This window comes from Natrix helvetica (assembly GCF_964273705.1).
Source record: "Natrix helvetica genome assembly, chromosome: 7".
Classification (NCBI taxonomy): Eukaryota; Metazoa; Chordata; class Lepidosauria; order Squamata; family Natricidae; genus Natrix; species Natrix helvetica.
In genome coordinates, this window is record NC_138558.1 from 36,894,899 (window position 1) to 37,471,614 (window position 576,716).

General features: G+C 37.0%; 9 protein-coding genes across 23 annotated transcripts in view; 2 read left to right on the forward strand and 7 right to left on the reverse strand.

Annotated features, from left to right (window-relative positions):
• Positions 1-69,375, reverse strand: part of JADE1 (jade family PHD finger 1) — a 165,716-nt gene extending 96,341 nt beyond the window's left edge. The window contains exon 1 of one of the 2 annotated variants that reach the window (XM_081959359.1): positions 65,805-69,375. The gene's annotated coding sequence lies outside the window, so the exon portion shown is untranslated. Of the gene's footprint in view, positions 1-46,257; positions 46,410-65,804 lie in introns of those variants that run through there. The other variant, XM_081959357.1, reaches the window with a different exon arrangement.
• On the forward strand, positions 46,572-61,004 carry PGRMC2 (progesterone receptor membrane component 2). Its single transcript, XM_081959370.1, has 3 exons — positions 46,572-47,123; positions 58,185-58,340; positions 59,878-61,004. The coding sequence occupies exons 1-3, from the start codon at positions 46,658-46,660 to the stop codon at positions 59,973-59,975; spliced, it is 720 nt and encodes a 239-aa protein (XP_081815496.1). The 5' UTR covers positions 46,572-46,657; the 3' UTR covers positions 59,976-61,004.
• Positions 47,194-115,290, reverse strand: LARP1B (La ribonucleoprotein 1B). 5 transcript variants are annotated; one of them, XM_081959346.1, is made up of 21 exons: positions 114,625-115,289; positions 97,444-97,505; positions 94,633-94,692; positions 93,498-93,669; positions 93,170-93,316; positions 92,925-93,062; positions 88,864-89,032; positions 88,199-88,343; positions 86,499-86,673; positions 82,477-82,646; positions 81,441-81,809; positions 80,650-80,764; positions 79,687-79,898; positions 79,294-79,400; positions 75,833-75,993; positions 73,588-73,732; positions 71,012-71,121; positions 70,802-70,929; positions 70,344-70,443; positions 65,441-65,555; positions 56,527-57,387 (listed from the first exon to the last, which is right to left on the reverse strand). In XM_081959346.1, the coding sequence occupies exons 1-21, from the start codon at positions 114,971-114,973 to the stop codon at positions 57,369-57,371; spliced, it is 3,168 nt and encodes a 1,055-aa protein (XP_081815472.1). In that variant the 5' UTR covers positions 114,974-115,289; the 3' UTR covers positions 56,527-57,368. The 5 variants fall into 5 exon arrangements, with proteins under 5 accessions (XP_081815473.1, XP_081815472.1, XP_081815471.1 ...); XM_081959345.1 differs by lacking the exon at positions 56,527-57,387 and adding an exon at positions 61,915-64,713 and having other exon boundaries at positions 114,625-115,290; XM_081959348.1 differs by lacking the exon at positions 56,527-57,387 and adding an exon at positions 61,915-63,338.
• A 4,502-nt stretch (positions 115,291-119,792) lies between these two features.
• Positions 119,793-141,249, reverse strand: ABHD18 (abhydrolase domain containing 18). Of its 6 annotated transcripts, none has more exons than XM_081959748.1 (15): positions 141,123-141,249; positions 140,191-140,235; positions 136,061-136,146; positions 132,987-133,091; positions 132,616-132,700; positions 130,938-131,038; positions 130,721-130,799; positions 130,548-130,634; positions 130,089-130,114; positions 126,731-126,869; positions 125,540-125,629; positions 124,846-124,947; positions 123,230-123,587; positions 121,390-121,552; positions 119,793-120,575 (listed from the first exon to the last, which is right to left on the reverse strand). In XM_081959748.1, exons 4-15 carry the CDS (start codon positions 133,076-133,078, stop codon positions 120,524-120,526), a joined length of 1,374 nt encoding a protein of 457 aa, XP_081815874.1. In that variant the 5' UTR covers positions 133,079-133,091; positions 136,061-136,146; positions 140,191-140,235; positions 141,123-141,249; the 3' UTR covers positions 119,793-120,523. The 6 variants fall into 6 exon arrangements, with proteins under 6 accessions (XP_081815874.1, XP_081815873.1, XP_081815872.1 ...); XM_081959747.1 differs by having other exon boundaries at positions 141,057-141,224; XM_081959746.1 differs by having other exon boundaries at positions 141,026-141,224.
• A 71-nt stretch (positions 141,250-141,320) lies between these two features.
• MFSD8 (major facilitator superfamily domain containing 8) lies at positions 141,321-394,821 on the forward strand. Of its 3 annotated transcripts, XR_014175872.1 has the most exons (13): positions 141,321-141,617; positions 143,579-143,670; positions 145,135-145,178; positions 147,191-147,431; positions 148,587-148,700; positions 149,224-149,368; positions 151,198-151,256; positions 152,258-152,366; positions 155,798-155,932; positions 156,176-156,279; positions 156,363-156,619; positions 157,575-160,187; positions 394,810-394,821. XR_014175872.1 is itself a non-coding variant. In XM_081959367.1 (12 exons), exons 1-12 carry the CDS (start codon positions 141,538-141,540, stop codon positions 157,788-157,790), a joined length of 1,596 nt encoding a protein of 531 aa, XP_081815493.1. In that variant the 5' UTR covers positions 141,321-141,537; the 3' UTR covers positions 157,791-160,190. The 3 variants fall into 3 exon arrangements, 2 of the variants coding, with proteins under 2 accessions (XP_081815493.1, XP_081815494.1); XM_081959367.1 differs by lacking the exon at positions 394,810-394,821 and having other exon boundaries at positions 157,575-160,190; XM_081959368.1 differs by lacking the exon at positions 394,810-394,821 and having other exon boundaries at positions 141,322-141,571; positions 157,575-160,190.
• PLK4 (polo like kinase 4) lies at positions 160,328-182,822 on the reverse strand. The gene is made up of 16 exons (XM_081959350.1): positions 182,576-182,822; positions 175,872-175,967; positions 175,161-175,256; positions 174,969-175,083; positions 173,342-174,371; positions 172,865-172,965; positions 171,001-171,347; positions 169,964-170,068; positions 169,579-169,681; positions 166,235-166,384; positions 165,152-165,279; positions 164,741-164,829; positions 164,488-164,614; positions 164,094-164,231; positions 163,388-163,494; positions 160,328-161,369 (listed from the first exon to the last, which is right to left on the reverse strand). The coding sequence occupies exons 1-16, from the start codon at positions 182,603-182,605 to the stop codon at positions 161,270-161,272; spliced, it is 2,862 nt and encodes a 953-aa protein (XP_081815476.1). The 5' UTR covers positions 182,606-182,822; the 3' UTR covers positions 160,328-161,269.
• Positions 185,357-219,165, reverse strand: HSPA4L (heat shock protein family A (Hsp70) member 4 like). The gene is made up of 19 exons (XM_081959911.1): positions 218,482-219,165; positions 215,933-215,990; positions 215,475-215,615; positions 214,885-215,007; positions 213,544-213,643; positions 212,341-212,474; positions 211,724-211,968; positions 211,564-211,640; positions 205,547-205,698; positions 205,008-205,114; positions 201,440-201,573; positions 200,080-200,279; positions 196,493-196,591; positions 194,194-194,325; positions 193,881-194,006; positions 192,215-192,322; positions 190,836-190,955; positions 190,327-190,488; positions 185,357-189,267 (listed from the first exon to the last, which is right to left on the reverse strand). The coding sequence occupies exons 1-19, from the start codon at positions 218,586-218,588 to the stop codon at positions 189,082-189,084; spliced, it is 2,511 nt and encodes an 836-aa protein (XP_081816037.1). The 5' UTR covers positions 218,589-219,165; the 3' UTR covers positions 185,357-189,081.
• Positions 221,680-238,394, reverse strand: SLC25A31 (solute carrier family 25 member 31). The gene is made up of 6 exons (XM_081959369.1): positions 238,092-238,394; positions 235,588-235,715; positions 232,962-233,079; positions 231,812-231,966; positions 225,880-226,005; positions 221,680-224,159 (listed from the first exon to the last, which is right to left on the reverse strand). Exons 1-6 carry the CDS (start codon positions 238,306-238,308, stop codon positions 223,959-223,961), a joined length of 945 nt encoding a protein of 314 aa, XP_081815495.1. The 5' UTR covers positions 238,309-238,394; the 3' UTR covers positions 221,680-223,958.
• INTU (inturned planar cell polarity protein) lies at positions 240,245-270,127 on the reverse strand. 3 transcript variants are annotated; one of them, XM_081959565.1, is made up of 16 exons: positions 269,708-270,127; positions 263,188-263,771; positions 260,279-260,364; positions 258,801-259,001; positions 257,800-257,918; positions 257,010-257,099; positions 256,635-256,712; positions 254,995-255,175; positions 251,473-251,526; positions 249,150-249,212; positions 248,459-248,677; positions 245,740-246,033; positions 244,537-244,634; positions 241,858-242,047; positions 241,491-241,639; positions 240,245-241,172 (listed from the first exon to the last, which is right to left on the reverse strand). In XM_081959565.1, the coding sequence occupies exons 1-16, from the start codon at positions 269,794-269,796 to the stop codon at positions 241,061-241,063; spliced, it is 2,607 nt and encodes an 868-aa protein (XP_081815691.1). In that variant the 5' UTR covers positions 269,797-270,127; the 3' UTR covers positions 240,245-241,060. The 3 variants fall into 3 exon arrangements, with proteins under 3 accessions (XP_081815691.1, XP_081815690.1, XP_081815692.1); XM_081959564.1 differs by lacking the exon at positions 269,708-270,127 and adding an exon at positions 268,010-268,203; XM_081959566.1 differs by lacking the exon at positions 269,708-270,127 and adding an exon at positions 268,065-268,199.
• Positions 394,822-576,716: the final 181,895 nt, after the last annotated feature.

The window sequence follows — 576,716 nt, forward strand, 5'->3', positions numbered from 1 at the left end:
GGCCCCTCTTCTGTGAAATACCTTGTTCCCAGAAATCCAGACTTAACAGAATAACAGAGTTGGAAGTGATCTTGGAGGTCTTACAGTCCAACCCCCCGTTTGAGCAGGAAATCCTATATCATTTCAGACAAATGGTTGTTCAAATTCTTCTTTAAAAGGTCCAGTGTTGGAGCACCCACAATTTCTGAAGGCAAGTCATTCCACTGATTAATTGTTCTAACTATCAAGAAATTTCTCCTTAATTGTAGGTTGCTTCTCTCCTTGATTAGTTTCCATCCATTGCTTCTTGTTTAGCCTTCTGGTGCTTTGGTAAATTGGTTGCCCGCACTGCCTCTCCTTTATGGCAGTCCCTCAATTATAGAACACTGCTATCATGTCACCCCTGTCCCTTCTTTTCATTAGGGTAGATGTACCCAATCCTGCAACCATTCTTCATATGTTTAACTAATCATCTTTGTTGCTCTTTTTTGCACTCTTTCTATAATCTCAACATCTTTTTTATATTGTGGTGACCAAAATGTACCCACCCACTAATAAGTCTCCAAAGACTTGGAAAGACAAGACACTTCATCAGAGTATTTAGGCCAGGGACATTGAACTTTATCCTCACTTTGTGACACATTATATTTATATTATTGTTTATACTTATTTTTTAAAACTCAATAACAACTCTGCTCAGAGCCTTTGGGAATTGAACTAAAAGTGATTAGAATGCAGTATTGCAGGCTAATTCTGCCAAGTGCCAGCAGTTCAATCCTGACCGGCTCAAGGCTGACTCAGTCTTCCATCCTTCCAAAGTCAGTGAAATGAAGACCCAGATTGTTGGGGGCAATATACTGATTCTGTAATCTGCTTAGAGAGGACTGCAAAGCGCTATGAAGTGATGTATAAGCTTAAATGCTACTGCTAAGGTGCTATTGCTAAATAGAAGCTGGAATAGAAAGTAAATTAGGCAAAGTTTAATGGAGAAGTCAATGGTTTAGAATGTTCTTTACATTCTAACCAATGACATTCTTTAAGAGTCAAAAGCACTGCTTTTAGAGGGCTTAACAAGGACAGATAGTCCTCAACTTACAACAGTTTGTTTGGTGACCGTTTGAAGTTATAATGGCCCTGAAAAAAAATACTTATGACCATTTTTCACATTTACAACAGTTGCATCATCATCCTGAAACCTAATCAAAATTCAGATGCTTAGCAACTGGTTCATATTTATGACAGTTGCAGTGTCCCAGGATCATCTTTTTCAACTTTCCAATGAGCAAAATGGGGAAACCTGATTCACTTAACAACTAAGTTACTAACTTACGTAACAACTGCAGTTGTTACTGACTTTACAAGAAATGTCATAAAATGGGGCAACATTCACTTAAATGTTTTGCTCAGCAACATAAATTTTGGGATCAATTATGGTCACAAATCGCGGATCATCTGTAGTACAGACATTTATTAAAATAAATTAATGAATTCACAGGATAGACTCTATCATCAGACAAATGTAGACCACTGGCTATAGTGATCATTTTAGGCTACGGGGTCACCTTCCTTTCCCAAATCAGAGTTGTTCCCTACCAGCGTCTGCTGCCATTATTGCACTAATATTTTAAATTCATCTTCATATGCAGTTAGAGAATTGGCTGTCTTCAAATCCCTAATGCAGCCACAAGAAATGAAGAGCATTTTTAGTCTACTTTGTATTAAATTTCTTTTTAGGCTCAACCAGCCAGCTTCAGGAATATTATGTATTGCAAAGTTGAGGAATTACTACTATGAATGTTTATTCATATTCCTCTATAATTCTGACAGTATAAATACTGGAATACATCCATTCATAAAAAGTAATATTGTTAAACAGAATACAGCAACTACTGTTCATTTTAAACTGGATTTTGGATTTCAGAGAAAAAAAAATATTCTGTGGTTTGTGCCCTTTTTATTGCGAGTCTTTGTGTTGTTGAATTATATGCAAACCCAATCACGCATATTTCCTTTACTCATATCAATATGCTGTGACAAGCCTCACCTGATGAATTGCTAATTGTCAAGTTATAAGTAGAAGTATGGCAAATGTGACCAAAAACAAAAGTGACAAGGTGCTATTTATCCTATCTTCCTCAAGGAGGGTTTTCCCTCCACTACTTCCATTTAATCATGTTTGATTCTTGGAGACTGCCTCAAAATGTCCCTACATTTTAATTGGCAAGATTTTTCAGAAGTTGTTTGCCATTGCTTGCTTGCTATGGCTGAGAGAAAGTGACTGGCCTAAAATCACCCAGCTGGCTTTATTCCTAAGGCAGGAGTAGAACTCCCATTCTCCCAGTTTCTAGCCTGATGCCTTAACCTCTATACCAAACTGGACTCTCTTTGAAAAAATTAAGTGATTTTCTTTTTCTTTTTCCTTTTAGTCAAAATGATATAATAACCTAAACAAACCATTCCAGGAGATGCATATGTTCAGCTTTCGTCTCAGACACAATTTTTTAACAGAGACTCAGGAAATGCCTACAGCCAAATGACATTGACAAATTTCAGCATATACAAAAGGGCTCCCTGGGCAAGTAATACCAGCCAAGCTTACAAGCAAAGCCAAATTTCTGAACCAGCACTCCTCTATTGCACCCTGCCTTTCAGACATCCTATTGAAGAATAACAAACAAACAAAAATGCATCCTTCTGGGTAACAGCAGCCACAACAATCTTGCCATTAGCAGTCCCTGACCTGTCACATCAGTAACTTTCAAATGAGAGTCAATTACAACCCCTTCCTTCAGCTGCTTTTTCAACTGGGAAAAGCTTTCTTTGATGAGTAACAATGAGAACATGTATTTGTCTGCTTTTAGTGCGTCAAAGAACTCCTAAGCCCACATGAAAATAATTGCCATATTTTTAGTTTCTATGTGCTGCTCCCTTGAACGTAGCCACTAATGCTAGCTCTGCTAATATACTGTAGTAGTACGGGATGACCATTTGAAATCTGTCCAGTCTCACAGTGCATCGTGTACCTCCAATGCTTACCCATTTCAATCCAAGGCAATGGATTATTTTTAGATATTCTACACAACCCAGCCATTTATAGTGAACTGTTAAATATATGAATAGTAGCCAAAACACTCTAGGGAGAACCTAAAAGACAGCATCCTGCAGCTTTCTACTTGTGGACATGACAAGCACTTTCAAGCACAATGGTGGACTTGCTTTCTTCATGCCATATGCTATCTTGTGGCAGTGCTTACAGCACTTCAAAACAAATGGGTATTCTCTGTTCATCACTTAGAAGTGTCATTTTATTTTCTACTTCACCAACATATTTAATTATGTCATCTGTATATCATATGACATTCTGTTGTGGAGCTATTCCATTCTTATTTGAATCTCACTTGTATTGTATTGCGTTCTCCCCCCCCCCCTCTTCTTTTTCCATTATTCTTTAAGTCATGATTGTAACTGAGAAGTTTACCTCAAACCACACAGTTATATCAATTTTCCATGAAAAACCTCATGGGAACAAAACCAATATGACATTTATATTTTGTGTTATATCTGAAATCTCATAAGAATTATTTACCTGATAGAGCAACATATTATGCTGATTTATTCATGCCTTACAAAATATACAAACAAAATAATTTGGTATCATATATGTACTTCCATGAAGGAGAGATTTTGAGAATATATGAACCTCTGCAAACAAAATATACATTTCATAATAAGTTTATTTTACAAAAAATATTGTTGTCTTTGTAATGCTAAGTAACATACCCATAAATCTTGTTTATTTATTTTGTAAATAAATAAAATTTTCTTACCAGCTCTGCTTGATGGAACCAAGTACTCTTAAAAAATACATTTAGACTGGTAAGAAAAGCCTATTATAGTATACACATACATGACCATTATCCTTTTAAGAGTAAACGGAATTATGCAGAGAACAGAAAATCAGTAAGAAATACTAACTAACAGAAATTAAATGTCAGAGATAAGAAAAACAAAATGATCAAACCATCTATTTTGCATTGGTTGCTTACATTTTTATTTAATCTAAATTCATTGATAATTCAAATCATTATTAACACTACCTCTGGTTGTTTTACTTCATAAGCTTCTTAAATAAGCCATTTCCATATATTTAAATTTACTCTTATGATTTTTCTATCTCTCACTTCCATATAATAAACTGAGCAGAATGTTTGTTTAATACACAGCTATTTTACTATGTTACATAATCTAACTAAACTGAGATCTATAAAACCACCCACTGAAAAATCAGGAAAAATACAAACTCATTAAGTACATGACCTTCATTGTCTATAAATCATCTTCAGAGTAAAGGAAATATACAAGGTATGGAAATTGTATTAATATATATAACACTAAATAGAACAATAGCAACAGGAAAAGAAGAATTGTACAACAAGTTTAAAAGTTGCATATTTTCACAGAAACTTGAGGAAATTGAGTTTGACATTTTGTAGGTCTGGTCTACTGCAGGGGAGGAGAAAGAGGGTGACTCCAAATTTGGCAACTTGTTGACTTGTGATCTTCAATTAACAGAATTTCCCAACCAGTATGGTTGGCTGAATTGAAGTCCAGAAGTCTTAAAGTTGCCACGTTTGAAGACCTGTAGCCTACTGTAAAACTCTAAAACGAAGGTATGAAGTTTTAAAATAGCAGATCTACATGTGTCAGACTCTTTGGCAGTTGTTTAAACTGAAAGTGATTCCTTTCCAAGCAGGATTTTCACAGAGAAATATTTAGCAAATTTTATTGAAATGGATGATATGGGGTAGAAGAATTCCAGCAAACTATTTTTAAATTTAGAATCAGCATATCTCCATGTAATCAGGACAAATAGTTTCTGACTTTCCAACAGTTTTCCAATGAACTGGAAAGAAGATAGGTCACTTCTAATAGGAAATTTTACTGTGGTTGTTTCACTTAATTACTTCCTTAAGGTCTATCAAACAGTTTTCCCCTCCAGAAATGTATTAGATGAGGCAATTCTAAACAGAGAAGGTAGTCCTGCATGCTTCCATATAGTCACTGGATATCTTTAAGTACTTCATTACCTCATGTCTTAAGTATACAGTATAAACATTAGTGAGCTAACCAAATAGGATTATAAACAGTGATATCAAACTGAAGATCAGTGTATTGTGAGGTCAGGAAACGCCATTGTAGAAAGCGTCTTAAGAAACCCTTGAAACTTCCTCAGTTTAACTGCTCCACCTATTCCTGTCTAAGGACTATAGTTACTGGGTGCTAAACTTCTAAAATTCTGAGTGATAGATCATTGGACATCTGTCTGGCACTAAAGTATCAGGAAAAGTGTCTGGCATTGGGCAGATATTACAGAGCCCATGTTCTCGGATTTGCAAATTCACTTGTCTTGTTTTCTGATGGTTCATTTCTTTTTTTCAGCACTGGGATTGTAACTCATTCATCTCAGAGCCTTAGCTTTTTCAGGGAATCCACATCATGCCTGACAGATCCATGGCCACAGTCACACCAACGAGAGGAGAAGAGTAGTCTTTCCTAAATAGCATTTGAGAGTTTATCCAAACTACTATACAATTTCTACATTCCAAGTTCTTCTCAACCAGCAGATCTTAAAGATAAGATTGTGTTCCTTGTTAGAGTAAATGAAATTGGTTTGCATTAGCATATCATCCAACAATTGACTTAATGAGCAGAAAAAAAGAAAAAGAAAAAAAAATATTATGTTCTTTTTCCCAGACTGAAGAATGCTTACTAAAGGAACTATTCAGCTAGAGTTTAATTTCTCTCTGAAGAAAGTAAGTGGTTATAAACAATCAGGAAAAATGGTTATAATTACTGGCATTAATTTAAACAGTTGTCTACTAATGTTTCTGCCCAGGAATGTACCTCAGATTTACATGATAAGAGAGAAGAAATTACCTTTTTTATTTCCTACTTGTTTTTATATATGAAATTGTGCAGAAAATTCATATGAATAATTAGTATACTGCAGACAAAAAGGACCTGATTCCACAATAGACTCCTTTTACAAGGAATATGTACCAAAGATTGCTTTCCCACTTAACCTCTCACAATTTCTGCATGCTGAAAACTTTTGTGTGCTACGCAGACCTCACTTGAAATTATTGAGTGCACAAACATTAACTAGTTTTAGTGTATGAATCAAAGTGTATTATGTTCCTGCTATTATTTAGAAAAAGGTACTGCTGTTGTTATGGAAGAAGAGAAACTAAATCCAGATTTAAGCCAATATTTAGGACAAGTGGAAATCGCTTTAGGTGTGGGAAGGAATTAAAGTGACTATTTTATACTCTTCCCTGAGGGTCAAGCCAATCACATCGTCCCAATATCCTGGCAAAAGACTTTAGGCAGCAATGGAAAGTGCCTGAGCTTAAGTCCAGACACTTCATAAGTCTATGCCTGCTTGTTCTGGAGAATGAAAATCTATGCACAAAAGGTAAGTAGCAATGGGGATGTGCTTCAGTCTCACAACCATTTGGGAGGACTAGACTATTGCCAAAGCACATTCAGGACCCTGATCTGGAGAATACAGGTATTTGATCATGGGCAGTAACTGCAAAAGCAGCCGTGATGTTTGGGAGTGCACTGTCTTGACATGAAAAGCCTTAGGATCTTCATGAGGCATTAGCTCAACTTGTGCCTGGTTTAGTGCCTATACTGTCTGCTGTAAATCCTCCAATTAATGATTGTGAAAGAACATTTTCCTAAAATTATTACATTCTGTTTTCTATTATCCTACTCATTCCCAGTTACAGAAGCACTTATTCTTCCCTTCTCTAGAAAGGCTCACATATATTAGAACTGCAACTGTCAAAATTCTCAGTCACCATAACTATTGACCATCATGGAATTCTAAGAATTGCAATCTCAATACTTTTGAAAGCCACCAAATTTAGCCCGAGGCTACATTGGGAAAATAAATGTTTTTTATATAATTATCAAAATTGTGTCACACCAATATTACTATTATTTCTTCTTTTATTATGGAAAAACTATAATAATTTCCTGAGGGTAAAATATGGAACAAAATCTTATTCCTTTATTATTTTGAAATTCAAGAATTTGTTCCCATCAAACTATTGCAACATATGAAATAGTTTTTCGGTTTCCACTGTTTGTATTCTGCATTTTTAATCAGTAATCACATTTGCAACAGGAAATGCAACTATTTCCCGGGACAAATTAACAGACAAATTAATCTCTGGCAATATAAACTAGGATGGCTATGACTTAATGTCATATCTGCAAAAGAAGAACTAAGTTTTAGAGTAGATGTAATGCTATTAAGGAAAAAATTGTGCTTGTAAGCTGCTGCAGAAAGCCAATCTAAAATATATTTTAAACAAATCTCTAGCACACTGATATTTAATATTAAATGTATAATGTGTTCCAGTACTTCATTATTACTGGAAGAAAATACATCCTATAGTTCAAAGAACTTAAGACAACTTCAACTGAATCACTAGAAATGCTGTATCCTCTATAAAAATATCCTAGGCATACACTGAGAATTTGGTTCAAGAGTAGACTATTTCTAGAAGGTTTATGGGATTATCCCCAAAAATGTCTATTAGTAGAAAAGGTAGTAGAAATTTGTGATATTTATAATAAAGAAGTGCCTTCTGTATGATACCTGTTCAATCATTGCCTTCAATGCCTATTTCTGATCAAAGGGATCAATTAAAGGCAAAATGAAATAGCTACTGTTAAATGAGTATAGAAAACATGCCGATATCTTTTTACACTGTGATCACAAGTGCCATCTTTACTATTGTAATTTTTTTAAAAGATAATTTGAATGTTTCATCTAATAAACCAAAAGATGCCATGAAGATGTCCTTGCATTTTTCATTTTGCTTCCAAAAATCCTACTGTGAGGAAAATTGTTCTGTTGGGTTAATTAAAGCTACTACTTTATGCAGATTTACTTGGATGTATCTCCCTCAGAATTCCACAGAACCAATGTTAGACATAAACATATAGGATATATTATTGACCTGCATGTTTCTATCAATAAGGAGAATTCTCAGGACTATCAACAGATCTTTTAATTTCTTTCTTCAAATTAAATAGATATATGGTTTTCATGAAAGTCCTCTCTGAAAGCAGAAGTTTTAACTTAGTCAAAGCTGGGAATGAAAGAACAGCAAGAACATTGCACAATAAATGATGCTCTGGAGAAAATATGGGAGGCCTAACCATTTTCACAAAGCAGTTAAAGGTGAATTCTAATTTTAGAATAAAACTCAGAACTGATGCCAAGATCCTGTCACTGAGGAAACTGCACGCATGTCTCAGAACAAAACATTAATACATAGAAGTGTGGGATGCTCCCAAATGTACATTATTTCAGAAATCAAGTCAAATCAGTGTAGAAGTGAATAATACTTTAATGTACAGACTTACAAGGTTGTCTGAAAAATTGAGTACAGAGGGGAAAAGGTTTGTTCCATTTACAGAAGCAAAAGTATATTGGGGTCAGTGCCGATTATCTGGAATGGCTGTAATGTCATTGATTCTTTCCTATCCTTGACCTCACTTTTCATTCTTTATAAAATCCTATTTGTTTTAAAATGTATATTAATTCTATAACTAAAAGTGAAGTACATGTGTAGGATTTTTAGGGACAAAATTTGTTTGAAATACTAATTTGTATGAGATGTGGACTCAATAGTCCTGTCTTAATGGCCAAACTACATCTTATTACACTCATGATTGAAAACATTAATATCATATTCTATAGCAGTGATGGCGAACCTATGGCACGCATGCCACAGGTGGCACGCGGAGCCATTTGTCAGGGCATGCGAGGTTCACCATTGAACCGCAGCTGAGTTCACCGTTTTTAAAAGCCATTTTTCGCCCTCCCCAAGCTCCAGAGGCTGGAAGTGACTTCCAGTTTACTCGGAGGATCGTTTTAAGCCCTCCGAAGGCGTCAGGGAAGCCTCCGTACGATCCCTGAAGCCTCCGGAGGGCTTCCGGGGGGCGGGGGAGGCTCTTTTCGCCCTCCCCAGGCTCCTAGAAAGCCCCTGGAGCCAGGGGAGGGCGAAAAAAGCATGTAAAAATGTGGGGAGCACCTGTTGTGCGCACATGTGCATTGGGGGGGTTGCACATTGCATTATGGGTGCAGCACGCCCGCACACAACCCCCCTGCACTCCCCCCATTTGTGGCACGCGAGCCAAAAAAGGCTCGCCATCACTGTTCTATAGCATAGTTATCCATTATTTTACCTAGGCAGACCAGGCAATAACAGTTCAAGAATTACAGGGGTGCACTTTATTATTGTAGGATAAAAGAACCTTGAAAGCCTACTAAAGTTCTCTCCCCCCTCCCCTTTTATACCAAGCAAAATCAAAGCAGGGTCTGACCAGGGATACTGTTGGAAAACACAGGCAGAGACTGATACTTTGCTTTGCCCCATGCTAGAGCCCTGTTACCTATGTGCCTATCAGTGGTGGGTTCCTGTCGGTACACCCAGATACGGGCATACCGGTGGCCGCTGGGAGCAGCGGCCACCGTACCAGAACAGTGTTTGGGTGGCCACCCACCCACCCACCCACCCACCCATGTTTCTTACTTGCTTTTAAGCCAACCGGGCCATTTGGGCACACATGGGCAGCGTACAGCGCCTGCACGACCTCTGCCAAACAGCTGGAGCTTCGTAGGGCGGTGAGTATCCAAGCGTGCCCAGCGTGCGTGCCCGAGTTGGATGTCTGGCCCTGTCACAGCGTACTGGTTACAACGGGATCCGGGACCCACCACTGATCCTATTAAATAGAGCAAGTTTTGAAATTGTCAAGGAACATATTTTAGGCATTAGGAGACAAGCAGTCACTCAGCCACATCTAAAACCTAAATGGGAAAAACACCCCTTAAATTTTGCTTGAAAAACAATTGGCAACAGGTGCAGGTCTACTCAAATACATCACTTAGCAACCTGTCTGTCACATTTGCATCAGTTGAAGCAGCATTAGTAACTATTTAGTGAGTTTTATTGCCCTCACTGTCTGTTTATTATTTTTCCTAGAGACAAACAACATTTGCTGAAATCCTGAAAAGTCAAGTAGAAATATTTTGCTCTCCACATGGCAAAATAGATAACACCTTACTAAGTGGCTAGAGGCATAGCATGCTTAATTACCTAATTATAAAAGAAGCTTCTCCAGACAGAGTCAAACTTGTGCCTGTGTTTATGCATAGGCATTCACACATGGGAAAGTTAACAATTTAAGGGTCTAGGGATATAAAGGAAGAAACAAGGATACCTATTAGTTTTCATGATTTAGAAATGAGATGGGAGGAATATGATCAACATCACCATTCCCTATAAATTCAATCATTTTTAAAGCTAGAGCAGGGGTGTCAAACCCGCAGCCCGCAGGCCAGATGCATCATGTACTGGCCATGTCCACCCCCATTTTAATGAAGGGGGGGAGTTGCAATATGTCACGTGACGACAACGTATCATTGCGAGTTTGACATCTTGTCCTGTGCTAGAGAATCAAGTGGTCCTGGCTCAACATTCAAACTACTTCATATGCTTAAGGAAGGCATCAGCAAGCTAATCTCCTTTTGTATAGAAAGGGGAAATAGAAAGTAAATCAGAACATAACCTGCAGAAAACATGACAAATGTGAAGAATCAAGCTAATATACATAAGTATCTTTAACAGAAGGATCCCAAGACATTGTGAACAAATATTTGCCTTAGAGGAATTATTTTTAAATACTATTTTAATAAACAAATTAATTTCTCTAGGTATCTGGGCTGAATAACCTATAATCCTTTAAGCTATTCCCCAGAAGCAATATTTGTCAGAAAAATCACATAAAACCTTACTTTAAAGTTGCCTTCCCCCCCCCCCTACTTTGAGAGAAAGACAAGTGAATTCAGAATTTTCTCTATCAAATATTTCTGCCTTGCTTTTCCTAGGATATACTTTAAAAATTCTTGGCATAATGGGATTGGGTGGGAAAGTAGAGGAAATAGGCTAAAATATAGAATTTTATTATATGGAAAATTATGGATAGAGGTTCTACAGGTTAGGAGAAGATACGATTTCAGTCTCAGTCTCAAAATTCACTAGGTGACTTTGGACCAGTCACGATCTCTTAATCTAAACTCTGTTTTAGAGGAAAGGATGATTTATGCTAAATTGAGAAATCAACAGTTAGGACAGTGTGGATTAGAAAGAAAAAACAAAGCAGAAATCAAAAACAAAGTTGAGTAGAATTGTGTAGTCTAGAAAATGTTGTTGCGCAGATAAACCTAAATGATCCCTTCTAATTAAATAGGTATTAATGAGCAATCTATTAAGCAAGATGAAGATACTAACTTTCCTGGATCAAGGCAGATTCTCAAAACTTTAGAGCTTTGTCACACAAGGCAATGTATATAGATCAAAAGCTATTTGAGCATCACTTGGAAGTACAATAAATAAATGTGACAGGCTAGGAGCTATTTTTAGGATAGAAATAAATGGACATGATTTTTATGAGTAATCTTCTGTTCAAAAAGCTAGCAGTTGCTGGAAAAAGCTCAGAAGTGTTTACCACTTTAGAAATTTTTATTTCATCCTCTGCTGGATTTGATTTTCTGTGGTATTATTCTATTGTCCAATAGTTGTCTTTTTTTAAAAAATTCAGAATCCTTTTGTATTCTTAAAAATTATTAATAAGCACAAAAAAGTTTTGTATAAATGGGATTGATATTTATTGTTAAATTTTAACTTGGAGATTAAAACTATTTTTAAATTAGAAAATTTAAAATTTAAATTTTAAAAAATTATTTCAGCTTAAGCTTTTTTCATCTTAATGAAAAAGCTATATTTTTTAAAACAAATAAAATAGTGAGAAGAGTGGTATTGTTTTACTTTTTTGCAAATCTCTTTAATATCTGGTTTACTTGAAGACGTTTACATTCTTATATCTGCTTCTGCATATATGTTATTATATATTGTTTTAGTTGAAAGAATGAAAATCAAGCCACATACAAATATGGTGCTGGAAAAAAGATTATTTTAATAATTTTCTTAGATTATTGTAAATACTCATTTGATACTACAGTAAAACTTGACAAGTGATAGTTTCTTAAAGATTAGTTGCATTGTGAGATTTCAAACCATATCAATGAGCTTTGCATATTCTGTTACATTAAACTCCATTGGAATATCTTGCATTTTGAGTGAATCTTTTATTCAAGCAAGCTTTTTTAAAAAAACTAATGCACTGGTCATATGGAACCTACTGAATGATAGAATCATATGGCTGGAAAGAATTTGAAGATCTTCTGGTCCAACTCCCTGCCCAAGGCAAGAGACCTTATACCATTCCAGATAAATGGTTGTCCAATCTGTTCTTGAAAACCTCCAGCAATGTAGCACCAACAACTCTGGGAGGCAAGCTGTTTCATTGATTAATTGTTCTCACTGTTAATAAATTTCTCTCTGGTTCCAGGTTGGATTGCTCTTTAATGAGCTTTGACCCATTGTTTCTTGTCCTGTCCTTAGTTGCTTTAGAGAATAAGTCAATTCACTTTTCTCTATGAGAGCCCCTCAAGTACCGGAAGACAGCTATCGTGTCACTCCTAATCCTTTTTTTCATTAGGCTAGATATACCTAGTTCTCTTAACCGATCAACATACAGTTTAACTTTCAGACTCCTTGCCATCTTTGATGCTCTTCCTGGCACTTTTTCTAGGATTTCAGCATCCTTTTTCTATTATGGTGAGCAGAATTGGATGCAATACTTCAAGTCTCACCAGGGTAATATAAAGAGGTATTATCACTTCTTGTGATCATGCTATCCCTTGTTGATGCAGCCTAGTGTTGCATTGGTCTTTTAGCAGATGGAGCACACTGTTGTCTCATACTTAAGGGGCAATCCATTAGGACACCCAGATCCCTCTCATAGATACCATGTTGGGCCAGGTACAATTTATTCTATATTTATGCATTTGGTTTTTCTTGTTTAAAGGTAGGACCTTACTTTTCTTACTACATGAACTACATCTTGTTGGATAAAGCCCACTGTTCAAATTTGTCATGATCCTTCCAAATCATTAGTCTATCTTCCAAAGTATTAGCAATTCTCAATTGGATGTCATCTGCAAATTTTATAATCTCCCCTTCAATCCCCTCATCTAGATCATAGATGAGGGGATTGAAGTTATTGAAGAGAACTGACACCAATACAGAACCTTGAGGTATCCCACTGCATACTTCATTCCATGTAGATGCAGTTCCATTGTGGACTACTTGTTGTGTGTGATTGATCAACCAAACATCCGCCAAATGGCCAAGTGTGGATAATCATAGTTGTCTTTCAATTTTTCAAGTAAAAATAGTGTTTCATTAAAAAAAAAAAGTAAGTTCAGCTTGCAGCCCTGCACAAGTGTTTTTCCTCAAGACAACCATCATATTTTGGAGTGCAGTTGAAGTGCTTCATGTGCTTCATGTTGTTTTTTTATTATTTATTTGTTTGTTAGTTTGTTTAATTTTTATGCTGCCTATCTCAACAATACAATAACTCTGGGCAGCTTACAGTATTATAAAAAGTTTAAAAGTGATTTTAAAAACCCTATTAAAATTAGAATAAAAGCGTTAAAAGTTAAGAATTAATAAGTTAGACAGCCCAGGAGTGAGAATTGTCTCTACCTTGTCAACCATCTGTAATATAGTAGGCCCCTGTTGTGATTCCAGGCCAAGCAGCAGAGCTTGGCTGATGGGATCCGAAATAGGTCATTTCTAGTGGAATAATCGGTGCATGTTAGTCCCATTGGGATATCCACAGAGACCCTGAATCCATGCTATAAAGGGCATTAAAGGTAATGACCAACACCTTGATTGGACCTGGAAGCAAACTGGCACCTGAGTGGCCTCCTGAACTGTCTATGCCACTGCAATCTCTACCACCAGTAGCTTTCAAATACTCTTTATTTATCATTGATTTATTTATCAAATTTATTTGCTTCTCATCTTGCAGTTCATGTGATTCTGAGAAGGTAACCCATGTAGAAAGTGATGCAGTAATCCAAGTGAGGGATGACGACACCTTTCCACGTCATCATGCAGAATATTAAAAAGAGTCAACATTTAATAAAATCAATCATTTTCACTGTTTTATCAAGGATATTCTTAAATAAAATTTCACCTGTTTTATAGTGAATGCATGGCAGTGAACTCATGGCAGTGATTACCATTACAACTTGGTGGCACTGGCTTGATTTGTGCTAAAGGCCCCACAGTTTCACCCACCATTACTTTTGCAGATCCAGGAAAACCGTGAAATTTAAAAACATTTTCCCAATGCCTTGAATATTTCAACACCACTTGTTTTTACTCCCAAGCATTCACATAAAAATTATTTAATCGGTGCTGTTATCAATGAAACACAAGCAAAACAGAAAGCCCAGCTATGTCTGACAATTGGTGCTTTTGTAAGGCAAAAGTACATTTCTGCAGATGAGATATTAACTCAGTCATGTTTGCAGCTAAATCTTTAATTCATTGAGCTAATGAATCATTGTAAAGTTGCACTGACATGACTTCTTTTACTAACTTTTCATCCAGCAGGCAGTGAGGAATGTCAAGGGTATCAGGTTTTATTAGTCTGTCAACTATTGTGCAGCTTCTCCAGCCGCTATATAATGACTTATTACATAAGATGCTTCAATGGCTTTTCATGTCCAGTTTGAAAAGCTGTAACAAATGGTCTTTAGCTTTTAAAGAGCAAATCATGTCTACATTTAAAACATTCATTTTTCTTTACATTCTGATCTCAAAATTATATCTCAACTTAACTAGCACCATTATATTTGTTGAAAATGTTTTGTTGGGCATAAGACATAATAAAGTAATTATTAATAAAGTGATTATTAAAATCAATAAAATCATGGGAAAGATAGCTTTCATGATATTTTTGTGTCTTGTTTATATGTTTCTCACAGATTCTTAACAGTAGATCTCTTATTTTCATGAGTCAGAGAACTCTCTATTAGTTTCATTTTTGTCAGCATTGTGAGACCTAGATTGTTCAGCTGTGGGTAAGAAAGTGAGTCTTGTAATCTCTGTTTTCTATACCAACAATCCATCCTTAAATATAAGAAAAATATAAATATATTTCTTTCATTTTAGTATTATTTAGTCAATTAAATGATTCATTTATTTTAATATTAGTAAATAATATTAGTATAGTTGCTTTGGCTAAGTAAGATGGGTGCCATATCAGTTCAATAAATGAATGCTTATATACGTTTTAGAAAAATGCTTTTTAAAAAAAAACAATGGAATTTTTTCTTACATTATTGCAAAGTAGGCAAAGTAGTCTGTATATTTTGTTATGTTTCTGTCAATCCCATCAGGTAGACCAGACTAAGGATCAATACAATACAATACAATACAATACAACACAATACAATAGCAGAGTTGGAAGGGACTTGGAGGTCTTCTAGTGCAACCCCCTGCCTAGGCAGGAAACTCTACCATTTCAGACAAATGGTTATCCAACATCTTCTTAAAGACTTCCAGTGTTGGGGCATTCATAACTGTTCCACTGATTAATTGTTCTGTCAGGAAATTTCTCCTCAGTTCTAAGTTGCTTCTCTCCTTAATTAGTTTCCACCCATTGCTTCTTGTTCTGCCCTCAGGTGCTTTGGACAATAGTTTGACTCCCTCTTCTTTGTGGAAACCCCTGAGATATTGCAACACTGCTTTCATGTCTCCCCTACTCCTTTTTTTCATTAAACTAGACATACTCAGTTCCTGCAACCGTTCGTCATGTTTTAGCCTCCAGTCCCCTAATCATCTTTGTTGCTCTTCTCTGCACTCTTTCTAGTGTCTCCACATTTTTTTACATTGTGGCGACCAAAACTGAATGCAGAATTCCAAGTGTGGCCTTACAAGGCATTATAAAGTGGTATTAACACTTCATGTGATCTTGATTCTATCCCTCGGTTTATGCAGCCTAGAATTGTGTTGGTTTTTTGGCAGCTGCTGCACACTGCTGGCTCATATTTAAATGGTTATCCACTAGGATTCCAAGATCCCTCTCACAGTTATTACTATTGAGCAAGGGACAACATATACTGTACCTGTGCATTTCGTTTTTCTTGCCTAAATGTAGAACCTTACTTTTTTCACCATTGGGGTACTCCACTGCATATCTCCCTCCATGTAGATACAGTTCCATTGAGGACTACACGTTGAGTGCGGTTTGTCAGCTAGTTACGAATCCATCTGGTCGTGATGCTGTCTAACCCACATTTTTCTACTTTATCAAATGCCTTGCTGAAGTCCAAGTAAATTATATCAATGGCATTCCTCAAGTCCACTAATTTTGTCACTTTGTTGAAGAATGCAATAAGATTAGTCTGGCATGACAAACTCATGTTGGCTTTGGTTATTACTTTGTTTAATTCTAGGTGTTCGCTAACTCGTTGCTTGATTATCTTTTCCAGAATCTTTCCTGGTATTGAGGTCAGGCTGATAGGTCTATAGTTTCCTGGATCTATTTTTCCCCCTTTTTTGAAGATGGGAACCACATCAGCTCTTTTCCAGTCTTCAAATGTTGACAAAGTGACAAACTTAGTGGACCAGAGGGATGCAGTCAATATAATTTACTTGGACTTCATTAAGGCTTTTGATAAAGTAGACCATAACATACTATTAGATAAAGTATAAAAATGTGGGTTAGACAGCATCACCACCAGATGGATTCGTAACTGGCAGACAAACCACATTCAACATGTAGTCCTCAATGGAACTGCATCTACATGGAGGGAGGTATGCAGTGGATTACCTCAAGGCTCTGTTTTAGGCCCAGTATAATTCAACATGTTCATCAATGATTTGGAGGACGGAATACATGGGGAACTCATCAAATTCGCAGATGACACCAAGATGGCAGGAATAGCCAACACTCCAGAAGATAGGCTTAAGATACAGAAGGAGCTTGACAAACTTGAAAATTGGGTGCTAACAAAATGAAATTCAGTAGTGAAAAAAGTAAGGTTCTACATTTAGGCAAGAAAAACAAAATGCACAGGTACAGTATAGATGGTACCTTACTCAATATTAGTAACTGTAAAAGGGATCTTGGAGTCCTAGTAGACAACTATTTAAATATGAGCCAGCAGTGTGCAGCAGCTGTCAAAAAAGCCAACACAGTTCTAGGCTACATAAACAGAAGGATAGAATCAAGATCACGTGAAGTGTCAATACCATTTTATAATGCCTTGGTAAGGCCAAACTTGGAATATTGCATTCAGTTTTGGTCGCCACAATGTAAAAAAAAGATGAGGAGACTAGAGAGAGTGCAAAGAAGAGCAACAAAAATGATTAGGGGACTGTAGGCTAAAACATATGCAGGAACTGGGTATGTCTAGTTTAATGAAAAGAAGGACTAGGGGAGACATGATAGCAGTGTTCCAATATATCAGGGGTTGCCACAAAGACGAGGGAGTTGAGCTATTCTCCAAAGCACCTGAGGGTAGGACAAAAAGCAATGGGTAGAAACTAATCAAGGAGAGAAGCAACTTAGAACTGAGAAGAAATTTCTTGACAGTTAGAACAATTAATCAATGGAACAACTTGCCTCCAGAAGTTGTGAATGCTCCAACACTGGATGTGTTTAAGAAGATGTTGGATAACCATTTGTCTGAAGTGGTATGGGTTTCCTGCCTAAGCAGGGGGTTGGACTATAAGACCTTCTATGTCCTTTCTGATTCTGTTATTCTATTCTATTCTAACTCCAGAGGAAATTTAGACTATATTTGTCGAGAAGGGCTATAATACTAAGATGTTCCAATTGTGGTTGTGCTGGGAATCATCCCCTTCATATATCCTTGTAACAAGGGAGGTATCTGTCTGCGCCACTTACACAGATTTTATACTTGTTTTGGTCTTAAGCTATGCTTTTCTAATTGTTGCTCTTGTAACAGATCTGGCCTATCTCTTTCAAGATCATCTTCCTTACTTTCAACAGTTTTTGTGTGGATACAAAGAAAAATTGGGATTTCAAAATGAGGATATATATACTACGATAATAAGTTTATTGAGATTACACAGACAATAATAGAAGCTGGCTAGTAAGAGCACAGTTGAAGTATTGATAACAAACTTACCATAACGAATCCTGAAAATGTGCATATTTATACCCTAAAATAATATCTTAGGGAAATTCTAGAAAACATAAAAGACACCAAGAAGTATTTCCTTAACTGCCATGCCTTCAGTGTTAGACTCAGCTGAACATGGGCTGCTTCAGGCACAGACTTGCCCTCCTGGCAATTCCTCCAGGAATCTCTGCACTTTGTTAAACCAAATGACTCATGAGCAAGACGCTAAACTAAAGTAAAGAAAGATTGGCAACAGCTGTGCATGTTAAGCAGGAAGCCAATTTAAACCTCACAAAAACAGCTTTTTTGTTGGTAAAAGCAACTTAGGTATCAGGCTCTGTGTATTGTGATGCTTTTTGGAATCCAGTTATTTATTATTACTATCCAGTTATTGCTGTCATTCTGGTGCCCAAGAAACCCTCCATCAAGGAGTTGAGTGACTACAGATAAACCCTCTTGATATCCGTAGTTATGAAAACCTTCAAAAGGTTAGTCTTGGCCTGTACACCGCCCCGAGTCCCTTTCGGGAGAGGGGGCGGTCTATAAGCGCTAATAAATTGAAATTGAAATTGGCCCACTTGAAAGCCATAACAGATTTCCTGCTAGATCCCTTGCAGTTTGTCTCCCGTGCAAATAGCTTGGTAGATAATGCTGTCAACATGACATTGCACTACATCTTACAACATCCTGAATCCCCAAAGAACTATGTAAGGTTTCTTTTTGTAGACTTATTTTATTTTATTTCGTCAAGCATGTATTAGATAACATACATAAGTATAAACATGATTTTGGATACATGAAATGGATACGAATAAAAAGAAACATTAGGACAGGGATGGTAGGCGTGTTGGTGTGCTTATGTATGCCCCTTACAGACCTCTTAGGAATGCGGTGAGGTAGACAGTCTAAGGTTAAAGTTTTGGGGGTGTTAGATTGGGTAATGGATAGGCACACACAGGCTTAACGGTAACAACAGCTCTTTCTTAAGTACAACAAGTGAGAACAATCCAGCGAATGTTGGGACTGACAGCAGCCCTTTTATAGGGAGCTGTCAGACCCTTCAACCAATAGGATTAAACCTCTGTTCCTGCCGGAACAGAGGACCTTGGTGGAAACCACTGTAGTTAGAACAAGTATCTAACACCCCTCCCCACTTGGACGGAACAATCCTACTTGTTACGTAGTCACGCAGGTAGGTAGGCTTTTGGGTAGCTCTGCCTGACCTGCGCAGTTCAGTAAGAGGGGTTTCCTTGGACTGGTTGGATGGACCTATTTGCTCCACAGCTCCGCTTGGTGGAAGCTCCTGGAACCTTTCACAGGCCGTGGCTGAAGCATCTAGAGCCGGTTCGCTCAGAGCTCGCTGCGGACCTGCAACATAACCAGATAAGTTTCCCGAGACCCTCAGGCTTGAGCTGGCCGTGGAGTGAGTGAGTGTTTGCTCCGTTTGGGTAGGGCTTTGGCTAACTCGTGCAGGAGTTACCTCTGAGCCTGCCCGTCGCCATCAGCAGCCGGAACCAGAAGTCCCGCGCTGGCTAGTTTCTCATCTTCTCATCTTTCCTACTATCTTCTTTTATTGGTTTCTTATGATTATCAATTGTTGTTTGTAACGAATGATTATTGTAATTATTATTTATGACCTATTACTTTCTGTTTATAAGTACACTTCACTGGGGACAAATGTTAACTGACTTAAGATTTTGTCCCTCTCTATTTTTGGCATTGTAAATTTTTGGCTTGAATTGGACTGCCTGATTTGGGATTTGCTTTGCCCAGTTCTTATCTGTAATTATTTGCTGCTTCCATGTTTTTGTATTTTATTCTCTTAATTGCTGCTGCCTTGCTTTCTGTACTTGTAGAGAAAAGTCTTCCCTTTAACACTCCGTGTGTCTAGGAACTGGGTTTGGCTCTGAAGAGGTGCTAAGAAAACTATGGTGTGAAATTAGCTGTGAGAGGGATAATTTTACCACATGTCATATAGCCTCTGGAAAACTCCACTGTACACATGTGAGAGAATGAGAGTGAAAAACTCAGATATGTTAATATAATTATGAAAACAGTTTTAAGATTGCAGACCTCTTAAGGATCTCAGGGACCCTCAAAGGTGTGCAGATTGTACTTTAAGTACTGCTACTCTAGCTCAATCCAACAGCTTTGTGATTTTACTCCATTCACATGTGACTCTTGAAAGTCAAGGATATAATTGTGACATTTTTGGTCTTAGCAGCATTGTTGCTCTTTTCAAGAAAATCAACTTTAATTTAGCCTCACTCTGTTATATATTTATGACAGTATATGAGATTTCAATGGAAGGTAAGTCATTAATGTTGGCTAGGATAACTATGCAATTTTTCATTTGCGATGAAAAATAAGAATAAGGAACTAAAGTCTTTATAAAGGACTATTAATCCTTTATAATAATGTAACAGGGAGCAGAGTTGGGGAAAATGAACATTTACATGATGTATGTTTTAACAAGGTAAATGAGTTTTTAGAAATATTTTTAATCTGAAACAGAATAACAGAGTTGGAAGGGACCTTGTAGGTCTTCTAGTCCAACTCCCTGCTTAGGCAGGAAATCCTATACTACTTCAGACAAATGGTTATCCAATATCTTCTTTAAAACTTCCAGTGTTGGATCATTCACAACCTCTGTAGATGTTTCATTGATTAATTATTCTGTCAGGAAATTTCTCCTTATTTCTAAGTTGCTTCTCTCCTTGATTAGTTTCTACCCATTGCTTCTTGTCCTACCGTCAGATGCTTTGGAAAATAGCTTGACTCCCTCTTCTTTGTAGCAGCCCCTGAGATATCGACTCCCTGTCCTTCTTTTCATTAAACTGGACATACCCAGTCCCTGCATGTTTTAGTCTCCAGTCCCCTAATCATCTTTGTTGCTCTTCTTTGCACTCTCTCTAGTCTCCACATCTTTTTTACATTGTGGCGACCAAAACTGAATGTAATATTCCAAGTGTGGCCTTACAAGGCATTATAAAGTGGTATTAACACTTCACGTGATCTTGATTCTATCCCTCTGTTTATGCAGCCTAGAACTGTATTGGCTTTTTTGGTGGTGGCTGCATACTGCTGGTTCATATTTAAATGGTTGTCCACTAGGAATTTTAAGATCACTCTCACAGCTACTACTATTGAGCGAGGTACATCAGAGGTGGTATTCAGCAGGTTCTGACCAGTTCTGGAGAACTGGTAGCAGAAATTTTGAGTAGTTTAGAGAACTGGTAAACACCACCTCTGACTGGCCCCACCCCCATCTACTCTCTGCCTCCCAAGTTCCAGCTGATCAGGAGGAAATGGGGATTTTGCAGTAACCTTCCCCTGGAGTGGGGAGGGAATGGAGATTTTACAGTATCCTTCCCTGCTGCACCCACCAACCCTCACCCATCAAGCCATGCCACGCCCACCATGCCAGGCCCACAGAACCGATAGTAAAACATTTTGAATCCCACCACTTTACCACATATACTCTACCTGTGCATTTTGCTTTTCTTGTCTAAATGTAGAACCTTACTCTTTTCACCATTAAATTTCATTCTGTTAGATCGCGCCCAATATTCAAATCTGTCAAGATCCTTCTGTAACTTAAGCCTATCTTCCGGAGAGTTGGTTTTTCTATCCCCTCGTCCAAGTCATTGATGAAGCTGTTGAAGAATACTGGGCATAAAACAGAGCCTTGGGGTACTCCACTGCATACTTCCCTCCATTTAGATGCAGTTCCATTGAGGACTACATGTTGAACGTGGTTGGTCAGCCAGTTACGGATTCATCTGGTGGTGATGCTGTCTAACCCACATTTTTCTATTTTAAAAGTAGTAGGTTATGGTCTACTTTATCAAATGCCTTGCTGAAGTCCAGATATAAGTATAAGTATAAGTAATGTTTATTGTCATTGTACTTAAATACAACGAAATTGGTTTTAACCTCACTGGTGCAAAATTATAACAGAACTTTAAGTACTGCTTAATTAAGTAAATTATATCAACAGCATTTCTCTGGTCCACTAAGTTTGTCACTTTGTGAAAGAATGCAATACGATTAGTTTGACATGATCGGTTTTTGACAAACCCATGTTGGCTTTTGGTTATTACTTTGTTGGCTTCTAGGTGTTCGCTAATTCGTTGCTTGATTATCTTTTCAAGAATTTTACTTGGTATTGAGATCAGGCTGATAGGTCTGTACTTACCTGGATCTATTTTTTTCCCCTTTTTTGAAGATGGGAACTACATCAGCTCATCAGCTCTTTTCCTGTCCTCTGGCAGTTCCCTGTTGCTCCAGGATCTTTGAAAGATATAGTTCAGTGATTCTGAGATCTTGTCTGCCGGTTCCTTCAGAACCTTGGGGTGTAATCCATCTGGCCCTGGTGATTTGAACTCATCTAGGGTAAACAGGTGCTCACTTACTATTTTCTTCCCTATTTGAAAAATGAATTGGGAGAAAATTTGGCATAGAGTGGGAAATATCTTATGCTTTTATCATTTCCATATGCCTTGGATATACTTGCAAAGTATTTGTTAAGAGATACTTCCAGGATGAGGTAAGTAAAAAGAAGAGATTATTATTTTTCTTATTTATTTTGAAGGCAATAGTAATTAAATAAACATACCTTTTACAACAATCTGTTCTGAGTAAACCTTTTCTTTTTAACCTCCAAATAGGAAAAAATGAAAAAATGCTTTCATGTTAGTTAAATAAGAACACATGTTCAAAACTAATATAGAAAGTCTGTTTGGTGACAGAGAGATTCAGGGGCATTTGTGCAGGAACACATATTCATGATGGAAGGTTATTTGGCTATAAATCTTAAATACAAGAGATAACTTCAGAAGAAATGTCATTAATCAAAATATGCAATAAGCAGACAGAAGGATACTGACACAAATAACTTCGTTAACTGGTTTAGATTTTTTTCATACAATGTCTGCAGCAATTACATGATAGCATCTAATTGACATTCTTTCTAAAATCCTATCTGCAAGAAGATGCCTCCTCTGATCTCAATCCCAGTTTCACAGGATAAATTTGTCAGGATAATTCTAGCCTACTTCTTTGCATTTCTCTACTGTCCCCTTCTAAATACTACTTTGGTGTCCTTTCCACTAAAGCCCTTCAGGAGAGGAAGCTGGGGTAGGGTTTCATGGGGGAAAACCAAGCATAAAGATATGGTAATAATGCCAGGGCAGTGAGATTATTATTACATAGCCTTACTATTAGGCAATAAGAAGTTTCTGGTCACTTATTAACTGGCAAATTTTGTCAGCTTCAACAATACTGTATAACAGATGATGCATCCTGCAGACTAAGTTCCTCTTGTATTAATCACTTGCATGCCTCTGTATTTGTTTGCTTTTTTCTGGCCTCTGACCATAAGTAGTTTTAAATTTTGCTTTGGCAGAAATATTGTTGTGTCATAATGTAAGGATATTCTATCAATGGAGACTTGACCTTGAGTAAAATTAGTGATTTGGGGCTTCTCTGTCTCTTTCAACTCAATCTAAGTTACTTTGTGTCAGGATAAAATATGGAAATAACTTGTTTGGACTTCTTTGAGTTCGTAGCATAAAGATGGGATACAGTGTGATAAACAAGCTGCACCATTACTATCCTCTGTGCCCCGATCTTGGCACATATTGGCACAAATCTCGTTCAACTGATGCGGCAGAGAATAAAGACATATGCAGTTAGATTGGTTACAATTTATACAAAGGGAAGTTTTTTTGTGTACACAGCACCCTAAAGACTGCTAGGCCAACAATTTGCTACTTAAGGCATCCATTATTGTATAATATTAAGAACAATTAAATTCAAGACTTTGTAACATTTTAATTAGAATTCTAAGTCCTTTCCCATCCCCTCTACAATTTATTAGATTTCTTAGCAATATGCTAACTTGGTCAGTGCAACTTAGTATGATTATGTGCTCTTGACTGCACAGGCTGATTACAGTCAACAGACATTTGTGCTGTATTTATCATTAAATGCAATCTTTGTTAAAGTGTTTGCACGAATAAATACCAGCTACATGATTTATTTTCTCACCTTTAAATGTTATCTTCCATAACCAGGTGCATTATAAAGTATGTCTCCTAAGTAATCCATTTGTTTCCTCCATGTTATAATTCAAGAGAAACTTGACCCATTGCTATTTGCTTTTTCAGCTTTGTAAACAATGCTTGTCTTTCTTTCTAGGTGCTAGCAGTGAAGACTCCACTATTTCTTGGTGTACAGTCAGTGTTGTCCAACTGACTCCGGAGGAACTCTTTAAACTTTTTTCTTTCAATGATCTAGAAATGTTTTTTTCTAGGGAAATGTGTATTAATGAGGCCATGCTGAAAGATCTCTCTTCACACATTTAATGGTAATCATGACTTTTAAACATTGGTTGGAGTCAGGCAGCATCCAATTGAATAATATAATGTGTTTTATAAGCTGATTTAATAAAAAAAAACACCTCCCACTACTGCTGATCCAAATCCAATGAAAATTAGCGGTATTTAAGTACCATTTATAGCATCTTCTAGATTAATCAAACCAACATTATACCAGAGTAACAGTAATAGTATAGGCTTTATACTACTTCAATAAGGGCTGGATGATTTTATGAAGAGCCTATCACATTAAACATGATTTCTGTAATAGAATTGCCAGTGTTTAAAGCAGGGATTCCTAAACCTTTTGCCATCATACTTCCCTTTAGTGCAGAGGTGTCAAACTCAAGGCCCAGGGACCAGATCTGGCCCACTGGGAGCTTGATGTGACCCTCAGGGCCACCCTGGAAACAGCCCATTTTGGTTGGCAGAGCACTCGGACCACCAAGGGCACCCCTGACATGAGTCACATATAGCTGGCCACCCCACCTCCCGAGGTCAAACACAACACTGATACGGCTCTCAATGAAATCGAGTTTGACACCACCACTTTAGTGTATGCGACACATCCCATACATCCTTTCTCTTGGATGGAACACATGCCTTCCCTTAATGGATTCATCTCTCGTCAAAATCCAAAAATGAACAATCAAAACACAACTATTAAACTTTATGAAAGATGGATTTATTTTGAGAACATAGTTAAAAGGTTCTTCATATCTGCCCTGAATTCTGTTAAAAGAGGTACACCTTACAGTTTAGAAAACCCTGGCTTAAAGGAATGAGAGGAGCAACACTGATGAATGCGTTAGTTTTACGAAAGAAGGATATGAAATGCTTTTGTCTATGCTACATTCCTAATTTAAAATCTCACAACTCCTCTCTGAAAGTCTCAAAGCCTCCCAAAAGGTTTCAGGTCAGTCTTTTCCACTGCAGTTTCAGAGAATGAGTCTGGGGAAATCAAGGGCTTTGCTTGAATGTATAAAGCTCACTTCTGATTAAAAGAATAAGAGAAAATCTCAGCAATTCTATTATGAGTTACTTGTTCATGTTTCAGTCCAACATAACTAATCTTGATCACAACTAATATTTTGCCTATGGCATATCCAGAGTACTGGCTCTTGGCAACATTACATCAAGTCATCTCTCTTTATGCCTACCAGACTCTTTATTCCTTCTGATTTTTGTAATGACTTGTTCTAATTAAATTGGGGGATAGCCTGCCCTAAAATGAAACTTTGGTGTTCAGATTCATTCTCTCTGTCTTTCTGTCTCTGTCTCTCTCCCTCCCTCTCCCTCCCTCCCATCTCTCTTTCTTTCATGTCTATGGGCTACAAAAACATTCTTGAAAGATAAGATGACACCAAGTGCTTTGTTTGGAAAAGCACCTAGATATCCAGAAATAAAAAGAAAGGTAATCTGAAGTGAAGCTGGGGCTGCCTGGAACTTAGTGAAATGATGTGGTTGGAGGTAGAGTCATATTTTAGCTATTTGGAGAAACTTGGTGTTGGAATTTAACAACAATAGCTGTGTTAAGATCATCAATAGTGACAGAGCACAATTATTTCCTTTATTTTCTTGCTAGAGATCAAGTTGTTGAAATTCAGTGACCTGTTGCCAAATATGATGGCATGATTTGGGTTGGATGTCAAAGAACTGCAAAAAGGAGGGGGGCTTACAAGCTCCTTGCTCCTGGATTATATTAGAAATATACATGCATACATACATACAATTTAGGATTGTGATTTATCTTGTGTGTAATTGCTACAAGGGAAGAAAAATCTTTATATCCAATCATTAAACATAGAGCCAGGGGAGGAGCTTCTGAACCAAGAGACAGTAAGCATCTCTATGCTTGCTTTTCCCTTGACCATGTTAGGTTTTATAGAGAAGATTTTTTAAAAAAATACAAGCTCATTATAGGAGTAGAAAAGGAGAAAGAAAAACGCCAAGCTGCTATGCGTGCATAAGGTTCAATGAACATTCAATTTTATGGATAAAACATTTCTGCAAAGTGTCTTCCTTGCTCTTTGACTATTTTTCTTCAATGCAATCTGAAAATATTTTTAAAAAATAAAATAATAATGATGTGGCCTAGAATAGTGAGGCAAGAAAATATTAAATTTTATGTAACTAAGTAGACTGTGCCTCTAGCATCTTTTGGAGGAGCTTGCTACCCTCCTTACTTTCCTTACTTTCATATGCTATTTTTTTCACTTAAAGGTCCTGAACTAATAATGTAGTGCAGGAAACCATGCATTAAAATTTTAGCATTGTAAAATACAAATTCATTATATTTACTGAATATACGGGTATGCTGCCGTAATCATAAGACTGTCAGTGGCTAACAAGATATACAAATACAATAAACTACAAAAAGCTTAAGACAGATCAAGCGCAAACAAAATATGTGATATCAGACCCAAAAGCCTTCGGGAAAATCTTTGTTTTCAGTCTTTCCCAGAAGGCAAACAATGTGAGATACAAACAGAACTCGGACAGAACTCATTCCAGAGGATGGGCCCCATCAGAGAAAAATAGGTTTTCCAGGATTCAGATCTCCTGCTCTCTGCCCAAGTGGAGCTCAGACTACAGCAAATTTAGTAATTTTGGTGATAAAATATTCCCTCAACACCTGAAGTAATAAAAAGGAAGAGATATTGAGCAAATTGGTCCTAGGGCAGATAATATTTCTAGGAATTCCGAAGGATAGTAGGCAGTAGGCAACCAGTACACGAGAACTTAGACGCAAAAATACTCAAGATCCAACCTTCTCTAGGACAGTAACTCTAGATGCACATAAGGTGTCCCAATAGATCAATGCCACAGCCCAGAATTGAAAGATCTGAGGACATTACAAGACCTGAAATTTATGTAGACAAATTTCCAAAAGAACCACATCACCATACTTTCTCAGCTAAGTTTCAGTGATCCACTGTCTTCTCCCATCAACAGCCAGAAAAAAGAAAGGGAAAATAGAGAATGCTCCATAGCCACACACCCGGCATGAATGCCAGAGATCCACTGCAGGCAAAACCCAACTTCCCACACCCAAATAATTGGGTTTCTAGGGGAAATAGCTCAAGGATCCCCATTTGATTTCCCCAGGGTGATGGATTAAGCTACAGAGCTATAACAAGGCACCCCTGGAATAAAGTTGCTGACCCTGTGAGGCAGTAACATCATCCCATATATTGGTGGTAGTTCATCTTTGGGTTTGCCTTTTCATAGAGACATGCACTTTCTCAGTAAACTTATATTTATTAAATATTAGGGTTCTATCATATGTGCATAAGATTTATCATATGATAGATTTCAATGGTATCTTGAAATAACAGACAGAGTAATGCCTCTAAAGCTTAGGATTTACTTGAAGTAGCATTTCCTATGGAGATTGCCATATCTATACCTATATCCATATCTAGAGTATTTCTTATATTAATAGACACAAAATAAAAACTATTTTTTAAAAAAATAGTCTAGTGATTACATTATTGTAATTATTGCTTCTGTTTTAAATATTCTTCAGTAATCAACATGTATCTTATTCCACATGGAAAGGTTTATTTGTATCAAATCAATCCAATATAATTTTATCCAATACCTGTACAGATGATTAATACAAAACTATATATACACACAAAGACATATTTTCAACTGGGATGTAGTTTTGTCTAAAATTCTCTAGTTTAAATTCATCCTCAGTTAAGTAGTCAGCTAACAAAAACAATTGGATTCAAAGGATGCAGTTTCTCTAAGAAAAATGCCTCTCATTACTCCAAGAATTTACAGTCTCGATTTTTAAGAAGATAATTTGCTTTCCTGATAAATCAGTTTCCATGAACAGGAGTAAAAAATAGTCTAGCAATTCAGAAAGCGATTTTAATCTACCAAAATGCTTAATTAATACAGATACAAAGTTGACATTATTCCATCGAGATTGGCTTTTATTATGTATGGTATAACTTTATTGATACACTTCAAAGACATGTTTAACGTAAGTAATGCCTCCAGCCTTTAAAAAAAAAAACAATCCAATTACCCACAGCTTTGTCTAGGTTAATCAATTTGCCAGATGTAAAGCTGTGTGAAATTACAAACAAGGTAAACTGCTCAATGATAGGGCAAATCTTTAGCATGGATACTTAAGAAAGAAAAATGACAGCATTAGAGGACAAATTCTAGCTCCAAATATTAATTATCTACTCTCTACATCTGGATAGTTGGTACTGACCTTGTAACACAAGCCACTTTTTTCTCTTATCCATGTCATTTTTGCATTAAACTTGAAAGTGACTACCTGAAAAAGTATATATTCTGTTAACAAAATGAACTTTGATTGATTCATTTATTTGCTGCATGACTAACAATATGAAAAATCAGACTTAATTACACAAAGGTGATTAAACACACACATTTTGTTATACGGGCAGAACCATAGGAAAAACTGAGCAGCCTTAAGTCTCTAATAAGTGGAGAACAAAGGGGAAAAGAATTAACCCTAACCACAAATAGCTTCTCTGAACCATCACTTGATTCATATTGGAAATTCCTATTGGTATTACGAAAACTCCTCTCACTCTCATCTGTCTGGGTGTCTACTATCTCTGAATGCTTCCTACATAATAGAGATTTACACAATTTATATTGTCTCAAGGGCTGTGTCAGATTTGATGTTGAATGGAAAGGACCAAAGGTTGGTGAGGCTAGTATATATTTGGAAACCATTTCAGACTTTTAATGGATATACTGATCTTCGGCCTTGATTTTCAGTCATTTTTCGCCTGCGAAAAATGGCCAAAAATCAGCTGGCCAGCGGACTTCCGGTTTGCGCATTGGGCTGTTTTTCTCCCTCCGGAGGCTTCAGGGAAAGCCTAGAAAGCCTCTGGAGCCTGCAGAGGGCAAAAACTGGACCTACCAGGCCCACCAGATGTCAGAAAACGGGCCGTTTCTGGCCTCTGGAGGGACTCTGGGGGAGGGGAGGCCATTTTCGCCTTCCCCAGGCTCCAAGAAAGCCATGTACGCATGCATGTGTCAGCGGGGGGGGGGTGTCATGGCACAGGGGTGCATTAAATTATGGGGGTGGGCGAGCACACACAATAGTGCACACATGCTTTTGGCACCCGAGACAAAAAAGCTTCACCATCACTGTTCTTGGGAGGAGGGGTGTCTTCCAGTGTGTTGCACTAGTCTAAGTGAGTGGCAATTAGGGAGTCAGCTGCTTAAAGAGTGGATCAGATCAGGTTTGCTATCCTTGTACGGGTCTTGATATGTCATCAACCAAAGCAACCAATGGCATCTATGTTCTCCATTCAAACCTGAACTCTGACTCATATGAGTGCCAATAAACTGCATCATTTAAGGTGTTCATTTATTGGCCCTGCACCACCACCACCACCTTACCACAAAGAGTAAGTTGAAAATGACACAGTAGCTGTCTAATCCCTATGGATCCAGAGACAGCCTTTTAAGGAAGGAGAAGACCAATTTTCCCTTAAAGCTGCCAGCATCAACTCTTTCTGCAATGAGGCATATAAATAATAACTAGGAAACTCAATCCCCTCTATTAATGAATTGAAAGCCACGCTCTTGTATAGATCTTTTATTTAGTGAGGATTATTCAGATGAATTGGTAGGTAGATTGTCTCTTTTTTTAATGAATTCCTTTTATGTTCCCTACTCATTTTCTGATCTTTTCCTGCTTAATTTACCCTGGAACTATTTTCAAATGTCTATTTTGTGTGTGTAACCTTTTCTCCCTCTTATCCTTGACTATTCAAATTCAGACTGGAAAGAGAAGCATCTAATTATTCTGAACATGGAGGCAAGCATCCATAACTCACAATATTTTCTCTGTCTTCAGGAAACGGTTTTAATAAACCATTCTAAAGGGATTAATATTGTTTACTCATCAGCACAGCTTGAAGCTGATCTTATGATCTATCCTCCAGGCTTTTCCTAGTTCTTGAAGAGATTTCAGTGATGTCAGCTTCATATAAAATCAACTTGGGCATAACTTGTCAAGTACACATGTGGCTAGAAGTGCCCACAGGAGAAAACTTTACCAAGCATATAAAATGGACTTTAATATTGCATCACACCTTTTGGGATGCATGACTAATTAGTTTAAAAGCCAATAAACTACTTTTTTTGTAGAAGTATTATAATCAAAGGACAGAGACGTAAGTACAAAAATTAAACAAATATAATCATTTTACATCTTGATTTTTTAATCTTCCCTTCCTAGACATATTACTAACTTTTAGTTTTTCTTCATTTTGATTTTTTACTCACTGATAATGAACATTCTCTATTGCAAAATCTCTCTTGTAAATTGTCTGTGACAAACATCTATAAAGCCTGGAGTATTATAGAAATAGCCATTGCCATTTGTTAGATTGGCTTTTCAGAAAAAGAGCATCAAGCATATACTATGAATTTTAAGAAAAAGCCAAATATACCAGAAACAGTGAAAACATAAGCTCTTACATTTCTGACACCAGGTGACTTGAGACAAGTGAAAGCATTATTTTAGACACATTTTACTGAAACATCAATCTGTTCTGATATCATTTGGGAAGGCCAAGTACTTATATTATATATATCGGGAATTATATATCCCATTTTTCCTATTAACTCCCCATTCATTGTCTGGAAACCTAGCTTATGAAATAAGTGCTGTATATCTTCTGCTGAACCTTAATACAGCCAACAAGACACATGCATATGACAGTATTGGTGATTAACTTTATGATTACTAAGTTGCAAGTATAAATACATATCTTAAAAATAAAAATTATTCTTATCCTACGAAATTAAAGGATACTTACTGAGTCATAAAGCCCTTCCTGCTGTTAAAAAGCATCTCACTCCACCCCACCCCCCATGGTCATGTGATTGCAATTTGGATGCTTGGCACACTTATGCCCGGTGATCAAGCAAGCTAAACATGTGATCACCATTTGCAATTTTCTCTGCCAGCTTCTCCAGAAAGTCAATGGGGAAACTGGCAGGAAAGGCTGCTAGCTATTGCTATTGCTATTTGCTAAGAAGATTCCCTCTTGTCTCTAGGGGCTGACTGAAAGATGAAATTTCTAGGCTAACAAACTATTTCCCCTCTCCTCTGTCTCTTGTGGGTGGGGAATCCTTCATTGGGCTGCAGGAAAAAAATCCTGAAAGTCCACACCCCCACCAGAGGCTAGAAGGGACAGGAAATTTCACTGGGCTGCAGGAATAGAGCCATAAAATCTTCAGGATTTTAACTCCTTTTCTGTAGCCAGCAAATGATTTTCCCTCAGTGGATATAATGGAAGGGAAATCTTTTGTTGACCTGTAGGAATGAAGATTTTACCTTCTAGAGTCTAAAATCCTGAAGAAGCTCCCCTTCTGTGGATCTTCTCAGTCCCCATTCTACCCCTAAGGCACCCCTTATTTCTTACCTGGCACTCCATCCACTCAACAACCTGGAAGATTGCTTAATGACTGCAAACAGGAGTGCTGGGATTTCAGTCATTGAGCAAAGTGGTCACACGATCATCTCACTTAATAACTGCTTCACTCAATGACTGAGATTCAAGCTATAATTGTGGTCATAAGTTGACTATTTCTATTCACCTATGATACTATATGAAACACATATAGACAGGGATGTGCCTTGACTAGAAGTTGAATAATGGCAAGTTAGTCTGAAGAAGCTACTTGGGTAAGCAGTGAAATGTTTCAAAGCAAACAAGAAAAGAAGTCCAGTTGCCATGAGTCAACTTCCAAATAATACCTGAATGACTCAGAATTTTCATCAATAGTATGCCTTGAGTATAATTCCTCAAGATAAGATGCCAAAATCCAAGGAATGAAAGAGTCAACCTCTGAATTATAAAGAGATGCTGATATACAGTTGATCCAAAATACATTATCTAACAGCATGTCTACAGAATCTATATTAATAAAGACATGCCTGAATGGCAGCTTTCTTCCTTTTGTTATGTATAATCAATGGCAATAGCTGTGATCTATTAAAATTGTTATGATTAACACTGAACAATCAGAAGAAAATAATCCCTGAATACTTAGAGGTTCTATTTTTCTATCTAAGTAACATTTTTCCACCAGTGATGTGCGGTGAGGTTTATGGCTGGTGAGGCTGGTGACGTCATCAGGAAGGGGGGGAATGGGACCACGTGTGCAGGAGGCTGAGGCAGCCTCAGCCTCCTGCACACGTGGTCCCATTTCCTGCCTTCCTGAGTCAACATGAAGGGGATGTGGAGTGCGAGTCGGCGGAGCGCGCTCTGCGGTCCCCTTCAGGAAGGCAGGGAATTGGACCACGTGTGCCTTTCCCCTTTTCCCTTTTTTTTTCTTTTCATGATGAGAGTGGTGAGGCTCTGCCTCCCCTGCCCGCACGTCCCTGTTTTCCACCCATTTTACAATAGGTATAATTCCAAAAGCACAAATTAGTAGAAAATATAAATAAAGAAGCAAATGAGATACGGTAATTACTAAAATTAAAAACAAAACAGAAATACCTAAAATTGGATAAGATATAACCAAATAAGTGAAAAGTGAGATAAGTATGTACTAAGTTTCAGAGCCTGAAGCTTGAAGATGACTTTTAGTATTCCAGAAGTCTATATAGTCACTGTCCCCTTTCAATGAGAGGCAGTACAGTGGGATTAGACTAGGGGAGACTCAAATGAATTTTTTTACCAGTCAACGTCCACAGTCAATCTTGTGGGGTTGCCTGGTTTTCAGAAAAGCTCTGGGAGGCAAAATGGCAGATGAGATGTGTAAACCACTGTTGGGAAATCCAATCAAACATGTAAAAAGTTAAGGATTACGTTGTGGCAATAAATGAAAGAATGGAACAAAATAAACACTAACAGAGACAATTTAAGGAATTTTCTGATAGATAAAATTATTCAAATTAGCTTGAGTTGGACTTCAAAAGGTGAGGGCCAGTTGAGCTAGATACATATATAAAACTCTAATCCCATTATTAAGAAAGCTCCCATTTAAAAAAGAGTAGCCTGGTTTAGTCAACACTCACTTTTAGGTAGCCAATAAAATTCTATTTAGGAAAGCTTTTGAGCAGGGGTGTCAAACTCACGTTGTCATAGCATCATCACATGACATATTGGGATGTTTTTCCCCTTCATTAAATCAGGTGTGGTGTGACGCAACCCATGGGCCAGGAGTTTGACAGCCCTGCTTTGGAATCATGTTGCTACATAATGGTTATGGGTGGTTGCACACTAAATGATACCATGTACTGTATGTCTTAGCTTCATCACTCAAATGATGTGGATAATGTGATTTGCATCATTTGTGCAATGATACAAAGGTATGATGGGTGTATAACAGTGGTGGGATTCAAATTTTTTACTACCAGTTCTGTGAGTGTGGCTTGGTGGGTGTGGCAGGGGAAGGGTACTTTAAAATCTCCATTACCTCTCGACTCCAGGGGAAGATTACTGCCAGAACTGGTCAGAAACTGCGGAATACCACCTCTGGTGTATACAACTTCATCAACTTCTATCAGACACAGCGATAGTGGTTGTATTCACACTTCCTGTATGCTGAGACATGTTATTCGATAGGTTAGACTGTGCTGTCAGGGTTTATTTAATTAGGATTTGTACAATTGACTAGAATACCTTATTTCCTATGATATAAAAAGTCAGGAACCATAATGTGCAACTCCATTATAGGTGAATGCTTTCCAGCAAGAACATGTCTCTTACCTACATATAGCAAGGAATCCTAACCCTAAATCTATGGCTTTTAGATAATGCTAAAAAGCTTTTAGCTCTAGCTACAGCTATGTCAAGAGCACAAGTAACTGAAACAATAGAAGCAAAAAACAGTCAGCAATCACAGTCCAGCTTCCAAGGCTTTTGCCATCAGTTACTTGGAGATGTACAAACACTGCCAATATTTTAAAGACTGCTTTGCACTATCTCCCTCTCCCTCTTTTTCCCTCCCTTTCTTTTACTGGCAAGAATGTAAGATCTGAAGAAAAATATGCATGACATTCCAGGAGTTTCTGTGGCATGTGATTCAGGAATTAAGCAATGATTAGTGTATGCATAGTAGCATTTTAAATGTGGTATTAATGCAGATTTAAGATCACTTTTAAAATCATGTAATTTTACATGACACTGGACTCTGTTCCAGTAAGGAGCTATAAACATTAGAAGCCAAACATTTTAGAATAGAAAATACATTTGAAAATCTTTGCAATGCTTAGTGCTGCCACCTTTTGGTCATTTTCAGAAACATTTTGCTTGATAGAAGATTCCAAATATTATCTTAATAACCTACAGAGTTATTTTGTTGTAGTCATTCTTTTACACCTCTGATTTTGTTAGACCTTAGATATTTAAAGACAGAGGTTCTGTTTGCATTACATGCTTTCCCATGTTAATCTTGAGCATGATATACTCAGGTTACCAGCTTGTCTGAATTATGAGCTGAATCATAAAGTGATCACATGCACTCCAGTCACATAGAACACTTAAATTAAAATGCAGTTGGTTATCTTTTGATTCAATGGGTCATGCTAACAGAGGCACAGTTAATAATAGCAAAGAAATGAAAACAGACTTTGCATAATAAGGGATCATGAATAGAAACCAAGAACAAAATATAACTAATGAATGATAGATAAGAAAATGGGGAAAATGTATACAGCAAACTACCAAAACTCTCATTCCCATAACTTTTAACCTGGGAAACAGTGCACCGTAGAACAACCATTACCTCAAATTAGCTAATTTTCAAAATGCGTCTAAAATCTGGGACCCATGACTCCTAACGGAATGAAATTTGGGAAAATGCTGCCAAGCTGTTGCTAATTCAGTTCTGTGTTACTGCTGTGATTATGTTAAATGACCACATCATCTTGAGGTTCAAGATACTACAGTAAAAGAAATTGGAGCACAGTCCTAAATGTACAAATTTCAACAAACTTAGAGATTCCATGGATAGAAATTCTCATACCAAAGGAATACAAGTGAATGGGAGCTGCTCAAAAATAAAATACTGGCAGTATATGATTCTTATAGAAAAAAGAAGATTAAGATTTGTTTTTTTAAGTTTTTTAACTGAGCTAGGGATTAAAAGGGATATGTATAAGAAATGGAAAACGGCTGCAATTACCAAGGAGATATATAACCAAGTGACTAATATCTAAATATTCATAAAGCAACAAAGCAACAAAGACTTTTTTTGAAAGCAACAAAGGGCTTCACCCACTGCTAGGACATAGCAGGATAGCAACAGGTAATGTGTGGCAGAGTAAGAATAGAGCCCCTCAATACCTATTTTGTTTCAGTCTTCTCCCGGAAGAGGTTCTATGTTCAAATATATGTTGGATAAATAACCGATACAAGGAAAGACCAGCATAAGGTAAGTAAAAAATAGTTAGGGAGAAAGAACGTTGGTCTTACCTGAACGTGTCTTTTCAGAGGAAGAGAGGGAGTGGTCACGTGTGGGTATTCTCATAGCCTGATTGGTCCAAAGACTGAGAGCAAACACTTAAATACTCCTGCTTTCCTTTCCTTCCTAGTTTCCTCGAAGGCGAACGGCAGAACTGGAACAATAAACACAGACAACACAACCTCCCCCCCCAGGGGGATCCCGAGCTCCCCTTGGCCCCAACACCAAAAACAGGGCGGGTCATGACCACTCCCTCTCTTCCTCTGAAAAGACACGTTCAGGTAAGACCAACGTTCTTTTTCCAGTGGAAGAGAGGGAGTGGTCACGTGTGGGACATACCAAAGCTCAGTCCCAAGGGAGGGATAACTTAACCACTAACTATGGCCCAAGGGGAGTATCTGCTACCACCCTTTGCAACACCCTCCTTCCAAAGGAAGCATCCGCCGAAGCGAACAAATCCAGACGATAATGTCGGATGAACGGTGTCGGGGACGCCCAAGTGGCGGCCCGACAGATGTCTTCAAGGGGGGCCCTAGTGGCCCATGCCGCCGTAGTCACGGCACTTCTAGTGGAATGGGCCGTTATCCCAGAGGGAACGGGACGCCCCGCCGCCCCATAAGCCTCCTGGATGGCTTGACGAAGCCAACGGCCAATGGTGGCCGAAGACACCCTAGCCCCCAAGGTCCTAGGCTGAAAAGAAACAAACAAAGCCTCCGACCTACGGAGCTCCGCCGTCCGCCGGAGATAAATGTGCAAGGCCCGACGAACATCCAGACGGTGCCAGAGCCGTTCCCTATCCGAAGACGGCCAGACGAACCACCCCCTCCTCCGAATCTATCACCGTCCCCAGATTCTCAAGTGATTGGACCAAAAAGACTGAGAGGAAACTGGGAAGGAAAGGAAAGCAGGAGTATTTAAGCGTTTGCTCTCAGTCTTTGGACCAATCAGGCTATGAGAATACCCACAAGTGACCACTCCCTCTCTTCCACTGGAAAATCTGCTAAATGAAGAGATTTAAGCTACCAAAACCAGACCAATTAAAAGCTAAGGAGTTTGAAGGAGCTTATGAATATCAGTTTTCTAATATTTTTGAAAAAAAACATGGAGTATATGGGCATATTGCCAGAGGATTCAAGAAGAGCAAAATGTTTCTCTCTCATAAAAGGAGGAAGGAAAAGAAGCCAGGTAACTGCAAACTGGCCAGCTTGATGTTGTCATTGGAATACATTATTAAAAAGTCAGGAATAAATTATTTAAAAGTTAGTTTAAGGGTCTTAAAATAATACTTGGAAAGAACCAGCTGAATATAACAAAAAAATAAATTGCGTTAAACCAATCTGAATCTTTTTTGTTATAATACCATAGTCAACCATATAATATGATGGACCTGGTGTACCTTCAGCAAAACATTCAGCACAATCTCCTGTGAAGTTTTAGCATAGACATTGGCAAAATGAAGGTGGGACTAGGTTACCTTTAGATAAAAATAGAACCAGTTATATGTTTGAACCTAATGAATGGGTATATTAATGGTTTGGCATTAATCTGAAAAGAAACACAGAGTGGCCTATTTCAGGCCTCTCTTTTAGTGACTGACTGACTGGTTTCTACTGACATAGTTACATGCTGAAAACTACATTTTTCCAAACAGAGTCAATAATTATACATGGTACATTTCAGTACTGGGATATTAGATTTTTAAGTGCTATTTTTATGTTGTATTAAATTTATGTCCCTACCAACCCATGAGGTGTCAAACTAATAAAAAATAAAATTCTGTAAAAAAATATTTCTGTAGAAGAAGCAAAGCCTCAGGGCTGAGTCAAGAAAGGAATCAGCCTGGGGTCATTAAGTTCCCACAAGCAATTCAAGTCGTGTACCTTTGAATTCCATTAACTCTTATTTAGCATCAATTTAGTGCTGATCATTACTTGACTAGATTCTTATGTATAGACATGAACAATAAGTCAAATTAACTGGAATTTAACCTGTGTTCCCGATTCTTCACACCTGACAATTTCATAGCATTATGTTGCCACATAAAGTGTATAAAAATTCTCAGTAATTGTATACATGTACTTTTTCAAGAAAAAGCTTTTTTAGCTTGTCTCCTGCTTTATTTTGTATACATGAAAATTTTCCTGTTCTTCCAAATGCTATTTTATTTCCAACTTCAGGATTTCTGTCTCAGATGATTAATATAGTTTATTTGGTATTGAATTAATAGGGTGCTACACATTTCCAGAATACTATTCAACTTCTGCTTCTTCTGCGTTTCGTTTGGTTTGGTTTAGTTTATTTCTAAAAAATATCTAAGTTGTTTTCAACCAGCAAATGTAACTTTGTGAATATTCATTTGCATTTTTTTTTAGTTTGGCAGTCAAATTTATCTATGTCCCAAGTTGTTCTCATCATATGATGTTGCATAATGAACAGTAGATAATAAAATTCTTTTTTTTCCCTACAAAGGCCTGACTGAACGAGATAAGGATGAGCATAAAGGTTGGACTACTAAATCTGACTAACCAACAGATGGCACCAAAGAGTGTCATATTCTTCACATTAGAGAAATTCAAACATTTGAATTTCTGTAATGTGAAGGAGGAGAAGGAGGAAGAAAGAATCAAGAATTAATATAATGTATAAAAAGCTTCATTTTTAAATGATGCTAAATCTTGATTGTAAGATAAATATTGATTACATTGGTAAAGAGACAACCATGACCTGGATGACTGAGAATCTCGACAGACTTTTTGCAAGAGAGTGTTTCTAAGCAGAGAGCAGACAGATGTCATCAGTTTAAATCTATAAATCCAGGATGGTGCTTACTTTTTGGTTGCATTTCAATTCAGTTTTTCATATATAAAAGCATTCAAATTATTGGTATCTAAATAAAAAAAACACATTCTTGCATTTGATTCATTTTATTCTATTCAAAATTTTATTAACAGTTTCTGAGTATTAAAGAATATAGGACAATAATGGAACAAACCAAGTATCATGTGGATAAGATCTTCCACCCTCAATTTACACTTCCAGCATAATGACCAACCATTTTTAGATGGATCAATGTTTCATTTTCATTTCCTAATTTATCATATATTACATCCCTTAAAATAACAGGGAGAAAATGTGACTTTTAAAATTGTAGCCCATCTGCACATTTATCTTCAACCTGCATATAATTTTAGGAATCTCACATAATATTCATCATGGTGAACTCTTTTTAAAATATAGGAATCTAGGATACATTACTGTTTGTAGATTTGGGCTTTTATTGACATTATGAGAAGTTCACTGATATACAGACCAAATAAAAGTTAATTCTAAAGTAATTATAGAGAATAAAGAGAATGACCTTGTCAAAGAGAAGAGAGATTTGTTACCAAAGCAACAAAGATCAAAACATGGCTTGAGTCCAAAACTCAAGAATACATTTCTCCCCTGCTCTTTTTCTCTCTCACACACAAGCCCTAAGTAAAACAAAAACAAACAAAAATAGAGAATTCATTATGAGTAATCAAAACGATTAACTTTGCTGACATTTGCTTTTTATCTTATATTTCAGTCAACATACCAGATCATATAGCTATGAATGATTTCTCTTCAGAAATCATGGAACAAAAGGAATGAAATCATGGAACAAAAGGAATGGTACATTTTTACTCTCCTATTCTTGAACCTGAAACAATTTGTTTTGCTAAACCCATGATGGCAAACCTATGGCACACGTGCCAAAGGTGGTACACAGGGCTACTCTGGCGTTTCTTTCGTGAGCTTGTTTCCCTGCAAACAACGAGACAGAAGTTCACAAAAGAAAAAGATCTTAACTCTTGCTGCGCTACCAGTGTTGGGATGCCCCGCCTCCTGCCAGCCAGTTGGTCTTCGGGTCTCTGCTGCACATGCGTGTGCATGTTCACGCATGCATTTGCGTGCACACACCTTTCAGTTTGGGCATGCACGCATGCAGTTTGGGCACTCGGAGGATAAAAGATTCACCATCACTGTCCTATGTGCTTCTTCGTTTTTTATTTCTCCAACATGGATACTTCAGGAAAGTTTTTAAAAAAGGATTTATTAAACCACTAATGAGGAGCTTATTACTTTTAACTTATTGATGAAGCACTCCCACAAAGAAAGCCAACTTACATACTGCAGGTCTACTGTATCATTTGCTATGTACATTTTATTGTTTATTCTTCAGTTTACTCTTTACTCTTCACTTTTTTTTGCATTTAAAAAAACATTTCTTATTGTTTTAAGCTACAATTGATTTATATTGATAATGAACCATCAAGTTGGTGTCAGTTCTTAGCAACCACATAGATTTTCCAAGATGATTCGTCCTCAAATTAGTCCTTCAGATTTTCCAAAGGTATACCCTTCAGAAATGTAACTAACATGCACTCTGATGCTAGTCATCCTCTTTTCTCTCCCCCCTCCACCTTTCACAGTATTACAGACTTCTCCAAAGAGCTAAAGCATTAAAATGCTTTAATGGATTGCATGATTGATTGACTGGAGATTTGACAGAGCTACTTTAATACTGGATTTCTGAAGGAGATTAGAGTAAAAGATCTCCAAGGTATCTTGCGTTCTTTGTTACTATGATTTTATGTTGTAGGTTAATTATTCCTGTATAGCATCTTATAAGGTCATCCTGCTATTAATTTGCTGATATATCAGTAATGAAAGAACAGATTCATATTAGTTAACATTATTAGATGTTTTTAATCACTATTGTGAAAATGAATTTAAACTAGTATGTAGCACAACAGCTCGTATTACATTATTATATAAAAGTGAACCAAATATAAATGTACATTTTAATCATCAAATTATATGAAAAATTCAGTATAATATATAGCTTTAGCCATCAAAATCAATTGCATAGAAAAATTATTTCGGTGGGCTTTGAAAACTGAATTAGTCAAGACATGAAGAGTAAGAAATAAATTAGATAGAGGGAGATAATTCTCTTCATATGCAGGACGGAAAGCAGAACATATCTCTGCTTCGCCCAGGTATTGGTGATGAGAAGAATTTATTTTTAAAACATCCTAATGACATGAGCATTAAGAGCTAGGTATATTTATAGATTGAAAACTGGACAGAAAAAAATGAACAAATTCAGGGACAACAGAAGCCCACATCTATTGTAAAGCTATTGGTCCACAATAAGCAGTATTGCTTCTAACACCTTCTCTCTTTCCAACCATTATGATATGCATACCATGTCATATTGTAAACATAAATATTATGCCACACAGTTATTGATATATTTGGTGAGTTATGATTTCTCTTTGGAATTATGTTGTACTGCTATTCTAATGCTTGCACACAAGAGCCTATGCTGGAGATACTGCATTTGCATGCAGTATTCTAATCCAGTTCTCCAGATAGCATAGGCTTCCCATTTCTCATTGTTCTGTTACTAGTAGTTTACAAGCTGGGGTGAGAATGTGTGTTTGGCTTTCACAGCAAATTATTGCAAACATGTGAATAATATTAAGTAGAGCCAATTATTTTGAATATAACTTGTGCATCATATGCATTACATTTGAATAGATTTGAACATAACTTGTACACCATGTGCATTAGATTTGTACCATGTGCATTCGATATTTAGAGAAATTCAAAATAATATCTATTTGAGGTAAGAATTTTAGGATTATGAATAATATCTGCTTGGTGAGTCATTGTTTCTCTCAGTAATTGGGAATAGCAGGGAGAATGTTTGATGAGAATCAGGTATATCTATTAGTGCAGCAGTAAAACACTCAGCAATATTAAATAAGATAAGGCATGTGTGTCCTGATGTATGTTGTTTGAGTTAACCATTAACTTGGAAAGAGCTATTGTTATTAGGGTAAGGAGGCTGACCCTGAAAAAAGTAAAGCTCTAAGACTTCTTGCAATGTAAAGGGACAATTTAATGAAATCCCTGAACTTTTTTGTATGTCTATCATCTGGGTGTTAAACAAATGTTTGGGAATGTCTAAACAGACTTTCAATGTGAAGGTGTTAGTTTATTTACACAGGAAGCATCCTTTGTTTGAGCTACATCCTAATTTACAAAATGCATTACCATGCATTGGCAATTATGAAAGAAATTCCAGTTTTTCACACCCAGATAATTAACATGTTTTACAACAATTGAAAAACTAGTTCCTAAATGAAATGCAAGGCAGCCATACCAAGTTTTATGCTTACATGTCTTCAGTCAACTCTGCATTAGAAATTGTTGAATATATATCAAGTTTCTTTACATAATGTAATAGTTTCAAGTTTTTTTTTAATTGTATGTATTGTTTTACTGGGAACAAAACAAGTCTTTAACACATTTCCTTACCTTTTTAAATACATTAACAATTACGGGAAGCCACTAAAGGCCAAACTTTTCATAAATTATTGCCTACAATGATGCTGCAGCAATACTGCAATATTGTTATTGATTCTACATGACAGTAACTCTAAACAACAATAGCTGCAACATTGTTATTGTGTTAACCATGATATCCAAACCCTGACTTGTACTACTGACAGACCCACCCAATTTCAGTTTGCACTCATGAGACTAAGCCAAGAGCAAGTAGTTCCATTTATGTCAAGAACCATCAAATGGGGCTTCAAGGCCATAAAGACAGAACCAAGAATTCATTGCAACCTGGAATATGAGGAAAGAAAAAGTAAGAGGTATGTAGGCATATAAAGGGATTGCATTATTTTACAAAAAGTGATTTCAATATAAGTTGTAAAATATTCTTATTTAGCTGCAATGTCTAAGAGACTCCTGCTACTGTTAAGTTCAAGCATAGTTAAGGTATGTACAGTTGGGGGGATTGGGTGAGATTTGCACCTAGTTTGGAGAGCCTAGTAGTACTCTTTATTTACCTAATCCCTAAATCACTTGTCATTAGCAGCATGAGAAATTTTAACTTATGGTTAACTCCCCTTATAGGACTTTGTCTATAAACTTTAAAAAAATCATGTCTCAGGATCTTGTTTCATCTTCAGTTTTCCCAACCAGGCACAGTGTCTTTGATTCAGATCAGACTGCTGTTCAAAACAGTAAACCGCTACATAGTGGTTGAAATATAGCCAGCCAAATTTGCAATCAATAAATCATGGCTTTTCTGGTTTGCTATATCACTTGATGAAATACTCATGCAGTACTTGCATCTTGAACTGCCAACCTTCCAGTAGACAAGCCCAGTGTCTTAACCACTTGGCCATTGCACTCCTGGAGTCATCCTATTCTTATGCTAATAAGAGTTATTAATTTTATGGCTTCCTATCTTATACATAATTATACATAATTATCCTAGGTGGCTAACAACATGCAATAAAACCCCAAAAATGATCCACAAAACCCTTATTCAAAAACATAATTATGGTGCACAACGAGGACAGGCTTACATCACCTAATTGATGGCTAAGTGAATCTAGAAAACTCGCATAGTTACCAATAGAAAATTCAGCACAATCCCAATTCAGTTTAGGGTTTTGTAATGCTGAATCTAACATATTTTCTTATCATCAAATATTTTTGTGTCTACATGACTTGCTATTTATTTTTATCTTCTGGTATTTTAGACTATTGATTAGAAATCATACTATTTTTAAATTCTAAAATATCACTGTATTCTTATTGATTATATTTAGAGATTTATGAACATCTTTTGTTGAAACTAGTCCTCGACTCATGACCATAGTAGAAATCAAACACAATTGAAAGTTATGATAGCTGTTAAGTGAAACACTGTAACCTCACTTATGTACCTCCATCCCTGCTCTTTCCAATATGGTCATTAAACAAACTCATGGATTGCTAAGTGGACCACAGGGTGGTCTCAGGAGCCCTGGGAAAAGGCTTGGGAAGGCCTAGTGCAGGCCCTGCACTGGGCCTCCCCCATCCCGAGGCACTCCATTTTGCATTCCTTGGGTCTGCTTCCCATCCCACTGGCCCCACACTCTCTTCCTCACTTTCATCACACACCTGTCTTTCAAAGATCTTCAGCGCTCAGGTTAGGGAAGGAAAGCATGCCTCTTTGTTCTTGGGCTGCATGGTGCAATCGAGGAAGAAGCCACTATTTCCTGGATGGCTGCATTGAATTGTGGGTTAAAATGGCAGCCTCTTCTAAAATCATGCCACATGGCCCTGGAATGGAGGGGCTTATCCTGCTTTCTTAACATGAGTTCCAGACAATTGCAGATCACTGTGGAGCTTTCTGGAACTTGTATAAGCAGCAGAGCATCGTTCTGTATTCCTGGGCTGCATTACACGATCCTAGAAGCAGTTGGCATTTTCTGGTGGCCACTTCCACGATCACACCATATGGCCCAGGAGCAGCATGTTCCCCCTTCCCTAATCCAAGCTCCAGAGACCTTTGAAAGATAAAGAGGAGGGTGTGGGGCTTGGTGTAGTTAGAAGTAGGCCCAAGCCTTATGGGACCCATGAGGGGAATGGGGGAGATAGGCAGGGAGGTGCTGCAGCATACCAGAAATCTGTCATAAACACAAACAACCATAGGAGTACTTCAGAAGCCATAACTGGTCATAAATAGCTTTTGAGGAGTCCATCATAACATCTTATGATGCTGTGTGATTGGTCTTAAGTTGAGGACCTATTAAACAATTATAATAATTAATATACAATAATAAATAACTAATCCTTCAGTATTCATTTATTTAAGGAAATAATTTACCTGCCACATGCGCTTGAAGTGTCTGAAGCCAAACATTGTAAACTACCCCATGTCCAAAAAAATATGAAACCATTTGAAATTGCCAGGTCAGCAGATAATTCCACATTACATCTTCTAAAAGCCAAGCAGCACACAAGATGCTGTTGATTTATAGAATCTGGTCTCATCTTCTGTGTCTATATATAGTGTATATGACATAAATCCTTTATCTCAAACTGTAGCTTCCTAGAAATCCGGCAGCAAACTTGTTGTACAATATGAAATTAGCCATCCATTAATTCATTGAAAATTGCACGAGTCTATCTAATGCTATAACGCTTTTCCTGTAAATTACTCACTAAACTTTTAAATACAGCTTTGCTTTAAAGCAATTTTAAAATATTTTGATACATTATAAAAATATGCTTTTGTAAAAAAAGCACTATAAAATTATTTTAATCAAACTACTTAAAGCATACACAGCTTTTATGTAGAGATAGTTATACATTTAGTATGAAATCAAGTGTCAAGCAATCCTCCAACATTACTTGGAAAAAATCTTTGAATTCTCTTAAAAGAGTTGCTTTTAGAGAGGTGCTAGATTTCTGGAAGCACAGAGAAGAACTTGCCCCACTGTATATCAAGGGAGGCTGTGTGGAGAGGGCTTCCTCTTTTAAATTCTTGGGACTGCTTATTAGTCAAGATCTCACCTGGAAAAATAACGTCTCTGGTGATTGGAAAGGCCCAAAAGAGACTTCATTTCCTTAGAGTCCTGCGAAAAAATCAGGTGTAACAACGGCTGATGACCTCTTTCTATTGGTCCACCACAGAAAGTGTTCCCACATATTGTGTTACAGTATGGTATGCTGGTTTAACAGCTGCAGACAGGAAGGCACTACAGAGTGATCAATTTGGCACAAGAAACCATTGGTTGCCCTCCGACACCACTGGACATCGCCAGATCTCGCTGCTTTAGCAGAGTAAGGAAGATACTCAGAGATGATTCACACCCTGGTCAGTCTCTCTTTGCACTTCTACCATCGGGCAGAAGACATCAAAATATAGCCAGCCGAACAAAGGTTTAAAGATAGTTTCTATCCTTGGGCTGTGAAACTTTTAAATACAACCACAATCACTCCATGCATACGCTAGGTTTTTTTTTCTTTCTTTTTTCATTTCTGTTATAATTTTGCCCGTCAGGTTAAAACCAATTTTGTTGTATTTAAGTACAATGACAATAAAGATTCTACTTATACTTATGCAGAAGCAGGTGCATCTTTCAGCAATTGTTAATAAAAAGTCTCTGGAAATTGTGGCTGAGTGAATTCAAGATAATATTAAGCATTATTAAGCTTTGTGTGTTCTGTGGCTGATTCAGACAAGACCTGCTGATCATTATTTATGTCCTCATACAGCAATAGTAGCTCATTTATTAATAAATGAGATCACTAGTCACAGCCCCTAGCCAATTCCACCGAAAATTATAGGTGTTGAGGTCCAAACAACCGGAGGGCATCCGGTTGGGTAAAGGCTGAGACTTAGGAAATTGTACATCTTCTCCCCTGGAGAAAGGACATTGAAACTCCGCCCTGAAAATCCTCCTCCAAATAAGCAACTATAGTATGTACCGTCTGCTTTATGCTGCAGGGCGGGACCCTAGAGTGTATTTATAGTAATGATGATAAAACGAAAAGCGTTCGAGGGATACAAGCTCAGCTCACAGCAACGTCAGAGTCCATCAAGCACGCCTACACTTCAGCAACTCCAACCACCCGCCAAACTCCAAACAGACAGACACCGAGGAGCGAAGGTTTTTGTCAATATAAAGGGAGGGGGGCGGGGAAGGGGAGGACGGACGCAGGCGCGTTTTTCTGCTTCATGATTTCTCCCGCCCTCTTCCAACGAAGCCTTCATAAGGTGGAATTCAACCGTTGGGTATAGTCGCGTGCACCTGTTTTTTATTCGTTTCTGCTAGGCGCGAGCTAGTGTGGGTGACGTGTCCTTAACCGCAACCAATCGGAGCAAGGAATGAAAAAACACAGCGGGTGTCCCGCCTCCGCCTTTCCCCCTCCTCCCCGACTGGGGCGGAGCGGTTCCTTTCAGGCAGGCGCTGGCTGGGCAGTGATGGCGGACGATGTGCTCGGGAAGCTAAGGACGGAACAAGGCGGCGGCGACGGCGGCGGCGCTCAGCCGGAGACGGCGGCTGCCTCGTCTGGAAGCTGGTTGTGGGGAAGCTGGTTCGACATGCTATTTATCTTGACGCTGGTGGTCGTGACGCTTTTGGCCTATCAGGTCTACAAGCGCTGGGGCAAAAGGATCGGAGCTGGGGGCGCGGCGCAACAAAGTCAGGCCCACTCCTTGCCCCGCATGAAGCGGCGGGACTTCACTCTGGAGCAGCTGCGCGAGTACGACGGCGCGCGGTTGCCGCGCATCCTTCTGGCCGTCAACGGCAAAGTCTTCGATGTAACCAAAGGCAGCAAGTTCTACGGGCCCGGTGAGGGAAGAAAAGAGGGTTGTTGCTTTTCTTCCTGACTCAACGCAGTTGGGGGGCATGAGGGGTCTTGAGTATTGCTGTGGGTAGAAAGGCCTTTGGGGGAGAGAAGGTTGGACAGTCTTTTCAACTAGTTCCCACATTAAGCCAATCTGTGGTTAACCTAACCAGGATTTACTACATTGTTTGGGTTCACTTAATTTATTACTAATTTCAGGCTAATGATGTCTTGTGTGAGCCCAATAAGAGCAGATACTTATTAGATAAAAGAAGCAACTTTATTTTATTGGATAAAAGAGGTGCCGACATTCCTTTAGCCCTTGGCGTGAGTAGATGGAAACAGATGTTCTTTCAGACAGAAATCTAAATCTGGTCAAAGTTCTTGAGTAGTGTCATTTCATTAAGGCTGTCTTGTCATCTTAATTGAAGATATTTCAACAGTTGGAATTGAATATGGCCATAGTCCAGCTTATTACATTGTGTTAAATATGAGTAGGCAGTTTTGATCTTATCATAGTTTTTTATAGTAATGGCTACTCATAGTTACCTTGAAAAAAATCCCCAGCTTTCAATTAAAAATGAACTGAATGTGTTTTTAAGATAGTGTAGAATTGTAGTGATATTTTGCATTACAATTTGTAAGAAATATGAAAATTAGATTCTTGTGTAGATTTCAATGAACTTGATAGTTAAAATCTATTGTGAATGAATAGTACAGAATTGTAATAACAATAGCAGACATCTGCCAAGAAGCATGTAGTGTATAGTAAAAAAAACATGGAATAAGTCAAGTTATTTCTAATGTAGGTAAGCGTAGTTGTAAGTAAAATAAGTAGGTTCAACTAATTCTACTGCTATTTTTAAATACTTAGAATCATAAACAACTTAATTATGTTATTTTAAAAGCTATCACTTTATATAGTATGCATAGGGAGCCCATTGAAATTCCTATGTTGTTAAATGATGGAAAGTGAGTTGTAGTGGCTGCTATATTTTTAAAAATCTTTTGTGAAAAAAAAATCTGAATGCTGTTTAAAAATTGGTTACCTCTAATAGCTATTTGCTTTTATTGTAAATAAAGTTTGAAAGCCAGCAAAGTAGTTGAGACAACAGTTTAACCTATCAGCATTCTTTTAAATATATTTCATGTAGCTTATGTGTAACTTGTACTACAGGATTCAAGTAGCTAACATACTTGGACCATTAGATCTTGCTAATCTAGATATTTGGGTTAATTTAGGACAACATAATTGTAGCAAATTAATGTATCAAGGTAAATGTTCACACATACAGTAGAAATTGGTTTGTTTATCAGTATTGTAAATATTGAGTATATAACAATACATTTACAACTCTAAATAACTTAATCTAAATAACTGTAAAATTTCTATACCAATCCTTATTCTTAAGACAGTTATTCAAAAGTATAAACATTACATGTTTATTATATCATTAGGCCCACCCATGCTAGGTAGCATATTGGGCACCAAGAAATTCCCTGCATCTTTGGTCTTGGGAAGTACTTCAACATCTTCCCATGTGATGTTTACAGCCTTTACATCTTCCATGAATGTTCTTCACCATGTATTTAGAGATAATTCAAAATAATGTGCCCCAAACATATTGTCTTTCTTAAAAGCCCTTTTGAAATAAAAATATTTCTAATTCTTCAGGAATATAAACAGTGGCAAAGATTCTGGCTGGGAGAGATGGTCCTGCAAATACATAGGTGACAAGTTATATAAGGCTTTAAACCAGCACTTTGAATTAGAATTGAAAGCCTACTGGCATTCAGTATAGTAACCTCAGCATAGTTGTCCTACTACTAAATGTTTTGTTCTGAACTAATTGCTGTTACTGAATCATCTTCAAAAGCAGTGCCATGAAAAAGGCAATATACTAGCCTGGAAGTGATGAGGATATGAATCACTGTTTCAAGGGATCCCTATTAGAAAAAGCTCCACACATCTGGCACATCAGTCCAACTGGGAAAAAGCCTTCCTGGCCACAGCTTCCAATTATTGTTTAAGCAGTACCCACAATTCCAGGACTACTCCCAATATGCATTCCTGCTCTTTTAGAGGAAATACAGCAATCTTTAGAGGCAAAATAATGATTGAGATCAAAACATATTAATTACATAGAGCTAATTATCTTGCATGAATACATCTTTTGATCTTTTGGCCATCTAAATTCTTACAGCTTCCAAACACCTAGTTAGAACTTCTTCAACATATCTGGCTCAGTTAGAGTTGCAATGTGTAGTAATCATCAATATATTGATGGTATGTCACGCTCCCTGCAATTTTGTGTAATTAGTGAAAAGCATGGGAGAGAACACGAAGTTCTATGCCATCGCTCAGTGAAGGAGCCAAGTACTTGACCCACTTTTCTTCCAGACATTTGGAAGGATCCATTACTCATAGAATGTCCAGCAGGATACCATGTTGCAGAGAGGTCCAATAGGTTCAGGTGTGCACTCCCCATCCAAGTCCTAGTAGAGGTTATCAACCAAGACAGACAATGTTGTTCCTGTCCCATGCTTGGGTTGAACTTTGAATAGAAAGGGTCATATACTATATTTCCTGTAGAATCTTCTGAAGATGAATTCTCACTACCACCTTTAAAATCTTCTCCCAAGGAAGAAATTACATAAAATTGTCCAGTGTGGTTTATTAAATTTATATGTTAACTTGTTAGACAACTATAGATGGCTATAGGTTTGAAAACTTCAATACAGGAAAATAATGTTAAAACAAAATGTAAACTATGTTGTGTTGAGAGCCAAATGCCTCCTATAATTCCAACAAAGTTAAATAAGTCCCTGGCCTAACACCTGAGGGAAGAACCAGGACTTACGACTTTCTTAAAGCGTGCTAAATTTGGGGGTGGATACTGTAAAATAGAAGGAACATCTGGGTTCCATTAGGTGCCAGTATTTAGTAGATGGATTAGATTTTTAAAAAAGTACTTTCAAGAGGAATTTTTAGTGATACAATACATTGCCCAAAAAAGTAGCTGCCTCCTTTCAAGATTGGCTACACCTTTCTTGATTCAAAGAGTTATTTATCTCCTCTCAAATCCAGGTTCACTTTTCCAATCACCTGAAAGAGCCAAGTAGGCATGGTTTTAGTGAACAGTTGAATAGCTGCAGAAAACAGATTTGGCCAGAAATGATATGTAGTAATTATCAATGTCTTATGAAAAGACTTATGAATTCTGCCCTCCTCAAGAATAACATGTCTGTTGTGATTCAGAATGTACTATAGTAGGCACTTTAGAATGTACCATAAACACAGTGTCTTTATTTAGGGATTGCTTCAGACAACAACCATTTGCAATTGTGACATTGGTGAAAAAGTAACTTTGCAACAAATGCCTGCATTTATGATCTTTACAGCATCCCTCTCTGTAATATGTTCACCATTACCATTAGGTAGTATCCATTGTCTTCTCACAGAGCAGAGACTACTTAAACAAGGTATCTCTTCTTCAGCTACTTTTTTGGGCAATGTATCACTAAAAAATGCCAACACAAATTAATAAATTCAGCTCTGTGATCTTAATTAGTAGATTAGAACCTTGGACTGACAGTTGCAGCATTTAACTGACTAGGTCATAATCAATTTCAGAAAGCTGCCTTTTTCCTCCTAAGTTAATGCTAGGCAAACTGCTGTTGTAAGTGCATTTGTTTCAATGTCTGTTCCCATTGTGTGTTTGGTTACTCTTTTGAAATTCCTTCCTCTCCAATGAATGTAAATACAAACATTCTCTTGGTAATAATTTCACTGCTGGGGTGAGGATTTTAAAGGGCCAGGGAGTAGGAAAAGGGCTATAAGATTTGCCCTTTTACCTGGCTTCCTTGTGACAAAGTTCCAGAAGCCTTCCCTGTTGGTTGAGCTAACCCTGCTGTTTGGGATCATGCCCTTCTGACACTATAAAGCAAAGGAAAGCTGAAATAAAATCCTAAACACAGTTCATTTAATGACTACATTGCTGTTCCCAATTTTAGTTGTTACATGAGGATTACCTGTACCTATTCAAGGTTGTCATCTATCATTGATAGGAAACTACATGTATTTGTAATGTATTCAGTGGGCTTCAAACAAAACTCTACCATGTCAAAATGTAATGAGTACATTTTGTGATCCTTCTTTGGCCATGGCATGCATTTAACAATATGCTTTTTGAAATAGATGCTAGAAATGTAAATTCTAAACTACTTAAATCTAAGAGCAAAATAACATTGGCAAGCACGATGTCATTCATCCCATATTGGATATGGAATGTCTAAATGGGTACAGTTTCCAGTTCTATTGATTTCAGATATACAGTGGTACGTTGGCACTTGACAGTTTCAAAACCTGTTGCATTGTGATGCAAAAATGTCCCAGTACTCGTTTGTTTGGTACTCAACCTGCTGTGATAGGAAAAGGGGAACAGCCGCAGAGAACAGACAGGAAGTTGGCCATGCTGTGAAGGTTGCTGCAAAAGGAAAAGAGGCAGACAGGAAAACCTTCCCAATGGAACAAAAGATCACGTGGTAAGTTACATAGTTTATTTGGTACTTGTTGCACCTCCCGAATCAATTAACTACAAGTACCGAGGTACCACTGTATTCACATTCATACCTGGGCTCCTGAATTCCTAGGGACTGAAAAATGCTTAGGTGTGGCTGGACTGGAACTCTTCCTGATCTAGAAAAACTAGACAACCCATGATCCCATTGGATCATTCTTTCAGAGATACTTCCTAAACAGAAAAATCAAATGATTAAGGGCTGGCAAAAAAGCAGTGGGAGCAGGAGTGACTTCTGATTTCCTGCCGGCTTCCCCATTGATTTTGCTTGTAGGAAGCTAGCGGGATGCATCAGAAATCACAATCGTGACCACAACTTTATGAAAACAACTGATGTGTAGATTCTTGAAATACCAGTTATGTGGTGTAATGGCTCTTGGTTTTTATATACATTCTTATAAGTTATTGGATTTGAGGCACCTTGATCCAAAGAATGTTTTTCTATAAGTGCACTATTTGGGCTAATTGAAAGAGACAAACAGACAGGAGGAATTTAGTAGTATAGATAGGACAAGAAAAGTTAAATGGGAAAAGTTAAAATTTCTGAGGAGGTATCATGTTGCCTAGATGGGTTTCTTAAATCTCTTGATACATCAGAATTTGCTTTTGAAGTGGAATTGGCTTGTAAACAATCTGCTGAGATATAAATATAGGTGAATGAAGAGGAAAAGGAGGATTATTTGGTGCTTAAGATTTCATGTTAGTTTTATTCATATATTTTCTTCAGCAGTAGAAATTTATAATGGGAGTAATTAGGTATAAGATAAGAAAAATAAAGAGCTGACTCAGAAATATGTGCAGAAAAGTGGAAGTAAGCATATCTAGTGTTATATTTGTAAACTGTATGTACATATCAGAGATTCATCAAGAGAGTGTTTCCTGTCAGTTTTTCTGTAGATTGATTGGGATTATAGCTGAGATATTTGAGATGCATAAATATTTTGTTTTTTCATCTTTTAGCTTAATTATTTCTTACATATGTCAATCAACAAATGTACCCACCCCAATCTAGTATTACTGGGATAAATAGGCACATTTGTAACTTTGAGAGTACATGCCATGGACAATCACAAAATCTCTCTTTCCAAGAAGACATGATGGTGAACAACTGCTTTTACTTTTCAGGATTTCAGAATTTTACTTTCAGTTTTGTCTTCTCTGAGAATGTGTCTCTCCCATCTCCCAAAGCACCAGATAGCAGCACCTATTTTTGTTTTTTTTTTTAAATTTAAAAATAATGCCTATCAAGTGAGATACTTCAGACTAGTGTTTTACAGCATACCAGGTTCCATTTAATTTTGTTAAATTAAAATTCTAAAAATGTAGTACAGGGAATCACATATGATAAAACTATTTGTTTTATCATTAGCTTAATATTTATATTAATGTACATAAGCTTAATATTTGTCTTTTAAGTACTGGTCTGGCCATATATTCCTCAGCATTTTAATAGATACATTCTTTTTCCTACTTTTTATAATATGTGCAGATTTTTTTTAAAGGAAGGTTTTTTTTCCTGCTGTCACATTATAATTTGCCGAAAAATTACATCTAATTCTAACTTTCTTAAAAATCAATCATGTATTAGTGGCAAGCATGCATGTTTTTTCCAAATCCTCTGTGAACAGTAGAAACATTAGAAAGTAGTGTTTATGATGTATAATAATACTAAATGAGGTGCAGTCTGATATGGGAGACAGGTCTAAAAAATAAAATTTCTGAGAAAAGGTTGAAGATGCTCTCTTCAATCTTTTGAAGGTTAAAATCTCTCTCACTTGCCAAAAGAATGAATCAATGGTTCAAAAAGAGGTTGTGAAAAAAAAGAGCACACTTCAGAATAGAAGTACAAGGTTTATAAGCTGCACATATAACACCATTCATGTTATGGTCTTCAGAAAATTTCTGGATTATACTGATTTTTTTCATTTTTTTTAAACTGCAGTAAGGGTCAGAATAACTATATCAAGCCTATGTGAGTGTTAATGCACTGATCTTATTCCTTGAAGTATCATAAGAGGGCAACTCTGAAAATTCCATTATTATATTGGTTTGCTGGCCATACTCTATAACCATGATGGCGAACCTATGGAAAACAAAACAGCCTTTGTTTTCGGCCATTTTTTACCTTCCGGAGGTTTCCCTTAGCCTCCGGAGGTCAAAAAACAACCCAGGCTTCAGGGAAGCCTCTGGAGGGCATAAAATGGCCAAAAACAAAGGCTGCATGCGCGCTGGCGCTGATGGGGCAACTTCGAGGTTGCCCATAGGGCTGTTTTTCACCCTTAGGTGGCTTCCCTGTAGCCTCTGGAGGGTGAAAGACGGTCCTACGGGCAACTTCCGGTTTTCAAAGCCTCCAGGGGAGAGGGCAGGAGAGGCCGTTTTTGCCCTCACCAACCTCCTAGAAAGCCTCTGGAGCCTGGGGAGGGAGAAAAAGGGTCCATTGTGCACCAAAAGCGGGGGGAGGGCAGAGGTCACATGTGCATGCACGTGAGGGTCGTACAAATAGAATTATGGGTGTGGGTACGCCCGCACACGACCCCCCCTGGGCTCTCCCTGCTTTTGGCATGTGATGGGAAGATTAGCCCCTCACTGCTCTATAAGTCTCTCAGAAGCCAATATTTTAAAATGAAAATTCAAAATCAGCCAAAGAAAATTGACTATCTTTGTTATAGTTTGCTTGTTTCTTTTGTAAGTGGAATGGATTTTTCAAAGTTAGTTTTTTGAAGAGTTTATTATTACCATGGTGCCTGTCTTTCTTAAATCTAAGCTTCTTTTTACTTAATGTTCTAGAATACAACATGGATAGCATTCCCTTCAAAATCTTGTGAACTTTGCCATAACAATTTGATGTCCAGGAGTTATGTTTGTGCAGATTTCAATTGGATACTAAAACCTATGGGATTTTAGCTTTTATAAACAGGCTAAATTTATTGAGCCAATATATTCTGATACTTTTATTGAAAAATAGTTTATATTCTTACGTTTTGTCAATACATTCCAAAACATGTTAAATATAAATCCTTATGAGTTATTATAATCAGATTTTTGATCTTCCGCAGCTTTACATCAGAATCATCTAGCATTGAAAATAACATAATTGGAGACTATTAAATTCATTGTAGAGACACATGGTTCAACCAAAGGTAGTTTTTTTTCCAGTTCCATTGATAACAGTAGGAAAGAAGAATCCCCTTATATCGACTAAGCTAAAAGAGCTATTTTAAGAAATTTATATTTTGTTCTGATTACCATTTAATATACCTTCGAATTCATTTTTTTACAATAACTAATCATTTAGGAACTTTCTCGTGTTCCCTTTAACTTTTGTGAGTTTGTTTAAGATGAGGTCCCAAATGTTGAGAGGAGCACAAAATGTAGATTTCACCCTGGGGAAAGATTTATTTTATGAATATTGAACTTCCAAGATGTTGTTTTTTTTTCTAATCTGTGATTCAGTTTAAAAAAAAATCAGAGTGACAGATTTGTATGAATTTCAGCATGCTCCATTCCCTTCTGATGCTAATGGATAGTGGGTTTTTGTGTGTGTCTGTATTTCAAAAGCAAAAAAACTATGGGTAATCTGGTAGTTTGGGGAATTTCTCCTTCACCTGCGATTATTTTCTTAATGAGGGGCTTTATAGTTATGGCAATTCGTTTTGTAGGGAAAAAAGTAAAAAATAAACTTCTTTGCTCAGCAATATTGAACGTATTTGGGGCATCTTAATATTACTATTTATCTACAATTAAAGAAATAGGGTATTGTTATATTACCTATCTTTTCTACTGTAGTGTAAAACTTTGGGCACCGGTTATTTTCCTTTGTGTATTGATGTGTAACCATCCTATTATGATGAGTTCTATAAGGAATTTGCCCCAAGCTGTAAAAAATGTAAGTTTCAGAAAAATGGCAATATGATAAACAATAAATAATTTGAATAAATGCATTTGTTCTTTTAGATTATAGCAGGGCTTTCAAACTTTGCAGTATGGAAGGTGGTACATATTACCACATTCATGAATAAAACTACATATATATAGTTATATATATATAACTACATACATTTAGTTATATATAAAACTACATACATTTAGTTATATATATATGTATATATATATATAACTAAATAAGCAAAATAAATAAATTTGATCTATCTGGCAGATGGTTGTGTTAGATACCCACAGATTTAACCATCTTTCAAAATGTGCTTCAGTTTTGATCAATTATTGTTTTACCTGCTCAGGTTTTTTAATCATTTAAAAAAATTGTGCTTCCATGGGCATTCGAAAACCTTAGAATAGATTATCAACTTTAGATGAAATAGTCTACAATAATATTATAATGGCTTTTAGCAAGGGAATAACAACTTTTGCTACATGATTAGAAAGCAGGTACCAAATACAGCTGACTTTTTTTTAAAAAAATGATACGTTTGTGTTGCAGAGATAAAAGTTTAATAAAATGTGGGAATGAAATACGCAAAACTAAAGCTTATACCCAGTTATACCTCAAGATGGATTTTTCTGAAGTCCTAGCATTTTAATATTGGGCAAATGTTTCAGAAATTCATTTTTCAAAACTTGGTTATGTGTTGCAAATATATATTTACAGGTTGGATATGGTTCCACTTTCTGTACATGAGTGAACTTATAATTCCCGAAGCAATTGCTCGATAATAAGATTATCTCAATCTTTATGCTTGTATAAAATCATTGGGAATTGCAAGATATTTCTTATTTGCCTTACCAACTGAGAGCATCCATTGAAAAGTGTTATGATCTGTATGTGCAACGTTGAGCATCTTACACCTGGGGTCTGTATCTTAATTTTATATTTGTCCAAAGTTATGCTTTTTTTAAGATGAAGAGTTAAATGTTAGCTCCCTTATTGTTAGATAAATCCTAACATCATTTGTTCTATCATTGTTTAGCACAGAATACCATCAAATTTGAAGAAACACCTCTTCAATATAAAACAAACTTCGTACAATATAGAAAGAAATGATCTTGGGAAACAGTTATACATTTTTGCATTTCACATTTTAGCACAAATAATTTGTGTGCATCTGAGTATACACCCAAACACACAATGAACCAATTTGGTTCAGTGATTAAGCAACTATGTTAGAAATTGTGGGACTATTTTAGTTTGTGAAGCCAATAGAGTCACTTTCTGCCAGTCACCCTCTACCATCCTAGGAAGAAGGCAATGGCAAACCACTTCCAAAAACTTGGCAAGAAAACTGCACACACTAGTCAAAAGAGTGATTACTGTTTTGAAGCTGCAAATAAATATACATTTATATATGCATATATTATTTAGTCAGCCAAGAATCCAAGTGCGTTCCATACTACTGAAATACTAAAATCCAGTGATACATTAATAATTCTGTTTAATATAAGCACATAATAGAGGTAGTCCTTGACTTACAACCATATTTGAGCCCAAAATTTCCATTGCTAAATGAGACAATCCCTTAAGTGAGTTGTACCTCATTTTATGACTTTTATTGCTACAGTTGTTAAGTGATCACTCCAATTAAGTTAGTAAAACAGTTAAGTGAATCTGGTTCTCCACTGACTTTGCTTGTCAGAAGTCGCAAAAGATGATCACGTGACAGCATGACACTGCAAGTGTTATAAATATGAGCCTGTTGCCAAGTATCCAAATTTTGATCATGTGATCAGAGTTGTGCTGGAACAGTTGTAAATGAAAAACAGTCATAAGTCACTTTTGTCAGTGCTGTTGTAACTTTGAATGGTCAAGAAACAAAGGATTATAAATTGAAGACTATCTGTAAACAGTTTGTGCAATAAAAAAATAAAGCTTGTTTCTAATGTGAAATTCTTTATATTATTTTTAATAAGCAGATACAGATTCCATAGTATATAACCTGCAAATTAGATGAGTTATTTCCAAAGATAATTTGATAAATATTGATTAGTTTCTTTAAAGACAATGAAACTCCCCAATTTTTCAAGGAAAATGAGCCCTCTTGAATTTTGTACCTAAAGGAAAATGTTCAATGCCTTATATACTTTTCAACATCTTTTAGTACAGTTTTGGTGCAAAACCTGTTGCTTTATATAATCAGTGTAATAACTCTACTTTGTTCATATGGATACTCTTATGTTGACAGTTTTGTAGAGGAAGGACTATGTTGGGTGTAATACTCCTTAAGTGGTATTAGATCCAGGTAAAATAGAATAATTTTATATTTAGAAGTCTGAAATAGAAATGTATAGCAGGCAGCATCTCAATTGATTGCAAGAAATGATTTTTGTTTAGGATTTGTCAATCTTTCAAAATATTTTCTGGAATTAAAGAAGGTAATTGAAAGTATGAGTATTCAAGTACCTTATATTTTAGATGTAACTGATTGTTCAAATTTAATTATTTTAAAGAAAGATTTAGTCATTACGTATAGACAAGAATGAACATTATATCATTAAATATATGTAGTTTTATAAATGTATTTTTTCTGTTTTCAGAAGGTCCTTATGGAATATTTGCTGGCAGAGATGCCTCGAGGGGACTAGCAACTTTCTGTCTAGATAAAGATGCACTCAGAGATGAATATGATGATTTATCGGACTTAAATGCTGTGCAAATGGAAAGTGTTAGGGAATGGGAAATGCAGTTTAAAGGTAATTATTTTAATTGAAAGATTTCTTTCCATCAAATGGAAAACAAGCCATAGAAATACAGCTCAATATTTTTCAAATAGCATATACACATCTTGCTACAATAGTGGTAACTTCTCTTTTACAATAGTTCAAGAATGTGTGTGTGTGTGTGTGTATGTATGTGTGTGTATGCGAAATACCATGCACACATCATGAAATCTCCAGAACTGTAAAGCCTACAAATGTGAAATTTGGCATGTATGTTCCTTCTTAGCTTCTAGGTGCTCTCTAAGAAAGACTTTTTTGAAATGATCATCAGATTATTAGTATTTCTTATATTATTATTAACATGTTCTGATTCTAAAGAGTTAGATACTCTACTTCCCCTTCCAACCTGAAAAGAACCCTGTTCCAACTGCCATGTGGGTGTGACCAGAGCGTGACTCATTCGGCCTGCGGGCTGGGCGTTTAGACATTCTACTCCCCCTCCCCACCTGAAAAACCCTCTGATGCTAAGGGGTTAGACTGAGGGAGAGAAGGGGATAAGATAGGAAAGGCCTCTGGAGCAAGCCTGAGGGAGAGAAGGGGATAGGAGAGAATCAATGAGGCCAGCCTGAGGGAGAGACGGGGATAAGATTGGAGAGGCCTCTTTGGGGCAAGCCTGAGGGAGAGGAGAGGCTTCTGTGGAGCAAGTCTGAGGGGAGAGAAGGGGAGAAGAGAGGCCGATCATAACTACTAATTAATTTCCAAGCTTTAAGTGTCGATTTATCAAGCCTGATCACATAGTTTCATAGCGGAGCATGGGTATTCAGCTAGTATTTATATATAAAGAATTAATAGGAAGACAACTTTACTAGATTTCTGTTATCAGGTACAAAAAAAGCCCAAAACCCAACTTCAAGAGATGAAATGGGATGTAGAAGTATTTGATTGTATACTGTCTCCATAACTTCTGGAGTTGCAATTGAGACAAGGGTTTTTTGTTGTTGTTTTACTGGTTTTTTCCCCCTAACATTCACATGACTGAGGTTTCTACAGTGAGGCTCAAAAGTAATCTTTTAAGAATGATACTAGAGAAGTGGGACATGTCCCATATTTTCCATTCCCTTACATCACAAAGATATGTACTTTAAAAGCTTTCAGAGATAGCAGTATGTTCTTATCCTTGTATCTGAGTCAATTAACTCAGGTCTGTGCAATCTCAATTTATTCCTTAAAGAGAAACTGGAAGCTTCTGTACCCTCTGAGTTAATATGAGCTAGTTCATCTAAATCCCTGTATTGCTTCTCGTGTGGAATTACTAAAGGAGAACATGTAATATTTTCTTTACAATGGCAAAAGCTGTGATGGTTAAATGTCTTTGGAACATATTGCCTTTTCATTTAAAAGTTACTTTTGCAATACAAAAAGATGTATTACTTCAAGAAAATAGACTGTAATAAGACAGCCATGAAATTTATACATTTATGATGGCTTTCTGACAACAAATATAATAATTAGTATGATATCAACTGGTTTTTAAATGTATGTATTATAATATTATTTATATCTTTTCCAGAAAAATATGACTATGTAGGTAGACTCCTAAAGCCAGGAGAGGAACCATCAGAATATACAGATGAAGAAGATACCAAGGATCACACTAAACAAGAATGAACTTTGTAAATCACCAAAGTCAGGGGCCTTTGGAACTGTAATCTTTTATTCCCCTTCAAAGAATGCCCTACAACTTGGGTACACTTCATCTACTACAGAAAATGATTTGTTTTATATATGGTCCTTTCCTGATGAAGATTTGATTTGATTAGTAGGCATTCTTTGTGCTGCCAAACATTTTTTCTTTATTCCTTTTTTTTTTTTTTTGCAATTTATCTGTGTCTGGAAAGGCATCATTAATGGGGGCCAGGGATATAAAATGCAAAGAAAGTAATTTCTTGCAGCATGTTGAAGCCTTTGAACAGTTTGTTATTTACAGGCTTACGTGTTTCATGTGTAATTTCTACTTTTTGAGCTCTAAATGGAAAACTTAGTTCTTTTAAGGAATCCATAGTTAGTGTAGTGGCTGAAACATAATAAATGGGACTGCTCAGACTGAAAACTACTTCAGAGCTCTGCAGATTATATAGTTTCAAATAAAATTCTCCTAAAGGATAGAAGAGAATTTATTTGCAGACATTATCATCTGACATCTGCCTTCTATGCTTCTTTTTCCCCTGAATCAAAACAAAATATTTGTGCCTTATTTCACTTAGACTTGAATTGTTTTAGAAGAAAACCCAAAATATAATATGCGTCACTAAAAGCAGCATTGAAGATTGGCTAGAACAGTCAGTTTACTGGAACAGTTGATGTCATTTTGTATATAGAATATAAAGAAATACACAGTGTTATATATATAGATATATAGATATATATATATAAATAATGTGTGTGTGCGTCTATATACATACACATGCAAACTTTAAAGAGTATAATGGCCAAATGCTTTCTCCCTTTGCTTTTTAAATAAGCTCAATTAGTACTTTTTCCATCTCCAGGGAGCTCCTTAAAGATGAGGAGCCTAACCTCATATCATTGTGAAATGAGGGTGTGCATGGATGTGCTTGAGTGCAAAAAGTGGGAGGATGGTTCCTTCAGATATTGTAAATATGAATACAATTTTAATAAAGCATGTAAAATACCAAATGTGCTGTCAGACTTTATGTAGATGCTGAAAAGCTAGTATTGGTGGCTAGGACTCTGTGTTTCAGGACAAAAAGAAAAAAAGAAAACGACTTAATATTTTTGCACTGTATTAAATAAACCATTGGCCAGATATTTTTAATAATTTTGTCATTTCTCGTAATACATAAAATGCAACAATTTCAGTGAATAAAAATAGTGGCATATATCGACATAGAACATACATCTGGAAATACTTTGTTGAATATGTCATTCTCCTTTCCTAGCCTATTAACTGCATCACTTCTTTATTTTTTGATATAGCAAGTACTTTAAGAAATGGAACTTAGATTTTCTTCCAGGTTTTGCAAACTAGTCAGAACACTAATCCAGTTGTGGCATCCAACATTAAAAAGAAAAAGCATGCAATAAAGCATCAATGAGTCTGGCAAGAGGAAAATGTGATCTTCAATACATCTGTTAAGAGTATTTTCCACAAAAATATGTGAAAAGTATCTGGTCCCAAATGACCAAATAGTCTGGCCTTTGCTCAGGTTGGATTGTAAATGGTGATTATTGATAGTGTCTATATAAAAATGCTGTTCCCTTTTTTTTGATGTGAACCTTTTGTTGCATTTATTTTTAATGTCTAAGCCTCCATTGATGAGCCAGTTATAATTCTTCCACTCCAAAATTTTATTCTATAATTGAAATTATGCGGTCTGTTTTGAGAAATGAACAATTTGTGTTCTTTTATAAAAAAAATAAAAGTTCTGTAGATATATTGTTAGTGTGTTGTACTTCTCATTTCCTTATGGGGAAACTTTTGTAAGGAAATCTTGGCCTCATTTGAGGTAGACATTGTCAGTATTTTTTTTTTCTGTTAATGATTTTTATTTGAGGTTTTGTAATTGTTCATCATGCTGTTTCACCCATTTTAATGTGCATTTGTGCATATAAATAAGCAAGAAGAAGAATGTTGTGCTTTTAAAAGGTATTGACAGTAATTTTTTTAGCCTTCGCTTTGCTTAGCATCTCTTGAGGGCCCTTCAAGGCTCCAGCCATTATGCATATTTCTTCACATATATTACATCCCCACATAATGAATTAAAAATAAATGTCTAAAATGTGTAAACATACTGTTGAATCCTTTAGAGGAGAAGTTTTTCATATTATGTAGTTTTAAGAGCAAAGGGAGTCATAACTGGAAACCTAGAAGTTGAACTATTTCACATTTCTAAACTCTCCAATTTATCAATTATTCTTGGTGGTGTACAAATTTAAAACCAAAAAAAGGCAACATCAAGCTAATGAAAAAAGATGATAATCCCAGAAATAAAAATGTCCACAGCCCATCTGAAAGACTTGAGGAAAAATCCAGGTTTCCAGGACTTATTTATATAGAACAGGCTAAGGATCATTCAAATTTCCAAAGCAATGCTGTGACTGAAAAGACATAATCTTGGGTCCTGTCTACATTGTTCAAAAGATGGGATGAAGAACATGCCAAGTGAAATCTTACAAGATGGGTAGAGACAGCAAGGCATGGTTTCTCAAAATAATTACCATTTGCTATCAGAACCAGGGGTTTGTAAATAATAACTAGCACTTTGAATTACACCTGTAATCCTGCTAACTAGTGTAGTTTGCAAAGTAGAATGATGCAGACATTTCACTACTGAATTTAGCAATTTTACTTATTTGTTTCATATACCAGCTCTGAAGCCCCTCCCAGTTTTAGTGCTATATGGGTGGGGTGCTGTATGACCATAATCTGACATTAATATAACTGCTGTCATTGCTACTTGGTCAACTTAATTTTCCAATTGGTCTTCATGGACAGACCCACATAGAGCACATTATACCTTTCTAAGCTAACTAAAGCATGAATAAGCATAAGAAAGGTCAGGAATGAGTGCAACTGACAAAGTAAAATGAGCAAGACCTTCCTAGCTACAGCTGCCATTTGAGCAGATCTAAAGACTTCCACATTACACAGCAGTGTAATGCAACATTCACAACTAGAGATGGAAGAATGTGTCCAAAATGGCTGAACAATTTTTCCAAGGGGCCACATGAGAAATGGACTGTTGTGGAGGGCTGCTGCCACCCTACTCCCACTGCTGATACTGTACTGCCGTCCTGTCCTCCACCATTGCCCCGCCCCTTGTGCCGCCACACAGATGCTCCGCCCCATGGGCCAGATTGAGACCATCCGCAGGCCAGATGTGGCCTGTGGGCCATAACATACCCAGGTCTGATCCAGAAGGTCCATGCATCCTAGCCATGGTTACTATCTTTAGTAATTTTATATGATCCTTGGACCTCAATTTCTTTAAAAACTGCTGAGTTTATGTGCTGCATTTTAAAGAAAAAAAGGTCTAAACAAATGGTTGTATATTTTTACAAAAAACCTTACGCATGATTTACTTATAGTTTGTATGTTGCTTCAATCCTGGAAACGGAGTGGCTCAAGGATGTATTGATTCTCATGAGCAAAAATATTTGAATTAAATAGTTTTTTTACAATCACTAAAAAAAGGCTACCTAATACGATTGTATATGGCACAATGCATCCCATAATTTTTACTTTTTTCATTTAGGCAGTTCTTTTGTATAATTCTACAGTTTTCAACAGTGTAAATCCAAATGATTAAAGAAGCTGGCTATTCCAATATCCTAGGACAAATATGGCACCACAAATAGATTTTTCAGGAGACGCCACAGTCACTTCCAACAGAAGTGGACAAGCAGCATTTCTAGAATTTGCCTATGTGCAATTTTTCTATGAAAAATTATCCAGCTATTGTTCATTTTACGAAACCTTTGCCTATCAAAAGGTGTGAGGAAACCTAGGCCATTTACTTAGGTACAACTGCCAAATAATTATTTTCAGCAACAAAAACTCCAGATACTTCTATGATCCTTTATTGCTAATTTTTTATGGAATAAATGTTTAGTTTATGTATTTAGAACAACTTTTATTTAAGCATATACCTAATGTTCAGGGATATTGAATATCTGTCACATGCTTATACACACTGTTCTGCAGATGTGGAATTCTTAACTGTCATTTGTCGGCCATTTTATTTACCTAGAGAGGTTTCTGTTATAGTTATCACTGCTGTCTATATTCCATCTGATGCAAATGTTAGCACAGCACTAAGTTACATGACGCCATCGAGAGGCAGCAGCAAACTTACCCTGAGGGTGCTTTTGTTGTGGCTGGGGATTTTAATCAAGCCGGTCTAAACTCTGTTCTCTCTAGGTTTGTGCAGTATGTATAGTGTATCACTAGAGGTAGAAATACTCTATACCATATGTACTCAAACTTAAGACAGGCATATAGAGCAATCCCCCTCTCCAATCTGAGTATGTCTGAACATATCTCTCTGCTACTGTGCCCAAAGTATATCCCCCTTAGGAAAACGATACGGCCAGTCTTGAAAACTCAAAATCTGGTCGGAGGGAGCACTCTGCCAGTTGCAGGACTGCTTTGAGAGGAGTAAATTTGAACATTTGCAGCTGCAAGAATTCACTGACACTGTACTCTCATACATTAAAACATGCACAGACAATGTAACAGTGAATAAGCGCATCAGAGTTTACAGTAATCGTAAACCCTGGATGTCAGCAGAGGTACTTCTGAGAGCCCGAAACTCCACCTTCAAGGCAGGAAACGAAGAGAAATATAATGAAGCCAGGGCAAACTTGAGAAGAGGCATTAAGGCAGCTAAACAGAAATACAAACAAAAGGTAGAGAAGTATCTGGAATATAATAACTCAAGACAGGTGTGGCAGGGGCTACAATATCTAACCAACTATAAGGGCAATACGAAAAAAAATAGCCAATGCTAATGCCCTGCTAGTAGAGGAGCTAAATAGCTTCTTCGCCTGCTTTGAGGTCAAAAGATCAGTCTCCATGGCTCTAGCCCAAAGGCTCTCTAACCTCCAGCCACTCACCCTGGATGAACATCAAGTGAGAGTTGAGCTGAAGGCTGTAAATCCCAACAAAGCTGCAGGTGCAGACGGGGTATTGGGGAAAGTGGAAAAACCTGTGCTGATCAATTAACAGGGGTCCAGACAAGGATTTTTAACATCTCCCTGCAACAGGCTAGAGTCCCATCATGCTTGAAAGCAGCCACCATTATCCCACTTCCAAAAAAAGCAGCCATACAAAGCTTGAATGGCTATAGACCCATTGCACTGACGTTTATAGTGATGAAGTGCTTTGAGAGACTGGTCCTACAACATCTCAGGTCCTGTCTTCCACCAAATTTTGTCAACACCAGTTTGCTTATAGAAGCAACAGGTCGACAGGTGACACCATCGCCACTGCTCTACATATTGCACTGAGCCACCTTGAGAAATCTGGGAATTATGTCAGAATGCTTTTTATAGACTATAGCTCTGCCTTTAACACCATCTTACCAGGCATTCTCATTGAAAAGTTGACTGACCTGAATTTCCCTCCCCTCACTTGTGAATGGATCAAAGACTTCCTGACGGATCGTCCACAAACAGTAAGGGTTGGGTCCTTTACATCTTCCACGCTGAAGCTCAGCACAGGCTCCCCTGCAGACAACACAACAGTGCTAGGTCTCATAACTGGTGAGGATGAATCAGCATAAAGGGAAGAAGTCCAGAAGGTATCCGCATGGTGCTCAAGAAACAACTTACAACTAAATACTAGTAAGACAAAGGAGATGGTGCTAGATTTCCAGAAGCACAGAGAGGAGCCTGCCCCATTATATATCAAGGGGGGCTGTGTGGAGAGAGTTTCCTCTTTTAAATCTTGGGAGTGCTTATTAGTCAAGATCTCACCTGGAAAAACAACACATCTCTGGTGAAAGGCCCAACAGAGACTTCATTTCCTTAGAGTCCGTCGAAAAAATCAGGTGGAACAACGGCTGATGACCTCTTTCTATCGGTCCACCATAGAAAGTGTCCTCACATATTGTGTTACAGTATGGTATGCTGGTTTAACTGCTGCGGACAGGAAGGCCCTACAGAGAGTGATCAATTCGGCACAAGAAACTATTGGTTGCCGTCTGACACCACTGGATGACATCGCCAGATCTCGCTGCTTTAGCAGAGTAAGGAAGATACTCAGAGATGATTCACACCCTGGTCAGTGTCTCTTTGCACTTCTACCATCAGGCAGAAGACATCAAAATATAGCCAGCGGAAAAAAGAGGTTTAAAGATAGTTTCTAACCTTGGGCGGTCAGACTTTTAAATACAACCATAATCACTCCATGCTAGTTTTTTTTTTTCTTTTTTCATTTCTGCTATAATTTTGCACCAGTGAGGTTAAAACCAATTTCGTATTTAAGTACAATGACAATAAAGATTATACTTATACTTATGAACATTTTGCTGGAAAATTTGAGCACTTTTAACCCTTTCTACACAATATAGAAATAATAATTGATTTCAAATAAACATTTGAACGAAGTGAGGGGTTTTTTTTTGAGGGATTGTTTTTTCTTTTTATGACTAAGGATTGTAAGGGAAATGACTGATGATGTGCTACTGGAGTGGGTGGGGGCAAATATTTTCAGTCAGATTTTTTTGTGATTTGGGGGAATGAGCTAAACTGCAAAATCAGTTAAGTCCTCCACGTAACTTTTTAATTCCTTTTACAACCTGGAAACTGGGAAGGGGGTATATAGGATCTTTCGAGTTTCAAGTAATGTTAAAATATCCATTTATACCTTGGAATCCCTAGCCTATCCATATCTATAAACTACAGTCTGATCTTTCTTGTAAGGGCTTTTTGGGGCCATGGATTGTTCAGAGGCCATTCACTTAAATGCCAGTTTAAAAAACAGGGTGAATCCCATTTTTTCCAGTTTTGTTTACCTCAAGCACATAATTGGTAAGATGCTAGACAGCTGTACAACTATAATCCACTCTAATGTTAGCTAACAGACAGCAAACTGCCAAAGGGAAGGAAAGAGATCAGGATCATCTTGTGATTGTTATACACTTTCTTGCTGAATATGAAGAAAATACTGTAAAAGATAATGGCAGAGGAAGTTAAAGTAAAACTTCTATGTCATACTTTATTTAAAAAAAGATAATTATCTGTAAAATTGTCTTATAGTGGCAGCATTCCATCTATTATATTTCTTCAATATTAGAATTTTAATTTTAATTAGATCTATAGAGCAATATATAGCAAAAAGAGAGAAAGTAGTGTCTTGGCTATGTGAACTTGAAATGTAAGGGATTATAAGTCTATTTAAATATCCCCTGTTTATTGGACATAATGAGAGCCAATACATTTCTATTTTTCTCACACAAGACAAATAGTGACTTGTCTGGACAGGTGAATAGTATTCATAACATTTTGGAACCAAGCTATCTAAAAATTGTCATCCACATAGTTTTCATCTTAGAGAAATATAGTAAAAAAGAGCGTTCTCAATGGTATTTTATTTTGGAATACCATGCTCTAATCTTTTATTTCATTGTACCTTGTAAATTCAATTTGTCTTGTTTTGCATTTGTATGCTTTCAAGTTACTTGTACTATCTCCCTATTTATATAGTATTACATTTTTTATAAGGCATCACTAGAATTTTGATTCAAAAGTAAGACAGACATTCTTATTTTTTTTAAAATCAACAAAAAGATGTTGTAGTCTGGATGTTGGTAAAGAGTATCTATACACATATCTGATGGACAGAGCAACTGTCTGCATCCAAGCCGTAGTGAAGGATACAGCAGAGGGAGGAAAAGTAATTATAAAACCTTGATAACATCTGAATACGATAAGAGCTATGCATTTTCAAAATTTATAATATTCAATGTAAGAATATTATACTTAGAAAAGTCTCTTCTACCCCATTTCACTCCTGTTATCATTTGGATAACAAAACCATTTTGTTACTCAAAGTGAAGCTAATATTTGCTATGGCCTTTCATATGATTCTAAAAATATAATTCAGAACAAATTTAATTTACAAAGTTCAACTTTAGAGTTTCATTTCTACAACTGAACTTTCTCCAAAAAGTTCAATATATGATCAATTCTGCCAACAGGATATATAACTGACTTGGAAATTCATCTAGTGCAATGATGGAAGAATTTAGCCTACAAGATGCTGCTGAACTATCAGTAGTCCTTACCTTGAATCTATAAGAATTGTAGCTCAAAAACATCTGGAAAATCATAGGTTCTCTTTCATCTTTCACGGTTGTGATCATGATAGTCAACATTATTTTAATTTATTGCTGTAAACAGTCCCAGGCATTTTAATTCAGAATAGTAAAAAAATATCATACTGAGCTAAACAAAATTGCTTAAGAACACATACTACACCATAGCGAGGTTTTTTTTTTGTATTTTTATAAAATCTGCAAATATACCACAAAGAATGCATACTAAAAGCTAATATTCACACAATTGATTTAAAGAAATGAATGTAAATATAATTCTTTTATATACAGCTTAAATCCAAATTTACAACTGCATCATTTTCATGGAGGAGGTGGCATAGATTGAACAGAGATTTGAGTTGTAGAACTTCAGCAAACTGAAAAGATGCTATATAAAACTGGTATCATGAATTCCTAGTGTCTTCAAAAAATAGAGCAGTTCCATTAGGCTAGTTTCCATTAAAAATAGCTGGGAAATCCACTTATTTTCATATTAAATATGCACATATATTCATAATTGTTACATTCAGATTCTAAAGCAATATTTCAGGAATATATAATGGACTTCATAAAGTTTCCAGCACAGAAATCCAATCTATATGTTGGATCACTTAGGGTATTTCCCAGCAATAAGGCATCAACAGTAGTAGGCTATTTGTGAAAGTAACCTGAAGACTGCTAAGTATCTGTTTTGCTGTATCTAATAAAAATGCACCTGTGAAAGTAACCTGAAGACTGCTAAGTATCTGTTTTGCTGGATCTAATAAAAATGCACCTATTTCTACCATTTTCTTCCATTTTATGGAAGAATGATTTCTATTCCCTTATTTTAAGTATTTAAATCACAATACCTACAGTTAGCTATTTCATGGATGCTTCCTGTTAATTTTCACCTCCTGACATAAATAATGTGTATTCAATGAATCATTTACATTTAAAGAAAGTGACACTTTGGCCAATTACAGTACAGTTGGTCTTAAGTAAAACAAGGGATTTTAACCATATTTAAAGTGATTTTGACATTAATTATTTTAGTCTAAGTACATTTTCTTCTAAATCCCTTTTAAATTAAAACTGTGTCAAATATTAAAATACAATTAAATTGTTTAAATAATCTCTCTTAAAAATGCAAGTCACTTATACAATAGAGAAATTAAACAGAAAAATACAAGTATTTCTTCAAAAATGAGGATGATTAGAGACCTATTTGTCTTTTTATCCTTTTTCTCAAACATTATATATATATATATATATATATATATATATATATATATATATATATATATATATATATATATATATATATATATATATATATATATATATATATATATATATATATATATATATATATATATATATATATATATATATATATATATATATATATATAAAATTTACTAAGTTTATGACAAGACAGTCATAATTCATCCTCTTTGCAGACTACTTTGGTTAAGTAGAATCTGCATTAAAACAATCTTTAAAACTAAACAACCTGTTCCTAAATTAAAAACTCCATACTCAACTCAAAACCCTGAAACAAAAGAAACAGAAAGCAAAACAGATTTCAGAACTAGATGTTGGAAGAGCATGTGTTATTATTGAAAAAATGCATTTATCAATTTAAATGCATGTATTCTGTATATCTCTCAAAACTATTTTTTTTGACTTTTATAAGTAGAACAAATGATTGATAACCTGATGGTAAAACATTCCTACACTACAAAAAGAATATAACTTCCTCAAAAAAATATGAGCTGGATTGTAAGACATTCCAAAGTATTTATGAATATACTATTGGAATGCTGCTGCTGTAAACAGTAACTTGGGATAGCAACACAGAGTAATAGGTATTTCCCAAGGAACTCTCATGATGCTTAAACTCAATATAATTGAACAAAGGGAATTTACTTGGAATTTAATCTTGTCAGAAAGCAGATGCAATTCTTTTTTTTTCCTATACATTTGTTTTTAATCAAGCTTTAAAATAGCTCTCCCTGAAGATCCTTGAGCTAAAATACTGGCATTAGGAGTTGATCTTAAGGTTCAAGCTTACTGAAAGTCTACTGCTCAGTTATATCACATCTTGATTTTGTGGCAGTACTATTCTGGTGTATGCTGTTATTCAACTCCTGTACAGTATTTGTAGTGGGAAAATTTATTGGGACCCACGTCTGAGAAACAGCTGTGGAATTACCAGCAAGGATCTTGGAAGCAGTGTTGGATTGATGTCTGCGATGATCACTTTCCTCACCAGGTAAATGCCTTTTTCTCCCAGATTCTTCATTAATCGGAGGCTAAAACAGAGAATGACATCTTATTACAATTTACCAGAATGCTCTATGACAATTCATTATGATATTATTTTTAAGTTCTTGATATTTTGAATATTATATATTTACCAAAAACAGCTGAAGGGTTAGCCTAGTGCCACAATAAGAAAATGTTAAGAATTTAACCTTTGTACATACTAAGGCATTCTTTGTTCTTGTACAACTGTCTCCATCTGGTATTTCAGCCATGCATATTTGTTCTGGATGGATTAAAGATACATCTAATGATGATGGTATTGGTCCTTCTCTCTTTTGTTCTTTTAAACAAATCGCGCTTACAGTTTATTTAAATTAATTTCTTTGAGAGAATGTTAACACTCACATCAACTCTGAAATCTTCCAATCTTTTAAAATTGCATAGGTATTCCTGAAGTTTGGGATCAATAGGTGGAGTCTTAGACTGCGAATATTTCAGATAAGCCCAAAATTTTTCTAGCCCATAAAGTTGGCCTAAAAAAGAACAGATTAGCATATAAAAATATGAAGCAAGAAGTTAAACAATAATCATGGGGAAAATATAAAAAGGCATTACCAGATTCATAATCTCTTTTTGTTTCTTCTTGAAAATCTTTGAAGATCTCTTGTCTGAACTTCTTTTCCAGCCCATAACTATAAAAACGGAACAAGCATTCCAGGCCGTACCTAAAAAAACAAGGAATAAATAGTTAAGTAATCAATTTGACTCCATGTGACTTCTTTTCTTGCTTTCTAATAATGTAGACAAGCAGAAAAGCGTACAGTTCTTTTTGTTTGTGCTGTTTCATCATCATCATTCTATCCACTGTCTATCCACTAAAGGATGAAAGTTTCTTCTGCATGTTTCCAACCAATATGATCTTAAGCTTTCCTTTGCTTCTTGGCCTTTTGGCTAAGATCAAGTGTAGTATCTGCCAAAGGTGCTTCAACAAGTACTGAGTGAAGAAGGGTCTGAATACTTATGCCAATATCATATTTCAGTTTTTTTTCTTTTAATAAATGTACAGACATTTCTAAAAATTCTGTTTCCACTTTGTCATTATGGGTACTGTGTGTAGATTAATGAGGAAAAAAAATCAACTGAAGCATAACACAATTGACAAAAGTGAAGGTGGTCTGAATACTTTCTGAATATCCTGCTTAAGCTGTAGACCAACTACAGTTTTTAGTTATTTAAAAGAAAAGTCTTATTGAAGAAAAATTAACTTATTCCTCCAAAATGTATGTCTCACTACAGTCCTTTTAATTCATTCAAATATTTTATATTTGGGATTTGTACAAATTTTGATAACGCCCTGAACAAAAGCTAAAACACTCATGTAATAAGTTGATGAGTTTTAGAATACAGCAAATCTGAATAAAGTTTTTCCAGTTTTGCTAAATAAATCAAACACTACAATCTGCTAAATTCTACTTGTTAAAAGGGACCAAAAAGAATACAAGGCAGCTATTAAACCAGTTGTCCCCAACCTTTCTGGCTCCACCTACCAGCAGCAATGGTGGATGCAGGGGAGGGATGATCTCCCGCACATGTGCAAATGAAGCTTTATGTGCTCAACCACCACTTACGTATGTGTCCCAGTTCCCAGAGAGAAAATAATGGCAGGAATTCTGTATCAATTCCTGGAAGGATTAATTCAAATCAGTTTGTTGGTAGATAATGCCATCATTTCTATGTGCCAAGACATCAGCTGAGCAATAATAAGAAGTCAAACAGCTTGTTAAAACAGTTGAAGAACTAAAGAAAAACACAATATTGGGAATTGATCAATTCAATTTTCAAAATGGAGTGAATAAAGGACTGGGGTTCTTAGAATCACCTTGGCATCTATTATTCCTCAGAGTCTTGAGTATATGGTTTATAGGGAAATAATATATAAAATTTACAGCAAATTAATTTAAAATGTATGAATGTATGCATATTATGCATGATAATTTAGACATGAACTATATTACTAGTAGAGTTCTGAACCCAGGAATTAAAATTTTGAATAATTTGTTGCAAACATTAATTCAGTTATAATAGTAGCAAAAACAGTTACTGTTACACACTGGGAACTTTATAAAAATGTTATCAATCCTAGAATGCCTTTATATAAAAGTATATTGTAAATACATTAGGAACACCATATCATATACCATTCTATCAACCTATTTCTAAAAGTTATAACAGAATAACAGAGTTGGGACCTTGGAGGTCTTCTTATCCAACCCCTGCTCAAGCAGGAAATCATATATATATTTTTGACAAATCTATAACAATTAAGAAAAATATAATTAGTTATAATAGTTATAGTTATAGAACTAGTGAATTCAAAAAGAAAAAAATATTCAAAAATTAAAAGAATCTTTGTTTAAAAAACATAAGTAGGAAAAATACAATTATAAATGGCCTTAATATATAGATAAAAAACATGTCTTATAGTATTAAGATGCTAACAACAGAGTAACTTAACAGCATTGAGCAAGAAGGCAAGACAATAGGAATAATGTTCACATTGAGTACAATTAATATTTGAGATTCACCTAATTTAAAGAAGATAGGACAAAAATATGAACAATGTATTTATAAACATTCTCAGCCATAGGAGCTAAATAGAAGCATTCATATTGGGAAGCAATACATTTCCAACTTTCCGCCATAAACAAGAGATGACTATTTCATTTCCTCTATATCTGCTGCCCCCAAATACCTTAGTAATCTCTCTTAGAAAATAGAAAATGGATCCTTGCCATTTAGTCCAACTCTTAAGATTGATTAACATGACTAAACCTGAAGAGAAGAGTTAGAACCAGGAAATGTTTCGTTATTTTTTGCTCAAAGCAAGAAAAATTCTTTGACATAATTTATACTTTGAGATTCAACTGTTCATATTCTTTTAAAAAATGCTGGTCATGAGCAAAATGGAGCAGGGTGTGATCTAATTATCTATCAGATTATTTTTATTATTCCTTCTTGATACCTAACAAAGAGCTTGTATTGTGTGGAAAATAATTCCTGTTACTTTTCTCTGCTTGAAGATCTGTACTACTTTAAAATGCTAAAACTTCACACCAGTACTACTAATATTGTTGTATATGTAACATTGAACTGTGTATAATTTTAGAAAACTACAAAACTTTCAGTATTACCTATAATGTTCTCTTGCATCATCTAGAGCTAGTTGCCTGAATTCTTCATACATTTTCTTATTAAAGTGGTCTCTGAGAAAAAAGGACCAAAAACGAAAAAGTGTATTCATTTCTTGAGACTGGCCAATTCCCAACCGTTTCCTTTCTAGAGATAAGAGGGGGGGGGGGGGAGAGAGATAATAGTATGACTTAATCTGTTTAGAATTACAGTATATTTCCTCTAATTGACAATGTACACTAAAATATATTATAAATGTTAACAATATAGCTAATAATTTGAAAATAATTATCTGAATGTTAAAATCATGTATTACATTTATGACTGTGTTAAAATTAATATTCCAACAAGGTCAGTAATTCAAAGCTTGTGATTTATTGACCAATGAACTTTTTTTTTATTTCATTACCATGTGCTTAAAAAAAACCTTAGTAGCATTATGAGAGAAATAGAAAAGAGCATTAGAATACAGTGAAGAAGCAGGTGTGAAATAATCTTTATTCACCTACAGGTGAAACTCAAAAAATTAGAATATCGTGCAAAAGTTCATTTATTTCAGTAATGCAACTTAAAAGGTGAAACTAATATATGAGATAGACTCATTACATGCAAAGCAAGATAGTTCAAGCCGTGATTTATCATAATTGTGATGATTATGGCGTACAGCTTATGAAAACCCCAAATCCACAATCTCGGAAAATTAGAATACTACATGCAATCAATAAAACAAGGATTGTACATAGAACAATATCAGACCTCTGAAAAGTATAAGCATGCATATGTACTCAGTACTTGGTTTGGGCCCCTTTTTCCACCAATTACTGCCTTAATGCGGCGTGGCATGGAAGCTATCTGCCTGTGGCACTGCCACTACTATGGAAGACCAGGATGATTCAATAGCGGCCTTCAGCTCTTCTGCATTGTTCTGTCTCATGTCTCTCATCTTTCTCTTGGCAATGCCCCATAGATTCTCTATGGGGTTCAGGTCGGATGAGTTTGTTGGCCAATCAAGCACAGTAATCCCACAGTCATTGGACCAGGTTTTGGTGCTTTTGGCAGTGTGGGCAGCTGGAAAATGAAGTCAGCATCCCATTAAAGCTCATCTGCGGAAGGAAGCATGAAGTGCTCCAAAATCTCCTGGTAGACAGCTGCGTTGACCCTGGTCTTAATGAAGCACAGTGGTGCAAAGTCCTGTTGCTCAGTGGTCCAAAGTCCTCTTTTCTGATGAGAACAACTTTTGCAAAAAGCACCAAAAACTGGTTCAATGACCATGGGATTACTGTGCTTGATTGGGCTCTCCATTCTTCCTCCATACTCTGGGTCCTTGGTTTTCAAATGAGATGCAAAAGTTGCTCTCATCAGAAAAGAGGACTTTGGACCACTGTGCTTCATTAAGACCAGGGTCAACGTAGCCGTCTACCAGGAGATTTTGGAGCACTTCATGCTTCCTTCCGCAGATGAGCTTTATGGGGAGGCTGACTTCATTTTCCAGTTGCCCACACTGCCAAAAGCACCAAAACCTGGTTCAATGACTGTGGGATTACTGTGCTTGATTGGCTAGCAAACTCGTCTGACCTGAACCTCATAGAGAATCTATGGGGCATTGCCAAGAGAAAGATGAGAGACATGAGACAGAACAATGCAGAAGAGCTGAAGGACGCTATTGAATCATCCTGGTCTTCCATAGTAGTGGCAGTGCCACAGGCTGATAGCTTCCATGCCACGCCGCCTTAAGGCAGTAATTGCTGCAAAAGGGGCCCAAACCAAGTACTGAGTACATATGCATGCTTATACTTTTCAGAGGTCTGATATTGTTCTATGTACAATCCTTGTTTTATTGATTGCATGTAATATTCTAATTTTCCGAGATTGTGGATTTGGGGTTTTCATAAGCTGTACGCCATAATCATCACAATTATGATAAATCACAGCTTGAACTATCTTGCTTTGCATGTAATGAGTCTTAGCTCATATATTAGTTTCACCTTTTAAGTTGCATTACTGAAATAAATGAACTTTTTCACGATATTCTAATTTTTCGAGTTTCACCTGTAGTGTATTTTACAACATTTTGTTGAAATGAACTTGTTCCAATTTTTGGAAATAGTACAACACTATTTACTTTACACTATTTACTCATACAACACTCTATGAGGGAGAGAAGTGCTTTCTAAATATGTTAAATAAATAAATATAATAAAATATGTTCTTTTTTCCAATTAAAAATGACAAATATTAGATTTTTACCATTTAGGCATCTACGGCGGTATTTATGGTACACTTGCTGAGTAAAACCATTTTCCTTCAGCAGTTCATGAGAAGGATGTTGAAATTTAGGAAGTGAATGTGGGGTACATCCATAACTTCCTGATAGCGGAGCACCTTCTAGTGGTGATGCGTTTGAACTGCTATGTGAAATGAAACAAACAAGTCTCAGTTTTATTTCCAAAAGTGCCTTTTGTAATGCTATAAGAAACATAATTCAGCAGCTTGTTTCAATTTCTAACATTAACAGTAGTCATTTCACAAAACGTAATGTTAAATTGAACTTTCAGAATGAGCATACAATTATGTCATGTTTATATGAATGGGGTTTTTTTTCCATTCCACAGTGTACAGTTCTGGAGATTGCCTGGCAAAGCCTTGAGATTTTCTTGGCAAGGTCTTTCACAAGTGGTTTGGCATTTTCTCATTAGGGTTAAAGGATAAGAGAAAGTGACTTCTCTAAGGTCATGGCTTTGTGTCTAAGGCAGGAGTAGAACTCATGATCTCCCAGTTTCTAGCCTGATACTTTACCCTCTACACCAGTGGTGTCAAACTTGCAGCATGTGGGCCAGATGTGTCACGTGCTGGCCATGCCCACCCCCAGTTTAGTGAAGGGAAAAAAAGTGACAATATGTCACATGATGACGTGACACCATGAGTTTGACATCCCTGTTCTACACCAATTTGGCTTTCTATGTGAGCATTTACCTGTGCCAAAAAATGGTAGAACATAGAAAGCTACTATCAGTAATATGGTTACATGAGAAATATTTTTCCCCTTTCCCAGCATGGTTGCTTTCCACTCATAGGACACCCTCAACTTACAACCATAATTTAGCCCAGAAATCATGACAATCTTAAACAGGCCACACACCCACTTTTTATAATCATTTTTGTGAAAGTCATTAAGTAAACACCATGGTCATTAAGCAGATGTGGCCTTTAAATGAGCCGTTTCCTCCAATGGTGTTTTTTTGCTGGAACCTGAAGTAAATGCTTGAAACAAGCAAAAGAAGCCAAAAATCATAATCATGTGTCCATGGGATGCTGCAAATGGATGTACATGTGAGCTGGTTGCCAAGCTCCAAAATGAGTCCACGTGACCACATCTCTCTTTCTCTCTCTGTCTGTCAGAACTTTGAAAACATCTTACAAGTGGCAGTGCAAACATCTGTCATAATTTCTGACAGTCACTAAGCAACTGGTCATTAAGTGAAGACTATCTGTAATACTTTTAATATGGGAAAACTTTAGGACAAGAGTCCCCAATCCCCACACAGTTGGGAACCAGCAAGCATGCGAAGATTCATTTGCGCATAAGCAGGATCTAGACCAGGGGTAGTCAACCTTTTTATACCTACTGCCCACTTTTGTATCTCTGTTAGTAGTAAAATTTTCTAACCGCCCACCAGTTCCACAGTAATGGTGATTTATAAAATAGGGAAATAACTTTACTTTATAAAATTTATAAAGCAGAGTTACAGCAAACCCCTACCGCCCACCATGAAAGCTGGAATGCCCACTAGTGGGCGGTAGGGACCAGGTTGACTACCACTGATCTAGACTGATGCCACCATCGACCCCCACCCCCTCTGCTGCCACCATCGCCCCCAGTCTGTGAACCCAGAAGGGTTGGGACCATTGCTTTAGGATACAGGTGTCAAACTTGTGGCATCACATTGCGGTCATGTGATGCTTCGTCACCTTTTTTCCCTTTGTAGAGCTGGGATAGGCGTGGCCTGTGTATGATGCGTCTGGCCCATGGGCCGCTAGTTTGACACCCTTGATTTAGGACATGCTATCAGTTGCCTGTATCTACATGCTATCAGTTGCTGTATCACAGCATACTTCCCTAACTTTTCTGAACATCCAAATCTATTGATTTTAAACATTTCAAAACATTAAGATTTTAATTATACAATAAATAAAATGAAAAACAATTCTAAGTAATAAACAAAGTACTTATAGCTCTGTATTTGATATATTTAATATATGTGCTTTGTCAACTATAAGAACTCATGAGAACTACTTTGAAACAAAGGCTATAAAAATCTTAAAAGTTAGTCTGCTAGTCACTGACTATATTTAGTGGTTAGTCATATGTTCTATTCAAGCTATTATGTAATCTTTTTCTTGAGATAGCTCATTTCTTTCTTACTTTGATTAATATAATTTTAGATAATATTTATAATTAATCCAATTAAAATAATTCATGAGTATTATTGCAAGGTATAACACAAGCATAATAATGGACAAAGCAAAAATACAAGTTTCCAGAACAGTGGGGGAAAATTCATGTGGAGGTTTTTAAATTTTCATTGGAAAACTTTCCAATGCAAATTAGCATATGCATCTAAAATGTGCACTATCAATTATATGGGCTGGGAAATTTTTCACTGATTTTTGCAATTCACAGTAGCTTGATAAAGACTTTAAAATTATTATAAATATTTTAAAATTAATAATACTTATTAGTCTTGACTGCTGTAGTTACCAAGTTTGAACCTAATACAGTGACTTATACAAAAACAATTCCCCAGAAAACCCTGAAGTATATACAGAACAAGATTCTTGAATGCAATTAATCTGTGACCATTGTGATATTGCATTAGTTCCAAACAAAATGAAAATGTTCGGTCACACTGATTATAACTCAACTGCCCCCTTCAAAACTTCCGATACTAATGAACTTGTAATGAAAATCAATATCTATAATCATTTCATTGCAAAATAACAACATCCATAGCTATGTGAACTAGTTATAGTTATAGTTCACATTCTCCTTACATAATTTATAATCACAAGCCACCGAAAATTTTATGTTACAAATCTCAAATATAAATATTAGAGTTTGTGGAAATTTATTTTTTACTTTGACAATTGTGGATGGGGTGAGGTGTTGGCACTTACTGAAATGTGCAAGGTGATTGGGGGATTTAACATCTATTTTTCTTCATTTCTTTAACTGTTCTGGGTCAACACATTTTTTTTTACAATGTTTTGTGGAGTGACCATGGGACATATGTGATCAATGCAGAAAAGAATTAACTCTCTTCTGCTGTGAAAAGCATTTCAGAAACAAAAGTGATAAGTAAGAAAAAATAACCAAAGAAATCTTATCTATTTGTATACCTAATAGTGTAAATTTTCAGTCTTTTAAAGAACACACCAAATGGAGGGTGGAAAAGAAATTAACAAATGTCACGTTTCATTTTTACTTGTTTTATAACTGCCACAGATTCAACTGGGGAAATAACACCCAAACTTACTTCTAGCAATATCCTTGGTCAAATCTTGAATATATTTTTGAATATATGTGGCTTTTAGAAAAGTCACATCTTCCACTTTTTCATATTTTGAAAGACCAAGTAATTAAACTAACTTTATCAATGATAAGAACACACACAAATTAAGACTATCAATACATAATAAATTATTTCTACCTTATGGAAGATGTTCTTGGTCTGTGATCCTTGGAATCCATTACCCAGCCAACATGACTTTCTAATGGAGGGTTGGTACTATGCCGTGTTTTTCTTTTCCTTCGTGTCTGAAATAAAATATAAGCATTATATTTCCCTACTGTAACTAGAGCCACTTTTCTGAAGAATCAGAGTCTAATTAAAATCCAGTTTCATAAAATTTCACTTTACATATCATATACATTATGAGGTCATAAAGTTGGTTATGGCTGACTACACAACTACTAGTCTCAACCAATGCATTTGAAAAGAGATTTAGCAGCTTTGACCTAGCAAGGAATACAACATGTTTCAAAAACTGAGGTAATAGCAATAATTTACTATGATCCAGAAATATATTTTCATTTTGGTTACCCCAACATCAATAATTCTTGCTTCTTTAACCACAGGATAGAATCTTGGTGTTTTGTTAGGATCTTGCAGTCTTGGTGTACGAGGTGTTTTAGGTGTTCTGGTAGGGTGAACTCCAGGAGATTCAGGAACAGCTGTTGGCAATGAGCGAGCCATTGTTGTTGTAGGTATTTCCTGGACACCAAACAGTTGACAAGCCAGCTCTTCAGTAACATCTAATTAGAAACACCATATGATTAACACATGTATGTATACATGTTTGGTCTCAATAGCACTGTTCTATTTCACTGGGCCTATTTTTATTTATTCTTCTCTTATTTTGCATGTTTCTGATATCCTTTATATGTTCAACTTTTTTCATCATGTGTATATCACCAGATATTAAAGTTTAAATTAAATTAAGATGAGATTAAATTTAAAAAGAAAATAGATAATGGAAATTACAAAAACCATACATTTATTACTTCACATTTATATTCTCTAATTATGTACTACCATGAAATATTCCATGTATCTGCTGAAGTGAAATGCAGCTTGTGAAAGTTTATGTCTTTTTATAAAAGTTACAATTGGAAGATATTACGAGTTCTTATTTTTTGCTACCATAAATTAACATAGTTTACCTCCTATATTATCTCAAAATGAATCATTGTTTGGTCTAGTAGCAACAGGCTTATGAAAAATTCTAATTCTTTTTAACAGTTCAAAGTAATGAAAACCAAAACAAACTGGTTTTGCTAATTGTTTTGTAAGACTTTATGAAATATTCAACCAAGAACCATTCCACACATATGTTCTAAATACATATATACAGAAAGCTCTTGTAATGGAATGGGATACCAATTATTAATAGCTCGAACACCATGTTAATATTGGAGAAAAGATTAAAATTTTACCCATATTTTATCATACTGAATTGTCATCTTGATAGTGTAACTTTTTTTTTGTAACATCAGACAAACATACCTTTTGAAGGACCAGGAGAATCATCCTGATTTGAATCCATTACATATTCAGGAGTAAGACTGTCAAATTCCTCTTTGCTGATGAGATGTAACTTCTTAAAATTTTCAACTTCTTGCTGAAATGTGTAAAACTTTACTATAACAATAAAAATAGTGCACAGGAAAAATGCAAAATAAACAATACATTTAATGCTAATAATATTTATAGAAATATTTATATTTCTACAAAGTAAATTTAAAATATGAAATAATTATTCTACCCGGCAACAGAGAACTTAAATACTATGGTGCTCATAATGATTGAAGTTTTCAGTTTTCTCAAATTCATATACTATGCCCTCAATATAAAATCATTCTCATCAATCAAATTACTCAAATTGTAGGGTTAAGAGAATACTTAGACAAAGGCCTGACCCTCTTAATTATCCAAGAAAAAAGAAATATTTCATAGTTCTCGTCTCCCATGATCCTCTGAAATAAATATATATTTGGTTAAACAATATCTATTATTGTCAATGAAATAGTAATACATCATTTACATGACTACTTGAAAAAAAACTTTACTATGAATATTCAAAGCTGTGTTTTAGTTTTCCACTCAGTTTCAAGAAACTAATTTGACTGAGTTTTTATTACTTTGATTTTGAAACAGTTTCCTTCCCAGTCTTTTACTTATAACTAGAATTTGTCAGATTCTTCAAATATATTTTCATCTACTGTGCTGAAGGGTTATGGTACTAGCAGCCATATTTATTAAATTAGATTATATTCATTGTTCAAACTCATAATTACCTTCATAGCAATACAATCATTTTCACTTGGCTCCGTCCACAAATCCTGCTCATAGTAGTATAATCCATCATTAATAACTTTGGCAAGTTCTGATGTAATTTTTGCACGTGACACATGGTTGCCAGTTCTATTTCCTCCAGGATGTTTTCTCATATATGGTGGGGTCTGTGTCACAATCAAAATCTTATTTAAGTCCTGATCATCAATTTCATAATCTGAATCACTTTCTGACCATTCTGTGAATGTATTCTTCCTGCCTTCTATTTGTTCCATCTCTTCGTCAAACAAAAAATCAAGTTCTTCCTGTTCTTCAGAAGATGGTGGCGGCGGTTGTTGATTTGTCAATTCTTCACGTCCAGACCCAGATTCCTGAAAATGGCAAAAAATGTTTATTATTCTTGCAAAAATAAAAATATTTACATGGAGAAATAATAGATCAGTTATCAGCTGAAATAGCAATTTTAGCATTCATGCTTAATAAAATAAAACAGAACAGAATGTACAAATTAATGAATTCAATTAATTTAAATATGTCAGTACTGTGGCCAGTAGATTCTACATATTATTTTCTTCTTTTCTCAAAACGGCATTAACATATGATCCACAGCTGCCATTTTAATATGTATTTGCTTTCTAAGAAGCAAACAGTTGATAGATGTAAATCTAACTGTTGCCCAGAGAAGCAATTAAACACAGTTCTTTCTACGAATCTATTCAAAGAATACCAGCAATGAATGATCAGTTTAACAAAAGTGGGTACATATGCATATAATTCATTATGTCATGCTGTGTTGACAAAACTGATCTTTGATTGCTACTTTTTCTAATTTCCTTATGTAATGTCTTTTTCTTAAGTATGGTATCTCAATCTTTCAATGAGACAACCATAATAAGTTAGATGTATAGACAAAATATCATGGATATCTTATCTGGGAATCATGTCTAAATATGACCTACTTTCTCTAGACATGCTCTACATTTACAGGAGGGATTTAAAAAAAAATACAAATATTAAAATTAACATTTTAAGCATTACCTTGGGCTTAACTAAGGAGGGACGATGTCTTTTTTTAACTTCTATCCAAGGTTCAGAATCCAAATCCGGGAGGCTTGTAGATAATGCTTTGGATATTACTTCAAGATTGCTTGTTTCAATGCTTTTCTTAGTATTTAGACTTCCTATTCTTGGAGAACTTGGTGCAGACTCTAAAATGGAAAAATATTTTTCTGTGCTTGGAAAGATCAGCCCATTTTTTGTTATCAATCAACCTACTTCTTAATAAAATTTATTTACTTTTTGCTCTTGTGACTATAAACAGTGTAAAAATATCTTAAACCTCAAAGAGATACGTGATGATTGTATAGATTCAGTTTTAATTTTCTTATATACAACAAATAATGGCACCAAGGATAAAATAAAATGAATATTGACATTTTCTCCTACTTTATATCTCATAACAGATGCAATCCAAACTGACACACTGAATAAAGTCATGCAGATTATGTTGTAGCTCGGAGCACGTTTTAAATCAGTGGTTCTCAACCTGGGGTCGGGACCCATTTGGGGGTCGAACGACCCTTTCACAGGGTCGCCTAAGACCATAGGAAAACACATATTTTCGATGGTCTTAGGAACCGAGACACCAATTTTATGGTTGGGGGTCACTACAACATGAGGAACTGTATTAAAGGGTCACGGCATTGGAAAGGTTGAGAACCACTGTTTTAAATAGTGCGTTATGGAAATATAAAACCACTAGCCAAATAAACCAGTACTTAGTATATGATATTTGTTCCAGCTAGCTGCAAAAGATACACGCAATCTTGGAATTCCTTCTTACCCTATAAGGATCTTGTAAACCATTAATATCGCATCCTGGACTATGTGGACAGAGCCAAATATATGGCCTCTTCAATAGCGAGGGTGGAGGTGGGGGGTTTATGGACAGAATTGTAGGTATAATTAATTTCAATTCTTAAAACCTTGTATTTTGTAAAAATTAATCCCACTTTTGGTACTAGCAATACCCATATTTTGTGTCTTTCCTACATGTTGCAAAAAATACTAGTGTACCTCTTAAGACTGCGACAATTATATATTCCTGACTTAAACCAAACATTTTTGGTTTAAGTCCAAACCAAACCAAACGCCACGATGTAAAAAAGATGTGGAGACTCTAGAAAGAGTGCAGAGAAGAGCAACAAAGATGATTAGGGGACTGGAGACTAAAACATATGAAGAACGGTTGCAGGAACTGGGTATGTCTAGCTTAAGAGAAAGAAGGACTAGGGGAGACATGATAGCAGTGTTCCAATATCTCAGGGGTTGCCACAAAGAAGAGGGAGTCAAACTATTCTCCAAGGCACCTGAGGGTAGAACAAGAAGCAATGGGTGGAAACTAATCAAGGAGAGAAGCAACTTAGAACTGAGGAGAAATTTCCTGACAGTTAGAACAATTAATCAGTGGAACAGCTTGCCTCCAGAAGTTGTGAATGCCCCAACACTGGAAGTCTTTAAGATGATGTTGGATAGCCATCTGTCTGAAACGGTATAGGGTTTCCTGCCTAGGCAGGGGGTTGGACTAGAAGGCCTCCAAGGTCCCTTCCAACTCTTCTATTGTATTGCATTGTATTGTATTTTAAAATACAATACATTGCTATTAAGAACTGCAGTATTAGCTCATTTGAAAACAATTCTTTCTCTCAATTGCCTATTTTTTTAGCACATAAGACAAGCCACCTATTGCATTATTCTCAAACTATACAACACATTCTTTCAAAAATAATGTATGGCCATCAAACATCCAGTGTTCAAAAATCTATAAATGTCCCTCTTTTCACTATTAAATTATTGGAATCTAATATTTTTTAATTGTAATGTATATGAGTTTTTAAACAACAGATTAAAAGGGTGGGATATAAATAATATTTTCATAAACAATAGACAAAGCAAGGTAGTACCTTGCAGTACCTCAATGATCTTATCAGAAATATGAAGCTAAATAGGGTCAGGCCCAAAATACTTGGCTGAGAGACCACCAGGAAATCTGAAAACTATAGGTTAAATTCCAAAGTTGAAAAATATCCTCAAATATTGCAATGGCAAACCATTTCATTATTATTGTCAATGTAACGGATGGATGTGCCCTTATAGTCATTGGGGGCAGAATTTGAGTTAAGGTTTTTATCTTAAAGAAACTAGACAGAAGAGGGTTCAGCAATTTTTTGTCAGTCAGAAACAGGGACATTTCGGGATTTTTTTTTCTGCTAGCGTAGGGAGCTTTGGGAGAATGAAGGCTGGAATAGAATTGGGAATTTCTGAAAGGCAATCCATTTCAAATTCATCTCTAATAATTCATCCCCAGCCATCACTCTGATGAAACCCTAATTCTTACAATACTGTTTAATGTCTATGTTTATTTACCCATGTAGTGTAGTAGTGGTATTATTATTTATCATTATCTTCTTCCCTCCCCCTTTTATTGGTATTATTATTATGATAATGATGATTCTGTTGCGTTGCATGTACCCTGAATGCTTCTGTATTGGAGACAAATTATTTGTGTGTCAAATCATTCTTTGCCAAAATTCAGTTCAGTTCAGTTCAGTTCAATTCTATTCAGTTCACCCAAACTGGTAGTGGAAATTGTGGGTGGCCCCACCCACCCACCCCGGCTCTACGGCATCCCATTTAGGCCCTTTTTTCACCAAAAGTGCATGCACGGAAGGCTGTGCTTGTTTTGTTCACACGCATGCTAGCGCTCACATTTGCAAACCGGTAGGGAAGGTAAGTGAATACCACCCCTGATACTATGCAATATTCCTGGGAAAACAGCTAAGAAGGAATATGAGGCAGATATTCAAAATTTTCTAACAATGATCTTTTCTGGGTGAGCTCCTGTCCTCATCCCAGCTCCTGTCAACCTAGCAGTTTGAAAACATACAAATGCAAGTAGACAAATAGATATCACTTTGTTGGGAACGTAACAGCACTCCGTGATATCATTCTGGCCACATCACCGGAAATGTCTTCAGACAGCACTGGCTCAATGGCCTTGAAATAGAATTGAGGACCACCCTCTATAGTCGGCAATGACTAGCAGAGTAAAATCCACAGGGATACCTTTACAAAGACAAGAAGACTGGAAGCACTGAGGTGCCATTATTAAAATGACGATGAGATGACTCTGTTTTTGAGACTTTAATGCCCAATACAATTTAGCTTTTCCTACTTGAGCTGTTGCTAAAACCAACCGTCCATCCCACAAGGAGAGTTTCATATATTAGAATCTAGGGATGCATCATGAAATCAGCATCTCTCTGCTCCTGATCCCTTCTTATTTTACTTCATCCCTTATTATATTGTTAGGATTTTTGTTATTCTTTCTGGATGGGTTTGTTTTTTATACAAGGGGTTGTTTTTTATGTGTCTGATTGCTAACTACTCAGTGTCTTTAAAAGTAGGTGGTGTACAAACAAATAATTAAGTTTATAGTTATGCTCAGAAAGTAAAATTGTGGAAAGACTTGCTCTAGCTGGAGCAGTTCCTTTAGTCTGATCTATGAAGAAGAACTCTAGTGTTTTCTTCCTTTTTTGCTATCCTAACCCTGCCCAAAAGCTCATACAATAACTCCCTGTATATCACCAAATACTTAAAAAGGCCTTAACGCTCATCAATCAAAACTCCATGGAGACAATGTAAAATTTGAAAGTATGTTTATTTTTGTCTTAAAGTCAAGGATAATTGCATAAAGGAAAGTTTTTAGAAAGCTGGAAATTTTGATTGTTCTGATTGATACCATAGCCTCTTTTATAGACATTGCTGTTTAAAGATAAAAGATAAAAGGCAAGAAAATATAGCTTACAGGTTTAGTTATATTTTCCATTTTCTATTTCTTCAAGAATAGAAGTAGGGGAAAAAATTAATGGAAGTAAATTGAAAATTGAAGCAGTAATGGTCAATAGTAGTTTATAAATTTCCATTTGCATAAAAATGGGATATCTGGGTCTTTAAATATACAGAGCCTTAAAATACAATTTGAAGTAAAAACATCTTACCTGTATGCGAACCAAAAATCTGGCCTGGTATGAACTCTGGACAGTTAATAAGCTGAGAAAAATCTGTGTGTGGAAGACTACGTGGAGAAGGACCTGGAATTGGCCATTTTTCTGGTTCTATCCTTTTCCTCATCTTCTGATCTACTATTTCTATTTCAGTACTGTCCTTTAAGGCCTGTATTATACAAATACACATATTAATTAACCTGCATGTAAATAAAAAGCAATTGTGCTTAACACTGGGACCTTACCTTTGATACATAAAAATTACAAAATACAAGTTACTTAACTTCTGTTTTGATAGATAAATATTTACGAAGCCAACAATGACCTTTGCATGATGGTTTGTTTTGTTTTCACTTCTCAAGATGGCCTGATTTTCTGAATTTTTCAAAAATCTGTTAAGCAAATTTCCATTTGGAAATAGCTGACTTTTCCCTGAACTATAAGCAATATTTGATGGGAAATTCTTTTTTAAATGAAATATGTAATGGTCTCACTCCTGGTTTCTACAAGTAATCTTTGATAATACCTGTGTATAAGTATATGTGAGTTATGACAGCTGGTCCACCTTTCTTCTCAAGAAGTCTCTTTCCACGTTTTCTACACTAAAATAATACTTGCTAAAAACAGTTAAAATGTTTAGCTTTCGCTTAGCACAAAATATAAGTTATATGAGTAATATATGAGTTATGACAGCAATTGGGGCTGGGACTGCCATCACTAGATTATATGATTGTAAAGCATGTCACGACTACATTGCTTAGCAATAGCAATTGAAGGCAGTCCTGGTTGCTGTCATTACCCAAGATCTGCAGGTTGTTAAATGGGAAGCCCAAAGAAGAACTTGGGTGCATGCATATGAGCATGGGAAGGCCCAGAGAAGGAGAAGTGTATGTGTATATGAGTGCAGGAAAGAAGAAATTGGGTGCACACATATAAACACAGGGAAATATAGAGAAGAATGACTTAGGTGTAGTGTGAGAGCACAGGGAAGGAGGGATGGCATGGTGCATCGGAAGATCAGAATAGGGACTTAATTGAGTGAGTTGTGATCTTTCCTGCCGGCTTCCTGCTGGTTATCTTTTCCACTGACTTTGCTTGGGGGAAGTTGGCAGGCAAGGTCATCAATGGTGATCAAATAACTGTGGAATTTTGCAATTATCATAAGTGAGAGCTGGTTGCCAAATGCCTAAATTGCAATCATATAATTGTTGGAGCACTGCAAAGGTTTGAACTTTGAGGACCAGTTGTTATGTCAGCCCATGTTCAGCACCATCACAACTTTGAATGGATGCTGCATGAGTAGTCAGTAAACAAGAGCTACCTGACAATGAAAATTATGATCTTCTATAATAAGCAATCAATATATTTTAATAGTATTCAATTTTTTATTATTTTACTTTATATATATTGGAAAAGTTAGGCTGGAATTTTCTTTACTTAGGCCAAATTTATTTTTATTTTTTAAATTTGTTTTTAAATTTATATGCCATCCATCTCTCTCATATAATTTTTATAAAAATATAAATTGTAAATTCATTGTTTATTAAAAAAAACAATTGTTTTAATCTTTAATTCAATCCATCTATTTTAAATGCAAATTGAAATTCCAGAACGTGTCCAAATTAAAAAAACATTGTTAAAATGTTTTTAAAGGTGCAAATGTAATGTGTGACTATTTAGAAATAATGATTTACCTCTAATATTAAGTTTACATTTGTAGTGAGAGCTTGCACACGATGGAAGCTTGCAATCAAAGATATAGGCAAGAATCCTTGCTGGTCCATCTTCCTTCTCAAGAAGAAGTCTCTTTCCAGGTTTTCTACACTAAAGTAATACTCACTAAAAACAATTAAAAATGTTTAGGTTAACATAAAATAAGTTTGGGGAGCTCTTGTCCTTTGAAAGCTGATTAATAGGACTTTCTTCAGTATCAGTTTTTGATATAATTGAGCATTTAGATTTTTATTCTACTTTTATTTGTATATTATTGAATTATAACTATCCATGCATAAAAATATTCATTTTTTGCAGTTCAAATACAACATAGTAACTAACCATCAAAACCTCTTTAGAAAATTGTCTTATATAATGACAATTTCACAATTACAGTGTCATAGACATGTGAATTTGTCACACTGTAATAAGGTAAAACATACTAAAAATTTTGTAGCATGAAGAGTATCAGGACTCATTCTTCTTAAAAATTCACAGTGAAAATGCTTAATGTGAGTAAAAGAATAAACACTGATTTCCAACCAATGCCACTGATACATTAAAAAGCTAAGGTTTTCAAAGACAGTTTATTTAAAGTTTGGCTTCCTCACTCCTCTGTAGCACATACATTAAGCTATCTACTTACATTTGGCGTTTAATGTATTCTTTAAGCAATGTTTCATCCACAGAATACATCTGCACTCCTGTTCCATCATCATAATAATACATCATATTAGTGCTAAGATCTGGCTGAAATGGCTGATCAGTCCTTTCACTATATTGTTCTCGGTAGCCACACGAATAGTCATGGTTCACTTCAAAATTAGCAGAAGAAAAAAGTAGATTAAATAAATGTACCCTTGAAAGCTTTAATTGATTTAACACGAGAAAGGAATCACAGAATATTTGTGCTAATGTAAATATTCTTTCTTTTTCTGTTGTTAACCCTGACATAATGTCATTGTTAATATAATACATACATACATCTCCACCTATTCCTCTTATTCTCAGAGGATAAGGATTCTTTTACTAACTTCTTTAAATGTATATTACTCAATTCAGTTTCATTGCTTGGCTTATAGTAGAATAAAGTTCATATGGCTATTTAACTGGTGGTGGTGGTAGGGAATCAAGATATCCGAGCATAGAAAAAGTGGGACATTGAATACTTTTGTATATCAATAATCATTTCTAATTTTGTTTTATTATAATATTTAAGTCTGAATGTCTTTACAAAAGCTCAGGAGGATAGAAGCAATATGAATCTCTGGGGGATATCATTTTATACCCAACTCTTCATTCCTAAAGACGTTTTTCATACTATTATTAGTCTAGTATCCAATATGTTTTATCTGATTTACTGTTGATGTGTTCTTGGCTTTTATATCTCTTTCCTCAAATGAAATGTTACAAAGTCTTCTTCAGAATCTGGGCAAAAGTACAACGTTGCAAATTAGACATTCTGAAGGAAAAATTAGATTCTTAAGATGAGATATTAGAATCAATTGTCTTAAATCACACTTGCAAATGTTGAATTTTCTATAATGTCCTATTAAGCAATAGGTTATAATTGCTTGTTACACGAGCCAGGCACTCTGTCTGTTCACAAATTAAAACAGGAAAGATTCTGGAAAAGATAATCAAGCAACGAATTAGCAAACACCTAGAAGTAAACAAAGTAATAGACAAAAGCCAACATGGGTTTGTCAAAAACAGATCATGCCAGACTAATCTTACTGCATTCTTTGACAAAGTGACCAAATTAGTGGACCAGAGAAACACCGTCAATATAGTTTACTTGGACTTCAGTAAGGCATTTGATAAGGTAGACCATAACCTACTACTAGATAAAGTAGAAGAATGTGGGTTAGACAGCATCACGACCAGATGGATTCGTAACTGGCTGACCAACCGCACTCAACGTGTAGTCCTCAATGGAACTGCATCTACATGGAGGGAACTATGCAGTGGAGTACCCCAAGGCTGTGTTAGGCCCAGTACTCTTCAACATCTTCATCAATGATCTGGATGAGGGAATAAATGGGGAACTCATCAAATTTGCAGATGACACCAAGCTGGCAGGAATAGCCAACACTCCAGAAGATAGGCTTAAGATACAGAAGGATCTTGACAAACTTGAACATTGGGCACTATCTAATAAAATGAAATTCAATGGTGAAAAGAGTAAGGTTCTACATTTAGGCAAGAAAAATGAAATGTACAGGTACAGTATACAGGTGAAACTTGAAAAATTAGAATATTGTGCAAAAGTTCATTTATTTCAGTAATGCAACTTAAAAGGTGAAACTAATATATGAGATAGACTCATTACATGCAAAGCAAGATAGTTCAAGCCGTGATTTGTCATAATTGTGATGATTATGGTTTACAGCTCATAAAAAACCCCAATACATAATCTCAGAAAATTAGAATATTACATGCAATCAATAAAACAAGGATTGTACATAGAACAATATCGAACCTCTGAAAAGTATAAGCATGCATATGTACTCAGTACTTGGTTTGGGCCCCTTTTGCAGCAATTACTGCCTCAATGCGGCGTGGCATGGAAGCTATCAGCCTGTGGCACTGCTGAGGTGTTATGGAAGATCAGGATCCTTCAATAGCGGCCTTCAGCTCTTCTGCATTGTTCGGTCTCATGTCTTTCATCTTTCTCTTGGCAATGCCCCATAGATTCTCTATGGTGTTCAGGTCAGGCGAGTTTGCTGGCTAATCAAGCACAGTAATCCCACGGTCATTGAACCAGGTTTTGGTGCTTTTGGCAGTGTGGGCAGGTGCCAAGTCCTGCTAGAAAATGAAGTCAGCCTCCCCATAAAGCTCATCTGCGGAAGGAAGCATGAACTGCTCCAAAATCTCCTGGTAGACGGCTGCGTTGACCCTGAACTTAATGAAGCACAGTGGACCAACACCAGCAGATGACATGGCTCCCCAAATCAACACAGACTGTGGAAACTTCACACTGGACTTCAAGAATCTTGCAGTGTGTACCTCTCCATTCTTCCTCCATACTCTGGATCCTTGGTTTCCAAATGAGATGCAAAAGTTGTTCTCATCAGAAAAGAGGAGTTTGGACCACTGAGTAACAGACCAGGTTTTTTTTCTTTAGCCCAGTTAAGACACTTCTGACATTGTTTGTTGTTCAGGAGCAGCTTGACAAGAGGAATACGACATTTGAAGCCCATGTCCAGGATCCGTCTGTGTGTGGTGTCTCTTGATGCACTGATTCCAGCCTCAGTCCTTGTGAAAGTCCCCAACACTTTTGAAGGGCCTTTTCCTGACAATCCTTTCCAGGCTGCGGTAATCCCTGCTGCTTGTGCACCTTTTTCTTCCACACTTTCCCCTTCCACATAAATTTCTATTAATGTGCTTTGATACAGCACTTTGGGAACATCCAACTTCTTTTGCAATTATCTTTTGAGGCTTTCCCTCCTTATGGAGAGTGTCAAAGATGGTTTTCTGCACAACTGTCAGGTCAGCAGTCTTTCCCATGATTGTGATTCCTACTGAACCAGACTGAGAGACCATTTAAAGGCTCAGGAACCCTTTGCAGGTGTTATGGCTTAATTAGCTGATTAGAGTGGGACACTTTTAGCCTAGAATATTGCACCTTTTCACAATATTCTAATTTTCCGAGATTGTGGATTTGGAGTTTTCATGAGCTGTAAGCCATAATCATCACAATTATGACAAATCACGGCTTGAACTATCTTGCTTTGTATGTAATGAGTCTATCTCATATATTAGTTTCACCTTTAAGTTGAATTATTGAAATAAATGAATTTTTGCACAATATTCTAATTTTTCGAGTTTCACCTGTAGGTGGTACCTTGCTCAATAGTAGTAACTGTGAGAGGGATCTTGGAGTCCTAGTGGACAACCATTTAAATATGAGCCAGCAGTGGGCAGCAGCTGCCAAAAAAGCCAACACAGTTCTAGGCTACACAAACAGAGGGATAGAATCAAGATCACGTGAAGTGTTAATACCACTTTATAATGCCTTGGTAAAGGCCACGCTTGGAATACTGCATTCAGTTTTGGTTGCCACGATGTAGAAAAGAAGTGGAGACTCTAGAAAGAGTGCAGAGAAGAGCAACAAAGATGATTAGGGGACTGGAGACTAAAGCATATGAAGAACGGTTGCAGGAACTGGGTATGTCTAATTTAATGAAAAGAAGGACATGGGGAGACATGATAGCAGTGTTCCAATATCTCAGGGGATCCCACAAACAAGAGGGAGTCAAACTATTCTCCAAGGCACCTGAGGGTAGAACAAGAAGCAATGGGTGGAAACTAATCAAGGAGAGAAGCAACTTAGAACTGAGGAGAAATTTCCTGACAGTTAGAACAATTAATCAGTGGAACAGCTTGCCTCCAGAAGTTGTGAATGCCCCAACACTGGAAGTCTTTAAGAAGATGTTGGATAGCCATTTGTCTGAAATGGTATAAGGTTTCCTGCCTAGGTAGGGGGTTGGACTAGAAGATCTCCAAGGTCCCTTCCAACTCTGCTATTTTATTGTTAAAACCTAAGCCCATTTCAAATTGTTATTTATTTTTAGTTTATAAAACTAATTCATATAACAAGCCATGAGTTGGCATTACGTTATAAGCAACCCATGTAACTGTGGCTAGTTTTGCAATTTAGTATGTTCAATACCATTCTTTCTTAATAATTTTCTATTTCCATACTTCGAGGATTTCCTCTTCCACGTCCTCTTCCTCTTCCCCTGCCTCTCCCTCGTCCTCTGTAAAATCCTCTAACGCTGCCACCTTCACTTCTCACACTCGAAACTTCATCATGATCTTCTCGCTTTTCCCTTCGCCAGCCTTTTGGAAACAGAAGAATAAAGTTCTGCAGTTACACAACTGAAGTTTCCATAGTCAGACATCAAGGACATATGCAAGATAAACCACCAGAATTTTAAGTGACATACTAGTTCTTGCCTCATTGCGTCTGTTGTTGTGAGGCACAAGCTTGCTGGTTTCTGGCTGGGACCTTGAACTGTTCTGAGATCCTGGTCTTTCTTGGTTATCTGGCTTCATGTCATCTAAATGAAGCGGTACCCATTTATGCTTATTACCTTTAAATATAAAATATAAAAGTATAATGTTTTTGAAAATGTAAATCTAATGCAATCATTTCTAAAATATTAGTTACAATTAAATTCTAATATATACACAGAGAGGACATGTAGCAATATTTTCAAAATATTCACATTTACTATACTTAAAAACTATAGATAAAATTTAGTACAGACTAACCTTTTTTCTTTTGATTGTTAATTGGACCGTCATCTTCACTAACAATTTCTCCATGAATATCTAGATTTATCTCCACATTTTCCTTTATTTTATTGGTATTTTTCTTTTCATTTTTTTCTTCTTTCTCTTTTTTTATTGGAGCTTTTTTATTCTGATTACTTACATTTTTACACTGTAACAAAATATTAAAGGATGTAAGAATTCAATTTTAAGCATATTCATATAATTGAGGCCTTTTAAAATTAATATTTTTTTAATCCTATTTTCTTCCATCTTTAATTCTGTCCCATATTAATCAAATGACCTTATTTCTCTTATTTACCGAAGGTAATTTCCACAAAGTACCAATTATTATTTCTTCAAATCTGCTTCAGATATGTTCTATGAGCAGTATTTTAATTTTCTTCGCAGATACTAGTGGGAATAAGATCCATTTTTTTTCTTTACATATGGGAACAAGATCCAAAGAGATACTTGTAGGGTCTTGCATTTTCTAAACTAATAATTTCTTACCCATTCATGTTCACTTCTAAAACTGGCGCTTGAGCTCTCTTGCTAAGAAAATGCCAGTGACCAAGGTCAGCAATAGAGACTAGCTGCAAAATGATTACAGAAAACTCTTATTTTTTTGTAACTTTTAATTGTTAAGCATGGTCGAAGCTTCATCAGCTATCTTCAAGCATACTAATTATTTTATTTTTATTTATTTATTTTAAAAAATATATACAGCCACCCTATCTTATAACCAATTCTGGGCGGCTTCCAATCAAAAATAAATATGACCTTTTATTTCAAATATATTTTCACAATAAATACATCATATGGCTAATGACAACAAAGTATACTATAGGGAAAAAGAAAAGTTATCAGTGTGTCAGTATTATTGTTGCCATTTAAGATTTTAAAAAATAAATAGTACAGTTTTCCACAAAGTGAAAGAACCAAAGGTTCTGTGATTAACTAAAGAAATAAAACTATGAATATTCTAGACAGGAAAGACTACCAGTAGAATGTTATGAGCATCAAAAAGTATATATTCACACTTTTCTAGAATTGTAGACAAACAACTCCTACAATGACATAGAAAACTAAAGCTGTGGTGCATTCCCCCACCCCACCCCCCAAAAAAACTTACCTCAGAGCTTGCAATTTCACTTGGTGTTGGCCAGTTTGTTGCATCATTGAAATAATCTCCCTGCAGCAATAAAAACAGCTTAATGTTCATACAATATTTATTCAAAAACAAGCAGAAAAGTATTCATAATTGTCAATGTAATCATACTTATAGAAATTAGTTTACAGATAAAATTATTAATAACTGCCTTCACTATTACAGCAGGATGACCAGATGCACAGAGAAAATACAGGTACTCCTCACCCTAACAACCATAATTGGAGCCGGCAACTCCATCGCTAAATTGTGAGTTGCTAAATGAAACTTTAAGGTCCATGACATATTTACAACCTCATTCTGCCACAATGGTTAAGCAAATCATCATCCATGGTCCTTACCAGACATCACATGACCAAAATTGTGATTTTACTGTTGGCTTCTCATTGACTTTATTTCATGGAAGCCACCTGTGAAGCATGCAAATGACAATCACATGACTGCAGGGCTCTGCAATAGTCATAAACACCCACTGGTTGCTAAGGCCTGTCACTACGTTAATTGGTTTGCTAGCTGTGCTGAGATTTATTGCGCAGGTCACAGTTCTTATCTGACAAATGATTTAGTATGCATGCTCATTCACATTCCTTAACTTTCTCTTCTGATCTTTTGTTCGCTTGCCAGGAGGCAGGTACATAGCTCTTGCCAAAATGTAGTTAATTGAGTTAGCACTTTTGTATTTTCTTTTATATTAAAATGTTTTTATTAGATCTTGCTTCGGGGTTTTTTTTTTTCTTCTTATTCGGAAGTATACTTCAGGAGAAAGCCACTATCCACGCTTCGTTAATTCAGGGCGGAACCTCCCCACTAACAAGGCCCTCCTCAGATTTTGACAATGTGACTGCAGAAATGCTGCAATAATCCTAAGCATAATGTAGCCTTAATGTATAAGGTTATATCTCTTTAAAAACATATATCTAAGAAGGAAAAGGGACAACATGGAATTTAAGATCAGAAGTGAAGCAATACTTAAAACCTGAAACAGCTTTTGAAAAGGCATGAATTCACATATTTTCTACATAGATTTTGGGGTTGGGCAGGATTGAATTAATTTTTCTGAATCTGTACTGCCACAATAATTTTGAAAACAATGCCACGGTAGATGTGGCAGTCAAGTCCCTTAAAAACATACACAGTTGGGAATCACAAAAAAATATATTAATTACAGCATTTTTATTTCTTGACAAGAAAAAAAGCCTATTAGATCAGAATCAAATACCCTGAAACCAAGTGTAGCCATTCTGAATGGTGTCATTTTGAGTTTTCTGACTGTTCTGAATATAAATGATGAGGCATTTGTTTTCTATTTTATTTGGTTATCTTTTTTTCAAAATGTTTTTATATCAAATAATGCAGCATTAGTGACGAGACACACCCTTGTTATTATTTTAGACTGGAAGGAATTAAATGATAATGAAGCATTGTGACTGAACAGCATTTAAGCACACCAGAGAAGAAAAAACAGTTTATCATCTGCTAGCCTGCCTAAAAAAATTACTGGGTTTATTCCTCCTAGCTGGCAAAACAAATTTTTGCAATTCTGTGGGCATGGCTGGGGGTGGGGGTGACTGCATGTGCGTGAGTGATGTCAAGTAGGCCACACCCACTCAGTCACATGCCCACTAGCCACGTCCACAGAACCGGTAGTAAAATAATTTGAAATCCACCCCTGTTATGAGTAGATTTCTCAAAGCAGAAAGGAAAAAGCTTTAAGGGATTAGGATGTCCTCCTCTTTCAGCAGTGGAGATACTAATAGGTACAGAACTTTGGAAGCCTTCAGTCAGAAAAGGTCAAACATATTAACTCTAGCAGCACCAAAAAGTTTACTGTCACCAGGAAAATGTAGTTATTAAGAATACTTTCTCATGAGGAATTAACATAGAATATGGAAAGGAAGTACATCCTTTAGGAAAAGAAAAAAATGAGAACATTTTAAACTCTAACACAGAAATCAGAATTCATGTCTTTAAATCAACTGCATTTGGTTCACAAGAATATTCTGAATATGAATGTGAAGACGGAGAGCCAGATCTGCATTAAAAAAGCAGATAAAATCAAAAATGCTATCTGTGTGCATACTGTTTGCTGCAAAAGTAGTTCTAAAATTGCTGAGATTATAAATTAAATACAAAGCCTATTGTATTCTGCAGAATCTTTAAACTTCACTTAAATATCAAAGTATAAATTCCTTCGGGCAGGTTTGGTGAGATTTGTTGTATGTTTGTACTCTACTAATGCCCCTGTACCTAAGGGGTTCAAAAGAAAGACAGATAATTTTCTTAAAGGGCAGGAGAAAGAGCAATTACACAAATTAGTTTGAGCCAATTTCAAGAAAATTTGAACAAACATCAACATTTTAAAGAAGCACTTAATGTAATGAATTTCTTCAATTTAACAGTCTATATACCATATTTTCTGAATATATCTAACTATGCAAAGATTATTCTAATAAGTCTTTTTTGTTTAAGCACACTTTTAATCAAATTAACTCCTGGATGTAATACTTTTCTAAAAAATACCAATCAATAAATGATTAAATCAATCCTAACACTTAGCTATAATACTCACCAACACTAGCCTTTTTACTAAAATAAGATTTATATAAATCTTATGTTATGCACTTAAGCTATTTTACATTATCTTGTAATTAAAAACAGTGGACAAAGTGTTTAGGATAGTTATATACATTTTATAATCAGTCAGAATATAAATATACACATAATAACTGAATTTTTAATAATAGAATATTGAACTTAAATTGTATTGATACATGCCTTACTGGGTTTCTTTATCTTCAACTTTCCTGCTTTTATGACTTTAGTAGAACACTGCAGCTCTAAAATAAAGGGAAAGTAGTTATGTTTAAATCAGTGAAGCTTGATTTATTTATTTATTTATTTATTTTATTTATTATTCACACTTATAGACCGCCCCCTCTCCCAGAGAGGACTCGGGGCGGTGTACAGTCACTAAAATACATTATAAAATACATACATAAACAATTAAATTAATACTGGTGAAGGAGGTTATGAGACTGTAATCGAATAATAAATATAATACGTTAAAAGCCTATAAAACCCTTAAAACCCAATTAAAATAAATAAATCCCGGGAGGTAAAACTAAGACAGTGCCAGGCCAGCTGATTGAAATAGGTGAGTCTTTAACTTTTGCCGGAAGGAGCGGAGGTCGGTGGTGGTTCGAATGTCTGGGGGGAGGTCATTCCAGAGGGTTGGGCCCATCACAGAGAAGGATCTACTCCTAGGTGTCGCCCGCTGGCATTGCCTAGCAGACGGCACCAGGAGGAGCCCCTCCCTGTGTGAGCGGATAGGTCGCAGGGACGTGTGTGGTAGGATGCGATCCTGCAGATAACTAGGTCCTCTGCCATGGAGCGCTTTAAAGATGGTAATCAATACCTTGAAACGCACCCGAAAGGCTACAGGTAGCCAGTGCAGCTCGCGCAGGAGAGGTGTTACGTGGGAGTAACGAGTACTTCCCATAATAACCCGCGCGGCTGCGTTCTGAACTAGCTGCAGTCTCCGGATGCGTCCCAAGGGAAGCCCCATGTAGAGGGCATTGCAGTAGTCCAGGCGAGACGTCACCAGCGCATGAGTGACCGTGCGCAGGGCACTCCGGTCCAGTAGGGGGCGCAATTGGCGCACCAGGCGAACCTGGTGGAATGCCCCCCTTGCCACGGCTGTCACATGGTCCTCCATTGACAGCCGGGCATCAAGGAGGACACCCAAATTGCGCGCCCGCTCCACAGGGGACAACTGTTCGCCCCCTATGGCCAGCGATGGAGTCAGCTGGCTGAACCGAGGTGCCGGCAACCACAGCCACTCGGTCTTGGAGGGGTTGAGTTTGAGTCTGTTGTCCCCCATCCAGACCCCGACGGCCTCCAAACACCGGGACATCACTTCGACAGCCTCGTTGGGGTGGTTTGGGGTTGAAATATACAGCTGAGTATCATCAGCGTAGAAGTGGTATTCAACCCCAAAACCACGGATGATCTCACCCAGCGGCTTCACATATGCGTTGAACAGGAGAGGCGAGAGGACCGACCCCTGTGGCACCCCACAAGTGAGTGGCCTCAGGGACGACCTCTGTCCCCCTGTCAACACACATTGCTTCCGGTCAGAGAGGTAGGAGCCGAACCACCGCAAAACGGTGCCTCCGACTCCCATCCCCTCCAACCGGCGCAGTAGGATACCATGGTCGATGGTATCAAAAGCCGCCGAGAGGTCTAATAGGACCAGGATAGAGGAGCAACCCCTATCTCTGGCCCTCCAGAGATCATCGACCAACGCGACCAAGGCTGTCTCGGTGCTGTGCCCGGGTCGGAAGCCGGACTGGCGTGGGTCTAGATAATCGGATTCGTCTAGGTGTCGCGGGAGCTGCTGCGCCACCACATTCTCAACAACCTTCGCCACGAAGGGAAGGTTGGAGACTGGACGATAGTTAGCTAGCTCCATTGGGTCGAGTGAAGGCCTCTTGAGCAAGGGTCTCACCACCGCCTCTTTCAAGGCGGTTGGTAAGTAACCCTCACCCAATGATGCGCTCACCAGGCCCAGGAGCCAGCCTCGTGTCACCTCCCAGGCTGCCAGTACCAGCCAGGAGGGGCACGGGTCCGTTAAACAAGTGGTGGGTCGCAGCCGTCCACGCAACCTGTCCAAATCCTCGGGGGCAACAGAGTCAAACTCCTCCCAGAGTGGTCTCTCAAGACTCGCTGTTGGCGGCTCGTCTGGTCCACTGACGGAGGTCCACCCGCTCCGGATCTGATCGATTTTGTCCTGAAGATATTCCCCAAACTCCTCTGCTCTACCCTGTAAGGGTGTCTCCCGCACCCTCTGCGATAGAAGGGAGCGAGTCACCCTAAACAGGGCGGCAGGGCGGTTATCCGCGGACGCAATAAGAGCAGCACAATGTCTACGTTTGGCCGCTCTTATTGCCACAAGGTAAGTCCGCAAATAGGCTCTTACCTGTGTTCGGTCAGATTCGGAGCGTGAGGACCTCCACCTGCTCTCTAGACGTCTCCTGTGGCGCTTCATCACCCTAAGCTCCTCAGTAAACCAAGGAGCCCGGGTGGGTCGATGCCGCAGGAGAGGTCGCAAAGGCGCAACCCGGTCCAAGGCCCCAGTCGTCGCCCTATTCCAGGCGGTCACTAGGTCCTCGGAGCGGGAGCGGGACAAGGCTACAGGAATTGGCCCAAGCTCCGTCTGGAATCTATCAGATTCCATCAGGTGCCTGGGGCGGTACCAGTTTATAGGGTCTGGTTCCGCCTCCTCGCGGTGGGGGATAGCGCCAGGGAAGTCCAGCCGGAGGGATGAGTGGTCTGACCATGACAGGGGCGTGATGACTAAATCCCCTATTCCCAGATCACTCGTCCACTGTTCAGATACAAAAATGAGGTCCAGTGTGTGGCCCCCTTCGTGAGTGGGGCCCTGCACTAATTGGGTCAGGTCCATGGCCGTCATGGAAGCCATGAACTCCCGAGCCGCCTCGGAAGCCGCTCCCATTGACGGCAAGTTGAAGTCCCCCATGACCAAGACTCTGGGAGTCTCAACTGCCGTCGCAGAGATTAGCTCGAGGAGCTCGGGCAGGGCTGCTGATGCATAGCGAGGAGCCAAGTATACAATCAGCAAGCCCCACTGCCTCCCTGGGCCCCAGTTCACACCACGGGACTCACACCCGGGTATCTGAGGAACAGTGAACTCCCTCGGCTCTAAACATTCCCGCATAACCACCGCCACCCCTCCACCCTTACCCAGGGCCCGAGGCTGATGGAATGCACGGAAACCCGGTGGGCACATTTCCACGAGGGGTAAACCACCCTCGTGGCCCAACCAGGTCTCCGTTATCCCTGCAAGGTCTAGCTCCCCCTCTGAAATCGACTCATTAATGAGGGGGGCCTTGTTGGTGACAGACCTTGCGTTACAAAGCATCAGCCGCAGGCCCTGGCTCTGTATGACCTGTCCACCTAGACTGCAGGGGTTGGTACAAGCGACCGGGCGTAACCAACAGCCCCGGTCTCCCAACCGACCTTGAGATCTTATCCTGTCCTCGCATCCCCTCCTCCCCGCGACCGTTACAATAGGGCAACCCTCTGCTTTAGTGACCTTTATATTCCCCCCCGCCACCGCATCCCCGTCCTTCCTAGACTCACCTGTCTGCCTGGCTCCGGCCCTTCTCCCGGTCTGATTAGGCTTCCCCCCCACCCTGGGACCCCCTAAAAAAGATAAAAAACATTTTATTAAAAATCCCCTTAGCTTCCGGTTCCTGCACCTCTCGGGGTCCACGAACCCGTCATCAAGGCGGGCCCTTGAAAGAGCCAAGGGCCATGCCTGCGAGAGATTTAAACTGATTAAGTTGAATAGTACTATATATTTAGCAGGTACATGTATAGCATCAACTTATCTGTACATAATTTATTTGCGAAATAGTTTACCAATGTATTTCAAGATTAATGGTTTCTTAGAAAATCTGAAATACAGTACTTATAAATATTTAACAATAGTTTTATAAATTATTTACCCACGTCAGCATGCATTTTATTAAACTTTAAACATAAAGCTTCAAGCCTATATGTTTCCCCATCATGTCTCTATACTAAGTGAACATTTCAACATCCAACATACTTAGCAGGTATCAAATTGAGGAAGATTGTTCTACATACTTAACTAAAAATACATGCACCAACCAAGATTTGCGCCTGCATAAAGACACATAGGTCTGCATTGTAAAAAAGGTAATTAACATCTCATGGTCTTTATGGCATTGAATTATGAAAGCATTTCAAAAGGGAAAAAACAAATATATTACAAAGTATAGCTATTCAGCAATCTTATTTAATGAAAGCACTAAAATGAGGCTGTTGGGAACAATAGGTATAACTAATGGATAATCTCCAGAGAAATGCATAGATAGAATGTAATTATCATTTGTTTCTTTGTCTCATTTATTGTTTAGCAATTGCATTCCATTCAAAAGAGAAAAAGAGAGAGAGGCAGACAGACAGACAGACAGGATCACTGCTCACTATCGTCTCATTCAGATGAAGTTCTTTAACAACTATGCCAGCATTATTCTCACTCTGGCATGTGTTGCTGTCAGGCATACAAATTTTAGTTATAAATAAGTATATTGGTCTTTATTGCTGACATATTTGTGAATTGTCATTGTTGTGACCCAGCAGGATCCTTTGCAGCTGCTGAGCGACTCAGATAGCGACGAACCCTGTGAGTCGGCTATGGAGGAGGTGGAGGACCCTGGGCAGGGTTTAGAAGCAGAGCATGGATCAGAGAGGCTGGTTGGCCACCAGAAAGCGCCTGAGGCATGGAGCAGAGGGGAAGATCAGAGGGAGTTTGTCTCTGACGCTGGCAGAGAAGGGCGGAGAAACGAAGGCAACAACTGCTCCGGAAACAAGCTCATAAAAGATAATGAAGCTCAGGTGGTTGGGGAGTAGCCCCTCTCATGAGCGTATATAAGACGGGACTTTGGGGAGGAAGGTTTTGCAGGAATCAACCGCTCATAACAGTATTGAGGATCTTCTGTCTGGTCTGTTCTGTTTGATTTGGGTTGTTGCCAACTATTCTTGTATGTAATTCTTGCCTGGGCTTGCAGCCAACAGAGTTGTAATCTTTGTGATTAAAAAGTGGCAAACAGCCAAGCCTGTGTCTGCGTTCATTGCCGGACCGAGGGGGGTCAGAACAGGTCACTAACTGAGGTCGTTGCTAAATGAGGAGTGCTCCACAAAGCCAGGTTCTAAAGATGAAAGCTTCTGCATGTCATGATATAAAGAAAATGGGGGGGGGGAGATAAAAAACGTAAAAGAGCTTCCCACTGCCCATTAAGTGCCACTACAACTTCCAGTATCAGGGCTCTCACAAACAGTTTCAGATGTCTTGGAAGCATTTGAAAGAAGAGGAACTGAGAAAGAATGTTGGTCTTACCTGAACGTGTCTTTTCTGGGGAAGAGAGGGAGTGGTCACGTGTGGGTATTCTCAAAGCCTGATTGGTCCAAAGACTGAGAGTAAACTTCTTAAATACTCCTGCCTTCCTTTCCTGCGCAGTTTCTTCGAAGGCAAACAACAGAACGGGAACAAAACAACAACAACACAACACAAGCCCCGGGAACCACACGGCCTCCCCTTGGCCCCTATAACCCCAAAAACATGGCGGGTCATGACCACTCCCTCTCTTCCCCAGAAAAGACATGTTAGGTAAGACCAACGTTCTTTTTCCAGTGGAAGAGAGGGAGTGGTCACATGTGGGACATACCAAAACCCAGTCCCAAGGGAGGGAACAAAAATGCAACCACAAGCTATGGCTCAAGGGGAGTATCCGCTACCACCCTCTGTAGGACACTCCGACCAAAGGAAGCATCCGCCGAAGCGAACAAATCCAGATGATAATGCCTGATGAACGGGGTCGGAGACGCCCAAGTGGCGGCCCGGCAAATGTCTTCAAAGGGAGCCCTAGTGGCCCATGCCACCGTGGTCGCAGCACTCCTAGTAGAATGGGCCGTTATTCCCGACGGAACGGGGCGTCCTGCCGCCCCATAGGCCTCCCCGATGGCCTGTCATAGCCAACGGCCAATGGTAGCCAAGGACACCCTAGCCCCCAAAGTCCCAGTTGAAAAGAAACAAACAAGGCCTCCGATCGGCGAATCTCCGCCGTCCGTCGGAGATAAATATGCAAGGCTCGACGAACATCCAAACGATGCCAGAGCCTCTCTCTATCATTAGACGGCCCTGGACAAAAATCGGGCAGGACAACTTCCTGTGCCCTGTGAAAAGGAGTGTTCACCTTTGGGAGGAAGGTAGGATCGAGTCGAAGGACCACCCTATCTTGGTGAAAATGGCAAAGATCCTCCTTGGATGACAGAGCGCCCAGCTCCGAGATACGCCGGGCCGAGGTAATTGCCCCTAGAAAGACCACCTTATGAGACAAGAATCTCAGATGAACTCGAGGCCGTCAAGGCCCTGAGGACCAGGGGCAGATCCCATGTAGGGAACCTATGGATAGGGGGAGGCTGGAGATTAGCCGCCCCCTTAAGAAACCGCTTGATCAGGGGAACTTGAGAAAGGGAGAAAGACCCTACACCCCCCAGTACCAAAGACAGAGCCGCCACCTGATGGCGCAAGATGTTATGTGACAGACCATTGTCTAGTCCTTTCTGCAAAAAGTCCAAGACGTTGGGAATAGTGGCCCTAGTTGGGGAAATCTGACGTCGGGCGCACCACCTCACGAACGCATCCCAGGTCGAGTTGTAGACCCGGTTCATCGAAGGCAGCCTGGAAGCCTCGATGGTACCAATGACTCCAGAGGACAGATTGGCCGCCCTCAGTAGTCTCCATTCAAAAACCAGACGGTCAGATGAAGCCACTGGGGCTCCGGGTGAACCAGGACCCCCTGGCACAAGACCACTTCCTCCCGCGGAATCCTCCACGGGGAGGGGCTACCGACAGCTGAACAAGGTCCGTGAACCAAGGCCTCCTGGACCAAAAGCGGGCCACTACTATGACTAATGCCTTCTCCACTACTACTTTCCTGAGTGTCCCTGGGATGAGGGGAATGGGAGGGAAGGCATAGAGCAGACCCACCGGCCACCCGCTCCTGAGGGCATCTGTGCCCTCTGCCGTCCGTGACTGAAAGCGTGTGAACGGGGTAGTTGCGCATTCGTCGGAGACACGAAGAGGTCTACCAGGGGGATGCTGAACCTCTGAAAGATTCTCCGGAAAATGGTCGGATGGAGTTGCCATTCGCCATTGTCCAGGGTCGCCCGACTCAACCAGTCCGCCTGGTGGTTGGAGAGGCCGGAGATGTGTTCCGACACCAAGGACAACTGGTGCCTCTCCGCCCAGGCGCCCAGTCTCAGAGCCTCTAGCCAGAGGGCTCGAGAGTGGGTCCCCCCATGACGATTGATGTGGGCCTCGGTGGCCACATTGTCCATCAGCAGAAGCACGTGCCGGCCCTCCACTGAGGACCTGAAGTGCTGGAGAGCGAGGCGGGCAGCCTTCAGCTCCAACCAATTGATATTGTGCCGGAGATCTGAAATTGTCCATCTGCCCTGAGCCAATCGAGAGCCCACCAGGGCCCCCCAACCGAACAAGCTCGCGTCCGTGGTGACAGTCACCCTGGCTGGCTCCCAGAATGAGCAGCCCTGCTGACTGGCCGGTGAGGTCCACCTGAGGGATGTCCGGATCCCCGCCGGAAGGCATAGAGTTCGAAGCAAGTTGCTCATCCGTCCCCTCTGGAATGGAATGAGCTCCCACTGAAGAGGCCGGAGATGAAGCCTGGCCCACGGAACTATTCCTATGCAAGACACCATCTTGCCCAATAACTGTGACAACGTGAGGACAGAAACGAACCGATCTCTGTGGACCTTTCCTGCCAGCTGTTGTAGACTGTTCTGTCGGTCCCGGGATAGACGGACCACCCCTGCCACAGAGTATATGACTGTCCCCAGGTGAAGAATGCGTATGGCAGGGGAAAGCTGGCTCTTGGGAAAGTTGACTGAAAACCCCATGGATTGGAGACTCTGGATGGTAAAATGAAGGTCCGCGACTGCCTGAGGAAGGGATCCCACCTGAAGTAAGACATCGTCCAGGTAGCATTGAAGCCTTACTGGGACAGACCAGAGATGGGCCGCCAGCACCTTCGTAAATGCACGGGGAACTGAAGCCAACCCAGACGGAAGAGCCCTATATTGGTAATGGTGGTGGGAGAGCCTTAGGAACCTGCGGTGAGCTGGGAAGATTGGGATGTGAAGGTAGGCCTCTGTGAGGTCTACCAATGCCAAGAAGTCCCCTTTCCGGATGCCCTGAAGGATAGATTTGAGGGAAGACATTTTGAACCGTCTGTACACTAAGAAGCGATTCGAAAGGGCCACCGGGACTGATGCTGTAACCTATTCCGGTCCTGATAGGATGACCGAGAAAACTGTCTGTCGGACCTGAAGGAAGAGAAGCGTTGTTGATGGTCAAACTCAGAGGCCCTATAAGACTGCCTACGGCAAGGATGAGACCGAGCTTCGGGCTTTTTAGTGTTAAACGGGAGTACCTGCTTCTTGTCTTTATTTTCGACAAGAAACGGGGGCGAGGGCCTCCCCAAAGAGGTTAGGACCCTTGAATGGGACGGCCGCCAGATTCCACTTGGCCTTGTTATCCATCTGCCAGTGACGAAGCCATAACAGACGGCGGGAAGTAACAGAGGTGGCCAAGGTGCTGGATGCAAATTTTACCGTGTCCAAAGTGGCATCCGCGGAAAATTGGGAAGCCGCAATAATTTTTGTCAGGTCTTGATGTAATCGCTCATCCTGGATCGGGATGCGATCCTGGAGCTGGCGTAGCCACATGACCGCCGCGCAGTTGAAATATGAGGCCGCGGCTGCAGACTTTATGGCCCAAGCCGTGGCATTAAAATTATTCCGCAAAGTAAGTTCCGCCCGCTTATCTTCGGGCTTCAACTTATCCGCCGCATCCCCGGACACCACTGGGGAAGATGAGACTAAAGTAGCCACCGGGGTGTCAATGGAGGGCAGTTGAATGGCCTGAGCAAAGGTTTGCTCTACATTGTAGAAGCGGCAGTCATTACTCCCAGGTTAGAAAAATTTGAGGGGCTGGACCACTGGTTGATCAGGACCTCCATGAACAAGGGAGGGGCTGGAATCTCCTCCCTATTTATGGCCGTGGTCGAAAACATGGCCATATCTGGATCCCTAGGTGGGGGAACCGTGGGATCCCCTGTCCCCACCTTGGTGATCTTCCTCGCCTTGTTTAAGAGAACTTTGAACATGGCCAGAGGAAAAAGACCCGAGGAAGGAGGAGGATCGGGCTGGGTTGCATCCTCGTCTTCCAAGAACCCCATATCCTGGAGATTCTCTTCCCCCATGGCAGAAGTCTCACTAACCATGGAAGGAGATGATGCCCTATACTGAGATCTAGCTGAATGTGAGCTTCGGTCCCGTTGGGCAATGCCCTTAGAAATGGCTGCAGAAATAAGTCTTTTAATGCCTTCAGGGAGATGTTACAAATCCTCCCTGTCCCTATAAGTATTGCCAGAAACCTGGGGAGCCAACCTGTGTGAGGTATAATGTCCCCTGGATGTCCCTTCCAAAGGGTCCGCCTGATTTCCCCCTTGCCAAACCTGGAGAGACCGAAGGGGAGGGGGAGGGAGACCCCCTCCGCCTGGAATACCTTTGGGACCTGGCAGGAGAAACAGAGGGGGAGGAAGGGCTGAATCCCCGAGGCGAGGATTGCTCAGAATGTGGCCTGATGGGAGAACGTGATCTGCTGGCAGAATCAGGTCCTGCAGGCCTGGTCTGCCTCTCGGCCCTGGCAAATGTCTTTTCCAGGGCCCTATGCCTCCCGGCCTCCTCTCTGGTGGAGGTTCTAGAGGGACGCTGGGACGCCCCTGGCCTTATTGGGGGATCCCCGGGTCGAGACCCCTGCCCCCGAACTTCTTCCCCCCCTCATCGGGCCCTTGGCCTGGCCCTGGAAAATTTCCGAGCCCTCCTCCATAACCCCACTCACGTGTCCCGACGTGTGGAGGCAGAAGAAGATAGGCCACTGTAGGCCCTTCCGGAACCTGGGCCTGGGCTGGAACTGGAGCCGGTCGACTAGGCCGCACGTCTTGGCCTAGACCTCCCAAGTGGCCCTGCAAGCCGATCGAGGCCGCGTGCATGTGGCGCTATCCATAATGGCCGCCGGGACCTGTGCGAGGCCAAAGGAGGCCGAAATCGCACGTCCCGGATCTCCTGGCCTCTTGCAGCAGCGGAAACACCCTGGCGGCAACAGGGGCCTCGCACCAGGCCTGTGCGCACTCCCCCCTTCGCTCCGCTCGCTCACGCTCCAACTTTTAAAAAACAAAGCAAGCAGCCGCCGCCCGAATCAAGCGGCGGCTTCTCTGGCAGTTCGTGCGCACCTCGTGGTGCTGACGCTGCCTTTTCTAGCTTCTAGGAGCGATCGTCACTTCTGCAGCTGTCTGAGGGCTTGCACCCCTGTGGTCCCGGGGATCGGGCTAAGGCTCCACACCCACGGATGGGAGAATGGACGCCCCACAGGACCCTTCCCAACCACCCCGAGGCAGAAGGACTGTCCCTTGGGCCACAGCTGCAAATTTAGAATTTTTTTATAATTTAAAATGCTCAACTAGCCAAATCAAAACTAGATTGAATAGTAATTCCAAACTATTTCCTACCTAACTTAATTCTCAACAGTGCCTGGACCAAGAGACTGAGAGGAAACTGGGCAGGAAAGGAAGACAGGAGTATTTAAGAAGTTTACTCTCAGTCTTTGGACCAATCAGGCTTTGAGAATACCCACACGTGACCACTCCCTCTCTTCCACTGGAATTTTTTTTTAAAAAAACTCTCATTTTTATTTTTTTAAAAATCTCTGTTTCATAATGTTAATAAATAATATTGAAAATATAATTGCAAATATAGTTATAAATGTATTTTTCAAATGATAATGCAAGGAAACATTCACATTTTTTTTTGTTACTGATCAAAAATTTTCTGAAGCAAAATAACAATTTTCCTATCTAAATTACTTTCACTACATTATCCTGAGTAAGTTAATGGTAAGAAGAGAAAAGAAATCAAAGCCAGTAAAGATAAAAACCTCAAAAAGAATCTTTACCAAGAGTTCGAGAGAGCTGTTAGAAGAGACATTCCAACTTGCAATCGGACATTGATCGACAGATAATAAATAATTCAAAGGAGATCTAATGAAATTGGAAAGTGCATGTTGAAATAATGTATAGCAGAGATGCCAATATTCAGAATACCTTAAAAGATATTTCTTAATTACAAGAGCCCTTAATACTAGAAGATAAAGTTAGATCAGCATTCCGGTCATTACGGAACAGGAAGTTACAGGAACTGACAGACTATCCAATGAATTATGGCAAGCAATAAAAGAAGAATCAGTAAAGTTCTAAATAAGCTATACAGTATCAGCAAGTCTGTAGAATGACTCAGTGTTCAACAGATTGAAAGAGGTCAATCAACATTCCAATCCAATAGTGTGCAAACTATCTTACCGTATCCTTAATACCACACGCTAGTAAAATACTCGTAGCAAGTAATATTAAGGATCATCCACAATGCCGATTAGAGACCTACATGGGGAAAAAAGATACTAAATCAAACTTTAGAAAAGGCAGAGGAACATAAGACATTATTGCGATGGGAATATGTACAATTTTGTATTTATTTTGTACAATGACAATAAAGACTATACTATGGACAGAACATGATGAAGCAGAGGGGCTCCAGGATGTCAAAGGAGTGCAACAAGGCTGTATATTCCATTTATTCACCCTATGCACCAAATGGCTATTAAGGGAAGCTGGATTGGAAGAAGTTGTGTGATTTTAAAATTGAAGGGAGAATTGAAGGGCTTCAGTGACATTAATTATATTGATGACACTACTCTGATAGCTGAAAATGGAAAAGATATGTAAGCTCTAAGTAACAAAAGACAAAGAGCACCGTGAAAAAAGGGACTAAAATAAAATATAAAGAAAACCATAGTAATGATATAAGATAGAAGCAATAGTCTTAGAAATGACAATGAAGGGAACAAAATAGTGAATAATACATGTCTTTTATTTAGAAAAAAATGTCTTATCACTTATACAGTGTTAATGTTATATATATTTTTGGACCAAAAGATCCAGGTCTTATTTTCAGGGGATGTCTTATTTTGCAGGTGCCTGCCCACTCCCTCCTATCTACTTGCCCACAGCCATAATGCCACAGGGCTTCCCAGGCAGACACACTTTTCACCTGGATGGAGAAATGACGGAGACTTGAAACTTTGTCTGCTTGCAAACGGGACGCTTTGAAATGGAGCTAACATTGGAATTGGCTGCATCCCTCCCCACCCCACCCCCAGTGCTTTTGCCTTCGTTGGCTCTACCACACACTTTTCACCCAGAGGGAGATGAACCTTTGTTGGTTTACAAATGAGACGCTTTGGAACGGAGGTAATCTGTCCATTTCAAAGCATCCCATTTGCAAGCAGACGAAGCTTAGAGTCTCCATCATTTCTCCGTCTGGGTGAAAAGTGTTTGGGCATCTATGGGGTGCTAGGAAAGGAGCAATTTGCTCCATCCAAAGCAAATTATTATTTGAGTAGCACAGACATAACAAACATAACAGGGGAAGATGCAGACCTGTAAGGATGTAGTAAAAGATCTTACAGTAATTTGAATGCCTTCAAGACATAGGACACATTAAATACATGCTAGTATACACTGAAAGAAGAGGTGGTTGAAGAGCTGTTAGGATTTTTGATATTTTCTCTGAAGACTCCTAGAAAAGTAGAAAGATACCAGAAAGCTGAAGAACGATAAATATAGTCCACCTCTGAAAAAAGGAGGGATGGGGAAGAGGATCCCAATAATTAGAGTGAGTCTAACATCAATTTCTGGAAATACGTCACAACAGGTAATAGAGCAAACCACTTATAAGCATCTCAAAGACAATATTACTACCAAAAACATGGCACTGTAAAAAATAGATCATGTGGGACAAAACTCTTATGATAGACTAAGTAGTCCATGAATAAGAGGAATGCTGTGGATGTACTTTGCCTTGATTTCATAAAGTTTTACACAAGGACATGATCTTACTTAACCTATTAGGTAATTTTAGCAACACTTCAGAAAGATAGATTCACAACTGGTGACTAATTGCGCATAAAGTCAGCACCAACTTGGATAGCAGCCACCAGTGAGATCTCACAGGAGTCTTGTTAGATTCTTAGTCTCGTTTTATTAATGGCCTGGATAACAGGAGTGGTGAGCTGCTTATCAAATTTGTGGCTAATATTACATTGAGACATTTGGGCAATACCCAGGATGATAGAATGAGATTATAATTTAATCTTGACAGATTGGAAGACTAGGCTGAGAAGAATACAATGTTTTTCAATAGGGAAAAATGTAAATGTAAAAATGGAGAGAGAAAACATAGAACCACAAAAAATAAAGGACTCATGACATGGAAGTAAAGAACCATATCAGCAAAAAAAAGTGGGTGCAGTCATTCACAGGAAGCTGAACATGAACTAGCAGGGTAAAACAAACACTAGAAATCTAATGCAATTCTGGACTGCAATAATACTGTATCAAAGATACACAAAATCTTAATTCCATTTACTCAGCATCAGCAAAACCACACTTGGGGTACTGAGTACCTAATTTCCAGAATAATTTTGTCAGGTCAAAATAGACTCAGAAGATGGTGACGAAGATGACACAGATTTGAGATATGCTTTATAAAAAGACAGAAGGAAGTAGGATATTCAATGTAAAGAAAAAAACCAAAGGAAGATATGTCAGATATAAGGGAAATAAAAAGGTGTTAATAATAATAATAATAATAATAATAATAATAATAATAATAATAATAATAATAATAATAATAATAATAATAATAAACAACTTTAATTTATAAACCGCACCCTTTCCTAAACAGGACTCGGGGCGGTGTACAGTCATATTAAAACAGTATGAATACAGAATATAGATATACTGAAATATATAAATAGGTAAACGGAGGAGGTAGGATATGCACTGTACAATATTTAAATTAAAATACAAATAAACATTAAAATTACCCTTAAAAACTACCCAATAAGATGTTTGCCAGGAGGTTAAAAGTGGGACTATAAATCAGTTAAGCCAGCTAATTGGAACAGGTGGGTCTTAAGCTTCTGTCGGAAGGAGCGGAGGTCGGTAGTAGTTCTAATATCGGGGGGGAGGTCATTCCAGAGGGTTGGGCCCATCACAGAGAAGGCTCTGCTCCTGGGCTCCTTAGTGGACGGCACCCGGAGGAGTCCCTCCCTGTGGGAGCGGATTGGTAGCAGGGATGCGTGAGGTGAGATGCGATCCCGCAGGTAACTAGGTCCCATGCCATGGAGCGCTTTGAAGATAGTAACCAACACCTTGAAACGCACCCGGAAAACCACAGGCAGCCAGTGCAGCTCGCGCAGGAGTGGTGTTATATGGGAGTATCTTGTCCTCCCCATAATAGCCCGCGCGGCCGCATTCTGAACTAGCTGTAGTCTTCGGGTGCATCTCAAGAGGAGCCCCATGTAGAGAGCGTTGCAGTAGTCCAGGCGAGACGTCACCAGCGCATGAGTGACTGTGCGTAAGGCGTCCCGATCCAATAGGGGGCGCAACTGGCGCACCAGGCGAACCTGGTGGAACGCCCCCCTCGCCACGGCTGCCACATGGTCATCCATCGACAGCCGGGCATCAAGGAGGACGCCCAAATTGTGCGCCCGTTCCACGGGGGGCAGTTGTTCGCCCCCTATGGCCAGCGATGGGATCCACTGGTTGAACCAGGGCGCCGGTAGCCACAGCCACTCAGTCTTGGAATATTATTATAGGGAAATGTTATAGGGAAAACGATCAGAAGTTACTTTAGAATTTATTTAACTGTCAGAAAAAATTTCCTAACTCTTAGATCTTCACAACAGTGAGACTATGCATTAATTGATTTTTTTTTTGTGCAGTGCAGAAGTTTAACTAAATTCCTAATGGTTCTTCCAGAATTCTAGGTTTCCAAAAAAATGTGTAGCTTCATAATACAAGCAGGAATTAGAAACATTCTACTGTAATATCAAATAAATCAAAAAACATATACTACCCCAAAATGAAATACAGGTAGTCCTCAACTTATACAATTGAGCCCAAAATTTCTGTTGTTAAGGGAGACGTTCGTTGAGTTTTGCCCCATTTTACAACATTTCTTGCCTCAGTTGTTAAGTGAATCACTGCAATTGATAAGTTAGTAACCCTTCATGACTTGGGACCCAAGCCCTTCATGGCTTGGGACCAGGTTATCTGAGGGACCATCTCTTGCCAGTCACATCTACCCAACCCATGAGAGCAGGGAGGCAGGGAATGTTGCGGGTCCCATTCCTGAGGGAGAAACACCTGGTGGGAGAAGGCCTTCTCCGTGGTGGCACCCTCTTTCTGGAACATAATTCCCCCAGAGATTAGAATGGCGCCCACACTAACATTCTTCTGGAAGGCGCTGAAGACCTGGTTCTGCCAGTGGGTCTCGAGAAACCAGGGCGAGATGGAGCCCATTAAATGGCTCGTGTGATCTGCTGTCACCGGGGAGGGGGATGATTTTATTATGTAATATTATATTAATTTGATTCTATTTTATTGGTTTTGTTCAGGGGTGGGTTGCTGCTGGCATTACTGCCAGTTCGTAACCCATGCGCAATGTGCGGATGCTCTTCAATGTAAATTATTCTATGCGCATGCGCAGAATAATTTACAGTGAACTGTGCATGTCACCAAAATCCAAAATGGCAGCAGCCAAGCGGCAGCAAGGGAACCAGTTCGGGGACGTGGCAGGCCTGGGTCGCAACCCACCTCTGGTTTTGTTTTAAATGAGGTTATAAATTCTGTAAGCCGCCTTGAGTCACCATGTGCGAATAAGTGGCAATATACATTCAATAAACAAACAAACAAACAAACCCGCTTGTTAAGTGAATCTGGCTTCCCCATTTACTTTGCTTGCCAGAAGGTCGCAAAAGGGGATCACATGACCTTGGAACACAGCAACAGTCATAAATATGAACCAGTTGCCAAGCATTTGAAAATTGATCACATGATCATAGGGATGCTACAAAAGTTGTAAGTATGAAAAATGGTTATAAGTCACTTTTTTCAGTGCTGTTGTAACTTTGAACAGTCACTAAGTGAACTGTTGTAAGTCGAGGACTACCTGTATAGAACCTATTGGGCTGAGACAATAGCTACCTCAAAATCACTCAACAAGCTTCCATGACTCAGGTTGACTAGAACTCCAAAATCTTATGCATACTTTATTATAACTTGTGGATTCAGTTATCATGTAAAATCAAGTTATTTGTAGTTTAAAATATTTTTAAGCTTCATTCAGCAGAACATCAATATTCTTCTAAACAAAATGTTTTGCGAGCTGATCCCCTCTGTCACTATGAATATATTCAGTAAATATAATTAAAGTTTGAATTAAAGCTCAGATAGCATATTTTCAGTAGAAAGCATCCCATTTCCCTTTCTGTCCCATATTGAAATGGGATGACATTAGTGCGACTGTAATAACAAACGTTAATACGTTGCCACCTGCCAAGTAAGCTCAGATATCATTAAGATTCATAACATATTAAATGACAGAAGAAATATCCAGTGTTCTTAAACCAGAGTTTAAGAGAGTATGTTTTATAGCCATACTCTCTTTTTTTTTAAAAAAAAAGAAAAAGTTGCAGGTTGTTCCACATTAAAAATGTGTGGTGTTCAGTTCTCTTGGAAATATTTAAAAAACACTCAAAACCAGATGACCACATGCTTCATTCCCAACTTCATGATCGTTCTCCAAACACCTCCAAACATCAACTATAAATTCTAGGGCTTTGTTAGATTCACAGGGGTCTCCAAACTTGGCAACTCTAAGACTTGTGGACTTCAACTCTCAGAATTCTCCAGTCAGCTATCCTGGCTGGAGAATTCTGGGAGTTGAAGTCCACAAGTCTTCAAGTTGCCAAGTTTGAAGACCTCTGCAGTTAGAAGCAGCTTCCAATCTTCTCCGGCCTCGCCTAACTCCCCAAAACCCGCCACATCCCTCCCTTCACGCTCAACTTTCCTCATCTGACCTCCTGCCTAAACTTCCAACGGCAACACTTCTTAATTAAGAAGGCAAACATCCCAAGCCTTTTCTCCACAGCTCGTGTTACTCGGGGTCAATAGGAAAGTGGGAAGGGAGGGGGAAAGCTTTCAAGAAACCTGAGCCGTCATTCCCACACACGCCCCAACACACACACACACACAAAATCACACACACACACAAGTAGCGCGGCTACTCAATTTGACAACTTCTCTCACCTAAACGTCGCCCCCACCACCCTCTCCACTCCCCGCCACTTGCAGCGGCCTTTCTCACCCGGATCCTGCGAAGTTAACTCGCCGCCCGACGAAGCGTTGGGAGGAGATAAACTACTACCGGAGTTGGGGGGAGGCTTCCAACGCGTCCAGGGATTCTCTTTAGGCGGCGGTGCCTCGACCACATGACACGGCGGCCTCCCCCGCAGTTGCCACTTGTCGTTGTCCTCCTCGTCCTCTTGCTGCCGTTGCGACTGCAAACCCTCGGCGAAGCCACTTTCCCGGGAAGCTTCAGTTACTTGGCCGGAAGGAAGCAGGAACGGCTCCCGGTGGTTCTCTTCCAGTAACCAGGCCCCACCGTTCCTCTTCTCCGCGCCCCGAGATGGTGGCTGCGGGGCAGCCGCTGACATGCCGAAGAGGAACCGCCGCACCGCCCGGCACGCTCCTCTCCCTCCCGGGCAGCAGTAGTAGGGAGAGAAGCGGGGCGCCGAAAGACCGGAGCGAAACTGAGAGAAGCTCCGTGCTGCGAGCTTGGGCCGCCCCACGGGGGCTGAGGCTGGAGGGAAAGCGCCCCCCCGCCCGAACAGCGGCCTCCGGGGGCGGCGTTGTTCATACACCTCAAGGGGTGGTTCAACCGCCACCGCCCTACGGCGGGGAGGAACGGAGAGAGAGACCGTGCGTGGCGCGCGGGGAAAGGAAAAAAAAAAAAACTAGGGTTCCCGACGACGACGGGGGGCGGGGGCGGGGTTGAGAGAGAGTCAGTTTTCGAGGGCCTGGTGAGCACCGTCACAGCTGTCGCGCGCGTGCTGTCTCGCGCCGGGGGGGGAGGGGCGGGGTGGATGGGGGAGGGCGGGGATAAGCGCACAAGGAAGGGAATGAAAAGAAGAGGGGAAGGCGAAGAACTAGTAAGCAAGGCGATCGCTACGAAGAGGTGGAGTCTTCAAACTCTTCGATCCGTTGTGACATCACAACGGCCAGCAGCGCAAAGTGGAGCAGAGTCTTTTTTTCTTCTTATTATTTTGGGGTTTTGTTTCCTCCACACACACCCCACCCCCGCCCCGCTCAGGTGGTGGAGAATTTTAATCGAAAGGGATGAACTCCTATTCTTCGGCCGAGGATCTCTGAATGGGAGATCAAGAGGAAACGAATTTGTCCTGGCAAACAACCTTGGGGAGGGAGGGGGGGGAATGAATCTAGGACTGGACGTTTTTTAATGCCTCTCTCCAGTGTTCGAAGAACGAGCGGTGGCCACTTTTTTATTACGATTTGTGAACCACTTCGGAATCAGTTCCTGCGATTTGGCCCAGGCTTGACTTTTCGAATAAGAAAAGCACGGGGTGCTTTGTCAAATAATGCTCAATTGAAATAAAGAGACGACGAGAAAATAAAGATTTATGGGAATGGCACCCTTTTCAAGGCACGTGCACATACTTCTTTTTAAGGATCTGCGCTAGAATGTCTACTGACGGGATTATTGAATGCTAGATTTTCCTTTGCCCACTTTTCAAACAGACAGTTGTTCTGTCTTCCCATCTCTCCGGGATTATGGTGGTCTCGTCAAAAGATAATAGTACCTTAGGGCGCAATTCATCAGGTCTCGGTGATTTAATTCAAAGTTAAACAAAAAAAAGAATTTCCTGGCCATGTTTTTATCACTTTCAAGTTCAGTCCTGCCCTTTCGTTTTGCTCCTTGCTTTTTTTTTGAGGAACAGGATTTGTTTTTGAGAAGACTGGAGTTGAGCAGTTCCACCTTTTTGGTTTCGGATTATTTTTTCTGTAGTACAATACAATAGTAGAGTTGGGAGGGACCTTGGAGGTCTTCTAGTCCAACCCCCTGCCAAGGCAGGAAACCCTATACCGTTTCAGACAGATGGCTATCCAACATCTTAAAGACTTCCAGTGTTGGGGCATTCACAACTTCTGGAGGCAAGCTGTTCCACTGATTAATTGTTCTAACTGTCAGGAAGTTTCTCCTCAGTTCTAAGTTGCTTCTCTCCTTGATTAGTTTCCACCCATTGCTTCTTGTTCTACCCTCAGGTGCCTTGGAGAATAGTTTGACTCCATCTTCTTTGTGGCAACCCCTGAGATATTGGAACAATGCTATCATGCCTCCCCTAGTCCTTCTTTCTCTTAAAGTATAGTGTTATATCTAAAGCAGACTTTTTGTTGTTATTGGGATATCTTACTAATACTAAGCTTGGTTTGAACTTTTGTTTCCTTGATATGTGTTCTATAGTTCTAGCTATTTGTCTGTACCATTCCTTTCTAACCTTAAATCCTTTTTCCATTTATTGTATGCTGATCGAATTATGATGAACTGAAGTGGGAAATAAAAATGCGGCTTCAGCTTCCTTGTCATCTCTTCCTCTATAGGATTTTAATCAGTTTTGCAAATTTACTTTTGTAGGAAGTTAGCACCCAGCTCTCTTAGAAAAATGAAATATCCTGGGGAATGTTAAAGGGGCAGAGTGTTGCATTTTCCTGAATGTTTTTGAGCAGGGGACATCTCACTTCAGTGTGAAATAGCAGAGCATTGTTTGGCGCATCCAACTCGTTGCACAGTTGCGAAAACAGTCGACTGTTTAAACTGCTCGCCTTTACAAAATTGACACGACTTAGGACACTTTTCATTACTGCTTGTAATTCTTGTGGCAGCGTCTTTGTTGCTAATATTTGCCGATGAATCATACAGTGAGTTCCAGTGACTTTTGGTGACTCATTCTGTACCAAACGTTGAAATCCAGATCGACATCCTAGCATAGCTGGAGCACCATCTGTGCAAACACCACAAACCTTTTCCCAAGAGATCTTACGCTCTCTTAAAAATGAACCAACTGTGTCAAATATATCACGTGCAGTAGTTGTTTCAAGAGGTTTGCAAAAAAGAAACTCCTCTTTAAAGTCGCCATCATTAATATACCTCACGTAAACCAGTAACTGAACAGTTTGCAACGTCTGTAGATTCATCAAGCTGGATACTAAATATTGGAAATGGAGCAGATTTAATTTCCTGGATTACCTGATCAAAAATATCAGCAGACATGTCATTTATTCTTCTGCGGACAATGTCATTAGATAAGGAAATTGCACTCAATTTCATAACAAACTCATCTCCGATCATAACTCGAACAATGTCTTCGGCCACTGGCAACAGCAAATCCTCAACAATGGTGTGAGGTTTCATAGCTCTGGCGATTCTTTGTGCCACCAAATATGAAGCTTCAATGGCTGCTACATTTTGTTTGTGGTACTTGCCACCAGTGTTGAGTCTGGCTTTCTTGAGTCCATCAGCATTGCTTCTAAAATAGTTGGTATCCTTGCTGGCAAAGCTTGGATGCTTGCTATCGAAATGGCGTTTTAGTTTGTTCAGCTTCATAGATTCGGCTGATGGAACTTCACAAAAAATAACACATTGCGGTTTCTCAATTCCCGCTGTAATTATTGAGGTAAAACCATACTGTAAAAAATCCTCATATTTTCTTTTCCTAATGTTTTTCTCTACACATGATCCATTGTCATGGGATGGTTGGGTAATGAAAATAATATATAACAATAGCTTTAATAATACAAAATATGATACATGGCATAGTTGTCAATACAGTTCATTAAAGTTTCCTATGATTTACCATTGTGTTGGGTTTTTTTTACATACCTGTTACTATCACAAGGTGGTAGTATTCACAGCTGAATATAAAAAGACTGACCCTCAACTTTGCCAGTCAGTCCGTCCGTCTCTCCGTCTCCCCCCCCCCCCCCCCATTACTTAAGGCACGACTCCCTCTGGGAAGTTTAGGAGCAGGTTTCTGGCTCTAAGTGGAAAGAGTGCCTTTCTTTTAAAAAGAAAAAAAGGAAAGAAAAAACAAAACAGCTGCCAATTCTTTCTTTTTCTCTCCCTCTCTCCCTCCTTCCCTCCCCCCATCTCTCAGTGTGTGTGTGTGTGTGTGTGTCTCATCAATCACTCTGGTATAGAGTGAGGTTAGCACCTCCCTTCATCTTGATTGTATCCCTCTGTTAATGCAGTTTAGGATTGCATTGGCTTTTTTGGCTGCCACTGCACACTGCTGGTTTGACCCAGTCTGTATTTGTACTTTTGTTTTTTCTTGCCTAAGTGAAGGATGTGTGTTTGTGTTTTTATTTTTATAGTTATAATGTACACTGAAGATGGCGTTTAATTTCATTGTATGATGTGCAATGACAATAAACTAAACTAACCTCTGTTTAGCTAAGGAAATATCTCTTAAAACAATGACTGAATGGGGTATGGCTTGTCTAGTATGGCATAAAGGCATGCTTCTGCTTCTTTCAAAACATTTGTTAGTGTTACAGAAATAATGTTTATTACTATGAAGAGTTTTGGTGGCTTACATTTGTGGCAGATGGCATGTAAACATTTTTAGTCTAAACAGAATGCACTAGTACTAGTGCTCTGAATGAGTGAAAATAATACTTTTAAGAGTATTACAATAACCAGAATATTTGGCAAGATTTCCACAACTAATCAAGATTAAGTTTCTCAACCCCCTCTCCCAATGCTTGCTAAAAGCAACACTAGTATATAGTTTTACTTGAAGCAGAAAACTTAATTTTTACCTTAATCCCTTTTAAATTTAATGTTCCACCTTTTGTTTTTGCGGGGTGAGGTGTCTTCAACTCAAGTGTTGACACGTGATGACTGCCTGGAGTCCCTGCAGTTATGCTCTTTACAATCTAATAACTCTCAGCAACTTCCATTTTATATAACAAAACATGTAAAACCAACAATATGTTTTTCTAGCTTTGACTTGTTCTCTTCTCTTGGAAGTATGGGACCAAAAGTCATTTATGATTAAAGGAATTTGAGAGATTCCAGTTGGAATATGAACTACCAGTGTAGGTGAACACATCTTAAATTCTACCCAATGCAGGACTCACAAAATTGGACTTATGTTCCTGGTGTTGACAGCCAGCGAGCATGCATGTTGCATTCTGGAATAGTTGCAATTTTCTGGTCATCTTTTAAGGTGAGCTTCATATAAACCACATAGTAGTCTAAGTGGTAATGAAAGTGAGGTACAATAAATAGGTCCTCTTGCATAAGGTAAGGTTGCAATGGTTATCAATACACTTAACTTTAAATTTCAATTTAAAAAAGTACTTAAGGTTTTGCAGAAGCAATATTATGCAATGAAAGAATTTTGAATTTTTGTAAGAAAACCACTGCAAAATTGTATAGAGCAATAGAAACAAGGAACTAGCACAATCTCTTTTATTAGTGCAATATGTAGTTTAAAAATATATTCAAGAAACTATTTATTAAAACATTCATACATGCAACATTTACAGAAACTCCAATCTTTATTCCAATTCTTATGGTTCAAGACGATGCACATCTTTTCTTTGTCTTTTTAAGGCACAGATTATGGCTATCATTTATGTTAAATGAACATAATAATAAAATGAGTAATAAAATGAGAAATGGACTATAGGAAAACTAGTTAAGTAAACTAAATTTACTCATCAAGCTAAAATAGAAAAAAAATAACTCTTGTACGTGATCATAATTCAAAGTACAATATAGAATATTTTAAGAGATTGGGATGGGGACTTTTAATATATTAAGCCTAATTTATATTATTATTTTTCCTTTTAGGAGCTAGTATTAAATTGCTGTAACACAATACTAATTCTTTGGCTCTTTATAATATAGTAAAACAAAAAGAAGTGTGCAAGTTGAAATTTAAAGAGTTGACAATACTCAATTGGTCTGTCTTCTATGGATGTATAAACTTTCCAAATCATATTTATTTTTAATCAAAGCATATTTTGGAGATGTATTTTGCTAAAATCACTTTAGCACCACAAATCTAACTTTAAAAAGTTACATTTGATTACAATCTTGTTAGGTTTGTTCTATTCAAGACATTAGTATCAGGATCCACATAAGAAAATGAAAGTACATGGAACAATTCAACAGAAGAGGACTATGCCAAATATTTCTGAACAAAACGTTCAAATGCATCATATATGGCTTGCCTAAAAGAAAAAAAAAAGAAAATTAATTGCACTAATATCATTTAGAAAATGATTTCTATAAAGCTTTATTATTTTAAAAATTCAACTTGAATGCTGAAACTATAAACTATAACTTCATGGTTCATTATCAGAGTTTCATGGACAAATTATAATTCTACTTGCAAAATGGTTTATGCACTTTAATATTAAGTACCCAAGTGAGTCTTTCCCCTGAAACTAACTGTAGAATGTCATAAAACATTTCCTATGGTCAATTGATGATGCTTGACTGTGCTGTTAGACATTTGACATGGACTCTTTTCAAGCAGATACATCTCTGATTGTCTCCCAGAGTTTTTAAAGAATCTTTCCAAATACATTAGAAGCTCTGCCACTGTTGAATCCATCGAGAGATCTGATATGGAAATATATCTGAAGTGATGACTCAAGGGGTCATGAATTATCTAGTAGAAACTAAAACCTAAAAGTTCATTTTCAATTATATCTCCTTTTACACCCTATTGATCCTTGGGGATATCTTACTTTCTGCATAATGACTTACAGATTGCCAGTTCATGGGAATGGAAGGCGGCTTTTTGTTTATGGCATGTACTTTGTAGCATCAAAAGTCTCTACACATATCTGTATAAAGTATTTTTAAAAGTATAGTAATGTTATTACTGTACAATTAGAGCTATCAATGCTCTGTGGAGTTTATTTTGTAATGAATTGTGCTAAATTGATTTTGAATGTTTAAATAAGCAGTATACAAATAATTTAAATGATTTAAGCAGCAGCTAGACTTGATTTTCAGTGCTTACTCTGAATTACTAACCTGAACAATCCTTGTTTGAAGAGATAAGCACTAACATGACCTCCATTCAAGTATCGGACTTCACATCCTGGCCAAATTTCTTGAAGGCTACGCACTCCGGTTCTTGGAATATAGGCATCTTCCTTAGCTTGGACAACTATGATCAGTGTGGGGTCAACTGGAACTGAGAACAATTTATTTGAAGAAAAATTTATTAACTTTAGATTTAATATAACGTTAGAAATGTTTGTTGCATTACAAAATAATTCAATGAACACTCAAATACACCAACAGGTGGCAATATAATCTTAATAACTACATAAATAAAGTTTAAGATTTGTATAGAGTAGTATTAGAAAGTGTGAATCAGAAAAGATTCTAACACTAAAATTACTTAAATTAAACCAGTTTTCCTCCTAATGCAGAAATAAGTCTTTATATTCCATAAAGAATGGGGCCAATAGTGAAGTTGAATAAGCAGAGACCCTACAAACTGCCTAATCTATTCAATTATAATTTCACATGCAATATTAATTATATTACATTTATGTAATAATTAAATATAATCAAGCATAAATCAAATATAGTTTTGAGGTTGTCCTATCTCGTTTTTGAAGTATGGTACACATGTCATTCAAATGCCATGTTGTAGAAAAAAATGTGCTACATCATTTCCATACACTGTAAAATCATTTGCATAGTTCTGTTAACATTTTGCTACTCAAATCTGAAAGCAAAACATTGGTGATCTCAGCTTTGCATCAGCGGAACTAATAGGCCCTAACTTCACTTTCAGGGATATTATCCACTCAGTATTGTCTTTCCCCAAACTCTGCCTTTGTGTTTTCAAATCTTCCAAATGGCTTAATTATTTAATAAAATTGCAAAGCTGAAATTCATCCTACATTTAATCTTATTTAGAAGAAATCTAAATTGTGGCCAAAGCCTAGTATATATAAAAACTAAGTATGCTCTGGTTTTTTCTTCAGACTATATCAATGTAAAATGTACATAACTATAATTACTTTATATTTTGCATTGTAATGCAGATTACTATATTATATAGTTAGCAGTTCATAGAAACTCAATTTATATATATATATATGTGTGTGTGTGTGTTGTATTTGTGCTGATAAATAAATAAAGGGAGACTAATATATATATATATATGTATGTATGTATGTATGTATGTATGTATGTATGTATGTATGTATTTGTGTTACAACCCCTGGTATGCCCAAATATGGGAGGGAGCTCACTCCTCCCTCTTTCTGTCATTCGGCTCATCACAGAAAACCATCCAGACAGAAACCCATATTTTTATTTTTAATGTTGCCTTTTTATATTTGTGTTGTATTTGTGCTGATAAATAAATAAAGGGAGACTAGTATGGATCCATTTCAAGCTATTTAGCTCTCATCAGCTAGCCATACCCTTACTGGGATTCGAACCAGGGCTGTATTGCATATTAGGCCGATGTAATTGCCACTAAGCCACAGGCTCTCTTCCCAGTTCAAATCCCAGTAAGGGTATGGCTAGCTGATGAGAGCTAAATAGCTTGAAATGGATCCATACTAGTCTCCCTTTATTTATTTATCAGCACAAATACAACACACACACACACACACACACACACATATATGTCACGTACACTGGTGTGTAGAAAGATGTCTACTTTTGCTAGAAATAAATATGAAGAGCATAAGAGCAAATTCAAATGTAGAAGCTGTATACATATGGAAAAGACAACAGAAAAAAAGTGTAATAAAAATTATGAACAGTGCTCAGAGATTGAGAATTATTAAATAGGATTATAAATTAATAACATAAAAATCTGAAATACTCTAGAATTAGCATGTACCTGAAAAGTTAGCAACATGGGTACATTCATCCATTACTCCTTTCATAAATCGTAATGATTCCCTTTGTAAACTGTCATTTTTTCCACTTATCAGGTGTTCATTGGAAAAGCTAGCACTATTGGTGCTGGTTGAAAATGTCTGGTTTATGCACTGCATTTTGGGTACATCTTGCACCAACAATCCTTCCGTTGAAGAGCTTAGATTGTTTATATTAAGGCAGTGACCCACTTCTGAAGAAGGAACTTTGTTTCCGATATCTAGGTGCAGAATACCAGAGTCGAGATCTAGACAACTCAAGCTGTCCACACTGTTTGGAGAATTTTTAACAAAGTCTTGTCCCATCTTGAATGAATCTGTCTGAATAGAAATATTTATTAAATTGAAGCACTTTGGTATATTTTTCAATGTCCTCTTTTCAATCAAACCTGTATCTTGATGTTTTAAAATATGTAAAAACAAATTGATCTCTTGAATTAGATAATTCTATATGAGGTTTTTTGTATTTTAACTGAACACATGCCCAAAAGTGTACTATATGGATATTTATTTATTAAATTTGTAGCTTACATTTTTATTTTGAAATAAAACTCAAAGCATATTTTAAAAAAAAAGAAATATGAGCATTAATGTTCTCCTATTCGTTCTAGTCTTCTTACTTTTATTAAAAACAATTTACTTTCTATTGTGAATGACCTATCAAAATATATAAACATAAAACAATACCATAAAATTACTGATAATGATAAATTGCTATCATTCTAATATATATGGAAATGTCCCCATACTGCCAATCTATTTGATTACCTCTTAAAATAAACTGAAGAAAAAGAAGCCATCAGAAGCTTTGCTACAGATTAATGGATTTGAGACACAACGCTGAAGCATTCTCCCAGTCATATATTATAAGAAATGTTGGTAACTCATATCAGTCATTTAGTTTTTTCTAAACGTATTGAGAATATGTGGTGATAAATTTTCAAATACACATCTGCCTGCTGAAAGGGATTCATGTATTGATAACTTTGTAACTGGATTAACATTCATGTTCTGAGTGTGGGATTGCCTTTGCAGATGTTTTGGAAATTGGCTGGCCCAGAAGGCAGCAATCAGACTACTAGCCAAAATATTTCCTCCCATCCCACCCCCTCTATCAGAAAAGAACTGAGAATTTTCAAGTGGTTTTCTCCTACACCATTTTAATGTGCAAATTACTCGCTTTAGTATTTATTTTACTAAAGAGATTCCAAAGGTTTAACAATTTCAATAATGTACACAGAAATCATATTTGGTATGATAATTCAATTTCTGTTTTCTAAATAGTTATTCTATAAAAATATATAGTTTCTCTTTTCTAAATTAAAAAAAATTGTAGCTAAACATCTCAGAGATTTTCAAGGATTAAGAAAACCTATTTGGATGGTTGTTACACATAACTGAAAAAGAATTTCTCAGAAGATTAATACAAAAATTGTGTTATAATAACATTTTGTTAAATTTTTTTATCTACTATAGCATTAAAACAGGTCCCAGAAATTGGAATGGAGTTACAGTTACAAAATTAAACTGCTCTCAGAAATTGTATAGCAGTTACCATTAAAAAATAATTTATACTCACTCCACAATATTCAAGCATTTGAATTATTTCTTCTTCATAAACACTCTGAGTATAATATTGTTTCTCTAGTTCCCGCCAATTCACTGCCTTGCTCAATACACCCTGAAATTAAAGGATTATATATTATACGCACTATTTAAGAACCAGTTTTAATTACACCAGGGTTTTACTTGTTAAATTCCATCACTCTGAAAATGTTTTTCTGGATTCAATAACAAAGAAAAGGGTCAATAGTTCATGTGATTTCTAAGCAACAAATCCATTTAAAATGAAGGATTTGGGCAGGGATTTTAAACATTTTTAAAAAGATCAAAGCTTTTGTGAAATGGTGTCAAAATAACAAGAAAAGGGAACTTATTTCTATGTTATAATTAAAAGAATATTGTAGATTATTTTTTTGTCGTAACAAAGCACTGATAATATTTAAGGTTTAAGCACATGGACCTTATACATTAGGATGTGCAAAACCTTTGAAAAAAGGACTTAGCAACACATAGTAATATATATCATGCATCTTTTTGCAACAGTAAAGCAACCTAGATAAACAAATTGCCTGGGTGGACATGCAATGGAGTCAGGTTGTAGCAGTTTTAAAGTATCTATTATTCTAAAAAAAATATGGTTACTTTACTATTTCAAGGTGAAATATTTTCAAAGGATTTACATAATGATATACCAACTAAGAATGTAATACCGTAGTAAAAACACCAGAGGCTGTAGACCAGGACAGACAAGGAACTAATGGTAATGGTTTAGGCCAATTAGATACTGCTAATGATGCCATCTGTAAAAAAAAAGAAAACAGGGTAATTTTTTCCATGAGTACAAATCAAAATATGCAATGTTTTTCATAAATTGATAAAATTGCCATATAATTCATTTTTCAATTTCAGATAACCATATCTCATATAAAGCCAAGCAATAGGATGTGAACAGCATTGATATTAATAGATATAGAAGATGCTATTTGAAAGTATATGAAATAAAGTACATATTATAAAACTATTGAAGTAGTTTGTATTCCTCAAATGTACAAAGGTTTACATTTGCTTTCTAAATACCCTTACTAAATGAGTTCCATATGAAAGTTTATATAAAATCACACATGAATGTAATTCCATTTAAATTTAGAACATTGTATGATGCATTTATTTTAGGGATAGTTAGATAAGCTGAATAAGGCTACCCTATGTAATGTTCACATCTCAGCAAGACAGTTATCATTGGCCTAGTTGAAAATTTAATTTGTGTTTCCTTGATAAAGACTAATGCTGTATAAATTACATTCACTTTAATTTGAAAAATTATATTAAAAGATACTAATTATGAATCTATCCTTCCCATGTCAAACTCAATTTTTTTCTTGCTAATACATAAAACAATAGTCCTTACAGGCTCTGGAAGTAGAACTGCAAATGAGCCATAAAAATAGTTTTTTAAAAAGATATAATGTTCTTTACCTCTTAACTGCTTTGTTTAGAATTAGTCTACAAAACACTCCAGTCCTCACACATTTCTCAATATGTGGTGTTACAATCAAGTTTTAGGCATCAAGCTGGATATTTCCGATTTAGTGTAATATGACACGAAAGAACCTAAGTACAATTAGGAATTAAGTTCCCCCTGAGTGAAGATCAGCTTCTGGTGATAATATATAAACATATATGTTACCCTTTCACTTTTTTTTTTACAATACAAAAGTGATTTTAAATAGTCTTTTTTTTTTTTGCAATTTTCCAATGTAGTCTATAGTCTGGAATTTCTAAGTAATTTCCATTCTAGTACTAGTTGGATTTGATTTTTTTTTTTTTGTGATCAGATAAGTTCAGCTGGGTGCTACCATCTACTTCAATTAAATTATTATCAATTAAACACTGAAGCTTACGTGTCCTCCCATTGATATGCCAGTCATCCCGAGAGGTCCATATCCTTCTTTTTCCAACCAATGCAAAAGAGTTGCTGATTCTAGAACAAGAGCTCCTCCCATCACAAATAGGTCAGACACATTTTTTAGACAGGATCTTCTTTCCTCCCAAGGAAAGAAAAGTAACCTTACTTGTTTGAGGAAATATATTAACAGCAAATTCAAACAGGTTAAAAGACAATGTGCTAAAAATGCCTGTAGAAAGCTAACAGACTATGGTTTATTCAAGTGAAATGACCTTGCTATCTATTATTTAGTTGCAAATAACTGAAGAACTTTTAAATGCTGCTGTGAAATACCCATGGATTGTTATCTGTTTTTTTTACTCACATTTGGTAAAAAGGAATCAGTTAAAGCAATAATCTAGACCAGTGGTTCCCAAACCTTTTCAGTAAACCGCCCCCTTGGTGCTACAAACTGATCCTCAGTGCTCCCCACCACCCAGTGGTGCAATTCAATTTTTTTTAACTACCAGTTCTGTGGGCGTGGCTTGGTGGGCATGGCTGGGGGATCATGTGACTGGGAGGTTTGCACAACAGAAGGAAGATAGTAACAGTAAAATTCAAAACTTTAACAATTAATTGCACATTTATTCAAAATCCAATTTAAAAACCTTTTTAGTTAATGTTAATTCAATAAAATTGTTGAACATGATCTGGTTTTTCTTTGAAGATGTTTTGCTTCTCATCCAAGAAGCATCTTCAAAGAAAAACCAGAAAGTCCAGTTGCCTCTTGAAAAAGCACCATTGGGATTCTGAAGCATGATGAGATGACCAATTAAATAAAGTTTCATTTTACAAAGTCATTGTGGACACATTGTTTGCATTAGTGTAATTAAGAAAGCATCAACATTTGCTTGAATTTTTTTATAAAAAAAATTCACTAAAGAACCATGGGGATGGAAAGTGAAATATAGACAATGGAGTCCAATCCCCTTCCTCAACACATTGGAAGCAAAGAATAACTCTAGCAAAATGTAGCCTTTTACCACTTTGGGGAATCATTTCCTTTTTAAAATTATTATTATTATTATTTTTATTTTTCCCAATACAAGTCATGCATAGGGTCATCCACACGTACATTACATTTTCCAAACTTTTAACTTACATATTTGTGATTTCTTATAACTTCTTTAAGCTGAACATTTTTAGTACAAATCAACGCATTGATATATCACTAATGCAGTTTCCTATCTCTTCCATTGATATAATTAACACCTTTTCATAAGTTCAGTTGTCTCTCTCTCACCTCTCTTCCTCTCTCTTCTCCTTCTCTCTCTTTCTCCTTTCCTCTCTTCCTCTTTCCCTTCCCCCTTTCTCTCCCTATCTCCTTCCCACTCTCATTTCTTACTCTCCTCTCTCTCCATCTTTCTCCCTCTCACTTTCTTTCACTCTCCTCCCCTCACTTCTTTCCTCGTTCACTCACTTCCTTCCTCCTTTTCTTCCTCTCTCTCTGACTTCCTCCCTTTCTCTCTCCTTCTTTCTCTTCCTCTCTTCTGCCTCCCTCCCTCCCTCCCCTTCTCCTCCTTGTGAAAAAAGAAATAGTTTAGAAAAAAAGAAAAACTTTTCCCCCTCCTCCTCGCTGCTCTGTTGCCCCCTGCCCTGGATTTTAAACTGAATGCTAGGCTCAGCTTTGCAAGGGAGAGACCAGACGGAGGGAAATAGCTTGGGAAAATAATAGATACCTTGGCTGGGGCGTGGGGGAGGTAGCTAGAATAGAAGCAAAGGAAGACTCACTGGGCAGAGATCTGCTGGGCTGTGTGGTTGAGATAAGCAAGGGAACCAGGCCGGAAGTGCTCAGCTGACTGGAGGCCAACAGAGCCATAGGCAGAATTGCGCCCTGCGAGGGGGCCACCTCCAGCACTCCTCTGCCACCTCCCTTGCCTCTTAGCACCCCCCTGCTGTCCCCGCTTGCCTCTTAGCGCCCCCCGAGGGCAGTACTGCCCACTTTGAGAACCACTGATCTAGACCAGTGATGGCGAACCTATGGCACGGGTGCCACAGGTGGCACGCGGAGCCATGTCAGGGCACGCGAGGCGCTGCCCTGTCAGCTGGCCAGCGCGCATGCGCACGCTGGCCAGCTGAAGACTTTGGAACGCTTAAAACGACCCTCCGAGCAAACTGGAAGTGACTTCCGGTTTGCTTGGAGGGTCGTTTTGAGCGCTGCGAAGGTGTCAGGGAAGCCTCTGGATGGTCCCTTAAGCCTCCGGAGGGCCTCCGGGGGGCGGGCGGGGGAGACTCTTTTCGCCCTCCCCAGGCTCCTATAAAGCCTCTGGAGCCTGGGGAGGGCAAAAAAAGCATGTAAAAATGGGGGGGGGGGTGTCGCGCCTGTAGTGCACGCATACGCACTGGGGGGTTGCGCATTGCATTATGGGTGCGGCACGCCTGCACACGATCCCCCTGCGCTCCCCCCATTTGTGGCACGCGAGCCAAAAAAGGTTCGCCATCGCTGATCTAGACCATTCAATACAATAAGTCACTTAAACAAGATCTCAAAACAATATAATTGCTGTTGATGGATAATAAAAGTGTGTTTTTTTCACTTAGATAAAGAAAAAATATACTGTATTGACATAGTACCTGTGCATGCCAAAAGAAAACACTGTGGACTTTAACCACATATAAGCCATATAGTATTAATGTACTACGATTTTGAACAACTTGTCATGTTTTCACAGGTAAATTACTATCTTTTCTAAGCAACAGTATAGCATGTTTGTTTTCTATAGGAACAATAAGTTTAACTGTACCTATTCTAGGTTCTAATAGTGGATAGATTTGGAGTCTGAACAAAATCCAGCATTGTAGAGGAAAGCACAGAAATAATAATTCTTGCAGGTCTGTTTAGAAATTGATTATTTTTGAATTTCTCTGTTACCAGTTTATTCAGCAGGAACAGAAAGGAAATCATATCAAGAACTATCATTTTTAATATTTACTCTGAAATATAGGACCCACACATTTGAATCATATCATATTTAGTTGCTGAGAATAAGTAAATTTAGGACAATATACTAAAGCAGAATCAGTGTCTGTAATACTGGAATACCGGTCGGATTTGAAGAATCACAGATTAAATATTCTGGCAAAAAATACTCAAAGTTAAAATGTTTCCTCAAATTATTTCATAGTCAAGCTTCAATAATGTGTGGTCACTGAATGGATAAATTGCAATATTTGCATTGTCTATTACAATGTCTTGAAATGCTTTTCTGTAACATGATCATATTTTATGCATTAGAATAAAATACATTAGAATTAAAGTTATTTCTACACACTGATAAAAGCTATTATTATAATTATGTAATCATAATACTTACAACTGATCCTTAGGTTTTCTGTACCCATGTACAGATAGATGCAAGTTAAAGAAAATATTGTGAAATATTTTGAAAAATTCTTTAACATCTCTACTTATTACTTTAAATCAAATAAACCTCTTGTTAAAATAGTTAAAGTACATTTAGTTAATGCAGTGATTGCTAACTCACTAGAACATTTAATTTCCTTAATTTACACCTTTAAAAAATGAATGTGGGGATTTGCCATAAGGGTGAGCTGCAAAATGTCAATGCAAGACTCTCAAACTCCAGGTACTACTATATTCAGTGAATTTACAAACTGCTTATCTAGCTCAAAATCAAACAGATTTATGTTTTACACATTTTGATGCAATTCTTCTATTTACTATATTGATATCTGAGTTCAATGTCACTGGATAACACTTTCTCTCCCTTCTTTATTCAAAGGTATACTCAAACTACTCAAATAAAAAGGATATAATAGGGGTTTTCTAACAATAATGAAGCCATGCAGGCCTCTTTGATCATTGGACGGGCCATTAAAGTTCGTCGTCTCCAAAAGTACTAAAAATACAGTTAAATAAAGTGAAATTAAATAATACCACTATTGCAATACTGAGAAACCATTATTGAACAACACTGAAGCTTACATGGTCTCCAGTGCCTGCTAAATGAATACAAACAGGTTTGTACTTGCTCTTCCATCTCTTTGGTACTATAAATTGAAACCTACCAAAAGAAAGAAAATAATGAAAAATGATTTAAATGAATTAGAGAATTCTCATATACCTTGCACAATGTCACTATATTTAGTCCATTACTTATTTAGTTCTATAATTTTAACTTATAATATATGTTTATTCTTACCTTGCAGTAATTGATTCTGATGGCATGATATCAGGAACATAATGTGCCAAAGGAGAAATAAAGTGTCCATCAAGGATCTTGCAGTCTGATTGTTCCTCAACCTATACACAGCATTATATTTTTACAGTCAATATCGAAGTTTTCATGTAAAAATAAAAGCTCTGCTAAACAGAAGTAAACTGTTCACAAAAGCTATGTTAGTTTATAACTAGAGGTAAGCAGGCTCTCAGATATTAAAATACATTATAACTCATTAAGGTACTGTAAACCAACTAAACCACATTCTGATGGTATACTACTTTAACTCATAATATGAATCCTGTCAGTGTTATTTTATGTCAATTTTTCTCACCCTTTCATAGGCAAATCCCATGTCCACCAATTTAGAAGCAGGAAAAATCTTTCTGGCTTTAGTGGTGATTGAGCTCAAGTTGATAAAGCATTTTGTTAGTTTGGGTGGGGGCAAGAGAAATTTGGAGAGAAAGGAAATGATTCTGCTTTCAAAATGTAATTTAGGAAATTTTTGAAAGTAGAAACATTTAATAAGATGTACATTCATAATCATCCTAACTAATGAATGAAGGAGGTTATAACAATGGAATAATTTCAATCCAGAGTAATCCATGGTAATAGAAAGACAGCAGTCATAAACACTACTGGTTTGGGAGCAATCATACTTTGTACAAAAGCATAGACTGCTGTTGGTAACTTCATCAAATCACTGAGGTAAGCAAATATAAATAAAAGCTTTTTATCATAGTTGGCTTTAAAATAGTTTAAATACTGTTTTATAATAAAAACAATAACCATAGTGAGTAAAGAACTCATAATCACATTTTCACTTATGTTCAGCTGTTTCTTAAAACTATATCACCTCAGAACTACTCTAGCATATTTTAGTTTTCCAAAATTTGTAACTTTGCAAAGATTTGCTAAGCTTAAAGAATGAATTTTATGTAGAAGATTAATACTTTTCCAAGTTTCTACTAGAGAATTCCCATAGTAGCATAATCGTCCATACTACTAGACACCAGGTTCTTTAAATTATTTTTATAAGCCATTGTTTCTTCTGAATAACCTAATGAGAAATTTATGTTCACATTGTTTGGGTGCCCATAAGTCAGAGTTGACTCTAGTGATGACTGATTTGCCTGTGAGCTTGCCTGTGTCTTGCAATTATTACTGGCTTCCCCAATGACTTTGCCTGTTGGAAACTGGCAAGAAGTTGCAAGAAGGTCCTTGCTTAATAACCTGCCTGTTGCCTTAACATTAGCAACAGCAATCCTATCAGTTCCTGTTGCCAAACAATAAAGTCATGTGACATGGTACCTTAACCACCTCACCTAGTGACAGAAATGTTGCTTCCAATTACCACTGTTAACTAAGAACTACCTGTCCCAATATTAATCTGTACACATAGCAAATATATTATGTTAATCTGATACCATTTTAAAATTAATTTCCAGCAAAGTCTTGTCCATCTGGGGCACTTCCCATGAGACGGAAAAAATGTAAGGTAGGATAAACTAGAAATGACTGTAGTGAAATTGATAAATCTAGATTGGTAACAATGTATATCTTATCAAATACAAGGTTTCTTTTTATCAACCCTCAATAGTTCTGTTTTGAAAAGGTGGTTATGAATAATCAGTCCATGCATATTGATTCATTTTAGTACCTTATTAATGTGCACAGGATAGTCCCTTGGAATAAGGTTCTGACATTTTTCCCTGTTTCCAATAATCTTTCTGAATTCAAATATTCTGTTAAAATAAGAATTAGTTGCAGATATTAAGAACAAAAAAACCTCCATATGATAAAGATGTAATTAAAACAGTAATTTCAATTGTCTGTAACAGGTCTAGTATTACTTTTATTTCACACACACACCCTGTTACTTTTAATGAACTCTACTATGGGAAGTTCGTCAATTTTCACATTTTTGCTCAACTATATTGTTCTTACAAATAATATAATTGCACTGTTTGCCTTAACTGATTTAGATGGAAAGATCAAATATTTACCTTTAAAAAACTGTTTATAACCTACCTTTTTAAGTCTTCTGGTCTTCCCCATCCTTGAATGAAAAGTTTAGTGAGAAGTAGACGCCTATATAAGACATCTAGCTTGCTCACACCCATTAGCAAAACACATCTAGGAAAAATATATAAATACTCATATCAATAAAAGTATACTGATTTGAAACTGTATACTTCGACAACAAAAAAAGTTAATAGTAAATTATGAAAGAAAATTATATATCCAAGAAAGGGTTGCATCAGTTTTGGGGAGTTGTCAAAGAGGCTAACTCCTCATCGGGTATCATTAGTTCTAAAACTGCTTTAGGCAAGGGAGCCACCTGGGAAACTGATCAATCACACCTTTTCAATCTTAGGAAAAAGAGATTGGCAAACCATTTCAAAAAATGTTGCCAAAATAGAAGGAGCGTGACCCTGTATTTACAAGAGTTACTCATGAACTATGGAAATAATAACAGTACAAGAAATGAATTAGGTAGAATTAAAAGCATTTATATTTTGTGACTTTTTGGCAACACATTTTTCTGCAGTTACAGCATTAAAATATTCAGTTAAAAATGAATCCCCCTAAACCAATATATGGAACTACCTGTTAAGCAAATGGGAACAAACTTTAATTCCCATAGTGGTTTAATCATGCAGAGTAGGATTACATAAACAAACATCAACCTCTGAATATTGAAAAGCTGTAGGAAGCAACATGTCATAATTCTCTCCAGTAATAGTGTCAATTCAAAAATTGTGCAGTGGAGATGTAAGATATAATTATTCAACCTGTAGAATGATGACAGAATGCAAGCCTTCCCCTTATAGCAGTGGTTCCCAAAGTGGGTGGTACTGCCCCCCCCGGGGGGCAGTGGGATGACTTAGGGGGGCGCTAAGAGGCAAGGGGCGGCAGCAGGGGGGCGCTAAGAGGCAAGGGAGGTGGCAGAGGAGTGCTGGAGGTGGCCCCCTTGCAGGGCACAATTCTGCCTGTGGCTCTGTTGGACGCCAGTCAGCTGAGCACTTCCGGCTTGGTTCCCTCGCTCATCTCAACCACACAGCCCAGCAGATCTCTGCCAGGTGAGTCTTCCTTTGCTTCTATTCTAGCTAGGTCCCCCACGCCCCAGCCAAGGTATCTATTATTTTCCCAAGCTATTTCCCTCTGTCTGGTCTCTCCCTTGCAGAGCTGAGCCTAGCATTCAGTTTAAAATTCAGGGCAGGGGGCAACAGAGCAGCCAGGAGGAGGGAAAAAAGGTTTTCTTTTTTGCCAAGCTATTTCTTTTTTCACAAGGAGAGGAGGAGAGAGAGAGGGAGGGAGGAAGGCAGAGGGAGGGAAAGAGGAGAGAGGAAGTCAGAGAGAGAGAGGAAGAAAAGGAGGAAGGAAGTGAGAGGGGAAGAGGAAAGAAGTGAGAGGGGAGGAGGGAGAAAGTAAGTGAGAGGGAGAAAGATGGAGAGAGAGGAGAGTAAGAGAGGTGAGAGAGAGACAACTGAACTTTACTTGTGAAAAGGTGTTAATTAGGTCAATGGAAGAGATAGGAAACTGCATTAGTGACATACAGTATATGTCAATGCGTTGATGTGTACTAAAAATGTTTAGCTTAAAGAAGTTATAAGGAATCATAAATATGTAAGTTAAAAGTGTGGAAAGTACAGTACGTGTGGATGACCCTTTGCATGAGTTGTATTGGGAAAAATAAAAAATATATAATAATAATTAAAAAAAGGAAATCATTCTCCAAAGATGTAAAAGGCTACATTTTGCTAGAGTTCATACAATCATACAATGTTCTAAATTTAAATGGAATTACATTCATGTGTGATTTTATATAAACTTTCATATGGAACTCATTTAGTAAGGATATTTAGAAAGCAAATGTAAAAAAAGTAGTAAAAAAAACTGAATTCCACCACTGGGTGGGGGGGCACTGAGGATCAGTTTGTAGCACCAAGGGGGCGGTGGACTGAAAAAGTTTGGGAATCACTGCCTTATAGTATAGATTTGTTTACTTCAGGCTGGTGTTTTCGGCTTCGTGTTTGTGTGAGTAAAGCATGGTCGGAGCTGCCGTCTTTCTATAAATCTTGGCGGGTGTGTGTGGAGTGCTGGCTTTGTTTCAGTAAGTGGATTGATTGGCTGTGTGGTTGTATCATGATTGGTAGATTGGTGCTGGCTGTGTGTCTGTTGTTGTTTTGTGTTGTAATGGCCTGGGTGGTGGTGGGGCTCGTCTGTTGACTACGGCTGGTTTCCAGATGTCTGGTAGGCGGGAGGTATTGTCACGTTTATTCATGTTGTGGGGGTGTTTCTCTATTTCAATAGCTTCCATAATTATTTTCTTGTTGAAGTGTTTAATTTTGGAGATTAATTTGGTTCCTTCAAAATTAATTTCATGTCCTGTAGCTTTAAAGTGCTGGAAAAGGGAGGAAGTTATTTACTACGTTGTGTTCTGCGATGCGTGCGTTTATTCTCCTGTTGGTTTGTCCTATGTATGTTGCAGGGCAGATTTTGCATGGTATTTCATAGACTCCTTGGTTTTCTAGCTGGATTTTGTCTTTGGGGTTTCTTAAGGTGTTGGCTATTTTTTGGTCAGTGTTGAAGGCTGTCTTGATATTGTGTTTGTAGAGAATTTTGCTGATTTTATCTGTGGTGCCTTTGATGTAAGGCATATGTATATGTACAGTATATGTATATGTATATGTATATATATATATATGTGTGTGTGTGTGTGTGTGTGTGTTTGTGTTACAACCCCTGGTATGACCAAATATGGGAGGGAGCTCACTCCTCCCTCTTTCTGTCCTTTCGGCTCATCACAGAAAACCATCCAGGCAGAAACCCATATTGTTATTTTTAATGTTGCCTTTTTATATTTGTGTTGTATTTGTGCTGATAAAATAAAGGGAGACTAGTATAGATATAGATGAGAGCTAAATAGCTCACACACACATAAATAAAAGAAGTAACAAGTCATTTTTCCACACTACTGTAATTCTTATGGTTGTTAAAGGAATAGTCATAAGTTGAGGACTACCTGTACAAACTTCCTGCCACCACTTTTAATTGTCTGATCAATTAGGACCAGTCCTTCCTAAGTTTATTTCTCTGACCTTTAAGTCCTTGAAGACTCTTCCTTCGTCAGATTGTTTCCTCTTTCTCTTAGCCACACATTCCATTATACTGAAACATTCAACTTCTAAATAGTAAATGAAGAAAACAATTTTTATTTAATTTTGGAATAGTATCTAAAGTATAAGTTATTAAACTTTAAGAACTTTACAGTTCTTAAACTACAGATAGAGTTAATAATATTTTCATTTCTTTGTTATACAGTTAGTCCTCGACTTACGACAACAATCGAACCCAACATTTCTGTTGATAGTCAAGACAGGTAAATTTCATCCCATTTTATGACCTTTTCTGCCGTTGTTAAATGAAATCATTGCAGTTGTTCACTTAGTAACACAATTGTTAAGTGGATCTGGCTTCCCCATTGTCTTTGCTTGTCAGAAGTCTGCAAAAGATGATCACATGATCATGGGACCCTACAATCATCATACATGTGAAACAGTTGCCAAGCATCCGAATTTTGATTGTGTAAGCATGGGGATGCTGCAGCAGTTGTAAGTGTAAAAAAAAAAGCCATGAGACACGTTTTTCAGTGCTGTTGTAATTTTGAACAGTCACTAAACAAATGGTTGTCAGTCAAAGACTATATGTACAACTAAAGTATACCATTTTAATGAGTGGGAGGAACTTTTGACTAAAAATAAATACTAATATAATGTTCATCTACATTTATCAGGCAAAGCAAACAATAACAAGCTACTTTATCTTTTGGTATGATGTCATTGCTTAGTTAATATTTCACTAGTGCAATTTGTTTTCTTGCAACCATTTCTTGTAAACTGAAATGGTTTACTCTTCACTGAATTTAAATAACCTTTCCCTGCTTCCAACGGAAAACTTTGGAAATCTGATGTAAAAATTAAACTTGTAACTTAATTATTTGTTTTATTACATATATAACAACAAATTAAGATTCAGTAATACAAGTAATCCTCGATTTACAATGGCAATTGAGACAGAATTTCCACTGCAAGTGGTGTGATCATAAAGCGTGACCACATCACTTAGCAATAGTAATCTTGGCAGTCTTGATTGCCACAGTTAACCAAATCCCAGTCAGTCATTAGACAAGGCAACTTCTTGTTGGCTTCCACCAAACAGGTAAATGGGTAAACCAACAGGAAGTTGCAAGTACCAGTAGTTGCTGCTGGATGGTAGTGAGTGCAAGGGAAGTGCAGCAAGGGTTGGGGAGATTGTATGAGGGTGCCTGGGCTAGACTCAGGAAAGATGCTCAGGAAGGGGTGTGTGAGGGAGATATGGTAAGGGTCAGCAAGAGTTGATGAGAGCGAGAGTCAGGGACAGCACAGAGGGGATAAGGAAGGCATAGGATTGCGACAATGTGTCGAGTATGCAGCGAAGCGAGGGAGGGTTAGGATGAGAATATCTATATATCAGGGTAAGCAAACGTCCAATATGAATAGTTCTACCCAAATTCCAGTGCATACATTCTCATGTGACCACAACACTAAGACAAAGACACTACTAAATATACACTGTATTGTGCAGCAAATGCTGTGGATATAGTATACAGTATTTTTCAGAGTATAAGATGCACCTTTTTCCTTCAAAAAAGAGGCTGAAAATCTGGGGACGTCTTATATACTGAATTTTGGGAGGCAATTTTTTGCCTCCCAAAACCCCGCCCTTCACCAAAATGGCTGTGCAGAGACTGTAGAAGGCTTTCAGAGAGTTCCTGGGGGCTGGGGAAGGCAGAAATGAGTGAAAAATAGGCTGCTTTTTGCTCAATGTTGCACACACCCCAGCCCCTAGGACTACTCTATAAGCCTCCTAAAGGCTATGGATGCATATTTTTGACAAAAAATGGGCCAGTTTTCAGGAAAAACCGGCAGTTTTTTGCTCATTTGGGGGGGGGGCACCCCCCCAGGAGCACACTGCAAGCCCTCTAAAGGCTATTCATGCCTTTTGGGGGGGGGGGGGGAAACAGGCCGTGTTGGGGGGGTTTGCAGAGTGCAAAAACTTTTTTTTAGAAAATTTGTCTCTTCAAAACCTTGGTGCATCTTATACACCGTTCCGGTGCATCTTATACTCCGAAAAATGCGGTACTTAGATTTCAATAAGGCATTTGAAAAATGAGACCACAACCTAGTCCTTGGTAAGCTAGAAAACTGTGGCATAGACAGCACCACCACCAAATGCATTAATATTAAAGGCTGACAAATTGCATTCAACATGTAGCCCTTAATGCAGGGGTGTCCAAATTTGGGAACTTTAAGACTTGTGGACTTCAACTCCCAGAATTCCCCAGCCAGCATGGCTGGCTGGGGAATTCTGGGAGTTGAAGTCCACAAGTCTTAAAGTTCCCAAGTTTGGACACCCCTGCCTTAATGAAACTACAGCTACATGGAGGGAAGTAAGCAATGGGTATCACAAGGTTCTGTTTTAGGCTCAGTACTCTTCAATATCTTCATAAACAATTTAGAATTTTTTTCCAAATTTGCTGATGACACTAAGCTGGCAGAAACAGCCAACCCTCCAGAAGATATGCTCAAGATCCAGATGGATCTCGACAGACTTGAACAATGGCCCTATCTAACAAAATGAAATGAAGAGAAAATGAAATGGAGAGAAAAGTAAGGTTTTACACTCAGAAAAAAAAGACAAATGCACAGGTACAAATTAGGTAAAGCCTGGCTCAATAGCAGTAACTCTGGGAGGAATCTTGGAGTCCTAGTAGATAGTCACCTAAATATCTATCAGCAATGTGCTGTAGTTGCCAAAACAGCCAATGCAATCCTAGGTTGCATTAACAGAGGGATAGAATCAAGATTATGTAAAGTGTTAGTACTGCTTTGTAATGCCTTGGTAAGGTCACACTCAGAATACTAAATCCAGTTTGGTCACTACAATATAAAAAAATGTTGAGACTCTAGAAAGAGCGAAGTGAAGAGCAACAAAGATGATTGGGGCAGTGGTGGGTTACCCGGTACCTGCCGGGAGCACCGGGTACCGTTCCGGTACGGTGCTCCAGAGGGCCCACCCGCGAACCCTCATTACCGGTATTTGAACTCTTTGGCGCTTCTGCACATGCGCAGGGAGCATATGGCACCTATGCGACACTCCGCCAAGCAGCTGGAGCGTTGCGGAGGCATCACGGAACGTCGCAGGAGGTAAGGACGCATGCGTGCACTATGCGTATGTGCTGCATGTGTTCATGGGGTGGACGCTGGGCCCCGTTGCACCGGGATCCGGAATCCACCACTGATTAGGGGACTGGAGACTAACATATACGAAGAAAGATTGCAGGGACTTCAGTATGTCTAGTCTAGTGAAAAGAAGGACTAGGGGAGACATGATAGCAGTGTTCCAATATCTCAGGGGTTACCACAAAGAAAAGGGAGTCAACCTATTCTCCAAAGCACCCGCAGGCAGGACAAGAAGCAATGAATGGAAACTAATCAAGGAGAGATGCAACATAGAATTAAAGAGGAATTTCCTGACTCTGAGAACAATTAACCAGTAGAACAGCTTGCCTTCAGAAGTTGTGGGTGCTTCATCACTGGAAGCTTTTAAGAAGAGACTGAACAGCCATTTGTCTGAAATGGTATATGGTCCCTTGCTTGAGCAGAGGGTTGGATTGGAAGACCTCCAAGGTCCCTTCCAACTGTTATTCTGAATATATAAAAGCAATTTGAAACATAATTAAATGTTACTGAGTTTCTTGTCTAGTGCTTGCCCTATTACTTGCAGTGCTTGTAAGGAAAGCAGTTGTAACTTTCTTGGTTGACGCTCTTCATGTATAAGACACTATTATAAGGAAGTATCGTAGTACAGAACAATATTACATTGAAAAAACAATATAGATAAAAATGATCTATACTGCCATAAGCAGTTTGATAACCACTACATAAATAATATAGCCTCAATAATCCTATACTGAAGTAGTTAATTCAATTTTTTTAAAAAGGCAAGTGAGGAATACATTGTTACAACCTTGAAAACAATGTGATAAACAATGATATTTAAAACAGGGAGAAATAAATATCATTTTTTCTATAGAAAAAAAATACATATCCAAACATTTGTATTGCAAAGTTGTCAGATAGCCGATAGTTGTAAAATGCATGTTATATAATCATATGTTTGCTCTTACCTGTCAATTTTGGTAATTCAATCCTGTTAAGTATCTTCATTGTATCTGTTGATTCAAATAATGAGACAAAATCCAAATGCTGTTCAGTGTATAACTCAGTAAATGAGACACTATGCTATCTACTAATATCAATTAGACATTCTCAGAGTAAATCTTGCAATTTTTTTAGATTTATATGCCATATTAGAACTATTAAGTTAATTTTTAAAAATGATTTCAAACAAATTTATGTAGCTTGTTTGAGTAGCATAACAAGTACCTTAGCGAATTCATTTATGGTAGTACTAGCGTATCATTACTTCATTCAAATGTAGTTCCAATGGGGAAAAATTAAAACAGTATACATAAAAAGAAGTGTCCATCTGTCCTTGTCCGTACATCATCAACCAAATCACCAACCCACTTTGGCAGGCGCCAATACCGCAAAGGGTTCAAAATCCATGAATCATTTATCGCATCCCAGGCGCGCAATCCACTCCGACTCCCTCCCCACAATTTCATGGTACGTGATGGGCTCATTCACAAGCCAAGAATACAAAAGACTGCAATCTAATTCACGGAAATGGGCACAGTAGAAATCTAACATCACTTTCAAACACCGCCTAAAAATTTACACTTTGGCCTGTTTACAGTCCATTCTTTTTCCTCAGGAAGGCTTGGGAAAGCGAATATCATGCTGGAAATAAGCCCCACTTCTCTAATGTAAAACCCGCCCTGCCGTTTTATTCGCCGTTTACTTTTTTTTTGTTTTTTGACCTCAGGTCACAGCAACCGTTTCTCACAATCACAACTTTAAGGGACCCCACAACCTCAGGCGGCGCCAGACAGGACATGCCTGTCCCCTTCGGAAGAAAGAGCGAACCTACGGGAGAATTGCCGAGGAGCACCTCTCCGCAACGCCCTTGGCTCTTCCCCTCTCTCTCGCCGCCTACCTTCACCATCCACAAAGCCAAAGCCTCCCAGTCCGACTGAATGAAAAAGGGGGTGGAGAAACACGCCGAAGGTCGCCGCTTCCCGTTCCACCTCTCGCGAGAGCCTCAACGACGGTTTTAAAAAGCGAGGGGCGGGAGGGTGGGGGCCGATTCTACCAATGGCTCGCCCGGCACGTGATCAGATTTGATCCCTCCCCCTTCTCCCCTTGCAGGCCAAGTGCCGCTGTCACATGCAGTTGTCTTGGCTCGCTTTATTGTGTTTGCTGTTTGGCCACGTGACAGTCGCCTCTCGCCTTGTCCCGGAAGAAAGCAGAGGCGAGGCTTCAGGTGCTCCCCGCCTTCGCCAGAGGGAGCATGTAGGGCGGTTGGCTCTACATTTGTCAGAGGTTGAAACTCGGAGGTTTCGAAGTTGGCCATGGCTGCTGCTGCTGCTGTTCTGGAGCCCGCCGGTGACGACTGGGAGCAGCCTCTTTTGAACGGAGACGGAGACGAAAGGTGCACAGAAGTCACCGCGCTCGGGTCTTATTTGTCAGGGGCGCCTTTTCGGTCTGAAGGAGCGGGGAGTGGGGGGGGGGGATCCACTTGGACTCCAGAAGCGATGGAGTCAAAATCCTCTGTATCTGCAACTCAAGTTATTAGATTACAATACGAGTTGCAAAATAGCTACATGAATATAAGAAACCAAAACAACTGATGGTGATACCCTAGCGGCGGTAAAATCGGTGATGCCTGTTTAATATAAATGATACAGGTATTTGTATGTATGTGTAATGTGTTTTATAAGTATTGTATATCAGATTGTGGGACATCTAGGCTAAATAAATACAGCTGTGTTAAAACAATTTAATAGATTTTTGACCTGCTGTCTGTTGCATTGTTAATAAAATATGTATGAAGAGCAGCCTTCATACATTTATTGATAAGGCACAGTAGGTGTTTTTGCATATTTTTAAAGTGTGTGTGTGTACTTGAAACAGACACTTTAATTGTTTTTAATATTTCAGGTCTGAGTTTTTAGAATATTGTATGATGGGTCTCCAACCTTGACCCCTTGAAGACTTGTGGACTTCAACTCCCAGAATGACTGGCTGAGGAATTCTGGGAGCTCAAGTCTGCAAGTCTTAAAGTTGCAAGGTTAGAGACCTCTGCCGCATGGTAATATTGAATAGTGATTGTTATGGTGTTTATTGCATAACATTGTTTGAGTGTATTAAAGTGTATATTTATTTATTTTTGTTTCCCAAAAGGGAAACTTGATTAAGATTAGGGAGTAAGACTAGCGTGGCACCTTAAATGCCTTGCAGTCCAAGCCCTCCTGTGACCCTTACCTTCCTAAAGCACAGTAGATGCCAGTGCAAAATAGAGGGGAGTTATGATTCCTGATTTTGCAAATACTTTTGTGTATATAGCCTATGGTTGTATTTATGTATTTATCTTTAATAAGTTTATATAATCACCCATCTTATAAATTGTGACTGGGTCATGATCTTGTTTTATACAGAGAATTCTTGCAAATTGCATGCCAACATTTCTTGCCCTGGCCTACATCCCTGATTGACATCAGTGTTAAAAGTCTCTTTAATTTCTTTGTTTCCTTCTGACAAAGTTATTGGCTGCTCCCTCCTTAACACACCAGAATCTCAACACCCACATTCTTCTTCCAGGTCAAAGGACCCCATATCACCTCCAGTTAATGTAACAATTTTTCTCGAATGCATTTGCCCAGCATTCAGTGCCCTCATCCCAGATACCCAGCTGCTTCCCCTCTCATGCAAACATCATACAAATCTGTCAGCTCACTTTGTTCTCAGCTGGGATAGCTGGAGGTCTAAATATGACTGGGAGAGGAACTGACATTTACATTCCAATCAGCACTATCCTCTAAATCAGTGAGTCTCAACCTTCCTAATGCTGCGACCCTTTAATACAGTTCCTCATGTGGTGGTGACCCCCAACCATAAAATTATTTTATGTTTTCCGTATTTTTTCAAAAATATGTGTTTTCCGATTGTCTTAGGCGACCCCAAAGGGGTCCCGACCCACAGGTTGAGAACTACTGCTCTAAACATTTGCTGTATCATCTTTAAACCTCTTTATGCATACATTGCTATCCCGTGTAATCCCCCACATCTTATTCTCATGTCTTTGATATTTTCTACCCAAATTTAAAATTTAGCATTTGTCCATATTGAAATTCATTCTGATATCAGATTTGTGTCCATTTCATGCTTTGTATAGCAATTGTTGAATTTGATTGTTGTAAAATAGAATGGAGCATTGCCAATATATGATGACATGCATCAGAGAATGATTTCAATCATACAAAGACAGGAATAAATGACTAAATGTAAATATAATAACATATAGTTCTAACACTTACGTTAGAATTGGTTGAAGAATGATGAATATTTGACATGTTAACATTAATCTCAATATTACAATATTGTTTATTACAGGTCTAAGGATGTTATGGAAACATTGCAACAATACAAGAGTCGGTGGAGATCCATTCGAATAATGTATCTCACAATGTTCTTCAGCAGTGTTGGTTTGTAAAATTTGCTAACCAGTCATCAGTGTTTTAATATAACTCTGTTTCTTGTTACTTCAGTGGATATTAATTAAATTATTGTATAGAAATTTCTTATATAGCAAACTGTTTTATTTAATTTGGCGGGGGGGCTCATTTGTAAGTTCAACATACTCTGTAATTTATGTACTATTTAACAAAAACAAAATAATATTAGACAATAGCATTATAAACTAGCATCAAAGGAAGAACAACTGTCACAATAAGCAAATTCGGGAACTTGTTCATAAATGTGTAGGGAACAGGTGGAATTAAGCCTGGCTGAAGTAAATGTTCACCAGCAGAATCAACCGCATGGTTCTATTTCCAGTATGTCCTGTGGTCATAGTTAGGGAGGTAATGCAACAGAGTATTTGTTGTAACATGTAGACTATGTACTTTGTAGCATATTGGAATCTCATTGGGGTAGATATTCCACTATTTTCCTCACTTAAAAAAAAAAAGGTCAGTGTTCATAAACTGTCCAATGTAGTTACCTTGACTTTTTCTTAATATTGTGGTTGTAGTAAATGGTATGAATTGTAGATTTCTGGATCATCTTGTATAATGGATGACAAATAATGAAGACTTTTGTCTTTCATTAAAAGAAACGGAATAAATGTATACAATATATTAGTGTTTTCATAATGATATAGTTCCCTATAAGCAGTTCCTCATATGCACCTACTACTGACTGAATTCCTCTTTCTTGAAGGTAGATATTTTAGGAAGATACATACAGTATTCATTTCTGTAGTTAAACTATACCGTATTTTTCGGAGTGTAAGACGCACCTTTTCCCTTCAAAAAAGAGGCTGAAAATCTGGGTGTGTCTTATACATTGAACACAGCATTTTTTGCCTCCTGAAACCCTGTCCCCTTCACCAAAATGGCTGTGCATAGCTTGTAGGAGGCTTTCAGAGAGTTCCTGGTGGCTGGGGAGGGCAGAAATGAGCAAAAAATGGGCCATTTTTTTGCTCAATTCCCGCCCCCCAGCTCCCAGGAGCACTCTATAAGCTTCCTAAAGGTTATCCATGCCCTTTTTTGGCAAAAAACGGACCCGTTTTTGCAAAAAACAGGCCGTTTTGGGGAGGTTTGCAGAGTCCAAAACTTTTTTTTTTTAATTTGCCTCTTCAAAACCATGGTACTCCAATGCATCTTATACTCCAGTGTGTCTTATACTATGAAAAATACGGTAACCAAGTGTCATTGGATAACATTTAGCTTAGTTATAGGTAGTTAATTTTCTTAGAAATATCATTAAAGTTTGCAAGACAAGGTTAAACATTACATCTAAAATTATTTGTAGTTTTTGAACTTTTTCTTTTTCCAAAGTAATTCTGTGTTTTTTGTATGGAATTCCATAATTTTATTTCTCTGAATATGACCAGTAGATGGCAAAAAAGTGCTAGAGAAAAATAACTAAAGTACTTTTTGTTGCAGGTTTCTCTATTGTCATCATGTCAATATGGCCCTATCTTCAACAGGTTTGTGAATCACCTAAATTTTTATTTGCATGATGTTAACTTAGGCATCTGTCAGTTTCAGTGGTATGATGTTGTGATTAAAGCAGCAAGCTACGGTAGAAGCTAAGATACTGTGAGTTCTGTCCTGCTCTCAGCAATAAGCAGCTGAATGACCTTGGGCCACTCCTCTTTCAACTGTAGGAAGGAAGCATTGGCAAACCATTTCAAGAAACATTACCAAGAAAACTGCAGAGACTTTTCCAGGCAGTTGCCAGGAATTAACAGTGATTTGAAGTACCAAATAATAAAGTAATGCTATGAGTTCATTCAGCCAAATGAAAAGATAATTATTTACAGAACTTAACATACAGATCATTATATTGTTTTTGTGGGGAGAATGGGCAAATAATTTGCAGTGTCCAAATTGCTGTTTTCTATTTCAAATATTGAAGAAGAAAGGCTGGAATAGACAAATGATTATAAGTTTTGGCTTCAGGGTTGATGGAGACTTAGAAGAGAGTTTTTTGAGTTTTTTGCCCCTGGAATGCAGTCCTTATTAAGGTCAGGATTCCATATTTACAGGCCTTCAAATTTATATAAAGATTCACTGTTTTAGTCTGGCTTTCATGATAGTTGTTTTAGCGTACGTTATGTCTTTCCTTTTTTGTTTTAGTGTATGTAAAATTAAATTTCCATAAGCTGGGAAGGGTAGTATAGAAATAAAGTGGCATTTTAGGGATGGAAATGTATATTCTTCCATCTTTCCCCTCTACTAATGAAATAGCTTTAATTGAGGGGAATAAATTGCAATTATTTCCTGGTTTTACATGGAGATTTATGGTTCTGATTTGATTTTTTAAAAGTCCAGATTATGGGGGGAGAATTGTATGCTGCTTAGACTTATTACAATGACCTGTAGGCCCTATCAATCAAATACATATTTTTGTTCAAAAAAATTACTTTATTTTACATAATAAACAGATAGTCCTTGATTTACGACCACAATTCAGCCCAAAACTTCTGTTGCTAAGCAAGACAGTCATGTGAGTTTTGCCCCATTTATGACCTTTCTTAGCACAGTTGTTAAGTGAATCACTGCAGTTGCTAAGTTAGTAACAGTTGTTAAGTGAATCTGGCTCCTCCATTGACTTTGCTTGTCAGAGGTTGCAAAAGGGGATCACATGACCCCCGGGACACAGCAACCATCATAATTATTTTCTGGAGAAATATAAGATGGTAAGATATAGGAGAGCTTAGCTTTTAGTGTAATGGTGCAATGTTGAGTTACAGCAAAATTAAAGAGGACCAGCTTCATAAATTGCAGAGATTCATCTTATGGAAAAGGGGAACAGCTAGAATAGAAACGTAGTGAAATGCAAGAGTTTAGGTGTCGGACCAGGATATGGAGGATCAGGTTCAAGTCCACTGTCAGTTATGGAAGCTGATTGGGTGACTTTGAGCCAATCAGTATCCTCACCCTAACCTATTCTAGAGAATTGAAGTTTTGATTGCCATTTTAAAGTTCTGGAACAAAAGATGTTTATAAATCTAAGCAATAAAGAAAGAGGAAAGTGCATGACACCAACCCTTCAAAATGTTTTTTGTCATTGATTCTTTTCCAACTGTACCAACCGTCCAATGATATATAAATTATTCAGTAACTATTCATGTACAATTTGGGATGTGTATTCTTATAGCGATGCTGCTAAAAATACTATTTTTGTGACTATTATAATGTGGGAGGGTAGTCTTCCCACATAGACTAATTTTAAATTTAAACTTCAGTCTGTTTCCATGCTAGTTTAACAGTGTTATTCCATGTTATTAATAAGCTTAATTTACCAACTAATGGTCTGCACGATTTAATATATAAATGCTGGATCCTCTAATTTAACCCTGAAATTAAAATGTTCTCTTCATTAACATTTACCTATATTTTAGTAGCAGAATATCTCTTAGAATTGAATATTTTTAATTACGGTGTCCTATTGATTAATAAAATATTGTTGAAAATGTGTTTATGATTTCCATAGATAGATAAAACGGCAGATCCAAGTTTTCTGGGCTGGATTATTGCTTCATACAGCATTGGTCAGATGATAGCTTCTCCATTATTTGGAATGTGGTCTAATTGCAGGCCAAGAAGAGAACCTCTTGTGGTTTCAACTGCTATTTCAGTAGCTGCCAATTTCCTCTACGCTTATGTCCATTTGCCCCCCTCACACAACAAATACTACATGCTAGCTGCTCGAGCATTGGTGGGGTTTGGTGCAGGTAATTTGAGAAATATTTGAAGTAAAGTTTGCTAGATTCGTAGCTACATGTATTTAAGGCAATTCAACTATTTGTTAGAGAAATCAAAATCTCAGGCCTTTGAGATCCCTTCTACCCCCACAAGTTGGCACTCAGAACCTCTTGAGTAAAAGTAAAATCCTGCTGATTGTTTCAACATATAGATTGAAAGATTTTCCCAGGATCCTACTTACTAAGATGAGTTGAGACTCTAGAAAGAGTGCAGAGAAGAGCAACAAAGATGATTAGGGGACTGGAGGCTAAAACATATGAAGAACAGTTGCGGGAACTGGGTATGTCTAGTTTAATGAAAAGAAGTACTAGGGGAGACATGATAGCAGTGTTCCAATATCTCAGGGGTTGCCACAAAGAAGAGGGAGTCGAACTATTCTCCAAAGCACCTGAGGGTAGAACAAGAAGCAGTGGGTTCAAACTAATCATGGAGAGAAGCAACTTCGAACTGAGGATGAATTTCCTGACAGAACAATTAATCAATGGAACAACTTGCCTCCAAAAGTTGTGAATGCTCCAACACTGAGAGTTTTTAAGAAGATGTTGGATAACCATTTGTCTGAAGTGGTGTAAGTTTTCCTGTCTAAGCGGGGTTGGACTAGAAGACCTCCAAGGTCCCTTCCAACTTTGTTATTCTATTCTATTCTAATGTTTGTGCCATGGCTTTCTGTAGGATTATAGAGTCTCCTAAGTTGAGTTACCACAAAGTACAGTATTCTAATAGACTAATCAGAGTAATAAAGATTCCCTGAGATATCAGCCTAAAAGTACTATCAGTAGTCATATTAATTTTAGGGATTTTTCTCATATGAAGAAAATTACAGTTGCTCAAAGGTGTAATTTACTCCTTTAATTCACACCTGAGATATGCTATGAAATAATTATTCCTGATTAATTTCAAGTTTCTAAAGTTCATTGATATTTCTGACTAATTTATTTCAAGATAAAGGTTCTTTTGCATCTTTTTAGTTATTTCGGTAGTAATGAGACCTATTAAAATAGATTTGGTGAGCAGACAAAAGACCAAGATTTGGTCTAAACTGTTGAGCTTTTAACTACCTTATGGATATGATTAAAAATAGATATGCGCCTTAGGTTTTCCAAATAAACTTTGTTTTGTTTTAGGAAATGTAGCAGTAGTTCGCTCATATATTGCTGGTGCAACCTCTCTGACTGAAAGAACTAATGCCATGGCAAACACTAGTGCTTGCCAAGCAGTGGGATTCATACTGGGACCAGGTACAAACTTACATTGTATTCTCATTTTCTTCAAGTGATTCATTAATTAGTTGCAGGAGAATATTTTTTTTAATGTATGTGTACATATTTAAACTTTAATTTGTTATATAAAAACAATAATAGTAGAGGACTATTTATAAATGGGCCTTGAGTTTTAAGGAACAGAATGTGATCCCAATTTGACTTCAGACTCCAATTTTCATTTAGTTTTTACAGACAGTTTATTGATAAATAAAATTTGAAGCACTGCGTGTCAAGGAAAAATATTAATGCAAACTACTAAAAGAACTATGTAACTTATTTGGATTTTTTTAATCAGAAGTTGAACACTAATCTAATTTATTCTTTTTTCCATTTAGTTAATACATTAGATTTTTAGCTGCTACAATTATATATATATTATAATTATTATTTATTATAATATATTATAATATTATAATTATTATATTATATATATATTATAATTAACATCAGGAATACTTACTATTAAAATCCAATTGTATAAACTTATATTTTCTATTAGTTTTTCAGACTCTCTTTACACTTATTGGGGAAAAAGGAATCTCATGGAAAACAATTTATCTTCAGTTGAACATGTACACAGTTCCAGTTTTATTTGGAAGCCTTCTAGGAATTATTAATATTGTTCTGATAATTGCTGTATTTAGGTAATTGGAAATTTAAAAACTTGTCAATGTTTATAAGAAAGGTCCTTTAATTTATACATAAAATCTCTGTTCTTCTTGGTCCATTTAGTTTCTTTAGTTCTTATTATGAACCAAGAAAAGAACAAAAAGAATAATTTGTGGGTTTGGCAGTTGTTTTTAGTATTTCTTGATCAATAATACTGCAGTAGATCTTAATTTGATAAGTTTATTAAATCTTACAGTGTTTCCCCGAAAATAAGACAGGGTCTTATTTTCTTTTGACCCCTAAAATATTGATTGGGTCTTATTATTGGGGGGGGGGACTTATTGTTTTTGGGTTGCCGTGTGGCTGCTCTCTTGCGAACGGGCGCCCGAAGAGCCAGGCACAGCCTCAGGGGCAAATGCCTGTGTTGCGCTGTCACAGCAGCGCAACATACCAGCCATGAGGTGATTACGCTCATGAGCAGCCACCCGGCAACCCCCCCTTTCCAGCCGGGCAGAGCGCCACTCATGGATCCAGTGATATCACAAAGGCACTAAGCCGCGTGGTGCTCTGCCCTCCCCCCAGCTCCCGCGGCTTGATGCATTTGGGATAATCTTAGGTCAGTGCACGGCACTCGGCCCGGCTGGAAAGGGAAGTTGCGCGAGCACCTGTTCCGTCCCCAGCTGGAGTGCCTCCCAACCTCACCATGCCCTGGCCCAGCTCTCCCTGCAGGACCAGGGTGCTGCCGTAGCGGCGGCGCTCCAAACATAACCTATTCTTTGGCTTCCAAACTCTGGAGAGCCTCAGCTGAGTTTTTTGGTAGCGACCGTTCTGGGAGTATGCTCTATGGTTGTAGGCTGGCTGAGGCAGAGCATACTCTCAGAGCGGACAACCATACAGCGTATTCCCAGAGGGGCAACTTCTGGAAGACTCGGCATCCTACCTCCGTGCTTTGGAAGCCGCAGAAAAAGCCATGCGGCGGTGGCAGCGGATGTGCCCTGGTTCTGCTGGGAGAGTTTGGCAAGGGCATCGTGATGCTGGGAGGTGCGCGAGCGGGGAGCGGAAAAGCCGCTTGCGCAACCCCCCTCTCCAGCCATGCAGAGCCCCATTCACTGACCTAGGGGCATTCTGAAGGCAGCAAGCCGCGGGAGCCGAAGGGCAGTGAACATGCACTCATACAGCTTGGCGATACCTCTAGGTCAGTGAATGGCGCTGTGCCCAGCTGGAAAAGGGGGTTGCCAGGCGGCTGCTCGTGAGCGTGGTCACCACATGGCTGCTGTATAGTACTGCTGCGATAGCGCAACACAGCCGTTCGACCCTGAGGCTGTGCCCGGCTCTTCGGGAGCCCGCTCACAAGAGAGCAACCGCCCGGCAACTCCCCTCTCCAGTTGGGCACAGCACTGCTCACCAACCTAGCGATATCCCAAAGGCGCCAAGCAACGTGAGCCTTTGCCCCCCCGTTCTTGCGGCTTGGCGCCTTTTGGATACCGCTAGGTCGGTGAGTGGCGCTCTGCCTGGCTGGAGGGGGGGTTGTCCAGGGGCCTTGTTTTCGGGGGAGGGCTTACATTTTTGCCCACCCGAAAAATGTGGCATGGTCTTATTATCAGGACATGTTGTATTTTCGGGGAAACACGGTATTAATGAGTCTAATTCTCTAAAATAATATACAAGTGCTTCTATTCTCAAGTTATTTATACAGAGTGCTTATAACGCTTTATCCATAAAACAAGATAAATTGCATAATTGAATTAACAAAGAATTGTGCAGAATAATATTGTTTCAACACAAAACTCTCAATTATATTTAAAGTTGATATATAATCTTTGTTATATTCAGTTATTGTTTCACACCATCTCTTAATTTTTAGAGAGCATCATGTAGATGATACGGGACGACCACAAAATAGTATTAATACTGAAACTGAAGGTAATTTGAAATATGTTTTGATAAACTTGCTAACATAGGTAGGAATAGTGTCAAATGTGTGAAGGATGTGGATGATAGCTTTTGGGATATATGTCTCAAGTCTGAGCAATTAACTGCAACTTCAGATCAAATTTATTAGATTCAATGGTTCACAAGCACACGCTAATGATTGCAATTTGTCATGAATGGGAATATATCTGCAGTGAGAATGAATTCCTGTGCCAGTGTTATTACAATGCAATTTCTAGATAAATACTAATATCTAAATATATAAGATCTTACTGGAAAGTATGAAGGCATCGTAAAGTATCAAATTCTAAACAGAAATTTAAAGTAATGAACATACTGCAAAAAGTGAGCAATGTACCTGATCTTTCTAGACCCCTCTATATTCTTAATGAAAGAAAAATCTTTCTGCCCAATTTGGAAAAACTATTTACCATATTTTTCGGAGTATAAAACGCACTGGAGTGTAACACGCAGCAAGATTTTAAAGAGATAGCTTTAAAAAATAAGTTTTTGCATTCAGACCTTCCAAGCCCTCTGAATGCCTCATTTTTTTTATTTTTATTTTGGTGAAAAACGGAGCATGCAGAGAGTTTGAGAGGCCTTCAAAGTGCTGCTTTGCACTTTGGGGAAAAACGAGCAAAAAATGGCCCATTTTTTGCCAAAAAAGGGCATGGATGGCCTTTAGGAGGCTTGTAGAGTGCTATTCGGGATGGGGGGGGGGGCAAAAAGAAACAAAAATGACCCGTTTTTTGCAAAACAAAGGGGGGGAGGGCATGCATAGCGTTTAGGAGAATTGTAGAGTATGCCTGGGGGCTTATACTTAGCTATAGCTTTCTGTCTGGTTCTGTCATTAAAGGGGGCTAAGGGAGTTTGCATGTCTTTTATGTCCATAAATCATGCCTATTTCATGAACTAAGATTTTCTCAAAATAATTGCATCTATATCAATGCTATGTAGGTCTTTATCAGTTAACTTTTTTTTTTTAAATACAGAAAACAATGAAGTGGTTCAAGATAATCAGCGACACATTGACTATGTGGCTGTAGTATCAACAAACTTTCTTTTCTTTGTTATCCTATTTATTTTTGCAGTTTTTGAAACGTAAGTATTTGGGTTTTTAAAATAATCTTTCTTACATTTCTACATAATTTTGTGAATAAAGTCTGCTGCAACATTTCCTACAATAGCTTTTTCTTATTACCATAACAGATTTAATACATCCAGGCATACATGAATTATCACTATCTGCCATCGTACTTGGGGTGTTATTTATTTATTTATATCTCACTTTTATTACTTTTTATATATACCGTATTTTTCGCCCTATAAGACACTCCGGAATATAAGACGCACCCAATTTTAAAGGAGGAAAATCTAGAAAAAAAAGATTCTGAACCAAATACTGTAGTAAAATATTTTATATCAACTGTATAAAGTTAACAGCAGTTTAAGAACAATTTTATGTCCCCCATTTTTAGATGACCCAGGCAATGTTCCCTCTAATTTTTTTTCAGTGTGAGCAGAAAAGTATAGTATTAGAGCGGCACATTTTTATGCCTGAGCAGCACCTGAATTTTTTTCACAGGTGTCACCTAAGACAACAACAAAATCAGTATTATTTGAAACTCAAAGTTATGTTTCTTCAAGGTACCCGCTTAATTAAAAGTGTTATATAGTATCACTTAACAACGCTCCTGCTTAGTAACCAAAATGTTGGGTCAGGAACTCTGGCATTGAAGCATGCAAGTCTTAAAGCTGTCAAGTTACAAGACCCTTGCACCCTTAACCCTTTAGAAAAAAACAACAACCCAGGGTCTTCAAACCTGACAGCTTGAAGACTTGTGGACTTCACCTCCCAGAGTTCCTCCTCCAGTCATGTTGGGTCAGGAACTCTGGCATTGAAGCATGCAAGTCTTAAAGCTGTCAAGTTACAAGATCCTTGCATCCCTAACCCTTTAGGGAAAAAAACCCCAAGGGGTCTTCAAAATTGTCAGCTTTAAGACGTGTGGACTTCAACTTCCAGAATTCCTCCTCCAGTCATGTTGGCTCAGGAACTCTGGCATTGAAGCATGCAAGTCTTAAAGCTGTCAAGTTGCAAGACCCTTGCACCTTTAACCCTTAAAAAAAAACCCCAGGGTCTTCAAACCTGACAGCTTGAAGACTTGTGGACTTCAACTCCCAGAATTCCTCCTCCAGTCATGTTGCGGCGACGTCATCTGCGTGGATCTGCTCCATCTTCAGTTTTTTTCACAGGGGGCAGGGCTGCTGCTGAAGATGCCGACGACGAGCCCTTGCCGCCACCAGAATAACAGCTGCCTCCTCTTCCTCCTCCAACAGCACCACCACACTTGGAGTGAAGCCGCCAAAGCTCCCGCTGGTGCCCCCACCCATGGCAGCGGCAGCGGGGCGTCCCCCATGAGGCTTTTTTCCCCCTGCTGCCCTCCTCCGCCTTCCTACTGGCTCCCGCCCGTGGCAGCGGCGGCGGCGCCTCCCCCTCTGTTCAGAGCATCTGAGCTGAGCCCCGTTACCCCTGCCCCCTCCTCCTCTGCTGTGCTTTTGAGGAGCCATGAGCCGCGGGAGCCAATAGGAAGGCGGCGGAGGGCAGCAGGGGGGAAAAAAGCCTCATGGCTTCTCAAAAGCACGGCGGAGGAGGGGGCAGCAGGGTAACGCGCTGCCCAGCTCAGATGCTCCGAGTGGAGGGGGACGCGCCGCCGCTGCTGCCATGGGTGGGGGTGTCAGCCGGAGCTTTGGCGGCTTCACTCCAAATGTGCCGCCGCTGCCATGGGCAGGAGCTTTGGTGGGAGCTTTGGCGGCTTCACTTCTCGCGCGTCCCCCTCCACTCGGAGCATCTGAGCTGGGCAGCGCGTTACCCTGCTGCCCCCTCCTCCTCCGCTGTGCTTTTGAGAAGCCATGAGGCTTTTTTTCCCCCTGCTGCCCTCCGCCGCCTTCCTACTGGCTCCCGCGGCTCATGGCTCCTGAAAAGCACAGCAGAGGAGGAGAGGGCAGGGGTAACGGGGCTCAGCTCAGATGCTCCGAACAGAGGGGGAGGCGCCGCCGCCGCTGCCACGGGCGGGAGCCAGTAGGAAGGCGGCGGAGGGCAGCAGGGAAAAAAAAAGCCTCATGGCTTCTCAAAAGCACGGCGGAGGAGGAGGGGGCAGCAGGGTAACGCGCTGCCCAGCTCAGATGCTCCGAGTGGAGGGGGACGCGCCGCCACTGCTGCCATGGGCGGGGGCGCCAGCAGGAGCTTTGGCGGCTTCACTCCAAATGTGCCGCCGCTGCCATGGGCAGGAGCTTTGGCGGGAGCTTTGGCGGCTTCACTTCTCACTGTCAGGAAATCTGCCGCAGCATCGGGCAGCAAATGTGCTGTTAGAGGAGAAGGAGGCGGCAGCAGATATTCCAGTAGCGGCAGGGGCTTTGAGGGTTTATTTTAGCCGCAGCGCCGGGCGCAAGCAGCTAGGATTGGCCGCCCACAAAGGACCTCCCCGGGCTTGCTTTGCTGAACTAGAGTCAGTCACCCCGCGCTCACCAAAACAAGTCCGGGGAGGTCCTTTGCGGGCGGCCAGTTCTAGCCGTCTGCAAAGGACCTCCCCAGCCTCTGGCGCCTGTGACAGTACAAAACACCGCGCGGCAGTTGGAAACTGCTGCACGGTGTTTTGTTGCCGCGCACCTTAGAGGGAACAGTGGACCCAGGTGGCTACATTCGGCTTATAAGACGCACTCAGATTTTCACCCTCTTTTTTGGAGTGAAAAAGTGCGTCTTATAGGACGAAAAATATGGTAACTCATATATATCCAACACACCTTTCTCCTATTTTCTTCCACAACAATCCTATCAGGTGAGTCACCCAACTGGCTGACTTGGCTAAAATGGAACTTGAACTTATGGTTTCCTGATTTCTAGCCTGTATGTGTGTATGTAATGAAATTAATTTTCTGTTCAGAATTCAGAATAAATCACAAGTTGAGTTTTTAAGAGAAAATTTCACAGAAGGCTAACACTTGCGTTATCAGGGAGAAATTTATCAAGCATATACTTTAGAAAATAATTTATAGTCCAACTGGATAAATGGCATGTCTCTCATAAAATCATGTTTGCTTTGTAATAACATAATTCATACATATTCAACTATATTGTCATACATTTCTAATTAATGGATTTTGTTCTTCACATAGTTTTATATAACTATATCAATTTCCTTGCACTTGCTATTTTTCTTTACATACTATAGTTTTTGTGAAATGTTAATCATCTATTTCAGTGTTCTACATAAAATTTTATTATAAAAACGTTAATTTGTATTTTAGTCTTGAATTTTTTTTCAAGGACCAATAGTTTTCTTTAAATGATTTTGAATTTAAAACATTTCTATTCGTAGCATTTGATTTTTGTATTATGCTATTAGTACAAATGCTTCATGCAGTTTTTGTTCAGTTTCAGAGTTGTTAATTACAACTACGTAGTTGGTGAACATTGAAATTCAGAAAGCTCTCTACTATATTGAATTTAATACATCTTTTATTGTATGTTTTAGCATAGCTACACCATTAACAATGGATATGTATGCGTGGACCAGAAAAAAAGCAGTGTTCATCAATGGCTTAATTCTTGGTGCTATTGGCATCGAATCAGTGGTTGTGTTTTTAGCAGTTAAAGAACTTTCTAAAAGGTAATATGTTCAAGTTACACTGTTTCAGTATAATATTTATGTTCACAAAAATCTGATTTCTAAAAAAGGAATAATTCCTAGAATACAATTTGCTGTGTGTAAATGAATTCTCCAATAGTGACAAATTTATGTAATATCGCTGATACTTAAATTATTACGAACAAAGGGCTCAGGGTTTGAATATGGAAAATTTTCCTTGGATAAAATATGGGTACTGTAATTTTAGTTTTCATTATTCAACAGGATTGGTGAACGTGCAATCCTCTATGGAGGTCTAGTCATTATCTTGGTTGGATTCTTTGTTCTGTTACCTTGGGGAAATCAGTTACCTAATATCCAATGGGCAGGTATAAATTTAAATGTTTGAATTATTTTAATGTCTTTGATGAATACAAGTGGCCATATATGGTATTTCTTTGTATGTTTTCAGACATAAGGAACAATTCTACTCCAGGAAAGATCTTTGGTGAAACCTTTACATTTTTGTGCATGTCACAAATTGAATTTTCATCCAATAATACAGCTGAAGCAACAGGATGTCCTAGTATACAATCTTGGTGCAGTTATACTCCAGTAATTCATCTGGGCCAGTATATCACTTCTGACATTCTAATAGGATTGGGTTATCCAGCCTGTAATGTGATGTCATATACTCTATATTCAAAAATTTTAGGCCCTACACCCCAGGTAAGATTTAAATTTAGGTGGATACAGTTTTAAACAGGTTTAATAGTTTTGGAAAACAAGTTGTCAAGTGGTAGATTACTGAGCTTGGAACTTTTTTTTGTCATGCTTTGGTTAAGCAATAAAACTACATAGTATCAGTATATTTTATCATCTAGCTCACATGATTAGGTGCAGTACAGCTATGAATTGCTTCCTGTAATAGTTTTGTTTCAGTGGTGTAAAATGCAAGGCCCGTGGACCGGATCCAGCCCACAGGGTGCTTAGATCTGGCCCGCAGGGCTGCCTTGGAAACAGTGAAGGACTGGCCCACAGTGCTTCTGCCAGCAAAAACAGAGCTCGGGAGTCTGTTTTCACTGGCAGAGTGCTTGGACCACCACAGGTGCCCCCGACGAGTGACAAGCTGACCATGCCGTTCCTGGCCCACCCAAGGTCAAACACAACCCTGATGGGGCCCTCAATGAAATCGAGTTTGACACCCTTGTCTTATTTTATTAAAGAATTTTTTTATCCTTTCAGATTATCAAAAATTTTAGTAAAGCTGAGCTACTGAATGTTTTGTGTATGAGGGACGAGATTTTTTTGGGATAGCAACCATTTTACTAAAAGCTACTATTGCTATCCTATAGCGACCTGGATCTTCCATCAGGCTTTGGGCAGAGGGGTTTCATGAATTTATGACTATGCTACAGTCTGTTTTAAATTTTGTATTTCCTTACAGGTTGTTTGATAGTTTGTTTTTTTAATATTATATTATTTTTAACTTAGCTTATATGCCACCTCGAGTTGCTTGACAATCAGACCATCTCATAAATCCTAATACTGCTATTTCTATTATTACTAATGATGATGATGGTAGTTTGCTATTGCAAAATTGGGAGAATGATAATAGATTTTGTTTGAATATTTTAGGGTTAAAACCTGTCGTTAAAACTGAACACAATCTGATTTATTTCAGGGCGTTTATATGGGATGGCTAACTGCTTGTGGAAGTGGTGCGCGCATTCTGGGCCCAGTATTTGTCAGTCAACTCTACAGTTCCTTAGGACCCCGTTGGGCATTTGGTTTCATCTGTGGAATAGTCGTTCTTTCTCTCTTACTACTTGAAATGGTGTACAAGAGACTTATTGCATTTTCAGTCCGATACGAGAGCCTACAAGAACAGATCTCCTAACAATCTCTGCTCAGTCTTGTTTTACTCTAATCATTTGCTCTTTTCACTATTTTGCATCTTTGGCAGATGGTTTATAGAATTATCATTCACCTGGACTGATGGTATTTCTACCACAAGATTTATATCAGTTTAATACTTGAAATGACAGACTGTGATATAGTAGATGTTATTATTTTGGAGCAGTTTTAATAAATGACACTAGTTCTAATTATATACACTGGATATATTTAAAATACATTGATTCTATGAATCATGTCTTAAATGAAACTCTATTTAAACTGAACTTAAAAAGGCTATTTATTATAACGAGAATGATTAATGTTTATTCATTTTTATAATTGGTTGGCTTTTTAAAATTGAATGTATTTTAAGTAAAATATAGCAGAAATTAATGCTGATATTTTGTTACACATAATTTATTTTGGGATCTCCCACTCATTCAGTGTATATTTTATATTTTTAAAAATGGTTAAAATAATATCAAGATTAAAAGTAAAAATAAGGAATGTTGATGCAGCACTTGTAACAGAGATAAACACTGAAACTGGTAGTAGACTCCTCAGATTTAATAATTGGAGGATATCTGAGGTTTCCACTATTACACCAAGAATCTTACTCACTGCTTTCCTGAGCATTAAAACTTTGACCTATTGTAAAATGCCTTCATCTTATTAAATTGAAAAAAAAAATCTTAAATGGTAATTGCCCAGTATTGAAGTTACCTTTTTTCCTGATTGTGCAACAGTGTAACCAAATTGATTTTATATTTGGCTTTCTTAACAATTCAACCTTTTTCATCTTAAAACTATCTTGCATAGTTCCATGTCTCATAAGCAGGACTTCCAGATCACAAATCAGAAATCTGGTGATGTCAGGTATTGCTGAGACTCAGGAGAAATGGAGATAGTACGCCCCTTGGTGCTGTCACAGAGGTGGGGTTCTGGTTGCACAGCACATCCTTTCATTTATTTGTAGATCACTTACATGACATGTTTGGTAACAAGATTTTGCATAGGGGAATAGAAAATGGTGAAGTCATAAATTGTTTTGTGTTTGACACAGCTGGTATCAGTTGATTAGGGCCAGAGATGGCATTCAGCAGGTTCTGACCAGTTCTGAAGAACAGGTGGTGGAAATTTTGAGTAGTTCGGAGAACCGGTAAATACCACCTCTGGCTGGCTCCGCCCCCATCTATTCTCTGCCTCCTGAGTCCCAGCTGATTGGGAGGGAATGGGAATTTTACAGTACTTCCCCTGCCACAGCACCAAGCCACGCCCATACAACCGGTAGTAAAAAAATTTGAATCCCACCATTGTATAGGGCTATGTGGTTCCAACCAAATACTAAAGTGTAGATATCTGAGCCAAAGTCAAAGATAGCAATGGCAGATCAGGAAAGTAGTAGGAAGGGAAGGAAAATATTAGGAAGACTGCACAGTGTGATGCGACATGCCATGTGGACACATCGCTATTTATGGTCAAACAGGGAAGGGAATGCATTGGAAGCTGGTGAGGCAGGTCATTATTTGGGGGATTATATTACAATGGAAACTGTGAAAGGGAAACATGTGCCAATCTTGGCTTATTCACTTTATAAAAATCATGCTAATCCTTTGCTTGGTTTTCTTTCATCCAAAACCTGATACAATAACAATACTCAAAAATCAAAGTTTCTGCTGAAGCATAACTCATCCAGAATGGTTTGGCAGAATATGTGTATCTGAAATTTGAAAAAAAAAATGTTTTCTATTTTGTGCATGCCTGTTTCTTTTTGTTTCTGTTTGTCCAAGTCCAAGCATAATCAAATAAAATACATAAAAGTCTTTATAATCTATGTTGTATATATAATATACATGCATATATTCTCATTTCCACATTTTTTCCCACTGAACTATCTACCAATAGTGAACAATGTAAAAACCAGGACTGTACAATATTTCAAGTTTGGTCTCCGATATATGTTTTGCAACATTTTAGAGCAGCGGTTATCCTTGAGTAGAGTTGGATTACTTCAAAATATGGCAGATAGTTACTATTTTAGTGCTTTCTTCCACTCTGAAGCACCATAGAGATTGAAACTAAAGCACTGTATAGCTGTGGTAAAAATTCCTTTTCCTATTTTTCATTTTTTTTACATTTGTGAAACAACGTATTTTACAGTGATCTTCACAAAGAAGACAATTGAGAATATTAATGAAAGTTCTAATGCTTCCTGTTTTTACAATGAAGGTTAAAAAATTTTTTAGAGAGAAATGGCACTTAATCCTGTCTGACATCATTAAATGTGCTGTGCTGCTTCCTCAGCATCATAGGATATGGTTGTTCATAAATATATAATAGTTTCTATTATATGTGATGTTTATTTATTGATCAGTTAAATATAATATAGACCAGGGGTGTCCAAACTTGGCAACTTTAAGACTTGTGGACTTCAACTCCCAGAATTCCCCAGCCAGTTGAAGTCCACAAGTCTTAAAGTTACCAAGTTTGGACACCCCTGATTTAGACCTAAACAAGTAAATAATGCCATATAACGGTAACCTTTAGGTAATAAAGTCATACGAAACTGTGATGAAATTTGTCTAATTTATATTTTATTCTCTGACCTGCTTTCCCCTTATTTTGAAAGTTTTACAATGGGGACCCAGATTATTGTTTTCTCCAGAACTCTTTTAGTGCTATAGGAGGGGGGTTTCTTTTGTCAGCCCTATTTGCTCTTTTTATATTAGCTTTGACTTCCAATGCAAATAAAGCAAGACAAATACTTCTATTAGCTCAAGAACTTTTTTTTTACTATATTAGTTCTATTATTCCTGTTGTAACTTTCAATTTCTTTTTAAATTACAATACAAACCTATAGTTTCTAGAAGAAAACCCTCAGGAATGTTTCAGTCACAATAGATTTCTTTCCCAAATTAAATAATACAACACCAGAATCATCATAAACCTGTTGCTTGAGGTGCATGTAAGTGTACAAAACGTATGGATTCTACTGTAGATTAGAGTTTTATTAGTAACTAGTATTACTGTGCATACGTAGACATTTGTGTTAAATAAATCAAGGGATCTAAATTATCACTGCATTTATTTTTTAACACTCTTGCAGGGATATTTCATTAAAAAGTTACAAAAATATAAAACAATCATAAAACAATACTTTTCATATCTGAAAATAGCATAAAATACAAAATATTTACAGGCATATATTGCAATAGCAGAGGTGTTTTTTTCTTGAGAGCTGCGAAAACAGAACACGCACATATATACATTTGTGGAGGGGAAAACCAAGATGGTTATAGGATTTTCTATAAATTACATGAAATGCAAGTAATTTTGCTTTAATGTTTTAAAAGTAGAACACTTATACATTACTTCCAGTCAGGAAAAACCAGTCTGGGTTTTTTGAGGAAAGTCTACTACTGTGAGTATAAAAAGAATTTATTACCATTGAATTATTTAAATTTGTCATACACCATTTTGTCAGTGGGGGCCAACTGGATTGGTAAACATTACCAGAATGGAAGATAGACAGTGCAACTTTTCTTTGATGAATTCTGGAAGTTTCTCATCTTCTCTATACCTAAGAAGATACCAATATTCCAATTTTAATCTTTTGGGATAACACTTTTTATTTTACATCATTCCTGAATGTAAGAGAAGTAATCTTACAGTAAGTAAGAACTCCACTGAAGGGACCAAACTCGTAATGAACTCCGTTGCAATTTTTGGCTAGGTTTTAGTTCTCAAAACTATATTAAATTGTAGTGCAAACCTAAAATGGTTTGACAATGGATTCCTAACTACGTTTCAGTGCAATGGAGGGATAAGAGGTATATTCTATAGTGATGCTCAGGATGTTTGTCCTCAGCTACAAAGTGGATGGAAATCTCTGAAGCACAAGATTGTGCTTTTCCCACTAAATATGCTGAAAGCTGGTGCTTTGCTTTGCAGCAGGTCAGTTTTCTAATTTTATTAAGTTATTTTTTTAAAAAAACCAGGTAAGTTAGAAGAGGATCAAAGTGGAGTGTGCAAGCTTTCACCTCTTGTATTAAATATTATGATGAGAGCTATTACCTCATTAACAAATGAAACCAATGGTCTAATGATTTAAACCACAGTTTCAGACAAAAGATAAGGGATTAAAAAATAACAATTGTATGCTATGGTTGTATTTTGCACACAGAACAAAAATTGGTCAACCATATATAACCTGCACTAGACAATAATGTGTGGTTGGGGTGTGGTACAAATTCAAAAAACAGGACTGAGTAAATTATAGTTATGTTAACCATAAATAGATTACATCTTTTTCACATTTCTTCTACATAAATATACTTTAAATACTTGAAGTTCCTAAAATTGATTCCTCAACTGCTGTTTTATTACATTACGAGTTTTTGTTGCTGTTAAAGTTAAAACACAACCACCAGATGAATTTGCACATAATTGTAGAACATTGGTTTCTGCACAAGTGTTTATGCATATTTTAAGAAAGAAGTTACCCAGCTGCCACCACCTAGCAAAGGCAGGGGGGGTCAACAAAAAATTAGTTCACTAGCAGATTCCTATTTTTGTCATTCTATACAAATCAGTAATTGTGATTTTAAATAAGTTTGTCTAAGAATTTTGAGTTTAAGAATTTTAAGTTGTTATAGTTTGCTTTAATCACATTTGCTGCTCTATATATAAATCAAGCTTCACGGATTATTTCAGCTCAATAATTCCAATTGAGTGAAAAAATGCAAACAAAGCATTCATTTCAAGTCACATTTCAACACATGCCTACTAATGAATTACATTATACAGTATGTTCCTTGTTTTCCTAGTCTTTTTATGAAAGTGAGTTTTCAGACCATGAATTATCCTATCAAAAAGCTGGAGAGTACTATATAATTGGAGGACTGTCCATTCATTTATAAAATGTTCAGATTGAACAATTTGCTTACAATTAATAAGATCTTGTAAAAAGGTGGCTCCTGTACTCATAGAAGACATTCATGTGCCATGCTTCCAAAGATGCTTAATTACTTTCTTTAACTTGGCCTCTGAATTAGTTCAGTATTAAAGGACAAGCAAGATAAAGACTATGATTCAGGGCAGGCTAGATTTAATTTTTCATTGAAAAATTTTCATGACATTGAAAAATATAAATTTGGCATTTGAGTAATTTGACATTTAAACCTTTTTCTCGATATACATACATAACATTTTATTGTTTAATGGTTTTCCTGTTTTTATTGTTTTTAGGGAGGGTTCTTCTTTTCTTTCTCAATTTTAGTTCAGATTTGTTAAACATAATTTATATGTTTTTTCTGTCAGTGTTTTAAAAATAATATGCATGTTGCAGTACAATAGATAGTTGATGAAAAACAAATGGAAAAAGTAACAAAATATCAGAATTTGCAAACTGAAATTTTAATATTAAAAATTTTAAATCAAAATTGACACACTGACTTTACAAAAAAATCACCTTGCTTGGAACTTCCCACATACTATAATCTCCAGTCCCCACACTCTTGCTTAGAAATCAAATGAGAAAATATAAAGTCTAGTATATTTACTGAAGGATTACTTAATAATAACAAAATTGATACATACCTAACTGTGTCACCAGCTGGGGATGTGTACGTAATAGAGGAAACGCCAGCCTGAGCAACCAATTGGGATCCATCATTAAATTGAACCCATACTGCCCCACTTGTGAACTAGAAGGGAAAAAAAGTTTATTTCATATGAGGAAGTCTATAAAATTGCTGTTTACCTAATCACTCAACAATAATTGATTATCAAAAAAGGCATCCCACATTGTAAGGCCATTACTTTATATTAATGGTTTCATAATTAGGACCTGGCTTCAGGCTTAAATGAGAAGGAAATGCCATTATTTTGGTTATTTGGTTTTGTCTCAGAGTAGTAATTTATCCAGGGAAATAACTCATTCCACTGGAGACAAAAAATTGCAATGAATGGAAATCATTGCATTCATTTTTCAATGCAAATAGTGTTGCCTACTATTTGGGCAAAGTGTAATCAGTTTTTTGGCAAATTATATACTGGCTCATGCACCTATTCATATGCATTGTAATCCTGGCAATTTTTATGTATCAAATACAATAAGAAACTAATGGTAATATTATGTTCTACTATTAACTACAGCCAACTGTTGCAAATATCAAAATATGGGCAGAGAGAAAACAGAGGTACAGCTTTACATATAAATTCATAACTTGCTCTCTCTCCTCCACATTCACTGTGATCATATAAATCTAATTGTGTGTTTTTTCTGAGTGAATTACAGACTCACCTGAGAAGCCCAGCCAACATTTTTTACAAAGACAGACTTTAGCAATTGTGCTGAATGTGGAACACAGTCATTGGAGCTACCAGAAGAGCTCTTTGATTCAGATGTAGCTTCTGTGAATGCAGATCCTTCATAACACATCTAGAAGGTATTCATGGAAATATCAGATTGCAATAATGGATCAAACTTTGCCAGGGGTTTCAGTATTTAATAAAATAATTTAATTTCATTAGCTATATGCCAGGAATTCAATCTTGTCTTTATTGCACCCTAACACCATTGCTTAGGTCTCTCTAAACAATCTTGGGCAGTTAACAAAATTAAAATTAAAATGTATAATATGTATATATTTAAAAATCTCATAATAAAAGAATGATCTGTGTATGTGCTTACTTACAGATAGGTTAATATTAGACGCTTGAGTTGAAGATTCAGATTTGGGAACATCTTTCTTCAAAGCTGCACTCACCAAAGATGGGGCTGTACTTGATAAAGTTTTTGGGGATTCAGGATTTCCTGGTTTACTGAGGTGGAGAAAAGCTATATTTAGCTCTACATGAAAGCATAAATGAAGATCTCTATGAAAAAGTGTCAGCCATGTGAGAAGCAATAATATTGGAAAATAAAGAACACCAAATGTGACAGCTTACCGACCAACAATAATGGGGAAAAATGGAACACTTTCACTTCTTTCTTCTGCCAGAATGGCAGTTTCTAGTGCAAGGCAAATGCGATGACCCTATTAAAATAATAAAATGAATACAGGCACATTAAAATTTCACTGATAATGTAGTTTCTTCCTTTATGATGGAATAGGATTAGAGCTGACAATAGCAATAAGTGGAAAGTATTGATAATTCTATAAAAAAAGGCAATTTAAAGCTAAATATCTGAAATTGATCGACCTGCTAAAAGTTATTCACCAATTGACATTATTTTTCATTGATTCATTTGCCCCACCTGTCTATCACTACTTTTTACAGTTTTTGAAACACAGAGAACAGATGAATTGGAAAATGCACTTTCACACCTCCACCCTTTAAAATATAAACAATATTTACCTCATTTGCATGATGCACATATATTTGTATATCCTTCTGTAAAATTTCATTTTCTTCTCTTATTGTATAAGCTTTTCCAGATTTTTCAATTATTCGTATTGCTCCTGCTGCTTTGTGTATTTTTGCCCCTTGAAGGAAAAATATAGTCAAGTAGCGGAAATGTACTCTCATACTCTTTGATGAATATTAAAAGAAAAGAAAATTACAGTTGAAAATTTCCAACAGTTCAATATTATTCAGTGCCAAAATAAAATACAAATGCAAAGGTTGGTAAAAATAAAAGTGTAAATACTAACATTTAATTTTCAAACAATTAAGTTTTATAATAATCACAATCACATGAAATAAAACAAAAAAATTCTTAAGTAATGAAAAAATTGTCTCCACTATGAAGTGGTATATAAGTCTAAGTGATATTGCTATAAAAGCACAAGAAAAGCATATTTAGTAGGGCCCAGCGTGCGATAGCCAAATACGTATGTCCCAAAGGTGCTTTTTCAGGAGGCAACTGGACTTTCTTGTTTTTTCTTTGAAGACATTTTACTTCTCATCCAAGAAGTTTCTTCATCTCATACAGGATAATGGGGAATGAAAGGATTTATATTCCTTGCAAACAACTGTAAACTGCAGATTACAGGAACCAGGAGCACTACTCAGCTGACCCTGAGGACAGAGATAAACGGCCAAGAGCTTCAATGACCCTCTAAAAAGATGCACCAGCTGTCTGCAAGGAATATAAACCCTTCCATTTCCCACTATCCTGTCAGAGGTGAAAAAGCTTCTTGGATGAGAAGGAAAACGTCTTCAAAGAAAAAAACAAGAAAATCCAGTTGCTTCCTGAAAAAACACCTTTGGGACAACCATGACCTGGATGACTGAGAATATCTACAGATTTAAATATATAAATATATTAATTTCAATTAAGAGTTTTAGTATATTTAGTGTATGATGAATCAATTAGCAAAATTCCTTAAAATACACAAGTTAAGGAACTATTAGCAGAATAAAGTTGTGGTCAACTAATAGTTTAATTGCAAACTTAACAGTTGAAGGAAATGTGCAGAAGAACTGAAGGACATGTACCATCATAAAAACAAATTTCCACATCTGCAGGAGCCGAATTTTCCATCAACATGCACTTGGCATATCTTGAATAGAAGGTGACTTTGGGTGTTTTGGATCTTACCAACTGCACAAATTTGGCAGCATATTGATACTTTTTCCAGTACTTTTCTAAAAGAAAGAAAAGAAAGTTGTTACAGTTCAGTTTGTCTTTTTATTTATAACAAACGAACATATCTTGATTTTAACCTATGAAAATCATTTTTCTCTACACTCTTCATCCCCATATAGTAAATCATTCCATATTTCATTTCTTTGCCTTCCTTTGTTTTGATATATCTCCTATGGGGCATAATTCCAAACTTCATTCATATACAGATTTATGCTTATGTATTGCTATTATTTTAAATTGATAAGAAAATGCACAAATCATTGTGGCAACATTATTATACAGAAAGCATGTGGCAGTAAACTTTAAACAACATGGTGTCGACTAAAGCCACTTGAAAAAAACTTTGAACAAGTTGCCAGAATAAATCAATCAGCCTCTATGAATATGCAGCGCTCCTGATAAATATTCCCTTTGGGAACTTGACTTACTGATCTTTCTAAGGCCATGCAGACCTGGTTTTGATACTTAGCCAAGTGTATGGTTGAACCCATATCACAGCTACTTCTATTGATGTGTTAGTTGATTTTGTACCTTGGCAGCCATATATATTATTTATTGATTTGCTATGTTTTTAATTCTGTAAATACTGTTATCTGCCCAGTCATAGATTTAAAATGGGTAACTGTGGGTGAGATGGAGGGAGGGTAGAGAAGGAAGGAAGGAAGGAAGGAAGGAAGGAAGGAAGGAAGGACGGACAGACAACATGATTGTCGGGCATTTCTAATAGGATGACAGAACTGTGAAAAACTAAAGTTATTCCTAGAGACAGGTCAAGGTAACAAGCTTCTGTCCAAAGAACCGTAAAAATCAAAGAAGCTTCAGTGGCACCTGACTAACACAATACATGGAAAAGGAACTGCTGTAGCTCAGGAGTAATGCACTTCTTGCATCTTCATGCAGGATTGATGCCACCAGCAATAATAGATAACTATGGGCTCATTTTGTGCAAGACAACTTCCTGCTGAAGCTATTTGATTCAGCAAGTTTATTATTATTATTATTATTAATAATAATAATAATAATAATAATAATAATAATAATTTATTATTAGATTTCTAGACCGCCCCCTCTCCCCGGAGGGACAGAGGCTAAACAGAGGCTGCTCAGTCAGACTGTAAATAAATGTAGTCTTTTGGAGATGGCGATGGTGAGAGGTGAAGGCAAGCATGTGTGCATGGTCCCTGGCAGGCAGGGGGCTGAGACTAATGGAGCAGGGCCTGAAGCAGAGAAGGCAGTGAGCCATGTCTGGCACAAAGAGCCCCAGCAGGCAGATCAGACATGCTGGTAGGAATGTGCAGGAAGCTAAGACTGCTGTTTGTAGTGGAGCAGGACAGCCAGGTAACCAGTTGCCAGAGAAGGGGAGGCAGTGGCAGCAAGCCTGGCATTGACAAGGCCCCCATACCAAGAAGCAAGAAGAAAACAGGCAAGGTCAGTTGGGGTCATCAGAGATAAGCAATGGTGAAGCGCAGGATGGCCTAAAGGGCAGAGATGGAAGGAGGCAGACAGATTGGGGAGAGTTGAAGCAGAAGTGTGACAGGCAGAAGAAGCATGAGAACCTGGCCTAATGACTACAACTGGGACTACCACAATTACCATAGCTAAATGATGGTTACATGATGTTTCACCTAATGACTACTTAGTGACAGAAATTCTGATCTCAATTAGTTCAACGTTAGTATTAGCAAAAGTCCTTTAACAACTTTTAATGTTTATTCCAGTAATTCAATATTTTCATTTAAAAACTCTAGAATTAATTTGAATATTTAAATTTAGTACTGCAAAGCAATGCAGGTAGGCTAATAAGTTGCTGCATATAAACAAAAGTAATTGTTGACTTACAACACCGTGTTTCCCCGAAAATACGACATGTCCTCATAATACAGCCATGCCACATTTTTCTGGTTTGTATTTTTTCCAAGCCTCCCCCCCCTCCTGCATATAAGCCCCCTGGACAACCCCCCACCTCCGGCCAGGCAGAGCGCCGCTCACCAACCTAGCAGTATCCCGAAGGTGCCAAGCCGCCAGAACCAGGAGGGAGGCAAAGGTGTTCACGTTGGTTGGTGCCTTCGGGATGCCGCTAGGTTGGTGAGCAGCACTGCCCAGCTGAAAAGTGGGGTTGCCGGGCAGCTGCTCTCTTGCGAGCAGGCTCCCAAAGAGCCAGGCACAGCCTCATGGGGGAATGCGCAACAGCGCAACACAACAGCCATGAAGCGACCACGCTCACAAGCAGCCACCCAGCAAACCCCCTTTGCAGCCGGGCACCGCGCCATTCACTGACCTAGGGGTATCGCCAAGCTGCATGGGCCTGTTCGCCGCCGCCCGGCTCCCGCGGCTTGGTGCCTTCCAAATGCCAGTGAATGGCGCTCTGCACAGCTGGAGAGGGGGGTTGCGTGAGTGGCTGTTCCGCTCTCGCTCACCCGTCTCCCGATGCATGGCCCAGCTCTCATTACCGAGCCAAGGCACCTACTCTGCTGCCGCCGCCATCCCAGCCTGGCTTTTCCGCGGCTTCCAACCAGAGTCTTTCAACAGTGGCCACTCTGGGCGCATGCTCTATAGTTGTACGCTCTGCCGTCTGCTGGCCCACAACCTGAACTTTCCCATCTCATGTAATGAACAGAAAGTATACTTTGGAAACACAAAATCAGTAATAACAATGCATTTAAAAAGCTATTTATTTAATGGGAGATAATTCTATCTTTCAAAGCAGTTAAGGCAAAAACTTTTGAAGTTTTTGATAGTTATGGTTATGGCAGTAATACTTTCAAAAGGCCTCAGTATGCAATTGATAGATGATTCATATATTCATATTACATATCTATAATACAGATACATATACACGCACATACTTATACATACATACATACACATACATACATACATACATACGGTGTATATTTATATACCTGCTGACACAGAAGATAGTAGGAAATTGAATGAATGAATTGAGAAAAAATGGAAAGTTATCAATATTATATTGCACATTCTATAACTTTTAAAGTCATCACTGTAAATCATAATTCTTTAGATTACTGGCTTATCCTCAATCAGCAGTGTACTAATATACGCTGATCAATCACTTCCACTTTTTCTTGATGTCATTCTGCATCAATCTGATTCCTGTCACACATTTCATCCAAAAATGTGATCTTAAAAGAAAAACAAATTCTAAATGACTCAAAGAAATTATAATTACCTGGCAAGTTATCAAAGCTATATACATTTAGGTGCTCAGGAGATACCGGAGGTCTGTCATTAAGAGGAACACCTATACCTTCATTTGGATGGTAAACTGTGACCTTAATATACAGGAAAAAAAGTCTCATTAAATTAAATTATAAAGTAAACAACAGTTACACAATAAAGAGTACTTCAAATTAAAACTGCATAGGTTCTCAATTCAAACTAATTTTCTCTATAATGCCTTGCTATCTTTATTGACCAACATCATCTGCAAATTTTACAGATACAGATTTAGAGTTTTTAAGATCTTCAGCTGAACTCTACATAATATGGTAATGTTGGCATAAACACTTAGTTTAGTAATATTTAAATTAGAAACAATAGAAATTAATAGTTACCTCATTTCCATCAGAAGAAATCTTTAGTACTTCTTTTACAAACTCCTGTGAATTATATTCCTTTAGAAATTCCATACATACTTCTCCTGTATCTAGAATACTCACCTGGAATATATGTTGAAAAACAACAAAATAAATACAATGCAAGAAATCTAAAGAAAAATTTCCTCCACCAAATATGCATCATATCTGTAGTCTCAAAAAGTCATTTATAATATATTACATATTGCTATCAACCTAAACAGAAAAATCTTTTTATGTCACTGAAAAGTGATTTCAGTTTTATGACAACCAATGTACTAGACATGGATATTAGTTGAAAAAAAAAGGACATGATCAATGGAAAAATATAATGAGAGTTAAACCAAAAGATTTGAACTAAAGATTGGGGGGGGGGGGGGGAGAAACAGCAGCATTCAAATAGAGACAGATGTAAAATTAAAAATTAAGGACTGAGAAGAAGCCTTTTGAGTCCAATAACAATTGGAAATGTTAAAGCCAATTATATGTGTTGCTGTCATTCAAAAAAATAGTTGCAAGCACCACAGAAACATGCAAGATTATACCAATTTTATATTTTTAGGTACTGAATCTGAACAGAAATTTATCTACATAAAGATGCTAGATCAGCCAGCACCAATTTTATTTTCATATTCCACTGACAACTTATTACTCAATTTGTACTTCCACTGAGGGAAATCCTGAGGGTACACATTTTGTAGCATTGAGAACTAAGTCTGTACTCTGCTTATAAGCAACAGAAATAAATTGAATCTATGTATTTATTGTTTGTACCCACCATTTAACTCAATGCAAGAACAGAGCTAGTCACAGATAGTGGTTAATGTTTGGGGTTCGGTATTTTACAAGAGAAAAAGAATGTTAATCATAAAAACTATTAGCAATTTAGACACATTTAAGCATGCTTATATTTATAATCACATTATTTTTCTAAGCAACTTCTGTAACAGTATTACTTTTCTATTTTACTTTTTATTTCTGCAGGGATATTATTTAAAAACACACCAAGCTCTTACCACAGCGTTTTTTGTTTTCTGCCTTATTGGTTTCAGTCTATGAGCACTCAGAGGAGATACGATATTTCGCAGGAGAGGTTTTGGGTGTCCATACTGTGATGCTTTGTCTCTGTTTTTGATTTCAGACATAAGATGGAGACCAAATGCAGGTGCTAGCAGGGCCTTTTCAGATTTACTTGGAAGTCTAGCTGTATATTTTCTTAATTCTTGTGGTCCCACAGTTGGTGCAGAATCAGGAGAATTTTTACGTTGTGAACCATTTCTCGCTGTCTTTAGAGCCTCTTGAGGCATACCAAGATAGAACTGACAATCCCCATTTATTTTATACGAAGGTTCTGATACCTGAACTGAAGTAGCAAAATAACATTTTAATCATTTTGGAAATGCATTGTTATGGAATTTTTCCTTAAAAAAAGAAGAGAGTACATTTTCTTTTAAAAATAAATCAGGTTAACTCTTTCATAACTGATACAGCATATAACTTTAATATAAGTTCAAATTCAAATATGAAAATGTTCAACAAAGTTCAATTCTACTTAAATCACCTGATTAAGATAGCATATATTATTATATAACTGATAAACTAGGTTTCTTACTGTGTAAACTGTTTTCCTAAGTATAAATGAACAGCAATAATATTTCTATTTACAATACTTAGAATTTGAATTCTCCAGCATTCAGTATATACTGTATATGCCCGATCAGATTTCTGTCAGTCTCCTTCATTAGAAAACACCTAATTATATGGATTCTTCCTTTCAAGATAAGCATATGGATAGGGAGTGGTAAAAATAAATCCCCAAAACTATCCTGATAAAGTGTATGAATTAACACATCCCTTCTGTCAAAGTAGAAATGCAATTAAGAACAAGAATTGAAAAGAGCATTATCAGAGGATTCAGATAATCCTAACTGTTTATCCTTGGTTTCAATTCCCAAAGGGTTTCCTACTAATTAAAGATGCTTAAGATTTAACTACCATAGTTTTAAATTACAGCTCTACGTTTATATTCTTTCAATTCCTGCTGTAATGTGATGCAGTGGAAAGAAAACTCCTCCTTCCCGTCTGTTCCTATTATTCTTTTCCTCCTCTCACATATAAACTAATGCTAATAATTTATTATATATATATTTCCAAGCAATGCCTAAGCTTTTTGAAGCGAATAAAAATGTTAGTTTTTAAAAATAAAAAAAAATAGTTAAGAATAAAAGTAACAAATTTTAAGGATAGATGGAGACATTCTAATTTTGGTTGGAAAAGTAGTTAGTACTCTTTTTTTTCTTATTTTCAAATTATAATGTGATCTATTCAGGAACACCTGTTTGTTTTCATTTAAACATCGAAACATTTCATATCAAGTGAAAGCTAGTTCCTACATTCCAGAACTCTGCATTATAATCAAGAAATCAAACTTGGGATTCAGCTAAGGATGAATAAACATAACTCAGACGTAAAGACAGAATAACGTATGCTCTCTGTAATTCCACTCACCACCAGCCCGCCCCTAAACTATACATGTTAATTGTTCCTGAAAATATTTGGAAATAATAAAGCAACTCATATTAATATCAAATATGCTATCCTGTCCAAATTGCAACTATAATATTGCAATATATGTATGCTTGAATATACACAAGGACTACGTCTTTCTTCTGCTGTACACAACAGGCTTAGAAAAGCAACTTCTTCTAGAGCATATTTACCTTAAAACAACCTCTCCCATATTCTCTAACCTCTCCCCCAAGCAATTTTCTATCTTTTACATCATTATTGGATATGTCCACAAAGTTTTCCTGCAAATTTTCATTATAAGAATTACTTATTTTATACAAATTTAATGTACTCAGATAAATAAATCCATACCACCAAGCTGTATATTTCCAAGCCATTGCTGCATTGTTTCAGTTTGAGTCTTCAATTCTAAGAAAGCATTGTCAGCCTTCATTGGACAGGGAAAATCTGAACTGAAAACAAAATATAAGCACTCTCCATTAAAATGCACGCAAATAACTTGCTAATCTTTAAATACATATTTATTTAATGGGCTAGGTTATAAATCAACGTAATACAATATAAATAATTATTTCAGATAGAAGTTGTATTTTAAATTGATAAAGTAGCTGGCTTTTTTCTTTAAACCACATTTAAGGGTTTCAGCTTGTTTGTTCATCTATTGAACTGTAACTGGATACAAATTGAAATGTACATTTCTAATATTACACCTGCAATGAAAGTATTAGCAAACAGATTCTAAATCATTACTTATCATTGCGTAAAAGAAAGATAGTACATTATAGAAAACCCAATTAAACCCAATCAAAATAAGATTTCAATTTTTACCAAGGCTGTTGTTTTGTAGGTGGTGAGAAATGTTTTTCCACTGAGTCACAGTTAGTGGGAAAGTCCTCCTTAAATACAATTGGGAAGTCACGATAACAATTTGCAGGGGAAAACTCTTTTGTATTTTCTTTTTGTCCATGTCTTGGTTTTGGGAGGATTTCCAAGGACTGGCATCTTTCCACTTGACTTGATATTTCTGAATTCTGACTATGAGATGTGCCTGATCTTTCAGACGAATGGGCCCTCCTGAGATAGCGTGAATGAGGTCTTTCTTCAATTAGCTGCGTTGTTCTTCCCCTTCCAATATTGACAACTTCATTTATTGGAAGTCCCTGATTGTCATATGGGCTTCCACAACCAGTTGCAACATTGTTAGTACTTTTGTGTTTAGGAAAAACTGTCATTTTGTTGGGAAGTGGATGCTCGATTAAAAGTCTTTTCTTTTCTTTTAAGCAGCCACTTGTACTGACACTGGGAGAAGCAGTGGAAGCGATAGAAATTGTGGCATTTCCACTATCCATTGAATCTTCTACGTTTCCTAAATCTTTACTTCTTACTGACCTACCACTGGACATAAAAGGATGATCCAATACAGATGAAAGGCTTAAACGATCTGCTGGGTTTTTTCGAAGTAACTGGTTAATGAGATCCTGAGCCTCTCTTGACAAAAACGCTGGCATTTCATAATCTGCTAGTACAACCTTGTTCAGAGTGTTCTTTACTGTATCAGTATCAAAAGGTGGCTTTCCAGCGAGAAGTGTAAACAACATGCATCCTAAAGACCAGACATCAGACTCAAGCCCATGTGCACTTCTTGTAGCTATTTCTGGAGAAATATAATTAGGAGTCCCACACATTGTATAATGCTTTTCATGAGGCATTTTCAGTTGTGTTGCAAGTCCAAAATCAGCTATCTTGATATTCATATTGTTGGTGAGTAAGAGATTAGAGAGTGTAAGATCCCGATGGAGTATTCCATGGGAATGCAGATATAACATTCCTGTAATAATTTGATGCATGAAGTTCCGAACTGTATAGAACAAAGAGAGATACAGGATGCTTTAAGTCTTTCTCATACCAAATATATATTGTACACATTCAGAGAGAAAGCTGACCCAATCACAGAATTCATAAAGATAGGATTTAAGAAAATCTCAGCTCTGTCTGACTCAGCCTTCCATTCTTCCGAGGTCAATAAAATGAGGAGCCAAATTGTTGGAGGAAATATGCTGACTCTGCTTAGAGAGAGCTATAAAGCACTATGAAGCAGTATATAAGTGCTACTTCTATTACTTATCAATCTCAATTAAAAGCTTCTGATTTATAGAAAAGAGCAAAGAATCAAAATTCAGTTTACACTACATGGAAAACAATGTCTGACCTTTTCCTTCGAAATCCCATTCTTTTTTTTGTGCAAATGTTACTAATAGTAACTCTGAAACTGAATTGTTTCTCAAGCTGACGTTAAGTTATATTATATTAATTGTGAAATTGCATTTGGCTCAGTGTACAAAGTTATAATTGCAGTATTTGGAAATTTCAATTTCTGAAATTCAAGTAAACACTTTTATGTAAAAGTTTTTAAATGCATATATTTTTGTATACAATCAACATGTAAGAATCTTACCTTCTTCTTCAGAAAAGTGATTCTTCCTATTTTTTAAATATCTGCTCATTTCTCCATTATGGCACATCTCAAGTATCAAATACACATAGTTACTATCTTCAAAGTAGTTATACAACTAGGAAAAAAAATAAATAGTCATAACAAGTTAAACCTTACTTATAGATGTTCAAGTTCTAAAGGTTAATTTCTTACCTCAAGTATGGAGGGATGTTTTAGTTGACAATGAATCTTCACCTCATTTTGTACCCTTTGTACCATACCAGCTTTGTGCATAGCTTTTTTGTCGATCTAAAAAGATAATAAATCTTTTCAGCTTATATACAAAAGTGAAAATAAGAATGAGCAAACACATTTAACAGTATAATGAATAATAACACTATTATTTCAGGTACAGGTTGCTTTTTACTCTCAAGCCATAGTTTTGAATGAGTTCTGCTGCTACAATCTCATGTTTGATCACAGAAAAATGCATGAACTGAATCAAAACAGCATTACTTCCAGTATATTGTTAGGATCTGCATCTCAATATTGCTTTGAATACCTTGTAAGACATATGGAAATATAATGAATTTTATCATAAAACAAAAGCCAACGTCTTACCTTCAAACATGGTTTGGCAGTTGTTTTAAGGTTAAATAGCAATCAAAGGGTGAGGGTGGAGGGACAGACTGGGATATAAATGTAACATACTTTTTACATTGTAAGTTTTTTGTGGCAATAAACAACATTTCCAAACTGGTAGATGCTGAAGGACAATATTCAAACCAGTAATATTTTTAAAACGCTACCAGTGTCAGGTCCTAGTCAGAAATCAGCCAATCTGGTGCAAATAAAAGAATAGCAAACATGAAATGTGGATATTTTTAGTCTATTAGTCTATTTATTGCTCTGCTGGTCACTTACCATTTTAATAGCCACTTCAAGCCCAGTTTTCAAGGATACAGCTCTGTATACACCTGCAAAGGAACCCTTGCCTAAAAGGTTCCCCACCTTGAAATCCTAAAAATAAAAAAAACTCATATTACCTGTTTATCAAATATTAGCCACTATTTTTTAATATGCTACATCACATTTTCCCATTCTAAAATGATTTTTTTTACAGAAAATTGAGAAAAAATGTATTAAACTTTAACAGTTTAAAATCATGTTACTTCAAAAAAAATTAATAGTGAAATGTTTTGAAATAAATAAAGTTGAGGCCAAGTAAGAATATTATAATACTGGAAGAAAAAAATTGCTTCTGTATCCCAGGGCAAAGATTTATCAGATGCAAATATGACTACAATGGTGGACTTAGGTCTCAGTCTACAAAACTTCGTTCTACAAAGTTCACTGTGTTGCTGGCTTCTTAACTTTTCTTATTCCATAGATTTTTCAAAAGTTGGCTACAGAAGCCTTCAACTCTCTCCTCCTTTGCACTATAAAACCTAATGAAAAGTCCTTCAGACTAATCTTGTAAGCTCATGAGAAAATTCCTGATTTGGGGGTGGGCATGGGGGGGGTAATGTAAATCACCTGCTCCTTCAACATTTCTCCCCCCCTTACACAATTTCCGTGATTCTCTCTCTCTCTCTCTCTCTCTCATCTATCTATCTATTATCTATCATCTATCTATCATCTATCTATCCATCCATCCATCCATCCATCTATCTATCATCTATCTATCTATCTATCTAATCTATCTAATCTATCTATCATCTATCTATCTATCTATCTATCTATCTATCTCTCTATCTATCTATCTATCTATCTATCTATCTATCTATCTATCTATCTATCTCTCTATCTATCCTATCTATCCTATCATCTATCTATCTATCTATCTATCTATCTATCTATCTATCTATCTATCTATCTATCATCTATCTATCTATCTATCTATCTATCTATCTATCTATCTATCTATCTATCTATCTATCACCTACCTACCTACCTATATCCCCTTCCAAAAGAGAACTAGCCCGTCAGTAATTTGAAGAAAAATCTTAAGAGCTGCGGTTTTTGCTTAGGCGGTGCTCTACCTTAATGGAGCTCTCACAAGGCAAGCAATGGGACATGCCGGCGCAGGATACGCCGTCGCTGGGCAGAGGAGAGAGCAGAAGACTGAGGAGCCACTGCGGCATCCTGCTCGGGAATCGAGCCCACTGAGAGGTCTGAAGCTTAAGATATGCAGACGGGCGATCTTGCCGCCCTTTCTCCCGCTCCCGAGGGAGACGCGGCTTCTAACACCCGCTTCCATAGCAGCAGCAGTCGCCGCCAAGGAAAAACTCCGGAGGGGGGTAAGCCCGAACACCCTCTTCGCCTCTCCCAGGCCCTTGAGATCCCGCGGTGGTTTAAGCTATTGCCGCGCGGCCGAGAAGTACGGAAGTCCAAATCTGTTCGTTTCAACGGGGAGTGAGCCCACGAACAGAACGGATGGGACCGAGTCAAGCTACCTCAACGGTTTCACTATGAAACCAAGCCCAACGCTTTAAGTAGCGTTTGGACCTCCTTTCTTTCCCTCAGGAAAGAAGCGAGTGCCTGAATCCCATTTGAAGCAGAGACTTTAAATCTGCTACACATGCGTGTACATGTGTATACACTACACGTATACACAGATTAGGATAACTCACTAAAGCTTTAGTGAAAACAGCCTTTCTAAAGCCCAATCTGTGGTTCTATTGTTTAATGGAAACGTTTTTCTTCTTTCCTGTCAGTTCTGGGATGTGCTTTAGATTGTAAAACACTCTGAATTTAAGGAAAGGGTGGAATATAAAGTACAGGTAGTCCTCAACTTATGGCCACAATTGAGCCCAACATTTTGGCTGCTAAGCAAGACAGTTGTTAAATGAGTTGCGGCCCATTTTACTATCTTTTTGTCCACGTTATTAAATGAATCACTGCAGCTGTTAGTAACACAGTTCTTAAGGGAATCTGGCTTCCCCATTGACTTTGTCAGAATATCTCAAAAGGGTAAATTATTAGACCCTGGGACACTGCAACCATCATAAATATGAACCAGTGGCCAAGCATCTAAATTTTGCTTACCTGACCATGGGTGTGCTGCAACAGTCGTAATTGTGAAAAATGGTCATAAATTGCTTTTTTCAATACTTTTGCAACTTTGAGCGGTTACTAAACGAATGGCTGTAAATCAAGGACTACCTGTATCAGGTTTATAAGCTAGAAAGTACTGTATTATAAAACAAATACATTATTTATGTAAGATAGGCTGCTGATTTTTTTAAAAAAAAATCAGCTAAATACTCTTCATAGTTTGGAAAACAATTCTGTCAATCCCTGCAGCCACTAATAGAATATAATTGAATATCTGACCATTCATGATCTAAACATACTCCCCAATGTAATGGCTGGATTGCAAAGGCTACCTGACTGTATGCTATATCAAAAGGGTTGTAAACACAAAAGACATTCCATCTTGCATTTTCAACAAACACAAGTAAGAAAAATTCTTGAAGAGAATCTGCCAACATAGCTACCTGTTTCAGTTAAGGCAATAGGCCAAATTTTTAAAATAAAAGCGCTCTTTACACCATTATACAGTTGTTACAGATTTTGCAGTACTGACTGATACCAGCATGCCCAATCCTACAAAGAATCCAATTTTTGCCAAAAGCTCTGATTTGACAGATGTGCGTTCAGCACACTACTGCAACTGCTACACATATTTTTCCAAGAATTCAATTTTTTAACATTGTAAATCTTGAATTGCAATCAGACTAAAACTGTGTTTCTAAACCCAAGCACTATCACATTTTGAATTTAATGTGTGAATATTAGTATTGTGTAAATACATGTTTTCTATTTTTTGTTATATGCTACAGTTGCACAAACCCAAATTATTAAATACTGTAAACATAACATCTTAATACCTGTAGTCATAAAAAAGCTTAAAACAAACCAATGCCAGACAAATAGATGGCATATGCCATTGTTTAAACAGCTGTGCCTTCATAACTTTTTGAAAGATGACTGAAATAGGGGATTATTTGTTGCACTATTGACATCAATAGTGTAAGAGATTATTCCAAGGAACTTCTAGAATTACATACTAAACAGATGAGCATTACCAAAGGTAATATCAATTTCACATAAACATGTGTTCCTTGGTAATATTTACACTCTTACATTCATTTTTCTCTTAGACAATCCCTGTTAGCAAAACTGATCAAAACAGATCAGCAAAACTGATCTGTGTATGTATTTAGCGCGCGCACACACACAAATAAAAAATACAAAAGATTCTCAGGAACTTTGGGGAATATTCCAGCTTGGTCTCTGCTGTCTACTTTAAAAATCTTCTAGTAACCAGATTAAAAAAGACTTTGCAAGCAAATAGAGGTTTGTTAGTTCCTTTTCTAGACCATAAATCCATGCATAATTGAGACCAACATACATATGTATTTTCTGTGGAGTGTTTTCTTTCTGTCAGCTTTCCTTCCCATTTCTTATCACTTTCAGAAACAGCATTATCTTACAATATATAATATATATAGTGCTTGACTTACAACAGTTCATTTAGTGACCATTCAAAATTTGAAACTTAAAGAAGTGATCTATGACCAGTTTTCACACTTATGACCATTACAGCATCTCCCTGGCCACATGATCAAAATTCAGACACTTGGCAACTGATTCATGATGGTTGTAGTGTCTCAGGGTCAGTGATCACCTTTTGATACCTTTTGACAAGGAACAACAATGGAGAAGTCAGATTCACTTAACAACCGTCTTACTAATTTAACAACTGCAGTGATTCACTTAACAACTGTGGCAAGAAAGGTTGTAAAATGGGGGCAAAATTCACTTAACAATGGTCTTACTTAGCAACAGAAATGCAGTTTAGTTTAGTTTAATTTATTATCATTGCACATGGTACAATGAAATTAAATGCCGTCTTCAGTGTACCTTATAACTATAAAAATAAAAACACAAACATACATCCTTTACTTTCTATATAATTGAAATTGAAAACCCGATATTTTACTATACCATAGAATTCAATATGGTTACTGCCCTGGAATAAAAGCTGTTTTTCAGCCAATTTGTCCCTGTTTTTATTATCCTGTACTGTCTGCCAGATGGTAATAGTTCAAAAAAAGAGTGCCCAGGATAAGATGGATCTTTAAGAATGTTTTGAACTTTCTTAAGACAGTGGGAGCTACAAAACTCTTCCAAAGAAGGGAGAGGGCAACCAATGATCTTTTGGGCAATGATGTTGACCCTTTGGAGTACTGTCCTATCTGCCACTGTGCAATTGGCAAACCATACACAGATGCAGTAAGTTAGAATACTCTCTATGGTGCAGCGATAGAAGGTCAGTTGTTGTTTCCCGAGAAGTCTCAGGTAGTATATTCTCTGCTGGGCCCTTTTGACCAGTGCTGCAATGTGAGTGCCCCAGGTGAGGTCCTCTTTTAAGATAACACCCAGAAACTTAAAACTGGCCACTTGCTCCAGTTTGCATTGATAACCAAGGGCTGAATGCCTGATCTATTCCTTCTATAGTCCACTATAAGTTCCTTGGTCTTATTGGTGTTAACGACCACATTATTGTCTCCACACCTCGAAAGCAACCGTTCCACATCTCTCTCTCTCTCTCTCTCTCTCTCTCTCTCTCTCTCTCTCTCTCTCACACACACACACACACACACACACACACACAAGATTAGTCCCACCACTGTTGTATCATCTGCAAATTTAGTAATAGTATTACTGGCAGTAATGGAAATACAGTCATTCACATAAAGAATATAGAGTAAGGGACTCAACACACAAACCTGGGGGTACCAGTGTTAAGAATGTAGGGCTCAATTGTCATCATAAGTCGGGTTCTATCTGTACTGTATGCAAAGAAATAATAGATCGGAGAAGGTAGGAAAGCTACCATGTATTCAGACTTATACTTCGGAAGTCATTGTAATGCTTAATCAAGCAAAGAGGTTTTCAACATAAAAAAAAGTGAGGGAGGGGATGCTCTGAATGTGTTGCAGTAGGCAATGGCGCACCTGTTGCAATACTCTTAAGCAATTATGTGTCTTCCTGGCATTGCATGTAGCTGCTTTAAGCTGTTTGGTGTTTGGTTTTCAAAGACCCTTTTGGAATGGAATCGAAGTGTTATACATAAGTGGCATAAGAATTCCAACACCGAAAGCAATTTCTGCTTACATTTCTGTCTGCTATTCATTATTAGATTCTGAAACAATGGTACATGGCCAAGGAAGGCAGCATTGTAATTGAACTAAATTGATAGCAAATAATTTAGTTTCATAATATTTGAAGGGATTAACTTCTAGGTAAGTCTGTATTGAACTGTAACTATAAATTCAGGATCATGATTTTCGAAGCTGGAGTCCATATCCACTCAAAGTATTGAGTATTTCCATTGTTTACAAGAGGCTTAACTGTAGATTTCTCAATCCAATTTTCTGAGGCATACTAAACTATAACTAACCATACCAGTTGGTTCTACAGAACCTGTTGGACTATATTGTTGAATGCTTTGTAGTTCAGTGTAGTTAGCGTACATTTACCTCTAAGAAGGTAAGACTGTGATGATTGAAGTTACCTAGCTGACTTTAGCAGGATTAAAAATCTAAGCAAGATTAGGCCTGCTCAATACTTGGATAGGACAACTCCAGAAAATATCAAGACTAGCTTAAACTAGGAAATCAAGCAATGGCAAACCACTTCTTTACTGTTGCAAAAATAATAAAAAATCCCAACAATACAGAAGTGTCCATGAATTCACCAGAAATCAAACCTGACTTCAACCAGAGAATCATTTATACACCACTTATAACTTATTCAACAAACCATAGTTGAACAAAATGGCTTACTTCATTTGGAAATCTGTCAAAAGCTGAATGATTTAAGAGGGTTATGATAGAATTTAGTATACAGAAATGTTAGATGTAATTTGCAATTATCTAAACTTGTTGAAAAATTGAAGGCAAGCTTCATAAAGTATTTCTACAATCAAGTAGGCTATGGGGATATTGTTACTATGAATGCTTTCCAGATGGGATAATTTGCACAGGATAACTAAACTGCACAGCTGTTGGCTGCCCAATTTGTTTCCATTGTTTATCTTAAACTCAAAGGTTTAAAATTTTGGAAATGGTGGGTACATTTTGCTTTGTTTACAAAGGGTAGTATACTTGATCTCGACTGATCCCAAAGATGTTAAGCAGGTTGAGATTCGGAAGTTTAAAAAAAGCATCTCCGAAGAAAGCAATGGCAATCATTTCCGGACTACAAAACAGAGACGCGTCCAGGAAGTTACTTGGAGTCAAGCTTATTAAAACAGTTTTGGGATCGCGCCGAACTATCCCTTTATGCGGGACTAGACAGAATGAAGGCCTTTTCCACAAAGAACCTCTAGAAATATCTTATATAGGAAAGGGACCCGAGTCGGTAATAATTGATCGTCAATTGTGATGCTTTTGCGCAGCATCTGTCATGATAGGTTAGATGGGACTACTGGTCACTCGAAAAAACCTCCCTCCCCTCGACCGGATAATGGTTGGACGCAATCTTCCCCCAAGGAGCGAATGGCCAGGTCCATCCTTTTTGTCCGCCCCGCCCGTAGGGTAATGGCCGTTCCGCACCTCAATCTTCTCGCCGATGCAGGTCGCCATGGTGAAGGCGATGCTCTCGCTCCTTCTGTAATCCGTTACCGCTATCGCATGACCGCCTAGTCTGCGTCCTTATCGCTACGGTTGTCGGTCCAGAGGCCTGTCCTTCCCCGCTATGGGGGTCGGGGAGAAACTCCCTTGCGGGGCTCCATTTTGAAAAATCGCGCCCGTTGCAAACTTCGCCCAGAAAGGCTGCGTCTGACGTCACACGTCATTTCCTCTCTCTGGTTCCTTGAGGGGAGCGCGTGCGCCCTGGACTGTTTATGATCGTCGAGAAAGGGATACGAAAGCGCACGCGCGGGAGGGGGGCGTGTAGTCATTTTTGCTTTAACGGGACGGCGGATTTTATAGCCGAGGGAGCTGTTGTAAATAAATGTTGTAAATAAAAGGGCTATAGCCATACAACACATCTACTACTAGTTTACGTAGTGATCCCAATTTATTAGATTTACCCAACGCGATAAACCATAAGCTAAGAATGGAGTTGTTGACTGAGAATGGAATTTTTTGCGACTAAAAAGTTATGAGTTTGTTGTTCTGTGTACTGAGCAAACGCAGCCAAAATATGTTAGCTGGCTATTCAGCAACTACTTCGTGCAGGGGCCGTCCAAATACTGAAAGGAAACTTATAAGCATACTTTGAAAGCTGCTTTCATTGTTTCTGTGCTCCCCCTATTCATTTATCTTCAGTCTTCAAACTTCTTGTGTCAAGCCAAGGTACGTTGAACTACCATACTATATAAACATGCTAATCCAGAAATTCTTACTTTTTGTATTGATCCCACCCAATCTAAGATTAATCTATCTCAGCTATGTGCTATGAGGATAAAATTGAAGAACGTGGTGCTCCAGACATTGTAGCTAATCTAGATAGTGTAAATATAATGGATAGCTGGATTTCTCTAATTTATATGCAATTGCTGTAGAAGTGTTATTGGAGCCAGTTCAAGAAAAAGGTGGTGCTTGTATATGCCACAAGTGTGAAGGTACCCTAAATTCTTTCTCTGTCTAGTTCTGTCCAACTCTAGGAGGCAGTGTTCATCTCCGTTTCTTTGCCGAGGGAGACAGCGCATTACACCAGTGCTCAATAGTGGATTCATATACTGAGTATTATTATGATTGGATCATGTTACATTAAACAATCCTGTGAATTGATTTTTTTTTCTTACTGCACTGGGTGAATTTGGCTATTTTGACTTATATCATGACATGGGTTAACCCAGTGAATTGCAGTTTAAACCATAAACCTTTAAATGAAGCATGCTTTAGTGTGCTGTGTGAAGCCTATCAACAATTGAAAGAGTAAAAAATGGTGTTAATCTAGTAAAACAGCTTTGAATCAATTAACAAGTAAATGTAGGCTTCAATTACAATTACAATTTATTCGATTTATAGACCGCCCCCTCTCCCCGAAGGGACTTCAGAATAATATAATATAGGCAGTAGATACACTTGCACAAGACAACGTTGTAGTAATAGTGAATGCATAGCTATACATCAGAGTTGAAATATTAGTCTTTGCCAAGATTGGATTTCTTTTTGGAAACTATTTCACTACCAACCTAGTATTGTCAGTACTTCAACACAAGGGAGTAAGGTTTTCTGGTGTAAGGGAGGGGGATCAAGAAATAGGAATAATGCAATATAAAACAATATAGCCAACCAAGCCAGGTAGGCCAATCACAAACGCAAACTATTAAGACAAGTAGGACAAGCTGCAACATATGAAAAGCTAGCAAACCCACTTCTTTCTGTCAAAGTACTGTTAATGTTATTTAGGTTGGTAATGAACTGTCTGCAAGAAAACTCAAATCCTAACATAAGGGTAGGACTTTGCAGCTTGATCCAAGCAGTTTTCTTAGCACCCGTAGGAAAGTATTAAAGCTAGATTCCCTTATAGATCGCCCTATTGACAGTCAGTCCTGCCTGGCCATCTTGATTCACTTTCAAGATTAGCTATATGCTGCCCCACACATTGCAATTAATTACTGTTCTGCAGTAATTTAACCTGCATTTGTGCTTTATTTTTTAATGCTGTTATATGTTATTCCATTTTCTAGTTGAATTGTAAGTTCTTGTCATTCTGTTCTAAAGGGGAAAAAAAGTTACCAAGATACCAATTACCAAGATAAATGGTATAAGAAAACCTAAATAGCTCATGATTGCTGTTGAATAAGATATACTCAAACTTATGGTTTCCCAACATATAGTGGCAACTGAAATTTAGTTTGGATCTATTCTTTACTATTTTTATTCTATCATGACTTAAAATATTGATTTTTAAAACAGATCACCTTTTATATTTCAGATCAAAACATTCAGATTTATATAAGGTTTATAAATTCTTTGTCTCTTCAACTGTATATTGAGTATTAACAGACTATAATTGAAAATTACTGTTACTGAATAAATTTTACAGTTATTATGGATTTTTTTTATTGTTCATGGTTTTATTGGTTTTTAATATTTGTTAAGCTGCCCAGAGTCACCTCAAAGTGAGATGGGTGACAAATAAATCTAAATAAGTTAATAATATAGATAATACTGTAATAGCTTCTTACATTTCAGCAGAAAGTCTAATTGAATGAATAATAGATAAAACATTTTAAATATTTACATTTTTTTAGCCTCTGAAGAACCTGGTCATCCTAGACTCTAGAATATTACTCCCATCAGAGATATCCAATTCAGAATAAGTCATAATTGTAGAACAGTGAAACCAACAGTAATAAAGAAGTCTTATGTAACAATTAGTTGAGGTTTAAGAAGTAAATTTAAATATTTATTAAAATATATTACATACAATCTCTAGCAATTTGTATTGCTACTTAGAAGTCAATTGACATATTTGTCAATTTGTGCATATCATTATGAAAGATTCCATCTGTTTACATATACAGGAAACATTTGGTAACACTGCTATAGATTTATTCAAGTTTAGAACATTCCTTTGTCCCACTGGGCAATATTTGCTAGCTAATACAAAAATTTGTTGAACTAATCACTTTCACAATGGCAGGTGACTTCAGTTCAGCTTCTTGCTAAGTGTTTCTTTTAAATGGAGTATGTTTAAGCGCCCCGCTCCCCCATCTCTGTTCAGTACCATCATGAGAAGTGTGTCCATTTAGATCATATTTTTAAAATCTAGCACATCATCAAATGGGCATAAACTATGTATGAGATCATCTTCCATAGTTTAGACTTAAAATGTTTTCTTTCAAATTAACCATTGTAATTTAGCAAGCTTATACCCTCCATAATAAGCAAACGGCAGCTAAGACCTGATTTCATCCAAGCTGAGTTCATTTGTAAAACTTTTGCTTATTAAGCCTGACAATAGAATAACCTCTAAGGCATGTATGATGTTTTGGCTGTGTACATGAGAAAAAAGCAAGCAAGTTTCTAATTGCCCTTTAGGAGCCCTGGCCATTCATGCTTCTCTTTCCCTCAACCTAACTTCATTATATTTTCATAAAAATATTTTGAGTTTTAGTCCAATTTAGTTTGAGGGTAGTTTGAAAACTTTATTAAAGTGGATTGTATTTCTCAAGAAATTATTTTAGAGAGAAATTAGTGTATTACTGTTATTATGTAAACAAGCATTAAATATAATTTGATAGCATGTGAAGGGGAAATGGGAGGAAGTTAGGGGTGTCTAAACAACTAAACAGTGGGAGCTGATGAAAATTAGCTAATGTAATTAAGTTTATTAATCAAATTTCTATTGTAAGACAATTGGTCACATAGATAGTATAAAACCAGGTAGTATCAAGGCTTTTTTTGTAACACTAAATTGCCCATGTTCAAATATACCAATATCAGGAATGAGAAAAGAGTAGAATTAATTTCACAGGTGAAATATTAGCCAATCATTGGTAGGTTTAGCATCTCCTGGAATTCTTATGTAATAGTAGATAGAATCTAATAAGGTTTTGCAAGATGGTTTTGTTCCTGGCTAAGAAAATGTATTCAGAATAGTTATCCCTTAATAAATAATTGTTAACAAACTTATGTTTGTTGAATTTAACACAGTATAGGACAAGAAAACCAGTTTTCGAAACGTGGTGGGGAAACAATCCATATGAAACTGTGAAGCACTTGCACAAAGTATGCCTTCAGGATTTTCTTACACTCATAAGCATTTTTCATTAGCATCTATTACGGTTATTAAAACTATTTTTCCTACACTGGAAATGCCATAGACTGCAACTTTTTCATGTCATTGTTATTTAACTTCATTTTACATGTCTCTGTTTACATCATATCTATCCTTGTAAGGATAGCACTTCATGCAACTAATGAAAAGGATTCCATCCCATAAAAACTTGTGTCATTACAAGTCATTAAGTTAATATTTGAGCAACTTTTTCTTATATATTATATGTACCATGCTCATCATAAGTGGACATTTTTCCCAATATGGAATGCTCTATATACTTTTCATATACCATTGTGCTTTTTGGTATTAATATCCCATCAAATACTTTTATACTGCACTTTAAATTAATTCTCCAGTCCAATGTCAAGTGAGTATTTAAACAGAAAGGTGACATACTTCTTTCCCTTTCATGATCCATCAAAAATCCATTAATTAAAACATAGCTAACAGTGGGAAGTATAAATCATTACACAGACGCATCGTACCCTAAACCAAAACGTTTAAAATAAATCATAAAATGTAGACCCGTTATACCATACACAGAATTAATATACAATAACATATATTCAAAATTTAGCAGAGGTTTACATAGGTAAAGACTATATACCCCAAAAGGCTTCTATAATTACTGCTTGTACAAAATTGATTATATAAACAGTAGAAATATAAGCCAAAATAATATAAAATGCTCTTAATGCTTTATGTAGTGGGTTCTCGTTAGTAAACTATCCTCAGTTATTTATGCTACATTCCAAAGCAATTTGGTTATAATCCAGTGGCTGGCAGAATAGGCTGACTGAACAGTAGTTGGCAAATACATTACTCTTCTTTTAATCAATTGGGACAGATGGGAAGGCAGTGTCTACCATACCACACCAATATGAATATGATATACTAAAACACATGCTATAATCAGAAAAAGAACACATAATTCCTCTTTAGGACAAAATAATGTGTCTCTGGTAGCTGAAGAAATTTTTTGGGCAGCAGCAGAAAATTGATTTCTTCTTTAGGATCTAGTCAGTTAAATCTAAAATTTAATAACTTAGCAAATCAACATATGTGGAATAAAAAAAACAGAAATCTGTACAAGATTTTTGCAAAAGCATACATTTTATGTCATAATTTTTCATCCAAAAATTGGAATGAGGAATGAAGGATTCTCAGTCTCCACGATTACTTTGATTAAAACAATGTAATTGCTAAATAGTGTGAGCATGTTTTAAGATTATTTTTTAGATTCATCTGTACTGATATTAACCTTAAATGTTGGTAGCTTGTTTTATCTATTTGTTAAAGATATATCAAAAGTTATTTTACAAATTCTTGGGACAATTACCTAAAATGATTACTATTATGAACTTTCTGTAAGCACAATCTCTAAACCAAGAATATTATTTTTGCCAAGTAAAACAAAAATAAGGAATAGTGTGTAAATAATATTAATTGATGACAATATATTATGTATGTATTTTTTAAGTTTAATTCCAAGAAGGGCATTTTGTAAAAACAGTCAAAGGCAGCATTCTGATTAAACCCAAGCCAGTTAGGTCAGAGGTATTTAAGAGAAATGAACGCATGTGCCTCTCTCGTTACAGTCTTCCAGATTCCATACTATTACAACATTAAGAGCGTCTCGGCATCAACACAAAATATGATACAGGATCGTGTGAACACGGGGACCACAAGTTTTATTTTAAATCTTGTTACTAGTTTGATGACAAAGAATGCTGCTGGTGTAAGGTCCTTTCAAGCTTTGGATATTGATCAACAAAATTCTTACAGGTTTTTGTGGTACATCAACAAGATGAACTAGTTTGCCAACTAATCTCTATTTTAATATTTAAATTAGAACAATACAACAATTAAAAAAAGATCAGTGCTTCTGGTGGCAATGTCCAAGCCACGTCAAACTGAATATCTTCTAAAATAAAGATGTAAAAATCTACACTTCAGCATTGAAAGTGCAATACAGTGGTCTTTCATGAATAAAGGAGCAGTGGTTACTCACAATAAAAGCTTTGAATAAGGTAGATTGTTTTCATTTATGTATCAATTCTGATGTATCATCAGAATGTATCCATTCTGATATAAAATATATCATAAGCTTAAACTGATTACAATCTACATTCAACTAAAGCTTCACAATAAGCTTAATGGAATGAACAATGAGAATGTAGAAAAAACACTTTCAAACCTAATGAAAAGAATAAAGGACAAAGTTTTTTTAAATAACTGAACATATGTAGTGTGAATTAAGAAAAAAAGGACCCTCTGATTACTTGCACTGTTTTTAATGAACTCAAAAGAATTGTAAAACTTAGTCCATGTCCATTTCTTCGGATGATTTAGGCTGCTGGCAACTATCGTCTAATTTAGTATCAGAGCTGCTTTGTCCATTCATTGGCCTGTTTTGTTCACTATTAGATTTTCCTTGATCTTTAGACAGTGGTTCTGCTTTGGACTTAGGTTTGTAAATAATTGGATTACATAAATTGTCCAGTTCCTATTAGAAAAAAATAATTATAATTACCATGCAAGTAACATAATGGCCTGTGAAATTGATTACAATGTAAAATACAGGAAATAAGCTTAGCAGCAAAATTATAAAATTGTCCATAATTAGAATAAAAAACAACACAATAACATAGAAGTCAACATGAGTGGTCTGTAATAAGGAAACTTCCTTACATGTTCTTAAATTTTGAAAATAGATGTGGGTTGTTGTTGTTTTTTACTGTTTTTTCTTCCAACAGCAAAAGCACATACATTAACCTGTTTCCCCAAAAATAAGCCCTCCCCGGGTAATAAACCCAATCAGGCTTTTGAGCACCTGTGCTAAAATAATCCCTCATCCCAAAATAAGCTCTCCCAAAAAATATTGCAACACAGCAGCAGCCATGATGTGACCAAGCTCGCCGCCTCCTGCACTTCAAAAATAAGAAGACTCTCTGAAAATAAGGCCAAGGATTATTTCAGAGGTCAAAACAAAATTAAGACCCTGTCTTATTTTCAGTGAAACATGGTAGATGAATATTTTAGCTTTAATAGATTAATAATAGAAATCTCTTCTGTCAATGGAATAAAAAAAAGTCATGGATCAAACCATATTCTCCTTCTGATTTAAATATACTTGCTATGCTAGCATCTGAATTTAACACTTGTGAACTAGTTTGGGATAGGGATTAAAGTGCTGGCCTACAAATCAGGACAGTGTAAATTCTAGGCCTCCCTTAGGCATGCAAGCCACTTGGATAATTTGGAGCAGACTCTTTCTCTCAACTCAACACACCTCATAGGGTTGTTGGGGGAAATGGGAGGCTATTCACTGCCTATATAAAAACATCATCACCTAGAAAACCTTGTTTACATATGAAGAGGTATAGCAGATTGAGCTACACCATATCCATTTCTGTGGAAACTTAAGAAATATATATTTGCTATAGTTCTCTTTTGCCACAACATATTTGTGTCCTGATATCATTTGAAATACTAAACTACCGCATTCTTGGGCTAATTCATCCTATTTTTCCATTAGAATAATTCAATCCCAAAGTTAATTTACCTTAGATTTTGCTTTTATTTCTGCCACCTTAATAATAGGATCCTGTGTCAAACTCAGTCTGTGCTGTATATGCATCTTTGAGCTCAACCAGTTCATAGTTTCACTGGCAAATTTTTCAACCTTTTCCATATCAACAGGATCAATGTGATCATATTTTTTATCCTACAGAGAAAATAGTTAAAATTAGCATTCAATAAATAATAAACAATAGGTTTATCCCATAATGGATTATAGAAGAGTTGATTTTATAGATTTGTTACTTGAAAAAAAATCTGTTAAAGAGAGATAATTATCTATTTAAAGGAATATGAAAATACAACTTTATTTATTGTTTGGATTTAGAAATTCCTGTTTCAAGTGGAGGTAGATATTGGTATCACAAGCCCAAATTATCTGATACATCTAATTTTGAAAATTAGATTTCAATTTTATATACATTTATTGAAAATGTCCATATAATGTACATTATTTCTGAACAATTATTATTAAAAAAACATGCACTGCCCTACCTTATTTTCGTATTCTTCTAGAGCTTTCATAAGCATCTGGAGTTTATTTTCTAAATCAAATAAAGCTTTTGGTCTTTCTTCATATTCCTTATATCTATCATGAATAGGGCCACCAAATTTCTAGAAATATAGAAAAAATATTGTAGAAGTACTCATTAAAATGTAGAAAAAATATAAATGAAGATAATTTTTAAATAATTGATCAGAACTACTTCTAAATGATAGTCACCATATGAAAAAAATCAAGAAAATAGATCACATATGACATCCAACAAGCCTATATCTTAATTGTGTGGGAATACTAGAATAGGTAGTTGAATTCATTGCTTAAAGCAGGAAATCCAATGCTGCTCTCTCACATATTCCACTATCAACTATAGTTTGGAACAGCTGCTATTCCAATCCCCTGGTAGAGAGGCAGGATACAAATGAATCAAACACAGCAAAAGATCTAAAAAGCATATAATGCTCAAGACAGTGAGATGAGATGAAGATAAAAGTGGCCTGGTAGTGGTAAATAGAAAGAAAATACTGTATAAGATATAGTGCCGTGTGCGGGTGGGGGGATCAACTACTGAACAAAACAAATGATAGTTAAAGAGGAAAAAATGCAGACCCAACAGGAGCTCCTTCATAGTGGACAAAGAAGAGAACAATAAACAAAGCAACGTTGTTATTCCATGCATTGCAGAAATATTGGAAAAGTTCAGGAGGCTCTTCAGCCAACACAACATATGTGCACACTTCAAACCCAACAATACACTAAGGCAGAAGCTTGTCCAGCCCAAAGATAAAACACCCAGACACAAACTGAGCAACATGGTATATGCAGTACAATGCAGTGAGCCATGTGCAGATCTGTACATTGGTGAAACAAAGCAACCATTTCATAAATGCATGGCACAACATAGGAGAACAAACCCATCAGGACTAGATTCATCAGTCCATCTGCATTTAAAAGACAAAGGCAACTCTTTTGAAAACAGCAGTCCACATTTTGCAGAGAGAGGACCACTGGCTTGAAAGAGAGGTCAAAGAGGACATCTATGTTAAAATTGAACAGGCCCCTCTCAACAGACAGTGAAGGATGCAACATCACCTATCTCCACTCTACAACACAGTCCTTTCAACGGTTCCAAGAAGGCTCCACATCCATTTGCACTATTCAGGTGACCCTGGTGACTCAGATAAACCTCCAGGTAGCCTCAACTACTCTAAAAGAATGCAAATGATCAGCTGTCTGCAAGGAGTATAAATCCTTCCATTCTCCACCATCCAGTCAGAGCTGAAGAAGCTTCTTGGATGAGAAGCAAAGCATCTTCAAAGATAAAGTCCAGTTGCCTCTTGAAAAAGCACCTTTGGGAGAATGGAAAGCTTACTTTCATTTCCTGAAGTTTTTCCACATATACATGTTTTGGCTGGTCCTCTCCATCTTCATAAAGCCAGTTTTCTATATCCTCTAACATTAATGTTATTTGTCTTGAATCCTAGAGGCAAAAGAGTACATCATATAATAAGCCATTGATTTTTATCATTTTAAATTAGTGAAAAAATAGTTCTATAATAATATTTTGCTACTTACACTGAGTTACAGTAATAAGATTATAACCAAACAATCTTTTGTAAGCTCTTATTTCTACACCATTCATAAAGAATAAATAACAGTAACTCCAATGTAAGAGGTAGGGCTTCATGCTATTTAATATTTTAAAGTTAACTTGGAGGCAAATAATACATTTACTAGAAGTATATACTATAAATAGAGCTTCCTTGGTTTTAGTTATTTAAGGAATACCATAGTCGAGCTTTAAGCCCCTCCTACACACTTCTGCATCAACACTTGCAGTAAATGTTAATAGGCAAATCTAATATAAATATAAATTAGATCTAAATCAAATGGTCAATTTATCAACAACACAGGTAAACCATAATTCTATTTAAGCTTTTTTCATAGAAATATCTGGTTTAATTCTATACATAATAATGACAATATATCTGGAATTTACTATATTTAAGTCTGAATACACACTACTTTTCTTGCCAAAGTGTGCAGGAAGAGATTTTAATGAATATAATATCAAAGTTTATATTTCTGTGGGTATATCGTAAACACCAAGAACATGGATCTTAAAAAATTGAAACTGTCATTAAAACAAGCTTTGTTTGAATGCTTAAACAAGCAAAGACAATTTTTGTAGGATTGAAAATACCTACACATATGAATATGTTCTTCTTAAAAAGTTCATAATTTACTAAAAAAATGAAGGCTTCTAACCAAAGGAAATTCTGCCCACTATCCCACCAGTAATTCATGTAAAGGTGAGTGAATTCAACTATGATGAGAAGGATTACTGTTTTATTTTTGTTTCCTTCTGCTTTTTCTTCTTTTGATTATTGCTGATGCTCATGCTACTAGAATGGAACATTTCAATAAATTATACTAGCCCAATACAATGGAAAAGATGCTACGAAAGAACAAACAAGAAATGCTTGATTTTTGCGTCTAGTCCATGCCTGACATTCCTCAAGGCCTCCAGAAATGTATATTACGGTTTTAATGAACATTCTTTAATCATTAAAACAGTAATTTTATTTACATTTTCTTCTTAAATAGCATTGAGTTTAACTTTTAGTTTAATGGAGATTCATCCATTGTCTGCCTTCATGTGTCAGTGAGGAGAAAACCTTGAAGGATTTAGAAACTTTTAAGTAATAAAATGGAGAAATTTAACAATCTTCCCTCCCCCCCACCAAAGGGAAAAAAACCCTCAAAATTCACAGGTTTTTAGAAATTTATGTCAAACTTATGAGAAACTCTAGTAATGTTTAGGAGTGTTTGGACTGATTTATAAAGTAAAATAGTTATAATCAATGCAAGCTCAAATTTATCTTAATTTACCCCGCTGACAATATTAACATTGACAATATAATTAGAAATATAACTAGAACCAACTCACTGCAATGCTTTATTACAGATGCAGCCATTTTAATACTATTGTTATTTTAAAGGACTTCATCATGTTATAGTTTCATGAGAATTCTTACATCTTCAGTTATGAATTTTTCATAGACGCCACAAAGCTTATCTCTCAAATCATACACATATTCTTCAACAGCATTTTTGGCATCGTTTTTCTCCTTCTCCAGAATGTCTTGCATTATCATCTTCCCCTGCAGCAAATAAAAGAGTTCAGATAACTTAATCACAAATATGCACAGTTGATTTTTCCCCTTGAAATACATCTATATTCTTCCACCTCAAATTACTGGATTTACAAGTAACAAATTTTCATTTCTGCACTGATACAATTGTAATATTATTTGAGGTCTATGGTTCAAGATTTCTGCAGTTGCTTACCTCATTTTCAATGTACAAATTAATAAGATCCTGTTCAACCTGTCTATATAAGTTAACATGGATGGGTAGATCAATGCTCTTGATCTTTGTTTTGCTTGACTGATTTGCATCAATCTTATCTCCTGAAGCAGTCTGCAGAATAAGAAATTAAACTGTCATCATAACATCTGTTCCCATTGCACATAAAGATAGAATGATGAAAAAACTATACATGTATAATTTCACAGATAAAGCAATATCCTAATATGCTGCCATTTTTAATAGCCACTATATTGCAATTTCTGCATTTCAACTTCTTATGAATTTTAAAATACAAAATTTGAAAATAGAATGATTCTATTTTCCAACATTGCTTGAAAATAAATTCACCCTGAAGTGTTTTAGACTAGCAATTAAAGACCAGTTCAAACATCAATTTCTTCAAGGGTTATACATGACAAACATCCACCCTACCTCTATATAAACATGAATCCTTAACATGAAAACGAAAGTATACACTCTCCGAGTTTTATGATTTTACATATTAGGACATAGTAAAAATCATCTGGTCCTTAGCAGTTTTCAAAAGTAGTAAATACAACCTTAGATGAATAATACATGACATATTACACCATTACAAAACAAAAGCCAAATGGAGAAGCCATGTGGGAAAAACTAACTACATGTTATGATCCAACAGCTTATAGAAGCACCTTCAGCAGCAATAACTTGAAATAACCTTTCTGTATGACTTTATCAGTTTCTCACATTGTTGTGGAGTAATTTTGGGCTACTCTTTTTTACCACGTTGCTTCAATTCATTAAGCTTTGTAGATATTTGTATATGCACAGCTCTCTTGAGGTCCTGCCACGGCATTTCTGTTGAAATCTGGATTTTGACTGAACCATTGCAATTCCTTGATTCTTTTCTTTTCTCAGTCATTCAGTTGTAGATTTGCTGTTGTGCTTGGGATCATGGTTCTGTTGCATGATCCAATGTCAGCCAAGCTTTAACTAGTAGACAGATGGTCTCACATTTGACACTAGGATTCTTTGGTATACATAGTTGACTCGATGATTACAAGGTGCCAAGGGTTAATAACTATAAACAAGCCCAAATCATCACCTCTCCACCGCTGTGCTTGATGATTGGTATGAGATGTTTGTGCTGATATGCTGCGTTTGGTTTTTGCCAAATGTGGCATTGTGCATTATGGCCAAACCCACTTTAGTCTCATCTGTCCAAAGGGACAATGTTTCAGAAGTTTTGTGATTTGTTTAGATTCAACTTTGCAAACCTAAGCCATGCTGCCATGTTCTTTTTAGAGAGAAAATGCTTTCTCTTGGAAACCCTTCCAAACAAGCCATACTTGTTCAGTCTTTTTCTAATTATACTGTCATGAACTTTTAACATTTAGCATGAAAACTGAGTCCTGTACAGCAGAGTTCCCCAACTTTTCCAGCTTTCTGGCCCAGCGGTGGGGGAAGGAGATCGTTCTGTGCAAGTGGCTGGCAAGCATGCACAAGCAGCACCATTTGTGCAAGTGGAACGCATGCATGTCCACCAAATGCACCGCACTCACCTGCCATTTCCACAGCCAGATTGCAAACAGCTCATGGCCCACTAGGGGGCATTGCATGGTTTGGCCTTGGGGTGAATTTGCAAGTATGCCTACTCCTGGGAAGATTGGCAACTATTTTGAATGTTTTCCATTTGTACATAAACTTTCTCACTGTAGAATGATTGGCTTTGAATTGCTTGGAAATGGCCTTATAACCCTTCCCAGATTGATAGGCAGCACAATTGCTGCTCTTAAGATAATTGCTAATGTTTTTCCTCTGTGGCATTGTGTTAACACACACCTCACTGCTGGACACCAGCAAACCCCTAAAACTTCAGCTTTTATAGAGGCAGTCAAACTTGCTGATGATTAGCTGATCAAGCTGCTATATAGCCTCTTCTTTCTTATGGAAGCGGTAAGGATGTATTTTACTAGCTTTTCACACAAGACTTCTCCAGTTTGGCTTTCTTTTTATAAAACAAATGATGACATGGTGTGATGTGTACTGTTGTTCATCTGAAATTGTATTTACTTTTAAGAACTGATAAGGACTAGATGATTTTTACTATGTCCTGATACGTAAAAACAATAGAACTCAAAGAGAGAGTACTTTCTTTTTCACATGGCTATAAGTGAGAATGCCAACATGTCAAAGCATGGCACACTATTCTCAGAGTATTTTTCAACATTTCCTAGCACTATCAAAAGATAAACAGTCCTAATATTAGAATCTGATTTTATCATAATTTCATACATACCTTTCCTTCGGTACCTATATGATCAGTTTCCTCATCTGTTTGACTTTGTTCTATTTGGCTCTTTTGATTACCATCATCTTGATCAATCTGCATTTTAGCCTATAAAATAGAAGTTTTTAATCCCACACTAAACTTCACAGGAATTTTTATTATTCTTGTCAACAAGCAGTAGCTTTTGACAATCCAACAAGGTAAAAATGATTTAAAAATACAAATAAAAGCAATGGTACTAAATTTTGTTTATTTTTATTTATTTATCACATTTTGAAACCTCCTCTCTCCCTCACAAAAGGACTCTGTTCTTGAGATACACCATTCCCCTATCTCCATGGTTTTTAGAAAAAAAATATTGACAAGTTTTTTTGGAGGGTGGCGATGCGTGTGCCTTTGAGTCAGTCATAACTCCTGGTAACCTCATGGACAAATCCATGCAGTTGTTTTAGCAATACTTTTGGAATAGTTGGGTAAATGCCTCCTCCCTAATACAATATTATTCAGTTCCTTCAACATGGTTTCTGAAAGGAAGTGTTCATGACTGATAAATAATTGTGGCTATGAAATACAGTCTAATTACTTAATAATACAATTCTAATTATACATTACTGAGATTGTATTATTAATTACAATACTAATCAGATATTAAAAGTAAAACAACCCTCTTCAGACAAAAAGGAATTGCATTTATAACAAAGAACACTTTAAAATGTTCTATAAATAGTGAAGGAGGAAGTTTTTTTGAAAAAGAATCTTAGAAAAAGAAACGTAAAGTCTTAAATGAAAGTAAGACAGTAAAGCAGAACAATAGAAAGCTGAAAATAATCCCTAGAATTAACACCTTATTACTGTAAGAATTCACAAGCTTCAGGCAGAACATCATTATTTATTTATGAAAATTTATATTTAGCCACACAGAAAAGACCCTTCTTCTGGGTACCACCAGGTGTATCTCCCTCGGGAATGGGATCCGTAACATTCCCTGCCTCCCCGTTCTGATGGATCAGGTAGATGTGACCGGCAAGAGACAGTCCCTCAGATAACCTGGTCCCAAGCCATGAAGGGCTTTAAAGGTGACAACTAGCACCTTGAATTGCACCCTGAAGCAAATCAGCAATCAATGCAGCTCCTGCAAGAGAGGTGATACATGCAGGCCACTGCATTTTGCACCAACTGGAGCTTTCGGATATTCTTCAAGGGCAGCCCCATGTAGAGTTCATTGCAATAGTCAAGACAGGAAGTGATTAGGGCAGGAATGACTATGAGTAGGGACTGTTGGTCCAGGAAAGGGCATAACTGGCAAACAACCCACAGTTGTGCAAAGGCCCTCCTGGCCACAACCGCCACCTGCTCTTCGAGCAGGAGTTGTGAGTCCAGGAAAACCCCTAGATTACGCACAGGGTCTGTTTAGGGTAGTGCCACCCCATCCAAGACCAAAGGTGGCAATTCTCCCTGACCCAATGAATCCCAAACCCAGAGCCACTCAGTCTTGCAAGGGTTTAGTTTCAACCCATTGTTCTGCATCCAGCCCCTAACAGCCTGTAGGCACTGCAAGAGGGAAGACACGGCATCACTTAATTCACTACAGGCTGAGCTATACAGCTGAGTATCATCAGCATATTGGTGATAGCTCAGTCCATGGTGACAGATAATCTCTCCCAGTGGCTTCACATAAATATTGGAACAGGAGCGGAGAGAGTACCGAGCCCTGTGGAACCCCGTAAAGCAGTGGGAGAGGGCTGCATCTCTCCCCTTCTATCAACACTGACTGAGAGCAGTGCAGAGGGCGGAAGTGAACAAGGATAGCAAAAGGCCTCTAACTCCCATCCCCCAAAGTCACCCCAGGAGAACACCATGGTTGATGGTATTGAAAACTGCCAAAGGTCAAGTAGAGCAAGGATGGATGCACTATCTCCATCCCACACTCGCCAAAGATCATCCAAAAGTGTGACCAATGCCATTTTTGTCCTGAATCCTGACTGGTAGGGGTTGAGTAATCCATTTCATCCAGAAACCTCTCGATCTGCCGCACGACTACCTTCTCAACAACCTTCCCCAAAAAGGGAAGATTGGAGACAGGTTGGAAATTATCCAACTGGGTGAAGTCCAGTGATGGCTTAAGAAGTGGGCGGACCACAGCCTCCTTAAAGTGCTGGGGCACTGCCCCCTCCTGTAGGGAAGTATTAATCACCGCCAGAATCCACCCACCTGTCACCTCCTGGGAAGCTTTCACAAGCCAGGGGGGAATGGGTCTAAATGTTTGCATGCATACTCCCTAGGATCCTGTCCACTTCCTTGGGAGCAACAGGGTCAAACTGTTCCCAGATAACAGGGCAAGAACCTGCCTTAAGTAAAAAAAATATACCAATATTTTTGAATATTTTTTTTAAATGTACACAGGCACCACTATTATGTTCAACTGTTAGCCAACATCTGAAGTTGAAGCATTTTTGCTCTAATTATAAAGTACCAAATAATCTATATTTTTATAGAGGTGGGTGAGTGAGGGTGGAACAGCCGCTCGTGCAACCCCCTTCATCAGCCATGTAGAGCGCCATTCACTGGCATTTGGAAGGCGCCAAGCTGCGGGAACCGGGCGGCGGCGAACAGGTGCTCATGCGGCTTGGTGATACCCTTAGGTCAGTGAATGGCGCTGTGCCCGGCTGCAAAGGGGGTTTGCCAGGTGGCTGCTCGTGAGCGTGGTCGCTTCATGGCTCTTGTGTTGCGCTGCTGCGACAGCACAACACAGCCATTTGCCCATGAGGCTGTGCCCGGCTCTTTGGGAGCCCACTCGCAAAAGATCAGCCATCCGGCAACCCCCATCTTCAGCTGGGCACAGCGCTGCTTACCAACCTAGCGGTATCCCGAAGGCGCCAAGCAACACTATCACCTTTGCCTCCCCCCAGGTTCCCGCGGCTTTGCACCTTCAGGATACTGCTAGGTTGGTGAGTGGCGCTCTGCCTGGCCAGAGATAGGGGGTTATCCAGGGGGCTTATATGCAGGGGGGGGCTTATATTTTTGCCCACCAGAAAAATGTGGCATGGCTGTATTATGAGGATATGTCGTATTTTTGGGGAAACACGGTACCTTATTATCCTTTCAACTCTTTACATCATTACTGACATTTGCATTAGCAATATTCAAGTTACAATCATATTTTCTGTTGCTTTGGCGTGCTTCTAACAGACATTATGTAAATTTGTTTAAATTAACTATTGAGAGATATTTACAAATAATTAAGCATGTTTATATAGTTTTATAAGCGATTTCTCAATACTGTGTCAAAGATATAGCCTTTATTAGTACAGAGAAAGAGTGAATAAGTATGCATGTTTATAAAAACAAGGAATAGAAGAAAGGTTAAAGATAGAAAGCAAGTTAATTTACAAGGGATAAAAAAAATACTGAAAGCATTAGGATTAAAAAAATTCATAGGTTTGGGAAAAAAGTTAAATTACTGAAACAAGCTGGATTTTCAAAACAAAAATTCTTAATAACAAAGATTAAAAGTAAAAAATGACCCCACTGCATTTAGTCAGCACAGTACATACCACAATTTAGAATTAAGAATTCTATTTATAATTTTTACATACCAGTTCCTCTTTGCTTTGATTCCTACATGACAATTCTGTGTCCATTGGAATATCATTAGGCTCATTGTCCAAATTTTGCTTCTCTACTACAGATGCATTAGCCACACTGAAGATTCCATGGATATTAACTCGCACTTTAACTTTAACTTTTGAATTATCACCATCGTTTTGGGGACCAACATTTTGAATAACAAAATGGCCTAAACAATACAGCAATTTGGCACTGGTTAGTACACTTACTTATTTATAGTAAACATATTACAAAAACATTTATGAACGTATACATCACTTATTGTTTTTAATGATGGTTTGAAGTGATGATGCCTCAGACTGTGGCCTAACTTCCAGTCACGTGATTGCAAGTTGGGCACTTAGCAACTGGATCCATTTACAACGGTTCAGCATCTTGCAGTCACAAAATTGTAACCTTCCCAGCCAGCTTCTGAGAAGCAAAGCCAATTGGGGAAGCCAGAATCACTTAATCACCACATAATTTGCATAATGACTGCTGTGATTTCGTTAACAGCCATAAAAATAGTAAAAAAATCAGTTCTGCTTACATGATGACTTGCTTAACAATCGCACTGCTTAATGACCAAAATTCCAGTCCCAGTTATGGTTGTAAGGTGAGGATACCTGTATGCATGCATCTTTGATGGGCAACTTCCTCAAATGGCTGCTACTGCAGCTTACAGTTTTCAGGCATAGCTCCAGTAGCAGCCATTTGAGGAAGTTGTCCATAGAAGTTTAATAAATAAATGCCAGTCAGACATTTGTTTCCATTAAGAAGAAATAGAAGTAAACAATACCAAACCATATCTGTTTGGTGGATAGAAAGCCTTGAAAAATATATTACAAGCACTAAAATCTAATTGAAAACAGTAGAATAACCAGTTTCCTCTAGTGCTATATGCAACAGCATCCTATTATCCCTCTATAACCTTCTCCAGAAGGGGAAGATAAGGAACATATAAACATAGGATAATAGGATACTCAGAATCCAAAATATTTTGTACACTACAATCAACAACTGCTAAGTAAAAGAAAATACAGGCAGTCCTCGGTTAATGATAGTAATTGGGACAGGAATTTATATTGCTAAGCAATATGTTTGTAAGGTGTGACTTGATACGATTGTGCCACTTGGTGATAGCAAGCCCTAGTTACTAGTAAGTGACATATCCAGAAAAATACAAAATATATTAAAGCAAAAGAACTAAGCATTGTGCACAGAAAACAAGACATTACTAATTAAAAGTTATTTTATAAATAAATCTATTAGGTGAAGATTCTCATAATTTGAAGCAAATCATTTAAAAAGTTTTTGTTGTCATGCTCAGCAAGTAACCAAAGCATTTACCTATTCTTGTATCAGGATAAGGAACATCATGAGGATGTGTATAAAATGCTTCCAATTCAAAAGGCTCTTTTTTGTGGAAAGTAATAACTTTTGAGAATGGAGAAGCATGATTTTTGTTGAAGACTTCACATTCACTATAGAAAAGAAGAGTGCTTATAATTTAAACTCAAAAAGAATTACAAATAATGAGAAGAATAGGAAAGTAGATACAATGTATCTAATTACCTGAAGCCAGAGAATTAAAGACTGAATCTTAAAACTAGTTACTTCCATATTATAATTGTGTACAATCAATAATTCATAATAAACCATCCGTTATAAATCTTATTTTCACAAAACTAATAATTTTGAGAGGAAGTTATATAACACAACATTTAATATTAATTTAATGGAACTTTACAATTGTAACCTCTTTAAAGATAACAAGCTAGGATACGTACAACTCAATACTTAGACAAACACTATAGGAAGTTGAGAGGAACTCATTTAAAAATTAACTACAGAATGGCCTCCAGTTACAAGTCTTTGCAATTAACAAGCAGTGTCCACGCACGCGCAAACATACATGCACTTACACACAGTGAGGGGGAAAGAGAAAGAGAGAGAAAACATAAAATAAACTCTACTTTAAATTCAAAAACTTAATTCCAACTTTAAATTGTTTCTGTAGGTACATTGAAGATTAACCGAAGACAAATAAGGCTACATAAACTGGATAGCAAGTACATAGCAGAGTTAATATGACATGAGGATAAACCCAATATATTCCCTTAGTTCTCTTGTATTTCTAGAATAGTCAGGGAGAAAGAGGGGAAGTATTGATGGAAGAGCAGTATAGTTATCGTCCTTACAACTTGAGTGGAGAGGAAGGAAAAGTAATGGAAGCAGAAAAGATGAAATCAGCAGGATTAGGTCAAGATATTCTGTTGCTTGAGTCAGAAGAGCAATCTGTTTTCCCAATATGCGTAGCATATAAGATTGGCTAAGATACTTTGAAGTACAAGATAAATGTACTGGAAGTATTTTTTTCCCCCTGGAAGCAAAGGCATTAAAAAAATCAATTAACTAGGCTGTCATGACCTTAAACTCCGGAAAGGAACTGCCTTTCTCTTTCCAATGTAATTAAGTGCCTTGGGCACTTAATTTTTTTTAAAAATGTACCTAACACTGAATTGACTCTCAAGCCCAGCAGAAAATCAGAAACAGGTAGAGTCATGTGAAAAAGAAAATACACCTTCTTTGAGTTCTGTGGTTTTACATATCAGGACATAATAAAAAGATTATTCACAAGTGGAAAGCATTCAAGACAGTTGCCAATCTTCTATTAACCCTCCAAGACTGAGTGGCTGTGGCTACCGGCACCTCGGTTCAGCCAGCTGATTCCTTCGCTGGCCATAGGGGGCGAACAGTTGCCCCCTGTGGAACGGGCGCGCAATTTGGGCGTCCTCCTTGATGCCCGGCTGTCAATGGATAACCATGTGGCAGCCGTGGCAGCCGTGGCAGGGGGGCGTTCCACCAGGTTCGCCTGGTGCGCCAATTGCGCCCCCTACTGGACCGGGATGCCCTACGCACGGTCACTCATGCGCTGGTGACGTCCCGCCTGGATTACTGCAACGCTCTCTACATGGGGCTGCCCTTGGGACGCGCCCGGAGACTGCAGTTAGTTCAGAACGCAGCCGCGCGGGCTGTGATGGGGAGTACGAGGTACTCCCACGTAACACCTCTCCTCGCGAGCTGCACTGGCTACCTGTGGTTTTTCGGGTGCGTTTCAAGGTGCTGATTACCATCTTTAAAGCGCTCCATGGCACGGGACCTAGTTACTTGCGGGATCGCATCCTCCCACGTACATCCCTGCGGCCAATTCGCTCACACAGGGAGGGGCTTCTCCTGGTGCCGTCCACTAGGCAATGCCAACGGGCGACACCAAGGAGTAGGGCCTTCTCTGTGATGGGCCCAACCCTCTGGAATGACCTCCCCCCCGACATCAGAACCACTACTGACCTCCGCTCCTTCCGGCAAAAATTGAAGACTCACCTGTTCCGACTGGCAGGCTTGGCATAACTACAACTGTTCCTCCTGGTAAATGTACTAGTAACTGGTTATTTTAGGGGTATTGTTTTTAATTTAATTTGTATGTGTTTTAGGGTTTAAAATTATATTTATATACTGGCTCTGTACAGTTCTTTTAATTTTATTTTAACCTCCTCCATTCCTACTGTACATATTCAATTCTATTTATTGTATTTTGTATATTTTTTACATGGACTGTACACCGCCCCGAGTCCCTTTTGGGAGAGGGGGCGGTCTAGAAGCACGGTAAAATAAATAAATAAATAAATAAATAAATCTTCTCAGGGGCAGACATCCCAGCAAATTCACCCCAAGGTTATACTGTACAATGCTCAGAAGATTGCAAAAAAACCCAAGAGTTACATCTCAGATTCTACAGGCCTTAGTTAGCATATTAAACATTAAACATTCATGACAGTACAATTAAAAAAAGACTAAGGAAGTATGATTTGTTTGGAAGAATTGCCAGGAGAAAGCCTCTTCTCTCTAAAAAGAACATGGCAGCATGGCTTAGATTTGCAAATTTGCATCTGAACAGATTATAAAACTTCTGAAACATTGTCCTTTGGACAGAAAAGACTAAGGAGATATCTGGCCATAATATATAGTGCCATGCTTGGTGAAAACCAAACACAACATATCAACACATCTCATATCAACCATCAAGCATAGTGGTAGTGAAGTGATGATTTCAGCTTGTTGAACTGAAACAATGTTGTAAAGAAGAGTGGACCAAAATTCCTCCACAACTAAGTGAGAGACTGAAAAAGTCATACAGAAACCATTACGTTCCAAGTTATTGCTGCTAAAGATGGTCCTGCAAGCTGTTGAATCCTAAAGTGTACTTAGTTTTTCACACATGGCTTCTCCATTTTTGCTTTCTTTTTGTAAAATAAATGATGACATGCTGTAATATGCCATGTGTGGTTGTTCATCTGAGCTTGCATTACCTACTCTTAACAACTAGAAAGAGCCAGATGATTTTTACTATGTCCTGATATGTAACACCATAAAACTTTGTCAAGAGGGTGTACTTTCTTTTTCACATGTAAGTATCTGAGTACTTAGAAAAACAGAGTTATGTTAAGCTTCAAAATTATTCTATCCCAATGCTCAGTAGTTATTGCTTTCTCATCCCATAATGAGCATGAATGTCATATTCATAGAAAAGATGAGATGAGAACGCCTTGTCTTTGCCAAAATGAATTTTGGAAATGCTCATAAAAGGAAAGTGAGAAGAATGCTTACTATAATGTGAATAGCAAAAGGATTGTGGGGCTCTGCTCTTCAAGGAAAATAAAAACATGAAGAATTGTATTTCTCTACAAGATAAAGAAATTATGTAATAGTTTTTCATGTTTAAATCAGTGGACTTTATAATTTATAATTCATACAAATAATACTTGTACAAAGTTAACAAATGGCAAATCTAACCTACTTTTGTTTATAGATATACTATCTACTGTTTTTTCATATTTTTAAATCTCAAAACTCTTACCCTGTTCCTTCCTCATAAGATGATTGCCACCTCAGAGTAATTGAGTAAGGAACAACATCTGTGATGGAAAATTCACGAACTTTAAATGCTGGGGACAGAATTGCACACTAGAAAAGAAATGGAGTATCACTCAGATATGTGTCTGGTACACGTTTATTTTATTTATTAGGTACTAGTCAACTACATTTTAACTTCACAATTATAAAATCTAAGAAAAATTGTTGTAGCAAAATCTATGCTGTTGGAGATGACTAGTAACTTTGTTTCTGTGACCAGAAAAATCATACAAGAGATGTGACATTGCTCACAAACAGAGCTCAGCTGTTTCAGAGAACAGATTCAAGATTAGTCAAAATGATTAATTTTAATATATATATATATATATATATATAATTTAATTTGTTAAATTGGTTAAATAGCTGTGTTACCTTCAACTCCTTAATGTGAAGATTAATGTAATTATAGCATGCGTCTTTTGATAAATTTGCAAGACCAAGAAATTTAAGTAGTTATACTGAAAAGAAAAACAGTTAACACACCTGTAATGCACAACCCCTTGCAACAGCTTCATCTGCATTTAATGTGGTACTTATCTCTTTACAGAAAAAATTGCAAATCTGTTCCTTCACAGCTGGAATACGAGTTGCTCCACCTACTATTTCTACACTGTAAATATCTTCACGCTGTAGTTCTAGGAGACAACAGGAGATAATTTGTTTTTATGGATGCAAAATATAATCAGTTTTAGAGGGAATGGATTCATTGGTGGAGAGACTGCAAGAATGGAAGCAGTTTCTCTATCATACATTGGCATGTCTCTTCTGTTAACATGAAAACCTACTGAATACTTGTGGAAATTCTATTTTAGAAATATACTTACCATTCTTATAGGTAATAGGACTCTTAAGAATTAGATAAGCATGCCAAAATAATAGTGAGAAATTAATGCCACATATAACATAGGAAGCTATCTTCTAGGTTCCTAGCAGAAGTGAATACATAATGAAAATAGATGATAATAAAAATAAATATGGTATAGTGTACAGTACTAAATTGGCAGTGAGGATTAACAGCTGGAAAAAGGTCGTTTGATCTGTTCAGTTTCATTAAAAAAGACAAAAAGGCCCCAAATATGATATATGCCTTTCTTGACTCTCTAAAGCAGTGTTTCTCAAACTTGGCGACTTTAAGTCCTGTGGACTTCAACTCCCAGAATTCCCCAGCCAGCTATGCTGGCTGGGGGATTCTGGGAGTTGAAGTCCACAGGACTTAAAGTTGCCAAGTTTGAGAAACACTGCTCTAAAGAGACAACTATAAAAGTAAAGTAAGCAGACATATTGGATAATTTTTCTTTAATATTAACCTTTGTTTTTCAGCTATACCCTAGGTTCTTAGGATTTCTGCTGTTCTAATTGCAAATGTTCATGTTTCTGTAACCAAAACGGATATCCAGTAGAAGAAAAGTCTTAGGAAGTTTATGAGAACCCCAACTTCTGAAGAAATGGGCATATTTTAACAAAAATAAAGCAATTCCAGGACAGGGCCTCAAAACAGTTCTATAAAAGAAAAATATGTTCAAGGGCCATGAAGACCTAGAATCCTAAGAAAGAAGCATTTCAAACCACAACATTTTAATGCAAACTTCATTTCTTTTGCTCTACTCTGATTTTTACTTCTATTATGATTACTATTGGAATAGAAGAAAAATAAAAACAGTTATGATAAAATGCTTGTCTTCATCCAGATTGGCTATACTTAAACCATTATCAGTGGAAATAAGAACCATCAGAATCTTAAATGAGCTTTGGGACCATCAGGAGGATGGATACACAGATGTTCTATACTGAACTCATACAATATAACCAGAAATTAAGTTCAGAACACTGTGCTCTGCTGGTGCATGGTACAATATTTCAAAGTGATGGCCAAATAGTGAGAACTACCATTTAACAAATGAACTATAGCAAACTAGTGACTATTGACAAGTATAAAATATAAGGTAAGTTTTCTTTTTTCCCTCTTAGTTTTGATTGTTTTCATCTTTTACTGTACATTTGTACCGGCTACTTGACTATATCATCCTGATCTCTACAAAGTCTATGAATCCCAAGGACCTGTTACTTAATTTCTTGAGACTTATGATTTTGGTTGCTTATTCAGTGTTAGAGCTGAATCTGTATATGTACAATCTAGCTCTTCTTTCCCAATCTTCTATCAAATATTTCCTTCCAGCACATTTTATTTTCTTTCCAAACCAACGGAGTATTCAAATACAATTATGTACATGGATTAGGACTCTGTCTGTCTGCTTATCCATTAGCATGATAACAATCTAAAAACTAAGTAGGATTGGATCAAATTTGGTGTGAAGAACTGAACAAAAGAAAGATCAAGTTCAAAAATAGACTGGATCAAACCAGAAACTACAACATAAAAAAAATCCAAAAAATTTCCCCAAATGCATTGCTTAGGGAAGAGGCAATTTGGCAGCTGTTCAGCATATTACCAACTCTTAGAACCTTTCCTTCCTCTTTGTCACATGACAGAGCATCTAGAAGTCATACTTTGCATGTTTTTCTTCTCGTTTGCTTTCTAATCTGTGGTTGACGGGCCGGGTGGGTGTGGATAACCAGGTGGGCATGGCCAGCTTGACCCCATTCACTAGGCGTAACTTTGTAAGTGTCAGGCCTGTAATTATATTCTTTTTAGGATCTTTGGCCTGCCACACTTTTTAATAATTCTCTATGCTGTTTCATTAGTGTAGTAGTTGGGAGGGAGGAATAGAAAGGAGTAGGATTGTAGAATGGATTGTTGACATTCTTTTGTAGAAGCCAAGGTCATCTTTTGTCTTCGCATCTCGACACCTGGCCGGAAGAAGATGGGTGTACATGCCAGCGTGGAAGGATATGATTGGAACATGTGATGGATTTGTGGGTGTGGGGAGAGATCATGAACTTTCAACTGGTTGAACTTAGGGGATGTAATTTAGAGTTGGAATTTCCATAGCCGTGCTAACATGCCTGCGGAATAAATTGCACCTTAAAGGATGTTTTGCCTTGGACAATGATTTATTTCTGCATGGTATTTAGAACCCTAACATTATTCCAACTCTCTACTTTAAAATAATTCACTAGCTCCCTCCCCCTATCAATGGGGAAGGGCTGGTGATGGAAGATCTGGTGATGGGGGCCTCGGCATTCCCAACGCTGACCGGGACAGCATAAATATCAGCGAAGAATAAATGAGAAGCTTTTGGTGATAAGAAGCTGAGTGCGGAACTGGAACAAAGGCAATGGAATGCTGCTTCCAGTTTAATTGCATCAGGAGGAATGCAGGAGGAGACACGACAAGACGAAGGAAGGTCACAGAAATATTTCTTCAGCAAATTGTGAGTGCATGCTCCCCCTCCTTCCCCCCAGCTTGGAAACAAGGCTTGGGAAAAAAAAACCCTAGAACAGAGGTTTGGGCTCCTTCCAGACGGCAATAAATGAAATGGCTTGTCACCCTGCAATTAGCTGGGAGAAGGATTCCCTTTCAAAATGGGAATTTCAAAGGAGGCAGGAAGAAGGAATTTTTCCAGCATCTGTCACTTGCAAGCCACCACAAATGGGGCTGCAACCAGTAAATGAAGCAAATTGGGCAGTAAATTGGGCTTTCCTCCCAGGACTTGGATGGAAGAGATGCTACTTACAAACTCCTTTGCCATCAGCATGGGGAAATGCTCCAAGCCAGCAGAGGGCACCTACTTGGCCCATAACTCCTCCAAGCCAGCAGGAGGGTCCTTGGCACGTAAAACCCCTTAGCCAGCCATCATTGGTTGAGCTGCAACCTGTGAAGCAGGCAACCCCGGGATGGGTCTTAACCCCAGGTCATGGATGGGAGGGATGCCAGTGGGCACCTGCCCTCCCTCAGCAGATGGCACCATGGCAGAAAGCTGGGCAGTGGCCAACCGAGGGATTGACCTCCCCACCGGTTCCAGTCTCCCCTGCAAGGCCCAAAAAGGTTCTTACCAGACCTTCCTACAGAGAAGAAATCTTCATGGAAGAAGGGATTACCAAACAGAGGCCTGCATTGTGGATGGCGGGAAAATGTGCGCCTGCAAGGCCCCAAGTGGTTCTTACCCCACCTTCCTACAGAGTAGCAATCACCAACATGGAAGAAGGGATTACCAAAGCCAGGCCTGCAAGATGGGAAGCGGAACAAGGTGCATCTGCAATGCCCCAAAAGGTTCTTACTCCCCCTTCCTACAGAGAAGCAATCTCCACCATGGAAGAAGGGTTTACCAAGGGGGCAGCTGCAAGTTGGAGAGCAAGGCAGTGTGATGAAACGGTTCCTGAGGTTAGAGATGTAACTAGGTTCCATTCCTCGTGGGGCCCAATTAAATGCTAAATGCCACCATTGTTGTCAACTTGGCCACAGAGCGTCAGAGTGCTTGGCTCCAGCCCCAATGCCACAAACGTGCGCACCAACCACCACGGCGGTAAAGAGAGGGTCCCAGATGCCACCACAGAAGAGTCATCTGGGCCAACAACCTCTGGAAGAGGATCCCCAACTTAAGGTGAGGAAGTGTCCTACCAAGGGGGAGGCCTCGGAAGAGGAAAAGGCAGACATTCTCCGGAGGAGGATCCCCAACTTAAGGTGACAAAGAGTCCAACTAAGGGGGAGGCCTCAGAGGGGGAAAAGCCTAAACAACCTCTGGAAGAGGATCCCCAACTTATTGTGACGAAGAGTCCTACCAAGGGGGAGGCCTCGGAGGAGGAACAAGGCCAGCCGTGGATGATTGGATCCAAGAGCCCAGAACCTACAGCACCTGCAGCAGAGAGCCCGAAACGGCCATGGGAAGAGGTCGCAATGGACTTCATCATGGAACTCCCAGACAGCAGTGGGCATAAAGTAATTTGGACTGTTATTGATTTGTTTTCTAAGCAGGCACACTTCATTGCTTGCTCAGGATTGCCATCTGCAAACGAATTAGCGAAAATGTTTGTGAAACACATTTATCGCCTGCATGGAGTACCCAAGAGGATCATTTCAGACCGCGGAGTCCAGTTCACAGCCAAGTTCTGGAGAGAGGTCCTGAGATCTATTGGGTCCACACAAGAACTGAGCTCAGAGGTTCATCCCAGCATGAACGGCGCAGCAGAGGGAGCCAATGCGGTGGTGGAACAATACATCAGGTGTTTTGTGGACTATCAGCACAACTGGTCGGACTTGCTACCCTTCGCCGAAGTGGCGTACAACGATGCGGTCCACAGCAGCAGAGGATTAGCGGGTTTCCAGATTACCAGTGGCATGGAAGTTGTTGCCATGCCTGAGTTGCCTAGAGAACCTCCTTCTTTCATGTCTTTGAGTGAATGGATGGACATGCTAAAGAAAGGATGGGAGAATACGAAGAAGGCTCTAGCAGTTGCAGCAGAAGCCTACCAGAAGCAAGATGATCAACGTCGCTCACTCCTAAACCCCTACCGTGTGGGGGACAATGTTTTTGTATCTACCAAATACATAAGATTAGAAATGCTTAGCAAGGAATTGGGTCCAAAATTTCTAGGTCCATTCCCAATAGTGAAGATAGTTAACTCAGTTACAGTTCAACTCAGTCTACCCAGAAGTCTAGGGGAAATTGACCCAGAATTTCATTGTAGCTTGTTGAAACCAGTAATTGGGTCTAACAGAAGAGCATCCACCCAAGCTCAATCTCCTCCTGTGGTGATAGAAGGGGAAACACAATCTGAGGTGGAAAAAATTGTAGATTTCAGGCTGAATAGGGGTTGCTTACAGTACTTAGTGCATTGAAAGGGTTACCCTTGGTCTGAAGTTAATTGGGTAAACAGTGGGAACCTAAAAGTGGAGAAGTTAGTAAAGCAATTCAATGGGAAGTTTCCCGAGAAGTCAAGGGGTTCCCCTGGGTGGAGAAGAGGTGGTTAATTTTGTTATGTTAACTTTTATGTTATTCTCTTTGCAGGAAACGTTTTTCTTTTGAGGAGAGGCCGCCTGTCAGGCCTGTAATTATATTCTTTTTAGGATCTTTGGCCTGCCACACTTTTTAATAATTCTCTATGCTGTTTCATTAGTGTAGTAGTTGGGAGGGGGGAGTAGGATTGTAGAATGGATTGTTGACATTCTTTTGTAGAAGCCAAGGTCATCTTTTGTCTTCGCATCTCGACACCTGGCCGGAAGAAGATGGGTGTACATGCCAGCGTGGAAGAATATGATTGGAACATGTGATGGATTTGTGGGTGTGGGGAGAGATCATGAACTTTCAACTGGTTGAACTTAGAGGATGTAATTTAGAGTTGGAATTTCCATAGCCGTGCTAACATGCCTGCGGAATAAATTGCACCTTAAAGGATGTTTTGCCTTGGACAATGATTTATTTCTGCATGGTATTTAGAACCCTAACAGTAAGAACACCAATACCAAAATATTATTTTTCAATTTCCATAGACATTAAAAAATTAAGGAATATTCAATGTGATAGGCATGATCTACAGTAGTAAGCAGAAGCCTTTATATTAAATATAAGCATTCAAAATTAACTGTTGCAGCATTTACTTACTAGCTTGTTCCATCACTGCTCTCAAAGGAGGTTCTACTCTGGCCAGAAGAGATGCACACAATTGTTCAAATTGAGCCCTATTTTAAGAAAAGAATATTAAATATTTCAGGCATAAAAATGGTTATCTCATAATTCCCACTTTATACAATGAATATGGTACCTGTTCATTTTGCTAGAGACATCAACGTCATTCATAAAGCATTCTATGTTTACTGGAAGATCAGAAGTATTTGCACTCATTAGCTTCTTCAGTTTTTCACATTCCTGGTATAACCGCAGCAATGCTCGACCATTGTCCTTAACATTAAGTTTATATTTCATCCTGAACTCTTCACAGAAATAATCTACCAAAGCATCATCAAAGTTTCTACCACCCAAAAAGGGATCAAATGTAGTAGCAAGTACCTGTGAAATTAAGCACAATAATAAGGAATATAAAAGCAAGCAAGAAAAAAAAGACTTGTGGTTAGATAATGCAAATAGAAGTCTAATGCAGTGTCCATGCAAGAATAATCCACTGTATAAATCTGCTGGCATTACATCTTTATCCTTATTATTATAACTATTATTATTTAAGATTTAATCTTCAATTCAATTGATAGTCTGAGACTGATAAAACTTAATAGTTCAAGTCCTAACCAAGGACCTAAGAGCTATTAAGGTAGCATCTGAGTATATAGGCAGTTCTGAGTAAGGTGGAATTTATTTATTTTCTGTTTTAACTTATTTTTTATCCTGTTTTATCTTTCTTATTTATATGTTGCTTCAACAATTTACCTTCAATTTTCCTTTGTTAAAAGCACAAATAGAAATCTGGTAGGCAGAATGTCCCATGTCTACAAAAACCACATTCCTTGGTCTCTCGTCTGGGGCTGGTAGATCCTGTTTATAAATTCCATAGGCTAAAGCAACTGCAAGAATGTAAAGAGTAAATTCTATGAAGTAGAAAAGCTTTAAAAATAACTTATAGAATTATGAAAAATCAAGTAAAATAAAGAAAGCACACTTTTTTTGCAGGGTTTTCAGTGTTCTAACATCAGAAACAATTAGCTTCAAAATATTGGTTGCGCTGTAACTAGTTATGTGCAAAACTATTATTCTAACTACTTTGGGAACATAACAAACCAATCAGATTTACTGACATTTCATATGCTTGGAAAAAATGGAATGGGAACACTGAAATATTTCAAGATGGAACAATTTCATATATCTTGGTAATTTATCACTGTGTATGTAAGTATTTTCTAAAATAAATCAATTAGCTTTAGGAAACAATATTGTTTGATTATTTTAAATATTTTGAAACTTTTAAGGGAAACAGTTTATTTATTTTTCCTGGCAGTCCTTTATCCTTGTGCTTGGCAATCCACATTTGCTAAGTTCACATCTGAAGGCTGCTCCTAAATATTCAAAATGCCATTTATTTTTCTTTTAATACTGTCAAATTATAAGAATCTCCAGAACATTCATTTCTCTTACTTATGTTCTAATAATATTCATTACAACTCATTGAAATTACTTATAGTTAAAAATGGCATAATTTGAAGAATTTGCCTTACTCATGAAACTTAAAAACTTTCTCTCTTGCAGTCCTTCCTTATAAAAATGGTGAAGATACAACAGTGTGCATATTTAAGACAAATGATTTGTGGTACAGTATTAATGTCACATTTACTTACACAAAATAAATAAAGCCAGTTTTCAACCTTGGAAACAAAAGCATTGTGCAAATTTGTTTATAAAATGCTATCCTAGAACTGTTATATTAGTCATATTTAACTTATTCTGGCAGATTTCTGAACAGATGTTCATTAATGTTGCTTCAAGAATTTACAATACTTATTTTAGTAGAAAGCACTCATAGTGGAGGATATTTTTACTTGTGAGTAAGGTACCCCAGTATTTAGTTGTATACGGTATAATTTTAAATTTGTTTAAAAAGCAAAACTACTATATATAACAAGTAAAACATAAATTTACCTGCTGTAGTTTCATTCATTAGTCTCAAGCAATTTAAACCCGCCACTTGCACTGCTGCTATAACAGATCTTCTCTCAGCATCAGTAAAAAAGCTTGGGATCTGTGGAAAAATGTTTTCTATTAAATTAATTTCACCATATTCATCTTTCTAATGAGTTTTCTACATGTAGCTTATGCTATTACAAAAACTTAAATTATAATCCTGAAATATGCAATTTAAATATAGTTGTGCCAATTAATCCAATGTTTCAGTATTAATAGGCTAATTAAAATATATAGATTACACATATTTCCAATGGATTCATTTGGAATAATTTTAAGGTTCTATGAGGCCTTAAGTCAAATTAGATCACAATGCTGCAGAAAGACATATATTTTGGCTGTACATATTTCCTATTTTCAATTTTTGCTTTTCCACAAAATGTCAGGTTGAGAAGAGAAATGGAGCTGAGTAGCAGTCTACATTTCAATAATGATGAGTTCATGAATAATCTGTATGTATATGGGTAGTCCTTGGTTTACAACCACAATTGAGGCCAACATTTCTAGTGCTAAGTGAGACATTTGTTGAGTTAATTTCGCCTCATTTTACAACCTTTCTTGCCACAGTTATTAAGTGAATTACTGTAGTTGCCAAGTTAGTTTGGCTTTCCCTTTGACTTTGCGTATCAGAAAGTTGCAAAAGAGGATTATGTGATCATGGAGATGCTGCAACGGTGGTAAATGTGAAAAACTGTCATAAGACATTTTTTTCAGTGTCATTGTAACTTTGAAAAATCACTAAATAAAATGTTATGAGTTGAGGACTACCTATAATGCCTGGAGCAAACCCTCTACCTGCAACACATGTAAGCTAATAACTAATTAAGCAACTTAGGTATAAAACTTAAATGTATTATTTGGTAATTGGGTTTCTTGTAAAATAATATCAACAATGTATATGAGTTTCATGATGTGCTGGCCACAAAACAATGAGAGGGAATGAACAATGTGAATTATTTACTTTGCCTCAAAGCAATTAATTTTCAGCACATGTAATGAACATCCTAAATCTATATGTCTGAATTTCGGCAGACTTTAGCTTATCAAGTGTCTATTATGTATGCAACTGCTTACTGTTTACACATTTCATTATCAGTAATTGAGAAATCAGAAAAGAATATCTAGGAAACAAAACTTTATTAGCTTATAGTTTAATGTTATAAGCTGCCCAGAGTCACGAGATGAGCGGCAAATAAATCAAATAAACAGAGCTGACTTTCCAGGAACATGTTATAATCTAATCATTCCAAATGTTATATAACATTATTATTTTATAAGTATATCATTATAAAAACTTACGGAAATGACACAATCTGCTACAGGCTTTTTAAGCGTACTTTCTGATGTCTCCTTAAGCTTAACCAATAGCATACCAGTAACTTGTTCAATAGCAAATAATCTCTCTTCATCCAAATAACGTACCTAGAATTTAAAAAACATCCAGATGAATTAATAACGAACTAGAATACATAGTAGGCACTCATGTTGACAAAGATGTTACACTCATTTTATTATTTCTAGCATCCTCTATTTGGTGAGATACGTTAAAACAGGGGTCCCCAATCCTCAGGCCACGGCCCACTACTGGGCTTTCAGAAGCAAGCGGCATGTGAGTGTGTGAGCAGCTCCACTTGCATGGGCGAGTATGTGCATCAGCACAGCACCATTTATGTGAGTGGCAAGTGTATGTGTCTGCTGTTCGCACAAATGGAGCTGCACCTATGTGTTCACATGCCACTCACATGTAACTATTCCCTCTCCCTCTCCCCCCTTGCCAGTCAGCAAAGCTGGAAAGGTTGGGGAACACTGCATTAGAAGGACCAGTTCTTAAAATGTATTGTTCTGTGTATTCTGACAGCAGACATCATAAGAGAAGGTTCTATGCTCACCTTCACTCCTACACTTCCATTAGGTAATTTCTGAAGCTCATATGGCAGTTTCTCTTTCTCAGACTTTATAAAGGGATCATTAAATGCTCTCCCATGCAGCTTTTTAAATCCATGTAATGTATTCTTAATATTTGTGATAATCTGTGAAAATAATACTACGGTATTAATTTTGCATGTTCATATTAAAGTTCCTTTCATCTTACAGTTTTTCAATAGTTTTATTAATTTATTAGTAAAAACAATATCTCATTCTTATTATGCATTTATAATTCTTTAGTACTGTAAATAAGATTTTATTTTATGCAAGACATAAATACCTAAGTTCATAGTGTCCACTGGTGGTAATACTATCAATGCTTTTGATTTAAAGGGAGTTTTGTGAATAAATTTTCTTATAAAAAGTTAAGAACTGCTGCTGAAAAAAATAACTTTTAAAATAATTATAAACTTATGTTTACCTGGCTTTTTGCTGCATTTCCAATAGTCCGGGCTTTGGATCCCAAAGATATACAGGCTCTGAAAAACAACAGATACCCTATAAATGTGCACGAAGAAATCACATTGTTACCTATAGGGCTGTGAAAGATGCATCAATCTGAAAGCAGAAAAAAATGAGTTTGCAATCCCTATATACACTAAGCATGCATGTATGTATATATGTATGTATGTATGTATGTATGTGTGTTACAACCCCTGGTATGCCCAAATACTTCAGAAAATCAAAAACGATAATACAGAAAGTAGAATTTTCAAGGATATATTTGAGAATCTGCAATGCAAGTCATTGATAAGTAGCAATAGCACTTAGACCAGGAGTATCAAATTCATGGCCCACGGGCCAGATGCGTCACACACTGGCCACACTCACCCCTGTTTTAGCGAAGGGGGAAAAAGTCATGATACGTCATGATGTCACTGTGAGTTTGACACCCCTGACTTAGACTTAGAAGGCAGGGGATTGGACTAGAAGGTCTCCAAGGTCCCTTCCAACTCTACTATTGTATTATTGTATTGTATTATTGTATTATATACCGCTTCATAGTACTTTACAGCCCTCTCTAAGCAGTTTACATTGCCCCCAACAATCTGGGTTGTTGTAAAATAAACGTCGTAACTGAACTAGATATAAGGATAACCATGAATTATTGAATTTTAAAATGTTTGCAAATTATCCAAGATCCTAAAGTTTAAAGCCACAAGATAAATTCTTATTTTTTTATAAAACACTGTAAATTGCAGGAGCATAAAATAGCTGTCAACCTCCAGATATAGCAAAATAGCCTCTTCCTAATAGTAAAGAGTAAGGCTAAGCAAAGATAAGTTACTTTGAAATCCTGTTTTTGATTTTGGGAATATATAGAACAAGATGAATTTTGGTCTGATCCAACAGATATATAAATACATTCATTCACTCTCACAGGCAATCATGTTTTTGCATATCCAATTCATTATCATTTTTTGCTAAATTTAAAGAATATACTAGGTGGAATGTTTGCAACAACAGATATTGTTTTTCAAAGGAACAAAGAACACAAATATTGTGTGCTTTTGATTATATAAATTTTTGATTCTGCTAAATCTACAAAGAGATGGTGCCTATTTACAACTCCTGGTTGTAACCCATGGAAACAGGGAAGAGTGAACAAGTTCTACCTATTCTGCAATACTCTACAATCATCTACACATCATCTCTTTCCAGGTACCACCCTCCACGCCTGATAGTTAAGTGAGGCAATAGAACAAGAAGTAACATGTCAGGCAAAAGGAAAGAATGCTACAAAAAAGTAAAGACGAAATACCAACCAACTTCTTTTACCCTATATAGCCTTTCACATAGCATGCTTATTTCAAAGGTTGAATATGCAAAAATGGTGCATATTACTGTGACCTGAATTGCCCTTAGCTATAATACTTTTAACTGAAGAGAGACATTACTATTATTTTGAAGTTTAGAAAGAAATGCTAAATCATGGTATTATTTGCAAAAAAAGTGCTTCTGTTTCAATGCTATTGTGATGGATGGATGGAAAATGGCAATAGACAAAAGTAAAAAAAAGGGGATTAATAGATGTCATGAACTTCGCAATAGGAGTTATTTTAAGTATCAAATCATCTTTTTAACAGAGCTACAATGTTTTAGATGTACAATTCTCATTTTTTTAAAAAAAGTAATCAGCTTAGAAATGAGACCAGAAGGTTGACTCCTATGAAGCGAATGGTGAATTAGTTTCAAATCTATCAAATTGAAGATTACTGCTTAACCCAAACTTCAGTGAAAAGAAGAAAAATCTTTCTGGAAAAGAGATAAACCTTATTTCTCCAATCCAAAACACTATTTGATTCAAAAATGGGATTCTGGAAATTGGAATTCTAACATATCTGGAAAATGTCAGCACTATTAAGAACAAAAATTCAGCACTAGGACACATGTTTTGTGTGAAAATAGTGCCAAGAAAATTCCAAGCCTTTCTTAGAAAGACTGATCAAGACACTTCGGAAAAAGTTAGTTTTATCTCAATCTAACAATCTTCCACATTTGGCAGTTATAAACGTAGTGGTCTTATCCAGCAGGACCAGTTAAGAAAGAGTTGGAGGTCAAATACACCCAGCTAAGCTGAGAAACGGTTCATTTGACAACACCGAACTACCTCAGCACAGGATCCATGCTCCATGCTGAGACATAGCAGCTTCTTTCCCAAGTTTACACATGGCAATGAGCCACGACTTAGGATGTCGTGTGAACCCACCTACTATGGGTTTGTAAACTATGACAACGGCTCATAATCCAGAGAGAGAGAGAGAGAAGCTTGTAATTCTAACCGTCCCTTGCCCAACCTCGTAATTGCCAGGTAGGCAGAGCAGCACCGGTCGGGGGGGAAAGCTCCTTAAAAGGTTTCATGAGGCGGAGGCTGCCGGGGAAGGAGCCAACGGAAAGAGCACGAGCCGCCGTTAATCTCTCCGGAGCGGAGGCTGTTGCCCAAAGCCCGGTTGGAAGGCTAAGACTCACGGGGTGCAGCGGTCGCTGTATTCATTGGCGATGGTCTCGATGCCGCCCCTCCGCGCCACCGCGATGTAGCAGTTCTGAAAGCCCAGGTCGATGCCCACCACAGACATGACTGCGGCGGGTGCGGTCCGCTTTCTTCCTCAGCCCTCCTTCCGCGTTACCGCGGCGGGCCCTCGCGGGACAGTGCTCGCGGCGGGGAGACGGCACCTCGGCGACTCGATCGCTCGCTCGTTCTGTCACTGCGGAACAACAACTGCCAACCGGCACTTTCTCTCTTCTGCGCAGGCGCGGCTGATTGCCAGACGAAGACGCCGCGAAATTCCGACTTGGGTTTCGGCAGTTTCCGTGCGTCCTCGGTGAGCCTCCAGGAGTTCGAGAAAGATCTGGAATCCGGGTGAGGAGAGTGCGAAAGAGGCTTCTGTAGGACGTCCTCTAAGGGCCAGAGTGCAGAACTGCAGCTCTCTGGCTGTTCGGCCTCGGAGGTTCTGTTCTGAAGTACTGTCACAGAGGCCCAGAGCGGAAGAAGCACGGAATACTATTACGGGCAGTTTGCAGTTATATAACCAAAAATTATCATCATCCTTCAAATATTTTACTTCCTTTGTATTTTACGTCTCCTATTCCCAGATTGAACAGAACCCAGGAAATATGAAATCAACACCGAAAGAATAAATAGACTGTGAAAGATGAATAGTACATGTGTCAGAACAGGAAATAAAGATATAAATAATTGGGATATTTATTTGTTTTTATTTAAAGATGTGAATAGCTGCTCATCTTAAAACCAAACTTTGGGTGATTCACGCTAATTATGTCCTATCAAGTTGATATCCATTCTTGGTGACCACATAGATTTTCTCCAGGACAATCTCTCCCTTGCTTGATCTTTCAGGTCTTCCAGTGGTGCAGCTATAACAGAGTCAAATCTACTTTTCTGTTGGTTGTCTTCTCTTTCCTTCCACCTTTATCAGCATTACAGTCTCTAGGCAACTAGGTCTTTGCATACTGTGTTTAAAATAAGATAATTTATGTTGAGATATGCCTGAAGTGAGAATTCTGGTTTTATTTGTTTGATAATCTATTGGGACCTTTTTTGGGCTGCCTCAATATTCTCAGGATTTTTCTCCAACATCATATTTCAAAGATCTCAATACTGTCCCTATCCTGCTTCTTCATTCTATGGAGAATACCATGGCTTTCAGTATTTTAATGTGTACCCTAGCTTTCCACAATTGGTGCAATTCTGCAGTTGGTGCAAATCGTTGTACGAAAATACAGTATTCTCCCATCAGCCATCTTTTCTTTGTGTACTGGAGCAAATAAACAGGACAGGCAGAAGGCTGTGACTTTGCTGATAACCCACACTATCTGTAATACATTTCAGATTCTATTTTTCTGATGCTTTGCACTAATTATTTTTCTTAAATGGGAGTTGTTTTTGAATGCAGGTAGACTTTGATTTACAACATTCATTTAATAATGATTTGAAGTTGCAATAGTCTTGGGAAAAAATGATATGACCCATCCTCAAAGTTGATTGTCACCCCCCACTTCACAATTTGGGCATTTGGCAACCAACTCCCTTTTATAGTATAGGACGTTAGCACCCACCCCTCTCCTAGAATAATGAAATATCTAGGAAATATTAAAAAGGCAGAATATTATACCACCCTGGATGAGAAAAGGAAACATGCTCTTGGAAAGCAGCCCCCACCTTTGCTAATAGCCCCAGAAAGGCTGGGACAGCTTCTCTACAAAACAAAGGACCTTCATCCTTAGGACATGATAGGATTAGCCCTCACTCAAGATCCAAACCAGGACAAGGCCATGAAGCCATAATAGGAATTGCCCAACACCCTTTCAGAACACAACCCTCTTCATTAAATCGTCACCCAGCAAGATTCAACCAAGCCTGGAACTTGACAACCTACAAAGTTACCCCCTGCATGGCCCCATGGGAGCCTGACAACCAATCAGGATACCTGCCCTTACACAGGAACAGAAAGCTCTAAGGTGGGACCCAAGAAACAGTATAAATCTCTCTCTCTCACCCATGTGCTCATTTGCCCAGGATCCAAAAAACCCATTTGGTCCTGTCCACCATTAAACCATCTTCCCAACCATTACTGATGATTGACCCACTATCTCTGCTGGAAGTAGGTTCCAAGCTTCCACCACTCTTTCTGTGAAACAATACTTTCTAATATTACTTTTGAACTTCCCTCCTGCCAGTTTGAGGTTATGCCTCCATGTTCTTGAACTATATGATTCACTTAACAACTGTGGCAAAAAAAGTATGACTCACTTAAATATCTGCGTCACTTAGGAACAGAAATTCTGGTCCCAATTGTTGTAATTTGCGGACACCTGCATTTGGCTTTGGATCTAACTTTTGATTTACTTAAATTGCTAATTCCTTGTATTGCCAGTTCAAGTCTGCAATATTCAGACTTGAATGTTCATATTCAGTTACGATAAATCTACATTGTCTGGATAGCTTGTTCAATCGCGTTGTGTAATATATTCAACATCAGAATAAATGTTGCCTCTTCCTAAATGAATACACGTACCCTAAAGCTTGATGCTAATTGGAAGAGTCAAGGTTTAGTCAAAATCTTAATCTTAATGCAGAAAAAGATGGACCTTAGAGAGAAATATACCAAGTGAACATACATCATATTGGACCCTTGCACTCCAATCTGTATTTACTAGGAAAAAAGCTCTTTACTGGGTCTATCACTTCTGAGCCATAATGAGATATAGCAAATTTTATCTCTTTTCTGCCCTTGGCCAATTATTTAACACCTGTATTTCTACAGCCTAGAAAGGGCAGTTCACTTTTAAAGAAAACTGACTCTTAATTATTTCTCGCATGAAATGCATAACATGCTTAAATTAAAAAGTTTTAAGAATGTAACAGTGCCAGAAATTCCTTTGCTAGGCAGCAGTCACATAATGACATACAACTGCATAACATAGTGAGAAAAATTCTGCTCCAAATTACTGTTATTAAGTGAGGACTATATCTACATACAACCAATCAATTATTTCTTTCAACAAACACTGGAATAAAAAAGAATATTTTACTATATGTGAATGCAGTCAGTTCTTTATAATATAAGGAGAGATAGCACAAAACCCAACAGCTAATTTTATTCAACAAACCATGACTTAATGCAATATGTGAATTGAACCCTAGTTTCCAGGTATGGTTTAGCAGAAAGAGATTCATAGGTTAATACACAATAAGCTAAAACTACATACAGTATATTCTTATTTAGCACATTGTGTCTAGCTACTGTAATCTATAATCCATCAATTATTATAATAATTAAGATTATTGTGCAAATAAAGCACATTGTGTATTTGTGAATACATTTTAATATCAAGTTTGTAATATGTGCCTGGTTAAGTTTGAAGTTGTTCTTTTTTCAAATCAACCAATTAGTGTCTCAGTGTTGTTTGTTTCTAATATGACACTAGCAAGATGCTATCTGTAACCAATTTAATAGAACTATTTGTTTGTAAAAGTTGTCTTCCCTGAAGACACCATCTGGGCATAATCTCAAAAAAATGACTTCAAAGCACCCTTCATCTGTGGTGGTTGACAAAAATTCTTCTACAGCTCTTCACCCATCTTTTCAGGGTGCAAGTGAGCATGTTATTATGACAGATATTTGATCTTTGAGTTGCAAGTGATGCATGAAGAGAAAAAAAGGTTTTCTGTACACCTGTTGACTGGGATATATGACTTTTCTTAGCACCATCTATCAAACAATCAAGGTTTTCTTTCCTCATTACTATCTTGATGTTGGAATTAGAAATCAGCCATCCCGGTTGTAATGCTACATCATTTTTCATTCTAAATTTAGGAGAAAACAATCCCAGCCCTTTTTAGATTGATCTCTGAGGTATTATTCTCCCTGTTTGATATAGAGGTAATGCTTATCCTGTTTATTTGGATCCATATAATTTTCCTAATTATTAAACTGTACGTAATGGAGATTACTAAAATGTGTGGATGAAATTGACCAAATAAATGTTTGGTCCTAATATTTGGCTAAGAATTGAAGGAATCTTTTCTGGCAGGTGTCTTGTCAACTCTGATTTTATTAATCTATTAATAACTAGGCTAATTTTTCCCAGATATTTGCTTCTAAAAAATCTGATGCAGAAGTTAACAATAAGATTATTTTCTTGATTGGGTATCATCATTAGATTTTTTTTTAGCTCCTGGTTTATCAGGGTCAGTTTAAATATGCTTTTAAACCTTAGAGGTTCAATTAACTACTTAAATGATGTTCTTTATTATTTTCATAAAATCTTCTGAACCTCTTTTTTTCTGAGACCAGCATCAATGCACATTAAGGAAGATGCTATTGAAAAGATGACTATGGTTACACAAACATCAATCTTTCTCTGCAGATTTCTTTATATCTGCTCAGAAACTTTTTTTTAGCATTGGTGAAATATATTCTTTTTCAATAGCCTTACAGATTTGTTAGTAGATTCTTAACAAAGTATTCCTTTTAATTTCCTTTCCTCTGATTTTTGATTTTAATATTCTCTTTCTCCCTCTTGTTCTGATTTCCTGTCTTTTTTCTCTGCTTATTACATGTTATTGTTTTCTGTTGTAAATCACCATGTGGGTATCTGACAAAAGGCACACTGAGGCTCTCCTTCCATTTCTACACTTTGCATCCTGTGAACAGTATCATTGAAGAACAACAAATTTAGAGATTATAATTTCTACTAACTGATTTACACTGATGATTTTTACTACACAAAGTTAATTTATTGCTTTGGAAAGACGTAACTGAAATTCTTACATAGTAATCGATTCCTTTAACTGAATATGCTCAGTTTTTGCTTCAATACACATCCCCCTCCTTCTGTAATACTGGAAAAGGTTAAGGAAATCTGTCTCCTAGCAAGAAACTTATATTATTACTTTGCTGCAGAACATTACAGTACATTCACTTCAAGATGCCCTTAATTCAAACTCTTGAACAAAATAATCTGAATAAATTTGTACTAACTGGGGCTTTGCCTTGCCTGGAAAAGCTCTTATTTCTTACTAATAAAAATGTTTAAACTCCAATGTAAACCACTGGGTTTGGCTCGGACCAAACTGGATTCCAATCCAAGCTCAGTTATCAACTATGATAGACAACTTTGGCTAGGCAATTCAGTGTTTCTCTCTCCCTCTTCCTCCCAAAGAATTGCTTATCTTCAAGATGAAATCCAGGAATCTTGATTTTGAAGGTAAAGATAACGACTCAAGGAAAAGACTGGAAAGGGAAATAATAGGCAAAAGCATTTTGAAAGTAAAAACTAAGTAAATGTAACGTTTAAATTGCTTTAAAATCATTACGGTAAATACTACTGACTTGTTACAAAGTGGAATACTAATTAATAAACTAATATGCAAAACAATAAGACTTTTATCTCTACATGTGCAACGCAAGTAAAATGTGGTTTTAGTCAGATGATCGGCCTAATGAAGGATCAATATGAAGAAATTCCTTGATTTTGTCATAAAGGACTAGCACCAAGGCACCACCTGTCCCACGAAGAACATTTGAAAAAGCCCCACGAAAAAAGGCTTTTATTCCTTCCTGGCCATATATCTTGATAAAGCAGTCAATGGTTCCTTTATATTGGCGTTCGGCCTCTCCACTCTGAATTCAAAAACATTCAAATATAATAAAAGTTAATGCAAACCATATACACTTGATATATAGTAAATAATTATTCTGTAATATTTCTTTTACTAAGTTATAGGTATACTACCTCAAATGTTGTCACTGCCAAGAACTTAATGAAGAAATATTTTCCTGTTGTAGGTCTCTGTTACTACACTTAAAATGTCTATGATTTTCCAATAAGTTTTTCTGTAAACTTCAGACTTAAAAGAGGTCACTTCAAAGGAAATTTTTAAAAATGCTAGTTTAAAAACTACTAGTTTTTAAATATCTGATTTTGGTGCAAAGTTCTGTAATGGATTTTCACTCTGAAGTTTCTCATTATCAGTAAATATCAGTCTGAGACTGGTAGATTCTCCTTAATTTCTGTTGAGAGGGGATATAAATGCAATTATTTGAGGGGCTGCCACAAATAAAAGTAGAGGAAGTCAACCTATTTTCCAAAAAATCAGAAGGAAATACAAGAACCAATGGATGAAAACTAATCAAAGAAAGAAACAACCAAGAAATAAAGAAGTAATTTCCTAATGGTGAGAACAATCAACCAGTGGAATGGCTTGCATTCAGAACTTGTGGGTGCCCCATCACTGGAAGCTTTTAAGAAGAGCCATTTGTCTGAACTGATATAGACTCTTCCGCTCAAGCAGGAAGAGGGATCAGAAGGAAATACAAGAACCAATGGATGAAAACTAATCAAAGAAAGAAACAACCAAGAAATAAAGAAGTAATTTCCTAATGGTGAGAACAATCAACCAGTGGAATGGCTTGCATTCAGAACTTGTGGGTGCCCCATCACTGGAAGCTTTTAAGAAGAGCCATTTGTCTGAACTGATATAGACTCTTCCGCTCAAGCAGGGAGTTGGACTAGATGATCTCCATCTCCCTTCCAATTGTGTCATTCTATGTTCTATGATTTGGCACCAAATGATTATAATTCAGCAATGTATAGATGTTTTAAATGTTGGCTCTATGGTAAAGAAGTAACGATAATAATAAATTGAAAGAGACAGTTGTGGTTCTTTTTTCCTTTACAAAAACAGATTTAATCCAAATTTATGTATCATGAATCATTCACACAAAATATATATACATATATATCCTTAACTTTCTTTTCTTGCATACCAGCTTAGCCCCCACCCCTTCAAATATCTCAAACATATACAAAAAATATTGAGGACGGAATTTACCAATTCAACAAAATGTATTATTTGCTAATATTTACTCCCATTGCTTTGATTCCAACACTGGTGATAAAAAAATCGAATAACTGCCAAAATAATTGGATACAACACATAACAGAAAACCATTTGTTAGTTTTCAATTCCAATGTTAGCTATGTCACGGTTGTGTACAAATCATAGCTAGTTTATAAATACCAAGGTCCCTATTTGAAATTGTAATTGCATGCAAGGTATAGGCCAATGTGTATGTCTTATACAGAGGCTACTTAGTAACAGAATACCTGCTTGCAGAAGGTTCCAGAATCTCTGTAGGTGTAGAAAAGATTCCTGCTGAGATTCTGAAGAACTGCTGCTCAAATTATTAGACAATATTGAGTTAGATAGGGCAATGGCAGCATTATATTTTAATATCACATTTTCTGATTAAAGAAGAGAGAGATGAAACAAATAATATCAGAACAGAATGATGTAACCCAGACAGTCACAAGGACATTCACATTGGATGAATTGCTTACCTGCATCATCATGCGTCTTCTGACAGTGTCAAATGGATAGGAGAGTATCCCAGAAAATACTGTCACCACTTGAGCAATTGCAAAAGATAAAAGGAATGGGGTTTCTTTCGGATTTGGTAGCATTCCCTAAAAAGGGGAAATTTAGTCATTGGCTTGTATTCAAATATTTAAATTTAAGCATGAATGAAGTTATATTCACATACAAAATTTTTCTATCTGTTCAGAGTATTTTGATGAATCATTTTACATTATTGAAGTAATTTAAAATATTTTTCATCTTACGTTTTAAGGTGTCAGACAAATTAAAAAGGAGGAATATTTCGTATGAAAAATTAAGATACAATATAGCTAGATGTCCAGATGGTAAACTCTGGTCCACTGGTGAGACCAAAACCTCAAATCACATTTATCCAAATGCAACAATCTTGCCAAATTTTAGTTAGGTGAAAAATAAATATTCATCAAGAATCATTTTAAAGGTTAAATCAATTACATTTATATTTCATTGTTTTTGTGCTTTCTGAATACTTTCTAGAAAGTACATTCTTTAGTCAGTCATCATTATCCATTTATACATACTAACTAAATTACATAACTAAAGACAGTAATAACTAAAACTACTTTTAAAATAGTACATAGAGAGAATATGTATTCAGAATATTAGAGTCAGCAACCATTCTGATTTTATCTGAAGTAAAAATGCTGCTCCCCCTCCGAATGTCTTCTGCTTCAAGTTGGTGGTTGTGACTTTCTGAGAAAGGAGGTCCACCAAGAGTATATACTGCCAGTAAAGTCATTCAAGATATACATTTTATCACAACGGTCTAGCTAAAGCAAGCAGACTCCTATATGACCAGCAGAAATACACGACAATGCTGAGTAATCATTTTACTGACAATGACAAAAGCATAATTTCATATTGCATGGAAGAAAGACATGATAAACCACTCTTATATTCTACCCAGAAAACAAGATGGATAGATAAGAAAAAATAATTGACAAATACTTGATTGTGAATATTCCCTTACAAGAACTTCTAAAACAAAAGAAGTTATATCAGCTCTCCAGTTGTTACCAAGTCAGAAGGCTAGAGGAAGTCACAGAATATCTACAGAAATATGGCAAGCAGCTGCAGAAGAATTAATCCAATTTTAAATAAATAATGCCAACAAGTATGGAGAACAACCCAGATGCTAAGATATTGAAAGATGCTACTCTATATAAATAAAGATTTCACAAAATCTGCAAACAATCAAATAATATCCTTACTTAGCAAAATGCTTACAATTGTTCAACATAGCTTAGACCAGATACTCGAAGGAAAATATAAGAAATTCAAGTTGGTTTTAGAAGAGTCTGAGGAACATGATACACTCATGCTGATGTACCTTGAATAAGTGAAAAGTCAAAGAAAACTGAAAAAGAAGTCAAGATGTGAATGATTAATAGATGTCATTGATTACAGAAAGTCTTCCAGCTGTGCCAATTACAGTTTATCAAGCTATTGAATTCTTGTAGGAAATAGGTATCTATATTTTTGAACTTCCCTGAGGCATTTTTGAACTTCCCTGAGGCTGGTGATTGGAGCTGCTGGCTACAAGGGGAGAGTCAGAGAGACAAAGAGGACTAAGGTAGTGAATCATATATCTATAAACCAAAATAGCAATAATACATTCTGGATTAGTGTGCTTGAGATTGCGATTTTATTTTATTTCAAAATGACCAGCTAAGTTCAATGTAATAACTGTTTTGCACTTGTCTTTCGCAGGAGTCTTTTCAAATTTGGATACTGTCCCCTTTGTAAACAAATTACTAGTCTACATAGACAGAGTACCTATCTAGAATCTCTAATCTGTGGTCTCCAAGAGGAAATTAGGTGCCCAATTCGGCCATTCCATACTATGGAGGTGCCACGCTATCAGCCCCCTCTACCGCAAAGATCCTGCAGGAGAAGAGCAGTCTGGACAACCGTGGGAGTTGGCAGGATGATAGCTGTGAACCATAAACACAAAGCTTTTGCTGTGACCCAGCATAACAGATATAGCGCCCTTGCTGACCTTAATGGGGATACTAAAGAGACAGGTCAAGGTAGTTGTGATAATGATGACTCAAATAAGCAGGGGATCATGGTCCAAAATAAAGAACTTTCTTTGGAAAGGCGAAATGGGGACCCAGGTATCACCCATCAGTCGCACAAGAAGATCAAGGTATGTAAAAAGAGAAGTCATCTTCTGGTTGGTGATTCAATCGTAAAGGATGTAAATTTAGGAAAGGATATGGAAGTTTTAAAAGAGATCAGGTGTCTGCCAGGTGCTACTGCCCGCAGAGACAAGAGGCATGTTCTTAAGATAGTCAAGAATGCAAGTAAGGACTGTGACGTTGATGGTATTATACATCTTGGCACAAATGATCTGTCCCAAAAAGATGTACTTTCTGTGAAGAATGATTTCCAGAGCTTGGGGTATGAACTTAGTAGTGTAGGTTGTAGGCTTATCTTTTCAGAGGTTTTACCAGTATATAAGGAACAAAAAGGGAAGGGCCAGCGTGTAGCAGAGTTTAATGTTTGGCTAAAGGAGTGGTGTAAAAGGGAAGGCTTTGGTTTTATTAGTCATGATGCCTGCAGCTGGTCCAATGAAAAACTGTACAAAAGAGATGGTTTGCACCCATCCACAAAAGGGACTGAGTTACTTGGCATTAAATTCACAGATTTTCTGGATAAACATTTAAACTGAACAGCGGGGACAGAGAATTAATTGATATAGAACATTTCTGTCCCCAGCAATCTAAAATTCATAGGGTTATCAGTAACATAGATGTTTGTGCGGGTAAGATTATCACTCCTGCTGTCAAGCAAAACCAAGCATTTAATAGTGAGTGCCATACCATGTGCATGAATCGTACAAGTGGCAAGAAAATAGGGGCAGTCAGGCATAACACATGTTATGTAGACAGTAAACACAGAGTCAATCAAAATGGACTCACATGTCTATACCCCAATGTACAGAGTATGAGGAATAAACAGAATGAATTAGAAATTCAAGTAAATGAGGGCAGATACGATATTGTTGCCATTACAGAAACTTGGTGGGATGAAATCCACAAATAGAACATACAGCTAGAAGGATTTAAATTATTTAAAAGAAATAGACCAAATAAAAGAGGAGGTGGAGTTGCATTATATATAAGAAATAACTACATCTCTACAGAAATAGAGCACAACAATGATGAGAACTATCTTGAATGCATTTGGGTCAATATTAAAAGTTGGGGGGGGGGGAAATGACATTGCCATAGGTCTATACTACAGGCCACCCAACCAAGCAGAGGAAGTAGATGAACTTTTTGCTAGTCAGCTAACTAAGGTATGTAGGAAGCACACCACAATAGTAATGGGGGATTTTAACTACCCTGACATCAACTACCCTGACAGACCCTGACAAACTCTGCACCAAGTGGAAGATCCAACAGGTTCCTAACGAACCTAGCAGACAACTTTGTTTCCAAAAAAGTAAAGAAGGGAACAAGGGGATCGGCCATATTAGACTTAATCCTCACTAACAGAGAAGAAATGATAGAAGGTGTTGAAGCCATAGGAACCCTGGGGGAAAGTGACCATGCAATATTGGAATTCAACATTATGCAAACACAAGTAGTAGAACAAAGTCAAACTAGAGTTTTGAATTTTAAGAGAGCTAATTTCAATAAATTTAGAGAGAGCTTGGGAAGAATTCCATGGATGAGAATCCTCAAGGGGAAAACAACTCAAGAAGCTTGGGAAAGTTTGAAAAATGAGATTACAAAAGGTCAGTCAAGCACAATACCAATGAAGAAGAAAAACAACAGCTCCAAAAAGAAACCAGCATGTCTGCATAAAGAACTCTCTGACAAATTGAAAGACAAAAAAAGTTAAGTATAAAAAGTGGAAAGAGGGGGACATAACTAAGGCAGAATATCAGCAAATAGCCCGAGCCTGTACAGATGAAGTAAGGAAAGCTAAGGCTCACAATGAAGAAAGGCTTGCCACAAAAGTAAAAAAACAAAAACAAAAAAAGAGGAGAAAGCAGAATTATTTAACTCATTTTTTGCATCTGTCTTTACACAAAGGGATAAAACAGTCCAACCTATCAGAAACAGCACCACAGAAATCAGATTAGGAACACAAATTGAAATAGGGAAGAAAATGGTAAGTGAGCACCTGTCTACCCTAGACGAGTTCAAATCACCAGGACCGGACGGATTACACCCAGGGTTCTGAAGAAACTGGCAGATGAGATCGCAGAACCACTGAACTATATCTTTCAGAGATCCTGGAACACCGGAGAACTGCCAGAGGACTGGAAAAGAGCTGATGTGGTTCCCATCTTCAAAAAGGGGAAAAAAATAAATCCAGGAAACTATAGACCTATCAGCCTGACCTCAATACCAGGAAAGATTCTGGAAAAGATAATCAAGCAACGAATTAGCGAACACTTAGAAGTAAACAAAGTAATAGCCAAAAGCCAACATGGGTTGGCAAAAACAGATCATGCCAGACTAATCTTGCATTATTTGACAAAGTGACAAAATTAATGGACCAGAGGAATGCCGTCGATATAGTTTACTTGGCCTTCAGTAAGGCATTTGATAAGGTAGACCATAACCTACTACTAGATAAAGTAGAAGAATGTGGGTTGGACAGCATACCACCAGATGGATTCGTAACTGGCTGACCAACCGCACTCAACGTGTTGTCTTCAATGCAACTGCATCTACATGGAGGGAAGTATGCAGTGGAGTACCCCAAGGCTCTGTTTTAGGCCCAGTACTCTTCAACATCTTCATAAATGATTTGGACAAGGGGATAAACAGGGAACTCATCAAATTTGCAGATGACACCAAGCTGGCAGGAATAGCCAACACTCGAGAAGACAGGTTTTAGATACAGAAGGATCTTGACAAACTTGAACATTGGGTACTATCTAATAAAATGAAATTCAATGGTGAAAAGAGGAAGGTTCTACATTTAGGCAAGAAAAACAAAATGCACAGGTACAGTATAGGTGGTACCTTGCTCAATAGTAGTAACTGTGAAAGGGATCTTGGAGTCCTAGTGGACAACCATTTAAATATGAGCCAGCAGTGTGCAGCAGCTGCCAAAAAAGCCAACACAGTTCTAGGCTACATAAACAGAGGAATAAAATCAAGATCACGTGAAGTGTTAATACCACTTTATAATGCCTTGGTAAGGCCACACTTGGAATATTACATTCAGTTTTGGTTGCCACGATGTAGAAAAGATGTAGAGACTCTAGAAAGAGTGCAGAGAAGAGCAACAAAGATGATTAGGGGACTGGAGACTAAAACATATGAAGAAGGGTTGCAGGAACTGGGCATGTCTAGTTTAATGAAAAGAAGGGCTAGGGGAGACATGATAGCAGTTTTCCAATATCTCAGGGGTTGCCACAAAGAAGAGGGAGTCAAACTATTCTCCAAGGCACCTGAGGGTAGAACAGGAAGCAATGGGTGGAAACTATTCAAGGAGAGAAGCAACTTAGAACTGAGGAGAAATTTCCTGACAGTTAGAACAATTAATCAGTGGAACAGCTTGCCTCCAGAAGTTGTGAATGAACACTGGAAGTCTTTAAGAAGATGTTGGATAGCCATTTGTCTGGAACCGTATAGGGTTTCCTGCCCAGGCAGGGGGTTGGACTAGAAGACCTCCAAGGTCCCTTCCAACTCTGCTATTGTATTGTATTGTATAATATGTCATGTAGAACTTATACATAAGACAGAAAACTACAGCCCAGGAACATGGTGGAATAGATTGACTCCAGGATGGCAAAGGAATGAAATAATGCTGTATATTTTACATAAATTATCATATAAAACATGTATAATAAATATAGCATATCAATTCTCAATGTTTTTGAAAAAAATAGTTAAAAAAACTTACTTTTATGGTGTCATAACATCCAAAATAAGATGCTCGATATACAATAATTCCCTGTACTGAAACGCTAAATCCTTGGTATAGACCAGTAATTCCATCTTTTCTAGCAATTTTAGCAATACAGTCAGCTAGACCTGCGAATTGTCTCTCATTGGGACCTTAAAAATGAAGTTAAAAAAAGTAAATTTTCAAAAACATGTTAAAATATTTGAAGCATAAGTAAAAACAAAAGATCCCTACTAGCCATTTTGTAAACAATTTCCTCAGCCGTAGAGGTCTCTATCTGGACAGATTGCCAAATCTGATGAGAAACAAGAGTCAATTTTGTAGATGAATCAGGTAACTATATTTTGTTTGGCCAATTTGTGGTTTGTTTATTCCTTCCATTCTGCCAATTTCCAGAAGAAACATGTTGAGCACAAAAACAAATCAGAGGTAATTCAGAATTTATGTATTTATTTAATCCAATTTTAAGGCCAACCAACTTCAGGGTAATTTACAGATAAAAGAAATAAATAATACATACAAAAAGAATATCACTGAGTGGAAGAACACCAAGCCTTAAACCAAACCAAACTAAACCACACCAGTCTCAATAATCACCCTACAATCAGTCAATCCCATTTATTGTTCAGATGTAATAAGCCCAAATGAAAACAAGTCATAAAAGAACTTCAAATCAGTTACCCCCAAATTAATCATGGGTTGTTGTTTTTTTTGTTAGAATGCGTTAACATGCCATGGTAAACTAAAAACAAATATCCTGTGATATTTTTACATGCTATATAAATGAGGAAACTTTGGATGGCATCTTTCATTTTCAAAGTAACTGGCACTAAGTCATTCAAATTTAATATAGTAAATAGATTGTTCCATGGAATATCCAGGTCCAGAGCAATTTTCCACAGAATAATAAATAGTGGGGAAACACATTAAAGAAAGGGCATAGTTTTGAACTTCTTAAAGATATCTAATGGCTATTGAAAAAAGTAAAAGCTAAATGTACTTTATCTAATTAGCTTTATGTATAGGTAATTCAAAGTTTAAAATATCAAGTTTTTATTATATCTTCAGTATAGATTGTACAACATATAGAAACTTCAAATAGCCAGGTGACACATCTTTAAAACATTTTTAACATATAGCACCTTACCTTTGCCAATGTCAGCACCCAATCGAGTTCGTGCAAAGTCTAATGGATATACTACACACAGTGAAGTAGCCCCAGCTGCTCCACCAGCAGCCAGATTTGAAACGAACCATCTCATAAACTGTAATAGAAATAAGTTCTCGGTTCAAAATAAATGTTGCAATCAAGCCAGGGGTGAAATTCAAAATTTTTCCCTACTGGTCTGTGGGCGTGGCTTGGTGGGTGTGACAGGGGAAGGATATTAAAAAATCTCCATTCCCACCCCACTTGGGGCCAGCCAGAGGTAGTATTTGCCGGTTCTCCAAATTCAAAATTTCCGCTACCAGTTCTCTAGAACCTATTAGAACCTGCTGGATTTCACCCCTGATTCAAGCTCTTTTTTTTGGATGAATATCTCAACTATTGTAAACTAATGTTGAGATGACACTGATTTTATGTATGATCAAATTCAAATAAAAGCAAATGACCAACATTTTTGGGAGTTTGGATGACAAAATTACTAATCATATATACTCACAATATCCTTTCATTTCAACCTATGTCAATTGCTATGAATAGAAAATAATGTTCAAAATTATTTTGATTGCAGATATCATAGCTTTTATCTTATAACACATTTTCTTAAAGAAACCACCCTGAACTTTATGTGTTAAAGTGTAAGTAATTTAGTTACTTACATGTTTTGAAGTATTCTGGATTAACTTCTTTGAAAAGTACTGCATTTACAATTTTAGATTCAAGTGTATGTTTCATTTATGCTGTTAAACAAGGCAACTCTTGTTTAATTCAAATGAATGTGGTAGTTTTGCAATTATTCATATCTTTTGTTAAAATACACCTTCCAGTGGTTTTATTTATGCACTGCAGCTCAGTTATTTTAGCTTTCATTCATTATACTCCATTATATTATGGAGTAAATGGCAAGATTTACTGAACTTGGCTGATCTCAAAAGCTAAGCAGTGTAGGCTCTTTCTGTACTTAGATCTGAGATAAGAGAAAACTAAGGGCCGCAGATTAGCCCAGAAATCAGAAAAGCATTTTGTAAAAAGTTATTGGTAAATTGCTTCTGTGTTGTTGCCAAGAAAATAGCATGGGCATGTTCATATCTAGGCATCAATAGTTCTGTTCACTGGAAAGAGACATTCCCATGTTCTCTAGAATAATAATTTAAGAATTAATTTGCCTTAAATTGACAGAAGATGAACATGTAATACAAAAATATTGAAGATTAAATAAGGTCATTTGCAAGTGCTCATAAATTAAATAACCTTAAATGTGAAATAAGTATTTGCTAATTCAGAAGATATTAAAGTAAATATAGACAAATTGTCTACTGGGAAAAGGGAGTTTTAATTCTCCTTGATACTATTCTTATTTATATATTTAGGGCACTTATGTAAATAAACATATGTCTTTTTAAAAACATCCTTTCCTCAAAGGTTGACGAGCTCATTAGATACAAAACTTTGTATACTTTCTCTCTATTGTCTACCATATAACTTTTAAAAAATAAATAAAAATTCATTTACTGTATTGGCATATTTTAATCAAGATTCCCAGTGGTTTACAATTACATTACATTAATTAAAATGAAATATGAAATCTAAAATATTTGGAAAGCAAATTACTTTCCACTATTATACTGCACAATTGTACAGATGATTAAAAACTATTTATTTTTATTATTACTTCCTAGCAAATGAAATGGTATTAATTCTTCAATGCCTTTTAGAAATATATTCATTTAAACATTTACAGATTGAAAAGACATTGTAGGGGACGCAACAGCCAATAATCTATATATCAATGCAGACAATTATTTTCAAAAGCAGCCATGCGTTCAAGTGATTGATCAATCAGGTTTCAGACAATTAGATAATGCTGAAATCTGTTTGGTTAATATAACCTGGCCAAAGCTAATACTTTACAGATACATTTCAACTATAGTTATTGGAACTTACAACCTGGGTAGGTGTCATAGCTTAAAACATTTAAGTTGTAAGACTGCAACTAACTGAAATTCTGATCCCTTTTTTGTTCACTATTCATGCCTACACACTCTCACACAAATTTCCTTCCTTCATTTTCAAGTGGTCAGAAGTATGCTATCTGGGATTTCTAGCTTGCTGACATTCCAACACATCTAGAATAGATTAAGCAGAGTATTGCTGCCTTAATACAACAGGTATTAGAACACTGAAAAAATAAACTAACATATTAGTGGGTCTTAAGTGGAGGCATTCCAAGTAATAAGACTCAGCATTTCCTCATGTAACCATTGATTTGATCCTTTATTAAATATTTTGCATTTTTATGCATGATAGGAATAAAACAAATTTTCAATGATTCTGCTTTCTTACTATGACCCTTCTCTATAGTTTCAAAGGGCTGTAGGAAAAGACTATCAAGCCATATAAAGTACATACATATTTTTTTCCTGGCGGGCATGTCTCATAAGTGTTAGTTAACTCAGGAGATGCTTACACCAATAATAGCCAACAATAAATCCCAGCCAATGTCTTCTATATAATGCCCATAATCATTCAAAAGAAACCCACATTTCCAGTACTTCTTAAGATTAAAACAAAGGAAAACTTTTGAAATAAACCTTTATTAAATCAGACTTACCTGTGTATCTTTATCAACTCCAGCCATGAAAATCTGTTTGTATTTGTCCTTAAAGGCAAAGTTTAGGGCTTGAGTTGGGAAATATCGAATAACATTGGCAAGATTGCCACGCCAGTAACTGAGAAATCCTATAGATAGAAGATTTTAAAATGTATAGGGTTCCCATTTTAAATAGTTTAAAACTGCATAACTAAACTTATTACTGAAACTTTTTCAATTTATTTCAAGTTTAAACACTTGAAATAAATTAAAAACATGTCAAAACCAAGTTACTACTGAACAACTTTAACATTTATATTGTTTCCAAAGTCAATGCTTAACTTTTGAATTATTATTCTAATCTTAACTATTTGATAACTAAGCAGTGGAAGCTTACATCTAGGACTGAGATCAGAAATGGCAACAAAATTAATTAATAATTAGTTGAGATCTATACTGTGCTGTTCTCAGAACCATTCCAATGTGCTTGCTCCATTCTTACTCTATATCTAAGACATGTAAGAGTTGCTTTGAACTGCAAGATGGGTGGCAAATACAGTAAATTTGATGATGATAATAATAATAACAACAACAATATACAATATCAAAAACATAGTATCAATTGCATAATTACAATAGAACTCAGAGTTGTATATATAAGATCCATTTTATTTACAGCAAAACCTCTCATTACAAGATGGTATTGTTCTTAATATACCTCTCAAAAAATCTGCTGAAAAAAATAAAACAGGCTGTGACGGCTTTTGTAAAACCGAACAAGTTTTAGAATATGCAAGGCAAATTGACTAGAAATGGGTGAAAAAAATCACCAGTTGATCCATATGACTTTATAATAAGATGGCATCAACATTAATTTGTGTAATATTTCCAAAATATGAACAAGTTATGGAGTACTAGTTTTGAACACTACAATTTACTACTGTATTTTATCTCATGAGTTTACCAAGAGCTTCCATATAGTTCTCAATATTAGGAAGCACTAAATTTGTTTAAATATGAGCACAAATTTGGCAAAGGCCTGGACAACAGTAAGGATTAAATCTTTACAATGAAGCCAGTTCTATGAGATGATATTCATATGGTTTTCAGTGGTATAGCTAGGGTGAACCTATGGCACGTGTATGGGCACGCAAGCCGTCGCCCCAGCTTAGCTCCACTGCACATGCATGCATGCCTCCCACCGGCCAGCTGATTTTTGGGTGTCCACCATGCATGTGCATGGGAGGAGTGCACACATTTGCAGAGGGGGTTGAACATGCATGCACGGGGGGGGGAAAGCATGGGGGTCATGTACGCATATGCAGGGGGGGGCTGGTGTCATGCATGCATTGCATTATGGGTGTTGGAAGACATGTGTGCGCATACTTTTGGCATGCAATGACAATAAGGTTAGCCATCACTGGTGTAGCTGATTTTACTAAGCTTAGAGTTGCTTCGGTGACAACCCACAATTAAGAATTTGAGTATATTTCATCACAGCATACATATGCACAGATACACACACACACACACACACACACACACACACACACACACAGGCAGAACATCACAAAAATTTCCAGAGGGCAAAAGATATTATCGTGCAGAGACAAACATGGTGGATGGGATATTACATATTCTTGAGTTTTATAATAGAAAAATTATACTAAATAACATTTAAAAATGAATAAATTCACATTCTGTTAATGCTGTTACTACATTATTTGGAAAAATTAACCAGTAATCAAGATCCTAAACTATTTAATCACAAAGATAAGAAAACACAGTTGTTGATTTCTAAACAAATCAGGGCTGGAATTACTAAATAATAAGAAATAAAGGTTACAATCCTCATGCTCTTGGCAGTAGATTTTACTTTACTCAGTGGGCCTTACTTCCAAACAGAAATGGCATCAGGTTATATTGACATGGCAATGGGAAATTTATATTGATGTTATTTGTAGAATTAAGTAGCTCACTATATGCAATTTTATCAATAGCTTCTGCATTTACAATAAGTACAGGCCAGCAATCAATCCCATGCATTCATGGCAAAGATTCAATTCAAAACTGGCAGGTAAACTTAGGATATATTTAGAATTGTTTCAATAAGATGACTGATATTTAAAGAATTCATATACATTCAAACTAATCCATCACCACTAGGCTAAGATTATTATATTGCAGTTTGGAGAAATGGAATTAAGTGTAAGTGTAGGTAACCTGGATTTTGCTAGATGTTTTGACTATCATTTTCACCCTCTCTGTTCACGGATTGGGTGTTGTATAAAAGACACAAGTCCTTTAAGTCCTATTCACGTAGCCAGTAGTAAAGGATTCTGCTAAATTGCAGCTCAAGAGATGCCCTGTGGAGATGGTGGCAAATACATTTAATAAATAATATAATGTATCTAAAAGAAAACTAAAGTCCTTTAGCTTGTTGGGTTCATGGGAGAGAAAGTTTTAAAACAGGGATTTTGGCCACAATAACTTTGAAAGGAGGACTATTTCTAGGGCTAACATACCTTGCTCCCGAGGAATGCGTACAATGCAGTCTATCATGCCTTTGTATTGCTGGTCCGCACGGATCTGCTTGGATGAGGCCTGAACCTGGAGCAGGAGCTTCACCCGCTCAATGGGTGCGACTGTCGTTTTGGAAATAGCAGCTGCCACCCCACCTATCATGAGGTCCTTTCCAAAGGAGACAGGGTCGAAAAGCTGCTGCCCTTCAGCAGCCAGCATGATGTCAGTTGGGTAGAAAGAAAGATAATGGTGGAACTAGGGCCTGCAAGCAGCATCACCCAGCACCAGGCAACACTTCTAACTGTCACTGCTCAGAAAGAGCTAATGGAGTTCCCCTCCCCTCCCCCCACTTCATTCTCCAGCCACATGATGCCGAATCACCCAATCACAGCAACCGTCCTGCCTTTTCCTTTTAAAGGAAAGGTTGGGGCTTTTGAAGATGGAGCCAAGTTCAGAATAGTGAGCTGAGGCCTAAAATGAAGGAAGAAAGCCTGCAAGAGAGAACTTGACTGAAGGAGGACCTTTCACCTTAGTTAATGCAACCATTGCGAAGGTTTTCCAGTATTCATCCACATTTCACATTAACTATATTTTTTTTGGAATTTTGATATTACCCATCTAAAAAAAATTAGATTTACAAAAAAAAAAGCAACTAATTGCACCTCAGAGGCTAATACAATACAATAATACAATAGTAGAGTTGGAAGGGACCTTGGAGGTCTTCTAGTCCAACCCCCTGCCTAGGCAGGAAACCCTATACCGTTTCAGACAAATAGCTATCCAACATCTTAAAGACTTCCAGTGTTGGGGCATTCACAACTTCTGGAGGCAAGCTGTTCCACTGATTAATTGTTCTCACTGTCAGGAAATTTCTCCTCAGTTCTAAGTTGCTTCTCTCCTTGATTAGTTTCCACCCATTGCTTCTTGTTCTACCCTCAGGTGCTTTGGAGAATAGTTTGACTCCCTCTTCTTTGTGGCAACCTCTGAGATATTGGAACAATGCTATCATGTCTCCCCTAGTCCTTCTTTCTCTTAAGCTAAACATACCCAGTTCCTGGTCCATAATATTTGATTTGCTGCCAAAATCAGGCTTTGCATCACCATTTCCTTCTTGTGGAATAGGGACCCTAAATATATATACCAGGATAAGCACATTGTATTCAGAATAAATGGTCCAAAGGTAATGAGGAGCTGAGCCATATAAGGCTTATAGGTTAAAAATAACACTTTGAAGTAGACCTGGAAGCTTTTGGCAACCAATGCAGCAGCTCTAGGTTTATATTAGCAAAGTATCTCTCACCTGCCAGCATCCATACCATTGCCTTCTAAATGAGCATTTTTTGAATTATCTTCAAAGGTAGCCCCAAGGAACGTGCATTACAATTATCGTTTGGCAATAAATACAGGAAGAATTTGCTGGATCACAAAAAGATATCACTGGTACACCAACTGAAGCTGCTTACTGCTCAAGTGGAAGTCATAAAGGATTAGTGAGGTTCCTTATTCTGAAAATGGGTTAGCATATAGTACCTCTTAGTTTTACATCTGACCACTCATATTTGTTTTCCATCTCTCAATGATTGAAAAATATTCCAAGGATCAAGTTGGACAAGATGCTGTTCATTAAATTAGGAATAAATTTATATTTTGTTTCTGCAGTCTCAATTGACTTGTTGCTTTATTGGCATTGCAATAAAGTCTCTAATTTACATAAGACATTAATTTTCCAATAGAAATTCTAAGCATGAAAACTTTCCTGAATTTGGACGGTAGTGAGAAAAATCAGAGTCCAGATTTAAAAATCCTGTAAAAAGCCTACCTTGGCTGGTCTACATATCATACTGAACATATTGTATGCAGCCTTTGGCTTAGTCACTGTAGTTGATTTATGACTTCATGCCCTAAATCAAGCCATGATTGTTATTTATAACGTTCATCTAGTTTGGTCCTTACTTTCAAAAATCTAGTGCTAAGTATAGTTCTCTAATGTATGTTTATATGTTCAAGAAATTATTGATATGAATATGTGACTGATAGTGCTTTATATTTTAGTATAATTAAAAAGCATGTCTTTAACTATCAGGAACATAATGAACCCATAAAAAGATATATTTGAGTTAAAAATTAAATGAAAAGAATTACATTATATCCAAGACTATTTGAAGAATATTCCTTTATTGTAAAAAAAGTCATATAACATTGTCTGCAATGTACTAGGAAACATTTAGTTTTACTTTATAACAAGTATTTTCTAAAGATAAATATAACTTCTTTTTGTATCACAAAGTACTATATCCATTTAATGTAAGGTAAACTACGTCCCCTAAGAATTTGCATATAAATTTTCTGCAAGACTTAAGGAATCCATTTGTTAAGGCCACCAGATCAAGACTGCATAATGTGGACAATCACTAGACGACAGTAGAAACTAAAATTTCTTTTCTCTGTCTCTGATAAAATCATTGTAATCATCTGAAGTTTTGAACCTTAGTTTTGGTATCCACATATTTTGATCTTAAACCCCATATCAAATTGAAATAAAATAGTTCCCTACCTCTGACATAATATGCAAGCTTTACATTGTATTCTTTAAATGAAGTCCAAAAAGGTGCATACATAATAGAAATCTCTATTTTAACTGCATGAGTGAGATTCTTTGCAAGGCCTAAAGGTGCATCTTCCAAGGATATAGATTTAAGGGGAAAATGTGGTTGTGTATAGATCTTGATCATTGATTCTATAGGTAATATTTACATATAATTTTTAATTAATATATAATACCATAACTCATCCAACTTCCAGTCTTCTGAAAGGAATGACTTTCATAAATAGTGTTATAAATGTGTGATTTTTAAAAAGATTACGTAACTGATTTTAGGGAATATTTTAAAGGGCACCACAAACAAAACCACAATGTAATACTTCTGTGTTTTCTGTGACATGGAAAATGAAAAACTGCAGATACATTTATCTATACAGCTAAGCCAAATGATAACTTAAAAGCCAATTCAACAGCAACTTCTGTGACTGAATCATGAAAACAGACATAAAATTCCCGAGGCTTGGGATCTAGGAAGAGTCTCCTACAGAAAAAACATAATTCAGTGTCAGCAGAGGATTAAAATATATATGAAAAACAATATTTAAACAAGAATTTACTAAAGGATTAAAACAGATTTATCAAAATTAGATACAATTCTAAAAGTCCAGTACAGATTGTTGAAACGTTCAAATATGTAAATTTATGTATGAATTTAACCTTTGCTACATTTTAGTATACAACAGTTTCTACTACCAAATGTTGGATTAGGGAAGAATATAAAAAAACATTGCATGTTCTGAGAATTTGGACAATCAGGTAATAAATATTTAGACTAAATTAAGAAAACAGTATTACTTACCCTACCACCCAGTACATTATAGTGGAATCGGATTTCTTTTGGTCAATACCGCTGTCAGGAGCACACTCAAATAATATACCATGTTCTTTCACTTGATTTAGGTCCAAATTTGCTTTTTGGGATTTTGATCTTCTCCTGGACTTTTTATTCTACAGTAAAGGGCAACAGAATTAATATCTCAATTGGCAGTATGGAGACGTAATAAAAAAGTCACATTTTATATGATAATTCTGAAATATCTGGTGAAAGGGTAGTTTTTACAAGCAGAAATTTGTCTAAGGAAATAGCTTTCTACTCAGTTATATCTATAATGTTGCTTGTAGCAAAAGAATTCTCCTTTGCCCCTTCCCAAAATATAAGGACATACTTCTCTCAGCATAGTTTGTTGAAAAATGGAACGGATGGAAAGACAACAGCGATGGAAGTTCTTGATGAGCTGTGGATGGATAGTTCCACTAAGTTGTGCTACTTCAACATGTGTTGGAGTAATAAAAATTCCATGCATTGTTTCTAAACAAATATAATGAAAGAGGGTATTTTCTGGACCCGAAGTCAACCTTCAACACCAAAAGAAAACAACCAAATAAATCCCTAATAAATAAACATCATCAATAATAAATTACAAAAAGAAAAAGGTGAGGACTTTTGATTTTCAATATAATAGGAAACATATGATAATTCTGTATTTAGTAATATAGTTAATCCATTATAATAGACAATTCTAATGCTGTTCAGATGTCATCTAATATACCATATCCCAGCATTAGCATACTGCATTCAAAAATTGAATATATTATACATCACATATACTTGAAAGTACTTTCTAACTCACCCCAAAGCACTTATTATCAGGAAATAACTGATTTATGTTCTTTAGTAACTAATACAGGTAAGAAATTAATTAACCAGCCTTAATAATCATGGGACCTAGTTTGGTGTAGTGTTTAAGGTATCAGACTAGGAACTATAAGTTCTAATCTCATTTAGGCACAAAGCCAGCTGGGTGACCTTGGACGGTCTGCTGCCAATGCTGCCATGCCCACTCCGGCCTACTGACCCTTGCTTTCCCGTGGCTTGCACAGCGTGTCCGGATCACCTGCCTTCCCATCTCTGCCTCTGCCTGGATGGGTAATCAACTCACCTGTGTTGCAAAGGCTGTGGCTGCTGCCGGACACCGTTGGCCCCCGCACCCTTGCTGCCTCTGGTGCTGGCCACACCCACCCATCTCTGGCTGATGACAACTTTAACTGGGGCATATTTGGGGGGAGTAGGGCTTATATTAGGAGCACGCTAAAATCAATCTGGGGCTTATTTTCTGGTTAGGTTTTATTTTGGGGGAAGAATGGTAGAAGTTATATAATGCTAACAACATGAAACATATATAATATATTTATATATTTAATATGGGAATAGTAAATACTAGAATGTAATCCTATACAATAGGGGATAAATGTTGATAGGATTTTTTTACAGGTTTATCAAGCCCAATCAGCTTTGCATCATGGGGTGGTAGTTCAAACCCAATACTGATACAATAGTAGACTTTTTATTTTAATAAAGGTAATAAAGAACTAAAAAATTGATTAGTTTCAACATATTATTTGAGGCTGAAACCTGCATCGAGGAGTCAATGTCCTATAAGTCAGGGGTCTCCAACCCCCAGGTCGTGACCCACTACTGAGCCATAATCTTTTCAGAACAGGGCTACGGAAACTGCAAGCATGCGCATGTGCACAGCTTTACTTGCGCCTGGAAAGGTTGGAGACATGCTATAAGGAAAGCAAACAAAGAGACTGAAAATGGGTGGAGAACCTATATACCTTACTGATTCAGATTCCTGAGACTCAGGGATAATGGGCCTGTATTTCAGGATCACGTCTTAATTTTGTTATATCTTTGAAAATCTCAACAACTGACAAGTACAGTAAATTCAGTACTTCCCTCCTAAATCCAAATCTCTACCACCCATACAAAGAGGACAGTGACTTTAGAGTTCTAAAATATTTAGAGCTTCTATTAGCCAGCAGACCTATCCATAAGGATCACTATTTAGCTGCTTTTCATTCTATTACAGTGTAAATTTATATCTTGCTTCAGCACTGAAATATAGGCTGATATCTGTAGGAGAAAATACTTTCAAAAAGTCCTTATGCAGCACCAATGTTCAACATGATTTGAGGACTTGTTTGTGAAAATGCACACAGTACATTTATAAATAATACAACTGAGATTTTAGCATTAAGCTTAAACATTCCATCTATCCATCCATCTATTTATTCTATCTATTTATTCTATCTATTTATTCTATCTATTTATTCTATCTATCTATCTATCTATCTATCTATCTATCTATCTATCTATCTGTCATCAATCAATCAATCACATTTATATAGATAGTCTTGGACTACATACAAGTAGTCCTAGACTTAAGACCACAATTGAGCCCAAAATTTCTGTTTCTGAGACAGTTGTTAAATGACTTTTGCCCCAACATTTTACAACCTTCCTTGCCACAGTTGTTAATTGAATCACTACAGATGTTAAGTTAATAATATGATTATTAAAATAATCTGGCTTCCACATTGACTTTGCTTGTCAGAAGGTCGCAAAATTCTGATGACCTTACTCCAAGACACTGCAACCATCATAAATATGAACCAATTGCCAAGCGCCTGAATTTTGATCACATGATTGTGGGATGCTAAATGGTAGTAAGTGATCATAAGTCACTTTTTTTTAGTGCTGTTGTAAAAATCACTAAAAGAAAGGCTGTAAGTTGAGGACTACTTATATATCACGACAAAACTTAATATATTCTGTGTATGTTTGTTTTTTATTAACACTATGCTGAACATTGTGTAATTTCAGTAATTATCCATTCAAAAATAATCCTTTGTTTGAAAATACTTCATTTTTTAAAAAAGGATTAAAAAAAACTGCAACGAAATGTTATTTTTGATGTGTCCATCTGCACATTATCTAGGAAAATATTAATGTACTCAGATTTTATAAATACTATAAATTAGCTATAAATAAAAATTCTTACTTCATAGCATTATATAATTCAGCTTCCTTATCTGAGACATTCTTTTTCAGGGTTCCAAAAGTAAATGGGTTTGGAAGAACAGGCTTCTTTTTAGTGATCTGAGAAATAAAAAAGAACAGCCTCATAGTAAGAGAGTAAGCAAGTCCCAGAATTTACAGATGGCAAATGGCTGTATTTTCAAAATATATTAAGCCGTTAGAGAATTTGTATGTTTTGTGAACAATGCTGAATTGTTGTGTTAATGGACATGTCATGCTAGCTAGGAAAAAGTACTGTTTTTATTGCAAACTAACACTTTAACAAAGATGTTATTTATTAAATGATTTGTATTTGAGAAATATACAGATGTCACCCGAAGTCTTAAACTGTACGAATAATAAATTATGCTGAGTGCATTCAACTTTTATTTAGTACTTAAGTTTGGAATAAAAAAAGCTCATTCTTGTGGAAGAAAGGACCACAATAGGAACTGACTTGAGTATGGAAAGAAATAGCAATAAATAACGGCCCAATTTTGCAATGGTCATAGTCAGTTCATTCTAGAAACAGAATTACAGTTATATAAAAGTCTTTGATATAGCTGTGTATATACAATTAGTACTGTCTCCTACAGATTAATTTTTGACAAGTCATATTTGCTCTAGGTCAGTGGTTCCCAACCTTTTTTTGCCATGCCCCACCTAAGCATCTCTAAAATCCTGATGGCCTCCTTGTGACCTATAATTCTTACTTTACTCAAAAAATGAACTCTAGTCACACGGAGAAAGCCTATAAGGCCATTAACTTGGTTTAAACAAGGTTTAAATTCCCCCCCCCCCCCCGGTAGGGTGTGGGGCCCACATTGGGAACCACTGCTCTAGGTTGTACATAATAGATGGGGAAGTATAAAATTTTAATGAAGCAGAAAAATACTGAAAAGATACAACATGGACATGAACAATTTTCTCTTCTTATTAAGTATCCCTGCAACTTGTTTTATATAAATAAAGTAAAATTACACTACTTGTGGACATTATTAAATGCAGCAGCACCTTAAACAGACCATTATTTAAATAACAAATAAATCCACTAAGATTTTTCAATTGTATATGGTATATGGATTGAATTCCATTTCTTCCTTCAGGGGTGTACAGGACAGGACAGTGCTTATTCCTCGAGGGACTTAGCATATGTGTCCTCAAGACAAGAGTTAACAGAACTCACTTTTTTGTTTGCTGGAGAAGGTACAGTACTTGACATATAATGCAGTTTGCTGAGAACAGACAAATTAGAAAAGCTGTCCAATTTGTCAGACGATGAAGGGAAGAATCCATCTATGCAACACACCAATGGAGCCGATGCTGTCTCTAATCTCTCATCAATGCTAAGATCTATTCCATCCAGCTGAAGGATAGTTGATTTCACCTGGTCAACATATATGCAATCTGGTCCAGGATTTCCAATAGCTTTGGAAGAACAACCTCCTGCTTCCAGCAATACACTCAGTATAAAATGCTTCTAAAAAAAAGGGAAAAATATATTTCTGCTAGTGCATTTATTATACATACATACTTATATACATACTGAGAGATCGATTGCGCATAATAGGTTACATAAAATAAGTAAATTCTAAAACTAACAATCAGCACTCACAAAAACCCTTGAGAGAAAGAAAATTTTAAAAAATTAGTTTGGGGGTAAAAGAACTTTTTCTTGTTTTGTAATCTAAAGACAAATGAAATGGTCTATAACATTAATATAAATAAACTATATAAATACACTTCTTCTGTACTAGAATATGGAATGCATTTGTGCTCGTGGGAATAGCTGATAAGCCCTCCCCTGTCAAGCTTATGCAGGTGTTTAGTATATAGATGTAGTAACCATAACAAGGAGCAGCAATTTGTTTCTTATGCGAAGCAGTCGCTAAATGAAACCAAATTGTGCTTATGTTTTAATTCAGCTTCCCTTTGCTTTATAGTCCTGAGAAGTTTAGAAATGCAACAATTGGTCACAGTATTATTTTATCATCTGGATGGATGGCAACCGACTAAAACTCAACCCTTCCAAGACGGAGTGGCTGTGGCTTCCGGCCTCCCGGTTCAACCAGGTGCTTCCATCTCTGGCCATTGGGGGCGTGCAACTAGCCCCCATGGAACAGGTGCGCAATTTGGGCGTCCTCCTAGATGCCCGGCTGTCCATGGATGACCATGTAACAGCCGTGGCTAGGGGGGCGTTCCATCAGGTCCGCCTGATGCGCCAATTGCGCCCCTTATTGGACCGGGATGCCCTACGCACAGTCACCCATGCGCTAGTGACGTCTCGCCTGGACTACTGCAATGCTCTCTACATGGGGCTTCCCTTGAGATGCACTCGGAGACTACAGTTGGTCCAGAACGCGGCCGCGCGGGTGATTATGGGGAGGTCTAGATACTCCCCTGTAACACCTCTCCTGCGCGAGCTGCACTGGCTTCCTGTGGTCTACCGAGTGCGTTTCAAGGTTTTGATTATGATCTTTAAAGCGCTTCATGGCAGAGGACCTAGTTACATGCAGGATCGCATCCTGCCCCACACATCCCTACGACCAATTCGCTCACACAGAGAGGGACTTCTCCGGGTGCCGTCCGCCAAACAGTGTCGGGGGGCGACATCCAGGAGCAGAGCCTTCTCTGTGATGGGCCCAGCCCTGTGGAATGACCTCCCCCGTGACATCAGGATTATTTCCGATCTCCGCTCCTTCCGTGTACAGTTGAAGACCCACCTCTTTCAATCATCCGGCCTGGCTCAACCGTAATCTTCTCATATTCCTCCTGACTGTCTTTTTTAAATTTTAAATTTTTATTGTATATTGGATTTTTTATTTGTTAATGGTTTTAATTTGTCTTAATGTTTTAATCTATTACCTCCTCCGTGCATGTATGTCTTTTGTATATATGTATGTTTATATATGTCTTGGTGTACGCCGCCCCGAGTCCTGCCCGGAAAGGGAGCGGCTAATAAATCCAAATTTATTATTATTATTATTATCATCATAATTGTGAATAGTTGCTAAATGAAGCAGTTGCTAAACAAGGTCAACCTAGATACTTGAAGCAACATGAATAGACAAGAAATGCTAATTTTCACTACTGATGTACAAAGTATTTGATGGGTATATCACAATATGTCCTGGTATAAGCAAAGAATCCCTCCTTGAAGTAAGAAAACAGTTACATTTCTCCTGCAACACATTTTAAAGGCTTTTTCCAGTTCTTGAATCAGTTTAAAAAAAAATGTACATGTAGTCCTTGCTTAACAACTGTCCTTTGTAGTGACCACCCGAAGTTATGACAGTGCTGAAAAAATAACTTTATGACCGGCCCTTGCACTTATGACCACTGCAGCATCTTTGCAGTTATAGGACCAATATTTTGGCACTTTGCAACTGGCAGGCATTTAGGAGCATCACAGCATCCCATGGTGACATGATCGCCATTTGCATAGTTCACAGTTGGCTTCCCCAAAAAGGTTCAATGGAGTAACTGGCAGTACAATTGCAAGTTGTAGTTACAGGATCTCTCACTTAATGCCCATTTCACTTAGCAATGGAGTTCCAATTGTGGTCATTAAGTAAGATTACCTGTACATGCAAAGCTACTTCACTCATAGGCAGAGTAAAGAGTTGTCTGTGCATGTGCTCATGGAGGACCCATCAGAAAAGCTATAATGAGTCTTCTAGAGGACATAAATGCCTTAATGACTCCAGGAATGGTACTCTTGCTTGCCTTTGAAATTCTCTGCATCCCTTTGAAATGCTTTGCACAGCATTACGTAGACACTTGATAATCAAGTTTGGCACATGATTATATAGATAGAAATTTACCATGTTCTCACTATAAGGTGCATTGCATCAATTAGGAATAGCAAAGCCCAGAGAAGCAATGTTCATGCTATAAAAACCTACCAAGCCAACAATGAGTAAGAAGTATCTTGCTAAGGGTTCTTGGAATCCTTCATATGAAGTTGGAGAACCCTGAAGATGATGTTGTGGAAATACTTCTCGCCATATTACTAACTGACCAATTCGCTGTTCTGCTGCTAAGGGCAAAAGGCAATAATGCCTGCTGTATAATGCAATATCAATAAGATCCTCCTTTGGCAAGTGGCTACTAATTAAATATCCCTAAAATAAAAACACAGACAATACATTATTATACAGCCATGCAGTAGTTTTTTTTAGAACTTCTTATGTTGTAAACTTTACATTAGTTCTTTTTTTAAAAAAAAAATCCAAGTACTACATATTGGTACAAAACTCAGTCCAAACCAATTGAGTCATAACAAATTTAAATTAAGCACTGTCATTTTTACTGATAATGGTAAATTTATTTGATCCTAATATATAACTGCCTACCATCTTCAGGTGAATTGAGTTGACAAATTAAAAATTATTATTCTGTATAGAAATCTCAGAAAGGCAATAGGTTTGACAGTAGATACATAGAATAAGACACCCAAACCCACCTGTGTCTTATTATAGTTATTGTGACTTAAAAATCTTTTTTTCCTCGATTAACATCTTATATATTAAATTTGGCTTTTTTGTTTGAATATAATCAATTTACCAGAAAGCAGAAAAGTTTGCAAAAGCTTACCTTATAGAAGAGACATGAGCCTAAAAATGTATACTGTCGTCTCACATCATAGTAATCTTCAGACTGTAAAAAGAAAGACAATAAATTTTGGATTTTAGCTCATCCAATATGTAGTTTTAGAATATTTAAGAATAGAATACTTCTAATTTTGCCTTATTTACTTGACCAGCAGGATATATAATTTGACACAGAATATGGTGCAGTATATTCCAGAGAAGACACCAAATGAACAGATACAGTGAACATGACTAGGACAGAGTCTGGAGTGTTTATCTGTAAACTTGTATAACTTTGAAAAAACTTGAGGAAGTAGAATGCACTTCAGGATTGTGAGCTCAGCCACCTGTTATAAGATCCAGGTCCTGTTCTGGGTCTATGTGGTGACATCTACTTCTTTAAAGGATGGCATTATCAAACAGGCTATAATGTGACCCTTCCTTAAGAAGTGATTGATTGCTAGACCCAATGATTTTGGAGAATTTCTTTTTGGTCTCCGACCTTTTTAGTTGATCTTAGAAGTAATTCATTATCTGAACCACTTTACTCACATTTCAGACCGGGTCACCCAGTGGAGTGGAGACAGGAAATGGTTGTGCTTGTGAATGACCTGGACCAGAGCCAAGATGAGGATATTATGTCCATTTTTATACTCCTTAATTTCTCAGTGGCTTTCTATACTGTTGATCAGTATTGAGGACACTATTTTGTGATGATCGATGAGGAGGCGAAATTGTGTCTTTAGCCCCTCACTTGTAGGGTGCAACAAGTCTTGATGCTCTCATCTCTTTTGTTTACCATTTACAATACAATAGCAGAGTTGAAAGGAACCTTGGAGGTCTTCTAGTCCAACCCCCTGCCTAGGCAGAAACCCTATACCGTTTCAGACAAATGGCTATCCAACATCTTCTTAAAGACTTCCAGTGTTGGGGCATTCACAACTTCTGGAGGCAAGCTGTTCCACTGATTAATTGTTCTAACTGTCAGGAAATTTCTCTTCAGTTCTAAGTTGCTTCTCTCCTTGAATAGTTTCCACCCATTGCTTCTTGTTCTACACTAAGGTGCCTTGGAGAATAGTTTGACTTCCTCTTCTTTGTGGCAACCCCTGAGATATTGGAACACTGCTATCATTTCTCCCCTAGCCCTTCTTTTTATTAAACTAGACATACCCAGTTCCTGCAACTGTTCTTCATATATTTTAGTCTCCAGTCCCCTAATCATCTTTGTTGCTCTTCCCTGCACTCTTTCTAGAGTCTCTACATCTTTTCTACATCATGGCAACCAAAACTGAATGCAGTATTCCAAGTGTGGCCTTACCAAGGCATTATAAAGTGGTATTAACATTTCACGTGATCTTGATTCTATCCTGTTTATGTAGCCTAGAACTGTGTTGTCTTTTTTGGCAGCTGCTGCACACTGCTGGCTCATATTTAAATGGTTGTCCACTAGGACTCCAAGATCCCTCTCACAGTTACTACTATTGAGCAAGGTACCACCTATACTGTACCTGTGCGTTTTGTTTTTCTTGCCTAAATGTAGAACCTTCCTCTTTTCACCATTGAATTTCATTTTATTAGATAGTGCCCAATGTTACATGAACCGGGGGATTACATGAACCGGGGGATTAAAATGAATTTATCATGATCCTACAATTCAAAATTATACTTATGACTGTTATATAGGCCTAATAGTTGTCACTCCATGTCCTTGTAGTTAATAACAAGATTTGCAAATAGAAATTTCATACATAAATGACCCATTTGTTAGAAATAAATATTGAAATGTTTTTTAAAAAAATCATCTATATTTTTTCAACCAAAACATGAATGAATGGTATTCCATTTTTAAGACAGTCAACCTATTTGGATTATCTCATCTTTTCCTGCAGTATTTCACCTTATTTTTGTTCCCAATTCCTATAGATCCAATTCTTATTAAGCATGCTGTAGTTTGCAGTTCTCCTTATGCTTTATCCCTCCTCTGGAAAAAATAGGAAATGATAGTAAGAAGGAAAAACTACTACGTGGAATTTGCATCTATGAGGAAGAAGATGAGATTTTCTTTTGCGTGGCCCTCTTACTTTTAGTTGATACTCTCTCTTTGAACCACATGACCAAACCAAGAGTAATGAAAAAGAGGAGGATAATGATAGGAGCAGAGACTCCATTGTAGCTTTGATGAGCCACCAGTGATGATATCCCAATTCTGTCTCTTACATGTATAACTGGCATACCACTGAAATCAGCATTTAAAGTAATTTATCTACTAAATAATGAAGAACTGACATAAATGCACAAAACGCCTGATTAAAAACAAAAGGCTTTACCAATTCTGCAAAGTCTGCTGCCTCCAGGTCACTCAGAGCTGCATCAATTTCTACCTAAAATACATAAGCAGAAAACGTTCATATATGTTGATATATGTTTGTGTATTTTGTGTTCTCCTACTCCCTATCTTTTAACAGTATTACTGTGGTTATTTAGTGCTTTATTATTTATTATTTTAATGTGCAGTTTTAATATTTGTAAGCCACCAGAGTCATCTGTGGACATTAATTAATTAAGCAAGCAAGCATGACTTTTGTTCCTGGTTTGAAAAAGCTTCTCAATACTGAACAACATCTTAATATCACAACTACATTTTTCAATCCAGAATAATTAACAAATGACATATCAGCAAGGTGTTGGAAACTACTATAAAATGGATCAAAAGAAAAATATACAGTAATTACACATTGCTTGTTTTTACAGATAAAGCAAAAAAGATTATACTTTTTAGGCCTCCAATGCAATGCTTAATAGAAGACATTCACCCTCATGCTAATGAATTACAAGGCACAAAGCTTCCTTGAAAACGTGACATCGCACCCTCACAATTAGAAAAATCTTTTCACTAAGCCTTTAAACTTTATCTCTATGGAATGTTTTTCACAAATTCTCACATAATACCTTTATTTTACCTAAGAAACAAGAAATCACTTTTATTTATATAACCTAGTAATTATCCCCCAAATGTAAAGATGTCCGTTCTAAAATTTGTCAGAAAGCAGAGGCACTCCTTATAGTCTTAAAAAAACGTAGTTTTTAATCCGATGTTGCAAAAATTCTTAGCCACAGAGCTAGTGGTTATATCATTCATTTCCTCTGTTCTTTTATGTCTACAATTGAAAACAAATGACATTTCCCTATTTTGGGACATCACTTTTTCTGAATTCTTATTATAGATATGTCACAACCTACCATTTTATAATAGAATAAGCCACTTTTCTGGTATGGCCTATTTTTCTTTAAAATCAAAAAATCCACACTTTGAAATGTCATACCACATACCACAACAAATTCACTCAGAAATATATGAGGCCAACATTTAAATAACATTTAAATGTGTAAGGCTTTAAATAACGTTTTATAATTGTCCCAGTCTTGAATTGCTAAAACATCATCTCCTTCAAGAATGAGACCTATATGTTAATTCTAGCAATTTGTCAGTAATTTCTATGTAGAAATACAGTGTGTGTGTGAGAGAGGGGGGGAGGGAGAGAGAGATGGTATCCTATTGCGCCGGCTGGGGGGGATGGGAGTTGGAGGCACCGTTTTGCGGTGGTTCGGCTCCTACCTCTCCGACCGGACGCAATGTGTGTTGGCAGGGGGGCAGAGGTCGACTCTGAAGCCACTCACTTGTGGGGTGCCTCAGGGGTCGGTCCTCTCGCCCCTTCTGTTCAACGCATATGTGAAGCCGCTGGGGGAGATCATCCGTGGTTTTGGGGTGGAGTATCATCTGTACGCTGACGATACGCAGCTGTACATTTCCACCCCAGACCACCCCAACGAGGCTGTCGAGGTGATGACCTGGTGTTTGGAAGCCGTCGGGGTCTGGATGGGGGACAACAGACTCAAGCTCAACCCCTCCAAGACTGAGTGGTTGTGGCTACCGGCACCCCGGTTCAGTCAGTTGATTCCATCGCTGACCATAGGGGGCGAGCAATTGCCCCCTGTGGAACGGGCGCGCAATTTGGGCGTCCTCCTAGATGCCCGGCTGTCAATGGATGACCATGTGGCAGCCGTGGCAAGGGGGGCGTTCCACCAGGTTCGCCTGGTGCGCCAATTGCGCCCCCTACTGGACCGGGATGCCCTACGCACGGTCACTCATGCACTGGTGACGTCTCGGCTGGACTACTGCAAAGCCCTCTACATGGGGCTTCCCTTGGGATGCGCTCGAAGACTGCAGCTAGTCCAGAACGCAGCCACGCGGGCTATTTTTGGGAGTACTAGGTACTCCCACGTAACACCGCTCCTGCGCGAGCTGCACTGGCTGCCTGTGGTCTTTCGGGTGCGTTTCAAGGTGTTAATCACCATCTTTAAAGCGCTCCATGGCTCAGGACCTAGGTACTTGCGGGATCGCATCCTACCACACACTTCCCTGCGACCGATTCACTCTCACAGGGAGGGGCTCCTCCGGGTGCCGTCCACTAGGCAGTGCCAACGGGCGACACCTAGGAGTAGAGCCTTCTCTGTGATGGGCCCAACCCTCTGGAATGACCTCCCCCCCGATATCAAAGGTAAAGGTAAAAGGAGAGAGGAATGCAACAATATAGATTTAAAAACATAAACTTTTGAAACATTTTAGAAGGATCATGTGTGATTCTGTGGAAAAAGCACCTTGATTCTGAATTTGTACTTATTTTGCTGCTGAATGTTAATGTGGATTCTATATAAAGAATCAGAGTAAACAAGCATCACCAATACCTTCTGTTCAATGATATGCATGTTAACCGAGAAATTCCTTTCATAAACAAAGACATGCAACATGGGATAAGCTAGAATGAAAACCTAATTGCCCCTTCAAGTTTGTAATTGATTAAGTACTTTTAGCTGCAGTAACTATTATTTATTTATTTATTTATTTAATTAGATTTCTAGACCGCCCCCTCTCCCCGAAGGGACTCCCCGAACTACAACAAAATCACCCTATAATTGGTGAACAATGTCTCACATCACTATATGAATATTCTGATCTATTCTTTCATAACAAGCTGCTTCAACTCAGTAGTATTTGAGGCTTACTTGCATCAACTTATTCTTTCAGATCTTAAAGAAACATTCCCACTGTGTTCAAGTCTGGGCTTGGCTAATCCAAAACATGTATTTTGTTCTTGTTCATTCATTCTTTTGTGTATTTTCTTGAAGGCATGAGCATGTTGTCTTGTTGCATGACTCACTGGCAGTTCAGGTTCAACTAACAAAGGTTCTAATGTTCTCCTGTATAATTTTCTGATAAAAAGCAGATTGATAATTTCTTCAAAGATCAGAAATAGTTTAGGTCCCAAGGAAGCAAAATATCCCCAAAGTAGGATACTACAAGTTTCATGCTTGACATTAAGATTTTATTATGGAATGCAGTGCTTGCAAGACACAATAATACCGATGTAGGCACAACATTTTTAGGTTTGATTCATCTGTCCATGCGTCATTCTTCCAGAGGACTAGTTCAAGGAGCTATTTTTTAAGCTTAAAAGTAACATTAATATGTTTTTAATGAGCAGTGGCTTCTGCCTTGTAACTATCCCATGAATTTCTGGCTTGTGCTAATATTTAAAAGCTAAATATTCAGAAATACAAACTTCTGAGTACATGCTATTTGGAGCTACAGTTCAGAACATGATCTAGTTAGTATATTATGACTATTTGAATTTACTATGGTAGTTCATCTATATGCTAATTATGCAGACTGAGGGATAAAACAATATTGAGTCAGAATATTTTGGCACATACATGAAAATGTCTATGGGTATTTTGGTAACTTCAATTAGACTAATGTCTGATTTTTAAAAATCTGTAATCGAACTTACTTTAATATTTTGGGGCAGCAACAGCCATCGTACTCCTGGAAAGTTGTATAAAAGTAATGAGCTGTTATCATAGTGGTGAGAATCAGGGTTGGCATTGGAGTTGGCATGCTGAAGAACTTGCCGGAAAAACAGGCTGAAGAAATAATCCAATCGAGAAGTATTTCCTGCCTGACAAAAAGCACTGAACAAGCAAACGAAAAGTTGGAAAAAATGAGAAATATGCTGGTTCTTGATATAATCTGTCTAGCTAGCATAAGATATTTATAACATAATATAGGAAGACTTAAGAAATCAGAAAACAAAACAAAAACAAAAAAGGAGAGAAGTACCAGAAAGGACAGTAGGAAAAAGAAAGGAAGAAAAATTCAGTTGTAATCATTTTTAAAATCAATACAAGTTATTTTAAATTTAATTATTCTCCTATGTGGAATGCTCTGATTACTGTTATTCTGGTAAAAGTACAATCTTCATAAGCTAAATATACTCATATTCTTTTATTAGACAATATTACTTACATGTAATGTAATATGCAATATGTAAATGTAATATGAAAGAATATACATGATTTTCAAGATGCTTCCACTTTTACATTGTTTAGACTTTGTTTAGTGGCTATGGTATAACCCAGGAGTGTGAAACTTGATTTCATTGAGGGCTGCATCAGGGCTGTGTTTGACCTCTGGGGCGAGGGTGGGCATGGCCAGGGCCAGCTCAACGTTACTTGTGTCAGGGGCATCGACCGTGGTGGCTTGAGCGCTCTGCCAGTGAAAACGGGCTCCCAAGCTCCATTTTCGGCTGTGACGGACTCCTGCAACCTACACATGGCCCTCCCAAACTTTGTTTTTGCTGGCACAGGCACCACAGGCCGGTCCTTTGCTGTTTCTTGCGGGCCAGATCTAAGCACCCCGCAGCCCCGGGCCATGAGTTGATACCCCTGGTATAAAGGATAAAAATTCAATACATCAGTGGCATATCCTATACCAGGGGTGTCAAACTCGCATCGTCACATGATGTATCGTGACTTTTTTCTATTTGCTAAAATGGGGGTGGGGATGGGTTTGGCCAGCATTTGACGCATCCAGCTTGTGGGCTGCGAGTTTGATACCCTTGTCCTAGACCATGTTGGGGTTAGAAAAATATTCTATACCCAGGTCAAAATATGCAAGAGCAAAATTTTCAAATTCTAAATGGAGCTTCTGAAACAGTTTGAGATTCCAATAGGAAACTGATCTTTGAAGAATGTAAGAGAAAAAACTATTTGAACAAACAAATGTCTGTGAACAACTTGCTTTATTATGAAAAACTGAGAAAACAAAATGAAATATTTATTTCATATATTTCAAAATATACTCAGAGATTCATCTTTATATTGCTATTTAAAACATATAAAGTATATCTAGCAAACAAAGCTACACTTTATCTCCTGGGAATTTAAATAATTTGAGTTTTATTTTTCACTCCCATTCTGCTGAGCAAATCACATGTGAAACTGACAGAATTTTCAAGCATAATTCAAAATATGGTAACTGGATTTATCCATCAAAATATAATCCTACAAGTACATTTTAAACAATGTAAGTATGCAACCGAAGTGAAAATGCATAGACTTAGTTACAATAGTCCAGAACTGGAATGCTTACCTATCCAAGGAATTGTATACAAAGGTCAATATTCTCACAACATCTGCAATTATGTTCCTTAGCTGAGAGAGAGGTACACTAGAAAACCAGAATAATGTTTTAGATAATTTTTGTAATGGAATAAATGCATATAAGGGGGAAGGAAAAAATGTGTGCAAGGAATAGCGCACAATCTTGTGTCATTAAAAGCAAATGAAAAGGACACAAACTAATTTTGGGGGTTCTATACTTAAAATATTGTTTTAATTTTGTTATATGCCATAAGAGACTAGAATTTAACAACTATCTTAGAAGGATGATCTTTTGATTTTAGTAAATATTTATGAATAATTTTAGGGACCAAAATATTAAAAAGGGAAAAATACAGAAATGTACCTTTCAGCTGGAAGGCCAATTATGAGCAGCTTATCAGCCTTCTTCCAATAAGCTACATGGATCAATTTCCCACATAAAAACATAGATGAACTATAAAAAGTCAACAAAACAATAAAGAAAATATGGTTATGCAATTATAACATTGTACAAATGTGTCAGTTAGCACCATGCATAAAAACTCAGTTTCTTTCCTATTTTAACTTTCAAGCAATAGTTAATTGCTAAAATTCTTCCCATCAGTTTCTTTTTATTATTCTCCTATATGTATATTATCTTAATATGCAGCTTGCACTGTGCAAATAATATAACAGATGCCAAGCCAGTACTACTATATGATTTGTCATATTATCCAGTGTTGGACAACTTTGATAGCCAGGATAACGTTTACAATTCAAGAAGCACATGACCATATTCAATTTATTATTTATTTTACAATACTTACTTAGCTTACAATACTTAATCAGTTCTTATGATCCTAAATAATTTATACTAATTGTTAAAATACAAAAACCAACAATAAAAATAACAATAACTTGGCAGCCCATTAATAATATTCAACAGCATTCAATTTGATTTGGTGGACTTTTTAAAAAATTGTGATACGTCTATTTTTGGGTATATAGTATATTCTTTTCCTATTTCTCATGAAAACAGGTGATAGTTTTCAATAATCATGGTTTATGAGAGATCAGGGAGAGCAATTTTAAACCAAAGGTATAAAATTATTAAATTCTAAAGAAAAAGATAAGAAATCTGGTGATGGTGCATAAATGATTAGAGCAATACTTGCCTAATTATTTGTGTCCCAGTCATATTTTCCAGTATGTCACAGAGAGTGAGAAATATTCCTCTTACACTTTTTATTTTTTGAGATGCTTCTGATATGGGATATTGGTAAATAATTTCTTGCTGCCAAAGAAATGTCAGTTTGTGTATCAGTTAAGAAAATTATGGGAAAATCCATATACATAATTAAAATTGATCTTTCTTGATTTCATCTAAAAATTCTCATCAGAGAAATGTATTGTAAAAACCTCACAATCAAGAATAAAGGATGGATTCCTTGGGAAATTTGTGTACACAATTTGCTAGTACATTTAATTACTGCTGATTTTATAACTACATATTATTAAATTATTAGCACCCTTTAAAATTTTTTATAATAAAGTCATTTGTAATTAAAAAGTTTTTAATTGCAAGCCAGGTTAATAATATTACTGTTTTGTGAAAATAAAGAGACTGTACATTATCTTACTGAATCCAAGTTCTAATATGAAATCCCACTTTAGTGGACCAAATAGGTTTCTGCTATCCCACAATCTCCTTAAGAGACATTACACAAATTATGTAAATCAATACTTATGAAGTCGCTCTCTTTTGTGAAATGATATCATTATGCACTTTGTTCTGTTACATGTAAAGTCTGTTGCATCAAAATTCAGAAAACTGAGATTATAATACTGGCATTTAAAATTATAGAAGTGTTCCTCCCACGCCAATTTAAAACGCACTTTACAATTTTTCTCTTTTAAATTATAGGTCCTCAAGCTATTTATAAGTTTATCCTGACTACATAGGGACTTTAGGCTGATCCTTAAATCCACCTCCATGTTTTGCCACTCTTTTGCTTGTAATTATAGATTATTCTTGCTCTCTTCCTAGTCTCCACAGTTTCTTGGAAACAATTTTTATTTTCATTGCTTTTTTGTTGCATTTGTGTTTGTCTTATTATTGGTGACCAATGCTTTTGAAAGACAGGATACACGCACTATTTTAGAAATGTATTCCTACCTCATCAGATGAATCAGATTCCAAGTTAAGTGAGAGATACATTACAATATGTGGTATACTTTGCAGAGAGAACTGCGAATCATTATTATGATCTTTCCACAGCAGCTTCACCAAGTTGTTTTCAGAGGATTCTGTCTGTTTACTCCTTGACGGAGATGTTCCTGTTGGTTCAATTGCTGCTATTTCAAATGTAAATTTTACCTGTTAAAAGAATTAATAATATTTTCACTGGGTATAATTTGGATCTTTAGAAATGTTTTCTAGACAGGTAGTAGTTTCAAACATACACAGAAGTAGGATCAGTAAGCCATGATTTACATAAATATAATGAAGTAATGAATCCAAATTGTTCATTATTAACAACTGCAAAAGTATAATTGAAGTGTAATCTGCTTTCAGATTTTTTAAAATGGAGCAAATAAATGTTTCATGTAATTTAAATGCATTTGTCATATTGGAATCAGCAAGTGATATTCACTATTATCAATTGCTCTAGAATGTCTTTTTTGCTTCATACTTTTTGTCTCACTGTGATAAATATCATTTAATGTAATTATTATTGGTTCATTACCTTTATGATTTGATTTTCTTCAAGAAGTTGAAGAAAGTTGACCATCAGTGTCTATGCGCCACCCATTCCTACTTCTGTGCATTTTTCACGTTTGTCCCTATATTGTTATGATTATTTAAGGTTTTTAAGGCTCTACATCACCGATTCAGAAAACACGGTGCCATTTTCAAGATATAGAAGAGTTCTGCCCAAACTGTAGTTGCTGTAAATGATGTTTACAGCATAATCGCATCTGATTATGGAATTATACCAAATGGTAAAAAAGGCATCTCTTCTGTTTAGAGAGTGATTAAGGGAAATGACAAAGATCATATCTTAACTGCTCAGGCAACAATACGTCTCTCCAATCTTTCTGCTTAGTGCTAAAAATTTTAATGCTTCTCCTTTACCCTATTCTTGTCTTATTGATTTTTAATATTTGTATTGTAGGTAGATAGACAGGACTGGCTAGAGCAGAACACAATCATTATTCTAAACCAGGGGTGTCCAAACTTGGGAACTTTAAGACTTGTGGACTTCAACTCCCAGAATTCCCCAGCATGGCTGGCTGGGGAATTCTGGGAGTTGAAGTCCACAAGTCTTAAAGTTCCCAAGTTTGGACACCCCTGTTCTAAACATACATACCTTGAAAAAAATAAATATGAAATATATATATTTTATTTTCAAGATCATCCATTTTATCCTTTTTAGTTGAAGGAATATGACCAAATAAGAGCCTGAGACACTCATCCTAGACCTAGTCAATGACTAAAATATGTGCTCTCTTCTGCAAATCGGTGCCCTGACAACAACTTACTTTCATCAAGGATTACAAAGAAAGGTGTGTTTTATGTATGATTCATAGAGAAAACTAGTATTAAAAAACAATGTTTGCATGCTTGTCTAAATAAAGTCAACTGACGTATACCTGCATAGGACCAGGAATACAAGACAAAATTCTTTCTATATTTGTAGAGTTTACATCAACATCATTTACAGCAACAAGGACATCTCCTGAAAGCAGAAGGAAAAGCAACATTAAGGAAGCAAACCAAATAGAATTCCAAACAATGAATAGGATGTTTTTTAAGAGTGGCTGATTTATACGCATGCATTGAAGATTAATATTTATTTCATTTGAGACACTTATATATGAAATTATCTGTTCTCTTTGCTTCCCTTTCCAGCAATGTTTTTGTTCCTGGAACAGGATATGAACAACTATCAATTCCAAATATGTTTCTTTAGGTCCAGTGGTGGGATTCAAATTTTTTTACTACTAGTTCTGTGGGTGTGGCTTGGTGGGCATGGTGTGGCTTGGTGGGCATGGTGTGGCTTGGTGGGCATGGTGTGGCTTGTTGGGCGTGACTTGGTGGGCATGGCAGGGGAAGGATACTGTAAAATCTCCATTTCCACCTCACTCCAGGGAAGGTTACTGCAAAATCCTCATTCCCTCCCGATCAGCTGGGACTCAGGAGGCAGAGAATAGATGGGCAGGGTCAGTCAGAGGTGGTATTACTGGTTCTCCGAACTACATAAAATTTCCGCTACCGGTTCTCCAGAACTGGTCAGAACCTGCTGAATACCATGTTAGGTCTAATAAGAGGTTTCTTCTTTCAACCACAAAATCTTCTAATTTTCTCCTCAGACAAGGGTGGGTTTTTTGTTTTTTTGTGGGCTTGGAATCCCTTGTCAATTTGGAGTCAAAAGAACCTTGCTAGAGCAGAAGTAAAAACTGACTAGCCTATAAAAGAGCAACTTCTATATTAGAATAAGATAACATGCTTTCCAAAATGCTAATCTGGATTTAAATAAAATTAATTATTAAAAAATCTGCACTACTCATTTTATCCTTAGCCCTCTGAACATTCTATTAAAATTGGAATTCACTGTCAATAGCATATGCTTATTTTATATCTCAGTTGCTTAAGGCTTTAATTCTAGTTAACAGTCAAGAGTTAGCCTGTTTGCTCAAAAAGATACCATACCCTTACAAAATAGAAGATAATATACTATATCCTATTCAAAATATTTTCATCTATATATGATCTTCCATTTTTCTCAAAGAAAACAAAAGTTTTCCTTTCTTCCTGCTATGTTAGATGTAATACCTATATCTAGGTAGGTAAAAGCTATGGTGGTGCAATACAGAGATGGTATTAGCAGGTTCTGACCAGTAGCGGAAATTTTGAGTACTTTGGAGAACCAGTAAATACAACTTCTGACTGGCCCTGCCCCCATCTATTTTCTGCCTCCCGAGTCCCAGTTGATCGGGAGGAAATAGGGATTTTGCAGTAACCTTCCCCTGGAGTGAGGTGGGAATGGAGATTTTACAGTATCCTTCCTCTGCTATGCCCACCAAGCCACGCCCAAAGAACCGGTAGTAAAAAAATTTGAATCCCACTACTGGTGCAGTGGTTAGAGTGTAGTACTGCAGGCTAATTCTGCTGACTGCTAGCCAACTGCCTGCAGTTTGATTCTCATTGGCTCAAGGTTAACTCGGCCTTCCATCTTTCTGAGGTCAGTAAAATGAGGACCCAGATTGTTGAAGGAAATATTCTGATTCTGTAAACCTCTTAGAGAGGGTTGCAAAGCACAGTGAAGTGGTATATAAGTCTAAGTGCTATTGCTATCTAGCTTTGCAATATTTCCCTGCATATGAGTCTTTACAATGACTTCATGCTGGGAATCTTTGGGTTGGTAACAATTTCTGAACTCCCTACTTATTCCACGAAGTAGGCAAATGATTTTGAAGAGTTCCAATTTATTGTATGATCCTTAAAAATACTGTATAATCACATTTCACTTGTACAAATGACATAAGGTTATAATGAATGAAGGCAATAACTACATTATTCTTACTCCAACATACTCAAATAGCATATGTGGTACTCAACTTACAACAGTTCATTTAGTGACTGTTCAAAGTTACAACGGCATTGAAAAAAGTGACTTATGACCATTTTTCACACTTATGACCATTGCAGCATCCCCATAGTCATGTGATTTACATTCAGATGCTTGGCAATTGACTCACATTTATGATGGCCACAGTGTCCAGGGATCATGTGATCACCTTTTGTAACCTTCTGAAAAGCAAAGCCAATGGGAAACCGATTCACTTAACTGTGTTACTAACTTAACAACCACTGTTTCACTCAACAACTGTAGCAAGAAAAGTTGTAAAATGAGGCAAAACCCACTTAACAAATGTCTAACTTAACAAAGGAAATGTTGGGCTCAATTGTAGTTGTAAGTTGAGGACTACCTGTATTTCATATTACAGACAAACCGAGATAACAATATTGTCTATAATACAATTTATGTTACATCCTCCTGCTCCTAATATCTATTGCAATTACATTGGTTACTTTTGTGTATGTATGCCATAAGATGAGAATTAACAAAAAACATCTGAACAGGGGGAAAAATATTATTCTGAAGACCCAGAAAGACCTTTAGATATACTTCTTGTTAATTTTTTTTTTAAAAAGTTCAAGATGTGATTTGACTTCTTAATATATTCTTGTTCTATTATGTATAACAGGGCTGTCAAACTCGCAGCCCACGGGCTGAATGTGTCATGCACTGGTCACGTCCACGCCTGGTTTAGCAAAGGGGGAAAAAGTCACTATATGTCACATCACAATGCCATGACAATGCAAGTTTGACACCCCTGAGGTATAAACATGTTAAATGTTTATTGCTCAAGTAAGACTAGTATCTCTCAAACCATGACCTATTCCTTAATCAAAAGACCAGTACCAAAACTGAAATAAGTCTATCCACTTTCCACAATACTGGTTTTGTCAGAAGTGTGTAAAATATTAAACTTACCAATTAAGATCTGTCCAGACTTTATTGCTGAGCTTCCTGGTATGAAACCACGTACTGTAATTTTTTCTTCATTAGTGCTTCTATATTCACTACCATGATTATATTTTTCAGCTGTTGTCCATGGTGGTTGGTGGACAATTCCTATTAAGGACTCCAGAAGCTCATGTTGGTCCACTGTTGCAGCATTTGAGTCTTTATGTGGATTTACATAAATGTAGATATCTTTGTACAGCTGTTGGGCGACATCTCCCATCTTATGGCAAGAATGGTATTTCAATATGGATGCTGGGCCATAATTATGGACAGTGACTTTACTACTTGCTTTCTTCTTTTCAAAATGCCTCAGAAGACCTTTATTCTTTAATAAATTAGTAAACTGTTGCAATCTATGTTCACACTTTCTATCTTTTACAGCTTTCTCATGAAAAATTTCAGCTTCATTTTCACGAAATGTCACATGGTTCATCATATATCTAGCAAGAGAACTGTCATGAGGGATGGTTTCCTCTTCATCTTCAGTTAATTCTAGGTAGAATAATTCTCCATTTTTCTGTACACTATCCAACCACTCAGGTTCAATGTCACTATGGACAAGATGACAAAGGGTATATTTAATTTATAATTAACATAAAAATTGTTATGAAGTGCAGAAGAGGACCAAGAAACTATCACTCAAAAGATTTACTATTTGGATGCTTCAAAAGCATTGGATGCTGAAACCAACCAATATAAGTCCAATAAAACCAAACCAAACACTTTTGGCACAACATACAGAACTAAATTAGTCATGATAACAATGGTTGTGAATATTGATCATGATTTTTAAAATATAAAAAGTGTATATGTGGAGGTTGGTGGCTTCTAATCTGAGAAATCCTTGGTGATCTCTGAACTTGGTTGTTTTTTGCAGACTTTTCATTACCCAAACTCGGTAACATCACTGACTAGAATTGATAATGTTACCTAGTTTGGGTAATTAAGTTCTGCAAGAAAACAACCAAGCTCAGAGAGCACCAAGGACCCCTCATTTCAACCCTGCACTACAAAACTCCTTTACTGGTTTCTAATCCCTAATCTATTCTGCTACACTGGACATTATAATAACCTATGTCATTCATTTAAGTGAAATTCACCATAACAATATTCTTTTGCAAATTAGGAATTTAACATTATTACCTATCTGCAAACACTTCATAATATAATCAAGCCTTAGCAGTTTGTCTAAAGGCTAGCAGGCTGGTTCTGATCTAAACTTGAATGAACTACTGTTTAAAGAAGGAAGCAGCAACATAAAAGACTTACTTTTATGTTCTAATGGAAACACTGCTTCAGTTAAGTTAAACAACACTTAAAAGGATGCCTTCTCCATTAGATATTATTGTATGGGTGAAGATGACCCCATGTATATTCAGTCCCAAACCATCAGGCTTTTAAGGTAACTATCAACACTTTTAATTGTATTGGAATCTGTCATCCACCAACAGATGGGCTTCCAAATTTTGGACTAAATGCAGCTTCCAAATAGATTTCAAGGGCAGCATCTTTACAGTAAATTTTATGGAATGTGTCACAGTGCCAGGGTTTCCCTCTCCAGGAAATGATGGAACTGACATGCCAGCCAAATCTGGACAAAGACCACTGCAGGAATAGCCTCTGTCTGTTGTTTAAGTAGTAGCCAAAAGTTTAGGACCGTGATGGCGAACCTATGGCACATGAGCCATTTCTGAGGGCCCGTGAGGCGTTGCCCTGACAGCTGCTTTTCGGCCTTGATTTATGGCCATTTTTCGCCCTCTGGAGATGCGTGACACACACACACCCTCCTACTGCCCTGTGAATGCGTAGGGGGCACAGCGGGGGGGCATTATATTATGGAGGTAGGCATGCGAGCATGCATGATAGCGCGTGCCCACGTGCTTTTGGCACCTGAGGCGAAAAAGGATTGCCATCACTGGTCTAGGACGACTCTAAGTATACACCTGTTTCTTCAGAGAAAGAGCTACCTCTTCCAAAGTTACTATTAGGTTATTAACAGAATGAAGATAGCATTCCCTATAATCCAATAGTGAATTCAATCTTATATATTTTATATATGGGAAACATTGTTAAATCTTTGCAGGTTGCTAAACAATGAGACAAATGTAGCACTTTTTCCCCACATCAGATCAAATTGTGTTATGTGTCAGCTTGTGTTTGCTTAGAAACTGGACTAGATTAATAATAATTAATAATAATAATTTATTAAATTTCTAGACCGCCCCCTCTCCCCGGAGGGACTCGGGGCGGTGTACAGGAATAAATTTAAAAACATACACACAATCATATACATAGCTAAAATTCAAATTAAACAACCCCTGTACGAATTTATAAAAATTAAAAACATTAAAAACAGACCCTAAAACCAATCCTAAAAATTTAGAAATAAAACTGAGGTGGGAAAGATGGAATTAGGCCAAGCCGGCTAGCTGGAATAGGTGGGTTTTAAGTTTCTGACGGAAGGAGCGGAGATTCGTAGTCATTCTAATGTCGGGGGGAAGGTCATTCCAGAGGGTCGGGCCCATCACAGAGAAGGCCCTTCCCCTAGGCGTCGCCCGCTGGCACAGCCTAGTGGACGGCACCCGGAGGAGTCCCTCTCTGTGTGAGCAAATCGGCTGAAGGGATGTATGGGGCAGGATACGATCCCGCAAATAACTAGGTCCTCTGCCATGGAGCGCCTTAAAAATGATCGTCAACACCTTGAAACGCACCCGAAAAGCCACAGGCAGCCAGTGTAGCCCGCGCAGGAGAGGTGTTACGTGGGAGTAGCCAGAGACTCCCGAGACTGCCCGCGCGGCCGCATTCTGAACCAGCTGCAGCCTTCGGGTGCATCTCAAGGGGAGCCCCATGTAGAGAGCGTTACAGTAGTCTAGCCGGGACGTCACAAGCGCATGAGTGACTGTGCGAAGGGTGCTCCGGTCCAATAGGGGACGCAATTGGCTCACCAGGCGAACCTGGTGGAACGCCCCCCTGGCCACGGCTGTCACATGGTCATCCATGGACAGCCGGGTATCCAGAAGGACGCCCAAATTGCGTACCCGATCCACGGGGGCCAGACGTTCGCCCCCAATGGCCAGTGATGGAGTAAGCTGGTTGAACCGGGGCGCCGGTAGCCACAGCCACTCAGTCTTGGACGGGTTGAGCTTGAGTCTGTTACTTCCCATCCAGATCCGTACGGCTTCCAGACACCGGGACATCACTTCGATAGCATCGTTGGGGTGGTTTGGGGTACAGATGTACAGCTGGGTATCATCCGCGTACAGATGGTAATCTACCCCAAACCCACGAATGATCTCGGCCAGCGGCTTCATATATGTATTGAACAGGAGAGGCGAGAGGACCGACCCTTGTGGCACCCCACAAGAGAGCAGCCTCGAGGTCGACCTCTGCCCCCCTGCCAATACAAATTGCACTCGGCCAGAGAGGTAGGAGGATAACCACCGCAAAACGGTGCCCCTCACCCCCAACCCCTCCAATCGATGCAATAGGATACCATGGTCGATGGTATCGAAAGCCGCCGAGAGGTCTAATAGGACCAGGATGGAGGAACAACCCCCATCTCTGGCCCTCCAGAGATCATCCACCAACGCGACCAATGCCGTCTCCGTGCTGTGGCCGGGCCGGAAACCGGACTGGCGCGGGTCCAGATAATCATTTTCCTCCAAGTGGCGCATTCCCGCGGCCTCTGTTGGAGGAGGGAGCGGGTCACCCCAAACAGGGCGGCAGGGCGGTTATCTGCGGACGCAATAAGAGTGGCACAATACTGACGCTTGGCCACTCTTGGCCAATCTGAAGATATAGGGGTTATTGCTACCTACTTCTCTCCGGATGAAATGTTTCCACTTTGTGCTGCATGCTTGACAGTGAGACGGGCAGCATATAAATTTAATAACTAAATATGTATTCCTTGCCCTCTATCAGCAAAGTTTCAAGATGGACAATTGATAAAAGGAGAGCAAAATCGGTGATCTGAGAAGGAAGGAGAAAGCATGTCGAATTTTTATTTAGTATTTAATTATTGGTTTGGGATTAAAAGTGAATATTTCCCAGCTAACGAGCCAGGATACTTCCCCATTCATTCAGAACAAATATAGATGGGGCAAATTCCACTCACTCTTTCAGATTCAGTAGGCTAGAGAGAATGAAGGCTTTCCAAACAGACACAGAAAACAACTGCATTATCCTATTTCCAATATTTCCATTCCCCACCATCCCGTCAGAGCTGAAGAAGCTTCTTGAATTAGAAGCCAAACCTCCTCCAAGAAAAATAAGGAAGTCCAGCTGCTTCTTGAAAAAGCACCTTTCGGACAACCATGACCTGGATGTCTGAGAATCTCCCTAGATCAGGGGTGTCCAAACTTGGGAACTTTAAGACTTGTGGACTTCAACTCCCAGAATTCCCCAGCCAGCATGGCTGGCTGGGGAATTCTGGGAGTTGAAGTCCACAAGTCTTAAAGTTCCCAAGTTTGGACACCCCTGCCCTAGATATTATCTCCCATGCTGACATGCCACGCTGTTCGTCGGGAAGAAAAGGGCCAGGGAATAAAAGAGCCTAAGGGATAAATCAGTAAAGTTCCTAGATGGAGGCAAATAAAAAGCATTCCGTTGGGGAAATTGCAATTCCACACTTCCTGCGTTTCTAAAAGCAACAAAGCACAGCGCATCTGGAAGGTGGTCATTTCAAATCATTCATTCCTAAACCAACCCCCTGCCCTTCGGGATTCAGCACATGCGCAGACTTCAGGCCTTAATCGGTCGTAAAAGCGGGGAAGAAGCTCTTTCTCCTTACTCGGAACTGTTGGATAAAGACGGAGAGCAGGAATCGCCACTCTGAGTCGACTCACCGCCCTTCGGCTCGTCATAATCCTCAGCCGACGGTTCTCGGGGAATCTCAAAAGGCCGGCGAGGCAGCGTCGTTTTCTCCATAACAAGGGGGGGGGGGGAGTTTCCTCCGAGATCCCTACAAACCCTCTGCCGCCATGACGCTGGAATCCCCAAAAAGCAGGACGTCACCCTCTGCCCTGTCTTGATTGGCAAAGGCTGGGGAAACCATGGCGACCAGAGAAGCGCTGAGAGACCTGACAAGATACGCTCCGCCCCTTTCAAAAAAAAAAAAAAACCTTTCCTGAAACTCCTAAAACATGGCTTAAACACGTAACAGCCTTTATCCTCCCTAATTCGCTTTGCATTTTGGCCAGATTTTTAATCACCTTGCCTGAGTTATATTGCATTCTTGGAATCTCAAAAAACTTGCACACTGGTTTGTAAGTTCAAAACGCAACTCTGCCGTCTTGGTAACCCTGGCATCATTCGCCTTTCAGAGCAAAGATTATTTTAAGACCTTCTTCAAAAGCCACCCTATCTTTGATACCCTCCCCGCCCCCACGCTAAGAACTGCTGTTCAATAATATGCATATTAACTCAGAAGAAGTCCAAGGAATCAATTTCTTGGAGAAGGGATTTCCATTGGATCAAGTGGATTTCCATAAGATATTTCTACTGGATCAAGTGAGATGGAAGATTACATTTTACTGGTTTAAATCAGTGTTTCAATTAATTAACTTCTCTGCTTTTGGGATATGGTCGTGGTGGTTTATCTTTGAATCAGTCTTGAACTTTAAATTCCTTGCTGGCCTCCATTCTATGTTCATTGCACACGTCCCTTTGGATTTTAAAAAAAATATTCCATACATTAAATCATATTTGGGATTATTCTTTATTAGCTACCTCCAGAAACATTGAAAGTAACCATCCCCTCAGAGCTTGGACTTGCCTTCTGCAATTTGAAAATTGATGAATGGGGTATTTTTCTACCTCTGGTAATGAATTTTGTTTTGCATTATTTATTATACTAAGACCATAGTTTTTATCTTAATTTATGTAACTAGTAGCTCAGACATGGTCTTGATTAGAGCAGCATATTAGCCTTGTAAATCAATGGATCAATCAATTTCCAATTAATATTAATAGTGTAAATTCAGAAACCTTTCCAAAGTGTTCACAGGTATAAATAGTGTTGCACGCAGGAATATGTACAAGTCTATCTTACTATGTGCTGTGTCAGGATAAAAATTAAAATCCCAAAACCTGTCCACTAAACAATATTATGAGATACTTAGATAATAAAGCACTACCTTTTTTACCATCAGAAAGATAAACACTTTTTCTATGGAAGAAACCTTTTATGTGGGAAAGTTAGTTAACAGTTTAAGATTTGTTACATCAATTTTGTGTGGAATTTTTTTTAAAAAGGCGTGGAATTAGTGAAATATAACCTGCAATACAAACCAATTCAGTTGCAAACTGGAAAGACAAAATCTGCATATACATCACCTTCCCCAGTGTGGCATTGAAAAATTCCCATCGTTTACTTAGGGTGTGTTACCCCATACATCTGAGACTAATTGATGCAGATTAGCAGAGAAGAAATCTGGAGCACATCTTTTTTCGCTCAGAATCTCCTCCTTTCGTAAACTTTCACCTTTACCTGTGCAGCAGGATACTCTGCACCGAGTCCAGGTCTTCTAAATTCCGAGTTACCGGCCTGGGGATTCTCTGCTTCGTAGCGCGGAACATGGTGCTGAAGAAGTAAGCGCCACTTCATTACCTGTTTCCAAAACGGGGTCCATCAAGTTTCACGTAGGATCTTGCAGATCATTCCCCTAGGCAAAAAAATAACAGCTAAGAGAAGGAGCAGTGGGGAAATCGAAAGCTATAATGCTTAACAGCTCCTGCCGGCTGCCGGGAGAGTTAGAGAAAAACTATGCTCCGGTGTACGGAGCCTCCGGTGAGCTCCGCCTCCTTTAAAAAGTCTCGATTTAACTCTTTTTCTTGAGATTGTCAGACTGTCTGTAAGCACGAAAAAAGCTTCGGCGCTCACATAGAAACTCTCGTGCAGATAAAAGAATGCCCATTGCTCTAGCTCAGTTTTTCTGAACCTTGGCAACTTTAAGACGCGTGGACTTCAACTCCCAGAATACCCCAGCTAGCGAGGCTGGCTGGGGAATTTTGGAATTGAAGTCGACCCGTTTTAAAATTGCCAACATTCAGAAATACTGCCTCTAAAAAAACAGGTGGGAGCCTTACAGCCCTGTCCTTATTATATTATTCTCCTGGGTCTTAAAGACTTCCCAAACCTTGTTAATTTAGTACCTAGGTCCTTAGGGATTAAGGGGAAATCATTCTGGTGATCCAAAAAAAGAGGCAATGTAGTGTAACTAAGTATCAGGAACATCCCTGGGACACTCCATAAATGAATCAGAACCTACAGAAATCACCTCTCTCATTTCTTTCACATGGCATTATTTAATGCTATATACAAATACTGAAACACAACTGATTTTAGCATGATACATCAATATCTTTTATAAAGTTTCATATATTATTGTATACTCTATTGATTAAGTAGACAAATTCCTTGTGTGTCCAATCACACTTAGCGAATAAAGAATTTATTCTATTCTATTCATTTTCACTTACACAATTTACTAGATTAATATTTCACCTTACGTTGAAGAACTATAGGCGATACTCACATCTCTCTTCCATTTTATTCCTTGGCAATAATCTTGTGAAGTAGGTTAGATTGAAAGATACCCAGCAAGTTTCCATAGCTAGACTAGGACCTGGGACTCCCTGTTAAACTTAGAATTTGTGATAGTGTCAAATATCTGTAGCTTGGGTGTAGGATGAGGGTAGAGGTTCATTCTCCGAGCTTGTGAGTTGGTTTCCAAATGTTTCATTACCAGGCTAAGTAACATTTTAGGCAGAATTTAGGGAATGTCAGCATTGGTGTTCTGCTTATAAGGGCTTCGTGTGGTCAATAGGTCTGGTTATGGGGAGGCCACATCAGGTGAGGGTCATTGGGAGGTAGAGTGCTTGTGAGGGTGGTTGGGGTTGTGTGGGTTGGTTGAGGGTCATTGGCATCGTTGGTTGGTTGTATGGCTGATTTGAATTATTCAGGGTTGATAGATTGGTTATAGGTCAATGTGCCTCGCAGTTCACAAGCAATTCCATCAACAAACACTTCGAAACATGAGGGGGGGGGGGAGAGGAGAGATTGATTTGACAATATAAATTTCTTTTAAAAATTCAAATATATGTTGACTTGGTTCTGTATTCTATAAAACACATATGAATGGCCTATTTAATGCACTCAGCATAAAGCAGTAGATAAAGTAAAATAACAAGAACAAAGAACAAAGCATGACCCTGGTTATCAATGCTATAGGTATATGAATATCTGGCAATTGCCTTATGTCCAAATAAGGAAATTAAAAGTATTAGTACAAATGAAGCAGAATATCTGTTAATGCTAATTGCAGATGAAAATATTGTAATTATATCTAAAGTCCTACAACTTCCAATTGTGAAAAAAAGTTTTGAATTAGTGTCTGTAGATAATAAGAAATCATACTTATTGCTTATTGCTCATACTTCCTGTAACATATAAATGTCTTTATTTAATCTAATGGACTTTCTCTTACCTTTTAGGAAAAGAAGATACCTAGGAGTCAATAAATCAAAATATTTGAATGAACGTTCTTTTTAAAAACACACACACCCCCTGTGTTCTAATGTGGGATGAAAAAAAAATCCTTGAGTAAATAGTTAATTTATAATGGCTACTTTGTGCTTCCATATCCAGGCTACAATTTTTTTTAACAAAAATTATATTTTCTATATCATTGTGCTATCATGTAGTAATCATCAGGATGTTGTAGCCCAGATATGATAGCTATACTGCTTATAAAGTGTGTAGAAAAAAGATCTAGTTTTCACAGTGTGGAATAACATTTCATATTTAAAGGTAAAGGTAAAGGTTCCCTCACACATATGCGCTAGTCATTCCTCACTCTAGGGGGCGGTGTTCATCTCTGTTTCAAAGCTTGAGAGCCAGTGCTCTCCGAAGATGTCTCTGTGGTCATGTGGCCGGCATGACTGAACACCAAAGGTGCACAAAACGCTATTACCTTCCCACCAGAGGTGCTCCTTATTTTTCTACTTGCATTTTTTACATGCTTTCGAACTGCTAGGTTGGCAGAAGCTGGGACAAGTAACGGGAGCTTACTCCATTATGCGGTGCTAGGGATTTGAACCGCCGAACTGCCAACCTTTCTGATCAACAAGCTCAGCATCTTAGCCACTGAGCTACAGAGTCCCTTCATTTCATATTTAATGATAAGCAAAAGTACAAGAAATTCATAAAATATGTCATATTACTTATTCAATTTTATTCTGGAGAAGATATAAAGTGAAACAACAGTTCTTTCATTTAAGGTGATCTCATGTATTTCATAAATGTTAATAGTAAACAACATATTAAACATTAAAATATACTCAAAAATTCCACCAGCAGCATCTACTTAATATATTGCTTTGGTATTTCCACCCGCAATTCCATGGCAAAACTACAAATAACTATTATAACTTGAACAAACATTTCAAGAATGTTGCATAAAACATAAACAAGCATGAACTAAAAAGACTAAAAAGTTGTAACACCATTTGGTCTAGTAGAAGGATGTAACACCATTTGGTCTAGTAGTTTTCACAGTGGCCAACCAACTGCAGATATCCTGGTAGTCTATCGGCCATTGGCCCTGAGAGATAGTCACATTGCCAACAAGGCTAATAGTCATTGATCTCATGATTTCCACCAATTGGTTCAATCCTTTTTTTAAATCAGTGACACTGGAAGCCATCATCATGTCTCACAGTAAAAAATTCTATAAATTTAATTACATGTTATATGAACATATTTCCTTTTGTCTGTCCTGATTATTCCAAGATAATAATAATAATAATAATAATAATAATAATAATAATAATAATAATAATAATAATAATTTTATTTGATTAGCCGCAACCCTCTCCCGAAGGACTCGGGGCGGCGTACAATCAAAACGGATAAAAATACACATAAGACAAACATATATACAAAAAGAACAGAGACATATACATATGTGCATGGAGGAGAGTTGACTTATAAGTGAAAGACAATTAAAAACACAATTTAAAATCCCCTTAAATAAAATTACTAAATTAAAAAACCCATCAGGAGCGTTACGAAGTTATGGTTGAGCCAGGCCAGCTATTTGGAAAAGGTAGGTCTTGAGCTTGACACGGAAGGAGCGGAGGTCAGTAGTGGTCCTAATATCCGGGGGGAGGTCATTCCACAGGGCTGGGCCCGCCACAGAGAAGGCTCTGCTCCTAGGCGCCGCCCCATGGCACTGTCTGGTGGACGGCACCTGGAGAAGTCCCTCTCTGTGCGAGCGGATGGGTCGTAGGGATGTATGGGGCAGAATACGATCCCGCAGGTAACTAGGTCCTGAGCCATGGAGCGCTTTAAAGATCGTAATCAAGACCTTGAAACGCACTCGATAGACCACAGGAAGCCAGTGCAGCTCGCGCAGGAGAGGTGTCACATGGGAGTACTTAGTACTCCCCATAATCACCCGCGCAGCCGCATTCTGGACCAACTGCAGTCTCCGAGTGCATTTCAAGGGAAGCCCCATGTAGAGAGCGTTACAGTAGTCCAGGCGAGACGTCACCAGCGCATGGGTGACTGTGCGTAAGGCGTCCCGGTCCAATAGGGGGCGCAATTGGCGCACCAGGCGAACCTGGTGGAACGCCCCCCTGGCCACGGCTGTCACATGTTCATCCATGGACAGCCTGGCATCCAGGAGGATGCCCAAATTGCGCGCCCGCTCCACGGGGGCGAGTTGAATGCCCCCAATGGCCAGAGATGGAATTATCTGGTTGAACCGGGGAGCCAGAACCCACAGCCACTCCGTCTTGGAAGGGTTGAGCCTGAGTCGGTTGTCATCCATCCAGACCCGTACGGCTTCCACACACCGGGACATCACTTCAACGGCCTCGTTGGGGTGGTTCGGGGTGGAGATGTACAGCTGAGTATCATCAGCGTACAGATGATATCCCACCCCGAAACCACGGATGATCTCACCCAGCGGCTTCATGTATGTGTTGAACAGGAGTGGCGAGAGGACCGACCCCTGTGGCACCTCACAAGTAAGGGGGCTTAGGGTCGACCTCTGCTCCCCTGCCAACACACGTTGCGTCTGGCCGGAGAGGTAGGAGCTGAACCACCGCAAAACGGTGCCCCGGGCCCCCAACCCCTCCAGTCGGTGCAACAGGATACCATGGTCGATGGTATCAAAAGCCGCCGAGAGGTCTAATAGGACCAGGATAGAGGAACAACCCCTATCTCTGGCCCTCCAGAGATCATCTACCAACGCGACCAAGGCCGTCTCTGTGCTGTGCCCAGGGCGAAAGCCGAACTGGCGCGGGTCTAGATCATTCTCCCCCAGATGTCGTGGAAACTGAGAAGCCACCACACTCTCTACAACCTTCGCCAAAAAGGGAAGGTTGGAGACAGGACGATAATTGGCCAGCTCCGTAGGGTCCAGGGAAGGCTTCTTGAGCAAGGGTCTCACCACCGCCTCTTTCAAGGCGGCCGGGAGAGACCCCTCACCCAACGAAGCATTCACTAGGCCCAGGAGCCAGTCGCGTATAACCTAGCAGGAAGCCAGTACAAGCCAGGAGGGACACGGGTCCAGCAAACATGTGGTAGGTCGCAGTCGTCCACGCAATCTGTCCAAATCCTCGATGACAACCAAGTGAAACTCCTCCCAAAAAGGTTTCTCAAGACTCGCCACTGGCGTCTCGACTGGGCCACTGAAGGGGACCCAATCCTTCCAGATTTGAGCGACTTTATCCTGCAGATATTTCCCAAACTCCTCTGCCCTACCCTGTAGAGGGGCCTCCCGCGGCCTCTGAAACAGAAGGGAGCGGGACACCCGAAACAGGGCGGCAGGGCAGTTCTCTGCGGATGCAATGAGAGCGGCACAATATTGACGTTTGGCCGTTCTCAATGCCACTAGGGACGTCCTTAAATGGGCTCGTACCTGTGCTCGGTCAAATTCGGATCGGGAGGATCTCCAACGACTCTCTAGGCATCTCTTGCGGTGCTTCATCACCCTTAGCTCCTCGGTGAACCAAGGAGCCAGGGTGGATCGTTGCCGCCGGAGAGGCCGCAAAGGCGCCACCCGGTTCAAGGCCCCGGTAGTCGCATTATTCCATGCGGCCACCAGGTCCTCTACCAGAGGGCGGGTCAGGGCTGCAGGAGGTGGCCCAAGCTCCGTCTGGAACCTGTCTGGTTCCATCAAGCGCCTGGGGCGGAACCATCTAGTGTTTTCCGGTTCCGCCTCCCCGCAGCGAGGGGTAGCACCAGGGAAGTCAAGTCGGAGGAGTGAGTGATCTGACCATGACAGAGGAGTGATGGTTAAATTCACTCCTCCCAGATCACTCAACCACTGGCGAGAGACAAAAACAAGGTCCAAGGTGTGACCTCCCTCGTGTGTCGGGCCCTGAATCATTTGAGTCAGGTCCATGGCTATCATGGAAGCCATGAACTCCCGAATCCCCTCTGATGCTTCTCCCACCGACGGCAGGTTAAAATCCCCCATCACTAAAAGTTTGGGGGTCTCAACCGCCACCAATGAGATCAGCTCGAGGAGCTCAGGCAGGGTCGCTGATGTATGGCGGGGAGCCAGGTATACTATCAGCAGGCCCAACTGCTTCCCAGGGCCCCATTTCACAACAAGGGATTCACATCCGGACGTCTGTGGCACAGTGGACTCCCTCAGCTCTAAGTCCTCCCGGATAATCACTGCTACCCCACCGCCCCTTCCCCGGGCCCGGGGCTGGTGAAATGCTTGGTAACCTGGTGGGCACATTTCCACGAGGGGTAACCCTCCCTCGTGGCCCAACCAGGTTTCCGTTATTCCCGCGAGGTCCGGCTCCCCCTCCAAAATTAGATCATGAATGAGGGGGGCCTTATTGACAACGGACCTTGCATTGCATAACAACAGCCTCAGGCCCTGGGCCTGCAGATCCTGACCACCTAGAACGCGGGGGTTGGTACAAGCGACCGGGTGTAACCAGCACCCACGGTCTCCCAACCGACTGCGAGTTGTTAATCTGTCCTCGTATCTGCCCCTCCCTACGACTGTTGGAATCAAGGAGCCCTGTATAGGAATGATATCCTCTCCCCCCTCCTCCTCTCTGCTCCTTCTGCTCAAGACCCCACCTGGTGACCTGGCTCTGTCATTGCTCCTGATCTGACCCACCCACCCCCCAACCCCTGAACCCCTAAAAGAATTTAAAAAACATTTAACTAAAAACCCCCTAAGTCTCCGCTTCCTCCACCTCTCGGGATTAATGAATCCGTCATCAAGGTGGGCCCTCGAAAGGGCAGAGGGCCATGTCTGCGAGATTCAGTTTCATTGGGTGCCGCCTGGTTCTAGTATTTTGGAAAGGAGAAAATAGCTTTGCTTTGTCCACTTTATCCACACTCTATATAACTTTATGCATCACTGTCACTCTCATTTGCCTCCTTTCTAAACTAAAAAGCCAAATGTCACAACTTTTTCTCACTGCTCCAACTCTTTGATCACCTTAATTGTTCTTTGGATCTTCTCCAGCTCCCCTATATCCTTTTGGAGGTGCGGAGGTGCAGTGGCCAGAACCGCACACAATATTCATGAATAAAGCTATACCATTGATTTTTATTAGGTCATTATAACATTGGCATTTCTCTTTCCAATACCATTCCTTATTATCGTTAACATGATCTTTTCCTGATCAGTCAAGGCTAGCTCTAATCCCATTAGTTTGTATGAACCAATTAGTTTGTGTGGAAAGATCTGTGAGGGTAAAGGAAGAAAGGAAAAGTCTAACCTTTGACTGGTTGTGACCTTGAAGAAACATTCTCTTCTTGAATCATGAGATACAACTTAGTCCATTTTCTTTTGCTAAATATAGAAGGTACTCTTTGTACAATATACATCATATTAAAGAGTTATAATTTTTCCTCCTATATATTCAGAGAAAATGATTATTTTTCTCTTTTTCTTTAGAAGTAATTTTACTATTAACTGCTCAACAGAAATGACCTGCCTGGACTCCATATATATATACATACATACATACATACATACATACATACATACATACATACATGTGTGTGTGCTATTTAAAATGCATGCCTAAAAATGCTAAAAAAAATCTAAAGCACTTAATTCAAAAGATTTGCTCTGCTTCTATTTTTCTGCAGAGTCAATACTTATTTATATTACTTAAACATTATTATTCCATTCCATTCAACCTGAAGGAACTTGTTCATTCACTAACCAGTGAATGTTTAGTAGAAAGTAAACTGGTTTGGAGCCACATTTTGTGCACATTTGAGACTCAGTGGTCCACTCTCCAGAAATAATTTAGGATAAAATCACATATTTCTAATTTCATGCAAAGTCAATTGCAGAGTCATAAACACATCTGGGAAATCGAAATTTAGTTCTTATGTATTAATATATTACTCTTAACAAATGCATGGTGAGTTTTCTTTGTATTTTTAAAGTGAATCAGCTCCACCTAGTGTTGGTACAGAACAGAACAGAAAATAAAACTTATGTTTAGATTCTAAATGGTAAAAGGAGTAGGAGATCAGTTATGTTTATTACAGATACATGATTATAACTGAAAAGTTAGTGGTCTATTATTCCTTTAACAATGAATAAGATATAGGTTTAATGTAACTATTGAGAGCTAGTGTTTAGTTGAAATATATAGTGTGGTATCTCTAATTGTGAAAAGAACCAATTACTTAAAAAAATAAAAGTTATCCCTGTCTCTTCCCAGTTAATGATATCCCAGCTTTAAGCTGGTTTTTAGAAAAGGCTAAGGAATTCTGGACAATTGAGAAATTGAGGAAGGCAAAGAATCCCTGAAGAAGACACTACATGCTGCATTGATAGAAAGATCTTCGGTTATGTTGACCATGTCAAGTTGTGGACTTCCTGTTCAACATCTAAATGAAACTGCTTGGTGTGATTATCCATCTCCACTGGATGAGGTATCACCAATGCACTGATGATACCCAGTTATGCATCTCCATCCAGGTAAAGTGTAATTATCTTGTAATTATGTTGTTTCTTCCTCTCATCAGCTTTTTGATTTAATTATTTTTCAAATTTTATTCTTTTTCTGTTTTATTTTATTTTATTAAATAAAACAGCAATGGAGTACTCAATTGGTATAACTATACATCCTTCTGTACACATAGTTATTTTCTTCCTAAGTAGTTTCTTCTGTATCTATTTGTCTACATAATTGTACTAGCAGATTATTCTTCCTGTAATCATTCTACTTTCCTATAATTTGGTTCACTTCCTCCATATCTTTTTGCTTCCAAAGATCCACTTTGCACACTTTCAAACAATGGTCTTCCTTCTCATCTTGGTTGTATTCTTTGCTAATTTTCTCAGTATTCTACCCAAAACAATCAAATGAATCATGCTTTTTGATTCATTCTCATTCATTTTATATGTGATGTACACTCTAACCAACTATTTACATAAACAGACTTTTTCTCTATGGAGAGATTTAAATAACTCAATGATTTTTCCCCCTATGTAAATTGCAAAAAGAACTAAATGTGCATGGATAATAACATGTTAAAAGGGACTTTTATGCTATCATTTTGTCAAAAGTCTACATATGTTTTTGATATATCCCTATTCAGAGTTCATGTGCTAGAAAAGAGGATCAGGTAGAATTTCATTCTTGATAAAATGCTGGGTTTTGGAGTGGTGTCAAAAAAACCATGGGGCTTTCCCCCCTTACCTTTAGAAAAAGAAATGGATGGTTTCAAATGGAATTGTATCCTTAGAATAAAAAAAAAGTTCTTTGCAGTGATATACTTTTGAAAGCCTTTGGGTCCTCCAAATCTTAAATAAAATCACAGGACAAATGAGAGTGTACTTAAACTATATTTTCTCCCCTTTATTTCAATGGACGTTTCATGCTTCAAATTATATTCTGGCATATAAATGAATGGTGGCTATTTATATTTCTAGTTAATTGTTCTTACAGCTTTTATACTGTTGATGCATAGCTTCTACAGCCATATGGTTTATGTGTTCAAAAAACCAACCCCCTGCTCCTCTATACAGTATTGTCAACTGGATATAATACAAAAATCTAGATTACTTTTTGTCTTTTCCTTTAATCTCTTTTCATAATCTCTTAATATTGCCAATCATTAATTTCCATGCTGTAGAATATTCCCTCCTCCTGGTACTCTAGAAAATAGCATGGCTCTGTTACTAATATATTGTTTGGTTTCTGCTTTGTAAGATTATTATAATGAAATATAATTACTTGTTTTGTTTTGGAAATGAAAGTTTATTCTACTATTTGCTTATTATTATTCTTTATGCAGTGATTCAGCCTCTTGTAGGATTTTAAAAGTTTTATTTCCCGTCAAAGATATCTCTGTCACACAAAAGCCAAATGTTAAAGCAGTAGATGAAGCAGAATGTAATGCAGCAGGCATTTTAAACTAAATTCTCTAGATTCTTTGCAATGATCTGCACCATATGTAAAACATATATTATATAGCTGCACTTCTATTTTAATTTTACTGTAAATACACCATGACTCAAATGAGTTTGGAACCATTGATTGTGGGTGAGTTTAGCCTTTCTCCCAGGTTTTCCTTCAAAACAGCCTCTTGTATGATTGGGGCAGTGGTGGGTTGCAGGTGGTATACCCTGGTATGGGTGTACCAGTGCCTGCCGGGAGCACCCGGTACCGTTCCAGTATTGTGCTCTGGAGGGGCCACCTGCCCACCTGCCTGCCCGCCATCCTTACCTGTATTTGAGCACCTGTAGTTGTGCAGGTGCCGGACGCTCGCACGGAGCGTACAGCACCTGCGCAATGGTCCGCCGAGCAGCTGGAGCATCGCAGAGGCGTCACAGGAGGTAAGGATGCATGTGTGTGCTGTGGCATGTGCGTGCGTGCTGCACGCATTGATGTGGTGGACGCCAGGCCCCGTTGCACCGTACTGGTTGCAATGGGATCCAGAACCCATCACTGGATTGGGGGTTCTTAAACAGTCCATTGATGCTGATGGAGTTCTGTTATATGCAGAAAATATTACAGCACATATTCCAATCAGAAGAACCCTAATACTATTGTGTGCCAGCATGGCTCAACTTTTGCTTAAACCCCAATGTAAACACATTTATCTTTATAATTATGTAATTCCCTTTCAACATTTGTATTACACTTTTCTATACTGTTCATGGTTGTGCTATGAGAGCAGTGTACACAAGAGTGAAGGCAGTATGAAGTTCACTTGGTATAAATATATTTGGGCTCAAGTACCATTTAGGCCTCTTGGATGTGGCCATATCTCTTTGCAAGAACCACATGCGGTTTTGGGTGGTGACTTCTGCACAGATGTTTGATTCTAGACCTATAAAGTAAGAATCATAAAATTCAAGAAAACAACACAAAAAATAACACTAGAATGTGACTGTTGTTAATGAAGATCTAACACCCAGAATATATTCAGACACATATCAAGGAAAAGCAAAGTTTGTTTTAACAAGAGGACAACATAAAAGAACATTTCAGAAAAAGAGGTCAACAGGATGTTAAAGTATCTATGTTTTTGAAAAACCTTGAATTCACACATTTTGGCTCAACAATAAAGAACTGTTTGCTTTATAGTACACATCCTACTGGCTACCAATAAATTGCCTCCTGGCTTTAATAGGCTTCTTCCCTTTCCCCCAATTTCTGCTTTTTCTTGCTTTCTTGCATCTGCTCTCATTGTAATACTCCATACTGTAGTATATAACCTGTTTTATTTATGGATGGATTTTATGATAGAAATACAACTGTATATAAATTAGTTGTTGGCCTGCATATGCAATGGAACAACCTGGTAGTGCAATAAGGCTACATATCAGTATATATCGCTATACAATGCAGCTATGAATGAGTGTTTTCATTTGATTAAAACCTGTTGTCTTGTATACCACATCATCATTCTCTTAAGTTGATGATGGTTGTAAATTATACGTAGCAATATAGTGATGTTAAATCATGTTTGACAGTATTATTTCTACATTGTCTTATATTTCCTAATAACATATTCAGTACAATGCAGATACACAGCTGGGTAGAGATTTCATTATCTAAACAGTCCCTTCCTTCCTTCCTTCCTTCCTTCCTTCCTTCCTTCCTTCCTTCCTTCCTTCCTCCCTCCCTCCCTCCCTCCCTCCCTCCCTCCCTCCCTTAACACACATTAAACAAGGCTTATGGTCTATACCCATGATGGCGAACCTATGGCATGTGCGTGCCATTTTTCGCCCTCCGGAGACTTCCCTAGAGCCTCCAGAGGGCGAAAAACCGCCCAACGTGCAAACCGGAAGTTCAGAAACGGATTTTCAGTTTGCATATTGGGTGGTTTTTTTTGCCCTCCGGAGGTTTTAGGGAAGCCTCCTGAACCCCCCAGAGGACAAAAAAAAAAAAAAAAAAACCTGCCCAACGTGCAAACCGGAAGTTTTGGAATGGATTTCCAGTTTGGGCATTGGGCTGTTTTTCGCCATCTGGAGGCTACAGGGAAGCCTGCCGAAACCTCTAGAGGGAGAAAAAGGCCCAACAGGCAACCCAGAGATCCGTTCCCAAGTTTTTGGTTTGTGTGTTGGGCCGTTGTTCGCCCTCCCCAGGCTCCTAGAAAGCCTCTGGAACTTGGGGTGGTGGTGAAAAATGGACCTACTGGGCCCACTGGAAGTCAGAAAATGGGCCGTTTCCAGCCTCCGGAGGGCCTCCAGGGGCCGCGGAAAGACGTTTTTGCCCCTCCCAGGCTCCAAGAAAGTAATATGTGCATGCGTGGGGCAGCGGGGTGGGGGATCACGCATGCATGTGCAGGGGTCACAGTGTGGGGGGCATTAAATTATGGGGGTGGCGGGCCTGTGAGTGCATGCGATAGCCCGTGCGCATGCTTTTGGCACCCGAGGTGAAAAATGTTTGCCATCACTGGCCTATACCATCCTCTTGTGCAGGCCTGCTGAAAAGCCATTGCATCTGACAAAAATATCCACAGGGTACTTGGTATTTCAGAAATGGAAAGGCTTCCAAGATAGACTATATCAAATTCTCCTTGTTGCAACTATTTCACAGTATTCTTGTGCGTGTAGGAGAAGAAATGTTCAGCTTAAGTGACTTTAATGTCCTTAGTAATAAAACTTTTAACTTTATAGAAAAATCCAGGAAAAACAGATTGAGAACTCAGTATGAGGTAAACACTGATCTCACTGCAACACTATAGGAATTGTATTTATTCTGGGATGTCACATGAAGAATGCTCACTACTTTCCCAAGGAGGTTTAGTTATTTTTGTTATGAAGATATATTTTCATTGCTGGTGATCAAGCTGTTCTGCACTCAGGGATTATTGCATGCAGATGCTAAGCATATTATACTTCTATGTAATTGCAGTCAGGAAGAAGTACGCAGAAACACGGCCCATGGTTAGATCACATCTATTGGATTTTGTCCTACAGTAAATATGCAAAAAGAAAGCTAAAATAAAGGAAAGATTTTACATGCTATGCACATTTAAATTAATAAATATGAAAGACATTACCTGAGATATACTTTTAAGACAATGTGCATATAATTAGGGTATGCATGTAATTTTCCCTGTTCTGCAAATTACGCTTAACAAATACTTTGAAGAAGAAATTCATACTGGGACTGAAGATTGTTTGAATTAATTAGCTTTTTCTTCTAATTTTCTTTAACAAATGAGAAGGTATAATATTTTTACTCATTTTTCATTGTGTTCCCTTTTTCAGATTAGGTCTTGCATGGAGAATAGATCACGTTTTAAGTTATGTTTGTGTAGAAAAAATGGAAAATTCAAAAGAATTCACAAACTTTTAAGCACCATCTATTCTACCTTCATCTATTCTTCTGGTAATTCTTCTACTTCTAATAACTATTCTTGTAAGCGAAATAAAAACATAACATACCGGTACTTGATATCAGAAGTTTCCAGTGAATTTTAAGAAGGGACTACAATTCTGATGTACAAGCCAATCTATCATAATGTAATTAATTTATATAATTTATTCCAGACTCAAAACTTCCGATTTTTAGAAAACAATGAAAACTGTACTTTGTTGATTACAAATATAATTATTCTGAAAAACAAAATTATTATTGTTGTTGATGATGTATTTAAATACCTGACTGTGTTGTACAGTTCTCTTGATCTACTGTGGAAATTTAATGCAATGACATGGAACAAAGCAGACTGTCCTTCGAGAAAAATACAGCAGCCTCCGCTCCCGCCCCCCATTTTAAAAAAAATATTTGGAAACAATGAGAAAAAAAAGGATAAAATTCTGCCTGGAAGTTATAAGGTAGTCTTTAGGTGCTGTGTTTTAACTTATAATAATTTTAAACTGGATATTCTGCCCTCCATTTTAACATAAGTGATTGCTGTTTGTACTATACAATCTGGTAAGAACACTATGCTGATGGCATTTTGTCCATTTTGGTGGTGAATGCATATATAATGTTCAGACTGTAAAACTCCTAGGAATATTTTTTTTAACCTGAAATATTGCTTCACACATACCTACCAGAATTTTCTAATTACCTAATTCTGGTAGGTTGACCAAAAGATCTTAGCTATAATCAGTAGATTAGAATTAATGATAATAATTACAATAAGGATACAGTAAGCATCAGAAAAGATGCTTTGGATCATGTGAAATGATAAATATAGTACCATCTACAACTTTTTAAAGCAGATGCTTTCTCATTTTAGGGAAAAACATTTTTAGGCAACATAAAGGTGTTATACAGTAGAACCTCTGGTCACGAACGCTTCTGACCAAAATATTCACATTTCCCCCCTCCACCCGCTGCTGATTTCCCCTTCTGCACCATTTTTTTGTAAGCGCCAAATTTCCAAAATTAGGTTCGATTCATGACCAAATCAGTTTGCGACCAAAGTTATGGAACGAATTATGGTTGTGACCAGAGGTTCTACTGTGTTTATGCCTTTACATACTCTATACCACCTCAAAATGTTGCACAGCCTTCATAAGTTTTTAATACGGATAAAATTAAATACAACATCAAAACCATAAAAAAGTAAAATTAACGTGGCTGGAAAATCCTATGTCTGTCTTGCTATTATTACTGACACACTTGCTCCAGTATTTGATGGCTAAAAGTAAAAAATATATATTGTTGAAGTGTGTATTATGTTCACTCCCATGTCTTGTCTGCTGCGTTGATTTTAAATTCATTAAAAGAGCTTATTTTACATCAAACCCCTCTCATATTATTCTCCCATGTTTAATAAACCCTAAGAGACAGCATACTATACATGAAATTCCTGTAACTGTATATTTAGTAAATTGTGGAGCTAAGTTTATCCAATTAACTCAGTTTTTGGAATTGAGTAATCACATACAATAAAGGCAATAAAGCTATTTAGAATGAATTGAAGTTGGCTATTTGTGATTAAGGGTGTCCTGCAGAAACAATTATAGTTTTGATCAGGAAAATACCCTAAAAAAACCCTTTTGTTCTTTCAGGTTTTTTTTTAAACCTTGCTTTGGGAACAAAAACCATTCTTGCTACTACAGATATTTGCCTCAAAGCAACTAGTCCTGCATTCTGTCTCCAACAGCTACTAGGCAAATAGTCCAGGATATTTCATCATGTTGGCAAATTAGGTAATAGTCATCTCTTTGTTGTTTGTTGCTAACATCTGGTAACCAGAAGTATACAATTGCTCCACAGGAAGGCTTCATATTTGCTTTCCTGGTGAATATCAATTCAATGATTTTTCCATAGCACATCATATTGTTACACATATTGTTTTGAATAAAAAAACTGCAGCTGCACATTTTTTAAAACCTACATTTTGTTTTTTTCATTCTTTGTTAATGAATTTATGGTGTTTTGTAACAATTTCATGCATTTATAAATATACTGACTGAACTAGCATAAAAGCTTATATTAATAAGCCAAATTGATTATATTTCTATATTTAGTCCACTGGGAAGAAACAGAGAAAATGGCCATATAGTATACCTATATTGTAATTCTTTCCTAACATATGCTCTTTCTAGCGCCTATTCCAATTTTTGCCACAGGGCTTGCAATGAAACAGGGTTTTTGTTCCACTTTCAGTTAATTGCATTGCACAGCCTTTGTGTAAATAAGAGGGGGATGAATGTCTCTGAAAAAAAGTTATTCAGGTTAGCTATTTTGACAAAATGGACTGTACTATGATAAAATAGATTGAAAGGAAACATTGATGGATTTACCAAAAATTGGATCAAGAATCAGTTAATACCTCAAATGACATGTGCCATATATTTTTGCAACATCATGTTTAAATGCAACATATTTAAAACATATGTTTTAATTGATACATTAAAAAGCAAAAAAGAACATAAACATGTTGTTAGCCACCCAGAGTCACCTTACAGCGAGACGGGTGGCTAAATAAATAAATATTTACCAGAACAAAACAATTTCCTTATCAATTTCAATTCACTTAAATAGGCTCACCATTTTTATTTCTTATTTATTTCTTTAACGTTTCTGTGTATTTGCTATTTTTAAAAAGTTGAAAGCACTTGGAGTATTATCTGATTTGCAGTTTAAAATAAGAAAATATTCTTATTTTAATATGATAATTTTAACTTAAAATAATGTGAGTTAGCCAGTTAACCTTTCACCTTCCTATAATAACTATGATTTAATTGCTCATTAGAATTTCTCTCTCTCTCTCATTTATATTCAAGATGATAAAGGAGTATTGCAAACTTAATTATTAATATGAAATGTGAAATCCCTTGGGACATTGGTTACTTTTTCTTTTGCTCACAAAATGTGCTAAGGCAAACTATGTATGCAATTATGTTTCCTTGTTTTTGTGTTTCCTGATTTTGCTTGCTTCAATAAACTGATACACATCAGGAATCACATTTATTGGCTTAGCATTTTATAGCTGTATAAATGTTATTACTGAGAACATTGTCACTTTTCAACTTGCTCTTTTAGAATTTTACAATTATATCATTTTACATTGAAGAACTTATTTATCTTTATTGTGTTCTGTTTTTTGAATATAGCATTGTAAATAAAACTCCCTTCCTCTCTTCCTCATCTAATCCTGCAGACCAGTTCCTAAATCTTCTCACTGCTTATAACTGGGGAATGTGAAGAATATCATAATATTTCTTTCTGTCAGTTATTCTCCATACTGCAAAAGCCACAATGTTCTCTTTGTGTCCAATTCTTTTTTAGTAAAGCTGGAAGATCATAAATCTGGCACCTGTCATGTATTGAGAAGAAACATCACCACAAGGACACTGAACAACTTAAATGATAGAGAGTTGTTTGGCACATAAAATATGTAGGTGGAGGTATCTGAATCTTCTTTTTACATAAGTACTTCATGATTTGTGACTTGTCTCCATTTGAAAACAAAGGAAAAGAAAGACTCTTACCAGAAAATGTCTGCACATGAGTGAAATTTCATTAAAATATTTTCATTTAAAAGTCTTAAATATATGAAAATATGAATGACAAAGAAATGTTTTTAGAACAGGGCTTGGTAAGATCTCTTCCTACGCATTCAGATTCCTGTTTGTGTTTTATCTTAATGTTCCAATTATATTCTACTCTGAAGTTTCTACTAAATTTATACTTCCTTTCCCTTCAATTAAACAATACCATCTAGTGGGCCCACAGAAACGTGACTTCTGTGTCGTGGCTTCTACCTTGTGAAATTGCATTCATCCAGAGATCTGTATTCTCCCACATTGGTAACATTCCCCAAAACACTGAAAAACTGATTATTTTCCCAGTTCTTGGGAAGGCTGGTTGGTGAAACCCTATAATATGTTGTGCTATTTGTATGGTTTTTCTTTTTCTGGGCAGATATTTTCTTTTATTATTATGGATTTTTATAATGTAAAGTGCCCAGAACTGTTGTGAACTGGACATTCTTTCATTTACATAAATAAATAAGGACTTTTGATTAAATCATAGGTATCTATAATTGATTTTGTATTGCAAGAGAAAAGGAAATAGAATCAAGTTATGGTGGAAGAGCATGTTTGAAAATGATTACTGTAGTTTGCTTCTGCTCAATATTGATTTTGATTTAAGTCGATGTCAGTTCCTACCCATTGCTTGATATAGAATGATAATATAGATAGAGGACAGATCCTACCAGTGGTATAATTCTTTTTTTAAAAAAACAGCTGATTACAGGCTTTATTCTCAGAATTCCTGTGCCCTACTACAATGTTTAAAATACAAAACAAGAACACTTATATATGTTGTACAGTAAGTTACATACTGTAACTTAAATGCAATGCTGGGTGTCAAAGGACTGTGAGAGAATTTATCAAATATTTTTAATACTCTACATCAATGGATTAATTATACTTTAACTGCTACTAGCTTTCAATTATGAAATTTATTTTTCAAATTCAAGTTCAGTGTGGGTTGTATAAATTATAATGTAAAAATGTGCACGCCTAAATTCAGTCTATGTTTGATTTAGAGCTTTTGAAATGACAGAAATGTTTTTCAGTACAAGGAGTCATACAATCATTCTTTATTTTAAAAAATCTGCACTAAATTCAAACTTTATGGATATATACATCCAGTTTCATGGCAACAGTGTAAAAATCAATTACCATTGCCTTTTCTCATGATTTATTTTTCTTCCTAGTCTAATCTAACGCCCAGGAAATCTCTTGTGGTTTACCATTCAACAATTAGCCAAGTTTGGCTTGTGAGCTAGGCAAGATTGGCCAGGTCCTGCTCTGACTGTAACAACATTTTATATTCCCTGTACTATTAATAAGCAAGATCAACTGGGCTTTAAGGAGTGGTGTGCTAATAAATTTATAACAACTGGCTCTGCCAGTTCTATTAAAGCTGCTGCCCTGCTGTTTGCTGTCAAACAAATGATCAGCTCCACTAGGTGTCACGGATCAGCTCTGCTATCAGTTGGCTCACAATATTCCTGTAAATTTAATAAAATTTAACAATTGGCTCTTGCTATGAGCCTGTTGCAGTATACTATTGGCTTTAAGCACATATGTACCTGAATAGACAGAGTCCTGACAAATGATGACCTTGAAATGGGTAAGGTCTACTACAAACTTTCTCATATTGTGGCCTCCAGATATGTTAGTCTACAATTCCTTCCATCCGCAATCCCACAGTGGTTATGCCATGCTGATTGAAGATGGTGAGAGTTTAGTCCAACACATCTGGAAGACATCAAGTTGAGGAATTCACCTACAGAAGGCAATAGTAACATTCAGCTTAATACTGAATAGGAGATTATTTTTCTGCCTTATAGCCTAGCCAATATAACTAATTTCATTTTTCAACATATATCCCAATCACCAGGTGTTTTTTTTTTTATCTATTCATTCTTTCTCTCTGATCCAGAAACATTTCTAAGACGATGCTTTCATCTACTATATTCATGGAATTTTATTGGCAGTCCAGATGTCATCAGCTTTTTATTTTAACTTTCCTGTATTTTCCCATTAGATCTTCTTTAGATCCTCACTACGTTTTCTTGGAAAATATTTCACCCTCACTACATTATGAGGAAAGCAGTTACTTGGTTTTAAACATCAATTGAATTGTCTGTAATACCTGGCCTAACATAAAGAAAGTCCTTGTCAAACGGCACTTAATCATGTAACCTATGAGTGATTGTGGAACAGTGTAACACTTAATCAAAACCAGTGATTCTCAAAGTGTGGTCTGCAGACTATTTTTGGTCCGCAGAGGTTTTCCAGGTGGTCTGCCATGCTCATATTCACCAACCAGGGTCTATTTGCTGTCTTAGCTCTGTCTCATCACTTAAACCACCCAAGCCTCATTGCTGACTAAAATAAATAAATGGTTAATTTTGGAGTTTACCGACATGCATGGGGGAAGGAGGGAGAGAGGGGGGGCAGGGAAGGAGGGGGGAGGGAGGAGAGAGAGATACCAAAAGAGAGGCAGAGGCAGAGATTTACATTAGCACTGTGCCACCTTCATAGAATCAAGAGTCTTTTTAAAATGGAAGAGATAGAAAACATACATAAAGGCAACTATAATATTTATTTACTCCAAAATGGTAACTTTCATGCTCTTAAAAACAGAAACATAGGGAAGGGGTATACTGTATATTTAACTGGGTGGTCTTTACATTTTCTGAGCATTTATTTAGTATCAGTGAATACAAAAAACTTGAGAAAACTCTGCTATAAGCTATCTCATAGGTTTATTGTAAAGATAAGATTGGAAGAGAAAGTACTAAGAACTCTAAGGTGACCAAGGATTGTTGGACTCAGTAGAAAGTCTGTGGGATATATTTTTGGGTAGCAGGGGCATCTGTAAGGGAATAGTGGCTAAAAATTCAAAATAGTGACTGCCCAGTGGACATTTCATCCCATTTTATGTATGGTGAGTGCAGGAAGCATATAAAACGGGGGTAGGGTTTCAATGAACCCACTCAATCACAGCTACCATCTTGACTTTTTAAAGATACCTTTGCTAGGTAAATATTCATAAAAGTATTTTTTTTAAATAAAGCATCTGTTTTCTAACTTGTATATTAATATCTTGCACTTGTTTGATCGTTTTAAAAGATTTTAGGTGTTTTCCCGCCCCTCTGGGAAGTCACATGACACATATAGCTGCCTGCACAAAGCTCTTTTGCTCTTTTTAGATTATTGTGCTCATCCATTTAGCCATGTTGCTTTGCTTTCATCCAATCTTCAAAATGGGAAGAATGTATGTCATCTCAAGAACTCGCCAAGAGCATTTTGTTTACTGTGCTGCAGGTGGGAGACGGTAGAGTCACTTCCTCTTAAAGCGGAGAAGCAGTGAGATGCAGATGCTTCCTTTCCATTTGTCTTTGCAGATTCTCATTACTTTGTTAAGTTTCTTGAGACGAAAGGAAGAGATAGGATATTGCTTAAGTATGGCAGTGAGGAAAGGGATAGGCAGAAAGGGACAGTTCCTTTTTTCAGCAGCCAAAGTAAAAATCGCCACAGGGAATCTTGGACTGGAGGATTTGTTGTGTGATCCCTGAATGGTAAGGGGGCCATCTGAGAGCCGGGCAAAGAGCTTTATTGACCTAGCCATTGTTTGTTTTTCATTATACTTTTGAGAAATCACACAATAAATGTTGTGCTGTAATATTTTTTTCCTTTTGTGGCCAAGACACTTGAATGCTCACTTGGGATTAAAGTAGTAAAGTTTTGTTTCCTAAAGTCTGATGGGTTTGCCTGGGTCATTTGCAGCTTCTGACACATTTTCACAGAAGCATTATTTTTCATATTTTATCGCAATTGAACTTATCATTCTCCTGCAGAACATGTTGCAAGCTGCAGGCAACATCTTTATGCACTTTAGATATGAACAACAGGATTAAAGGCAGAATAAATTGAATGTATTTATCAATTAAATAAATCATTCAAATTCCCTATACAGATACAGAAAGTTTCTGAGCAATTAGAATGCATTAAAGCATTATAAAGAAAAAACGTATCAGTGTTATTGTATCCTTTCCTTTTCTAGAAACTACAAGCTCCAAGGCCAGAGCAAGTTCCAGGGGCAGAGCTCCCGAGATGTGGCTAGTTTTGAAGAAAGCAACACTGGAGTTAATTGATGTTTTTGGAAACATTTCATTTCTTTACAAATATACAAGTAGAATGTCAATGGGCCATATGGCAATCATATTAATGTCACACCAGCGTTCCAAGGAGACAGGCACATGGTTACAAGATGTTTTCATTCAGAGCTGACCTAATGCATTGTGTTGTTTGTGGCAAAGCAACATATACAGTGCTAACCACACAAATCATGGTAAAGAATTCTCAATGCCAGGCTCATTATTTTGACATGTAAGATAAAATTTTCTATAAGCATCCCTCCTCCCATCCCCAGCAATAAATTAGGGTAGTGAAATAAATACGTTTTATCTGTATCCTCGCCATGAGTCCCACAATTTGCTGTCTGAGGAAGCTGTCTGCTTATTTTCACTGGTATGGGTTTCTTATTAGCTTTGTTCCCCAAAGCTCCTTTTGTCTACTGGTTGTGTTTAAGATTCAGGGAGAGTGGCTTTTCTTCTAGCTTAGAACAGGTAGCTGTTTTAAAGAGAACACTCACTATGCCTAGTTATTATTATATTCATCTAGTAGTTAAAAATTTCATTATGTTTAAGTTTTTAATTATGTTGGGTTAATGAAAGTAGTAGAACTATTTTTAAAATATATACGGTATTTCAAAAATATATTCTGTCTATACCATGGGTATTTTTTTCCATCCTTTCTAGAAAAATAAAATCAATTTTAGAATGCTAAATTAGTTTATTCTATATGTTATATGGGACTAGAAGTGACCAGACAGAGAAATATAGAGATACACCTATATATGCATTTGTGTGTATTATGTGTAGGCACATACATAGAGACTGTGAGTAGAATATGTGTCACTGATTAGCTTTGTGTGCACTGTATATCTCAGTCTTGTTCTAAAGTTTTTGCACATTGACTGTTGATTCTAGAAGATTTTGTAGTCCATTAACTGCGAGAAACACTTGGGCCTGCAATTTTCTTCAAAAATCAATAAAAGTTGAAGAAATCACCACTGGAGAATGAAGCCCCAATATTTTAATTTTACCTTAACATAATAGGATATTTGTATGTACAGTGATACCTTGGTATGCATTGTTAATTGAGGTACAATGAGTACCAAAAACTATGAGTACCAAACAAAATTTTCCCATAAGGAATAATATAGCGAGTCACAAGGCAGCTGACACCGCCAAGTTCTAACTTGTGCTTTGAGTACCAAACAAATGATGAGTACTGGGACAAAATGTTCATGTCAAAACATGTTGAGTATCAAATACGATGAATTTCAAAGTAGTTGAGGTACAAGGTACCATTGCATGTAACATCTTCAGTGTAGTTAAATCATTTTGTTTGCTTCAGTAAGATTAAACCAGTACTAGAATTTTAAAAAAATTGTATAAGTTTGAGCCAATCTCTCATAGACTAACCTTCTCACAGAATTTCTACTGAAAATATAATGAAAATATAAATCTATAAATGAAACTACAAATACAGATTACAATTACATGAAACGTATACTATTACTTTAATTGGGTCTACCCAGCTTGTTGAAAATAATAAGGGCTTCCACCACTTGAGGGCACTCTGGTAATTTAAATTTTTCAAAGGAGAATTCATTTAATAAGAATGAAAGTCTTTTATCTCATATATTTTAATTACAAACAAATAGGAGTAAAAAGGTAACCAAAACTTTAAAAGAATAAAGCTAATCAATTATCTCTGTTTATCAAAGATGTAAGATAAACATCTTAATTACAAGAGGAGAATACTGAATTCTGAAAAGCTCAGTAAATTATTTAAATAAAATTCTGCATTAAATATTTTGCCTGATTCTTTAGGATATTTATTTCTTAAGACAGTGCACTGCTCTGATTCCTTATAAGAAGATTAATAACTAGTCATATCTATATAATGATGGTCATAAGAATTAAATCAGAAAGTACTATCTATCTATCTATCTATCTATCTATCTATCTATCTATCTATCTATCTATCTATCTATCATCTATCTATCTATCAACCATCCATCTACCTCGCTACCTACCTATCTACCTACCTATCTACCTACCTAATCTATCTATCTGGTCTACTAGCTAAGGCACTAGGCTACAAAGCAAATGAACATGAGTGCAAATCTTGTCTTGACCATGAAAGCCAGATGGGTGATCTCACCCTCTCTCAGTCCAACAAACCTCATAGAGTTCTTCTTGTGGGGAAAATAGGAGGAAGAAGATGTGTTGAATATGTTCACTGCCTTGAGTTATTTTAAAAATAATAAAGGTGAGATATAAATAAATGTGTTACTTTAAGTTCATCTTAAAGAAAAAGTAATGAGCATGATTTATGTAAGTCTTATATTTCCAAGTTTGTTTATCATATAAACACAGGTTTATAGTATTTTTCTTCAATCGATAGGCTTTTATTTGTAAAAGTCTAAACTTCCATTCTTTCGTACCACTAGGGATGATGATTGTAGTCCAATATTCTGGGCATATCAAATTGCATAAAGATGATATGCATATATACATGTGCATATATACATATGGGCACATAGATATAATTTTTATGTAATCTTGGTTTGCCTTTCTAGAGTTTATTTATTTTCAGTTCTCAATGCCTTAATTCCCTTTACTTTTGCACTATTTTTTTGTGTTTTTATAGAAATAAAAATAGGTTTCCATGTCTTATTTCTATTTAGTTGGATTCCTGACCTGTTGATAGCATCCACTTATTTAAGCTACTTCATAACTGGCTTATTTAGCTGTATTACTCAATTTGTAATTTTTTAAACTCACAGAACTAAGAACATAACTGTGATTCAGACGCACTGAGTTCTATGTAATTTCAGAATGCAATTAAGTACTTCAATTTCCTTGAATTCAGATGCATCATTCTTTTGAACAGCATTAATGAATGGTACTTTGAATCCAACACATGCTGTGCTTAACTGTGTTTAACTCTGTCCTGGACTGTGGCCAATGATCTTTAAAGAAATAGAGCTATTAATGTTGGTGGAATCCTACCGAGATCAGAATTATTACCTTAGTAGGTCAGACTCCCTCAAGTACTGATTCTATTTGTCTTACTTGATTTATGGGAGGATACATTTGACTTATACAATAATGTCACAATATTCTACATTGGGATCAGTTCCAGACCTTTAGTGATCAACAGCTTAGAAACAGCAGAGTTCTTTCTTCTGCAGATTCTCCTGTTTTGTTGATGTTTTTGGAGATTGAAATTCTCCTTGTTTCTTCATATTAGTTTTGGTTTATAATGATTATTAAATAAACATAGTAATGTAGAAATCAATGATACACATTAGTAAATATATAAAACAGTTTCTACACAGTGGTGTCAATATGCACAGCAAGATAGTGATCTATATCCTAACCTGGGATCCACATATGTTTCGCTATTAATGTAAGCCTTTATATTCTGCCATTGCCATCATGTTAGAATAATAGTCCATACTATCCCTATGAGATACATAAATTGACATGAACAAAGTGTCCTCATTAAGTTGTATCATTGAACAGAGCTTTTGAAATCTCATGGGATAAATATATAACTCTAAAATGTTTTACCTGTGGAAAATATACTTATATCTTCCAATGTGAGTGCAATTCACGATTGATGCTTTAATAGGAAGGTTTCTTAGGACATTTAGCAGAGAGAATTTAGAAAAAAAAATAATTTGTCAGAATGCACAAAGGACTGCTGGATTACTTACTGTACACAGCTATTCAGTTTTCTGATTAGTTCCAGAATATGGTTTCTATGACTTTTCTGCCTTCGAAAGACACAGTACACAAACTAGAAGGTTTGCATTTATTATGCCTTTAAATGGTGGATATGAAGGAATTTTAAAATGACAATGTGATAGCTAAGAATTTAAGAAAATGTCTGATGGGCCAGGCCACAGACCTTTCTGTCCCACAATGGTCAGCCAAGTGCATTTTAGAAACTAACAAACAAAAAAAGATTTTGATTCTAGAGACCTGACAAATCAAGAAGACTTAGTAGCTACTGATAACACAATAATACAATACAAGACAGTACAATAGTAGAGTTGGAAGGGACCTTGGAGGTCTTCTAGTCCAACCCCCTGCCTAGGCAGGAAACCCTATACCGTTTCAGACAAATGGCTATCCAACATCTTCTTAAAGACTTCCAGTGTTGGGGCATTCACAACTTCTGGAAGCAAGCTGTTCCACTGATTAATTGTTCTAACTGTCAGGAAATTTCTCCTCAGTTCTAAGTTGCTTCTCTCCTTGATTAGTTTCCACCCATTGCTTCTTGTTCTACCCTCAGGTGCCTTGGAAAATAGTTTGACTCCCTCTTCTTTGTGGTAGCCTTATTCTTCATGAATTTGTGTAATATTCTTCATATTTTGGGCCTTATAGTAGTATGGCTGAGCCATTAGGATAGCAAGATATAGATCTCAAACTTCCTGTCCCCTAATCTCTTTGGTGCTGGTCTTACACAAACACACATACTGTAGATTTATGTTTTGATTGATATTAATGATTACAAAAATAATTACAGTAATAACTATTATAAAGTAAAATATATTCTTTGGAACCAAGCTTGATTTAAGTAAATTAAGATTGCAAATGAATGCCCAAGTGTTACAAAGCAATAAACTCAAAAAATAATAAAATTTAACAATTGCACACAGAACACAAGATTAAACTTACACAGTTCTTATCTAGCCATTTATTCCAATTTTTCTTGAGAATCAGATTCTATTTTTGATCCTGTTGTTATAAGAACATTCCATTTTTCTATAAATTCTACTTTAAGCAGATGTTGGAGATTGTGGCAATTCCTTCTTACTGCTATCTTAGTATATCGTCTTCATTCTTCCCAAAGTTTTTCCTGTAGGTTCCTGAAAGAATGAAGCCTCTTCATCCTCCTGCTGGGCAGCATTGGGGTGAGGTGCATCTTGTTACTTGCAGAAGCCCATGTCTGAGAAAAATATGTGCATTTGGAATGTCGGCAGTCTGCCTGGCACTATACCAGCAGGCTAAAACATTGTGAATTCAAGCTTACCATAAGTTGATGCTTGGTTGTCCTGATATTGGTGGTGAGTGCTATCTTCCCCATGGCATTTGATTCCCCCCACTTAATAATATACCAACATTAACTCCCATTGTATTAAGTAGTGTATTTTCTAATGAAACAAAGTTGGTCTAAAGATCACACAATCATTAATACCTTCAGCGAAATAGAATATTGAATATAATATTATTTATATTTATTTGGATTTTGGATTTTCCTAGTACATTTTCTTTATATATTTGTTTCTTAAACACTTGTTTTTTTTAGTATAGTATAGTAATAAATGAAAAACAATGGAAAGTTTTGTACTAAAATCTGATTGAACAAATAACAATAGCACAAAATTAAACTATTTTCACAAAACGGTTATAAAAAGATATTTTTGATGGACAAGATTAACGCAGAGAGCAAAATAGCAATTTAATCTGAGCTTGAAAGGTTAATTTTATTTTTGCATTTGCATTTTTATTTTATGAATATTTCTAAAATATTTTGTTTTTGTTAGATTATTGACACTAATAATTGATAATTTCATCTGGTATTTACTGGTCTTTAGTGTAGGTGGTTATATATACTAGCTACATTAGTCATATACAGAAGCTGCACAGTGATACATAAATAAAGATCGTAATCACTAATAATGAATAGTTTCCATAAATCTTTTTTTAAAACTATGGATAGAAGCCTAAAAAAATGACCTGAATTTCTCTGGATCTTTGAAGGCCTTGTTAGTAGCTTATATTCATATATATATATATATATATAGATACCAATTGTTTAAGTAAACTGGTTATTAACCTCTGGATTATTCTGTCCAAAAAGCTAGGACCAAGGCTGACTGAACTCAACTTTTCCATGTTATTTCTAAATTGTTATACACGATTATACCTAAAATAGTGTTACTTTCTATATAAAATTACACCTTTCTCTATTTTTTAAAGCTTCTCAGATAAGCTGTCCAGATGGAGACAGGAATCTGGACTAGATCAGTCTTTATTTGATGAAGCAAAGCATTTTTTATATATTTACCATTTAATTTGCTCTATTCTTAGCATTATCAGAGAATTGCCATAAACTGTAGAAGTATAGGCTCCACTCATAACAGCAATTTTATCTTAAGTATCAGCTTTTGGTTTTTTTTTAAGGGAAGTATTTTTGATGAATAGCATGTGTGGTATAATTACCATCTGGGGATTTTGGATTAATTTGTTGGATATTATATAGAATTCCTTGGATTTATGTCAATCACTAAGACAGCAATTGGTAAAGTAGGGAAGAAAGTTGGTTTTATTTATTATTATTTTGCTTAATTTGGTAAAAATTATAGAATAAAATTGTTGCTGAAAATTAATCTTGTGGCCAGCAAACCTGATTCCAGACAAGGACAAGGACCTTGAGAAATCTATAGTGTGTTTTGGTTTTGATTTACATACAGAAAATAGAATAACAGAGTTGGAGGGGACCTCGGAGTTCTTCTAGTACAACTCCCTGCATAGGCAGGAAACCCTACACCATTTCAGACAAATAGTTATCAAATATCTTCTTTAAAACTTCCAGAGTTGATGCATTCACAACTTCTGGAGGCAAATTATTCCACTGATTAATTGTTGTCACTATCAGGAAATTTCTCCTTAGTTCTAGGTTGCTTCTCTCCTTGATTAGTTTCTACCCATTGCTTCTTGTCCTGCTCTCAGGTGCTTTGGAGAATAGCTTGACTCCCTCTTCTTTGTGGCAGCCTATGAGATATTGGAACACTGATATCATGTTACCCCATTCCTTTTTTTCATTAAACTAAACATACCCAGTTCTTGCAGCCTTCCAGTCCCCTAATCATCTTTGTTGCTCTTCTCTGCACTCTTTCTAGAGTCTCCACATCTTTTTTACATCATAGCGACCAAAACTGGATGCAGTATTCCAAGTGTGGCCTTACCAAGGCATTATAAAGTGGTATTAACACTTCACGTGATTCTATCTCTCTGTTTATGCAGCCTAAAACTGGCTTTTTTGGCAGCTGCTGCACACTGCTGGGTCATATTTAAATGGTTGTCCACTAAGACTCCAAGATCTCTCTCACCGTTACTGCTATTCAGTGAGATACCAAATATACTGTACCTGTGCATTTTGTTTTTCTTGCCTAAGTGTAGAACCTTACTTTTTTCACCATTGAATTTCATTTTCTTAGATAGTGTCCAGTGTTCAAGTCTTTCAAGATCCTTTGGTATCTTAAACCTATCTCTTGGAGTGTTGGCTATTCCTGCTAGCTTGGTGTCATCTGAAAATTGATGAGTTCCCCAGCTATCCTCTTGTCCAAATCATTAATGAAGATATTGAAGAGTATTGGGCAATGTTCCCTCTAATTTTTTTTCAATGTGAGCAGAAAAGTATAGTGTTTGAGCGGCACATTTTCATGCCTGAGCACCTGAATTTTTTTCACAGATGTCACCTAAGACAACAACGAAATCAGTATTATTTGAAACTCAAAGTTATGTTTCTTCAAGGTACCTGCTTAATTCAAATAATATCAGTATCACTTAACAACGCTCCTGCTTAGCAACCAAAATGTTGGCTCAGAAACTCTGGCATTTGAAGCACGCAAGTCTTAAAGCTGTCAAGTTACAAGACCCTTGCACCCCTAACCCTTTAGGGAAAAAAAATCCAGGGCTGTTCAAACTTGACAGCTTTTAAGACTTGTGGACTTCAATTCCCAGAATTCCTCCTCCAGTCATGTTGGCTCAGGAACTCTAGCATTTGAAGCATGCAAGTCTTAAAGTTGTCAAGTTATAAGATCCTTGGACCCCTAACCCTTTAGGGAAAAAAACCCCAGGGATCTTCAAATCTGACAGCTTTAAGACTTGTGGACTTCAACTCCCAGAATTCCTCCTCCAGTCCTGTTGGCTCAGGAACTCTGGCATTTGAAGCATGGAAGTCTTAAAGCTGTCAAGTTACAAGACCCTTCCACCCCTAGAAAAAAAACGCAGAGGTCTTCAAACCTGACAGCTTTAAGACTTGTGGACTTCAACTCCCAGAATTCCTCCAGTCATGTTGCAGCGACGTCATCTGCGTGGATCTGCTCCATCTTTGCTTTTTTCATTGTGGGCAGGGCTGCTGCTGAAGATGCTGACGAGTTGCCACCAGAATAACTGCTGCTACCTCCTCCTCCTCCAACAGCACCACCAGATTTGCTCCTGAGCTCAGCGCTGGGTTACCCCTGCCCCCTCCTCCTCCTCCGTGCTTTTGAGGAGCCATGAGGCTTTTTCCCCCCTGCTCCCCCCCGCCTTCCTACTGTCTCCTGCAGCCTCATGGCTCCTCAAAAGCACGGCGGAGGAGGAGGAGGGGAACCCAGCGCTGAGCTCAGGTGCTCCGAGCGGAGTGGAGGCACCGCTGCCATGTGCGGGGATGCCGGCTGGAGCTTTGCTGGCTTCAAGTTAGTCGCAGCGCCGGGCGCCAAATCCGGCAGTGCTGTTAGAGGAGGAGGAGGTGGCAGCAGTTATTCTGGTGGCGGCGGGGGCTTTGGGGCTTCACAACTACCCTCAGTCACCCCGTGCTCCTCAAAGCAAGTCTGCCCTTTGCGGGCAGCCCGTTCTAGCTGCCTGCAAAGGACCTCCCCAGCTTACGGAGCCTGTAGCAATAGAAATCACTGCGCGGCAGTTGAAAACTGCTGCAAGGTGTTTTCTTGCTATCTGCGCGGGCGCGCGGGCGCGCAGCCGCGCACCTTAGAGGGAACATTGGTATTGGGCCTAAAAGAGAGCCTTGGGGTACTCGACTGCATACTTCCCTCCATGTAGATGCAGTTCCATTTAAAACTACATGTTGAGTGTGATTGGTCAGCCAGTTATGAATCCATTCGGTGGTGATGCTGTCTAACCCTCATTCTTCTACTTTATCTAGTAGTAGGTTATGGTCTACTTTATCAAATGCCTTACTGAAGTCCAAGTAAATTACATCGACAGCATTCCTCTGGTCTACTAATTTTGTCACTTTGTCAAAGAATGCAATAAGATTAATCTGGCATGATCTGTTTTTGACAAACCCATGTTGGCTTTTGGCTATTACTTTGTTTGCTTCTAGGTGTTCGCTGATTTGTTGTTTGATTATCTTTTTCAGAATCTTTCCTGGTATTGAGGTCAGGCTGATTGGTCTGTAGTTTCCTGGATCTATTTTTCCCCCCTTTTTGAAGATGAGAACTACATTGACTCTTTTCCAGTCCTCTGGCAGTTCCCCGGTGCTCCAGGATCTTTGAAAGATATAGTTCAGTGGTTCTGAGATCTCGTCTGCCAGTTCCTTCAGAACCTTGGGGTGTAATCCATCTGGTCCTGGTGATTTGAACTTGTCTAGGGTAGACTGGTGCTCACTTACCATTTTCATCCTATTTTAACTTGTGTTCCTAATCAGTTTTTGTGGTACTGTTTTTGATAAGTTGGACTGTTTTTTCCCTTTGTGTAAACATAGTTGCAAAAAAATGAGTTAAGTAGTTCTGCTTTCTCCCTGTTTCTTATCACCTTCTTACCACTTTCTCCCATCAATGGACCAATTGTTTCCTTGACTTTTTTCTTGTTTGTAACATGTTGGAAAAGATTTTTTAAGTTATTTTATACTTTTGTCATAAGCCTTTGTTCATTGTGAGCCTTAGCTTTCCTCACTTCATCTTTGCAGGCTCGGGCTATTTGCTGATATTCTGCCTTTTGATATATTTTTAAAGAAAGACTAATTTTGGCAGCAATTTGGGACCACCATTGAAATTCCATGTGTGTAAATTTCATATAGATAACGTTATTCAAAGTTATGTATTCTTGATTAATTATGCAAACTAGTTGCCAAGGAAAGCAAAACCAAGTCATTAGCCAATTTTAGGTGTTAGACCTCTTCTCCATGTGAATTTTTAATATGCAGCTGAAGCTGGCAGAATTCAGTCATATATAAAAGAATATAATTTCCATATAATCAAGGATTTTTGAAAAATATCATTCTTCACTCTGTGAAACCCTGACACAACGTGTATACTTGTCTTCATGAACGAATGGGGCAGAAATGACAACATATGCTTTGTATATATGAGGATAAAGGCTATAATGTTTGGAACAGGTTCTATGATAATGATCTCCTAATGGTATAAATATTATGTTGTTTATTTCAACATTGTCTGATTTGATGCTTAGTTGAATGAAAAAATAATGTCGTCAGTGTTATTTATTACCAACAGATAGATGGCAGTACTGACATGTTAGAAGCTCTGATGTGTTCTTTAGCCTCTGTGTTTTTTTTATTGTAGCTGGAGAGAAGTTGTGAGAAAAAATTATGTTGCTGTGTTTGTGAAATGGGAGGCTGCTCTGAGTACTTGAGAGTGCTTTAAGCAATATGCCTTGATTTAATGCTGAAGGAGTCTTTCCAACTGAAATTCACTTCTGCATGTAGATTGTTTAAGCTGACAATTGTGTTGATGTGAATACTATATGTTGCTGGACCAAAAATATAAAGTGGTGAACTGGGAAGTCCTAATTTGTGTGATGAAGAAGGAATCTGATAACCTTTGATAGCAACTGATGTCTTCCATATGAGAAAAATTGAGGGAGTGATTAAGGAGAATTGTCAGAACACTCAAAGGGAAACTGATATCAGGCTTGGCATTTCACAAGACCATATGCACCACCTTATTGATGTTCTTCAATATTGGAATGTTTATACAAGGTAAGTTCCTAATGGCAAAGATGAAAGCTTCAAGGACTGAAATTTGCTAGCTACTCTCACACTATAAGAATGAAGATGAAACCAAAAGCTAAAAAATACTGGACGAAAATACATACTGGGGTTGGAAAAAAATGAAAAAGCAACACATAGACTTGAAACCAGAGATATTTTTGTTGGGCATTGTTCCGGAAAAATATGATAAAAAGACTATATATTTGGCTTTACATATACTAACTGCAATTGTATTTGCACAGCAATGGAAAAACTATGAGATTCCGTCAGATGAGAATATAATTAAGAAAATATTAGAATGCACAGAAATGGATAGATTAACACTTACTACTAAGGGTAAAGACACTTAATATTTTTTGATATGGGATGTATTTTATCAATGGCTAGACAACAGAAACAGAAGTCAGAAAGGAAGAGATATAAAAAGAGGAAATATTAATTTGGAGAGTTGTTAAAGAAGATGTTAAGTATTATTGTTATTATATTATTATATTATCAATATCATTGTGATGAATACTGCAACAAATATGTGGCTTATGATTGTTTAAAAATAACTGTACCCAGATCACACACTGTTAGATGGAAATTGAATGTTATATAAATAAAATAAATAAAACATGAAAAAAAAGAATGAAGGTGAGACATTTCTTTTCATAGCATTGTAATAACCAGTGACACATAGGTTCACCATTATAACCCAGAAATAAAATGTCAGGCTATGGAAAGCTACCCCAGTAGAGAGGAAAAATCAAAGACATTCTTTGGCAGGAGAACTCATGGATACAATGTTGTGGTGTACAGATGGTTTTACTTGCATGGGTTTCTTTGACCCTGGTATCAACATCAACTAAGACATTGTAACCCTCAAAATATTTAAACAACAATTAAGCACAGTTCAGAAGCACAAGGGGGAAATTTGTTGCAACATGACAGACTTCACACTTCATAAATCACCTAAGACAGTGGTGAAATTCATTTTTTTTTACTATCGGTTCTGTGGGCATGGCTTGGTGGGCATGGCTTGGTGGGCATGGCAGGAGAAGGATAACTGCAAAATCTCCATCCCCACCTCACTCCAGGGAAAGATACTGCAAAATCTCCATTCCCACCCCACTCTGGGGCCAGCCAGAGGTAGCATTTGCCAGTTCTCTAAACTACTCAAAATTTCTGCTATTGGTTCTCTGAACAACCAAAATTTCTGGACCAGTTCTCCAGAACCTGTCAGAATCTGCTGGATTTCAACCCTGATCTAAGAGGCAACTGTGAAGTTGAATCATACCATCTTACCACATACTCTAAAAAGTGTAGATTTGATATCGCACAACTTCATCTTTCCCCAAAACGGAAAAAAAATACTTTCTTGGACACTTGTTTGAGTCAAATACAGAGACAGAAAGGACTGTCAAGAACTGATTGAAAAAACAAAGTGTGAAGTGCACTTTGCAGCAGCTTTAAGAAGCTTGTACGCCATTGGCAGAAATGCATAACTGATGGTGGTGATTATATGGAAAGAATTTATTTCAGGGATTATTTCCGGTTTCATTTTTAAAATAAACCTATTTAAATTAAATTTGTAGAGGAGGTGGCAGCATTAGTTTTCATTAATCTCCTACAGAACAGGAGATTTAGGTGTAAGAGAACAAACAGCAAATTGTGTGATGCTGGAAGCAAATTTCAATAATTAAGCAACTTTGAAGCCAAAACTTTTAGAAGTTCCTTCTCTAGTGTCATATGCAACATTTCTTTTCCAATGTTTGTTACAATTTAATAATTAATATTTTTAAATATAAATTGTGGTTCTCTTACAGATAGATAGAGGGATCACTAATGGCTAGTCCGCAAGATAGTAATTTGGATCATTCTTCTCTCCCTAAGCATTCTTGGGATTAAATTAGGTAGATGATAAATTAATAGCTATTTTTCATGATAGTCATACACACACACAGACACAGACACACACACACACACACACATACTCATGCACACACACTTTTACAAAAGATTAAAAAACTACAGAAATTTAAACAGAAAAAATAAAAAGATTGAAAGGAGTAAAGAAAAAGTGAGGGACAGCAAAAGACAAAAAAGAAAAAAAACATCTAAAGAAGGGACATTTAATATTTTCAGTAGTATATGATGTATATGTATATATGTAACCACCCTCCCAAATTTCATACTTTGATTCCTTCCTTCTCATAAACAACTCTTTTAAAAGTAAATCCAGAAAGCAAAAAGTCCATAAAGAATTTCCAGTCCTTTATAAAAGCAATTATTGTTCCCTCCGTAATCAAACAAACCAACTTAGCTATTTCTGCAAGCTCCACCATCTTCGTAATCTATTCTTCCATTATGAGTATTTCTGTATTCTTCCATCTTCAGGCATAAATTAGCCTTGGTACAAGATACGCTGTCATAGTGTAGAAAAATAATTTATTAAGCACATTTCGAATTGATGAAATAGAAGGGGAAAAAAAGCTGGTTTTCAAAATATTGAGATGTGAGCAGCCTTGGTAATATTTAATTATATAATTGAACAGCAATAGGAAAAATTGAAAAAGACAGTAGCTGCTGCAAATCAGTGCTTGGAGCACTGAAATCAGCAAACTCCTACTGCTAAGCAACCTTGGAAAACAGTATTTCTTTTCCTATGCTTCCCTCCACTCTTTCTTGGCAGCGAAACTCATGTAGCAGAGAGATTTCTACTCATACAAAAACTAAAATTTCACAAAGTATAAAAAGAAGTACAAAGATTTAATTGCAATCCTATGGGAATATGCTTTAGGTAGAAGGTGCTGTCTAACATGTTTCTATTTTTTTGTTTTTACATTGAAGAGAACTGGCCATACTGCTTTTATCTCCCAGCTCATATTTCAATATTAACCAGCGGGCAGGAATAAAGTCCTGAAAACACCTATGATTTAAAATTCACAGGACGAAATAAAGGAAAAGCAGGTTAGATTTACAGTGTACTGGAGAGAACTTGCAAATCAAATGGGTAATGGTATCGCAGAGCTTAATATTTTTTGATTGACAGCATTAGGGATTATTTTTTGGTGTTGCCACATCCTGACTGCATTAATTTACACTTCATCTGAATTGTATCTTGTTTTTAATCAGAATTCCAAAAATTGTCATAAAGAATTAGATGAGAAATAATACTTGGGAATGCTTGATTCCTGATATTTGGGGACTATCATTTTCATAATATACTTACATTAAGGTGACCAACCGTCCTCCTTTAGGGAGGACAGTCCTTCTTTTGTAAGTTCTGTCTTCCCTCGAAAAGTGTCCTCCTACATGTCCTCCTTTTTGATATTTGAAGGCTAATCTGTTGCGCGTTATGTGACGTATTTTATTAAACAGTTTTTAATGGTGTTTTTTTACTTCATCGCAAGTATATTGAACAGATATTGAATCTTGTGTTGAATTTTTATCTAAAGAAATACTAGACATTAAAATAGACGACAATTGTCTCTTTGAAGAAATTAGAAGACTGAATGTATATTTAAATTCTGAAAAATTAATACAATGGGAAAATCAACATGTTGAAATTGATAAAAGATGGGTGGATATTTTCAGCCATTTCAAAAATGAACATATTCCATGTGAACATTTATTTATACTTGTTCAATTTACGTTGTGCTTCCCTGGAACTAATGCAGCAGTTGAAAGAGTTTTTTTCAATTGCCAATGATTTTTCGACAAGTGAGAAATCGAGATTGAATGTTGATACTCTAGCCGCAGCACTTGCCGTAAAATTCAATATGAAGGATATTTCTTGTTCAGATATTTCCAATATATTGTTAGAAGATGATACATTGACAAAAAATATTAATTCAATGGAAAAGTACTCATTTAAATAATAATTAACAGGCATGTAAGCATAATTACAATATAAAATGTTGCAAATGTTTTTATTATGCATATATCATATTTTAGTGTATTATTGTTGCAATGAATAAAATATTTCTTTTATTTACGATATATTTTTTCCAATTTATTTGTCCTCCTTTTCATTGTAAAAAAAGTTGGTCACCTTAGCATTTTGGACAATAGAACGTGTTTTGTCCTCCTTTTCGTTGTAAAAATGTTGGTCACCTTACTTACATACATTATTTTGTTGCCACATTCTGAAAGTTGCTTTTTTTCATCTTTATGATTCCAGATCCCTCCATCACTTTGCAGTTTATATAATTGCCAATGTTTTCTAATCTGGAAAAATCTAATGGAAGAAATTATTTCTTAATGTCTTCTCCTTGAAATTTAAATAGACGCTTCAGATTACGAATACAATAACTGCATCCTGAAGCCGTTTCATGAGTATTTCACATTTTTTTCTTTTGTTTATTAAACATATGATGAGAACATGACAAACAGAAATAAGCATACACACAATTCACATAATTATATACAAAACCTCTACGGGGGTATGGCAGCAGCCTCATAACTGGATATCCAATTCAGCTATCCAGGCGATTGCCTTGGCATTGTTTCGTGCAGATCTTCCAGGGAACTGGAGAGCACACTTTGTGTCTTATACAATATATTTAATAGTTTGCATATTAGCACCATAGTCACAACAAGGGTAATCTTTCCAGCCCCATTGATTTAGAATAGAGGCATTTCTTCCAGTGTCACATCTAATTCTGTTCAGTTTCGTCCACACAGAGTGTGGCAGATTAAAACCAGATGACTCGTTAGAGGGATCACTAATGGCTAGTCTGAAAGATGGTAATTTGGATCATTCTTCTCTTCCCCAAGCATTATCGGAGTTAAATTAGGTAGATGATAAGTGAATAGCTATTTTCCATGATGGCCGATGGGATTTCACTCTTGCGATGGACTGTGCAGCATCCTGGTAAATAGGGAGGGCCTTGTTCAGCATCCTTGACCATACCTGAATGAGAGATTGTTGTCATCTAATGTGTGTCACCATGAAGCTGCTGAGTATTGAAATGATATATCATGTGCCAGAGATGAACTGCATTGTCTAACAGAGTCAGACATTGGCCATTTGGGTGTGGACACGATTAGGCCACACATTGGCACGACATTCAGTTGTGGAATAAACCAGAACCAAGGTTATTATTCATAGGATGTTAGCATCAGCATCCAAAAATGTTCCAGCCAGTCTGTTCAGTAAATTGTGGCTTTTCAATTTTGCAATTGTTTTTTTCCAGGTGTTGTTAGAAGGTTAGTGATGTATCCAATGTTACTTCCAGGTACTTTGGAGAGTTATTACACTGTAAAATATTGTTCTGGAACTTTACTGTGGACTGGTAATTTGCACACCAATTGCTGAAGTGGAATGTGGCTATTTCTTTCTCTAAAGACAAAAAAAACCCTGTTTTCAGCAATGTGCTGTTTTAAAAAATGGGGAAAAAATTAAACACACAATTAATTTTAATCATGAGACATCGTATCAACTTCTGATAACTTAACACTTCAAGTATAAATCTGTACACATTAAAATATACAGATTAATTACTACAAAGTATGGATTCTGCCTAATTTTGTGGGGGAGGATAATCTTATTGCTATTTTGAAATAAATGAAAGACAGGAAATCTTATAGATCTACTGAAAATCACCCAATGATCAATTAATAGTATAGATTCTGGTCCATCTTTTGGCCATTCTACCTTAGGAAAGCCCTTTTCAATTGTAGTCTTTTCTTTGCCATGTATTTACAATTTGCATCCAAGAAACATTTTCCCCCTTAATCACAATTTACAGATAATACAACCAATACCTGAAAAGTGCTTTGGAGGTTTTCTAAAATTGATATGAAGCTATAGGGTATTTTCTTCCTGGGTAACATAAAAACTTATGGGCAATTTACAGCATTTACATACTGTACATCATCATTTCCAGTCTAGTTTAATTGTAACAAAAAATATTTGATTTGGGAAATTGATTGTACTTATTACTAACCTCTCTTTTTTACTCTGATAGGGAATTGAACAAAGAGTTTGTTTCTAACTGTTCTCAAAACTATTGTATATTCCTTATCACATACTCTCTTACTGCCAGCATTTTGTTTTGTGCCTCCTGTGTACTAGCTTTTGTGATGGTTTTTAATTTATTCTGTTATATATTGTAATTATGGCTTTGGTTCAGAGGTGGTATGCTGCCAGTTCGCACTGGTTTGGGCGAACCAGTAGTGGCGGCGGTACAAGGCTCCACCCACCCACCCAGATGTCATCACGGACCTTTTGCGCATGGCCAGATGTGCATGCGCCCACTACTGACCAGTAGTGAATATAATAGGATACTATTACTGCTTTGGTTAAGCTTGCTTATGTTTACTGATTGTGGGGTCTAGCATAGAACTAATACTGTTGATCACTACTATAAATCTGTGCTTCACATCCTTAACTAGACTAAAAAGATATATGCATGTGAAATTGTGTTAGAAGGAATAGTACTATGTATACTTTTCCCAAGTCCAAATATTCTTTAGTTACCAGCAACGGCTGTGTTCTGAAGTGGCCGTATATATGTAAATTTAACGTTAAATCTAGCCAGACTTCTAATCAGGATGCACACCAAATGGCTGCCCAGCATAAATGCTCCTTGTAGCATCAGGCCTGTGAAATTCAGTGGGTCAGAGTGAATTTCCATAAACATCAAGGAATATAGAAGTCATGCTTGTCTCTAGTTACTTGATTCAAAAGAGGAATTTGAACAGCTCTCTGAATTGTTAAAAAGTACCATAATGAAATCTTACTTCCTGAATAAAGATAGCTTCCCAACAGAAACTGCCATCACAATGAAGCCTTAACCAGCTCATCAGTTAAACAGAGACAGCTGCATAGATTAGGTGACCTCAATAGCTGATATATTTACCATTCCAAAGGGTTCCTGGTGAAGAACCAGAAATGATCCATTTTCATGGAGGCAGTTGCTGTGCATCATTAAAAATTACCCACAAGACACTTTGGAAAAATATTGCTTTCTTATAGTGTTTAAGAGGTGTGATCCCAGCTAGAGTTGGCTCACATTTATGTCCCAGCACCATATACATTTTCTCTCTCTTTGACAGTAAAGTATAAATTATCCCACCTGTACAGCAGCTAATGGAAAGCTGCCCTGAACAGCTCACATGATAGACTTGTTCATAGTGCTGCACAGTGGGACAGCATTCACAGGACATCAGACAATGTGCAGCAGTATTGAAGCATGAAATAATTTAATGCAACTTAATCTGAATACACTGAGAATTCTGGGCTTCTTTCCATCTCAAATCTGACTCAGAACATTGAATGGAGAGCTAAAACAAATATATCCTTTCATGGTCGAGGTTGAACACTGTAGTTGCCTCCATTAATTTTGTATTTCTCTCCTCCACCCCAAGGAAGTTAAAGATAAAACTGAATAGAAGGTGCAACTATTTGACCTGGGAACCAAAGATTTTTGCCAAACAGCTGCAAAACGAAAATGGAATGAGTGATTGAGGAAGAGAAGGAAAATAATATGAACATAATATTAACATGAAAATAATCCATCTGATTTTATTTCTTAATATGGGGGAGGGGGACTTCAGTCAATAGAATCCTGCAAGTCGTGTATGAAACACCTACTTTTTAATTCTTAATACATATGGATGCAGCAAGAAGTAGTTTCCAAAACAATTGTAGAAACCTGGAAAAACACATTGCTGTTTTAATAATTTGAAAGAGATGTTTCTGTAGGAGCCAAGAAAATAATAACCATTTAAAAAGAGTTTCTGTTTCAAAAAATTTACATAGGAAAGGAATCGGAACAGAACACACACACACACACACACATACACTGATGAACATTGGCATAAGAGGTCAACAATTACTCTTATTCTGGAGTTTCTTGCTGTAGCTATTTGATGCTGCCAATCACTATAATAATAAAGGGTCTTTTTATTTAAAAAAGTGAAAAATATTAACAAGATACAATTTATGAATTAAGCTATGAAAAACCCTTAGGAAAAATAATGGAAACCTACTACCTGTGGGAGAAAGCAGATTATCTGGACTACTTCCAGTTGGTTTCTCAGCTGGGACCAAAATAACATTTGTGGACAATATCCCGCAGTGGTGGATGGGCTGATTGTGCTAACCTTCTGGACCAAATCAAAAGTTTTCTTTATTTATTAAAATTTATTTGCTGCCCACCTCGACACAGGTGGAGAAGTGCTAAGCTATTTCTCCTAATTTGGGGGCAGTCCAATCCGTGTTGATAGAAAGGGAGAGGTCTTATGCAAGAAGCTTTTTCTTTGGGATCTATTCTTTCCCCATCTCCATTTAACATCTACCAGTAGATGAAGCTTCTGCAAATTTTCCTGGATTGGGAGACTTATTATTTGCTGTCACTCATGACTTAGTTATCTTCAGTTTGGATTACTGTAATATAATCTTCATGGAACTGTCCTTGAAGATCATTCATAAGTTTCAATAGGTCCTGAATGCTATGGCAACTTATGAGCTGTGTTGAGCTGCACTGGCTAGTTGCAACCTAGAGCTTTCATGGCATAGGGTCAGGTTGTTTGAAGAGCAACCTTATTTCTGTTTGGCACACTAGATCTGGCAAAGTGTATATCAGGGGTGGGTTGCTGTTAGCGTTACTGCTGGTTCACAATGCGCGTCCAACGTGTGTGCAATGTGTACGCTGTGCGCACATGCACATTCCAATGTAAATTGTTCCGCACGCATGTGCAGAACAATTTACAGTGAACTGCACACATGCAGTCACTAAAATCCAAAATGGTGGCGCCCAAGCAGCAGCGAGGGAACCAGTTTGGCGGCGTGGCAGGCCTGGGTCACTGCCGGTTCTGTGTTCCAGGCCTGAATTCCGCTACCGGTTTGGCCAAATCAGGCCAAACTGGCAGCAACCTACCACTGGTGTATATGCTTGGGATCCTGTTGATTAAGTAGTGCAATCTGGCATGACCTAGGAGGTAGGCCTTCTCTGTTATAAGCCCTCCTCTGTGGAGCACCATGCTCTCTGAGATTCAGACTTGCAATGTTTCTTCTTTGTCAAGTGCTGACTAATCTGTTGCTGTCTCTCCATTGATGAATTGGTAGAAATATTTGAACTGAAATGAAAGATTCTGCCTATAGTGTGCAAATTGGGCTTTGTATTTATTGATTGGCCTGGCTACACCTGTTTTATTTTTCTACAGCTTTTTAAATCTGCCTTGTTTTTGATATTTCTTTGATCGGGTATTCTTTTTTCTCTCGCTCTTCACCTTTTTTCATCTGTTCTAGTCAGCTTGTATATGATCTTAGCATGCTGATCTTATTTCCTATTTGATGTTCAATTTGGGTGGTCCATTGATTGGTGTTTTTTTTTGGTTATTTTTCATCCAAGATATTGAATTAAAACTGCAGATGTGATGTTCCTTACAGTGAACAGTGCTTATATTTAATATTACAGTATTGGCATCTTTGAATACTTGTACTAGCTGTTTCTTTGGAACAATCTTCAGTGCAGGTAATCTTATTATTATGTTATTTTATATATTTCTAGATGCTCAGTTATTCTTTGTTTAAGTTCTTGTTTTAGTTAGAGGGCCTTATTCTTTCTAAAGAGAAGGCAGAGAAGAGTGTGCTTGGTTTGAGAATGAAAACAATTCAACAGTTATGCTGACTTCCTCTGCTGCCAGCTTCCCCCGGTTTGCCTCTATAAACTGAGTTGTTTCTGGCAAGGTTTCAATTTTGTTGTCCTGGGTAGGTTTTTGAAGTTCTTCCAGTTTTGCTTTAGTGAATCTCTGGCTTCCGTTCTGTAATTTCTGATTTTTGACATTGTTCTTCCATTATTTTCAGATATTCTCACTGGATTTTATTTGTATTAAATATCATTGTTTCTTTGTTTTCAGTCTTCATATATTTGCAATGAGTAAGCAACTTTTCTTCCAGTATTCCTGGCCCTGGTTGTTCAGCCAACAGTCAAGAGTCCTGAGTCCTGTAGCCCATTTGTATATAGATGTCCAAGAATTTCTAGAGTAGTCCTTGCTGACCTGGCCAATGGCCAATCTGGTATAGGTTTCTGTAAACTACGTCTTACCTTATTGTTAATGGGAGGGGCTCTATTTGTCATGTTATGAACAAGTTGCCTGTCTATTTGGATCTTAAAGTCCCATAAGATCTTAACCCTCTCATTTTCCAAAACCTTCTCAAGTTCCAAATGTCAGGCAAAGTTTCCAAAGAATAATTCTGGTAAGTTGGTTATGAAGTTGCTTGTAGTCAGTTTGTGATTTTTTTCTGCAGTCACTGATCATATAGTCAATTGTTTCATCCCTTTGCTACAAAGACAATATTTGCTTTTGTTTTAAATAATAATAATTTGGAGTTGTTTATTTTAATCTGAAGTTTGCAGCTCATGGCTGCAATTGTGAGATGGGAGGCTATATCAGTCAATCAATCAATGTACATGTGTAATGTGTTAAATAGGGGAAAATAGGAAAACAGCTACTAATTATTATTAATTACCTGTATCCCACTATAAAATAGCAGTTTTCCATCTTTATCTCATGGGACCTAAAATGGAAAATTGCCTATTCTGCTTAAAGGATGAAAACTATCTGTTATCATTTAGATTATGGTTTATATACACATATGGCATGATCTCCAATATAAAGTTATTTTCCATATCAGCATGGATTCACAAGGGGGAAACTGAAAGCTGATAGAAACTTCTACATTGCATTAATGTAGAATCCAGATTTTGGAAACAAAAGTAGACATTTGGTTTGAATATGACTTGACTTTAAGTGGACATTTGAAATTAATTTTTGAATGTAAAAAGTGATGGAATTCCAACTGAGTTTATTTTAGGTTTGATAAACAAAAATTTGATTTATTACATAACAACATTAGTACTGTTTCTATAGGAGAAAAAAGTTCCATGCCTGTCAGTTCCTTTTAGTAATTTGATACAAAGTTGTACACTAACAGACATAAGATATGAAGGCTGAAGGGAAATAAATGTTGCAGTGAATTTTCATTCTTATAAATGATCCAATCTGGAATAACCTGAGATAAAATGTGGGTATATATTCGAAAATTGCTAAATGTGCAATCCATTGATCTGATTTGATAAAGATGAGTTATTACAGGATACAGCTCTCTGCATGGAGTGATCCTTGCAGCATACACAAAGTGTACACAGTTAAACTCCTCCTGCCTTTATAATAATAATTCCAGTATCTCAGAACGGAATTCAAAAGCTCTGTGTCCTTTTCTTCATGATAGAAGTCAGGGTATGCCCAGAATGACTCTGGTGATGTATGTCAGAAAAAGAAAAAGAAATTAAAAAGAATATTTGGAGAATATATTAGAAAAAATCATTTTCCCTTCATAGCCCTAGCAGTAACCTATGAATCCATTTTTGACATTTGTTTGTCTGCACTAGACACAATCTTATTCCTTATAAATTCAACTAGTTACACTCACAAAATAATGTGCACAGCTTTTTTATTATCTACATTAATGCAAAAAGAATACAATATCATAGATGTAGCATAATTCTTATTTGAACTCTTTTAATATGTTTACGAACATATGTCATCTTATTCTTAAGAAATGTAAGTTTCTCTATTCTTAAGAAGTTGCCTAATAAACCATCAATCTATATGACCCCATATAGCCTACTATATTTACAACACGGCTTCAATCTTCCATTTTCCATGATCTTAATCTTATAAAAATAATAAAGATTGGATCAATAAATAAATAGAATGAAATAATGGTTGTCAAATCTGAATTCAGATAGAATCTTTTTTTAGCAAGGCTGAAGAAAACAAACTTTTTGTTTGCCTGGTCTCCTGGTCCAGACCATATCATATTTACTAGTTCTCTAAAAGAGCCAGGGGTAGCAGGGATCCAGAGCACACGTGGGCCAAATCATTCTAGAGAGTATATTATTTCCTTCACTAGAACTCACGGGTCTAAAAGAATGCTACACAACCTGACAAAACATTACATCATCAGTGAATGTTACTTCATCAGATTCTCAAGATCCTGGACAAGAAGAGCCAAGATTTTGGAGAATCTAGCAACTTGTAAAATGCTATGCAAAATGGTAACAGATCTATCTGCTGCATCTTCCCTAGTAGGAGTTAAATTAAAACAACTAGTACAACAAAGGAAGAAAAATAGAGATACTTCATTACTCTTATTGTCAGGATATGAGCCTGAACCTGGGTTTCTAGCCAGTGCTTGCACAGATGCACTTTTTGTCTGTCTCCACATAGTACTTAAGTGCTCTGCCACTCATTTTTAAGATTTCTTTAAAAAAATATGCCAATTGATATCAGAATGCAGAGAGGGGCTGCTCAGAAGCAATCTTGTTGACAGCTTGGGTTGTTGCCTGTTGCAATCAACAGAACTGCTTGCCAAATTGTTGGGTAAAATCCACAAGAGCTTGCCAAAATCCATCTAGATCTGAATGTGGACCATTTAGATGTTTAGATTTGGCTTTTCAACTAAATGAATCGTAAGTGACTAATTTAAATCAGCCCCTTCCCTCTTTTCCTCTCTTCCCAATATCCAGCACAATATATTTCCGTTTCTTGATATTCTTTAATTTTTGGTTTTCTCTTACAAAATTATATGAGCTTTAATAGCAAAAGAGGACAAAGTTTTTCAATGGAATTTAGAACAGTGTCAATACCTGATGTTCTGTCAGCTAATTTTATTTTTTATTCACTTGGTTTAGAGGGTACCATTAGGGTTTCTTGCAAAACCCATTTTAATAAGATACTTATGCATGAATATTGAAATTTTATTACTGGATTCTCAAATATTGCTGGATTACCACAGCTAGCATGAAGACAAAAATGGCATGAACTGACCAGGGCATTAGATTGTGATTAGATTAGATTAGAAATTGTTTTTTACTTTCATTTTGGACTTTAGCTTTTGGATGAATTTGGCTATATATAATTTACTAGTAGAAGAATACATTGAAACGGAGAGTGAATTTCAGATCGCAAGGGACTATATATTGCTATCTCTTGCTTTGAAAGGAAATGAAAGCTATTGTTAATGTGAAATAATGTATTGCTGCAGAAATACAAATGAAAACTGTAGAAAAATACACCAGACATCAGGAAGTTCTGTTTACATAATTGGATGCTGCATTCAATCATTTTTCAGATTTCTGAATAATATTATAGTAGGATTATGATAGAATTTGGGCAATGGTTTCAGCTGTATAACTCTTTCTTCCATTTGCAAATAGTTAAATTCTGATTGTGGAGATAGCTGCTATTTTATGATTGCATGCTTTTTTGGATTCATGCTGGATTTTTTTTTGATGAGAAACATTAAGCTCTGCAGATGTCTCTTGTCGCTCCTCTAACCACATCTTTGTATGTATGTATGTATGTATGTATGTATGTATGTGTGTGTGTGTATATATATATATATATATATATATATATATATATATATATATATATATATATATATATATATATATATATATATATATATATATATATATATATATATATATATATATATATATATATATATATAAAAGATCCATTCCCTTAGTTAAATGATACATATGAATCATAATTATAAAAGGAAGTTATTACAATTAGGTGAGATCCATATGGAAGCTTAATGGAAAGAACCTTCATTTTTAGGAGCTAATAATCATAACAATTTGACATCTCATCCAGAAGTTGCCAAAAACATGGAAACAATTATTTAGATTTAAAAGAAAAGGGAAACATTTTGGATTTCAAAACAAATTTAGGTTTGCAAAGTTCCTAACATTAGTTTCTGTTGGTAGAAATACACACACACACACACACACACACACACACACACAAAAGCACACACATGTTATATCTATTAAAATAAAAAATAACTCAGAAGTTGTCTGGAAAAGCAAATCAACATGTTGCAAAGAAATGGAAAATTATTAGAGCCCTTCAAATTTCAGCTTTAATGCTGACACTTAAAGCATGACATTGAGATGATGAAAAATATAGTTATTTGTACACCCACAAAACAATATGCTTATATGAAGACATATATGGAAACTGATAACCACATTTTTTCCTTTTGTCGTAACAAAATAATTGGTATTGTTTCCAGTAATAATTGGTATTGTTTCCAGTATTTAGAATTGGAGTAACCTTTAGAACTTGGAAAGCAGCACAGTACATCCCAGTAGAGCTAAGAAAAATGAGGTACATAATGTATGTGTTTTATGGAAGGAAGCGACAGAAGAAGTGACTTTGAGTACAAAATCTTGGATTCCAAATATCTGCTACTTTCAGAACCATACATGCTGCTTTGGATGTCACTGCCACACTTGTATGACTAAAACATAGAAATTATAATGGTCCTTTATGGTTTCTACTGGCAAAACAAATTATAATGTAGCTACAGGTTTTCCTTGTTTAATGACTGTTCGGGAATACACAAAACATGAAAACTACTAAAGTACATAAGAGCAGCTGAAAGATCAAGGTCTTGCACCATTCTAAGCGATATTAAATGTAAGACTTAATGAAATGAAGTAGATTTTAGAAGTATAGTCACAATTCTTCTTTCAATACTTTAAAAAAGAAACCTTTCTAGGACTTAGTGGTAGAACCTTTCTACCACTAAAGCATCTTTATGAAGAAAATACAGTGTGAGTTTAGGCATCCACATTCATCCTTGAATCTTTAGAAATTGAACTGGTTGAAAATGTTGTCTCTTGTAATAGTGCATAACCCTGTCAAAAGTGCTTATTTTGGAAGACAGTGACTATTTACACAAAGGAAATGCAAAATCAAAATAAATACAAAAGAGGACATGGCTTAGCATAACAATTTGCTAGGCCACTCCAAGTTAGTGTTTCTCAAACTTGGCAATTTTAAGGTGTACGGACTTCATCTTAAATAACTAGAAGATCATGACTGATCTTCAAAGTTAAGTAGCGTCGAACTCACACAGCTAAGCAGTGTCGAACTTGACAATAATTCTACAGTAGGACGAGAAATCAGAAAAACATCACAGAAAAGAAATGGCAAACAACTTCTATATTGTTGCAAAGTAAATTTACGTGCATGTACTCAAGAAGTTATTAGAAGTTGAGCTTGTCCAGAGGGAAAGTTTACTTTTACCAGCTTTTACATTTGATAGCTTTTTACAACTTGGTAATAGTAAAGAATATTTTTTTTTCTTCAGACTATCCTGGTAACTCAGACTTATTTATGTCCACCCATATGGAATAATTAATTAACTATAGACAGAAAAGATTTGCATTACATCAGATACTGATCATGCAGCAGTAACCTAATTCTCAGGTACACCCAAGTGAGCTCCGATCTGTTCAGAAGTTGACCCAAGCTTTTAGTAGACTATTATTACATTACTAAACTCAATGGAACATAAAGGCAATATACATTAGGAAGGGAAGATTATTTGGAAACTTCTAATCCTTCATCCACAAAAAGTGAAGTTACCTATGTGGTCCTTCACATCTAGAAAAACCAAAAGTTTCTGAGTTTAGCAAGTAGTGATAAAAGCACCCGTGAAGTTTTTTAAAATTTTTATTGCAACACCCGGTTTTGTAGCTTTGACCTGTAAATACAAATCTTTATTCCCTTTGGCTTGCTATGTGAATAAAAGAAGAAACTATAGCAAAGCTGGATGAAGAACGTCTTGATTTATGACAAACTTAATGGCAGATGATCTAAGTGAAAGAACAGGTGCCCTTCAATCTGTAAGCCAGTGTGGAGGAAGTGAAGAATCTCATATGTCTACATGCTGGTTCAAAGGAGTTGCTAAATCGGTTTGTTTCATTTTTTAATTCTTTTATTTTGTGAATGCCAGGTGTGGTTAGCTTATCCTTTACTGGTCTCAGTTACAGCTAATTAGCTTTCAGCTGGCAATGTCACTCTGAACTCTTGTTTGGGTTCAAAAAATTATGGGTTGCATCTTCTACAAGAACCTCAAAGAAAGGGTCATGGATAGAAACTATCAGGAAGAACCCCAAAGAGCTGCAGAAGAACTTATGTTTCAGAAATAGCCAAAGGAAATAACTGTCTTTCCAGCTGAACTGAAATGATTACAAGGTAGCCTGTGGATGGCTTTCAAACTAACACTGCCAACTGGCTGTTCCTCCATAATGGGCAGTGTATTTATTTGTAAGCTGAAAAGAAATAAGAGCCCCAGGCAGTTCATGTTCCCCTTATTGTTTATACAAAACACAGACTGCAATCCTTCCCACTGGCTCAACTCCGTATTTTTCTTGAGAATAAAAATGCCTCTGCCATCCCAAAGATAGAATAAAACTCAAAATCTTTAAGAAAACAGATGCTTCATGTTAATTCGGATTTTAGTCATGCACAGAAACCGATGTAACTCTTTCTGTGCTAATTTGATTCCTTGACTCTTCCTTACTATTGTAATCTGGCAGCTCATACAAAGGCTTTAGCTTACATAAGAGTACTTGTGCTCTTTAGGACCTCGAGTAGAAATTAATTATGGATGTCACACTTATAGCTTGCTATTGAGTCACAAGTCCCCCTTCATTCCAAAAGATTTCCTCCTAGAGGAACAAGTGTATCAGAAGGAAATGGCTTAGCTAGTTTTAAAATGTGTTTGTAGTTAATGACACTTGTCTGTATTAGAACCAGCCTGGTGACAGTTTATGTACAGGGCACAACATTTGGTTCACACTGAAAACAATCATATGATTGTTTCCACCCCTTTTTGAATCCCCCCCCTGTAACTATCCACATATGGATTCCATCAGCTCTTGCAAGCTAGCGCCTTCCAGATGTGTTGGAAATTACAACTCTCGATGTATCCAGAGAATGCCAGGTCTGGGAAACTGGGAAATTATATAGAACAGCATTTCCCAACCTGGGCATCCTCCAATTGTATGAATATTGGTTTCCAAAATTCCCCAGCTAGTTCAGACATTGCTGACAATATTGAAAACTGAAGCTTGCATATTTGGAAAATGTGAAAGTTGAGCAAAACTAATATAATGCAAAGGATGTCGTCTCATGCTTGGTCAGATGATCTACACAGCATAGGTTTTGTTTTAATTTCAATCATGCCTCAGCAACTATCTTCTACATCTGTCAAGTTACTTTCCCTATACCCCTAGGCCTGGGCCAAAGGAAATGACAAGAGAACATTTTGTTGGAAGACTAATTTGTTATGACTGGCACTTATTTTTCAAGATTTCAGATAGTCTTCCTTGTCATCTAGAGTACCGTGACTGTTTTAGCTGGACCAGGAAATTGAATAGGACTTTTTGCAACGGAGCTATGTCCTTTCCTCAGCTTTGAATCACCTTAATATATAGATTTGCTTGTTTTACGTTCTTATTGTAACAATTTTTTAAAGTAAATGTGTGCTACCACATAGAATTTGGTTTTGACATTTGTTGAAAGCCTTCTCCTTCTGCTAACTATGCTGGGCTAGCCTCTTTCCAACCTCTGATTTGCGGTCATAGTCTATTGCTTAGCCATCTTTGAGGAATCTGATCTGTGTGAATTCTTTTTCTTTTAATTGTCCAAATTTTATTGATTTTAAAAGTTTGTGTGAATTCTTATATGAAGAGATATGCTGTGCATTTCCTGATAACATTTAAGATTAGAACATTGTTGTTTGCATTTTTCACATCCATATTTTTCAATGCAGTTCAAAATATTTTTTTCTTGCTTGGAAATATATGTTTTAGGATAAGATATGATTAGAAATGCATATTTTAAAGAATATTTACAGAATGTTCAGTCATTTCTAAGTCTTCCTAACCTTCCTAACCTGAAGGACATTGCTTCCTATAAGAATAGGATCATTAATATAGTTTACATTCATGCAGCTTTAGTTCTGTTACATGCATTTACTTTATTATTAATTTTTTAAAAAAAATTCTACTTGTGTTCTTCTTTTAGTTTGGATTTATCTTTACTTCCCTCAATCAGGAGAATTATTCACATTGACTATAGTATTTCAAGATTTCCTGTGATCAAAGGGTGGATTCATTGTAGATCTGCTGGCATTTATGGCTAACAATTACAGTATTTTTCGGAGTATAAGATGCACTGGAGCACCAAGATTTTGGAGAGGCAAATAAAAAAAAAAAGCTTTGCATTTTGCTGATCTCCCAAAAACGGCCTGCTTTTCATGAAAATGGGCATGGTTTTTTTTGTCAAAAAAGGGCATGTATAGCCTTTAGGAGGCTGATACAGTGCTCCTGGGGGCTGGGGGTCCCACCAAAAATGAGCAAAAAAGGCCCCTTTTTCCACAAAAACGGATCCATTTTTGTCAAAAAAGAGGCATGCGTAGTCTTTAGGAGGCTTATATAGTGCTCCTGGGAGCTGGGGGGGGGGGGAGGCAAAAAACAAGCAAAAAATGGTCCGTTTTTTGCTCATTTTTGCCCTCCCTAGTCCCCAGGAGCACTCTGAAAGCCTCCTAAAGGCTTTGCATGGCTATTTTTGCAAAGGGGTCAGGGTTTTGGGAGGCCAAAAATGCTGTATTCCGTGTATAAGACACACCCAGATTTTCACCCTCTTTTTTGAGGGAAAAAGGTGTGTCTTATACTCTGAAAAATACGGTATGTTTGTCAAAAATGTTTATTTCACATTTCCCCCCCCCCAAAAGGATGGCACTTGTAGCACAATGCTGCAATACTCCTTTTTGACATTCCTCAAAAGCAGCAAGATCCTGCAGATGTTCCTGCTTTGCCATTATTTTCATGGGGGACCATGGGGGATGGAAGAGAATCCTAGTGCTTTTAAGCATACAAATGTAAAAACAATTATCTTGAAAGCAGGTAGTATACTTCTAATTTATTTTAGGGGCCTTTAGTGGGCAATACTATTGCATCATAAGCAGGGCTTTGTGGAAATACAATACAGAGTTTATGTATTATCAACAATGAAAATAAAATAATTAGATAAATAAGTACAATAGCCAAAATGGAGAAATAAATATTATTTCATCAAAACTTGTTTTGAATAATTAATATGCTAAATGGTAGAGCTGATCATACCTTGGTAAATTAATGTTACTTAAATATTCAGCTTTTAAAAACTTTTAAAGATTGTTATTACACATGGCACAGAGCATTCTCCTCCTTTTTAGTGGAGACAACTTTATAATTAAATTTGCAAGAGAAACACTGGTTGCAAGGAATGAGTACAAAATGATCAATTTATGGACAAATTACCACAAAAGAAAGAACAGTAGTTATTTAGGAGTTGCTTAAAGCATGAACTAAAAAGAAACAAGACTTCACAATCAATTTCAAGAGAAGACACCACTGACCATGGAGTTAAAAGTAAATATAGAGTAATACCGTAATTGCTAGTGTCTTAGGGTAGAATTCTTCTTATTCCAGAGCTAAACACAGGAATTCAAAGATGAATAGAAGCCCACTTCTACACCAGGCCAGAATGAGTTACAAAATCTATTTCATAAAATGAAATAAACTTGATAGTAAGCAGGAGAGAACGACCCAACAGCCTCAGGGACTGTACTTGGAAAAATAAAGAAATTTTTAATTCAAGATGAAATATTAAATTACATAAAATTGAAGTAAACATGAATTATAGAAAATGGGGAAATTATCTGTGATAATTTAGACAATTTCAATTATTTTCAGGTACTATAGGTTATTAAATGTAATTCCTTTGGCAATCATGACTCTGCAAGAAAAACCTCATGATTTTTCAAGAAAAACTTCAAATATTATCCTGCATTGAAATGTGTTGATTTTTCACTGTTTTAGCAAAACAGCACTTCAAGATTAATCTTAAGGGATTTTCAGCATTCCATGTATACCTAAAAGATATAACCCATGTATGCACAACAAAGCTACATCCTTGAGTAGTACAAAAATACACTAGTGAAGTAGTGTATGGTTATGTTCCTTTTTTCTGAAATACTGTTTCAAATATAATTATATTACACATAGTCTAGGTCACAATAATTTGGTTCTTGAGGATGAACAACAAAACATGCTCCCTCAGATTGCAAAACACCCCAAACTGGTAGCAGCTCAGACAAAAATCTAACAAATAACAGCCTTTTCCTCTTGCAGTTAAAGTCAATAATAAACCAAATACCCACCAACAATTATTTCAAGACCCTGATCAGCTAGTAATATAATTTTCCTACTCTGTCTAAGAATAGAACTAATGTAAAAAATATGAATTCCAGCATGCTTTAAAATTTTATCCTACCAATATATGATCATTTCTGTAAGATGAAATATTTATGCACGCACCCTGTCATAAAGTTGACAAAACATGGGGTTTGGTGGCAGGGTGAACATATCCACACACTCTGCATTAGGGCATCAGACATGCAGTGATTAGTAGAAATGGATCAAGCTATTTCTATGCATTAATCTTAATTTTTGACAGTAGCATGAACAATGTTTACTTTCTCTCTTTTTACTCTGCCTAACCAAATTACGTAGCAGATACTTGTATTTTCCCAGACTGGTTACCATCATATTCCCTTCCTCCTTCTTCCTCCCACAGATGTATTGATATTGAAACTGTTTAACAATAAGTAACAAGCCATTTAGTATTTTAGAAGGCTTGAGCTGGTCATAATCCATGTTAAATATATGACAAGGAGGTTTGGTTAAGCAGACTGAGTGGTCTGATAATGAATCAAGTGACTCATCCTCTGAAAGAACTAAAGATACACTACAAGAACCATACACAAGCCCTTTAACACATGTTCATAGACAAGGAAAACTAATCATGTTATATTGAGAATCTATGCAAGCCATTCTTATTGCCGATAAAATATTTACAGAAGTGAGAAATTAAAAGTTTAAAAAGTTTAAATGAATGCCTTTATTAACTGGGAAGCAAAATGCAGTTAAAATAATACAACCTTTGGGAGGGATGCATTTTCTTTTTAATAGCATGCTTTTAAAGCTTTCTCACTCAAATTGTTTATATCATTTTAGTAATAGATTTATGAATAAGTGATGGCTGGGAGAATAGAACAAAGTAACAAGGTAAGAAGACCTCATCCCTGTCCTGTCCAATTCTTAGCTTAGTTCGGGTTTTAGGATAGTTCTTAATATTGTAACTCTGTGTTGCTTTAATCTTTTAATCCTTTAACTATTTTTACTTGTTTTATAACTAGCCCAGAGGAATAGGGAAAATGGGCGATATAAAACATAAGTAAGTAAACAAACAAACAAACATTTCTATGAAAATAGATTAATGCCATTCTCTTTGAAGATTGCTTGTCTCACTACAATTTAGTAACCTGAAACATTTCTATCAGTGTTATCTGGAAGCCTGTCTAGAATTCAAAATATGAGGAACGAAGAAAAGCCACTCCCCTTTCTATGGCATAATAGTGATATCACTAAAGTGCTTTAACAGAATAATAGAATAACAGAGTTGGAAGAGACCTTGGAGGTCTTCTAGTCCAACCTGCGGCTCAAGCAAGAGACCCTATACCATTTCAAACAAATGGTTATTCAATCTCTTCTTAACAATTGTCAGTGCCAGCATATCCACAGCTTCTGAAGGCAAGCAGTTACACTGATTAATTGTACTAACATATTCTTCTTTTTTTAGTCTTGTTCTCTCCTTAATTAATTTCTATCCATTGTTTCTTGTTCAGGTACTTTGGAGAACAGGTTGATTGCCTGTTCTTTGTGTCAGCCCCTTAGATATTGGAAAACTGCTATCATGTCACCCCAGACACACCACTCCTTATTTTCATTAAACTAGACATACTCATTGTCCAATTCCTGCAACTATTCTTCATATGTTTAAGCCCACAATCCCCTAATCATCTTTGTTGCTCTTCTCTGCATTCTTTCTAGAATCTCAACATCTTTTTTATATTGTGACAACCAAAACTGGATGCAATATTCCAAATGTGGTCTTATCAAGGCATTATAAAGTGGTACTAACATTTTATATGATGTTGATTCTATCACTCTATTCTAATGCACCCTAAGGACTGAATGCCAGTGTTTCTCTCCTGAAAAAGTTTTCCTCTGTAGACAATTGCTCTGTACCTCTGTAACATCAGCGATTTGATGACATCACTACATGACATCATACCCTTTGCTATAGCAACTATTTTTTAAAATAAATATATTGGTGGCCTATCACTTGGGCACCTGGAAAGATGGCACCGAACAGTTTTTTTTAAAGTAGTCTTTTATTATTTTTTAAAATAACCAAGGCAGAAAACATACCAAATACTCATTTCTTCTTATATTTTCTTCACAACAACCCTGTTATGTGAGATGGATTGAGAGATAATGAGTGGCCCAAACTCACCTAGCTGGCTTTCACGCCTAAAGTGGGACTAGAACGCAAGAGTTTCCTGGTTTCTAGTCTGATGCCTTAACCACTAGATTAAACTGGCTTTTATTTAATATTTTTTCACTGTCAACACAATTACATTTGCTTCTGGTGGAAGGTCATTCTAGCGGTCTTAAGGAGAGCAATTAGGGTTTGTTTTTCACATCAGGTGGGAATTGAAATATAGGGAAAATAAAGCCACCAATAACTGCATCTTAATTTGCCTGAATTGTCAGGAGAGCACTATTTACCTGCCTTTTCAGTGAAGCAAAATAGAGATCAACTATGGGTTAAAACCAAATTGTGGGCATATAATCTGAGGGCCTCATGATTTGAGGAAATCCTGTTAAACCAGTTGTTACAATAACGCTTAGAAACAAGAGAAGTTGCTTATGGCTGCTTATATGCAAGAATATTTATAGAAACTTATTTTCTGGCAAAAGGAAGATAGTACTTAGCAAAATAAAAGAATTAGAATTGCCGAGAAGATGAACGGAACAGACAATTATCTAGTGATTCCCATTGTTAAAAAAATTGAGAAATGATATTAGTTCTAATACTTCATGTGATTTGAAATATTTAGTCATTTATCAGAATAGCCAGCTTTATGAATCTCTGGGGAGATGGTATTACAGAGGGAAGATGTCATGAAGGTATACTTCCCATGTCCTGATAGAGGACACTGTTTAAATAAAGGAATCCAAAACACATTTTCTTTGCTTGATTTTACTGAATGGGCAAAAATTATTAGAGTTAAACAAATATCTTATACCTCAAATAACCAACCCTACTCCACAATGGGATTTATAGTGATAACCAGCACTTTGAACTGCAACCAGGAGCCAAGTTCAACCAGTGAAGCAATGATGACATGCGGGGACATTCTGGACGATTTATAGCTTCTAAAAATTCAGATTTGTTTGAGATTGATAAAAAGAAATGTGTTGAAAAATTTTGCTTAAATTACAAATTCTGGAAATGGTAAATCATAATACCAGTGTCTTACTGACTTTAAACCTTTGGGCATTTTTCCTTTTTTTGATATGTGTCACACCACTATACTGAGGCTAAACTTCTTTTAAAAAAACATGACCACCCATTGCTTTTATAAAAAAGAAGAAAGCACTTACAATCCACATAGCTTTGCCAGCATTCTATTTCCCATATATTATCTAACAGTCATTTTTTGGCATTATTTCATAAACCCACTGGGCTCTTAGAGAAATGCCAAGTATTATAAAGGGAAAAACAAATGGATATAATATGTGTTGTCCAAAATGAATATGAAAATCAGGACGTATATAAACATATTACGGGAAATACATACATGTAATACTCATATTCATACAATTAGATTTTAAATTAATTATGTTTCTCTGCTATGTGGCCATGGTAAGCTTTCTTTCCCCCCCCCCCATATATCTTGGACAACTTTTTTTTTATATGAATAGCAGATACTATATGAAATATTCTCATCCCCATTCAAAATACTATGCCAAAATGTAGTTTCTTATGGGTTTGATCCAGATGCTGTCTGAATCTATTGTTCTTGTTAACAATAGTTTATGCCTTATTATGATTAATAAACCATATAAGTTATGATGCATACATAAGCAAATGACAGCTTAGCATAAATTTTCCTATAAGATAGGAATGATTTTGTGCATAATATTTGGTCTAACATTGAAAATAAATGCAAATTTCATCACTATCATCATCATTGTCATCATCCTTGTCATCGTCCTCCTCCTCCTCCTTAATCAATCTACTGCTCGTTTGAAGATGCCTTGGTTGAAGGCATCTTCATTGAAAGTTATTGACCATAATCTTTCATGCTGGTTTTGATTGGAAGTCAAAAACAGCTATCTACTAATTTGCAAGTCCTGTATGGATACTGATAACTTCAAAACAAAATTGGAAATTTGAGGAAAATTGTATTATTTAAAATAACAAAACTAACATATTGCTATCTTGATTGAATTGCTTTCTGTTGGAAGTGTCACTTTAATGACACTACTGTCTAATATATCGCAGCCTACTGGCTATAAGTGGTAGTAGAGCACCAATAATTATGCATTTATTCTGTGTCCCACTTTGTCTATTTTTCTATCTGTTCTCTATCTATTCATATTGCTAATTTAGGCGTCATTTCTGTCCATTATAACCAGTGGTGGGTTCCGGATCCCATTCCAACCGTACCCTGTTGGACAGTACGTGCATGCGTCGTACTGTCCAGAGACACCTCCGCAAACCTCTGCAAGTCTCCACGACACTCCAGCTGCTCTGCGGAGTGTCACGCAGGCGCTATACGTGCCGTGCATGGAAGCGCCGAAGACTTTAAAGACAGGTAAGGAGCGAGGGCGGGTGGGTGAGCCCTCGGGAGCACCTTAACCGAACTGTACCCAGTGTTCCGAGCAGGCTCCAGTACACCCGTACTGGGGCGTACCGCCTGCAACCCACCACTGATTGAATTTCACCACTGGTCTAAATCCATGAACCATTATACCTTTGACAGGGAGGAAGAATGAGCATTTTCCAATCCCTTTGGAGAGTTATAACAAACTCTCCAAAGGGATTGGAAAATGCTCATTCTTCCTCCCTGTCAAAGGTATAATGGTTCATGGATTTAGACCAGTGGTGAAATTCAATTTTTTTTACTACCAGTTCTGTGGGCGTGGCTTGGTCGGCGTGGCAGGGGAGATTGCAAAATCTCCATTTCCACCCCACTCTGGGACCAGTTCTCCAGAACCTGTCAGAACCTGCTGAATTTTATCCATGATTTAGACTGATTCAGGAAGATTAATACCCAAGGCTTTCTCATATGAATGACTTTCATGTTAGCAAAAAAAAAGCCAATTACAGGACAATAAGGATATTAAGTATATATGGGAGCCAGAAGACTATGTAATTCAGATATTACTGGTAATATGAAAACAAACACAAATTTTACTACAGCTACTTTCTAAAGTATTGGATTGCAGTCATGCACATGTATTTTGTTACCAATGAAAAAACACTCTTCATTTTATGTGAGACACAGTATTACAAAAGAAGCTACTGCAATCAATTTTCAAAGAGACATTGCTTCACTTCATATTGACCAAATCAATTGCTCCTTTTTACTCTGTTATTTAATGCACATCACTGAGCTCCAGCCATTGCATCCTGTTGAGAAATTATGTGTCTAATAATATGTATCAGAAGGATTGTGATCGTAACCACATGCTGTTATGGATTGGTTCCATCTCATTCAGTTTATCAGTGATACGTAATGTAAGCTGGGAATGGTGTTTGCATTACTAATATGATTCAGTCCTAGTTCCTTTATATTTTGCTTTGTTTTTGCTTTTATAGACTTTGAAAACTTTGAAAAAGTAAGATCTGCAAAGCTTCAAAGGCTATAAGGTTCACTTTGAAGAAGAAAATTAAATAAAAAAATGTAAACCAAGTGTAATTGGGTAAACATCTAAAAATGTCACAATACAGCATCTGCACTGAGTTGGGGAAACGAAAATGCTTTATGTGGGGATCTATATAATGTGAAATATATTTTTTCTATATTCCTATCAATAGATACCTCAATATTTTTTTTGCTATCAAGAAATTTACCTTTCATAATATTAAAAACAAAGAATACAAATCAGCATTAAGTTCCTGCAGAAGCAAGATTCATCCTGCATTCAACATGACATATTATCATTCTTTAGAATACTTTGCTTTTACTAGTAAGAGATCCTTTTCAATTCTATATAAGCCTTTATATAAAGGCAGATCAGTCAAATCAATCCTGCATTCAGTGAGAGGACAGATCACAGCATGACTGCCCTTTCAGAAAAGTTTACAGTAAAACTTTTCATTTTGGGTTATAATTTTATTTTTATAAAGTTAATGCGTGTTATCAAATTCCATATATTAATGTGTAATACATAAAACTATCTCTTACATTGAAATATCTCTTTGTCACATGATTTGGTGGTTTAAATAAAAACGATTGAGTCTGGCATGTTATTGGTGGTTGAGATAGGTCCATGATGGCAAACTTATGACATGCATTGCCACAGGGGGCATGCGGAGCCTTCTCTGTGGGCATGCAAATCGTTGCCCCAGCTCAGCTCCACTGCGCATGTGCACGCACCTCCTGCCGGCCAGCTGATTTTTGGGTCTCTTCCGTGTATGCGCGAGGGTGGGGTGCATGCGGGAGATGTGCGTGAATGCGCAGGGGTGTGTGGGGAGCACAGGGGTTGCGTGTCCTCCATGCCCCATTTTTGGTCTCAGGAGATTTCAGGGAGGCCTGCTGGTCCAAAATGGGCCTTGGGGGGTGCAGTGCCCCCCCCGTGGCCCTTTTGTGGTCCCAGGAGTCTTCAGGAAGGCCTGGTAGGCCCAAAACGGACTGTTGGGGTGTCTGTAGTGTTTCCCCTCTGTGACACATTTTTGGTCACAGGAGGCTGCAGGGAAGCCTGCTAGGCACAAAATGATCTGCGGGGTGTGTGTACATCACACACATGTGTGGGGGCTAGGGGAGCATGGGGCGTCATACGCATATGCGCAGAGGGAATCACACATGCATTGCATTATGGGTGTGGGCATATGTGAGCTTGCTGTCGCACACACACACACACACACACACACACACACACACTTTTGGCATGCAACAACAAATAGATTAGCCATCACTAAGATAGGATGATTAATTTAGAAAAATTAATGTGATGCTATTGTTTTTTAATTATTTGGTTTGCACATTAACATGTTTTCAACCCTTTTTCACTCATGGTTTGTGTCTGGAAGTGATTTTGTACATAATACATTAAAATATTATGTTCAGGGGGCATAGAAAAATAATGTAGTACCAATTGTCACCTTTTAAAAATGTATATATAACAGTCATTATACCAGAAACCTGGCAAATGTGTCCTTGAAATGATCTTTTCTGGAGTAGGAGATCAAAATCTTTTTTCGGGATCAGTTAATTAATTATTCAGTGCATTATCATTCATGGGCTTCTCCAAAGGGGTGATAAAAGGGTAAGCAACACTGTGTATATATGACACATCAATTAAATTTTATATCTTTTTGTACTATTATACAAAATATTGGACTACATATTTGTTTTATAACACATGCAGCATCAATTGTGTTATAACAGACGCAGCATCATTGTATTTTTACTATGTGTATTGTATACTCATATGGCAGCTATTCAGCTACCTAGCTACAATTCCAAGCAATAAATAAGAATATTATATAATATAGCATACTGTTTTTATTATAATTTAAAACTAATCATTAGAACCAATCCTGCTTAAAATAAAATGGTATATGTGACAAGGACATTGTTTTCTGCTTGATTTTTTTGTCTGGTATTAATCCTGACTTATCCAGATTATCAGCTGCTGAAGAGGATGTGTTCTGGTCTTTATTCTTAGCTTTTTCACTGTCTGTTTTGAATGGTGAGTAAATGGTTTATCTGTTAATGGTTGATTTGCCTCAGTGCCAAGTTTAGTTTAGGATGCTCACAGATGAATCTATATTTGAGTGTGTGTTGTGATATTAAGGAGTTTTCATCATGTCCTCTAGTTAATCTTCATGGATATACTCTGTTAGTCTTCTGTCTGTCTGTCCTATATAGGGGCGGTTGCAATTCTTACACTATATGTTATAAATAACACCTGTTTTTTTCTTGGATTATTGGGTCTTTTGGTGTACTTAAGATACTTTGGAGGGCTTCAATTGGATTCTGTGCTTTGGTGATGCCATGTGGTTGTAGCAATCGGTTGGTTCTTTCTGAAATGTTTTGATGAATGGCAGTATTATCCTTTTCCAACTTGTGTTGTTTGTGCTGTAATGGATTGAGTGGTCAGGTACTTTTTGATAAAGTTGAGTATCTATTTTGTTGTAAGATGTTATATAGGTGATCTCTTTCCTTTTTCTGGTGCTCTGGGTTGCTGCAGTGTGATTGTACTTATCTGAATAATTTCTTATGCACTAATACACAGCTCCTTTTATGGGAAGTTGACTTGTAAATTACAACAGGTGTTATTGTTTGTTATTAAGAATGGCCAAACACAGTTTATTAAAACTAGGCAAGCAGCAAGCAATATTATGATACATCTAAATTTGGTTTAATATGAACCAATAAATATGAAAGACCAATCTGTAATCTTATGGTTAGTGAAAAACATTTTGACAAAATAAAAAGATAGCATGCTTGTTGTATTAAATAGGTTTGGATTTCCTTTGAAATTTATAAAATGAATCAAGATGTATGAGTTGCTCACATCCAAAGTAATGGACTTATTTTCTGCTAGTTTCCCATTATTTAGAGCAGTGGTTCTCAACCTGTGGGTCGGGACCCCTTTGGGGGTCAAACAACCCTTTCACAGGGGTCGCCTAAGACAATCGGAAAACAAATATTTTCGAAAAAATACAGAAAACATAAAATAATTTAATGGTTGGGGGTCACCTCAACATGAGGAACTGTATTAAAGGGTCGCAGCATTAGGAAGGTTGAGACCCACTGCTCTAGGGCCTAGAGTCAATAACTGGAGAGGGGAATTAATTCGCCTGATGTTAGCCAACGGGAGCATTTGCCAACCTTGGTGTGGAAAGGGAGGCGTTTTGCAGTGACAGCCTCTGTACCATAAACAGCTGCTTTCCAGTGCTTTCTGGGAAGTGTGGTCTTAAGGAGCTCCTTTCTCCTGTCAAGATGCTGCTGGCTCAGGGATTAGTTGCCTGCCCGGCTCTGCAGCAGCGGCCCTCAGGTGTAGTAGACATATGGCGGTGGGGGATGTGAAGAAGCAAGTCTGCTTTTCCTGGTTGGAAGAAGAGGAGGGAGCGCGAGAAGAAGCGAGAGCCCTCGGGGACGCCACTGGGGAGGATGCGGCCATGGAGAGTCGCCGCCTGGAAGCTCGGCGCTGCTCGCCCTTTAGCCGGTCATAGAGGTAGCGGGTGAAGAAGCCGGGCAGGTGGCGGCCTTGGCACGGGAAAGCTGGTGGCAGCGGCGGTGGCTTCCTGGCGGGCACTGAAGTGGTGCATTTCAGCTGCTCTTTGTGCTGCTTTCCTGGGCCTGGTAAGGAGGCGGGAAAGCCAGGCAGGTGAACGAGCCAGGCAGCATGTCGAGTGACAGTCGGCTTCGCTCTCCAATGACTCCGTGGGCGCCTTGCCCTTATGGCTGAGCCCACAGCTTCCTGGTGGCAGCAAAGGAAGTCCGGGGTTGGGCTGCCCTCTGATGCCCTTGAAAGAGCGACAGTCAGCAGACCCGATCGAGCTGCCCCACTGGTGAAATATCTGGCAGGGGTCTTTCTGCCTTCCTTAAGAAGCAAACGTTGCCCTGCTGGAATAGGGACAAATGGAGACCCTTCGCCTCTTGGCCTGTTTTTGTTCAAGCCTAACATACAGGTAGTCCTTGACTTACCAGCCCATACTTGAGCCCAACATTTATGTTGCTAAGTGAGAAGTTTGTTGTGGGTTTTGCCCCATTTTACCATTTTTCTTGCCATATCTGTCAAGTGAATCACTGCAAGTTAAGTTATTAACACTGTTGTTAAGTGAATCACGCTTAACAATTCATAACAGTAGTAATTCATAAATTACTGTTATGAAGTAGCAACGAAAATAATTTTATGGTTGGAGGTCACCACAACATGAGGAACTGTATTAAAGGGTCAATGTTAGGGATGTAACCCTAGGCTTGGCTTGGCAATGTATATAAGCTATGATTACTTTAATGTTGCTTTAAATGCTTAAGAGATGTAATTGGTTTGTTACCTCAAGCAGCCATAAGAGGGAGCCAGAATGGCTGTTAGCTCTCTGTTTTGTTAGACGTTGATCAGTGTATTTTGAGGTATTGTGGTTTGCTACTGTTTAGCTGTACTTTGTGTGTTAGACTGATTATTTTGATAACTGAATTACTGAACCGTGTATGACTTGGACTGTTAACCAGACTCTGAATACCTCTATATTTCTACATAGTAAACTACTATATTTTTATACTATTCAGTGTCTCTGTATGCTGGTTTGTGCGTGTTGTTCCATATCACTCCCATTATGCTTCTCTGCATACTCGCTCTTCTAACGGAGAGCTTAATTACTTAACAGTCGCGGCATAGGGAAGGTTGTGAACCACTGATTTAGAAGAATTACATAAGGTCCACTTTCACCCTTTTTGACACATGTGTATTCCCATATTTTGTTTATCAGCAAAGCTAGCACAAAATCTTGGGTTAGGTTTTGTGTGGAACAGCCAACAGAAAGCTTTGACTGAATATAGGCTGTTAAATGCTTTAACTTCACCAAACACTGAACAAAAATCAAGTGGTGGGGTTTTTTTGGACAAAGAAAACACAAACCATTTTAAAATTCGGTAACCTCTGCTCAAAAGAACTAATTGATGGTAATTGCTAACTAAACTGAGATATTGCTGTAACATTCTGGAGAGAAATAATGTCAGCCTTCATCATGAAACTATTTTTACTTAAGTGGCTAGTGAAGTGAAAATGTAGCCTTTTATTGAGGCAGACGGGTAGAATACACTTAAAGGTATTCTTAAAATTGCAATACATTGGAATGATTTTAAATATTTTCCTTCCTCATTTTTCCTCTTCCTCCCTAGTGAATAAATGCTCTGTATAACTACAATTTCTAAACATCAAAGGGTCTAATGTTATTCCAGTAAAATTTTAGTTTATAACCACCATAACCTAGCAAGCATATGCCAGATTCTTGACCTCTACAGGGGAGTCTGGGGCATGCCATAGTTAAACACAGTGAATTGTGCAGTTAAAAGCCAGTGGACAATTATGCAATGCTGTCGGAATTGGAACCACATGCTGGTTAATATAACAAAGGTGAGCCTATGTTAAGAGAGTGCGGACATGTTTAAAAATGTTTTACCCATGTATCTCAATGCTTCTCTCCTTTTTCTTCTATTGAAATTCTTCTCCTTAATTCTCACTCAGCTGTATGGTTTCACTGACTGGCTAGGACATGGTGTTGCACAGATTGTAGAAGAATTAAATCTGAAACTTGCTACGCTCTCTCCAAATGTTCAAATGTTATGATGAGTCATCAAGGAGTTTCACATAGTAACCTAATCATAAGTTTGTATACCTCAAGGAAAAAGTGAGTTCAGGAAGGGTTTAACAACAGACAGTTGAGCCAAAATGTGTTTGAACACAGCCCCATTTTAATGGTTGTTTATGACTTTATGGAAAATGCAGTCATATTTAATTGCCTTGAGAGATTCCCCACCAAACACAACTTTTTGTTTTAATGTGAAGTAACACATGTTGCTTCTAGAAAGTTCCAACTGTCCCCCCCAAAAAAGGGGGGGGCATCAGTTAGTTCTTGTTTATTGGAACAAGAACTGAATATAGCATAAGTATAGAACTGTATTTTCTTCTCAAGAGAAAGTTGGATGGAAATGAGCTCTGAATGATTTATTTGATTTCCTTCTGTAAACATGAAGGGGTCAGGAGATAACTCACAGACTTTTCTTTTACAAAACATGCATATAACTACATTACTGGTGAGAAGTCCTATGATTTTTTTTGAAACATACTTGTTATAGATTATAAACTCTGAAGGTCATAGAGTAATGTATTTGATATGCCACTGAATTCTTGCAGAACTTATGGTGTCAAAAAAAACAGTATTAATATTTAAACAGGGTGATTTAAGAGCCTCATAATTTGAAGTTTTGCTTTTTAACAAGTCTGCAGCATTAAGGTGAAGACACTGAAACAATGTGAAAATGTCAAAGCAGTAGGAAACGGAGTAGAAAAAAACCCATTAATTCTATTCTTTGTAACTTCCCATGCTATGGCAAGACGAGAGTTGAATTAATAGTCTTTGTTTAGATCTTTCTCTTATTGAAGACCACCAATGCACTGGAGTTTTTCTCAACTTTATAAATAAAGTTTTGGCATCAGAGAATGTTTTCTTTGTCACATGGTTTCAAACAAGATTGTGCAATCCAGTGACTGAATACTGACCATTCACAAACAGGAAGCATGTAATTTTCCTTTATGTTAAATAATGGTTTAAAAGTAATCCAGAACTCGAATTAATACCACACTTTTCTACTATTGACCTTAAGAATTCTTTTATCCTCCTAATCTGTGTTGTTTCCTTCATTTCCTTCTTTTTGTATCATGCTTACATGATTTGACTGCATTTTATTGTCAAATGGAAGTACAAGGCCTGAAAATTACACACACACACACACACACACACAGAGGGCGGGGGGAGACATTGCTATTAGTAAAATGTGTTCTGCTGTTGTATTTGATTCTTGGTTCTGTATACTTTCTCAACAGTACTAAAAAAGACTGAGGGAAAATAAAGTAGAAAGCCCTGATAATTAGTCACAGACAATTTAGCATCAGCAATGGGTGGCTATGTTGACTTCTGAAATGGGTGAGAGAGCTCTGAAACTAAAAGTAAAAAGGTCATGTTTATGGAAGCTTTTGTCTTTTGTTCTTAAATTTTCAGTATCATTTCTCCCTGTAATAGAGACTAGTATATTAAAATGTGGCTGTTAGCAAAATATATTAGACAGCTAGCTTTCCTGGATCCAGATCAAAATCCGACATCACTCATGGTTTTACTTTTTATTTTATATATTGGAAAACAATGTTAGAAAGATCATATTATTAAATTGTTATAAAACTTGAGAGATGGAATATACCTGACCTGGTCACATTTAGGCCTCAGCTACCATGAAGAATTGCTTAAAACATGGTACAAATACAATAATCATATGAAATTGAACAAAATTTTGTAAATAGTTGCAATGTAAATTCTTGATAGAAACCTGAAAATGGATTTCATTTTATATGCATAGATCTTTTTAAGCCGGTGAACTATTGCATTGGATGACAAACTGAAGCTTAATCCAGGCATGGTAGTCAATGCCTTAGAATTGGGAAAGAGCTCAGAATCCAATATATAGGTTGTTTTATGAGTTTTTCTTCTGTATTCTGAATTTTGTTCAGTATGGAAAATATTCTTACACGGCATTATCTTCACTACAACAAAAAAAGCATAAATGCAGATATATTTATTATAATATATGCATTTATATACCCTAGTTCTAAGATGCATTTCCTTTTACTGTCTTTCTGTAGTGAATGTAATGTGGACTGATATAAAAGTTGTTCACATCATGAGGGAATCAGTAAAGATGAGGATGAAGATTGCTTTCTGAAAAATATACATTTCTATGTTTATTTTATATTCAATGTCAGTAACATAAATAAAAGTAGCCATAATTATTCACTATAGGCCTATTTTTCAAGGTTTCATCTCGGTTAAACCGACAATACAAAATAAGTAATTTTTCAAAACAGTTTTTGCATAAAATGATATATCCACAATTGTCTCATTTTTTTAATGACAATAAACATTGTAAGGGATTTGAAATTTGAAAATTCTGCAAGAAGGTTTGAAAAGACTTTTCCATAATATGTATTGCAAGGGGATGAGGGAGAAACATAAAACAACATGTCTTCTGCACCTTCTGTGTCTATACTAAGATTTAGGAAGTCCTAACTATTCTTTAATCAAGTGAGAATTAAGTGTTAGATTTAGTGGAGAACAGGGAGGCTGCTGTAAGAACTGTGCTGTAGGTAGAGCATGCAGTTAATTGTACTTTGAGATACAGAGAACTAGAAATGGGTTTTGTGACTGTTAATAGTATACAATAAATCTCTAAATTCTTTCTGCACCATGTTGAAGTAGCTCAGTTACAGGCTCTGCCACCTTGCATGCTAAATAGTAGAGAGTATGGGCTTTTAGAACTAAGCCACAAATTTAGGCATTAGGCATAATAATTTTTAAAAATCTAATTTTGTTTATACAACTTCATAAAACAGGTGCTTCTTCCATTTCATTTAAAGTCTGAAAAAATGAATAATAAAAGTGGGACAGAAAGAAATTGCAAACAAAATTCAGGAGCGAGGCAATAATCTATTTGTCAGAATTGCTCTAAAGTAATAATCCTTTTAAAGTACTGTTCTCATTTACATCTATATATCGCTTACAGTAAAGGACACAATGTTCAATACATTTTGGTTTATATTTTACAATAATGGAGAATTTTCATTTTTCAAAATGAAAAGTCCATATGGCCCATCATAAATGATCAGAGCTTATGGTATGCCAGACAGGTGATACGTTATCCATATGTACATATATAAATGGAATGGATTTTTCCAAAATGTTATCTGAAAGCCACCCTCAATGGATCATGAAAATCAGAAATAGTGAATTCTTTCGGATTTGATAGTTCTATTCCAACATTGCCCAGTATCGTATATTTTCTTCTTGTTCTTGTTATTTATTAGGCTTTTCTTTTAGATTGGTTTGGGTCTAATTAAGCTTCAATTGGTTCTAATTAAGCTTTGACTAAATGTACATTTTGGATGTTCTGGACTTTCAATACATACTTTCATTAAAGAAGTCCTCTTTTGGCTGTTCCAATCCAATGAAGAGAGAAAAATGACAACCGCTAGAGCCAAAAATATAATTAAAAGCTATCAGAAATTGACATAATCATTCACTTCTGAGGAAGATAATTTCAATACAGTTCCAGATGAAACTATTAACATACAAAACTGGAAATGAAAGTTATTGAGAGAGAATAAATACAAATCTTATATTTCCAGATCATTATTTTTTTTCTACTTAAGAATATTAAGGCTGGATTATATTCTGTTCGTGTCATGGCCAAAAAGCAATCCTGTTTGCTTTTTGGCCATGAAATCCTGAATCCACACACACAAAAGCCAGAATCCAGCATGGGATAATAAATATATCAACATTACAATGTAATGATTACAGCATTGGACTAGGACTGGGAAATCCAGATGCTAGTTCACCTTGGTCATTGATGCTCACTCCAAAATACATTTTCCTGGGATTGTGAAAGCCCAGCAAAATATGCAGTTTCTTTCAAGCAGCTAGTAAAGACTAGGATGCTTCCCAATCTTATTTCTGGACTACTTTTCTGCTCTGACGCACTGCACAGCCCAAGCCAAGAAGCAATCTTATCAGTATTTTTCTTTTTTCATTAGTGTTCCTGGGAGGAATTAGTTCAATATTTATATTTTCTCAAGCTAGGTTAAGTTAAAATAGGATGCTTCAAGATTCATTCAACTGTTTCCTGCTGATCTTTTTGTTAAAAGAAGAGTTATTTTTGGATAAAATCTCTTCCAGCCTTACAGGAAAAAGTAATTTAAGTAATCAAGTAAAGTGTCAATTAATTTATGTTGTAATTATATGAGAATAACTGATAAAAGAGAATGGAATCTTTGGCAACATTTACTAAATAATATTTGAAAATTCTTAGTCCTTTCTCATTCTTATAAAAAAAAGCACTGTTGAACAGTTGTGCAACTTCAGCACATCAACCTTTTTTGAATATAGTTTCTTTTTTATTGGACTTTCTAAAATCTAAAGAGAGCAAATAGAACTAACCTTTTATTTATTTGAGTTCCATTAATGCGATGATATAAAGTTGTAGCTAGGGTCTCAGAGGGATCAGGCATTTTTCAAATTATATAGAATCTGGTACCATTTGCTTAGAAGACACAATCTCTAGTCTGTTATCTCAGCAGGCAACATGCATTCTTACTTGTCAGTATTTTCCTTCAGGCTAACTAAAATCTCCTTGAAAACAATCCAAAACTATTTTTAACAAATTAATCAAGACAAGTCCATAGCTATTTACTTTTTATCAATTGGTAAGCTAGAAAAATGTGGAATAGACAGCATCAACACAAGATGGATGTGTAATTGACCGACAAACTGGACTCAATGTGTAGTCCTTAATGAAACTACATTTAGATGGAGGGAAGTCAGTGAAGTACCCCAAGGTTCTGTTCTAAACACAGTACTCTTCAATATATTTATAAAAAAATATACATAGAGAAAAGTAAGGTTTTGCACTTAGGCAAGAAAAACCAAATGTACAGGTTTAGATTAGGTGAAACCTGACTCAATAGTAACTGAAAAAGAGATCTTGGAGTTCTAGTGGAAAACCACATATATGTGAGCCAGCAGCAAAGATGACTAGAGGACTGGTGGCTAAAACATATGAAGTATGGTTGCAGGAATTGGTTATGTCTAAACAAGTGAAAAGAAGGACTCGGGGTGACATTGTAGCAGTGTGAGGGGCTGTCACAAGGAAAATGAGGGGCTGTCACAAAGAAAATGAGGTCAACCTCTTTTCCATAGCACCAGAAGGCAAGAAAAGAAGCAATGGGTAGAAACTAATCAAGGAGAGAAGCAAACTAGAACTAAGGAGACATTTCCTGACAGTGGAACAGCTTGACTTCAGAGAAGTTGTGGGTGTTCCATCACTGGAATATGGAGTATCACATTAAGTAGAGACTAGACAGCCATTTGTTTGAGATGGTATATGGCAGTGATGGCGAACCTATGGCACGCGTGCCACAAGTGGCACGCGGAGCCATTTGTCAGGGCACGCGAGGCGCTGCCCTGTCAGCTGGCCAGCGCGCATGCGCGCGCTGGCCAGCTGAGTTCACCTGTTTAAAAGCTATTTTTCGCCTTCCCCAGGCTCCAGAGGCTTTATAGAAGCCTGGGGAGGGCGAAAACAGCCTCCCCCCCCGGAGGCTTCAGGGATCATCCGGAGGCTTCCCTGAAGCCTTCGGAACACTTAAAACCACCATCCGAGCAAACAGGAAGTGACTTCCGGGTTGCTCGGAGGGTTGTTTTAAGTGCTCCAAAGGCTTCAGGGACCGTCCGGAGGCTTCCCTGACGCCTTGGGAGCACTTAAAACCACCCTCCAAGCAACCCGGAAGTCACTTCCGGTTTGCTCGGAGGGTGGTTTTAAGCATTCCGAAGGCTTCAGGGAAGCCTCCGGATGGTCCCTGAAGCCTCCGGAGGGCCTCGGGGGGGCGGGGGGGCTCTTTTCGCCCTCCCCAGGCTCCTATAAAGCCTCTGGAGCCTGGGGAGGGCGAAAAAAGCATGTAAAAATGGGCGGGGGGGCGCACGTTGTGCGCGCATGCACATTGGGGGAATCACGCGTTGCATTGTGGGTGCGGCATGCCCGCACATGACCCCCCCGCACTCCCCCCACTTGTGGCACACGAGCCAAAAAAGATTCGCCATCGCTGGTATATGGTCTCCTGCTTGAGCAGGGGTTGGACTAGAAGCCCTCCAAGGTCCTTTTCAACTCTGTAATTTTGCTATTCTGTTTCAGTGGCAATATTCATGTAACAAAGAAGACAGCTTTAGCGGCATTTCCAACAAGTTACAGAATTTCAAGGAACACCCCCCCCCTAAATTCAGGTATGTATTTATCTTTCTACAGAATAGTAATTTCAGATAAAAATGTCCCTTGCAGGTGAGAATTCTTGACATCAGTAATCTTTCTCCTATTGCCAAGAACACTCCTTGATTCAATAAGCTGACAATCAAATTAATCAGGGCACAATGCATAAATAGCATAGATGGTGCTAATGGGCAAATTTTGTCTCTTATTACAGAAATTGTGGCTTTTGGCATTGGTCTTTACAATGATTATTCCATTTGATTCTAAGCTCACAAAACGATCCTAAGCTCTGTTGTTAAGGCAGTGGGAGGAACAACTATGGACAAATTGCCAAGCAGCACCATTTGAAATAAAATGAAAATGGAATCTTTTAAATAGGCAGTTATGCCACACATATGGTAGATCAATTATAAAAATAAAAATACCACTTTAGATGATGTTTTAACATCTTAAAGATATATTTTTTAAATAGCTAGTTATTCCTTTAAAAAAACAAGCTTTTTTACTTTTATGTTGCTTAAGTCTTCAATTATTGGACCAAATGTTAGGGTAGTTTACTAAAACATTTAAACAGCTTGTTCTTACAAACAAAGGCTTTATTTTAGACACATGAATAGTTCCATTGATTTCAAGGTAGCTAATGTCAGTGTTCCAGAATATATAGTAAGTCTGATTTTCAAGCTCACTCATTCTTGTCCTCAAATCAGTCTTGCACTGATTTACAGTACAACCGTAGGCATATAATGAAACAGTTTAATGTGTGGCCTAAAGTAATTTTCTTATATAGTGGGTTTACTTCATTTTTCAAAAATGTAACAACACGGAGATTTTATATGAGGGAGCAGTTCAAGATGAAAGACTTCTAGTAACTACTACACTTAAAAAAAGAAACACACCTTTTAAAATATCTAAATTTGGTTCAATCTTCCCTAGAGTTCATGGTGTTTTTAAAAGGTCTTGTAAGTAGAAAGGCATCAGTTTAGAGCAGCTTTTTTCTTAGTTTTGAGTTCATCAAATATGTGTAGTTCTATCATATTTCCATTTCATGCCTTTGGTTTTTACTAGAGATTCCTGAAGCTTGATTAAAGTACATCACATAATGGATCAATTGAAGCAAGGATGTGATACCCGTTTTGGCATTAGAATGTATGTTCTTGTTACGTTGGCAAGATTTAGATAAATAGGAAGGAAGGAAGGAAGGAAGGAAGGAAGGAAGGAAGGAAGGAAGGAAGGAAGGAAGGAAGGAAGGAAAAGCCCATTCCTTGAGCAAAGCATATTTTCAGACAATTTTAAAATGCAATAAAGATGGAGTTGGATATTTTATTGGTTCTAAGCGATTACAATAGCAAACTGGTTCAATTGGCTGGAAAATGTTATTAAAATTAGGCTATACTTGCAGAATAAAGTGATGCTTAATATTTTATTAAATTATAGACAGTCATCTCTTTTTTTCTTTTCTTTCATCTTTCCAATCCTGTGAAAATATATATATATATTTCAAAAAGAAGTTAAAACAGAAAAACAGATACAAATGAAATGGGGAATGAGGAAAAAACTGCTCATTGAGATAATAAAGTTATCTCAAGTGAGTGGAATTCTTGCTCAAAGATTAAAGTATTTTCTGAAAGCAAATTAAAATGTTGGGAGGTTTTAATAGAAGATTGGCCTATCTACTCTATGGTTGCTCAGTTGAAGTTACTCTTTTTATTTTATGTGCTTCGTTAGTAAAAAAAAATATAAAAAGGAAAAAAACCCACAAAAAAAAGAGGAAAGAGAAACAAAAGGAGATAAAACAAAAAGTATTATGCATAAAATAAGTGAAACTAATACAATAATAAGTAAAACCCTTCAATAAATCTTGAGCATGTGAAATAATGTTTGTCAATCTTACCATTACATCAAAACAGAACAGCTCATTAGCCCAAACCAATCACATATTGATATCCATGATTACTTATTACTATTATTCAAATTGGTTTGCATACAACTTTGTCCTATAAAACTGAACAAATAATTATTTTTCTACTGATTGCAGACATGGAATTTTTTTTTTTAATAGCAGCCATACACTAGAGGATCTTTCAACAATCCACCATCATTCAATTATCACCAAAAGACACCTTGATAAGCAAAGTGAAATACTCAGTGTTGTCACTCAGAGCTATGGGAATTACAAGTAGGTTTGTTTCCCTGGAGAATCATCTCTTTTTACTTACCTGGATTTATGATTTGTGTAGGCAGGGCAGTAGCCAATTGTCATCAACTTCAGCGAGCAGTTTATCACTTTATTTACATTAAGTGTGGCAATAGTCTAATAAACCTAGATGTTTCTGTCAGCATTGATTCTGACAGAATCAATATGATTCTGACAGAATCAATATGATTGAGTCCATATGCTTCTTTTTAGTACAGATTTTGATTAGCAAGTCCAGCTGTTTATTTTTAGTGTAATGTCCAGTCCAATGAATCTAGTTTCTTATTTTTTTAAAAGAATTGCCCTGAAGCTCTTTTCAGAGTTACCATTTGCCAGTGTACCTTGATTTAGATCCAATCTGTCAAACTTGCATCCCCAAGGCTTGGTTAGGCACCGGCAGAATGTATTACATTGCTAATACGTTGCATATACATTTGGAAATTTAGGTTTGAATTGGCTGGAATTACCATATAATTACACAAGAAAAGAGAGGATCCCTGTTCTCTGCTAAAAAGAATCCAAGAAATGGAAACTAATATGACTTCATATTTCTAACCTTTTTTTCTCCCTTGTTGCCTTGTTCTTTTCTCCATAGAAACGTACAATTTTGTTTGTGGTACCTGTGGCTTTCTAAGTATGAAATGTATACTATATCTACACATCCTGGAGAAGCAATTTAAATTCTCTTTATACCAAAAACACAATTTTTACAATGCATGAATCAAAAGATCTGAGTTTTGATAGACTTTTTTTTCAGAAAAGGCTTCTTATAAAATGTGTTTGGGGAGATGAAAAGTATACTGTTCAACAAGCAGTCATCTGGCTTGGTTTTGAAAGATAGGATTTTCATCCTATAAAGATGTAGATGCCATCATTATATGCACATTGTAATCAAATGTTTGCCAAGGTGTGATCTGCGATCATGTCTAAGAAATTGTAGAGCTGCAAAAACAATATAGACAGGAAAATGCACACACTAGAAGTGGTATTCAGCCAGTTCTGACAGGTTCTGGAGAACTGGTAGCGGAAATTTTGAGTAGTTTGGAGAACTGGCAAATAAGTGGCCTCATGCCTGCTGCCTCCCAGCCTTCCATCTGATCTTCTTTTGTTGCTCTGAACAGGAGAATGGACCTGGAAAGCAGATTATTGGGGTGGGGAGGGAATGGGGATTTTGCAATAACCTTCTCCTGTCATGCGCACAAAGCCACGCCCACAGAACTGGTAGTAATTTTTTTTTGAATCCCACTACTGACACACACATACACACACACATACACACACACAAACACACACACACACACTCTAGCTATTTTGACATAAATCACGTAACTTAATTGTGCTTTAAATCAAAGAAGCACAATGTCTTATCTATAACTATAGATCGGTATAATCCATAACTGATTGATGGGAAAATTGGTAAGCCTAGGAGAGCTTCAGGAACTAAATTAAAATTAATACATTACCAATCTTTTAAATATATGTGTACTGTCACATTAATAGTTCAGCTTTTTGAGGGAGTCTGGCAGCTGTACCAAATACAGGAAGGCATATTTGCTTCTGCATTAAATAAGCCCCTTATTTCATTATTAAATATGGAATTAAATAGCCTTCAATATCCTATCCTCGTGCCTTATTATGTTTGCATTCCATAAGGCTGGAATAAAAATCAGTTCTTATATCCACATCAGCACAAGCACACACAATTCAACTGAATTCAATATTTTTGAACAAACTTATTTAGCATTCAGAATACATCTTCAGATTTGTAATTCATTTCGCCAAAAAAAAGTACATAATAAATAAATAAAATTGTTCTAATTTCTTTCTTGGTAGATCTTATATGGACTTCTCTTGGCAACTTGTTTTTCACTGCATATCTTGTAAAGCCTTGAAACCCCTCATCTGTTCTTTCCATCAACTTCCCTCTGGTTATCACCAATGCTTCTGCCAGAATTTCTATCATTACATCTGCCAAATTTTCTCCCTTTTCTTCTTCTATGTTCTGGAATCTGAGGTAAAATTCTGATCTGTCGCTCTCCCATTCCAATATTCCACTCTTGTCTTTTTCAACCACACTCAATCTGCTGTCAGTATCACCAATTTTCTTATCTCTTTGTTCATCTTTTTCTTCAATTTTTTGAAATCTGTCCTCGTATTTCATCATCGTTTGGTGAATATTCTCAATTTTTTCATCTATTTTTCCTGTTCTTTGTTCAATACACCCCATTCTCCTTTCAAAGAGCTCTGTTCTTACTTGTATTATTTGAATTTCCTGCATAATCATCTGCAATGTCACTTCCTTTTCTTTTTTGTGCTGTGACATCATCTGTATTGATCTTTTCCTCCAGATAGTAAACACTTCCACTATATAGAATCCAAGGCTTTTTTTATTAAGTTCCAAACAAGTTCACTGCAATCTTTTCTCTTTCAAGTCAAGCTTTCTTTTCACTCCAGTCCAGCTACTGATAGCACCCTGGAGGAGCACCTGTATAAACAATCCGTGCTCATCCCACTATCATTTTCAATAAACAAGCTCAGAGACCTTGAAATGTAGATCAAATACTCAAAAGAAGAAAAGAAAAACAACGTTTCCAAGCCTCCAAGCCTCTAAGTGGCAGTGTTACTTCTTTTCCTCTACTTTTACTTCCCTCTTTATATTCAAAACATGGAAAAAAAGAAAAATTCATAAAAAGAAAATGCAATAGAGCGTTGAACAAAGAAAAAGAAAAAACTCTTCATCAATAAGTATTATTTAAAAAAAGAGAAATAGAAGAAGAAGAAAAAACCCAGTACAGTTTAAAAAATAAAAAGCGCTTGTAAAAATTCCATCAATAAACAGATTAAAGAAAAATAACACACTAAATTTGACTCAGGCTTAATCTCGCCGCTTAACCTCTTCTGTCTTCAATTTTAACTTTACTTTTGATCGTTTTGGGTGTTCTCTTCTCTAATAATAAAATTTATCTCACCATAAGTAACACTTTCCTTCCATTCTGAAGCTGTCCCAACTTTCAGCAGCTTTAATGGCTGCTTCTCTGTCACCAGAAAAAAGGGCTTCTCATGGATCTACCAGGGACTTTGTGATGTCCCTGGGATCAGCAGGATGTGCCCTTCTCTGTCACCATCTCTACGGGACGGTTTAGGTCCAAAAGGACTGTCCAGTGGCAGAGATATTGACGGCGATCTTGGAACTTCAAGATCGCACGTCATATTGTCAGGACATCATCCCCGCCCTCCTCTAACTCCAAGCAACTCTGAGTGGCATACAAAACTAAAATAACCCAGAAGAACCCCCAGAAAATCTAAACCAGCAAAACTAAAATATTTTGCTAACAAAACCCACAAAAACAGCCATGAGAAACATCAACCCAGGGCTAAGACTAAAACCAGGTTTTCAAGATTTTCTATAACCCCAAAAGAGAGGCTTTCAGATAAGACACATTTCTTATCTCTGGAAAGATTTACGGTGTGTTTGCAACAGGGAAAGTAAAGCTCCTAGATCCCACAAGTTGGGAATATTTAATAGAAGGGACGTGGAGTGATGGAGCACACTGATCAGGCAGGAATTGTAGGAGATAAGCAGTCATTCAAATAACCTGCAAATAAAAATATTATTCTGATACATATGCATAAAAATAGATTTCCTACAAAGTTCCTTTTATAAAATTATTTTAAGCTAAAATTGATAATTCAATATGAATTAAAATTAGCACATTCTCCCAGATATGTGCTTGGAGGGGGGGAGGGAGACAAAAAAATTGAGTTGTTAGTCACTCCCATGTGATCACAACCCCAACCTTTCAGTTGGGACTTCTATTGCATGATTTTGACATTTTTTACTCCATTTCTATGGATACCCCTGAATTCTCCTATTGGAGAATTCTCTGCTTGGAATTACACTGGGAAATACACTTTTCACCAATAATGAACAGCTAATATATCATAAGATATTTGCTATAACACTTATATTTATTTATTTATTTCTGAAATTTTTTATTTTATTTTAATTAAACAAAAAACACAAGACACAAAAAAATCATCCGTCATTACATCTTGTAGAAAGCGTGTCGATTGGTTACAGGTAATTTTTGTGCATTTCTTCCACAGTCATTACTTATAGTTCATATTAGATTATACACTTTAAATCAATAATCTTTTTGTATCTTACTATCAAGTCCCTTTTTGGGAGAGGGGCGGTCTAAAAATCTAAGAAATAAATAAATAATAATGTACCACAATTCTCATTTGACTACAATTATTTGAATGTGCTTTTACCTCAAATTATTCATACTTAAAGACACAACCACATAATGGCATTCATTAGCTATTTCAAAATTACTCCAATAACATTACACTTTTATGACATATTCTAAGTAAAAGTCAATTAATAAAATTTTTAAACCTTTCCCCCCCTTTCCCCCCCAACTTGCTCTTTAGAGTTTGTATCCAAGTTGCTTTTACCAATACCAGAGCATGTATATATTATTAAACAATATCCATTGACATTTCCTTGTTGTTATTATAATTGGCTAAAAATCATTTACTATTTATATCTCACCTCCTCTCGTCAAACCCAAAAAATATTACACCTTTATGATAAAACCTAAATAAAAGTTTATTAATAAAATTTATAGGTCTTTTTCCCAGATAGCAATTTGAAATTTATATCCAAATTTATTTTACTAGTTTGCCAGTACATATACATATACATATACATATACATATACATATACATATACATATACATATACATATACATATACATACACACACACACACACACACACACACACACACACACAATCTGAATATTGATCCATGTTTCCAAAAAAGAAGAAGGAAAAAAGAAACTCTAGCCTTCCAGGCCTCTTTTATTTTTTTAATTTTAGGTTGACTTAAGCAGACGTTCTTTTGTGCTCTTCAAAAGAGAATGGTTCTGTTTTTTTCCCCTTTTCTCTCCCTTGCCAAAATAGTTCTCAAAAGACCCTGCAAAAACAATTTGTACCCTTGCCTCTTTATCAGTTTCTGTAAACAAATTGCAAACCCTTCAGCTACAAAGTCAGTAAGATCAAAGAGGAAAAAAGAAGAGATCCGTTGTTTCAAAAACTCCAGCCTCTGACCTCTGAGTGGCAGTGTTGCTACTTTTCACTTTCTAATAATTATCTCTGGCTTATAGGAAACAAAGTTCTTTAATGAAATTTAATAACAAGTAATAGGATGAATTGTTAAAATAAAAAAGGTTTTAGTTCAGAAGTCAAAAAATAAAGTAACAAAAAGTAGAAGAAAAAAAAATCCGTTCACTTTAAGAGGAGAAACAAAAAATGTTGTGAGCACTTCAATCCACAAAGTATAGTTACAAAGAAAAAAAAGCTTTCCAAAGCAATTCAATGTAAGTTAATTTTGCCACTTAATTCTTTGCTTAAGGATTTAATTTGGCTTTTAAAAAAAGTTTCTTTGGGCAGTCTTTCCCAAAATAGAAAAAAAATACCCCACCAGATAGACTCACTTTCTCTTTTCACTTCCTTCCTTCCAGAGCTGTCCCGACCTCATCAGCCTGGGGCTGCCTGTTTACCGCCTGCTTGAAGAGTGTCTCTTGGGTCAATCAGGGACTTTGCTGTGTCCCTGAGACCAGCAAGGCTTTGTCTTCTTGATCACCAACCCTACGGGACGGTTTAGGTCCAAATGGACCGTCCAGCAGCAAAAGTGTCAACAGCAATCTCGGAGTGTTGAGACTGCACGTTGTATCATCGCGACGTTGGCTCCTCCTTCTGAAACTTATTTTTATTATTAAGCATATTTTAATTGTAAAATATCGGTAGTTCACACTAGTTTTCGTCTTGCCAAATTGGACCAACTGAATATTAAAAGCCTTAAACAAAATTACCTTGTTTGCAGATGATAGGTTAGCTATTTTTCTGTTGAATGATAAATTCTAAAAAAACATAGTACTCAATATTTATGACATTTTTAATCAGAATTTATTAAGTGTGTGTGTGTGTGTGTGTGTGTGTGTGTGTGTATGTATGTATATGTGTATTATATTTACAGGCCACAGTAAATGTATTTCTACAATTATTCTCACTTTTAAATATTCAGTAACAAATGACTATAGGAAATCTATGGGAAAAATTTCCTATTAGGATAGAAACTAATTATGTATTATGCACAACATCAAAATCGGCCTATGGCTTAATGGGCACCATTTCTGCTTACCCCTTCACCAAGAGTACAAAACGTTGTGTAAAGATAACATGCCAGGACAAAGATCTTCCAAGCATCCTCTCAACATACATGGTGTGTTTTCTGGCACATAAGAAGTAAAATAATAAGTTGCAGCCTAGGTTTGGGCAGGAAAGATTTACATGTACAAACCTAGCTTTTGGTCACAGTATTCTGCATTTAAGGCTCTCGGGGAAGGAGGTTCTCCCTTTGTTAGAAGTATGCATAATGTCTGCTGCTAGCTAAGACAATATACAATGGATACATAGAATTTTCTGTGAAGAATCAAGACCCTTTAGTCAAGGCCAATGTGCTTGCAAGTTCTGCTAAAGTGCTATAAACCTCCTATATGTTTATAACAGTCTGTTGGTCTGAGAATTTTCTTTTTGCCAGTAGCTTCCTTCAAACAAAATATGAGTCATCTCTTGAGACTGTTCATATACCACAACTATGTCTGCCAACACTAAATAGGTTTATTGTAGTGATTGCCTTTTATATTTTGCTCTGATGCTGACTCTGATTGTTGTAATAGTTAAACAGTAAATGCAGCTCAAAACTCAGAAGTATCCCCAAACCATAACTTACAAATCTATGACAGAAAGCAATTTAGAAATTGCTTCAAAACCAAGACTTAAAGTATCCAGATGAATGTAATTGGAGAATGCAGCTTGAAGACATTTCAAGTGAAGGCAAAATCAGGGCAGATAAGCACATTAGGGTTCCAACTGAGACTCAAAGAAACAGGCCTGTGAGAAACATGTGCTTTGGCCTGGAAAGCAGGCAAGCAGTTCAAAGAAGTAGGAGACCTCTAAATAACAAATAAAGGTATGAGGTCGTCATAACTCAGTCAAAGGCAAATATTTGCCAGATACGTTCTTAGTGAAAAATGCTTCTTGCTGTGTGATTATATTCAGTTGTGAGGTACAAAATGAGCCCTCTTTTCCCAAGAATCAATTAGGACTAGGATGAAACAAACAGATGATGTACAATTTATAAATGTATGTTGTCTTTTTTTTTCATTCTGGGTTGTTGATGCAGTTTCTCTGGAGTTTACCAATACAACATACAGTAAATGTCTCTTGGTAAATAGTTACTCTAATTGCTTAACATCAAATCAATCACATATATCTTAATACAGATTAATTTATTGTCTCCAGAATTGCAGTTTCTAGCTAAAGGCATTTCTCAAATTTCCTCCTAATGAAGAAATCCATGCCTTTTCCGGTTCCATTCTTGTTTTTAATCAGAATTTAAAGAATATAAAGGCGATATTGTTCCCTGAACATGAAATGTTGGATTAGATAAATGTTTGATCTGTTTATCTGGATTAGATAAATGTTTATCTGGATTAGATAAATGTTTGACCTATATATATATGGGGTTGTAACACAAATACATACCTATTTCCCTGGCTCAACTGATAAGGAAAAGAGCCCGTGGCTTAGTGGCTAAGACTCCTGCCTAAGATATATACAGCCCGGGTTCTAATCCCAGTAAGGGAATGGCTAGCTGATGAGAGCTAATTAGCTCGAAATAGATCTATACTAGTCTCCCTTTATTTATTTATCAGTACAAATACAACATATATATATATATATATATATATATATATATATATATATATATATATTATATATATATATATATATATATATATATATATATATATATATATACACATACATACATACATACATACATATATATATATATATATATATATATATATATATATATATATATATATACACACACACACACACACACACACAAAATATATAATTTAATAATGTTTATTTATTTATTTATTATACATTATAAAATACTAATATGGAGTAGGGGCAGAGCCCCCAGTCATAAATAGAAATTATGTTTAAGAATGCCAGGTATGGAATAATGTATTTGAGCTTCAAGAACACAGTTGTGTATTAGTAGTAGAGTTCAGCAATAGAAGTGATTATCCAAAGAGATGATGAGTTTCCCTATGCCAGGTATACTCAGGTAGGGCAACCATCAATATAGGATATTTTACTCTGGAGCCAGATTGTTTTCAGGGTCATTAGCCTTTGTATGATTTTGATTTATTGAAAGAGATTTTTTTCCATATAGTGGTCATTTGACTGGAAGTTTTCAGTACTTGGCATTTGATTGGAATCTGGCATTAATTCCAGAGAACCACTAGATGGGAGCAAAAAAATAATAATCTTGAAATTTTGCAGTTCAGACTGGTTAATTCTAATATAGTAATTATTTACTGATTTATGTATATACCGAGTTAAACTGATGTCAGAAGGACTTCGAATAATTTTTTAGGGCATATTATGGCCTTTATATACTGGACTAGCAGCTTACACAATTCCTACTCCATCATGCAAATTAGTTTGGAAGTTGTGGGTCAACATCTGAAGGGTATAAAATGCTTTAAAATTAGACACAAATATAGGAAATGTTCTCCTCATAAAGAAATGTACAAAATTAAATTCTCTTTTATAAATGTTGATTTTAAGAATCACTTTGTTAGATGTGCCAGCCTAAGGGTTTGGAACAAATATAAAACAAGGCTCTCTGAAGGTACCTCTTTCGGTGTCACCTTAAGAGGTCTTTGTTTTTAGGAAAAGAAATGATGTGAGGCTAAGCCGGTGGACCAATGGTCAAATAATATTTTTTTAAATCAATGTCAACCTGCCCTCAAGTCCCAAAAAAGTATTAGAGTGTTTTATAGACATGATGGAACATGTCTATCACTACTTTACATATTTACAAGTGAAATAAATATTTAAATTAGATTAGAAAAATATCACAAGCTTGACTTTGTACAAAATGGATTTGAAACTGAATGCCTTGGTAATGATGCCAAGGTTTATAAATTGTTATTGAAACTGACTTTGGCGAATGAATATGTGAAACATTACAGTGATTCAATGGGCAAATAATGTTTGGTATAATATAATGCTTGAACAATGGGAAAACATGTGAATGAAAGGTTTAAAATTTGCATTAAATTATATTATAAAAGAAAAGAAAATTTGTACACAAAGGTATTTCAAATGTATGTTGGAAACGTAAATGTAAAGAAGGATTTTTTTAAATCATCTTTGGTGGATTTGTGATAAAAAGCAAATACTCACTTAAAGTGAGTATAAAAATTAGATCAAAGATCTTTCTTTTAAGCTTAAAGGCAAAGGACTTTAAAAAAATTGGAATCTTATTATTATGTATGTTGAGAGCAGCAAGAATGTTTTGTGTACAAAAATGGAAAGATACTTTAATTCTTACAATGGATAAATAACTGGAAAAACTGATGGAACTAGAAGAAATGGCTAAATTTTATCTTTAATCAAAGATTAAATATTTGCTTTAATCAAAGAAAAGAACATATCCATCTTCATTTTTATTTGAAACACACTTCTGGATTTTGTGCTTGAGGTGGGAAAAAAATGAAATGACTTTGGGTTTTGCTGAGTAGATATGTTTGTTGTAATAGAAATAGTTAGTACATACTTAGTACAGATAATTCTTGCCTTAACAATAGTTCATGTAGTGATCATCTGAAGTTAGAACAGCACTGAAAATAGTGACTTATGATCATTTTCCCCCACACTTACGACCATTGCAGCATCCCCATGGTCAGAATTTGGATGCTTGGCAACTGGTTCATATTTACGATGGTTGCAGTGTCCTAGGGTTATGTGACCCTCTGACAGGCAAAGTCAATGGGGAAGCCAGATTTACTTAACAACTGTGTTACCAACTTAACGACTGCAGCGGTTCACTTAACAACCATGGCAAGACAAATTGTAGAATGGGGAAAATTCACTTAACAACTGTCTTGCTTAGCAAGTGTGGTGTGGTGGCCTAGGGATGGAGCTTTCGCCTCACAATCAGGAGGCTGTGAGTTTGATCCTAGGTAGAGGCAGATATTTCTCTCTCTGGGCACAATGAAAATACTGCTGCGAACTCCACATTGGTGACAGGAAGGGTGTTCACCCAGTAAATACTAAGCTCCATTTAGTTGGCTTGCTTAGCAACAGAAATTTTGGGCTCAATGGTGGTTGTAAATTGAGGATTACCTGTATGTCAAAGTTAAAAGTTGAGGCTGTAGTGTAATCCTACTGTAATGTTATCCTACTGAACTAAAAATAATCAGAAGTCAATATTTTTCTTTCTTTTTTGCTGTGCCTTACACTTTTTTCTTTTCCCTTTCATTTCCTTTGTATTTTATACTTTGTAAGTTTAATAAAATTATCAAATAAAAATGAGATTCTCTTAATGGTAAGATATGAAATTGTCCACTAATGTTATTAATCTGGACAAACTATTAGCTTGAAGAGAAAGCTACTACCTGTGCTTATATCATAGAATATACAACACTATTTATCAGTTCATAAAAAATGAAAAAATAGAACATTTTTACTTTTAAAAATGTGCTTTCATTTTTTTCATTTCATTTTATTAGATTTCTAGACCGCCCCCTCTCCCCGGAGGGACTCGGGGCGGTGTACAGGTATAAATTTAAAAAACCCATCCAGACAATAATATACATAATTAAAATTAAATTAAATAACCCCTGTACAATTTATAAAAATTAAAAACTAGCCCATAAAACCAATCATAAAATTTAAAAACCAAAACTGAGGTGGGAAGGCTGGAATTAGGCCAGGCCGGCTAGCTGGAACAGGTGGGTTTTTAGCTTCTTACGGAAGGAGCGGAGGTCCGTGGTTGTTCTAATGTCAGGGGGAAGGTCATTCCAGAGGGTCGGGCCCATCACAGAGAAGGCTCTTCCCCTAGGCGTCGTCCGCTGGCACAGCCTAGTGGACGGCACCCGGAGGAGTCCCTCTCTGTGTGAGTGGATAGGCCGAAGGGATGTATGGGGCAGGATACGATCCCGCAAATAACTAGGTCCTGTGCCATGGAGTGCCTTGAAAATGATGGTCAACACCTTGAAACGCACCCGAAAAGCCACAGGCAACCAGTGTAGCCCGCGCAGGAGAGGTGTTACGTGGGAGTAGCTAGAGACTCCTGAGACTGCCCGCGCGGCCGCATTCTGAACCAGCTGCAACCTTCGGGTGCATCTCAAGGGGAGCCCCATGTAGAGAACGTTGCAGTAGTCTAGCCGGGACGTCACAAGCGCATGAGTGACTGTGCGAAGGGCGCCCCGGTCTAATAGGGGACACAATTGGCGCACCAGGCGAACCTGGTGGAATGTCCCCCTGTCCACGGCTGTCACATGGTCGTCCATGGACAGCCGGGCATCCAGAAGGACGCCCAAATTGCGTACCCGATCCACGGGGGCCAGATGTTCGCCCCCAATGGCCAGTGATGGAATAAACTGGTTGGACTGGGGCGCCGGTAGCCACAGCCACTCAGTCTTGGACGGGTTGAGCTTGAGTCTGTTACTTCCCATTTCTGTGTAGCTTAAAAGGATTCCCCCAAAAGTACTCTAAAATACTTCTTTTGATGCCTTGATTTGAAACTGATATCTTTCTTTATCACTTACCATGGAACATCTAAATATCTATTTCTAGGAAGGACTACTTTACTGGAGAACTGTGTGAATCAACTCATGGCTATGTAGGGTAAGCAAGCTAGAAAAGTAAACCAGTGAATGAGGCAATGACTGACATTAGGTATCTACAGAACCACATGACTTAAAGCTGAGAAGATGGATAATCCTTGAAGACTGGCAAGTGCTGTTGGATTTCTTTTCATGTGATAACTGATATTTATCCTACCACCTCAATTTCAAATGTGTTGCTAAGATCATTATTTTGGTATTTAAATTCTACATAAAGTATGCAGAAAGACCATAGAAAAAAAATAAAGATTAAGATTAAGATTAAGATGTATATCTAATGCTTCATTCCAGTTTAAACCATGACCAAACCAGTATGATTTGTGTGGTTTTTATTTAGCATACCTGGACTTATTCCAAACATGTCTGGTTTACTGATAATTTGCAATTATTGTACTTGTCTAGGCACCAGTATTTTACTCCCCAAACTTGAAGAACTAAACTGGCTCAATTACTCAAGAGTATACAATTACAGAGACAAAAAATAAAAATAAAAAAATCCAGGAATGGCAGATGCCATGTATAGGGTGGGTAGCTACTTATAAACCACCAATGAGCCACTATGGGTTTGAACATAAAATACACTTAAAGTAGCAGTAAAAGTCATATCCCTATCAGTTTGAATATCAGTTTGTGCTCTCTACATATTTAGATGATAGCTCCTACAAATCCTTATATTTATTATGGAGTTGTGTTGATGGGAATTGCCCACAAACTTCACTATGTGCAGTTTATGAATTCCTTCTATAGCCTCTAAAGCTACAATTATTGTGTAATTTCCCCCTATGAGTGCTTGGTGGTTTGCGCAATAGCTAGAGTGATTTGTAGTTATAGTTTATTTACATACCTAGCCCCTCTGGTTCCCATAAGGGATGGGCTTCTAATTCCTTCATCCACAACAGTCTTACCTCTTCCCATACTCTTGGGAGTTTTTGTGTAGGTTGCTCCATCTACTTGATTCTAGACAGAAGACAAAAAGCAAGGATATTGTCTTATTAACAGTTTAGACAAGCAGGGAGATTTGTGTACTAAATTTAAAATTGTTTCAATATAATCATGATGATTCAGTAAAAATTCAAGTCTTATCTATATTCAAGATATTCAGCATATCTATGAATATCCTGAATATTCAAGATAGTCAAATCTTATATATTCAAGATGTTTAAGATATTATCTATATCAGATTTAAAGAATTGGATGGAAACCAAAGCAGTAAGTAAAGAAGAGAAAGGCATACAAAAGATGATTTCTGGAATTCTTTTCAGTACCTTTATGAATAGAGACCTTAAGATGCATGTGTAATGTCTTTTGCATATCAAAGTAACATGCTGCATATGTTTCTTTCTGAAGTCCATTGATGTTATATCTTTGCATGTTTTTATTTATGTATGCACTGGGAAGCACAGGGTAGACTTCCTCTTGGAGTTATGACCAGGAGGGAAGGCTGAGAAAAGAACATTCTGAAGGATTGCCAATTGCCTTGGGAAAGGGTCAGTTCTTCTTCATTGGATGCATTTAAACAAAGGCTGGATTTCCATCTGTCTAGGATGCTATGGAGTGGATTTTTGTCCTAGACCATCTGTCTAGGATGCTGTGGAGTGGACATGAGGGTGAACTAAACCATTATAAAGTTCCCTTCCAGCCCTTTCATTCTGGAACTTGATGAAAGTTCCTTATTTATGAGAGTCTTCAGACAGCATAATGGCTTTTAAGAGTAATCTTAAATCTCACACCTCTTTGTTGTTAAATTTGTTTGGGGATATTGCATTGCTGTCTTTTTTATTTAGTATAAATTTGAATTCATTCCAGATGGTAAAAAAAATGTTTTATTCTACTAATGAGGATTTAATTTGGTGTTACTTCAGCTTGAACTTTTCTTTACTAACTCTAATTACATCTGATTTCTTTAATTATAATTCTGGCATAATTATATACTTTATGCTAATTTAAACTCCTTTCATCTTTTAGAAAATGAGACTGCAATTTCCAAGAGAATTTATTGGTTCATTCAACAACCTGAAGCTAAAATAAGCTTTAAAGTACTCCTACCATTTTTGCAGTTGCTATTACGACTAATAATACTAACAAACACAATATTTGTGTTGTATTATTTCTCTGCGTGCCCATCTGCATTTGCATTTATGGTCATATTATTCAAAAATATATAGTAGTAGAAACCTCTATAAGACTACACTTGTGTTAAATTAGGTCTATTCCTAGCTAAGAAGTTTAAAATTCTACTTTTAAACATATATAAAAACCTTACTATAAATGGTACAGAGACCTGAATTAACTTTCTTTTTATTTATTTATTTATTTATTTATTTATTTATTTATTTATTTATTTATTTAGTTTGTTTGTTTGTTTATTTATTTATTTATTTATTTTAAACAATTAAATATCTACCCATCTTTCATCTAATTCTGGATGGCTCCCAAGATAATAAATCAATTGATTCCTGTTTTTTGATTTGGTTATCCATTAGCATATACTGATTATAATCATTATATTATGCAAAATAAACTCACTCAAAGGCAATGGTTAATTTATGTTAGAAAAAAGAGAAAGTGCAGTTTCATTGAAACCAAACTACAGTGGTACCTCAATACTCATCCTTAATTGGCTCCAGGAGGTGCAATGAGCATTAAAAAGGATGAGTACCAAACAAACCTGTTTTACATAATCTTTCTGTTATTTAGGGAAATAGCTTATATGGCCTTGGATACTCCCTGTTCTAACTGTAACTGCAATATTTTCTAGGCAAGCTATCAAAATGATAGAAAACACGTAGTGTCATTGATTCGTGAACAACTTTCATCAACTAATATTTTCTTGAAGTCTGAATAATGAATGAGTCATGGTATAATAAAATTAAGGTTAATATAGATTTTAAGAATCATTGTATTAGAAAGTTGGTATTGAGAAAATGGAACAGAACTCAGACTGTGCTCAAAAAAGCCTTTATGGGTTTCAGCACAAGAAGCATTTTAAAAGAAAGAAATATCAGGCAAAGAATGGTTAATGTATTGAGACCTGTTAGAACAGGATAATAAAGAATATAAGATGAAATAAAAACCACAATTGACTGAAGAGTAGTTTAGTTTTCCATGATTTTTGTATGCACAGTTAAGAAAAATATTTAAAATGGATAATAGGACATTTGGAATAGAGCAGCAGAAGACAGAATTTCAACTTGAACTACTGACAAATGAGGAACATGTAATTGTTAAAATAGATAAATCTTTACTGAAATTTGAATTGGAAGAAGTTAAAGATTATGATAAAATGGGCTGAGAACTTTGTTTTAACTTAAAATATTTTTTATAAAATGATGTACTGTTGGTATATGACTTCAAAAATGTCTAGAATGTATAAAGGTACTTTAAATTTATGTTTTAAATGTAGACAGTATGAAGAGTTATTTTATCATGACTGGTGGACTAATTTCTGGTTCAAATACATGCAAGGATACCAAGAGTTTTAAAGATCAAATGAAACCAGAATTTTTCATATTGATTTAATGGACAGTCAATTAAAAAAGAATCATGGAAGATTATTTTTATATGACTGCTGCTGTGAGAAAGTTAAACATTTTATACAATATATCATACTATAACACGATACAATGTTATATTACATCATATTATACTATACTATACTATATTATAATGTTATTATTAATTTATTCTTATATACATGGTTAGATGAGAATTTAATGAGTTTTTATTATGCAGCAGATTTTGTAAAACGTTGTAAGCCACCCAGAGTCACCTATGTATGAATTGGGTGGTTATAAAATTTGTTTAATAAATAAATAATATATGCAACCTCCCTCCCATATGGATGTGAGTCTTGGACTCTATATATTAAACTACTGGATAAATTTTACATGTATGCTCTCTGTTCCATCTTTGGCATTGGCAGGTCCAAGTCTGCATCCTGGAAGTCCTAGATTGTCAAAGTCCATTCACATTGAGTCCCTGTTTATCAGAACGCAGATGCAGTGGGTGGGACATGTCATCAGAATGGATGACCACTATATCCCTTACCAGTTGTTCCATGGTGTACAGGAGATTAGGAAGGGACCTTCAGTTTGTCCATGCAAACGCTACGTTTCTGTTAAAGAAACTCTATGTACTATGACATCCGATCAAGGAAACCTGAAGCTGCAGCTGCTGACAGAACTTGCTAATGAGCCCTATGCCATGAAGGTTTCACCAGCTTTGAAGACATATACCACCAAAAGTGATAGAAAACCGTGACAGTGTCAGAGACTTAAACCCACAGTTGTCTATGGAGATTCTCAATTATACAGCTGATGGTGGTCCCAAAGATACTTTTCAAAAAGTAACTGGATTTCATTGGTTTTTTTTACTTGAAAACTTTTCAGACAAGAAGTTGCCTTTTGGAAAGCACTTTTGTAACACCTACAGTTATTACAAGAGCGGACTTCCAATGTCCTCTTTGTGGTAGACTCTATGCTTTTAGCTTGGGATTGCCATATATTTGGTTTGAATTCTAGTTGATCTGCACTAAGATGATTTGGTGCTCAGTAAATGAACACAGAGCCCTTGAAAAAGAATTAAATACAAATTGCATTGAATGAGGTAAACAGAAACGATGATGGATTTATTTTACCTACTTCCTGCAGTCTATTGCCTCTAATTTTCCTTTCTTGTTGCCAGACCAGTATGAAAATACTAGGACACTAAACAGTTTATAGCCAAGAAAATGTTATTTTCAAAAGGTCCTTACTGTATATAAAGTCAGTCAACCTTGGCTGACATATCCCCATATTAATTTCTACTTTCAGACTTTGACAATCATTCAAAAGTCTAATATACATAAATCTGTGGGCTATGGTACCTCAGAACATTGAGTCCCAGCTTAGGCTTCAAACACATTCTTTTCTGTTTTCTGTTTTTGAGAACATTTTGATTCCCCCACCCCATCCAATTTAAGAAACAAAGGGGGAATGATGGGAAAATGGAAAGAGCATATTGTGTAGTCTGCCATTTTCTCCAGGCTACTAACCAACACATAAAATCTTCCACAGACAAGAGTAATTCTCCAGCAGTATATGGTATATCAGGTTAAATGAGGCAAATAATCCCTGTTTTCTTCCAAAATCACTGACTTTAAATGTGAGGAAAAACCAAAATTACTTAGAAAATTATTTCAAGAGGAATCTTTAGCAAAGGAGGATTGTTAACTGCTTTTTCATCTTTCCTTCCATTTAAGAATTGAAAGGGAAAAATATTGCAAGTATCTTTCTTTGGCTTACTCAAATGTAGAATTTATAGACTAAACTTAGAAACTGAAAAACATGGTAGAAGGCAGCAATGACAAAACATGTCCTTATGATAGCAAAGAAGATAACATGGATGTGTCAATGTACAAATCAAGCTTGATTGGGAAGACTTACTGGTACTTTCAAGATGAATATATTTGCATATGTTTATTGTAAAAGTAGATTTTAAAAAGTCAGGAATAAATAAAATTCCATGGTGGAAGACTAAGGGAAAAGGAATTCTAAATAAGTACTTTTTAAAACAAACAAACAAACAAACAAACAAACAAACAAGAAGCACAGATGGAAATAATATCATATGGAAAGGGGACGCAGAATCCAATGTGTTTGCTGAAAATGTTTTGCGAACATCTGAAAACAAACCAGTAATACATGCAGGGATAACCATAGAAGATTACTTACAGGTCACCAAATACAATTGCATGCAGCTAGTTTAGAACTGCAGAAATGTGGGAGAAGGTTAATGATTAAAATAAGCTAAAGTTAACATTAGTCAGAATCCAGCTCCTGTGCTTCTACAAATTGTGGTCTACCACAGCAGCAGTTCTGAGTGGAACATTATGCTACTGTTCCTGAACAAGAATTCAACTATAAGCATTATCCTAAAAAATTATTAAACTAATGGTATAAAAAGAGTTTATTAATAAATATTTGACAGTTTATGGCAACTGTAGCCCAAATAAGGAGCAGTAATAGTCTGTGAAAAGTTGGCATGCTGTTCAGTTCTAAAAGAATCAGATTTAATTCACTGGGAAAATGGCACTGACTCTGGTGAGTTGCACATTCATTCAGTGGAAGAAACACCGGAAACCATAGAACGGCATACTGATTCCCAATAAACATAAAAACACGGGACAAAGGATAAGAGAGACAATCAAAAGAAGCCATTTATATTAGTATTCAGCAATAGAACCAATTTTGTTGTATTTATTTTGTACAATGACAATAAAGGCTGTACTCTACTATAGAAGTCAGAAAGAAAAGCATAGTCTTGTGGAAGAAAAGAAGACCAGAATTTTGGGTCTTCTTGCCACAGCAAAGAGAGAAAGAGATTTATATGCATTTACACACATTTGTGCAAGGTGGTACATATATCACTTCATGTGAAAATGGAGAATAAAATAATGTTTCTGGATTGAATAGGAAAGCAGGGTGACAAGAATTCTCTTTGTAACTGTAATCTTATTAATCTTCTGTAAGTTTTTTTTTTAAAAACTAGAGTGTTGGAGCAACCTGCCTGGAATTTTGGAATGTGATCATGTTTTGATTGTGGGTTTTTTAATGTTCATTTTTGTCCTGCGTTTTAATTTTGTTTGCCAAAATAGCAGATCGAGAGTTTTTGGCCATATATATTGAAAAAAAACGAGTGAGTGAGTGAGTAAGTGTCCAATTAGGAATCTAGCTACTTGATTGGCTTGTTCTTCCAAGCTTTGAAACAAAATGTGGCTGAGATTCTTCAGGGACCCATAAGGTTATGCTTCAAAGTCTAGAAATGTAATATCCAGAAAGTTTAGTTCATACCCTGTACAGCCCAGCAATCTTTGCAATATACTTATAATATGTTATGAGAACTGCTATACACAAGATGGTTGAAAACACTTGACTTTTTATCATATTCCAGATCCTCAAATACAGCACAAAAGGTTCTATATAATCTCTCTCCTTTGAAGCCCATCTAGAGATCAACAATTACTTCACATATGTAGATTTCTGAAATATGTTCTCAATTGTTCTAGAGTAAAATTAAAATTAAAGAATATATTATTATTATTATTATTATTATTATTATTATTATTATTATTATTATGATGATGATTATTGTTATTATTATACGATTGTATCACAGCGGCCAGTTGTTTCGCCGGATTTGGCATTGATTACTAGTTGGGCCCCACCCAGGGGCCTAGGACGTCGTAACGTATTTTTGTAATATACGTGCAGATCCAAGCAGTGCAGCTTTTTGCATTTGACTGATGATGATTGATGATGATGATGATGATGATGATGATGATTATTATTATTCAAAAATCTATATACATAAACTTCCAAAGAGCATATGGATACCTATGCAACTCTACAAGTAATCAGTCAGAATATGGAGAAATTTGTGATTATTGGCAGAGACCTAAAATTATTGTTTTATGTTTCCTTCGTGAGGGTGATATCGACAATCTCACCAGTGCTGCATATTCCCATTTAAGGGGAATTATATATTAAATAGAACAGAAAGCAAGACCAATTATATATATACATACACACACACATACATACATACCAGTAACATTGGAACCATGTACCATAGGCAAAGTATGGTAAAGTAAGTAAAAGAATAGATGGGAAAAAAGCAATCCCTGGTAGTAATAGTGGGTTAGTGGTGGAGATTCATCTCAGCTGCAGAACATATTAGAATGAATGAAAAGAATGTCTCAGATTTATGATATTTATTTATTTGGTTACTTATTTGACTTACTGGAAATTAGAGGACAATTTGTGTGTATGTGTGAAGGGGAACCTTTATTTGAGAAGGTCTTGAAATGGAGGTAGGGAATGTTCTTAAGTGAAAAATAATGACCAGGTTTATAATCTTTCCTTTTTTTATCTCTAGAAACAGATGAAGGTGTTCAACACAAAAGTTATCAAGTGGCAGAAATGTGTCCTCTTATTGCCTTTCAGGATCCCTATCATTAAATATTGTGCATCCTATTAGTGTTTGGTTTCTGATGACAAAAATATAAAAACAATGTGTTCTGATAGCACACATTGAGAGTGTAATCAGGGACTAGTCAGTGAAAATAAGGCCACAACATTGCATATCTGACCCATGTCTGTTCACCAACAATAAATTCCCATTTATAAAATGAGGTCCTTGGTAGTCTCTGATCCTGGTCGCTCCTTACTAGCAGTGATGATGTTACCTAATCTTGGTAATGAAACTTCTACAGGAAAGCAACCAAGCTGGCACAGGACCTAGCTATTTGCGGGATCGTAACCTGCCCCATGCATCCCTTCGGCCGATTCGCTCACACAGAGAGGGACTCCTCCGGGTGTCGTCCACTAGGCTGTGCCAGCGGGCGACGCCCAGGGGAAGGGCCTTCTCTGTGATGGGCCCGACCCTCTGGAATGACCTTCCCCCTGACATTAGAACGACTACGGACCTCCGCTCCTTCCATCGGAAACTCAAAACCCACCTGTTTTATCTAGCTGGCCTGGCCTAATTCCAGCTTTCCCTCCTCAGTTTGCATTTTTAAATTTTATGGTTTGGTTTTAAGGTTTAAGTTTTTAATTCTTATAAATTTGTACAGGGGATATTTAATTCAAATTTAGTTATGTATATTATTGAGTGTATGGTTTTTAAATTTGTACCTGTACACCGCCCCGAGTCCCTTCGGGGAGTGGGGGCGGTCTAGAAGTTTAATAAATTAATAAATTAATTAAGCTCAAAGAACACCAAGGATCTCTCATTTCAACCCTTAGCTACAACTATTGTCCTTTATTTATAAAGTTAATTTCAAATTAAAACAATTGTGATTAATTAATAAGTTAGATTGAGGCCCCTTAGGATCCTCATTCTAAATTTTCTTTGCTTTGACATTTTTTCTTTTTTTCTCATTTTGTCCATGTGTACTCCCCCTCCCCTTACACACACACACACACACACACTCACACAAGAAAACACCTTCCACTGTCTGTCTGCAGGCAGGCAGATAGACAGACAAATCTTACCGTATGTATGTTTTAGAATTTGTTTGAAAAAATGGTGGAAATCTACCATATATGTCTTTCTCAGGGAGGCTTATAAACCTTTACGGCAAAGCCAAGTTATTTGCTGACAACAGCAACTTTAGCTCTCTCTTGGGCTCATATATAACAACACAAATACCACTGTTACTAAGAATAAGATTTTTACAGTTAAACTTTCACCTTATTGTTAGGAAAGTATGTGCTGCTTACTATGCAAAAATATTTTCTTTGACAAGTTTAAGACAAAGTAATGAAACAGTTGCTTATGTGAACCTGATAATGCAGTTCTCTGAATAAATCAGGTTATTGACCATTCAATTTTTGTTTTTAAAAGTTTCAAAAATCTCTATACGTATATCATCTCTGGGTAGGAGCACATGGATGCATGTGTGAGTAGTTTGGTTTTGAACTAATTCTGTCATTGGCTTTATTATATGTAGCATCAAATAAGAAACAGTGGTTTTTCCAACCACTGAATTCCACAGCAGAGATGGGAATTTCCCCTATTTTGCTGGTGAAATTTGAAACCAATGGTGGGCTAATGCCAGAAGTATATGCATCTGCACAGGTACAATACATCACATAAAACATATCTGCTCGTATGCTCACTTAGTTATACCCCACTCCCTTGCTTCATTTCTTTCTTGCGTATTATAAATCCAAATCTGTGTGCTGCTCTGCTTTTTCCCAGGGCTCTAAAAATAGAATTCACAGAGAAGTTCTGTGTTATCTCTCCCCTGAAATCTTATTGCTAAAATGATCACTGTTTATCTGAGCAACTGCATATTGAAAATGCATTTTTTTTCAATCTCTCAGCTAGTTTGTATCATAGGAAAAATGATGAAATAATATATTTAAGTCTCTTATATTTTCATTTCACTCTACTTAGCTGAATAGTGTAAAACAACTGAACAAAATGGAAGAGGCAGGATTCCAGAACAGGGACGTCTTTCATAGAAGGGAGAGTTAGGCCAGACGAGAGAAGCCAGCAGACAGCCCATGTTATAGAAGTACTGCACTGAAAGCAATAATATAGCATTGGATTTTTTGCAAATAGCAATGGGAATTTTCAAATATAATGTTGTATTTTATGAACTGCATATACATTATGACCAACTACATTGGTTGTGTGAGGTCATCATTATTAAAAGACATTACATTATCATGTTAGTTATTATGGAGCATACCTACATAGCTGCATTGTTGCTGTGGAGGTTACAGAAAGTCATACAGCCCTAAATTTTTCTGCCCCTACCGTTTACCATTAGCGTACACCAGTGATGAAACTCTGTTATGCTTTAACACATACACCTTTTCACGGAATATTCTAAAGGTTGTTACTGGTGGTTTCTTCAACTGATATTCCAGCCCCAATCAACATCTTCCATCATGTGGGACTTCCGATTTGATGTCGTGGCAATACAGACACAGAGGAACGACTCCACGTTCCCTATGCTGAACTCTTCACGTCCGTGGAGAGTCCAGAGGGAGCCTAAGCCGCCCTGGTCAGTCTTTTACAGACGTGCTTATTTTTTAGTATCCTTCCTAAATTGCGCAGCCAGAACTAAACACAACATTCTAGATAATGTCTGAGCGCAGAATAGAGAGGAATGACAGCTTCTCTTGATCTTGACATTGTTATTTTAGTTGATGAACCTTAGGACTCGAACAGAGTGTCTGTTTTTAGTTGCATTACACTTTGGCTGTTGTTCAGTTTGTGATCCATGAAATCATGCAATATTTTTCAATACCTGAAATACTCAGTGTGGTTTGCCTAATCCTATATTTATGCTTTATATTTTCCCTACGTAATAAAGGATTTTTCATTTGTTCCGTTGAAATGTGTCTTTCAGGTTTTTTACCCATTATTCCAGTTTGTCAAGAAATTCCTGTATTTTGATATTGTCTTTCAAGATGTTTACTATGAAGATAATTACTAGGTATTACAAAGTATTACTATCACTTGTCAAGCCCAGCTCAAGAATGACATAGAACATGGGTATCAAACTTGCTGTGTCATGTTTCTGTCACATGACGTTTTGTGACATTTTCTCATGTGACGCATCCGGCTCACGGGCTCCCAGTTTGACACCCCTGACATAGAACAATTCAGACAGTTCAGTTCTTTATTTGCGTTCTCCAAAGAGATAGAATCTTGCCAGACTAAACCTTTTGTAGTTTCTCTCTAATGTATAAACTCTTGGAGATTCTAAAGTAAAGGTTTCCTTGTCAGTCATATCCGATTCTAGGGCATTGTGCTTTTCTCCATTTCTTGGGCAGGGAGCCAGTGTTGTCTGAACATGGCCAGCCTGGCTTTATACCAAAGGTGCATTGAATGCTGTTAACTTCCTACCAAAGTTGTACCTATTAATCTACTTGCATTTGTATGTTTTCGACTGCTAGTTGGGCAGGAGCTGGGGTAAGTAATGGGAGCTCACTCCATTGTGAGGAGCGTATTGTCTTTAACTGGTGAGCCATTGAGCCCCAAAAGAGATTTTAGGTAATATTTATTCTAACTTTGGCCCTCTATCTCTGATCTTGCTCCAGGCTGTGTTATTCCTCTCCTTGGAATGTGCTCCTTCCTTCCTGGGAAACTCCCTTTTCACTATAGTACATCACACAATTTATCTCTCTGTAGGCACAATACATAATATTCCCTTATTTTTATATTGTGTACAAATGTGAATAACTATATTTTCTTTCCTCTTGCTCATCTTGGATATAACTATTTTGTACAATATAGGCCTAGAAAAGAGCTTCTGTATTTTGTTTGGGCTGTCGTGTCTGCTATGCATATTGTATTTGTTTCTTGAATCCATCTATAACAGAGAATTTTTTTTTCTGTAAAAATATTCAATCCTAGTTTTCAATTGAAGATATTTAAGAATACTGATAAAGTAGACTGAGTTTTGTGAGTACTATACTGATTTTTTGTTGCAAACATTTTTAAAATATTAAATGCTATTAGGAAGCGTTTGCAATCTATATATATATAGACATGAAAACACTCACGCAGGAATCACGAAATCTCCAGAACTGTAAAGACTACAAACTTGAAATTTGGCACATATGTTCCTCTTGGCTTCTAGGTGCTTGGTAACAAAGGATTTTTCAATATGACCATCAGAACGTTAGTATTTTGTATATTATTATTAACAGGCTCTGATGCTAAGGAGTTAGACATTCTACTCCCCCTCCCAATCTGAAAGCCTGAGGAAGAGAAGGGGGGAGGTTGATTGGTAACTACTCATTAATTTTCAAGCTATAAGTGTCAATTTATCAAGCCAGATCACATAGTTTTGCAGCGGAGCACGGGTATTCAGCTAGTTCTATAGAAAACTACACCAATTAATCTTACACCAAGTTTTCAAATATCTAGATTTCTGTTATTTATTTGAAAAAAAATGAACTCAGATAGATTTGTACTATTAGGTATACAATATGAGAATAGCTTCTTATATTACTAGCAATTCTTTCATTTGGATAGTGTCAAATATACTTAGTATGATTTGACAGCAAATGTCATACTTGTTAATTTTCTTGATAATATTTAGTGCATGCTATTTTAATGCTGAAGCTCAAGTACAGTTTCATTAATCAAATAATCATGTTTGGAAACTGAAATTAAATACATAAAGGTAATATTCATAGAGAATTACGTTCATAGAAACCTACATGCCATTGAGATAATCACCATATTTATATAGTGAAGATAAGCATGGTTTCTGATTTCCCATCTTAATCTTCTAGTTATGGAGAGAAAGTTTGGCAACTGGATCATAAAAGCTTCAAAAGCAGAAATTAAATACTATTCCTAAATCTAGAAAACAAACACAATAAAATAACTCCAGCGCAAATAAAGGTTTTCCTAAGAAGGAAGTCTGAAGGCGGTCCATTTGGCAAGGTATTTGTAGCTACTCCCTCATTAAGAGCATGAACATTATTTAGTTAAATTTTAGTTCAACATAAATTATTTTAATAAATGTTAATGTTGACAGGATCAGAAAAAAATATTTAAAGGTAGGCCATTTGGCACATGAGAAGGGAATAAGACACTCTTAAGTTTTTATTTTATTTTATTTTGAGTAGAAGGGAAGTACTTAGCTATGTGTGAAGCAAATGCTTTAAAAGCATAAGACACAAAAAGATCTCTGTTTGAAACCTGGAAAGCTACTACCAGTCAGCGCATATTAGGCATTGGCAACATTACAATGCTGCCAAGGCACAAATGTGACCAAAATTATTTCCCTTGGTATTACCATTAAATCCCCAAATCTGCCTTTTTAAAAAGTGCTATTATTTCCATGGAAACTAGCCTGCCATGATCTGTTTTTTTAAAATGATGGTTTCTGATAAACTCCATAGGCAGTCAGTTGTAGAACCTGACCCTGGTCTGAAGCACATGTGGTTGAGATGCTATCCCGGTGCCTGGAGCTGAATTTTTTATTTTTTGTCTAGGATGGACCATCCTTTGAATGGTTTCCCCATTATTCTTTTGTTTACATGAATTCTGTGTCCTAATCCTCTTTTTCAAATGTAACATTCATATCTCCTTTGCTGTTGCATTTCTAATAAAAAATAAAAAAGAGTATTTAAGTAGGCATTTTGGGGTACAACTTTGTGTTTTGAAGAGTGGTAATCTAGTAATATACTTCAAACAGAGGCCTAGGTCTCTACAGTTTGAGTACCAGATATGGACTTAATATGTTTTAGTGTTTCTGAAGCAGCAGATTTTGGATTTTCTTTATTTTAGATTTGGTTAAAGTGAAGAAGATAATGCAGTGGCAGCCATTTGATACCATTTGAAGGTAATAATTGTTGTGCATCCCAGGTTGACTTAGTTAGGGGAGACATAGTATGGGCTGTGAACAGGCAAAATATAGACTCTTAGAGTTATATTTGGATTATGTGCCAAAAAAAAAAAGATAATACAATTTATTTAGTAAATTGTGATTTCCCCCCCAAAATTACCAGGAATTATGTCTGAATGCTGCCATAGTCACGATAACTTTAATATGCATGTTTGGCAATGTTGTAATAATATGCATTTTATATTGATTCAGTGTATCCATTAGAGTTACTATTGTGATTCATAAAGAGAGTACTTCTTAAAGTTTGAGAACAGCTGAAATATGGATTCCGTCTTAAGTAGTGGTTGATAAACTTCTCTTCATTTCTTCCTTTATGTTTTTGTACCTCTAGTTTCTTTAGAGATGATTCTGCATATAAAATATGTCATATGAAAAATGTATATCAAAGTACTCAAATTTGCTATGAATAGATTTCTAACTGCTTTAGTAAGACACTTTTCATAAATGCATATTATTTCAAGCCAATCTAATTCAAGAATTATATAATATAAAACTGTGATTTCATTATATGTATATGGTCTAATTATGCTGGTTAAAAGCCTACAAAAATATACTCAGATTCTAAAAGATACATTTTTAAATTGCAAGGATGTGGGGAATGAGCAATAAATCATGGAGTGTTAACTAGGTTATTTTATTGTCATCATCTCCATTAGACACTCATGTCACAAGTAAGACTGGTAAATTAAGGATTGTATGAACTGGAAAAATATATGCAATCTAAGTCCAATTTGGCATCGGTAGCACATATCACCTCATGCAACATCAATTATCACATTTTTGCCTCTAAGTTTTTTAGAGGCACTTAGAAAGCTGTCAGCATTTAACAATTCATGTTTTAATATACATTATTTTACAGAGAATAATGCTGAAACACAACTGAATATGACAGATGATATCTCTCTGTTACAGTAGTCTGTTGTAAGTTCTAGTTCTATAATCATGTAATAAAGCAGGTTAAAAACCTTCCTGCTTTAGGTCTATATATCTGCAACTTGCTTCTTTTTCTTTAAAACTGCTGGCTCAAGACACTAAGAAGCCTCTTAAGGAAGAAAAAAAAACTTTGATCAATGATGAACAAGAATTTTTTTTAAAAAAAATTGAACAAAGTGTTCCAAAACTTTTCATATACTTAAGGCTGCCAAATGTTGAAGATTGCCTTATATATAGTGATTTTTACAAAGCCCTACATCAGTTTTCTTAATACAAAGGAAAAGATTTAAACATTGAAATTCTAGTCTTTGTAAAATTGTTTTTAAATGTCAGAGGATGAAATACAATCTAAAACCTGTCTAACTGTTAATTAAAAAAATCTACATATAAATTATACTTTGCATATTTTATGTGTAATCTCTCAATTTATCATATTAAAGAAATATATTTACAATTTGTAAAATGTATGATCTATTAATGAAGAATACATAATCAGGTGAGACCTGTGGGTTTTCAACACACACACACACACACCACCACCATCACCACCACCACCACCACCACACAAGAGAGAGAGAAAGAGAGCCATCCAAAAACTATAGTGACATCAAAACATATAATGTGTATACTGATCCAATATATAAATGATCCAAACTATGTAATTGGATTACTTTGTACATGCAAATATGTAATTTGTGTCATTTGTATGATGACCTCATTGTGAAAACAATGTCACTTATTGCTTCATGGATGCCCATGTATACAAACATAAACATAACCATGTGTATGCAGCACTGGATGTTCTCCAGATGTTTTTGAGTACTGGGGGGATTATCTTAGATTTGTATGGTGGCAATTTTACCAAATGAGTTGTCAGATGAAACTATAATTAATAAATGAGATGTAAATGAAATGTAAGAAAACAGCATATAACATACATCCTAGAAAGGGATATAAAACTACTTTATAATGTTGAAAACGGATAGAATTATGAAAGAATGGAAAAGATAAATTGAGAACATTGTAATTAATTTCAACCTTGGCAAGAGAAAAGTCTAATTCTAGGTTAATTTAATGTTCCTGGAATAGTTTCAGAATACTAACTTTATCTTTTGTAGACAGTTGATCTGTTTCTTCTTCACGACAGTGTGTTTAGTAAAGGAAGTTACAAATGAACACATCCTTTGGCTAACATATGGGGAATTATATCTATATTTTCAAGGGGAAATTGAAAGAAATGGAAGATGAATTAATGTTAAGGAAAACAAATCTTTCTGTATTTTTCCAAAAGAATGAAAATTAGAATAGTTGTCTGAAACTTTACCAAAACTTCTCACATGTCTGTTTATTTGAGATTGTCCAAATGTATGTGGTTTGAGTTGAACAAAAAAGAATCCAGTTTATAAAAATTTAATTTGGCTAAGGCTTACATTGGCTGTCTGAAAGGCCAGTAAAGGGAGCTGTAAAAACAAAGCTTCTGGAAATCTTAAAAGTTTATCCAAAGTTTTGAGGTAGGTGCTTTCAATTTTGGGCCATAATATGTCATTCACAAGCAGCAAATAAAGATTACTGACAAAACACAGGGTTATTATTTGGTGTGGAATAACCAACTAATGGAAAGGTCCTCACACTGCTTTTTGGGGGGAGGGGGGATGTCTTTTTTTCGCCTTCACACCACAATCCATCCATTCAGTAACTGGATGTAATATTCAGGAAAAAGCCAGACATGCTACTGTGAGTTGGTAGAATAACCAAATATATCAGCTTAGTCATATGCAGCTAAACCTGGATCCAAACCAATGAGAGGACATGGTGGGGTGTCTTCATATAAATAAATTGAGTAAATAAATATAGGTCAGGGTACAGCCTACCTTTGTAGTTTCCATACACATTCTGTATATCTGTTAGGAATCCTGTAAAAGGCTTGAAAAGCACTTCAGGAAAATGACAGGTTTGTTAGAAAATGACATGCAAAACATGGAGACTACTTTGCCTTTTACAAAGCATCTGAAAGTAAATAATACATTTAGTTGAGAAACAGGCTAATAGTTAGTGTATACTTTCCCTCTTCCTGTAAATATTACTTTGCTAACTGAAAACTACAGAAGACAAGATGGTCTTTGGAGAAGGTGGGTCTGAATCTTATTGCATGAGGAAAGAAGGAATTTTATTTTAAATATTCACAGGGGAATTAATCCAGTGTCAATCCAGTGTCAGTACCTAGATAATCTTGGCTGAATTGAAAAACTCAAGCAGAGTCAGACATGGTTAGTTTGTGGATGGAGAAGACACTAATGCTGGGTATTAGAAGGAGAAGATTAGCAGCTAGGTGGTTGGACTTAGTTACAGTGATGATGAGTGCAGCTTTGGAAAACTTGAAAGACCAGATTAGGGATAGATCAGGAGTGTCAAACTCGTGGCCCATGGGCCAGATGCATCACATGTTGGCCATGTCCCCCCCATTTTACGAAGGGGAAAAGGTTGCGATACGTCACAGGATGACATGATGACGCAAATTTGACATTCCTGGGATAGATCACCTGAGATATGATAGATAGAGAAAATAGTATCAGCACTAGGAGTCGTCAATGATTGTATGGCACATAATCAATTAAACAGAAGGAAATACCAAGGATTTAAAAAGTAATTATCCCAGAAGACGACAGTAGCAAATGAATTCCATGCTGTTGCTAAGAAAATAGTATGGATGTATTAACCAGAAGTATGTCTTAAAAGAATTTTCATCTTTTAAGCCTGTTAGGGTTTGAGCCTGCCAATTTTCCTTAAGTTTACTTTGAAAAGTGATAGAAATCACAGGCACTAAATTTTATTTAGTTTTTATTTAATATTTAAATTTTATTTAATATGGAAGGAAGTATTTATTTAATATGGAAGGAACCAATTTTGTTGTATTTAAGTACAATGACAATAAAGATTATACTTATACTTATAGTATAAAAATAGATTCAAGTCATCATATAATCTATGGATTATAATTTCTCTATCTGTTATTTGTACTAATAAATAGATGGCATTATGTCAATGTTATACAACAGTGAAATACTGGTAACTATCTATGCTCTTCTTAAATAGCATTCCTGATGATGTGATATAACTTTTGAAATCTCTCTTTTATAAAATATATTCAACCCCTTTTATGTATAGTTAGAGTGATGTTAGAAACAAGCAATTCTGTCAAATATATTTTTCCTTCAATTTTGTTCCATTTTTAGAACAAGCTTACATTAAAACACTACTATCCTATATTTGTAAACCTCAAATGATGAATACTCTGGATTTTGCCTTGAGAATATAAGGAGCCTAATGTTTTGCTTGAAGAATGGATAATATTGTGATATGTGATAATGGGTTTTTTGTTTTAGTTTTGTTATATGCAGCATGAAGAACTTTTGGGACTAACCTGTGATCTCGTTAAACTCCTAAATTATTCATTATGCTCATTTATACAATCATTTTATCAATTCTCTAGAATACAGACAGATTGATTATTTCTGGAAAACACCAGACTGCCTTTTCCTGTAGTATTAGTTTGGGAATGTCTAATCAGAGGTTCTACACTATGTTTTTAATGGGCACCCCTCTCATTTTCTTTATAGATGAAGATTAAAATAATTATTTGGTGTCTACTGGGAACACTTTTTTTCACAATAGCACTTCCATTTTGGAATTGTCTGAAGAGCTCCAGAAATATTTTTGTTCTGAATTGTTTTAGATGCATTAAAGTGATTTTGAATATGTCTAGTTTTCTGTTCAGCCATTCTACATTTTTTTAAAAATGATGCTGACGTTTCATTTGTATTTTAATTGTCTTTTAATTACATTCAATTTTTGGAGTGATCCTACCTTGCTGAATTTCTGCAATTTTTTTTTAGTATTAGCAAAATTCCAAAAGCAAGCAAACAAACAAATAAAAAGACATGAGTCTCTAGGCACCACCATACAGCATCCTAATTCTCATTCAAATCAGGAGGATAGGTTTAAGTTGTGAACATGTCACTCTCCTTATAGCCAATTTTGCAGCCTTCATTAATACTAATCCACAGGCTCCAGTTTAAATCATAACATTTTTATGAATTTAAATCCTCCCGAGGATATTTTTATTACTGTTAATATTGTTGCATGATGTTGCTCTGCCTTGCCTCTTTAGGAGAAAGATGAAATAACACATAAACTTTAGCATTTTTAGTAGTATATTGAAGACACTAGGTGGCACCAGAAAAGTGAGAATAAGAAAAGAAATTCTAGGTTAAGGACTTCTGTGTATGCACCTTTAAGCTATTTGAGACTACAAATAAGCAAATTTAGAAGATTGTTATCTACCCTCTGGAATGAATTTTTCTGATTAACTTGACCTTTTCCCTTGACAATCTGCATCCTTCCAGAGCCAAGTGTAATACCTTTATATTTGCACAAGCAGAAAATGAGATGATTTCTTTTTTATACAATACTTATATATCTATGTATACCCATGGTGCTATAAATACAATTGGCAATGTTTATGAATAAAATAAAATCAACTGTTAATACAGTATCCAGCTGCCACGATAGCCCTGCTTGCAGAAATGTGGAAATTTTGGATGTGATCAGGGTAGGATATGTAAACGTTCTATTTTATACAGTTCTTGAATCTATCCTTCTAAGATAATGAACAAAAACACTTTTCAGCTGAAGTTATATATTCCAATACATGACATACATGTGGCAAATATGCCATTCCATTGTTTGTCCAAATTGTAAACCAGAAATGTCAACATAAAAACATTACAAATTCCTTACTCCCCAGATTTAAAATACGGTTCCTCTATATCTATCAGTTGGAGACATCAACATTTTATGACAGGTGCTTCTACAGATTTGAGTGATAGTTATTCAGGTAAAACCAGATTTATCCAATCATATAAGAAACGGCATGTAGTCTGCTAGGTATACAGGTATATTCATAATGCCTAATGAATAAATGAAAAAAGAATAAAAAAAGATTTAGCAAAGGTGTTAGTCATTTTTCTATTTTTGCTTTAAGACTAATACAGCTTGAAAAAGTATCTGTTTTCCATAAATTGATCTTGTGTTGCAACTGCTGCCTCCCACTAGGATTTTCATTTAAGCACGATGTTGTTGGCTACACAAAGTTGTATGGAAACAAAGTAAACAGGGTGGAGTTCTGTTATTTAGAAAAATGTAAACAGTATAGAAAACAATGAATTTAAATGAAGGATGAGGGGACTCTTTTTACTGAGCCAAGAAATAGATGTTGACTTGGTGCTGTAATTTAATTCCTTGCATGGAATTAAACCTAAAGCCATGAAATTCAGTGTGAGACTAAGAAAAACAACAAACAAAAGGATTTTCTTAAGTTAACATTGGGAAAGGTAATCCTGAATAAAGGACAACTCTACTGAGAGCTATTTTCCATCACTGCTTGTTAAGTGAAACTAAAGACTGAGTGTTATACCTGAAGCTATATTCTAATATTTCCTTGGTTTGAAAAATGATTGACTTTTTATTTACAGTCAAAGCAGTTAATAAAAAAAAAACCCAGCTGCTGAAAACTGAAGTCAATTTTAACTAGGTTTGATTTGCAAACAATGATCAATTAATCCTTTAACTCCATGTTTAATTCATATACTGTATGTACAGTTGTAGCCAAGCAGTCTACATTTTTGGAGGTTGGTCTGAAAAAAAGAATCTTTGTTTTTGAAGAAATGCTGCAATGATTTCAGTTTCTCTTTAAAAAACAAAACCTCTTAAGTTCAACAAATATAGAGATCGAACCAAGATTTTATTGTAACACACAAACATGGCTACCCTGTGGAATATTGCTCATGTGTACAGCAATTCCACTGCTCATTGATTGCATTAGTGCTTCCAAGGTTCTGCTTCCTGCATAATGGCAGAACAAAGGACAAAGGCATTGATGATCTTTCTTTCTTCTCCTGGTATTGCTCTTTAAAATAAATATTTTCTGGTACTAGCAATAAGAAGGAATAATTTTAGTCCTACTCAAGCGCTGGTCTAAATTTTTGGCAGTTATGAGGTGTGGCAGAAAAGGAACAAGGAAAATCATTTGGCTGTTCAGTCACTTTGAGCTGGTTTCTGACTCCTTCAGTATCCCCTGTTATTCTTTCCAATGTCAGAAATTTCCAGTTCAACCAAAAAAGCTGACAAAAAGTTGAAAAATAAAAATAAAAACTATGTTCAAATTTCATACCAGATTGGAGGGAAGTATTCCAGGTGACCTCTAGAGCATTTCATTCAATAATAATGCTATGATAGCATGGCAGTGTCAGAGGTCCATTCTGTTTCATAGATTAGTATGCACGAAGAATGACTGACCAGAATGTGAGTGTAGTGGGGCATTTTTCAAGACCTTGCCAAAAAAAAAAATACAGTTTGAATTATTTGATGCTGATTGAGGAGATAAGATATGTGCAGGCATGCCATTTTTTTTAGTGCTTGTGGTTTATGGGAAATGGAATTTGGAGAGTAGATTTTTCTTCCATTTCTGTTTTTTTTATGATTTGAGACGTTCAAGGCAATTATGTGTGAAATAGCTCTGTTTTCCATGGTTGCCTTTGAGCTATTTTTAGAAATGGCTAGACGTACTTCATTTCACTTACTCAATGTTCATATTCCAGGATAATGGACATTTTATAGAAATAGCACATCAATGCTTCCCCCCCCCCCCTGTTGCTGGGCATATACTATTAATTGAACTTATTTAAAAGGATGAAAAAAGTGTATAATCAAGTCAACAGAAGCCCCTGTGTTTAACATCTTGTAAGGAAAGATTCCATTGTGTTCGTCTTTTGTTATTCTTTTAAAACTGGAATAGGTATGTTACAGGTTGTTTAGAATTTATCTCACATTAGCCCATATTCAACTTGGCCCTGCTTCTGTTTTAAAATACTTCCACCAGTTATATTGTGGAATGTCAGTTGGTGTCTATGCATTTCTATTCGAAGTATGTATTTCTGAACCTGTTAACCTGTTCAAAGTAGACATACATGGAATTTAACTGAAATATATTTGTTATTTTTACCATTTTCAGTGCCTACCAAACTAAAGAGTAAGGAAATATTGACCATTACTTATGGTAGTTCACATTATCATTAGGTTAAGCATTAAATATACAATTGCGAGTGCACTATTGTAATAGTAAAAAATTGGGACTTTATCTGCATAACAAATTATTGCATGATATATGAAGTCAGTGGATGAGACAATGGTGCCCAAATGATATTTAAATGTTAAGAGGGATAAAACTATGTAACTTTCTTTGGCTTCAGCTAATTTTAACAACTTTTCTTTTGCTATGCTACCTATTGAAAACTCAGTTATGCTTGCCAAGTCTTATTTGAATTTCTAGCGCTCATATCTCCATGAAGATCTTATAAGAAAAAGAGAAAATAAAAAGGGTTTCTAGATTGCCAGCATGCAAGATTTATATGAGGATAATATAAAATAACAATAAAGCAACAGTGAAATGCAGTTTAGATCTGGAAACAGCCAGGGTAAAAATGACAGAAGCTTGGATTCCTGCTCTAAGACTGAGTAACATTGGCCTGCCAAACTGAACATAGCTTGCCAACCATGTAGAACAGCCTGTCAGTGCTTCATAGTCTTTCCTAATTTTGAAGTCCTAGTAGAATAGTAAAAATAGCCTGTAGTTCATAAATAAAGAAGTATATCAGTCATGGTCGGAATATACAACATATTTGTTTGGAGGATAGGGCTCTAGAGGAAGCTATCATTATGCTTCCTTTTCAAAAGGGCCTTGTAGCAAAATGGAACTTTTTGAGAAATTCCAGTGGTAATCCCAATTGTTTTACACTGCTCTCATGTAAGCTTGAGGAAGTATACCAATATATAACAAGATTCATAAAATGATATATTGTTTGGGTTTCTCAACCTGCAATCAACCCTGGACTGCATACTTATTGAGAATGAACATAGCCCAGTAGCACAGCTGAATTTAGATGAATGTTCCTCAACCTTGACAACTTTGGCCAGAATTCTGGAGTTAAAATCCACACCTCTTAAAGTCACTAAGGTTGAAAAATCCTGGTTTAGATTGTATGAAAGATATGCAGCGCTGAAATATCTGCAGTAGGAATGATTATTGCTAATACATCTATTCAGTTTCTTGTAGACATTTTAAGAGCTGACTTCAGTTTGTTCCTAAGGAAATTTAAAAGATATAATTGTGTTAACAAATGATACTGGTGACATATAGAATTACTTTTTCATGAATAAATCTAAAGAGCTCACTGAACCTAACTACATATAGCTGTGCATTTCCCCCCCAACAGCATTATGACAAAAGTAATTTAGTCATGGATTAATGAAGTTATGCAAGTAACTTGCTGTTTTTTTAATTAGCCTCACACAATCAAAAGGGAAATGAAAAAGAATCTGACCCATTTTCTTCAACTGAAAAATACAATTTTACTCTTGGCAAGTATCACATTACAGATCGTTGCCCACCAGGCATGCCAAACAGATGGTAATACCTCCTTATGGCTGCATTATAAGGGATTGCCAAGAATTCCTACTAATTCATTAATTATGTTTCTCAACCTATGTTTTGGCATCTTAAATGCAGCTAATTATGTGCAGATTCTAATTTTATTTTTTTCTCTTATAATTAATTATTTCTTCGTTATCTCTACCCTTCCCCACCAGGAGTCCTTTTAGAAAACAGATGTTGTTACTTTCCTAAAAGGCAGCACATCTGATTCTGATTCACAGAATAATTATCTATCTATCTATCTATCTATCTATCTATCTATCTATCTATCTATCTATCTATCTATCATCTATCTATCTATCTATCTATCTATCTATCTATCTATCTATCTATCTATCTATCAATCATCTATCATCTATCTATTAAACAAATATCCAACATAAGAAATTCAACGATTCATAATATTGGCCATTATAATGGTGTATATTACAATAAAGAATATTAAAATAAACTACTATAGCAATCCCCAGTGGTGGTTTGCCATTTTTTAAACTATTGTTTCAGATGTGCTCCTGTGTGTGCTTGCGCATGCGCTCACTACTTTTGTGCATGCACAGAAGCATCTGGATGGGTAGGCAGAGCCTCCCACCACCACTACTACTGGTTCACCTGATCCAGGCTGAACCGGGAGCAACCAACCTCTGAATCCATAGCCTTCCAATATAAAGAATAAATTTCATATCATTCCTTCTTAGTGACACTGTCATTTAAAGTTTCAAAACTTTGGGGGAGGGGCACTATGCTTCCTTCACTGAAATGAATAGTCATTACCTGACAAGTAAGAAACAGTACAGTTCTGGATGCAGCTACGGGATTATCTAAATAACTACGAGAATAACGCAGCTTGGTTAAAGGAGCTGGATAAGAATAAAAAGAAGGTGAAATGAAACTTGTAATAACAGCAGAAATTGTGAAAAAAAGGGCAAGGAAGATTAATAATTGGTTAGCACCAGTGAAAATGAATTGCATGTTTTTGGTTGAAACATCTGACTAGTCTATACTTACTTATTGCCAAGCAGTTTAACAAAATATTGCAAGGAAATGAAATTGAAGAGTGGCTAACATCTAGCAAAACCTGATAATGAAAGAGCCAGAAAAAGGTGTAGCACCAGGCAACTACAGACCAATTTCCTGCTTACCAACAACTTTCAAATTACTAACTGGTATGATAGCTGTTGCAGTCCAACAGCATGTAGTTGAAAATAAGGTATTTCCAGCAGAGCAGAAATGAAACTGCCCAAACAGAAGAACAACAAAATATCAATTTCTAATTGACAAGATGATTCTGGAAAACTGCTAACTTGAATGTAGCATTGATTGATTATAGGAAGGCATTCAATTCCCTGCCACATGATGGATGATCAGGTGCCTAGAAATAACAGATGTCAATAGAAACATCAGAAGCTTAGGGCAAAGATTAATAGCACAATGGAAGATATGGTTGTTGTCAATGATGATAGACTGAAAGTGGTTAACATCAAGAGAGGAATCTTCCAAGGAGATTGCCACTACTATTGCCACTACTGTTTGTCATTTCACTGATTACTCTGGCAACAATACTGAATAACTCAGGCCATGGATATCAAACATCAGAATCATAGGCCATCCTATCCCATCTCCTTTACATGAATGATTTGAAGCTATATAGAAAAACACCTTTTGAATAAAATTGCTACTCAACACTGTCCATATATATAGCCAAGACATTGCAATGGTGTTTGGATTGAACAAATTTGTGATGCTTGCCATGAAATGGAAAAAAAGTAGTGAAAACTGATGTAATCAATATATCCTATGGAATTAATATCAAGAATCTGGATAAAGACAATCACTATAAATATCTGGGCATCTTTCAAGCTGACAACATCAAGCACAATGAAATCAAGGAAAAGGTTAGAAAGGAATACATGAAGCGAGTGAAGAAGATCTTAAAATCCAAACTCAGTGGAGGAAATACAATCAAGGTAAACAACAGCTGGACAATTCTAGTCATTAGATACACTGCTAGAATAGTGGATTGGGCTCAAGCAGAACTGAAATCCTGGATAGGAAGACCAAAATATAATGGCAATGAATCATGGCCTTCATCCATGCATCAATGTTGATAGATTCTTCCTACCAAGGAAATGGATGAGCGTGCAATATTGTAAGTACATCAGATGGTTGAAGAAGAAAAAAAAGCATTGGAAGAATATCTGAAAGACAGTGAAGAAGATGCAGTGAAGCTAGATGTCAGGTTCCCGAAAGATGCCCTATGTCAGCGTTCCAAATATCATGCAGAATTAAATCATTGTCCAAGGCAAAGTTATCCTTAAAACTCCAATTTAATAAGACAGACATTTTGGCATTATGCTGTGAAATTTCAACTCTAACGTGAGTTCACCCAGTTAAAAGTCATCATCTAACCCCACACCCCATAATTCATCACATGGTCCAATCTTCATCTTCCACGCTGGCATGTACACCCCTCTTCTTCCGGCCAGGTGTCGAGGTGCGGAGACAAAAGACGACCTTGAGCTTCTAAGAAAATCCATAACAATACATTCCACAATCCTACTCCTTTCTATTCCCCCCTCCCAACTACTACACTAATGAAACAGCATAGAAAATTTTAAGAAAGTGTGGCAGGCCAAAGATCCTAAAAAGAATATAACTACAGGCCTGACACCCTAATTGATTCATGAGTATCGAGCCAAGTTTCAAAAGAAATCCAGTCATTTATTAGGAACACCATTTTGGCAATACCCCATTGCAGTCAGATCTGACCTCATTTCAATTATGGCTGAACTTTTCTCCTGTTTCTTTCCTCCCCTCCCCTTAGGCTGTGTCATAAATCACATTTTCCAACAAGGTGCACAGCTCACAAGCCTGCTGTAGTAATCTGAGATCCGACTCTATGCGTGGAATGCGCTCCCCCCCTTTCCTCACCATGGCAATTTTATGATTGACACTAGAATACAGGTAGTCCTTGACTTACAACAGTTCATTTACAGATAGTTGAAAGTTACACATCATTGAAAAAAGTGCCTTATGACCATTTTTCACACTAACGACCATTGCAGCAGCACCATGGTCACATGATCAACATTCAGACAGTTGGCAACAGACTCACATTTATGATGGTTGCAGCATCTTGGGATCACATGATCACCTTTTGTGACCTTCTGACAAGCAAAATCAATGGGTAAACAAAATTCAATTAACAATCTTATATCTAACTTTATAACTGCCATGATTCACTTAACTGTGGCAAGAAAATACCGCTAGGGCAAAAGTCACTTAACAAATGTATTGCTGAGCAACATAAATTGTGGTTGTAAATCAAGGACTACTTGTACCAGGAAGGCATATTGAATATTTGAGAGACCAGACTGGCCTATAAGAAAAATCAAATGAAGAAGAGAAAGGAGGCATGGGACAACAAAGCATTACATGGCCAGTACATTAAAAAAATACAGATAACAGATAACAAGAGGACCCAGCAATGGCTTAGATAAATTGAAGAAATAGAGCTAATTGGCTCTATTTGTGGCTGTGCAAAACCAGGCCTTAAGAATAAATGCATACAAAGCCAGAATTGAGAAGACAGCAAGAGACAGCAAGTGCTGCCTCTGCAAAGAAGCTGAAGAAACAGTAGACTACTTGGTTAGCTACTCCAAGAAGATCTCCCAGACTGTCTACAAGTAATGGCATGACAAAGCAGCAACAATAGTGCACTAGATTAGAAGATTTACAAGAAATATCAATTGCCTGCAAGCAAGGACTAATGGGACCATAAAATAAACAAAGTCATAGAAAGTGAAGAAGCTAACTTGTTCTGGGACTTTAAAATTCAAACAGACAGGCACCTGTTCTCCAACACCTCAGACTTAACAATTAACAATAAGAAAGACAAAAAAAGTATGGCTAGTAGACATGGCACTCCCTGGAAACAGCAGAATAGAAGGAACTGGTGAAGATAACAAAATACTATGTGGAAAGCTCTGAGAGCAACAGAGCCTACAAGGAGGAGCTTCCTGGAGCAATGGCGGTCTGCCTGAGAGCTCCTTAGATCCACGAGCTCTTTTAAGGGAGCAGGGGTGCTGCCGGCCCCCTTTTTACATCATGGGGACCAGGTGTCCAATAAACAGCCACCCTGGGTCTTTTTATGACCCAAGGGGGTCTCCGAGGGTGGCTTGAAGACCTGGAAATAGCTCGGAGAGTGGACCGGTGAGCTGCCGATGAGAGACGCCGCCCAAAAACGCCGTTTTTGAGACCGGAGGAGTTGAGTTCGCCGTTCTGGGAGCGGAGAGGTTTGGAGGAGCTTGGAATAATGGCGAAAGGCGAAGAAACGGCGCCTGGAGCATGCGGGGGCGTGCTATTGTCGTTTTTGGAGGCTTGTGGCTTGGAGCGAGCTCTGGGGCGGCGGTGAATGGAAATGGCCGTCCCTGGGGCAGTGGCAATCCAAGCGGCGGCGGCGACGGCTGGAAAAGCCGAACGCCAAATTCCCCGGCCTGCAGCAGATTGGAGAGATGTTGGAGATGCTGGAGGTCGAGTTGGGAGGATTGGAGGTCGATAGGACTGGATAGGACTGGAGCAGGAAGGACTGGAGGCCGGTAGGAGCGGCGTTGGGGCTTGTAATGGTTTGGCTGGAACATGGATGCAGGCCTAGGCAAGACCTAAATGCCGAAGGCCTGGTAGGAGAAGGGCTGCATTCCAGGAGGCTGCTTGGAGGCTGGGGGGGAGGCTTGCTGGGAACTGGCAGGCTTGTTGGGAACTGGCAGGAGGTTCAACATCAGACTTGGCAGGGGAGTTTTTTACCCCCTGCCAGCCACCTCCTTGACTGTTCCGTTTACCCCCCCCCCCTGCTGACTTTTGGACTAACAACTGCCCTGTTTTTCATCCGTGTGCGCCCTGGAGGTTTTTACCTCCCTATCTTCATCTGACTGACCATCTGCCCCTTGCCCATTATCAAGCAAAAATCCATCTACCCCCCGCCATCCACCATTGACCACCCACTAGCCCCCACTTACTGACCGGCACCTGACCATCTTATTATCATCACTACCCCCCCCCCCCATCTTGGACTGGACGATTCTCTTTGCACCGGTACCCGGCTTTTTCAATTTTATTGGACTATGGCGTATGACCACACCATCTGCAGCACAGAGCCTAGGCCCTGATGAATTTTTAACAGCATATGTACTCTAGGCTAGACCTAATCCTACTGCGGGAATCCCCCCTCTCGCAGGTGTGGCCCTCCGCCCTTTCAGGGCCCACCTTGATGACGGATTCATTAATCCCGAGAGGTGGAGGAAGCGGAGACTTAGGGGGTTTTTAGTTAAATGTTTTTTAAATTCTTTTAGGGGTTTAGGGGTTGGGGGGTGGGTGGGTCAGATCAGGAGTGATGACAGAGCCAGGTCACCAGGTGGGGTCTTGAGCAGAAGGAGCAGAGAGGAGGAGGGGGGGAGAGGATATCATTCCTATACAGGGCTCCTTGATTCCAACAGTCGTAGGGAGGGGCAGATACGAGGACAGATTAACAACTCGCAGTCGGTTGGGAGACCGTGGGTGCTGGTTACACCCGGTCGCTTGTACCAACCCCCGCGTTCTAGGTGGTCAGGATCTGCAGGCCCAGGGCCTGAGGCTGTTGTTATGCAATGCGAGGTCCGTTGTCAATAAGGTCCCCCTCATTCATCATCTAATTTTGGAGGGGGAGCCGGACCTCGCGGGAATAACGGAAACCTGGTTGGGCCACGAGGGAGGGTTACCCCTCATGGAAATGTGCCCACCAGGTTACCAAGCATTTCACCAGCCCCGGGCCCGGGGAAGGGGCGGTGGGGTAGCAGTGATTATCCGGGAGGACTTAGAGCCGAGGGAGTCCACTGTGCCACAGACGTCCGGATGTGAATCCCTTGTTGTGAAATGGGGCCCTGGGAGGCAGATGGGCCTGCTGATAGTATACCTGGCTCCCCGCCATACATCAGCGACCCTGCCTGAGCTCCTCGAGCTGATCTCATCGGTGGCGGTTGAGACCCCCAAACTTTTAGTGATGGGGGATTTTAACCTGCCGTCGGTGGGAGAAGCATCAGAGGGGGTTCGGGAGTTCATGGCTTCCATGATAGCCATGGACCTGACTCAAATGATTCAGGGCCCGACACACGAGGGAGGTCACACCTTGGACCTTGTTTTTGTCTCTCGCCAGTGGTTGAGTGATCTGGGAGGAGTGAATTTAACCATCACTCCTCTGTCATGGTCAGATCACTCACTCCTCCGACTTGACTTCCCTGGTGCTACCCCTCGCTGCGGGGAGGCGGAACCGGAAAACACTAGATGGTTCCGCCCCAGGCGCTTGATGGAACCAGACAGGTTCCAGACGGAGCTTGGGCCACCTCCTGCAGCCCTGACCTGCCCTCTGGTAGAGGACCTGGTGGCCGCGTGGAATAATGCGACTACCGGGGCCTTGAACCGGGTGGCGCCTTTGCGGCCTCTCCGGCGGCAACGATCCACCCTGGCTCCTTGGTTCACCGAGGAGCTAAGGGTGATGAAGCGCCGCAAGAGATGCCTAGAGAGTCGTTGGAGATCCTCCCGATCCGAATTTGACCGAGCACAGGTACGAGCCCATCTGAGGACATACCTAGTGGCATTGAGAACGGCCAAACGTCAATATTGTGCCGCTCTCATTGCATCCGCAGAGAACCACCCTGCCGCCCTGTTTCGGGTGTCCCGCTCCCTTCTGTTTCAGAGGCCACGGGAGGCCTCTTTACAGGGTAGGGCAGAGGAGTTTGGGAAATATCTGCAGGATAAAGTCGCTCAAATCCGGAAGGATTGGGTCCCCTTCAGTGGCCCAGTCGAGACGCCAGTGGCGAGTCTTGAGAAACCTTTTTGGGAGGAGTTTGACTTGGTTGTCATCGAGGATTTGGACAGATTGCGTGGACGACTGCGACCTACCACATGTTTGCTGGACCCGTGTCCCTCCTGGCTTGTACTGGCATCCTGAGAGGTTACATGCGACTGGCTCCTGGGCCTAGTGAACGCTTCGTTGGGTGAGGGGTCTCTCCCGGCCACCTTGAAAGAGGCGGTGGTGAGACCCTTGCTCAAGAAGCCTTCCCTGGACCCTACGGAGCTGGCCAATTATTGTCCTGTCTCCAACCTTCCCTTTTTGGCGAAGGTTGTAGAGAGTGTGGTGGCTTCTCAGTTTCCATGACATCTGGAAGAGAATGATTATCTAGACCCGCGCCAGTCCGGCTTTCGCCCTGGGCACAGCACAGAGACGGCCTTGGTCGCGTTGGTAGATGATCTCTGGAGGGCCAGAGATAGGGGTTGTTCCTCTATCCTGGTCCTATTAGACCTCTCGGCAGCTTTTGATACCATCGACCATGGTATCCTGTTGCACCGACTGGAGGGGTTGGGGTCCGGGGCACCGTTTTGCGGTGGTTCGGCTCCTACCTCTCCGGCCGGACGCAACGTGTGTTGGCAGGGGAGCAGAGGTCGACCCTAAGCCCCCTTACTTGTGGGGTGCTACAGGGGTCGGTCCTCTCGCCACTCCTGTTCAACACATACATGAAGCCGCTGGGTGAGATCATCCGTGGTTTCGGGGTGGGATATCATCTGTACGCTGATGATACTCAGCTGTACATTTCCACCCCGAACCACCCCAACGAGGCTGTCGAAGTGATGTCCCGCTGTGTGGAAGCCGTACGGGTCTGGATGGATGACAACCGACTCAGGCTCAACCCTTCCAAGACGGAGTGGCTGTGGGTTCTGGCTCCCCGGTTCAACCAGATAATTCCATCTCTGGCCATTGGGGGCATTCAACTCGCCCCCGTGGAGCGGGCGCGCAATTTGGGCGTCCTCCTGGATGCCAAGCTGTCCATGGATGAACATGTGACAGCCGTGGCCAGGGGGGCGTTCCACCAGGTTCGCCTGGTGCGCCAATTGCGCCCCCTATTGGACCGGGACGCCCTACGCACAGTCACCCATGCGCTGGTGACGTCTCGCCTGGACTACTGTAACGCTCTCTACATGGGGCTTCCCTTGAAATGCACTCGGAGACTGCAGTTGGTCCAGAATGCGGCCGCGCGGGTGATTATGGGGAGTACTAAGTACTCCTATGTGACACCTCTCCTGCGCGAGCTGCACTGGCTTCCTGTGGTCTATCGAGTGCGTTTCAAGGTCTTGATTACAATCTTTAAAGCGCTCCATGGCTCAGGACCTAGTTACCTGCGGGATCGTATTCTGCCCCATACATCCCTACGACCCATCCGCTCGCACAGAGAGGGACTTCTCCAGGTGCCGTCCACCAGACAGTCCCATGGGGCGGTGCCTAGGAGCAGAGCCTTCTCTGTGGCGGGCCCAGCCCTGTGGAATGACCTCCCCCCGGATATTAGGACCACTACTGACCTCCGCTCCTTCCGTGTTAAGCTCAAGACCCACCTTTTCCAAATAGCTGGCCTGGCTCAACCATAACTTCGTAACGCTCCTGATGGGTTTTTTAATTTAGTAATTTTATTTAAGGGGATTTTAAATTGTGTTTTTAATTGTGTTTTTAATTGTCTTTCACTTATAAGTCAACTCTCCTCCATGCACATATGTATATGTCTCTGTTCTTTTTGTATATATGTTTGTCTTATGTGTATTTTTATCCGTTTTGATTGTACGCCGCCCCGAGTCCTTCGGGAGAGGGTTGCGGCTAATCAAATAAAATTATTATTATTATTATTATTATTATTAAAATTATTATTATGCTACAGTATTGTAGGCAGATTAAAATTGCATGATTTCTGTTCACCAGGATGAATCTCATTGCAAGGGAATACACACAGGTGTCAGAAAGCAACATTTTATGAGGATAATTCTAAAGGGATATTCATTTGTTTTGTTATGGAAAATGGTGGTTTCATTCTTTCTATAAAAAATTTGCAGTCCAGCTTAGCTTCATGATGAATTTGGAAATAACATGGTCAGGGGCAGCAATCCATCCAACTGAAATTGGCTGCCTAAGTGTGTTTCCTTTCCTTCATATGCTCCTTGATCACTTTAATCCTACTGCCATTTTATCTTCTTGGTGGCTAAAAAGGCAACACAACTTAAAGGATTTTTGGGCCTACTAATTGTAGCATTGCATGTTCTCCCTCACCCTTTGTTTCCCCATCAGTCATTTAGTGTGTTTCCCTATTTGAAATGGCAGATGACAAACTGGCAAGTTCTGTCCAGACCTTTATGAGAAGCCTGACATGCAGGCTTAGAATGAAAAAGATGTTGCTTCCAAGCGTCAGGATTTCTTTTGAAAATCAGAAAATACTGTAAGTGGGATTGCTCCTGGCTGCCCAAAGTGTTCAACAATCTAATTTGGAATGTGGAAGAGGGATGGCTTTGTTGCTTTGGTTAAAGTATTGGCAATCAGAAACCTTGCTAACTACTGTGGTAGTAAGACACATGGGGGAAGATGGTGAGAGAAAAGTAAAAAAAAAAAGCTGGAGACACCATTTCTCTCTCTCCAAAATCTGTCTGTCCCTCCCCTCAGCACTATCTATCACAAAGCAAATTGATAGTTTTTTTCAAATGGGAAAACAGTGGCATGCAGAGTGATGGATCAATAAACAAATCAATTGGCCCGGGAAGGGATGTCACTGGCTGTACCAAGATAATGAGAACTGTTTATGTTAAAGAAAGAAGAGAAATGGAATGGACAGGAAAACACTCTGAGCTCTAATCCTCACTAATTAACTCAATTCCTGCAGGACCTAACTTTTCTTTTTTTTCTTTTTGGCTATGTTTACAATGGACGTTTGGTAAAAAGGGGAAAAAAATAGCTTCCTTGGAGGTAAAAATAAGTGCTTTGAATAAAACCAGGGAAACAACAAATCTTTTGAAACTCTCTCAGAGTAAACAGAAAGAAAAAGTAGTGGTGGAGATAATAGGAAAGGAGGCCAGATAAATTATCCCAAAGAAATTAATACCTTGAATATTTTTGATTGTCTCTTTATCCCATGCTTTTCTTTAAGGTTGTAGTTGTGTTTTCTTCTGCCTTGTCAAGGAATGTTGGCCTCAAAGAGCTAATTCCAATGCAACTACACACACACACACACCAGTTTGATTGACTTCTTTGTGAGTTCCTCAAACTCCACTCTGCCACACATTCTGGGAGCAATTAGGGATTATTTTATTCATTGATAGGCCACACTGAGTGTGAGGAGAAAGAGTGCAGGGAATCCACCAACTGCTGCTCTGAAACAATCTCACATTTCAGTGAGACACAACGTCCAGTCTCATTGCTGAGGCGCAGTAAAGCTCAGGCATGGGGCAGAATAATTTATATCAGCATATTTTTCTGCCAACACAAGCATAGGAAGAAAGCACCTTGAAGTGACTATCTGGATGAACCCTTAGCCTCTGATTTTGAAAATGTGTGCTTGAAGTAAATCCTCTTGAGTTCACAGTTGATCTTACTGCCAAGAGATTTTGCATAAGACTGCAGCTTAAACTGAATCATTCTTATTCATTTGAACCTTTAACCCTAAGTAGCTGTATTTCTTTATTGGTACTTTTGCTGCTCTTCTTACAAAAATATTCTACTCTTTTTGATATGTACTATTGCAGCAAATCCTTTTATGTTAAGTGTTGTTGAACTGTTTTGCTTATTTTCTTTTTTAAAAAAATCTGGTTTCTTTACTGTCTTGTTAAGAATTAAAAGTGTTCATACTAATCAATAAACCGATGGTTAATACCAGGCAGATTTGTGCTAGAAAAAAGAGATGGAACTAAAGTCTGCTAGAATAAAGTGGGATAAGGCCATAGAGTTATGATGCTTTACTTTGCTTCATGAAGCATTTATGGCTGTGGACAAAGTTGAAAGAAAATCTCACTAAAATTGCTGGAGTTATTCCTTTACTGAAAGTGGTTTTCTGGAAGAAAGCTGACAGCTGGAAGGTAACAATGAAAATTTGGAGCTATGAATCTTAACATTCATGGTTGAGTATTTTTGTGGAAAGAACAAAAGCCAGGTTACACCATGTGTTCCCCCAAAAGCATGAGAGCAAACTCTGCATTTGAAAAGAGAGGATTTCTCCAAAGGAATGTACAAATACAGATGTCTGGCTCAGTTGAAACTTGATTTGGCCTTGTGTTAAAATATGGTGTTAATCAAGGGTGTCTTAAAAATGGAGATGAGTGCTGCAGCTGCCTCTTGGGCCTGCCAAATGGTGGCCAGACATTAAAGAGGTCTTAACCAATTAGCAGAGTTCCCTGTCTGGAGGGTGTGGCTGGACTTTAGCCCCACACCTCCTCAGCCAAGATTCAAGAGGAAACCCTCATGGTTCAAAAGCATAACTTTTACCAAGAAAGCCAGGAAAGATTCCCCCTCTGGCTGAACCTGTCGGAAATGTGCTACATTTGCCACAGCTGCATCTTTCCTGCATTTCTGTGGCCGTTGTTAGTGTTCTCCATAAGGAATGGGAGAGAAATTTGCACGTAAATATGTGTCACATTTGGCAACAGGTTTAGCAGAGCAGTAGTCTGTCTGTTTCCACTAAATAATTTGCCAGAGTGTTTAAGGAGTACCTTTCCAAAGTTTCAGTTTAAAAGACATATTATATAAATTAGGGTGCATTGAAAAAACAATATGGTGTTGCTTTAATTAGTTACCCATTGATGGAAAGAAAAATAATATTGGGCATGAGAGTTTGCACACAGAGAACCATTCAATCTTTCTCTTATAAGAAGTGATTATCAGTTCTGATCAAACAAATAGATTTTCTAGGGAGTTTTAGAATAGTGACATTCAATATATTTTTAAGCTTTTTCTTCACTATTTTACTTAGCAGATATTTGCCAATGGATCGAAGAGAGCTGGAAAATGAGCCCCAGTCTTCAATAAGAATTTTCCCTTAGACCGAATAATTCAATTTAAATGTTTTATAGCACTGTAAATTACATTGCAGCTTACTGAAAAATTTAATCAGACCCTTTCTCAGTAAAACTATGAGCTGTGATGTCATAGAATGTTTTCCTTCACTAATTTCCGACTCACAGATGGCCACCCTAGGTCTGAAAGAGGAATTTAGAAATATTTATATTTAAGAATGAAGCAAGCTTAGGACAGCAAAGCATCAACGAAGATTGAAACAAAAAGAATTATGGACAGTCTACAGCCTGCATGCTGCATCCTATTCAAAGCCTATTTTTATCCTTCCTTCAGAATCCCTTCTGAAATTTCATCACTCAAATTCAACAGCGAATTATAGATTTTGGAATGTTGCTGTTTAGTTATTTAATAGCTGCAATAGGATCAGAGGTGCTATTCAGCAGGTTCTGATCAGTTCTGGAAATTTTGAGTAGTTAGGACAACCGATAAATACCACCTCTGGCTGGCTCCGCTCTCATATATTCTCTGCCTCCCAAGTCCCAGATGATCAGGAGGAATTGGGGATTTTGCAGTAACCTTCCCCTGGAGTGGGGTGGGAATGGAGATTTTACAGTATCCTTCCCCTGCCATGCCCACCAAGCCACGGCCACCAAGGCCACACCCACAGAATCGGTAGTACATTTTTTTGAATCCCACCACTGAATAGGATGCACAAGATAATGGAAAAACATTATGGGATTAAGTATGTATGTAAATGCACAATGTCTAGTTCTGAGGGATCCATAGGAAGAATCAAATGGGAGAAAAATTGGTTCTAATTTTCTGATTATGCATGTCACTTTGGTGCTGTTGACTACTCACCACCCACGGAGGCCCTTGGCTGAATGGCCATGCTCAACTACTTATCACATAGCTAAATATTTGGCTGGGTGTTTGTATAAATATGTATAAATGTGTGGCTGGGTGTGTGAAAACTCCAGTACTGATAATATAGAATTTATACAGTATTACTGATACATTTGCTTCTAACAGTGACTTGGGCAGCTTTCATTAACTGAAATATCTTACTATTTATTAAAGAAACAGTCTGAATGTCACCGTTGCATGTACAGGATACATGCATGAAGTCACATGCAATATTTTGATTGAGTTTTTTTTAAATCATGTAAATGAACCTTTTAAAATGTTTTCTTTCAAATTTTTAGTTTGGCTTGTTAAACTTAGGTAAGATACAGTTGAATATGCTGGAAATAATTTATGGTTTTATGAAATATTACTGAAATTGACATATATTTCATACAGTAAACCACCTTGAAAAGACTTAGATTTGAAAGAAATAAACTAGATAAATTAAACACTTAACTGTTTGGATGGTTGTATTCATAAGCAGCGATAACAAGCCACTGATCTGGCAAGATCTTATTAATTAGACTCTCTGTGTACTGTGTGCAGTCATGTGTGCACATATGTGTATAATTAAAAACTAAACTACAAATGTCAAATGATCTATATGATTTCCCCTTACAATCCTTGATGTTTCCAAAATAGTATAACAAAATGTTTTTTTTCCTATTGTCGCTTTCCAGGAACATCAGCTCAGAGCCAATAGGATTAATTTGTGTTTATCCAACTCCCATCAGCTGCAAATATTCTTGCTACAGTGTCATACATTCTGGCTGAGATATTAGTTTAAACAAATAGACTCCACATGCTAAGGAAACAGACTTCCACAGATTATCATGACATAGGAATCTTGTGTTCAGAAATATCTGCTATGCTGTGTAGCTACCATCTGCATAATGCCATGTAGCAAAGGACTCTCAAGCGCTCCTTTCCTCTTTAAGATTAATGTAAAGATATTATGCAGCTTGTTCAGGAAAGACCTTTTCGTTTATTCAGTTCTTCAGAGGGAAGACAAAGTTGTTTCCTTAAGAGTGTACTTAATGTCTCATCCAAGTGACATTGCAATTATTAGGCCAAAGGAAATGTGTATAATATATGTGAGAGATACTGGTACATTCATTGACTTGTTAAACTGGCTTAATTATCACAGTTTACCATCATAAGAACTGGATATAAGAAACCTGTTTATATTATTTTCTGCCAGTATTTTCTCTTCTGTTTTTCCTCACAACATTACCAATGGAATATTTAGCTAGCAAAGAGATGGTGAACCTCTGTAAGTTTTGGAGAGCCAAAATCAGAAGTGAACATTGTGCAGGTTTTCAGAAGCTGCATCTTTCAAAATATATTGCAAAAACACCCCCACAGATCTATAAGTCTATAATAAATGCATTATATATATATATATATATATATATATATATATATATATATATATATATATATATATATATATATATATATATATATATATATATATATATATATATATATATATATATATATATATATATATATACACACACACACACACACATACATACATACATACATACATACATACATACATACATACATACATACATACAGTAGTGGCCAAATTGTGGAAACCCTTTGGGAGAAAAGTGTATTTTTGAGGTTTGATGGCTAATAATACCACTTTGTTTTGGAGTAGTACATTAAAATTATATATCAATGGAAAGATAATTTAATCAAGAATATAATGCAATAATTTTTATGAAGGATTTGCTCTTAGAATAGCAGTTGTAAAGAAGAAAAGTGAAACAAATAGAAAAGTGAGATATATAAAAGTTATCAACATAGAAAAAATGAGATATACAAAAATTATCACCATGTCAATTAATACTTAGTTGGGTAACCTTTAGCATGAATTATGGCCTTACAACATCTTCCCAAGGAATCTTTTAGTTCTGCAGATTGAATGATTGCTTCTATTAACTGGGATTTATTGCTGGGTCATTTCTGTCATAACTTTTCATAGAATGCAGGTAATTGAATAAACTTTGTTGCATTACATTCTTGACTAAATTATCTTTCCATTGCTATAGAATTTTAAGGCACTATTTCAAAAAGACGTGATGTTATTAACCATCAAACCTCAAAAATACACTCTCCCCACAAAGGTTTCCACAATTTTGTCCACTTCTGTACATGCATATACAGTTACTGTTGACTCCTGGTGACTGCCTGGACAAATCCCTTTTCTTGGAAAGCTTTCAGAACTGATTTGCCATTATCTTCTTCCCATGACTGAGGGAATGATTGATCCAAAGTAACCAGCTGGTGTTGTGGCTAAGATGGAACTAGAACTCATGTTCTCTCGCCTGAGGTAGTAAAATATTACCTGGATTACCAGTAAGGAGCAGCTGTATTCCAGAGAATGAGGAGTTAGCAAAGTTTAGATAGTGTAGGGGTCTGCAACCTTAAACACTCAAAGAGCCATTTGGACCCATTTCCCACAGAAAATATCGGGAGCCACAAAATCCATTTGACATCTAAATGACGATAGCACTGCATATATCAATTTTTACCTTTATGTTATTTTTTTTTAAAAAAATACAGTGTGTTGCATTTATGAAATCAATGAACTGCTACAAAAAACCCAAATTTTTATTTCTGCACGCAACAAAAACATTTTGAACTCCGAAAAAAAAAAGACACTGGCTTGAAGGTTACTTTCAAATAAAATACTCAATGTCTATTTGTGTCTTCCTCATATTTATGAAATAAAAAGCCAAAATGCCATGTGCAGTATCTCTAGCTGGGTCTCAATGCTTGGCAGACTGCAGCAGGAAATGGTGGTGGCTACTTCCCGCCTTGTTGGTGCTGGACACACCTTGGTTGCTTAGGGAGACGTACAACCTGCTCTCCACCCAAGACACTGGCCCAACCTGCACTACGGCTGATGTCGCTACTGTTGCCAGGGGAGAGTGGGGCAGGGTCTCATTGTGGCTCCGTGTCATAATGTGCTCCAGGAAGGGACCTCGTCTCCCCCATTGTGAAGTGTGCTAAATTTCACTGTGCTGAGCAAAGCGCTGCAAGCGCAGCAGGCAGGCCATGAAGGCGGAAACAGCAGCGGTGTCAGCTGCTGGCGGGTCGGGTCAGTGTCTTGGGTAGGAGAGCAGGTTGTGCATCTCCCGAGTGACTGAGGTGCACCCAGCACCAACAAGGGCTAGAAGAAGCACTCACGAGACCCAGCAAGAAATGAGGTGCTAGAGAATCAGCCCCAGACACTTCTGTTTGCCACAGTGCTTCCTAGATGTGGTTTACAGCTGAGTCCGAAGCAGCAGGAGGCAAGAGCTGCCTTGAATGCAAATGTACCGTGAGGAAAGTAGAATGCTGTTGCTGCGCAAAGGCAAATACAGGGGTGCTTCGCTCCCGCACTAAGGCTCCAGCCATCGGAATGCTATTATTACTGTTTGATTTGCTTATTCTAATTAAATTTACTTATTTACTTATTAAAATAGTGAGAAAAAGGACAGATAGTGTTATAGTTTACACGAGGAATCTGACAAAATTTAGTAAAGAGTGATGTCAACTCACATTGATAAGTCAAGTAAAATCAAACCATTATTGTGGTCATACACCAGCATAAGATATAATCAAGAAAGTATTGTGATTTCAATAATAACACTAAGTTTATAAATGATTAAAATATAAAAAGCTAAAAGCTGAGCATCCCTAAAACTGAACCCTATTACTTTTATATTAAGACAATCAACTCTCTATATAAAATTCTTAATATTAGCTATTTTTTAAAGGGGACATATACTCAGATATATGTATCTGTAAACAAAAAACCACCAGCATCTTCTAAAAATCGTGTATGAGATTTATAATTTCTTCTCCATGTGTCTCACATACTACATATGGGACAGATGTAATTCTTTGAAGTTGGGAGGATGAATTTGGAATGGTTTCAAAATGTATTTAGATTTGACAGCTAGATCTCAACAATGAACCAATGAATTTTGCTTATTAGAAATTCTTTTTTTTAACATTTCAGATAATTCTTTTTTCATCTCCTACCATATTTACTAAATCTGTAGCAGCAGTAGTGATTGTTTGGGGTGAAGGCAACTGTAGTGATTATTCCTAAAATTATCCTGGAATACATTTATCAAGGCTTTCTTATTTTCCTTTGACTATTTCCCAGAAAGTTTTGTGTTAACAGCATCCAGTAATGTTAATTTTGGATTGATTTTAATGAACTGGATTTCATTTCATAGATTTGATAATCGTTAAACACAAATCAATTCGTTCTTGTCTTTCCCATTTTTGCTACATTCAAGAAAAAGAATACATGTAGCATTCCTAATGATTCTAATTATATTTAATGAGCTAATAGACAAATATTAATAGGACTATTTTTATTATTACATGTTTGCTATTTGCCTGGAGGTCCAAGATTCCCTATCCCTCAACCCTTGATATTTTCTGCAGCTCAAAATAGTAGATTAAAATAACAATAAACAAAAACAAATAGACAAGAAGCAATACCAAATGATTGGTATTTAATTCTTAATAAAATACATCCCATCTGCTCAATATCAATAAAACATATTGTTTTTTTTAGCATCGTTCCACATGATTACAAGGTCTGATTGCTTTTGCATTGCACTTGCATTGTTCTTATAGTGAAGTTACCAATGTATAAAATAGCAATGTTAGCTTTGTTCATCAGCCAACTTCTGATGAAGGGCTGCACTCTAGTAAGAGAAAAGGTGATTGGCTCCAGGTCAGCCATCCTGGTTTTGTGCCTGATGGAGGATGAGAATCTAAGTCTCCCTGTTCCTACCCCATCCCACAACCTTAACTACTCTACTATGCTACACTGGCTTCCATTAATGAAATATGTAGCTATGTCACATTAAAAAGAAGAAAATAAAAACCTATGTAGATTGAAATAAAAGTTTATCATATAAAAAGGAAAAATGTTTTGACCTAAGAATATTTTACAGTGAACTACTCCTTGGTGAGTTTCTTTTCCTTCATGAATTGTCTTATGAAGTTGCTACCTTATAATTTTTTTCCCTTGTACTTCCAATCCAGAAGACGCTTTTCTTCCAGAAAACTGTACAAAATGCCATCAGAATCTATAGGCAACTAAAATCTGCAGTGTTGATGTTGTTAGTTGCAAAGTTGTGTCCAACCCATCGCGACCCCATGGAAAACGTTCGTCCAGGCCTTCCTGTACTCTACCATCCTCTGGAGTCCATTTAAGGTCACGCCTACTGCTTTAGTGACTCCTTCCAGCCACCTCATTCTCTGTCATCCCTTTCTTCTTTTGCCCTCAATCTTTCCTGGCATTAGGCTCTTCTCCAGTGAGTACTCCCTTCTCATTAAGGTGGCCAGTATTTGAAAAATCTGCAATAAGCTTGCACATTCTTTAAAAATATTTTTGCAAAAGAGCTTTGGATTTTATTTTATGAGGACAGCATCTCTCTGTTACTCATCTAAATAGCTATTTTTTTTTGAGAGACAGAGACTTTCACACAAGCCTAAATAATGCTGCTGCATGCATGTAACCCTTCACACGGGAGCCTGAAAAAAAAGACAAAGTAATTTACTGAATGTACAACAGTGTTACATTTGCATTTGTATGAGTTATGAAGCATTTCTTTTGAATAACATTTTAAACGGTGCATGCACAGAATCAAAATGAAGATGGCAGCACCTATGGCAGGCCGAGTTACTACCTACTCGTCTGAACCGGTCCAAACCGGTAGGAACCCACCTCTGGTATAGTTGTCCCCTAGTACTCAACGTACACAGAATTTTCAGAATGAAAATATCATTCTGTTGGCAGCGCCATAGGTGCTGCCATCTTCATTTTGATTCTGTGGATGCACAGAACAATCTTCATTGCAAAAAATGTATTTTTTTCCTTTTCTAACCTTGTGCTCATGCACAGACCTTTTTAGGTGCAAATGCGCATGTGTGCAGTGTGTGCATTTGGTGTGCGTGCGAGCGAAGCAATCACGCACACGCAAACATGTTTGTGCACTGAACCAGCAGTAATGCCAGCAGCAACCTATCCCTGAACTAAATTATATTTCTATAATGCCATTAGGAGAGATATAATGGGTATATAAATATAACTTCCCCAGGTAGCTAATGTCTGCTTGAACGTAAGTATTGATCTTTTTGTTAACATCTGCAACATGTATTTAGCTCTCCAAAGCCACTGCAATATGTTTATAAATCACAATGGCTGGGTTCACGCCACATGATAAACTGCAAACAGGCAAAACTCCCTCCCCCCACTTTTTAAAAGCAGCCAAAAAGATAAAATTTGGCTGATCCTTATACATTAAAAAGGTTACTTAAAAGTTCTGGATTTATGGAAGAGCTGATAGAACTGTGCAAGGAAGGCAGGATTCATAATGCAGGCAAGATGGTTTTTCAGACTTGATTTATGTTCATTTTTTAATAAAAGGGAAAGTTTGTGTTTATCAAGTATTTCCAAAGCCTCTACCAGTCCTTCTTTCAAAAATATATAACATACATTATTAGTGAAGATATAAATGTAAATCACCATTGATTTTAAAATCTAAAGCAGTCAGAACAGTTATTGCTTCACTAGGTGGAGTTTCCATATAATTCTTAGCATTGCATAACACCTGGATTTTTGTATCAAATATCAACTGATGATTAGTGTAATTTCAATCTTTAAAAGATACAAAGACTCATAAGCTTCAAATTCTTTCACTATGAACTAGATTCAGGGTTTATAGCTTGCCAGTGAACCCAATTAACTTATAAATGAACCAGTATGTTTTTCAATTATTATTTGTTTTGCTGCTATATCATGGTGATATTTTCCCTAGTCTTTCCTTTTTCTAATTTATTTTTACACCTTTTTTTTCATGACACATTTTTCTTCCTTCCACACTATCAGACTTCAGAAAAGGGACAGATTCTCTTTCCAAGGTCCTAAAATAAGTCTTCTAAACTATGTTGAAATAAGGTTCAACCTATATGATCCTAGTCAGGAGTTGCTAGCCTTTCGTGTTTCTTTTACTCCATTTACTTTTTCAAATCTCCAACTATACATCAATCCTGTGCAACTCCTCCAAACTGTGCTTACCATATCTTCAACTAACTTCAGATCCTTTTTAAACTCTTCAGTCCAACTATTTGTTTGTTTGTTTGTTTGTTTGCCTGCCTGCCTGCCTGCCTATCTACCTATCTACCTATCTACCTATCTACCTATCTACCTATCTACCGACCTACCGACCTACCGACCTACCGACCTACCGACCTACCTACCGACCTACCTACCTACCTACCTACCTACCTACCTACCTACCTACCTACCTACCTACCTATCTATCTATCTATCTATCTATCTATCAATCAATCTATCTAAGCTGCCCATATCACAATAGCAATTCTGGGAGGCTTGCAATATTTAAAGACAATGATAGCAACATAATAGGAGATAAGGGCACAATTGGAATATAGTATATATCTTTTAGTTGTTATAGAAGAAGAAATATAAGTACTAAAAATGGAGTCGGTGGGAGGGGTGCATATTTCTTTTTTTTTCTTTTCCTTTTTTTGGTATTTGGATGTATATGTATTATGCTTGTATTATTTGCATTCAAAATAAATATTAAAAAAAACATAATACAAAACATAACAAAATAGGGAAGGGGCCAAATCAATTTAGTAATTAATAATCACATTCTGATAATTAAGATTCTGACCCATATACCAATATCACGCTACTTCGTTTATAGTCTTTTAAACTTTATCAATAGGACAAGGCACTTATGTCTCATAATAATTTTGGGCTTTGCACCACACTGTAATATATTATACTGTTTCGTTACTGCTGACTGAAATTTTAGTAAATTATAGAAACTTTAGAGCTTCAAAAGTATATGCTTCATGTTAGATCGGGTAATAGATAGGCACACACAGGCTAACGGTAACAACAGCTCTTTATTAAATGCAACAAGTGAGAACAATCCAGTGAAGGTTGAGTCTGACAGCAGCCCTTTTATAGGGAGCTGTCAGACCCTTCAACCAATGAGATTAAACCTCTGTTCCCACTGGAACAGAGGACCTTGGTGGAAACCACTATAGTTGAAGCTAGTATGTAACACCGCTCCCATCTCAGATGGAACAATCCTACTGGTCACATAGTCACACAGGTAGGTGGGCTTTTCGGTAGCTCTGCCTGATGTGCGCAGTTCAGTCAGAGGGTGTTCTTTGAGCAGGTCGGATGGACCTGTTTGCTCTTGATGAAAGCTCCTGGAACCTTTCAGAGGCCGTGGCTGGATCTTCTAGAGCTGGTTCACTTGGAGCTCGCTGTGGGCCTGCAACACAACCTGATAAGTTCCCCGGTACCCTCGGGCTTGAGCTGCCTGTGGAAGGAGTGGCGTATTGCTCCCTTTGGGTAGGGCTTTGGCTAACTCATGCAGGAGTTACCTCTCGTTGTCTAAGAGTGGAGTTAGAGAGGCAGCCACGGAGTTGGTCAACTGCCTTCTCCAATTCCGACTGTCCTCGAGCTCTATGAGATAAGAGCGAGGCCTAGTGATGCCTAGCACTATGGCAGGAATCCACAGAGTTCCCCCGGCATAGTTGTGGGCGTAAACTGAATCCCCTATGCTAAAGTTCCGAATCTTGCTTGTGGAGTCAGGGGACGATGCAGCAGAATAGTTTGGGTGTAGCCGATCTAAGTGTGACCTTAGCCGGCAACCCATGAGAAGCTCGGAGGGGCTTCTCCCTGTGGTGGTACTGGGTGTGATATGTTGGATTAGCAGATAATGGTCAACCCGTGTTTGCCAATCTCTCGGGCCCATCTTAGAAAGGGCCTCTTTTGCAGATCTCACCATTCTTTCCACCTGACCATTGGAGGCCTGGATGGAATGGCACAACCAAGACATGTATGGTTACCTGTGCTGCTAAGAAGGTCTCGAATTACATGGCCATGAATTGGGGACCATTGTCAGAGACCAAGACTCAGGCAGGCTGTGCGTGGAGTAAAGTCTCTGTAGTACCTTGATGACTGCTTCTGCCATAGAGGAGGTTATCAGGACTACCTCTAGCCATTTTGAGTAGGTGTCCATAACTACGAGGAATGTCTGGCCATGAACTGGGCCAGAAAAGTCAATGTGCACCCTACACCATGGTGCTTGAGGTCGCTCCCATTCCTTAGCGGGCGCCTCTGGGGAAGCTGGTCTGGACTTCTGGCACGGTATGCAGGTAGCCACCCATTCTTCTATCTCCCTGTCCATGTTAGGCCACCACACGTAACTCCTGGCCAAAGACTTCATCCTGACAATTCCAGGATGCCCTACATGTAAAGCCTCTAATATTGCAATGCGCAGTTTGGGTGGAACAACTACCTGGTTCCCCCCCACAGCAAACAGCGATTTACAACAGATAACTCATCACGATTACAATGGTACATTTTGAATTCAGACCCAACAGGCCCCTTGGGCCACCCCCTCCACACCCAGTTCAAAATTTGTTTGATGGTGGTCCTTTCCAGAGTGATGGGCAATGTCACTGGATGAGACAGGACTAGTCTCTAGGCAGTAAATCAGAAGGATGGCATCTCGGGGGTAGGGTCAGCAAGGAGTTCTGGTAGCGGGCAGCGACTCAAGGCATTGGCGTGCCCCAAAGTGGAGCCTGGTCAGTGGATGAGACGGTAGGAGTAGGCAGCAAAGAAGATGGTCCATCTGGTCATCTGCAGTGATAATGACATAGAGTAGGACGGTCCCCAGCCAGTAAGCCCAGTAGCGGTTTGTGGTCCGTAATGAGTTTGAAATCATGGTCGTATAGGTACTCATGGAATCTTTTTACTCCAGCCACTGCAGCCAAAGCCTCACGGTCCAGCTGGCTGCAGTTCCACTCGGCAGCAGATAAGGTCCTAGAGTAAAATGCTATTGGAGCCTCGGTTCCATTGGGCATGCAGTGGCTGAGGATGGCTCCGACGCCGAATGGTGAAGCGTCGCAGGTTAACACCAGTGGCAGGGTCTGACTGTACTGCACCAGGAAAGTGTCCGCCGAGAGAAGTCTTTTTACCGCAGCAAACACAGTGGCTTCAGCTCTGCTCAGGACCACTTTGCGTTCTTAGCCAGGAGACAGTGTAAGGGCTCAGCAATGGTGGCTTTCTGTTTAAGAAAGATGCTGTAGAAATTAAGGAGCCCAAGGAACGCCTGTAGCTCGGTTTGATTGCGAGGTGTAGGGGTGTCCTGGATTGTTTTAATTTTTTTTGAGGTCAGGTGAATCCCAGACCCGTCGATTAGGTACCTTAGGAATTCAACCCTTGGCATGTTAATTTGGCATTTTTCTTTCTTGAGACGGAGGCTGTTGTCTCTAATTTGAGTCAAAACAGTTCGTACACATTTGAATAATTGCACCTCATTGCAGCCGATAACAAGATGTCATCGAAACAGGGGACGACTCCTGGAATCCCCTGAAAAAGCCATTCCATGACGCTTTGGAACAGTTCAGGGGCGATACTAACATCAAATTGCAGGCAATGACATTTGAATGCACCCCTGTGCATCACAATGCTTTGGGCCTCCGCTGTAGAGCCATCTACAGGCAATTGTTGGTATGCCTGCGCCATATCCAATTTAGCGAATACTTTGCCGGGGCCTAATGAATGTAATAGGTGCTGTACAATTGGTACAGAGTAAGCGCTTTGTTGTAAAGCTTTATTGATTGTGCATTTGTAGTCCGCATAGATGTGGACAGACCCATTAGATTTGACAGGTGTTAATATAGGGGTCTCCCAGCATGCGTGATCAACTGGCTCTAGGATTCCCTGTCAAACGAGCCTGTCAATTTCCAGATCTATTTTGGGACGGACAGCGAAAGGTAGTCTCCTGGGCTTTAGCCTTATGAGGGCTATGTTGGGGTCCAAATTAAAGGAGATTGGAGTCCCCACATACTTACCCAGACCGGTGCCAAAGACGTCCTCGAACTCATTAAAAATCGCTTCAGTGCTTTTGTCTTTCAAGGCGCTGATACCAGTCACTTCTAGGCCCAGGGCTTCAAACCAGTCAAGCCCCAGCAGGCTCTGCAGGTTGCTGCTGACCACTGTCACTGGGAGTTGGCCGCTGTAATTCTTGAATTGCACCCAGAAGGTGCCCTGACCCACGATGGGGACCTGGTTGCCCTGGTAATCACGAAAGCAGATGTCAGGGGTGCATAGATGCTGCTTCTTCAGGCTAAGGATAGCCCGCTTGAGCATAGACCATGGCATGATGGTCATTGATGACCCTGTGTTGATCTTCATCTTGCATGAACAGCCCTCAATGAGGACTGTGACCTTCAGCTTTTTTGACTGCCTAGTGCGGACTTGGCCGATTGAGGTGCGATAGGTGACTCTGGCGTCGCCCTCTGAGCACCATGGTGGCTTCTGCCATGCCTCTTGGTTGGGCCTCTGCTGGCGGTTAGCTCGGCTTCTTGGCTGCCAGGTCATCATGGGGTGCTTGCTTCTGCACACCTTGGCGATGTGCCCTTTTTTGCTCGCAGTGCTGGCAGGTAACATCGTGGAAATGGCAAGCCAATTGGGCATGGTCTCCTCCGCAGCTAGCGCAAGGCGGGAATCATTGTTTGAATTTGTGCGCTGGTTTGGTGTGGCTACTATGCATGCGCCAGCTGTCATCTTCTTCACCTTCAGAGTTCTCGGCCTCTGCAGCCGTGCGGTGAACGCATGTATTTTTCTATGCGTCTTCCAGTGTGTTTTGATGCTGCAGTGTCTCTATGGACTTGATGACCAATTTTGACGCCCTGGCCTCATCCAAGGCAATTGGTAGAGTGAGGTTAGACTTGGCAACTAACCTCCTCTGTAAATTAATGTTCCGCACACCACAAATTATGCGGTCAAGAATGAGTTCATCTAGGTCTTGGAACTCGCAGTCCGCTGCTGCCTTTTGTAGCGCCACAACCTACTCGTTCATTGATTCGCCTACCCGCTGGTTGCGAATGTTAAATTCATGCGAGTGAATGTGCTTAGACCTCTTGGGAGCATAGTGGGTCCTCAGCGTCTGCTGGAGCACGGAGCAAGTGACTGATTGTAGCGGTGTTGGTTCTGACAGATCTTTGGCAGTTTCAAACACTTCCCGTCCACAGTAACCGAGGAACATGTTCTTCTTGCAGCCTTCAGAAAGGCCCATGAGATCATTGGCCTCAAGGAAGCAGTCAAACTGTAGCATATATGAGTTCCAGTGCTCGGTGACTGGGTCATACAGAGTCGGTGGGACGTGCATGACCATTTTGTGTCCTGAGGGCATTTTAAGTTTGCCACTGAAAAATGGCTGCTTGAAGCCACGCTGAGCTCCGGGCTGGATGCACTTGCTGGATTGCTCTGCTCTTTTTGGTTCGCCTAGTTGCCTTCCAATACCACCTTCGTCACCAGTGTTAGGTCAAGTAATGGATAGGCACACACAGGCTAACGGTAACAACATCTCTTTATTAAATGCAACAAGTGAGAACAATCCAGTGAAGGTTGAGTCTGACAGCAGCCCTTTTATAGGAAGCTGTTAGACCCTTCGACCAATGGGATTAAACCTCTGTTCCTACCGGAACAGAGGACCTTGGTGGAAACCACTATAGTTGAAGCTAGTATGTAACACTTCAAATGAAGGTAATATCAAATTGAGCACTTTTCTAATTCATCAAAAAGCAATAAATAAATAGAACATGGCAAAACCACAATGGAGTACAGTACATACAATATTTTAAAAAGAGGGGTTAAAAATCTGATCACATATAAAAAATAACTGAGTTTAAATTTATATTTAGAATATAAAATATTTTTTTGCATTTTTAAATGCTAGAAATGTTGAAGCTTTTCCCTGTAATCATGGTCATTTGTTTCTATTGCTACCCCAAATAAAAGCACAGTATTCTATTTATGCCACATCCAGAAAATTTGCAGCTATTTCAGGAAGATCTCCAAATATTGAGAAAATAAAAGAAATTTTATCATTTTAAGCAGGTATTCCGAGTAACCCCATTTCAATTTACATGTTTATTATGTTTAAATTGTAGTAAACTATATGATTTTGTTTTATTGTTTTATTATACAATAGTTTCTATTGAGATTATAAAAATTAAAGATCATATAATGATCAAGATATATTATGATTGATATAATGAAGATGAGTCCTGTTTCATTGAAGAAATCATTAAAATTCACTTGTAATAATGAATAAACAATCTACATGCAGCAAGTTACATCCACCATTCCAAGATTCCTTTTGTGTGGTAAAGAAATTAAGAATAAGAACTTTAGATTTATATAATTGTTCTTGACAATTACTGAATTTGTTTCTTTCATCTTTGGCTTTATAGCTGGTATAGCAGGTCAAATTTTTTATGTATAGTAGAACCATTGGTCATGCCCATAATTCATTCCATAATTTTGGTCACAAACCAATTTGTCATGACCCGAATGTAATTTTAGAAATTTGGCACTTACAAAAAAAATGGTGTAGAAGGGGAAATCGGCCATGGAAAAAAATATTGTGAATTTTTTGGTCAGAACCCGATTTGGTCATGGGCAGGAGCATTCATGACCAGAGGTTCCACTGTATATAACAGTGATGGCTAGCCTTTTCCTGACCGAGTGCCAAAAGCGCACATGAACCCCCAAAATGCAGTGCATGTACAGCCTCCATGCATGTGCCTCTTCCTCTGCGCACATGCCAGGGGTGGGTTCCTGCCGGTTCTAACCAGTTCAGCAGAAGAGGTTCCAGAAATTTACCCTGCTGGTTAGAACCCGTTCCACCAGTAGATCAGTACTGGAATGCCTGCTCCGGCGCTGTTGCTTGTTCATCCCCACCCATACAGTCTCCACTCATCTGCTTGCTCCCCTGACTGTCTGCACTAAGCTAGCCCAGCCCGCCGCTCACTGATGGCTGGAGTTGCCCCACCTGTTGTGGCCTCGAATGAGGAGACGGAGACGAAATATAAGCCAACGTATTTATTCAACAAAGAACTGACAGGAACACAAACTAGTCGTCTGACAGCTATTTATATCAGGAGCTGTCAGACGACGAACCAATTGGAACAAAGGATTTCTCCCGCCGGCTGGCCGGCACGCCTGGGCCAATCAGAGGGGGCCTCCTCTCGACTGCCCTCTGCTGGCCAGGCTCGCCCGTATACAACACCCCTTTCCCCTGGATTGCGCAGGCGTAATCGTCTAAGTACAACGGACGCCTGCGCACGCGCTGGGAGCGTCTCAGTGAAGATGGCGCCCCGCCAGAGGAGGAAGGATTGTCGGCTCCGTTCTTGTGGCGAACAGGCCTGGCAGCGTCCTGGATGGGTCTTCCTCCCGGTAATGCACCGACGGGCGATGGTAAGTGAGCCAGCGCACCGGGAGGGGCTGTTGCATGGTCGGAGCTAGCGGCGTGTGGACGGTCGAGCCGGCAGGCGTCGTCGTTAGGGCCTGGTTGATTTTCTGCAGTTGTGCTGGGCTCAGGTCCCTCTGGTCGCCGATGTAACTGGCTTATGTGCCGCCGCCAATGTCTCCCATCATCGAGGAGGACCCTGTAAGAACAGGGCCCCGTGATGTCAGTCACTCTGCCAGGTAGCCACTTCGGCTCGCCGGTGTAATTGCGAGCAAATACCCCCTCACCCACCAGAAAAGACCTGGGGGGGGGGTGGAACGACAGGGGAGGAAGGGTGGTAAAGGGGGTGGAAACGGTCGAGGAGGGAACGGAGACGTCTTCCTAACAATAGCTCTGCAGGGCTTTTGCCCATGGCGGGGCAAGGGGTGGAGTGCTGGGAACAGAGGTAGGTGGAAATGCGGGTCGGCCAGGGAAGGGCGGCCATACGGGCCAGAGCTTCCTTAGCTGAACGCACCGCACGTTCAGCAAGGCCGTTGCCCGCAGGGTGGTAGGGGGCAACGGGGGCATGGCGGATGCCCAAGGAGGCAAGGTAGGACTGGAATTCGTCGGAGGAAAATTGCGGGCCGTTATCGGAAACGATAACGTCCGGGAGGCCATGGGTATTAAATAGGGAGTCTAAGATGCGGATAGTGGCCGAAGAGGTTGAGCTGGGTATGGGAAACAGCTCAATCCACTTCGACCAGGCATCCACCAGGAGGAAGAAGACACGGCCGTCAATGGGCCCCATGAAATCGACGTGGAGCCGGCTCCATGGGCCCATAGGGAGGTCCCACTCCCTGGGGGGGGAAGAAGGTGGCGCAGAGCGCACCTGCTGGCAAGGGGGACAGCATTGGACGAAGGAGGCGATATCCGTGTCCATGGACGGCCACCAGACATAGCCGCGGCCGAGGCTCTTCATGCGGACTATGCCGGGGTGGCCGTCATGGAGGCGAGACAGGACAGCTGGCCGCAAAGAAGATGGGACAACCACGCGGTTTCCCCAAAGGAGGCAATCCTGCATCACGGACAGCTCCAGGCGGCAGCGGAAGAAGGGGGAGAGTTGGGGGTCAGTGGAGGCCGCGGACCAGCCCCGAGTGACAGCAGTCATGGCGCGGTGAAGGATGGGGTCATTGCGGGAGGCCTGAGCGATGTCCGAAACGGACATCGGTAGGGTGAGGTCGGCCAGGAGGCAAATAGAATGGACAGGGGCTGGATCAGTGACGGGAAGAGGCAGAGGGCAACGGCTCAACGCATCAGCATGAGCAATGTGGCCGCCAGGCTTGTAGGACAGGGTGTAGGAGTAGGAAGACAGGAATTCTGCCCAACGGGACATGCGTGGGGAAAGAATGGGGGGAGTGGGACGGTCCCCCGCGATAATGCCCAGCAAGGGTTTGTGGTCGGTGATCAGGGAGAAGGGGCGGCCGTAGAGGTAATAATGAAAACGTTTTACTCCCGCAACGGCAGCAAGGGCCTCCTTATCCAGCTGGCTGTAATTGCGCTCAGTTCTGGATAAGGTGCGGGAGTAAAAGGCTATGGGCGCTTCAGAGCCATCAGGGTAAGAATGGCTAAGAACAGCCCCGACGCCAAAGGGGGAAGCGTCGCAAGCCAGGGTGAGAGGGAAACGCTCGTCATATTGGGCGAGGACTGGGGGGGGCAGTGAGCGAGCGCTTGACAGCCGCGAGCGCATGCGCCTCGCGGCTGGTCCAGACCCATGGAGAGGAAGAGTCTAGGAGGAGGTGCAGGGGTTCGGCCAGGGAGGCTTTGTGGGGAATAAAGGAGGAATAGAAATTTAGGAGGCCAAGGAAGGCTTGGAGCTCCACTTTGTTGGAAGGGGTGGGGGCGGAGAGAATGGCTTCGACTTTAGAGGGGTCAGGGTGGATGCCGTCGGCATCGATCAGGAAGCCAAGGAAGGTGACAGAGGGCACACCGAGTTGGCACTTAGAGGGTTTGAGGTGCAGGCCGGCGGCACGGAACTGTCGCAGGACCAAGCGCAGAATTTTGATGAGTTCTAATTGGTTGGGGGCAGCAATTAGAACATCATCAAAATAGGGTGTGACCCCGGGAATGCCATGGAGCAAACGCTCCATGAGCCCTTGAAAAATGCCCGGGGCCACGCTCACGCCAAACTGGAGGCGGCGGCATTTGAATGCACCGCGGTGAGTAACGATCGTCTGCGCAAGCGCAGTGGAGTCGTCGACAGGCAGTTGCTGGTACGCCTGCGCGAGGTCCAGCTTAGCGAAGATGCGACCCTGGCCTAGAGTGTGCAGGACGTGCTGCACAACGGGCACAGGGTAGGGGTGTGATTGGAGGGCCTTGTTGAGAGTGGATTTGAAGTCCGCGCAGATCCTAATAGATCCGTCGGACTTCAAAGGCACTACTATGGGCGTCTCCCAGGGGGAGAAATCAACGGGTTCTAATACGCCCTGACTAATTAGTTTGTCCAGCTCCGCGTCGACTTTTGCTTTTAAAGCAAAGGGAAGCCGGCGGGCCTTTAGGCGGATGGGCGGAACGGAGGGGTCGAGGTTCAGAGAGATAGGAGAGCCCGTGTAGCAGCCTAAAGAGGGAGCGAACACATCGGAGAATTCGGAAAGGAGGGAGGAGATAGAAGCAGGAGGGAAGCAGGAGGGAGGGGGGAAAGAGAGTGAACCCCAGCAATAGACAGGCCGAGGGCCTTAAACCAATCCAGCCCAAGGAGGGAGGCGAGGGGTTTTTTTACAATCAGTAAGGGAAGTTTTGCCTTGCGAGAGCCAAAAGAAATATGAAAGGGTCGGCAGCCCATCAGGTCGATGACATTGCCCTGATAATCGCGCAACCGGCAGTCAGGGGGCTTCAGATGGTGGGGCCTGACCCAGGGCAGTAAGGAGCGAAGGGTGGCCCACGACATTACGGATTGGGCCGACCCTGTGTCCACCTCCATAGGGCAGGGCACCCCCTCAATATAGATTTGGAGGTGCAGCTTACCCCGGCCCTCCAAAGTTGAGGAGGCCGAGTCTACAAGCCACTCAGGGAAGGCTTCAGCAGGGTCCCCCACGGAGAGGGAGTGCTGATGGCGGGAAGCCATGGAAACCGGCTGACGGGGCGGAGGAGGCTGAGGTAGCGGGCTGCGGCGGTCCTGAGGCGTGGAACGGCAAACTGCAGCGAGGTGGCCCTTCCTGCCGCATTGGTGGCAGAGGGCTTGCCGGAACCTGCATTGGGAGCATTGGTGGCGGCCGCCACAACTGAGGCACTGGCGTCCATCTCGGGTGGAGAGGGTCTGGAGGTGGTCGGCGGTCTGGTCGACCTCAGTGCGGAAGGAGGCAGCAGTAGATGGAGCGTAGGAAGAGGAAGGCGCCGCGTAGGGAGAAGGCGGCAAGTAGGCAGCATGCGGGTGCTGGCTGAGGTGGCTGAAATCCGGGGTGGATTGATCAGCCATTTCGTATGCCCTGGCATCATCGACCGCAATTTTCAAGGTTAACTCAGGTCTAGCTAGGATGCGGCGATGGAGTTTAATGTCCCGTAGACCGTAGATAAACTGCTCCAGCAGCGCGTCTTTCAGGTCGCTGAATTCACACAAACTTGCCTCAGCGCGGAGAGCGGCAACGTACTGGGCAATGGTTTGGCCCTCCTTTTGAATGCACCGGCGGAAATATTGCCGCCGGGCAAAACGGGACGGGGCGGGCTTGTAATGGTGCTTGAGGCGAGCCAGGAGTTCGTCCCAGGGCAGCAAATGGGCAGGATCAGGAGCAGCGAGAGCCCTTGCGGTGGCGAACATCTCTGCCCCGCAGTAATTAAGGAAGATGCCGCGCTTTCGTTCTTGGGAGAGGCTGACGAGATCATGGGGTATGAGGAAGCACTCGAATCTCTCGAGAAAAGCTTCCCAAGCCTCAGCCTCTGGCCGGAACGGCGAAAAGGCAGCGTGAGAAGCCATTGGAGGCACGGTGTAGGGTTCCACGTCGCCCGTCCTCGTCGCCAGTGTTGTGGCCTCGAATGAGGAGACGGAGACGAAATATAAGCCAACGTATTTATTCAACAAAGAACTGACAGGAACACAAACTAGTCGTCTGACAGCTATTTATATCAGGAGCTGTCAGACGACGAACCAATTGGAACAAAGGATTTCTCCCGCTGGCTGGCCGGCGCGCCTGGGCCAATCAGAGGGGGCCTCCTCTCGACTGCCCTCTGCTGGCCAGGCTCGCCGGTATACAACACCACCCACCTCTAACACCCATTTAAAAGCGTTTAAAGCCTTTCTTGCTGCTCTAGCTGCTTCCTTCAGGTAAGCAATTAAGCACGAGGGGGGGCATGGCAGCGGCGGAAAGATAGGGTACACCAGCCTGTGGCTTTCGCGAAGGAAGCCGTGGTCTGGCGTACGCCATGTGGACAAAAGGGGCTTGGTGGCAGCATCTGGAGGTTAGTGTACGCCAGCCCACGGCTTTCGTGAGCGAAGGACTGAAGGCCTTCCCTTGCAAAAGCCACGGGCTGGTGTACGCCGCATGGCCGAATGGGCATTTCCTGCTACCCCCTGCCGCTGCCCCTGTCCCCAGCCTCACCTGGCTAGCTAAGCCTGCCAGGCAGCGGGCCTAGCTGACCCAGTTGTCCCTTGTCTCTTCAGTCCAGCTTACCTGCTGCATTGTCGCCTGCCTGCCCTGCTCCCTACTGTTTCCATCGCATTGGAGAGCTGCTGATTCTGCCTGCTGGTAAGTGACCCAGTTTTTTTTCTTTTATGCTTTTAATGTTTTTTTAAAAAAATAATATTTTATTTATTGTATATAAAATTTTTTAAAATCATTTTATTTAAAAGTATTGAGTATAGAATTTTTTAAATGGTTTATTTTAATTTGTTGTTGATAGAACCTTTTTAAAAATTGTCTTAGACTATTTAAAAATATTCTATCAACAATAAATTAAAATAAACCATTTAAAAATATTCTATCCACAATACGTTTAAAAGTATTGTGTATAGAATATTTTTAAATGGTTTATTTTAATTTATTGTTGGTTGAATCTTTTTTTAAATTGTCAGACTATTTAAAAATATATTCTATCAACAGTAAATTAAAATAAACAATTTAAAATATTCTATATACAATACATTTAAAAGTATTGTGCATGGAATATTTTTAAATGAATTATTTTTATTTATTGTTGATAGAATATTTTTAAATGGTTTATTTTAATTTATTTTGTGTAGAATACTTTTAACTGGTTTTATTTTAATTTATTGTCTGTAGAATACTTTTAAATGGTTTATTTTAATTTATTGTCTGTAGAATATTTTTTAATGGTTTATTTTAATTTATTGTGTATAGAATATTTTTAATGGTTTTATTTTAATTTATTGTGTATAGAATATTTTAATGGTTTTATTTTAATTTATTGTGTATAGAATATTTTTAATGGTTTTATTTTAATTTATTGTGTATAGAATATTTTAATGGTTTTATTTTAATTTATTGTGTATAGAATATTTTTAAATTGTTTTAAAGGATTTTAAAAATTATTTATAGAATATCTTTTAAAAAATATTTTTAGGAAATTTTTATTTATTTATTGTTTATAGGATATGTTTATCACAAGAAATGTTATTTCTTTTTGCAAATGGTTTATTTGTGATGCAATATGTTGCATGGTTTGTGTCTCAAAGTGGCTGCTTTTCTATGGGCAAGCCAGATTGGTACAAGATAGCTTTTGTGTGTTTCTGTGTGACACCTGGTTGTTTGGGTAATTGTGAGGTGGTTGCTGGTTCTGTGAGCTTCCTGGCACTGTCCTTTATAATTTCCTACAATGGCTTGATGGTTTTTATTCCAGTGTCTTTGTCTTTCCTGTCCTTATGGTTAGGAAAAAAAACTGGTTTCATCAGCAGTCTTTTGGAGGGAAATTGTTATTTTTGGTGTTTTCCTGGCACTGTCATAGTTAGAGTGTGTGGGTGTGTTATCCCGCAGTTATCTACACATTAATAATGACCAAGTACTAATAATATTTCCTTATAAATTTTAGTGACCTTTCCTTATATAATTGGTATTTTCTTTCATACTTTTGAATTTCTAATTTTTGTTTCTGTTAGCAATTGGTAAAACAAATCCCATGTGAAAAAGTATTCGAAGCCTTCTTGATATTAATTGTCAATTTATTCATTTCTGCACATTTTAATATTTATTCAATTCAATATTTATGCAAACACAATTTCAGCAGCTGTTAACGTGTAAAATTAAATATGTATTGTATCCCCTTTGAAATACACAACAAAATATTACTGATTTTAAATCCATATCTTGCTTTACCATTGCTTCTAACCATGACACCACTAACTCTTGAATAGCTACTTGGTCTGTCCTAAGTATTGAACCTAATTCATATATTCCTGTTTTTTGAACCAAGGAATAAATTTCAGAAAATGAAATCTGCATTGCTTTGTGAATCTACCTATGACATTCATTCTTGATCTAACTTTTTAGATGAAAAACTATATCTTTCCTGTTTGTTGGGGGACATCCTTCCTGAAAAGACTGTACATTGTTGGGTGAAAACAGAAGTCCCTTCTGTTACCTGTAGTGTAGTCCTCAGTTTACAACCACAGTCGAGTTCAATATTGTTTTTATTTCTTTTGCAGTTAGTATTATTTACAGGATGAAGAGGCAACAGAGTATGACCGCTAGGACAGTCATCCTTCCTCTGTAAGTAGCTGTATTTTTTGCTTTATGTGCTGGTTTCATCCTAATGCAGTGCATGCAATGGAAGAGTTCATTTCTGCGTCTCTTCTTTGTGCAGGCCATTCATTGGAGTCAGTGATACTGAAGACTGACAAGGACAGTCATCTTCCTTCTGTAAGTAGCTCTTTTATTATTTTGTGTACTTATTTTAATCTTATTTAAGTAATAAGTGCACAAAATAATAAATTTCCTTTTTTATATCTTCTTTTTGTAGATCATCCATTGGGCAAAGAATTCAGTGACATCGTCTTGGCCACTCCTACCCGGTCACATGACTTCCAAGGCACTCCCACCTGGTCACATGACCGCCAAGCCACTCCTACCCAGTCACATCACTGCCAAGCTACTCCTATCCAGTCACATGACTGACAAGCCACTCCCACCCAGTCACATGGCCAGCAAGCCACTCCCACCCAGTCACATGGCCGGCAAGCTGCTCCCAAAAAGCAGGCCACACTTACAGAAGAGGTTCTAAAAAATTTTGAAACCCACCACTGACACATGCCCCACATGCGCCCTGCCCCCGCACATGCACGGCAGAGACCCAACAACCAGCTGGCTGGTCGAAGGCATGCACACATATGTGGTGGAGCTGAACTGGGGCGATGGCTCACATGCCCACCGAGAGAGTGCTGGGTGCCACCTGTGGCACACATGCCTTAGATTCGCCAACGTGGGTATATAACATCAGACAACCTGATATTTTTTTTTAGTCCCTTGGATTACTTATGACTCTGGGTTTTAGGAATAGCAATAATTGTGGTTTTGTAATGAGTATTTTACTTTTTTGTGTATATGTATGATTCTTATTCAGAGCTACAGTGGGAAAGAATGCCTTAGTAATCCTGTACTTGAAAAGGTCATTTTTATTGCTTCAATTTGACATTGGTAGGGAATCTCAGCTGGAAGCCAGGATGCCAATTGTTTTTCAACCACATGCAAACAGCATATATCATTAGGTAGGCAAAGAGAATGTAGAATGCCACAGTTTTAACATTTAGATCCTCTTTCAGGATCATTGTAGTAATTTGAAAATAGTAATTAACTCAACCAGTACAGTAGTCAACCTGTTTATTTTCAACGACAATTGCTTTGATATATATATGAAACTACAGTAACTATATTCATCTTCAAGGGACTGGACTGGCATTCTGGCAAGCCAGCAGTCAGCCTTACTTTGGTACAATCTACTCATATTTCCTCACATCTTTGTGTATCCTGGAATGGGAATTGGGAAAAGAGCAACTAAGCCAAATAAGCTGTCTTAACACCAAGCTTTACTTTGCTGAAAATAGACAATGGTTTAGCTTCTCATTAGAAACTAATATATAGACTGTTTATAAAAAAAGGAGAAAAGAAATAAAATTAGGATCAGCTATGAGTAAATCTTGAAAACTTTCAGGTGACACATTAAAATATTAAAGGATTCTGAGAGGAAGAAATAAGTCTTCGAGCAGCTGGCTGCAGCTTAAGGGCCTTAAGAAAGCTAACATGAACTCAACATCTTTAATAAATGTTAAAGATGGTTTATGTTCTGGTGGTTTCTGTGCAGAGTAAGTAATGATATTGATAAAAATAAAATGGACCTAATTGTTACATTTACAAGAATTTATAGAATTGTGGGTAAAACTGAGAGAAAGCTCACAAAAGCATTGGAGAGCAAAATTTGGGAAAAAGAGTACTGAAGGGGGAAAGCATCATGAAATCTCACAGCCAGATGACTTTAAGACTGATCACGATGAAGACAAGTTCAAAGGATTATATACCAAACATTAAGCAAGCAGTTTCTAGAATCTCTTCATCATGAGACTAGAGAGTGCAATGGCCATTAATTAATTAAGTCATTTCGTTGACCTTAAAAAGAAAAATAGAAGTAGAACTATGGTAGAAATTAGGGATCAGGGCTGGGCACATATACTAAATTAGAAACATGCATGTGCTATAGTGTTAATATTTGCTTCCTTAGATTATTTTGGAGAACAAAGACGTCAATAGGAAAAACATTCCAATTCAATACCAGTATCTATATTTCCCCAGTGATAGCCTACTGAAACTTATTTCATTTGGTATGTGAACTAAATGCCATATATTTATTACAAAAGATCAAACATGCATTTTTTAAATCTTAGAACTCTGCCCTAGCTGTCTACTTAGACATCCATGAAATGATTTTTCTTTGACATTCACAGCACATGTTTTATTGTTAATGTAATTAATTAGATGGCCTCAAGTCAAAATATATTAATGACCATGTAGATAGATTCTACAGAATGATCTTGCCCTGGCTTTGTACTTCAGATATTCTGACAATGTATCTATCATCACTGAAATTAAAAACCATATTCCTGCTGCTAGTTGCCTTATTTTTCCTTCCAAATTCCCAGCAATATAGAACTCTCTAGAAAGTTTGATCTTTGCATAATGCATCTTTAATATGATAATTTGAGCCTCATCATTTGTGTTTCAAAGGAGAACTCTTAATTGATTCATTTGGGTGAGTTAAGCCAAAGGTATATGGATTCTAAACAAATATCATAGTATAACAATATACTAAAACTCCCTTTACTGTCTTCTTTGTACAGGCAATAAGATAGACTGGAATTCTACTGACCACTCTCTTCTGATTGTACTGACAATATAAATTATACTAACCTTATAATTTATATTGTTTTATTTGTTTCCTAGTACAATTTGATTGCTTATTAGTAACCTATGACTATGACTAAGTGTTGCATCTTATGATTCTTGATGAATGTATTTTATTTTTCTTTATGTACACTGAGAGCCTATGCACCAAAGACAAATTCCCTGTGTGTCCAATCATACTTGGCCAATAAACCTATTCTATTCTATTCTATTCTATTCTATTCTATTCTATTCTATTCTATTCTTTCTCTTTAAACCCTCCCACCCCACAAACCCACAGTATTTTCCTGGGTAAAGGAAATGATCGTAATGCAAGTACTAATCCAGAATTCTGTATTATATTGCAGTGAAATTTATAGCAATGAAACAATGAAGGTGAATGTGGGTTTTGGGTCAGGTTTGTTGCCTGTTCTGGTATCTATTGGAGTGATACCTTTATATAAACAACTTGGTATATTATCTGCTTAACATTTTGCACAGTGATCTTGCAGATATTAAGTTATACTACTTGTTTTGGACTAATGCTTCAACTTTCTAATACATTTCAGAAAATAGCTACAGTAGAAAAGAAAGAATGGAATAACCCAAGTTATAAAATAGGAAATATATTGAAGGATAATCTGTTCAATGAATATGAAGCTGCTCTTTCATTGCTGTAGTCTTTGTTAATGAAAACTGTCTCCTTCCTTCTCTTAACGCCTCCAAGTGATTTTTTTCAACATCTGGTTTGATATTTCACAGTCTGAATCAACAAAAGATGTTTCATGAAATACCGTGTCAGGAACACTTCCAAGAGGAATTCCAGACACTACATGATACTAACTAGAAGTTTTATTTCTTTTAATCATCAGACATGAAGTTGGACATTATAGTAATGCATTGTACCTAAGGCAGTTGTTCCTGTACTGTAACTGTGCAGCAGACTTAAGCAACAATATTATAATCCATTCCTCTTTCTGTTGAAGCATTGTTTCTGATATTTGCTTTATTGATTACACTTGGCAAAGCTTATACATTCATACAACTAAACTTCACTACTACTAGTCAAAGAACACAAAAAAGTTGGAAAGGACAAGCTTCCTATTTGGTGATTTAAATGGGTGGTGACTTCCGATAAGTTCTTAGTATGAACTTTCATTTTATGCCAGCAGCTGTTCATTACATGTTACCTCATCCTCCATTTACTTTCCTAATCATTGACTCAGTTTAGTAAGACTTGCTGCTGGGTAGTTATTTTTATTTCTGTTGGCTGTCATTTTGTATTGTCGGCTTTCAGCTGGTATCAATTTGTTTGCTCCTGTGCATATATACAGGTGAGACTCGAAAAATTAGAATATCGTATAAAAGTTCACTTATTTCAGTTTATGAAACTTAAAAGGTAAAACTAATATATGAGAGCAACTTTTGCATCTCATTTGGAAACCAAGGACCCAGAGTATGGAGGAAGAATGGAGAGGCCAATCAAGCACAGTAATCCCACGGTCATTGAACCAGGTTTTGGTGCTTTTGGCAAAAGTTGTTCTCATCAGAAAAGAGAACTTTGGACCAATGAACAGGACTTTTCCACTGTCCTTTACCACTGTGCTTCATTAAGGCCAGGGTCAACGCAGCTGTCTACCAGGAGATTTTGGAGCACTTCATGCTTCCTTCCACAGACAAGCTTTATGGGGATGCTGACTTCATTTTCCAGCTGCCCACACTGCCAAAAACACCAAAACCTGGTTCAATGACTGTGGGATTACTGTGCTTGATTGGCCAGCAAACTCGCCTGACCTGAATCCCATAGAGAATATATGAGACATTGCCAAGAGAAAGATGAGAGACATGAGACCGAACAATGCAGAAGAACTGAAGGCCGCTATTGAAGCATCCTGATCTTCCATAACACCTCAGCAGTGCCACAGGCTGATAGCTTCCATGCCATGCCACATTAAGACAGTAATTGCTGCAAAAGGGGCCCAAACCAAGTACTGAGTACATGTGCATGCTTATACTTTTCAGTGGTCTGATATTGTTCTATGTACAATCCTTGTTTTATTGATTGCATGTAATATTCTAATTTTTTGAGATGGTGGATTTGGGGTTTTCATGAGCTGTACACCATAATCATCACAATTATGACAAATCATGGCTTGAACTATCTTGCTTTGCATGTAATGAGTCTTATCTCATATATTAGTTTCACCTTTTAAGTTGCATTACTGAAATAAATGAACTTTTGCACGATATTCTAATTTTTTGAGTTTCACCTGTACAACTCTCTCTGGGTTATTCTTAGTTACTTTTTATTCTCATTTTTATTACTATTTTGTCATTTTAGTTCTAATAGCAGCATACATCATTGCTGATAATGCATACATATGGATACATCTGTCAAATATTATGCATGGGCCTTGCCCTATTTTTTTTTCATCAAAGGCAGAAAACAGGTGGCGAGTGTGTTTTCTTACAAGCTGGAGGGGAGGGAGGAAAGGAAGGAGTACTCCTTCTCCTTCCTGAGTTTTATTTTTACCTGCCACTTGAGAATAATCCTACTGATGATCGCTGGAATGGAGTAAAGAAACAAGAATACTTCCTGCCTTCTCTTTCCCCATACTCAGCTCTGCCTTTTGCTTCCTGTTTTTATTTTCTTCATAGAACCCATTTGCTTAACCCAGAAAAAGGGATCTTGCTGCCTTTCAGATCTTTTATAATATGGATACCATCAGCCGAAACCAGCTTGTCATATATTAGTCAAAGGATAGAGCAATCTTTTGCTCAAGACTGCCCAACTCTTTAATCTATGATTCCTATTTCAGAGTTTGATAAAGATGAAAGCATCTTTTTTCTGGAGATAGCATCTGTAAAGTTTTCATAGTTGCATTATGGAAGTGCTTTACCATTTCCTTTGACTTTTTCTTTAGACAGTATAAATATGAAAGGGTTTCCCCACTCCTTTCTTAAATATTTTTAATTTCCCAGACAGGGCAACAGTCCTGAGGTCTTCTGGTATTCTCCTACCCAAATAGTGACTAGGAATGATCCTTCTGAGATTAAAGCATTATATCTTCATTCATTTTGCAGAAATAACTAAAGTACCATTGTCTAGATGGCTACATAGTTGGGGGAAGGGAATATTTGATTACCCCTTCACTTAGGATTTGTTATTTTAGGTTTTTAGGATATTTATTATGCTCTTTATATTTGTAGTTTGTAGTGGATAGATAATGGCTAAAATTATGATGATATACCCACTGCAGGATGAAGGTCTCTTCCACGTTTCTAACCATGCATACATATACATATACATACCACTCTCAGATTGTCCAAGACCAAACTGTGATTGAAGTAAATATTGATGCTGCAATAATGTTTTAAACTTAGACTGCCTTATAGTTTCAAATTTGATTCATGCACATTGATGAATATTAGGGCAACCATAGTAATATAAATGGATCAATGATCTTAATATTCTTCAGAGTTTAATTATACTGAACATCTTAAATATGCTGCACATGGTGCTTTATACACAAAACACGCCACAATTTTGCAATCATGATAGGATGAGCCAGAGTGCTTAGGAGTTTATATTTTTTCAGTTTTCTTGGCCAAAAATAGTGCTATTCCTGGTTATATAGAAATAAGGTTGGTGCCAACCTAACCTTGCATAATTTATATTGACTTTACAAATGTTATATATTAAAAATGGAAATTATAAAAGATTTGTATTAATGATGCTTTGGTGGAGGCATTTTGAAATACATCTCTCTGTCCTATATGTCAAATTTTCTCGGAACAATCAAGTGTCATCTTACTAATCAATTCAGTGGCCTGAATGTCATCTTACTAATCAATGTCACATAGTAGACTTCAGTCTCAATTTGTGTTATTACTTTTGCAGTATATGGAATATATCAGTGATGGGGAACCTATGGCACGCGTGCCATAGGTGGCATGTGGAGCCATTTGTCAGGGCATGTGAGGCACTGCCCTGTCAGCTGGCCAGCGCACATGCGCGAACTGGCCAGCTGAGTTCATCCTTTTTTAAAACCATTTTTCACCCTCCCCAGGCTCCAGAGGCTTTATAGGAGCCTGGGGAGGGCGAAAAGAGCCTTCCCTGCACCTCGGAGGCCCTCCAGAGGCTTCAGGGATCCTCCGGAGGCTTCCCTGACACCTTCAGAACGCTTAAAACGACCCTCCGAGCAAACCGGAAGTGATTTCCGGTTTGCTCAGAAGGTTGTTTTGAGTGTTCCGAAGGCTTCAGGGAAACCTCCAGATAGTACCTGAAGCCTCCGGAGAGCCTCCGGGGGGGGGGGGCAGGAAGGCTCTTTTTGCCCTCCCCAGGCTCCTATAAAACATCTGGAGCCTGGGGAGGGCGAAAAAAGCATGTAAAAATGGGGGGTCGCACCTGTAGTGTGCGCATGCACACTGGGGGGTCGTGCATTGCATTATGGGCGCAGCACACCCACACACGACCCCCCTGCGCTCCCCCCACTTGTGGCACGTGAGCAAAAAAAGGTTCGTCATCGCTGGAATCTATATATATTACTAAAACAGTTTTCTAGAATGCATTTACTAAATTTATATGCTACTCCTCTCACCTTTAAAGCAATAAGAATGAAACTTTTCAAATGACTGTTTTACTTTCTGTTATGAGTTTACAGTTTGGCTTTAGTAATTACAAATGTTAGGTATATTTTTTTCTATATGAACGTTGTTGGATAGTTTAAGAAACTATTATTCCCCTTTTCTTCTTCAGTCTGTATTAGAATGCATGCCATCATTGTATCACTCTGGATAAATGTGGATATCTAATAGTTACAGCTATTGATAAGAGCTACTGAATAATCTGAAAGGCCCTTTTTAAAGTGATTTGGCTGGAATTGGGAGGATGAAGGTTGAAAAGGAAGAACATTTATAGCAGGACTACTAGTTTTAAGGGATCCATGGAAGATGAGTCATGGCAACTGGACTTTCTTTCTTTTTTGTTTGAAATGCTTATCTAGTGGGGCTGTGCACTGTTTTATGGGGTGTGAGATGATGTAAAATAAAATGTTGAACTAGCCTCAAATTGATTGATTGGGTACCATCAAGTCATCTTTGACTCTAGCAACAGATAGGTTTCCTCGATATGATTATCGATCCCTAACCTGTTCTTTCAAGTCCTCCCACTGCTGCATTCACCAGTGAGTAACAACTATCTATCTTGCTACTGGTCATCCGCTTCTTCCTTTTCCCTTACATTTTTCCCAGCATTAGAGTCATTTCCAAATAGTTTCAAATACACAATGTAATACATTTTTGTGTTGATTAAAGATTAGATGATCAAAGCTTTAAAAAACTTTGGCCGTTTAACATAGTACTTTGATTATAAATTTAAAGTTATTCTGAATACAAAGTATCTTGCTAAAGATTCATGTAGATTTTCTGCTTGTCATATTTGGTCGAGTCCTTCCTTTAGAGAAGTGGTTTAGCAATAAGTAAAGGTTTATTTAACGTATGCAGACACAATAGGCTTCTTTATTCTAAGTAAAAACAGTTTAGCAAATAAATAGTCAACAACATCCTTGTTGTTATATATTTTTTAAGCAAACTTGTTAACATATATACATGCAATTAAAGTTTTACTGCTTCTAGCTTATTTTTAATATACTTGTTATTGTTGTTACCCCAGTAGAATAAATTATGCTCCGACCTCTGTTTGCTCATCAGGAATTGGACTCCCTGAAAACTGAGAATGGGACCAATATTAGTATGTTGGAAGAGACTAGTAAAGAAAGAGTTGGGGTTCAAAATGGGATGGATCATTTGGGACTGTACAGAAAATGGCTCTGTGCTTCCCAGTGCATATAGTGCATTTCATTTCATATACATGGAACACAATAGGACAAGCAGAAACATCCATGCAGACAGACACAATACTTTGTTACAGAGAAGAAAATGCAGATGCCCACTCTGGCCATTGTTGGTAAAAGGGTAAAGAACTCAGAAAGCTAAGCTACTTTTCCTGATTTGTTTGATTTCTATTCTGTTGAATGTAACAATAAGCATTGAAAATACAGTTTTTGTGCTGCTTTCCATTGAGTTTTGGTATTCTGTCCTGATTGTTTTTTGTTTTTTTTTGATTCGTGGGTTTTGAAAACCATTTTGCTTCAGTGTTCTGTGCTGAACAAATATAGATATGAAGGTTATTGTGATTGTTTTGTCTTGCTGTGATTGTGCACGCCTATTTAAAAGTCTGCATATATCCGTAAATTGCAGCTTTCCTTTAGTCTGAACTTTGTATCTAGCTATCTGTGAACTTAAACTTCTGAGCGAACCAGGCTTGAAGTTTTGCAATTTAAATTGGCATGCAAAATTTGTCACAAAGAAACAAAACAGGAAAAAGCCTAACTATTTATATATAATCAGCTTGTGGAGTTGTCTTCCACTCTCCTCCCCAAAAAGCATCCATCTAAGGGAATCAGTTGATATATACTACTTTCTTCAGCTTGAGAATAAACAAACAAAAAGATACCAAACGCAAAGCAATGACATACACAGTTAATTTAATTTCTGTAGTTTTGAAAACTCAGGAATAAAGGAGCTATTGACGACTAGGGGGGAAAAATCTAAATCTGACTGAACAAATGCTGACTGGGGGAAAAATTCAATCATCTCAACCTATGAATTCCTCTATAATCTACTTTTGAACATATTACACGGCAATTGCAAATTTAGAATCCCTGCCTAAATTAGATCCATTAGTCATTCATACTCCATTACATCCCAGGTTGCCTTTTAGTTGTTTATGAATGAGACTAGTGTTTCTACCTGAACAATTTTGCTTTCTTGACTATTCAAAACAGCTACGTTTCTTTGCATTAAAATGGGGTTTCCTAACATCTGTTTCCAATCAGATTTTCTTTAATTTTTATGTATACCCTCTTGTTCCATCATCTTTGTTAAACTGAAAATAGCTCTTGAACAGACATTATCCATATCATGTAGGGTTTTATGCACTTTTTATAAACTCCATCTGGTCTTGATCCTACTGTAGAGCCAGCCTGTCTAGGGTGCATCCATTTTTGACAAAACAACTTACTGCATAAACCCATCTAAAGAGGTTAATTGCTGTTATCCTTTTATTTAATGCTTTACAATGCCCTTGATGCTTGTCCTTCAAAGTTCTAAACAACTTAGGGTTGATTTCTATAGCTTATTTGTTAAATCCTTTAAAAAAACTGTCCCAACAGTAAGGCATTCTATTTTCATTTCACATGGAAAAGACTTTTAAGAAATAATGATGCACTTAAAAAAAAAATGCTGTGAGGCATCTTGCCAGAATTACAAATTAGCATCACTTAGTTTGTCCAAAATGTTAATTAGGCTTATTTTAAAGCTTCCAAACAGGTTTAAACATATTCTTTTCCTTCCTTGTCTAAACATGTTTTTGCTCATGACGTAAGTATTCCTAAATAGCCCCAACTCTTATAATGTCATTTTAACAAGCTGTCCAAAAAGGGAATGCCATTGGGGTTGGGGTTTTTTTTTTTTTTTAGCTTCACAGGGGTGGGGGCGAGAGATCACATTTTGGTTTCAATCAGTCTGGTTCTGTTTTGCTGGATTTGATTTGGGCAATACATGTCCAACTAAAATAAATTTTGGAAATGGCTTTATGTTTGTGTTATACATTTGATTGTGTCTGAGAGAGTGAAAATGCCTGTGCCAAATATACACACACACACAAACACACAGAGTCAAGAAATGGTTATAATAGCAACACAAAACTAAGTAGTAGTTTCTCTGCAAACAATTTTGCTGTTCATCTGTAGTACATTTCTAGCCTTGAAAATTATCCTTGTTTCCTCCAGGTCCTTAGACCATTACATTATCCATTGCTTCTGTTTTTTAAACTTCTCACCACTTTCTTTTAAAAGCTTTTATCAACCCTAAGCAACCATAGCTTCCACATCTTCTGCTTCCTTTAACCCCTTTCATTTTCCTATTTGTTTTATTCCAGTTTTTCAGTCGGAATGTATCACTTGCAATCATTCACTCCAATCTCCCTGTGAAACATAACCTTGCTGGATGAGATGTTGATTTCCAGAGCTATACCAATTGATCACTTTAATCATTCATGTTCTCACCCCAAAACATGACTTTGTCTGTATACAAAAGTACACACAATCCACACATATCTCTAATATTTCCACATTCTCATGCTTTTATTCATATAAATACTCCTGCATTCTTAAATATTCCATGATATCATCAATTACACTTTTTAGAAATATTGCTTTCTTTTTACACATACTGTACTGCAATACATCTTTGCTGTAGTCATTCTTTTATGTGTATACACTTCTTCATTACATCAAGCATACTTTTCATATTTCTATGGAATTCTGTGGGATTCTTTTCACTCAGTTCTAGGCAAATTCACATCCTGTTTGCTTTCATGTACTTTCAATTCTATTTTGGAAGACTCACTTGTATTCTAAAATTTTATACTGGTCTTTTAACTTTCTTTTTCCACAATCATTTTACTTTAACTTTTACTTCTTTCAGTCTTTTATCTTTTCTTTTATGTGCAACCCCCCCACCCCAAGACCTTCTTTTGATGTTGCCAAAAAACCACAAAAAATGCATTGTCCCACATTCAGAACTATTTATGAGGCTATACTAATCTTTACTAATTGTCTTGCCTTCTCATAAACAATTCGACCACTTATGCTTTTAGAGTTATTTTATTCCTTTGTTGTTGTTTTTCTTTTGTTCCCGTTCATTTTTTGTTATTTCTAATTGTTTTTATGTTGCTTAGTGTATTATAAGCCTACGAGAATAATATGGTGTTAGTGACACCAAATAAAATACAGTTTACCAAAGGAAACTAAAGTAGTGAAATTTAAAAAAGAAATTTGTAATTTTATCATATTTGACTTGCCTTCTGAATAATTTTTGAAATATAAATAGCCCTAAAAAGTTTGCTCCACCTACAATTTGATCATCTCTAACCATTGAAATGCCCCATTTCAGTCTAAAGTATATGCATTGTTATAATTTTGAAAGTGATATATATCCTTGGTAACTTAAATAACCTAATTACTAAAACAAGAAACAGCACCTTTTTCAAGTAACACGATTGCTTTATTTTACATCTTGTTTTAATAACAGAACAAGAAAGCCTTGTAAAATCTAGTTGCTATCGGATGCCATGCTTAAACTGTTTTACCATCTGTTTCAGACATTTGAGCTGCAGTAAGGTTACTTCACTATGGAATACACGTACTTTCTTCTGCTATTTTTCCCCATAACAAATATATTTTAAATAAAAAATCCAAAAGTTAGTGGATTTGGAATCACTATCATTTTTCCTTCCAATGAATACTTCACTTTTGGAACTAAGAACTAATATACTTTTTGCCAGACAAATATTTAATAAAATGAACATCAATAATTAGCTGAATAGAGATGATTTGCCTGAAAATGACTGAACTGTATAACCAAGAAATAGATGCTTATGAAATAAGGAGCATTTTGAAACAGTACCTTTAAAAAAGTATATTAAAATTATCTGTAAATTAATACTATTCTCAATGTTTTATTTTTTTCTCACTGAGTTTTGTGAAAGCAATTTCTTGGCTTTTGTGACTTTGTCAGATAAATAATATGTTATGTTCTTTCTCTGATGGACAAATTTTCTTCAAGCATGAACCATTCTAATTTGAAGCCACTACAGGAAAACAAGAATGCACGCCTCATTCTTTGGCACGTTGAATGTGTCCAAGACACCTGCAGAAAATTAAAGCATTTGTTTCTCTCATATGCAAAAATTCTCATAGAGTAATTACTTGCAGTGTCAAACATAATAAGGTTCCCATTAGGCAGAATACATTGGATAAAGACTGAATAGACATTCTGTCAGGAATTCTTCTCTAGATTAATAAACTGTCTCAAGCAGTAATTGGAGGTGGGTTTTGTTGTTGTTGTTCTTTCCTTCACAGGCATCCTTCACAGGCATATTGGGAAGGTCTTTTTAGAGTTATGATTATCCTGTCAATGTTCTTCATGGCAGATGGGCACAAGTTTCTTCCTTTTTCACTCTCTCCTGCTTTGTCTCTGCAGAGTTGGCTGCAGTCTTTTACCACTTGTCTAGAGGCTAACCGACTGCAGTCCTTTCAGGGCAGACCCTCAGGCCAGTGATTGGCACATATGTCAGTTTTTCACTGCAGGCTCACAGAGATGAAAGTGAGAAAGTAGGAACTGATGATCAGTTAGGCATCCCACTTTGTGAAAGTAGTCTTTTATTCTTCAAGAGATTTCCTCAATGGTAACTGAGCTGAAAATTAAATCTTTCCCTCTCCCCAATTTTAGTTCTGACATCTGAACCATAATTATCTAGTTTCCATTTTTATCGTTTGGCAAGTTGTTTATGTCTTCCTGTTACTGAAATAGAACAAAATGTCCTTGTGTTCACTTTTTGCACTGGCCTTCAACTCTTGAATGATGATAATATTCTTTACTAAATATGTATTTAGATATCCTCTCTTTGGGCTGATAAAAATGTTCCCAGACTTTTCCTTATATAATTGACTTTCCTTTGTACTGTAGTGAATTTACATTTGTAGTAGTGTAAAAGTGAATCCATAAATCTTGTTGATTTTGTAGATTAAAAGTGATTGTTGAAATAGAAATAAAATGACAAAAATGTAAATCCCAAACTGAAATATAAAATTTTGGCCAATTAAAGGCAAGGATTATGATTTGGGAACAGCTGCTTTGGAATACTAAGACAGTCAATGAAAATTTTCCATTCTTTAGATGATATATTTGAACACAGTTTTAACATAATAAATACACTAAATTATATATAGGGTTTTTTAAAAGGGAGATTTATTAAGATGTTTACATATAATTCAATGTAGAATTGTCCTTGAAATGATGGAAATATTTCTCCTAAGGATTTACAAGGTAGCCTTGGATGTATGTTCTTTCTCACTCTTATTATAACCCATAAACACTCTCACTGACTTATTTTAGGAGTTTGTTGGAAAGTTTACAACTAGAGTGCACATAAATCATTTTGGAAAAAAATATTGTGTTAAGGAACTATTATTAATTATTTTAATTTTAGTATTTGATGTATTAGAATTCTAATTTTCTCAGTAATTCATTCTGTCATTTATTTAAAGAAGTTGCATACTGTCTAATACAGATTGAGAAAGAAATTTAGTGTTAGGTTCTGTAACAGGCGTTAGATTCTAATTTACACATACATTACGTTGACAATTCAATTAATAATTAAGGCATCTGACATAAAAGCAAATTTCAGATTTATAATTTCATTCATTTTTCAGCATTGTTTTTGTGAGTATGTTCTGGCTACCTTCCAAAACTTTTATTGGCTCCAAAGTATTGTGCAACTAGCTTCATGAGTCTAAGAGCATGTGGTTTTCTGAAACAACAGCCTCTTGTGAACATGACAAGCTATTTTAAAAATTAAGTAACGGTTTCCAAAGCATTGGCTCACTGTATTTATTTATTTATTTTTCAGGATTTATAGACCGCCCCCTCTCCCCGAAGGGACTCGGGGCGGTGTACAGGTGTCTCATTAAAACGAATACAAAAGATAAATATCCTATACCCTTAAAAACAAATGTATGGTATTGATACAATATTAGATTTTATTTTCAAAAGAAAAGCAATGAAAGTACATATATTTTAAATTAATCTCAACTAATTCTTTGGATAGTGGGCACTGGATGCCACAAAATCATGATGGGAGTCATGGAATTTTAAAACATGGTAACCTCAGATGGTTACTGAAAGAAAAATTTGGCAAAGGGAAGGTAAGAGTTTTAGAAGTATACAAACTATATTTTGGGCATCATTATTTTATAACAAAATGGGCATTTAAAAGTTATTGTGCTTTCATATTTTAGTTATTATTTATTAGATATAATAATTATAATTAGGCCTGGCATAATTACAACTGTCCCTCCTGGCAAATGTACTATTAACTGGTTATTTTAGGGGTATTGTTTTTAATTTATTGTGTGTGTTTTAGGGGTTTAAAAACCTATATTTATATATACTGCTTTGTACAGTTCTTTTAATTCCATTTTTAACCTCCTCCATTCCAACTGTACATATTCAATTTTTTATTGTATTTTGATATATTTTGCATGGACTGTACACCGCCCCGAGTCCCTTTTGGGAGAGGGGGCGGTCTAGAAGCATGAATTAATAATAATAATAATAATAATAATAATAATAATAATAATAATAATAATAGAAGCAAATTGAATTCTTACTAGCTTTTAAATTAGTTTTTAATTATTTCAATGGGCAGAGAGATTTAGAAAAGAAAATGATTATGAATCATATTTGCATTTCTTTGCCAATCACATTTATATATGTACTTTGGTCATTTTTTTTTACTATATTCACCATGTGCTACTAAACTGATGGCTGTTATTCTTTATTAGAAATATATGTTTAAAAAAATCTTCATAAACATTATATTAACTAATTCCTATCCCATATAGTTTATACATGAGTATTTTGCCTTTCATGTAACAATAAATATAGAATATTGACTTACAGTTCATCTTTTCATTCCTGGCGTCAACAGAAAATGCAAACAGAAGTAAAAATGTAAACAGAAGTAAGAATGTATCTTATTTTAAGTATGATCAAATAAATCAATTTTATTTTGCTCCCTTTTACTTCTAACAGCGTTAATCTTTGAGTTCTTTTCATTTCTTCTTTGTCTTATCATACAGAGGTCTTCAAGACTTTAACAGGTCCCTTTTTGTAACAGAATAGAAAAAACAAGACCACTTTCTTAATTTTTTTAAAGGACGTGGTGGCTCAGTGGCTAAGATGTGAGGTTGTCGATCAGAAAGGTCGGCTGTTCAGTGGTTCAAATCCCTAATGCCACGTAACGGAGTGAGCTCCTATTGTCCCAGCTTCTGCCAACCTAGGAGTTCGAAAGCATGTAAAAATTCAAGTAGAAAAATAGGAACTACCTTTGGTGGGAAGGTAACAGCATTCTGTGCACCTTCCATGTTTAGTCATGCCAGCCACATGACCACAGAGACATCTTCGGATAGCGCTGACTCTTCGGCTTTGAAACAGAGATGAGCACCGCCCCCTAGAGTCGGGAACAACTAGCATATATGTGTGAGGGGAATCTTTAACTTTTAGGGGGAAAAAATCTAGATAAGTCTCTTGATTTTTCACTTGTATTTCCCTTCTAAATTTTAAAACCTCAGCCAATATCTTTTATAGCTCCAGTGAAACCTCCTTTTGAAAACCATTCTCTTGGGCTGTCAGTTGTAAATCTACTTTTGATACTATCTCATTCTAAAAAAGTGTCCTTCAGTATTTTTACAGTTATATGTTTTGTACCATCTTGCAGGTCTGTATATCTTTTCTTCTACCTAAAATCGTTAGTCTGCTCCAGTGTTCAGTTTTTGAAATAATAAAATTCTTTATTTATGTTACATCTTGTAAAAATCAAAACAGAATCTATTAATGTACTTTATAATTAATGAAAACATCTTATTGTAAAAGTTTCCATATTCCAATTTATTTGGATCCTTAGTCCATTTATAACTTTCCAGCATCAACTTTTTATTTAGCTTTTTGCTGTTTGATAACTTAGTGTCCTTGAAAAGATAGCTAACCGTGTTGTCTCCTGCCACTCTAATCTGCAGAAAACCTTTGTCTTGCAGCCTGTTCATAACATATATGTGTAATCACCTGACTTCTCTCTATTCAGAGAGATTCCAAAGAATGGATCTATCACCAATTTCTTTATCTTCGCCTTGATCAATGGTCGATGCCTTGTCTTGATCAATGTCTTCAATTCATCATACCGCCCCAAAAATCAAGATACCACTAAATTTCCAAGGAATGTTTCAATATCTCAGAACAACAATGATCATCTTCCTAGCCTGTTTTATTATTTTCTCTTTAATCCCATGAACTTCCATTGCCATCACAAGGTGTATTCAAATAGATTACTCTAAACCCGTGATGGTGAACCTATGGCACGCATGTCAAAGGTGGCAGGTGGAGCCCTCTCTGTGGGCATATGTGCCGTCACCAGCTGCTCTCTTCTGGGTTCTGGCGTTCACATGCTCAAGTTTCGGCAGTTAGTGCCAAAAAGATTAACTATCACTGTCCTAAACAGTCTTCCCTAAAACAGTCTTAGATAAGATAATTTAATACCTACAATATATGGGAAATGTAAACTTTTCTCCTGTAATATATCTTTTCCAGTTTTCATTATTTTCTAATTGCAAAACAATTATTCTATTTACTATGATAATCTCATTGTTGATAATTCCTCACAATGGTGAAATCAAGGAGATTGAGGTTATGAGGAAGTGCTTCTTCCCCATCCAATGGAATAATTTTACATCAGCAAATTTCATAATAAAATTAAAATAGAGTTATTGTGGAAGTGTTTTAAAGTACATTTAGGATAGGTCTGTAGGAATTATTTATGTATTATTTTGATTTTAAATTAATAATGATTGTTATTTTTATTATTGTTTTTATTTCTCTTACTTGTACTGTGGACAGTTTGTTTATAATATAACATAATCTAACTTAGCTTAACTTTTTGCCACATTCAATTAATGTATGTTACTTTCCAAAAGAAAGGACGAGATTATTCTGTGTGTGTGTGTGTGTGTGTGTGTGTGTGTGTGTGTGTTGTAGATGTATTTCTGCATGTGTATGTCTGTATAAAAATAATCTTATGATATCAAACTGCATTAGAGTTCTCAATTCTGCAGAGTTTATTGCCATACTCAGTGTAAAAATATTCTCATTTACAGAAAATTATAAAACTCTTTGTTGGTGGCATCAGGGTTTTTTCAGTAATTAAATATAGATGTGGAATAGTGATTAAGATGCTGGTTTAGACAAAGGGAACCAAGGTTCGAGTCCATTTGTAGCCCAGGAAGTTGATTGAATGACTGGTCTGGTCACTTTTTTTTAACCCAACTCAAACCACAGCATGAGATAGAAAATTACTGTGAGGAAAGTTGAAGGATGGAAGTCAAAGTGCTCATCCATTTGCTTGTGGAAGAATAAATAATGAAAATAAATAACAATAAACAAGACAAGCAAAAATATTTTGAATATACTCTAGACTGATATGTTTGTACTGAGGTTCTGGGAGAAAAAGCACACAATGTTATGAGGAATTACTATGTGTACATTAAATAGCTTTTGAATATACATACAGCTTCTGAGCAGGATTCTTTACAGCCTTCGTCATATTTGGAGTCAGAAGCGCAGGGGTGTGTCCTGACAGAAAAGAGCTTCTGTAACCTTCTGTACCTTTTTATATAAAAACCAATGATTGCATCCTTCTTCCCGGATAGTGTTTTCTTTTCCCAGAACTCTGGCCTGGATGTAGAATGGGTTGAGAAGAAGTAAATTTTGCAATAAGACATTAAAAATAGAGTTTAGAGTATGAGGAATTTCATTTGGAAGAAGATGGATTTATAGAGAATAAGTCTCTGTATAAGCAATGAATCTTGATGGCTTTACTGAATGTACTGTTTATAATCGCTCTTCAACTGGAAAGATTTTCAGAACAGATTACATACCTCCCTTAATGCAGGCTTCTAGTTAAACAAAATTCACAATACAAAACAAAACAGAAATATAGGAAAACAAGAACATTTAGTTATAAATGCATTTTATTTATTTCTTTACTTGATAAGGCCGCAATATACAAAGAGTGAAAACAATGATACCATCTCCTGCCAACAATAAGCAATCAAAGGAACATTTATACCACTCAGCATAATATAAATGTAAAGCGATAATATAATTTTTTGTTAAGCTTTCCATTTTAAGTATAACTTTCAATTTCAGTGCAAGAATACCACTAATTATTAATGACTGAAAACAGCAATGGTCCAAGAGGACAATTATTGTAGCATCTTGCTTACAGAAGTAAGTTATTGGGACATACGTTGATATGTGTCAAATGGTCTATGGTTCTGATATAAAAAAATGTTCTAATAATTTTATGAACAGGATGGAACTTTTTCATAATGTTTCAAACATTCAATTGGTGACTAAGAATAGAAGCATGTGGCTTAATGAAGTATAACTTGCAAGCTTTAATTCTACATATTAGACTACATCCAAGACAAGCAGTCAGAAATCTGAGTGAATTAATAATGTAAAACAGTGTTATGATCACTTATTTCCTTAGTCTAATTAAATTAAAACAAAGGAAGTCACTTACTATACTGACTGCAATTGAGTAGAGTTCATTTCTCCATATATTTATTTTAAATTGTAGCTATCAGACAGAAGCAATTCATGATTTTGTAGACATAATACTATTTAAGACCCCCACAGGGCACTGTCTACGTTCTTAGGACTGCAGGTGTCTATTCTGATTGACAGAAACTGGGGTTCCAGAGTCCTTGATGACAGTAGAAAATTATTAAGACATAAGTGCATTTAATATAAAGTTAATTTTGAATTACATTACAATTTATAATTCTCTTTTCTTATGTCTTACATTTGTCTGTAAATATTTGTTTTAAAAGCACAGAAGCTATACTAAGGATGGGAATCCATATTATTTTAATAGTATATGGGAGAGATGAATAGTTTATGAGTTTCACTTTTTAAGGAATTTTGTAAGGGTAATTCTGGTGAATTTAAAAAGAAAACACGTAAAAAGATATAATAGGTGAAGTATTGACAAAAATAAAATAAAAATTATGTCAATGGAACCCAAATTTTGAAATCCATGAAGAAAACAATAGAAAAAAAGTTTGGCTAGCTGGTTAGGAAAACATTATTGTCAGCTATCCTTGACTAAACAATTCAATTCTAATATCTTCATTTAGCGCTTCATTGACTCACAGCAATGGTACCTTTCAGAACAAAGACTCTTTTGATATGAATAGTTAAAGGGAGGTTTTTCAACATTTATCTTAATAGAGCTTCCAAGGAGAGCTCTCATCAAAGCCAAATCTATTTGTAATAGTATATACTATACCATGACATATAGTAATTAAATCCATTAATTAATTAAAATTAATTAATTTTAGAAAATTAATTTATCACAATAATATATTTTTCTTGACTATACAGGCATGGTGACTCGGTTGACAACTATTCTTTTGAATTTGATCTAGGTTGCCCATCAAAATGTAAATTGCATAATTGTCATATTATACAATTGCTGGGGCTGGGGGTGGATGACAACATAATATGACAACATAATTGTCATATTATACAATTGCTGGCAAGGGTGGATGTGACCAGCTTGAAGTCACTCATATCAGGGGCACCTGTGGTTGGCCCGAGTGGTTCTGCCAGTGAAAATGGAGCTTGGGGAGTGCGTGTGCCCTGCCAGGCCACATTTTTGGCTGTGACCGTCTCCTGTAGCCCTCTGGGAGCTCCATTTTTGCTGGCCAGAGTGTTTTGCCAGCAAAAATGGGCTCCCGAGCTTCATTTTCAGTTGCAACGGCCTCCTGCAACCCTCTGCCAGAGAAAACAGAGCATCTAAACTTTTTGAGTCAAATTCTTCATTTCTATACTAATAATTGCTGTGTTGATCTTCAAATTGATATGTAGTAATCAGGACCAATATGAAGCTAGCATAACATACACTGACGTGGACTGTATAATTGCTCTTACTATCCTGTTTTAGTTGGGAGTGAATAGTAATATTCTATGTTGTGTTCATTATTGACTAAGTCCTTTAGTTTCTCTCGCATGTCACTTGTAAATTTCAAAGGCAGGAGGCTAAGGGTTTAGCCTTAAAACTATCTGCAAAACTTTTTTTTTGTTGCATTTACCACCTAGACTTTTGATGTAAAGACTGAAAGGGGAATTTTCAGCATGCAAACTCTGAACCCTCATCTGATCCCTTATGAATATGGATTTGCTTCAAGTTTCATCATGTTTCCTTTTTTTGTTTACCATCTGCTATACCAGACTTTAAAACAGATTCTGTTTTGCTTTGCCAGGGACTTGCTAAGCTGTTGGTTTTCTTTCTTTATTCAGAGGAGGAGCTATTGTTGAGGGGTTTTATCTCCCCAGTGGCCAATTAAAAATATATATAAACTCACACTGAATTTCCAAAAGCTGTGATTCTTTCTTCTGCTAAGAAGATATGTACTGAATTACATTTGTCTTGTGGTAAAGAAATATTTATATTTTTGATTGCATATTTTGCATTTAGTCAGTACAAGCCTGTTTTTATTCCTGTACATGCATACTTCTTCTTGTTTCTTTTCATGAATTGTATCACAACATTTGACTGACAAGTGTTCTTTACTTGTCTTTATCTATATAACATTATATTACAAAAATGAAACTCTTGATTCCTGAATTTAGGAAATAATAAGTACAGAACAGACCATTTTGAAAAGAGAAATGATTGCTTTGCAAATAAATAAAAGCATAACATAGTCAGAATGTGGAAACCTTTTTTCAAAATTCTCTAGCTTATTTGTTAACAAAGAAACTGGAGATATTTCATGACCACTTGTACAAGGCAGATGGTCTCTTAATGATATATTTTCCTCCACTTCCATAACAAGTTACCAACGATTTTGTGTCCTTTATAGTAACTTGCATATAGGTTAAGAAAATGGTGTACGAACCATAGAATTATGAATACATATTGAAAATTCTTCTGAATTCTTAATTTTTATGTTAATAAAAATGTAAAAGAAAATATTAAAAAAAGTCTTCTGAAAAATGTAACCTTGTCTCTTATAATTCAGTGGGGTATACTGATTAAAGTGTTGAAAGCATTGGAAAAACATTGGAAATTATGATTTCTAGGCCCTTAGGCTTGAAATTGGATTAGGTGATTTGGGCAAAGAAATATTTCTTAGATCTAGTCACCTTATAGGATTGTTACTGTATGTATAATAGGAGATGGGAATATTATTTATTCCACTTTGAGTTGTAAAAATAAATGTGGACTATAAATCTAATAATAAAAATATAAAAATAACATTTCTGATTATTCCTAGGCATATATGGATTCAATCTGAGCCAATTCTCTGAATCAGTTGAAGGCAGTTTTCTTATCATTAAGAGAAGATGCTGCATATGACCTGCTTACAACTAAACCTGTATCCTAATATAGACATTCTCTACCTAATTACTGTAAAAAGTACATCATGAAAGCCATGATTGAACCAAGCCAATTTTTAGGGGCAGAAGATAATATCTATGGCCCATCCAATAGACCAGATTCATTGGCTTATGAAACATTGTGACTTTGAATGTATGAATAATGAATGGAATACAATGAATTAAATAATGAATTAATGCAATGAAATTAAAGAAAGTAAATACTTTTGTGTGTATTTTTGTAGAAATTTAAGAGTAATTAAAAATATAAGCATATTATATGAAAGTGATCTGATTTTGAGGAGCAGAGATTATAAATATTTTCAGGCACATGCAATAGGATATAATTATGAATGAAATATCCATGAAATGTCCATGAAATAAAAGAGGAGGTGGAGTTGCACTATGTATAAGAAATAACTACATCTCTACAGAAATAGAACACAGCAATGATGAGAACTATCTTGAATGCATTTGGGTCAATATTAAAGGTTGTGGGGGAAATGACACTGCCATAGGTCTATACTACAGGCCACCCAACCAAGCAGAGGAAGTAGATGAACTTTTTGCTAGTCAGCTAACTAAGGTATGTAGGAAGCACACCACAATAGTAATGGGAGATTTTAACTACCCTGACATCAACTGGGAAACAAACTCTGCACCAAGTGGAAGATCCAACAGGTTCTTAAGAAACCTAGCAGACAACTTTGTTTTCCAAAAAGTAGAGAAGGGAACAAGGGGATCAGCCATATTGGACTTAATCCTCACTAACAGAGAGGAAATGATAGAAGGTGTTGAAGCCATAGGAACCCTGGGGGCAAGTGACCATGCAATATTGGAATTCAACATTATCCAAACACAAGTAGTAGAACAAAGCCAAACTAGAGTCTTGGACTTTAAGAAAGCTAATTTCAATAAACTTAGAGAGAGCTTGGGAAAAATTCCATGGATGAGAATCCTCAAGGGGAAAACAACTCAAGAAGCTTGGGAAATTTTGAAAAATGAGATTACAAAAGCCCAGTCTAGCACAATACCAATGAAGAAGAAAAATATCAGCTCCCAAAAGAAACCAGCATGGCTGCATAAAGAACTATCTGACAAACTGAAAGACAAAAAAGGTAAGTATAAAAAGTGGAAGGAGGGGGACATAACTAAGTCAGAATATCAGCAAACAGCCCGAGCATGTAAAGATGAAGTGAGGAAAGCTAAGGCTCACAATGAAGAAAGGCTTGCCACAAAAGTAAAAATTAACAAAAAAAGCTTCTTCCAACATGTTAAAAACAAGAAAAAAGTTAAGGAAACAATTGGTCCATTGCTAGGAGAAAGTGGCAAGAAGGTGACAAGCAACAGGGAGAAAGCAGAACTATTTAACTCATGTTTTGCATCTGTCTTTACACAAAGGGATAAAACAATCCAACCTGTCAAAAGCAGCACCACAAAAATCAGATTAGGAACACAAATTGAAATAGGGAAGAAAATGGTAAGTGAGCACCTGTCTACCCAAGATGAATTCAAATCACCAGGAAAGGATGGATTACACCCCAGGGTTCTGAAGGAACTAGCAGACGAGATCTCAGAACCACTGAATTATATCTTTCAGAGATCCTGGAACACCGGGGAACTACCAGAGGACTGGAAAAGAGCTGATGTGGTTCCCATCTTCAAAAAAGGGAAAAAAATAGATCCAGGAAACTACAGACCTATCAGCCTGACCTCAATACCAGGAAAGATTCTGGAAAAAATAATCAAGCAATGAATTTGCAAACACCTAGAAGCAAACAAAGTAATAGCCAAAATTCAACATGGATTTGTCAAAAACAGATCATGCCAGACTAATCTTATTGCATTCTTTGATAATGTGACAAAATTAGTGGACCAGAAGAATGCCGTTGATATAGTTTACTTGGACTTCAGTAAGGCTTTTGATAAGGTAGACCATAACCTACTACTAGATAAAGTAGAAGAATGTGGGTTAGACAGCATCACCACCAGATGGATTCGTAACTGGCTGACCAACCGCACTCAACGTGTAGTCCTCAATGGAACTGCATCTACATGGAGGGAAGTATGCAGTGGAGTACCCCAAGGCTCTGTTTTAGGCCCAGTACTCTTCAACATCTTCATCAATGATTTGGATGAGGGAATAATTGGGGAACTCATCAAATTTGCAGATGACACCAAGCTGGCAGGAATAGCCAACACTCCAGAAGATAGGCTTAAGATACAGAAGGATCTTGACAAACTTGAACATTGGGCACTATCTAATAAAATGAAATTCAATGGTGAAAAGAGTAAGGTTCTACATTTAGGCAACAAAAACGGAATGCACAGGTACAGTATAGGTGGTACCGTGCTCAATAGTAGTAACTGTGAGAGGGATCTTGGAGTTCTAGTGGACAACCATTTAAATATGAGCCAGCAGTGTGCAGCAGCTGCCAAAAAAGCCAACACAGTTCTAGGCTGCATCAACAGAGGGATAGAATCAAGATCACGTGAAGTGTTAATACCACTTTATAATGCCTTGGTAAGGCCACACTTGGAATACTGCATTCAGTTCTGGTCGCCACGATGTAAAAAAGATGTGGAGACTCTAGAAAGAGTGCAGAGAAGAGCAACAAAGATGATTAGGGGACTGGAGACTAAAACATATGAAGAACGGTTGCAGGAACTAGGTATGTCTAGCTTAAGAGAAAGAAGGACTAGGGGAGACATGATAGCAGTGTTCCAATATCTCAGGGGTTGCCACAAAGAAGAGGGAGTCAAGCTATTCTCTAAGGCACCTGTGGACAGAACAAGAAGCAATGGGTGGAAACTAATCAAGGAGAGAAGCAACTTAGAACTGAGGAGAAACTTCCTGACAGTTAGAACAATTAATCAGTGGAACAGCTTGCCTCCAGAAGTTGTGAATGCCCCAACACTGGAAGTCTTTAAGAAGATGTTGGATAGCCATTTGTCTGGAACGGTATAGGGTTTCCTGCCTAGGCAGGGGGTTGGACTAGAAGACCTCCAAGGTCCCTTCCAACTCTACTATTGTATTATTGTATTGTATGTTCCAGATAACAGTAGTACTTGAAAAAATAGTAAAAGATGCTAAATAAATATGATAACAGAATAGCAGAGTTGGGCGGGACATTGGAGGTCTTCTAGTCCAATCCCTTGCTCAAGCAGGACTCCCTATACCATTCATACAAATGGTTGTCCAAGCTCTTCTTAAAAACCTGCAGTGATTTTTACTTCTGCAGTGTTTTTACTTTTACTTGCTCCATAATCTCTGGAGAAAGTCATTGATTGATTAATTGTTCTGTCAAGAAATTTCTCCTTAGTTTCCAGTTGCTTGTCTCCTTGATTAATTTCCATTTATTGCTTCTTGTTCTGCCTTCAGGTGCTTTGGAAAATCGGTTGACTCCCTCTTTGTGTCAGTTTCTTAAATATTGGAACATATATCACTCACTAGTACTTCATTAAAGTACCCCATTCCCAATTCCTGCAACTGTTCTTTTGCAAGGATGGGGCTTCCAGCCCCTAATCATCTTTGTTGCTCTTCTCTGCACTCTGAGTCTCAACATCTTTTTTTTTTAATATCGTGGTGACCCAACCTGGATGCAATATCCCAAGTGTAGTCTTAGCAGGACATTATAAAATGGTAGTAACATTTCACATGATCTTGATTCTATCCCTCTGTTAATGTAGCCTAGGACATTTTTGGCAGCTGCAGCACATTTAATTGATTGTCCACTAGGACTCCAAGATCTTTCTCACAGTTACTACTATTGAGCCATGTGCCATCTATTCTATACCTGTGAATTAGATTTTTCTTTCCTAAATGTGGAACCTTACTTTTTTAGACAAATCCTTGAATCCACTAGATTCATGAACTCAGTGTTTTTTACAAGCTAATAATAGAAACAAAACTTATCCCATCCCAACCCCCAGAAATCCCAAAGTTTGGAATGTTGCAATAACTGGAGAAGATGACCAGCATTGAGTTCTGCTAAGGCCAAGTCACAAGTGGATATAGTCCATGTATATGAATGTAGGTTTTTGACACTGGGGCATTTTTTTCAACAAATATATGAAAGCAATTATGCTGAGATTGTTGAACAGTAGTTTACGCTCTTCTAGTTTTTGAGACCACATAAATTCAGCCATTCACATGGAGAATGACTTTAAAAGAAATCTTATTTCTTAAGTTTCCTAATAAAATGTAGCTATGATCTTTCTTTTCATCATTACAATAATTTTGTCATTCAATATTATTCTGGATTTTTAAAAAGTAATGTTAAAGCATTTTGTTAAGCACATATGTAATAAAATGTACTGCCACGTTTGCCTTTTTCAGAGTATTTTTTTAAATACAATTTTGCTAAGTTACATTATACTCTGACAAGGGCCTGATGAAGAAACTGAAACAGAACAGTATACATTTTGGCTTCCTCAATTTAAATTGTTTCAGCATCAGATTACAGCATTGTAAATTGGCCTTATGGTCTAATATTAATATATTTTCAAAATGGAAACCTGATGGAATAGATTATTTTCCCTCAGTTTCAATCCTGAGGGATATCCCACTGATGTTATTTGTTTTAATTAAATAACCACATTTTCCATATGATTAAATGCCAGAGTAATGAATTTGTGGATGAATTTTAATTCCATCTACATGAATATAAGCAAATTTAAGGAAAGGCAAGAAATATTTACATTATTTGAATGCATTTCATTTCTCCCTTTCTTTTCATAGCAATGGTTAAATTTGAAAATAAATATGAGCAGTGATGCTTTTACAGTAAAAACAAATATATGAAATAAAACATTTAAATCAACAGTAAAGATGTAGAAAATGGTTTGTAGTTTATAGATGGTTTTATTCATTTGCAAATTAAATTTAGTACTTGTTAATTTGATTGTTTTAGAAGACAGTGACTTTTTGTTTTTATATAACCATACCTATATTACAGCCACTATATCAGCTAATTCCTTTGTGACTACATGGACTTGATACCTGTATGTTATTTATGGTAAAATATATTAGCAATAACAGCAAACATGAACAAATGTCAAACTGACAAATCTCTAATCTCTACCTACCATTTTATTCTATTCCTTTGCAAAATTAGTAATGACCTGCAAAATGCAGAAAAGGAGAAAATAATAGTGAGCCAAAGAATGTTATGAAGTAAGAAAAAGTACAACTAAATTTTGCTTACAGAATACTTGTTCACTACACTTGTTCACATTTTTCTATTTTGAAAGCCACTTACGTCCATTATGCCAATATTCACTTCATATATACTGTTCTTTAAACCTCTCACTTTCTTTTTGACAATATCATAAATTTCAAAGAGCAGTTCATTCTCGTCTTCTATTTGTTTCCAACTCACTTATTCATATATTTGCTTTGCAATTTGACCTTCATTCATTTTGTCTATGAGACCAAAATTTCTTAATGTCTTTTGTGCTGATCTTCAATCCAAACAATTCAATATCTGCTCATTTTTTAATTTTTGTTTTCTTTTGCCAAGTTCACTTCTTTACACCATGCCTATTACTTTTTTTTATATATATCCAATTTACTGTCATATACTGGTAATATATTTGGAATACTGATAGGATACAAGTAGCTATTAGGAGGGTCACCTATCCACACACTGATTGTTATTATGGCTAATCAGATAATATTGTTTATCATAATGCAAGTGGATAAGGTTGATTTCTGACTATTTCTTATCTTGATTCTGATCAGCTAAGCCATATTTCCAAATGTAGCTGTCATGCCCCCTTCCGAGTCTGAATCTGTGGCAGAAGATGAGCTGGAACATGAAACAGCAAGTGAGAGAGAAGCTCTGTTGGCTTTGGAGGAAACTGGGGAAGGCAAAGTTAGTCCAGGCAAGGCTTTTCGGAATGAGTAAGACCTGAAGGCAGGGAGGAGAGACAGAGCTCAGACCAGGAGCAAGAACCACCCCCTCCTGATGCAAGGGCTCAAAGAGTGCAGCAGAGCAGGCTACTCACAAGAAGAGTGCCCCGCCCAGGTTCACCAGGCACACCTAGGGAATGGGACTTAAGGAGATACCATGGAGAGGGGCATTTGTCAGGAACAAACACTGAGTTCTTGAAGTATTGTGTGTCGACAAGAGTCCTTGCATTCCTTGTTGGCATTCTGGACTAATTTTCTAAATCTTTTGCTCCTTGCTTGGCTCTTGTTTTGCCAAATACACTTGGGATTTATTGCCGTGCAGACAGCCCTGGGCTGACTAATTGCAGCCAAAGGCTGCTTGAGGTTTTTGTTGGGGTTTGTTCTCACTCTGCTCTGTGACTTGCCAGAAAAATGGGAGCATTTGGGGACATTTAGAGCAATAAAGGGGTGATCTGAACTGCCAGCTGTTTGTGTTATCTCTGTGCTGTGTCCTGGGTCATCACACAGCACTGGACTTCAGCTTTCTACCATTTTCATTTCAAACAATATCATTAAGCTGATATTTCCATTAGAAATATCAACTTAATATTTCTTTTTCTTTGCAGCAGTCTAGCTTTACAAGTAAAGAACTTTTAACTCACTGATGAAATATTAAAGTCAATTGGGACATATTAAAGCTAGTAAACATTACTTTGCTCAACTTGTTCAATCTAAGTACTAAAGGGAGCCTTCTGAAGCACCAGATGGCAGGAAAAATAGCAATGGATGTAAACTAATCAAGGAGAGAAGCAACCTAGAATTAAGGAGAAATTTCTTGACAGTGAAATCAGTGAACCAGTGCAACAGGTTGTCTTCATGTGTTGTGGGTGCTTTATCACTGAAAGTTTTTAAGAAGAGATTGGACAGCCATTTGTCCAGAATTGTATAGGTCTCCTGCTTTTGTAGGGGGTTGGACTAGAAGACCTCTATGGTCCCTTTAACACTGTTATTCCATTATAAGCCCTTAGTTTGAGATCTGTGTCTGTATAGGTCATAGTCTGTGCTTCTTGAAAGATAGCCCAATTTATGACTTTGCAAAATGATTATGGATTATTATTACTATTACTAAAATTTGTGTGCCACCCAACTCCCAGTGATTCTGGGGAACTTTTAAAAGTTTCTTTAAAGTTTGTTTTATATTTATCTTTCCCTGTCTTGAATGATTCTAAAAAATATTTATAGAAATGATACACAACCTTTTTCAAAGGTCATGGTCTGTGATTGCATGGCACATCAACCTTCTAATACTCTAATGTATTTTAGGTTATTGTATTATATGACTACTATAGGAACCCCATTCCTACTCTATGATAAAGTATACTACACTATATTGCCAAAAGTATTTGCTCAGAACTGCTTCTGATTATGTGGATGGGTGAGCGAATACTTTTGGCAATATAGTGTATGTGAATCCAGAAAATTAGATTAATTAAATGAGCTAAAAAAATTCTAACTGTAGTATGTCAAGACAGGTTGTATGGAGATTCTTAATGAATCTAGATTAACTTTTCTAGTTTAGAGCTCCTGAGATGTGTGGATTTAAACCCAAAAATTTCCCAGGCTGTATGATGATTAGTAAGAATTGGGAGGGTTGAATTTACCTCTGTGAAGGGTCATCAAAGTGGGAATATTTAGCTAGGTTTACTGAATTTGGACAATGCATTTTCTAGTCCAGGATTACATAAATCTGATATATTAAAAAAGGAAATCAAGACTTGAAGTACAAGCTCTGTTAACCAAACAAAGAATAGAGAGTAGTCTTCTAGTATTTATATGCATCAAAAAGTACTCTACTGCTTATTCAATATTTATTAACAACATACCAAAATCTGAAAATATCTCAGAGTTCCAGATTGGAGTCCCCAGCTCAGCCAATCAGGTTCACAGTTCATGGTGAACATTAGGAATAAAAATAAGGTCTAATAAATTGTACAAATGGAAAGTTACCAAATGGTAGCATTCCTATAGGGTGTCTAGAAAACTTCTTTGCTCACTTAACTGATTGTGAGAGATTCATGGTAATGCTGTGAGCAAATTTACACTTTGTTTTATGCAACAGAAATTTTCCTGGTTGGACTACTGTTTAAGATAAACCAGAACATTGTTTCTTTCCCTGTTTTCTTCAATCTATAAGTAAATATAAAAAGTTGGCAAGCACACATCAGCTGATAGCATAGAAAAGCACACAAAAGACTAGTTGCTCTGAGCTGGTTCTACTGAAATAAAGCCTTCCTTGAACCAATAACTATGTGTTGTTTCTCAAATCAATAGTGTTGCCAGAAATCAAAGTCATAAAAGTATAATAACATTAATGTTCCCAGTTGCTGGGATAAAAAGATCCAAAATGCCGTTAGGCATGTTGTCATCACAAGTAAGTGGCAATATCTAAGCAACTTGGATAGTCTTAATTCACAAGTCATACACAGACCTAATTATTTTAAATAACCTCTGTGTCCATATTATCAAGTAGAAAATAATGTTATTTTAACTTGGAAAATAAAAGGTCCTTGGGTAGATTTGAAAAATGTAGATGAGAACTGCAAGAGACAGGAGAAAATACCAACTCTACCCTCCCCAACACTTAGCAGTTTTGCTTATGGGAAATGATAGAAGGTGTTGAAGCCATAGGAACCCTGGGGGCAAGTGACCATGCAATATTGGAATTCAACATTATCCAAACACAAGTAGTAGAACAAAGCCAAACTAGAGTCTTGGACTTTAAGAAAGCTAATTTCAATAAACTTAGAGAGAGCTTGGGAAAAATTCCATGGATGAGAATCCTCAAGGGGAAAACAACTCAAGAAGCTTGGGAAATTTTGAAAAATGAGATTACAAAAGCCCAGTCTAGCACAATACCAATGAAGAAGAAAAATATCAGCTCCCAAAAGAAACCAGCATGGCTGCATAAAGAACTATCTGACAAACTGAAAGACAAAAAAGGTAAGTATAAAAAGTGGAAGGAGGGGGACATAACTAAGTCAGAATATCAGCAAACAGCCCGAGCATGTAAAGATGAAGTGAGGAAAGCTAAGGCTCACAATGAAGAAAGGCTTGCCACAAAAGTAAAAATTAACAAAAAAAGCTTCTTCCAACATGTTAAAAACAAGAAAAAAGTTAAGGAAACAATTGGTCCATTGCTAGGAGAAAGTGGCAAGAAGGTGACAAGCAACAGGGAGAAAGCAGAACTATTTAACTCATGTTTTGCATCTGTCTTTACACAAAGGGATAAAACAATCCAACCTGTCAAAAGCAGCACCACAAAAATCAGATTAGGAACACAAATTGAAATAGGGAAGAAAATGGTAAGTGAGCACCTGTCTACCCAAGATGAATTCAAATCACCAGGAAAGGATGGATTACACCCCAGGGTTCTGAAGGAACTAGCAGACGAGATCTCAGAACCACTGAATTATATCTTTCAGAGATCCTGGAACACCGGGGAACTACCAGAGGACTGGAAAAGAGCTGATGTGGTTCCCATCTTCAAAAAAGGGAAAAAAATAGATCCAGGAAACTACAGACCTATCAGCCTGACCTCAATACCAGGAAAGATTCTGGAAAAAATAATCAAGCAATGAATTTGCAAACACCTAGAAGCAAACAAAGTAATAGCCAAAATTCAACATGGATTTGTCAAAAACAGATCATGCCAGACTAATCTTATTGCATTCTTTGATAATGTGACAAAATTAGTGGACCAGAAGAATGCCGTTGATATAGTTTACTTGGACTTCAGTAAGGCTTTTGATAAGGTAGACCATAACCTACTACTAGATAAAGTAGAAGAATGTGGGTTAGACAGCATCACCACCAGATGGATTCGTAACTGGCTGACCAACCGCACTCAACGTGTAGTCCTCAATGGAACTGCATCTACATGGAGGGAAGTATGCAGTGGAGTACCCCAAGGCTCTGTTTTAGGCCCAGTACTCTTCAACATCTTCATCAATGATTTGGATGAGGGAATAATTGGGGAACTCATCAAATTTGCAGATGACACCAAGCTGGCAGGAATAGCCAACACTCCAGAAGATAGGCTTAAGATACAGAAGGATCTTGACAAACTTGAACATTGGGCACTATCTAATAAAATGAAATTCAATGGTGAAAAGAGTAAGGTTCTACATTTAGGCAACAAAAACGGAATGCACAGGTACAGTATAGGTGGTACCGTGCTCAATAGTAGTAACTGTGAGAGGGATCTTGGAGTTCTAGTGGACAACCATTTAAATATGAGCCAGCAGTGTGCAGCAGCTGCCAAAAAAGCCAACACAGTTCTAGGCTGCATCAACAGAGGGATAGAATCAAGATCACGTGAAGTGTTAATACCACTTTATAATGCCTTGGTAAGGCCACACTTGGAATACTGCATTCAGTTCTGGTCGCCACGATGTAAAAAAGATGTGGAGACTCTAGAAAGAGTGCAGAGAAGAGCAACAAAGATGATTAGGGGACTGGAGACTAAAACATATGAAGAACGGTTGCAGGAACTAGGTATGTCTAGCTTAAGAGAAAGAAGGACTAGGGGAGACATGATAGCAGTGTTCCAATATCTCAGGGGTTGCCACAAAGAAGAGGGAGTCAAGCTATTCTCTAAGGCACCTGTGGACAGAACAAGAAGCAATGGGTGGAAACTAATCAAGGAGAGAAGCAACTTAGAACTGAGGAGAAACTTCCTGACAGTTAGAACAATTAATCAGTGGAACAGCTTGCCTCCAGAAGTTGTGAATGCCCCAACACTGGAAGTCTTTAAGAAGATGTTGGATAGCCATTTGTCTGGAACGGTATAGGGTTTCCTGCCTAGGCAGGGGGTTGGACTAGAAGACCTCCAAGGTCCCTTCCAACTCTACTATTGTATTATTGTATTGTATGTTCCAGATAACAGTAGTACTTGAAAAAATAGTAAAAGATGCTAAATAAATATGATAACAGAATAGCAGAGTTGGGCGGGACATTGGAGGTCTTCTAGTCCAATCCCTTGCTCAAGCAGGACTCCCTATACCATTCATACAAATGGTTGTCCAAGCTCTTCTTAAAAACCTGCAGTGATTTTTACTTCTGCAGTGTTTTTACTTTTACTTGCTCCATAATCTCTGGAGAAAGTCATTGATTGATTAATTGTTCTGTCAAGAAATTTCTCCTTAGTTTCCAGTTGCTTGTCTCCTTGATTAATTTCCATTTATTGCTTCTTGTTCTGCCTTCAGGTGCTTTGGAAAATCGGTTGACTCCCTCTTTGTGTCAGTTTCTTAAATATTGGAACATATATCACTCACTAGTACTTCATTAAAGTACCCCATTCCCAATTCCTGCAACTGTTCTTTTGCAAGGATGGGGCTTCCAGCCCCTAATCATCTTTGTTGCTCTTCTCTGCACTCTGAGTCTCAACATCTTTTTTTTTTAATATCGTGGTGACCCAACCTGGATGCAATATCCCAAGTGTAGTCTTAGCAGGACATTATAAAATGGTAGTAACATTTCACATGATCTTGATTCTATCCCTCTGTTAATGTAGCCTAGGACATTTTTGGCAGCTGCAGCACATTTAATTGATTGTCCACTAGGACTCCAAGATCTTTCTCACAGTTACTACTATTGAGCCATGTGCCATCTATTCTATACCTGTGAATTAGATTTTTCTTTCCTAAATGTGGAACCTTACTTTTTTAGACAAATCCTTGAATCCACTAGATTCATGAACTCAGTGTTTTTTACAAGCTAATAATAGAAACAAAACTTATCCCATCCCAACCCCCAGAAATCCCAAAGTTTGGAATGTTGCAATAACTGGAGAAGATGACCAGCATTGAGTTCTGCTAAGGCCAAGTCACAAGTGGATATAGTCCATGTATATGAATGTAGGTTTTTGACACTGGGGCATTTTTTTCAACAAATATATGAAAGCAATTATGCTGAGATTGTTGAACAGTAGTTTACGCTCTTCTAGTTTTTGAGACCACATAAATTCAGCCATTCACATGGAGAATGACTTTAAAAGAAATCTTATTTCTTAAGTTTCCTAATAAAATGTAGCTATGATCTTTCTTTTCATCATTACAATAATTTTGTCATTCAATATTATTCTGGATTTTTAAAAAGTAATGTTAAAGCATTTTGTTAAGCACATATGTAATAAAATGTACTGCCACGTTTGCCTTTTTCAGAGTATTTTTTTAAATACAATTTTGCTAAGTTACATTATACTCTGACAAGGGCCTGATGAAGAAACTGAAACAGAACAGTATACATTTTGGCTTCCTCAATTTAAATTGTTTCAGCATCAGATTACAGCATTGTAAATTGGCCTTATGGTCTAATATTAATATATTTTCAAAATGGAAACCTGATGGAATAGATTATTTTCCCTCAGTTTCAATCCTGAGGGATATCCCACTGATGTTATTTGTTTTAATTAAATAACCACATTTTCCATATGATTAAATGCCAGAGTAATGAATTTGTGGATGAATTTTAATTCCATCTACATGAATATAAGCAAATTTAAGGAAAGGCAAGAAATATTTACATTATTTGAATGCATTTCATTTCTCCCTTTCTTTTCATAGCAATGGTTAAATTTGAAAATAAATATGAGCAGTGATGCTTTTACAGTAAAAACAAATATATGAAATAAAACATTTAAATCAACAGTAAAGATGTAGAAAATGGTTTGTAGTTTATAGATGGTTTTATTCATTTGCAAATTAAATTTAGTACTTGTTAATTTGATTGTTTTAGAAGACAGTGACTTTTTGTTTTTATATAACCATACCTATATTACAGCCACTATATCAGCTAATTCCTTTGTGACTACATGGACTTGATACCTGTATGTTATTTATGGTAAAATATATTAGCAATAACAGCAAACATGAACAAATGTCAAACTGACAAATCTCTAATCTCTACCTACCATTTTATTCTATTCCTTTGCAAAATTAGTAATGACCTGCAAAATGCAGAAAAGGAGAAAATAATAGTGAGCCAAAGAATGTTATGAAGTAAGAAAAAGTACAACTAAATTTTGCTTACAGAATACTTGTTCACTACACTTGTTCACATTTTTCTATTTTGAAAGCCACTTACGTCCATTATGCCAATATTCACTTCATATATACTGTTCTTTAAACCTCTCACTTTCTTTTTGACAATATCATAAATTTCAAAGAGCAGTTCATTCTCGTCTTCTATTTGTTTCCAACTCACTTATTCATATATTTGCTTTGCAATTTGACCTTCATTCATTTTGTCTATGAGACCAAAATTTCTTAATGTCTTTTGTGCTGATCTTCAATCCAAACAATTCAATATCTGCTCATTTTTTAATTTTTGTTTTCTTTTGCCAAGTTCACTTCTTTACACCATGCCTATTACTTTTTTTTATATATATCCAATTTACTGTCATATACTGGTAATATATTTGGAATACTGATAGGATACAAGTAGCTATTAGGAGGGTCACCTATCCACACACTGATTGTTATTATGGCTAATCAGATAATATTGTTTATCATAATGCAAGTGGATAAGGTTGATTTCTGACTATTTCTTATCTTGATTCTGATCAGCTAAGCCATATTTCCAAATGTAGCTGTCATGCCCCCTTCCGAGTCTGAATCTGTGGCAGAAGATGAGCTGGAACATGAAACAGCAAGTGAGAGAGAAGCTCTGTTGGCTTTGGAGGAAACTGGGGAAGGCAAAGTTAGTCCAGGCAAGGCTTTTCGGAATGAGTAAGACCTGAAGGCAGGGAGGAGAGACAGAGCTCAGACCAGGAGCAAGAACCACCCCCTCCTGATGCAAGGGCTCAAAGAGTGCAGCAGAGCAGGCTACTCACAAGAAGAGTGCCCCGCCCAGGTTCACCAGGCACACCTAGGGAATGGGACTTAAGGAGATACCATGGAGAGGGGCATTTGTCAGGAACAAACACTGAGTTCTTGAAGTATTGTGTGTCGACAAGAGTCCTTGCATTCCTTGTTGGCATTCTGGACTAATTTTCTAAATCTTTTGCTCCTTGCTTGGCTCTTGTTTTGCCAAATACACTTGGGATTTATTGCCGTGCAGACAGCCCTGGGCTGACTAATTGCAGCCAAAGGCTGCTTGAGGTTTTTGTTGGGGTTTGTTCTCACTCTGCTCTGTGACTTGCCAGAAAAATGGGAGCATTTGGGGACATTTAGAGCAATAAAGGGGTGATCTGAACTGCCAGCTGTTTGTGTTATCTCTGTGCTGTGTCCTGGGTCATCACACAGCACTGGACTTCAGCTTTCTACCATTTTCATTTCAAACAATATCATTAAGCTGATATTTCCATTAGAAATATCAACTTAATATTTCTTTTTCTTTGCAGCAGTCTAGCTTTACAAGTAAAGAACTTTTAACTCACTGATGAAATATTAAAGTCAATTGGGACATATTAAAGCTAGTAAACATTACTTTGCTCAACTTGTTCAATCTAAGTACTAAAGGGAGCCTTCTGAAGCACCAGATGGCAGGAAAAATAGCAATGGATGTAAACTAATCAAGGAGAGAAGCAACCTAGAATTAAGGAGAAATTTCTTGACAGTGAAATCAGTGAACCAGTGCAACAGGTTGTCTTCATGTGTTGTGGGTGCTTTATCACTGAAAGTTTTTAAGAAGAGATTGGACAGCCATTTGTCCAGAATTGTGTAGGTCTCCTGCTTTTGTAGGGGGTTGGACTAGAAGACCTCTATGGTCCCTTTAACACTGTTATTCCATTATAAGCCCTTAGTTTGAGATCTGTGTCTGTATAGGTCATAGTCTGTGCTTCTTGAAAGATAGCCCAATTTATGACTTTGCAAAATGATTATGGATTATTATTACTATTACTAAAATTTGTGTGCCACCCAACTCCCAGTGATTCTGGGGAACTTTTAAAAGTTTCTTTAAAGTTTGTTTTATATTTATCTTTCCCTGTCTTGAATGATTCTAAAAAATATTTATAGAAATGATACACAACCTTTTTCAAAGGTCATGGTCTGTGATTGCATGGCACATCAACCTTCTAATACTCTAATGTATTTTAGGTTATTGTATTATATGACTACTATAGGAACCCCATTCCTACTCTATGATAAAGTATACTACACTATATTGCCAAAAGTATTTGCTCAGAACTGCTTCTGATTATGTGGATGGGTGAGCGAATACTTTTGGCAATATAGTGTATGTGAATCCAGAAAATTAGATTAATTAAATGAGCTAAAAAAATTCTAACTGTAGTATGTCAAGACAGGTTGTATGGAGATTCTTAATGAATCTAGATTAACTTTTCTAGTTTAGAGCTCCTGAGATGTGTGGATTTAAACCCAAAAATTTCCCAGGCTGTATGATGATTAGTAAGAATTGGGAGGGTTGAATTTACCTCTGTGAAGGGTCATCAAAGTGGGAATATTTAGCTAGGTTTACTGAATTTGGACAATGCATTTTCTAGTCCAGGATTACATAAATCTGATATATTAAAAAAGGAAATCAAGACTTGAAGTACAAGCTCTGTTAACCAAACAAAGAATAGAGAGTAGTCTTCTAGTATTTATATGCATCAAAAAGTACTCTACTGCTTATTCAATATTTATTAACAACATACCAAAATCTGAAAATATCTCAGAGTTCCAGATTGGAGTCCCCAGCTCAGCCAATCAGGTTCACAGTTCATGGTGAACATTAGGAATAAAAATAAGGTCTAATAAATTGTACAAATGGAAAGTTACCAAATGGTAGCATTCCTATAGGGTGTCTAGAAAACTTCTTTGCTCACTTAACTGATTGTGAGAGATTCATGGTAATGCTGTGAGCAAATTTACACTTTGTTTTATGCAACAGAAATTTTCCTGGTTGGACTACTGTTTAAGATAAACCAGAACATTGTTTCTTTCCCTGTTTTCTTCAATCTATAAGTAAATATAAAAAGTTGGCAAGCACACATCAGCTGATAGCATAGAAAAGCACACAAAAGACTAGTTGCTCTGAGCTGGTTCTACTGAAATAAAGCCTTCCTTGAACCAATAACTATGTGTTGTTTCTCAAATCAATAGTGTTGCCAGAAATCAAAGTCATAAAAGTATAATAACATTAATGTTCCCAGTTGCTGGGATAAAAAGATCCAAAATGCCGTTAGGCATGTTGTCATCACAAGTAAGTGGCAATATCTAAGCAACTTGGATAGTCTTAATTCACAAGTCATACACAGACCTAATTATTTTAAATAACCTCTGTGTCCATATTATCAAGTAGAAAATAATGTTATTTTAACTTGGAAAATAAAAGGTCCTTGGGTAGATTTGAAAAATGTAGATGAGAACTGCAAGAGACAGGAGAAAATACCAACTCTACCCTCCCCAACACTTAGCAGTTTTGCTTATGGGAATTATATTAAATAATATTATTCTGTCCAATCATACAGAAGAATTATTTGAGTAGTGGAGGCCAAATCAGAAGATCCTAAGCTTTTAATACAGGGCAGTTGTCTTACCTAGACCTCAACTGTAACAATTGTGTGAAATATACATAAACACACACACACACCTTCATGTTGTTTCCTTTTGAACTAAGAAACAATATGCAAAACACAGAAATGAGACATAATATACAGTATCTATCTCCCCTTTAGGGACTATGGGATATTTGGAACAGAGGTAATGTGATTTTCTTTAACATAAATGAATATATTTAATTCTACAAGTGCATAGTTTTTGTATGCATCAGTGGTCCACCCAGAGATTAGTTCATCATAAAATGAACAATTTCATCATAGGACGTTGCTGAATGTAGGGGAAAAAACGTACATTATTGTCAGACAAAAACTGAGATCAGTACCTCAGGCAGAGCTACATTTCCTGGTCCTTTCAGATCAAAATTTTTGAAACAGTATGTAGGACTTCAAGCAAAATAAATGCTTTGTTACTGACTTTCCGTGGCCTTTTCACAGGAACAAGGTAGCAACTCTTAGCAAATGATATTCTTTCTAGTTCATACACTTTATGATTAGGAGGTACTCATAGAAAATGGATGTTTTATAGCTTAAAGAGAATAAAAAGAATTGTGCGATTTTAAAGATGTATGTTTCTCTAATGTAAAATGATTTATAACTTATAATATATTTGACTCCTTGAATCAAGTATGCACTAAAAAGAATAGTCTGGTTTCACTTGATTCACATGTTGCTGTCCCATTTATTTAAACATTTCCTAATTACCATTCCATAAGACAAAAAAAGGATAATTTTATTATTTGAAAATTCTTTAACATAGAATGCAAACTGTAATGAAAAAAGTGATAATACGTTATCTACTGTATATATGGTCACATAAAGCTTGTACAGAGTTTCTGTAAATGCAGAAAAAAATATGGTTAAGTCTTATGGATATTATTGGAATAAGAAATATACCTATGAGGACATACAATTGTGGTAAGTAATCTATATAATAATAATAATAATAATAATAATAATAATAATAATAATAATAATAATAATAATAATAATAATTTTATTTGATTAGCCGCAACCCTCTCCCGAAGGACTCGGGGCGGCGTACAATCAAACAGATAAAAAATACACATAAGACAAACATATATACAAAAGAGCAGAGACATATACATATGTGCATGGAGGAGGATGGACTTAAGTGAAAAACAGTTAAAAATACAATTTAAAATCCCCTAATAAAATTACCAAATTAAAAAAACCCATCAGGAGCGTTACTAAGTTATGGTCGAGCCAGGCCAGCTATTTGGAAAAGGTGGGTCTTGAGCTTGACACGGAAGGAGCGGAGGTCAGTAGTAGTCCTAATATCCGGGGGGAGGTCATTCCACAGGGCTGGGCCCGCCACAGAAAATGTAATGTTTGTTTGTTCAAAATCTCAAATCTCCAAAAGTTCTTCACCGATTGCTTTGAAATTTTGACACAACATTGCATTCGACTATGCACATGTTTTTATATACATATATTATATAGATGTCACACCTGTGACAGGTAAAAACATGCTTTTTTGAAAACCAGCGCCATCTGCTGGACGTAAAAGCAACACACGCTATACCATAGTATTCATTTATTGAGTATAGTATATTTGGAACAGTTCGGCCTCCCTCCAGCTTCGTCCCGGTGGTTCCTTTATATGTGTGGCTGGGCTGCGGCTGCACCCTTCCTCCTTTCCGCCCCTCCTCCAATGAGCTTCGCCATTTCCACCAAGGGAGCTGAAGCCTTTTGGCCTCCCCTTCCCCTCTCTCTCCTCCCCTCCCACCAGGTCTTTGCTGTCTGTGGCAGGGCAGCGCCTTCCCCATCCCTCGGCCTCCTCCTCCCACCCTTAAGCTGGCATCCCCCCGCCCAGCCCAGTGGCGTTCCAAAGGAGGTGGAGGTGGAGGTGGAGCGTCTCCTCAGCCCAGCCGGATGCGCGCGCTCTCCACCCCCTCACAGGGAGCCAACTATGGCCTCGCCAAGGTGACTCTGACGGGGTGGCGGTGGTGTCAGCCTGAGGCGCAGCGGGGCTGGGATGGCCGCTGGGTGCCCCGTGAGGTGGCGACTGCAGTGGTGATGGTGTCTCTGGATGGGGCCGCAGCCAGCAGCCCCTGCCTCGCGTCTGCGTTGCCAGGGGCGGCTCCTTCCTCCTCCTCCTCCTCCTCCTACTCCTCAGGGAATGCTGGCCGCTGAGGGAAGCCGGGTTGGGGGCGGCGGCCTCCTCCTCCTCCTCTCCTCCTCAGCTCGGCCAGGCCGGGGCCTGTGGGAGCATCCTCCGTAGCGGCTCTTGCAGGGGCCACCGTGGCTCACTTCCATGCAGGGGTTGCCTCTGCTGGGGGACTTGCGCTTTCTCTTTTCTTTCTTTCCATTTAACCAGACTGGGCCACAGCAAGGCATGGCCAGGTACAGCTAGTATGAGTATAAAAACAGAATATCTGTATTGGAGAAATAATGGATACACTATCTAAAAATAGTTGCTTTGACCAGTTTTTTCAAGATCCTGTTATTGTGGTATCATTTTTTAAAACTTTTCATTATGCGTTTTTCCGTAAATAATTTTGTCACCTAACAACATTAAGATGACCATTAAATTACTTTTTAAATTTAAACATAAAGCAATTAATTACATTTCCAAGATATATTTTTAGCTGCTTGGTTAAGTAAATTGGCTGTGACTCATTAAATTTTTTTCCTAGTTGAAATTTAAACTAGAAGAATATTATTATGACCAGTATGGTTTATGGAAAAGGACGGTCCAGAAAAATTGATTTATTACTTCACTTTGAAGTCGTTTGTATAGTCCTGACAAAGCAAAAGCCTACTAAAAAGTTAAATCTACTTAAAAACACACATTACTTTTTAATGTGTTCATGTTGCATGAACTTTGTGACCTTAGCACATAATTTAGGGTATTATTTTTCCAAACTTTAAATAAATTCTGACAAAGCACAGATATAATCTCAAGAAACTGGTAAAGGTAGTCAGTCCCATAGCAAGGGAAAAGATATTACATTAGAATAGATATATTAAACTAAACTTGTTTTTTGTGAAGGATTAAGCAATGTAAAAATCTGAAAATGTAAAATAAATGACTAACATAGCCTGAATGAATTTTCAACTATCAGCAGTCCATGACTCACAATAGTTCATTTAGTGACAATTCAAAATTACAACGGCTCTGAAAAAGTGACTTATGACCATTTTTATATCTTGTGCTTTTTTCTTTTATCCTTGACTTCTTTCTCCGTGCTTTGTTAACACAAAATTCAACCTACACTATAAAACAATTAAAAATAATCTTGCACATACACATGATCAATATATTTCAGAAGCTTACGTCCCCAAAAAATTCCAATTTTCTATTCATTGTAGTATTCTATAAAAATATTTGAGTTTTTTATTTTTAAAACATTAAAGTAGTGTATTTATCTGTCCTAAAATACAAACCCTTATAATGCATACTATTTTAAATTACATTGTTTAATTATCTGAGAACATTTTTGAAAATTAAAAAAAACACCTTATTTTGTTCCTTAACATTTATTGATTGATTTATTAATCAAATTCATATAAGGTGACTTTCAGTAGTGTCCTTCATATGGACGAATCCATATAAAGGCAACAACATAAAAATAATATTAGAAAGTAAATATTATATTTTAAAAATGAAAGTTCTGTTAAAAGAATTTGCTTCCTTTTTGATATGCAACTATTATATGGATTATTTTGGTAAAAGTTGACTGTGAAGCAATAAATCCCAGCCAAACCTTAATGCTATTACGTATTGCTATGAAATCTGTTGGGAGCTTAATGCACAATCTCTGCCACAATCTGGCAAAATACTTATATATCAACATGCCTGTCATTAAAAGGTTTGACACATTGTCAAAGTTTTTCCTGTGAAATGAACCAATGCTAGAGTGAAACTAATAATACTAGTAGAGGGAGCAAATGAGAAATCTTCTTTAAACATGATTCTTGAGTTGTCTCGGGATTCTACTCACTCTGTGAGAAACGTGCTTGCTGAAAATGAAGTCTGAATTAGCACTAGGTTTGACCTGCCTGTGCTATTTTCTCCTCCCTAGCCTGAATGGTATTCATGTGCATTGTTTATTATAAATACTTCCACTACAACTAAGAAATTACGTCAACAACTTGGTATTTGGCAGAAGTAAGTCATATTCACCTTTTCTCACAGGGATATGGTACTTTGTATTGTTCCTGGATCAGTTCTTTGCTCACAGACCTTCACTTATCATTGGGATCGGCTGTGGTAGAGAAGGAATTCCTGGCAAAGCAGTTTTGCAGCAGGAATGCTGAATCTCTATAAGGCTTGTCAGTGAGCCTTTCCCTCCACAGGTAGGAATTCTTGCCTTACCCTTTCTCCCAACTCCAGGGTGCTGTTCCTATCCACAGAAAATCAATTGCCAAGCTACGACTTCACCAGTCATTTCAAACTGCCAAAAGGAAAAGTGCCATGTGGTTTTGCAGCTCCATTTACAGTGGCCAGTCCAATTTATTATAAATCACCATGAACATAGCATACAAGAATGTGAAATGAGTTTGCAAGCTAGTTTTTGTGGTCTTTGTCAGCTGGAAAGAGAGTTCTCAACATTTCAAGATTGGCAATGAAAATTATGTGGGTTATCTTTGAAAGGTTTCTGAGGGGTTGAGTAAATGTTCTCTGTTTTTTTGTGGATACTCCATACAACATTCTGACCCTTATGTTCTCTGGGTCAGAAAGAAGCATTTTTTCTTTGCTCTCCTTTTTAACTATGGGGCAGTTATAATAAAATAACAGGATGCCAAGGATACCAAAAGGAATTGCTAGTTATACATAAAATGAAGAAGGCCAACTTGGAAAATTTCAATAGAATCAATATGTAACACCATTCTCCGACTTCCTTCTCTTCTGTTTTTTAGCTTCTACAACTTCTAAATGAGAGAACATTCAGGAGGTTTTTTTTTGCTGAAACTAAAGAGTGTTGTGCCATTTACTTGTTTGAGGTTTCTTTTTCCTGGAATTGTCTCTGGGTAATGCCAATGTGCACAGAATAGTTGGAAGCACTTGCCATGACCAGAAAGGAATCCAGATTCTAAAAGCCTAACTAGGAAGGCCAAGTCTTTCTTAGCAAAGGAAAAAGCCATTCCCATTCAATAATAATTTACATTTGTTCATTGGCAATTAATCCCATCTGTACTGACTCTGCAGAGCACGACTGTGGTTGCATGCTGACATGCAGAATTTAAAGGTCTAACTCCAATAGCATTTTCTGAAAAACCTAGATTGAAAATGCGCATTTACTTACTCGTAAGAGTGCTTCTGAATTCAGTGGGACTTATACTTTATTGACCCACATTCTTCTTCTTAGAGAAGTACATAATATCCAGACAGTTATTTTATCAGAAGTCTGGTTACCTTATGCAGCTCACTTTGCCACATCAGATGAACATGAATATGGTATGTTATGTAAGATACCCTCCCTTGGTTCCATATTCAGGTTACAGGTTTCAAGTCTAGTAACAGGTTGAATTACAGCAGTGCTGTCAAACTCGCATCATCACGGTGGCATCAAGTGACGTATCAGGATTTCCCCCCCTCTTCATTAAACCTGGTGTGGGCTTGGCAGCCACCTGGCCCATAGACCGTGAGTTTGACAGCCCTGTACTGCATCAAAGAACCGATTATGGCTACATACAGAAGATTCCTACTTTTAGTCTCCCCATTTGTAATGTTCAGGCTCACAATAACTAATTAGACAGTATGCATCCGTCTTTCTTAAATCTGTATACGTTTTGACACATTTCAGCCATTTTTATCATAGAGCACATTGCAAACTCATTACATTATTTCTTTGAGCTTAGGCTTAACTTATCCGACATATCCACAGGACAAATTCCCATTGAATCAACTGCCATTGATCTACTGGCAGTTCACTTTACATTCAATAGCAAAAATAAAAAGTACCCTGTATAACTGGCCCACAGTATAGTATAGTAATGTGTTTTCACCTTAATTGTATTTTCTCTATGTCTTTTGCTTCATTCTTAATGTCTAGCAAATCTTTTCTTTTGCTCCATTGCTCTAAAGCAGGGGTGTCCAAACTTGGGAACTTTAAGACTTGTGGACTTCAACTCCCAGAATTCCCCAGCCAGCATGGAATTCTGGGAGTTGAAGTCCACAAGTCTTAAAGTTCCCAAGTTTGGACACCCCTGCTCTAAAGAACTCTCCGTAGTTTACATAATTAAGGGGAATCCAGGCAAGCAATAAATAGATAATATTTTTTCCTGAGCTCTATATAGAGAAGATGTGGATATGTGTATCAAGCATTTGTCTCTTTTAACCTGATTTTGTGTTCATTAAGTTCAAACCCCAAACTTCATGTCCACCAGTGATAACTTATTCTTTATCTATCCATAACTGAGCCTCATTTCTATTACTTCTTTATTATTTCTTCCTCATGCCTGATTTGAAAAATATTTCCACAAAGGACAACAGCAGCTGGAAATCATTTGAGAATAGGGAGATGGAAAACACATGTATTCATGAACGTAATCAGAAAAGCTAGAACATCCAAATATTTTAATTTCTGATAAAAGGTGCAACTGATATTCAGCGCTATGCTGACAATTTAAGACTAGTGCAAATTTGGATTATCATTCTATTGTTGTATGCTCTTAAAGAGCCTTTATACTTTGTTGTACGCAGTGTAATTTTTTATTTCCTGTATCCATATTATCAGGACTCTGGCTGATTCATCAAACTCTACCTCCGATCATAAATTATTTAGAATAGAATAACAGAGTTGGAAGGAACCTTGGCGGTCTTCTAGTCCAAACTCCTGCTTAGGCAGGAAACCCTACACCAATTTAGACAACTGGTTATCCAACATCTTCTTAAAAACTTTCAGTGTTGGAGCATTCACAACTTCTGGAGGCAAGTTGTCCCACTGATTAATTGTTCTAACTGTCAGGTAATTTCTCTTCAGTTCTAAGTTGCTTCTCACCTTGATTAATTTCCACCCATTGGTTCTTGTTCTACTGTCAGGTTCCTTGGAGAATAGTTTGACTCCCTCTTCTTTGTGGCAACCCTTGAGATATTGGAACACTGCTACCATGTCTCCCTTAGTCCTTCTTTTCATTAAACTAGACCCTAACCCTGCAACCATTCTTATGTGTTTAAGCCTCCAGTCCCCTAATCATCTTTGTTTCTCTTCTTTGCACTCTTCTAGGGTCTCCACATCTTTTTTACATTGTTGCGACCAAAACTGAATGCAATATTCAGAGTGTGGCCATCCCAAGGCATTATAAAGTGGTATTAACACTTTATGTGATCTTGATTCTATCCCTCTGTTTATGCAGCCTAGAACTGTATTGGCTTTTTTGGCAGCTGCTGCACACTGCTGGCTCATATTTAAATGGTTGTCCACTAGGATTCCAAGATCCCTCTCACAGCTACTACTATTGAGCAAGGTACCACGTGTACTGTACCTTGCATTTTGTTTTTCATTCCTAAATGTAGAACCTTACTTTTTTCACCATTGAATTTCATTTTGTTATATAGCACCAAATGTTCAAGTTTGTCAAGATCCTTCTGTATCTTAAGTCTATCTTCTGGAGTGTTGGCTATTCCTGCCAGCTTGGTGTCATCTGCAAATTTGATGAGTTCCCCATTTATTCCCTCATCCAAATCATTTATGAAGGTGTTGAAGAGTACTGGGCCTAAAGCAGAGCCTTGGGGTACTCCACTGCATACCTCCCTCCATGTAGATGCAGTTCCATTGAGGACTACACATTGAGTGTGGTTGGTCAGCCAATTATGAATCCATCTGGTGGTGATGCTGTCTAACCCACATTTTTCTACTTTATCCACTAGTAGCTTATGGTCTACTTTATCAAATGTCTTACTGAAGTCCAAGTAAATTATATCGACAGCATTTTTCTGGTTCCTAATTTTGTCACTTTTAAATGTAATTGTCACTTATTTAGTTAACCTCACTGTTATTAAACAATTGAATGAACTGCCTTTTCATGACTCCTTAGTATTTGCTCCTCGGACTTACTTTATTTTTATATTTGTTAAGGTTTTAAACTAAGTTGCTCCCATTACAATAATATACAAAAATATTGGAATTATAAAATAAATATGAAATAAATTAAAATTAGACAATTGAAATATTGTCCAAATACCAAGAACCTATAAACTTTGGATTGTAGCTTGGCAAATTCCTCAAAGAAGAAAATATGATAATATCTTCAAAATACATAATTCTTCCTATATTTATTATTCCTACTGGATGGGAAAAGATGCTTCACCCAGAGATGCTGATAGCGCATTTGGGAAGAACTCTATTTTTAAATTTTATATGGCATTTATATTGTGAAGGAAATTAGAAACTCAGTTGCCATTTTAAATGTTATACATTCTTCAAATGGTGAAAACAAGACCCATACTTCACATTACATTCATATGTAAACATGTTTAAGAGATATACTTTACATTTCATGTTTTCTCTAAACTCCGGAAAAACATAAAATGTCTGGATGTGATTGTGAAATATGTGTTCACAGATTGATATGTTTTGTTGATTGCTTCTTTTTCCATTTAAAGTAAACAGAAGTATTTCATGAAACTCATATTTATCTAGTTTTATGTTTCTAATAAGAAAGATGACCCCAAATTTCAAAACCACATGAACATAAAATGAAGGCCCTACAAAACCAATCACTGTCAGGAGACACCAAAAATGGCACAGTGCATTTCTCTTACCAGTAATGTTTAGACATTGGTTTGGGTACACATGGTATGCATTTCAGTAAGTTACCCAACTGTCTAAATGGAAAATACTGACATTCACATCTAATATATGACAATAAACTAGTTGTTGTCACACTAAATTAAACTGACCATTTACCAAAATGTGTTTTATTCACACTCATTAGCCATTATTAAAGATCCACAGGTACCAGTTGCTTTCTGGAATAGAAATGTGAAATTTATTCATTTGATTACATTTACTGCCAGTTGTTTGATGAATCATTTAAATTTAGGTTTCTTAGTTGTGGATTTTGCTATTTGATACATTTCACATACTTGAGAAGACACTTCTAGGGAAGGGAACACTGTACAACTAAATAATGGGAATGGGGATGTGTAGAGATGTATATTCCTCCAGGAAATTTTTAAAGGAATTGCATATATGAAAGAAAATTCTCTTTGTATGCCAGTGGTAGGTTTTACCATCATTTAGTCCAGGCATATTTATACTTAAAGTATACATATGGTAATAGTTTTGTCATTAGATATTTTCTCCTAATGGAAATATCTTGTGTAGAATTTTACAAATGATAAGAGAGATGAGAAGACAATTTCTAGATGTTGGAAGTATCTGACACAGATATTAGGAAATATTAAGGTTAAAGCTTTAATATCAGGCCAAATGCACAAATTTTGTTCTCACAGTAAGCTTAAGGTAAAGGTTCACCTCACACATATGTGCTAGTCATTCTCAACTTTAGGGGTTGGTGCTCATCTCCGTTTCAAAGCTGAAGAGCCAGCACTGTCCAAAGACATCTCCATGGTATGTGGCCGGCATGACTAAACACCGAAGGGACACAGAACACTGTTACCTTCCCAAGAAAGTGGTCCCTATTTTTCCACTTGCATTTTTACATGCTTTTGAACTGCTAGGTTGGCGGAAGCTGGGACAAATAACAGGATCTCACTCCGTTACGCGGCACTAGGGATTTGAACTGCTGACCTTTCTGATCAACAAGCTCAGCATCTTAGCCACTGAGCCATCGTGTCCCATAGTAAGCTTACTTTCTTATATATTCCTGCCTTTCTAGGCAAAAAAACGAGAACTATTTGGAGAAAATTCATGGAATGAAATTTCTTAAAGAAGGAAAAGTCTGGAAAACATTGGTACCTCAGAGATTTCAATAAGGTTATATTCTATAATATACCTTTCCACCAAAGTGGTACCTATTTATATTCACATACTTTTGAATTGCTAGGTGGGCAGGAGCTGGGGCAAGTAGTGGGAGCTCACCCGTTGCACAGCAGCCAGGTCTTGAACCTGGGCTGCTGATTTTTTAGACAACATGTCCAGCATCTTTCACTTTGAGCCATTGCATTCCTAGAAATTTTCATAATTCCAGTAAATGCTGTTATCTAATATGGACAAAATTATTGTGTCAGACAAGATTCTTGGCTGTCTTTTTGGAATAAACTTTTATCACAGTTTATAAAAACAAATTATAAAGGGGGATCAAATTTACATTTTTTGTTGTTATATTTTATCAATGAAACCAGAAAAGGGAATGATCTATCTTCCTGCTCCTAGAGTCTTGTATGTTGACTTAAAATTTATTACAGAGTTTTGGGACTTTCCAGAATTTGGAAGATCCAGATTGTGGGAGAGAACATAGAAAGGGGGGAAGAATTGAATAATGGAATTACATATGGTTGGTTTCCACTAATTGCTTTATGTAACTATATATTTTAAGAAAATCTCATCAAATAGATATAGCATTTAACTGATCAAACCTTAGATAAACTTTTGAAATGGATCTTATTAAAGGTTCACTTGTTTTCAAAATCTAATGAGTGCAATATACTCTATTATTTGCAAACTTTTTCTCACCTAACAGGAATAAAATACAGAGACACAATTCAAAGGAATAAAAAGATTTGTTAGTTTATGATGTGACAAACCTATTGGTCATGAAAGAAGTTAGTACAACTTCTGGTGACACTAGGAATCAAGGTGATTAGTTGCTAATTTGAGATTAGCCCTTATGGAAGTTTTTTTTAACTCTGTTCTTGCTCCCATTTACTTGGGACAGTTCTTTGATCACTATAATGACACAAAATAAATATTTGACAAATGGTAACATCATAGAAGAGATTCAAAGTATTTTATAAACATCTTTATAACTTGTTCTTATGGAATTTAAATTCCTTTATCCTCTCTCAGGTCTTTCCATCCCTTTGATTATTCACCTACATTTTCACAACTTTCATTTACTTGGTAGAATTTATTTCAATTTTTTGCACCATTTTATATCTGGTTTGCTGCATGTTTTATTTATTCATCATTTATAAAACTGCCAATCTCATTAATATTTTTAAATAATAGTTAAATAAAATTGGTATGCATATTTAAGTAATCAATGCTCACTGTTGGTCCAACCAGCAATTCATATCCAATCATCCCAATAATAATTATAATCTGTTTGAATATATTCAGTGGAAAGTTGCTGGGCATCTCTCTGAATATTTGATTCTATTGTTAAACTACTCTTACTATTAGTAGGTTTTCCACCCCACTTTCCCCAACATTCAGTTTAAATATTGTTCAGTATGGTTCCATAATTGCCCTTACAGTGTCTCTAGTCAAGAGTTATATTTCCAGATTTTTATGTTTCAAAAGATAGGCAGATTAATGGATGGTTTTATATTAAAAGATTACCTTAAAGTTAATGTATAAATAATATTAGAATTTTTGCCTCAATTTTTACAATTTTAATTGGATTAATTGGATTGCTCAACAGCTGAACTAAAGTAAAAATACTTCCTTATGTATGATAGTCCTTCTCAAAATGATATTCTGAACAATGGCTTATTTTCTTGTGCCAATATTCTATTTCAAATATTAGAACTTGGCAGTCATCTGGCCTCAGATTTCAACCACATGTATTTCAAAAAAAGCAAAAATCCTTATATGGCGCTTCAGTCACATATCTTTAAAAACAGAGCTTGTGCGTCATTTTTAGAGTTAATTGAAACCAGGGAATGCAAAAAAAATAATTGGAAATTTTCTTCCAAGATCTTTCAACTTCATTTGATCCCAAAAACACTGAAGGCAACAGAATGGAAACCTCATGTATTAAACAACATTGGCAATATACAGACTTTGCTTATTACAATTTATACAAATACAATAGCAGATCCATAGAATCATATTCCTTCTTGCCGCAACATACTAAATTCTTTAAAAAGAACATTGTTTCTAACATAAACAACTTGGCTTTTTCAAAAAAATATGTTGTAACTAAATTCAAGATGCAAAATGTGAAAATATACTTTGTCCCCCAAAGAAATGCGTGGAAATGACAAGTCTTCAAACAAGTTTAAGAAGATTGTAATTATAGTGAGAATTAAGCAAGGATTTATAACGAGCAGGTCCTTTATTGAAATCATATATAGAAAGAACAAAATGAGTCAGTGCTAAATTTATAAAATATGTAATACCCTACATGAAGAAGGATGCCTGAATTTGAGGAAGAAATTTCTGGAAGAAAAATACAATGAAACTTTTTTTCATCAACTAGAATAGCAGTGAAAGTGAACTATATCCAGCTAAGAGAAAAAGAGAATTAAAAATAATTTAACAGGTCAGAAGTATTTTTCTTATAACTGATGCAACTAGAAAAAATAAGGACCCTTGATTTTACATTGGGACTTGCAATATAGGTGCGAAGAAAAATTGGAATATTAAAAAAAACCAATATTGCAAGTAATTCTTAGTGATAATTCCTAACCAGTCAGGAAAATAAAAACTGGAAAATTCTTGAAAAAAGTGTACAGAGAGTCAAAGTCAGAAAGCACCAAGTGTCTGACTCTGATCAACCTGCAGACTTTCCAAACAGTAATAAGATTAAAAACTAAGTAAAACAATAAACAAAATCACAATATAACTTCCCAAACTCTGTAGATCAACCATCTCCCAGAGAGACAAAACAAGCTCTTGGACTCCAAAAGCCTATTGAAACAGCCAGTTCTTAATACATTTATGAAAATTTAAATGGCTGGATCTCATATCATGGAATAATAGAAATATAACATTTATATTTTGAACATCATTCATAGTTTGGAGAAAAGTCAAAGATTATCTAGGCTGACTTTCAGTATAAATTACCAAATCTATTTTCATAATGTATCACAAACAAACACACTACACCGTATCAAGAGAAGAAAAAGAAATAAAACTTCATTTAGGCATTATTCATGAAGCACTTTTGGCTGGAATTGTTAGAGAAAGAAGAAAATTGGTTCATTCCTAACTTGTTTTTTGTATAGTCAGAGAAGTCAGGTATCAATCATTTGGTTTTATCAGTCTCATATCTCTATTTCTCAAACCAAAGATTGCAGTAAAGATTCATTGATAATTTGATCATGGAGTTGGATGATTAGTTAGAATGTGAAATCTTACTGTTTCAGTGTGGAGTTTTGGTTAATGATATTACATTGTGTGAAATTAGCTGATATGTCTAATCCAGTTTCTCACAAGCAAAATCAGCCAGAAATTCCCAGAGCAGCCGTCTCAACACATCAGTATTCCAATTTGGACAAGGCTGACTAAAGTTATAAGCATTCAGCATAACAATAAGCTCCACAAATATATTTTGGAGCAAGAATATCAAAACCAAGGGTGTGAAATGGTGCTTAAACTGCGAAGTCTATAGTGTGCGCTACAGCAGTTTCTGCTATGCCCTGAGGTAGACACTAAAAGTGAAAACAGCTATGGTGTCTTCCAAGCTAAATCTGAGTAAACAGCTTCTTCTTGCCAGATATAATAATCTAGCTGCTTTATCATCAAAGTAACATTTCTCTCAAAAAGCCCTGATCCCTGAAAGAAAAATACAAAATGCATACAACAAGTATATTGTGGTAAACTTTGTTGGATGCATATTGATAAAAGCAACGTAATACTCCCTGTTAAACCTCAATCCCAGATTGCTTTTGGAACTTGATCTGTCCTGCTTTCTGTTCCAGCCCTGTCTTATTACAATTTGTGGGTGGAAATACTATGCTCATAACCTGGAAAATAATTTCAGCCAGGAACATGAAAATATGCTTGAGGTTCTATCAGAGTAACGTTTATTCACATTCTTTCTCTTGTAATAAAAAATAATAATACCCGTGAGACATATTACAAACTACAGGGCCACGTTCTATATTCCAGGGGATGCATGGAGCTCACCAAGGGATTAGATCTATCCTATGTTTCTCCAAAATGATTTTATTATTCAGCAATAAATCTTTACACTGATGTTATCTTCTCTATATTATCCTTTACACTGTTCATATGTATACAAGAAAAGGAAAGCATATGTATGGAAAGATAGGTTTGAGGAATCCTGGAATCTTTGATTTAATTTAAAGCTGTTAAGTTACAGATGTAGGTATATAAACAATTTTATATATGTGCAAGTTTTCAATTTAAAGAAATTTAATTAATATTATTGACCTAAATTAATTTTCATCCACCATCTATTTTCCAAATGTTTAGATGGGCTTTTAATGCTGGCTTCTTTGTACATTTATGTTTTAATTTTCATTAAGTTCTTATGTACTGTAAGTTTTCCATTTTGTTATTAGATGGAATATTCTTTTTCATCCATATAATTTCGATTCCATCTCATACAAAAGTTTATAGAAAACTTTTTGAGCTGTTAATAAAAGAATTACTCCATCTTCTAAAGTATAATTAAATTACGGAATGCATTATCAGAGGATGTAGTGATATAGAGTTTAGTTAACAAAAATCAAATTAGTTATTTATGAAGAATATGTTTTTTCACAACTGTTAGGCATGATAGAATTGCGTTAATTTTTGCCAGATGTTATGTCCAGTTATTCCAAAATTCTAATACAAAGACTAAATTAAAAAAAATCTAATATAAGGAGTTCTAATTTTTCCATGAACAGTTACAGAATGTGGTAGGCAACTAGAATCCACATCTGGCTGTGAGCATTTTAGAAAATCTAGCTGTCCACTGGTAGACATAGAGTGTTAGGCTAAATGGACTTTTGGATTAATTCAGCACTCTTCTTCTGATCTTATTCTAAATGATGTCCAAGTTACACATACACACATACATGGAACAACAACACAGAGAGAGGGGCAGAGGGAGAGAGAGAGAGAATTGAATCTCTGAAAACCGTTACTGCTGAACTATATTTTATCTATGGGACAATCATGCTTTCCAGTTATACTTTTAAATTATGAATAGCTTTTAAATTGGTAGAAGATAATCTACTGCAGCAAAATCCAGTGGTGCTGATGATGCTTGAGCAGTGGGTTCTGGAATGAGAATTAAGGAATTTGGAATGAATCATTAATAATGTATTTCTATGTTTATTAGTAAAATATTGAAGTTAGTATATCTTTTGTACATCCTTACAAATTAAAAGTATCTGTGAATGATGCTACTTTGATCTGTTAACTAGCTGTTCTTATGTGTTATACTGGCTGGATACCCATGCTTCGCTACGAAACTATGTTTGATCAATTGGCTTGGTAAATTGAGATTTAAAGCTTGAAAATTAATGAGCAGTTAAGGTGTAGGATGCTGTACATTACCCTGTGGAGTTCAACCCACCTCATGTCCTCTACCTCAAGGTTGCCGCTTCAATCATGCTGTTACGCAATCTAAGCCCTCAGTAATTGTGCAATGGCACCAGGCTTCAGGTGAAGACTTTGTACAAATGTGTAATTGAAGCCACGATTTTCACAGACGTCAATCAGGGAGAAACTGTTTTCATCTCCTGAATTCCTCTCATCCCATCAGATTATCATTTTGAGTTAAAATGTCTACAATTTCCCGTTAAGGTTTGCTATGCCATCACCATCAATAAGGCACAGGGACAGAGTTTGAAAGTGGCTGGTGTGCATCTGAGGAGTGATTGTTTTCCCCATGGCAGTTGTATATGGCAGGCTCCAGAATCAGTTCACCAGACAACCTGATCATCCTCCAGCCAGAGAGTAAAACCAGGAATGTTGTTTACAGGGAGGTCCTGAACAATTCATCTGAGGGAGAAATTGAAAGCCTATGCTACGTAGGCCAAAAAGCCAAGGGTGCTGGTGGCATATTTCCCTCTTTTCCCTTTAATTGGTGTTACGGTAGAAGGAACAGATTTGTCTGAACTGAGGAGGTCAGAGTAAGAAGTGAATGGGGGCTGGGACACAGGGCTGGATTTTCCTATAGGCTAACTAGGCTTCAGCCTAGGGCCTCAAGATCAAGAGGGGCATTTTATTTTTATTTATTATCCGTGCCACATTTTTTATAAAGGTTAGTACCAATTACAACATGTTTCATTTAATATATTGATATATATCACAGTAATGATGTATTTTATTATCTCTCATGTAATTTACAAACTTAAAAATGGGAGGTGAAAGGGCCCCATAAGTGGAATAGCCTAGGGCCTCTTTTCATCTAAATCCGGCCCTGCTGGGACACCATGCAGGAAAAATTCGATTCACAATCCATTGGCTCAGTGGCAGTCGGTGATTAAAATTCATAAGTGAATATCTCTTCCAACAGTTTGGACGCAGTTCCATAGGTGGAAGGCATAGACATTTTGGTGAGCTACTGACGTTTAGTACTGTAAGGAGCCCCAGACCGCTCCTGAGTGAAGAAGTGGAACGTCTGCCAGTTTGAACTGGGGTAATGGAATGTGAGGCAACTGGCAGTTGGAACAGAGAATTCTTTTCAGATTGTGAGGGGAAGTAGAATGTCTAACACCTTAGCATCAGAGCGTGTTTATATATATATATATATATATATATATATATATATATATATATATATATATATATATATATATATATATATATATATATATATATATATATATATATATATATATATATATATATATATATATATATATATATATATATATATATATATACTGTATAAGAAATTTTAATGATCTGATGGTAATTTCAAAAAATCTACATTCTGGAGATTTAGTGATGAGTGAATAGATTTGGCTTTTATATATATATAGATTGGTTCTCTCCCACTATTTTGCAGACTGAACATCTCCTCCAACCCGCACTACCTACAGGCCTATCTGTTCCAACAGAAATGGTCTGACATATTAGGTTATCTAGGGGATCTACTGTTAATACTCCACTTTTAGTAAGTAAAGAAACAAAATCAAGAGACTTTGTTTCTCAGTAACAACTCTAGGACAGTCTCCAAATGACATCAAACTTGGACCAATATCTGACTGCATTCAGGAAGAAAGTAAAGTTGAACTATTCCAAAGAGCATTTTAATAAGATTGAGCCATATATATATATATATATATATATATATATATATATATATATATATATATATGTGTGTGTGTGTGTGTGTGTGTGTGTGTGTGTGTGTGTGTGTGTGTGTGTGTGTGTGTGTGTGTGTGTTGTAATTGTACTGATAAATACCAGGGGTTGTAACACAAATACATACATATATATATATATATATGGTTTATTTTATCATTATTGAAATTTTATTTATGCTTTTTATACCTACCTTGGGTATTTCCAATTGTTTTTCTAGCATGTAAACCATCAAAAGTGAATACATAAAAATAAAAAGTAAAAACCTTCATAATTTATAAATTATTTCTTTGCAAATGGCCCACTTATCAATAGACTTAGACTTAGAATAACTTTATTGTCACTTTGAATTGTGTTTACCCTATTTTTCAGAGTATAAGATGCACCGGTGTATAAGATGCACCAAGGTTTTGAAGAGGCATTTTTTTAAAAAAAGTAGGTAGGTAGATAAGGGATAGAGAGAGAGAGAGAGAATAGGTAGTTGGGTAGGTAGGTAGAGAGATAGAGAGAGAAAAATACAATAGGTAGGTAGGGAGAGAGAGAGTAGGTAGGTAGATAGATAGAAGGATAGTGTGAGAGAGAAATACAGTAGGTAGGTAGGGAGAGAGAGAGTAGGTAGGTAGGTAGAGAGATAGAGAGAGAGAAATACAGTAGGTAGGTAGGGAGAGAGAGTTAGACGGATAGAGAGAGAGAGAGAGAGAAATACAGTAGGTAGGTAGGGAGTGTGAGAGCAGTAGGTAGGTAGGTAGGTAGGTAGGTAGGTAGGTAGGTAGGTAGGTAGGTAGATGTTTCCAAGTGTATTTATCCATGTGCTGGGGAAGGAAATCGCTGATAACCTGCAGCACCTAAGACTTGCTGGAACAGCACTTGATCAATGTAATTCTCATCAATCACTCTAACTAAAGAGCTTTCTGAAAGGGAAAAAAAAGATTTTGCCCTCTGCAAACCTCCCCAGAATGGCCCGTTTTTCCCGAAAACGGGCCTATTTTTATCAAATAAAAGGCATGAGTAGCCTTGGGTGGGGGAGGCTTGCAGAGTGCTCCGGGGGGGGGGGGGGAGAGAAAAAATGGCCTGTTTTTCACAAAAATGGGCCCATTTTTGTCAAAAAAAATTACATGCATAGCCTTATGGAGGCTTATAGAGTGCTGCTGGGGACTGGGGGGGAGGGACAAAAAAGGCCCATTCTTTGCTCATTTCTCCCCAGCCCCCAGGAGTTCTCTGAAAGCCTCCATAAGGGTATGCACTGCCATTTTGGTGAAGGGATGGGGCTTCAGGAGGTAAAAACATGTTGTATTTGATGTATGACGCACCCAGATTTTCAGCCTCTTTTTTGAGGAAAAAAGGTGCGTCTTATACTCCGAAAAATACGGGTACATTGAATTGGCATACATTGAAATGAAATGTCATTGCATACAGCTCTCAAAGGGTCTCCACCTCCAATATACACTACATAAACATGACAATATAAATAAATAAATATAAAATTATGCATATGCCTACATATATTATATGACATGGGGAAACAGCACAGTCTAATCTATATCTATACCAGTGGTGGGTTTCAAATTTTTTTAGAACCTCTTTTGTAGGTGTGGCCTGTTTTGTGGGAGTGGCTTGGCAGTCATGTGACTGGGTGGGAGTGGCTTGGCAATCGTGTTACCAGATGGGAGTGGCTTGGTAGTCATGTGACTGGGTGAGCGTGGCCAACTTGCAAAATGTGGTGAAACTCACTTAACAACGCTCTTACTTAGCAACCAAAATGTTGGCTCAGAAACTCTGGCATTTGAAGCACGCAAGTCTTAAAGCTGTCAAGTTACAAGACCCTTGCACCCCTAACCCTTTAGAAAAAAAAGCCCGAGGGGTGTTCAAACTTGGCAGCTTTAAGACTTGTGGACTTCAACTCCCAGAATTCCGACATACATACATACATACATACATACATACATACATACATACATACATACGCAATTTTTATGACTCACCAGCATCTGCATCTATAGATAAAAGTATTGTATGCCAATAAAATGCACATTCATTTCATCTCCCATCTATGATCCAGCTAGAAGTATTCATCCATCTACGTTTTTTTCCCACATTTAAAATGAGCTTCATCTTGACAATATTCATGTTACATTTAGCATAAAAGATAGGTAGTGGATATTGCATATCAAACATTTTGTATATCATCTTAAAACATGCTCACTAAATATAGGAATTCCATGTGATACCAAACAGAAAATTCTTTTTCCTAAAAAAAAAAATTGTACTGAGAAAATGAAATTAATTCATTGCATCATATTGTTCTTACTTTGATATGTACTTTTAAAAAAATTAAGATGAATGATAATCTAACTAGTTTCCTCTTGCTTTCTTAATGTTATCACATTTCAGGACCTAAAAAGCCTCTGGTAGTTGATCGACCTCTTACACCAGGCACAATAGATGAAGGACAGATCCTGCAACTTGCTTGCCATGTAGTTGGATCACAGCTCATTAAGATCCAGTGGCTCAAAGCTGGGAGAGAGCTTAGATCAGTGTTTCTCAACCTTAGCAACTTGAAGATGTCTGGACTTAAACTCCTAGAATTCCCCAGCCAGCGAATGCTGGCTGGGAAATTCTGGAGTTGAAGTCCGGACATCTTCAAGTTGCCAAGGTTGAGAAACACTGGCTTAGATCCTCTGATAAATGCAGCTTCAGGTTGGCAAATGGAACAGCTCTCTTAGAGATCCAAGCAGTTATTAAAACTGATTCTGCGTAATATGTGTGTAAAGCCTCAAATGCATCTGGAAGTGATTCTTCTAAGTCAAAAGTGGCAGTGAAAAGTACAGTTAAATTGAATATTTAGAGATAGAACAATAATTCAAAGGCTGCCTGATCCTCCATCACCTGCTTGCTGTTTCACCCACCCGGATTGCCTCGGAGCCACTCTGGCTACCTACATCCGCCCTGGCCCGGCAGCTGCAGCGACATCGTCAAGACATAGTGGCTTGGAAGCGAAGGGGCCTCAGGGCCCTGCCTAAGCAGCTCTTCCCTCTCACTCTTCATCTTGATGATGTCACTGCAGTTGCCGACAACGGACGGACAGAGGTAGCCAGAGTGGCACTGAAGCAGTCCAGGTGGGCCTAAGAGCAAGTGAGCGATGGAGGATCAGGCAACCTGATCCTCGCTCTCTTGTTCTCTTGCCGGGAGGCGTGAAGAAGAGTGCAAAGTCCAGTGGAGGCAGGAAGGTTCTCGGCGCTCTGGGAAGCCACAAAAGTGATTGGGGAGCGCTGAGAACCTTCCTGCCTCTGCTGGACTTTGCACTCTTCTCCGCGCGCTCCTCACGACTGCAATAGACATCCAGAAGTGGCTTTTGGGGCTAATGGGGCCTGGGCTTCCAGCCCGACAGTCCCCGCCACTTCTGGATGTCTATTGCAGCCGCAAGGAGCACACGGAGAAGAGCGCGAAGTCCAGCGGAAGCAGGAATGCAAAAACAATGCCTATTACTCTCTTGCAAGGGGAGCGAAGGAAACCACCTGGGTCTCCGCTCCCCACTTCACCTGTCTGGAACTGCTGAAAGCTTTAGACTCTGGCGGCGGTGCTGGTTTCCTGCCTCTTTGGCGTCCCTGAAAGGTGACTCCGCATTGTCCCTTTCCTTCCCCTCTCCTCCCTTCAAAAGCTGTGAGGCACTTTCTTAGTGCATGCCTCCTCCTGCTCCCTCCTCCTCCTGCTCCCTCCCCAAAGGCTCTTCTACTCCTTCCCGGAGCTCAGTAGGAGCCAGGCACAAGGGATGGGATGCTGCTTTTGAAACCACACCTTGGAAAACTTCACCGGGAAGGGAAGTGGGGAACCATTGGTGGGGAATGCCCTGGAATGCCCCCATGCTTTGTTGGTGGCCATGCCTCCTAGGCAAGTTCAGGGAGGTCCTAGGAGTCCGGCCGCGCCGCACAAGCTACCACCCGCGAGCGGCAATGGAACGGGCAGGGGAAGCAAGCGAGGGGGGGGGCATGGCAGGTGCTCCGTGAGGAACCTCTTCTAACTGGTTTGGTAGATTTGTGGAACCTTTTCAACCGAAGAGGTTAGAACCCGCAGAAATCCACTCCTGATCTATACCTAATCTACATCTATATCTAATCCTCATTTATATTTAATCTACATCTATTTTTATCTGTCTGTCTGTCTGTCTGTCTGTCTGTCTGTCTATCATCTATCTATCTATCTATCTATCTATCTATCTATCTATCTATCTATCTATCATCTATTATCTATGTGTTTTTATGTGTATATGTGTGTGTATATATGGCATGTGTATTTGTGTATGTGTATGTATTATATATACATAACTAAAACCAGTTCCTAGGATTTAGTGGAAAAACCTTGAGAGGTAAAGTTCTCTAAAATATGGTTATATATGGATTATCTAAATATAATTGTTATGTTATATGTAGACAGTATTTTAATAATAGGTTAAATCTATTCTATTTTTTAGGTTCTTGTGATTATAATACTTCTTTATAAATGGTGGGTGGTTTGTAACAAACCAAAGAGGCTGAACAAATTGTTTCAGGAATTGTTGTGGATTATTTGCACCATGTGATAGTTACATGTCAGTTTTAACACATATGACTATACAGATTATATGAATAGAAAATAGAAAAGGATTGTTGTTATTTCCTGAAACTGAAAATTATGGGAAGAGAATAATTGAATTTTCCTTTTGACCCTTAAGTCAACAATTCAACACTTCTTTGTCATCTTGCTGATTATCAGCTGATCATATATTGCCTTTGTAGACAAGTGTTTATAAAAATGGTAGAATATATAAATATGAATTTGAAAATAATATATTTGTGCCAGAAAGTTAGCCACGAATATTCCAGAAATCATAGTGCTGCATTCTATCACTGGATATTTTTCTTCCAGTATAGTCAAGTATACACCTATGCCGTTGCCAATATTTTTGTAGAAAAAATATTTGCTCATTCCAGAGTGTTTATAAACCTAGCCACTATGCAGATCAGTCAAAGCCAAAGCAATAAACTTAAGGAGTGTGTAACTATAGGCAACATAAATGACCAATTCTTGACTTCATGATGTTTTAAGACCAGAAAGCTGATTCCAGGTGATATGTCAGATGATGTTCCTATGAGACAGCTATTAAAATGTCTCCTTACAGGCTCTAGGAAACTCAAGTAACCTCTTTGGAACTATAACTGCAAGTCCACCACAGTGCGGAATTCTCCCTTGCTCACTTTATCATCACACTCAAGAGGCTCAAGTCCACTCTGTTAAGGAGACTGCAGATGACTATAAAATTCTCTGGTGGCCAACTTCTTCAGCTTCCTATTGAATGATTTCACCTAGAGATAGAGCTCAAAATGAGTATTATTTGAACAGTATGTCTATCTATTTCTTCCATCTTCCCATGAAAGAATTCCCCACCCTCTTATAAGAAGTAATAACAAAATCCTTGACCAAAAAGTCAAAGTTGCATGTTTGGAGGGAACTAAGGGAAGAAGAAATATTCATAAGCACTGTCTTCTAATAATCCTGAATTCCAAAATACGCAAGAGGTAAAAGTTGTGTTGTGAAATTATAATGTTGTTTTGTTATTTTGACAAGAATCTCAATTTATTCCATATGGCCCTGATTTCAAATGATGAAGGTTTTTTTTCTTTTTCTTTATAAGGCTGATGTTGGATTTCTGGATTAGAGTCTGAAACCAGATGGAGAGGAGATTTCTGATCAATGTCTTCATTGAACAATGTCTTCATTAAACAACACAGAAATAGATTTGTCCTCACTAAATAATGTCACATTTAACCCAGTTTACTTTTTCCATAGAAATTGATGGTTTATACCCATACCTATAAAAATGTTGTCTTTGCATAAGCATATGTAAAAACTGCAAAAAGTGTTACTCTTCAGTGGTGGCTCAAAGTAGTAGAAACCCATGGCTACATGAAAATTCTTAGTTTGCAAAGAGCTTTGCCAATTAGGCTATTTTGAGTATAAATCCCTTGTCACATCCTATATCCTACCTTTATGATAACAAACATAGTAATCCAGTTATCACACAAGGACCAGTTTATTTCTAAAAGTTAGTAACTGATCAATAAGGAGTGACCATCCTTTTTTAATACATATTTTATTATGATTGTGCCCACACGAACAACACTATGGCATCTGAGTATGTGATTACAATGGAACATAATGATTTTGTGTATATCCATATCCATATCCTCCATCCATCCATCCATCATCTATCTATCTATCTATCTATCTATCTATCTATCTATCTATCTATCTATCTATCTATCTATCTATCATCTATCTATCTATCTCACCTTTTCTCCTTCCTTTATTTCTTTCATGTGCATTTATTTGAACTAAAACTATGTTCTATGATTGTCTTTGCATTGTTTCAATGCATCTTTCATTATATGTCAAACACAGCCTCTGCACTTTAAAGCTTATGGTTAAGTGCTTCCCAAAGTCTCTAGGTCACACATGACATTTCAGAAGAAACATCAGCAGGCTGGAAAGAAACAGCTCCTCTCTGTTTAGGTTAACTCCCTTTTAATTTCATGCAAATGTCTGGAAGATGTTATCTAGGTTAACCATACTGGGGAGATGATGTTCCTTGATCCTCTTTCATTTCACATCATTTGGCAAAACAATGATACTTGGCATGTTATGTTTGTCTCATTTCCATAGACATTTATTAGGAGCAGGAGTATAATTTTGAAGTAAAATGTTGGCTTGTCAGAAAATACTAGTTTTGTTTTAATACTAAAGCTTCTGACACAGCTTATTGCACATGGTAGATTTTAAATACATCTTCAGATTCCAGTTACATTATAAAATAATATTTATGGTAGGGTTTTTTGTATAAAGACTGTGGTTTTCTTAAAAAGCAAGAGGATATCCATGGCCACTAGGTATTTCATGGTTAACATAATTATGCAGCATACATTAATTCCTCAAGTGATTTCTCTTATGACCCAAGTACTTTCTTTCATTCTTCATATAGGACATTATGGTTACATATTAAAATTATAACAGATTATTGAAAATATAGAAAATGATACTGAATTAAATATAGCTATATATGCAGTATTTAAATAGCTTTGCTAGTTTCAGATGAACCAAGATGATACAAATAAACAGCAGTGTAATAAATAAAGATTCAGCAAAACAAATAATTTTTAAGACGATGGCCTTTAACTGAATTGAAATTGCTGGGAGTATAACTGCATCTAGGAAGCACTGAACATTAGCATTTATATGGTCCAGAAGCCATAAAAAAACAAAAATATATATTCAGTAACATTAGTACCAAAAGCACATGCTTAAAATAACAAGAAGAACAATATGTCCTACAGAATAAAATAAAGGTAAAGGTTCCTCCCGCACATATGTGCTAGTTGTTCCCGACTCTAGGGGGTGGTGCTCATCTCTGTTTCAAAGCCGAAGAGCCAGCACTGTCCGAAGATGTCTCCGGGGTCATGTGGCCTGCATGACTAAATGCCGAATGTGCACAGAATGCTATTACCTTCCCACCAAAGGTGGTTCTTATTTTTCTACTTGTATTTTTATATGCTTTCGAACTGCTAGGTTGGCAGAAGCTGGGACAAGTAATGGTAGTTCACTCCATTACGCGTCGCTAGGAATTCGAACTTTCTGATCAACAAGCTCAGTGTCTTAACCACTGAGCCACCGCCTCTCTATGTCATACAGAATAACTAGTTCCAAATTATCCTGGGAATTATTCTTCTAAACTATTTTAGTGAGTAAAATCAAGACTTCCAGTGAAGAAATGGTGAGTAGAAGATGGCTCCGCTAAAAGCAAAGCTGATGACCATGGCAGGGTGAATAGGCAGATAGTAGACTCGCTCTTTGTAATTTATCTCTGGACAAGGAAAAAACTTGAGATGCACTCACAACTCCTGACTATTGCTCCTCCTTAAAGGACTGTAAGAGAGTGGTCTCTGGCAGGTTTAGAGAAGATAATAGGCATCTTGATCAAACCACAGGTAACACCTTCTAAAGGAGACTAGGCTTGCATTCTTCCTTTATAACAGGACTGTCAAACTCGTGGCTCACGGGCCAGATGCATCATGCGCTGGCTATGCCCACACCTGGTTTAGCAAAGGGGGAAAAAGTCATGATAAGTCATGTGATGATGTTGTGATGACGCGAGTTTGACACCCCTGCTTTATAATCACTTGCAAAAATCCCTTGTAAACTACTTTTCAACTATTAGAAGCCTTTGGTCTGACATGTTTTATAGCACTGGATGTGTTTCCTCTCAACCTTTGGCAAAATAAGCTTTAAGACAAGTTTAAGGTTTTTTAAAAAAATAAACAACAAAATGGTGATTAGAAGTTTGATTTTGGAAAGTTACAAACGGACTAATGGTTTTGAAATAAAATTTTGGAATTCATTATAAGAAACTTTCTGTGGCAAAATTCTTTGGTTTTGTAGCAAAAGAGAAAAAAAAGGGGAAAAAAAGAAAAACAATTCCTCATCAGCACTCAACACTCAGATAAGCATAGACAAACACCAAGATTAACAACAGACCAACGATTAAAAAAAAACCACAATGTCCGAATCAAGAAACTCCAAAACAAGCTAAACAGTAAACAGCCTAACCACAGAACCTGTAAGAGCACTCCCACCAAGACTGGCAGGGAAAGTCATTAGAATATAAACAGAGCAAACTCTTACTTACTCTTAATGATGTTACTTAGTTTTGGTAATGAAATGTCTACAAGAAAATAACCAAGCTCAGAGAGCACCAAGATCCCCTTGTAAGAGGGTTGGACTTTGAAGGTTTGAACTTAAAGAGAAATAAAAAGAAATAAAAATGACAATTAAAAGAGAAGAACTCTTGAATTGGACTTACTAGGAGCAAAGGACACGATTATTTGATAAGACTGAGACTGATCTGAAAGTGGATTTAAAAATGACAGACTACAAGAATGGAAAAAGATGCTACATCCATACAAAAAAAATGGATTGATGTCTTCATCATAAAAAGGATAAACAACAAAACAGGAAACTGTCCTTTATAATTTTCTTATGATAAATTACAAAAGAGGCTTGTTAAAGCTTTGAAGAATTTTTTTGGGAAGCTACAAAGAATAATGAGAGGAAATCAAATTATACAACATTATTTGAAAAGACTAAAGATCAAGATAGTTATGCTCTACATGGCGTTGCATGTAGAGCATAACTATCCATGCATTCAGAAACTTCAACTAATATCAAATGCAGTGGTGTGAGCTATTACGTATATGTTGGATAAAGCACATGTTATACCTTCACTGCACTAGCTGCAATGGTTACCAGTTTATTTCTTGATCCAATTCAAAGTCCTGGTATTCATCTTTAAACCCCTAGATAGCACAAGGCCAGGTTATTTGAGGGATTGTCTCTTCCAAATTACATTTACAACCATGTTACAGGTTACATCATATAGGGAACTTCCTTTGGTGGGATCCAGATGGTTTCTGCCATGGCACCTGCATTATGCTATCTTCTCCTACCTCCTCATAGATAAGGTTGGACACATCACTCTAGAGCTTTTGGAGAGTCTTTAAGATCTCATTGTGCCAGCAGGTTTGTGGACACCAGAGGAGAAGTGAATTAGTCAGGTGGCTCCCTTATTATTAATATTCTTCCACTATTATTTTATGTTCTCTTTCAGTTTTGCTTTTATAGATTTTAATGCTTTTTCATATTTATTATACAATTGTTTTAGATAATGTGTGCTTTATGTTTTTGTTTTACTGAATTACTTTATGTTGGCCAAAGTCACTTTTTCGAAGAGATGGATGACTATATAAATGTAATGAATGAATGAACAAATAAACAAATGAACAAACAAAGAAACAAATGTAAAAGTTGGTTTGCTGAGGTTAAAATAAATATGTTGTTAGCTCTAGTAACTCTTAATGGACTTTATCAGTGCTTATCAGGATTGAAATTATGAGTTTTATGGATTTGTTTGTAGATAGATGGGATATGAAAAAAAGAGTTCATTTGTTGTATTGTTCTAGAAGAGAAGGTGATAAGTTAATAATATTGTTTATATTGTGATGAAGAGAAGTTATTTATGTATATATTTCTTTTCTTTTTATTTTTATTTATATTTTTATTTATTTTTTATTTTCTATACCAATTTGAAAATATTTATTATTTTATATTTGTATTAGTTTTTTATTATTGTATGTTTATTTTTTAATAAAATTACTATTAATATAAATTATTTAATAAGAAAAAAGGGACAATGATAGTCTAATAGAAATGTTAACAATGTACAAAGACAAGTCAATTATAGAAAAGGATCTCAAGAATGCTTTAATATATTTGAAAATCAGTGGAAAAATAAAGAACAATAAAAAGAAGAAAGGACATCAAAAAAAGTTAGGAGAATTTGAAATACAGACTCAAAATCAATACTTTCATTTCAACTTTGCCTTAATGTGGTTTATTTTATATATATTCAGCATATGTAAGTTTGTTTTACCTAATTTAAAATTAACTTACCTAATTTTTTTTAAAAAATCAGAAAAATAGAAGAAATGTTGGGAACGACAGATGCAATGATTGCACCAACTCAAAATGAATACATTATTGCATACATGGTCTAGCCCAGAGATGTCAAACTCAATTTCACTGAGGGTCGCATCAGGGTTGTGTTTCACCTGATATGCAACTAAGGTGTGTGTGTGTGTGTGTGTGTGTGTGTGTGTGTGTGTGTGAGAGAGAGAGAGAGAGAGAGAGAGAGAGAGAGAGAGAGAGAGAGAGAGAGAGAGAGAGAGAGAGAGAGAGAGAGAGATCAAAATAGCATTACTACATGTGGATATTATGCTTCTTGACTTAATGTATAAGTGAATGTGGAAGAGTGACTCAGGCTGTTCTATCAGAAATATTCCTATTCAATGACTAACACAGGGATTAATGTAATTTATTTCCTCCTCATTTATAAATTATTTCCATATAAGTTACATGTGACTCAGTAATTGAAACTAAAACCTATTTAGAAGCAAATTTATTCCTACTAGCTTTTATGAACACCTTATTTGAAGTAATGTGTCACCGGTATTTGTTTAATTTTGAAGGAAAATAAAATTGCATGGCCTTGTAGCTTTGTGTTCTGAAATGCATGAATTAGGAATATATTTCTTGTTATTTTGAAATCAAACAATTGGAGTCAGCATTTTCTTTAACAAATAAACATGCGTTTTTACTGATTATTGAATTTATGATCATTGAATTTATGATGATTTATGATCATTGAATTTAAAAAGCACCATTGTAAACCTTAATAGATGGCAATAGCAATATTTTTAAAAGTTTGATGAAATCTTGATATTTAAGAAACAATTTTAATATTTTACTATGGTGCCATAGAAAAATACATTTAGCTAGGGCAAAAGGTCACACCCTTTACCTCCAGGAAAATTAAACCAGTCCCTCCAGTTTCAGTTCCAGAGCAAAGCATTGGGTGAAATCCTGTTGAAAGCAAGGTTATTTGGCCACCCACTTGGTCATAGTAAAATGTGAAAATATCTGGTTTCTGAAAACCTACAGGTTTCATTTAGCCCATCACACATGGCATCAATAATACTAAAGCATTGCCATCTACTCTTTCCTAGCCAGTCAGTATACTAAATAAAATAAAATAAAATAAAGTACTTGTTTCTTGTTCATATTTCAAAAACAAGTGGCAGGGGAAAAAAAAAGACACTCAAAGATATTTGGAAACAAGTGCCAAGAGGGATACATGCTTTGTGATCTGCAAAGAAGGTATCCCAGCCATTTGGAGGTTTTAATGGTAATAACTTCAGAAAAAGTTGATGTTTATTTGTGCTATAAGCTAGCCATTTCCAAAGCACTGCAGGGAGGAGGCAAAGTTTAAAAGGGCACAAGGAAAACAGAAAGGTTTAGGCCATTTTTATTAAAATGACGTCTGGAATTTAAAATTGATGTTTGTCTTCTAATCCCAGATACTGATCATTTTTGGAAGTGATCCATTGTCGTTTTGTTTCTCAATTTCCTTGCATGTAGCTATATTAAATTTGGTCTCTGTCTGCTTGGCTCCTATAGAAGGTTCACGGTTGATTGCTTGCTGATACATTGCTACAGACTAAAATAAAAATACGGTTCTTTATAACTTCTCATGATGTAAATGGATTGCTACTCACTCGGCTACAATTTTCATTTTCAAGTATATGTTATCAATCCTTAATGAAACTGCAGTCTTTTTGTTCCAAAGACAACTTTCAAATCAATGGTTTAATCTAGTAAGTATTAAGTGCACCTGTTTTGTTGCAAGTTTTTTGCAACTTGTCATTTTTTAAAATCTTATTTTTATTTGCAATATACCTTGAAACCTCGGTCTTTATAATGTGATGTTATAAAAGCATTGTGGCACTGAATACACACACACACACACACACACACACACACACACACACACACTATACATAAATACCAGTGGTGTATTCCGGATCCCATTCCAACCGGTACAGTTGGAAAGGGCCCAGTGGTGTCCACATGGGCGCGCGTAGCACGCGCATGCATCTTAGCGCCTTTGTGAGTCTCTGCGATGCTCCAGCTGCTCAGCGGAGCATCGCACAGGTGCTGTATGTTCTGTGCGCATGCGCGGAAGCGCCAAAGACTTAAAAGACCGGTAACAGGCTTGGGCAGGTGGGTGGGCCCTCCGGAACACCATACCGGAATGGTATCCGGTGCGCCCATACTGCAACCCACCACTGATAAATACCTATACATATAGGCGAATATCTGTAGCTCGGATATAGGATCGAGGGTGAAAGTTAATTCTCTGAGCTTTTGTACCAGGCTAGGTAACACTGTTTGCTATTTTGAAATACTGCACTAGAAATAAAAGAAACTGATTCTTGAAAATACCAGCTTTTTGTCAAAAGCATCTATGGATATAAACAATGACTTGGCAGCTTCAGAGAATCTTGGATAAAACAGATTTCCTAGATTCCTTTCAAACCGGGCTATTAAACAGAGACTGCACTAATGGATATTCTTTCACGAGGGCAGGATGATAGTACTGTGACCATGCCAGCTCTCTAAATAAATGGCTTGTTGTTGAAAGATGAAGGTCTATAATGTCAAAGGGATCCTGGAGACTTCATTAATTGAATAGTTTATTATTGCCTTCTCCTAGATGGTGTTGATTTTCCAATCTAGCCAATAATCTTTATATTTCTAGGTTGTCTCTCATCCAACTTCAGGCAATTTTGCTTAATTTCTGAGATTAAGCAACATTATAATTTATTTTGGAATGCCTTTTATAGAAGGTAGATACTGGTAAATAAGTTGACTCCCTCCTCTTCGTGGCATCCTCTCAAACACTTGAAAACTGCTATCACCCATAGACCTTCTTTTCTCTAGACTAGCCAAACCCTACCTGCAACTGTTCTTCACATATTTTAGTCACCAGGTCTTTAATCATCTTAGTTGCTCTTCTTTGCACTTTTTCCAAAGTCTCAACATTTTTTTTGTAATGTGGGGACCAAAACTATATTGCAAACTTCTCATATTCCTATAAAGTCTTATTCAATAACTCAGATTTTATTATAGGGACTCAGGCAATGCAAGAATTGTGAAAACAGCAGAAATCTGCTTTTGCCTAGACACATAATATTATCTACCTACTTGTCCTTCATAACAATTACCCTGAGAGATAATAGGGCTGGCCAAGTTGAAGGTGGATTTGAATCAAAACCTTCCCAGTTCTGTTTCAATATCTTAACCATTGAATCATACTATGAAACAAGCTATCTACCTATAGCACGAATCATAAAGAATTGCAATATCAAATTGCAAATTATTATAGCAATAACAATAAAAACTATAACAATTAGAATAATTAAAATATTCATTAATATTAAAGAAACTGATCAAGTAAGTTCATGATGGAATGCACAAACGTGAAATTCCTTTCCATTTGGATTTTGATTTTTACTAAACATATTAGCTTCTGTCTTGTATAATTAAAGTCATTAGAGCCTAAAACTTTATGTTTACTCCCTACACAAGCTATTTGGTGTTTTCTAACTCCACGATCTGGATGATAATAACATTTTTATCAAATTGTTATAATCTTAAAGTCTATGACTGTGATCAATTATTGATTATAGCTGAAATCCCAGGCAAATGATCAGGGCCAGTTTGCTTAGGCAATGTAATATCAAAATTGGCCATTTTACAAACAAATGAAATATAGTACAAATTGTACCATCAAAGTTTATAATATGGCACGTATGCAATACATGCACACATACACATACAGTAAAATTATTTTTATTGGTGAATGTTCCATATCTTCATGCTTTTGCTTCTGCCAATTACTTGCATCCAAGTGTTTAAGAATTAAAACAAATGATATGCAGAACAAATCTAATAAGTTACACATGACCCAGTCATACTCCAGAGCTACAGCACATTAAACATTTAATTTATATATAAAAAACAAACATATTTCATTGCCCTTGAGTCCTGATTTGTTCCACAAAAATCATTATGTCCATAATTAGAAAAATAGGACAAGAAGATGGGATATACTTGATTAAATAAAGAGTTAATGGCACAATATTTTAACTGAGATTTGGGATCACTTCTATTCTTTTTAGACAGACATAGTTTACATGTATACCTGTGACGATTAGTTGTTAGAATTGGAAAGATAGAACTTATAACGCATCCTCCAACATGTACAACTTTGGCAAGCCATTGTGTCAGGTCAACCTATCCTTCACGATTGTTTTGTGTAAAAATTCAAGGGTGGGTACACTTGCATTTTACTTCTGCTTCAAATGAGAGATTAATTAATAATCAAACAATCAATTAATGTTACAGCAAAATTGATCTCTACTTTGGGCAGACTGTACTAACTGTTTTGGGCAGATGAGAGGTAATAAAATCATTGAAGAATTGTGTGTTGATGCATGAGAGACATCATTGAGCTAGCATTGAATTAAAATAAAACTCTTGACTTCTGTATCTGGAATTGGGACAAAGTGAGAAACACCAGTCAAGACAATTATACAATCAACTATTATACAACAATCTATGCTGGGATTTGTTTTACATCCCTAAAGGATAAAACACTAGAATATTTAAAGCATAGTCCTGGTGCATATTTCTTTATGAAAATTAGTTTTTTGATTTAGATTTTTCTTTTGCTTTTACTGCTGGCAGGTTACTTGATTTCATCAGGCCTGAATGTTACTTAAGATGGTAAATGCCACCATAATATGACACTCAATTTTATTTCTGCTTGTTCACTTTCTAAGTTAGTTGATGGGTGTACTATAGCAATGATTGTTTTTGAAAAGGTTCTAGTGGTAATCCCATTGTGTTTAATCATGTAAAAGTGTCATACTCTTAAACTGAATACTTTATATATTTTTCAACATACTCCAGTACAGCCAAGGGATTTTAAAAACAGTAGCAAATATACGTCTTCACCTAAAAAAAATACACCAGAAAAATAATGATAATGAATAGCTAACACTCTGTGAAATGGTTTCTATAGCTTTCACATCATGTGTCAGAAGCAATCAGTATCTTGGATATAGCTTTGGAATTTTAAAGATGTTGATACCACACTTATTTGAAATAGTTCCTGTGGTAGTTAAATTCCACATCTGGATATTGGTGTCACATGCTGTTTTGCAGTAGACATTTACAGCTAGAATAGTATGCAACTGAATAAGCAATGTGGTTACTGTGACATTTTTTCCATAAAACATTAATTGAAAACACTGTCTCCATGATCTACAAATCCCCCTAAATTGCAGGTTATGGGGATGATTTGTGATTTTCCTTTTTCTGCTTCTGATAAACTCCTCAAAATAAGGCAAATATATTAATATCTGACTATCTTTTAATGTAAACAATAGAGGATACATGGAATATGGAAATAACTAAAAAAAACCTAGTTGTTAAGAGAAATAAGAAGTGAGGAAGAACTAGGTTGGTGAAAAAACAAGTTTGAATGTTTCTTCAAACCATTCAAACCTCAAAGTGAATTGACCTGAGAATTATAACCTACAGAATAAATAGCTGGTAACTGTGTTATCTTGAAATATCCAGGATCAAGGGAAAACTATCAGCTATATAACAGGAAGCTGTTAGGTTATGAAATTGCAAAGTAAGTTAGCAATGGAAAAATTCCACCCTTGATTTCATGATTGTTGTATTTATTATTCATAGAAAGAGGAAGTGGTACAGAATATTCAGGATACAAATAGTCAAAAAGAATGTATAATTCAGAGATAGGCCTTCTGAAGAGGAAAAGGTATGACAGATAATATGCTAAGAAGCAGAGAATACAAAGAGAAGATATATGTCTGAAGGCTGCAGGAGATATAAAGTTGAAGGCTGCATAGATTAAAATATTTGATGATAATATTTAGCATCCCCCAACAGTCATGGTACTGAATTTTTCAAATGTGTGCCACATGCACGCTGTTCCCTAAACATGTGTTTCTCAATCTTGGCAAGTCTAGTGCTGTTCTCCCTTTGCAAAGCAGGAGGTAAGTTCAGCCATAAGAATGTATTTCATTGTGATTGTAGAGGGCTGGGTAGTTCAGAATCTTTGACCTTAATTTTGGCCTCTATTAGTATTTTTTTTGTTTTCTTACTTGCACATTCCTTTCAAGCATAAGGACTAAACAAGTTGGGTAATCAAGCTTTACCCTCTCCCTAAAAAAAACATAGTTTTAGCATAATTCTAAATCCTGCCAAAAATTTGTCACACATGGACTCTTACATCACAAACAAACTAGTGTCCTCAAAGTGCTCCAGTTGAGATCCTATTGAAAGGAAGCTGTAAGAATGCTTTTAAAGATCAGAGCCATATGGTTTTTGAAAAGTGTACCAAATGGGACTAGGCATTTGATTAAAGTTGATTATGCTCTTAAGTGCTTTCCTGGAACAAGATCATAGCTTCCAACACTGGGCAGAACCCCTTATTCTGTATGATATAATATTCAGGGGAATTGTCCCTTTCTTGCATGCTTCCTCTGACTGTTTTTTCTAGAGGTTACTTTTGGTGCCTTCATTTACATTGGCTTTCCAGATGCCCTCTAGACACTTCCTGACAGAAATGGCAAAGCACGTGCTCAGATAATTCAGAGCATTCATAAACTCTTGCAATATTTTCTCAAACTGCAAGAGCAGCAAAAAGTAAACCTTAGCAACTCAGCCTAAATTGAAGTTTATTTTTTACCTTGGCTATTCAATTAAACAATTCGTTATAAGCAAATAATTATAGAAACACCCTGAGGGTTTTTCAGTCACAGTACTTTTTTCCCTCCTCTTTTTGCCAAAGACTCCAGTATGTATGTATGTGTGTGTGTGTGTGTGTGTGTGTGTGTGTGTTTATGTATGTATATATAACTTACAGAATAAATAGCTGATAACTGTGTTATCTTGAAATATCCAGGATATATATGTTTGTGTGTGTGTGTGTGCGTGTGTGCGTGTGTGCGCTTTTTTACAATATGGATAGAGTTTTTGATGATCAGTGCTAAGATTCTGGCATTTATTTTTGCAGGGATTTACAACAAGGATTCAAAAATAGATAAACATGGTGATAGATTTCCATTTGCTTAGCCAGCCTGTCAAAAACTGGAATATGAAACCATTGCAGCATGTTTTTGTAATAAAATATCCTGGACAATTGGACTTTCAGCTCTGCTTGGTCTGCAATTAATTTCAAACAGGGAAGGCCCCAGGAATTTTGCTTTCTTCAGATGGAATGCTGGGATCAATTATTATTCAACAATGGAGATTTCTTACAGAAAGCAAAGCACTGGGGGGAAAAGCTCTTATACTCATGCTGTTTTAAAGAGCAAACAATTTATCTAGAAGACTCTGCAAAGCAGCTTTTGCTCATCCTTGGCCAGTGTGTCAAGTTTTATGCTATCGGGAAATCTTTCTTGCTGTGCTTGCCATAACCCTATTGTCTCATCATCTGGAAAGGTGCGGTTGTAAAATATTTTATACTGTTATCTTTCCATAATAAATTTAAGCTGTTGTATGTTAGAAAACAATACATTTCATTTTTTTAGAGATGCATCCTTAGTATTAAAAAAAGCAAAGTATATAAGGCACGATAATTTATATTCCAAACATTATTATTGAATTGGGCAATACAATGTAGTTTGCAGCTTTCTTCAAATAGATTAAGGGACTTAGATGCCCATGTGGTTGATTTAGCAAATCAGATACAAGGGAATGTCATTTGCTACTTAGCATTTTTAATCTTTCTAGTTAATATTTTTGAGAACTGTGATAGCTAGAGAATTGTAGGCAGTATTCAAGCCAATACTGTCCAATTTTTCAAAGCCATAATGGCTATATTTCTCTGACATCAATTGGAGATCTCAGAATCACTCTAAAATGCTTTGCAGTTAGGGACTTAGGAGATAAAAAAGGAGTGTTGCCAGATGTTTAAGAACAGAATATGAACCATCAAAAAATATCAATGTTACAAATTTATAGATAATATCACTGTAATTTCACTGTTAAGAAACCATTGATTTTAAACTCTTGTGCAATTATTTTACATATTTGTACATTATTCTCATGCATGTGCATATAATTATGGCTTACAAAATATGCTATAATAGAAACAATGTGAATAGTATAATGGAGTGATGATGGTGGTGGCAGAAAACTGAGACTAATCTAATCTAATGTTCTATAAAGACAGTCGCGATGGATCGGACATGACTTCGCAACTAACAACAACAACAAAGTACAGAAGTAGAATAAGATGCTTCATTCAACTGATTTTAAAATCCATTTACAATGTGGGGTTTTTTTACTCATAGGGATGCTGAGAGAAAGCACCATCTTATAATTCATAACATAATTCTAATTCAATTAGAGAGTTTCAAGAGCTCACTGGTAGGACAGGGTAAGGGAAGAGGCAACAATTGCTGAAAATAGGAGAATCATAGGGGAAGAATAGTCTGCTCATATAAGGTAGTCTACTTTCTCTACAATGAAGGAATATTAAAAAAAATGTGAAGGTTGCAGTGAGAAGAAACATTATACCCACCGGTCCTGAAACTTGTTATCAACTTCTTTCTAATTTGCAATTTTTGTTGGTCTGATTTAATAACTGCTGCTTGTGTAAAAAACTTCGTTCATGGTCCAAAAGTTCCTTTTTAAAAAGGGTCTGCTGTCATAGTGAGGGGTGGCATATCTAGCTGTCAGGCTCAGTTGTAAATATTATTTCCTTATTCCGGAATTGGTTTATTTGGTAGAAAACCAGCTTATATCATGTAATACCTTTATTTCAAACAAGAATGAAGTCATATTCACATAGACAATTCACCCATATAGAAAATTGCCTTCCTAAATTCCACCAGATGACATTCTCTAATAAGCAAGACTTGAAGATGTCTTGTCTGTCTGATACAATAGAGTAATAGAGACCATTGAAGAAATGGGATACAACAAATAAAGTGGAACAATACAATTTATTTGACCTAAAATAATTTAACATCAAGTGTATTTCTAGATGGAAGTCTCCTTTATCACTGCCACTGAACTAGATAATTTGTGTCTACCAGATTAAATCTGCAAAAGTTCAGATGGTTGCTAAGTGCCTGAAATGTCATGAAAACACTAATCACAAATGAGATCATTTCTGCAGGCCTTTAATCAAATCTGCTAAACTTGTTCTAATTATTTTGCCTTTTTATTCCTAACTTTATCAATAGTAAAGTATATATTATATATTGCTTCACAGTGCTTTACAACCATCTCTAAGCAGTTTGCAGAGTCAGAAAATTGCCCCTAATAATCTGGGTCCTCATTTTATCGAACTTGGAAGGATGGAAGGATGAGTCAACCTTGACCCTGGTGAAATTTGATTTGCCAAGCTGCTGGCAGCACAAGTAGCCTTCAGTACCACACTCTAACTACTGCGCCACTGTGGCTCATAACTTTATCTATGTAAAGAATATGTATGTATGTGTGTGTGTGTGTATGTATGTATGTATGTATGTATGTATGTATGTATGTATGTATATATACAGAGGTCAACTGGTACTTTGTAAAGTTCCATAATTAAGGAAGAGCAAATTTGCAATGCTATGCTTTCAAAGTCATAGTTGGAAACTTTACAAGTTACCAGACAAGGCTGCATGTGTCTAGGTGGTAGGAGATGGCAACGTTTAATATATTTGTCTCCTTAGAAATTGTGCTTACTGGCTGAATTATGCTACAGTTCTTTGCCATATATCCTGAACAGCTATCCTTGATTCTGCAGGGAAAAATTCAGTGGTTTCAGCATTTGGTAGCTAAGCTAATTTTCTTTGTGAGATCCAGATTTATGAAAATTTCTATGTAGTTATAAATGGAAAATCCACAGTTCTGACAGTTACTTGAACAGAGTTTCCTTTTCTTAAAGAAGCATATATTCCTATTGAAGGCTTAAAAATAAAACCTTTAGGTACCCAGGGCAAGGAGCCAATCAAATATTTATATGAAGGAGGGTAAAGACAAAGATTTTTTTAAAAAAATCCCTTTCCTTACAGGTTGTTCTCATTACAAAATCTACTCATTTCCTTCTTATGCTAAGACTTTTGCTATTGCTTGATCTTGATTTTAGCTTGCATAGCTGCCTTACATTGGACAAACAAACAAAAACTCTGAGGAAAACTTCTGGGAATCTCCTGGAGCCCTGTAATTATTTTAGCCCAACTGAATGTAGCTGTTGTCTGACATTGTAAAAAAGCATAGAGAGTCTGGTGTAAGAGATTTGGCTTTAACATTCATGTGTAGCTTTAAACTTTTTTTTTGAGTGAATAAGAATACATATGTACGCTCTGTTTGTAAAACCAATACTAATTTTTGTTTTTCCAAAAATTTTAAAATGCTATTTTTAAAAACTGCAATGCATGCATTGAGATAAAGCTTCAATTTTATTTATGGTCAATATGTTCCAAATCTTATCTAATATGATATTACATAAAAAAGTTTAATGAATAATATATGTAATAAATATTACATAATAGACTTAAAAGCTTATTCATTTGTTCCTAAAAATCTTGTTTTTATAGCCATAGTTAAAAATCTGCCCATTTCTAGTTTTCATCTGAAAATAAAATTAACTATTTATTTATTTATTAGAATTCATCAAACAAAAACGAGAACAAGAATAAGAGAATAAAAATACAATGACCAGGACGATAGACACGTTAATGTACTTATGCATGCCCCCTCTTCTGACCAGTTAAGTATGAAGTAAGGTCCATGGAAGTCAATTTGTGACTGAAACTGTGAAAATTTGTAGCTGTGACAACTGAATAAGATAGGGCATTCCAGACTATGACAACTCTGTTACAGAAATCATATTTTTTACAGTCAAATTGTGAACCATTTACTTTGAGTTTAAAGCGGTTGTTTGTGCATGTATTATTGCAATTAAAACATAAAAAATCATTTCAGTGTAAAACATTACTACATATAATTTTGTATGCAATACATAAGTCTGACTGCAAGCAATACAATTCTAAGTTATACAAACCGTAAATTTTGAGCCTGGTAGCATAACGAATTCTATTATGTACAGAAGAATGCAAGACTTTTCTCGTGAAGTACTTCTGAACCCATTCGAATGGCCTAATGTCAGATATATGGTGGGGACACCAAACAGTTGAACAATACTCTAAAATTGTTCTAGGATAGGTTTTATAAAGTCTAATTGCAATACAATGCTTCCAGAAAAAAAGGTTCACAAAATTAAGTTTACAACCCTTAATGCTTTTTTTTTTTTGCTTTTTTTTTTTTTTACCAACATTGTGTTACCGTGAGCTTTGGAGCATAAATCATCAGACATAGCTAGGTCCTTAACAGTGAGAGTCACCTGCTAGATCAATGCCACCTAGCTTATACTTGACGTTCTGATTATGTTTACCAGTACGTAAGACAGAGCATTTATTAATCGAAATTTGAAGTTGCCAAATAGATGACCATTCAGACACATAGTTGAGATCACTTGGCAAAACAACAGAATTATCTGTAGAATTGAATAATTTTACGAATGCAATTGCTTTTAAGTTGATCACATAAATCGTTGATATAGAGCAAAAAAAGCGTGGGACCTAAAACGCTGCATTGAGGAACACCAATATTAACTGATGCAGGATTAGACAGTGAGTTCCCTATTTTGACTTTCTGCAGTCTATTAGACAGGAAAGCAGCAATCGACTTGTGGAAAGGTCCAGAAATGCTATAAGAGTTTAATTTCAACAGTAGTTTATCATGTACTTTTGTATCAAAAGTCTTACAAAAATCAATGTAAATCTCATCAACAGCTTTACCTTGATCAAGACATGTAGTTCAGATGTTTTTACAATGCAAAAATTGTAAATTACAGGACGAGTTTTTCCTAAAGCCAAGCTGTTTGTCTGGTAGCAAATTATTTTTGTTCAGAAGCCACACACACACACACACCTTCCTATTTCAAAAATTTATAAGACAATGTTTCTACATTTTGCTAGTTCTAACATGTGCGGCCTTGAATTTCCAAATTTCCCCACTGAACATTCTGGGATTTAAAGTCCATACATCTTAAAATTTCCATGGTTGAGAAATACTGTTCTATGGGATCATTTAATTCAATCCTGAACAAATGGCTGCCTAATATTTACTATAACATGCACAGTAAAGGAAACTCCATCACTTTTCTGACTACTTAGTTCCTCTGCTCTTGCTGCATTGTACATTATCCCTCATGTACTATATATATATCTGGCTTCCTGTAGTTTAAATCCAGTTTTTTTCTTTCCAGAATTCTGGAGTAACAAAAAACAGATCTCAGTTTTCTTTTCTGCTGCATCTTTTTTTGAAGAGTGTTAGATCCTACTCATTTTTCTTGTCAATACTTAGATTGTCATATATTTAAATCTTCCTTCATAGGATATATTTTGCAGTCTCTTAATTATTCTCATTGCTCTTTTCTGAATAGGACACATGTGTGAAGTGGAATTTGACAAGTGCCACATGAAGTGAAATGCTGATTTTTTGGATTTGGAATTTATACTTCAGTTGATACAATCTAAAATGTCATTAATTAATTAATTCATGGTTAGAATGCAGTACTGAAGCCTATTTCTACTAACTGCTGGCTGCCAGCAGTTTGGCAGTTTGAGTCTCACTACCTCAAGGTTGATTCAGCCTTCCAATCTTCTGAGATCGGTAAAATGAGGACCCAGATTGTTGGGGGCAATATGCTGATACTATAAACAGATTAGAGAGGGCTGTAAAGCACCATGAAGCGGTATATTAGTGCTATTGCTATTCATTCAATTTCTGTAGCCCCCCTTATCAACCAGTAACACTGGATGGCTTTCAGTTCTAAATATATATATTAAAAATGTAAACATTTAAAGATATTTTAAAAATTAAAAATCCAAAATAAATACCAGTATATACTGCAGCCAAGATAATCAATTAACACTAAAACCATGCTACTCCCCACCCAAATACATATTTATAGACCTGGGTACACAGACAAGCATTTTAAAGCCTTACAAAAGGCCAGCAGGGTTGAGGCCATTTCAATCCCTATTCCACAAACCAGAAAAGGTCTGTCTTCTGGTAGATTCTACTAGATCAAATTAGATAAGTAGAGACTATCCTAGATAGTTAGTTTCATTCAAGATAAATAGCAGCTCTCTTATCAGGTTTCTATTAGTACAAGTGTAAGTGCTACTCTTCACAAGGGTTGAGAAAACACATATGTTCTTCTCAAACAAATTGAGCCAAAATAAATAATTTTACCTTTCATTTGTAACAAATACATCAATCAGTATGTATGTATGTATGTATGTATGTATGTATGTATGTATGTACATACGCATTTATCTCTATATGGGTTATTTTGTTTGTTTTCAGCTCAACACAAAAAAGTCATTTCTGTTCACTAGAACCATCAAAGATAGCTATCCATTGCACATTATTCCATCATTAAAACATTGCTGAGCAAAAAACATGATTAAGAATTTGTTTTCCACAACTATGATAAGACTCATCATGGCTACTACTCCATGCCTTTTGCTTTTAGGAAAATGGTCCATGTCTTCTTGGATGAACGGGGAACAGTACATTCAAACAACTTTCTCTTTTATGCCACTTATTTTAAAATGCTGTCTACAGCATGGAAACTTCATTCACTCAAAATTCTGAATAGAACATATTCTTTTAACATATATTACAATTCCACCTCTCTAGTCACTGATTTTGTTCTTTTCAAACTTATTGTATTCTCCAAATTCCTTACTCAGAAGTAGCAATGAAGATTATGTCCCTATATGTGTTCAACCTGAAGATTATGTCCCTATATGTGTTCAACCTTCTCACTTTAAGTGAACATTGATGTTGTTAGATGAAAATTTGTTTCATTCTGATTATGAACTAAAGAATACCTGGTTTAGTTCATACCACACATTGAACTATAAACCATGGTTTAAAAATTACACTGACTTGTTTGTATAACATACAAAACCACAGACTGCATTTTGACTTCATTTGAAGTCAACCACAAGCTAGTGTTGTAGGTCACTGTGACAAAATCAGCATAGAGAGGAGATTCAGAGCTACTTCTGGTTTCACTGTAACACCGCAGTGAAGTATTCTGACAAGCAGAGAGCATAAACATAACCAAGTCTGTGTGCTAGGTTCCTTGAAATTTGCCAAGGAATGCTTAGTATCCCAATGCCAAGAGCTACATCTGTCCTGGCACATATGCTAATAGTAAATTGGAATGGTAAAGACTATTTTCTGGATTTGGAGAGCTGGTAAACTGTAATCTCATCAGTTTTCAGTCTGATAAATAGTTATTTTACAAATGCCGCATGTATTATAGCACTATGGTGAATAGACAATCTCCCCCAGTAAGACATCTGTTTTTGGAAACTGCCTGAAGCACGCTTTCAAAATTATGAATGTACATGCCAGGCAAAAATGTTCATCCTCACTGCAACAAACAAACATCATTAATAGCTATTAGAAGAAGGTAATATATCAAACTATCTCATTTTAAAGAAAGAAATGAAAAATGGAACAAGAAAAAAAAAGCTATATTTAGCCCCGGTGATGCTGATGGTTCAAATTTTGAGAAGTTGTTATTCTCAACTTCTGAATTCATCTGATGTGTACTGTATGCATTTGTCTGTGTGTCCTCCCTTTTAAAGTGTTTCTGTATCATTTTCAGATATATATTTTTTGTTAATTGGCGAGCTATAAAATAAATGTTCAGAAGTTTTTCTGCCTAGAACAGATATCCAACCTTGGTAATATTATTGAATACAATGAAAAAAGATGCTTGCTTTTTTTTTTAAACAAAGTTTTATTGTTTTTTTTTTAAATTTACAAGGGAAAAGGTAGTGGAAAAAGTATACAAATTTTGGCAGTTGCAAAGTGTGGTAGGCGCCCCCTCCCTCCAAACTCATAGTATACATCTGGGTAAAAGTCATTAATACATAGTCATATATAGTCAGCATATTAATTCTGTTGGTACTTTCAATCAGTTTAATACATAGTAGTATATAGTCCACATATTAATTCCATTGGTACTTTCGGTCAGTTTATGTCAAAAAGATTTTCTTATTCATTTTTGTGATCTGAGCTTTCTTGGTATTGCCCCATCTCCCCCCGCCGGCAGAGCTCCGGCCCCTCCCGTGTCCTGTATGCCTGTTATAGGATCTTCTGTTTTTTCTAGGTGTGTTTTGTTTTTTTCCATAAAGGCCTGTGCCTCTATGGGTGTATTGATTCTAATTCTTGTCTCCTCCCAGAATATTAACATACCTTCAGGCATCAGCCATCTGAACCACACCTCCTTCTGGTATAATTTATTCGCTAATTGCGAATAATTTTTTTCTTTTTTCCCTCACTTTCTTGGGGATCTGCTTCACAATGGTTATTTCCCTATCATGGTATGTCAAGGCTTGCCCCCTTTGTGCACCCAGAATTTTGTCTCTTGTGCTTTTTCTGAGGAATTTAATATGTACCTCCCTGGGTACGTTGTGTGTTCTAGCATAGGCTGAGTTCACTCTATAAACCAGATCTATCTCCCATTCCATCTGTTGTTTTTCTTTATGAATATATTCGGCCAAAATATTTATCATGATGTCCCTTATGTTTTCATCATCTGCTTCCATCATGTTTTGAAATCTAAGATAAAAGGACATTCTCTCAAATTCTGTTTTCATTTGTTGGGTATCAAGTTCTTTGTTTTCCTTCTGCACCGCCTCCACCCCCCCCTCATCTCAGCCGCCCCACCCTCCAGAAGGTCCAGTCTCTGTGAGTTCTTATAAATTTGGGCTTGATTCTCTTTAATTTCTTCTTTCATTTCCTTTAATTGTTTCTTAATTTCCTCTTGTCCCTGTAGAAGTTGCTGAAGCATTTGTTGCAAATCCATCTCTGTACTTTTAGGTTGCATCAGGTCTGTTATCTTTGATTGTGTAGCAGGGCTGGAAGTTGCTGATGTCGGGGCAGAGGTAGCGAAGCCAGGCTTTCCAGGAGGTGGTCTTTTAGGAGGCATTGTTTATAGAATAAAGAGCTCAGTCAGTGTAGAGAATGGACAGTTAGAGCGGCAGAGCAGCCAGACGAGTCCAGGAGGCAGAGGGTCCAGGCAGAAGAGAGTTTCTCTAATCACCCTGGCAGTAGAGTAAAGTTTTTCACTCCAGGGAGTTCAAAGAGTAGCAATCCACAAGAGATTTATCTGAGTAGCACGGAGACAAAGACTGGAAGCCTGAATTTTTAAAGGTGGAGTCAGGTTTCACAGTTTATGAAGACAACGGAAGTGTGCCATCTTGCCCTGCCAGCTTCGGGTTTAGAGGCATAACAAAGTTCTCAAAGTTCCCAAAGTTTTCAGATCATCAGTACATTATGGGGTTAAATTCAAAGAAAGTCACTTTAAGCAAGGGTGTGGCATCATTGGTTGGCTCTCCCCCCTCCTCCTTCCCCTAGGGCTGAGAGCAAAATTGTTCCAAGCCGCCTGTCCGAGGGGGGGAGAAATCCCCCTCCCTCCAGCCGCGCCTCTCAAGTTAGCTGAAAGGAAAAGTTTTAAACTGCTGAGAAGTTCTTCAATTCAATAAAGGGAGTGGAGGGGGGTATGCGCCTCACCGCACCGCCGCTGCTTCCTTCTGCTTGTTCATTCTCCGCACAGCCTTTCAGCGAAAACGCCCACGCGTCCTCCGATCTGCTCCCCGGTGCCTTGGGCGAAGCGGGGGACTTCCCGCCGGCCGCCGCCGATCCAGGGATCCCCCGTGATGCCGCCCCTCCAGCAGGATGCCTCTGCGGGGCGTCCTGTGCCCCCCAAGAAGTGGGGAAGCCCACCAAGGAGCCGGAGCGAGCAAACACTTGTTCGTCGCTGGTAGCCGCCGGAACCGGAAGTCCCCCAAGATGCTTGCTTTTTAATATCGCATTTTATAGACTATTATCATAAATAAGAATTTATTTAAATTTAAAATAAATTTGGGGGCATATGGCAGGACGGTGATTTAATTTCATTTATATTTTTAATTAACATTTAATACAGATAAGAGGCAGTAAAATGCTTACGTTAACTAGTAAGGAACTATATGATTTGTGATTAGTAATTTTAGAACTTGGGTTGCTAAGTACCTTAATATAACAAGGCTGATTAACTTTTGTATGTTTATCTTTGTAGTTCAATTGAGACAATTACTGATCATACCATCTTACTCTGGATATTAATCTTGGAGGAGAGTTCTTTTTTATTTTTTCAGATGTATTTTTTAAATAAAGTATGAACAAGCACTGTTACTCTGAACACGGTTTCTGCAATTCAGTGTTTCTATGCTGTATTTCTCTGACTTTTTGCTTTTTCAAAGAAAGATGAGATTGCTGAGGAAATTCTGTCTACAGTGTCTAATTTAATTTCCTTCCTGACATATTGGCAAAATGGCTGATCCACTGGAACAGCTCATGAAAAAGAATCTGTGAGGATTTCATGTGGTGATGAAACTGTTTTCTTCAAAGAGTTTCTAAAGCAAAGAAAACAAAAACAATTTTGGATGCAATTAAATTTAAATACAATAAACCTGTAAGTTCAATTAGCGTTGGGTTGAAGAAGTGGGTAAGTGATGCATAGGTATAAAGGTAAGATATAGAATTAAGGAAAATTTATTCTAACAGAGAGTGACAATTCCAAGTTGGACAGAATTGTTAAATATTAGTGGTTTTGTGAGTTTTCCAGAGACTATCCATTTTTTAAATCAATCTCTTCCACTTAAAATGTGTTGTGATTTTCACTCTCCTTGGCTTCTTTTATATTGCCAATTGCTCTAATATTGCCCACTCGATATAACAACCCATTTCTTCCAATAATTTGGATACTAAAAGGAACAAAGGGTGCTCCTTCTATAATCACAAGTTTATTCTTTTTTCATGCATTACTGATTTTATATTCTGATTTTCTCTTAATCCACCTCTTAAGGCAGCTTACAATAATAGAATAATATGAAGTATAAGATAAAGCAAAATTAATATACTTAAAATAAAAATCAATCATTAAAATAACAATGAACAGCTCTTAATGAAGATGTTTAATTTATTATTAGACGCCTATTATTTTCCTAAATATTAAAAAGTGAGAACTTAACATTCTTCTTAAGGGAATACATTTGGAAGTACCGGTACTTTACGTAGCCAGTGATCATGTAGGAGAAGGTTATTTAATTAATCCACAAGTTGTTGGTAATACTAACATTTTAAGCAGTGAGCAGGGCAAATCCTTTAGTACAGACATAATATGATTCCTGTACTTTATGCTGGTTTACAGTCAGCCACCATATTTTACTATACTAGTATTTATACTAATATAATACTATACTAATATTTATTCAATGCTATAGTTTGAGGCTTAATCTTGTCAGATTGGTTCCAGGTTGATACTATCAAAAGTTGAAAACTAATAGTGCCATTGTCTCAAAGGTGTTTTTTCAAAAGGCAACTGGACTTCCTTTGTTTTCTTGAAGACTCTCCATAGACATAATAGTGCAATTCTTTTCCCATCTAATGTTTGTTAAGGGTCATCTATCAAGGCAGACAAATACACTCAATCCTGTATCTCAGATAGAAATCATAAAATCACTTCTAAACAGAAGAATCTCGAAATGTGTGGCCACACCATTTTCCAAAAAGACCATTTAGGAAAACACATTTTCCTAAATGTGTTGCGATAGAGTGAGCTAGAGCTTATTACAGTTGTTTATTTATGCATTTTTTGAAGAGCCAGGAGTTTTTATGATTGTTTTTAATGCTTTGTACTATTGCGTGTAAGTATCCAGGATTATAGGATGTAAGGTGGAATGCTATATAAGAATAAATTAATAATATTTATATTTATATTTATTTATTCATCACCTTGTACTAGAATAGAATATTCTACTACACAGGACTACAATTAGAATCATGTTCTTTATCAGGGAAGACTTAAAATCTTACAAAACCTCCATCTCCTACTTCACCAATACAAGGAAATAGCTTTTGCGCAAGAAAGACCATCTCCCTTAGCAATGCAGCCCATCTGCATTTGACCACATTAATCAATTAGGAATGAAAAGTTTTAAACAAGAAAGTGGTGTTTTTATCTTTCCGGCTTCCCTGACCAAATCTGCAATACTGAAGTGAAGTGATTAGGATTGATTTTGTTTATAGGAATGAAGAAAATTGATCATAATTTCCCTCCTTCCCTTTCCTGTGGGTAACTACAGAGAAAATGTAACAAATGTAAGAAAGAAGCAAAAAGTTTATGAAAATAGTGCTTTAATGGCTATCAATGTCAGCAACAGCCTTACGAAATGTTAAATGTTTCCTCTATTGTTCTGCTATCAATAAAGCATTCATTTGAGCCAAAGTCTGGTTAGGTGAAAGAAGTTGTCACTAGTTCCACTCTCTTAGCGCATTCTGTCCTTACACTGGCCCATACCATTGATCCCTTCACACCTTCCCTTCCTCATCAGCTGTGTCTTAAAGCATTATTCCACCCAGTTTTTAGTAGTAAATAGTCAACATGAATAATTGAACAATATAAAGTATAATAGGCATTAAAAGATTTCCAATCCAGATAAAACTATCTGAAAACTAATTTGAGGTAAGTGACCAAACAAATTTAAATAATAAATAAATATTGGTAGTCCTCACCAACTACAACTGGAACATGCAACCTACTTACAAAGCAATAAAGAAAAATGTCATATCACTATATTTAGTTATGACAGCAATTCTAGCTCTGGTTGTGAAGTGCAATGTAACATGATGATAACTTGTGATTTCCTGCTAGTTTTCCCATTGATTTCATTTATCAGAAACCAGCTGTGAACGTTGCAAATGATGATCATATGACCATGGGATGCTGCAACCATTGAAAATGTGTGCTGGTTGCCAAGTGCTTGATTTGTAATCATGTAACCATGGGAATGATGCGACAGCTATAATTTCAAGGACTAGTTTCAAGTCTCCTTCTTTAGCACCATCATAACTCAACAGTTGCTGAACGAAAAGCTGGTAAGTGAGGACTATTCCTAGTGGAAAATATACATTAAAAATTGGGCTGATTTTCCTCCAGTTAATTTCCATAAGGCATTAATTTAAATCATAACTTTAGGATTGACCTAAAATTCAGGCTTTTTTTTTTTGAGATCAATCTATTTTAATGACAAGGCAATGGAAGCAATTGCCGTGAGTGCTACACATGAGTTACCTTCTCTAGAGATGATATTAATGTTATATTCAAACAATAAAATGAATCAATTCAAACACACACACACGTGTATGTATGTGTGTGTCAGTGGTTGGTTTCAAAAATTTTTAGAGCCACTTCTGTAGGTGTGGCCTGCTTTGTGGGAGTGGTTTGCCAGTCATGTGACTGGGTGGGAGTGGCTTGCTGGCCATGTGACTGGGTGGGAGTGGCTTGGCAGTCATGTGACTGGGTGTGGCTTACCAGCCATGTGACCAGGTGGGAGTGGCTTGCCAGTCATGTGACTGGGTGGGTGTGGCCAACTTGTAAAATGTGGTGAAACTCACTTAACAATGCTCTTGCTTAGCAACCAAAATGTTGGCTCAGAAACGCTGGCATTTGAAGCACGCAAGTCATAAAGCTGTCAAGTTACAAGACCCTTGCACACCTGTTTAGAAAAAAAAAACCAGAGGTGTTCAAACTTGACAGCTTTAAGACTTGTGGACTTCAACTCCCAGAATTCCTCCTCCAGTCATGTTGGCTCAGGAACTCTGGCATTGAAGTGTGCAAGTCTTAAAGCTGCAAAGTTACAAGACACTTGTACCCCTAACCCTTTAGAAAAAAAACCCAGGGTTGTTCAAACTTGACAGCTTTAAGACTTGTGGACTTCAACTCCCAGAATTGCTCCTCTCGCTCTTCACCTTGATGATGTCCGGACGGGCGGTGGAGGGAGCTGGAACCGGTTCTAAACGGCACTGTAGATTCGTGAAACCTCTTCTATAGGCTAGAACTGGCAGGAACCCACCCCTGGTGTGTTTGTGTGTGTGTGCATAATATTCAGGATAGGTAGTAATATGTATTGGGTTAGTTCTGATTTTGACTCTTGGCTTTGATTCTTGGTCACCACAGTCCTAAACTAATGAGATATAGATTATTCTGACATTAAACCTTCTATTTTATTAGCTTATTCTTGCTAAATAGGCTAGGTTGCTAAAACCAGGCATAACACATTTCTAGAAATCTCCTTAAAGACTTTGAACTCCTACTGCAAAATTTGAATCCTTCCTATGTAAAGTCATCACCTATTTAACTAGAGAGGTTTCTTACAAAGAAGCAATTACTGAAGAAATATAAAACTGAAACTACATAACGGTTTGGCATACAAAGTCTTAATGTAGACCCCAAATAAGTGAGTGATCTTAGAATTAATCTCACTAGCCAAATAAATACATGTAGAGGAAGATGTCATTTACAAGAGTTTTATGATCTCAGATTCTTAACACTTAATCTAACAAATGCTATGCTCAGATGGCAACACAGCTTTTATGTTCACAAAGTGGTCATTTCCTATAATAACAAATGGGTAATCTATTGCTAATGAAAATCATATAAACCAAAGTGACTTCTAATGTTGTCGGTGAGAGAGAGTAGAGTTGATTGGATTATGACAGAGATAAGGAATTTAAGTTTAAGATAATATTGAAAACACTACATAATTTGCAATTAAATAACCTAATTGCATCTCACATTTTATAATGTTTCAACCATGAGTAAAGTGAAATTAGTAGCTACCAAAATTTTTTAACACAGTAAAGTAGAATCTAATTCCACAAATAGTGTCATTTTCCCCCAGAACATTGCATTTTAACATAACTAAAATAAATAATAAAAACTGTGGAGTTAACTGAAATCAACTTATACAATATATACAATATACATTAGCCAGGACGGCTTCCGGTTTCCAAAGGCGACAGACGCTGGGCGTCCGCTGTTCGCCTCTCCGGTGGGCTCTTTTTAGGAGCACAAGCGGTCTCAGAGGGACCACCTGCCGTAGAGTGGCTTGCTGGAGCCCCCAGAATCGGCGGCAGCCATGGGAAGATTTCCAGCATCGCCTCAGGAGCCAGGGAGTGAGGGGGGTGCATAGTTCCTGCACCTTCACTGAATGGATTGCGGAAGGAAGTAATTAATTAGAAGTTGCAACTGAAGTGCTGGAGGTGAGAAGTTCGCTCCAATCTCCCTAATCCTCGTTAATTGATGAGCAGCAGCCTTTTGTAAATTTGTGGATTCAATCTATTTGAAGTTGGAAGATTGGAGAGGGGTTCTTTCACCCCCCTTGGGTAAAGCGGCATTTGGACTATCTCTCAATCTCGGAATGGAGAGAGAGAGTAAAAGTTGAATTAGTCACTTGTACTAACCATGTGAGAAAGATTTATAACACAACTGCAAGAGGTGATTGCTGAGCTGTTTTAAAAACTTTATGGAAACTTTTGATGTTCTGCTCCCTGGTCCCCTGTGAAAGGGGGAGCCAAGATGGCCTGCTTCCGTCTTCTTCTTCACACTTATAAATGAAATTTGCCTTTTGAAACTGCCTTTGAAGAAATTCCTGGCTTTATATTACTACTCCCCACTGAAGGACTCCTGGAGCTTCTCCTGTTAAGTGATCTTTCTGGATTTGGATTATTTGAATCTCTTTTTTTGTGACTTTTTGGCTTGGAACTGTGATTGAGGATTAACTTTCACTTTTGGACTTGCCTGTCTTCTCGGACTCACCCAGCTGCATGCTCCACAGACACCATTCTTTTTGCAAAAGATTTATAGTCATCTCTGAACTCAGACAAATGGGGCCCAGAAAACCACCTTTAGGCAAGGCAGCCTCGGCACCCACTTCCTCTACATCCAGCCCAACAACTCAACAGACAAAAATTCCATCATTTTTACAACAAGAAGGGACTGGAGAGAGTTCAAAAGATTTATCTGTTACCCAAATGTTCCAGGCTCTTATGAAGGGACAAAATGAGTTGAAAAAAGAGGTGGCAAATTTTAAAGAACAACTCAGAGGTGTACAACAGCAAACAACAGAAAGTGAACAAAGAATTGCTGTCCTGGAGGAGGGTGCGGTTGGGCTGGGGGAGGAGGTTAAGGCAGTCCAGAAGGGGAATAGAGAATTGGAAAATTTCATGATAAAGATAGAACTTGAAAGAATGTCCTTTTTTCTCAGATTCCAGAACCTACCGGAGACAGAAGGTGAAGATCTTAAGGATATTATGAGCACAATCTTAGCAGAATATATTAAGAGAGATATAGAACAGTTGTGGTGGGATATGGATCTGGTTTACAGGATTAACTCAGCATATGCCAGAACACATAATGTTCCAAGGGAAGTACATGTTAAATTTTTTAGGAAGACCACGAGGGATGAGGTTTTGGGGGCCCAAAGGGGGGGACCACTAAAGTATAAAGATAAAGAAATTACCATTCTTAAGCAAATTCCAAAAAAAAAAAAAAAAAAAAAGAGATAAGAGGAGGAAGTATCAAAGAAATTATATAATAAAGGAATTTGGTTTAGATGGTTATTGCCAGAAGGAATGTTGATCTTCTGGGAGGAAAACAGAATTAGAATTAACACAGTTGTGGAGGGAGAGGCCTTCATTAAAAAACATAGTGCCCTCCTAGAGGACGAAAATATAAGAGGTAGTGAAAAAGGTGACAATACACAAGATATGAAGGAGGGAGGGGGAGCGACTCTGCCCGAAGAAAGGGGGGAGGGAGCAATATTGAAAAGACTCAGGTCACAAAAATAGATGTATTTGAAATATTGTAATTGTTGATATATTAGAAAGTGGCAAAAGAGATGATTGAACACATGGTTGATACAATGTATAACAAGAAGCTGTTTCTGCTTATCTTTTATCTTTTGTTTTTTTTCTTTTCTGTAAAAGTTGTGAGATTTGGAGAGATTTCTACCTCTAGCAGGATGGAGCTGCCAAAATTTTTGTAGATCCACCTACCCTTTCCCATGAATGTTTAAAAATCAATAAAATTCTTTTTTAAAAAATATATACATTAGCCAATATAGCAATATATATAGCTTGCGGAACAGGTTTGCCAAACCAAAAAATATAAACACAAAAAATTCCTGGGAACTGGAGATGTGGTGCTAAAAAATCAATTTGAACTGATGAGAACAAACATAAATCCAACAAGCTTCTATTTCTGTGGATTTATAAAGCTTCAGAAGCCTCATGTTTGACCTATTTATATAAAATTTTGAAAACATGCTTTGATTTGATGTCTTAATTAAAATGCCTTTCACAAATTTATAACAATCAATTGGCTTTTCTGCCCAACTAGTTGTATAGAAAGTATATAATATTCTAAGTTCATTTTCGGATATGGAAAGTGATAATGGCTTTGGACAGGAATATGCTTGAGCAACCCTTTGCTAATCTAGGGATACTCGTGATAATGAACAGCTCTGTGAGATGAGACAAATTAGAAAATAAGTAAATGCTGTTGGAGGAAATCAAACAGTTAACCAAACCAAACCAAAGTAAGAGCTATTGTTGGACCGAGCCATGAAAATTAGGGTAGTAAAATGGCTGTTTCACTATTCTTCTTACATTTGCATATTTCTGGTTATTAGTTGTTTTCAAAATTACCATGAGTCATTAAGGAGAATGGGCCAGATTATCTGATGGACTGATAATTTGAAGGAGAAGGAAGGAAGGATTTATTATAGTTCCTCCACTGCACTGCAAAAGATTGTGGTTGGTTTACAGAATACAATATATAATTTAAGATTATTAAAAACAACCATATAGAATTACAGCATGGGCAATATCAGCCATCATAACACACTCTCTATCTCCTTCCCCTCCTCTCTCACACACACAAATTTGGGTTTGTGGTGTTATTTTAAATGGGAATGGCAAAATTGCAGGCCATGTGCAGTTCAATTTTAGTTGTGTCCTTCCGCAGTTTGGTATCAGGGTAACCCTTCCAATGAATCAAATAATCCTGCTGCACTTAGGATACAGATTACTCTATTTACAAGTAATAAAAAGCATTGCACTGAATTCTGCTGCTATGCCTAATCTCCCAATAAACTTGTCTTCAGCTTGTTAGATGGTTACCTGGATGGTACTTGGTAGAATGCCAGATGCAATATCTGGCAAACATTTAGTATAATGTAGGAGTGCCACAGTTTAGCTGCTCTTGAAGGAGCTGTTCCTGAAGGAGAAAGGAAGCAAGCAAGCAATGGGGGGGAACAGAGGAGGGAGGAAGAAGGAAAGAAAGAAGATGGAAGGATGGAGGAAAGGAGAAGCAAAGGAGGGAAGGAAGGGAAGCAAGGAACAAAGGGATGGAGGAGGAGGAAGAAAAAGGAGGAAGGGAAAGGGAGAAGGAAGGAACAAAGGAATGAAGGCAGGAACAAACATGGAGGAAGAAAGACCAGAGAAAAGAGAGAGGAGAGGAGAAGGAAAGAGGAGAGAACAGGAGAGAATTATGAAGTTTCTAACCAACTTCCCACAAGGAAACTCAATGATAGAAACACAGAAGTTGCTCCCATTCCCACTGCTTTTTTGCTCACCCATGGTCAGTCTGTTCCTCTGTTTAGGTAAGAAATATATCTGAAATGATGACACAACAGGGCACAAGTTGTATAATAATTATTCTAAATTTTGAGCATGCTGGTTCTGGAAATTTAACAAATTAAAAATGTATCTATGCCATAGATCTTATCTGAATAAATAATGCCATGTATTCAATGTAATGATATAAATGTCATTGTTGGAGGCCTTAGATATTGAAATAGATCTGAGCAACTCTGCAAACTTGCTTATTTAATTATGCATCATTTGTTATAAATGAGAAAAATAATGTTTATTTGGCAAGATAGAAAAGCAAAGAAACCTTGAGATAGAAAAGCAAAGAAACCTTGAGATAGAAAAGCAAAGAAACCTTGAGTTGGGGATGGTTTGTTTGAATGAATGATTTAACATTACCTGTGTTCCAAAGACATGCAACATTTCTTGCTAATGTTTTAAATTATGATGGTGGTAAAAACTTTCAGTTGTTTGGTGAAATCTCAGGTAACCTATTAATAGGTTTCAGTATATAGCAATGACAATATTTACATTTGGTACACTTTTTTTTATCCATATACAGTTCCTCCTTACAATATTCCTTACTATTTCCTCTGAATTAAACCACTCCCTCCCTCCCTCCCTCCCTTCCTTCTTTCTGCTCATCTTTGAAACAAATTGCTTTTTTTCTCTTTTATGCTAAGGTATCTGTTATATTCTCTAGAAGTCAGAGTTGAACATTCATCTTGCCAGAGATTTTAAACATTCATCTTGCCAGAAGTGTCCTTGCTGTATGATCTATAAGTTTAGATAAGCCGAATCTTCAGTAATGCTACTCTCTCTGTAAATCTCAGCCATCTTTACAGTCAAATAAAGAAAAATGCTTTTTGTCCTCTGCTCTTAACTCCTACTTTTTCTGAGCTAATAGCTACATTATGATGGGGGTGGAGGAAAATTTGCAGAGAATTAAATTCTTTTTCCTTCTGCCTCTATTCCATACTTGTCCGTCTATGGAAATGTATGAGGGAGGAGTTAAATGTAAATGACATAGGACTATAAAAAGTTCTAAGACAACTGGGGTTCAACTTTTAATTGAGAAAATGCTATCCTGAACAGTCTGTGTATGTATCACTAGTATGATTACATGGCAGATTTTTTTTGGCACAGAGCTAATGAATCCCGCAATAAATATTTTTTTCTCAAGGCAAACAGAGAGCTTTTCCACTGGAAACCTCTGATATTTCATTAGTTATGTTGCTCGGAAAAACACTTGTAATGAATCAGCGTTAAAACTTCTGTATGACTAAATGTTCATGTGATAATTCTGTGTAAACAAAACAGTATGTTCACAGACATTCTCCTTGTGATTATATTTTTATTTTTAAGTATAATTTTTATTGTCATTGTACTTAAATACAACGAAATTGATTTTCCCTTTTCAACATAAACAACTTATGATATGAAGTCAGCTCTATTGCCCTTGTGCCAGGGATTTGAATATTTTAAGGATTTATAAGCAAACATGCTTATATGAAATACATTATGATTGTAATTTCTGTAATTTCTGCATGAAGCTTTAGTTTTGAGAAGGGGACAATGCAGAGAGTTTTTTTCTTTTCCTTCTCAGGATCTTCATTCCCAGTGGACCTAATCAACATGTGGTTTGTACATACGGTAAAATTGCATAGATTTATTGAACCAAGTTACCTCTTTAATACATTTATTTAGTATAGTTACCTCTTTAATTCAATTCTTAATTTATTAACTTAAATCAGTATACATCAACACATTTTTTCAAATAATATCAGCAGAGCATATATCACAATTTGTAATCAGATAATGTAAACCCTGCAAGACTATCAAACAGGTAACAAAAACACCTGGATTTCTGGAATAGCTGATAACTACTAATAGATAGTATAACATAATTTCAGAAGCCTACAATCCTCCACATAGATTTATACCTAGTATATTTAAGGCAGGGTTAATCTAGGTCTCTTTCTCGTGTTTTTCATATCCCCTGCACTAATGTTCCTGCCCAGTTTTCTGTTAAGAGTCTGTTAAATATTTCACCACGTATGGTTACCCCATATGCTCACTCTGTCGCATAACACTCGGGTCTTGAACTGAGTCATAATGCCCCACTGTTTCTGTTTATGGTACTTCTACAATGGTAAAAGAAGATGGTAAAATTTGAATAGAATTAAAATAAATTTTTTTATGCAATTACACTATTAATAGTAATCTTATTTAGAAAGTATTATATGCATAAATATTATTATTATAAGAACGTTTTCTAATACATACCAGATTCAATATTTTCCTATTATACGTTAACAAGAGATGTTCATTTGTCCATTGTAATGATATTATTTCCAATGTAGAGTAGTAGTAAAATAATACATATTTTTTCCACTTTCATCTTTCATATTTTTGCAAGAAGAATTTTTGTTTATTTTTTCAAATTTATGTAGCCATCCATGTTATAAAATAAGTGACTTTGTTCGTTTTAATAAATTCTTTGGAATGATTCAGTGCTTTGTCTTCAAGAAATGTTTTTGTTGCTGTAAAACAACATTCTAAACTATGTTGTTAAGTGCTGGAACGGCTAAAGCAAATTGGCAATAGATAAGAATCAAAGGAATTAAAGGTGGGCTGGACTTAGATCTCTTGTGGGCACAAAGGGAGTCATTTGACCTCTCCCTAAGGCTCAGCCTGGTCATCTTATGCATTTTATAAAGAAAGCAATATTGCTGCATTTAAAGTTTTCCCAAGAAATTAGCTTAACCCTATGTTCATTTGCTATAGGTACCAAGGGAAACATTTTAATTTACTCTGATATTTAAAACATTCATTTCAACAGCATGGTCTTCTTGTGACTGTGCTCATGCTTCAGGAATGTGTGGTTTATTATATACCATTTTAAGAATATGATTAACATGGATTTAATAATATATTAATATTGTTTTTTAAAAAAACATGCCAAATTATTGTATTGATACAATTCTTTCTATGATTGAGTTCCACATAGCCCATCTTGCTTTCTGACACATTCCTTATACTGCATGTATGATTAGGCACACAATCCTGTTATTATATAAATACATTTGGCTTAAGTAATTCATATTTTCTCCTTAAATCATGTTTTTGAAAACATTGAAAACATGATCACATTTAAGAACTATATTTTTGAAAATATATTGTCATAAAATTAGAATTTCTAAGCCTATTTTTTTCACAAAGTATGCATTTCTAAACCCATTATAGCTCAAAATGCACACTTTCCTGACATTTTGATATATTAATTCAGCACTGCAAAATTTGTAAAAGTTCAAAATCTAAAATAACATCCCCTTCTATACTTTTATTTTCACATTGTTGTATGTTCATCTAAAAATTCACAAGATCAAATTTGAGCATTTTATTTGGATGCCAGAGAGGGACTATATAATTTCACGGGGGAAGGAGAAATTATTGTTGAGTGGTTCTGTAATTTCATATTCTTTACAAAATCAATCTCTGGTGTGACCTTAGTAATAAATTGTTAATAAAATGTAACTTTGAGAAACAAACTGAAATATCTGTCCTAGGCAAGAATGAATGTCATCTGGTTTCGATAACAAAACTTCTTCAGCTGACAATCATTACATATATACTCACACATAGAAATCTCAAAGTTACCTGCCAATGTTTCCTTCTGAAATTATTCCCTTTCATAAAAAAGTATGTGCCTGGGTATGCAAAGAATAACATGATTAGGTAGCAGTTTGGTATAAAAACATATGGTAAGTAGGTGGAGAATATTTGAGATCAATATCACTTGGAAGAAGAGAATGCCATAAATTTTACCGAAGGGTAGGAGTTTTAGAAATCTAAGAAAAGGAAGATTAATTATTGTGAAAATAAACCAGTTTGAGGGGGAAAAAATCATAAAAGTGTCATGAGTTAGATCTGATCAAAAACACACTGAGAGAATATTGGCAAAGAAAATGTATAGCAAGAATAGTAGTGTCTAAACAACCTTTCCACAAAGGTTGTGGAACTTTTATAGGTTTTGAGGAACTGTAATAAATTACTCACATCACCTAGATAAAGAAGAAAAACATCATATGCTGTTTAAAAAGAGCTGTCCCAAATTATGCACTTTGAAGTACTTCTAATTTATTAGTAGAACAATGTGTTTTGACAACTGAAGCCAATTGCAACAATCAGCCATGGGTAATAGTGGTAGTAAGAAGATTCTGCCATTAAAGGGTACTTTGTCATTATATCATAACAAGTTATTTGCTATTGTTTGGATATGTTAAGATATATTTCAGTGCAGTGCCACCACATATTTTGAGAAATTTTTGGAATTGTTCTTAAAGTTGACTCTTTCTTGGTACTAAGTAGTTTGTCTTTATTGTCATAAGAAAACATTTGGAAATAGAGAGGCTGGAAACTTTCTATATGTCACAATTTTGAAATGATGAGTTCACACCTAGAATATTACATTACGTTCACACAGATAGTCCTTATTTAGTGACTGCTCCCTTTAGTGACTATTCACAGTTATGGTGGTGATGAAAAAGTAGGTTTACAAGAAATCATTACATTTATGACCTTCATCTATAAAGCAAAGCAAAGCTGAAGTAAGATCATACATACAGTCAGGGTTTCACTTACTGTAGCAACTGCTTTGCTTAACAACAAAGTTGCCAGTCCCAGTTATGATTGCTAAACAAATATTACCTGTATTAGGAAATATATTTAGAAACTTGAGCTTAACCATAAGAAAGCAACCAATATAATGAAGGGCCTGGAAACAAACAAGAAGCAGAAAAGCTGGAGATGTTTTATGCTTCATCTGAAAAGGAAAGATTCCATGGAGATATTTGTGTTCAAATATTTGAAGAGCTGTCCTAAAGGTCTTCTAGGATAGGGGTCCCCAACCCCTAGGCCATGGCTTACTAATGGGCCTTGAGCTTTCAGAACTGGGCCACAGAAGTGGCAGGCGAAGATGTATGTGTATGCACATCTCTCCACTTGCAGGAGGAGCAGGTGAGCACATGTCTGTGCATTCCATTTGAGCAAGTGATGGGTGTGCACTCATGCAAATGGAGCTGCACATATGCATGCTTGCCCACCATGAATGCAGTACCATCCCCCCTCCCTGCCCCTTGCTAATCTGAAAAGCCGAAAAGGTGGGAACTCTGCTCTAGGATATAAGTAGTTCTAAAAGTTCTTTGAAGCATGCTGCTGTGAATACAATGTTTAAGAGACAGCACCAGAAAATTAAAAAAAAAAAAAACAGGAGAAAGGAAGTTGCTATAACTCCAGTTTTTTCTGGAGTGTACTTTGTGTTGGCCATTCACGCAAACTAAGGATTTTGCTGCATACCACCATTGATGGAATAACTTTAGACTTGCTATTGGCTTCTTGAATGATCTGCCTGGAGAATTTCAGCATCCATGCTGAATTAGCAGAGCTGGAGTAGCTCAAGTTTTCCTGGCAGCTACAACAATCACAGTTTTCTCAATTTTTTATTTTTCTAATTTTGGCCAGACAGTATTTTGTTTTCAATGGGACAGGGTGATCACAGGCAGCAGATATTTATGTCAGGCCTGGAAGCCATCTTTTGCACTGGGCCTTCAGGCCTGCCACATTTTTTACTGTGGGAAAATGGGAGGGGGGATTATATGGAGTATGAGAGATACATAGTATAAATAACATTCCTTTCTCAGAGAGTCAAGGACATCTTGCCCTGCACCTGGAGTGGCATAACTGGAGGGATTTCCAGTTGGGACTGTGCCTGATTGGACCAATGATAGATATGTGGGTGCTGGGCAGGGACTTGAACTTTCACTTGGGTGGGGAAAACCAGGAAACTTTCAGATTCGGCTTTTCCCAGATCAGTGGTGGGTTGCAGGCGGTAGCCCCGGTACGGGCATACCCGTGCCTGCCGGGAGCACCAGGTACCATTTCAGTATGGTGCTCCAGAGGGCCCACCGTCCCGCTCTCGTTCCTTACCTGTATTTGAAGGAAATGGGCCATTTGTACACGCCAAACAGCTGGAACGTTGTAGAGGCATCGCGGAGCATCACAGGAGGTAAGGACGCATGCATGCACTGTGTGCATGTGCGCACCACTGCGCACGTTCATCTGGTGGCCACTGGGCCCCATTGCACTGTATCGGTTGCAATGGGATCCGGAACCCACCACTGTCCCAGATATGCCAATATGACATCTCTAATAAAATGGAACTTTGAAGAAACTCAAGCCTCGGAATCTTCTGTTGTTGGGGGTGTTACTTGGAAGCCTGACATTAACCAGAATCTGAGAGTTTAATTTGTAGTTTATCTATTATAATCAGGGATCACCAAATATTCTAACCAGTATATTCAACTATAGTATATAATAAATGTTACAGGAATTGCTTAAGTTATAAAATATTTCTTTTATAACTCAACTAGAATTGTGCTAGATTGTTGATAATTCAAACTTCCTGACTGAATAAGAAAATTAATGTTGTATTTATCCATCATTGTATGCCCTTTCCACAACAGGCATGTTACCTATCCCTTATATATCATTTGTAGCATGTACCATTAGTGATGAAATAGTGCATGCCCTTTAGATTCAATTTCACTTTATCGCCAGAAGAAAACTATTTTAAACCAGAAAAATTGTGAAATTTACCTTCAAGGAAAACTGATGGGAGACATTGAACAGTGACCCAAGGCAATCTCTCTTCTGCAAAGATTTTGGATATTTTCCTATAAATCTCAGGCTCACATTGAATTTTTCTTTATACCAAGGAACATAAAAAATGAAGCAATCAAATATGACTTTTCTTTAGAAGTTTATATAATTTACCAGTTTACTTCCAGTGATACTATAAACTGCAACAGAATATCATAAAAATTGAATATTTTCAAACACAATATGGGTGATTACATTTATTCCTTCATCATGGTCAGACAACTTTTTGCAGAGAATTAGATCTGTAGCAATTATGATACTCCACAGGGTAAAAGACTTGTTAAGATAATAGGTAGCTAATCAATTCCAATACATTCCAGAATGCTTTAGGGATTTTTCCAGGTAATCCTGTTGAAGACCTGGTAACCCAGAGGAACATTTAAAAACCCAGGTAGTTAATATAATCTCACATAAGCATTTCCCTTCACATATTCATTTGAGAGCAAATGAGGAGCTGACAAAACACAGGTGGAAGAAAATCTGTCTTGAATCTGATTGATGATAAATAACAGCAGTGAAAGAGTAAAAAAAAAGTGGGGGGAAGAATGTTCTGAACAATTCCACCTTCACTTAACGGAGTTTTTTTAAAAATGTTTTCAAGGTTTCCAAGACCTGACCCACTAGAAAATCATTTAAAATCTTCGTAACTTTCTGGGGCAGGAGGAACTAAAGAGCCAACTAAGAGAAATGAATGAACAGCTCAGAGAAAACCAGAACCGAACGGCCCAAAATACACAAAGATTGGAACTTTTGGAGGAGGGGACGGCTGAGATGAGGAGGGAGGTGGGGGGGGGGGCTCCAGAAAGGAAACCAAGAACTTGAGAACAACCAGATAAAAATGGAGTTTGAAAGGATGTCTTTTTTCCTTAGATTTCAAATGACCAAGTTCTTCCATTAACTAACTCTAAGCTCTGTCAGCCATTCTGTTGTTGCATCCAGATACTGATTTAATAAAGGCCCAATTGAGATATCCACAGGCCTTAACATCTGTCCTGAGGTGGCTGTTTTCTTTCTTTTGTATATCCCTGAAGATGGGAACATATTTTGCCCATGATATAGTTTCTGATGAGTCCTAGTTTGTGTTGAAATAAATGGTGGGAATCAAGTATTGGTCTCTGGGAGTGGGTCTCTGTGGTGTCTGTTTCCTGTAGATCTATATTTCTACATTGCCCAATCAGAATGTCACAATTTAGGAATTCCTGCTTCTTGTTCTTGATGTATTCCTGGTGAACTAGATGTTTGCGTCCAGTTTGTTTATATGGCCTGTGAAGACCTTGATTTTAACCTAGGTTTCATCCACATATGTGAACCAGTGGTGGTGCAATCCCCTAGAAGGAGCGGAGTGCTTTCTTCTCCACTTATTTCATCTATAGGTTGTCAACAATGGGAGATACTGGGGGAATCCATGGCAAGTCATGTTTCTGTCAGTAAAAGACATGTTATGTAAGTCATGTCCAGACAGCAGATCTCGTCTTGGTTGATGTTGCATCTACTGTTAAGGCTGTTGGGGCATCAGTGGTGGAGATGTTGGTGAAGAGGAAAGTTACATCAAAGCACACCATGGTTTCATCTGTATCTAATTTAAGGATCTTGATTTTAGAAGTAATCTCTTCAAAGTTCTGGATGTGGTGGTCAGTGTGTGACCAACCAGGGGTGCTAGTATAGTGGCAAGGTGTTTAGCAATATTATATGTCAGTGAATTAATGATGCTGATAATGGTCTGAGAGGTAGTTCTCCTTAGAAATCTATAGAGGCAAAGAATAGCTTCTCCAAGATACAGACAGTATCTTGTAAACATCCAACAAGTAGAAGGTTGCCCTGTTGATAGAGCCCTCTTGTTCCAAACATTTCAAGCTGTCTTTCACCTTTTTTTTCCTTGTAGTTATGGTGGAGTCTCTTTTCACTTTTTCATAGATGGGATGTTCATCCAAGAATGAGGTAATTTGGTGTAGTAATCTGCAGTTCAGGACAACTGTGCAATATGATGTTGGCTTCATCTTAGCTGAGGACTATCAGGACCTTTCTCTCCTGGAATAATGGGTAGAGTTTAATGTAATCAGACATAAATCTCATTGAATGTCTAGTCAGGTCAGCTTAGTAGTCCTCATCTACCCCACCTCACACCTCACCTTTCTTCATATGCTGAAATGAAGTTAGAACACTGTATTTTGTCTATTACAATTTAAGTTGAAGAAAATCCATTGAATTTGCAAACAGCTAAGTGGTTTGAAACTACCCATGCCTGCTCAGCAATTTTGAAGTAATCAATACTTTAATTTTGATTTTTTCCCCCCAATGAGGTGATTTAAATAAAGCTTGGTTGAACAAAGCCATTCTTGTAAATATTTGTTTATTTTATTATGTATTTTAATCAATGTATTTTTATTGTGAATTAATATAATTATTAATTAATTATAAAGAGCTAGTGATGGTGGCCTTTGTTGCAATACTACTGAATGAAAGCAATAAGAAGTCACTGCTTTCATTAGCTGCTTGCAAATGTGCAAGTATTTAGAAAAAGTGGGAAACAAGACATTTGAAAGCATAAGTTAAAGAATTAGTATATATTACACTGAAGTTACAACCCTGTAAAAAGCAATGTATATTTTGGATTGAATATCGCAAAGAGAAGCATAGCAAAAAGAAAGATTTAAAGAGGTTACTGAAAAGAACTTGTGTATTGGACACATTTTTAGGTATCATCAAGTTGCATATGTTATAAATAATGGACGTTTGCAATGTCTGAGTGCATTCTTCCATCTTTTAAATTATAGGACAATGTATCAAGCTCGTAGTTGGAGACAGAGGTTTTTGGTAAATGTAGCAGCAGAATTAGGCAGAAGCACACTGAGTTAAAGAGAATGTGCTAATGAGCTATAAAACAATACTTTTCAAAAGGATACTAATTCAACACATGTGTATTTCTTGAATTCAAATGGATTGTAAGAGAAACTGAGCTGTGTGGAATGATGCAGGAGAAAGTCAAGAATAGAGTGAAAATGGAACAACAAGGGAGTAAACCAAATGCACCAGGATGATTGATACATCAAATTTCAACGATCTGTTTAAAAGTCAACAATGAGAACCAGCCTTATTTCTGTGGTGTAAAGCAAATAGTCCTTTACCTTAAATATAAACAACAAACTTATTTTTACTGTCAGTTATTGAAATTACATTATTGTGAGGCTGCACCAGACCCACAATTCTCTCACACACCAAATAAATTTGGAATTTCAAACTGGATCTGGATCCAAACCTTTCATCTACCCTGTCTGCAGTGGGTTTTCAGACCCAGACATGCCTAAGAAAAGTTCTATTCAAAATTCAGATAGGATTTATATTTCCCTGGGCTATGGGTAATGAACAAGATCTGATTTGGCATCTGGTACTGGCTCTGTCTAGGTGAATAATTAGGCATGTATGCCTTTTGTATTTCACTGAAACCTTTTCTTAAAATGAAGTGCAGCCTTCTTATGATTTAAATTCATTGTAATGCTTTTCTAGCTTCACATTGATTTCACACTATTAAGTAAAATATATTCTGTCTATCAGCTTTAAATTATTTAATTTAATTTTTAAAAAATAGATACAAGTACAGTATATTAAGTGTTTGACCAGATAGTTTCATGATATATTACATTAACCATTAGGATTAACTCCTTGCGATTAAGCATCACCATTCATACCTAAAATTGGTTTTAACAAAAACGGTTAGCATTTTGGATGGGAAGCACAAAGAAAATATGGAAAAATATCAAATTTAATCAAATATGAAACTTGATATCAAGTGTTCAAGGCCAATGTATTAATATCTATTTAGGTTGCTGCTGGTCAGGATTAATGTAAGACAATAGGACATTTTTTTGGTCATATTTCCCAATATTCCAGATCTACCCATTATTCCAGATATCTGTTCCTTATTAAATATGGTTGACAAAAACTGAAGTTGCAGATATTTTATTAACTAACACTACCAATTTCTGTAGTAATCAGGCAACAAATAAATGCAATTAATTTCATGTTTACTCACCTATTGAACCCTTCCTAAAGATCTGGGATAGGCAGATGTTTTTGCTTGATGATGTTAGAGGGGGGGGCTGTGTGGAGAGGGCTTCCTCTTTTAAATTCTTGGGAGTGCTTATTAGTCAAGATCTCACCTGGAAAAACAACACATCCCTGGTGATTGGAAAGGCCCAACAGAGACTTCATTTCCTTAGAGTCCTGCAAAAAAATCAGGTGGAACAGCGGCTGATGACCTCTTTCTATCGGTCCACCATAGAAAGTATCCTCACATTTTGTATTACAGTATGATATGCTGGTTTAACAGCTGCAGACAGGAAGGCACTACAGAGAGTGGTCAATTCAGCACAAGAAACCATTGTTGCCCTCTGACACCACTGGATGACATCGCCAGATCTCGCTGTTTAGCAGAGTAAGGAAGATACTCAGAGATGATTCACACCCTGGTCAGTGTCTCTTTGTACTTCTACCATCGGGCAGAAGACATCAAAGTATAGCCAGCCAAACAAAGAGATTTAAAGATAGTTTCTATCCTTGGACTGTGAGACTTTTAAATACAACCACATCACTCCATTCACATGCTAGGTTTCTTTCTTTTTTTGTTTCTGTTATAATTTTGCACCAGTGAGGTTAAAACCAATTACATTGCATTTAAGTACAATGACAGTAAAGATTATACTTATACTTACAGAGGTATTGTCACAGGATGTAAACTGTGATGCCTTTTGTACTGACTGATGGTGATTTTGTGAATGCTGATGGGGTTTTCAAAATGTTCTTCAGAAATTTTGGGATTGCATCCAAAATGCCTATTACTAATATTGTTATTATGTAAATCTCTAAGAAAATTCCTAAATTAAAATTATTTGGAAATTTTAATTGGAAGCCCACAGGAATAAGGTTACTTTGGCTTGTATTCTCTGGTACACACACACATATGCACACAAAAATATGTATTTTTATTTTATCTCTGACAATTAAAAAAGATACTGTTTTGTGATTTGATCCTCATTCATATAAAGAAGAAGCCCCCAGAAATTCCCCCCTCCAGTTTCTACTACAACAATATTTTAAACTTCTACAGGAAGAAAATTCTGCATTTGTAATAGAATTTTTATTGATTTTTTTATACAGAAAATCAGTTAGAAAGAAGAAAAGCTAATATAACTGAAAGACAAATATAAACATAAAAAAAAGTCTATTTTTAAAAAACGTGACATAATCGATGCATTTTATACAAATCTTCATAGATTAATAAATTATAAACATTCGCTATATTGTTCACATTAACATCTTGAAAAATTTATTCTCATCTAAGCACATTATTAACATACTTACAAATATTGGTTGTTATGGGGAGAAATGGGAAGAGGAAACACAATATTCCTATCTTGAACTCATGAAGGAAAATTGAGATATAAATCTAATAAGGAAGCATTACTAGAGTTTACTGAGTGATAACGTTATTTTGTGTTGCTTTCTTTCCACCATTCTTATTGCTTTAGTATTATGTTTTATAATGGGTTTTCTCTACACGTAGTTCTGAAAATGGAAGTTGGAAACTAGAATTCTAGTACATAATCTTAATTATATATTTAATTATGAGAACATCACTCATTTTTTCTATGGCAAGCTTCTTTGATTTCTTCCACTTTTTTGGGGGTATGACTTTTATTATTTTTCAATGGTCAGCCTGAAAGATTTTTAATCTTATAATACCAGGATACATAAGGAATATAGTACCATTAGATTTAATGAATATGGTTGACTAGAAACAATTATTTAATAAATTGAAGCTGAAGACCATTGTTTGATTGTATTTTATCATCAACCTTTCAGGTTTCTTTGACTGATGAATCTTTCCAAATATTTCATAAATCCACACAAAGTGAGCTTCTCAATATTGTAAAAAGTCTAACATGTTTCCAATGGGTACATTTAGAAATAACAATTATAAAATAACAATTGTTTTAAAAATAAAACAGGGTAGACACAAAATATGCTGATAAAGACAATTGGGCACACAAAATCCTCCCTCCCACCCTCCCTACCTCCTTCTTTTACTTTTCTCTAGAAGCTCTGACTATTTTCAGAAAAAAATTAAGATAACATTTGATGAAAAGTCTGGAAGTAGATTAAATCAGTGAAATGGAATGTTTAGTTCATTTGGCATTTAACAGAGCTGCATTGAAAAATCACCTTTGTAACAATAATGCCTCACACAGCAGTAACTATGGTCTGCTTGCTTTAGTGCAGGCATCCTATCATTACACATCTGAAAAGCGAGAAATATATACTTACTGAGTAATATAATGGGGAATGTTCTACTTCACAACCATCTGTTTTTCCCTCCCCCTGCATCTTCACACACACACACACACACACACACACACACACACACACACTTATGTGTTTGCATAATTTTAAAAAAGCAGAATTCATTGTGAAATAGGTTGACAACAATTTCCTGAACTCTTTGGACTGAGGGCATGAAAAAGACTTGTACAGGTTTGTTCTTAAAGTCATTGTTAATGACTTCATGTTCTTAATGTCATCCTAGAGGAACATAGCATAGAGCAATGACAAATTTTCTGCAGCAGTCCTTTTTCTCATGAGAATAAGTCCATCTGGAGCTTTGGACCATGTGGTGTTTGATAAATCATCAGGAAACCTCACCAATGACTTCTGTTGCCAGCAGAAAGATTTCAAATATCCACTAATCGCACCTCTAAGACAATAAAGTGCCATATGCATCGGATCTGTTTCAAAACTGCTGATGCTTCACATTCATTCCAGAAACTTGAATTCAACCCTGAAACAGCAATGCGGTACAACATTTTATTCTTCTGAGGTAATGTCTTTTTGGAGGATTTTTAAAAAGAATGATCCTTAGATCTTAATGTTAATACATCTTGCTGCAATCTTATTTTTAAAGATAAAATTAGTTTTTAGTAAATACAAAAAGACATCTGTTGAACGCTGAACTATCATAAAAGGCTCTATAGAACTCAAGGCACTTTTCTCTTAAAAATATCTTTTAATAAATTAATAAAAGAATGATATAAAAATGATATAAGGAAAAAGATGTAATGAGGTAAAATTGAAAAAAAAAAGATTCATGTGATATTAATATATATCCACCTCAGTCTTTTATTTTTTTAAATTAAATTTAACCCGTATAAAACCAGACTGCTGTAGCTCTTAGCTTTTGCAATATAAAGATATTTTATAAAAATGACAAGGAACTTTTTGGCATCTGATATGGTATTTTCCTTCCACCTGCATGGGATCATTATCTTAGCAAATCCCAGGTTCAATAGAATAAGATTTCAAAATGTCAAATTCCAAAAATATGAAGTGTAGTTCAGCGTTACATTGATATCTTTAACATCTTTATTCCCCCCCCCCCCCAAAAAAAAATTATGGCAACATATACAATGACTTGAGCCCAAGAACGAGCCATAAAAACGAAGTTGAAATAAAAACAGTTGAAACAGCTTAAGCAATTCTATCTTTTATTCACATTATTTATGTAGGTACATATAATGTTATATTTTGTAGAGCCATTTCTGCTATAATATCTTTCAAAAGGAGAATATAATGATAAAAATATTATTGTAACAGTATTATAACACATTGCTAGATAAATATTTTATAAAGCATGAGATGTTTCATTATTTTGATATAGATTTGTTTTTTGAAATTATGTTACAATTAAGAAACAGTTCTTACCTGTCTGCTGCCCTCCATATTAAGTCATATAATTTCTTTTCTAGTAGTAAACATTGAGATTTCCAGTTTTATTTTGAAAAAGCAACCAGACAGTAGTGGGATTCAATTTTTTTTACTACTGGTTCTGTGTGCATGGCTTGGTGGGCATGACGGGAAGGATACTGTAAAATCTCCATTCCCATCCCAATCCAGGGGAAGGATACTGTAAAATCTCTTTTCCCTCCACACTCCAGGGGAAGGTTACTGCAAAATACCCATTTCCTTCCAATCAGCTGGAACTCAGGAAACAGAGAATGGAAGGGGGCAGGGCCAGTCAGAGGTGGTATTTACTGGTTCTCCGAACTACTCAAAATTTTCACTACTGGTTCTCCAGAACTGGTCAGAACCTGCTGAATATCACCTTTGCAAACAGATGAGCATTTATGAACCTTTCCATCATGGGCAATGGAAAAAAATGAAGTATGTAAATCATGGGTGTCAAACTCAATTGCATCACATGATGTATTGCAACATTTGTTGCCTTTGTGGAGTTTGTGTATGCGTGGTCCGTGTTGATGCATTTGGCCCACGTGCCACCTGTTTGATACCTCTAGTCTAGATGGTCTTCAGGGTAATTCATATAGAATCCATTACAGTTGTACAAATGTGAAATGAGTTTCCACAAAGCCACAAAAATGCCCCCGGTCCTGGAATGTACAGTATAAGTTGGTGAATGTGTACAACTTTTTTTCCTAAAAAGAAAAATAATATACAGTGTAGATTTTAAAAGTCAAATGAATAAATGAAAGATAGCAAGTAGCTTACAAATACCAGCAGTAATGTCTTTGTCCTCAAGTTCACAATTGAAGTAAAAAGTGAGAGAATAAAGGGGAAAAAGCAAATTCAATCATTAGACCTTATAGTCACAGTTATTATTATGATGAAAATGATTGTAGTGATATTCCTTAGTTGTTACCATTTGAGATGCCACATTCTCCTACCTTTTCAGGTGGTATATGAAAGGGGAGGACATGCACCTATACAATTTTAAACAATGTATGTATGTATGTATGTATGTATGTATGTATGTATGTATGTATGTATTCTACGCGGGAAAAAACCCGAACAACCATACATATACATACATACATACACACACACACACACACACACACACACACACACACACACATACACATACACATACATATACATATACATATACATATACATATATGTTGTATTTGTGCTGATAAATAAATGAAGGGAGACTAGTATGGATACATTTCAAGCTGTTTAGCTCTCATCAGCTAGCCATACCCTTACTGGGATTTGAACCTGGGATGTGTTACATATTAGGCAGACTTGCTAGCCACTACACCACCGGTTCTCCTCCTTTATCAGCTAAGCCAGGGAAATAAGTATGTGTTTGTGTTATTTGGGCATACCAGGGGTTGTAACACAAACATATATATATATATATATATATATATATATATATATATATATATATAGATATATATATATATATATATATATATATATATATAGATATATATATATATATATATATATATATATATATATATATATATATATTTCGTAGATTTTCACGGGTGTAGGTATGCTGGTTTTGTTGCATTCGGGTCTTTTCCCGTGTAAGTTTGAGATTGTCTTTGCAACGTTTCGGCAGGATCTCACCTGCCATCATCAAGCGTGGGCTCAAAATGTGGGCTTAAAATGGGAACGGAGCTGCCGTCTTTCTGTAAGTCTTGGTGGGAGGGGATGGGGTGCTGGCTTTGTTTCAGTAAGTGGAATGATTGGTTGTGTGGTTGTATCATGATTGGTAGATTGGTGCTGATTGGTGCAGGTTGTGTGTGCATTTTTGTTTTGTATTTTAACGGCTTGGGTGGTGGGTAGTGTTCGTTTGTTGGCTAGGGCTGGTTTCCAGATGTTTGGTAGGCGGGAGGTATCATCACGTTTGTTCATGCTGTGGGGGTGTTTCTCTATTTCGATGGCTTCCATGATTATTCTCTTGTGGAGGTGTTCTGTTTTGGAGATTAACCTGGCTCCTTCAAAGTTGATTTCGTGTCCTGTAGCTTTAAGGTGCTGGAAAAGGGAAGAAGTTTTTTCTTTTTTTCTTACTGCATTTTTGTGTTCTATGATGCGTGCATTTATTCTCCTGTTTGTTTGTCCTATGTATATTGCTGGGCAGATTTTGCATGGTATTTCGTAGACTCCTTGGTTTTCTAGCTGGATTTTGTCTTTGGGGTTTCTTAAGATGTTGGCTATTTTTTGGTCAGTGGTGAAGGCTGTCCTGATATTGTGCTTGTGGAGAATTTTGCTGATTTTATCTGTGGTGCCTTTGATGTAAGGGAGGAGGGCGATGCCATTTTCCTGTTCTGTATCTTGGTTTTTTGGGGGAGTCTCCTTTTGGATTAGGTTGGTGATTGTTTTTCTTTGGAATCCATTGGAGATTAATACATTTGTGAGTTTGTGTAATTCAGTTTTCAGGTGGTCTTTGTCGGCTAGGCGTTTGGTTCTGGAGATGAGGGTCTTGGCTACAGAGTTGATCTGTGCAGGGTGGTGATGGGATTGTGCATTTAAGTAGCGGTTGGTGTGTGTTTTTTTCTGGTAGATGGTGTGTCCTAGGGAGCCATTGGGTTTTTTGTAGATTAGGACATCCAGAAAGGGAAGTTGGTTGTTTGCTTCTATTTCCATGGTGAATTGTATTTTGGGGTGTAGGTTGTTGAGATGTGTGAGGAAGTTGTCCAGTTTTTCTGTTCCATGTGGCCAAATCTGGAAACCAGCCCTAGCCAACAAACGAACACCACCACCACCCACCACCCAAGCCGTTAAAATACAAAACAACAATGCACACACAACCTGCACCAATCAGCACCAATCTACCAATCATGATACAACCACACAATCAATCATTCCACTTACTGAAACAAAGCCAGCACCCCATCCCCTCCCACCAAGACTTACAGAAAGACGGCAGCTCCGTTCCCATTTTAAGCCCACATTTTGAGCCCACGCTTGATGATGGCAGGTGAGATTCTGCCGAAACGTTGCAAAGACAATCTCAACCTTACACGGGAAAAGACCTGAATACAACAAAACCAGCATATATATATATATATATATATATATATATATATATATATATATATATATATATATATATATATATATATATATATATATATATATATATATATTTGTGTTACAACCCCTGGTATGCCTAAATATGGGAGGAAGGTCACACTCCCTCTTTCTGTCCTTCGGCTTCATCACAGAAGACCATGCAGGCAGAAAACCATATTTTTATTTTTAATGTTGCCTTTTATATTTGTGTTGTATTTGTACTGATAAATAAATAAAGGGAGACTAGGATAGATCTATTTCGAGCTAATTAGCTCTCATCACTCTCTGATGAGAGCTAATTAGCTCGAAATAGATCTATCCTAGTCTCCCTTTATTTATTTATCAGTACAAATACAACATATATATATATATATATATATATATATATATATATATATATATATATATATATATATATATATATATATATATACACACATACATACATACATATGCTAATTCACTGTAGAGAAACATTTGTCATGTTTGTTTTCAGTTAATCTTAGACTAGCTTTAAGAATACACCATAACAATTCAATTAAAATTTCATATGAATTAACAACGTATTCAAATTTCCCTCCTTCATCTGTTCTTATATTTGAAATAAATATTCTGTTTTAGGACTTAAATATGGACATCATTACAAGTTCTCTATAAATAGTTCACACAAAAGAAGTACAAAAGATGTTAAAGTTTTTTGGCTTTAGGCAGTCAGGTATTACATTCAAAATTCCCCCCCTTTTCCTATTAAAAGTCAGATTTACATTACAAAGAAATATGCTTTGAAATATTCCAAAACTAAATCTAAAAACTCTTCATGGCAATATTAATTATCCGTTCAATTTTTTTTGGTAATTTATAAATGTTCCTATCATATTTACTACTCGAAATATTCTCAAATTAACATGGGAATCCAAATTAAAATGTGCTTTCCTCTTTATTTATATTAATTATTAACCCAGATTTTTAAAAACAACCATTAAAAGTTGAGTCCCCCCCCCCCCCATTTTGCTTAATTGTGCCTAATTCTCAGAGACTGCCTGGATAAGTCCCTGCTGTTTTTGTTGCAAGAATTTTCAGAAGTGGCTTGCCATTGCCTCCTTCCCAGGGCTGAGAGAAAGTGACTGGCCCATGGCTTCATGTTCAAGGTGGAACTAGAAATTGTGGTCTCCTAGACTGACTGCTGTACAACATTACTGTAGTTGATTTAATAAAATTCAAATAGGTTTTATCTCATTAAACTCTTAGACATTATCTGCAAACTAAATGCAAAACATCTGTACTGAAAACCAGGAATGGATCAAAAAGAAATTAATTGCTGAAAAACTGGAAAGATTTTAAAAGTGAAGAACTATGTGTCTTTGTATAATCTTCCATTATCCAATGAGAAATATGCCATTATTCTTAAAAGCATTCTTCATGTGAGAATTATTGATTTTAAAATCATTTTTATTTAATTCCAAGGCCTAAAGTTCAGAAAACTGAGGGTGTTGGTTGTTGATTATTGTCTGGAGAATTAAAAAGCTACCATCACAATAAGATATGGTTACAGTGGGTACCAATCTACCAATATACTAACACTGAGAGTTAGAACACAAGGGTATATTTTGGTGCTCTTAACCACTATCTTAATCTTCAGTTAAACTGTTTTACTATACAAAACCTCCCACACACTTAAATTTGAAAATAAAACCTAGCACTCTGGCTACACATGGATAATATCCAATCTGCTGTAGGATAGAAACAGATCTGAAGTTGAGGTAAGTGCTACAAGCATATTTTATCCAAGTTGAAATCAACTACCAAACCTTGGTCTTGGCACAGATTCAGTAATGCTGCATTCACAGACCACAGGGTCCCTGCTTTTTCATCCACTTCCTTATTCCTTCTCTTTCCTAAAGTTCCATTTTATTTAATCAGTTTAAAAGTTTAGATAGGTAGATAGATATGGAGAATAAATGGTATTTATTATAAACATATTCAAAATGTTTAGTTATAGTTAGTTATATTTATATCTAATTTCCACCATTAGAATTAACCTTCTCAAAATTCTTAAGGGGATTAATTCATATTCTTAAATATATTTCCCAAGTCATTTTGTGACTTGAAGCTGAAATTTTATAGGTGAGACATGATTTGGATCACATGATTTAAATTATTGGTTAAAACTGAATTTAACCTCTGTGGATTTGATTTGATGGATTTTATGAAGTTTGCAGAGAGAAAATGGAATTTGACAGGGGAAGCTCATTAAAGAAAGGAAAAGAAGAGGAGAAAGGAAGTGCCAAAGAGAGGGGAAATGACTGGATGCTTCTGCTGATTGTTTCCCAAGGGCATTTAATTTACTTCTGCGTGCTGTTGGCAGAAGAAGTAAAAATAACAGAAATTTTGGGAAAAAATATCCTTATCATTCAAGAGCACCAATCTCAATAATTTTAGATATGTACTAGGTAATATTCCAAGGACATAAATCCTCAGGCCACATGGAAATTGAAAGCTTCTAAAATATAAATATTGGAAATATAGTTGCACATCATTCTAATAAGAAGAAAGGATTGTGGACACAACTTAGAAAACCATTTGGGATGCATAGAAAGATAATATATTAAGAGAGAAAGTCAGAAAAGCTAAGGAATCTAAGAATGTAAGACATTTGCAAATGGGAAAAAGATACTGAGAAGAGGCAACAATAGTTTCATGAATAGTTTGACAAGATGAACACATGATAGATTTCAATAGGATTATGGTGGATTGATACTCGGTAGTGGTATATCTTAAAAGATTCTAGTGTCTGAGGCAATGGAAGTCAAACATGAATTATATCAGACACTACCTGTTTTGACAACAGATGTATCATTTAAACAATGACAGAAAGATGTATTTGAATTTGTATGTCAATGAAATAATCCATGACTTAAGTAAAAGGTATTAAAAGATGCTAAAGGAAGAGTTTAGTTCTACCTGATTTAAAATTGTATTTTGCAGCTTATTTGATAAAAGATTGGGTGATATTGAGAAACAGAACATTATTAGAAGGGCATAATTTGAGATTTGGATGGAAAAGCTATTTATGGTATTACAAAGCTACGGTTAATGTTAATTTAAAAAAAAATCAATGTGCCTTCTTGAGAATATAGAATAAATATTATTATATGTTGAATCAAAAAATGTTTATGGCTATCACCACAAGATGCACTCTATAGACAAGAAATTATAACTAAGCCTAAATGGTAACATGGTAATATACTGGAATTATATAGACATAATTAGTTGTCTCTTGAAATAGATTATCTACAGTTTTCCCATTGTGCGATCATAGGTCATTCATTTTTTTTCTTTCAATTACTCTGTAAACCCTTACATCAAGGGCAACTGAACAGAGCTTGAGAGTTTACTGGCCGGATGGCCTTCCTGACGCCTATGCAAAGTTTACAGCAGACAATTTCTCATTGTTCCCAGAAAGAGAAATATCTTCCACTGCCTAGGATCAAACCTCTTGATTGTGAGGAAAGACCTCGATCTCTAGTCCACTGCACTACTTGATCATAGGTCATCCAATGATACAATCTACATTTGTGCCAAATCATTGACACAAGCAACTTCACTATTTTTTTTTACAATTGTACTTCTAAAATAAACATGATCTGTAATTTTGGGGAGATTATTTTATGTATATGCATGTGCATATGCATATGCAAACGCATACGTATGTGTGTCTATATATATATATATAATTCTTTTTGCTGATAAATGAAAGGTGACTAGTATAGATCTATTTTGAGCTATTTAGCTCTCATCCATACCCTTATCAGCTGAGCTAGACACACACACACGCACACACAATAAATCCATATAAAAGACATATAATTAAAAACAATAAGAAACAGGCTCAAGAATAAAGAAAGGAGAAAGTTAAAAGACAAGTTAAAAAAACAAAGGAGTGTCCTCAAGCCAGAAGTTCAAATCCAGCACTGTGCACTACACTGAGCAAGTGAAATGAAGAAATTTGAATATAAATTTAGTTTGCAGATGTTTTAAATGTCTTCTGATAAAATTGTTTGTAAATTGGTAAGCTTTAGATATGTTGGGAAACTTAGCAAAATAGGGAATGTCACATGAGGAGTGGGTAAGTTTACAAACTGAATGAATAAAATAAAGTATGTTCTAACTTAGGGGAACTGATTTGGTATAATGAGTAAGGCATCAGGCTAGAAACCTGAAGGCTATGAGTTCTAGTCTCCCTTTAGGCACAAAGTCAGCTGGGCCTCTCCCACAATGACAACCCACAAAATTACAAAATATATGTGATATGTACATTCTATCATCTTTGTATACAGGACAAGCCTCAGACCCACAACCGCATATGTATTTCTGTTCGGAATGCTTTTTCTAGTTTTCCAATTTCCGCACATAAACACACACACACACACAAATACACACAGGTGACTATAAACCACATTTTAAATTTTGCATATTGTATTTTACATAAAAGGAAAAAGGTAAAGGTTCCCCTCACACATATGTGCTAGTTGTTCCTGACTCTGGGGGCGGTGCTCATCTCCGTTTCAAAGTCAAAGAGCCAGCACTGTCCGAAGATGTTTCTATGGTCATGTGGCCGGCATGACTAAATGCCAAAGGCACATGGAACGCTGTTACCTTACCACCAAAGGTGGTTCCTATTTTTCTACTTGAATTTTACATGCTTTTGAACTGTTAGGTTGGCAGAAACAGGGACAAGTAATGGGAACTCACTCTGTTACGTGGTTCTAGGGATTCGAACTGCTGAACTGCCGACCTTTCTGATCAACAAGTTCAGCGCCTTTGCCATTGAGCCACCACGTACTGATGCAAAATAGCAGTAAGTGTTATATTAATAAATATGGCTTTTATTTTGCAAATAACAGGTGTATATTTGCTTTATAATAACCTTCTTCATCTTGATAGTGTCCAGAAATGTTGGAATGAGTACTTATAAATTTCCAAGACAACATGGTTAGAGGGCATCAACTTGGAAAAAGCTGTTATTCAGAAATACTGTTCTCACTACTATTGTCAGTAACTGTTTTCTAGTCTGAAGATGTGGCTTGTCCCATTTTAGGTTTAACTTCTAGGTCTCTATCACAAGTGCTATCTTGCCTAATTTGAAACTGATCAATCTGTAAAACAGGAATTATCACAGTATAAATTTTTTACCCATATGTGGTTTGCTTTGGAAGCAGAGTTCTGGTCCCAACTTTAAAAGGAAAGAGAAAGTTTAGATCTCGGACTTAAATAATGAAATGAATTGGGCTATGTATGGTTTCAAAGTTCAACTTGATCATGGAAATGTAATAAAGGATTTCTATCCCAGATTATATACATTAAACCCATTCATGGACTCCTGCATCATGTAAGAAGATTTTGAATATTCTAAGGTGCAGAAATAGGCAGTTTTTATCAAATTCTGATCTTTAAGGTGCTAATGCTAGAACTGGCTGAAAACCAAAATACCCACAGCAAAATTAAATGTTCCTATCTGAGGTGATAAATAGAAAATACATAACTGTAAAATATGGTTTATGTAAAACCATTCATAATCTGGCCATGATAGTTGGCTTTGTACTTGATATAGCAAAGCAAGTGAAATAGCATAGTTGTAGACAATTTGCTGTCTGTGGATATATACTGAGAAATCTTGTGTTAATCTTTTTTTCCTTGTGGTTGTAAAAAATGCAAATATTTTGAAGAAGGAGAAAAAAGAACTAACTTAAACATAGACCATATGGATCATATTGCCCAGTCTTACTTCTTTAATATAAAATTAATTCAGAAGCTGAGAGTCAACAAAGTTCATTAAGCCAACTGTTAGAGTTTGTCGCACATTTTTCCAGAAATACATAATTACTTTTCTTTTAGCTCTTTCTATATACTGAATTATTAATGTGAGCGTTTCTAAATTGTTCAAATATAATGTCATTTTTGACCATAAGTGATTTGTGGAACCTGAGTCACCGTAGTAATAATATCTAACAAATATAGAATTATGACATGCAAAATATAAAGAAAAGTTCTTTTAAATTTATTACATCTCCTACGCAGACATTCTTCTAAAAATATATTTGAGCAAATTGGATAAATGCCCAAATATTTTTCTATACAATTTAAGCTTTTATATGATAAGAAATGTATCTAGGATTTCTTCAAAGCGGGAACATTTTTTATATGAGATATCTAATTCTCTGTTTTAAATTTCTTATATATTATCCACTTTTATCTTTATTTTTTAATTTAAGACAAAACATATGCTTTGGTTTAATCATAGCAAAGGCCCATTCCAATGCAATTTATCTCCAGAATTTTTGACTTTGTGAAAGCATCAATGTTTTTAACTATGCAACTTTAGGTAAATTAAAGTTGTTTGCTGATATGCATGGCTATGGAAATTATATAAACCAACAAACAAATAAGATTATATGATTCTATATCTTTTTCATTGTTTGCCTGTGAGGCCTGTTTGGTGACCCACTCAGATAGATAGATTTGGAAACAGCATAACGCTTCACTCACCTTAAAATCTGTTACAATTCTATGATTAATATTTTACCTCAAGCAGATATCTGAAGAAATTCAACAAGAATGTAATCAAGAGATTGTGAAACCAAATAATTTTTTTGCCTCAAATAGTACAGGTAAAGTGAAGTCTTTATTTTATTTAATATTAGTATTTATTAATTTTTAGATAAAAGTAATGATATACAATCCCTTCTTTTTACATATTGCCTTAAATATATGCATTGTCTTTAAATATATGCATTAAATTTATTTCGATTATTTCTTATGGAAAAAATTGGTTTGGTAGTCATTGTTTTCGGTACTTGGTTCTATGCCCCAATTAACAATGAGTATCAAGGTAGCATGTATGTTATATCCAAACAGAAATATATAAAAGGTTTTTTTTACAAAGGATAGTTGCTTACTGATATCTATTCAACGAAAACAATAATTAAATTATCTAATCCCATTTAACCCCAAATTCTCACCTACTGATACAAGTTATATGTATGTTTGGTTGTGACCTCTGAGAAAATATCAAACCTTCAAGAATTAAGCAAGTTCAAATTACTTCTGAGATAAAGCAAAAATAAATCCTCAATGTAGAGAATTATATGACAAATGCTGTTGCAGCATTAAGATTAAATTGTTTATATTGTTAGAAATTTTTGAAAGCAACTATAACAGATCTTCAAAATGCTAAATAAGTGGTGACTGTAACCCAGTAATCTGTAACCTTGAAATAAAGAAATAAAGTTCAAACACACCATGCCCAAAGCACAGTTATACAGTCAAGGCTATGGTTTTCTCAGTTTGTAACAAATGATTGTGAAAGCTAGATCATCAGAAAAGCTGAATGCATTAAATGATGATGTCTTTGAACTATGACACTGGAGAATATTGTAGAGTATTTTTTGAACTTCAAAAAGAAGAAACAATCCTACATTTGTTGAAGTAAGACCAGACTTTTCTACTAAAAATAATGTGCTCAGATTTAAATACTTTGGATATATAATATGAAGGCAAGTGGCACTGACAATTGTAAACATTAGAAGTAATTTTTAAAAATATCACAGGAAGAAAGATGAGGAAACACTGTAATTGAGGATAAAAGATTGATTTCCTAAAAGCATTTACTGACAGATTATCCCAGTGATTGCACTAAACCACAACAAGTAGTCTATATTTGTAACTCTATGTAATACCTGGCATTTCTGAAAGTGTCGCTTGATCGATAAAGAAAGTAACCTGTTAAAGAGGATAGACTAAAACATGCTGAATTTTCAGTAAAACAAAAGTGAAAGTGATAGAAGGAATAATATATTCTTTTTCTCATTACACGATCAATGCTTCTGCCCAGAAAAATTGAGAACCATTAGAGCAGGAATCCCTAAACCTGGGACCATTTCAGACAAATCTCTGTCCAATCTCTTCTTAAAAAGCCTCCAGTGTTTTCTAGCACTCACAACTTCTAGAGCCAAGTTATTCCACTGATTAATCGTTCTATCAGGAAATTTCTCCTTAGGTTGGTCCTTTCCTTGATTGGTTTCCATCTATTGCTTCTTGTCCCGCTCTTTGGTGCTTTGGTGTTGACCTCTTCTTTTTGGGTTGATCCCTTCTTTTTTGTAGCAGGCCTTCGAATATTGGAACACTGCTATCATGTCACCCCTAGTCCTTCCTTTCATTAAACTAGACATATCCAATTCTTGCATATGTTTTAGCCTACAAGCTGTGGACTTCATGCCTGAATTATGGCTGGCCTAGGAATTCAGGGATTTGAAGTCCACGGGTTGTAAAGGGGCCATTGTTGCCCGCCTGGATCTAAGGTGATCATGTACTCCTTATCTGTTTTGCAGCTGCCAAAGTTTCCCCCTTTCAAATTGTGCAACCGTGAAATTCAGCAATGAAGCTGTTGAGTTTTCAGAGGCAAATTTCCCTTCTCTTTAGAAAAATTAGGCACAACAAGTCTTTTAAATCTGTACCATAATGTTTAAACCAAATAAATATTCTTATTACAAAACTCAATTCCTTCAAAATATGTTGAAAATTCAATTCCCCCCACCAGAAATACTACCACATTACTATCAGATTCTTCAGTGCTCAAATGCAGTATATCGTCGTCACCATCATGCTGTTTCTGTCCAGTGTTACCATTCATGCATATACTGTATTATTATCTTCATTTCTTGCAAGATATATGCCCCATATATTGTTGAGAACATCATGAAGCTCTTCATCTCCACTGATCTGAGTTCCATATGCAAGAATTAATTCACGGATTATGATGTATCATCTAAGCAGAAATGTCCTACCAGTTTCATTTTTTACTATGTTATCAAATATGTAAAATTCTGCAGAAGTACTGGGAATGTATGTCTGAAACTAGCTTTACTCTCTGATGTGGTTCTATTGATTTTGCCTTTTATGTGTGTGGAACATACTGTTGGATTACGTTAGGAGTGAAATGACTTTTTCCCCTTCCCAGTGAACAAAAACAATGGCTCATCATTATTCGAAATAGCTTGTTTAGAGTAGGCCTCATTTTATACCAAAGTGTTTTTTCTTCTTCTTTTCAAATGTTTTCCCTTCTGCTTTCAATGCAGCAAATCATTTGTCTTAAATCCTCTGCCATGAATCCCAACAACGTCCTGTGTGCAAAAAACATTAACCTTGTGACACTCCAAGATGCCTAAGCAGCTGAGACTTTGTATCCCACACTTTGCTCCTTTATCTCCCATTTGGCCCATGTCAGATTGAGAGATATGGGAACGTCTGAAGCAGCGTATAAAATTGCTTCACTTTTTTTCTGCTGCTTGGTGGGTTGGATGAAATCACTTCATGGAACATTCAGAAAGTACAGCCATTGTGATGCTGATGGGCTGCTCTTGTACCGTTAGCTCTTTGAGGGTATAAATATAAACTTAAACTTTCTTCTTTCAATGCAAATACTAATATATAAGTAATTAACCATAGGCAGTGAAGAGGAAGTGAAACCCAATGAAATAATCATAGTGTTGTTGGAAATATCTCCTCCCTCTCTTTCTCTTTCTCTCTCTCTTTCTCTTTCTGTATGTGTGTACAATGTGTGTACATGTGTGTATACATACACACACACACACATATATAGTATATAAATAGATTCATATGTGTATATACTGTATGTGTGTGTACACACACACGTATGTATGTATGTATGTATGTATGTATGTATGTATGTATGTATTTGTGTTACAACCCCTGGTATGCCCAAATATGGGAGGGAGCTCACTACTCCCTCTTTCTGTCCTTCGGCTCATTACAGAAAACCATCCAGGCAGAAAACCATATTTTTATTTTTAATGTTGCCTTTGCTATGTTTGTGTTGTATTTGTGCTGATAAATAAATAAAGGGAGACTAGTATAGATCTCAATCTTACACGGGAAAAGACCCGAATACAACAAAACCAGCATACCTGCACCTACACCTACACCCGTGAAAATCTACAAAATAATAAAAGTGAGAGAATAACAATAAAGGTGGAATATTCCACCTTTATTGTTATTCCCTCACTTCCAATCTTCCCCAGCATGAAGAGATGGACAGGTCTTGGCTCAGAAATGATCGACACCTATTAGTTAAAGAAAGTAACAGCATTTCATAAATACCTAGCAACACAAACAAACCAGTTGATAGCAGCAAGCCCTCATGGAGACTGGCTAACATAAAGGTAGATAGTGCTAAGCATGAAAGCCCACCCCCCCAATGGAACAGCATGAACCAATTACTGATCAATTATCTGAATCCCTAGAAACTTCTACAAGACATTTTAGCCAACGAACTAGATGAAAGATCAAATGGGCTAGTACATAAACATGCTTCATAAAAGGATTGGAAACAACTCCAGAGGCTCAAAACATCAATTTTTCATAAATAGAGCAATTGCCCAAGATACAAGTTCTATATAGACTAATCTGAGTACAGCCTGAATTAATATAGGAAAGTCTATGACAAAATGCAATACACGTGGATCTGTGAATGCCTGGATCTATACAAACGACACTAAGAGCTCAAGAACTCAATGGGACTATGGATGTCAACACTGGGAGTCAATTCAAGATAGTTCACACAAGTGACCATCAAGTGTGACATATACCAAGATGATGCATGGTCACTATTGCTTTGTATAGGTGGGTAAGATCTAGTGAGTGAACTGGATGAAATACAGATCATCCAAGAATATATCAGTAAGATTACACGAAGAGATGAGCTGCTGAGAGAGTGCCTGATTTAGCAGCAGACATGGGAAAAATATCAAGCAAAGGATGTACCGTGACAAGACAAGGCCTGCATGGAATGTACAATCAACAAACAGCTGAGGTGGCAGACATTGGAAAAAACCTACCAGTAGTTGTAAAGGACTGGCATAAAAGACAGCTGCAATACTGTACACTGAAACATTAAAGAACAGGCACTAAGCACCAGATAAATATAAGCAGGTATCTACCAAAATATAATTATGCAATTTGGCTTCAGAGACAGTCCAATACATAATGGCAGAGTGTAAGAAGCAGGCAAGAACTGCATCCACACGCAGGCACAACCAAGTAGCTGGTGTACAGGAACATTTGCACACAGTGTGAGCTAGACCCTCCCAACTCTAGATTAAAGATTCAACTGAAGGTTGTGGAGAATAAAATGGCTAAGATCCCATGGGACTTCTAGTTCCAGACAGACAGGCAGGTGCTGGCCAATAAACCAGACACTGTGGTTGTAGACAAGGACCAGAAGATAGTAGTGGTGATAGATGTAGTGGTGTCAAGTGACAAGAACATTAGGAAGAAGGAGTATGAAAAGTAAAAGGAACTGAAGGTGAAATTAGAGAAGATGTGGAAAGTAAAAGCCAAAGAAGTTCTCGTGGTGAAAGGTGCACTTGAGTTGTGTCTCGTGAACTGAGACAGGAATGATATCAGAGCTGTCTGTCCAGAAGAGTGCAGCAGTAGGAACAACAAAGATACTGTGCAGAACTCTCAAATTCCCAGGCTCTTGGTAGAAGACCTGAGATTGAGAAAAACACATACCACCCATAAAGATCAGAACACAATTCATTCCCCCCCCCCAGACTTTAAAAAAAGATGTTTAAGCTTTAATAATAAAATTGTATTGTTTGTATAAATGTCTCAAACTGGAAAACATATCTAATACTTCTTCCTTTTCCTATTTTCCCCACAGAAACTATCCTGTCAGGTGAGTTGGGCTGTGAGAGAGACTGGCCCAAAGTCACCCAGCTGGATTTCATGTTCTCTTTGTTTCAAGTCTGGAGCCTTAACTACTACACAAAACTGGTTCTCACCTTATGAGATAAAGCATTTTTTTAAAAAATTATGAGATACAGAATTTTTGTGATAAATTAAAATTGTACTTAATTCTTTTGTTTAGAACAAAAAATCCTTGCTATAAAATTCCAAGTATTGCTTATTTAATTTCCTGGGCATAATTTTCTCCCTTTTTTATTGGTGAATAGTTTTCTATGATTTTTTCCCCCAATTTTCCAATTTTATTAACAAACATGTAAAATACACGCACACAAAACTTAGACGTACAACACATTTACACAATGCAATACAAACAGGAGCTTCCTGTTCTTTCTAATAGCAATTATCAAACGATACCGCTCACCTTATATTATTTCCCCTTCTATTGTATTTCATTTGGATTTCACCATTCATAACTCTCTTATTTTACTCATAACTATTATTTTTGAGTTTTTTTATATTCCTTCATTGATTCTTGTTTCTTTCCTCCATCCACCTATACCATTTATCCCTGAATTTCTTTAGTTAATTTGTCCATTTCAGCACAGTTCGTAACCTTTCTTATTAGTTCATCTTCACTTGGAGTTAGTTTGTTTTTCCATTTCTGGGCAAAAGCAATCCTTGCCGCCATAATTATATGTAGTATTAAATACTGGATTTCTTTTTTGTATTTCGCAGACATTATTCCTAATAAAAAAAATTCAGGTTTCCATTCTATTTTAACCCCCGTTATTGCCTCCAGCCAATTTTTGATCTTTTTCCAAAAAAATTTAGCCTCCTCACAGGTCCACCATAAATGGTAATATGTTCCGTGTATCGATTCGCATTTCCAACATTTTGGAAATTTGTTTGAGATTTTCTTTTCTCTAAATTTCAATCTGTCCAATAGTGTTATTATAAATTTCCAGATTTATAATTTCCAAATTATGTTGTCAAATGCTTTTTGTGCATCAAGGAAAACCAGTACCATTTGTTTTTCTGGATGCGCCTCGTAATACTCTATTATACCTAGGATGATTCTCGTATTATTTTTAATGTGTCTGTGAGGTAAAAATCCGTTTTGGTCCGGGTGTATTCGTTCATTTAAAACCTTTTTAATTCTTCCTGCCATAATTGCTGCAAATATTTTATAATCGGAGTTTAATAATGAAATTGGCCTGTAAGTTTGAATTTCTTGTAGTCTGGTTTCTTCTTTTGGGATTAGCGATATTATTGCTTCTGTCCATGATTCAGGTATCTTGGCTTTTCCTAAAACTTCATTAAACATTTCCACTCTTATTTCTTCCAATATCATTTTATTATATTTGATTAGCTCCACCGGTATTCGATCTGGTTCTGGGGTTTTGTTATTTTTCTGGTTTTTCAAGACTAATTCCACTACAGCTAACGTTATTGGCCTGTTTATCGCCTCCCTTTGCTCTTTTGAGATTGGTGTTAACTTTTCTGTGTTTAAATAATGTTTTATTTTATTTTCCTCCATAGTATCTTGTGCGTATAGTTTTGTGAAGTATTTATGAATAATATTCTTCTTTTCTTCTGCTTTGTATTGAATTCTTCCTCATCATCTTTTAATTGATATATCATCCTTTTTTCTCTTTCATTCTTCAGTCTGTATGCCAGCCATCGTCCAGGTTTGTTGGCTTGTTCAAAGTAATTTTGTCCGGCTGCTTTAATTTTCTGTGCTAAGTCCTTTTGAGTTATTAAGTTGATCTTATGTTTTATTATCTCACTTTTTTATTTTTTAATTTTATTCTTTGGGTCTTTCTGTAGTTCATCTCCGGCTGCCATAAGTTCCTTTTGCATACATTCTTGTTGCTCTTTTTGTTTTCTAGTTTTTCTCGCCATGTAGGCAATCGTAAGGCCTCTTATGTATGCTTTCATAATGTCCCAGAGATTTTGAATTGAGGTGTCTTCTTTTTTATTTATTGTAAAAAATAGTTTTAACTCTTTCTCCAGCATTTGAGTGTATTCTATTTCATTTACTATATTTGAATTCATCATCCATCTTTTTCTTCTTCTTTGACCTTTCCATCTTAATTTTATTGGATTATGATCTGCCCACTCATTTGGTTCTATTTCAGTTTCGTCGACTTGATTGCATAGATCAGATGAAATCCAAGCCACGTCTGGTGGGGTTTCGAATAAAAGGTATATTGCTTTCTTGTTTTGTGCCTTTCTCTCCAAATATCATGTAATTTATATTCCATTGCCATCTCAAAAAAGGATTTGGGTAGCGTATTTTTTGTTTTATTTTTCTTTTTGCTTTCATAGTCCATTTTTTAATCCACTATTGCATTATAATCCCCAATTAAGCAAATATTTTCATATTCTAATTTGTTTATTTTGTTGTGTAGTTTCCTATAGAATTCCTCTTGTTTCTGATTGGTGCATATATGACTATTATTAATATCGATTTTTCTGTTGTATCTAATTCATTCATTAGCATCCTGCCTTCTTCAACAAAGTAGACTTCTTTGGAGTTTATTTTTTCCCTTATATAGGTTGCTATCCCTCTTTTTATATCTGCTAGTGCTGTATATAATTTCCCTAGTTTTTTGTTTTCCAGTAAATTCTTATGTTCCCTTTTAATATGTTCTTACTGTATACAGATTATATCTACCTTCAGTTTCTTAAGTTTATTAAACATCTGAGCTCTTTTTTTTTTGTGCATTCAGTCCATTCATGTTCATTAAAATAATTGTTATTTCCTGGTCCATCTTTAGATGGGGTGTTTTTTGTTGCTTCTGGTTTGTATCTGACTTTTCCCTCTTGCGCCCTCCTTTTCTGCTCTCTCTCTTTCTTGCCTCTGTTTTTCTTTCCTGTTTCTTTCCTTATTTTCTGATGTTTCTTCCTCTTTACTTCTACTTTGATATTTTTTCATTTTTACATTATTAAAAAAACTGTACCACTTATATAAAACACACAACCCATGTGTGGTTTGGGGAATAAGTCATATACTATTCAACCTTGCAAAAGGATGCAGTGGCTCAGTGGCTAAGACACTTGTCGATTAGAAGGTCGGCAGTTTGAATCCCTAGTGCCACTTAAAGGAGTGAGCTCCCATTACTCGTCCCAGCATCTGCCAATTGAGCAGCTCGAAAGCATGTAAAATGCAAGTAGAAAAATAGGAACCACCTTTGGTGGCAAGGTAACAGTGTTCCATGTGCCTCGGTGTTTAGTCATGCTGGCCACATGACCATGGAGATGTCTTCGGACAGCGCTGGATCTTTTGCTTTGAAACGGAGATGAGCACCACACCTAGAATTGGGAACGACTAGTATTAGTACATAGAGTTGGGAACGACTAGTGCGAGGAGAACCTTTACCTTTATTCAACCTTGCAGTTCATTCATCGCCATAATAAAGATATGTTTTAAAAATACTTGATATTCAAGTTGAGAAATTGGCTTCATATTTGGTTGGAAGAAGCAGTTAAACCACAGTTTCTTAAATCAATTTGATGCCATTTTAGAAAATAATGACTTCATTTCACTGAAGTCACATACTCAGATTCAAAACAGAAGTCCTGTCCTTATACCTTATATAACAATTTGTTCCTTTTTGCAATGATATAAAATCACAAGTTTGTAATTTCCAATTAAATTTTGTTAGTTTGTCAATGTTTTAAGTAACCATTTCTGACCCTCAATTTCTCACATAAAAGGAAATATGTGATTGTTTAAAGGATTACTTAGATAATATTTTCAGCCAATTTTGCATTTTAGTGAATGCATTTTTGAAAAGATATTTACATACAACTCTTTTTGAAAAAGTTGATTTTTTTTTCATTGCATTGAGGATGATTATTTTCACATTTCTTTTTTTTTCTTTTTGTATTAATTTGCTTTTCTCCCCTGATATTTTATTTTTTTATTCCTTTTTATTGTTTCATTATATTTTATCGTTTGTTGAACCTTAATGAAATTTTATTAAAAGTAAGATTGTACATTTTTCTTAAGTTTGTCCAAACCCCTGCTCCCTTAATTCAAGGGATAATTTAATTTACAGAGAGCTGTTATTTCAGTATCCCATTTACTCCCTTTCCATTTCATCAAGTGAGAAAATGATACTTTTTCAGAAGAAGTAGAAAGCAACAGAGGGCTTTGGCAATTAATGGGTGTTGTAAGAATCATAAATCCCCTTAATGGTCCATGCAGAAAAATAATGCCTAAATGGAAAATCATTTCTTCTTAAAGTAATTTTGAAGAAAAATATGACTGTAAAAGAAGGAAAGAATGAGAAAGGCACAGTAGGTTGAAGGGTCATAATTCAATATACTGTAGCTCATGGTGGACCTTCCTGAGGGAACTGGATTAATTTGGACCAAACATTTCTTATTTGACACTACAGACACCCAGACAGACCCCCCCCCCCCAAATTTCCAGAATTGTAAGCCAATATCTGTAGGACTTTTGAAGCCTGAAACATATCTAAAGATGCCAGGCTGGACACAGTTATCTTGAACTGACACCACACTTGTAGTGGATCACTAATTTGCAATATTTTTCTTTCAAAGAATTGCTTTTTGCCTCTACATCTTTCTCACCTCTGTTTAAGTTAATAATGCTATTATCAGGTCCATAATTACAGCTGCAACAATGAATACCACATAATTAATTGGCAGATACTTTTTTTTTTACAACCAAGCATTATTCAGATTTCCCTTTAAAGGGTTTTTGAGAAAAAGTGACGAAATTGTTAATTCAAGAAATAGAAATTTAACAATTAATATTTTGACCTATTCCTACATTTATAGAACTCAAACTAACTCAGAATATATAAAAAGTAATTTGTAAGACATGGTAGATGATTTATATTGTTTGGGGGAAGAGCACATTGCTGTTCTGAAGAATAGAAAATGTGATGATATGTGTCATTTCTGAAAGATTTCAAGAACCTAATGAGATGCATAAATATACAACGCGTTCAGAAAGTATTCAAACTGCCTTCACTTTCCTCAATTCTGTTATGTTGCAGGGTTCTATGGTTGTTGAAATTCATTTTTCCTCATTAATCTACACTCAGTGCCCCATGATGACAAAGTGAAAACAGAAATTTAAAAATGTCTGTTAACTTTGCAGACCCCTAGGGGGAGTGTCATGATGTCATCATAGGAGATCCGCAAAGGCTTAAAGAAATGTTATATGTAAATCTTGATTTAAGTCTTGGGGGGGGGGGATCCGAGGCCAAGGTACAGTGTTAGAATGCACTACTGTAGGGTACTTCTGCTGATTGCTGGCTGCCAGCAGTTTGGCAATTTGGGTCTCACTGGCTCAAGGTTGACTCAGACTTCCATCCTTCCGAGGTCAGTAAAATGAGGACCCAGATTGTTGGGGGCAATATGCTGACTCTGTAAACTGCTTAGAGAGGACTGCGAAGCACTGTGAAGCAATATCACAGTTCAAGTGCTGTTGCTAATATGTGATTCCCTCTCCCAAGCATTTCTACTTTTACTTGTTTTGTTCTATACTATTTTATATAACATTATATATATCTCCAAGAATATGAAAGAAACACATATGTATATACATATATGCACACACACACCAGTGGTGGGTTGCAGGCGGTACGCCCCGATACGGTGTACCAGAGCCTGACCAGAGACTGGATACCGTTCTGGTACGGTGCTCCGGAGGGCCCACCTGCCGGCCCGAACTCCTTACCAGTCTTTTAAGTCTTTGGTGCTTCCGTGCATGTGCATGGTGTGTACAGTGTCTGTGCGACACTCCACTGAGCAGCTGGAGTGTCACGGAGGCTCGTGGAGGTGCTAAGCTGCATGCGCATGCTGCGTGCGTCCATGTGGATGCTGCCAGGCCCGTTCCAACTGTAGCGGTTGGAACGGGATCCAGAACCCACCACTGACACACACACACACACAGAGAAACAGACACACACACAAACATATATGCGAAAGAAAAGATAGAGATAGAGATACATGTACACACACACACACACACAAAGGCAATGTCAAAGCATTTGTATGATAACATCAATATTTTTATTTTGAGGACTTGTTTATTTATAAAGCTTGTGTCTTTTTCAATATTTACATCTCTAAGCAGTGTATATTTACAACAGTAACATGATAGAATAATATTATCAACTATAATAATATGACAATGCAATAAGTATAGAAATAAAATACACCACATATAATAGATGGTGCTGCAAATTTTGCACACTATAGACTATTCTCTCTTCTTCTGTAGAGAACAATTTTAACAATCCTCTGGCAAATAGATTATCCTAATTTAAACTCTCATCTGAAAAATCATGAGGGAAGGAAACATTTTCACTTTGGAGAAAAGCTATTCCAGAGAAGGGGAGTTCTGAGGAAGATGTGAAAGGTTCAACCATACTGGAAAAAGTCTCATGAGAAGATCCAAATAAAGCATTTCTTTCCTATAATCCATACATAACTTACAGAAACCTGACTGGGTCATCAAAGACCTCAATAAATAGGATCAGGCCTATTGGCTGAACAACCAGGGCAAGCAGCTACAGGCTACTGGAAGAAAAGGTGATTACCCATCACAAATACACAAAGATTAAAAACAAAGAATTAATAATGTCATTATAAATCAAGTCCAATGAGAAGAGGATATCAGAAAAGAATGCGTCATTTCTAGAAAGAACAATATCCAGAATTTAAAAAAGAACAGAGATTAACAGTCAATACAAATTTGTAATATAAAATAAATATTCACAGAAGCAGAATTGGAAGAACACCAAAAGTCTACCCAGGGCAAAGAAATTGAAGCCTTGACAGAATTAGCTAAGACTGTAGAGACAAACCAGGGGAAGTTGGCAGTAGAGAAAGTCAGCTTAACTATTGAATTGTTTTCATTCCCAAAGCAAGCATCCTTTCCACTGCCTTCTTCTCAGAAAGAACAGATCTCTATAACTAAAGAACATGAAAAACTAAATAAAGAATTCCAGCATCTTGAAAAGAACAAAAACAACAGAATAAGTTTGTCCACATCAAAGCTTATTCCAAAATCACAGGTAGTGCAAGTTTTAAAAGATGCCAATACAGAAATATTAAATTTGACACCAGCTCACTGTAGGAAACAAAGCAACTAACTTACAGAATAGCTTAAGTTACTGTACAACCGAATACCTTGAATTCAAAAGCAAAAAAAAAAAAAAAAAAAAGCAAAACAGCAAAAATGACCAAAATAATCAGCATGCTACTATAAGCAAGCTAGAACAAATGAAAGAAAAGAAGCTAAAAAATAAAAATATGTAAGATACCTGATGTAGAAATATCACTCAGAAACAAGGAAACTCAAGGAACCACTGGAAATAATAAAGCAGTAATAACAGCTATAGTCAAGAAAATCAGTAAATATAAAGCTGAAATTGCAAAGTATAGGCAGAATCTCCAATTTTAGTCAAATAAAAATGTTTCTACCAAAGCATCCGTTGAAAGGCTATAATAAACCAGTCAACACTTGACAAAGAAGAAACAGCATATTTCTGCATGCAGATTTGGGACGAATCAAATAAATATAACAAGAATGCAAATTGGATAAAGGAAGTAGGTAAAAAAAGCTATAATGAAAGAAGTGGAAATGAAAGTAGAAATGATGGAGAAAGGGGCAAAGAAGATCAAGAATTGGCACTGAATTCTATGATACATGATGGCATAATTAAGTGCCTAGAAATAACAAGAGACAGTAGAAACATCAGAAGCTTTGTGCAAAGATCAATGATACAATAGAAAAGACAGTTGATGGTCAATGGTGATTGATTGGGAGAGGTTAGTATCAAGAGACAAATATTTCAAGGAAATTTGCTATCACCACTATTGTTTATTATTGCACTGATTTACTCAGTTAACAATATTGACAAGTCTTTTTTTATCTTTGAAAGAAGAAAATTCATTGGATAATAATTAAAAAGCAAAAGAAGAGATTTTGCACTATATAATTATTGTCAAGCTTCAGTGGCTTTCTTTTGTACAGTATATCCTATATTCTTCTCAAATCAGTTTAATAGTTAATTGATGACAGGTCTTAATCTGTCCTCTCATAGATTGTTTATTACTTCCATCTAAATGAAAACATTAATTTCCCCAAGGCAAACCAAAGAAACATGCAAATGTCAATGGAATCATTTAATATTGTTTTATAGAAGGACTGGGTAGATTTCCCTGGAAGATAATCCTCTCTTCCAGCTCGATACTTTCAAATAAAATGTAGCTTTAGAAGGAAAATGAATATTAATACTAATTAAGTATTTCTACTTTCATATATTGGAGTCTTGTCACAACCTAAGTAATATTACCCCATTGGAAAATAAATGTCTTTACAATGCCTTTTCTGCTCTTCAACTCTTATTTTAAAAATGAGAAGGTTTTAAAATATTTCTTCTTAATAAAGTTGTTATAAAATTCTAACCAAGTAAAATAGCTACAATATGTTAATGAAATAAAAATTGTAGCTCCAGCAATTCATTTTACAAAACAAAATATTTTAAGGACAAATGGAGAAGGTCTAAGGAGGAACCTTTACTTCACCATTTGGTCTAGTACAGGGGTGTCCAAACTTGGGAACTTTAAGACTTGTGGACTTCAACTCCCAGAATTCCCCAGCCAGCATGGCTGGCTGGGGAATTCTGGGAGTTGAAGTCCACAAGTCTTAAAGTTCCCAAGTTTGGACACCCCTGGTCTAGTAGCATCATTCAGCAGTTCCCAGTTAAAGAAAGGAATATTGGGAATATAACCTCCTTCATGTTCCCCATGCTGTCCATATCCTTGGATTTAATTTCAAATATAGAATTTAAAATTTTAATTATTCTTATATTTAACAACTTACTATCTTTAATCTGCCCAATGTTAGATGAGATGAGAAATAGATAGATAGAAAGATAGAAAGATAGATAGATAGATAGACAGACAGGCAGACAGGCAGACAGGCAGCCCTTTGTTACTGAATTTTGAAATTTTGTGAATGGGCAAACATATTTCAAATGGGATGTGAAGGAATGATATCTGGCGTGTGATGTTGGTTTATGTGATTTTAACGAGAAGGCAAGGCAAAGGCAAACCTAAATGGATGAGCAAATTGGTGTAATTTTAGGAAATCATAAAAAAAATGAAAAGACATGAAAAAGAAAAGAAAAATGGAAATAAAAGTTACAGAAATCATATCATTTTTATGCTTTTTTAATTTTCACATGAGTCATGTTTTACATATTGAAGCAAAATGTAATTGTACTAAATTCACAAAGAAAGAAAAAACCTATGCGAGAATTTGAGAGATCTTCTGCCACAAGACTGCACATTCTTACAGCTCTTTCATCTCTAGTTGCTGCCATGCACTATGAAAAAGTTGCTCTCCTGAAACAATGAACCTTTCAAAAGAGTTAGTTCAGTGATTCTTTCAGGCTCGTACTCGATTAGGTTTGGGCCCAACTGAATCAAATTGTCTGTGCAGTCCCTGGCCTGGGCTTTGAAAGAGTTGGCTACCACTAATGAAATGGCATAAAAGGCAGCTGAGCTAACCTTTTATTTTACTACCTTGGAAAGGGTTCCTATTTAGCAATGGCACAAACTTTCTATCAGGTTCCCTCCGCAAGATCCTTTCAGGCCCCCAATAAAGGAATGAATACTAGAACAGAGCCTTTACCCATTCCTTTTTCAGCTCTGTTAGCTCTCAATACCAGAAATGTATTTAAAACTGGGTAAGGTTTGTTAAATCTAATATACCACTGTCATTCATCCTGAACTGAAAGAAAGAAACTATATGTGCGATAAGATTTGCAATTCAAATGACACCATTTTGCTTTTTGAAGACAAGCTACTGTGAAAGGAGAGTGTCTAGAGGGGGAGGGGGGAAAGGCAATTAAAGATCACATTAAATTAGAGCAATAATATTATAGCATAATGGTTCATGATACCATAGAAAAAAACCATGCACATAATGTCTTCAAGCTCTTATATAGTAACCTTAAGGTGACCAACTTTTTTACAATGAAAAGGAGGACAAAACATGTTCTATTGTCCAAAATGCTAAGGTGACGAACTTTTTTACAATGAAAAGGAGGACAAATAAATTGGAAAAAATATATCGTAAATAAAAGTAATATTTTATTCATTGCAACAATAATACACTAAAATATGATATATGCATAATAAAAACATTTGCAACATTTTATATTGTAATTATGCTTACATGCCTGTTAATTATTATTTAAATGAGTACTTTTCCATTGAATTAATATTTTTTTGTCAATGTATCATCTTCTAACAATATATTGGAAATATCTGAACAAGAAATATCCTTCATATTGAATTTTACGGCAAGGGCTGCAGCTAGAGTATCAACATTCAATCTCGATTTCTCACTTGTCGAAAAATCATTGGCAATTGAAAAAAACTCTTTCAACTGCTGCATTAGTTCCAGGGCAACACAACGTAAATTAAACAAGTATAAATAAATGTTCACATGGAATATGTTCATTTTTGAAATGGCTGAAAATATCCACCCATCTTTTATCAATTTGAACATGTTGATTTTCCCATTGTATTAATTTTTCAGAATTTAAATATACATTCAGTCTTCTAATTTCTTCAAAGAGACAATTGTCGTCTATTTTAATGTCTAGCATTTCTTTAGATAAAAATTCTTGAGTCTTGACGAATTGTCATGTCAAATACAAATACGTCACATAACGCGCAACAGATTAGTCTTCAAATATCGAAAAGGAGGACATATAGGAGGACACTTTTCGAGGGAGGACAGAACTTACAAAAGAAGGACTGTCCTCCCTAAAGGAGGACGGTTGGTCACCTTAGTAACCTAGATCTCCTAGCGGAAAGTGAATGTTATAAAAGTCAAAATTTAAAAAAAGGTGAGAGGACTTTTAACATGAAATCCTCCAAATTTGTAGTTTACATAGTGGGTAATTGAACAATATTTTAGACACTGTTTTTGTTCTTTTATTATTATTTTTTCTTTAAAAATGTATTTTACATATTGTGACCCAAATATTCTATCTAGTTCTGAAGAAGCTTATTGGATTGAAAGCAAAAGATTTAAAAAACAAAACTAAGAGAGACTAGTTGCCTTTTGGGGAAAAAAGCTCCTTGGGAAAAGCATGATATGGATGATTGAGAATCTCCATAGATATGTTTTAGAATCTACAATAAATAGACTGCTTAATTACTTTGCTTTTTTAATAGTCCATGCAATGTATGACCAAGTTCCTGTTTCCAAACAGCTACAAGTAGTATTGTCATATAATTCCGTCACGGATACTGTTACGAATAGAGGTAGCTTTTTAAAATTTCCAATGGATCTAGCTTTGGAACAATACTTTCAGGATCAAAGTCTGTGTATTCTGAAGACCCTTAGAAAGTCTTTACAGAGGCATCTTTCTGTCACAGTATGTTTTGCAATTTTTGAAGCTACAAGAGATGTTCTACAGGGAAAAGCAGCTTCTGTTAAGAATCTTGTATTGGTGTAAACAAGTTTGGTATTTTGATTTTGAAAGAAAAAAAATCCAGGACTACCATTTATATTTATTATTGTTGTTGCTATTTATTCATATGCTGCACAACTTCCAGAAACTGGGTAGTTTATATATTATTTTAAAAGTTAAAAATGATAACAAAAAAGATAAAAATGGTAGGATGACAATCAAAAAGGAAACCAAAAAGAACATCTTAGTTTAAAAGGAGACATAAGTTATGCCCACCAAAGGCCTTGGCAAAGAGCTAGATCTTCAAAGCCCTTTCAAACACCAGCAGCTTTTTAAAATAAGTATACCCTTTTCTATAAGCAGGTAGCAGTTTTATCTTTAGATATTAAAATTCTAGACATAAAAATTGTCAAAAGGAAATTTGTTTTGCAAAGTAATTGGCAAAATGCTGAAAATTTCAGTGATCGCACATCTGTAAACGTGAGTCTGATGTCTGGAAAAGTTTTATTTTTGCTAAAGTCATTTGGCTTCTTTAGAAAGAAATATGCAATCAAATTCATTTCATCTTACTTCACAAGTACAGAGTTTATGTTTTGGCATATAAAGGAGTAGTTGTTGCCCAGATAAAATCTCGAGTGTAATTTCACATCGACTTCTGTAGACTATACAATTTTTCTAAAAGGAATGGAAATCATTATTTATAATAAATGATCTTTTTTGGAAGAAAAAGAAATTTAAAAAATTTAAAAATACTAATAATTTTACATAAGAACTTTCCTATTTTCTTATAAAAAATGGCATTTCCTTCCATCACCTTCTGGGTGTCAAAGTGAATTTTTCATGCTTGAAAGCTTTAGCACTAGCCATATATAATTACTCTTTCTCTTATTAGGTTCTTTTCTTGGGGACAATTTATTGGGGTTGAGCAGATTATTTCAGCTGAACAATCAGTAAAATATATGTGATTTAATGTAAAGTTTCTTAGATCATAATGACCACTTCATAAAATTTTGTTATACCTGAAAGAAAGATTCTGACATGTGAAATTGTCCAGGTACCACTGTAGAAATCCTATATGCTCACAATTAAAATGAGAGGTTATGTAGACCAGGGATGTCAATCTTGCTTCATCACAGTGTCATCACATGATTCCCCCCCCCCCTTTGCTAAACTGGCATGGGCGTGGACAGCGCATGATGCATCTGGCCTTGGGGCCTCAAGTTTGACAGCCTTGGTTTAGACTGAACAAAAGAGCCACTCTTCCAAAGCAAATAAAACATACTTGGCTGCTTATTTTCCTTACTTCAAACATTGAAAAATTCTACTATGCTTTGTTAAATTTTACAATGGGAAGAAGGTATAATAGTGATTTTAGTCAAATTAAGTTTCATTCAACTTGTTAAACTGAATGAGTAATAATTTAATAATTTATTAAATTTCTAGACTGCCCCCTCTCCCCGGAGGGACTTGGGGCGGTGTACAGGAATAAATTTAAAACATACAAACAATCATACACATAAATAAAAATCAGATTAAACAACCCCTGTACAATTTATAAAAATTAAAAAACAGACCTTAAAACCAATCTTAAAAAATTTAGAAATAGAACTGAGGTGGGATAGGTGGAATTAGGCCAAGCCGGCTAGCTGGAATAGGTGGGTTTTAAGTTTCTGACGGAAGGAGCGGAGATCCGTAGTCATTCTAATGTCGGGGGGGAGGTCATTCCAGAGGGTCGGGCCCATCACAGAGAAGGCCCTTCCCCTAGGCGTCGTCCGCTGGTACAGCCTAGTGGACGGCACCCGGAGGAGTCCCTCTCCGTGTGAGCGAATCGGCCGGAGGGATGTATGGGGCAGGATACGATCCCGCAAATAATTAGGTCCTGTGCCATGGAGCGCCTTAAAAATGATGGTCAACACCTTGAAGTAAAACTCAGTTTATTTCAATACATAATGAAGATGAAAAGACACACTGTCCATCTAGTGCAACATCTAAATTTCAGACATTCTTCTCACTACCCTACAGTAGATGATATAAATATATCTCAATCAAGTTTTCAATGTGACATTTATTTTTATGGACTTCTTGGATGAAATTTATTGATGATGATGCTATTCGTTCAGTTGTATCCAACTCTTGGCAATTCTATGGGCCAGGTGTCTCTATCTCTTTCAAACTTGCACTACTTCTTTGAATTTTTCTATGCCCTGGCTGGTTTCCAGCCACCATGTTCTTTGACAGTCTGGTTTCCTTTTACCACTCACTCTTCCAAACACAATTGCTCTCTCCAGTGAATTATCCCTCATGACATGGGCAAAGTAAATGAAACACAGTTTTTTTATTTTTGTCTTCTAGGATGATGTTGAGGAGCTTGGCATGAATTCTGATGGTCATAATTTTATCACTGACAGTTGAGAAGCTTTCCACTGCTCTAGCAAGTTTCTTGCTTACAATAAACGCTACTTCCTTTTTTTTGTTGGTATCATTTTCTGAATAATAGCCAGTGAAGTTCTCACCTGGAAAAAGCAATAGTTTGACCAGTATAGCTTATTGACAACAATTAGATAAATTTCCAACCTGATCATCTCATGGTTGACAATATCTAATTTACTCTGATTCATTCTTCTGATATTCCATGAAGCTATCCAATGTATCTCTGAACAATGCAGACATTTGTTTATGCCATTAGCTGCATCAACAACTGGGATTTCTGTTGTTCTACCATTGGACACTCTATCTGACATATTTGAGACTCTACCCAAAGAATTTTCATGGTAAGTTTTTTGCAAAGTAGGTCACCAGGTTTTTCTCCAACCCTGTAATTCCTTTTTTGATAGTTGTCCAAGGATAGCAATTGCCAGGGCCTTGTTAACCTGGATGATGAACGATTCTGTAGGGGATTATTTGTCTCATTGTGATTAATGGATTTGTGGATAGTTTTAGCCTGGCTCCTCAGTTGAAACCTGTCTGGTTTGGGTGACCCTTCTGGTATACTTTCTTCTACCTTAAGCATAGCTCTCAACCATAACAGAACACACAATCCTTACCCCCTGACAAGGGGAACCATACAGAGGAATTAAATTTATTACTGGTATCCTATTCTATTTACTATGCTTTTGATAAATACCTTAATCTCTAGAAAAAAAGTGTTCCCCCCTTTGTCTCCTATTTGTAGCTTTTAAAAAATCTGTAGATGAAGTACTTCAACTCATATAGTAGATTTGTTTTGCTGAAGGACCTAAGTAAAATTGGACTTCTGCTTGCTTATGAGCCATGCTGAGTTTTCCAAAGATATGCACAAGGGAAAATGAAATTAATAAATACAATGGTATCAATGTGAACTTCAAAAATGGTTGATGTTCAAATGGATTGTAACCTTACCTGGCCAACATTCACATTCTATTTTATAATTTAGGGAAAAAAAGCTGTGTTGGATGCAATAACAAATCTAACAAAATGAAAGAGATATATTTATAACAGCTTCGCAAAGGTGTAAATGATGACTAAGTCTGATTCCAATCCAATGAAAAGGAAAAATATACAGCAGCATTGTATGATAAACTAGGATATAATGCCTTAGTTTATCAAGAAAAATACAATGAAATAAACATTGAGAAAGGCAGGAAAACTAAAAGAAAAGAAAAGAATTTGAACTCCATCAAAATTTGGTATTTAACAACTTTCACTATATCCGTACAAAATATATGTATATTTATATGTATTTCTTTCTATGTATCTCTCTGTCTATGTTTTTATCTATATCTATGTCTATATATCTATATCCATATATATCTATATCTGTCTCTGTTTTTATCTATATCTATCTACTATATCTATATCTGTGTCTGTCTGTATCTGTCTATATCTATATATCTATATCCATATCTCTCTGTGTCCCTTTCTCTCTTTTTCTGTCCCTGCCCCTATCCATCATCCCTATCTATCATCCCTATCCCTATCCCAGCTATACATATACCTATATATACTATCTATATCATCTACTGTATATCAGGGATGTCAAACTCAAGGGTCACAGTGATTAAATCTGGCCCACGGGGCCAGCCTGGAAATATCAAAGGACTGACCTGCGGTGCCTCTGCTGGCTCGCTTTTGGCTGGCAGAGTGCTGCAGGAGGACTGGATTGGACTGGATTATAATTATGTGGCCTCAAATAAGTGCCTGATCTGAATAGAAAACAAGCAATATTCTATCATAATAATACTACCATTTAATGTCAGATTGTACATACTGTAGGTCCATTTAATCTACAATCAACAATCTATAATTGACAGTTATTTATATTTACCATCCTGGAAATTTACCTGTGCTGTTAGATTTTGTTTTATCATATTATTTATGCTATTGTATTTTTATTATTAGTTGAATACTTCTGCCTGGAAAAGCAATTTACTATTAAACAATGGGCTATAAATTTAGAAATAAAAAGTTTAGTGGAGTATGAAGAATAAGTAATAATGTTTGCCAGTTATATCTGGTAGAAGAGATAGGAAAATGGCTATAACAAAGAACTGTGGGGAAAAAAGAAGAGAAGAGGAAAAATGCATCTTGATCCTGTGTCAAACACCCAGGATGCCCAGCCAAGCCCAGCATGACTATGTCCACCCCCAGCCACACATACAAACAAACAAACAAACAAACAAACACACACACACACAAACACAAACACACACACACACCGGTCCTCCAAGGTCAAACACAACCCTACTGCAACCTTCAATGCAGAGGTGGTATTCAACAGGTTCTGACCAGTTCTGGAGAACCGGTAGCAGAAATTTTGAGTAGTTCAGAGACCGGTAAATATCACCTCTGATCCCCCCCCCCCCATCTATTCTCTGTTCCTGAGTTCTGGCTGTTCAGGAGGGAATGGAGAATTTGCAATAACCTTCCCCTGGAGGGGGGGGGAGGGAATGGAGATTTTACAGTATCCTTCCCCTGCCAAGCCCACCAAGCCACACCCATCAAGCCATGCCATGCCATGCCATGCCACATCCACCAAACCATGTCCACAGAACCAGTAGTAAAAAAATTTGAATCCCACCACTGCCTCAATGAAATCGAGTTTGACACCCCTGATCTGTATCTATAAAATTGACCAAACCTAAAAAGAAGGTATTTTATCCTATGAACCTCAGCTTTATAACTGCCTTCAAGTACTATAGATTCAGGTGTTCTAGAAACAGATTCGAAACACACAATACACCAAAAGTTCTTTTGCAAAACCTAAAGTACAGTCAGGATTTCTGTATTGTAGCCAGGATGAAGAAAGAAGCCTATCATTTACAGATGGGATTGGAGAGACTCGAAAAGAAGATGCCTCACATATACATAAAACAATCCACATATGAAAATAGTTTAATATTCATCACCTCCAGACGGGCATTATCGTACAAAAATATACCCAAATCAAGAATGTATGTATATAAAACATAAGTGTTGGAAATCCTTATCATGATTACTTTCTCTAATAATAATTTACATTAGCTATTCTTCAAAAGCAAAACTATTTCCTAATTTTTTCTTTCTTTTACCATAGGGATAAATTATTAAAAAGGATTTTAAAAAATACTTCTGGGAAAAAGAGATATTTCAAACCTATTGACACTTTGGATCTGACCTTTTTGGTTCTCTTCATGCTTTTTAGTAAGGTGTGCAATCTTGTCTTTGAATTAAGCAACTTGGCCCTTTGAACAGCATGCTTTTTTTAAGTGCAGCTCCAAAACAGAGTTCAATTTTTTTTAATCCATTTTCTCTAAAATTAATTTGAGTTACTTTAAAACTCCTTTGTTTTGTCACATAGCACTTACTCCTAAAGATACCTAATATGCAGTATTCAGGTTGTTTGCTATTTACATTTTTGTTATAACTGATAAAAGTTATATTTCAATGGTATCCCTGATTGAAGTGGTTCCATTGGTAATGTTCCTGGGCTGAGCAAAGAAATTTGAGCAAGGAACTCTCTCTGAAATATCTTCAGGCTCAAAGGCTTTCATTAAAATGATAGCTACGTATCTTTATATGTGTGTGCAATGTCACAATAAGCATAGAAAAGAGCTGAGGCATTTATTGTGTTGGTGTGATACTGCTGCCATTATTTGCCCCATTTTGGTCCCCTCCATCACAGAGGTTTCGGAATTCCATTTATGCCAACTTCTACATACATCTGTTTTTTAAACTCATATAAAGGTAAAAGTTCCCCTTTACCTGGCTCTTTGGCTTTGAAACAGAGATGAGCACCACCCCCTACAGTTGGGAACAACTAGCAAGGGGAACCTTTACCTTTATATGAGTTTAAAAAACAGATGACATCTCTGTGGTTATGTGGCCGGCAAGACTAAATGCCAAAGGGCACGGAATGCCTAACTCATATATCCATGCTCAATTCATGGATATTTGCGTTCAAGACAGAGTAGAGCTTTCCCTGTGAATCGTGTTCCACTCTACACGAAATGTATATGGTACTCATATCCATTTCTTGTCCAAGGCACCCCACGTTGATCAAAGACAATTTCTATGGTGATGTGGGTAGCACGGCTGTATGGCAACGGTGCATAGAATCCTGTTACCTCCACCAAAATGTTAACCTATTAATCTATTTGCATGTTTTCGAAGGTGAGCAGGAATGGAGAAAGTAATGGGAGTTCACCCCATTGCGACAATCTCGGACCTCGAACCTGTGCTGTCAATTCTCCAGCTGACAAACTCTGTTTCTTTAACTTCTAAACCATCATGCCCCTTCTCAAGATAGAATACAATGTGGAAAATGGGGCTTACAGCTTTTTTCCATTGCATCTTCTGTCTATTTCTTCTGGGGAGCAGCGTTTACTTTTCAGTCAAGGTTATAATCTTTATTATGCAGAAATGACAAATATCTTTATATGTTGTGTTCTTTTAGTACTCTATATGTTGCTATAGCTTTGAAATCAGCAAAACCTGGTGTGGAGGGGGGGGAGAACAAAAGCAGCATGGCATTGTTGTAATGCAAGCTCTACCACTTTCCTACAGGCATCATGGTGTTGTACACTCCTGTAGATAGTCCTGCTTGGAATAATTCCCAACTAAATTTAATGTTGAATAGCTAGTTGACAATTGCTTGTCTTTATTCAGTTGTAAACTTTGCCAAAGAACAGCAATATTGCCAAGTCTGTAAATGATGTAAGCATTTTACTGATTCACAGTTTTTTATTTTTTCCCAAAGACATGTCTAGCAATATGATTCAAATGATTTATCCTATGAAGAGAGACTTTTGTTAAAGACCTATGATATTACATGATGCCAAGTTGCATCCCCAGTCACTTTAGTTGAGGTTTTATTCAAAAATATTTCTTAAGAAAATGAGAACTCCAGTAACAACAGCAACATTTTTAAAAAGCCTATTAAAAAATCATCTCCTCCATGTGGTTTACCAAGAACAAACAGATGTTTGTGCAAAACATCACCAAAAACACTTAACAGTAATTGCTACTGAATGTCTCTTGCTAGACCATTAGATTTAATTGTATGATATTCTCCCGATGAGAGAAATGGCTAGTATGTAGCTTAAGAAAGAAGATGGGAAAAATAATATTACAATTATAAAAAAGGAATTTTATGATGCAGAAAACATAATATGCAAATAATATTTTTATCAGAATTATATAAAACTTTATAAGGGAAAAGAAATTTCCATGGCAGAAATCAATGAATACTGAAAGACGTCAAATTTAGCAAAAATAACGGACAAACAAAAGCAGTTGATGACTGGACCTACAATAAAGGAAATTTGTGGAATTGAAAAGAGTAAAATAAGGAATACTCCTGAAAAAGATGGACTTCAGCCTCCTATATACGTTGAAAGGTGAATGGATACAGACTTGCTAAAAAAATGGTAAATGAAATACTAAAATTCCCACAATGGAAGAATGAATTGTGAAGATATTAGAATTTGCAGAAATGTCCAGACTTACTTGCCTGCTCATTGACAAAACAATAAATACTTAAAAAAGCACACAATCCTTTATGAACTTTTTGCTGAAAACAGAAAAAAGTGATGATTCATAGATTTGATAATTGAAAATGGACTAAATAAGAGGCTAAAGGGATTTTTGTTTGTTTGTTTGTTTGTTTGTTGTATTTATATGCCACCCTTCTCCCAAAGGACTCAGGGCAGAGTTTTTGTAATACCTAAGAGAGAAGATAGATAATGAGTTTGTTTATACCTTTAAAAAGAAAGTCAGAAGTTGGTTTTTGTTGATTTTTTAAAATTCTTGTTTCTTTAATTATTCTTCTTTGCCTTTTCTACTTTTTGCATGTTCCCTTTTTCTTTCTCATTTTCTTAATTTTTTCCTCTAAATTTGTCTTTTACTTACAGAAATTCTTTTACCAAAGTAAGGAGGCAAGCTAAACAAACCTCAAAACTCATACCCTTCATTTGCTGCATTCTAATGAAAATAGGTAGATTTGTGATTACCTGATTTGCAGATTCCTATGCTTTTTACAGCAGCAAGTTGTTGTAATAAAATATACGTTTTCTTGATGATTGCAGCCTTCGAACTATCCTCCATTAAACTATCTGGCTATCCATTTATTAGGAAAAATATTGAGACTCACTCCAAGAGCAGTAGGGAAAAAACAAATCCAACCTCTTGATCCTGTAATTTGCTGCCTACCTACCTTTTTTATGAACTGTCACTTTCCCAGATCATCTACTTGACATTACAGAAAACTGATTAAGACTCTCAGGGCCTTTATGGACCATAGGAAATGAGAAAAAACAGAGTCTCAAACATGACAAAGGAGTGTTAATAAGGAAGGATAATCAGGCATGCATCTCCTTTCTTTCTTACTTCTACTGTATTTTAGTCTTCTGGGTGAACAGAAACAATAGAAACTGCAGCATTAATTAGAAATGAACGGGGCTAGGAGATAGAGCTTCTTGAGTTAACAGCCTTAGAACTTTACTGATTTTATCTTGAAGTTTGCCTCTTTTTCTAATTTTAGTAGGGGAATCATTGAACATTGGCCACCTTTACATCCACCTTTACTCATCCAGTATATTGTGTGTCCATGTGTATGTGAATTTGTTGTTGTCCTAACTGAAGTTTTAGGAGATTTTCTTTTAAAAACTGTGTAGTTCAGTTACTTTAGTTTGGCCCTTTATACAAATCTTTAAAATAGTTTTAATGACATCTCTGAATGCTGCAGTAATTCCAAGAAGCAAGGACAATGTTATAGAAGAGGCAGTTGCCAAGATATTATGATCATTACTTTTATCTGACCTTGCAGTTAACCCTTTCCCTAATATTTCCTCCAAATTTTTTGTTTTGCTTCTATCATGTTACTAATAGATGTGCATTTTTAAAAAAAATATTTGTTCCTCCCATTGGAGGTACCCAAATCAAACAAAAGCACTTAATTTTAATTGGTCACCTCTCATTTGGATAACTACAATGAACTCTACATGGGTTAGCCCTTGAAGACCACCTGGAAATTTCAACTGGTCCAAACACAACAGTGCACTCAGTGATGGTGCCATTGGTTTGCCCATGTAGCACTTCTGTCACATGAACTGCACTGGCTTCAGGTTTCTTTCAGGCTGCAATTCAAGATGCTGATCATCATCTTTAAAGCCCAAAATGGCACAGTCCCAGGTTATCTATGATACCGCCTTTCCCTAAGGGGATGTATCTTAATGGTCACATAGGGTGGGCATTCTCCTAGTCTCTTCTCTTCATGTGCCTTTTACTCATGTGCCTTTTCCATGGCTGTCCTTGTCCTATAGAACACTCTTCCTCTGAAGTTCAGCAGACCTCTACCCTGCCTGACCTTTTGTAAAGCACTGGCTTTCTCCATAAGCACTGGGACAAGATGAGTCTGCATTAGTGTATGAACCAAAATTGTGAAATATCTTACACAATGAAGTTCAGGGGTATCTTTCTCTGGTTGTACTGTATTACTTTGTAAAGACATTTTTTATTCCAGAAAGCCCTAAGCTTATCAAGTAAGTAACATTGTATTTATTTAACATTGTAAACATCTATTATCTGTTTTTGTTGTCTCTCATTATAAATGTTTGCTTTAGTTTTAGTTTAATTATTATGGTTCAACCTGAATACTTTCCAACATTATGTCATAAGCAAATTAAAAGAATGGTATTTAATTCTCATTTCATGTGAAATAAGTGTACAAATAGTATCTAATTTAAATTTCTAAATTATTTACAGTAAGTTTGCTTTTACAATTTACAAATCTCTTTTACAGACATTTTGTCAGATGATTACAATAGTAAAAGCAATAAACACCTGAATAAAGCTAAATATATTCCATCAAATCTAACATTACCTCTCATGAAAATTAAGAGTTTTCTCTCTTTTATTTGCATTGCATTGAATATGAAAAATTAATCAAGTTTCTGTACAGTCCTTACTGATAACTCTGCACAATGTGGTGCTTGCAAAGCTAAGCAAAATCATCATCATCCATTCTTGCTTCTAAGGACTGATCTTAGCAGATTCTTCAGAATAATGAGTCCACTAGATGGCAATAATATACAAGGAAGCCTGTTTGGTGTGTACTTTCTTTGTATTTTTCTTGAAACCTCAACAATGTTAGCGGATTGGTGCGTAAGCCAAAATGATAGATTTTAAATTGAAACCATTGTAGTACTCCCTTCTTGCCTTGATTTATTTTGACTAATATACAAACACATTCCTACAGAAAAACTCATCATCCAGTGATGACTGGTTATCAGCTTAAAGTGGGGAAAGGGAGGTTATAAAATATTCATATGGTAAATCGAAGGAAACAATAGCATTAGTTGAATATTCCCCGGAAAAGCCTAGCAGATTCTTTCTCCTCCTGGGCTTGATTCCCCTGAAGCTAAAACTAAACAAAAGAAAAAGAAAGCAGAACATTTGATAACTGCCAGGCTCTAAGATAAAATAGTTGCTTTTATGAGAATATCTATATATAAGACTGAAGGCCATTTGTGCAAAGTATACTGTTGTTTAATATGTGCGAACACAAAGAAACTAGACTTAGATATTTTAATGTTGCTCAAAATTGGTGTTGTAAAAAGAAAATTTTACCCACCCACACACACATAAAACAAGATGCAAAAAATTAAATGGTAATAATATTGCAGTTGAATTTGAGCAGTAATGTGGAGCCACTGAAAAGGAAAGAAACCATGGCAGAGATTTCTAATGGCACAGGATCCAAAAAATGGGCTAAAATCATTTTGTTTATTGGTATCACTGAAAGATATTACCATTAAGCCAGATATCTAGTTACTGAGGAACTTGGTAAAACTCTACTTGAATCACATTTAAAAAGTTAAAAAAACTATCACAGAACAAATTAGTCTCAGGTTTTGCAGTATCAACACAAATGTTGAAGTAATATTTATGTTTTGAAGCATATTTTATTATGCAAATGCTACGCCACATTCAATTGGACAACTGTTTAAAAATTCCAGATGTTGTTACCTTCTAATATAGCCACTTAGGATGCATGTAATGTATACATTATATAGGTTTTGCTTCATCAGTGTGTGGCTAAAGGAAAGGATTACAGACAACACAAACTCTTTGTTGCCATTAAGTGATTTTCTGAATTTTTGCAACTCGCATATAACATTATTAATTGTTGCTAGTTATTGATATCATCAATAGTTTTTCAGTAAAAAAAATCTATTTGAGATTTGAGATTATGAACTACAATATTTAATAATATTGTGTGTGTTTGTGTATGTATATGTGTACACACACGCACACACACAAACACACAAACATCTTTCAGAACAAATACATAAAAAGCCAGAATTGAGAAGACAAGACTTGGTAGGACTTTAAAATATAGAAAGTAACAGAAAATCAAGAAGCTAAACTGCTCTCGGACTTTAAAATTCAAACAGTCATCTGCCACATAATGCATCAGACTTAGCAATTGTTTCTAAGAAAGACAAAAAGGTCTAGATAGTGACTACCCAGAGACAGAATAAAAGGGAATCAACTGGGAAAGATAATAAAATACAAAGACTTGCAAATAGGAATAGAATGACTGTAGCAAAAGAAAGCAAAGGTAGTACCAATAGTAATAAGTGCCTTGGATGTGATTCCAAAACAACTGTAGCACCATTTGAACACCCTTGGCATTGATAAATTCACCATTAGTCAATTGTAAAAGGCAGATTTACTTGGAACAGCTTACATCCTGCGGCAATATCCGTAACACCTTCAAATGTCCACAGCACTCAATTGGTGGACAAAAATGCCAAACCCAGTCTGAATATCTAGTTGACTATGCAACAAACTATAATAATAATTCCCATCTGGTGTAATTATTCACAATAATGTGTTCACTGAAATACTCCTAATATCTAAATTGATCAGCCTCCAGAAAGCATATCTAGGTTTAAAAGGGTAATTTTTGGCTTAGAATTTATAATTATGTAAAAAAAAAAAAACCCATAAAGCAACCACGATTGCTATATATTTAAAGTTGTTGGTACCAACTTATTGGCTGCATGGATTCTGTAGTTCAAATACGGTAGTCAGATAAAACTTCACCCTGGATTAAGATGAAACATCTTCACCAAGACTATTTGCATGTGACAGACCATCTACTCCAAACCCTGCTAAATATATAATGACTAAATACAGGTTAAATAATAAATACATTTCTTTGTGACTGCCTTGATATGTTTTCATATCTGGTATGAATTAAGCTTCGTGGAGCTACTGTGAAAGAAAAATGGATAGCTGAAGGGAAATGAGTTGGGATTTTTTCCATTTTATCCTGAACACAAGAGAGAGAATGAGAGAGAGACAGTTTAAATTGGAATCTAGACAGCCAAAGTTGTTATAGAAAGTTCTAGAAGGATCCCCAGTGATAAAATATATTAGCTTACTAGCAATACATTGAACCATAAACTAACTAAAATGATAGATTTGCATAACACATCAAGATAGCTCCCTCCCCCTAACATACCATGTAATAGATTTATTAAATCTTTGCCTGGTTTTTTAAAGTTTGTATTTTAGGCCATAACATGTAGGCTGAAAAACATGAGCAGAGATACCATTTTTTTTAAAAAAATCCACATATAGTCATCCAAAAATCTTGTTAATCTAATCCAGGGGTGTCAAATTTGTGGCATCATGTTGTCCTCATATCACATATCACAGCTTTCCCCCTCTTTGCTAAAATAGGGTGGGTGTGGCCTGCGCGTGACGCATCTGGCCTGCAGACTGCAAGTTTGACACCCCTGATCTAATTCATTCTCCCTTGGGAACAATGTGCTAGAAAAGCACTTACAATAATAATAATAATAATAATAAATTTGGATTTATTAGCCGCTCCCTTTCCAAGTAGGACTCGGGGCGGCGTACAATGGAGCATAAAACATAAAAAATATATAACAACACCAAATGTACATACATATACAACACATATACATACACACATACATACACGGAGGAGGAAACAAATTACATCAATAGACAGACAAGAGATCTGTGAAGACTGCTCTAAACCACTGATAGATAAAATTGTAGCCCTAAATTGGAAGAGGAAGAAGTTCTTCTTTCTAACTAAAAAATTGTATGAAAAAAAATATCTGGTTCAGGTGGGTTGTTCCACAAGGCTTGCTGATTTTCTGGGAGGGTGGTAGAGTGAGAATTAATACAGTGGTGGAGGCAGAAGCCTTCATGGAAAAACACAAGAACCTTCTAGACGAAACAAGAGACAATGCACAAGATATGAAGGGGGGAGGAGCCATGGCCCAGCCAACAGACAAGGGAGAGGAGGCAGCAATGAGATCTAGGTCACAGAAATGAATTAAAAGTATATTGCAATTGTTAATATAATGAAATGGTTAGAAGTGATATAAAGTATGATTGAAGATGTTAAAGAATTTGAAGTAAATTTAAACTGCTAATATGTATGTAATAATGATATTTTGATATATATAAAATAAGAGAGAGATGTAAGATCCCGGGGAGGCACCACCTTCCGTATGATGTAGCTGTCAAAATTTTTCTCCACACTTATGTACCCTTTTCCCCAAAATACTTGTAAAAACCAATAAAACTTTTTTTTTAAAAAAAAATTGTAGCCCTTTACTTTTACTTTACTTTTATTCATACTTATAGACCGCCCCCTCTCCCAAAAGGGACTCGGGGCTAAATTGGACTTACAAATCCCTTGGAAGTGATTGTGGCAAGGTTTAGTGGAATCCATTGGAAGATTAAACTTGTTAGAACTGAGGAAGTTGGCAGGGTTTTCAAGATTCTAAATATCCTCACTTATGTATTATTCACACATAGTCTTCCTAGTTGGTTAAGTTTCCTAGAAAACAATGTGTGATTAAATCCAGGCAGTAGTAAATGCATCTATAAAGAAGGAAATTGTCTCTTTAGTACTTTTAAAAAGTAGTACTCTGTTCTACCTTCAAGCAGCCCTAGTTTCAATTTTCATTCAATAACCAACTTCTCAGAGAAGGTTGCTGAAAATGTGATCAGTTGCAGCCATTAACTATATATCTGTAGGTTCATCTGACCAAATCATGTTACCAAGGTTTATTTCAGTATCTGGAAATTGTGGGGTTCTGTATGGGAAAGAACAGGCTTTGGGGTAACCCAAGGAAGACCGTGTTGCTATGATTTGGGAGATTTTTCCTAGTTCTTGATCCAAAATTCAAGGTGAACTTGTCCAAAATGAAGGGTTCTGAATATCTGCACTATGGTTGGTTTGATTATTTTGGCATCCTTTATTTTGCTATTCTATTATTCATTATTTGTTTTGGGTTGGTTGTTTTTTATGCTTCATCCAATTGTAATAAGCTGTGCAGAGTTACTTATGTAACTGGGAAGCTGTATCAATTAGCCAGCCAATCAATCAATCAATCAAATATTCTGTCTGTCTGTCTGTCTGTCTGTCTGTCTGTCTGTCTGTCTGTCTGTCTATCTATCTATCTATCTATCTATCTATCTATCTATCTATCTATCTATCTATCAACATTTAGAAACTGCCCATTTTCCTCACAGACAGACTCAGAGTGATGTACAATTAAAAATATGGAAACTGAATGTAAAAAAATTAAAATAGAGTCAATGATAGTTAAAATTAAAAATTAAATATTAATTAAAAGGCAAGGGGATTCAAGGCACTAATCAGCTTTACAACTGTCTATTCGTCTGTGAGACCCAAGCAAGATGGCAGAGGCAGTTTTTTAAAGATTTTATGCATTTTTTAGTGTTCTTGAAAATTAAATCCATTCAACCATCAGCAACATTCACGGAGCAAAATGACACATAGCTCCGAATGAATGTATCTATGATGAGTACTGCTTTAGATTGCACTAGTGAGACCACACATGGAATACTGTGTAAAGTTCTGGTCATTATGATACAAAAAGAATGTTGAGAGCCTAGAACACTGATCCTCAAACTATGGCCTGCGGGCTGGATGTGGTCCGCCAATGCAAAGTATCTGACCCACAGAATGGTGGGATTCAGCCCCGCCCCTCATCCCACCCTTCACCATCAGCCTTATCTTCCAGCGAGCATCCATTCCAGCTGCATTTCTGGTTAGTTATTTCACTGGTCGAGTGGCACTTCTGATCACATCTCTGCTGCTGAAGTTAAGGCTGAAGGATGCAGGGGAGGGCCAGCTGACTGAGTGGTGATTTCGCCAGTGCAGCCACATTATCCAGGACTGGTAAGTAAGTAGGTGAGGGGCTGCTGCTGGCTTGAAAAGCAGTTCTACTGCCAGCTTGTAAAGTAGTGCTTTAAAAGTCTTTTAAAACACTTTAAAAATACTTTAAAAAACAGACTTTCAGGATGTTTTTCACAGCCATTTGATCCAGGGCCAGTGGGTGAGTAGGGGAGGGGCAAGTGCAGCAAGGAAAAAGGCAAAGTGGACTGCTAAATTGGCCAAACCCACCCAGTCACATGACCACATAGCCATGCCCACCCAGTCACATGACCACATAATCACACCCACTCAACCTGTCCAGCCCCCCTAAAGTCTGAGGGACTATGAATCGGTCTCCTGTTAAAAACCTTTGAGGACCCCTGCCCTAGAAAATGTACATGGAAGATCAATAAAGATGATAAAATGATCTGGAGGCTAAATCATATGATGAACAGTTGTGGGTGCTATGTATGTCTAGCCTATTTAAAAATAGGATTGGGGGGATTTGATAATTATTTTCCCCTACTTGAGAGACTGTCAAAAGAAAAGATGGTTGACTTATTCTCCAAAGCACCAGAGGGCAGGACAAGAAGTAACATGCAGCAGCTTGTGAAAGAGAGATCCAACCTAGAAGTAAGGATACATTTTCTGTCAATGAGAACAATTAATCAGCTTGCTTCTTGGGATTGTTCTCCATCACTGGACATTTTCAAAAATAGACTGGGCAACCATTTGACTGGGATGGTATAAGTCTCCTCCCTTGAGCAGAGAGTTGGATTAGAAGACTTCTGAGGGCCCGTCCAGCCCTATGATTTTATGATTGACAAACTATTCATTATGTGGTCCTTGCACTGGATTCTAGAGATGTATTTGCAGCTTGATTTGACTGTGATCGGACGCTTTGTGTCTGGCTTGTAGTGTATATTCTGCACTGTTTTTATTTGAGAGCATCAGCTGCAAGCTTTGGAGCAAACAATTTCTGCTGATTTTTTCTATGTGTCTTTTTGACAGTAAATCCTGAGCCAGTAAAGCACAAGTTCAGGCAAACTTTTTGAACAAAGGAAAAGTGTGTGTGATGGCAGTAATATCTTAGTCTGGTTCTTTACATGTTTGGTTGCTGTTGTCGCATGTTTGTCATTCATTAAACAAGAGATGGCAACACATAGACCAAAAAGGAAGGCAAATGTTTTATATTAGAAGGATACGTGCATGAATTTCTCATTGCAGGCCTGGATCCAAAAAGTTTATTAGGATCATGCAACCAGCTTGTGCTTTCCTTAGTGGAATGTTGTCTTCTCTTTCCCCTCTTTTCACTCGTTCTGTACTGAAAACAACATGTAACACTTTACTAATTTCAATAGTCATTTGACTTGACGTACTGGGACATATTATTCAAAAAAAAAATTGCAGAAATAGTTTCAGAATTCTATGGATCCTGGCCACTGTGTGCAGAAAATCAGTTCCAATTATGGATACTTTTTCCTTTTCTACTTTACCATTTGAATCTCTAGTGCAAAAATATAGATTTTTAAAAAATGCGTATTGCTTCCATTGCTAATAAAATTGTCCCTTTGTAGAATGAAGCTACAGTATATGAATTTGGGATAATATGCAAATGATTTTAGTCTGGTCCAAGTTACTGCTGTTGCAGAAGAAGAATGACTGAGAAGAAGGTTACTATTCTGCTACTTGAGAACATCCCAGAGACATCTAGTCAGCCATTGTGAAGAACAAATCCTGACTAACATGGACATTTTTAAATCTAGCATGGTTTATTTTGTCCCATCAATATTTTAAGATAGAATATTGATTCATGTATTATTGAATACATAGAGCATATATGTGCAATGTTTATAATATGTAGTATATTTATAATATGTACTTTTGGAAATGCAAATATCATAAATATATAATAACAATTTGAAGGCTATTAATCATAAGATTAAGTTTATCATAGGCAAAATAATGCAGACAAAATCATTCCCTTGGGTAAAATTCTATATACAGTATACCATGCTAGTACACTATGCAAGACTCAATCTACAACCTAATTAAAAGGTTAATTGGATTTTAGATTCTTATTTAGAGTGGAACATGGTAGGTAGCTTATGAACAAATGGTCTTAAATATTTTCAGCTTTCTGTCAATTGTGACTATAATATTTATGCAGTACTTCTGGATTTTTTAATGCCTATTTTATGCCTAACTAATGGATACTGGCCAATATCTGCCTTTTTAGCAGATTATTATTTTTGTCAGAGAATGAGGACTTGGGAACTAAGATGAAAACATCTGGAATCTGCACTTTCAAGAAATACTGTCAGTTCTAAGTCATAAATATGCAACTGTATTTCTTTGATTATTTCTTTGATAATTTGTCCTGTGTTTTAACTGCCTCTATTTAATTAGATTCCATAGTGCAAAATAAAATAAGGTAGGGGTATCTCAGATGTCACAAAGCTGGTATCAAAAATTAGCAAAGAGCTAATAAATTCACTAAGAAGCATTTTAGCACATAAACCATTAGCTACAAGTATTCGTCCGTCCATATTTTAAGAATAGTAAAATAACTATTTGAATGGGGTAATGTCAGTACAAAGAAAAAGAAAGAGCTGGAATGAGTGTAATGTAATTGAAATATAATTGCAGCTGATTTAAATTGATTACATACAGATAATATAATTTCTCTCCACGAATTGATTTGCCCTCTTGCTTATATGAAAAGTTATACATTTTCAGCAACTTTTAGAGATGCTCTGGAATTGTTGACCTAGGATTAGATTACTTGCAGCTCTGAGGTCTTATTTTGTGCACTCCTGATTTGGGCCACTATGAATGGATACTTCTCCTGCCTTGCAAGTAAAGTACATGTACTCTGCACCTTTGCTATCTTCAGATGAAAAAAAAAACTATACTGTTATTATTAATAAATAAAATGGATTTTCAAATGAAGCAATATTTTCAATAGTACAAAGTTCAGATAGAGTAGAATCAGAGCATGGAATTTTTGTGTAAACTTTTTGGTGCAAGCTGAAAAATAATTTAAAAAGGCCTCTTCTTCCACATATGCTTACTGTGCTTAATAACACATTACTGTGTAGAGCTGAAAGGTGTGAGTGTTGAGAGGTTTTGTTACAGTTTTAGTTTTTTATTATGAAATAAGCATCTGCTTTGCTGTTACTGCTGAATCCTCAGGCAATAAAAAACAGCACTTAAAGCTACTGGAGGTGATTGCGGCATGTAACCTATTTCTTTATAATTCAAATTTTATTATCCTCCATACATGTTTTAGAGACAGGCTTGGTGCCAATAATTTATAGACTAGGTACTTTCCCACTATTTCCATCACTGAAAAGGATGCCTGAGTAGAATTTTTAGCCTCCACAAATCCTGTTTCAAGTCTTGGCATTCACGAAATCTAGCAATTCTGTCTCTATATCTCTTTTTAAAAAAATACCAAAAAAATATACCAAAAGGAATGCTAATAGTATCTAGTAGCCTCATGCTATTTAACACTTTGCCAGCAACTTGAGAGATTTTTAGCAAGATTTAGAAAGAATTGCAGAATGTTGTTTTCTAAAAACACTAATTTTACTCTGCTTCAGGAATGATCATTTTGTCTTTAAAGCCACTTGGGTGCATTTTTCGATTTTATTCACAAAAGACTGACATCTTTTAGGTCTCATACAAAGCATCATCTGTATAGGCAATCACTATAATCGCTTCAATGCCCGTGAAATCAAAAATTGCAATTCCATTCTACTTTTCATGTAATTAAGGATTTTATCTCATAACAGCATACTAAAAATATATCGTGGTGAACTGAATACACAAATAAGCAACCAGTGATCTACATGACAAGCAAGGCCTTCATTTTACTTGTTATCTCCTCCAATTCAGTATTTCATCTGTTGAGACAAAAATGTATAGGGTGGAAAACATTTCTTGCTAAGGTAGTCATTTTTTTAAATTTCCTGGAATAAATTCCTTATAAATATTACTGTATAGTATGCAGTGTATAGGATTAATCCTATTTTCACTCCTTGAAAATCAATAATATCTACTTCTTCACAATAAATAAATATTTAAGGCAAACAACTACACAAGAAGTAAACTAAATCATAAACATCTTGTATAGTGACTCGTTGAAGCAGCTTGTTCTGACCCAGCTCCCCAAACATGGCAAACAGTCTGACATGAACTCAAAAGATTCCTTTATTAGGAATGCCAGCAGCCCAGGCAAAAAGTTTCTCTCTCAATGAAGGCTAACAAGTCCGACCGGGCAGAAGATAAATAGTTGTCTGCCACATCTCTTTATCTCTGCCCCCTGCCTTTTATCCCCAGAGCTAGGGTGGGATTTAGTTAACAGCAGTGGCTCTTCCTTCTCAAGGATCGGCCCACAGATTTCCACTGCTCTCCTCTGCCTTCTGTCCATCCACCCATCAGGCACTGGAACCAACTATTTTTCCTCTTCTTCTTCAACCACCTCCAGACCTGGGGGTTGTTGATTCTCCATTTGAGGGCTGACGGATGGCCTAGGCTCTGTCTCTGTCTCTGTCTCTGTCTCTCTGCCAGCTCCATTCCCTCTCCCCCTTTGGAGCTCCCAGATTGCTCTGATGCTGACCATGACTCCACGTCTCCTCCTCCTCTCATTCAACTGCCAACAGGCCACAACACAGATATCCATCATTAATTGAGTATATATTCAATTTTTCTCATTATTCTGTAATCCAACAGAAGGTACAGTATATAACCATGATGTACGATGCTATTCCAGCCAAGTGTTGTGTCCAGGAGATGGCAAACTTCATAATTCTCTTAATATAGATATTAGCATACATGGTACACATCACTCATGTCTACAGCATATATATAATGTAAATAACATTAATCAGGGACGTGCGGTCAGGGGAGGCAGGGGAGGCAGAGCCTCACCTCTCATCATGAAATAATAATATATAATAATAATATCCACAAGGGAGTTTCATATATATAAGAGGAAGAGGAGGGAGGAGGAGGAGCGCGCGTGGGGCGGTGCCAGCTGGGCAACCGGCGGAGGCAGGAGGGTTCTCGGAAGCGCCAATAACCTTCCTGCCTCTGCTGTACTTTGCACTCTCCTCGCGACTGCAATAGACGTCCAGAAGGGGCAGGGGCTTGATGATGTTACCGCAGGTGCCATGCGTGGACAGACGGAAGTAGCCAGATTGGCTCCGAGGCAGTCCGGTGGACGAGAGAACGAGGATCAGGCTGCCTGATCCTCCATCGCTCGCTTGCTCACTCTTTTGTCCACCCGGACCCCTCGGTACCACTCTGGTTACCTCCGTCCAGCCGTGCCCAGCAGCGACATCATCAAGATGAAGTGGCTTGGAGGCGAAGTGCTTTTCAGTGCTTTTCTGTGTGTCTGGCATTTAGGTAGATAGCCGGATGTCCTAAACGCCAGACGCACAGAAAAGCAGCTGCTGTTGGGGATCGCGGAGCGCGAGCCGACGGAGCACACTCAGGAAGGCGGGGAATGGGATCACGTGTGCTGGAGGCTGAGGCAGCCTCAGCCTCCAGCACACGTGGTCCCATTCCCCACCTTCCTGATGACGTCACCAGCCTCACCAGCCATAAACCTCACCGCACGTCACTGACATTAATGAACTCATTGTTAAAATGGTCAGAAATATTTTTCATTGGCCAGCAGTAAATACGAAGTTTTCAAATGTCAAACACACAGCATCATTAAATTGTCAATTCCATGTTCAAGTTAAATTCTTATTTGTTGCATATTTTTATACTTCTGTATAACATTGTTTGCAACTATTATGTATATTCGAATATCATGCACGTATTCAGAAGGTATATTCATTGTTTATTCTATAATAAATTATTTTCACCTCATAAAATACTATGTCTAAGAATATATAAATTCTGTAACAACATTTTAAACCATTATAGTTGTTCATGATGTATTTTATAATTGTTCAAAGAAAAATCTGTCATGTCTATACTTGTTATGTTTTAGAATTATGCTTTTCTTTTTGTGATTTATTGTTCTTATTCACTGATCAAATAAAACTGTCAAGGAAAGCTTGTACATATGAATGAGAGACAGACAGTGGCACTCCAAATCATCTCGTGTACTGGGTGAATGTTTAATCATTCAAGGCACTTTTAAGGATGCAACAATGGATAGTCTCGACTCCACACAAGGGAGACCTTCCATTCTAAAGCATGGAACAGAAGTTAGAATAAATGCATAAAGCATTTTCCATTCGAAAATGACCTTGTAGGGGAGAAACACCTTGTAGGTGGCATAAAAATTAAATAAATAAATAAATCCAAGATATAAAAATTGTTAATCAAGTGTAAGGTCAGCATTTAGGTGTTCTGTTTTCTTCAGATGCTCCTCTTTATTGTATTATTGATTTAAGTAGGTAAACAATTACGTAAATGTAGAAAACTAAATGGAAACTCATTTGTCACTAGGTGAGTAATTTAAATCTCATTAATTTCAATGATTTATTTTATTTACAGTCATTGTTTAAACATGTAATTGATGTAATTCAGCTAGCTCATGGTCAAGGCTGATCATTCATGGGTATAAGAAACCTTTATTGTTTAAACTAACATTAATCAATATAAGAGGTTTTTTTTTTGGGGGGGGGTCTGCAGTAAACTTTCTTATCCAGTTTGGTAAACTCTGTGAGACTTCTACTAAACTCTAGCCTAGGAAATGAATTAAGCTGTGTAGAATAAAAATATTTATAATTTATTGCTGAGTCTTGGTCAGGGAAGTGCAACACATTCAAGCATTTTGATAATTTAATATAATATAAAAGTATTGTTGCCATTTTTGGTGATATTAAAAATCCAGGGAAGAACTTCATAATAATGTACTGATGAATGAACTACTTTTATATCATAAAATGAAATAACTCCCCACTGCCAAAAACAAGAATTTCTAAATAAGTAATAAGGGCAGTTACAGTGGATAAAAAACATTACACATCCCTGTTAAAATGTCAGGTTTTTGAGACGTAAAAAAAATCAGACCAAAATAAATAAGATTCCGATTGTTTTTTCACCTTTAATATAACACATAAGCTGTACAATTCAATTGAAAAACAAACTGAAATATTTTAGGCAAAAAAATAATACAAACGTATCTGCTAGAGCACATAATAAACAAATGGAGCTCTAAACATCTTAAAACTAAATTATTAATTGACTAAGATCAATAATACACTAATCAATCAATAATAAGATAAATAAGTGGAATCTTACAGATTGAAAGTAATGGTCTCTTTCTTGGAACTGTAAAATATAAAATTTCAGTTTGAAAACTCTTATAAATTGCCACATTACAAGGCCAGGCACTGTTGCATCTGTTAGAGCAGGAGTGTCAAACTCATGTCATCGGGGTGGTGTCAATGACGTTCCACCCCCCCCTTCACTAAACCTGGTGTCGGTGTGGCCAATACATGATCCATCAGGCCCATGGGCCAGGAGTTTGACAGCCCTGTGTTAGAGTAAGAAGGTGAATGTACCAATCATAGTGTGTTGTATTGGAATCTATTTAACTCTCATATTGTTAACAAATTGTAACTAGAAATTAATGGTCTATGTTGACATAAAGTGGGCAGAATACAGTACAAAATTTTCATAGAGATTGATACTTGCATCTTTTGAGACATTTTGGAGTTGTGGATCCATCAATAGAGTAGCAAGAAAGGAAACTGGAAGCGGGACCTCAGTGGCATTGACTTCTTAGCACTTTAAGCCTAGCATCTACAAGGAGAAGTGGGTGATGATAGAGAGCTAGGGATTTACTCTGTGTCCCTTCTTTGTGTTCCACTGTGCCTGCTTTTTTGAAATTTATTTAGTTTATGTATTTATTACATTTCTATATTGCCCATCAATTGCATTCACAATATTCTCAATTTAGGAGCTGTGGTGGCGCAGTGGTTAGAATGCAGTACTGCATGCTACTTATGTTGACTGCTGGCTGCCTGCAATTTGGCAGTTCGAATATCATCAGGCCCAAAGTTGACTCAGTCTTCCATCCTCCCGAGGTCGGTAAAATGAGGACCCAGATTGTTGGGGGAAATATGCTGACTCTGTAAAATGCTTAGAGAGGGCTGTAAAACACTGAAGTGGTATATAAGTCTAAGTGCAATTACAATTCATGAATATCTTAGTGGATATTTTTTGCCATTGATTGCACAATTTTTTAAGTTGTAAATCTATTTTAATCATCCTTATATCCACCAGAGTTCCACTTTTGAGGATAAGCTCAAATCCTTTTCAGAGCTTTTCAATGACCATTTTAACAACTACAGTATATTATCCAAATAACACTTTCTAACTAAACATTGTAAATTATGAAAATGTATTAAACATTTAATATTAGAAATTTCACTGGTACACTGACAATTTTTTAACTGCTCCTTAAAATTGTACGGTCTAGTAATGTGTAAACTAGGGGGGAAACTTTAAATTTGGCAGAAAACAGGAAATTGCTGACATTACAAATATTATTATTTTTTCAACCATCAATAGTAACTCCTTTGTGGATCACTGGGTATATTACTACCTCAGATGGGAGCACTGTGTTAATATTCTCATATGATATAATATAATAATTTGTCCATATACTATCTTGAAGTACAGTCCTACTTAGTCAATGAAAGACATAAATAATACATCTGGAGAAGAAATGAATAAAGAACACCATTTAGTAGTTCATGTACTTATAATTTTGCTTTTTGGCCAGTAGATAGCAGACAAGTAGGCAGAAGCCATTTAATGCACAGAATTTAAATAGACCAGGACACACAGAAAAACAGTAACTATTATACTTCTTACGTTAGGTAAACTAAATATAGATTAGGCATCATCTCCATCAATCAATATATATATTTTCCTTCATGACTGACTTCCCAGTCTTTTCTGGGAACAGACCAAGGGCACCAAACAATTCAAGCCACCTTCCAGGATCATGTCTGTAGTTAGGTAATGCAGCAGTCATATTGGATTAGAAATAAATGGTAATGAAATTGGAAACAGACTCTTCCTGGCTTTACCCAAGATTCTTAAAAAAACATGAATATTTAAATCTAGAAAGTGTGATTCCAATACAAACATTATAAAATCAAATACAGTGCATATTTAACTTATGCAAGGTCATACAAACATATTAAATGATATTGCCAGATGCTAAATACTAATATGGTTTCAGCATTCAAATGTATAAACTGAAGAAAGAAATGATGACTTAATACTTAAACAATCGATAGATGATATCCTCATTCACTTTCTCTCCCTTTGGATATTTCCTTAGGTTGGATTTTCACATTATTAGTGATAAAGCTCCCTTTTCCACCATCAGTATTTATTTATTTATTTGTCAAACATGTACAAGATAACAAGTATAGGTATGAACATAAACATGAACAAAGGAAGGAAATACAGATAAATGGGGACATGCTAGTGCACTTACGCACACCCCTTTTACTGACCTCTTAAGAATAGGGTAAGGTCCACCATAGACAGTTTGAGATTGAAGCTGTGAGGTTTGAGTCTGTAACAACAGAGTTAGGTAGAGCGTTCCAGGTGTTGACCACTCACTTTGAAGCAGTTTACCTTCAGTTCGTAGCAATTGCTTTCCCCTGTATTACTGTGGTTGAAGCTGAATAAGTTGTTGGCAGGCAAGACATTGTAGCAGACTATTTTGTGTACTATGCTTAGATTGGACCACAGGCAGCAAAGTTCCAGATTGTCCAAGCCCTATTATTTGGACATAACAGCAAAATGATATGGACATAGGTAGATAAGGTAAGATAATTTTGGATTCACCCTCTTTCCCCAAAAATAGAATATCTTGCCTGCAAAAATATACTTTTATATTGATCTACTGTTGCTCTAAATTTGTTCTGTTCTTGTTAGGATAAACATAATGTCTTCAAATGTGTTAACAATTCAGCGCTGGATAGGAAAATATGATATGCTTTAAAACATGTGTTCTGAAGATCACACTAAAACGACTGTTTTTTCTCTTGGCAGCTTACTGTGAAAGTGGACCTAGATGTTCTGTTGACGTATAAGACAATGAAGCATTGCAGAAAGCTGCAATGAACATAGTTAGATGTATTTTTATGCAGATATTTGTAGCATCATGCTACAAGATTAGAATTAAATCCAATTTTATGTATTGCAAGGAAATAAAGTGACAAGGAGCTTTACTTATATTTATCTTCTCTTTAAATTATTTTGAAATAATACTATTTAGTATTCTTTAAACATTTGTACCATGGTTGCAAGCAAGATAGTGATCTCTTCACCTCCCATGTTCTGTAGTCTTATCTCAATGATGACTTCTGAGCTCAGTAAAATGAGGACCCAGATTGTTGGGGGCAATATGCTGATTCTATAAACTACTTAGAGAGGGCTGGAAAGCACTGTGAAGCAGTATATAAGTCTAAGTGCTATTGATATCATCATAAGGAGCAGCCATGAAGTCTTTGGAAATGATATCCAAATGTCCTGAAATGTCTATATCCACAATCAGAATTGTACAAAATCCAATTCCCTTTTATACTTTATGGAAGTGAAAGTTGGAATGCTGAAAGAAACAACCCAAGAAATAATGTTTATGTCTTTGAACTATGGAATTGTAAAAGAATATTGTGGACAATTAAAAAAAATTCTAATAGATCATCCAACAAATCAACTCGGAGTTTTGATGGAAAGCACAAATGATGAGGCTCAAATTATTCTAGTACTCTGGAAAAGATTTAATGCTGGGAAAAGTGACTGGGAAAAAAAGAAGAGGGTGACCAGCAGCATGTTTGAAGGACTGTTACAGTGGAGATGAGTAGGGAATTGGACAGATTTGGAAGAGTAGTTTAGGGATAGATTGCCATGGAGTCAATTTATCTTTGTTGAAACCTATTTGATGGCACATCATAATTAACAACAACAATGATAATAATAAGAAATATGAAATAGTGGATCATCTTATCAGTAGCTTCAGCAAAATTTCACAGACTGATTATCTACAACTTCATGATTGAGTAGCTAAAATCATACATGGAAAGCTTTGCCAGATGTTTGGGTTCGCATGCAATAAAAATCACTGGGCTCACCAAGCTGACAAAATTCTTGAAAATGACAAGGTCAAGATCCTGTGGAACATTCGGATCCAAGCAGACAAGACATCTGGTTCACAACACACTTGACATCACTACTGTGGAAAAGAAAAAAGTCTGGTTTATTGCTATTTCAATACCAAGTGATGCCCAAATTGAAGAGAAATAGCTAGAAAAAAATAACTTTTCAGCATTTTTTGCAGTGTTCACTAAGTGAATCCATGTTATCTATAGATGGTTTTTGCCAAAAACTGGAATTGCTGGAGGCCAGCAAAAAATGTCAGAAATCATGGTTATGTGATCATGGATGTTGCCACAGCCATAAAGGTTACCTAGTTGCCATGTGCCCAAAATATGATCACATGTCTTCAAGATTATGTGTGTAGCCATCATAAATTCAAATTTTGGTCATATGTAGTTTTGTGGGGGCTCTGTCATAACTTTGAACAGTTGTTATGTGACAGGTATAGGTCAAGGACTACCTGTATACAGTGTATCTTATGAAAAAAAACAATGTTCATGTACAGCAAAAACATATATAACTTGCATATGAGTAGGCACTGTTCAGATACTATAAATAATATATAGATCTTTGTCATAATATAGGTGGTCTTCGAGTTAAGACTACAACTGAATCTAAAATTGATGTTGCTAAGTGAAACATTTGTTCAGTCAGTTTGCCCTATTTTATGACTTTTCTTGCCAGAGTTGTTAATTGAATCATTGCATTTGTTAATAACATGGTTGTTAAATGAATCCAGATTCCTCATTGATTTTGCTTGTAAGAAGCAAAAAGATGTTGAAGATGTTGCTTGTCATGGGATCCTGAGACATTGCAATGTTGACCAACGGTTATAAGTGTGAAAAATGGTCATAAATCACATTTTTCAATGCCGTTGTAATTTTGAATGGCCACTAAATGAACTGTTGTAAATCAAAGACTACCTATATGTTCATTCCATGTGTAAACTAAATCTAAAATGATCAGACAAAATAGTTATCATAAAATCTTATGAATGTACTGCTTCTATTTACAGTTTTGATACTGAAGAGATTGGTATAAGGCACACGAAATATAATAAAGCTACAATCCTGCTTTATGACTATTGTTTCAATAAAATTTCTGGGCTAAGGAAATTATATGTGGCTGTAACTCTGTACTGAAGGAAAACTAAAGGTGTGAAATTTGACTCACTAAGACAAATGCTGCAACTTTTGCTTTGCTGTACTAGGGGTCACTGTAAACATTAACCTTCTGTCAAACAATTATTGTAGTTGCTGGAGGGAATTTCTCATTTGTTTAAAACTACAGTGAACCTTAAGAAAACATGTATAATAAAGATAAAGTCAGTTTAGCTATTTGTACTGGATAAGAGGACTGTTAGTTATAAATATTTGCATTATATGCAATGTGAAGTACAGAAGGGGTCATTTTGGGATTAATTCTGGACAAATAGAATTGTCAGCATTTGAGAATATGTTCCACAAAACAAAAAGTTTCCTTACTTGTATAGGAAATGACATCTGAGCAATTTGAACTACATTAGATTCTGAAATGGAACCGTTGCACCAGCCAAAGATCTACTAAATTAAGATGCAATAAATAATAAAATCTTCCTAAAGAATAAGGGCTGCACTTCACAGGAAATGCATATTGGCATTCTAGGTTATTATGTTAGAATTTGGACAGCCAAACATGAAAAAGCAAGAACTAGTTAGCACTTCAACTGATAAAAACTGAATTTTGAGCAAGGTAAAAATGAAAAGTTCTTGAAAATTAAGCCACATTTTGGAGCATACTTGATCTTGATTCTGAGATTTAAGAAGTATAAATCTATTAAATTATCCTTGTGCAAAAGAACATCAAGTCACATTTAGTTTCAATTTGTACAGTTTTGCATTTAGGTACAAAAAGCAAAATAATACACCATAGATGAGAGACAGTAAACTTAGGACTGATATGCCATTTGATGAATTCAGTTCTGGATATCTTATTTCAAGAAACCTATTTATAAAACTACATGGTGAATTTGACTGACATAAAGTTAATTAACCACAGGCATTAATTTTTAAAAGCTATTAATTTGAAATGTTTCAAAGTTGCAAGAAGTAACATATGGTCTCCTGATCTGCATATACTATTATAGTAGCCATATCAATGGCTTAAACATGTTTGTATAGAAAGTTAACTCTGATTTAGCCATTCACAAAACAGTTCTAATTTCATGAAGTTTTAATTCAAATGTTAGAGAGGTAGAGATGGATCAGTGGTACTAGTGATATGACCTGATTCCTTTTTGGAAATAACCAAGGGAAAACTTCAGATATGTTCTTAAACTATAAAAGGTCCAGAAATATGAATTAGAAGACAATCTAAAGACATATAAAATAGTATATGTCACAAACATTGTGTACTAATCCCTCCTTTTCTTTGTTTATTCACAGGAAGAAAGAAATAAGTTATTATGAACAAATGCAATATTTTCTTTAGGGGAAGCACTAAATCATGTTTGAATTTTGTCTTTCTTCATATGAATTTTTATGCCAAAATCTATTCATGAGATTTGGCCTGTGAAATTTTAACTTATACATTTTTCAATGACCTTCACTCCAAATAGCCAATTTCCCAAAGGAAAAAGTAGAATATATCCAAACATTATCTGGCAAGGGAGTCATTATGGGTTACTCCATAAGACATAGGTTACTATGCCAGTGAATAAAATGTCACAAGTAATTCTGGAAAACTAAAGCAAAAATTAATTGAAAGTTCCAATCAGTATGGCTAACACAAAACTGCATCTGTTTCTAATACAATATGAATACTTCAATTTATATTATATTGCACAACACACAAAATTCAGTCTCTTATATACTGATCTGTTTCAGCTCTACATATGATACTATCTTTTTGAGGTGCTGCATCAAGTATTTTAATAAATATTGAAAATGATTAAGGTTTAAAATGGAATTGCAACTGCATGATCATCTTAGCATGACAATACTTTGAAAGGAAATATAATAGTTAAAGATGTAGATGTAATGTTAAATTTTATTGCTAAAATATTGAATGGTGTTTTATGAAGAGCATTGGGACTCAGGAAAGAGGTTAATCTAAGAAAAATGGAAAGAAACATACTGTTCTGATAATAAGAAATAGTTTCAGAATGTAAAAGTCATTGAGAGTCAGGCAGCATATAAATATAATGAATCAATATTATTTATTGTTGAAAAGTGAAGGGATATAATTCCATATGATTGCCTATTAATTCTATAAAAAAGGGTCCTTTGTACTCTCCGAGTTTGGTTATTTTCTTGCTGACATTTCATTCCAAAGTTGCTAGTAAGGAGTGGAATTTGCTCTCAATTTATACTCTAGTAGTGGCTTGTCCTTCAGTCTTGGAGGTTCTTAAGTTGGGCTATTATTATTATAAGGTTGCGTGATTGGGTTATTGTTTACTTGATTGTTGTTCTGATGTTAATCTTGTTCATTTAATGACTGAGTTAATCTATGCTCATTTAGGTGCTGATTATTGGTTGGATTTTGATCTTTTTTTGTTTTTGGCTTGTTTATTGCCTTTTTTGCAGAATATGTAGATATTATTGATGATGTCTATGTCTCTATTAATGGCTAATTAGTCAGAGTGCCAAGCTGCTGGAAAACTGGACTTGGCTTGGTTAGGATGGTCAGTTTCCCAATTGAAAGTATGGTTAAGTCTGTCCATATGTTGTGAAAAGTTTTCATCCTATCCTCTGACTGCTAGCTGAGGTTCATGGATGTGTTTTGCAGTCTTCTGCCTATTTGTCCTACATAGGAGCTATTTCAATCATTACACTGTAGCTGCAGATGATTCCTTTGTGTTTACTTAAGATGTTTTGAAGGGCTTTAGTTGGCTTTGGTGCTGTGCTGATTCCATGTGGTTGTATTAGTCTGTTGGTGGTTTCTGAAATATTCTTGCTATATGGCAGTGCTATTCTTTTAGGGCATGTGTTGTTGTATTGAATTGGGTTGAGTTTAGTCAAGCACTAAACAACCAAACTAAAGAACCACTAAGACTACCCCACCAGCACTGACAGGGCAAGCCAGTAGAATATAAACTGAAATCAAACCCAATCCTTACTTGCACTGATGATGTTACCTAATTTAGGTAATAAAATGTCTCAAGAAAACAATCAAGCATCAAGGCCCCCTCATTTCAACCCTTAACTTTATTAATTTTATATTGATACAAACTGGATATTATATGATCTATTATCTCCCTCCCTCCCTTATGTTGGTTTCAAAAGCATGCCAATGTAAGTGGGTTTTTCCCCTGTTTAACCACCCTGTATTTGTTTGGGCTAGAATTGTTGTTTATATTTATGATTAAATAATTAACAGAAAGAATGAATTGGTGTAATATTGGTTGCTAGAGCCATATGTGAAAATAGGAATAAATAGATTAATGATAATTGCATGTAATGTTCAAATGAGTGATAAGAAAACTATGTAATATTCAGAATAAATGCAATTTAGACATTCTGTAAACTTTAATTAGTGATATGACAGGATAGGTAGGAAAAGATGAATGAATACAAAACAGTTACAAGGCTAGCTCTCACCATGTGAATGGTGAGGTTTTTTCAAATGAAAAATATTCTAATGAAGTCAAGTACCTTTTCAAATTTGCTGAGGTACCTGAACACTAAGCCTTCTGAAGGAGGAAGAGGCAAAGCAGCATATGCAATTCACTTTTGTGCATCATTTGAAAACTTACATAATCAAATTAATGCCTAAACAGTGCATCTATTTCATGGAGCACCAAGTTGTAAAATAATACTCTACAATAATATATGAGATACCTGATCAGCTACTCTGTTATAAATTAGATTAGTAATAAAATCAAAACAGTTCAATTTCTCTGGTTCTATTATGCATTCACACAAAAAAACATTGTTCAAATTCTGCTCCATTTACACAGATGATTTTAATTGAAATTCCCTTGTAATTGAGACTAGAACTGAACTTTAATGGATTCAACAGACATTGTAGGAAATTGGGAATTGAATGTTCATTTTCTTAACAGTATAAACTTAACAAAAGTCATTATACTTTCTTGCATGAAATGAAATAATATCTTTTTTCTTTTAAATGAATTACTGAAAATACTTGTTGAAATTATTATTATTATTTAAATAAATGATAGGTCACTGTACAATTGTAGCATTTTATGAATAAAGAAAATTTAAATCAAGTGATTACCAGATGTGCTACACAAAGTAATTAGCTACAAAGGTCATAATTAGCAAACATAGGAAGTAATTTGATACAACTTTAAAAGAACTATTTATTGAAGAACTAAATACCAGCTGGCACTGCACTGCTGTTTCTAATGAATATTTCTTTTAAAAATGCCCTTCACATGAAGTTTTGATTGGTAGCTAGCATTGTTCTACAGGCAGCAATGTATTTTTAACCAGAAATAATCTAGAAGCAACAAAACAACTTAAAAGAAACCACAGACTTCACTAAATTTCAAATATGTTTATTATTAAAAGTAGTTTTGGCTTTATTATTGAAGAAATTGTAAACTATGGTCAGTGATACAGTATTCATATTCTTTAGGAAAATTGTCTGGAATTTAAAGGCTGGTAAATTAAAAGAGAAGCAAACATTTAATGTATATCCTCAAGATTATGCAATTTATATATAAAATAATTTCTCCTTAGTGAGAGTAGTACTTTTATGGAATGGTAAAAACCATACAAAATTGAAAACAAAGGGACATTATTTTCCATATTTCTTTGAATTTTCCTCCAAAGTTTGTACTTAGTTACAAAGAAAAAGAAGTACATTTTTCACTTTCATTTAGATCTGCTTTGAAGATGTTTATCAACTTTTCTCATATCTGAACACCATAGTCTCCATGCTTTAGGATGGAAACATGACAACAGCTAATTACAATAATTTCTCAATAGACTGAAGTGCAATAAATATTCATGGGGTGTATTTCTTAAGAAAAAAACCCCCATAGATTGAAAGATTCAAAATTGTGGATTTAAATATGGAGGTAGTGTAACTAATAGGATCAGCCCTTTCATTTAAATAAATCTTATTCATACAGGGGTACCCATGTGTAAAGCAATCTTTCCACATCAGATATTCAAGTAGTTGCCTTAGGTTATCAGGGATGAAGCTGTATGCTCCCATAGGAAATAGAAATGCTTGAAGCTTGAACAACACCCACATAATACTGATAACTGGCATATTTTGAACCAGAGATTCTTCAAGCATTTATATATCCACAAAGAAAAATAAAAGACAATGTATAAAGAAAGCACATTTTCAAATGCCTTGCTCAAACCAAGCCAATTGGCTTTTTGAGAACAGAAAGCTTCAGTGAATACCATGATAGAAGTTCCTCTTCTTCCTTGACTTCAAAAGGGAGACAATTTAAATAAGGACACATTAAGTGAACATCTTAGTTTGAAGTGTCCAGCACAAAACTATTGATGAACAGAACCCAGGACTGATGATGAGAGATTTCTCAAATCTACTTGATTACCCTTAGATTTCATTTTACTATCCCATTTTCAAAAAGTTTTTTCCTTTGGGTAGAAAAACTGATGTTGGCTCTTTTGTAGGAAGGAGTGGAGAACTTTTGTGAAAATAAATATATTGACAACACAATAGGGCAGAACTGGATAATACGGTCACCTTAAAACACTACCTATATTTAATTTTAAGCACTATAAATGGATGCCATCATCATTTCAACTAATTTTCCTGTAGATACCACTTTGGTCTGAATTTGCCTTTTGAAACTAGGAATAGAGTATAATTTGTGAAGGGAGCTTACTGATTTGTGTTGAAATACACACTCCAATAAAAGAAACATATGAAAGTGAATAGAAATAAGGAATTACAAATGCTTTATTCAAACAGAAAAGAAAGGAAAGAAAGAAAAGAAAAGAAAGAAGGAAAAAGATTACCCTAGAAAATTGAAGATTGGTGTTTTACTTTGCCTTCAGATACAGATGAATTTATAGGAATAATGATATATTACTTGGTTCTAAAATCAATTACAGATCTCAAGTTAAAAGTGCTTATTGAGTGTTTTGTTTATTACTAAAAGGGAATGCTTTTGCAGAAAGTACTTCATCTGTCTCTTTTTCATTTTGAAAATTCTGCACAAGTGACTTTGGAATATTAATTCCTAATATGCATGATGTAACTTCAAAGTCATGCTGACAAATGT

Coding starts and splice junctions, on each gene's coding strand:
- MFSD8 (XM_081959367.1), top strand. CDS start 141,538: ATGGCTGCTGCTGCTGCTGTTCTGGAGCCCGCCGGTGACGACTGGGAG. Junction 149,369..151,197: donor CTGATAATTGCTGTATTTAG/GTAATTGGAAAT, acceptor CTTAATTTTTAG/AGAGCATCATGTAGATGATA. Junction 151,257..152,257: donor TATTAATACTGAAACTGAAG/GTAATTTGAAAT, acceptor TTTTAAATACAG/AAAACAATGAAGTGGTTCAA.
- INTU (XM_081959564.1), bottom strand. CDS start 268,146: ATGGAGAAAACGACGCTGCCTCGCCGGCCTTTTGAGATTCCCCGAGAA. Junction 242,048..244,536: donor GAATTATATAATGCTATGAA/GTAAGAATTTTT, acceptor TTGGTGTTGAAG/GTTGACTTCGGGTCCAGAAA. Junction 241,173..241,490: donor ATAATGTACTGGGTGGTAGG/GTAAGTAATACT, acceptor TTTTTTCTGTAG/GAGACTCTTCCTAGATCCCA.
- PGRMC2 (XM_081959370.1), top strand. CDS start 46,658: ATGAAAAAACACAGCGGGTGTCCCGCCTCCGCCTTTCCCCCTCCTCCC. Junction 47,124..58,184: donor CAGCAAGTTCTACGGGCCCG/GTGAGGGAAGAA, acceptor TTCTGTTTTCAG/AAGGTCCTTATGGAATATTT. Junction 58,341..59,877: donor ATGGGAAATGCAGTTTAAAG/GTAATTATTTTA, acceptor TATCTTTTCCAG/AAAAATATGACTATGTAGGT.
- HSPA4L (XM_081959911.1), bottom strand. CDS start 218,588: ATGTCTGTGGTGGGCATCGACCTGGGCTTTCAGAACTGCTACATCGCG. Junction 205,115..205,546: donor CAAGGGGTTGTGCATTACAG/GTGTGTTAACTG, acceptor TTTCTTTTCTAG/TGTGCAATTCTGTCCCCAGC. Junction 189,268..190,326: donor AAATAAAAGCAAAATCTAAG/GTAAATTAACTT, acceptor TTTTTCTAATAG/GAACTGGACAATTTATGTAA.
- SLC25A31 (XM_081959369.1), bottom strand. CDS start 238,308: ATGCTGGCTGCTGAAGGGCAGCAGCTTTTCGACCCTGTCTCCTTTGGA. Junction 235,716..238,091: donor ACGCATTCCTCGGGAGCAAG/GTATGTTAGCCC, acceptor TTCTATCTATAG/GATTTCTCAGTTACTGGCGT. Junction 226,006..231,811: donor GATGTTATGACACCATAAAA/GTAAGTTTTTTT, acceptor TCCCCTTTTTAG/GGAATGCTACCAAATCCGAA.
- PLK4 (XM_081959350.1), bottom strand. CDS start 182,605: ATGGCGACCTGCATCGGCGAGAAGATTGAG. Junction 175,968..182,575: donor GCATCGGCGAGAAGATTGAG/GTGCGGAACGGC, acceptor TTTTATTTTTAG/GATTTCAAGGTGGGGAACCT. Junction 171,348..172,864: donor TGGAAATATACAGCTTGGTG/GTATGGATTTAT, acceptor TTGCTACTTCAG/TTCAGGTATCAGAACCTTCG.
- LARP1B (XM_081959345.1), bottom strand. CDS start 114,973: ATGTCAGCGGCTGCCCCGCAGCCACCATCTCGGGGCGCGGAGAAGAGG. Junction 93,317..93,497: donor TAACAATCAAAAGAAAAAAG/GTTAGTCTGTAC, acceptor TTATATTTAAAG/GTAATAAGCATAAATGGGTA. Junction 93,063..93,169: donor ACGCAATGAGGCAAGAACTA/GTATGTCACTTA, acceptor TGTTTCCAAAAG/GCTGGCGAAGGGAAAAGCGA.
- ABHD18 (XM_081959745.1), bottom strand. CDS start 133,078: ATGGGTGTGAGCAAGCTAGATGTCTTATATAGGCGTCTACTTCTCACT. Junction 126,870..130,088: donor AGAAAACCTAAGGATCAGTT/GTAAGTATTATG, acceptor TTGGGAGGAAAG/AAGATCCTGTCTAAAAAATG. Junction 120,576..121,389: donor TTCAAACAAGGATTGTTCAG/GTTAGTAATTCA, acceptor TTTTTCTTTTAG/GCAAGCCATATATGATGCAT.